At 40.6% G+C, this 576,716-nt stretch overlaps 16 protein-coding genes across 20 annotated transcripts; 13 read left to right on the forward strand and 3 right to left on the reverse strand.

Moving 5' to 3' along the window:
• Positions 1-268: 268 nt before the first annotated feature.
• On the reverse strand, positions 269-10,256 carry LOC137256216 (uncharacterized). Its single transcript, XM_067793937.1, has 3 exons — positions 9,997-10,256; positions 4,685-4,803; positions 269-4,146 (listed from the first exon to the last, which is right to left on the reverse strand). The coding sequence occupies exons 1-3, from the start codon at positions 10,034-10,036 to the stop codon at positions 3,877-3,879; spliced, it is 429 nt and encodes a 142-aa protein (XP_067650038.1). The 5' UTR covers positions 10,037-10,256; the 3' UTR covers positions 269-3,876.
• A 2,382-nt stretch (positions 10,257-12,638) lies between these two features.
• Positions 12,639-44,347, forward strand: LOC137256026 (pituitary tumor-transforming gene 1 protein-interacting protein-like). The gene is made up of 6 exons (XM_067793683.1): positions 12,639-12,891; positions 15,540-15,595; positions 17,758-17,860; positions 18,037-18,148; positions 33,601-33,713; positions 38,316-44,347. Exons 1-6 carry the CDS (start codon positions 12,687-12,689, stop codon positions 38,357-38,359), a joined length of 633 nt encoding a protein of 210 aa, XP_067649784.1. The 5' UTR covers positions 12,639-12,686; the 3' UTR covers positions 38,360-44,347.
• Positions 44,348-74,874: 30,527 nt separating this feature from the next.
• On the forward strand, positions 74,875-105,640 carry LOC137255702 (uncharacterized). Its single transcript, XM_067793191.1, has 4 exons — positions 74,875-75,000; positions 89,070-92,754; positions 92,881-99,219; positions 101,968-105,640. The coding sequence occupies exons 2-4, from the start codon at positions 89,070-89,072 to the stop codon at positions 102,672-102,674; spliced, it is 10,731 nt and encodes a 3,576-aa protein (XP_067649292.1). The 5' UTR covers positions 74,875-75,000; the 3' UTR covers positions 102,675-105,640.
• Positions 79,864-86,840, forward strand: LOC137255577 (jerky protein homolog-like). The gene is made up of 2 exons (XM_067793001.1): positions 79,864-80,655; positions 86,748-86,840. The coding sequence occupies exons 1-2, from the start codon at positions 79,864-79,866 to the stop codon at positions 86,838-86,840; spliced, it is 885 nt and encodes a 294-aa protein (XP_067649102.1).
• Positions 105,641-111,498: 5,858 nt separating the features above from the next.
• LOC137255578 (uncharacterized) lies at positions 111,499-112,050 on the forward strand. The gene has a single exon (XM_067793002.1). The coding sequence runs from the start codon at positions 111,499-111,501 to the stop codon at positions 112,048-112,050; it is 552 nt and encodes a 183-aa protein (XP_067649103.1).
• An 11,280-nt stretch (positions 112,051-123,330) lies between these two features.
• LOC137255832 (protein C-mannosyl-transferase DPY19L1-like) lies at positions 123,331-160,142 on the reverse strand. The gene is made up of 22 exons (XM_067793399.1): positions 159,977-160,142; positions 152,893-152,917; positions 144,355-144,442; positions 143,272-143,409; positions 142,624-142,744; positions 141,205-141,298; positions 140,835-140,892; positions 140,313-140,404; positions 139,345-139,417; positions 135,863-135,967; positions 135,025-135,111; positions 134,092-134,148; positions 131,729-131,809; positions 131,236-131,337; positions 130,901-130,972; positions 129,456-129,544; positions 128,202-128,223; positions 127,555-127,674; positions 125,866-126,040; positions 124,906-125,005; positions 124,443-124,568; positions 123,331-123,657 (listed from the first exon to the last, which is right to left on the reverse strand). Exons 1-22 carry the CDS (start codon positions 160,131-160,133, stop codon positions 123,507-123,509), a joined length of 2,133 nt encoding a protein of 710 aa, XP_067649500.1. The 5' UTR covers positions 160,134-160,142; the 3' UTR covers positions 123,331-123,506.
• A 2,957-nt stretch (positions 160,143-163,099) lies between these two features.
• LOC137256256 (protein SPMIP7-like) lies at positions 163,100-170,679 on the forward strand. Its single transcript, XM_067793988.1, has 9 exons — positions 163,100-163,663; positions 164,080-164,135; positions 164,359-164,450; positions 164,912-165,050; positions 166,210-166,277; positions 167,827-167,868; positions 168,561-168,668; positions 169,459-169,569; positions 170,291-170,679. The coding sequence occupies exons 1-9, from the start codon at positions 163,129-163,131 to the stop codon at positions 170,415-170,417; spliced, it is 1,278 nt and encodes a 425-aa protein (XP_067650089.1). The 5' UTR covers positions 163,100-163,128; the 3' UTR covers positions 170,418-170,679.
• Positions 170,680-186,473: 15,794 nt separating this feature from the next.
• On the forward strand, positions 186,474-218,577 carry LOC137255579 (protein white-like). Its single transcript, XM_067793003.1, has 19 exons — positions 186,474-186,762; positions 187,821-187,869; positions 189,167-189,353; positions 198,210-198,281; positions 198,996-199,094; positions 199,929-200,095; positions 200,639-200,710; positions 201,264-201,366; positions 201,866-201,970; positions 202,638-202,669; positions 202,825-202,930; positions 204,547-204,678; positions 210,001-210,093; positions 210,556-210,613; positions 211,448-211,525; positions 213,147-213,252; positions 215,609-215,709; positions 216,506-216,606; positions 218,473-218,577. The coding sequence occupies exons 1-19, from the start codon at positions 186,474-186,476 to the stop codon at positions 218,575-218,577; spliced, it is 2,055 nt and encodes a 684-aa protein (XP_067649104.1).
• Positions 218,578-236,909: 18,332 nt separating this feature from the next.
• On the forward strand, positions 236,910-308,627 carry LOC137256058 (protein white-like). 2 transcript variants are annotated; one of them, XM_067793739.1, is made up of 20 exons: positions 236,910-237,056; positions 255,573-255,923; positions 262,339-262,387; positions 273,035-273,221; positions 279,489-279,560; positions 280,401-280,499; positions 281,024-281,190; positions 283,274-283,345; positions 285,569-285,671; positions 286,416-286,517; positions 288,397-288,428; positions 292,679-292,784; positions 295,312-295,443; positions 297,143-297,235; positions 298,106-298,163; positions 299,722-299,799; positions 300,660-300,765; positions 301,603-301,703; positions 304,543-304,646; positions 305,918-308,627. In XM_067793739.1, the coding sequence occupies exons 2-20, from the start codon at positions 255,611-255,613 to the stop codon at positions 306,020-306,022; spliced, it is 2,079 nt and encodes a 692-aa protein (XP_067649840.1). In that variant the 5' UTR covers positions 236,910-237,056; positions 255,573-255,610; the 3' UTR covers positions 306,023-308,627. The 2 variants fall into 2 exon arrangements, with proteins under 2 accessions (XP_067649840.1, XP_067649841.1); XM_067793740.1 differs by having other exon boundaries at positions 236,954-237,211.
• A 3,251-nt stretch (positions 308,628-311,878) lies between these two features.
• Positions 311,879-316,447, forward strand: LOC137255581 (uncharacterized). The gene is made up of 2 exons (XM_067793004.1): positions 311,879-313,978; positions 316,274-316,447. The coding sequence occupies exons 1-2, from the start codon at positions 311,879-311,881 to the stop codon at positions 316,445-316,447; spliced, it is 2,274 nt and encodes a 757-aa protein (XP_067649105.1).
• Positions 316,448-318,661: 2,214 nt separating this feature from the next.
• LOC137256161 (uncharacterized) lies at positions 318,662-323,938 on the forward strand. The gene is made up of 4 exons (XM_067793865.1): positions 318,662-318,720; positions 320,252-320,676; positions 321,307-321,420; positions 321,917-323,938. The coding sequence occupies exons 1-4, from the start codon at positions 318,676-318,678 to the stop codon at positions 322,059-322,061; spliced, it is 729 nt and encodes a 242-aa protein (XP_067649966.1). The 5' UTR covers positions 318,662-318,675; the 3' UTR covers positions 322,062-323,938.
• Positions 323,939-328,380: 4,442 nt separating this feature from the next.
• LOC137256162 (calpain-9-like) lies at positions 328,381-372,512 on the forward strand. The gene is made up of 16 exons (XM_067793866.1): positions 328,381-328,686; positions 332,560-333,061; positions 333,635-333,766; positions 334,220-334,410; positions 334,843-335,020; positions 343,081-343,146; positions 346,246-346,334; positions 346,494-346,657; positions 346,795-346,896; positions 349,213-349,313; positions 360,445-360,653; positions 364,967-365,046; positions 366,126-366,242; positions 367,949-368,028; positions 369,452-369,672; positions 372,167-372,512. Exons 2-16 carry the CDS (start codon positions 332,612-332,614, stop codon positions 372,183-372,185), a joined length of 2,199 nt encoding a protein of 732 aa, XP_067649967.1. The 5' UTR covers positions 328,381-328,686; positions 332,560-332,611; the 3' UTR covers positions 372,186-372,512.
• Positions 372,513-374,952: 2,440 nt separating this feature from the next.
• LOC137255214 (aladin-like) lies at positions 374,953-428,527 on the reverse strand. 2 transcript variants are annotated; one of them, XM_067792631.1, is made up of 15 exons: positions 428,408-428,527; positions 426,513-426,638; positions 424,506-424,630; positions 424,185-424,240; positions 421,860-421,951; positions 409,805-409,851; positions 409,448-409,606; positions 404,182-404,265; positions 386,428-386,548; positions 385,492-385,616; positions 385,275-385,335; positions 383,630-383,885; positions 380,547-380,622; positions 378,761-378,845; positions 374,953-375,404 (listed from the first exon to the last, which is right to left on the reverse strand). In XM_067792631.1, exons 2-15 carry the CDS (start codon positions 426,630-426,632, stop codon positions 375,270-375,272), a joined length of 1,542 nt encoding a protein of 513 aa, XP_067648732.1. In that variant the 5' UTR covers positions 426,633-426,638; positions 428,408-428,527; the 3' UTR covers positions 374,953-375,269. The 2 variants fall into 2 exon arrangements, with proteins under 2 accessions (XP_067648732.1, XP_067648733.1); XM_067792632.1 differs by lacking the exons at positions 424,506-424,630; positions 426,513-426,638; positions 428,408-428,527 and having other exon boundaries at positions 424,150-424,195.
• Positions 428,528-428,722: 195 nt separating this feature from the next.
• LOC137255903 (cytochrome P450 20A1-like) lies at positions 428,723-462,172 on the forward strand. Its single transcript, XM_067793488.1, has 11 exons — positions 428,723-428,865; positions 429,628-429,680; positions 430,634-430,803; positions 435,421-435,566; positions 436,324-436,491; positions 447,391-447,469; positions 454,041-454,217; positions 454,727-454,850; positions 456,000-456,111; positions 460,053-460,117; positions 461,118-462,172. The coding sequence occupies exons 1-11, from the start codon at positions 428,794-428,796 to the stop codon at positions 461,368-461,370; spliced, it is 1,419 nt and encodes a 472-aa protein (XP_067649589.1). The 5' UTR covers positions 428,723-428,793; the 3' UTR covers positions 461,371-462,172.
• A 31,629-nt stretch (positions 462,173-493,801) lies between these two features.
• LOC137255628 (calpain-11-like) lies at positions 493,802-512,432 on the forward strand. Of its 3 annotated transcripts, none has more exons than XM_067793081.1 (12): positions 493,802-493,914; positions 499,987-500,289; positions 503,413-503,544; positions 504,095-504,291; positions 504,639-504,822; positions 506,292-506,357; positions 508,807-508,895; positions 509,270-509,433; positions 509,780-509,887; positions 510,068-510,162; positions 510,525-510,736; positions 511,066-512,432. In XM_067793081.1, the coding sequence occupies exons 2-12, from the start codon at positions 499,999-500,001 to the stop codon at positions 511,109-511,111; spliced, it is 1,584 nt and encodes a 527-aa protein (XP_067649182.1). In that variant the 5' UTR covers positions 493,802-493,914; positions 499,987-499,998; the 3' UTR covers positions 511,112-512,432. The 3 variants fall into 3 exon arrangements, with proteins under 3 accessions (XP_067649182.1, XP_067649184.1, XP_067649183.1); XM_067793083.1 differs by lacking the exon at positions 493,802-493,914 and adding an exon at positions 496,667-496,741; XM_067793082.1 differs by lacking the exon at positions 493,802-493,914 and adding an exon at positions 496,668-496,749.
• Positions 512,433-512,730: 298 nt separating this feature from the next.
• LOC137255582 (E3 ubiquitin-protein ligase DCST1-like) lies at positions 512,731-525,582 on the forward strand. Its single transcript, XM_067793005.1, has 7 exons — positions 512,731-512,777; positions 516,933-517,032; positions 517,491-517,586; positions 518,382-518,517; positions 519,212-519,328; positions 521,315-521,457; positions 525,478-525,582. The coding sequence occupies exons 1-7, from the start codon at positions 512,731-512,733 to the stop codon at positions 525,580-525,582; spliced, it is 744 nt and encodes a 247-aa protein (XP_067649106.1).
• The last annotated feature ends 51,134 nt before the right edge of the window (positions 525,583-576,716 follow it).

The following is a 576,716-nucleotide window of genomic DNA, read 5'->3' on the forward strand; positions in this document are numbered from 1 at the left end:
TGCATCGACGTTCCATGCTAAAGAACAGATGTTTGTTATAACAACGTGTTGTTGTGTCTTTATCAACAACAGGTCCAATATGATTTCCTCCACGCCCTAAGGATAAGCTTTGTACATGAGTGTTTTTCACCACACAAGATCAGCAGCTAGTTGGCTAGGTAATCAATCGGGGCTTCGTCACTGATCTTGCCTGTTCGACTCTCCATATCTAAGCAGATATCTACGCGCTAAGAACAGGTCTTTTCTTTTTAAGAATAAACAAGAACAGTTCTTACAAAATCTGTATTTATTCAAATAAACAAACAAACAAAACGTTTTGGGCATAAATTGAGCTTCTACTTAACAAAACATAATCTTAGTAACAGGTGTGTAAAAAACCATAAATGTTATCCACCTTCAACAACTTAAACACTTGGATAACCAGATAACACGATGAAAAGGCGTGTATAACGCTGTTAGCATCTAGTTTTGAAATAATTTTGATACTGCCTTTGATACGAGTTGATGTGATTATGGGCTTGTTGGGTTGGAGTAATGATCGCGTTTATGTATACACAGGTCACATGTATTGTCTTTGCAAGTGTCGGTGAACTGTTTTGTTACCTTAGAGCCTACCCTATACAGCGAACGCATGCACTATTTTACTTCCGTGTGTACACAGATTTACCTTAGTAACGATACACACATATTTATGCTCTATGGAAACGCATTTGCTCAGGTAAGTTTGTTTGGTTTTTAACGCTGCAGTCAGCAATATTCCAGTTACAGTCTGTGTGTCAGTTGAAGGGACCTTCGTATTTAAAATACTTCGAGTTATTCGAAGCATGACATCAACGAAAATTGGCGATAAAAAAGATCAAGCATTGACTTCGAGACAACCGTGGTTTCGACACAACGATGGCGATGGCCGCCAGTAAATAGTCGAGTCTGGGAAGACAATCCAGCGATTGACATCATGATCATCGCTGCAGATCAAGTCTAAAATGGATTTTGTGAGTGAGTAAGGTTTTACAACGCTCTTAGCAATATGCCCGCAATATCACGGAACTCCAGAAATGGGCTTCACATAGTGTACCCATGTGGCGAATGGAACATGTATCTTCGGCGTGAGAAGCGAACGTTTTAACCACTTGACTACCCATTGCCCCGGGGTAAGTGAGTAATATCACCCTATAACTCCCGGAGGAACTTGTATACCTATCTCGCCGGTGACACAGTACTGTAATTACACAAACGCAGATTTGCTCCAGACGAACGAAAGTCAAGTGAAGGGACCCCAACCCTGCTGACGTCAGCATCGCATACACAGCTATATAAACACTCATTTAGTACTTCCCGCAAACAGACGAACCAAACCTTCTCCTGGCTTCAGCGTACCACAAAACTAATGGAAAACATTTCTGTCAAATCGGGAAAATGTCAGGCTGGTCAGTGTGATCGAGCCCTCTCTCCAGGGTGTCCCAGATTGCCTATTTATTTTCCAGCTATTCTTGTCGTAGGAAGAACCATTTGTACAGATGTGTGGTGGGAGGATACTTTGTGAGGACACCAAGATGTCCATCTTCATGTCTTTAGATCCACCTCTAAACTAGATACCCACATTAAGTGCCATTACACCATTTCAATAACCATGCAGAGGCATGACAGTTTTATTCGGACTTAGTCAGGTTTTCCTCTTAACTTAGCGTGTCATGTCTTCAATACAATAATGGATATTAATACAATGGATATTCGACGTTTTTGTAACTAGACGTCCGATGTTTTCTTGACACTACACCAGGGTGACAAATATATGCATGTCCTCAAACTCGGTCCTGCTTCCCTACTGAGTCTGACACACCGTGAACGTTATGACGTGATGACGTCACAATACTGTGCAAAGATTAAATCTGAGTTGAAAGAGTCGTTTGTAATGGTCATCATCTTAAAGTACTGTTCCTAAAACAGCGGGCAAACAGCGGATCGAGCAGAGACAAGCGTGTTCGAGAAAGCCTTAACTCGAGATGCTACTTATAACGATAGATCGGTATATCGTCTCTAATACGATCAATTTTATTAATAGGACGATAGGCACCAACGCTGGGTTTCAGTTCTGGAAATATATATGCCAACAATTCGGTGATCCTGGAATTCTCCTTGACAACCAGTCTGCTGCTGGCTACTGGAAGTAATATTTGGCAACAATGCGAGTAATCAATTGCAATAAGCAGGAGGATATGGAATCTGTATCGTTGAATACCCAAAAGGCCGATTCCAAAGAGGCATGATCTAAGAACATGATAATTGCAGTGGCATTATATACGCCATTTAGTATCACTTACAGTCGGACAAAAAGCGCTGCGGATTCCTTAATCAAATTTGCTGGGACCACGAATCGACCGGGTCGAGATTTGGTTTAACAGTCCTTTAGCACAGCACTCAGAAACGACTGTCGAAGAGTTCGCTTTGTCTTCACGACCACCCATTACAGGGATTAAATTTCAACAAATCAATCGTGACGTCCCAGCGACACTGATATCGACCGCGAAGTCCCGGATGTAGCATCTCCGTGGTATAACGTCGATAGCAATCTGCAGAAAGTGGGCACGTGCATGGCCAAGTTTAACGGAAATCACGTCGACAGATGCATGTGTTGTGGGCAGAAATGGATGGTTAGTTTAGGATATTACCTTGGCAAGAGGCGAAATTAATCTAGGCAATAGACAGCAGTTTCACTAATTTACTCTGGGTATATGGTTGCACACTATTAGCCACATCGGTTATTCGGTGCACATCTTCATATAATTTATCATAATTGAACGAATGGCATTGTACATTACATTGGGTAATCGAGGGTGTACCAAATGAAAGGATGTGTGTGCAGGTTTAGCATAAGATAAGCAAATCTGTCGGACACCCTGTAGAGCGGTATTCTCCATAATCTGGACTACTCTCAGTCCCGGAAATGGTTCTAAAGCTGTAAGAAAATGCTTTATAACCCGGACTTTCTCAATCTCTCAATTGTAAGGGACAGAGAGAAGGGGGGGGGGGGGCTGTCGGGGCTATCTCACGCTAAGCGCCTAGCACCTACCCACCTGCTGCAATCACTTTGATAATCCAGATTATTTCTGCGTCAAGTTCTATGGCCTGATATCAACGCGGCTGCACTTGTCAGCGATATATTACGTTTGAGTGGGATCAGTAATACTTCCCATTGCGCCGTGTCTATGGTTTCTATCGACACTCAAAGCACAGAGCTTTGATTAAATGGTAGTCCTGAAAACAGGCACCAGATGGTGGTGAAGAGTCCGGATCCCTATTGTAATACAGGAAGGATCCATATTGTAATACATGAACTACAATAAATTAAGAGATCTGGGAAAGTAATATCGGTAAACAATGGTCATAGCAAGTGTATATGTACACGTATAACATAATCAGCGCTCAACGACGACATATATCCACACGCATATAGAACACTGGTTTTGCATGATCCTCCTTACTTCTCGGCAAATAGCTCTTGCACTGATCTTTTCCGTTCTCGAATGGTGTCTTTCGAATCCGTTTTGCAAAGTTTGTCTTCACTCGGATCCTAGTAACCTCATTCGGATGTGCTCGGCACATTCCGCCAACAACCGTGGCTATTAATGGCGTCGTGACGGTAAACCGTAATTGCCAGATTCCATCGAAATTAGTGCGTAGAACACGAAATCCGTTTAACAAGAAACGCTATTCCGCGGTACGCCGTAATTAGATGTACACTTCCCTTTGAGAACCAACAACCAAACGCAAACAATTTGAACTGCCATATGAGAATAACAGAAAACAATTCCAATATAGAATCGTCCTGTTCGACGTCAAGCGAGACAGGCCGGGTGGTCATAATGGGAGAGTCCGTTAATGATCCAATATACGTCCAACAACAATTCCAAAGATGAGAATAAGAAGCATCCCTATATTTATGACGTCACTGCGTCCGCCATTACACATGTCTCTGTCGTCACAACACTGGCGTTTAATACAGCCAAGCACGTGGTGGTTCTTCCGAGTGGTACAGTCGGAAAACTGGTTGTCCGTGACGGGGACGCATGCCCCAGCAGAACAGGTTCTAATCACAGACCTGTGGATATTGCCTGTGTGGTTCTGGTCCAACGAGTACTCCACTTTCTGCAACACAACAGGGAAGGCATGAATATCAGTGGGATAATACGTAAATGATATTTGATATTTTGATTTTTTAAATTTAGGTTGGGGGTGAAAACATATTCGTGTCAACAACATTTTTAAAGTGAACAGTACTTGTTAACAACATTCTCACCACGAAGGGCGTTGTTTATATTCTCATCATGAATTCGAAGGCGGCAGGTGAACAAAATTCTCACCATGAACGGCATTGGTTAACACTCTCACCATGAAGCCGGCAGGTCAACACCATTCCCACCATCTATAGAGGGCAGGTCAACAACATTCCCACCATTAATAGAGGGCAGGTCAACAACATTCCCACCATTTATAGAGGGCAGGTCAACAGCATTCTTACTGTGAGGCCGGTAGGTCAACAACATTCTCACCACCAAGCCGGCAGGTTCTCACCACAAAGGTGCCTATCAACCAATCTCACAAATGGACAAATCAACCAGTCTCACGGCGAATTTGGCAAATCAACCAATCTCTCCATTTAAAGGGTCAAGGCACCGAATCTCACCATGCAAGAGCTCCGATCCGAGGCGCAGGTCATCTTCGCAGCTTTGTAGTTTCCATCCGGGTCCTCGTCACAGTTGTCTGCTATGCACTTCCAGCACTGGAGGGAGGCTGCGCACTCAACTGGAACGGAACAGGACATGATGACGACTTCCGATTGCAAAAAAGAATTTACAGCTTCGCCATTGGTTGATCAAACATCCTAAACTGTGTATGACGACGAGCTAAACAGCAGCATTGCCAGCCTCGTGCGATAAAGGATTGCTTTCAGGAAGTAATATTGTTTCACTGACAAGCGTTAGTATATGTAATAGTGTCTAAATGTATCTTCGATGGCATGAGATAATGCCACATATGAGCAGTGTCAGATCAGCAGTGTTAATTTCCAGCCTGTCAGCCAGACAGGCAACTCATCAACTCCCTCGCCTTGAAACTAGTTGCCTCTTCTTAAAGAACCCAAATTGTAGCATGTGCTATTGTTTGTGCTTACACTTTCCCGGTGAAATACAGATACGAGTACTTGTGGTCGGTTTAGTCCCATACTGGATTCGAACCCATACTCTCAGAATGAAGCACCTATACTGAAACACACGGTCCGCGATCATATATCCACTCTACTCGTCACTACATGGTTGGAATAATGCCGTTGTGACATAAAGTCCAACTACACCCACTCAGTATACGACAAGAAATTGAGTTTAACTACTGGTAACTCATTGATGTAACTACACCCACTCAGTATACGACAAGAAATTGAGTTTAACTACTGGTAACTCATTGATGTAACTACACCCACTCAGTATACACAAGAAATTGAGTTTGACTACTGGTAACTCATTGATGTAACTACTCGTCTTAAAAGTAACAGTCGACCATTTGTGGTTCATTCCCATTATGACTACTCCCAGTTTGACTACCCGTCCAATATACAACTTGTTCCAGTCCAGTGGTTTTTAATTGCTAGCTCTCTCCCCTCCATCAAAGGTAGACTGTTCCATCGATATCTTCCCATTGTGACTACTCCAAGTTTCTCATCAACATAACACATACGTTCCAACAGCACCATAAACAGGCCCCCCTAAGTAATTGAAGGAATGACAGCTTGATAAACAACTGTAGCTGTACCGGGTTCATAAATATTTATTCAGCTAATTACATAGGTAATTATATTTAGATATATATGTAGCTATACATGATGTACACCTTATAGTAAGCGAATTAAGAATAATAACTGACATCTCAATGAAACTTCTGGCGTCAACATTTCTTCTTTTTCAGTTTACAATTTGTATTTACAAAAACTGTTTTGCAACATAACCTGCTGCCCGAACAAATTCAATGGGCGACTTCTGTTGTCTCTGGAGCTGATCCTGCAAGCGACGGATGCGAGCATCTAAATCTCTGTACATTCTTTTCCTTGGTGGTGCAGGTGCTCCATACTCCAGATGGGCAATCTTTCTATCCGGGGCCTCGATTCTCTTGATCGCCTCGATGAATTCAAAAATATGAGGGTGACTGTGTCTGATGCTCTGGTTGAGCGAGTGGTGAAAACCCTCGAGGTGATACGTGTCAAAATCAAAATCAAAATATGTGTAACTGGGTCTCATATACTTGTTGGTAAATATGGTAGTTAAAACGTTTTATTTTTTTTAATCAGAGTAGAGGGATTACCTTAGCTTGGATTGTACAGGAGTGATCTCCAAATATGTCCGGTTTTCAAAACAAATGAAAGAATGAGAGAAGCGTGAGTATCTATCTTTGATCAGAGTAGAAGGATTATCATAGCTTGGGTACTTTCAAAACAATCAATCTGGGCCCACTTGCACAAAACGATCTTAGAGCTACAATTATTGTAAATTCTTAAGATGGCGAGCTTACGCTTCGGCTACAATCGCCATCCACTTGCACAAAGCGACTGTAGGCTAAGATCATTGTACGTTACAATCAAAACTTACAACTGGTCGGAACCAATTGTAAGGAGCTAAGATCATTGTACTCAGTAGCAAAATGGCGTGCAAGTTGGTGTCAGTTTCACGGAAATGATTAGCTTTACGTTTGGGGATTGCTTTTATATTGCATAAAACTGTATGATTCGCCTCGACACTGCAACAACACGGAGAATGCAACATCGATGTAACGTCTGAAATACCGTTATTTGAGGTAGTGAACAACATCATTATCGCGTCGATATCATAGAGTACAATTCTCATCCGATTCAGTGCTGGAAAAAGTATGAACACCATACCTTTTTGAAAAACAAGGAAAGGATAGTAACGAAAGGTGTCTCCATGCGATTAGCAGTGGCCATGACCTTTTCAATAACTCAAGGGCAGCTAATCTTGATTTTCACGCAAGATGGGACTGGTTTCCCTTTGCGTATTATACCGTTGCCGTAAAATCTGCCATGCCCAAATACAATGTATGTTATATTGTGACAGCGCAGATCTCCACATATATTTCTTTTCGATCATAGATGTGTCAATAATGTACAGTTGGTTAACGTACAAATTTATGCTTCTTTCTGACGAGATAATAGAGTTTTAATCTATGCATTTTAAATATAATACAATTTGAAGTATTCTTCAAACAGGAAAATACACTTGCTGAGGCATGTGAAATTTGCGTAAAAACGTTTTTTAACAAAAAGAAAAAATAATTATCAACACAATAGCGTAACGCAGTTAACATACTGTAGATAAGTATTTAACAACATATACAAGACACATGGAACAATAACGTTTTCATATTTCCCTGTCATGCATTTTCCACAACACGCCCACTTTCATGTCACGCTTTCATATATTTACACATCTAATGCTTGTGGGATATATTTGGGATTTTACTCCAAAGAACACCAACCAGATGCCACTCACAGACTCATTGACAGCCATTGACAAATCATGATACATTTAGGTGTTGTATCATAAGGACATTTTGTTTTTAATTTATGTTATCTCTTAATTTTCATGAGTACTAGGTCAGTAACTCAAAACCCAAATTTGTTAATGTACTTGTTTGTATTTCAATATTTTATCATAAAACGTGATATTTCTGTGGTTGCAGTATGACATTCTTAGTTCATAAATAATATTAGAATGTAGAAAAATTAGAGAATAGCCCACGAGGTACGAGTTACCATATATCTTCCACGCTATCATTACAAAGATTTGTGGGGTGTTTTTGCAAGGTGCGGTTAAGGCAGGAATGTCAGTTGCGTGCAGTAACCAGTTCCACATTTTATTTTCGCTGCATTATTTACGCACTTGAAGACAACTGTAGACAGGAGTCGAGTTTAAGAAAGTTCTACCTCCAACGTTGAAGAGTTCGATCTTAGTTAAGATTGCGATCTTAAGCCCATGCTGTCTTAAGATCGTCTTTGTGCAAGTGGATTAGGGCAATTGTACGGTGATGGTAAAGTTGATTGTAGGGGCCTAAGATTGATTGTAACTAAGATTGCTCTGTGCAAGTGGGCCCTGTACTTTAAATTTTCAAAGTACCTCAGTTTGGGTTGTAGAGGAGTGATCTCCAAACTGGGAATAATCAGCTATACGGGTACAGTACATTATCAAGTGCAGGGGTGGTCCATTATATGTGTATTTTCATTAGTAGTCATAAAGGGAGTAGTCATAATGGGAGTAGTCATAATGGGAAGATACCCCATTTGTGAGAACATGCTGAGTGGTCAGTAAACATGAAGAAACAAAGTACAGTGACATCCACATTTTGGCAGAGAGTTCATCCACTGTAACCTGTATTTCCGTTAGACATATGTTTTGACAAATGTAAAATGTAGAGAAGCTCTAGTGCCTTAATAAATCAGAAATCTCCGCTAAATATGAAATTAAATACACGGTTCAGTCATACAGTGACGAATATATTTAACCCATCCTGGCTGAAATTTTACCAGTCACGGAATCGCTGAAATATGTGTAAAGGATGAAAGATATATATTCTCCTTTTGATACCGAAACGATAATTTTCCGAAGGAAACTGGCCTGAATAATAATAGATTTTTGTGGATCTCAAAGAGTTTGTTTATTTTTTCCTGTCACAGATAGCAAAGTCATGATGTCTTCATCGCGCTAGTTAAAACATGCCACACGCCACCTCATCAACTCTATCTAATATTAATAATGGTTTAATATTAATTGTAGAATTAACTCATTGTTTTTGTTGCAATTCAAAACATCACACGATACAGGTCTATAAAAAACCCGTTGAGGTTCGTGTATCTTGTCATTCTAGAGGCGTGAAGTATCACTCATATGCCAGTCTGTGCATTGTCTGTTATCCTGGTTGACGGTTACAGTAACCGAGTGCTGGTGGTGTTCTAGCAGAGGCTGTATCTCTTTCCGATATAAATGGCATTACCCACAGAAGACTTACTTCTACCAAAAGAATATAAAACGACTGGTCCCTGATCAATTTCAAGCAATGTGCGAAGCATCATGGTTGAGAGACTGTCCCACTGGTTTCTGTGATCAGCCATGATGTATTGGTATTGCACCGGGCCTTATAAGTAGGTTTATTGATGTTTATTCCCTATCTGTAAATGTACATGACTTGGTACTTAAACACCCATTATACTGACACCAAATGGGCGTGTACGGCGGTGAAAGCTCTCATTTAAAAGGCAGCACACGCGATGGAAAAATCTATATTCCTATTTTGACTCGAGTTTCGTTGTGTAATAACTATCAGTTTGATTTACTCAACATTCGCTGGTTGAAATAGACATGAGACACTGGCGCTGTAGACGATCCAGAATTTGAGTGGGGTTGGGATCACCCCACAGATCTCCCCCTCCCCTATCTCTCTGGATCAGCCAGCTGTGTTGGGGGGAGCGGGCACGTCATTCCCGTTGTTGAGAATCTGAATGACTCTATCGTTCGTCACACGTGTCAGGCTGTATTGTATCGATGTAGTTGGTCACGAACGCGGACATGCACGGCACTAACACCATTCATACTCGGCCGCTGCGTGGCGATAATTAAAACGAGGCTGATAGGAGTAATATTTACAAAATCACCAACAGGCCATACGGACAGGGATCCCAACGTAATCGATCTATTGACTGACATAACAAAACGACAACTTTAAAGTGAAGCAGTATTTGAGCTTCTACCAACCCGACGAACGTGCAGCTTGAAGCAAACCTACACCGAGAAGTGACCTACTCGTGTAAGGTACACCAGTCAGCTTGAAACTGACAACTTGCTGCGGAAGTTTGTTCCTTCTCTCATCCCAGCTCGGCAGGTCGCATATGCAACTTGGTGAAACAGATAAGCCCGGGCAGTATAGAGTATATTCACCTACCTGCTGACAACAGAAGTATCAACCGACAGGAAAAGAGCATGTTGACGTCTGTACCACCGTGTTCATTAGAAAATCTAGCAGGAGAACTTGAGACGAGTCCACACACAACGTCACAGCACTGTTTAATTCGCTGTATCTAGACCGTGAAATATCGGCTCAAAATAGCTTCCTCCGTTTGCGCTTGTGTGAAATGTAAAGCCCTATAGCCTCAACGGTGAGTGCTCCTCGCCTGTATGCTATGGACACCCGCTGCAGTGTATGATTGCCCCATGTCCGCTGCTCTTAACATTGCAATTAACATGATTATTTAGGATGGCTGCAAATTGCGTGCTGGCTGGTGAGATTGACATTCCTCGTTAAGATGAAACGGGACCCGTCGAAGTATTTCTGCATGGTAAAGTACGATGAAAAAGTTCCACCTCGTGGCTCAGTGTGGGCTATTAAGAATTTTACGAGCTTTGGTAGTTACCCTGGTTCCAGGTCTAAAAGCCCTGAGAATTAACATAGGGAATATCACATTATACCACTCTAGACTTACATTTAGTCTCTGATTTGAAAACATAATAATGCTGAATATGTTGATTTGATGTGGAAACAATACAGAATTGGAGGAGGTTTATGTACTAAAGACCCCGAAGCAAAATATCCGCAGCTATAAAGCAAGTCGTGAACCTTTCGCAAGTCTAGATTTCTTCTGATAGTTTTAAAAATTCTCAAGTCTCTTTTCTAAGATGTGTCAAAAGGAAATTTAAACAAAACAAATTCAATATCTGCATTGTGCAAGACGTGATGTTACTTTGACTTGACGCCAAACTTGAATAAATGTTGCAGATATCCATGGGAGGAAAGGTTTGGCTATTTTGTGTATATCCCGGGGGGCCGTATAACCAGGAGTTTAGCTCGTCACGTGTAGTCACGGTTAGTTTCTATCACCATAGCATGATATCTAGTTTGGGTGTTATATAAATGGGCAAATTCTTGCGGGATGATACTTTTCGGAAAGAGAGAAACAACGCAGTGGATTACGCACGTATGTGTTACAAGCTGTAAGTACAGCATTCGGTGGGGTAGCCTAGTGGTTAAAGCTTCCGCATATGTCCCTGCAAAAAACGACTGGAAAAAAGAACTTTCGGCCGTGGATCAACAGCTATTGCTTTGTTGGTTAACCTGGAATCCACGTGGGTAAAGGCCGGGGATCAACAGCTATTGCTTTGTTGGTTAACCTGGAATCCACGTGGGTAAAGGCCGGGGATCAACAGCTATTGCTTTGATGGTTAACCTGGAATCCACGTGGGTAAAGGCCGGGAACGTTTGTATACGGGTAAAGGGAGACTATAGAAAGTAACTGTATAGTTTGCTTCCAAGGAGAACTTACATTTTATCCGCTTTTCTCATGTGACTGATTAACTCTATCTGCATAAAATTCTTTATTGTCTTTCAAGTTGTAAAAATCAAAATATCGGTTGACGATTACCCCAATAATAACTATACAGTGTCTCCGTTGGACACAGGTCGTTTATAAACCGACTACCCAGAGGTACCTGATGGCCGTGCATATGGTACTCCTGCAAAGGGTGTAACTTTCGTTAGCCCAGGCATTTCTGTGCGGGATGGTGGGCTAGCCCAGTGGTTAAAGCGTTCGCTCCTTATGCCAAACACCTGGGTTCGAATTCTCATACGGGTACAATGTGTGAAGTCCATTTTGGTGTGCAGCGACGTGATATTGCTGGAATATTGCTAAAAGCGGTGTAAAACCAAACTCACTCTTTTACTTATGTCCGGACAATTTCACTTGGAAGTGTACCTTCCGGAAAAACGGAATTCCGCTGTATATACGAAGCCCAAAAGGTCAGGATAATATAAACATTTGAAAAAAGACACACGTGTCTTAAATGACTATCCATAAAACCATTAACCTCCTGCAGACGCTGAGAAAAAGCTTTGTTCCATGTAAATGAGCTATTAATCAGCACAAAGGTAATAAATATTAGTTGACCGTGTGTGTCTACTCGTGTTCATTTAACTTACCATAAACGTGACAGGAATTTTATGTTATATGTTTGTCCCGTTTCACAATGTCCCTGTATGCTATATAGCCTTGTAACACATATGATGGGGGTAGTGAGTTATCAAAGTGCTTTAAAAGAACCACACCGAAGACCAGGATTCGATTCCCACATGGCAACAATGCTTGAAATCCATTTTCGATGTCCCCTGCTGTGAAATTACTCGAATGCTAAAACAACCATACTCACTCACTCACCAGTGTGATACAGACCAGAGAGAATCTCCGATTTCGTTCAAAGATAGGTGATCTGGAGTGACGTTTAGTGGTACTTTGTCATAGTCAACATAATAGTATATAAAATGTTCAATTGAAAATACTTTATTGTTTATTTTAGAAAACTGGTTAGATCTATTTACTTTTCAATTTTTAAAAATTAAATTAGAACAAAAGCTAACCATTGACATATTATCACTTGATAGGAATATCTGACTTATAAGCATCTAGGGCAACTTCACCTATATTCACGTTTATATCTACTCCGTTATGAATACGATTAATATTGACCATCAATCACGCGACAGCTTACATCCATGACGTTGTTAGCAACCGGAAGTGACGTACTTCACAGGGATATTCTTCGGAGGCGTAGCAAAACAAAACTAGGAAGAAATTTCCAGTGAAAATGGTGACAAACATATCTTATTTGAAGACACTCGCTGTCATTGTTGCTTTGTTTGGTGTTGTATTGTCGGCCACCACTCCGCCAACCAGCGCTGTAACGACATCAACTGCGAAAACAACTTCTGAATCAACCGCCAGAGTTCCGACAACTGGTGGAGTCACCACAGGCCCAACACAACATACAACTACTCTGACTCCCGAGCAAGGTATTGTCCTTAGTGGCATGTTGACTGTTACATGTTACATGTTAAACTTACTTTAATAACAACTTTACACTGCTTCAAATGTGTCAAAATGAGACAGCCATCTTTATATATCGTTATCAGTAAGGTAATAGGAGCACTGTATATTAGTCATGACAGTCGACAGTTCATGCAGTTACTAATAATATACTGTCATCTGCAGATTACCGATCTTCGTATGTGACTATTCATTATCCGCTCAGTCATTGTTCGATTGTTTGACATAAGTTTTTGACCTTTGAAGTAATGCACTTTACCGTACGCACATTTTCCGACTATTTTCTGATAGATATGGATTGGATAGATTGGCTCACGGCAATATAACACAATAAAAACAAATCTCATACACAAGTCCAAATCAAATAAATGACACAGAGATTCTGTCAATACATGTTTATTATATTTGCATCAGGTAAGGCACACAATTTCAGGTGACAACATATGTAGTTGTTAAAGGTTACAGGCTTATGACATGGCGTTCAACAATACAAAACTTCCCTGCAAAGTTTATATACAGGAAGTAGCTCCAACAAGCACGTCACATGATGATGGGTACACAGCTACAACGGCCCTCGCTAGCAAAACATTTCTCAAACAAGCGGAAAACAGTGACACATCTCAGGTACTGACTCGCACCACGTGTCCAACAGATGACCAAAGCGGTCCCCACAAGTTAGTACATAGTAAACTGGTTTAACAAACAAACCATTACAAGTCAATTACGCTTATGCTTAGTGAGAACTGTCCCATGTACACAAACTTCTGTCACGTTAGACACGGTCTTATTCAAGTCTATGAGAAAATACTCTGCTCGTGTTCACAATGAGCCAGCTATGATTACACGATGCCATTTAGAAAGTGGTCAGATGCAACATTTGTCATATTTGGGATTTCACTTTCTCAGTAAAGTACAAATTCTAGTACTTGTTTGGTTGAGCTCTGATTACAGAGTCTGGACTACCAGTTGTCCGACTTTCATTTTTGTGGAAGTCGCAGTGGCTGAACAGGCTAGGCAGCTGACTTTGTGTGCTGGCGATTAGGTGCCTGACTCTGAGGGTGCAGGTTCGAATCCCAGATGGGACTCAACCAAACAAATACTAGAATTTGTACTTTACTAAGAAAGTGAAATCCCAAATATGACATATGTTGCAATAAGCCAGCTGTTACACCAGTGTGCGAAAACGCACTAATTAACAAGAAACCTGTACATAACGAAAACCTATCTATTTCACATATTCATAAAACATCCTAATCAAAATATAATGCAGTGACTGACCAAAAAAAGTATTTTTACCTGGAGCTGCGTGCGCCAAATGATGTTTCTCCTCCTACTGACAAGTATCTTAATCGTCAGGGCTTAAGTACGGGTGACAATTGAAATTCTTGAACTGCACGAGATTCACAAGATTTACCCATGGGACTCGGGGAGCCTTATACCCAGATGTGTTTGGGTGAAATGGCACAGATCTTCTGGGAACGTTTTCTACCAGAATGGCCGTGTTCAGGCAAATGTTCTTGCCGAAATTTTCAATTTCAAGGCAATATGGAATCTCTCTTTAATTTGGGCTTATTCTTGTTCTGTCACTCCGTTCAGCTGGAAGCTGGCACAGGTAATGGAGGGTAGAACAATCTGAATGCTACAAGTGGCACTTAAAATGTTGAATAAAACGTATTTCATATGATTAATTATTAAGCATGGGGTAAGAAATGTGAGAGCATAGCCAAGTGAGGAAATGGGAGTGAACCTTTGATGGTGGCGATATTTTATTTTGACATGAAAAATAGTTTTCGAACCAAAGCAAGGAAAGTACGTTGCCAACCTTTGCCAGCTTCGCTTGCATATTAGAAGACTTGTCATATTATTTATGCAATCACATTTGCACTTCAGTTTGCCTGTGTCTGTACTGACTGTTTGAAGTTGAGAATTTCAAGTCTCACCTTTCCTCTAAGATCTTACGATGGGATATGGCAGTAAACAACAGCCAAACTAACTAAACTTAATGTATATCAAAAGCAGATGCTGCCTACAAGATCATAACAACTGCTAGTTAAGTTGGTATATTTGCCTTATGTTGGACGACCTGATCTAGAACCTTTTACTGCAAACACTGGCTGCTGGGGACCAGTTTGAAACTGGAGTCGTCAGGGATCCCAAATTTCATAGGCTACAGCAACAGACCATGTCTCAGGATCCTCTTTTATTTAAACAATAATGTCAGTGAATAGATTTGTAACAACACTATGTGCCCACAATATGATATGTATCCTGATAATCCTGATAATATGAGATTTGTATCCTGATACAGTGCTTATCTTTCAGAAGTGCATATTTTGTCCCTTTCTGCAAACAAATCACAACCCTGAATCACTTCTTAATTTCAGATAGCAGAGAAACATATTGAGTTAGGAGCAATATGAAGATTTTGCTCTTTGTAGACGGCCAGTGAATATTGAAAATTGCTGCATGTATGACTCAGTTTTCAAACATAAGATGAGGGTGTGGAAAAAGGGAGTGTATTGCGATATAGCATTGTTCCGTTAGCGATGCAGTACTGTATTACCGTTAACTTACACTATTTAATTAATTTCAATGCTCATCTACTTTATTTCAGAGTGCCATGCCAGCAATGGCTCCTGTGACTCTTGTATTAATGCTGCCAAGAGTAGGGTATGTATTTAAACCCATTATATATTTTGCTCACGGTTCACCTAGGGCCACACATTAGAATGAAGTCTTCTTTGACTAATAATATATTATAGCATCAGTCATCAGGGCTTCATTTAAGAGATGTTAACCTACTTGCATCAGGTGCAACCTAAGATGAAAACAGGTTGCACAAGACGAAAAAAAAAATAAAGCATATTATCAGTGCAAAAATGTCAGATGCTTCTGTAGCATCTTTTCCACCTACAAGGTAGGTATGACAACACTGCAGCAGTGTTTAACATCTCAGTTTGATTTCATTTCCAAACTGTTTTTTTTTGTAATCCTTGATAAACAAACAACAGTACCTTTGTTTTAAAATGTAACAAACCCATATGATAAGTACTGGTCATCGCAGCCAATAATGAACTTTCAGTACTATGACATCACATTCATAGGCATATCTGACAGCGCCCTCTAACCTGGATTACCTCCCTTTTATCTGGTTTGTTCCAAAAGAGGAATCAATTTGTATCTTATTCAGTCAGTTCAATCGATATAAATTTTGTTTCCTGCTTTCTGAAGATACAGTTACTCCAGTTATGTTTTGTCCAATATTGTATAAAATACTGTTTTCCGAATTTTGACAGTACTAATTATTACTGGAATATGTGACACTGTGTGTACACAGGCTTGTTGTTATGACTTGTTCTGATTGCACAGCCCCAGTGTAACTTATACTTTATTTGGGATGACACTTTCTTAGTAAAGTACTGATTTTAGGTGAAAGTTGCTTTGGCTGAGCAAGTTTGGTGGCTGACTTTGTGTCCTGGCAAAGAATATGACTGAGGGTCTGGGTTCGAATCCCAGATGGGACTAAAAAAAAAATACTAGAATCTATACTTCACTAAGAAAGTGTAATCTCAAATATAACATACATGTGTTATATGAGTAGTTCTGTATTTAATTATACTGAAGTGTACAGAAAGACCACAGATTTGAAAACATCCATACTTTCTTTGGCTGGCGTTAGAATGTGGCATGATAATGGGAGATAGTTCAATGGAAAACTTCTTTGTAGCTATATATGTGATGTTTTAGTGTATTACTATAATCTGTATTTACCACTGTGGTTACCAATCTGCTGGTGTTTTGAATTCTAACATTGTCAATTTAGTTCTCATTGCTTATCAATGATTTTCTTTCCTCTCATGACCTGTCGTTCAGATAGTGCACTACAGGGAAGAAATGGTTGAAGGAAAATTTGTCAATATCCTGGTTTTATATAACTATGCTCCTGTCTGCCTGGTTGGTCTTGTGGATAGTGTGTTTGACTGAAAAGAGAAAGGTTCAGTTCCCTCCTGTATCATGTAAAAAGCCATTAAGAGACAGTACTTCTATCCTTCCCAGCATTATGCTTTAACAGGACCAAACAAGGACCAGTTTGCTAAGACTCTGTATGCTGTGTTGCAGTGGGTGCTTCATGCCAAAGTGCATCACAATTGGTTAGCATGATAAGACCAGTATTGTCTGGAAGAGTGCCAACAGTCTAACACCAAAGTTCCTTTATGAGTGCTGTGATCTTGTTAACCCTATTGAATCTCTGACAAAAAGGTTTTATTTTCCCCAGCTCCTTGTTTAGCTTTAAGCGAGGGATATAGTATCAGGTTCCATCTGTACATCTGTAGGAATTGGAATGTCTTAAAAAATGTTGACTAGGTTCTGTTCATAATTGGTACCTAGGTTCATCACAGTATGAGGAAGGTCCTAGATAGGTTTGATGACCTTCATTTCGTGTTCACAAGAGAGCATTAACATTTTACCCTTGTCATGGCAACACTTTTAAGATTTCAGCATGTTAACCTGCATGTTAAGCTTGACATCAAAATACTTCTTGTGTTTTCGTTATATTTGACACCAAGCTTTATCTGGTCAAGGTGCAGTACTCAGTCATTTTTGGTGGCCTCCACATGATTTTCAAGCTCATGGCAACACAAAGATTTTAGCATATTAAGATTGTCAGCCAGATATCTCAAAGGCAGTTCACTGTATTTTCTTCAGAGACTTATCTTGAAAAAAAAGGCAAAATATCAAGAGAGGTTGACTGGTAATGTTTTGTTGACATTTAACTTCATCTTAAGCTACAACCTTCACTTTCATTACTTTTCACTTTCTATTACTTCCAGTGTTTCTACTGCTATACTGACCACAGTTGTCAGCTGTATCCCGTGGGTGATATTGTCCCCCGGAACTGTGACCTGGCCAAGGCAAGATGGGGAGTGTGCTGGGGTGAGTAGTCCTGGGTGACTGGGGAGGAACATGTCATACCACCAGGTCAATAGGCTCGGTAGACATCAGTAGTAATTGTGGTGTCTGGTGTGAGAGGGTACGGAGAGAAATACTCCTGTGGGCAGCTTTTACTTTTTTTGGTAATATCCATATCTATGTTTTCTTTTCTTTTCCAGTGAACTTTGAGGCACTGATCATTACGATGTCTGTCATCGGATTTATCATCATCCTTACCATCACATGTTGCTGTATCAGATGTTTCTGCTGCAGAGGTGGAAACAAGGCCAAGTGAGTTATCTCAGGGGTGATATATTCAGGACAGGGGCAGTTGGTAATGGCTGGATTTCCCACATGGGCACAACGTGTAACCCCCATCAGAAAATTCTGAGAATATTGCTATAAGCGCGTAAAACTAAACTCACTCACTCACTGTTCAGGATGCGCACAGCAACCGAACACAAAGCACTTGTTCGTCTAGGATACTCTTAGTGCGTGAAGGTGATTTTGTGACTCTGCTTTTAGCCTTGTCATGGCAAGGGACACGAGAAATGGTGTATGTACCCATGTAGGGTATCACACCCACAGGCGCTCATGTCATTGTGAGGGTTGAAGATTTTGACCCTCAACTTAATGATCTTGGCACAAATGGCATATGATAGCAAGGACGTAAGGCTGCATAAAATGGGGTGTGGTCAAAGCAAGCCCTCTCATTGGTCGACGCTTGCTATTGAATTTGTGTCAAGATTGTTTAGGTTGAGGGTCAAAATAGGCTTTCAGTTGACTTGTAGAAATAACAATAAAGAACTGGTAGGTGTCATGGGTGGTGATCGATAGGCCAATTCATGATGATTATGTTCAGATGAAGTTTTTATCGATTGCATGCGATGGTAGCGTAGCAGTTGGCAAAGCAGGTGGGTGGGAAACACTAGATATATTGTACTGTGAAGCGTTTCATGTCGGGGTCATATAAAAATTTCCATGTTAACAAAAAAATCTTTAATCCTGGCAATGTCACGAGCGCCTGTAATCAAACCTGGGTCTTTGGCGTGATGAGCAAATGCTTTATCCCTTAAACTCCCCCACCACCCCCTGTGGTGCTTTGGAACTGTTCAAACAGTTATCACCTGTCAGGTTGGTTTCAGACTAATCACCCATGAAAATCTGGGTCATTACATCAAGTAATGAGATCAGGTGGTCAGGCTTGCTGTCCTTGTGGACATGTCATTGTATCCCAGTTGTGTTGATCGATGCTTATACAGACATATCCAGACATGATTTTCTGAATGCCGCAGCATAGCTGGAATATTACTGAGTATGGTGTAGAAATACACTCACTGAGGCATTCCAGACTAACCAGGTTCTGATTAAAGAGTTTGACATTCCAGACTAACCAGGTTCTGATTACAGAGTTTGACATTCCAGACTAACCAGGTTCTGAGTAGTATAGGTAATGAGAGTTCTGGACCACTTTTCAAAAACCCCCTCTAAAAAGCCTCATTTAGTAAATGAGGCTTTGGTGGGACCCTTAGCTCTTGATACTATTGCCCCTACTACAAAGCTACGCCATCACGTTTACCGTGACTTGGCAGGCGGTAACACTGTGCCGTACGGTACGATCAATAATTCTTCTCTTACAAACCCCCTACCCGGCCCACCCCTCAAGTAGTACAAGTTAGGTTCGTCGGCTTTCATATCCACTTTATCTATGTTGTAAGTTTTGACCGACCATATAGGATCGGTGGCTCGCTTACGGCTATCACCCTCGTGTTCCCCAGGCTGGTACAGATACCTCACTAGGGCCCTATCCGGTATCTGTTTCTCCTTCCCACGCAATGGAGCGGCCGACTCTGCAACTATTGATTTTAGTTTGATAGCGTCTGCCGGTTTCTTACCGGTGAGACGTGTGACTTCATGGTTGATTGCCGACACCACCTCGGGTAACCTCGTGACCCATTCGGTTGATCGTTTTCCAGGGGTGGTCATCTCCCTAGCATACTGATGGCCGAACAAGCGCTCAGACAAAGTCCTATTAAATCTCTCAACTATAGCTTGGCTGCGATGGGCTCCAGCCGTGCCACGCCTGACCTTTGTATCGTGTTTGGCTAGCAGTTGTGACACGGCACCCATGAACTCCCGTCCGGGGTCAACTTGCAGCTCTGTTGGCCACGTCAGCGGGCTGCGTTTGTATATGCGTTCGAATCCTCTGGCTACCTGGGCCGAATCTTTCGTGGTCAAGGGTTCGGCTTCCTTGTAACGACTGGCTATATCAACTACGGTTAAGGCATACTTGTACCTCTTGTCGTGGGGTAGGAACAGTAGGTCTGCCTGGTGAACGCTATTAGGTATGTTAATACCGAACCTCCTTCTAGGCACGTAGCGTGGTGCCGGCAAATAGATCTGCCACAGGGCTTGTTTTTCAAGCCACGCTTTGGCTTCCTCCGGGGGTACTCGCGCTAGTTTAGCTAGCTTATCTACTGCGCTAGCTCCTTTCCAGTACCCACGCGGGCTGTAGTAAATAGCCTCAAATTTTTTCATGTCCATACGCGTATGTGTTTATACCATCAATAGCTATCCAACGTTTCGTGTCCATAGGCGATAGGGACGTCTTGTTTATAGTCAGTCCGTATATCTTATGTCCATCACTTCTAAGTGTGTTCATTTTATGTCTAAAGGTACGGGTCTTGAACAGGGCTTCCTTGAATCTGGCGTGTTTGATGTGTTGTTTCACCACATACTTCTTAACCCCCTTAGCCTTCCGGATCTCGCTATTGTCGGCTTTCAGTATGGAGTACATCTTAGGTCTCAAACCTATGTACTCGGCTATGGGCGTGCCAGCACACTCGTCCTTCATCTTACCTAGGACCTTTTTATTTACCGTACTGTGCATGGCATGGGTCTTAGGGTAGTCGCTGGTGTCGTATAAATCGAGGTGTTTTTTCATGTCCTCGTACACGTCCTCGGTTTGAATCTCCATCAGCAGGGAATCCGTGTCAGTGTACAGCACTTCGCACCTGTCGCCGTACTGTTTCTTGAGCTCGTTGTAGTAAAAGTCGTACATCAAGTGTTTGGATAAATCGAGGATGCTCATCCCCACGTAAACAGGTCGGTTGAATTTTATGTGGCTTTTCTTCATGTGTAGGGCAGCCAGGTCGTCTGTGAATATCTTGCTACGGTTGAATGCCGGACTGGCTATCAATTTCCTGAGCTTGTCTTCCTCACTAGATCTAACCAGCTTCACGGTCACGCGTTTCCTCAGGTTCTCCATAGTCTTACCAAACACCGAGTTGTTCATGAGCTTGTAGAGATTTTTCTCGAAATCACTGGTGGCTTTTTTTCGTAGGTCTGTGTTCATTCTGATGTAGGGCTCCATCCATGGGCTCTGGTCAAACATGAGCACCCTGTGTATTTTGGCCAGCCTCATACCCAACGACAGGTACAGCTGTAGGTTGCGATAGTGAACGATGTACTTGGTCTTATTCATTAAGTTAGGCACGAGTTTTTCAACGTCTGTCACACGACCACCTGACAAGTTATGTTGGTACTCAGACATCCAGTCTGGGTTAACCCTCATACGTGCGGGTGCAAGGGGATAGCTGTTGTGCGATGCGTGTAATGCCTTGGGATACTCTAAGTCAACCTCGAGGATATAACCTTTGTTCGAATCTGGTGCAATGCTCATAACATCAACGTGGGGTACCCATTCGAATCCCCCTGTAGGTAGATACTGGCTCATGGCCCAGCCGTACAGGTTATTTGCGTCGAGGTAGAGAATGTGATTGGTTGGTTTGTTAGGATCGTAACCTTTCACGTATTGATTATTTGCTTTAGCGTATCGTTTGGATGCCATGGAAATCCCACCTCGCAAGCCTTTCTCAATGAATAGGTGCATGTCGTAATCTGTGAGCAATTCTAAATTAACTCCGGTCTTTTTAAGCAAGGCGTCCCACGACAGACCTGGGCTGGTGTAATACCATGCGGGGTCGAGTTTATACTGCTTTAAACAGGTTCGCCGAAACGTCTCGAACACGTCGGCTAACAGCAGTACATCTGTCCTCAAGTACAGGTCGTGATAATCGCCCAGGTTCTTACAACCCAGTTTATTCCATACGTTAATCGCGTGCGAGTAATCGTCTCGTGAGACGGACGCCTCATTCAGCTTGCTATAAAAGCAGTCGATAGGAGGTAGTCTGGTCTCGGTGAACTTGACCCAACTATCCATGTACTCATATGGGTACACACCCTTCCTCATAAGCAGGGGTCTAGTCTCGGCGTCTGTGTATCGATCGGTGATAGGGAAGGTATTGTTGGCCTTGACCAGACTGTCGAGTGACGACAGGAGGAACTGAAACGAGTCAATGAACCTAAGTCCGTTTAAGCTGAAGGAGATGTATCTCTCCATGTTGTTGGGGATGCACGATATATTACCATCGATTTTCGCGATGGCCTGCATGATCAAGTGTGAGTCGTACCCTCTCAAGTTGTGAAAGACAACGGGGATGTTTATTGTCTTAGGGTTGATTTTAAGCTTGAGGTTGCACGCGTTGTGAGCGGCGCCTCTATACTTACCAGTTATGTGACAGTGATCTCTCACCGAATCACTGTTAAGCGGTGAGTCACACACGTGACAGTTAGTGCTACTAGCGTGAGCTAGCCTGTCGGCTCGGGTCATACGCATGGGAGCGATTCTATACAATGTATTCCTAATAATTTTTTCTTCCTCCTGCAAGCACTTTAGAAACCTTTCAGCCGCGTCAGGACCCCTATACACTACAGGAGCTTTCGTTTCCCCGTCACAACGGACGACGATGTATCCAAAACCGCAGGCTATATGCTCTTGTGTCTTGTGGGTGAAGCTACCCCCACTAGGGGGTGTGGGGGAATCCCCACCCACAACTAAGGCTTCGAAGTCGGCGTATATAATATAAGGTACAGACATTTGGTTCTTGTGGTTACTGAATTTTAGGATATTTTCACCTTCCTTAGGCATGTCGACTCGTATGGCCGTCTGCCCCACACCTTGGCAATCATCCCGGTGGGATTCTAATAAATCAGCTCGACTGAAACCGTGTAGACATCGTACACAAAAATGTTTTTCCCCATTGTGTTTCGACTGGTCGTGCAACAACCGGCTGAGATGTTTTATCCATGTGTAGTGAAACTTGTCACCTCGCTGGATCATGAATATATTGATAACTTGGCAATCCTTCACCGTGCTGACCCTGTGTACTATTATTGTATTACCTTCGTGCCCAAAGACATTTATAGCCAGATTATTCTGTTTTTCTACTTTAGTGATCTGGGATATGGGGGTGGGTTCATCTATACCATCCCAATTAAGCCCATCATCTTGGGGATAGCTAGAAAGCCTATCTGAATGAGTGGCAGCTGGAAATAAGGCTGACCTGATAGATATCCTCAGGCAATCGTTTCCTCTATTCTTAACGTTTACTATGGCATGTTTGTTCCTATAGTAGGGGGGTAAGGCTAGGTATGACCCGCCTCTGAACGGCACGTATTTAGCTATGTCTAGATAGACGTTATCGATTTTATCTACAGCCCACCCGGACCCCATGTGCGTGTAGCGTTCTAGGTATTCTCGTATCTGCTGAAAACTATTATCGATTGATGCGTCAATGGTCTCTGTATGTGTGACGACCTCTTGTTTGCCTCGGAAGTAAGGTTGAAAATACTCAGTGACCCCTGTGGTGCCCTCCTTATCGAGCGACATTTTCACTGTGATCTGAAACTTGATACTTCCTAGGTTATTTAGTTCCTGGTTGACCTTATCAGCTATCAGAGGCTTGATATCTGTAATGTCTATGTTTCTATCAACGTCCATGCGCCAACTTACCAAATAGTTACCTACGGCGTGCTTAGTGCGCACGAACTGTAGGTCAATAGCTCTATTCTGTCGTAATAATTCTAAAAGCTGTGGTTTTCTCATACGGGAATACCCGCCTAAACCCAAATCGTGTGCCTCGGTTTTCAGTTGTTTTACAGTGGGACGTGCTACGGGGGCATGTGATAACAATGCGGTTAACCCGGCTCTCCCCAGGTTTGAATAACCCGTGTGCCCAAGCTGTTTTGCTTGAGCTTTTAATTGTTTTACCGTAGGAGGGACTTCTAAACCTAGTAATCTCAACAATGCTGGCTTCCGCATTCGAGAATACCCGATCACACCTCTCTGCTTTGCGACCCTCTTGAGCTCGCGCACAGTAGTAGACATGGTGTTTACATCTAAGAGAACTAATGTCTAATTGGTTCACAGTAAGGGGAGGTAACTCTTAAGCGGCTATCTTGAGCAGTCGCCTACGTTCTTTTATGTAGCCTTTTTTATTCTCGTATATGAGTTGATGTCTGACTACGTTCGCTCCGTGAGCTTTACATAAACAGTAGTGCCCTTTAACCCCGATACCACACACAGAACACGTGTAGTTAGGACTTCCCATATGGAAACAACAGAACCCCTGATTCCTGCATTTCCTACCACAGGCCTCGGTCTTCCCCATAAGTATATATTCGCATCGGTATGGAGCGGGTCTCATGTTTACTTATATAGGTATTTTAGTTTAATTGCTTAGCAACCAACGCAGTAGCTGCTATACCCAACACTATGAAGCCCAGTTCACGATTCATTTGTCCCTTGGATGGTGTGTAGTACTGAGCGAGTGTGGGTTCATTGAGCGGTTCTAATTGTTTACCAGTTAGTAGATAGTATTCTTTCATTGCTTCATCGACATCGTAGAATGTTTTAATGGCATGGTTTTCACGCTTGAGTTGTTCGTTAATAAAATCGATCCTCTGGAGGCGTTTTTTAACGTACTCGTCCTGTGCCCTTTGTAATTTCTCAGTAGCGAGATCGTGTCGCTTCCTTTCTTCCTGTATTTCAGCCGCGTGGTCATCTCGTAGTTTCGAGAAGAGGTAATTACTCCCGGAAAATGCCAGGGCATTCACTAACGCCCCACCGACCATCATAGCTATCGTGGCCATCCCTATATTTATTTCATTATATTATCAGGTATTATTCCTTGTTTTACTAGGATGTCTTTTGTGGCCATCGCCATACCAAGGTTCATTATGAGCATACCCATATCCTGCAGGTTGAAATCTAGCTTGATAGTTGGTTGTTTAAGCACCATTTTAGTCAATCGAGCGTACCCTACGGCTAGACTAGCGACCACTGTGGCGTGGTATGCGTCGTTGACGAACGTTTTCCCCTCAGACATTATGTATATGATATAAAATATTAAAATTATAACATGATATGCGGATCAACAGTGGGGCCTGCCGGCGGCTTGGGGGTTACCTCACCGGCAGGGGGTGTGGGGGATACCCCCACACGTGTGTATAACCACGAGATAGCCAAGGCAGCAGTTACGCCTACAGCCAACAACAGTCGGGTTGGATTGGTCACTTTATGTTGGTTACACCACCGTTTTTTACCGGCAGCTACTCTCTTAGGATTCTTCTGTCTGGTTACTGTAGGGGGTGTGGGGGGTACCACCACTGGGGTCTCCACCGTCACTGGTTCCTGTGAATCCACTGGGGTCTCCTCCTGTGCAGCATCCATCTATAATATTATTATTATTCTTTCTCTCAAATTGACAATGTTTTGCCGTGATAATCGCCGCCGTCACTGGAGCCAACAACATACCATATTTGTGGTACAGCCCGCAGCTGATAGAGCTCACGGCGTGTTCGATAAAAGGGTCTTTCTCGAGGTCCTTCCATAGGTAAAGTCGGCGCTCTGGTGGAATGGGAAGGAAGTGTGATACAATACCGGTGTATATCTGGGTCATAGCCGATCCTATTGTCTTTGTCATTTCTGCTCCGAGCCGGGACTCGTATCTAGCGTACAGCTTATCGATTTCTTCGGCTGACATTTTGTGAATTTTATCCGGGGTGTAGTCCCCAAAGTAATGTTTGGCTTTGCCGCCAACAGCCAACGCCACCAGTTTCTCTCGCTTATCATCAGTGGGGCCTGCAGGTGACAATTGTTCGAGCAATTCCTCACACTCCATCTTATAATATAACAAGTAAGATTTAGTTTTAACTATATAATACCCGATACAGGCAAAACACAGAGAAATGAAAGTTAAGTTGCACACGACAAATACTTCAAATATCATAGCTATATACTTAGCTTTGCTTAGCTTTGCTTAGCTTTGCTTAGCTTTGCTTAGCTTTGCTTAGCTTTGCTTAGCTTTGCTTAGCATACTATATATGCTACTGGTTGGTCGGTCTTTAGAACGAGCTTAGCGTGTTTAGTTTCAGCGAGCTGTTTCTTCACCCGTTCCCGTTCTAATTTACTCATCACATCGTTCTCTCTCAAACACTCCTCAAACGAATCCCTATCCTTGCAGTGAAATAAGGCCACCCATCGCGTCTGCTCCCTGAGGTCTTTCAACACCGAGTTGAACTTCTGCGTTAGCACCCAGACGCTGTGATTTGCATGTCGGCCGGAGAAGGCCAGGTACGATAGCATGTCTCTCTTTTTTGTTATCTCGCGATTAGCGCTGCAGTCGTCCAGTATAAACAGCGTCGGTTCCCCTTTAAATTTCTCGTGAAGAGCTTTCAACCAGTCCTGCAGGCGTGTTCCAGGGTCGATTTTGTGTACGTCCGGGTCCGTCATCACCCAAGGTCGCGCGTACGTTTTATTCATGCTCAGAGTAGGGCACATGATAACGATGTTATCGAACACATCCTTGTAGTAACCCTCCAACATATCCAAGACGAAAACGGTCTTCCCACAGCCAGTCTGCCCGCATATGATAGCGCAGTGTGGGTCAGTGGGTAGTGGGGGGTACCCCCCACTAGTAGATGGCTTGCACGAATCTCCCATTGTCTATATTAAGTTGCGCGTCCATAATAACGTACAGATATAATTTCAGCTTACCAGCGGTTTGAGCCTTCTTAGTAATCTGGATGGTTATCCCTTCGCTGCCGTTATCTATACGGCGCCCGCTACCGTGCAGTTTATCATCATCCGTGGATCGCATGTCCAACCATAAGGCGTACTTGGTGGTCAGGTATTCACCGATCTGCACGGAGCCGAGGTCCAGGTCCTTTGTTATATAATCCCCCACTGGTAGCTTTTTTATCTCATCCCACTGCTGGTGTGGTCTCATACCATGACTGAACAGCTGGTTGGGCACGCCCTCGATGGTCACTTCCACCTTTTCAATCTCGGGGTTGAAAAACTTCTCGCTGTCCCTCCGGAATGGATCATAATCCTCCACGGGGACGACCAGGATACCTTTCATCGATCGCGCCGGCACGTTCAGGTTGATATTCCACACAGTGTCGCTCTTATCTCGCACGACTGATCTATGCCTCAGTACGCGATCGTACAGTATAGCCATCTTCCCAGAGTACTGGCTTCGAACCTGCCTGGCCAGCTCCGGGCTAGTGACCATGTCGAACTCCAGAGAGATGTTGTCTATGGCATAACTGGCCTCATCACCGTTCGGCGTACGCACTACTTTACTATAGTCGTTAAACGTGAGCTCGTATTCGAGCCTATCACCCAGTGCGGCCTGGTAAAACGGCGCGTGTCCCGTGAGCAACTCGAAGTCGAGCGGCACGCAGAATCGATTCCCGTATGCTAGAGCGATAGCCTTTTCACCGTCCGATAGCTTGTCTTGCTGGTCTGTCGTGAAGACGTATCCTATGCGCGCCCGGGTTGATTTGCTGATACCCTGGTACACATCATTGACTCGTTCTCTCTCGCTTTTCCAGAGATCCTTGTAGCAGTGAAACACGTCGCTGTCGTCGATGCTCAGTACCTCGTTACCGCTTATCTTGACGGTCGTTTTCTTGATGATAGCTCGACCCACGTTCCGCACTAGCTCGCGTTTATCGTTGTCGGAGGTCAACGTGATATTGAACGCCAGTCGAACAGTGCCTGGTACAATGAGGTCATTCTCACCAAGGTTTGGAAATCTAACCAGCAGAGTTTGATTCTGGTCTATCTTGCTGGGATTGTTGGTGATAGTCACCGACTGTCGCACGGCTCTGGCACCTAATGGCTCTCTCAATTTTCTGAAAGGATCTAATTTTCTACCGTACATTGTTATATAAATGAAATATATTTTTAATACTAATGGATGAAGACATACCTATGGATGATATGCGGGGCGATAGTGCCCAGGCATTCGATGATGAGCAGGAGACCTCATTTACTAGTTTGCCATTGAGCCAACAACTTTTAGAAACAACGGTAAATGATTATTACAAAAGTTTAAGAAGAGATAAAAACTACGTTGAACCCCAGGGTCGATACCATAAGGATTTTTTTATTGATACAAAGGGTGTTCTACGTCTTAAGTCTGCCCCAAAGGTTGACCTCTTTAACAAGATCACTAAAAAACCACTGGCCTTGTCAACTCTAGCCAGCCGCAATGGTGGTGCTGAATTTATCCGTGAACATCTAAACATGCGTGATTACGGTGGTGCAATACCTAAGACCGTTAAAGAAGATCTGCAAGCTACCAGATCCCACCTCACCACTATAGATGAAATGACGCCAGAGCGTGCTACAGAAGCCTCGGACAGCATAGAAAAACTGTTGAGCACCTACTGGGACAAACCGTTACCGGGGTTTGACTTTCCGGTAAGGGAACTGTACGGCTTAGACGAAGCCGTGAAACGCGTGCGTGGAGAACTCGTGAACAACATGGGGAAACTGAACGAAATCGACGAGCACATCGCTAGGGAAAAAACCAAACTCACCGAAACTGACGACGATGATATGAAGAATCGTATCAATGAACGACTACGCGATTTAGAAGACGAGAGACGTACACGATTGGAAGCCGCTTCCTCGAATCGTGAACATCTTCGATCCCAGATCAGTCGCATTCGGGAAACAATCGATAGAATACTGAACGAAGATACAACTTTAGCCAACAGGATTCGGATATTATTCCGGGAGCAAGGGATCACCATCGCCAGCATTCTGACTGCATTGGGTTTCATCATATCAACCTTGGTGGTGTCACTGGTGGGGGGTGCCCCTGTTGGGTCTACAGGAGGTGGCGGAACTCCAAGTGGCGGTGGTGGTGTTAAAGACTGGATTAAAAAACTCGGGGAAGGTCTAGCTAAACTAGCTGGTAAAGCCGCCGAAGCCCTTCCCGGCATCCTGGGTAGCATCGTCTCGTGGTTGTTGAGCGCTCTGTCTAAAACTGCCATGTGGCTCAGTCAAAACCTGTGGGCAGCCATCGTCGCCGTGGCGGGTCTGGTATACGTAGCGGCTAAGAAATCTTTAACCAAATAAGTCCCAAAGTTACCCCACCAACCACTAAGGCTGTTTTATTATCAATATGCTGCTGATAGGAGACCTGCATATGAGGGGCCACCTCCTGTGGTGTTGGTTGAACTTTAGGCTCCGGAGGTGGCGCCACTATACCCTTTTCACGTGGTTGGGTGCGTGGGATATGTGGGGTGTTAATATCGGGGTTGATACCCAACTTTTGGTCCGCCGTGGCTATGACTATTTTGTTGTTATAACCCACCACTTTTTTTACTCTCAGTTGCATATCACTCGGAGACATATACAGCCCCACACCGAACACGTAGTTAACTTTCGATCTGGCGTATTCTAACACGTTTTGGTAGCGTTCGATGGCCCGCGGGAGATCAACTGGAGAATTAATAGCATCCTCAACGTTGGAAACGAATTGTTTCTGAGCGTCGTAAGCAGTTCCCTTACCGAGGATGTTAGAACGCGTCATCGACTGCGCACCCAACAGCGACCACACATACGTTCGAATCGAGTCGTTCAAGCGTATTGTACCAGCACGAGTGAATCCTTTCGATGTGTCCAGCATGAACATTTTCCACCCGTCTGCGGTTGACTGCTCCACTTTCTGGACTGTGAAAGCAACACCACCTTTAAAGTTCATACGATCATCCCTCCATTCATTACTCGACAAAGCAAAGTCCGGGCGTAGTTTACCTTGTTTCAGTACAAGATCACTGAGTTCTTTCACTGATCGCACGCCATCAGAAGGAATACCCAACCCGTGGTTCGGCCCCGGCAAACGCCAATCCGTCTTCGGGTTTATTTCGAATTCATTACAAATACGTTCGTAGGCCCGTCTATCGTATGGGTTGTTTGTTGCGTCCCACGCTTTGTCCTGTGGGAGGGGGGCACTGATCTCTTTAAGGATACGTCTGACCTGGTAGTACACGTGGAACTTGAACACAGACTGACTCAGCGGTCCACGCTGAGAGTCGGACAATGCCACACCACACCCCGTTGTAGCGCACCACACAGCAAAGTTGAATTGGTTCTGCCAGAACTGCATAGGGTTGTTGAACCACGCGTGGACTGCCTCAATGTTAGTCACCATAAGCTTATACTTATCGAACACATCTAAAAGCTGGGCATTGAAATACAACTCAGGAGCAACCACGATCTTCATGGGGGAGAAATCTACATCCAGTTTAGGGTAAAACACACCAGGGGAATACATTTTAAAACTATTATATAAATAAATATATATGTAATATGTACATAACACTTCCAGGAATAACGAGCGGTGAGGCCGTTCAGCTGACGCACGCGATCGATAACACGTCAGGTCAACTCGAAGTCGCACTCTGCGATATCACCTACCTACCACAATGGACTAACATTAATAACAGCAACAATAAGCTGTTCGTCAGTGGAACTCGCAGCCAGATAACTGACGGCTACTACAGCGTGTGCTCTCTAAACGACGAGGTCTTCAAACCCCTGGGAGCTGAACTCAAGATGAACGACTCAAACGGTACAGTGGTGTTAATCAACAATGGAATAAACCCTTTGAGGCTCGGCCGACCATTAGCAAGGATGCTCGGTATGTCTCCTGACGAGATAAAACCAACAACAACCGTCACAGGCACGAAGTTACCCGACCTAGTACCGTACCGAGAGTTATACATTCATCTCGGTCAGGTGAGCACAACGTATAACATTCAAGGAGGTCACCCTTCCACTATATTGAGAGCAGTGCCGGTGAAAACTGAGAAATTCAACGACGGTAGAACCGAGTCGTTTTCACCACGGCAGTATAAGAGATTAACCCAGGGCAACATACCTGAGCTGACAATATCGGTGTTAGATATAAATCATAATCCTGTAAATATAGGATACCTCAGCTTAACACTTCATGTAACATGACCAGCGCACAAGGACCCGGAGTGAAAAAATGCGTCAATATCGGGATCTCCGACCTCGGAGACACACGCGGTTTCGACGCTCCCGGAGTAGATGGTAAAACGTACGCCTTGCAACTGAAAAATAACATTTACAAACGCGTTGAAGTCTCATCCGGTGGAGCCCTAAGCGATGTAGTAGATACCACAGGGGCAACAGTCAACACTAAGTACGCCCTCGTCAACACCGGTGATGATAACTGGAGAATATACCCATCGTTCGGGGGTAAACTGTTCGACTTAGACGATGTTGAGAGAACTACCATCAAAAAGAACCGGCCATATAACCTCGCCTTCACTGAAGATAACAAGTGGGTGTTTTTACCCGATTACAAAAACTGGTTTCTCAATATTAAAATCTTCTCCCCCTACGTGTTCACTGATAACAAAGACCACTACCTAAACAAAATCGTGAACGATGGATTCCTGCTCGTGGCTTACGTCCCAACTCAGAGACGTAGCATAGTCGTCAGCCCAATCAACAATTCACCAGCCCACATGCTATCGAGTAAAACGGGTATACAAAACGTGTCATTACAGTTGGTGTCTGAATTCGAAGGTGTGGACAAAGTACTAGATGGTATACCGTCAAATACAACACTGGCCATCAAAGTCTACCTAGGGGAATCATCGGGGGATAACGTCGAGATCGTGAAGGGAGTCAAACTAGGGTGGGAGAAACGACACAAGGATCAAGTTTGCGACGTTTACGTGCGGGTGGGTGTCGGCTCCAACACCAGTCTGCAGGGTGTTAACGTGATCGTGGAAAACAAGATATCACTAACCAAGATCTTCCTACCTAACAACATACACTTTATTAGTATGAATTTAATCCCTGAATTATTAACAGAAAACCAGTTGGAAATTATATAATAATATTATAATAATGACCAGTCATCATCCCAACACTACACTTAACGACCTGGGAGATACAGAGGGATTCGATCAGCCTGGTGAGGAAGATGAATTATACATCCTGCACTTCAAAAACAACGTGTACAGACGGGTGTCGTTACCAGATTTTAAAAAACCTAAATGGCTGATCAACTTAACACCCACCTCACCTAATATGGTATTAAATAATGGGTATATCTCTAAGATTAGGAACAACGGTATCTGGCCTGGGGATTTCATTCCGGAGAATACATTAGTAAACACAGAATCTATTAGTTACGAAAAAAATGGGTTAAGGGCTCATCCAGACAATAAATTAAAATTTAGCAGTGATCTTGATAGAATATCTTCCCCTTACACCCTCATCATAGAAGTCTTCTTTACACCTTTTTATAGAACCATCCCAATATCACACCAAATTTTACCCGGGGTGTCAATGCACTGGGCTAAAGAACATATAAACCAATATTGTCGTATTGTTATACAACAGGATACCCACGGGGGTCCTATAAACTACTTAATAAACCTCAGTGGGGTTTATATTTCAACAAGAGATTTTATTTACCTCTCACCTATTTCCCTGACTAGTGGTATAGAACTTGTAGACTTCAAATTCATTGATAGACTTTTAATTGAAACCCAATTAAAAAATCTTTCAAAATATATATTATAGGATGGGTCTGTACCCAGTCGTAGAGGAAGTAGCGAAGGCGCTTGAAACCGTAGATGGGTTCCGTTTGAGGCAGTTATGTGATGTGAAACGCCAACTAGAACAAGACCGTGACACGCGGAAAGCACTATGTAAAAAATATAATAGAGCTTTCAATATCGTAGACGGGGCTGACACTATCCTTATTACAACCAGCATGGGACTAGGGGCGGCAGGCGTTGGGTTGTTAACCACCATCGTGGCTGCACCTATAGTGCTAGGTTTTGAAATAACAGCTGGGATAGCGGGGGTGTTAGGGTTGACGCTTAAGTTGGTATCACGCAGACTGCATCGTAAGGCATTGAAACACGACGAGATCAGGGTTCTGGCCGAAGCAAAGCTGAACACAGTTAGTGAGCGTATTTCCACGGCACTCTCTGACAGTAAAATCTCAGAAGAGGAGTTTCGTTCAATCCTATCTGAACTCAAAAAATATAACGGAATGAAACAAGATATTCGGTCCAAGTCTCGTAAGTCTGCTATCAGCGAGGATGAGAAAAAAAAGTACATAGAACAGGGGATACAAAAAGCCCAACAAGCCTTTATTACGAACACCAAAGAGATCATAGGCGGTTCACGTTAAACTGTTTCATCGAGGTAAACGTGACATAGGGGCGATAGTCGTAAGCGAGCCACCGATCCTATATGGTCAGTCAAAACTTACAACAAATTATTGATCGTACCGTACGGCACAGTGTTACCGCCTGCCAAGTCACGGTAAACGTGATGGCGTAGCTTTGTAGTAGGGGCAATAGTATCAAGAGCTAAGGGTCCCACCAAAGCCTCATTTACTAAATGAGGCTTTTTAGAGGGGGTTTTTGAAAAGTGGTCCAGAACTCTCATTACCTATACTACTTTCTGATTACAGAGTTTGACATTCCAGACATTATGCTCTTCATGTGTCTGTATTGGTTACTATGGAATCTATCTGTTGCAGGTACATGAAGGATGAAGCTAAATGGGAACGACAGAAGGCTGAGCGTAAGCAGAGAAGTGAAGAGAGGAAGGCAGACAGGAAGGAACGGATGGATGAAATCAGGAGGAAATATGGTACGTACCTCATACCACATGCTCACATTTGGCTGGAGCAGACAACGCACCCACATTTTTGTGATGTTTGAGCCACAAAATTCTATATCATTATCAAACTTTGATAAAATTCTTGAGGACATTTCAATGTTAGTGTTAGAAAAGTGTTTGATCAGAACACCCTGCACCTAATTGCTAGCAATCTAACCTGCTCAGCCAGTGGTACTGCCACAGAAGTAGGATGTCTGTCAACTGGCATGTACTTTGTTGATCTTCTGATAAGTGCCAGTTGTCATCTCATGACCCCATGCTGAGGAATGATGCCTTTTGGAAAGGCTCAGATATAAGCAATGCTGTATTTCGTCTAACACTTTCCTAGTAAAGTACAAATGTAGTACTTTTGGGGGCTGAGTATCATTTCACAGCGTCTGTTGTATTAGAAGCTTTCATCCTTCAGAGTATGTTTGCATCCATGTACTAACATGACAGTTTTGAATTATGAAGGACTGCAGAAAGATTAAACTGAATTAGGTTGGTATCTTCATTTGACTAAGATTGAAATAATAGGTTCTCAGGCATTGGTAATTTCTGTCCAAAATCAACATTGAAAAAACTGTGCCTGAAACCCTTTATTTTAGTCTCACCCAAGTTTGCAAATTCAGCACTTTTATACAAAATGTGTTGACCAGATCTCAAGGCTAAAAGAGTAGCTGAACTCATTGAATACTGTAATCAATAAACTTTAATTAGACTTAAGACTTTAAGTATGAAACTGATGTAGCTGTTTGAATTATTTCCCAGAAAACAGAGAATGACAAGAAGAATCTGGTCACATGATGTATTTTAGCTTTTTACCCTACACTACCCATCACTCTTCATTTTCACAATAAATTTCCATTGATTCCTAAAATTGATGCCTTGAAATAAAGTGAAAACAGGTTCAAGTAGGATTAATGAAATGACTTAGTATGGCCCAGTATGGAAACACCTGTCCTAGGGTCAGCTAAATAGCTGTCAGGACGATGGTTCCTGCAGCTGGACATCAGACTCTCACAGATGAGCAAACTTCATAGCCTTTTGATCAGCTGTTTTTCTGCAAATTGTTACTTTAAGCTAACCATATTCAGATTCTTTGTAATTAATATTATATTGGCCAGTGGTCAAGGCAGTAGCAGTAAGTGTTTAGCATATCAACTCAGTATATATTGTATTAGATTTCTTGTAAGCTGCACAGGAATATAACTGTATATGACCACAGCAACTGCCAATCAAGATGACAAGGACTGTTGGTGCTTTACACTCTGTGATGACATGAAATCATAGCTTTAAAGATTTTCACATTACGCAATATGTTGTCATTTGATACTCGTCTCAGACATGATAAAAGTTCAGTGTTTAACCTTACTGAGGTGGCCTAATGGTTTATGATGACACAATTTACCAAAATTATTTCCCCTGCTTTCTCAGGAATTGCTAAAGTACTGTCAGAAATAAACAAAAAATGTTTTTTCGCATTTATAATTTTATGTACAATTTATGTAGTTAATATGTAGAAGTGTGAAATATCTGTTGAACAAAGTTTGACCTAACTAAAGTTCTAGTGGCAGGGAGATAGGGAACATGGAAAGGGAACTTTACTGAGGGGAGATTAGTACAGAAATGAGCAATGCAGTTTTTCGCTAAGTCCAGAGGACTTATTTGGAACAGACCATGATTTAATGCAAATATGTGTGCGATGATATTGTGTTACAAATGATACTTTTCAAATGTTCAGTTTTGAATTAGACTTAGCTTCATTATTGACAATAGCTGTAAAAAATAATAATTCTTATGCTGAAATTATTAAGTATGTAGCTACCATGGAGTGTTACTATCACTATAAAAAGAAACAGGTAAGAGGAGTGGTGTCAAAAGCAAAATCAGGACAGGTGTTGCAGACGATGGTTGGGGTTGAGTTGGGGATAGAGATATCAGCTAAGATATGATAATCCCTTATGGGAATTAAACTGGGGAAGTACACAGTCCTGTCTCTCTGCAGGTGGTCATGCCACCTATATATTTTGAGACTTTTAATACAGTGCTTTTCTATGGGCATCAGGTGTCATATCTCAACATAAACTTCATGAAAGAAAGACAAGTAAACTGTTTATCAGTAGATGAGACATATTCAACACACATGTGAAAAATTGCAAAGTATCTTTGAGATGGTCCCTTGTGCCAGTAGGCAGCACATGCATTTCATGTTAGGTGAGTCGACTTTCTGTTGCCATACGTGACTGAGCTATCTATAGTCTTATCCATTGTTTTCAGTGGCTATTTATATTTTTTCTAAGTTTTGCCCTATTTTACGAGTGTTTCTGAGTATCCCATCATGCATGCCACCGAATGCCCAATTAGGCCCAAGTGAGTTTTTTCGACATGTGCTATTTGCAGTTGTGTAAATTCGAGGGATACAGAGTAACAGCTGGAAAACATTTTTTTTATTTCCGACAGTACTTTAGTGATGATTCACTCCAGTGTCAGCACCATTCCTGTACACATGTTCACAAACATATGAATCCTCCAACCAGTGGTAATAATCTTGTGGTTGGGGGTACATTTAATGTTTATGTTGTGATGAAAAGTTCTTGTTAAATCTTTTGTTTCTAACCTCCATGTCAGTGTCAGTATTTGTATCATCATACCTTTACATAAAAGTTTTATTGTATCGTGTTCTCTACCTTTATGCACCTCACAGGAATTGACTTCAAAGGTAAGTTTATGTTGGATGATAATGGAAACATCCTGTTTCACCTCTTTAATTGTGTGGTGAGTTGATACCCTTCATTCTCAGTTACTTTATGTGCATTTACTTTGTTGTCATGGAAACTTTATGTATGCTTTTTTATATATGTTTATTTGAGAATGACATGTTTCAATTTTTTTCAAATTCTTTTGATTTCTTTGGAATAAGTTCTTTCATGTTTTGACATTCATCTAGTCTTTTGGTGTATTTGTGTTACCTTTCTTACAGGATATTGAAGGCAACTGTCCTCTCTAAAGTTGTTTTTAAAACTTTGCAAGTTTATTTCTGTTGTGTTTTAGTGGCAAAACCTGGAGGCTGTTGTCTGTTTCTTGTTGTTATATTCATTAGATTCTTGTGAAGGGTGGGGATGGAATGGAGATAGACATAAGTGCCTTAACTTATAAGAATTCGCACTCTACATGTTCAATTAATTATCATGTACTCCTGAAGCAATCTGGATCTGTGCTATGATAATGCATAAGGATATTTTCAGTCTATTGCCTGTTACACTATTTAGCTAAAGCAGTGTATCTGTTTCCTTCATCTATAAAATATTATCAAGGCTCTGCTATTCTCGTGTCTTTGGGGGGATATCTTTGAGTTAGATCTCAGTTACCTCGGCCCTTTCCTACTAATGCAGAACATGTAAAGTGGTGGTCAGAACCTGTAGGTGCAGCAAACAAATGTATTTTTCTGTTGCTGTGATGTTAATCATTGATGTCCTGATGGAACCGAATAGGTCCTCATTATAATGGACAACCCTGCTTGTCTCTGGAAGGGCTCCTGGGGGCAGAATAGGCGCTCACTATAACGAGCAACCCTGCTTGTCTCTATAAGGGCTGCTGGGAGCGGACAATCCTGCTTGGGTGAATAAGGTCTCTTGGGACAGAATATGCCCTCAATATAATGAACAGTGTATACTGTGGAGATTATTGAGGGAGCTGCCTTGTGGGACAGGCTGAATCCAAGTAGCTGAAAGACAAAACACAACACAGAATGACTTCTTTGAGTGGCATTTGGAAGCTGGTATGATGAAGAGGATCACTTTTTATGGTGTGACCGCTTCTTTATTACACTGGATGTGATATTTCAGTGTAGATGCTGATGGAGTCCCTTGTATTACCATATATACACCGAATGTTCAGGTTATGCTCTCAAAATGTAAACCATAATTAATCATAACTAAGATTATGTGACAGCTGTTTGGTGTGTTGCTGGATAGTTTTTATGCATGGAACAATCTAACCTGTCGCTGTCACATGCTGTCCTTATTTCCACTGCAAAAGCCTGTTGTGTACACGTGATGATCCAGCCACACTAAATATGACTTTTGGTGAAACAAAATATATATGCATATCCATTTTCTGTCAGCTACACTTCATTTCAAGATGTTAGGTATTGCTGTGTGTAATGTGGACTGAAGTTATTAATATCGTAGGGATACACCATTTCATGGCAACAGTGATCATTATGATATCAGAAATAACAAACACAGGTTTACACATGGTTGGTCATTAAAATCTTTCTTATTATAGATGCTGTTTTCTGTAAACATACTTACGTTTCTGCCAGTTGTCTTGTGGTCTGGGTTGGCTGCAATTAGGTCCCCATGATGGCTTGTCGGATTGTGTATGAAACATACTATTTTGACTCTGATTTCAGGGGTCAAGTTAGGGAGTGGGCTTATCTATGAGATCAGCTTATCTACAGTAATGTACAGTAACAATGTCTGCCGTGAAATGAGTCGCAAAGATGTTCCGGAATCACTGTGTAGGTCATTTCAGACATATAAACTTCATGAAAATGCCTTCATTAATATATTTTCTTTGTGTTTACAGGTCTGATGAAAGATGATACCCCATATCAACGTTTTGATGCTTGAATCCTGTTAACTCTGGCAATAGTCATCTAGTATGTGAGCTGGTCTTCAAGAATCAATGCACCAAAGGGGTTTTCCTGCATTCTACAGTGCTGACTTTGTGCTTAATACCTTGTGATATTTTGATAGCAAATTAATCAGTTTTTTTCAATTTTCTGAAATATATGTTACAAGCCTTGTGCCCTTGGCACCAGTATAATTTTCTCAAAGATACATACCTACTGAGAATATATTACTTTTTACGAGCCTTTTGTGAACTTCTTGGATGTTACATGATGTTGAATTGATGTACATGGTAGACAGTTTGGTCTTCCTTTTTATGAATAACTTGGTTCAGATTGATTTTGGGTTATTGAAATGTTCTGTCTACACTCTGTGGCAATGATGATTAAAACTGCTTACCCAGTTTTACTCTAAGCATAATGTTTCATATTATCTTAGTATTAATAGAAGAGTTGCTTTAGTTAAGGTTACTAGACCCACCTGAATTTGACACAACTTGGGCTCAGATGATTGGCCAAAACTTGCAGACTGGAGCTCTAAAAAATCTGTTTATTTTCCAGCACTACCACATGTGTTGTGAAACAATATATGTGCCATGGTAGTGAAAGAATGGTAATTTTTTTTTATGTTTGGAATGTTCACATTACTCAAGAGTGTCTCAGATATATTATGACAGAATATAGGGCTCGTTACATGCACATGCTCTAACCAGATGTAATTATGTATATGACATGTGGCACAAGTGTATTATACACCAGAAAACTAGGAAGTAAATATGCATACACTCTGTGTATGAGACAGGTTGACCAAGGGGTCCCTTTGTAACTGTAATGTTCAAAATTCCAAATTTGAAGGGTGGTTAGATTCAAATCCCAAAGCATAATTTTCTAACTCTGCTGTAACATCGAGCATGCATGTTTTCCAAATGGTATAAACTTACCTGAACAAACTAGCACCTCTTTCAGTTTGCACCAACTTGAAATTGCTGGAATATTGCTAAAACTGGTGTAAAACCATATTCACTCACTTTTGGCTTAAGTGCTGAATTTATCAAATAGTTATGACATCTTTGGTACCTCTAGTATTATGTTTTTTGTTTAAGTGTATTTAGCATCCTGGTGCCTGTTCCGCTGTACATTTGGGGCAGTAGTTGGTTAAAGCATTCACTCATCACGGTGAAGACCTGGGTTTGATTCCCCACAGGGGCACAAAAGCGGCATAAAACTAAACTCTATATGTCTATGTCAAACACTACAGTCACCAGTTGTCACTGGATCAGGCCTCTGGTAGTGTTTGTGCATCTAGCCAGTTTACTGCCATTTAGTGCCTACGTTGTCACCAGTGTCTGCTTGTGATGGAGGTTCCATAAGGGTCATAGTACAAAAACCTTCTGACAATCACAATGCATGTCTAGAGAATATAAAAATCATAATGACATGATGGTTTCTATTTTCTTGTATCTTGTACTTTTATTGACATCTCTGCTGTATGTAGATGGTGACACAGGGAGTGACAGTTCTAAGTAGGGTGGGGAGGTAAAGGTGACTTTCATTCATTGAACCTAGGCCTTCATGGCCAGGTAGCTTGGTGTCAGTGTACTGCGTGGGTAGCATAATAGTTAAAGTGTTTGCTCTTCACACTGAAAACCTGGGTTCAGTTCCCCACATGCATACAACTTGTTTAAACATACATGTTGTATTAATTGTCTCTCACCATTGCTGAAAGCAGCATAAAGACACTCACTATTTCAAGTCACAGTATAATTCAAAGGCTGTCACAGTACAATTCTCTAAACTCCATCTACCTTAGTTACTTCCTACACTTTGGGGACAAGTGTTATCTAACTGAAATTCTGATTTATGTGGTGTAAACCTGCTTTGCGGAACATGGCCAAGAGTCACTTCCTGTTGTGACTTGACAGTCACTTCGACTGGTCTCGCATAAACTATATATTTCAAATGAATTGAAGCTTTTTAGAGTTTGTACAAATGAACCTAGTTTCCTTTTCTTGGATAGTGTGTGGGCTTTTTGTTCATGTTTGTGCAAATATTTCATGCTGTTTTCATTGCAGTTATTTAGCAGTATTTTTGTTGATCAAAGTAGGTTTGTTAGTTTATGAAATTAATTGTGAATGAACTTTGAAAAAATCTTTGAAAATGTCGATGATTTTGGAGTTGAACATGACATTTAAAATATGTGGACTCTTTGTTGTAACTGCTTGCTCAACTCATTTTCATTTCATGGTGTTGGAATTTGTCAAAATACTTTACATTCCTCTCAAGATGGTAAATGGATGGTATTGTGTAATCAAAAATATCCAAGATATATGTTCAGTTCTTTTCAGTTAACGTGAAAGATTATGACACTTATGAAAACTTAATCATTAGATGCAATGTTCAAAGCCTGGTTTTATTGCCTCCACAGGGGAGACAGGGCATCATACTGTTAAAGTTGGACAAAAAACAGTCACTCCCTCCGTTACTATTTAGTATACATTTCAAGATGTCTGGCTCAATACTGTGGTTGCTGTGGCTCATTATGTAGACTGAGTTTCCTTCATTATCAAAAGTTTCAGTCATATGTAAAATTCAGTAACCTTGGTAACCAGGTAATCTTGTCAAACTAACCCTCATGTACCTTGCGTTAGAGTTACAGGTAAACCATATGTGCCAATGATATCATTAAAAGTAAAATCCAGGCACCTAGCGATGGAAGTAGACGAATACAGAAGAAAGAAATACTTGTATATTTTATCATTTTGCTGACAGTATTTTGTTGACTTTAGGCAAAACTTGTATTGGGCACCCCGACCATGCTAAATGTCCAAGATCTGCATCACTTCTGTGTTTTTTGTTCCTGCACCATGAGATAACAGAAATACACTTCATAGCATCGTTAATCCCAATTGCCTCACATTTACTGCAACTTCCTTCATTTGATAAAAATACTTTGCAAAATGTGTATTGGTATTTTTTTAATGCAATACTCGGTTCAGTTTCCAATTCTAATCTTTTTTGAATGACAACTTTCTTACAAAAGAAAGGATTGTGTGGTGATGGGATGATTGATTGTATGAGACATGTTGTATATATAATGTTTATGTTCAGTATAAACATATTCAGTGTGTACTGTACCATGCCTTCCTTCCCAGACTGATATAGTTCAGCTTTGTGTCCATTCCGTACCAGACATAATGTATTGGAGATATATATATATGACAGCAATCAAAAATTCCCTGTCCTTTGGAAATGGTATTTGAACCCTTCAACAAAAGTACCAAAAGGTCTTCTTGTTACTCAGTGACATTGTTATGATAAATGCCACTCTTGTTGCTGAAGGTACTGGAGCTCAGTTTATGGTCAGTTTGAGACCACAGTGTGATGGTCCAAGGTTCAGACTTATCATTACCCATGGTTGCGCAGTAAACATCAGCAGCCTGATTTATCAGTCTTAGAACTGTGGTATACATGGCAGCATAGTGATTACAGTGTTCACATGTCATGCCAAAAGATCTTGTTTGATTCCTTGATACAGTAGAGGTACAGTGCAGGTATAGACAAAAAGCTGGAACAGTGCCATAAGTGACCAAAAACTGTATTCTTTCAGCCGTTGTGTCCGATACTGTATCTTGACCACAACATGATGAGGGGTTATAGTTATATATATGTGTTCATGTCAACTGGTTGTAAATATTTTACTGTCCTTGTGTCTGATGGTTTAATATAATATCTCTTTGTGAACACTCTATGTATACACAGTGGAATGTTGTATTGGTTTGTTTCAAGATAAATCAAGAAATCTGTTTGAAGCAGTGGTTTAATTATCTAATGTTGCCAAACATTTGATATGCACATGTTGTAAACAATCATATATATTATCAAATGCAAATGTACTTCAAAACTTACTTTGAATTTTTGCACTATGTTAAATCCCTGGTTATATTTCAATGTCTGTCAGCACTATACCCACACTTGTTGATTCCACCAGATTGTCTGAAGGCTGTATCCTTTCAGACTGTATTTCTCGTATCAAACCAACACACTGTGATATAGCTGGAATCGTGTTGAAAGCTGTGTTAAGCCTAACACACCCCTAGAGGTAGATTTAGAACATAAAACCTGTGGCAGATTTGTAATATTTATGAAATGGGTATGGTGTTTATCAGGGTCCTAGTCAAAATGGCCACACAACAAACCCCTAGTCAAAATGGCCACACAACAAAATGGCGACAAACCCCTAGTCAAAATGGCCACACAAAAAAGTCAAAATGGCCATACAATATTTTATTATATTGTAAACTCATAACATTTATTTTACTTGATACCAAGGTGTAAAAATGAGAAAAGAAGTCAAAAGATATCAAACAAAACCTGATGTTTATTACATATAAACAAATCATTTTATACAAATAACAAGTATATATGTATGTTCTTTATTCATGTCCAAGCACCTTTTTACTGTTTATTTTTACTGTTTATTAGTTACTTCTAGTCAAAATCCTGATCTTCTAATAGTCTAGTCAGTATAGTGAAACACTTGATCATTCCAACAGTCCTCCTGAAGATTGGCCATGACTGCTTCCTTCACCGGAAAAGTATAAGAACAAAAACAAAAGGCACAAGGATTAACAATCAATTGAACAATGGTGGGTAGTTAACAAGGCAGTTCTATATTCACATATTAATTACAGTTACACAATGTATGTAATATGTTGATTAGAAATTAACGAGCCAATTAGAGGATAAGTGGACTGATCTCTTCAAGACTAAAATGAAAATAAACTTAACAAATACGATATGATTGTGCTATATTTACGTCATTACACTACAAAGTATTTATACAGTAATAAAGAACTACAATGAATTAACATTATTTAATAGATAATATATATGATTATTCAATATATTTAAGAACAGGAGAAATACCTTTTCAACATAGGTTTATCCACTACACTCCATCAGTAGAGGTTTCCCCTTCTGTGAGCCAGTCTCGAGAAGGGTGAACTTATCTTCCACCTCAGTGACAATCACAAAGTGTCAGTTAGGAAAGTATTTCAATACTAAACACCAAGTTTTGTATGATATATCATCTTTTGTCATATTTACACGTTCATATCAAATAATACAAATGCCATAAGTGTTGAAAAGTAATAAAGTAATTTATGGCCATTTTGACTAGGGGTCGTGACCATTTTGACTAGGGGTTGTGGCCATTTTGTCATGAGGCCATTTTGACCTGTTCCCGTTTATCATTTCCTTTCTCAATCCTGGATTGACTTCTGCTTGATATTGGACACACACTCAGTTTTGATGTGTCAACCAACCATTATTATTTTAACTCCAAAAACTCTCTTATACACCTTACTTCAGGCAAGTGCGAGCTTTTGCATCAACCCAGTAACTGTTTCTAAGAACATAAATGTTCCTGGCCCCATTCCTCAAAGTGATTGTAGTGCTAAGATGACCGTAACTCCCATGCTTCAACATAGACCTACAACTGTTGTAGCGCTACGATCTCTTTAAGGAACGGGGTCAAGGTCAATATGACCATTCTCGCAAAATTTCAGTATTCAAGAGTAGTTAATTCTCTCTCTGACTTTGCGCAAGATCAGCTTGGCATGTGAAAGTCAGTTTGCATACTTTGTTAATTACATGTTAGAAGTGTTTATTTGCAACTGTTGTCATGATGAAGACAGTATTAATCTGAAACCAGTAGTAACATATGATATATCTATTTTTTTAGGGAAAGTATGCATACTCCAGATTCCCCTTGATGTTTTTTAAATCAGTATTTTAATATGAGACAGTGCCTTGCTTTGTGGAAGTAGTCAGTGGAGATCAATATTTTCTGATTTAACATACTGTATATTCTTAACCTGCCAAAATAAGTGCCCATATGTGGAGCTCAAATTTCAAAACGTTCTTTGATCGTTTTGATGGACAAGTAATTATTCTTTTATGTGAATAAAGATTTTTGAATATTTAGAAAGTGTCTTGTTATTTCTATACAATGTATGCTGTGTGTTGCCATCATTTCAAAATATACTCCTCAGCATTTCTATGAAGGCAGTTGTCTTCCTTAGTGATGTGTCCTTAGCAGATGTTGAGTTGTATGTATGTCAAGCTAATCTTTCACAGGATCTTCTTACGCAAATGGAGCTGTGGGGTAGCCTGATGCTTAAAGTGTTACACACGGGTATAAAGTATGAAGCCCATTCATGGTGTCCCTCCGTGATGTTGCTGGAATATTGCTAAAAACTCTGTAAAATCAAACATCCCTTGAGTGCTAGATCAGAAGATCTGCCCATGATGGGTGTGAACGATCTATGTCGGTATATCCTTTGACGGCTAGCTCACAAGATCTGGTCATGATTGGTGTGAAAGGTCTATGTCGGTATATCCTTTGAGGGCTAGCTCACAAGATCTGGTCATGATTGGTGTGAACGATCTATGTCAGTATATCCTTTGAGGGCTAGCTCACAAGATCTGGTCATGGTTGGTGTGAACGATCTATGTCGGTATATCCTTTGAGGGCTAGCTCACAAGATCTGGTCATGATTGGTGTGAACGATCTATGTCAGTATATCCTTTGAGGGCTAGCTCACAAGATCTGGTCATGGTTGGTGTGAACGATCTATGTCGGTATATCCTTTGAGGGCTAGCTCACAAGATCTGGTCATGATTGGTGTGAACGATCTATGTCAGTATATCCTTTGAGGGCTAGCTCACAAGATCTGGTCATGATTGGTGTGAAAGGTCTATGTCGGTGTATCCTTGTGTGTTTGATCACATAACCATGTAATGCAGATACAGATATTTCCACTACCAGTATGGTGGCAGTCTGTGAATGTGTCACTAATCAACTTTGAGGTGGTCAAACTAATTTGTGGGGTCTGTCTCCTTCCATTAAACATTTAAGCCCTGTGAAAATTGAGAGAGAATAGATCTCCAGGAACACGTGTGGGAAGAGGAAATTAATGGAATTTTGTGATGAACCTTCTGACTTGGTTGATGCACTTGCCTTGTGCAGATAGGTCTCGAAACATGCTGAAGTCTGAGCTTTGACTTAAAACTGACAAAAGTTTTACTCAAATGTGAGAAAACACTGGAAAATGGTACTATGTATTCAGCAGCGCCTGTATTTACGTCTGTGCATCTCGATTCTTGTTAACGCAATATCTCATGAACTGTTGTACCCAGTGTCTTCAAATCTGGTGACAGCCTACATTAGGAAAATACGCAGACACCAGTAGATTTGGGTGCCTTTGGCCTTTTCTTCAACGTCACCACGACTCTTTGACATTTTTCAGCCTCTTGTTAATCTGATATCTCATGCACAGTAATACCCAATGTCTTCAACGTTGGTGACAGCATGCATTGAGGGATTGCACGGACATCAGTTGACTTTGAGTGACCTTGGCCTTATTTTCAATGAGACCTCGACACTTTGTCTACTTTTCGAACTAATGTTAACGCGATAGCTCATAAAACATTACAACGAATGTCTTCAGTTTTGTTGACGGCCTGCATAAGGTGATTTTCCAGACACCAGACATTTCACGCATCTTGTGTGTGACCAAAAAGTAAAATGTAGTGAACATGTCATAAATATATCATTCCGCTTTTGCAGTGGGGGACTTCACCATATTAGTGGCAAACACTTGTTATCGTAAACATGCAGCGGAGTTAAAGATTCAGCTGTCAAACCCAATAAGCAAGTCCATTTGAATGTGAGAAAACATGAAATAATAAATCCCTGAAGTTTAAAGATAACCTATTCATTTCGATATATGTTATTTTGGGACTAGAAAACTGAAGCATTTTCAGGTTAAGTGGTGTATATTTTGAGTTACGACCCATGCTGTATCAGTGTCTGGCAATCCATGAAGGGTGTAATTGTAGAAATAGATCAGAAACAAATTTTGGTGGTTCAGTGGTTTTAACTCACAGAAAATCAACATATGCAGAACACTTGGAAAAGTAGTTTGCTTAATGTGAATACCTCACTCGAACATGGATAGAAAAAAATATATAAATCTTGATCATTCGAATTCCAAGGTTAAATAACCCACCAACAAATTGCATCAGATCATCATTCACGTAACAGTCTTGCACACAAAGGAAGGATACATAAAACAAAACTACAAGAAAAATGCTCTTAGATTGTGAATTCCACAACTTAATCGATTATTTCACGTACATTTCAAATCAAGTTGCTTGTTCTGTTGATTTGTTTTCCGCAAGTAAATACTCCGGTGGCACTGAGGGGGACGTGGAAGGCTTTAAACCAACACAGCGTGTCAATGCCAACTTTGAAACTATATAACAATGAGGACTAACAAGGATTCCTAACAACTATACGACGTTTCAGGTGATAAAGGACATTTTTTAAACTTCTCTGCAACCAGGTTTAGGTCTCCCTGGCTCAGTTTAAACATGCGCTGTGACTTGCCACATGTTGCAGCACTTTCTTCAGTTAAGGGCTCGCAAACTGGTCACGTACATGTCGGTCACGTACATTTCACACCGTCATTATCTCACAAGCTAAAATCGACTTCGAATGGAATCCATACGTAAACGTAATTGTATAGCACATTTTGGTCGGCCAACATTCTTCTTGTGACGTCAGTAGGGAGAAATTAATCTGTCATAGCCAAACAATAGCATTCCATGGTACAAACAATAGGTAACTATTGACATTCCACAACTATGAATGACATTCCAGAATCGATCGAAAGGAATTCCTTCAGACTCATCTGTGCTCAACCTTAAAAAATGTAGGTTCGTTATGAATGAATGGTTCAAGAATGTCATCATACATTCCTTCTATACAAAATTAAAGTCAAAAGACATTCCTACAGGTTCTCCCAGGTGCATACAGGTTCGCTAACTCATATTCCATAGGTGTGACATTTAGACAATACACATTCATTCTATACAATACTGAATTGAAAAGGTTCTATACAATACCAAATTCCTATCATAATATATTTCAAATATTATCAAAGAATTGTTTACAACACAATAAAGTGTCGAATACACCTTTAACTGAACAAATTGTTTTACACTTCACATGACCTAATTCTGCAACATTTTTTTAAATCATGTTCACTTCACAGTTTGAAGATATACGCGACACCTACGGAAACTGCATAGCTTATTCAATACACATAGCGGCCTCTCCTGAGTGCCCTCAGACGAAGCGTTATCACCTAATGTGGGTCAGCTCACCTGACCTCGCCTTGCGCTATATATGTACCGGGTACACACTTGACAAAAAGGCCTAGTCACGATTTTGAAATGAGTCTATAAAACATGACTGGTTAAACTTTTTCAAAGCAGGTAAAAAAAATAGCATATCACGATTTTATCACGAAAACCTGACGGACGAAAACTTTTTACATTTATTTAAAATGTGCTTCATTCCCGACTAGTGATGTTTTTTTTAAATCATATGATAGGCTGTGTACTTTGAGGCTAAACAGTGACTAATCAAAATGTTTTGAAATTGCAATAAAGCAGTTGGCACGACTTGAAGTTTCTATTGAATTTTCCATACATGGTTTGCTTCAAAACTGCGTTTTACAAATTTGTTCCATGATAAATAAGCGAAGTTTAGAGGTAAACTTCACTCTGCATCTACTACCCTCCATTATGGCTGAGTTTTATAAGGTTAAGTCAGACGGAGACAAATTTGACTATATGTTTTTGGATAACGGTTTAAAGGAGGCACTGATTTACGTTTGGGGAGTCCACAATTATTTTTATTTATCATTGAAACCAATTTCAAACAGAATAAGTGAGTCATTTCTCCAATTTATTCTTTGCCCTGACGACGAGTGTCCCGCTCTGTTTGAGGGAGACCTCAACCAGGGTATATTAAGAATAAGATTAAATGAAGAAGACTAAATATTTCATTTTACGCATTGTGAAGTCAAAGAAATTTGGACAAAAATTATTAGAGAAGATGCAGAGCGAGAGATCCAACGAATGAACCGATATTTTCCATGAAGGTAAGTTAATTATCGTTTTTTTTTCATACATGCAAAAATGTATCACTTGTCTAGCAGGTTATTAATACACTATACTCAGTTTTTGCTGTATTTACCTTTACCCTGGTTGGTTGAAGTTTTTTATTCAAAACCAGTTTGTTAAGGCGAAGTCGACAGTATAAAAATATCTAAATCATCTCTCAGAATTTGATCATGCTTGCTTCATTATTTTTTCATCCGTAAACGGGTTTAAACTTTCAGACGGAGTGAACGAATGTGACAGTTACGTTGTCGGCATGTGATGAGAGGTGAATAACCTGGCCTTATTAATAGCTAACTGATTAGATCTATTTCATTGTATAAGCATACGCGTATCATATTGTGTTCATTGTGTCAACTGGGTAGAGTCCTGTTTTATATCATGTGTTGAAAAATGAGTATCATATTCGGGTTTCTTGTCACTTATGACTGCAAGCTAGGTAAACTGTTTAACGATAGCATTTTACGTGTGCATCCTGAATACAAGAGCATTCTACAAGAGCGTCTCTTAACGCTCTTAAAACTATTTAACCACAGCATTCCACAAAGCGTTCATTAATGCTTCGCAAAGCATGCAAACTATTTAATGATAGCATTTCACAGGTGCATCCTGAATCAGTTGAAACCGTTCAAACGATACACGGTGAACAACCAAGTTATACATTAACCCTTGAACAGCTCGATCCGGTTAGTGTCGTAAGCGTTCTATTATACATGCGTTTCATAGCTCTCACTAGTGGCAAAAAACCCCAAAACATTCCAACAAGTTTGGAGGTTTGTTAGTTTAGAAGTGAATCCTTTGGTAACCTTCTGTCATTATTCAGATGTATGATAGGAGATAAATGGTTACCTTTATGACACGTGCTCATTCATGGAGTTTGGAATGTGTATGCAAATAAATGAATCGTTGCTTTGAAAACTTAAACAGCTCGCTGTAGTATATACATCAGCGATGTTCCCGTACGCTTTCGAAATTGAACGCCAAAACGCAGAAAGAGGAGAGGTAACGCATTAGGTTTGACTTCACAACGCCTTAGCAGTTGCGTTCGGGCGAATATTTCCGGTTCATGCCCCATGTCATGGAATAGTAATGCATTAATAACATCACACCATAGCAAAGTTCAACACCTTTAAGTGTGGTGGCAAACTCTGTCCTCGCACGTAAAAGATATTACTGAAAGTTGAGCAAATAAATGAATAAAACTTACCTAAAGTTGAACAAAACAGGCCCCCCGCTGTTGTCATATCAGGGATGATTTCTTGTTGTTTTAAATAATTTCAGTGTTAGTCTTTCCAGGTTCACTGAACATTCCGTCTTTAAACACAATTTTTACATCACTTTTCAGGATAGGTTTCACATTCACAGTACAATTTGAAATTGGTACAATCAACAGTTTTTTTCCCTTATAAATCACCAAAAGTCCGTTTTTCATGAGAAAGTGTCATTTACTTATGATTCCCACACTTTTTTCATCACGTGAAGTTTTCACATCAGTTATAATCTACATATACAGTGAGGTTTCTGGCGCCATGTATGAGTTATGCAAACATGCTGTTCAAATATCGTGATGCCCTCGGGGTCACAGGTAGCACGAACTTTTCATTCTAAGTGGGCGGAGTAGTTTTACGAACCCTTTCAGTGGAAATCACACTCAGGAGTAAACTAGTGAAAAAACATAATACATCTTACGCTTTATGCTGTAACGTTCATTGCACACCGACCTCTACCCCGCGCATTATACACCAAACGATAAACTATAGATGTATCGCCAGGTTTCGTCATATTGTCAGACACGTGTAAGCGTTAATACAACAAATATCACGACTTTGTTCAAAATGTCACGAACAGGATTTTGCAATACCATCAGGTTTCGTATATCGTAAGACGAAAAACATCGATGCATTATAAGAGTTATGTCTGTTCTGTTGATTTCACTTGCAACATTGCGCTTTGAGATTATTCATTAGTTGATTCTAAGCATTTAAATCGAATTAGAAATTATCAAAATAGCCTTTTCTTTTCCCTGTTCATACATCCATTATTTAGTGTCACAGTTGATTTAAGGACAGGATCTGTGAAATCACCGATTATATTAGAACAATTTATATGAACGGATGTAATCGCATGATTGTTTTTCAACGTCAGAGCGAAATCCAGCATATTCAGCCACATTATCAGAGGTAAATTAAACCTTTCCAGCAGTCGTGAAGAAATCGTATCAGTTCGAAACGAGTTCGCGTAACTAGGCTACATGTTATTCTCTTATGAATTGTCTAGATGTATCAGGTATCAACGTGATAAATATTATATGTGCTGTCAATAGGCTGTCTGTTATAACAGACACGTCCACTCGTTATGGGTATAAAGGCTATGCTGGGATCAAATAGCTTCTTGTACGGTTCACAACCTGTCGCACTGTATTGTGATGTAGACGTTGAAACCGCATCGTGGAGTCCTTAAAAGCTCAAGATTTGTTTACTTTCATTTGAAAATATACTTGTATAGTATGATTTGTTATAATGACTAATTTGTATTATACTGTGAATACAAATGGTTTAATCTGGTTATATTCATAGTAATGAAAGCTTTCTGTAACATTTCGGACCGGTTTTTTATAAGTTGTTAAAGTCCCCACATGTTTCAAGTGATTTGTGTACATGTGTTCTTCCTTAATGAAGTTTTGACTTCCTCGTTCATCAATATTTCCGGTATTTGATGGTTGCATGTGTTTCGCGTTACGATGTTTTGAGCACGTGCACTGGCTCTTATTGAGCGACATTGAATTTGTCAGTCACATCGGTTAGCTTCATAATTACTGAAGGAGTAAATAATTACGGCTCGCAGTTACAGTATTGTTTACTGCTTTGTTGGTTGTAAATAGTGAACTGGCATTTGCAAGTAAATATAGACAGAGATCGCATGCTCCCTGTCAAGGCACAGACATTATCACATCTTGGAGCAGTGTATCCGAGAGTCCTAATCATGATATTATTAACATGGTGGAAATGCACAATATTTTATAAAGATTCTATGACAGAATATTTTATTGAAATATCGAAATGCTACACGTTCCACATCTTCAATCTGCCAAGGGTCACACTGACAACGAAGGTCCAAGACCAATATCTTGTAAGTGTCAACAGATAGAGATAGGCTAATCCAATTTGTCGTGTACTTTACTCGTGGTCACACTGATAACGAATGTCCAAGACCAATATCTTGTATATGTCAGCACATGCATCACCTCTTTCGCTTGTCAACGCCGTTGTCGTCAAATACGTTATGAAAATCTTTATGTAAGTCTGACAGTTAGAGTAACTTAACTTCGCAGTAGGAACGCTATCGATAGCCGAGTTAGGCAATAGGATTTAGATACAACAACTTATAAGCTACATTATCAGTAAACCCTATTAGCTATGACAACTGGGAAAGGGTATAAAACAGGGACGACCACAGTCACAAATCATCCTGTGACTGTGGCGTAATAAACTCCTTGTTTATTCACTCAGGTAAGACCCTTTACTTTCTTCTACCTTGGCAAATCGTTACCATTACTATTCAATGTTTTCTGCAATACATCTTTGCTACCATGACCACATGTTAAGATCCTTGGCAAGGTCGTTATGTTTATGTGGAACGTGGGTTAATATATTTTAGATTTATATATTACTCTCTATTGCTCTGTTCAGGAGCGGGGAGGTACCCTAGTGGTTAGAGCGTTTGCTCATCACGCTGAAGGCCCGGGTTCGATTCCCCACGTGGACACAATGTGTTAAGACCATTTCTGGTGTCCCAAGCTATTGCTAAAATATTGTTAAAAGCGCTGTAAAACCCAACTCGCTCCCTGTATTGCTCTTCATGTTTTGTCTATTTGATAATAGTGCATGGTTGCGTGGCTGTCGTGGAGCGTGTCGTGTATTGTTTCAATTGTTGTATTATGAGTGAATACTTTCCCGTATTGAATGATACTGGTACAATGTATAGAGTGTGTTCGACGCTGTGTATTTCATTATGTATTGCGTAATGTTATTTTGGATATATTATAAGATGTATGAACGGAAATTGGGTTGATGTTATGTGTTAGAAAATGTATCTTGATTTATGTAGTATGTGTCGTGTACATTGACGTATGATGATTATGTACTTTGTATATCGGCATATAATGATAATGTATTTGGCAACTGATTACTGATTGTAAATATGTTCTAATAATTATTTGTACCCTATGTTATTGTGATTCATCATGTAAAGATCATCCTGTGACTGTGGCGTAATAAATTCCTTGTTTATTCACTCAGGTTCTCGTGTTGTGTGTAGGTTGGTATAGTTACACCTCCTAGCTGCCAAGCGAGCTGATTCCCCAAACTCGCGAGTTAACAATATTGCATAGTCCTTGGGATGACTAAAGGATAAACGTTCCGTACATTTACCAGGAGATTCGAACCTACACCCACCCTATTACAGTCTAGCATTTTACACAACTGAGTTAAATTCGTAATTGGTTAAGAAATGTTAATTTACTGAGTCTGGTTTGTAAGAATAGTGCTGTGCAAAACAGATATTTAATACATGTATCGCCAAATCCAGCTATATGGTGATGGTATAACCCAGTGATCAACAGCATGAGCACTGATCTGTGCAACTGGGAATCGATGACAATGTGTTAACCGAAGTCAGCGAGCCTGACCACCCGATCCCATTAGTCGTCTCTCACGACATGGATATTTTGTGTGAAGCATGGGTTGCTGAAGACCTATTCTAACCCGGATCTTCACGGGTATGTGAGTATGGGTAAGGGAAAATGGTACTTATGTCACATGCACTGACATTCACCACAAGCATCACTGTTCAAAGATAATTTCTTTATTTGATATCACACCATGAGAAAGGAAATGCGAACCAGGTGGTTACCAGTCCGTAGGTTGTCCGTTGCCTCACTTGTGTGCACCTGCTGCAGATGCTGACTCTGCAATACGGAGAAATGTAAATATAGCATCCACATGATGGGAATACACAATGTGAATTCGCCATCTATGTACTTCAGTCTATATATCTAATTATACACGCTGGAAATACGCTGCCTCACTCCCATTAAGATCTTTCCCAACAGATTTAAACGCCAGTTGAATTCATTCCTAATCCTAGAATCTGATAGAGTCCAACTCCCCATAATCTGTCGTGTGGGGATGCCTCTACTAACACCTTAGGGTTTGTGTTTAGCAACAGAGACTTAAGTTCTTCAGACTGAGTGAATTTGGCATAATTGGCTTTTTCCACCACTTGTGGACTTATCGTATGTCAGATGGTGGTATTAAAGTTCTTCACGCGTTTACCTAACTGTTTCTGTTCAGATGGCGATGATGAATTTAAAGTTCACTCAGCAATAAATGTATCTCCAAATGTCAACGCTCTGCAATACATATAGTACTGCTCGGAACAGTTAAAGGTTTTCCCATCCACTTCCATCTTTACAAGATAGTGTTGACTGAAATGACTGTTTCTCGAATAGAAGTACACACAGCGTTCATCTTCAACAGTTCCCATGTTGCTGAATAAAGACTCACCACGCGAATAGGGCGTTGGTCTGTTCACACGACTTGGTCCTGAATATGGCGCTGGTGGTGCCATAATGGTACCCGGTTGGTTCATGGGAGTGGATGACGTTGGCCGTCCATGTCCAGACAGGGGAATTGTGGCCTGCGGTGGGACACTGCTTGAGACGCGGGTGGGGGCCTGTCTTGGGGTTGTCTCATAATCGTCAAGTTTGGACTCCTTAGAGGAGCCGACGAATTCTTTGAACACCTCTGACGTCATTGAGAATGTTTTCTTCGTACCTCGAGAGTTCCAGTTACTGAGGTACATACACACCACCCCATTGAAAACGTTTATGCTAAGGTAGTGTTTGTCAGCAAACTGATAGATTACTGCCGACATTACTGGGGTGAGAGAGAGGAGCAGCGTAGCTTGTACAACAACCAGTGAGAAGTTTGTAAGCAGAACAGGGAATCTATTTATGCTCAAACGTTTTGATTATGTGATGATATCCAAATCTTTCTGGAATGTTGTTTTTTCACCTTCAAAATTGCAAACTCATGACTTTATATAACCACCTAAATGACGTAGAATGAGATGGCAAGATTTCTGCACTCCTTGCAAATTCCCACCCTTATTAAATTTCAATATCGTGATTTATATAACGTTGGAAAAAAACCCACACACCCTGTTTTATAACTAGACACGAGTTTGCAAAATTTTTTATGACTGATTCAGTTTCACGTGAGCTGCTTCTTTCAAACTTCAACATGGGTGTGGACTAGTCTCGTCACGACATCTATTCAGATCTTGTGAATGTGGAGCAAACTGAAGATATACAAATAACTCATCTATTGAATTCACCATCACACAGTTCTTCGTTGGTTACAATCAGTTTTACCTAGTCATCTTGAGCTTTAGAATTTTATTCAAGAAAAGTATTCAAATATATTTTAAGGTGTGTACATTTCTCAGAATACCTTCCCCTCACGAAACCAAATGAGTTTATATAAGTGAAGGTATAAAAGGTTCGAACTTTGTCATTTTTATCACACATCATCTCCCCACGCTTGAAGACAAACCGGCCTTGGTATTTGATCTGACGAACTGTACTGACAACAGAAAGGTAAGCCTCTTGCAAGTGTTCATTGAAAGACTGTATGTTACATTAATCGTTTAATCAAGTTACTGTTATCATTTCAACGCTAGAACCATAAATAGATGAGAAGAAATCTATTAAATGGGGTTTGTGTTTGCACATTAAAATGGAGAAACCAAGTGAAGATGAGAATTTAAATTATCATGAAGCCTATTGTAGAAATGAAATGCAAACAGCTACAGTAGGGAGCGATCTGACTGAACAGTATTTGGAAGCTATGAACAAAATGCTTCAAACTATAGACGATTATTAAAGGGTTTACTATGGTTTAAATGTCTCCGCCAGTGTGCTTTTGAAACTCACTGTGGTAAAGTTTGCTCCATTTAGAGGAGGCACTTACATCCCATTACCACCATCACTGACAAAACATACTTACAGCATTACCAATGTTAAAAATAAGGATAATGATTTATGTTTTCCCTTATCCATTCTTGCTAAATTGTTCTCAACATCTCATCACAAAGAAAGACAAGCCCATTATCTTCCCAATTTGAACAGGCTTAACTTAGACCTTTCCTATGACCTTGCAACAAATTCCTCGGTTTGAACAAATGGATCAGTTGTCTGTCAATGTATATGGTTTTGAAGATGATACCTTATACCCAAAGTTCCTCAGTAATAGGATAGATGTAGAAGAAAACAGACAAATAGATGTATTGCTACTGTCAGAAGAAAGTGAACCAGATGTTGTTGAAGGACTGTTAGGGATGGAGGGTCATGACCAAGCTATGGATGTTCACAAGAGTCCTAACATGCATTACTGTCTGATCACTAAACTGAATAGCTTAGCCAGAAACAGAAAAGGTCATAGAAACATGTGCTTTGTTTGTAGAAAATGTTTATGGCCATTTTCATCCAAGAAAACATTAGAAAATCACAAAACGTACTGTTACACAAAGGTACAAAGGGTTGATTTACCTACAAAAGTGAAGGCTATTTATCTGTTTGGTTTAAAATCACAAAGCAAAACTGAAAGAGCTAAGTTTCTGATTGTAGCCGACTTTGAAAGTTTATTAGTACCTGAACAGGGTAACACTTCTCGTCTGAATCGTCTTGCTCTTATGATTACAAGGTGGTGTGTACTGATGAACAATATTCTAAACCTATTCAAACTTATGTAGGTCAAAATGCTGCAGAACATTTCATTGAAAACATTTTGAAAGAATATGATGATATTATGAATCTGTTTGATTCTGTTGAACCTATGCAGCTCACTGAACAAGATCAACTTCTAACACAACTCATTGTGGTTGATGTGGAGAGCTGCTGGGATCTGATAGAGTGTTAGATCATGACCATTTGTCAGGGAAATTTCGTCAGGTTTTGCATATTAAATGCAATCTAAATTTTCAAGAAAGTAATTGTCATGTTTCACAATTTGGAACATTATGATGATCATCTTTTGTTAGAGGTGGCACAAAAGTTTTGTGATCGCGAAATCTCAGTCATACCACATACCGCAGAGCAATTTCTGTCCTTTACTATAGACAATAGACTAATTTTTCTAGATTCTTACAAATTTCTGCAAAGTTCATTAGATGTTTTAACTCAAAATCAATTGAAGAAAGGTGAGAATTCTTTTGTGTATATGAATGAACATTTCAAAACAAAAGCAAACTTACTTCGGCGAAAATTATTTTCCCATATGAACATTTAAATTCATGGGAGAGTCTAGAGGAGACATCTTTACCACCTAAAGAAGCATTTTACAGTTCGCTAAGTGAGCAAGGTATAAGTGATGAAGACTATGCATTCACCCAACAGTTATGGCATACCTTTCAATGCAAAACCATTAGTGATTTCACAAGACTCTATGTTACAACAGAGGTGTTATTGCTCACAGATATCATTGAAACCTTTAGAACAGGATGTTTAACCGATTATGGGCTAGACATTTGTAATTACTATTCCATGCCTGGTTTCTGTTTGGACGCAACTATGAAAATCACAGGAGCAAAACTTGATCTGTTTACAGATGTTGACACCTACAATTTTATTGAAAATTCCATTCGTGGCGGAGTGTCAGTCATTGGTGGAGTGTCAGTCATTGGTGGAGTGTCAGTCATTGGCAAGAAATATGCTGAAGCCAACAATGAACATATGTTCAATTTTGACGTGGATAGAGACACATCCACCCTTCTCTACTTTGATGCGAATTCATTGTATGCCACTATAATGTTACAACCCCTCCCCATAGGAAATTATCAATTCATTCCATCCACAGAGTTCAGTGAAATAGACTGGTACAATGTAGATACTCAGGGTGATACAGGTTATATCTTGGAGGTTGATTTGTTGTATCCTCACCACTTACACAAATCCAATGCAGCTTTCCCCATGGCCCCAACTCATGATGATGTCCCTTTTGACGAGTTTTCAGCGAAACATAAAGAACTTTTGGCTCATTTCCTCAAAAAAGACATTGATGAAATTCCTAAGAAATCATCTTGACTTAGCAGCTAGGGAGCGAATGCACTTCTTGTGTCTGGAGAGTCTTCTTTTATCCTCATTTGTTAGAAGTATGATTCCTTTCAAAATGTTGAATATGAGGGTGAGCAGACTTGTAATCTGTTCGTGTGAACAAAGCTTTTCTTTGCCTCACGGAACCTATCTCTAACATGTAAAGAAACGTTGAATGTTGATGATGGTTCACGTACAACAGTCTAAGATCAAATGGAGATGCTTACACATATATAACATGTCTTCTCAATTGTCAATTTGTTTTGTTATCTTGAGGTTCACCAACCATCTGAATGTAGTCACAATGAGGAGACAGCCTAAAATGTTCACTCATGGGATCATCTTCTGGTAGCCACTGCGATGCACGAAGTTTACACTTGAAGCGGTACACTTTATCAGATTGTCCTGTGTAAATAAATCCTGCTTCAGCCATGAATTTAGGTGACTGTTTCATCTGAATGGGCCAAGCCTTGAACAAAGCCAGTCTGTCAGTAAACGTTTGTCCAAGCTGTTTTGGTAAAGGGAGATATTTCAAGGCAGTCAGCCACCGCTTCATCAGTAAGAAAATGTCCACACACACCCATGATGCTAGATGTTTTCAAGTCCAGTTGTAAAATGATCCAAGGTATGGCCTCAACTTTGGTTTTATTGAGTCAAGTACACTATACATGACTCATCACTGAATACTGAAGTTCTCAAACGAGCATAATCTTCCATTGTAAATGGGCTAACATCAATAAGTAAATAGACATATCTTTTCCCACCAACAGCATCTTGGAATGATTCAGTGAAATATTTCATTTGACCAGGAAATATTTGAGACGCTAAAATTTTGTATTCATTGAAACAACGTTGGTTTGATAAAAGTATAGAGCAGTGAGTATTTAATGAAATTGTTCTGCTGCATTCACCTTTGGGATAGGCACTTTGTTGTAATGACTGAAATTCCAAGATGATGTGACAGAGTTGTGTAAAGATTTAAAATCAATTCGCTTTTGCAAATTTCGATAATTTTATCATCCAACACAAGCAAACATTGTTTATCTGATTGTTTTGAGTAGGATTTAAGGTCATCTTCTGTAGGCAGTGTTTCTCGAAATTGAATATTGTATACACTTCTCTCGAAGTCAGCATAGATGTCTTGATACACAGCATAACAATACACCATCAAGTTAGGGGGTGTATCATACATCCTGGCTAGATTCTTTAACAATCTTACCACAAAATAAGTCTTCCCTGAACTCGAACCGCCAAGGACTGTCAGTGCTGAAGGTGTGTGAAATTGTAAGAGACATTTTGTTTCTTCCATGATGGCAAGTGTTCACAACACAATATTTTTCTCAATAATGACTTGATTGACGCTAATACCAACTGAAGTACAGAAGAACATACAACAAACACATCATTTCAACTAAACTAATGTTTTATTACATTTTTATTTTTTATTTATTTTATATAAATGCTTATGTCTAATGTTTAACACACATACATTCATTATTACACATTATGTACAGTCCATACACGGAGGGTAACAGTACCTGAAATTATGACAAACATACTGAGATATGAACATATCATTCCATGTGAAAGTTTTCAAATCAAACTGAGCTGAAATAGAAGTTAAACATAAGAACTAGCATACAACTTCAGATAGTCAACAAGTTCTTTGCTGACAGGTTCAGCTAGACTGTCAAACAGTTCCGATTTATGGTCTTTCAGATACATTGCAACCCAATGTCGACCTTGCTTGCCTCTAACATCAGTATTAACAATAAGCCCAACACCTCTCATCAACATTGGAGATGTAAGCACAGGTAGAGTGTCTCTAGCATACACTCCTAGGACATGGTTTCCAAGAACAGGATCACATTGAATAACACATAACAATTTAGATGCTTTCATCTTCTTCATTTGACATATACATTCCTAGCTTGGTCAATTTCTATGAGCGAGGTTCTTTCAGTCATGACAATGCAACTCAGTGTTTTGGTTAAGGCTGCGTTGAACTGAATTTCTAGTCATACATTTCCCCGTTTTACTAGACTGAGATGTTCAGTGCCAGTTTCGTTCAGTTCGAACACAAAAAGGGCACTTCCAAGTAAAAATTCTTTTCTAGTGATAAAGTTGCCTTTACTTTTTCTCTTTACATTCAGCCCATCAAATAGATTCAGATAGGTATCTGCATCAGCTACACTGGACGCTCTTCCTGGAAGACTGACACCATTTACATTAACTGTAACCGTTTTGATCATACTTGACTGAAAGTTGTATGGGTTCTTCTCTAACGAACCTGACATACTACTGCTCTCAACAAACGCAACTGTGTATCGATGGGCAACAGGATTTGAGATATTCTCAATAGTATATACAGGAATAGTGGTTGATTTGACTTCTGTCTTCACATAGGGATCCAGTGCGTTGTTTGGTTTCCCGTTTGTCTTTTCTTCAAACAATGTGTTATGAGCCAGAATTTAAGCTGGGTTCACTTTCAAAAAACACACTTTAAGAGTTGCATCTAGTATGTTTGTTTTATATTTAGTATTAGCAACACCACTCATGAGGCAAAACTGAGGATCAGCTCTGTACAAGGTTACATTCAGTTTTACCCCATTGATCAAATGTCGATCCATATTGAACACATCTTCAAACAAATTGCCAACCATTGTGACCTCTTGACTTTTGGCAATATATGCTCCACGAAGTAACAATCCATCATTACCACCAGTTTCTGAATCAGTTGATTCAATGTCATCATTGTTTTCACCTGTATCTTTATAGAACAACTGCGATGTTCATTGAGAAATCTTGGCAAATTCTCCATAACAAAACAATGTCTTGAACATGCTTTTATATGGATAGTGATTATTTGCGCTAGATACTAATTGATTTCCCAGTGAAACTGAAACCTGTGAAAACAGTGATTGTAAGAACAAGTTAATTGGTGCCACATGTTCTTTGTGAGCCAGTGAAACTGAAACCCGTGAAAACAGTGATTGTAAGAACAAGTTAATTGGTGCCACATGTTCTTTGTTAGCCAGTGAAACTGAAACCTGTGAAAACAGTGATTGTAAGAACAAGTTAATTGGTGCCACATGTTCTTTGTCAGCCAGTGAAACTGAAACCTGTGAAAACAGTGATTGTAAGAACAAGTTAATTGGTGCCACATGTTCTTTGTTAGCCAGTGAAACTGAAACCTGTGAAAACAGTGATTGTAAGAACAAGTTAATTGGTGCCACATGTTCTTTGTTAGCCAGTGAAGATGATGTAGCATCATCGTGCACCACTTTCAGTTTCACGTGGAGTCTTGTTCTCTCAAATCAATGTACTCACTACCCTGATTAGGGATAGCAAATTCCAATGGTGACGAGTCATTGATTTGGCTTAATGGACGTACATCGTTGAAATAGAACACCTCTGTGGTTGTTGTGTAACTTGGAAGGGAAAAGAGAGAAAACGAATCCTCCGCATATTCCGAAAAGTTGCTGCTGGATTAGAGTGCCATAGTGTTAACTGAAAATATCACTTCCTGAAACAGGTGTACACTTCAAAGCTTTTGCTGTCTTAGAGGGGACAGTGTAGTGTGTGTAACGAATCCTCTTGGAAGTGATGACCTGTTCACCTGCAGCTCTTTTTAAAGACTTTCGACGTCTCTCTTTAGCATTTGCTTTCTCTACCGTGCTCTGAGTCTCTGATGACATGTACAATTCAATTCAAGGTCCCTCTTCTCTTCTAACAACCTGATGCGATGGTATAACTTTAGATGAAGATTTGCCATTGTCGAATTGTTGGTGACTTGTGCTCAGTTTCTTGAAGTAATGTTTCCAATTTCCATAGTGGGGTACATAGAGAGGATAGTCTGGCATCTTAACTTGCAAATGGATATCGCTGTGAGTTAAGTGTTGCACTGGTCTCCCGGCTCAAGAATGACAAGGCTACTTCATCACTGGGCTTTATAACAATGATTCTTTCAATACCACATGAATATTATATTCGTTTGCAAAGGTAAAGTTAGGACCTGACCTCAAGGTAATACGTTGCCAACAATGGCAACTGAATATCTCCAACCAGTGAACTATCACGCAAGTTGCACAATATGTTTACATATGGGTCTTTGATTTTGTCCACATTGGTCAGTTTCCTAAAATTCAACTCTGTTAATGAAACTACCCAATATCCTTCAAACAACAGTCTTTGATTCAGTTTCACACGGAAATGATAGGGACTGTTGTCCTTAAAATAGTTTTCTTTTGAATCTGAAGACTTGAGGAAAATATATTTTTTCCATCATAATTTTTTCGACTGGCTTTCTTCCATAAAAGAACCAAATGATCTTGGCCATCCTAACCATCGCACAAGAACATATGTTTTACCTCCTCTACGTTGACATTTCAAGATTTTTTCCACCTGTCATTCAATATCCTCACCTTTGTTTACTTTTTGAAGTTCTTGAGTATAAAATGTTCCTTTAATTGGTTTATTGTGAAAGTCTCTAATTCTGTACAAGGGTATTCTTGCCTTTTGTAGCGATGAGCTATTTTGAACAATTCAGCGTAAATCAAGCTCTTTACTGAATGGTTTCCTCAGGTATGGAATGGAATATTTACCTTTGATTTTAAGCTTTTTGAGTAATGGAATCACATACAAATGTTGCCATACTTTCAATTCATTACTTTTATTCACCTGAGCAGGTGATAAAATTGGCAGAGATCAATGAATGTAAAGTATGACTGTAATTCTGTACCAGGTTAGGCAATATAGAAAGGTATTCTTTGGTATTGTTATGAGTCATATAAGAAGTGATGAGCGACTTTAAAGTTCTGCTGAATCTTTCCACATAATTGCTTTTAATGTTTTCATTACTTGTGATGATGTGGGTTATGTTTTCCTTTTCAAAAATGATTCGAATTCTCCACGAAACTCAGATCCTGCATCAGTACGAACTTTCTTTGGTCGTCTTGATTTGAGTATTTGTTTGAAAGATTTCACCATTGTAAGTGGTCTCTTATTCTTCAAAGGCAAGATAAAAGCATAGAATGTCCACAACTACCAACATATATGTCTGACACTGTCATTCCATTTCATGTACCTTGACATATCTGCTAAATCTGCGTCGAACATTTCATTCATTGCATTAACCCTTTACTTTCATCCTTTTAAATTTGTGTCTAACTGGTTTGTGTAAACTGTAAGCATCTTGCTCATTCACAAACCGTTTCACCTTCCTCAACCTGATTTTGTGTTGCTTGTTTTTCTTCAATTCATCACGCAGTTTAGATGGACCATAGAAAGCGCCTGGTTTTTGTGGGTTAAAATAATACTTTTGTAATGCTTTGTTCTGCTTTAAGTCACTGTTTTCTTTCGAGGACGCGTGATGAATTGAAGCAGGAGATGTATTGAACAAGATTTCATACAACTAAAAAAGAAATGAACAGAATTTATTTATTTCAACTAAGAACATTCTATAGATAACATCAGTTATAACATATCAATCGTCATACACAACAAGATAAGAACCAATGATAGTCATCTCAATCATTTGTCTTCTGTTGGAATGCAACAACGTATACTGTGAGGATATGTCCATGAAAGTCTTGAGATATGTCCATGAAAGTCTTGAGATATGTCCATGAAAGTCTTGAGATGTGTCCATGAAAGTCTTGAGATATGTCCATGAAACTCTTGAGATATGTCCATGAAAGTCTTGAGATGTGTCCATGAAAGTCTTGAGATATGTCCATGAAAGTCTTGAGATATGTCCATGAAAGTCTTGAGATCCATCATCCCCTCTGGATCATGATAACACATACAGTTTACCAGATCCATACAACACACATGGCACCAAACCTGCCCACTATTACAACTCATATATTGCAACATATTATTATGACAGCATACACTACAATCCTTTTGAAGAGGAGTCAGTTTGTGTTCTTCATAAGGATCATCCTTTACTGCATTTGTCTCTTGTTGCTCAATATGTTCCATGAGCTGATTGTAATCCTGCCACCAGTCGTTTAGGGTAGATTCAACAGGTTGACAGTCAGCTACGAGTCCGCTAGCAAGTTGACTTCACTGGAGACATCTAAGTTAGCTTCAGTTGGAGGTGTAATAGTTTCTATATCAAGCGATGGTAGAGTTGAGTTGCACTTCGAAACATTGTTGTTCATTATCCTACCAGCAAAAAGAAAGGAAAAAGATATGAATATAAAAACAAAAATTGATGTTGCAAATTAAATAGGTAGAACACAGTCGAATGTAACACAAATATATACTTACTTTGCTGTCTTGATACTCTGCTTCTTTGAAGTCTTCTCCTTCTTTGGTTTCTTTGCAACTGGTTGATCAGTAGCATCCTTCGGTTTTCTGGTTCTCTTCTGTTTCTTGGGAACAGGTGTTTCCTGAACTGTTCTGTTCTCTGAAGTTCGGTCCTCAGCAGCAGCAGAGGAGAAAGATCCTGTGAGATCAGTGTAATCAGTCAACCTTTCCAGAAAGCAGGTGACATTGGTTGAAACTTCCCTTCTGGTTCTTTGATCTTCTTTAGCATGTCTGTGTAAATGGTTTTGTAGACCACACTCGATCTCATCATAACGTCATGTAGATAAACATGGCTATCAAGAATATCCTTTACTGTCAGAAATGTATTATCAAATGTCTCCTCTGACGAAAAAGCAACACGTTTAACATGCAAACTCTATTGTGCCATGGCGAATATACAAGTGTTGGACGATTTTCAACACCTTCCTGCTCTAAGCTACTGATGAAACTGATTTAAAATAGCTAAAACGTTTGAGGTGTAAGATAGGATTGTATAGAATCATTTGTCTGATTGGTTTATGTGTAATACACATTCAGTTTGATTGGCTGCGAAGGTTCATTAAATGGAATGATGAGAATTTTGCTTCAAGTGGTTGAAATAGATGCAAATTTAAAGTGCTATGGTATGTCATTGTTCCTTTGAGGAATGTAAACAATTGTTTTATGTGAGTGAATGTGGAATGTGTATTGTATGCAAACCTGTGAGGCTAGGAATGTGTATTTTATGAGTTACCGAGCCTGTGAAATTTTTCACATGACTTATCACATTCCACGGATTTGAAATTATTCACGTGACTTGTAGCCTTACATTCGAAAGCTACTGTTAAACCTATGGAATGTAGGTTACCGAGTCTGTATGCACCTGAGAGCACCTGTAGGAATGTCCTTTGAATGTGGTATTGTATAGAAGGAATGTGTATTGTCTAAATGTCACACCTATGGAATGTGAGTTAGCGAACCTGTATGCACCTGGGAGCACCTGTAGGAATGTCTTTTGACTTTAGTTTTGTATAGAAGGAATGTATGATGACATTCTTGAACCATTCATTCATAACGAACCTACATTATTTAAGGTTGAGCCTAGATGAGTCTGAAGGAATTCCTTTCGATCGATTCTGGAATGACATTCAGAATGCAATGAGCCTAAATTCTTTAAGGTTGAGCCTGTAGGAATTTCTTTTGTTCGATTCTGGAATGTCATTCATAGTTGTGGAATGTCAATAGTTACCTATTGTTTGTACCATGGAATGCTATTGTTTGGCTATGACAGATTAATTTCTCCCTACTGACGTCTTGTGTAGGGGTGTGACCTTGGTGTGGTATAATCACTTTTAGATTGTTGAACCCTTAACCCCCACCCCCTTGTGTCTGACCTGATGGAAGAACCCTCCTTCTCAGTTCATGACACTCACGCAGGCATCACATGACCTTTGTCATGTGACTTAATGTTGCCTATAAAACTCACCTTGTTTTTTTACACAATTTCATGCAGTTGATCTACGTCTGTCATGATGGACCTCTCCGACATGAACACCCTTCAACATAATCACTGTGATGTTGTGAAAGCTATAGAAAATGTGAAACCTGTGGTCAACTTACTGCAACAATAGGGTATCCTGAATCAGTAAAGTAGAGCTTACACAGCTCACCTATATAAATCCGTACCTAGATACGGATGTTCTGTGTATTTCCAGAGCCCATATATCGCTATATGGTATTGTCTGACAGCATATACTGCATTCTTTGTACGGAAATCAAGACACTAAAATAGACCGCGATTGAACCTGACTGTTGACCTGGCCGAGATGTGGAACCCCCAGCTTTTGAACAGTTTGTTCAATCGCTTCTATTCAATGGTGAACACGAAGCAGCCAGGCTCCTGGGACAGAGGGGTGATGACAAGACAGTTACAGGACCCCACGGTGATCTGTACCTAGGAGGTGATGTGTTTGTGACAGCAAAATCATGGAAAGATGCAGGGAACATTCACACCAGGAAGTATGTTGTGTATCCTAGTGGCAAGTCTCATCCTACCTAATGAGGCATTATGTTAACTCCAGAGCATAGGTTAGAACTTCCCAGTATGTTCAGTCAGTTGGAGGAGGCTAATCAGGTCACCCCGGTTCTTATGTACATGATGGATGGAACCTGCATGCTCCCTCAGGCAGTGGGATGGATGGAACCTGCATGCTCCCTCAGGCAGTGGGATGGATGGAACCTGCATGCTCCCTCAGGCAGTGGGATGGGAAATATCGTGCTTATTGCTAAAGGTATCTTGTTGTCCTTAGACCAGTGAGAGACTGTGAGACTGTGTCGAGGTAATGCCTGACTTTATGCCTGTAGTCAAAGGTATGGTTCCTTGGATGGCACAAGAGGAAATCAGATGGGAGCTTTAGTGTGTTCCTTCTGAAAACCCAATGGAGTGACTGGCTATTCCTGATTTGGACATTGTCCGAACGTGTTAGCACTGCCGTCTCCCTCAGTGATATCATGGATTTGTGTAGACATTACCAAGTCGATAAGACACTCAACTGCTGTGCAGTCAAGACTTAATAGACTGGAGTAATCCTGTTTATTTACATTTGTAACCAAGTGTGTGATGTAAAATGCTGTATATTTTTATTTGTGAATATTGGCACTAAATCAGTATTAAGAGTGTATTTGCACTGGTTGTCTATGTATACCCATTGGTATAAATAGACGTTTTATCGAGACCCAGTCTCACGGAGATCCCAGCCAAGACAGGAATAAAAGTTTGTTTTCTAGAATTGTGGCTAGGTACGAGGGGATGTAAATAAGTTTTGAGCCTTGCATAGAAAAACACACAATATTGGTATGAACCACATTTCTTTTTCAACATATTGTGGAAATCGCGGTGGCTGAGTGGGCTAGGCGGCTGACTTTGTGTGCTGGCGATTAGGTGCCTGACTCTGAGGGTGCGGGTTCGAATCCCGGATGGGACTCAACCGAAAAAGTACTAGAATTTGTACTTTACTAAGAAAGTGAAATCCCGAATATGACATATGTTGCATTTGACCACTTTCTAAATGGCATTATGTAATCATAGTCCCCTTGTGAGTCAAGACACTTGTTCCATCTTTTCTGCCAGGCGCTGATGCCATCTCTGTAGAAGGTGGCATTTTGGTCCTCAAACCAAGCCTCAGTAGCCTCATAAGCTTATTATCATCCTGAAATCTACGACCACGCGAGTGTTTCTTGAGATTTGGGAACAGATGGTAATCACTTGGTGCCAAGTCTTGACAGTAGGGGGGATGCGGCAAGATTTCGTAGCCGCATTCCTGGACAGCAGCGGTTGCAACGCGAGAGGTGTGTACTGGAGCATTGTCTTGATGTAGAAGAATACCACGTCTGATCTTGCCCCGGCGGTTCTCCTTGATTGACTGTCGCACTTGCCTCAACAAGTTAGCGTAATATCCCCCATTCATTGTTCTTCCTTTTGGTAAGTAATCTATGTGGATGACGCCATTGCTATCCCAGAAGACTGTCGCCATTACCTTCTGCACTGATCTGGAGGCTTTGAACTTTTTGGTCCTGGGAGAAGTGACATGTTTCCATTCCATGAATTCTTGCTTGCTCTAAGGATCATAGTGGTGGATCCAGGTTTCATCACAGGTTACTAGCCTAAAGTGAAAATCCTCTGGATTCTTGTTGTATCTGGTTAGCATGGAGTTGCTTATGGTGACCCCTGTTTGCTTCATTTCATCTGTAAGCATTCTTGGCACCCATCTTGCGCACACCTTAGACATAACGAGATGTTCATGAAGAATTGTCTCGATATTCCGTGTGAAATGCCTGTGGTCTCCTCTAACTCGTGGAGTGAGATTCGACGATTTTCCAGCACAAGTCTATGCACTATGTCAATGTTTCCCTGACTAGTGCTTGTTGTTGTCTCTTCAAGACTCTCTCTACCATGCTTAAATTCATTGACCCATCGTTTGTTGGTAGCAGATGAAGGGGAAGACTTCCCATAAACTGTTGAATGCCTTTCTTCAATGTTCTTCACCGAGTTTCCTTCAAGAACTAAAAACTTAATTACTGCTCTATGCTCAATTTTATTCATTTTCACTGCCGTGACTGGGGTCTCTTTCTGTCAATGTGAGCTGTTCAATAACTTCTGAGAGTAGGATACCAAAACTTATATATCACATCAGCTACACCCCAAGGTTCAATGTCGTACCATAGACTGTGACACCTGGGTATGAAAAATGCTCAAGGCTCAAAACTTATTGATATCCCCTCGTACGTGTTGAAACATTATGAGTTTTTAAGGTTCATATTGATGTTTCAAGACGTTGATTAGATTCCAAAAGACATCTTAGAAATGAACAAAGAACAAATTGTTGTCGTTAATGGTATTATCAATAGGTTATTGAAGGGAAGATTACCAGTGACTCAATATGAAAGACGTCGATTCCTGAGGATTACAGATAGAAATAACAATCTTGCGGCTTTACGAGGATTATTTAATCCCTATGGACTACAAATGGTTTTCGGAAGTCTTTTTGCAACATATATGCCCATCGTAGCATTTGTTTTGAAACCACAGCTTGACAATGCAGTTAGAGATGAGGCCATTCAAAATGCGCGGTTGTTAGATAGAGCATTCGATTAGTAAAGTTTGGTACAAATACACCTGTCTTGGTTTTGTCATTCATATATGACGATGGTCAAGCCATGAAAGTACGGTTTTATATGCTGAAGGGACAGGGGATCCTCATTATTCAGTTATACGTGGAAGACAAAAATCTGCCATGATGTCTGTCTATTGATATTTGGAACTGTATGACCAAGAGAGGAAGAAAGACAAACAAAAAACAGAAGCCCCAAGGCATTAATCTCGTTACCGCAACTCAACAAGCTGTTGAACAGGCTAAAGCAAGATGTAGAGAGAAAGGCAAATTTTCAGTCGACCAAGTGAAACCACAATGGTGGCAGTGTCAAGAAAGAAAATGAAGACATGTTTTCAGATAAAAGCAACTAGTAGACAGGCTCCTTGCCATTATTTAGAGTCGGACCACCATGCAGTCAACAACATGACCCGAGTGCAATCAGTCTTTCACCAATACAGACAATATGTTGAGACATAGAGGACAGAAATGTCAACAGCCCTCTATTCCTTCCCCTGCTGCTCCTCCGCCGCCGCCACCATCACCACCACCAACACAACCTCATGGGCCTCCTCTTTCATCAATGCCGACTCGGCAACATCGTCATCATCAGCAACAACCATATTCATCAGAAAGTAATACCCAACCATAGGAACTATTTAGGTTCCGCCATCCGTTCACCACTATCGTCTCAGGACCTGGAAAATATACTTAGTGAAACAGCTTCTTGAACGACTGAATGTTAAACTTTATCGTGAACGTATTATATGGCTCTACAAACGATGGCGACAAGTGCATCATGCATTCAAAGCAATGTCTATCCCCTTGTTGAATTTCAAGCCATTCTTTCTGATCTCGAAAAGGATGAGTTTCTGAACCTCAGTTTTGTGAACGTTGTTGTTCTTAACGAATTAATTTCAACAGCGAGCAAAGACCCACGCGTTACAGATCTGTTTACAGAGGGAAGTCATCATCGGAACCTCTCAGTGGTTGCCTTGAACCAAAACTTGTATTACAGTAGAGATCCCACACAACGGAGGAACTGTCATTATCTGGTTCTGTTCAACAACCCTATTGATACACAACCCATCATGACTTTGGCGAGGCAAATGTATCCGGGTATCACAGACCATTTCATCTGGCCGTTTCAAAGGGCTACCCAGAAACTCTATCGACACTTGTCGGCTGATCTAAAACCCCAAACCTCTCCCCATTTGCGACTTTATTCCAATGCATTCAGTTCCAAACGGGACCTCCAAGCTAGGACAGTTCAGTCCGAGTTAGACTTTCAGTTTGAGCAGACGTGTGAAAACAACATCCCAACAATGCCGTCTTGTGATGACTGTGGACGCATGTTTTAAGATCCTTCTGATTTGAACGAACCTTCAGTAACCCATTCATATTGGCGAATAATAGGATCAGGTGGTCAGGCTTGGCTGACTCATGCCATCGGTTTCCAGTTGGTCCAGACTCGATTATATTCAGTCAGACTGCATGAAACTGGAATGTTGCATAAACTGGAGCGTGGCATCACCCGCTTAACGTATTGCTGGGGGACTGACATGAGACAACTATGAGACAACTGTTCATTGTACAAATCCTTGTTTTAGAACTGATAAATAACCCTGCTTTAACCCTATTTGGCTGAATCCATAGAATACAGTACAATTGTTGACACCAGGGGTCTGCATACCCCACACAGTACATGGAGCTTACACCAGTATCTCATTATACTATCTGTGGCGTAAGAGCGGTGTATGTCAGTAACCCATGTGTCACACGACGTTATAAAAATATCGTATTCATGGAAATGCATGTATAACATCTTTTTTCACGTTTGAGAGCTTTCAACATTTTGAATGTTTTGCAGAACAAATATGAAGTCTTCTTCAGTAACACACACGCGCGCGCACGCACGCACGCACACACACACACACACACACACACACGTACACCACAAATGTGTAGAGAGTTCCTTCTGTTCACCCCGACGTCTTTTCAGATACACGTGACCATACTCTGATTGCTAATGTTGATAATGGATAATCCACTCGTCTCGTTATACTGCCCTTCCGGCACATCACAGATGACTTGTGAACAAGACGTTTGACCTAATATCACATAAAAATACAGAGACGATAACCCAGTCCACGTAGGTTGAAATAGATTTCTGAGATTGTTTCTATTCCAACCCGAAATTATTTATCACATTTAACAACAAAAAGAGTTAATAAATTCATTAATACGATTTACATTGGCCATATGAAACTTAATGATTATTGAAGGATAACGTATTTCCATCCACAGATATTACAGAAGTTTCTTATTGTGTAAATCGTCTGTTTCAAACGAAATGATTTTTTAAGATATTTTAACAATATATTCCTGGATGTTACCTCTGCGAGTCACTGTAGCATGTAAACAAATTCTGTTTTCTCGTGACCACTGTCACCTTAAAACTATCACTATAAATTCACAGTGCAACGTATAAGCGTGATACTCTGTTAAAATCATATGTATATTCAAGCTGATTGTATAATGTATGCAACGCCAGTGTATTTGGGTCGGAGACCTGTTATACTATAAACATCACTTGGCGTCTGACGGTGATGACATTGCTTACACAGATGTATCTGATCTGCATGCTGAGTGCGTATGTGAAGCGGTAAATTCTTGTTTTGTGGGGGGTTTTGGTTAATATACGGTGACAACCTTGACAATCTTGATTTTGTCTCTTCTCTGAACTAGGTTGTAAATTTCAACTTGATACATTTAAATTTAAATATTAAACGAGACTTACCTGTAAGGTGAAGTTTGATATTAATTCCACCGACCCATGAAGTACTGAGGGATTACGTGAGATGTGCGCATGCGCTGAAACATCAGTCTTTAGCGTAGAAATATGGTTCCTGGCTAGCAAGGGTGGGAGTGGAGGGCACGTAATCCCTCAGTACTTCATGGGTCGGTGGAATTAATATCAAACTTCACCTTACAGGTAAGTCTCGTTTAATATTTAAATTCCACCTCCCCATTCCGTACTATCGGAATCCCGTGAGATTTTAGAGTAGGAGGCATATTTCCAGAAAAGTGTTTTCCCCTCAACCACATGTTAAAGAACACACACAATACTCGTTCTCTTTCAATATGTATTCCAAAAGTACAATGAAACATTATTGCGAAAATTTTATGTCACTATGCCTAAAACCTCTACACATTAACTAGGTCGGCGAAACAGGATCAAGCTCTTCCAGAGCAAATGTATTGCTAAGAACTACTCAAATTTTCAGGTGATAGAATAGCATCACTGAAAACACTGTCATTTTCTACTGGTTTGTTGTAGAAACGTCCAAACACACAGTCCTTGCTCCAGCCTGCTGTATTCAGTATTGTTTTTAAAGGTACTTTAAGGTTACAGGCCTTGCTAGTGGAGGCTGCCCTTATGCTATGAGGCTTAAATATTTTCATATTGATGCCAGCATTCTTTAGCATAGTCTTCACCCATCTAGTAATGGTGTCCTTGGAGACCCTTCTGTGTGGTTTCTGTGTGGCTATGAATAAAGCTGTCTCTTCTCCTCTCAGATCAAGGCACCTGTGTATCAACATGTCCATTTCATCCTCGTCGGACGTTTCACCCTCCTCCATTTCCTGGGCGCCGCCATGTTTGTTTTTGTTTTGACCGCCACTCGCCGATTCTCGGTCTTGTTCGGCCTTCTCCGCGCTGTTGCTAATTTTAGCCAACGCTGTGCTGATCTGAGCCATGGTGTGTGACTGGGCCTGCTGGCTTGCAAGTAGCGAGCGCAAAATGGCATCAAGGGGGGACTGTTTCTCCCCCGCGGGGTCAAGTTCTCTATGAGATGCGGCTTTCCTCTTGACCCCCTCAGTTTCACTCCGGAAACCTTGCATAGAGTTTGACTTTCCTCCCGTGGACGTACTCTCCAAAGGAGTGGTGGTAACCTCCGTGAGGTTTTCCACAAATTCAAAGAAATTGTCAGAATCGGGTGCACGCTGGCCCTTGGCCCCTTGCCCCTCTGGCTGCGCCATTTTGGCAGACCACGACCCGTGGCCGTATCGGTCTCTGAGACAAAACCTGAGTGTTCTAGCCACACACTCACAAGACGGTCAGTCCAAAATTCCCAACTGTTCCTGACACAACCAGAAAGTGTCTGGCGATTTCTGATCGATGATTTATCCTGTCTATTAACTATGTAAATAAAAGTTCTTGGAACTTATATGGAGGCTGTCGACTGATGAAGCAACTCACACGAACTGATGTTTCAGCGCATGCGCACATCTCACGGGATTCCGATAGTACGGAATGGGGAGGTGGAATTTCACAGCAGCACCGTCCTCCATGCATGCAGTGTCTCAACTGACCTGACAGTATTCAGACATGTTTCTTTCATCATGTTCATCGCCTTCTGAAACACCATGATTAATTCATGCTCAGATGGTATTGTTACCAGTTTTCACAGTTCACCAATAATAAGTAAATTAGATCTATTTATTAATATGAAACATGTAAAGTTACCTATATTACAATGAAAAAAACCCCAGGAAATAAATATTCCATTTAACTCACATTTAGATTCTTTTATATATTCAAGTTTGACTAGTTAATCTATGTCTAATAAAACGGAGAGTTGTCAAATTATAAATGTAATAATAATAATTAATATATATCATATAGCAAATAGTCCAGAGCTCAGGGGTTATGTAGATTGATGTTAACAGTTATTTGCATAATTCAGTTTCAGCATTATTTACTTTCTAATTTTTTATATTTACTTTCCAAATTATAATTACTGTATATCATGTAGAATATAATGCAGAGTTCTGGGGTTATGTAGTTTGATTTTAATAGTTATTGGTATAATTCAATTTCAGCATTATATACTTTCTAAAATCAAACCATTTGTCTAGCAAAGATATGAGCACCCTTCTCGGCTGGCGATCTGAGCTGATTCAGACAGTGAAGGTTGTTACAACAGCAATAAGCCAGGAGGTGATAGAGTTCATTTTGTCTGTTTCCCATTGATGATATAACACAGGCAGCGCTGTAATGCTATAATAGACGGCGAGGTGCTAAGCCCTATTAATACTAATACTCTACGAAAAGGGCCAACCGTGATAGACACCCATTTTGAATATTGACTCATCTGGTCGCTTTGATCGTGTCACAGCAAGAAAGGGACCCAGTGAGAATCTGGGTTATATGTATATTCTCTTGTAGCTGTCGCCATATGCTGTCATGTCTATGTTTAGCATAACGTCGTGCCTGTTTAGAAACGACTGCGGAAAATAGCCACTGGCCCCGCTTGTCCATGACTAGAAATAGCCACTGGCCCCGCTAGTCCATGACTAGAAATAGCCACTGGCCCCGCTAGTCCATGACTAGAAATAGCCACTGGCCTCCTCGCCCGTGGCTGGTAAACATTCAGTCGGGCCATTAAATCACCACGGTAACTTAACCGATATGTCCTAATATCGGCTTTGAAAATTTGAAGATTTCTGCATGACGACACCGCTTGACTATTGCTGAGTATGTTCAACAATTAACAAACAAACTAAACTGTTGCAGGACAATGAAGTCTTGTTTCCAGCCTATATCAGGTCTGAAGCATCGTCAGTGTGAACATTACTGTTCGAACTCCCAAACTCTAAATAAATACAGCTTCTATTACGCTCGCATCAGCGTTTGAACCCTATTAGCCAAGCCTGCTGAGCAGTGTTTCTCTGACCCATAGCCCTTCCGAGTGTGGCTTTTACATGTTTATATTCCCAAACACGCGATGGAGTCTATATTTAGCACACTCTCTCTGTTACAGTTATACGTTCCACCAGGGAGCCTATATGTTATAGAGTATCCCTGGTTCCACGAATATAGGCGCTGACTGATAGGATTGGTCTACTTTAATTGCGTTGGCGACCTGCCAAACAAACAAAAGAGGCCTCTCACAACCTGAAAACATCCCTCAGCTGTAATTATTGTATATGTGCTAACATCGGCTTTACAAAATGTATTTCCGTCACTAGGTCACAGTACAAACAAAATCAACAATGCAGAACCTTTACACCGAATGCTGAATAAATGGTCCGTGCGTTGACCGTAGTCATCGTTGATCTAATCGAAAAGACACGGTTATGACCGTCACGTGATCACAACGACCTGGGGAAAGCCCCGACAGTAAGTCGACTATTCATGGGTGCTGATTTTACTGATGCATGCGTGTAACATGGTATTAATCATGCGTTGATTTATCATATTGACACAGAACATAGGTAAACAGTGTCATTTGCATGTTAAAACGACATTGTTAATATCGAAGGGACGTAACTGCTACAAAGGCGGTATTAGTTTTCGCGCCATGACATTCGTCAGCCGCGATCACGTGATTATTCAAGCCATTTATAAGAATCCACTCGCGAAACCAGCATGGAGTATGACACTGGTGGCACGTATTCGTGGAGCAAATGGGATAATTGAAAAGCGATGGTGTATGTGGAACGTCGTTAAATGTAAGTAGGTTCACTGTTCACCTTCGTATCATCGTTTAGACAACTTTTGTTCACTTTCAGTTGATTTTTGTAGCTTCTGTGCCGTTGTCCAAATATGGAGGATCAGTCACGTCCTTCTATCCGAATATGGGCATTTGACATTGTTTACCTTATATGGCAATGAAACTAACATGCCCAATATTAGCATTGAGGAGGTCACAGGTCGGAGGTCAACCGTTCATGAGATGTTCCAGGTTTATGGTCATATACTTATTGTGAAATTGTGTAATTTTCCTGATATATTTTTAGATATGACTGGAAGAAGTTTCCTCACTGATCTTTGTACTAATGAGCTCTAAGTGGAGACAACAATCGTATTTACTGGCATGGAATCCCTTTCAGTCATCTGGGTCCAGCTCAGAGTACCTGTTTGCTCAGATCTGACCACTTGACCCGTTGTTTGTGTCAATCAGAGTTCGGTTAGGGCTGTGTGAGATTTCCTTTCCCCATATTCTTTCTTCCCCAGTGAGTCCTCTAGTAAGTGTTTTGTTCATAATTCTAGTATACATCAATTTAGGAATAATATTGGGAATGGGGGGAAATGGGGGAACTCTTATTTGGCTGTGTTGTCAAATATTTGGGAATAAAGTGTGATTGTGTTACCCATATTAGGACTGTGATCATGCTGTCAGTCACTGGATTGTCTGGTCCCAACACGATTATTTACGATTGCAGCAAAATTGCTGGAATATTGCTGGGTAAGACATCTGGCTGTATCCTCCTTCAGTTTCATTCCAGCTGAATCATATCACATGAATATATGTTCATTATCTGATAACAGTGTGTTTTTGTGTTTCTTTATTGTATCTTAACATACTGAAACACATATCCAACTTATAAAAACGACACTCAAAGAACATTTTCCTCAGTGTTATAATTCAGGGGAGACACGGGTAGAAGTCTTTCCTGTTGCTGAGTGGACAAAAGCAACAAACCAGTTTTACCAACCAATACATATTGCAATATTTTGAGAGTTTCAGTGTTTCACAGTGGTGGCTTTGAATGTACATGCAGGGCCATTTTTCTACTTACCTAGGTATTGGTTTGGTAAAAGAAATCAAATTTCTTATCTTTTGTACTATTTATGATATTTTAAGTATGCAGTTTTGCCAGCTCATTAGAATAAGTAACACCAGTGTAACTGGAAGTCTATGTTTTGAACTTCAAATAGTTTTTACCCAAAATAGTGGGGTAATTCTGAGGGGAAAGCATTGCAATATGTATCGTTTGAAAAGTGTTTTGCAGTGTACTGGAAGGGCCATGCAATCCTAACGTTAACAGATTTCAGTGGGTAATGAGACTTAAGATTGGATGACATTGAAGGTCAAGGTCATTTTGAGTAAGCTTGGGTTTATGAAAAATCTTGTATATCTGGCATATATATAGTTTTTGTGTTATTAAAAAGTGATTAAAGCTTCCAACCTCCAGCTTATTACATGTAATGAATGCCCCAAATGTATTTAGTTGTAGTTACATATAAAGTAATAAGTAAGTAGTATAATACGCAGTATGATATTGCTGATGTAGTTCATCTCCTTGGTGTCTGTGTGAACAGTGAAATCTAAGGGTCAGTGGTTTAAATTCTATCATATGACCAGTATTATCACCATCTGAATTCTGTACAAATTGTTCGGAATATCATTTGTGTCTTGTTGTCTTTGGTGGTGACCTGTATTCAGTGTAAACACGGGTAGCTGTCAAAGTCTCCAGATGCCTCATGATATCCTTGTTCAAACCCTAAAGGCCAGAGCGCAAATGTTTGAAAATCATATTCCGAAGTAGTCTCCATGGGCTGTTTCTCAGCCATGAGGGACAGGACTGTAATTGCTATTGGTGCCTGGTTTGAACCTGCGATGTCAGAGGAGGGACTTGGAATTTCTAACTAGGAACAAAATAACCTTTACCTCACAGTAAATGTTCATCAACTCCCACATATTGCAAAGACAAAAGACTGGGTCATTTGATAAGCACAAGTGAAATTCAATTTTGTACTTATTCATGAATGTACATATTATCTGAAAACTAATGCAAATTCATTTGTTATCCCCCGTCGCACATTTTGGGAGAAGCAGGGATATAGGGTTAGGCTCCATCCATCTGTCTGTTCTTCTGTAAGAATTCAAATATCTCAAGATCCTTTGACTAGATGCTCTTCATATTTGGTACCTCGGTTTATCACAATATAAGAAAGGTCCTTGTCTGGGTTGTTGACCTTGACCGACATGTCAAGGTCATAAAAGGATTTTCACATTTTACCCATAAGCAAGAACTGTTCACTTGATTTTCTTCATATTCAAGACCAAGTTTTATCTTGGGAGGGCCCAGGGCCCAGTCAGTTTTGGTGACCTTCAGTTAAATTTCAAGATCATGGTGACACTTGGTGACACATGGTGAAAATGTAGGCATGTTATGCTGCATGTCAGGCTTGTCATGAAGATACCTCAAGAACCATCTGATGGATTTCCTTCATATTCAGCATCAAGCTTCATCTAGGCCCAGTTGATGTTGGTGACATTCACTTAATTTTAAAGGTTGTGCCCACACCTTGGAAGTTTTCAGCATGTCAAACTGCATGTTAAGCTTGTCAGCAAGACATCTCAAGAGCCGTTCACTTGATTTTCTTCATAAACGTTCAAGACTTCCTTTGAATGTAAGCAAGTTCTTTATTACTGTTTGTTGCAGATTTCGTACACTATGATATTCATGTCTACATCAAAATGAGTCTTGAAATTATTTGTGTGTGAAATTATACATTGCACTGAATTTCAACTTCTTCCTGGCCGTCGTTGACTGCACACTGATATTCAGAAGAAACAGGGCTCAAAATTCTTTTCATCCCAGCAAGTATCGGTGTTTTAAATGAATTATTTTTATGTTTGTTAGTCATCTTTTAATACAGTCATCCCTCACCATAACACAGGTCTTGGGGTCAACGGATGACCCCTGCGTTATTAGACATCCGCATTATATACTACCGACAAGAAATAAGGGAACTAATGAAATAATAGCGAATTTGAAACTGCTTTAAATATCCACTAAATCAATTTTAGGCGTCAAGTTCAATATCTGGTGTGTCCACCATGTTGGGCAACACATTCACGGCACCTTGATGGCATGCTGTTAATCAATTTCCGGATGGTTGCCCGTGGTATTGCCCGCCATTCCTCTTGGAGAGCTGCACCAAGCTGGGTCAGGTTGGCGGGTCCTGGGTCCCTGGCGTACACCCTTCGTCCAAGAATGTCCCAGAGGTGTTCAATTGGGGACAGGTCTGGATACCTTCTTGACGGAGATAAGTGGAGACAATTCGGGCCCGATGTGGTCTGGCATTATCTTCTTGGAATACAAAATTTCGGCCGATACCTCTAGCCAATGGAGCCACAACAGGACGCAATATTTGGTCAACGTATCGCAGACCAGTCATGGCTCCGTTAATGATGACCAAATCTGATCGTCTGTCATGTGTACTCTCACCATGACACTACCACCTCCATATCGATCATGGTCAAGAATTGCTGCTCTGGCATATCGCTCCTTGCTCCGACGCCAACAACGTTTTCTGCCATCTGTGAATCGTAGGCAAAACCTTGACTCATCAGAGAACATGGTGTAACGCCAGTGGCGCATAGCCCGTCCCTGATGCTGCCTAGCCCATGCCAATCTTTGGCGCTTATGAGCTGAAATGATGACACCCTTAAAAGGCCGTCTTGCTTTCAGACGAGCTTGATAGAGTCGGTTTTTAACGTTTGAGGTTGAAATCCGTCTTCCAGTGAGTGTGCGGAATTCTCTATTGATGGCAGGGGCCGATTTAAACCTATTGTGTAGAGCAATTAACGTAATGAGACGATCCTGTCCTGGTGTCGTTGATTTTGGTCTACCATGCCCAAGTCTTGTTGCAACCCCACCCGTTTGACGTGAAAGGCGTGAAATTACACTTTTTGATTTACCCATCTGCCGGGCAACTTCACATAATCCCTATCATCCCCACAAGTCTCCATTTTGTTGCTTCACCGAGATACTGCCTCGGAGGCATTTCTGTCAGTAAGTGTCAATCTCTATTGCATTAGTGATTGCGACTTCTCCAGTACATTTACAGGAGTAAACTTCTTTATGCACGTGTAGCACGTGCTGGGCATGCATTATGCGAAATTCCATTGTCATTGGATGTTGCGTTTGGGAGATACGCCACGATAACGGACCCTGTCACAGTCAAAGTCATCTACATTCAATTTCTTGGTTCCCTTATTTTCTGTCGGTAGTATAGTACATATTACATAATGTCGGACGAAGGCCAAGTAAAATCATTTTGTCCAAGGACATAACAGATCTGCTATTTCGTGAATTGTGCCTAATCAAAAATATATCGTATCGTTGAAGGTGAAAATAAACAAACTTTGAAAATGAAAACATATACAGTGAAGCCTCGTTAGTCTGGACGCCGACAATCCGGATGTCTCGCCTCCCGGATGATTTCAGCTTGTTACCAATCAATGCCTATATAATTTGCACCCATAATCTGGAAATTCAGTTTCCGTAACCGGACGCTAAAAAGGTGTAACCAATCAGTAAAACAAACAGTAAATCGCTTCATTGTTCGGACACTGTAAATGATGTTCACGAACCGTAACTGCGACTCCCGTCGATGTTTACATAACTTATTGCTCTGTCATTGGGAGCAATAAACACTGGGTGACATTGAGTTGACATGATAAACTCTTGTTAACTTTTGAGAAATGTCAATTAAGGGTTGTTGTTGTAATTAGACAAAAAGTACCCGACAGAAGATGCTGTACATTCACAGTTTGTTTGACACTTGTATCAGCAAAGATGGCGAGTCAACCTACCAAGCGAAAACGAAACGAGATAACTGCATTTGAAAAGAGGGAGATTGCAAGGTATAAAGAAGAACATCCGAAAGCAAGTTTAGATTTCCTTAGTAAACACTTTGGTGAAGTATTTGGACATTCAGTCCTGTTACTAGATAATGCTGCAAGTCATAAATGTGCTTCGATGAGCTTGCAAAATGTTACCATGCATTTCTTGCCACCGAATACAACCTCTCACATTCAGCCAAGGGACGCAGGGATAATTCGGACCTTCAAGGCTTACTACAAGAGATCGCTTGTCAGACATTACATCACCTGTGCTGAGGAGGGACGCGACCAGACACTCACGCTGAGGCAAGCGCTTCTCTTTGTAAAAACCAGTTGGACCGAAGTCAGTGCGCAAACAATCAAGAACTGTTACAGACACGTGGACATTATATCACAAGATGGCGATTCATTTGTGGATGAAGATGACATTGCCCTATTGGAACTTAGACTCATCCTGAACGAGTATCCTTCTGATGATGTCGTAAGCACAGAAGAATATGTCGCCGAAGAAGAAAGCGAAACAACATGCGAGCCACTCACTGACAGTGAGATCATCAACATGGTGCAGCCGACTGAAGATGGACAGGAAGAAGAGGAGGATTCCGAGGAAAGTGAACAAGCCCCAGTGCCACCAACTTCGACGGAGGCATCGAAATATCTGGACAGTCTGGTTACTTATTTTGAGACTATTGGTGATGAAGTGGCGCTTGGCAAAATCATCGATGTAAAGAACTCAATGAAAAAGGTAAACAGAACTCAAACAACAATGAAAGACTTTTTGTTATGAACCCTGTGACATTGGTCATTGTGACATTGGAAATTGGACATGATTGGTGAAAATGCGAACATTTATTGATGTGATGAGAAAACCATGAACATAAACAACCAAGAAAGACTGCAATGTGTTTATAATTTATTGTTATCCTTGCATTAAATATACATATATACATTAAATGCTTATTTGTTTTATTCAGTGTCGTGTCTTGTTTGATATAGTAAAGGGAAGCAACTCTTGCTGAAATTCAGTAGTCCGGATGATCCGCAATACGGACGAATTTGCTGAAAAACATAACTGTCCGGATTATCGAGGCTTCACTGTATATGTACGGGAAACTTGCAATAAAAAATCATTAGACACGATAACTTAATTGTTCCTGTTATTCTACCTGTTATCAGTGACTTATATTCACGTAAATATACGTCTCTGCTGTTATTCAACTGAGCCGGAAATAGCGATCAACTGTGCACAGATGTTTTGGTCCAATGTACTGGTGATTCAGGTAAAAACAATGTGGGAGGCGGGAGACATTGCCATGTTAGTGGCAAACACTTGTATGAATATACTTTTAGTGCTAATGTTCCTCAGCAAACATTATGTCTCCACTATATACTAGTAGCTCTGAATCTTCAGTATATCATTTTTTCATCATTTATGCCCCATATTTTGGGCGTTGTTGCTAGCTGTTTTTAGTGATATTTGACACATGTGTGAGTGTTTTGGTGGTTTTATGCATGTGTGTATTTTGATGTATTGTTTTCATTGTTAATTCATCCTGGATAATAAACAGTAGAGGACTAACGTGGATAATACAGCATCATCATGTCTTACCTTATCTGAAATCAAAGTTCAATCATCTTAGTTCCGTTGATTTGTTAGTTAGGGGTTGGAGAGGTATGGAGAAGTAACCAGCAGGGCAGTGTTAGCATTGGCCTCACTTGACCAAAATATAGAAAGACTACTATTATTTCAGAAATATTTTCTGACCCTGTGAAGGTCCCTGGATAGAGTAAGCCTTCAACAACCCATGCTTGCCACAAAAGGCGACTATGCTTGTCGGAAGAGGCGACTAACAGGATCTGGTGGTCAGACTCGCTGACTTGGTTGACACGTGATCGGTTCCCACTTTCCGCAGATCGATGCCCATGTTGTTGGTCACTGGAGTGTCTGGTCCAGACTCGATTATTTACAGACCGCCGCCATATAGTTGGAATATTGCTGAGTGCGCCGTAAAACTAAACTCACTCACTCACTGGTATATCGTTCCCTCGATTATTGGATGTCAGTCTCAACGTCACAACATATTATAAATCTCAACTTCCTTGGGAGTATACAACTCTTGCTGGCATTACTAGGTGCACCGAGTTTTGTTGTGGCACTCTCCTCCTCACAAGGTGCCCAATTCACAGCTAGGTGGACTGGGACACATAGTCACAGTACTTTGTCCAAGCTTGCTGTATGTTGCTGTACCTGCAACAAGGTGTATGCACTTATTCATATGGCCACTGTCATTTCGCTGGAGACGGTACATGTTATCTCAGCTGACAATGCAGATAATCCCATTGATGTTAAAGGAGTTCATTTTATAAAAGACCCGTGAAGGTCCCGGGGTAGAATAGGCCTTCAGCAACCCATGCTTGCCATAAAAGGCGACTCAGCTTGTCGTAAGAGGCGACTAACGGGATCGGGTGGTCAGGCTCGCTGACTTGGTTGACACGTCATCGGTTCCCAATTGCGCAGATCGATGCTCATGTTGTTGATCACTGGATTGTTTGGTCCAGACTCGATTATTTACAGACCGCCGCCATATAGCTGTAATATTGCTGAGTGTGGCGTAAAACTAAACTCACTCACTCACTCATTTTATAAAAGGAGAATGCACTGGACAAGGCATTATGTAGACGTTTTTAAGGTTGACCTACTTTCAGTTCGCTCTCAGGATGACCATTCCATTTTAATTGTCATGTCACACCGTAATATTCGTTTATAACGAACTCAAAGGGACTGTTGTTTTCAGTTCGTTCTAAGCGAAATTTCGTTCTAAGCGATTCGGGAATGTTTGGGAATGTTTGGCAATTCGGAAATTGCCAAGAAACTTCACCACGTCACTGGTTTCAGACAAGATCATGTTCACACAGAAAATAAAATAAGACAAAACCAACGAACATATAATTGTCATGGATCATTCCTCTATCATGTAATTTATTATGCATCTTTAACAAAATTGGTAATTTTAATTTGAACATGAGTAGACATTAATATTATCAAAGACAGACAACAGAACATTTGGTCTCTTACATATTTTAAACATGTTGCTGCTTCTGCTGTTGTCTTCACTTCCAGTTCTGTCACTGTCTCACTGTCATCTTCATCACTATCAACTGTTTCATTGTCTTTCTTCACTGCCGTAACTATATCTTCATTTGCAAGTCATTCTGTGGTCACAGTGTTGTCATCTGCATTCAAGAAATCTTCGAGTGTCACCTCTGCCAGTACATTAGCAATTTCGAAAGCAGTTGACAATGCATTGAGAGGTCACGTGACACCAGGCTCGGTGGATGTTTGTGATTGCAGACAGCAATGTCACTTCGTATTTCTCCTTCTTGTTGTAGGCACTAATCAGATCTGTCATCATCTGTTTTCTATAGTTACTTTTAAGTGATGCAATGATCCCTTGATCCATCGGTTGAATTCTTGATGTTGTATTCGGTGGTAAATAGGCCACTGTCACATTCTTTAAATTAGGGACATGTGGATGGACGGGACAGTAAAACATAATGCCTTGGCTTTTCTGACTTCCCTGTGACTAACAGTTTCAGTTATTCTGTACGACTCATGTTTGCTGCAGTTAGAACAGTGATGCGTTCTTTAGATTTCTTTCCTCCATGGCATTTGTCCCCTTTCAAGTGAAGTGTTCTCTGTGATGCAAGCTTATAACAAAGCCCCGTTTCATGAGCGTTGAATATGTTTTCTGGCGAGTAGTTGTTCAGCAGCATTGGAAGCTGTGACGTCAGCCAAACATCAACTGACTTGCTGTCAACAGACGAGCTTTTTCCGTGTGTCATGGCTGAACATATCTCTCGTCGCTTCATAAATCTCTCTAACCACGACTGATTGGCCTTGACATCTGTATGTGTCAAAGTTTGACACGAAACTTGTCAGCTTTTGCAAGAAGTATCGGTCCGCTTAGTGGAATATTTAAAAAAGTTAAACCATTCAAACAGAGCTTTCTCAACATCTTCAAAATTGGAAACTCGAATTCTCTTCCGACTGCTTCCATATTTGGCATATATGATCGCCTCCTTGTCTTTAAGTATGGTGCTTAATGTGGACTTGGGAATATTAAAGTCTGCTTCAATGTCAGTCTTAGATTTACCGCCTGCATCTATAGCTTGGATGATCTGGTAAAATTGTGTTGAGATCTAGAGCTTTACATTTCCATGACAAGCCTTCCATGCTGATTTGAAAGAATGACTTCCCAGATTGCTAATTATGCCTTGTCAATGTTAACAAGATTAACAAGATTAAATAAATGATAAAAGTTCACAGGTAAGTTTATTTTATTATCCCCTTGATCCCATGTGAGGAAGGCTGTTTGTTTTCACAAGCTAATTGGTGACATGTGAGATAACACGCGAGTGGATTCGGATCAGCTGTTTCTTGTAAACACGTCAATCAACGCGTGAAATAGCACAGAGAGACCTGTCAATTTGTTTGTTGTAACAGATAATTCGTACTATCAGTGTTCGGTGTATACAGTAGTTAATTCATAACTATATATAGGAAAGCAGTCGGGACTTCTGAATTTGTTTGTTGTAACTGGTAAGCGTGTATGTTATAAGTGAACTTTACTTGATTTAAGAAAGATGAATGAAAGCTATGAGCATATTCCATAATTATACATGGACAACTCTTCACCCACTGAAGATAGCAATAGGACACTAAAAGTGGCTGGCTTAGTAAGCTACGGTATGACTGGATATCTGTAGTCACATGGTTGAATAAGAACCAATGAAAGAGAGGGTTACTTAAAGGTGGGCAGGCAACTTTCAAGATGGGCAGGCAACATTTATGGGCCACCAGCCCGGCTGTCAAGTTGGGTTGAATAATTATTTCATTCACTGGCTAGTAGTGGTGTATCGATGTGGTGATGGTGGCCTTGCTGTAGCTGAAGGTTCTTGCTAGCCGACGCAGTGAAGCCGCCATACTGAACACACTGATCACATTGTCTTGTCGCACTTGCAGAGGTCTTAGCAGTGGTGACTGAATGCTTGCTCTCTCCAACATCGATATTTATGCCACTATTTATGAAACAAACTGACTTTTTTGAATTTTATTGGTCTGTGACCGAAAAGACTCCAAAACTGTTGCATACTTGTGAGCACAGACAACATTCTGTATCTTAAAGTGATTTAGCAAAAAAAAGGTCTGTATTGGGACATGTATCGCACCCATGTTATTGGGGTACGCAATGGATTGCAACCTCACTGGTTTGTTAGATTTCTTATTCTTTCCATTGCTTCTGTATTTGACTTTGGTCACCATGAGCATCTGCAGTTGTTGAGAAATAGTCTTGTTTGACATTCAGTGTGATGGCCATTGTTAGCATTTGTAAGTGTAGTGACTTCAGTTTTGATGACAGTGTTTTTGATAGCTGACAGCATAAATGTTACAGGGGCAAATTTTGTGAAAACTCAACATGATTTTGTGGAACCTACATGGTTGAACATATTACTCAGTAAACTTAACATCCTGGCTAGAGATTAAGAAACACTGCTGCTTTAGTTTGTGGTTAGGTAGCTTACTGGTTAATTGGTTTTAAGGGGATACAAAAGGCTTTGGATTGATTCATGTCGGGAGCAACACGACTCCCGTTTCTGGTGCTCTCTGCTCCGCTGGACATTGGTCAAGTTGGGTAAAGGGTTAAAACTTTTTTTGTTGAAAATTTTGGCAGTAAAACAAGGGGTTTTTTAAAAGAGAAAAAAAACAATTTGCTTTGGCATTAAGTCCTTAAGAATATACATATATCATATATCACAGAAATAGTTTTTGACTTGTCTCTCCAGAGAGATAAGAGCATATCGTGAAGCAGTGACCCCATAAGAGTATTATCTTTCCCTTGAAAATACAAGCTCCCTTCTGATATTTAATTATTGTGCCTTATTATGAAAACATGAACTTTTGGATGACCATTCTTTGGTCTGTTTAATGTTAAACAATATTAGGTTGCTGTTTTTTCTGGTTTCAAGTCACTGCTCATCATCAGTAACTTAGTAGCTAACATCGAGTTAACTACAAGATGTCTTGTCCAAGACATTAACAATGACACCGACTCCCATAGGGTTGTAAAACAGATTCACATAAGTATTAATCAAGCATCAACCACATTCCTTTTTAATGTAAAAAAACTCTACATGTTGTATATGCTTTGAAAACTAAATTCCAATTAATTGATGGTAACAAACATATTTTACTCTTTCAGAAACAGTAAAAATTGAAATTTTCAAATAGTTTACTTTCAGTCTGAGAGTAATAAACTCAGCAAAAATAAAAAAAAATTTCAAATAGTGTTTTGAAACTTTTCTTGAAAGAGTTTTTGTTGTGATTATGGTTAATTGCATTGTCAAGGGCATTATGTCACACATTCATTCTACTGGTTGGGCCTACTTAGCAAGGGGAAGAGCATTGGATGCTAAAATTATGTTTCCACGTGCAACAAGTCACATGACCTATTGATACATGTGCAGTTGATCTCACGGTAGCAGAGTAGATTGTCATCTCAGAAAAAACATGGTTTTATGGTTAATTATTCTTTAATTTGCAATGCCACGACTGTCTCCAGACACATGTCCTTCAATCTGGCACCACAGCTGACCACAGCCTGGTTGACCGTCCTGGTTGACCACATGTGATGTCACACGCAGAAGACTGACAGATTGTCTAATGTCATTTGCGTAATCCATTTGTCACTGCCACATCCACTGGGAATGTATTGTTTGGAGGTCGAGTGACTGTCCAAACCACTCGAAATTGCCTGCACTTTGCTCTTCTTCATGCAGGGCTACCATATAGTGGATCAGTTCAAACCTGTCTCCATTGACGCCAACGTGGGCACGACGGCACCTGAGATGGACCCAGCAAGATTGGAATAGGGTTGTGTTTAGTGATGAATCAAGGTTCACATAAACCTTTGCTGATGGAAGGGTTAGAGTTTGGAGAAGACAAGGAGAACGCAATGCCCAGTGTTGCATACAGGAAGTGGATCGATTTGGGGGCGGTAGGGTTATGGTTTGGGGTGCTATCAACGATCATGCTCGATCCTGACTCATTGTCATCCAGGGAAAACTTAATGTGGCAGCATACAGGGATCAGGTGCTTGTTCCAAAGCTTTTGCCATTCATGTCCCAGGTCTGACTTTCCATCAGGATAACGCCAGACCTCATACGGCCAATTTAACAACAAATTTTCTCAGGAATACTGGCATCAGTACTATAGAGTGGCCCTCAAGATCTCCCGACCTCAACCCCATAGCGCATGTGTGGGATGTGTTAGGCAGGTGGCTCCATCAAGTAAGAAACCTTCTACAGAACTTGCAGGAGCTCGGTGCCATGTTGGTACAAATATGGCGGCGCATTTCCCAAGCTGTGTTCAGACGCATCATCCAATCCATGAGGAGACGTATCGCAGTTGTGAACGTCCATGGAGAACACACCCGATACTGACATGATTTCATTAAGTTGTGACTCACAGTTTTTGATCATGGACATTGTAGTCGCATTTCTGGTGGAACCGATTCCATGACAAACATGATCTGTATGCTATAGCATCTTTAATGACAAGAGAATTGAATACAATCGTTATTTCAAACCCATTCTCCAAAATGTTCAAATTATTGACTTAACAGTCTTTGTTTTTGTTGGGTTTATACAACAGTGTAAGTATGAAGAATACAGGAAAGTGTGGTCCTTTGGCTCACCAGTATCATTGAACTTCTCCACACAAAATGTCAGCAAGTAACCTTGTTAATGTAAGCACCAGTGTTGTGACAGGACACCTTGAGGTCAAAATCTAGGTCTTCCCATGTCAAGAACACTCTAGTGCACATACTGCAGTTAGGAATTTATACCTCATACTGCTGTTGCATAGCAAGACTTTTGTTGTGCAGCTTCAGGCAATTATTGGTATATTTTTAGGGAAATTGTGTGAATGATGTGTGTCACAGGTTGGCTAGGACATGCTTACCATATTCACAAAAAAACACAAACAAAAAACTGAAGATACGTATTAGAAATAGTCTTCCGTGACCCATGCTTGTTTTAACCAGTGAAGGTCCGTATTAGAATCAGTCTTCAGTCTTCAGTGACCCATGCTTATCTCAACCAGTGAAGGTCCGTATTAGAATCAGTCTTCAGTGACCCATGCTTGTCTCAAACAGTGAAGGTCTGTATTAGAATCAGTCTTCAGTGACCCATGCTTGTCTCAACCAGTGAAGGTCTGTATTAGAATCAGTCTTCAGTGACCCATGCTTGTGTCAGCCAGTGAAGATCCGTATTAGAATTAGTCTTAAGTGACCCATACTTGTCTCAACCAGTGAAGGTCCGTATTAGAACTAGCCTTCAGTGACCCATGCTTATCTCAGCCAGTAAAGATCCGTATTAGAATTAGTTTTTAGTGACCAGTGCTTGTGTCAACCAGTGAAGATCCGTATTAGAATTAGTTTTCAGTGACCCATGCTTATCTCAGCCAGTGAAGATCCGTATTAGAATTAGTCTTAAGAGACCCATACTTGTCTCAACAAGTGAAGATCCGTATTAGAGCTAGCCTTCAGTGACCCATGCTTGTCTCAGCCAGTAAAGATCCGTATTAGAACTAGCCTTCAGTGACCCATGCTTGTCTCAGCCAGGAAAGATCCGTATTAGAATTAGTCTTCAGTGACCCATTCTTGTCTCAACCAGTGAAGGTCCGTATTAGAACTAGCCTTCAGTGATCCATGCTTGTCTCAGCCAGTAAAGATCCCTATTAGAATTAGTTTTTAGTGACCCGTGCTTGTGTCAACCAGTGAAGATCTGTATTAGAATTAGTTTTCAGTGACCCATGCTTGTTGTAAGAGATGAGTAATGGGATTGGGTGGTCAGGCTGGCTGACCTGGTTGACACATGTCATCACATTGTGGTTGTGTTGATTGATGCTTGTGCTGTTGATAAATGGATTGTCTAGTCCAGACTGGATTATTTACAGACTGCCACCACATAGCTGGAATATTGCTGAGTGTGGCATAATACTAAGGTCACTCACCATTTACAAACACTAGATGCCATCACTTATTTTCCATGGTCCATTTGATGTTATTTTGAGCTCAGATTCTGTATTTGTCTTCTCAGATGGATGCAGCTGATGCTCAGGAAGGTCATCCTACAGACGATGAAGTAGATTGTGGTACACATTCAGCAGACAAGAAATTGCTTTCAGAAGATGAGGTAGATGGTGGGGTCTTGCATTCAGTAGGAAAGAAAATACCTTCTGAAAAGGCCGTAGAAGGTCAGACCTTTGCAGGAACTGAAGCTACTGATATGGATGAAAAATGTGCACAGGATGTAGTATTTGTTCCCAATGAGGAGAATGGTGTGCCAGTTCCAAAAACAAACGATCAGCCTGATGTGTCACAATCGACAGCTGAAATCATCACTGTTATTGATGCAAAAAAGATTACTTATTCTGAAGGAGAGGCAGATAATGAAAGGAACAAGTGTGCTTCAGATGTTGAAGAAACAAGATGTGGTAGTTCCAATGATGAAAAATCCAAGAACAAATCAAGTGACAGATCTACAAATAGTCCAGCTACTGATGATGTTCATAAGACAAGCACAGATGACCCAAGTAGTGATCATCAGATAATTGTCAAATCAAAGAAAGCTGTTCTGGAGATAGCACCATGTGAAAAAACTGTAGGTGGTTCTTTGTCTTCCTCTGCAGAGCAGCCAAAGCATGATCAAAATCTGTTAAAGGAATCAAAACATTCTGTCTGTGGTCGTATTCTACAAGCAAGTACACACCATGAAGGATGTTATTCTTCGGGAGAATTAGTGATTGATAAGCTCGCAAATAAACAGCAGACAGATAATGTCCATGAGGGAAGTTTAGGTGAGACAAGTTTTGATCATGGGGCACTCACCAGACAAAGCCAAAATGTTCTTGAGAATGCAACTGATATTCACCAGACAAGCGTAGATGAGAGCAGCTCTGGTCACGGGGCACTTACCAAAGAAAAACAAATTGATCTAGATAAAGCAGCTTGTGAACCCAAAGGAGATAGTTCTTTATCTCTCCTTGCAGAGCAGCCAAGTTGTGATCAAAATCTGTTGGAGGAAACACCTGTTTCAACCTGTGGAGATCATACTGATCAAGTACTGGAGCATACTGGATTAAGTTTACAAGCATGTACACACCATGAAGAAGGTGATTCTTCAGGAGAGCTGATCGTTAATAAAGTTAGATGTGAAACAAAAGATGAAGGTGAATTATCAAATGTATCAGTTGACACGAATAATCCACCAAAAGATATGGTCTGTCAGTCAAGTACAGGTGAGGCATTTTCAGATCACATGGTACAGAATCAATCTGTTCAGTGGGGATCAAGTAAAGAAGGTTCTTCTGTGTCTCCTGCAGTAGAGCATCCAGCACATGGTCAAGATCTGGAGGAAACAGCTCTTTCTGGTGGTGAGGATCAGTCTTCTGCAAAGACAGCTACAGAATGTGGAGAGCTGGTCACTCATAAGGATGAATGTGAAACTGAACATGAGAATGGTGTGTTCGGTGCTTGTCAAAAATTGAATGAAAATGAGTCACAGTGTCAAGATTCTAGTGACAGCATGTCTCAATCTACTCAGATAGAGGGAAAGGAATTGGCCATCGGTTTGAATAAAAGTCTTCTCACCCGTGAACAGGGTGATGCAAATGGTCATGAAAATTCCAGTGAATTAGCTGAAGCTGTGACCAGTAACACCCAAGAAAGCTTGATTGATGAAACGATTCAGGAAACTCTGAAAGTAGCAAGACCTGAACAGTGTGGGGAAATTGGTTGTGATGTCACAGTGGTTCCGAACCATGGAGATGACATAAGTGATAGTGGGGCAAGAGATGCCACTGCTCAACAAGACTGTGAAGCCCCTGATGCTCCAGAAGGTAAAGCTGCTGATCCTCCAGAAGGCGATGTTGTTAATCCTCTACTGATCTGTCCTCAAGATGTTGAAGCCTCTGATCCTCCAGAAGGTGATGCTTCTGATCCTTCAGAAAGTGATGCTGTTGGCCCTAACAGTGGTGGTGCTGCTCTTCCAGGAGGTGATGTCTTTGATCCTCCAGAAGGTGATATCTCTGATCCCCCAGGTGATGCTTTTGATCCTTTGAAAAGTGAATCTGCTGATCCTAAACAAGGAGATGTTGCTGATACCCCTGAAGGTAATGCCACTGATCCTCCAGAAGGTGATACCTCTGATCCTCCAGAAGGCGATGCATATGATCCCATAGAAGATGATGCTGATCCTAAAGAAGGTTATGGAACAGATGGCGTTATCTGCAGTCCCAATCGAAAAGATTTGCAACACACTTGTGAATCTCAACCTTTTGATGTGGATCACATACAGTCTAGTACTGAAGATACCAGTCAAGAAAAGAAAGTTGAGGAACAGCATGAAGAACACACTTGTTCCTCACAAAATGAGGTACATGATTCGAAACAGACATGTGAATCGCAACCTTTTGATGTGGATCACATACAGTCCAGTGTCGAAGACCCAAGTCAAGACATCAGTACAGAACATTTGCTTAGAGGATGTCCAATTAGTGAAGGTGAGAAAATGACAGATAATGTCAGCAAAGACACAGTTATGGAGGGGAACCTGGATCAGGGTGCTGCTAAAGAAACATTTACTGAGAAAGATACAACAAATAGTTCTCATGGATTTGTGATGTTAAGCCCATTTACACTCTCTCGAGAAGAATTTGATGCTCAAGGCAATAGTATTGACTTGAATAAATCAAGTGAACAAGCTTCAGTTGTATCTGTCGAAAGAATCTGTGATGCTGTTCAGAATACTGTGGAAGGAAGAGTTGATACCAGTGTTGCAAAAGGAGAACATCCCAAATCTTCAAGCAGTGACATTGCAGAAAGACCTTGCAATAGTACTGCATATTTTGAAGCTGGAGACACTGAAAATGAGACAGCTGTTGGTGGAACTGAAGATGAAGAGGCAGGTGAAGAAGTTGACACTGGAGGAGATGAAAGAAAACCAGCAAAAGATTCTGAAGACAGACCTCCCCAGCAGGAATTGAAAATAAAAAGTCCTGAAAAGGGTCGAATTTCCATCGGATACTCTAAAAGAAAAGATAAATTCAAGTGCTTTCTTTGTGATGAAATAGGTTCTGGTAGTAGCTTTGAAGAGCACGTGATGCAACATCTTTTGTGGAAACCATACAAGTGCCTTTACTGTTCACAGTACTTTATTACTCGGTCAGATATTGGAAGCCATGTGTCAGAGTGTCATGATGGGAAGCAGCTTAGGTGTGGTTTGAGGGCAATCAAAAAAGCTAAAGATTGTATGTTGGAAGCGCAAAGGAAGGGAACATGTGTTTATTTTGCTGATAAATTGAATGGTATGTACTGGTCTTGTAAAAAGAAGAAAATGGAGGAAGAAGCAACGCTGGAGAATGAAAAGGCAGGAGACATGTCAACAACCAGTGACATGTCCCTGCAGAGGTCTGAGGAACCTGGTCAGGGTTCAAAGCAGGTGTCAGAGCCTAGTGATGATCTGCATCAGACAGTAGAAAGTAACCAGTCTGACATCAATCAGAGAATTAGTGAAAGTGCCCTGGAACAGAGAAATGTCATACAGCCTAGATCTGATGACTTTCATAAAATACACAACTCATCACACTCTGCAAATCAAGGAAAAGAAATAAGGAACAGTACACCTGAGGCTGTCCATGCACAGCAGTCAGTGGGACCAGGGGCTGATGGTACCATATCAGCTACAAGTCTAGGAACAGTATCAGCAACAGCTACATCTGCAAGTCTAGGAACAGTATCAGAAACAGCTACATCTGCAAGTCTAGGAACAGTATCAGCAACAGCTACATCTGCAAGTCTAGGAACAGTATCAGCAACAGCTACAGCTGCAAGTCTAGGAACAGTATCAGCAACAGCTACAGGTGCAAGCTCGATGCCAACAGTCTGTCCCGTAGCTACACCCACAATTACAGCCCAAGCCCAAGCTAAAACTGAAGGAGAAGTTCCAGTGCAAGTTCAACCAAAAAGTGGACCAGTTTCTAATGTCTTTCCAAGTGATATGCCAGGAACAATCTCTCCACGGCATAGGAATCTTCAGGTTGTACACACTACAGACATAACCATACCTCCTGTGCCAATGTTTCTGACTGCTGTTAGTGGGGCACCTGTTCTGCCAGACCCTTCAAATACACCATTATCCTCATTATTAACATCTCCACCAACAAACACTGTAGTTGGACAGCTAACACTGTCACCAACAAAGATGCCCCAGGCACATTGTATTTCATCAGAACCAAATCAGATTATTATTGGAAATCCAGCATCTGTGCCAGTGAATCAACAACCAAACATGCAGCCCATTCTCATACCAGTGTCTCTGAACACAAATGTAAACATGAATGTAAACCCAATAGGTGTGACGTCAGGTGCCGTTTGTCCCACAGTATCATCAAAAGGAGAAAACTCAAAAAGAGAAATCCATCCAGCTCAAAGTAAAGGAAGCCCAGATAAGAAACCCAAACCTAAGGATAAACAGCTGAAATTCCATGATACAACTAAAACTTTTATGAGTCCGAGTGCAAGTGCTAATATTGCAATATTACCAAGGCCTCCTGTACCTGTTCAAAATTCAGCTGTTCTCACGTCGTTTCTTGTGCCTTCACAGCAGACTTTATTGGGCACTCCTCAGGTTTTGAGTCCTACTGCAGCCCCTGGCTTTATTCAACAGAATGTATCATTTGTAAATCCCAACTGTCAACTGCTTGTCTTACAGAAAGCAGGATATGGAAATCTTAAAGAGCTACCGTCACTAAATCAAAAAGCTCCTCCTGAGACCGAAACTTTCCACAGTCCGGATGATCCTAAGCCACCAGAAGTACAACAAACAGTTACCACCAAGAATATCCGAGCAACTGAAGTTCAGAAACACACTCTTGCTACAGAAAGATTCCTGCAAAAGCCTCAGTCTTTGGAACCATCTAAGCGTGTATGTGTAATGTTTACAATAGGTTTGGTCAATGGAACGTATGCCTGTGCCATGTGTCGGGGCAGATTTAAACATGAAGACAGTTTCAGAGCACATCTGTGGAGTCACATCCATGATGTTGATGTACCCTGCCCAGACTGTAGAATGTGTATTATGCCTGGATTGAAGACGCTAACATGTGCAAAAACAGAAGGCTATATAGAGAAACTTAAGAATTCCTTGGTAGGCAAATCATCATATCTGGAAATCAAGGGGTATAGAACTGTATCAAATCCTGCTGATGTTCACCATCCAAATGAGCCAAATATGGCACAGAAGAACCAAGTGGATAAATCCAAAGTGAGTCCAGCTATAATCGACATTTCTTCAGAAGTTTTAAGGGACCCAGGACAAAAACCTATTATACTTAAAACAAGATTGAAACCATCAGCTCCCGCAGTCCATGGGAACAAAGTAATTGCTAAAACTGGTGTGGAGGAACACTCTGTTACTTTCACATCTGGGGATCCTTCGAATGCTGGTACAGCCAGTGGTACAGAGGTGCCTTCATTAAAGGTACTACACCCCAACAACAGTGATGATTTAGAAAAATCCAAAGCAACACCAGGTCAGACCAGTGTGAAGGCTACCTCTAGAACTGTGTCCTTGATGGATGCTCATATTACAGAAGAACACCTGCCTTCAAGAACACGTAATCAGGATATTGATCAAAGAAGTGAGGATGTTGCTAAACCAGTTTCTTCTGTTGAGGGAGGTCACACTTCTAGCGATGCCAAGGATTCACAAAGTTTGCCTAAGAGATCCGAGAGCGATCTGAACAGTAACACACCATCTCCTGTCAAAGCAGCAACAACATGGACATTTTATGTATGTGGAGCACAATGTGGATACTCTTCGTTATATCCCCAAGAATTTAAGAAACATGTTGGTGAGTGTAACCAGCCAGGTTCACTCTTGTGTTTCCATTGCCAGTATTCTAGTGATGGTCCTGAGAGCCTGCTACGTCATCTAGTGAAGCACTATGTTGGTCATGCTCCTGGCGTAGCTGTGCACACGTGTTTAGTCTCTGGCTGCAGATTCACAACCAATATATTACAGGGATATTACCAACATTTGGCAACCAGTCACATGGATGTCAAGGAATATGAGTGTAACTACTGCAAAGATGTATTTTCTGATCTTGTGTCTTTCATGAAACATCTGCAAGAAAACATACTTCACATAGTGAGTTGCAGATATTGCAATGCCAAAGATTGTGTCAAGACTGTGCTGGTGCGTCACATCGTGGAATCACATCCCGGAAAAAGCAGAATGACAAACATGTTGAAACACCTAGTGTGTAAGGACAGGAAAGATAATCGTTTACATGCCCTGTCAGTATCTTCAGCAAAATCTGCATCTGCACCACCAGCTGATGCTTCAACATCTGCCTCTGTTGATACTTCAGCAGTGTTGGAAGATGATCGTCCAGTGGATCAAAACATTGTCCTTGAGATTGACAGAGCCGGTTCACCTAAATCACTTGAAAATATCGATACGACCCACTCCTGTAATGATCCAGGTGATGAGAGCAGTTTGGGCTGTTCTCTAGATACTTCTCTAGATCCTGTTTTGGGATGTCAGTTATGCACATATGTTGGTCTAAATATACATGACTTGAACACTCACATTGCTAAGCATGATGACAAAACTGACAAGATGGCATCCTCCTTTCAGTGCTCAGAGTGCCCTGAGGGATTCAGCTCTCTGTCAAATTTTGAGATACATTTAAGAAAACACAGCAAGCTATTGACCTACAACCTCTATGTATGTTCTGTCTGCAAATTTTTAATGGGCAGCAATGATGGAATGTTAAATCATATGGCAGATGTTCACAAACTGACTGGTAAGGCACAACTGCAGTTCAGTCGTACTCTGAAAGTGTCCAAGACAGATATATTGACCTGCTCATCATGCCCTTTCCAATGTTTAGGCCAAGATATTTTTGATAAGCACAGACAGAGGTGCCATCTGTCAGGCGCTAACAACACCTCAAATCAGATGTCAAGTGCTTCTACTAATGAAGATCCCTCTCCAGCAAGTATCAAAAGTGCTGGCGATGATCAAAAGCATGTTTGCAATACCAGCACAGAAAAAGTTCAGACTAAGCTTAAGATGACGATTCCCAACAACAGTGTCTTCATCAGTCCAGTCAGATGCATTTCATGCAACTATACCACGGTGTACAAAACCAATATTCTACGGCATATCAATAAAGACCATCCTGAAATAGAGATTGAAGTTGAGGCTGGAAAAATAGGAAGTCCTGTGGAAAAAGTCATGACAGATGCAGGTCCAAAGGAGGAGGAGCAGAATGATACAAGACTCCAACTTGGGAGTCCGCTACTGGACACAGAACTTGAGTGGCTGTATGAGTGTCATGGATCATCCTATTGCTGTATGATGTGCTCAAAGACTTTATACAAGAAGAATTACCTCCATGGTCACATCTTGGACCATTTGGACATTTCTTTGTGGAAGTGTAAGGAGTGTGATTTCAAGAGCTCTCGGAGGAGCGCTGTGAAGGATCACATGAATGAAGTCCACGACAAAAAGTGTCACACTGAAGAAATCATTCCAGTTGTTGATGAAGTAAGGCCAAAGATTTTCAAGGTTCTTGGGAAGCTAATCCAGGATGACCAATTGGTCACTGACGTCAAGCCATCTCTGGGTACTAAGGAATTAGATGAGAAGCTCAAGAACAAGTATAAAGTTATAGGAAAGCAGAAGATCTGCAGATGCTGTGAAACAGAACACCAGTCACTTTACTCAATGCATAGCCACATCTTGAGGAGACATTTTGGCCTGCATTTATTCAAATGCTGTTACTGTGACTTTTCAGGACTTGAAAGATATTCTGTGGCCAAACACTGCAAAGAAAAGCATCCTGAAAAAGAATTAACAGTTAGATATCTTCACAACAATATAAAAGATCTCTTATCAAATAAAGGTAAAAAGAGATATGAAAGATCCCATCTGAGTGCTACAACATCATCAAGCTCTGATCATTCTCCATCCAACAATAGACCAACAGAGTTGAGAGTTGGGAGTGACATGCTGGATCAGAAATTACAGCCACTGTATGATGTCAGAATGGGAAAAACGAGGAAACTCATTTGCAAAAGCTGCCATGCTGATTACCCAAGTAAATACTCTCTTCATTGTCATCTCCTCAGGCATTTGAAGCTCAATCTTGTTGCCTGCCCACACTGTAATTTTGAACTTTTGGAACAGAGCAAAATGGGTGCTCACATCAAAGTAGTGCATCCAGGCAGTCAAGTCTATTTCAAGTTCCTTGATGTGGACATTGAGTCTGCCGTGAAGGAATATCTGGACAAAAAGGAAAATCGGCATAAAACTGAACGCAAGAAATCTTCAAAAGCTGTAAAGCCTAAGCTCTCTGACATCCTTGGAAGGCGGAAGGCTACCAGTCCGATCAAGCCTGTAAGAAGTCCAGGGAAAATTTCAAAGAATGTGATCGCTGTAACTGCAGGAGGCTTGAAAAGGTTTAAGTGTCGACTGTGTGATTATATGGCCTTGACAAAGAACAGTGTTGGCACTCATGTTTTCAAAGTTCATAATAGCTCTGGAACGAAAACAACCTCAGTCACAACAAATTTTTCAAACTCGTTAGTTCCTGATTATTTCATATGCAAATTTTGTAAATTCAAGACGCATCAGCTGGAGTTATTGAAATCTCATTATAAACATAAGCATCCGAAGGAGACCTTGGAATCAGCAGGAGCTCAAGAGAATAACATCGAAAGTGGAGATGAAGGTGGTGAGGATGATTATGATAATGATGATGATGATGATGATGATTTTACTCCTGATAGTTGCCAAAAATGGACTTTTCAACATCCTGAAAAGGAAAAGTGTCGAAGTGAGGATGGTAACCCAAATTCAGGAAGTGCTTGTTCTGAACCTGCAAAGGAGCATGACCAACATGAAAGAGAGTTGTCCCTAAGGATCTTTGAAGACGCAAGAGTTGTTCTTGAAAAAGTTGATTGTGGGGACAGAGTTGTTAGTGACATTTCAGAGAGAGTAAAGTTAAAAAAGCGGAAAGAATTATACCATGAGGAAAATTCGGAAGTACAGCCCGCCAAAAAACAGAAGACACTGGAATCAGAACCTAGACGTATGTCTTATAAGTGTCCCAAGTGTAGCTATGTGGATAGCAATAAGAACAGAGGAGTGCTTCATCTGAAAGTCAAACATAATCTGAGTAAACTAATGGAGTGCGCTCATTGTGGGGTTTCTTTCTTTACAGAAGACAAAATGAAAAGCCACTTCCGATTTTTCCACAAGGGAAAGGAAATTTTGTATCAGGATAAACCTCTTGAAACTCTACTTCAAGAAGTTACAGGTTCCCAACCTTCTGAGGTGACACCTACTGCAGATGACAGTCAATCATCAGAGAAGGCTTCTAATGCTGCTCAGAAAAAGTCTACACTTCCAGAAGGGTCATCAGAATCTGATCATGCTCCAAATCCAGCTAAGTCATTAAAACCTCAAAAGGACAAAGTCTCTTCCAAATTGAAAGATTCAAACAAAATTCAGCGTGATACTGAAGCATCAAATAATTCTTCAAAGGACTCTTCTAGAAATGTATCTAAAGACCCTAAAACTTCCACAAATGTCAGTCATTCTGAGGAGTCCATGTATGCTGCATTTGTGCCAAGCAGTCCTGATACTAGTGACAATGAAGAGAGGGTATATTACAAATATGTATGTGTTTACTGTGATGGCTATAGAAATAGGAAGTCTGAAATTAAGACACATCTTGCCAAACATTGTCTGGAGAGACTTCATGGGAATAAGATTCCAGAAGCTGAAGATGCCAGACTGAAAATCAAAAAGAAGGTACGGGATATCATTCCCATTTGTGTTGAGCGTGCCAGCAATAAGAAAATCAAGATTTCCTCAGAGATTGAAACAATCAAACCAGACGCTTCTAGTGCAGTATCAGAGACTGAAACAATCAAACCAGACGCTTCTAGTGCAGTATCAGAGACTGAAACACCAGCAGTACAACAGAAACATGTTACTTATGAGAACAAGGCTTCAAAGTCCAAAGGAAATGTTGAGTCCGAGTCCGATTCTGATTCCATAAATGTGGTGAAACCTGCTAAAAAGAAGAGACGAAGGATAAAGCCGGTGATTTCTTCATCAGATGAAGATGAACCAAGCACAGCATGCAAAGAAAAGAAGGTGAAGACTACCGGTAAGTACTGTTGACATTGTTTATCTACTTCAATATGTTCGGAGGGACTGAAGGTCAGAAACATGTATTAGTGGGGTTTTCAACATGTTCAAGCAGCAATAAGTATCATGAAAACATGTTATTTTTTTAATCACACTTGGAAACAAATACGGGAACACTTGTGCTTCCTCTTTTCTCCTCAGTGTATGTCCACATTCTAAATCAGGATCAGGATTTTCTTGATTATTTACAGACTGTTGCTGAAATGTTGCTGAATATTGCTCACTCAAAATGTTCAGCTTTGACAGATCATCAGCTTCTCAAAAGTTGGCTTAAAATGCCAAGTGACACTTAACTGCTGAAACTTCAGATGAAGTAGCCAAATCTGGTATTTGTTTAGTTAACTGTGGAACTCAAGCACTCATCACATTGCGTGCCATGCCGTCATATGATTCTGTGGTACTTGCGTTTCTGTGTTATATTCTAATGATATAATTCCTCATGAGCCACTCACCAAATTGTGCCACCTATTGATTGTTTATGTTCATCGGTTGATCATCAGTGCTGTGTGCGAAAAATGTTCCGACTTTCATCAATTTGCGTATGTACAGTCATCCACTAATAAAAACTATTGTAACATTATGTCTTGGTTGTAATGCCACTTTTTATGTGATCTTTACATTTTCTATAAACTTATTCAGCTTCAACGTTTTCCAAACATCACTCGTCTGCAAGCTGATATAATCAATCAAAACAATCACGTGACCTAAAGATGTATCCCTGCACTATTTTTGGGAAGCCTGATAGGGTCATCTCTTAAGGGTTTTTTTTCATGTTCCATTTCACATATTCCGTTGATTAACTCAACATATTTTGTGAAATGGAAATTTATCTTGAAGAAATGTGACTATTCTGTTATTCTAAAGTCATTGACTGTGTTACAATTTATCAACTTTGTTATTACTGTAAACCTACTTTGACACTTTCGGAATGGCATGTGTAAGATTGTAACGTGTACTGTGCACGTTAAGTTGATCTGACAGATCTGATACAGACAGCAATGAACTTCAGAATGACAAAAGTGTTTTATTGACATTGCATGATATAAAGGTATGTCGTCTAATGCTAGGTTATGTTTGTATGACTTAACAATATCAGCAATCGTATTCATAGTTGTAAATTTCTTAATACCACGGAAACCTGTGATGCGAGGGTACAATAGTTAAGATATTTCTTGTGTTATGTATTACCTTGACCTTGGGACTTTAGTGATTTGTTGTTTTTGTAAGTATCAGTTCTTGTCACAGAAAAAAGATCTTTTCATATTGATTAATAATTACATAATTCTAAACAAAGTAGTTATCAGGTCTTGCTGTTGTGATACAAATATTCTAATCAGTACAGGTGATGGTGAGTGTTGTTGCCTTGGCTATGTCACTGGTTGTCCAGTCTAAGTAAACTCTGTCTCAGTGTTATTCGTTACACTCCACCACTGAGTCTAACAAATTATAGTAGGAGGTCGCATCAGGAAACCTTTGAGCGACCAATGACCGTCCAATCAAACATGAGATGGTTAAATCTATGTCACAGATCTGTCCTCAAACAAAAATCTGAATATAAGACGGTTATTTGACCTGCAGTATGTATGCTTTGGGGTTTCTGTTGACATGGTTGCCATTAGCTAGTATTTCCGCAAGGTGACTTCCTTGAAAATTGCCCAAGATACTCTTTTCAACGACTGTTCACTCACCGTTGTCACGGTTGTAACATGCGCTGTGTGCATCACAAACAAATGATTGTACGCTTAATAGCATTTGGAATCGTTCAGGTACGAACCTTTTCGAGATAAAAAGTTCCGAAGTTATATGCGAATGACCACTTTCGTGATTTGGTAAGCTGTGTTCTGATTGGTCAATCTCAAAGGTTACCTGACGCAGCCGCCCATAAGGTTTTGTTAGACTCAGTAGTGGAGTGTAACGAAAAGTACTGAGATTAAGTTTACTTAGACTGCTGGTTATCATAACCCAGGCTATCATCAGGCCACAGTGATTAAGTGGGAATATTGCTGATGCAGCAGAACACACCCGCTTGAAAATCCAGAACATTTCACTGGACCATATTCTTCTTAACCTTTTAGTGTGAAGGCAATAAACAAGTCCTATCGGTACCACGTTCTGATAATCCTGTCAAGTCCTCAATAACCATACGTTGAAAAATTGACTATTCCGTATACACTGAGTACAAATTCTCCAGAAAAGTTAAGATGGAGTTCAAGATGAAGGCTTCTGTAAGAGATACTACTAGCTACTGCCAGTGATGATTGTTCTTTGTGGCTATTTTGCTAACTTGTGAAATTTGTCTTAACATACCTCTGATGTTGGAACGAGATAACTAGCAGTAACACATTCTGTTACATTTTATAACACAAGTATACTTGTGGTAGGCAGTCTCCATGTTAAGATGGCTTCTCTAAGCAGACTCAGAGCTAATTATCCATTTAAGTTCTGATAGCATTGAAGATGAAGACTTTTATAGGCAGATTAATAACTAAGTTCTTTACAGTGCAGCTCCTCATAGCACTATGATTGTCTTAAGTCATTTTTTATAGTATAGGAAGTATGAATACCACAAGAACACTTACTAGATCTTAGGCTTACAAGAACTTTGTGAAAAGTGTCCCAGATTGTCTGATCTGTAGTTCAAGATATTTGTGAAACGTGCCCCAGATTGTTTAATCTGTAGTTCATGTGTGAATGTTTTTGTTTCCAGCTCAGTCCAGCAGAATTTATTGCTGTCACCTCTGTCGGTACAAGGTGGCATCTCTCTACAAGTTCCGCAGTCATCTTGCAGCTCATGGCAACTTCAAGCACCTCAACCCAGACATGTCCATGGGGTTAATGTTGAAATGTGGTTTCTGCGGATATCAGGCCAAAGACAAGGAGAGCTTCAGCCAACACGTTGAGAAACATCTGGATGGACGAATATACAAGTGTGGCTACTGCAAGTATGACAGCTACCACAGCAAAAATGTGAGGTCCCACTTAAAGAACAAACATCGACACAAGCGAGAGAATATGATAGATCTTCGAATCTCCATGAATGAAAGGGCACTTCGGCCATCCGGAAAGCCTGAGTTAGTCAATCTTGATCCGACTGTGATGTTGGCGGACGTGTTTATGAGCAAGGATTTTGCACGGCTGCTGAAAGAGCAGGGAGTGAGGACTGTAGACATGGATGAAGCCATGAAGGATGTGATTTTAGGGGAACCAGGGCAGATGATTGAAGTGATGGACATGGAAATAGCAGACTTCAGTGATGAGGAGGATTCTGACAGTGATGATGAATACAAGGTTGATGATGATGCTATAGATGAAACAAGCTCCTCTGAAGGATCTCATGTCCCTCTCGGTGACTTGGAGTTTGATGATGTTAGTGATGATGATTTGTATAAAATGGCTCCTTCTCCCACAGATTGAGCGTAGGACCAACATGGAAGTGTGTGAGTAGACCTGGAGGATCATGTTGCTGAGAATCTGTATATAGTTGATCTGAATGATAAAGTGCATTTCCTTCTGGAGAACAAACTGTGTTATGGACAGATAGTTAGATATTGTCAGTGTTTGGCAGGGATATTTATCAAAATGTTTTCAGTTTGTTCTCAAAGACGTACACTTCATCAGTTTTCCACACACTCTCTGTGTCACATGTGTCACATGTGCTTGTCTGATAGGCAGTTGGCTAGTGTGGAAAATTGCTGATTTAAACAGTACTAATAACTGATTCGATCAGTTAAGCATTGATCATGAATGATGGTTGTAATTTTGGATTATGTACATAATATAAGTTGTTCACTGGTCACGAGGAGGACATGTGCTGATGTACCCTCTGTTTGTTTATGTTCCCTGAGCCCAAAGAGAACAGCGTGTTTATCTTAACAAACACCTCCAGCAGGTGACAGAGAAAATGTTACTTACTGGTCTCGGGGGTACATGGATTGGCTCGGCCAGGCAGAAAACATTTATGTGTGAAGTAAGGTGATGGTTGTGATTCTGATCATCAATGAATTTAATCTTTTGAAAAGACAACCAGTAAAATCTGTATTTGTGTGTATATGATGTAATTTGCTTGATTTTGCATATTAAAGCGAGTGAGTGAGTATCGTTTTATTCCACTTTTAGCAGAAGCAAAACCATACTCACTTCCTCCAAGGCTTTATAAGTCACAGTAATGAAGCATGCAAGCAGTATATCTCATTTCATCTTCTATAATAACTGAAATAGTGGCATCTTCTAGTTGTCAGGATTTCTTCTGAAGTTCTGAATAATTTTATTATTTTAGGATGTCAGACTTTAATCATTGCTGTCAAAAACCGGATACTGTTACAAGGGGCATTAAACACAGCTCACTCACCCATTGTTCATATTATAAGTCATACTTGACCCACCACTGTCACTACTAAACCTGCTGTGATTCTGTAAAGGCCACACTGTACAGTGGTTCAAAAATCCCATTGACCGACGCGTGGGACAAGTCAGTTTTCATCTAGGGCAATCAAATAATGGTGTCTTACATTGACTACTAGATAATTTCCACTTATGGTTTCATGCTACTTAGAATCTTTGATTTCATTTCATATCTGCTTCTATTGAAGCTATTAAAGTTTGCAATAATAATAAAGTTAAGCTAGTAGAGAGTGAAATCATCACTCTTCGATAAATAGTCCAGGAAAACATTAACATCATGCATTGTGTCATAAAATCAGGGCAAGTGGAAAATTAGTTAGGACAAATTACTGTCTTGAAGACATTTGCCCTGTTTTCAAAATATTTTTAAACCCTTTCTGTAGAATGTGCGTGTGAATTACACCAACTTTGTTATCTCTTGGAGATTAGGACTAGGAAAGGGCATTTTATATTTTGATTACACAAAGTATGATTTGTGCATTATTCATATGATGGTCAATGGTTAGGGAGAATGCCTAAAGACAGTCAAGTCTCGGTAATCTGACCTCCATTTATCCATTCAGCTTTATCTGACACTTTGGTTGGTAGCAAACTGAATAAACGTAGCTTTGTCTCATCTGTTTGGTCTGACATCCTCGTTACTGAATTGACAATTTGCTGTGCAATGGACAATTTCAGATTAACAAGACCTGACTGTATGTAATGCTTAAAACAGCATGTACTGAAATTGTCCATTGAGTTACCATACCTGGGGCAGTATCTCCAGATGTCTTCTAAAGATATCAATGAAATTATTACAGCAGTGTCAACATTCTGTGAAAGTAGTACAGAGAGAAAATCATTCTGTTTCCTCCTCATTCCTTGCTCAGTTGATGGACCTGAAACATACGTCTCTATTATTGTCTCCTGCCACGTCGCGGAGCTTTGGATTATGTATTCAGTGGTATCTGCACGTATGTATGTAGTACCTACATACGTCCTGATTCTCGTTATCTCATGAACTATTCTACCCAATATCTTCAAATTTGGTGACAGCCTACATTGGGTATTACACAGACACCAGTCGGTTTTAGTGACATTGACCTCATTTTTAAGGTCACAATTCATATTCTTGTTAAAAGAATATCTCATGAACTATTGTACTCAACATCTTCAAAATTGGTGACAGCTTACATTGGGAGGTTTATGCAGACACCAGTCTCACCTTTAGTTTATTTTCAAGGTCATTATGACACTTTGAACACTTTGAACACCCTTTGACAAATCTCATGAACTCTTTTATTTGATATCTTCAAATTTGGTGACAATGTAGTACATTAGGGGATTGTGCAAACAAAATATGACCACAACACTTTTTCCACTTTTCGAACTTATGTCAGTACAATATTCCATACAACATTGCAACCAATGTCCTCAAGTTTTTGACAGCCTACATTGGGTGATTTTTTCAGACACCAGTCATTTCACGCATCTTGTTTGTTAGCAAAAAAGTAAAGAGTAATGAATATGTTATAAATATTTCATTTTTCTTAAGCGGCGGGGGACATTGCCATGCTAGTGGCAAACACTCGTTCACAACTGGGGCAAAGAGTTCATAAAACATTGTAACGAACATGTGATATAACTAGCATAGGTCAGTTGAGGTAAATGTTTCATTTTATGGGAGTTAACTCTTCGAAGGGTATTAGAAGTGGAATACAAGCGAAATGCAAGATTTTTGGAAATCAACTTCATCACCTTCATCTTGCTCCTTCATAATTCTAGCAAGCATACACTCCAGCGTTTTGTAATGTATGCTTGCTGAACACACCAAGTCATGTCAGTAGTCATGATATTCACAATAAGGAAGTAGATATCCGTAAGTCTTGCTTTTCTCATCTCAGGGGTTGTTGTTGTCTTTAATGTGGAATTATTACTCAAGACGTTGATGATATATTTGTTTTAATGCTTATCCAGTATTAAACATATGTTATAAAAAACATTTGTTATTTTCCTTGATGGAGACAATCAGATACTAAACAACATGGAACTTAGCCAGAAGATGTCAAAGACATGTCATTCAATCAGGACACTGAACAAATCTGCTGTTCTGGCTACTATTCAAGAATGGTTTGGCACTTGTTGAACATCATACCTAGTCACCCGAGGAGGAACTGTCGCATTTCCTTTTTCTCTCAAGCTTGAAGTAAGAACTGTGTGGTTAATAACTGATATGTAGATGATCTTACCTACCGTATACCAGGAATTTTTCGAGGTATGTTTTCGAGGTATGCAATTTTCAAGTTTTCGAGGCTAGTTATGCAACCTTGAAAATATATCCACAAATTTTCCTAATTTCAAACATTTGGGTTACATTTCCTATCCATAGGCATTTCAACTGCAGGCAGCCAATGCCTTGTGATATGCGCATTAATTCTGTAATGCCTGTTCAAAACTGATCTAAACGTACAGTGACCCTTGACGGCCTGACAAAACAGAAATGCTTTAACTTCTCAGTGAGTATTGGCCCGGTAAGTGATATTACTGGCCACTTTCTTCTAACCTCAAAATTAAATTTGTCTAAAATATTTATATACTTTAGGTCCCCAAACCTCAAAATTTAAGTCAGCTTGAAAGCTATGGGGGTTTCAAACCTCTAAATTTTCGTACCTTGAAAATTTCATGGGATACGGTATTTGATGAGTTCATAATGTCATTGAAGTAATTGTGTTAATCTTATTCAAAATAATGTCCTCAGTGTAGCAACATGAAGTTATCGTTGTGAAAGTGAGGTAGTGGACGTCAACCCAAGCCTTTGAAATGGCTTTAGCAACATCTGGTTAAAATAGTTATCACCAACCCGCTCTTGTCAGAAGAGGCCACTAGCGATATCATCTGGTCATGCTCGCTGACTTGGTTGACAGATATCAGTGTCTCCCAGTTGCGTAGATCCAGACTTGATTGTTCACAGACCGCCACCACATACCGGCCGTTAAACAACCGACAACCTTGTCAGTGGCTTAGTATGATAACTTATTAAACGCAAATACAGGTTTATGTTGAGATTATTTCTGTGTGAGTATCTGTCTGCAATATGTTTAGTCCACAATAGAAGGTTGACACTGTATTATATCCACAGTGTGTGTGTGTGTGTCATTAGGCATATTAGCAATTAGTCTTTCTCTTTAGAAGGCTTGATTCAATTTGCATGTCGATAGTAAGGTTGCCATAAGGTTACTACAATGCTCCAGTGTCAACTGACATAACTCGAAAAGGATTATTCGAATTTTTGCACCTTGCAAATATATGTACTGGTTGCCTATCCATGGGTACATTGAACAAGGTCGCGTGATGGGAATAAAGAGTAATGTCAAGTGACTCCTTACAAGAAGTTTCGTAATAGCAGGAAGAAACTCGCATTCTTGAGGTGAATAATGGCGTAAGTTTATTGTCTTTGACCTCGGATGTCAAATTATCCAACACAGTCATGTTCTTTGGGACATCAAGAGAGTGTTAAATGGTGTGAATCTCTGAAAGTTCGAAAACCTAAGCTCTTTAAGCCCAGAGGAGTTAAACACACTGACAACTGTTTTTCAATGCATCCACATTACTACATGTAGTATATGCATGGATGGTTACTAAGACGTGATGTGTAGGGGAGTGTCACAACACTCAAAATGCAACCTCGACAGTACTTTAACACTAGTCCACAGATGGCAGTGCATAGGAATGTTGGAGTCAGGAGAAACCCAGAATTGAGTAGTCAGGGTTGTTTTTTGAAGCGGAAGAGCGTTTTCTCACATCTTGCCACTCTACACTGTCAAGACTGGTGACGTCAACATGAGGATGGGTAGTGTATGCTATCGGAAGACGACAGCATGATAAGACTGCCTCTTACGCATTATGACACGTCATAACCGACCTACTGCTGCGCCAGAACTGATGTGAGGGTTTCGTGATACACCTCCGATGCGACTTTCCTACAGGACTTCACAAACACACTGAGGCTAGACTAACACAAGGCGTCCTTATCAGGGCGTTAACATGTCACAGGCCAACATGTCTACAGTGGAGCACAGGCAAACTGTAGCGCAAATGGGGTTACGCAGTATAGAGAATATGACAAGTCTACTTATATGCAAGCGAAGCGAGCAAAGGTTGGCAACGCTTCGGATCAAACAATATTTTTCATGTCCAAATAAGATATCGACACCATCAAAAGTACACTCCCATTTCCTCATTTGGTTATGCTCTCAGATTTCCTGACCCTTGTTTAATAATTACTCACGTGAAATATGTTTTATTCAACATTGTAAGCGCCACTCGGGGTATTCAGATCGTTCTTCGCCTCCATTACCCATGCCAGCTTCCGGTTGAACGGAGTGACGGAACAAGAATAAGCAGAAATTAAAAAAGAAGTACCATATTGCTTAACTTTATCATTAACCTGTTGGAGTCTTATCTGTCGTCGCTATTGTTAGAATTTGCGTAACATTTAATCCACATAAAACACTTCTGGCATAATGGGCGAATGAAGCAGGGGAGGTAACTAAGTATTCCATATGGAATATTCTAAGATGCTTCGGCGAAAGATCAAAGGCGCCGTCAATACTTTATCAGACGATAATGTGCACATTTTGCATTACGTCACAATGTGTTGACGTCACTGCGCCATTCCAGTCTGCCCCCTCGTAATCGAACTTTTACGTCACAATGTAACCGATGTCACGATGGCTGTCAGCTGCTATCGCCTCGTACAGCCTCCCACAGTAAACTGCTTCGTCGCATCCCGTTTCTTGGTTTGCAGTTGCACCACACAGACAACATCACTGTGGAAACATTACGTTTATGTTTTCCGACGTATAAAATGTCTCATAGTTCGATTCAAAATCTGATAGAGGCACGGCATTGTTGGCAGTGTTTACATTCCCACAATGCAACCCTTACAACCTAACCCTTTGTCTTAGAGTAGGGGGCTGACACGTTAAAAGAAAAGCGCGTCAGTTAGCCCTGTGCGAGATTTCTTAATTTAGGTCACAGACACCGTCGTTTGTTTTCTGCCATAGATTAATCGAAATTAGGCTTAGAAGTTAATGAATACGGCATCTTAGAAAAGAAATACAGTTCGCTCTACCACCACGTATAGTGTAATAAAGCACACTTTCTCCCTGAACTATCATAACGTCCTCGTGCTTTAACTATAACAGTTCAGGGCGAAAGTGTGCTTTATTACACTATACGTGGTGGTAGAACGGACTGTACTTTTTTAAATAATACCCTCCTGTTCCTCCACTCCGTTGAACCGGAAGCTGGATCGGGGAATGGAGGCGAAAAACGGTCCGATATACCACGAGTTGAGCTTGAAACGTTGAATAAAACATATTTAACGTGAGTAATGTTTCAACATGGAGTCGGAAATGTGAGAACACAGTCCAGTGAAGAATTGGGTGTATACCTTTTAAGATGGCGATATTTTATTTTGACACGAAAAATATTTTTCGAACTGAAGCGAGGAAACTACGTTGCCAACCTTTGCTCGCTTCGCTCGCATATAAGTAGACTTGTCATTTTCTCTACGCTGCGCAACCCATTTGCGCTACAGTTTGCCTGTGAGAGGAGTCAACAATACCAGGGCTGTGTACATGTCGATGGCGTCACATCATGTTCTCTCCAGGTTCAGAGTCCATGTTCTGTTTACGATTCACTGATGGCCGCAAACGTACACGGTGTCGACGTTGGGAGAGCTCCACTATCATGGAGCATGATTTACTTCTAGGGAGGGAGCGTATAGCCTTGGGAGGTGTTTCCAACGATAGGTGGACAGTTCTTATTCCCGGTAACCTGACAGGACAGCGTTACGTCAATGAAATATTCGATCCGTTTCCGCGCCGATGGTCCTCAGGGCAGTACGTAGACAGCTAGTCTCTGAAATGAACATATTTTTACTGCAAAAACGTTCATAGTGAAAAAAATAATATAATGAAATGGAGCCCTGAGATTTTCTCCATTTTCAGAATCTGTGGAAATCTAGACTTGCCACATTTTCTAGACTTGCGTGGGCTTTCTTGGATATATATACTCCAGGGTCTGTACAACAGACTAGATAGTACGCAACTTCATGTTTCAAATTGACCACGCCAGACCCGTGTTGGGCTAGTATTGCGGCTGACTTGGTCAGACAACAAGGAATTAGGACACTTCCGGGACCAGCCTAATTTCTATACCTGTCGCCGATTAAACATCTGTCGGATGCGTTTGGATGGGAGAGTTCGTGCACGGCGCCAAGGACCTGCTAATCTCCAGGAACTTGTGTGTGCTGTGCAGATACATAGGGCAACAATACGCCGTATTATGTCCACCAGGTGTCGCGCACGTGTTGCGTCATGCTGTGATCACACTCGATATAGACGTATTTTGTGGGCTAGTAACTGATGCATAGCTAGTCCGACTGGTTAGGAAATTGTTGAAACTATTTCGCTCGCTGTGGAGAATGCAGGGTCCTGACCAACAAATCGTAACACTGCCACGACATTCATGTTCGTTTACGAGCTCATGATAAACAACAGAGATACGATAGATCGTACGCTTTGTGGATCAGACCACGAGGATGACACGAGGAGCAATGAACTGTCTGGCCATTATCACAGGCTATCTGTGAGTCACAGACGCTGACCATGCAGATCAAGGCGCTGCATCCATCCCACAACCAGTGTATAGATTGTTAGGAATCTAACAATGAATATGAAAACCCATTCTGGACTATGCAAACTCATGGTTGATATTGTGAGTATCAGAGTCTGGCGATGAGAAAATCATTCACTCCTGCCATCTGACCACAGTAAGGTCTCTTGCTATCAATGTATCTGATACCGCTAGAAGTAAGACCTAACGTACTCGCTCAAGAAGATAAAAAGTGATGAATTCAGAGCCAAGTGATCAACTCGAGAGGCTCTCTGACGCCATCACACTTCCGGTTTCAACGCTACATCGAGTCACGTGACCGGTGACACGATTTCTTAAAGTGCAAGTTAATAAGCATGACTCATGAACCATCAAATGTCTACATGACGTCACAGGTCAGAAAGGTCAAAGGGTATTCATTATCCCATTACGCAAATGCAATTCATTAACTGTGCCTAACGAAGCTGAATCGATGCATAGTAATGAATGCTCATATATGGAAGTCGTTTACAACGTTCGCGATTTGTGCGGGCTTTTCAATGAAAGCCTCCATGAGTCAGGCAGAATGGAATGTAAGCTGTTGATTTGTCAGATTCCATTGCGACAAACGAAAATATGGCAAAGTAAACTGTTTTCTATATAAGACATAATATGAACGTGGGACAAGCGCTGTGAAACTTTAAACACTTGTGTAAACGTGGGCTGTCTTAACCTCCAAGACGTAGTTCCCCTGAACGAAAACAGACCGACTCTCATGTAGCACATACGGATATTGTGACTTTGTGTTACAGTTTCGAGGTCAGTAAGATCGTGAGAAGACTTTCGTGGGAACTGTGTTTTGGTTGTATGTTTGATGTAAAGGATATAACACGATATTGGTTGGTCCAACCAAAACCTCGGGATCGTGTTATATCTGTCATATAAACCAAAGGAAAAGGCGATAAATATATCAAAATCGAGGTTTATTATGACGGTCAGAGATGGACAATAAGCGAGTAACCGTTTACACTAAAAACTATCGCCCAAACACACTCAGCCGCCAGCTGTAAACAGCACGATCTGCACGTGGTAACTGTCGCGACTACACGTGTACGCGCGCTGGCTCGTCGTCTGTCGCTACTGTCACTTTGAAGATGAAGGTGATGACATTTTCATAACGCAATCGCAATCGTGTGAAATGGATAGCGAAAGCAGTGACAGTGATCGCGAGTTTGAGTTTAGATTCGGCGAACCCCTTGATAACAACGCCATTGATAAAGAACTTGAAATTTGTGTTCCTAAGTCTACAAAATACAAGAATGATTGGGTTGTTGTTGTGTTTACTAGATGGCAGGAGGAAAGATGTCAGAGAGCCATGAAATACAATTTGGATTTGCCGAAGGTGTGTTTGTCAGAACGTTTATTCGAAGTGGGTGCTGAGAACCTTAATCTCGCCCTGAAGTTTTTCTTGTTCGAAGCCCGGAAACAAGACGGAGGGTTGTATCCATCTCATACATTGTATGGTATATACGCCTCGTTACAAAGCGCCATCAGAGCAAAGGGATGCAAAGTGAACATGTTTGAAGATAAGGAGTTTGAAGACAGTCGTCGATGTCTGGACGCAGTTATGCGCGAACGTTCTGCTGAGGGTCTAGGAGCCGGAAGCCAACAGAAACGATATCCCTCACAGAGGAAGAGCAGCTTTGGCAGTGTGGAGCGCTGGGAGACGACACCCCCAGAAAACTTCTAGATACAGTGCTGTATCTTACAGGTTAGTCTTACTAAATACTCTATTCATGTACATATTGATTAGTTATCGTAAGCTTTTCTATTCTTTGGCTGAAGAAAAAATGCTCAGATATAAACGATAATGTAGTTATTTTGGTCTTTTTGTAGGATTGCACTTCGCTCTTCGAGGGGGTAAGGAACATACGACCTTGAGGATGTTTGCCAAACCACAAATAACGGGACCTCATACGGATGGCAACGACCGAAAGTTCCTTCTGTACACCGAAGATGTGTCACAGTTGCTCACACAAATTCGGACGCATTCTAATAGAAATATTAATTCTGACACAATATGATTAATTGATAAACCAATTTTATCCCTCTCCATCTGCAACGAATAACATGCCCTACAAGCATCCCCCACAGACTTCTAATTGTCTTGTTTAATATATAATAATGACATTACAGATGAAGTTGGGGTTTTTGGTTTGTTTTAAGATGAGGTAGGGTTTTTAGGTTCTGGGATCAGTCATTATTGATTTACGTCATTCTTGACTGATTTCTATTATTCCATATGTTTACTTGTTATGGGGGGAAAGATTTACTTCATTGATGTTATCAGACACTATAAATTTATCATTTATAATGTAAATGTTAAATGTTCTAAGCATTTATAATGTGCAGATAAAATGTATTAAGCATTACCCGATGACAAATGTTTTTGCAGGATTAACTCATTAAACACAACGCGGTACTGACACAGAACCAAGTTATGAAGGACCTCATTTCGTTATAACTCGGAGGCGAGATTTACCCGAGACGTCCTATGGCGAGTAACTGGGGATTGCCGTGACACAGTCTTATGTTTACACAAGTGCTACCCATCAATCTTTAGCAGGTCAGGTTTGGTCTGCGCTCACACAAAATGCCCATACAACTATGAAGTTATCAGAAATGAAAGAGCGGCGGTAGCTGATGTTTATCAACGTTTTCCCAAACTAAAGATGTGATCACGATTCCACCCCCGACCCAGCCGCCACCACCACTCCCTCTCCTTCAACGATGACAATGCCCACGCTCTCACTCACCACGACCTCCTCCATTCAGCATCGTTGTCTGCTTTAACAACCAAGTCTCCTCTTTCAGCATGAAAAAAGACCTCCCAGAATAACAAAAATAGCAAGGTGGTGAATTAAGGTAAAAATATTCCTGTTTATAAATTCGGGAATTATGTTTCTTGAATACTTATCAAGTGAACTCTCCGTATGTGTACATGAGAGTCGGTCTGTTTTCGTTCAGGGGAACTACGTCTTGGAGGTTAAGACAGCCCACGTTTACACAAGTGTTTTAAGTTTCACAGTGCTTGTCCCACTTTCATATTATCAGGGAGACTATATAGAGAGACTGTAGATTATCACTGATACTATATCTTATATGGAAAACCGTTTACTTTGCCTTCACCTAATGAAACAGTATTAGTGCATTATTATCTTTCATCACACATGGAAACTTATTAATATGCTCCGATTCACAGTCTATGGAATGCCATATTTTCGTTTGTCCCAGTGGAATATGACAAATCAACAGCTTACATTCCATTCTGCCTGACCCACAGAGGGCCAGCTTTCATTGAAAAGCCAGCGGAAATCGCAAACACAGTAAGCAGCTATATATGAACACTCATTTCTATGCATCAATTTAGCTTTAAGGCTCAGTTAATGAACTACACTTCTTCCATGGGATGACCTTTCCAGCCTGTGACGTCATGCAGACATTTCATGGTTTACAAGTCATGCTTATTAACTTGCACTTTAAGAAATTGTCATCGGTCATGTGACTCGACGTAGCATTGAAACCGCAAGTCTGATGACGTCAGAAGAGTTTCTTGGATTGGTCACATGGGTTGATGACGTCATAGAGCTCCCAGAGGAGGCTCTGAATTCACCAGTTTTTGTCTACTCACTCACTCTTCAAACCTGGATTCTCCATGTATGACACCATGGCAACTATATCACAAAAAAACAAACACTGGAAATAGAGAGATTCTTTATTGAGGAAAAACCCTGTTTTCCAGATCCATTTAGGAACAGAGGAGGCAAACACAACTATTTAACTAAATTCCTATGATTAACATATGCACTATTCTATAGAGTAGGGAGATACATCCACTGCTTCTTGTAAATACATTTGACAGATTATTAAAAATATTAAGCCTTCTTTGAAGTCTATTGACATTTTGCAGTGATCGCCAGAAAACTTATGCTAGAAGTTCTGATTACTATTGTGCATTTCATTATCTCATGACTGTGATAACTGCTGTTGGTTAAAAGGTAGAACATCCTGACTTTAGGCTATAATATGGTTAAGTATACATTTTGATTCTAACCCCCCCAGTAAACTGTAAGTCAAACTGAAATATGAACAAATATGTTTTACGAAGCTGCTGCTGGAACACTACAGATAACATGCTACAAAGTAAATGTGTAAAATTAGAACTTGGCAAAAGCATGTATCCCTCTGTAATAATTGAGCAAAATCATATGAGGGTGAATCCAATTGGTTCCCATTTCAAGGAATGAACTATACACTTGTTAATTATGAAACATGGGTTTTCAACGTACTTAATGTCTTTCCATTTTAGTAGCTTCCCAATGTTAATCTACCAGTTTGAAGATTTTCACAAAGTGACTACCAGCATACTTTTTTCCCCTTTTATTCAACAATTTTGAAATGATTTAATTGTAAACCAAGTAATAGCAATAAGAGACTTAGTAGGTCTAATTTACAGGGACAACTGTAAAATATTACACCAAGCAATGTTTCCTCTTAGTTGAAATATCCAGGTACAAGATAACAAAACATGTTGTTTGTCGTTACCTAAATTAGAATGTCATTGGGGTATTAACTGAAACAGATTTAGAAACGGACAAATATATTTTCTCCAACCCTAATGTTGTGGTTCTGACAAACAACAGCCTGAATATTCAGATCTCAACAGTTAGGATGATGTTTGAACCATCCTTGGGGCTTGTGAAGCTTACAGCAGTGTACAGACGAAAGACTGGACATGAGTGCTATCATTCATCTGCAGTCTTGTTAGGGACTATTCCAATGGTGAGTGATGCTTAATACTGTTACCAATATTTCTGAGATTACTTGGGACCAAGCTAACCCCTAGACACCTGTAGAATCTGGACACCACTAAGTAAACACAATATAAAGCCCCTGATTTGATTCAATGGATATCAATGGTGTGGCCATACTCTGAGGTTTTAAGAGTTTTTAGATTGTTGAGAAACTACATGAATTCGATTTTTAGAGTGAGCTCAATTTTATCATTTCTGTGATTCAATATGGTCATTCTTTTAATAAATTAACTGAATAAAGTGGAAAATTCATGAAGGGCAAAAGACATAAACATCTGAATTATCAACCTCAATACTATTCAGCACCACCCATACTCCATGGCATGTGCTTCCCTCTTTGGGTATGGAAGGAAGACATCTATACATTTTAACACCCAGCGGCTCAAATTTGAAACAATTCAAGATGACATGAGTAAAAGGACTCGCATGTTTAATGCATTAAACACTCTTAGTGCTTGATATACTGTCTACAGCACTGACAAAACTGTCAACAATACCCATAAAACATCAACACCACTATACTCCCAAACAATGGAACAAAGTACACAGTCAACCACAAAATACATCCAAAACACATGGGGCATGTTTTGTGAGAAGATGGTAATGTAAGGCCAGACTTTGTTTCTAGATTCCCCAAACCTGAAAGGTGAAAACATATCACTTCAGAAAAAAACAGATATTAGGTAAAGTGTGAAAAACTACCTCACTTAATGCCTCTATACGTAAATCACATAAAATACTACAGATATAACTTGTTGAAGAGGTATCAAACAAATTACATACAAAATCCCAGAAAGTCAAAGGAATTAGGCTAGCTTTAATTAAAGCTTTGGAATATGGGAACAATTATGTTCCTATGGCTACTCAAAAACTAAATCATACAAATTATTAGGAACAAAAGTTCCTGACCATCAGAGATTCAAATTTTATCAGTCATGTAATAAAAAGGTACAAATAAAAATGATAAAGCGTAAATCTACCTTGTTTTTGTGTACATGATGACTATATGTCTGTCCGGCAAGAGCGACTATGGCAATAACAGTGGGTACAAATAAGGAGTAAAACTAAAAAGCAAAATAATATCACTACACTATCTAGCAAGATTTCATTAAAGGTTAACAAATTCATAAATTTGATCATATACTGCCATCAAAACAAACATGAATGATTCTAATCTAAGGGAACTGTGCCAACAGATATGTAACAGACGAGATATGCTTGGTCAATACAATACAGGGTCCTGTTGCACAAAACTAAGACTGTCGTAAGTCTATGATACAGTAGTAGTGCTACGGTAGCATTTTGAAACAAGGCATGGGCACTGTTCCTCGATGTACATTGTAATTGTAGTGCTAATATGATCGTAACTCCCAAGCTGTAACAGACTTACGACTGTTATAGCACAATGATTGCTTTGTGAATAAGGCCCTGGACCTCCTTTCACAAAACACTAAGGTGATCGTAAGTCACTTAGGTAACCTTAGTCCAGCGTTTAAGAATGGGAGTTAAGGTTAACCTTAGTAAAGGTTGCTTTGTGAAAGGAGCCCCTGGTTTGTATGCACTACGTCCTCCACCAGCCAGGGATACAAAGAACTGTGTATCAGTGTTGCTATTATCAACCAATGCCACAGGTTTGTGACAAATGGACTCTATAATTTCGCAAATGGTAACATTACTTTCTTGACATTCCTCTCAAGGAAATATTGCCGTGCTGTACCTTCTCTACTTGTAGCTACAATGTCGTGTAATGCTAAGTTCCTAAATATAGAGAGTTCCTTTCAGTCATTTATCACGACCCTATATGAAATACTTCCAGTTACAACCTATACATTCATGAAGTTTTACTTTCTGAAAGTGAAGCAAGTCTCAGGTTTGGTGGCTCTCTATCACCATACTCAGTAATATTCTAGCCTCATGGTCACAGTAAGTCTTTGAGATTCCTCTTGGTACATTTTATCCAAATTAATTTATAACCGTTTTTCTTGTAATGTTTTCACTTAATTGACTCAATGATAGTCTAGGCTTATTTGAGTTTTGCGGCAAGTGCACTGACACAGTTCATTAGCTGATTAAACACAGACACACATGACTGCTACATGCCCTTACTATATGTACTGACAGATGGTGGAAGACTAGTGCAAGTAATGGCGTATTGTTACATGGTGACTTCATGAGAGGAAGAGTATTTGAAGGGTCTGAAACAGGCAAAACATTCTAAATATGTCATAATTCAATATAAGCACCAAAAAATAAGATATGACTATTATGCATACGATTGGTGTATAATTGCATTTATCACACTGCCATGTGTTGTTTGGTACAGATCTCCATGCAGTTGTTGCAACAAATCCTTGATGACTGTGACAGTTACACAAGTAGTAAATGGAAACAAACTCCAAGGGGAGACAAGTATTATAGTCATACGTTATGATGGGAGACATTATCAGACAGAAAGCTACAGCATGAACAGAGTATGGTCTTGTCACTCTTTATAATGTTGCGTCCATAGGAAAATAGTTTGCACCTTTCGATGTGCATAAGAGCACTTATTTACCCACCTTGGCTCCATTCCACAAAGCAATCTTAGCATGATGACTGCTTAAGTCTAGGTCAAAACAGGTGATTTATGATAATGTTTGTGCTGTGACAGGTTTGTGGAAGGGCCTCTAGGCCATGGTTTTCATGAAGACAAAAATGTTTTTCATGGAATGACGACTGAATTTGTATCATTAACCATATGTGACATGTCTAGCAGTCATGATGAATGAAGCAAACAGTTATCACATGATTTAAGCAATATTTGTACATTAGGAATGTTAAAAGACAGAAATGGATCATCGAATGTTATCTTGGATACACTTACGAAGGCCAGTGAGGTCAGCCCCTACTCAGTGTGCAGCAGTAAAATCTAACATCTCCTTGACAAACTGATCAGTAGATATGGTAACTTATTAACCATACCCCATGAGGTGAGATAATGTTATCACTGTAAGACCTAGTGGACTAAAACGGCTAGTTTCTGTTGCTGCTCAATGTTAAGTCACCCTTAAATATTATTTAGGTTATGTACTATTGAAATGAAGTTACATCTGGTTTAACTGTTATTTTCCAAGTTGAAAAATAAAAAAATGTAAAACTAAATTTTGAAAACTAACTTCAACCATATTGTTAACCCTTTTCAAATGTGTGTGAACTTGACTTCACATCAGTAACAACACTCATGGCTGTACCATGAGCTAGAGTATTCAAATGAATTCAATGTCCATTTCATTGCGACTCTCACACAACAGTTCTATTCGCAGTCTCTCATACGCTACACATCTCACAGTACTCAATTCCTGTCTAATTACAACATAAACTGACGGTTCATGCCAACTATTTCACAAAGTTCATTACAACATAAACTGACGGCTCATGCCAACTGTCTCACACGGTTCATTACAACATAAACTGACGGTTCATGCCAACTGCTTCACAAGGTTCATAACAACATAAACTGACGGTTCATGCCAACTGTTTCAGACAGACTTGAAAAGAATGTGTGAATATCATGTCTGACCTGTGTCGTATCGTACATGTACTACTTGCCTATGGACAGGGTGTCCGTATTTCTCCAAGGTACAAAAACGGATTCTTACAAACTGATTCTTGTAATATGACAAGTGTATATTTAATATTATGATATATGTAACATTTCTTGTCAAAACCTAAAAAGTGTATTTGTATATTGTGTTGTCTCAATCTGTAAGACCTGTACATATTTAATCATAAAAGTTGTCAACATCAACACAGTAACAATTTCAACTCCGAATAATAATCAAACGTGAACTAGTATTTTTTAAAACTTATAACAGGCTATAGTGAAGCTGTTCACAACCAACAGTCTTTTTTGTGTCTTTTTGCTCAATATTTGTTATTTTCTGTCAGTCCCCCTCTGCCTTTGTAGGTAAGTATGGAAATGGCATGCACAAGCCAACAGTCATGTACAGAATCATCCACAATCACCCAGTGTAGTATGATGAACAGCACATGGGGTCAGGTATTGATCATGTCAGAATGGAAATATAATACTTGAGATCAAGAATCATTTAGGTTGTCGCGCAATGAAAGACAGATGGATACTGCCTACGTACAACTGACCATGATGGAAAAGTAATCTGCATTATTGTAAGATGTGTTTTACTTCGAGTATGTTAAGCACATATCTCAGCAATGCAAGATGTACAGAGTGTCATATCAATGGATGTCACGTTAACTGAAGCAGGATATAGTGATTAATCAGTTTGGGAAAAAAGCCAGGAGGATGGGTAAAATCCTGAAATACTATGGATCCTATTTGGGAAAAAAAACAGAATTTGCTAAGGGATGGTCAGGAATTATATCTGCAGAGCAAATAATGACCCTCAGATGTGTGTTTTTTCTCAAACTGATAAGCCAATTTAGAGATATCTTGTATATCTACACATGAATATTGTAGCTGATGGTGTATGAGACAACACTGATAATCTGTGAAAAATCATTTGAGCACATTTCCTACACACACCCACACAACAATATTTCAAAAAATATTTTTCTTTAGTTATGTACAATAATTACATATGAACATCATACATAAGTAAAACCAAGGAAATATACATCAGTTATCAACAAACCTGCTAAGTTAGTGTTTCTGTACCCAGGTGTGTGTGTGTGTGTGTGTGTGTGTGTGTGTGTGTGTGTGTGTGTGTGTGTGTGCATGTATACACACACACATGCATGCATACATGTGATTGAGTTATGCACATGTGCTTTTGAGTGTGTATGTGATATTGTTCAAAATACTACTGTGTGAGATGATGTGTGAATGTATGTGTGTACGGCCATTTGGAACAGTTAAACCATTCATGTCAGCTTCAAGTCAAGTGCTGACCATCACAAGGGGGATAAACTTTGAAACCATCACCAGCAGACCCGGTCTGGGTAAGGGGCACAAGAGGGATGAAGTACAAAGACCATTTATGTAAGTGTGAACTGAGTACATAATAAGTTCCAAGTATCACACAGAGCTTGTACAGAAACAAGCTGATTACCTGCTTCTTCAATGGCAGGCAAGCAAGCAACAATGATCACCCAATTAAAGGTACTGATTGGTCAGGAAAAAGATAATGTTCAACAGCCATAAATTGAGTTTAATACTATCTGAACAGTAAATTATAAAGGTATACTGAAGGATGGGACTTTTCAGAAAGTGTCAATAAATGTAGACTGTTCAATAAAGTAACATGTGATAAACTTCTATCATACACAATTCACAACAAATACAGGTGCGATTATGTTCCTATAGCAACAATGTTCAGGTATTCAATATACAGTCAGGTCGTGTTAGTCCAGACCTCGATAATCTGATTCCCGTGATATCCGATCAATAGCTAATCTTGTTTACTATGTAAACTCATTACCTGTTGATTCTTTAATCCAGTGCTTCACTCCCCGTATCCTGACGTTAATTAGCGGTAACAGATTAGCTAATTACACATTGTTGCTTCATTAATCCGGCGGTACATCAAAAAGGTTCGGATAATCCCCTCTCACCGTGAGCCCGATTCAGTGGTAATTGTGAAGTGACACTTCCGAGTTGAACATGTTGTTAGTTTGTGATTTTGATCAATTAGTAGGTCTCACTTTTGGTTAGTTTGAGTAATGCCTGTCATGCCTACTTGCTGTATAAAACACTGATCATGTCAAAATTATAAGATTATAGCATGGATGAGACGGGGTTGTTTTATAAACTCGGACCAAATCACATCCCGGAAAACAAGAAGATGGCTGGCACAAAGAAACCACCATGACAGAATGAATCACCATCGCCTTGTGTGTAAATGCAACTAGATCGGTCAAAATCAAGCCATTTGCCATTGCAAATTCTGGACGTCCCAGATGTTTGGGAAGAGACTTTAATCCAGAATGTATGTCCGATATCGGTCTAACAAGAAAGCATGGATGACATTGGATATGTTTTGTGATTGGCTATGATCATTTGACAGACTGATGCCATCACATGGTCCACACATGATCTTATTTTGTGACAATGCTGCCAGTCAGAAGTGTGCCAATGTCAAACTGACCAATGTGAAAGAAATGTCTCATCAAGCATTTCATCCAGTGTGCTGAAGACGACCGGCCACAAACGCTTAAGATTTTTTTCACAAGTGAGTTTTGTTACGTGTATGTATAATCTATCCAGACATGATTGTGTTCATTGATTGGTTGTTATATGAATTTTCAAGTTGTTATGTCTACAAACTGTAATAAAGTCTTTTGAAAATTGTATACATTCATACGTTTTTCTATTGCCATGTCAAAGGGAAGTAACTCTACTGTAGTGGTGTTCATAAAAGTTTGTTTCAGTAGCCTGTACGTTTCACTATCCAAACGTATTTGATGAAAAACAGAAGTGTGCGGATTAACGCGGCCTGACCGTAAGTGTACATTCCCAGAGCTGGGTACAATGTATTGATATACATGATTATGATATGTCATCTGTATTTAACAGTGAAACCTCATTAAGACAGGGGGTGGTGGGGTAGCCTCGTGGTTAAAGCATTTGCTCATCATGCTGAGGACCCAAGTTCGATTCCCCACATTGGAACATTGTGCTAAACTCATTTCTGGTGTGCCAAGCCAGGATATGGTTGGATTATTGCTAAAAGCAGAGTAAAAACTAAACTCACTCACTCACTCACTCATTAACACAGACAGTGCTGTCCCTTTTAAATGGTTTGGATGAACTAATTTCCTGCTCAACAAATCACAGGTATGCTGTAACTTATCTATGACTTTGGCTAGTGCAAAACGTAAGTCCAATAACTTTGGTTTGATACCATTAAGAAAGACATCAACATATTTTGGTTTAGTTACTATTTACTGAAAATTATGCTAAGAAATATTATTGGGCTAGTAAGCATTATTGAAGTGTTTATAGTAACAATTATAGTGACATGTTTAATGGTGCACTGCTGCTCCATTGCCTCTGTCAGGGAGTGGATTCAGTGACTGATACAGGAAGGAGGGGTGCTAGTTTGATTTCCTGCCATATCCAAACCACATCAGAAGAAGACAATGAGTGAATGAGTAAGGTTTCGTGAGGATTTCCATCAACCACCATGGCAGTGGACACCAGACATGAGCTTCACACATTGTACCCATGTGGGGCATCAAACCCAGGTCTTTGTCATGACAGCCAACACTTTAACCACTAGGCCACTACACTGCCCCACACAATCCAGAAGTAATTACCTGTGAGGTTGATTACCTGGATTAACAGTGTCTGTGTTGATCAGGTTCACTATTAAGAAGGTCCTCGCAAGTACTATAATGAGGAGTTATGACTCTGCCTGATGTTCAAATGGACAAGAGCACCTTCTGATTTTTAAGTAGGACTGAAATCAATCATACTAACTACTTTCACCCTGACAGCATGATGTCAATATTTCATGGGTTTCTTCAGACCACATTTCTTCATCTTCTGAGAAGTAATATTGACACCTTGCCTGTAATCACTAACCAAACAAACGATGACCTGGTCAAGCTAGAAGGAAGTAGCATATACAATAGAGGTACGAGATCACTTTTGACAAAAGCCTCAGTAAAGCTTTATTAAATAAAGCTTTACAGAGGCTTTTGTCAAAAGTGATCCTGTACCGATTGTACACATTACTAGGGAACTTGATAGGGGTGAAATGGTATGGTCTTACAGTATGGTATGTATTGCAGTACAAAGCCTTCGGTTCAGTTCATTTCAAGTTTGGCATAGGTGTGATCATAATACAGAGAACTGACAACAACAGCTTAACCTTATGTTGTCTTATAACACAGAGAAAATGTTTTCATAATCTTCATTTTGAATGAATACAACTGTCGTTATGCGAAAAGATGAAAGAGAGGCACAATGACTGAAAATACAAAATTTTAGGATTCCATTATGGCCTACCGAACCGAAGGCAAAATACTGTGGTTCTATTATCAAAACATAGCATTTCACCTAGAACTAGTGGTCAAACCACTGAGCTCTGTTACCACAGCAATAAGGCAATGTTTCTGTCAACATGGTGAAAACTTCCTTCTCTTCCACTTGCTTGAATATCAGCAGTGGTAGGGTTTTTAACACAGTTGACACATGGTGTGGGACTAACTTTACTTTGATGAGTTACGTATGCTCCCCATGTCACTACCTGTGTACAGGATACTGACGTATCTGTTCACAGCTGCTGGAGGAACATTTACAACCCATAAGGAAGTGACTATAAATGATACAAGGTCATGTTTGATCTGTATGGCAGGAAGTGTTCAAGGCTCACACAAGCTTCAGCACCTGGTACACATTGTTCATAAAGACGCGCTTAAAGTAGGGCTCAGGGTGGTCTCGGACGATCTCACAGTATGGTGTCTTTCCTCGATTCTCAATATCCTCCGTATCCCAGATCTCTGGCATGGAGCATCCCTCCCTGAAGGAAACAGAACAGTGACTCTGGTAAGTGAATCTGGGCAAAGTCTTGTACATACTAGCATCAGTTGCTATGTGTAGAATTGTGAAAAACAAAACAAACCCTGGCTAAATCTGACTGAGCAACTGTGGACATATAACTACTACCTCAGGAATAACAAGGACTCTCTCAATATTTTTACTATTCTTGAGTGAATGAGTCTCATCTTATGCAAATTTTAGCAATATTCCAGTAATATCCCAGTAGGGGTCACCAGAGATTCACACTTCACACAGTGTATACATGAGGGGAATCAAACCCAGGCCATTGATGTGGTGAGCAAACACTTAGCCACTGTCCCTCACTGTTTTGTCCCAAAACTAATGGGCTTTGGACAAAAAAGCTGGCTGAAGTGGTTATTTGTCATATTTGTATTACTTCTTTATGGCCAAAGTATGCACATGTGTGCATGTAACAGCTGTTGATGGCATATCTAACCTAAAATGTTATCAGTATGGAAATATTTTTTTTGGTATAAGCTGTAGAATTAACAACAAGTGGTTACTGCCAACAAGAACTAGGACAAGGAACCATCTGTTATTAAAAAAAGCAATTAGATGAATGTTTGTAATAAAATATAGGCAGAATTGGATTTCATAGTATTTAAACCAGGCAGTGAGTGAGTGAGTACCAGAAATGGGCTTCACACATTGTACCCATGTGGGGAATCGAACCCGGGGCTTTGGCGAGCAATGCTTTAACCACTCAGCTACGCCACCATGACAGGATAATGTGGATATACTCACTTGGTTCTTCGGACACACCAGGAGTTTTCATAGATGACATAGTCCACTTCCAGTTCCTTGAGTCCCTTCACTACCACATCTCCAGGCTTCCTGCTGAAAATACTGTACACCACCTTTGTCCTTTCCCTGTAATTCACATGTACAGTTTCACATCAAAACACTTCACATATACAGTTTTAGGTCAACACACTTCGTGTGTACAGTTTCTGGTCAATACACATCAAAAGTACAGTTTCAGGTCAACACACTTCACAAGTACAGTTTCTGGTCAATGCACTTCACGTAAAGAGTTTCAGGTCAAAACACCTCTGATGTAGGTTTCACATTTATGTATATCAAGTGCAATCAAGTGAGCCATCACAAGTAGAAATGGCCTTCATACAGGGATAAATATCTTGGTAAACAAATCCCCTTCGGGAACTGAATCTTTTGACATAACACCCCATGATATTGGAACACCTACCTCAGACCTGCATCTTCATAATGTGGATGGTTAACTATAGGTCGCTGGGTGCACAGCTTAATTGTGGCCATTGTTGGCATTGGACCAGCAAATACAGCATCTGAAAGAACACATGTATAATGAGGCCTGCAACCGTCCAGCAATATCATGGCTGAGGCCACTGGGAATGGGCTTCACACTTTGTACCCATGCAGGAAATCAAACCTAGGTCTTTGCCGTGACCACTAGGCTACCCCACCACCCCTTGTATCAAATAATATAAAATCAAAATATGAGATGCATACCTTTAGAGTCCGTATAAAGCACATGTGTAACCTAAATGATTCCATACAGTAGAAGTAGATAACGTACATTCCCCCCTTACACCGTATCATCATAGAGAAATTCAGCAAAAAGTTCAAATGTCTCTAAACTAAAAACACCCCAATAAAATACATAAAACAATACACAAAACATGAGATGCCCACCATTAGAGTCCCCAGAAAGCCCATGTATAAGTTCGCTGAATTCCACTGAGCATTTTTTATGGAGAAGTGGATGGAGTAAATTCCCTTTTTCGTACAGACGAACGTATGGTATGGATAGACGGACATGGAGGGTAACCCTCTATGGCCCCAGCCATATATGGCGGGGTCATAAAAATGGAACTACTTGTTTGGGCTGGTAAACTTGAAGGTTCTTGGTTATTTTTGACAGCTGTAATAGTAGGGGTGACTAATGAGTCAGAAACAACTATTATGACACAGATAGTTTGTTGCGACCAACCATTGCAATAGTTTTTTTCCCTTGAATTGTCTCATATGAAGTCATCTCCCTAATGAATATATAATTTATATGAAATAAAAACATGTTGAAGTTGTTCAGTCCCTTTTAATAACTGACAAGAAACTTGACACCCAATCTGCAATCCAATGACAGTTCAATGCATCGTTACAGCATTACGTAGCATAATAGGCCTACTTTTAGGTGTATTCTCGTTGATCCAGTCGACCAGGTCCTCCATGGGGTAGTTGCTGAATTCACCCATGATGCCCCACTGCTGCTGAAGGTTCTGTATCCCTGTGTATGCCATCCCTGCCAACACCACTGCCAGCACTGCGAAGTGGGCCTCATTACGGCCGCACCAGCCAAAGTACTGCAACATGAGTACATTGTTCATGTCAGGTGGGTGTGTTAGATGTGTTGTTGTTGAAAAATAATATACTCTCAATATTCCTAGTAAATTACTTGTATTTACCGGTAATGTATTTTATCAAGACTGGAGTTGGCAGTCTAAACATTGACCAATGTTCCATGCTGTGTGTGTGTGTGTGTGTGTGTGTGTGTGTGTGTGTGTGTGTGTGTGTGTGTGTGTGTGTGTGTGTGTGTGTGTGTGTGTGTGTGTGAGAGAGTGTGAGTGAGTGAGTGAGAGAGAGAGAGAGAGAGAGAGAGAGAGAGAGAGAGAATGGTTTTACACTGCTTTTAGCAATATTTGTGCAATATCAATGCAGGGTGTACCGGAACTTCATAGACACCATGGACTTTGCACACTGTACCCACATAGGGAATAATACCATGGTCTCATCTATAAAGAATGACTGTTTCAGCCATCCGGTTACCCCAATCCCTCCTTGCTTAGGGTGAGAGAGTACTGTGTGGGCTGACTACTGAAGAAGAAACAACTAGTATCACTCTTCAGATAATTTTCCACCATCATGTACTCCTTGTTTTTTGAACACAGGTACACTGGACAAACTGAAGAGTACTGGATGTAATATATGGTTGTGTCAGTAATTTTGTGTTTCCTTCAGATATGCACCACAACATTGCTACTATGATCCTTAAAATGTACACCACTGCTGTGGTGCATATCTGCTATGTTTTCTAAATTATTTCCTACCGTATCATGAACATTTTCTATCCGTACATCAGCTGATACGTCCCTTATCTGGAGGACTGAGTATGACAGCAATAGTGTACTGCAACATGCTACTGTCACCAACTATTTCAATACTACAGCAATAGTGCACTGCACCATACTATTGCCATCAACCATTTCAATACTACAGCAATAGTGTACTGCACCATACTATTGCCATCAACCATTTCAATACTACAGCAATAGTGTACTGCACCATACTATTGCCACCAACTATTTCAAAACTACTGCAATAGTGTACTGCAACATACTACAGCTACCAACTATTTCAATACTATAGCAATAGTGTACTGCAACATGCTACTGCCACCAACTGCTTCAATACTGCTGCAATAGTGTACTGCAACACACTACTGCCACCAACTATTTCTGAAGAGTCATTTCCCAAAAGACTGTTTGGTTTATATGAAATACAAGCAAGCTGAAATAATTTCAGTCTGTTTTAATAACAGATAACAAACTTGAAATCTAGATCTAGTTTAAGAGCTAACAGGGGCAGGTAACTCTAAATAAATGTAAATGAATTTGGTACTTCTTCCTGTATTTTGCACTGCACATTTATCCGTGGAAGTCAATTGCTAAACTACTGATAGTCACACACACAACTGATGCATTGACAGGTCTTCAGTTCTACCATCAATTAATTGCTATTGGAGACTCAACGATTGCAACCCATCCATAGTTACATCATTAAAGCCTAGTGGCAGGTATTAACATACAAAGCTTCTCACCTTCCTGGAGGCTAGCAGTGATGTGAGGAGACACAGGTGGGGTGTCCAGAACAGCTTCAGCCTCATGATCATGATGGCCATCGTTGCAAAGGCAACTTGTTGGAACAAGTGATACACCAGCTGGAGAATGGAGGCAAACAGCACAAATCATCAACTATCAGTATGTGTATATTTTTGTTTAACGTCACTCAGCTATATTCCACCTATACGATGCAGTCTGTAAATAATCAAGTCTGGACCAGACAATCCAGTGACAAACATCACCAGCACTGATCTATGTAAATGAGAAACAATGATGTGGATCAACCAAGATAGTGAATCTAACCCCCGAATGTTAACACGGCAGCAACATGGGAGCAACACTGGCTGCTAAAATGACAGTAACTCCCATAATCTGGCTTAGTAGTGCTGAGATCGCCTTGTGCAAGTGGAGGTCGCTTTGTGCAAGTGGAGATCTCTTTGTGCAAGCAGAGTCATATAGTCACCCCTTAAGGACAACATTGGCTACTGAGGACATATTCCAACTTATACCCCCAACAATGCTATCATGAGCTGAGAGCCTGTGTCAGGAGAAAGGGGACACAGATGTTGTATTTTTACAACATCCTTCAATGAAAGGTGTGAGATCTATTACTCTTGAAGCTTACCTCAGCATCGGGTCTGTTCCTTCTGAAATAACAAATATAAACACAACTTTACTTTCTACAAAGTGGTCTGAATGAGTTCAGCTCCCCACCTGTCACTAGTGTCATAAATCATGTTGTAATATGTGGTGACACCGATCTTATCATAGTAGCAATCAGTTAGTGATCTCTCCTGACGATACCTACCAGTATGTGAAACAGTCTCAAAATACGACCAGAAAAGTGGGGTAGTTTGCCTATTTAGTTTTACATGTAGCTGACTTAAATAAGGCACAGCATATTTTCCCCTGAATTTGATTCCACAAAGGTGTCAAGTATGGTGGAATCTGTCAAATCCAGAGTCTCTGTTAACTGGTTTTCTCAATAACTCTCTGAGTCCTGGCAAATTGTTCTTAATCTATCATTGAAGCTTTCTTTATCATCCCGTCTCTCTCAATTACAGACTAAAATAACAGTACATCAACTTGCTATGACAAAATCTGGCTTATCTACAGTAATATACAGGAACTCATCATGGCAGTGTCAACAGTAACAGACAAAAGTTGACTGCTTTATACTACGGACAAATGAGTCAGTCCAAAGTCAGATTCCACTGTAGTACAATAAAGCAAATCCAAATAGCACATGTTATGGAGAGGGGTAACTTTGAACTGATGGGAAACTAAATGTACAAATGACATTTCAGAAACTCAACTTCTCCTTGTCATGGTCAAAGGAGCAAGGTTACATTTGACTGCTTTCTTACTGGCATTGTGTATTCAGAGGCAGTCCTACTCAGGCCTTCCATACAAACGGTGAACGAATCACCAAAACTGAACTCATATCCACCAAAACTGTACTCATATCCACCAAAACTGAACTCATATTCACCAAAGCAGAACAAAAATCACCATAAAGAGGTTGATCATCCATAAAACTTGTTCCTTCACCATTATTGACTACAACCTGTTCGTCTCCCCTCGCCACCATTTTTGATGATATTTATGCCGTTTCAGGATGCTATGGTTGCCGTTTTAGCATGCTGTGACTACCATTTTGTGTCCTCGGCGACCTTCTTGAGGCGTTGTTGTAGCTGATTTGTGAGTTTTGTTTCCCTTTCAAATGATTAGTTTTCCATTAAAGGGGGTTTGTTTCAATTTTAGAGGATATTGTAGCAGTTTCTGGTGATTTTTGTTCTGTTTTGGTGGATATGAGTTCAGTTTTGATGATTTGTTCACCGTTTGTATGGTAGGAATGATTCTGGACACTGATACCTACCCGTGACTCTCTGCTGTGTTGGAAGCATGTACTGCAGAGCCATTAGCTACCACAGGACTCTTCCACTGAGAGTATTCAGATCTTAATATCTGCAACAAATCCAACAGAAGCTGTGATCGTGGAGAAATGGGAAGCAGAGACAAAAGACTAAGGTGAGTCACTAAGGTAACCTTACTACATTGTTAAAGAATGGGAGTTAAGTTAACCTTAGAAAAGAAGTGAAAGGAGGCCCAGACTAGTCACCAACATATTGGAAGCTTAGTTAAACACAGCACATATTCATAGAGCATAACCTTGCCTTAAAGAGGTTGGAGGCAAAATATCAAAATGTTAAGAAATTGCTAAATTTTGTATTATTCTATAGAAAACTGTGTCCTGAATAGAGTTATGTAATAAAAAAAGTAAGACTCCACAGCATTGGCACCTCTTGTAACATGTCTGTAAAAAGTAACAAGTCAATGAAAGTTCTCTTAAAAAGTAAATTGTTTACTTTTATTATTCACTGTGTGTTTTTGTATAAAGATATTTCAGCATTTATATGCTAAATATAAAGTATTTTCAATTCCACATGTAGGATCCAACAAATAAATTAACTTCTGAAAACACAGGAATGTAAAAAAATATTACTTCATGAATGAAAGAAAGATTTTTATAAGAACAAGATATGTTTATGAAATGAATAATTTTTATATAGTAAATTCACACTAGATTCATATTCAAAATTAAACAAAAATATCTTACCACAGGGTATCAACATTATCTCCAAGTAAAACAGCACACCCAAATTAAATTTGATCAGGGGAGATAACTTTTGCCCAGGCCAGGTCTACCTCAACATAAATGCTTGTGTTCTGTCACATATGGTATGTGCACAAACCACAGTATACAACTTCTTTAACACCACAAAGAAGCTCACTGATTAAACAGGAAAGTAAATTAGTGAGAAAGGGTCTCTGTGAAGTTAAATCTGTTTCTGAAGAATTACATCTGCAGTTGTCAGCATTACAGCTCCCTTGTGTGAGACTGTCAATAATACTAGCCAGGTAAACACATAATGTACTAACATTGATCAATGGCATAGCAAACATTTTTCCTTTCTAGCTTAATCCACCTATGAGTGGTTGGAGTCTGTAAACAATCGAGTCTGGACAAGACAATCCAGCTATCAAAAGCATGAGCAACGATATACCCAACTGGGATATGATGACATTTGTCAACCAAGTCAGCAGCCTTACCACCCAATCCTGTCAGTTATTCCTTGTTGAAAACCATTTCTAACACAAATCTTCTTGGATTGACATTGTAAATAACTTGTATCTGGACCTGGCAGTGCAGTTATTGATATTGTGAACATCAGTTGTAAACACTTGTATAGGTTGCTGTGGATCATAGTATCTATACAAGTATGGCAAACACTATGCCAAATGTGACAGTAGTTGACTTACAAAGAAGACGACTGTTAGAAATACGATCAAGGAGCAAGGCAGCAGCAGGGTCCATGTGAGCTTCCATATTGTCTGAAACAAAACCGGATGAGTGATTAAACAGGTTATTGTACTTATATAATGATAAAATGTAAGAACATTAAATTTATTGACAGCAAAACATGATAACAGTGTAATGTGATGATTTATACAAGAAAGTGCTCCTTGAATTAATCTTTTGGAATGGGGAGTTTCCATATTAACAAGGGTTCGATGTAATAATATAAGCATATAATATGGATAAAATTTGATGTCTTAGTTGATATCAGATGAAAAAACTCAATCAGTATACTCACGATTTCTTCAATGAAATCAAACTCCTTGGCACAAGTATACAACATGGTGTGGAAGTTTTTAAAGTCAGAAAACTTGCTTCTGAAGATTTCCCCTATGTGTGCCTGGAAATAACAGACTAACAGTTAGGAAAAATAGCACTTCCCCTGAATTTCAAGGACAAGTCAAATACAAATGGACACTGACAGTTAGTGGCAAGCCATTATTTCTCTATTTTACTCTGAATGTTGAATCCAAGCAGATGGTTCAGAAGGAAGGTAAGCTCTATTTGCACTGAATGCTATGCTATGTTTGAATTCATTAATGCAAATGGAGATCTAAATTATTGCAAACCTCGATAAAATGTTATCTCAATTTTGTAGGAGACACTGAAATTAACTTGATAAAATGCATGTTCAGCATGGCAAGCAAATACCTGGCTCAGAACGTATGGTATGATATCATAAATGTTTAAATCACAAATGGAGCACATCACAAGGTGATAGAATTACGTACATCATCAGCAATGTTCAGCAGCTTCCCGACCACCATTTTACTGCAGACTGTTCCAATTGCCAAGAGTATACTCTGCACAGCCTGCAACACAATGTGGAAACCTCAAAGACATGACATAAACTAGGTGTGACTATTCAGTGATTGCGGTAGGTTTTGCACGTGTGCGTGCAGAAATAAAATTATAAATATGTAGTCCAAATCTTTTGTACGTGAAATTTTCAGTACAATCTCTTAAAATTCATAGTTTGTCTACAATTATGTATATGTTTGTCTTTAAGGTACTTTTTGAAATTATGTAGATCAGAATGCATCCAAAACATGCGTGCAAAATATTTTTTGCATGGTTCTATTATTTTTTTCGCATGAAAAACGCATGTTTCTGCGTTAATACGTACACTGCTATTGAGGGGAAGGCCTGTGAAGATCTGGGACAGTGATAGTCTATTGCAACGCAGTATTGTGATAGTAACAGTGTATTGTGACCAACTATTGCAATAGTGATAGTCTGTTGCAACACAATAATTTTTATATAGTAAATTCACATTAGATTCATATTCAAAATTAAACAAAATATCTTACCACAGGGTATCAACATTATCTCCAAGTAAAACAGCACACCCAAATTAAATTTGATCAGGGGAGATAACTTTTGCCCAGGCCGGATCTACCTCAACATAAATGCTTGTGTACTGTCATATAGCAACACTATTGCGACGAACTATTGAGATAGTTATAGTCTATTGCAACGCAGTATTGTGATAGCAACACTGTATTGTGACCAATTATTGTGATAGTGATAGTCTATTGCAACGCAGTATTGTGATAGCAACACTGTATTGCGACGAACTATTGAGATAGTGATAGTCTATTGCAACGCAGTATTGTGATAGCAACAATGTATTGCGACGAAAATTGAGATAGTAATAGTCTATTGCAACGCAGTATTGTGATAGCAACACTGTATTGTGATCAACTATTGCGATTGTGTTTTTATCCTCGAAATGTCTCACTTGAGGTCATTTCAAAAATGGAAGTATAGCTGATATGAAATACAAATAAGTTGATGTAGTTTCAGTCTCTCTCAATAACTGACAAGAAACTTGAAATCCAGATCAAGTAAACAGTCAGAGGTAACAGAGGCAGATAACTCTAATTCAAAGTGAACAAATCTGGTACTTCCTGTATTTTGCACTGTGCATTTATCAATGAATTTCAATTACTAAACCTAGTCTGTCGTACAGACCCTAAAGTATATATACCCAAGAAAGCCCACGCAAGTCTAGAAAATGTTGCAAGTCTAGAAAATGTTGCAAGTCTAGAAAATGTTGCAAGTCTAGAAAATGTTGCAAGTCTAGATTTCCATAGCTTCAGGAATTGCTTCTGAAATGAAGAAAGTCTCAGGGCTCCATTTCATTATATTATTTGTTTTCACTATGAATGTTTTTTCAGTAAAATATGTTCATTTCAGAGTCTAGCTTTTAGTCTATTGCTAAACCATGCAGTCTCATATACTACTGATATAGATACAATAGCTTTTCATTTCTACCATCGATAAATTGCTATCAGAAACTCAACAACTGCAATCCATCAATAGTTTGATGCAACATCACAGCCCTTGCACTGACCATGGTGAGTCTTGATGTAGGGCTGAAGGAATTAGGAATTACTACCATGTACAGATCAGTAATGGTTATGTATCACAGGGAAACACTGCTTCAGCTGTCTTTCTTGTACTAGTGAAATGCTCAACATAATCCCTAACAAAGGCAAAGCTAAAGGTAAGTGCTGTACTTTCAGAAACAGAATCCAGACTTTATCATTTGTCATGAACATGCCTGTGGTTATGGACATCAAGCACGGCCAACAGGTATTAAACTGCTTAGGTGGGTTGGTGGAAAACTTGCTTAACTTAATAGATTCAAGGGACATCCATTCAAATAGATGTTTGAAATAATTGTATCATTCAACATTTTAAGTGTAAAACAGTGGCTGGTAAATCATCAAGTCTAAATCAGACAAAAATGGCCACGTATTATGAGAAACGATAGCACTGACTCCATCCTGCATGGCAATATTTATCATAAACCAGTAATGTGTGTAATATACAGAGACACAGCACACTGTGCATTAATAGGTCGCTAGGGAACAGTTCACACTTGTACTCCTCATGGTTTCTCAATGTGGTCACTTCTCATGATTAGCAAGGGGTGCTGGGACACACTCTACATGGTCTCCACTTGTACCATCTCTCTGCTAACCTTTACAAAGTGTTTATCAGCAATGCTATGAGACACAAGTCTGCAGACAAACCATGTAATGAGGAAGCAAATTGTTACAAAAGAACATGTGTTAACATTACTTACCATAATTATGATCTTAAAATGTAGTTTATCTAGGATTGGACGAAGAAATAGAATGATCTGAAAGAAAACAAACACATTTAAGCCTGATTCTCAGAATTACTTCATCATATCTTCCCAGAATATCCCAGCTTTCCAAAGTTAAATAATTATAATGTACCAGTACACGATAAGATGATTGTATTTATTATGAGGACAATACACACTTGTGTTTTGCACATTGCACATTTTACATCAAGCAGAAACAGTGATTTATTAATCTTGATTTAAACATCATACTGGACAAGAGTCATCGGAAGGTGACCCCAGACCCATAAATTTGAAAGAACAAATAATTTGACAGTTACTTGAAGTTCAACTTGATTGGTGGGGTGGGGTGGGGTGGGGTGGGGGCAAACTGCCTCCAAGGAAATAATGATAAATATAAAAGTCAAAAGTCTGCAAATGGCAAAAGGCACTACTGCAAGATCTGTTTGATATATCTGTCAAGTCTAGAAGGAAAATACTGAATGGTTTTTGAATTGTCCTCCCTTCCCTTTTGGCATGGATTTCAAATTGATTCCATGAATACCAAGAAAGACAATAATCTCTGAAAAGCAAAAGACATCTGTTTTTGTTCTGTTAGATATATCTACCAACATTTGTTGAAAAATATTTCGTCTGAGTTATGATCTGGAAAAAATGATTACGGTCAAATGAAGTATTTACTATATATCCTCGCATTACATGCCAAGGTCATAACTATGTAGTCTAAATTTCTGCTCATCTTGGCTTGTCTCATCAATTTGACTGAAAGCGAAGTATATACTCACCAGGGAGATGAGAATAAAATCATTATAATTCCCATCCAGCAGTACCTTCGGTGCAAACAGCTGAAATACTGCTGATGCTGCACAAAGCAATAATTCCTCACTCCATCACTACAGTAGTACGTACCCACATGGAGATTAGACACGATGCATAGAAGGATGTCAGCAGCATCTCGTTGCCGAACAGTAGCAAGTAACTGATGGCCAGGCCCATCTACAACAACAACAACATGGTTCACTGAGTGAGTGAGCGGGTTTGGTTTTACACTGCTTTAAGCAATATTCCAGCTATATCAGAGTGAGGGACATCAAAATGAGTTTCTCTCTTTGTATTCGTGTATGGAATCAAATCCGTGTCTTCAGCATGACGAGCAAACTCTTTAACCACTAGGCTACCCCACTGCCCACATGGTAGGGATGTATGGATGTATGGATGTATGGATGGAAAGGAGTTTTATGTCTTATGCTGCAATACTCTTGCCACTTCTCAGAGGGGGACACCTGAACTTTGCATGACCAGCCAACGCTGATGCTGTATGACTGAATTAAAAAATTAAGTAGTTTTCCATTCCATATATGTGAGGGGTGTGAATGAGAATGGCACTACAAATAACTGAACACAATTTTATGACACATAACATCGGGTGATAAATATGTCTGAGTATAAGGCTTTGATTCACTAGTACGCTCAGCTCTTATAGTGGTAGTCCATCCTCTGACACTAAAATCTGATAAAACCAGAAGTCCGTCAAATGACACTTAAATCTGATAACACCAGAAGTCCATCATATGACACTCATATCTGAGAGAGATTTGGCCAGACACTAAAATCCTTTGATCCTCAATTCACTATTACCTTCAGCAGATAACACCAGAAGTTAAATCTGAAAAATGAGCTTCTGAGCAAATTTTGTGCAAGGAAACTAAAACCATTTTGGAACATACTTCTTGTATTTCTGACTTACCGACTGGCCAGTGAGAATGACTTTGAGCTTCTTGTCGTCGATGTACTGCAGGACGTATGTTCCCATCACTGACATGGCCTGGGTCAGCAGGGCAAACTGGGCAAACTGGAGGAAACAGAAGCAACAACATGACACACTTTATAACATAACAACATCATGATACCAACAATGTGCGCATTCATCATGCAAAATATGAAAACAAAATCTTCTATATCTATAAGTGTAATTGAAACAAATTCCACCTGATGGCAGAGACCTGCAAATATTCAAGTCCAGACCTGACAAACCAGCAGCTGATACCACAAGCGTGCCCTCATGCTCTCAGGACACAGTTTAACAACTGTTAGACTTTCTAAAGGTAATTGTTTCACTGCCTCTCTCTGCAAGCTGTCGGCATTCTGCTGTTTATTTTGTTGACAGTTACATAGATAGATTCTCTCATACAAATGCATAAAATCAGTGATTTATAATGTGATTAGGTTGTCTGACAAAACATCCAGCTGCAAAGTTTGAGATCGATTGGGTCACTGGATGAAAAGTTACTCACAAAAAAACCCCACATGCATATCATGCCAAACTATGCTTCCTGCACTTATTGCTTACACCTCCAAATGTGGCTGTGCCAGGCAATTGATGTTGAAAAGCATAGACTATGACCACTTCCTGGTCTCATGTAAACATCCATGTGTGCATGCAATACCAGCAAGTGACATCAGCCACCTTAGATTATTGCTGTAAATTCCACAGATAAAGATGAAGAAGGGAGTTAGGTGAAAGCGCAGGGTGGGCCCTTATCATAAGCAGTGCAGGATAAATATACAAATATAAAAAAAACATTTATACTTTGATACATTTTTAACTAATCCTGCACTACTTACTTCCTGCATATTTATCAGACAAGCAGGATGGAGGGCGTGGTCATCTGCGGAGATTGCCTCACAAGGTATACAAAGACAGCTCGGTCAATGTCATCAAGTGCGCCGCGGTGGTAGAAAACCATCTTTGCACTCAAAAGTGACAGCGAGGGAGGATCAGGCAGTGGTAAAACACAAATCAGACACAGAGTCTTACATGGAATATACCACATGATTATCAAAGCGATATCAGCTTCAAGGAAATGCAGTAAAAAGCAGTGACTCAAGTTAACCCAAGTGTTACACCTTAAATTACAGATCCAGTTAGTCTCCCAGAACAACTATTTTCCCTCACGTCGGTGTGCTTCATAGGAAGAAAAGTCATGGTGGAAGGTATCTTCATTACACCTGGAAGCATAGTCAACAGACAATGACTACCTCTCAGTGGTAGTTCACATAGAAGACAGGTAGGCTTCAATGGACATGAGAGACCACAGATTGTTGAAGCAAGATTAGATTTAGGGGAATGCAGTAAAAAATACTGACATGAGTTTTTCCAGGAGTTACGCCTTAACTGACACACCCAGTTGTTTCCCTTGCACAACTCTTTTCCCATATGGTGTCACTGCACTTTGTGGGAAGAAATATCATCATTGAAGGCACCTTCATGGAGTCTGGAAGAATGGTCAACAAAGAGTGATTATATCTCAGTGGCAGTTTGCATATTAGCCATGTATGCTTAAATGAATTAAGGCCAAACAATTTTTAAAGCCTTATTAGCTTTAGGGAATGCAGTAAAGCATGACTTGAGTCTGTTCAAGTGTTACTATTTTACTGACATATCCAGTTGTTTTTCTCAAAACAGCTCATTCCCCACACGACATCACCATGCTTTGTGGCGAACAGCAATGCAGGAGGTGATATCTGTCAGCGATTGGCGAAGTGCTGGTCTGGCACCAATGGTCCGAAGCGCTGCACACATGTGGTGTGGATACTAATTGGCAAAGATTAAGTCAGACATCTAGAAACACTCATGCAGTAGGGAGGAATAGGAAGACATTCAGCAGGTTCTGCTCCATGGCAACACCACTGCTCGACTGACGGCCCTTTGCTACCCATGTGCCTGATGGAGTTCCAATGTTCATTAGGAATGCAATAACAATGGGTAACAATGTTCTTGCCAAAAAGCAACTGGCGCATAATGCTGCCTGCATATGCAGCATGTTAACTGAGCCGTTCTGGTGTATAATGAGGATGCACTATGACGTTTCCACATCTGGCTAGTTTCTTGACACCAGTCAGCTTAAATCAGAAACCAACCTCTGGGTGGTCATCTGGAACCAACTAAACTTAGTCAAAGTCCAGTTGATAATTCTTGATTGTGACTAAAACATTTGGAAGCGAGACTGGAGGAAACGTATTTTGCGTGTAGCACCCCCCAGTAAGGCTTTTGCCATCCACTACCCAAGCTGACCATCTGAAGGTGGAAACACATAAACTGGTATGACTTTGTGTAGCATTCATGCTGTCAAAGCAACTCTGACAGATCTTGATAAAATGTCCGCTATATTGTACCTGCTCTCAGGACTATGCTGTGTTCTTGGATGGATATGGGGATTGGCTATTACTAGAAACAGACAGAACATATGGCCTGTTCAAACTCTTCTTAAATCACACAACAGTTCTGTTATCCAGGAGCAACTCCACCCTCTAATGGATGGCGAGGGACACTGCCCTGAGCTCCAACTGCCTGTTGATCTCACGGCTGAAATCCTAAGGCGCTGACTAAAATGTAGGTACATGTGGTTCGTAAGTCACTTAGTCAAGGTGACTCCACCTATGACGTTTATGGGCAAGTCCACATAAACAGAACTGAATAGAGTTAAGTGAGGAGGGAGAAATAAAATTCACATTCAGATCTAATCATATCTAGGGATCATGATAGATATGTGTACCAAGTTTGATGAAGCTAACGTGTAGTTTAGGAGCTCTGTTCTGGATAAGATGACATAAAAAACACAAAAAATCAAATTCGTATCCTGACCCCCAACAAGGCATCTAGTTACCATGCTTGACATATGTATCAAGTTTGGTTAAGCTATCACGAATAGTTTAGGAGATATGCTTCGGACAAAGTATTGCAGAGGCACAGACGGACATACGGAACTTGTTTCTATGTCAAAGACAACTTTGTTGTTGTGAAGAATAACCTGAGGTGGCTGATATCACCTTTTGGTGATCCGTGCACAGACGGATGTTTACCCTGAGACCAGGAAGTGATCACAATCTATACTTTTCAACATCAATCGTCTGGCACAGCCATGTTTCCAGTCATGAGCAATAAGTGCAGGAAGTAAGTAGTGCAGGATTAGTTAAGAATTAAGGCCATGTACATGTGACATATGCATTTAGTAAAAACAGATCTGTGACAAACTATGGGTAGACTAGCTGGAAAGCTAACACTGTTATTGCCAGTATGCATAATGTTGTGATACTATTGGCTATTTTATTTTTATGAATGTCTTTATGCAAGGAGATAAACATTCACTTGGTCACTGTGATTAATTTTCAAGCAGATCTGGAGTTTTCTAATTAGCTATACATTCCATGAATTAGACAAAGATCTACCTGCCAAGGCAGCATGAAGCACACAGAGGCCAGAGCTATAGCCACACTGTGGGTGCTGTTGGGGGACTTGCTCCTGGAAACAACAACATTGTTACTACAACTGCAAAACATACACATTCCATATCTCTGAGTATTTCACTGACAGAGTTTGGTTTTACGCTACAATATTCCAGCAATATCATGGCGGGAAACACCAGAAATTGGCTTCACACATTGCATCCATGTGTGAGATTTGAACCGAGGTCTATGGTGTGACCATCCAATGCTTGAACTACTAGGCTACTCTACTGCCCCTATCTAAATCTTGATCTGTCTTAAATCATCTGAAGAAGGGTAAGAAAAGGCCCACAAGTGTTGTGCTATACAATAAGACAGTTGTCATCCATATACTCGTCTTATATATTCACCAACCTCTAAATGCCTCTCAAGAACTCTCAGGAAAAAATGATAGTAGTTATGAAGTTTACAGCAGCTAAACCATTTTTGCTCATTATATGCTATAAACAAACCCACCTCATCCCTGCCTCGTCCATGACCTAAGACACTGAATTTCTACCTTTGGAAATAATTACTGATCAGCACACTACTGTTTCTGATCTGGAATAGACTAGATATGCCAGTATTAATCTGGGACACATTTACATCAGGAATCAAAGGCTTCAGGTTAGAATTTGTCTGGGGAATGAGTTGAATCTAGTAGATCATCCTTCAACCATTCTGATTCTGATGACATGATTGTTCTCCACACAGTATTGATATATGGATACAGTGGTCTGTGGACTATTATGGTCAATTATGGTCAGTAAGCAACTAATGATAATCAATATCCCACAAAGTAGTGCCAGTATATAGTTTCCTGGCATATCAAAGGGAAGCAACTCCACCAGCTTACTGCAGTGTCTTGGATGACTGGGCTAAAGCAGAAGAGCCCAACAAACATGAGATAAACAGGTATACCTATTACATACCTCAGTGTGAATGTAACCAGTAGCATCTGAAACACAAGGAAGGGGTAGGCGAAGCTCTCTCGGAGAGGGGGTGTCCACTGTACTCGGGTGGCCTGAAAGTGACAGCTGGTATTAGAGAGTGAACAGTCAGTTTACTGGTAAGTACTAATGTAGTACTGATGATAGAGTGGTAATCAAGTGTAGTATACTTGCGTATACCATAGATGACAAATGAGTATTCACATGTGTAGTGAGAAAGTGATATATATATATATCAGTAAGTTTTATACTGATTTAGTGAATATTCCAGCAACATCACAGCAGCGGGGCAAAAGAAATGGGCTTCACACATTGTAAACATGAGGGGAATCAAATCCAGATCTTTGGTATGACTATCAATGCTAAGCACCACTACTCCACCATTCCCATGCACGTGTGTAACATAGATTGTAGAACAGTATACACATGTAATATACAACTGCATAGCATAGATAAGTGCGGTATATTTGCGTGTATCATAGCTGACAGAGTATTAAATCATACCTCCCCATGGTTAAAGAAATAGCAGGCCACTGTGAGGACACCACCAAACATGCTGTCACTGAAACACACAGACACCTATGTCATTACCCAGCATGCTTCAAAATATGATCCACATTTGATGTCCAGATATATTCAAACCTTACTTAATGGCAAGTTTTATACGATATTTCGTATGGTACCCTATAATACAACTCCAACTGAGAAACATCTGAGCTAAATCCATTTCAACACCTTACCTGCTACTTTGTTTCATCTGAATAACGGCATATGTGGCAAGGACTCAGGTTTTCTATTTCCACTTTTACAATTGTGAAGAGTACTTGGAGCTGTTTCTCCCCGATTCCACAGGGTACGAAGAACACAGTCTCACCTGAGGTAAGTCCCGAAGAGGAAGAAGATCCCCATCATCATGCCATTGAGAGCGAAAGCTGATTCCACATAGAAGTAAGATGGTTCACCCAAACCTACAGCAAGAGGTGGTACAGATATTTAGCAATCACAACACACATTTTTGTACAAGTGAGCATAGAAATTTACTGTTTTTACAAGGGCAGCGGCCCGTTCTAAATTCAGAAAATGGCTAACAATCCTATAAATGGCCCATTGCCGAAGCTTTTTTCCCAATCCCTGCAATGCCTCCAGTTGTGGTTGTCCTTTAACTTGTCTTCAGCTGAATATATCAGGGTGTAAATATTCATATAGGAAATGGACATTAACATGGTCACTTACATGCAACGTATGTCGTATTTGGGATTTCACTTTCTTAGTAAAGTACAAATTCTAGTACTTTCAGGTTGAGTCCCATCCAGGATTCGAACATGGACCCTCAGAGTCAGGCACCTAATCACCAGCACACAAAGTCAGCCGCCTAGCCCACTCAGCCACTGTGACTTCCACAAAATGAAAGTCGGAGAACTGGTAGTCTAGACAGTGTACTTTGTGTACCCCTCTGATGAGTGTAAATTGGCACGGCTCCCACGGCCGAAAGCTATGATTACACAATGCCATTTAGAAACTGGTCAAATGCAACATATGCCATATTTGACAGTGCGGGTTTGAATCCCGGATGGGACTCAACCTAAAAAGTACTAGAATTTATAATTTACTAAGAAAGTGAAATCCCAAATATGACATATGTTGCATTTGACCACTTTCTAAATGGCATCGTTTACCGATTACTTACATATTTCTCTCAACATCTAACATGTGACAATTGTGACAACTGATTTATTAAGAACTCTGGATTGCTACATTCATTCAATGTGAGAACAAAAATCAGTATCCTGTCAGAAAGGACAAGGTACGGTAAAGGTCCTTATTGGCCCACGAAGTGAAATCAATTCACAAAGTGTTATGTCACTCCCTGGCAATAGATTTTAGTCTGCGATCATATGCATCACATTCTATTGATCATGTTGGTAACTATATAACTATTACTTCATGACATTTCGAGTTGCACAGCAAACAGAAACAACCAGCAGACATCATGAAGGTTTCATTCAAGGGGTGAGAAATGCTTGGTTATTATTTTTATCTCACAGCAGGTAATGAATTAATGTTATCAGGCAAGTACTGGAAAACCTAACCTGCTTGTCTACTATTTTATACCACAGGTTTTCATGCCAGTTTTAGCAATGTTACAGCAATATCACGACAGGTGACACTAGAAATGGGCATCACAATCTGTGCCCATGTCAAGAATCAAATTTGGATCTTCGGCATGATGAGCAAACACTTTAACCACTAGACTAAACCTATCTGCCAAACTACAGGTTTTAGACAGACTCACCTTCACAGCTCTGGACAGGGGTCTTGCCCTCTCCTCGGTTCACCTGCCAACACATCTTCGTGGGACGATTAAGACGTGCATTCACATCTTCAAATATACGATAGCCGATACTAAGCACAACCTGTAGAAACACAAAGTAAGTTCATGTGATATTGGCATCAGTTATTTAGAGTTGAATTCTTGAATTACCTGCCTTCAATTCAATGATTATAGATTGATGCATTTTGTGCCAATGTTCCACCATTACTCAACAACAAGACAGAGAGCACTGGGCATCACACACTTTACACATGTAAAGGATCAAACCTCTGTCTTCAGGCTGATAAGCGAATGCTTCAACCAGTGAGTCAGCCCACCTCTCCAGACCTTCTACAGTTGAATATAATCCACAGAACTAGTGGAGGGAGTTTTCATTTGGAAGGAATAAGTGAGTGAATTAGGAGATAAACATCATGTGATCATATTTGACGCAGATACAGAGATATCTCATAGTGTGCAAAATAGTAATGTACTAAACAGTGGATATGTGTCTATTTAACAGCACATTTTTCAGTTCTGAAAAGAAAGTGCTTTGGCCTGACAACATACTTCATCCAGACCCCATCTGAATTCTCACGGTTTGTATCAAAAGCTGAGCTGTGTACTTACCTCTGGGTACAAGTTAAATCTTTTGAGGACGTTGATGGTCTGGGGATACTCCGTGACATTGTCATACATGATTTCATTGAGGCCGTCCATAAATGTTGGTGCATGGATCAACGTCTTGAAGTATGAGTAGTATAAACCCTGAAGAGCAACACCATACCATGTCAAAGTCCTGTACTTTAAACCAGTTTAATTTAACACAGTCATATCTTACACACCTTGTAAGTTGACGGTGAAGTGTTGACAACTGCAGCTCTAAGATCATTCATTCATAAACTATGCAGGCAGAACACTAGAACATGGTAGAAGCCTTTTCTGTTTCTGTCATGCATTCCATTTGGCAAAATATTATAGAAGTAAGCTGTGGTAAGAGGATAAAATAGTGACTTGATGCAGTCACCACTCTGAAAACAAACCATTGGGACAAAAACAGAAACACAAGTACACTTTCCTGTTTCAGTCAAGAGACACATTTGGCAAAAGGGCCAAGCATACAACTGTGGTAAGAGGATAGGAATAGTATCTAAGTTATGATTGCTTTCCAAACACAGCACGCTACCATAAAAAGAAATCTTTCATGCTTTGGTCATTTATGATGACTACAGTCAAATGTAAGTGAGTATGGTTTATGCTGCTTTCAGCAATACTCCAGCAATATGACAGAAGGGGAATCAGAAATGGGCATCATGTATTGTACCCATGAGGGCAATCGAACCTCTGTCTTTGACGTGATAAGCAATGCTTTAACCACTGGGCTACCCCTATGCCCCATAGTCAATGTAGAGTGGTGACTGGTAATGATCATGTGATGAAACACAAAATATCAAGCAGATAAAAAACTGAAATTTATATTTCCAACTACAACACTTTGAGTATCGAATGCATTAAATTGAGTAAAGTGTACTCGGCTCATTCCCTTGGAATAATGTTTCTTGTTTAACATGTGTTTAACACCACACTTTACACTATACTGATGACTCTGCATCAACAAGATTCTTTCTGAAACGTTGGCAACTTCATATACCACAGCACTGATAAATAAATTAAACATTTTTCTGTTAACCAGGAATTGTCTTTGATCATTACCATCTCGGTCCTGAAGGCCAGTTCCCGCTCCAGTGTGGACAGATGGGAGAAGTGGCGGTCCTTCTCAAACATTGTGGCAATGTGATTCCTACAATGCAAGATCACAATTATAAAAAATATTGTTATAAGCAAGTCTGTTTTTACAATTTATGCTCCATGCTGAGTGATAAGCAAAGCCAACAAGTCATCTTGTTTGCATTATTAATTATTTTATATCAGTAATTTTTACGTAAATCTGAATTTCGATCATCAGATTTAAAGGTATTTTCCCTTTGTGCTGAGAAAAACCCCAGACATAAATAAATTAAAGGTTGGGGTTAGAGAGAGAAGGCTCCTTGAGAAGCACTAATCCCTGTCCCGATGCTCCACTGAGAATGCATGCTTGTAATGTATCCCATAGTTACTATCCCGTGTACAGGATTAAGCATGAGAATTAGTGGGAAGCCACTGTGTCTGTGTGGTGGCCTTGAATGTGTGGGTTCAAATCCTGTATGCAACTTAACTCAATAAAAGTACTAAAATCTGTACTTTACTGAGAAAGTGTAAGCCTAAATATAACATATGTTACATCACTTTGGGAGTTTAACAATTTCAGGTTTTTAAGAGTCTGTCTGCAAGAAAATGTGAGTCCTTGAATATTACACTCTTCTTGCCTTAGTAGAATTTAAGGGTTTTTATTAGTTGTATCATGGGACCCTGTAATATAATGAAAAACAAGAATACATGTGAACTGACACTAATTGAAATCAACACTTAACAGACAGGTTCCATCATCAACAGAAGTCTTAGCACAAACAAATCTTTAACAAAATTAACATCTGTATACATGCTTAAACCTGATAGATATACGGTCTCGGTTCACAGTTCCATGTGAGGTGCAAGTGTAGCATTAAGGGATCAGTAAAAGATCCACCTGTCATTTATGATTTGACTATTTACTCCATCATGACAATATTCCAGAAATGGACTTCTAATCAGCTGGACTTGCGCTGAATTTTCTTTGTTTTGTTTTCCAAAGACCATATACCGTCAAGTCTCGTTAATTTGACATCCTCCGTTGCACAGCAAATTGTCAGATTAACAAGGATGTTGGACTACATAAATGAGACTAAAAAACATTTATTCAATTTGTTACCAACAAAAGCGGCGGATATGCTGGTTGTTGGATAAATGGAGGTCAGAAAATGAGACTTGACTATATACGTGTACTTTGTTTTGGTGTTTTAATATTCTAGGTAAATATCTGTGTCTATTGAAATACACTCCGATTTCAACAACAAACACAATGAAAGATATCCATGTTACACACCTGGAGCAGCATCCATAAAATGCTACTCAACATCTCCTCAGAATACCACAATAACTCAAAATCATGATTATGTTACATTATCTATAGAATATCTACTTTTGTTGTTAATTTAAAAGAGGGTAAACATGATGTCTATGGCAAGAAATAAAATTTATTAAATTCCAAAATATCATTTTCCCCCCACAAGCAATATTCCAGCAACAAGATGGGGATCTGTGAACATGGAGATGAGGGCTGGACAGTCTAGTGACTGACATTAGCAGCAATCTACATGACCAGTATACCATGATAACAGCCAAGTTAGCAAGCATGACCACTCAATCTTGTTTGTTGCCTCTTATAAGATGCATCACTTGCTGGAGCCAATTCAGCTATTATCTTCATTTAATGAGTCACAAATTTCAAAAGAATTGAGAATATCCTCTTAACGACTGAGTAGTATGAAATGACAGCAAGCAGTGAGAAACGTCAATAGTCGTAAAGATGAATTCATCACACCTGGACCACACAGGACAGTTTGAACATTCATCATGGCCACATCTGGGGAGCTTGTCCACATCTCGCAAAGATAATCAATGTAGCAATAAATCACCTGTCTTTTATGAAAAAAATCAACTATTACACTGTGAATGAGTCTTAGCAGAGACTGTCAAGACAAAGGAATACAAAAACTACAATCAGGCAAAAGATTAAGTGAAATACAGTTACAGGAGGTATAAGTACAGCCAAGCAATTATTGTTTCTTTGTTCACAGCACTGTCCAAATATTGGAAGAGAACATAAAGCTAAGTCACATTTCCAACACTTCTGAAAACTTTCCTAAGTACACAACAGCTCAGTTTTTTCAAAGCTGTTTTTCGATAATCAAAGTGAAAAGTAGAAGAAGCATTTATCTGTTAAAGATCACACATACTCGAAGGGGGTACAAATACATAAATCAGTTTTTGACATCACTATAAATTAAACCCTGTCATTAAAACTACTCACTTTGACATTGATACCTTAAATCAACCTTTTTGATAACACTGCACAATTCTCTCCTGAAATTTCAACCTATCTGAGGGGTGCATGACGTAATGTCACTTATACCTGTGTGGAGGCTCTGTAGTATTCTTCTACATTTCAGGGGCTAAATTATCTGGTTTACAGGCTTGTCTAAACCTGAAAACATGACAACTGTTTGTGAAAAACACAATCTACTGTAATTAATTCTTGTCACCTGCTTTGCCTAGCTTCTGAATTACAACTTGTTCATAGACGATTCTGTCAAAATCGCATGTTGTTATAAATCCATATGTTACAAGCTGTGTCATGCAAAATCCTGGTCATGATGCAAATACATATCTACCTATGAGCAGCAGGTAGTGTTGATTTTCTAACTTGATGAAAACAAACCATAATCTAAATTCATTCCACACCCTGTCATGTAACATCCTTCTATGTGAGAATAAATGCTACATACGTAGGTTTTCACAGAGTTACAAGATCAAAACTACTTTCAACTGGTAGCTAAATATGTGTTTGATAGATGGACAGTAGGATTTTTCCAGAGATAGCTTATATAACATAACAATTTCACTCTTGGAAGTGAGGTGGGTGCTAATATAATACCAATTACAATATTATTGTCACTTTGATCACAACCTTGCTTCTGCAGAAGAAATCGTTATCTTACAAGTTGTGTCATGCAGAATCCTTCTGCTCATCAATCATTTTCTATGACTAGTAAGTAGTTTTGACTTTTAACTCAAAGAAAACAAACTTAATAGCATTTTGTATCTGGGAAGCGAAATAGGGGTCGAGCCATATTTATTATATACTTGAGGCTTCCACAACACTCACTATGCATGGTGACACCATCACCCAACCCCTGGGAGCAATTAACGACAACACGAAGATTCAGCATGTCTTTGTTTATGTTGAGAAATCAACAAATGGATGAGTTTGTTACACACTTTATATCCAACTAACTGATAATGCTTCTACACATTATATCACTTCCTGGTTGCTGCAGTGATCTGGCGACAGAGTTACGTAATCTTTCTGTGGTTTCTTTCATGAGAAACTTTTTAGCAAAGTTTAATCGCTCGATATTAATTAACCACACCTATTTCTTTAAGGCTAATCTTCTGCCCCACTATCTTAACTCACTACTCACACTATGCCATACATTTCTGTCAGGTATTCAACATATTGTTAATGCACTGGGTTGTATCTATTGAATATAAACAAGCCAATAATTACCAGTCATGAAATAAGTTTGTTACCAGTTACTATCTGCAGCAAATTTCTTATCAGTTAATGTCTGCATGTGTTTGGTCGGCAAATAACTATTTGCAAAGAAACATGAGAGGACAAACTGAAAAGGTATTTGAGTAAACACAGTGTTGTAATACCTTTGCAGCTTTGAAATTTGTCATGAACATTTGTAGGTAAGCAATTTTGTGTATTTTATGGAGCTGTCCTGACAAAAAACTATTGTTTTGTTCTCTTCAATGGACATTTACTTCTTTACTTCAAAACAACTGTGCATCAATTTTTCTGTTTGCCTTTGTTTCCAGTATACAACATGCTATTTTACATAAAAATTATACATGTTTGATACTGACAAACTGAAAGGTATATATCAAATCCATCTCACCATATGGCGATGTCAAAGATTAAATGGCTGATGAAATGCCAGCTGTTGAAATACATTGTTTTTGACTTTCTAGAATCTAAGGCCTGTGATTCTTTCTATAGGTGCAGAACACCTCCGAATCTGAGTCACCTGAGCAGACAGACATTTACAAGAGCTGGACTAATACTAGACGAACAGCTCCATTCCTTATCACTATGTGCTCAAAGAGGACTTTTTGTTGTGATCCAGTGTAAATTAACTTTACAAGAATTAAATTTAACTTTGCAAGTGGCAATTTCATTGAGGCACTTGAATACTATTGATTTAGCTAGAAAATTTCATACAGTGTTAGAAATTAACTTTTTAGCTTGTAGCCAGTACTTGGTACCTGCTTCAAAAATAGGTTGCAAAATCCCTTATCTGGTAGCAGCATTCTTTCATATTGCTGTTCTTCCCTCCCAGTCCCATTACTGCCTTTGGCCACATGGAACTGTGGAAGTCTAATGACTGTCTATCCACTCCCCCACCACCTGTTCACCAGTGGTCTACTGGATCAAATTCTCTAAACTTCTGTGGGTCTGCAAGTTTGATTTTCATCAAATCTTCAAGTGTATCTGTTTGCAGTACATGCCAGGGGGATAAAAATCTGCAAACCACACTTGGTGATGGCATTCATAATTCATGTCAAGGCTGACAGTTACATGCCTCCAGTACAACCTTCGTATATTTAATATTCAGGCATCACATTCTAGTCAAAAGAAATTCAAAAAAGCAAAATAATGTTGGCATCCTTAAATTTCTCTAGTATACAACATAAAACAGTAAACCTTGATAACATGGAATGTCACTCAGTAGAAACAAAAGTTTCACATTTAAAAACATCATTCATCTGCAGATTCATACACCAGGGTGAAATCAGCAACACATTAATTTCAGATTATCTTTTAATTATACTTTTTTCTCATTCAAATGATGACAAAAGTTATTGAAAGGAAAAGTCATATATGTGAACTGTCACTAAACTTGTCAACTGCCACTATAGTAGTCAATCTTGTCACATATCATACTGCTCTCTTAATGACACACAGCCAAGCACATAGCACAAAGTTTCTGCTTAATCATTGTTGTCACTGTTTTCCTGTAGTACACAGCTTGAGGCTTGTCAGTCTCCCGTGTCAAGTATCCTGTCTGACAAGTTGAAGCTATCACTGCACTGTCATGATGGCAGTGTTCACATAGGTAGATGCTCTCATTGACGGCTTAGCACGTTTGCCTCTTAACATATTCATTTCTTGTCTGGTTATCTAATACTCTAGTAATACATTCTTTAGCCAAAAACATGAATATTTGCTTTCCTGGGGTCAGAGTGTTGTCAAGTGAAATACCTGAACATAGGTATGATTTCATAGTGATAAAATATTGGCATCATTTCTTTCCTGCATGATATTTTGCAGAATGTAAGTAACAAGATAATTAGACACTTACGAAAAACATTAAGCTGTGGTCAAGCTACAAGATGTCAGGAGAGTCTGGACCAAACAATTCAGTGACTGACATCATAAGCATCTATCTTGTGACCAGGTCAGACTCCACGTCAGCAAGTCTGACTACCAGAGCCTATTCAACAACTGGTGCACGGCTTCTGACAACCAATTGTTAACTGCACCTTCCCAGAGGTATTTCCATGACAGCAACATCTGGCAGAATAATGGATTTCACAACGACAATGTCAACCAGTACCAGATTGTTGACCCCTACAGAATTCAAATCAATATTCAGCTAAGAATATTGTGTACAAATAAATTAAAATAAAACTCCAGTCTGTTTGATCTTCATTACTTAGATGAATATTTGAAGCCACCGGTCAAAATAACCATAACATGGCGTACACGCTTCCATGCAAACCAACTTCAGCAATGAAACAAGAAACAAAAATAGAAAACAAAAATTCCATTTCGTAAATTTATGACTGTAACTGCTTGGCCTGAAAATCGTCTTGGACTAGGTCTAGATAAATCACTGATCAAAGCTTCATATACTGCACTATTACAATGTCTTTACAAACAAGAGTCATCAGAAGATGACATATCCCCCCGGCCCCCACATATTTGAAATGGCAATATCTGACAGTTACTTATTGTGTTTTTAGAACAAGTCTGAATTGTTTCCATGGAATTCATGAAAAACATATATGCCATATATCTGTAATCAGAAAAAGTCACCATTTCAAGATCTGTCTCGCATATCTGCCAAGATCTTTTGAAAGATATGAAATGGTTTATAAGTTGTGCTCTGGAAACGAAGACCATCTCTCCATTTTGAGACTGAGTCAGAATTGTTTCCATGGAAACCAGGAAAATTAAAAATGCGAAAACATTTTAAGTAGCAAAAGGCACCACTTTGTGCTCTGCTTCAAATATCTGCCAAGTTTTGCTGCAAAATATTGAGTAGTTTTCGAGTTGTGCTCCGGAAACGAAGCCCATCCCTCCATTTTGAGATTAAGTCAAAATCGTTTCCATGGAAACTGGTAAAATGATAAATCACAAAAACCTGTAAATAGCAAGTGGCACCACATTGGGGTCTGCCTCATATATCTACCAAGTTTTGCTGACAGATATTAGGAACTTTTTGAGATGTGCTCCAGAAACGAAACACATCCCTCACTTTTGAGACTAAGTCAGAATCGTTTCCATGGAAACCGAGAAAGTAAGAAATCACAAAAACCTGTAAATAGCAAAAGGCACCATTTTAGCTTCTGATTTGTATATCTACCAAATTTTGCAGAAACATAGAGGACGGATTTTGAGTTCTGATCCAGAAACGAAGCCCATCCCTCCATTTTGAGTCCAAACCGATTTCATTGAAACCAAGAAAATAATACATCACAAATACCTGTGAGTACCAGAATACACCACTTTAGGTTCTGACTGATGTATGTGACAAGTTTTGCAGAAAAATATTGAACGTTTTTTGAGTTCTGCTGCTGAAACAAAGCCCATCCCTCCATTTTGAGACTGAAGTCCTAAGTCCGAAAAAGTTTCCATGGAAACCAAGAATATAATGTATCACAAAAACCTGAAAAGAGCAAAAGGCACCACTTTGGGATCTACCACACATATCTACCCAATTTTGCTGACAGATAATGCAAAGTTTTTGAGTTCTGATTCGGAAACGAAACACACCTCTCACATCTGAGACTATGTCCGAAACGTTTCCATGGAAACCAAGGAAATCAGAAATCACAAAAACCTGTACGTAGCAATAGGCACCACTTTAGGTCTGATTGATATATCTACCAAGTTTGGCAGAAAAATATTGAACGGGTTTTTACTTCTGCTCCGGAAACAAAGCCCACCCCATCAATAGACTAACACCAAAATGTTCCATGGAAAAACAAAAAAATAAAAATGCCAAAACTCTGTTAATAGCAAAAGGCACAACAATAGGTTGAGATAATTATATCTATCAAGTTTGATCTAAAGATATTGAATGGTGTCTGAGTTATGCTCCAGAAACAAAATGATTACACACGGACAGATTACATGCCGAGGGGATAAAAAACAGAAACGAAAAAAACAGCTCACTAAAACTAACTAAGAGTGTACTAGGACAGATAGGAAATGACAGCTACCTCAACATTATAAGTTGTTCACTAATCACAAAGGGACCATGGGTTGAGGTACCCTCGATGTTTGTTTATGTTCTCTGAGCCCGAAGGGTGAGCAGAACAAGACCAAACATCGAGGGTACCTCAACTCATGGTCCCCGGGGGACCAGTGAACTACGTATTTATCTTTCTGAACACCTCAGTGTTAATTTTGAACTGTTTGAAGCATGGGTATCAGATCGTACACTTCAGCCAACCTGTGTAAATCAAACTATTTGAATTGTGCATCTTGCTGTTTTTTCCTGTGGTTATTGTTTGAACAAAGTTGCCATGATGTAATTCCCCTTCTTAATATTCACAAGGACTAAATTTGAACATTTTGTCAAAGTGAATTTATTGGAAAGAGAGTCAAATGTTTTCATAGACATCACTAGATTTTGCAGAAAGCACAAGAAGAACAGATTCAGAGTTATTTCCGTGCCATTGATTTCCATTCACAAAACATCAGTAATTTCCATGCATCAAGCATCGTTTAATGTTCTTCGAGATAAAAAAGTAACTACCATAAAGCATGGAATGAGTTTTTGCTATTGGCAGCGGGGCATACTGAAATGCACTATGCTTGTAAGCGGGGTGCATAAAAGATAACAAAAGAGCGCTCAGCCAATCAGAATGACAGTTATGAGTGAGATAAGATATTCTTTAATATTTCCTTCATCAATGTTCAAAATACACATAAAACTATTTGTCCCACTAAATATTCAATTTTGTTTCTACTACTGACCAACAGGCTTAAAAATATTAAATTAAATCAGTGATTTAGCAAAAGTGAGTGAGTGAGTTAAGATTTAACGTCACATCTGCAATATTTCAGCCATATCGTGACGACAGCATTTAACAATGAAATGTTCTATATGTATATTGTAAAACCTGTCAACGAGATTTAGCAAAAACAATAACTCACCACAGTATACATCGAGCAAGAAGGAAGACTTTACTTACCTGTGGGAAACAGCAATTCCAATGGCTGAAACAGGACAAAATATATATGTAGGTAATACATTGAAGTAGATGAGTGAGTGAGTGTAGAAACAGGCTTTGCACATGATACTGAAAAATGAATCCATGAATTAGACAGAGTGCACTGTAGAGCATTTATGGTTGCTTATGTTAAATGTAACATTACCAAGGCACTGCTTGTACTTGCAGACACATGTTTGCCTGGGATTCTGACCTTCACATTGCAATAAATGGAAGATCTAAGACATTACTGACTTTTCATTTTGTTCTGTTATCAGTGAGATACAGACTATTTCTAATGTAGTTCCTTCTTATATATCTGAAGAAATTCAGAAATTTTAAATTCCATTTCGAAAATTTATGATTGTAACTGCTTGGCCTGAAAATCGTCTTGGACTAGGTCTAGATAAATCACTGATCAAAGCTTCATATACTGCACTATTACAATGTCTTTACAAACAAGAGTCATCAGAAGATGACATATACCCCCGGCCCCCACATATTTGAAATGGCAATATCTGACAGTTACTTATTGTGTTTTTAGAACAAGTCTGAATTGTTTCCATGGAATTCATGAAAAACATATATGCCATATATCTGTAATCAGAAAAAGTCACCATTTCAAGATCTGTCTCGCATATCTGCCAAGATCTTTTGAAAGATATGAAATGGTTTATAAGTTGTGCTCTGGAAACGAAGACCATCTCTCCATTTTGAGACAGAGTCAGAATTGTTTCCATGGAAACCAGGAAAATTAAAAATGCGAAAACATTTTAAGTAGCAAAAGGCACCACTTTGTGCTCTGCTTCAAATATCTGCCAAGTTTTGCTGTAAAATATTGAACAGTTTTCGAGTTATGCTCCAGAAACGAAGTCAACAACATGTTCATGGAAAAGAGAAAATAACACATCATAAAAACCTGTAAATAGCAAAAGGCTCCACTTTGGGGTCTGCCACATATATCTACCAAGTAACACTAACAGATATTAAGAAGTTTTTGAGCTCTGCTCCAGAAACGAAACCACATCTCTCACTTTTGAGACTAAGTATGAAACGTTTCCATGGAAACCGAGAAAATAATACATCACAATATCCTGTACATAGCAAAAGGCACCACTTCAGGTTCTGACTGATATATATACATAGAGAGAGAGAGAGAGACACTTCAGGGAGGGCTAGGCAGTTTGGAAAATACTTTCCTTCAGGGACTGTGAGACAGACTATAACTGACAGAGTGTTTAGGCCTTACAGTGGAGAGGGTAGGCTAATACTAGTCTGAATGACACTCGTAATACCATAGCAGTATAAGTACAAGGGAAGGAGTGTTTGGCATGAACAAACTATAGATTTGTTTATTTCAAGTGTGTAAGATTTTATGTATGAATGAATGAGTTCAGTTTTACGCTGCTTATAGCAATATTCCAACAATATCACGGTTGGGGACACCAGAAATGAGCTTGACACATTGTCCCCTTGTGAGGAATCAAACCAAGGTCTTCAGTGTGGTGAGCAAACGCTTTAGTCCCTAGGCTATACAACCACCTCTTATGTGTGAATAATACTAGTTAGTAGTCGGGAATTAAACAGAATAAAATGGCATATAGATTTATTTTGTAAATGGTACTGTGTTCACAGCTAGTTCATTTTACTTCATTGAACAACTTCTAATATAAGCCTTTGCCTTACAGAAACAAGATGACACAACTTTCTACTTCCTTTCAAATATTTATTTTCTGCATTTAAACTTAAATACAATCAGTTCATAACTTTACTACCAGTGCTGAAAAACAAAACAAGAAAGTATTTCCTACAGAACATTAACATAAAAAATAAATGGGATAGGGATGTGTCTTTTCTGCATAATTTATCCGCTTGAGAAGATGCCATCACCTGGGATGGAAAGTAGTGGCCCTCGAGGAAATGTCAACGTCAAAATGTTAATAACGCATCATTTGTAACTGTAATGAATCTTCATTCAATGCCAGGAAACTTCACTTTTGAAAAGACTGCATGAAAAGACACCATGACAAAGTTAGAAGAAATTAGAAAACATATAAAAATATTTTTTGTTTGGTGTATAATGATGAAATCGGCAATATTCCAGCAGTCTGACTGTAATCTCCAAATAATCAAGTCCAAGTATACATAATGAATACAGTTAGCATATCCATACTGCTTGACAAGTATTAGATGAGCCATGACCTGACCCCATTTCCATATACGGGAATGCCCTCCAGAACATTCCATTTCAAACAAGAGGGAAACAGGTTGTCGTCTAAATATTGAAAAGTTCAGTTTCCTCATGCGAATCATGTTTAGACTGCTACTGCTTGACAAGTATTAGAACATGTTTGTGACAAGCAGGCTTGCCAAGTAAACTGGGCCCCGTCCCTCAAAGCGATTGTAGCACTACAACTGTCGTAAGTCTATGTTACAGTATCGGAGTTACGATCATCGTAGCGCTACGACTGTCGTAAGTCTATGTTACAGTATCGGAGTTACGATCATCGTAGTGCTACGACTGTCGTACAGTATCGGAGTTACGATCATCGTAGCGCTACGACTGTCGTAAGTCTATGTTGCAGAATTGGAGTTACGATCATCGTAGCGCTACGACTGTCGTAAGTCTATGTTGCAGAATCGGAGTTACGATCATCGTAGCGCTACAACTGTCGTAAGTCTTTGTTCCAGAATCGGAGTTACGATCATTGTAGCGCTATGACTGTCGTAAGTCTATGTTACAGTATTGGAGTTACCATCATCGTAGCGCTAATGGCTTACAGAAAAATAAAATGATACATAGCTTTAATGTAAAATGATCCGATTAATTAAAGTACTGTATTGCATACAGAGTTTTGCGAACATAATGATAAAGGTAATACTGATAAACCAGTATTAGATGAGCCACGAACTGACAAACGACCCCAGTTTGCATATATGGAAGGCCCTCCAAAACATTCCTTTTGAAAAATTAAGTGAAACACCTTGTTGCCTACAACTTGACAAATTCAATTTCCTCGTGCAAATCATGTCTGCAGGACACATGTTAAACAGAAGCAGCACTGAGTTCATGCCACAGTCAGCCTGTATTGCACGGATTAATCCCAGATCTACCTCATGTACTTGTAGCAACCAAGTGTATTCGTCTACATTCCCTGCCCCACTTACTTTTCACAAACGCGTTTACTGCACAGGCTCATCTAATATGTGTCAAGCAGTAAGTCCAAGCAAAACTTCAGTCATCAAATCTAGGTACTTTTCAAAACTATCAATAAGATCAATATTTTGTTTCAAACTTATTCATGAGGACATGACTTTTCGTTTTCAGAAACAGTTCATTTGTTATTCTAAATACACTTTAAAAACATTTATGCTCACACAACTTGTGGATCAGTATTATCTATTGAATTACTAACTAATCATTAGAAAGTTGATTGTACTATATATATATGTTTTTCTGCACCAGGTACATCTGTGTGGAAGTGATGGTGTGCATCCAGATGGAACAGGACTTTCATTCATTACTGAATTGAAATATATGCTCTATATTTTTCTGTCTGTATTAAGTTTATATTCTTCCCAACAATAAAGAACATATGTCAGATATGAATCAATACTGTTTTCTTATCAGCACAAACATTATCACTAAATTGTTGGGTTTTTTTGTTTCAGACACAAGTATAGTGGCTTTATGAAGCAAAGTCAACCATCATTAATCTATACATGAAATACATAATAACAGGGTATTCAGACTGTTCTTTAATAGTGTTCTTATCATAGGCTAATAAAACCTTCGAGTCAGCCCGAAGTAGGCTATACAGTCCTGAAACAAATATACCCAATGCAACCCATGCAAGTCTACATTACCGCAGTTTGTGAAAATGAAGACATTCTCTGAGCTCCTTTTCATTGCATTTGTAATCTGGATTTAATATGTGTAAAATATGTTCATTTCAGAGACTAGCTGTTAGTCTTAGTCACCTTGTTGTCAGTGATGTGACTTCTTAATAGTTACAGATCAAGGATGCACACTAACCTGTCTGGGAGGGGTAATGGAGGCGAATAACAATCTGAATACCACGAGTCGTGCTTAAAATGTTGAATAAAACATATTTCACGGGAGTAATTATTAAATATGGGGTTGGAAATCAGAGAGCACAACCTAGTGAGGAAATGGGAGTGTACCTTTGATGGTGGTGATATTTTATTTTGACACGAAAAATACTTTATGAACTGAAGCGAGGGAAGTGCGTTGCCAACCTTTGCTCGCTTTGCTTGCATATATGAAGACTGGTCATTTTCTCTACGCTGCGCAACCACATTTGCTCTACAGTTTGCCTGTGATCAAACATAGGCACAGAAGTTGACATTTATTATTTTCTCTCCCTTAAGCATTTCACTATTAAATGTCATTTGAGATGTACTTGTGATTGCAGTTCAAGTACAATTATGCCTGTTTCTGGTGTCCCCTCCATGATATTGCTGGAATATTGCTAAAAGTGACACAGAACAAAACTCACTAACCATGCTAACTGATGAATTTCCTATATCAAAATGGCAATACTGAAGTTATAATCAGTTTGTATGTTTGTGAGACTATTCCAACATGCAGGGATGCAGGAAAAGAGAACTTTCAAAATTTTCCACTTGACCACCAGACCAGTGAGTGGACAATAGTGGTCCTGTCTGTACTTCAATAGTCATTGGGACCACTGCAAGCTTATCATTTAGAGATCCTGGCACACTGCATGCTGGCATGGATTTATAGGGAACAACTTTCAAGAGGGGCTTGTTATGTTTGAGTCAGCAGTACTAATGTATAGTGAATTTAATATAATGAGCCTAAATGTAGCATTTAATCAGAATCCCCTGAAACTGCACTGCAATATAATATAGGTTGTATACTAGACATTTATATAGTGATATGCACTGCAATACATTAGGGGTGTTTGACAGTGATTAACACCTTGATCAAATTTTCCATACATGTAGTAAATATTACTCTGCCTGGTCTATCACCACCTACTGTAAATATGAATACAAAAGATATCATGAGAACAAAATTATTCCACTTATTTAGGCTATGTCAAGCAGTATTGCAATTTGGAAAACACATGTAGTATGCATTGTTTGAAAAGCAAAAGGTATACCCAAAATTGCAACCTGAAGTTACTTTAGCCACCTGTATACCTTTAAGATAGACTCTCTCTTTCAGGTTAGCAGGCTATTATTGGCTAATGTCGAGCTGAATCTATGAAGATGGTTATAAAGATTGAAACTACAGAGAAATCAAAATACAGTTGTGCTTCTGAATGAATGTCACTTACACCTGAAAACATACACATAACGTTTTATCTAAATTCATTGTGTGTGATATACAATCTTTATGTGCAGATCTTTCTGTTACTGATACCTAGCTTTGGTGATGTAATACATGTTATTTCAAGATTACGCGTTCTCATTAAATTACTAATTGGAAGCCTTGGAGTCTGCATGAGTGAGATTGCTCATTTGGAAATTAGATGCCTCACTCAAAGCAGTTTTGAATCTCTACAAGACAACAACATGAAGCATTATAATTAATATCTTACTGAAAAAGTCTAGTCCTAAATAAAACACTTATTACACTTTTCCATTTTATGTCCAGAGCAGAAAAATCAATAGGCGTGTGACTGCCTAATTGCCTATTTGCCAATTGCTGTTAATTGTAATCACAATGTGATATAACAAGTATAACACTATAATGCATACATATAGCAGAGATGACAGTGCTTTCTTTGTTATGCTGAAAATACATTTAGTTAATGTAAAACTGGAAGACTGGGAACCATTTGACATAAACTGAAGGCAAACAGGGAAGTTCTTATCTTTTATGCTTTTGTGTACAGATCTCCTGAGTAATAGATAATAGCTATCGAAGAGGCCAATATTCATCTCTAAATCTACAGCATTTGTCAATACGAATTCCCAATTTGGAAAAAGGACTGTTTCATATAATAATGGCTGTTTCACTGATATATAAAAGAACTGACTTTTTCACATTTCAGGTTATATAAACATGGGCACACTTTGCATAAATCTGCTAAGCTAATTTACACTGGTTTTCAAATTCATTACACTATAAAAAGACACATTGGTGGGACTGACTGACTGACTGACTGACTGACTGACTGACTGACTGACTGACTGACTGACTGACTGACTGACTGACTGACTGACTGACTGCAGTAGAGTAGCCACAGACCCATCAGAAAACTTAACGTGATTAATTTCATCAACTCCATACTAAATAACTAAAACAAACAAAACATTAGGCACTGCAATGAACTTGATGGAGTGGTTCACAGCAATAAAGCAGCCTTCAACTCATTCTCATTTTGTCTTAGTATGGGAAAACTGATTTTTCAATTCATGGAAATAAATGCAAAATAACACTCTAAATTAGTAAAACAATTATCATGGTATCATTTGCAATATATTTTCAACAGCACAAATAAAGATGCCTTAATGTTGACCCTAACAATATTGTATTCTGTAAAAGTCATCTAATTTATGACATTAAAAGCCTACACTAAATCCTTATTTTCAAGAGGAAATAACTTAGCAACCCCCATACCCTTAAGTTACAAAATGAGCGTCATGTGCACATTTGGGAATCACAGATGAATCCCTAATGTTGATAGCAAATCAATATAAATTCCGGGGCAAAGACTCAACAGCCATGTACCAAAGTGAAGCCTGTGTACTGGTTTCAATAATTAAGCAGTACCGTGGCGATTCTAATCACGATAACACCTAACAATACAAGTCAACATGGATTTCGCTTCTTTACAATATGAAGTTCAGTTTACATTCATCATAATAGGACATTTATTCATGCTCCTTTTCCAAGCCACGCACTGAAATGATTTCATAAACTGAGAGCATCAGTTGCTAATAAGTTTCTCCATTTCGCACAGCAGATACCGGCATGGACAGCTAGCAGACGATATGCCTGTATCTTCATCATGCAACAGGATTCATCTCAATTGGTGGTGTCCCTGTCCAAGAAAAGCAGAGCACTTACCGACAGCCACGAGGAAGAGTTTGTAGGCAATGCCCCATGAGTTTCCATTTTCCTTTTCTCTCTCTCTTGACTCAGAAGACCTGCTGTACTTGCTTTTACCATGCTTAAACGAACTACGATGATCGCCGGTAGATCCTTGCCGTCGATTCCCCGCCATCTTGAAACGTCAAATAATGTAAATACTGTTTTCCTTGAGCGATATTTTAGTATCTTGTCCAAGGAAAAAGAAAACTACAACCAGACTTCACGGATGCAATACCAGTGCACTGAAAATCTACGATTTTTCTCAGTATCAACAACAAATTCTGCAAACTTTATCTTGCACGAATATCTAAGAGAGATAAAGTGTCAGCACATCATACCTCATTGCCAGTCTCGAACAGACATTGATGGGTTACTTCCCATGGAACCGGTTTATTTGTTGACACAATCGTTATGCTGTAACGCTATCACCCTGTCATTGTTGAATGACTGTGTTGTAAAACCAGTCTGTCAGACACTCTCCCAGTCGCTTGATGAAACCTAGCTAAGCAGTATGTGTGCCGACTTTGGTGTACAAAATTTGTTATCCACAAAATTCTATTTTTCATTTTTCATCAACTTCCATGACGCCGATTAAAACAATTGGTCGCAACATTGTCATCGTATTATATTTAAATTAATCACGAGTCGAAATTGCACTGAATTCATCATCAACGCAATTGTTCTGCCATAGGTCACATCTATCTTTTCATTAAGTGCCCTTTTTTTCGTTTGCCTAGTTCAACTGGCAATTTGACATGGTGTCCGAAATCGAATACGTGAATACCACTTGCTGTTCTGGATATGGTTCAAAAGAAAACTTAGCTATAAGGATTATCACACAGGAAAAATGGTAAAAATGACACATATCTTTCTCATATTTTCATGTTTACACACTGGCGAATAGTATGTTTAATGCTTGAAAACCAGAGCGTTCTCTGGGAGTGAGGCTTTTATATATTTCCAGTGGTATGACACGGAGGATGACCATAAGCAGGAATCAAACTTCAACTTACCAAGGGTGCCAATCAAATCAATTACAAAATGCCACGGCAAATTTGGTGCGTCAGGGTGCCCCAAGGGGTAGTCAAAATGTCCCAAATTTATTTAGAATGCTTACACAGATTAGATATATGCCATACATGCAGAATATTTCGTCAACTTTGATATCATATTTTTTCATGTAATGATAAGAGCAAAAGTAATAATCATGTATAGAAAATATGCATCTTATTAATGCTTCTGTAAAGAATAACAAGAATAAAATGAGATGTTTGTTTAGCATGTTTAAATTCACAGTTTTTGTCAACAGGTATGATATAATACTTATCAAAACAATCTAGAGCTTTTGCCACTTTTTTTTGTCAAAAAGTGCCCAACGAGCAATTTGACCAATACTCTGGCCATTTTGACCAAATTTGCTGAACATTTTGTAGCTGGGCGACTTGACTGCCACCACCTACCACACATCCATGGGTAACAGACCAATTCATAGGTTTGATATTTTCATGCAATCATTTCGTAACCCGTTTTATGTTATATTAATCTCCGAGTGTATAATTCTTAACCATTTAGACTCGAGTTCTTAGAAAGGCATTTAGATGTGGTGAACGCTAGTCAAAGTGTTTTTTCTGTATGGATAACAATATTTTCTATTTGTTTTAACACGAAGTTGATTTTATGTGGGACTCCTGTATCATTTACTGCTGACTTATCCAAGTTTTACGTAACATTTCTTGGCAACAAGAGATCGGGGTAAACGATCCCCATCCGGCTTTTTAAACGTACTTTAATGCAATCCCTTAATATATAGTTTTAGAATCATTGCAAAATGTTTATATACGCTTTACGATGTACATGTAGCTATTAAATGCAAGAGAAAACTGAATACAAAGCATATTTACCTGTTTCTGTGCTTCAACAATTGTGATAGAAATTGCAAGGGTTTGTGATAGGTGGTGGTTGACATTATGTAATGCTGACGCCTGATTCTGAAATAATGGGTAAGCTAGTCAGAAATATGTACTGATGAAGTGGTAATGATATCGATTTACTGAATGTGAAGGGTGATGTGGTAACCTTGTGGTTAAATCGTCCGCTCGTCATGCTGAAGATTCCCCACATAGATACAATCTGTGAAGCCCATTTCTCAGGCTACCATACAAGCTGTGAACATATCATCCAAACTTAAATCATGTGCACCAAAACAGAACAAAGATCACCAACAAAAATAGGATAATAAACTTCCAAAACTGCAACAATATCCTCTAATGATGATTTGTTCACGGTCTGTATGGTAGGCCTGTTTCTGGTGTCCCCCACTGTCGATATCAATTTAAATATTTCGAAACGCACCGTATAACCCACCTCATTCACTATCGAATGTATATCACAATGTGGATATTGTTTACCTTCCAGCATGTGTAGCAGGATATTATTTGATATTTTTGAAGCCAACATTGTTGGAATATCTCTAGAAGCCACAAACTATAACAGACACCAGACATCGGTATATGGATGTTCACAAGGATTCTGGACTATATAATGACTTACTCACCAACTCGATTTGCTTTCGTATCTTATTGGATAAACCACACGCCAAAACGTGTTAAATAACGTGTACATTCAGAGAAGTGAACAATCTCACGATACTACTATTTCACTCTTCACTCTTCTGTGAATGTGTATGTTTGTCATCAATACCGACTGAAACATCTACACATAATTTCCAATACAATATTCCGTGTGGAAAACACTATATCGATCGACGCGAAAATATGAAAAGTAACGAAAGCATGGATTTCCTTTAAAGATCAAGACATTATCTCGTGTGACTTTTTGTGTGAAAGAGCTTTAGTAAATTGTCGAACCTGTTTACAAAATCAGAGTTTGATTACAAACTACTGTGGGCCGAGTGTTACCATATTTGGAAGTTTCCGGACGGTATCATAGCGACGGTGTAGTTTACAGTCGTTCGGAAACATGGCGGCCTCCACATGAAAACAAGCACCAGCTCTCCGTGGTCGCTTAGTTTAGTTGGCGTTATTGTTAATCAAAAACACAACAACAGATTGTGGTATCTTGTTTTCTTTTCTCAGAATCGGAAGGTTGGGAGCGAGTAAGAAGACACAATGACAGAGGTTTTGGAGGCAGGGCTTGTTTTGTCTGACTCGAATTTTAGGGCACGACCTAACTTTAGAACATATTTGTCTTCTGATGCCAGTTTAGGGGGTAATGCTGTCAGGCAAATTGAAGAAAAAAGACGAGCCCGACAAATGAAATTTCCAAGTCTCAGGGGTAAGCGTGATTACGATTCCTTTCAGGAGAGCACAAAAGAAAATGGAGCATTTAAAAAATGGAATGATGACGGTGACTTTCGAGCACCTGCTCCGTACAGAAGCTGTGATAACATCTTGGACCCTGTGTCTGGCTTTGTGAGTGTAGGAGGTGATGTTGATAGGAATACTGGACATACTCAGATACGATCTCTTGTTCAGCTCAACGACACACCAAATTCAGGTACACCGAAAGGAAAGAATTCAGACAGAGTCAGTGACCCAGCTGCCCCTCCTGAGCTTCGGAGATCTCATACCTATGCACCCGGTGCCCCGACTCCATGGAACAGCAGGAAGATATCTGATGCTTGGATACGAGCTCAACTCGGAGGTAAACCAATGATTTTGTTTGTAGCAGATATAACTGCAACCTTAACATATAAAACAGATCTGATTATGTCATGTATATAATTCTTATCATAAGACCAAATACATATTTATGGTTGATACCTTGATGTCCATGAAATGATCCTTTTTACCACTATGATTAGCTACGAAGAGTCGTTTTCATATTACGGAAGAAGTCAACTTCATAACAAGAGAGAATGATTTCTGCCATTTAGGTAGTTGACGAGTTACTTCTAGTACACTAAATGGTTTTATGTAAACCTAATCTTCAGCTGTATTTAAGTGTCTCTGCATTTCTGATGAAGAAATACATTAGCTAATTTGTAAAAGATTTTCATGAAATTAAGAAAATAACTTTAATACTGTTGATGTAAAATGAACATGACTGCTGCTCTGTAGGATGGACAAGTGATTACGACCCCAGGAAAACACCCCCAGAAGAACTTCGCTCAAAGGTATTTATGACAAGAATAGTAGACATGACAGTTTAAGACATAATCGAAATAAACTACAGTTTAAAATAATTGATTAAACTGTTGTGTTGTTTAGGAATATGAAAAAGGTGTCAGCTGCAAATAAGGATATGGTAATACCTAAAGTTATATTTGTGAATATTAAGATATATGGAATAAGTTAGAACGTTTCTGTTAGAGTTTTTTGCTGTTGGTTGGTTTTCAGTCGATGTTTGTAGCCAAGCCTCCATCAGAACTCAGTAAAGGAGGTAGAGACCACCTGGCTCTTAGGTACATGTATGGATCTTCCACTCAGAGGTCAGTCAAGCACTTGTTTTATATTTAGTTAAGTCATGTATTTAATATTTTTATGTTTACTGATCTCTGAAATTAAAGTTCCTCTTCGTAATTTATAAAATACATTATTCCGTTTTAGCTATGTTTTCCTGTCAACTTTGGATCTGTGAGAGTAGAGTTTATGCTATTGAACACCATCAGATATTTGATGTGGCCATGAGTCTGTAAACCTAAAAATACATTGATAGGAAATCAAATTGCTTGCATGTTCTTTTCAACATGATGATAATTGTTTTTATCATTCCTTCATATATACGCAACAGTCTTCTAAACTTTTCAGTCTCTTGGAAAATGTATGAGTCCTTATTTACTTAAATGTCACCATACTGAGTAGTGACTGTAATTAATTGAACTTGCCTGATGAAAAGAATTTATGCTCGGTCTTATGACTAGTGGCTAAATTGATGGCCTTGTATTTTCAGAGGCTATGAGGAGCTGCCATGGGACTCCATGCTGGCCCCCAAGATGTGGCAACCTGTCTCCACCATGGAGCACAAACCGGACATGATCTCACAGCGATGGAGCTTGAAGAAATATGACCCTGCTGCTCAAGAGTGGCAGGTGGGAGATCTGTAGATAATGTACTGTAGTGGTTGTATTAGAGGGTGTATAAGTGGTTGTGTTTGTGCAAGGCTTTGCGTTTTCACAATATTAATGAGTCTGATGCTTATTTTAATGCTACATATGATTCTTATCTGAAACAAGTCCCCAACCCTAACCCTAACCCTAACCCCAACCCCAACCCAAACCCCAACCCCAACCCTAGCCCTGTCCCAACAGTGAGTTTACTGATTTTTTCCCTAAATTTCATAAGTGTATGAGAAACAAAAATAGAAATCACTTTTACAGTTACAAACTCAAATAGTGTATTGTCACTTAATCATGCTCACCATATATTGCTAAGAATAGGGAGTGGTGGGGTAGCCCAGTGGTTAAAGTGTTTGCTCATCATGCTGAAGACCTGGCTTGATTTTCCACATGGCACAATAAGTGAAACCCATTTCTGTTGTCCCCCACCATGTCCCCCACCATGATATTGCTGGTATATTGCAAAAAGCAGCGTAAAATCCAACTCTCTCATTCCTGAGAATAAAATATTTCTGTGAACACATTACTCATTGGTAATAGGGAACAAGCAGATCTGTGAAACAAGAAGTTACATTAGTGTTGCCTTGATTCAAACTTTGATACTTTAAAAGTGTCAATATGGGTATACATGACAATGTGCGATTCAACCAAACTTAGACCTGATTAAAATAATCACTCTGTAAAAAATTTGCTACATCCTTCATAGTTTCAGCATGAAAGATATTATTTTTTACGTCAGCTATGGTTTATAATGAAGATAAGTCTAATTTCAGAAAGGACATTTAAAAACTGCCCTTTGTAATATAATATCATGCACATTAACTTGCATAAAGTTATGGTCTGTTCCAAAAAGATGCTTTGTAGTTTGAAAAAATCCACATTGCTCATTTCTGCACCAACCTCTCCCCAGTAAAGTCTCTTTTCCATGTTTCCTATCTCCCTAAAACTGGAACTGAAGTTAGGCCAAACTTTGTTTAACAGGTGTTTCACACTTTCACATATCAGCTACATAAACTGTTGAGATATACATGAAAAATCTTTTCATTTTCCTGAGTTTCGAAAGTCCTAGAGTACATGTGATTGCTTTTAAATCATAAGTGTGTGATTATATTCTCGCATATTGTGTTGCTAGGCAACTGGTCGAGGCTGGGACATGTTTCAGACAAGGAAAGGATATTACAAAGAGGAACCATATGTCTTGTAAGTGTTCAACTTCATAAAAGGAATCATATGTCATCCTTGAATGGAAGGGTGTGATTTGGTATGAGCCTGTCATAAAACAAACTAAAAGGGATATTTTATTTGTGTGGTGTTGAATCCATGTTCTGTCACTTTGTGTTGGTGGATCCGTGTTCTGTAACTGTGTAGTAGTGGATCTGTGTTCTGTCACTGAGTACTGATGGATCCATGTTCTGTCACTGTGCAGTTGTCAATCCGTGTTCTGTCACGGTGTAGTGATGCATCCATGTTCTGTAACTGTGTAGCTGTGGATCCGTGTTCTGTCACTGTGTAGTGATGGATCCATGTTCTGTCACTGTGTAGTTGTGGATCCGTATTCTCACACTATGTAGTGATGGATCCGTGTTCTCACACTGTGTAGTGATGGATCCGTGTTCTGTCAATGTGTAGTTGTGGGTCCGTGTTCTGTCACTGAGTAGTGGTGGGTCCATGTTCTGTCACTGTGTAGTTATGGATCTGTGTTCTGTCACTGTGTAGTTGTGGATCCGTATTCTCACACTGTGTAGTTGTGGATCCATGTTCTTACACTATTTAGTGATGGATCCGTGTTCTCACTGTGTAGTAATGGATCCATGTTCTGTCACTGTGTAGTTGTGGATCCGTATTCTCACACTGTGTAGTGATGGATCCATGTTCTCACACTGTATAGTGATGGATCCATGTTCTGTCACTGTGTAGTTGTGGGTCCGTGTTCTGTCACTGAATAGTGATGGATCCGTGTTCTGTCACTGTGTAGTTGTGGATCCGTATTCTCACACTGTGTAGTTGTGGATCCATGTTCTCACACTATGTAGTGATGGATCCGTGTTCTCACACTGTGTAGTGATGGATCCATATTCTGTCAATGTGTAGTTGTGGAAACATGTTCTCACTATGTAGTGATGGATCCATATTCTGTCACTGTGTAGTTGTGGATCCATGTTCTCACTGTGTAGTGATGGATCCATATTCTGTCACTGTAGTTGTGGATCCGTGTTCTGTCACTGAGTAGTGGTGGGTCCATGTTCTGTCACTGTGAAACGGTGGATCCAAGCCCTGTAAAAGTGTAGTGGGGGATCTAGACAGGGTTACCTCCAGTGTGTTAATGAATTGTTTGATTCCATTTTAAGTGTGACTCAGGTGCCATGTGGTTTGGGTCATAGTACATGTTAAGTCAATGGTTTGCTTGTCCAGTTTTCTTTATGTATTGTTCATAATGCACAGTAATACAACCCAAATAGTGTTAAGTGAGATGTGACTGAACATTTGCTCATAGTCATTTTATTCACACATTCATGGTGTTAGTGTAAAGGCACTTCGAGCAGTATCTCCGGAATATCACAGATTGTTAGCAAGATAAGAGGAGGAAAGAAGTGGTGCAGCTCAAACATTTATAGTCTATGTAAAACTGAAGAGCTCTAGTGGAGTGCTTACAAACCAAGATCATAATCAAGACGAAACCTTTTTGAAAGTCTAAATAGATAATGATTATAATGTTGACTGAGATAATGAACTTTGTTTGTTTGTGTAGCTGCAGTGCAAATCCTCGAGCTGACCAGATTCCATCTTATGGGTAAGTCATGCAGTCTCAGACAACAGAATACCCCAAGTCCAAACCTTTCATGTTTTATGGTTTACAGGCTTACATATCTTTCCACTAGGCCAGACAAATGTTTTTATTTTCTTTTTATCAGATATGCTGGTCATATTTTTTCAAGAGTAAGAAAACAAGACATTTTCCAAAAACATGCTTATGTTTGTATTGGCCAAAAATATAAACTTGCAAGAAAATTTCTCTCAGACTGTTTTTGCCCAATGTACACTTCATAAATTGCCAAAAGTAACATACTTTTACAAAAAAATAGAAGGAATATTCCTTTGACTGGTGATGTGTTTTTTTTGCCTCCTGCCTTTAGGCTTTTTGAAAATTAAAATCCATAAAAACGTGAAATAAAATTGGTGTTTCATGTTATGTCAAACTACTATCTAATGGGGTGTTTTTAATGGGTACTTGGTGGTGATATGGGTATAACGAGCCTCTTGCAACCTATGCTTGTAGAACACTGAGACAATATAGAAATGCATGTGTTAACTTCTTATATTACCGTATATACCCATGTATAATGCGACCCCCTCTACACCCCTTCAGAATCGAGGATAAATCATGTACCTTGTGTATAAGGCGACCATGGATGAAGCACGTCACTGGCACCAATAAAAAAGTGTTTTCTCATGTAACATTTTTCTGTTGCATTGTCTCCACAGAGGCTGTGTTGGTGCCAAGAACCTTGAGGAGATAGACAATGCAAGAGAACCATTCCAGCCCTTCACTGTCAAGAGAGTTACCATTCCTCGGCCTGTAGAAACTGGACAGTGAGTGATAGCATGGTTTTACTTTTGTGTCAGTATTCCATGGGTTAGAATAAAGATTTTATGGAAGTCAACTTCTTTATTATTGGAACACAATGTTTCGGAGTTAATGCTTACTCCTTCATCATCATCCACCCGATCTTCATCATCATCCACCCGATCTTCATCATCATCCACCCGATCTTCATCATCATCCACCCGATCTTCATCATCATCCACCCGATCTTCATCATCATCCACCTGATGAAGGAGTAAGCATTAACTCCGAAACATTGTGTTCCCGTAATAAAGATGTTGATATCCATAAAATCTTCATTCTTATGTATTTCACTTCTAAATGCCTTTTAAAGATCCCATGGGTTGTTCAAGTTGTCAAATATACAACTGAAGACAGAAGACACTATGTCTTTTTATGGAATAACAAGTCATTTTTGAGAAGTTCATTCCTTTCATCATACAAAGCAAACCATGTTACATAACACCCATCATTACATAGTTTGGCCCAGAAAAGTTGCACGAAATGATGTTCTACCCAGCAATTTCTGTTGGTCAGTAATTTCCCAAATTTACCATGGTTAGATTATCAAGTTCATGCTCTGGCTGAATCTGTCATTTAACTAATAGCTTCATTAGTATAGATGTTGCTTGTGACATGTACCAAAATTATTTGTTATCAGAGAGAAGCACTTCTCTATCTACCTATTTTTTTACCTAATATACACTCCCCATTTCCCTATCCAGACCTGGCAATGCAAGATACAGCTGATCTCAATCATTTACTTTTTACTTGTAGTCGACCAAACATACCCGGCTACACAGGCTGCACACTGTACCAGGGAACATACAGCCCTGCCCACTCCAGACAAGTTGCCAGTGCCTTGCCCACCACTACCGACATACACAAGTAAGTCAGCATATAGTTGTCTCCCTTTGCCTTCACAAGTAAGTCTGTGCAACATACAGTTATCTCCCTTTGTATCCATTATTATGGAAGAACATGAGTAAGCCTGTGTGGCATAGAGTACTGTGTTTATTTTCCTTGTGATATATCAGGTGTTGTTTAAGTGTTTGCTTGTAATGCTGAAAACTCCGGTTCGATTTTGCACATGGTTGCAATGTGCACCCATTTCTGGTGTCTCTTTCAGTGTCATATTGCTGGCATATTGTTAACAGTGGTGTAGAACCAGACTCAATCAGTCTCTTTATTATGATGATGGTAAATAACTGTGTCTGTGTCATACAGTTGTCTCGTTTGCCTTCTTTATGATATGGTCAAAGTTTGACAAATATTATTCTTAATAGCTGATAATGACAATGATACAAACGTATACTCAGGTTGGAATTGGCCTTAAATTTTGACTGTCTATGAAATTGTGCAAAAATGTTTGCAAAATCCTTGATTTTCGTTAACTCAGTTATTTCTTTTTTGTAAAACATATTTCTTGTAATTACCACTGAACTCAACAGCTGTAAGTCATGAAATGAATACTATTCATGTACTAAGATTTAGACCTGAATAGTGTATTTCGCTGTTGAAAGGGAGCCATTTTCACACTGAAATACAATGAACATGTTTTAATTCATCTGTTAGAAATCTTAGGTCATGATTTACAACTTTGTTTCAGGTCTAAGCCAGTGTCCCCGAATAAATCTGAGTTCAAGCGAAACTCTCACATGTCGAAGATGGTGACAACAGTGCCACCATGCAACCCTTTCAACAGTGTAGAGAAGGAGATGGTGACTGTCAGTTAAAGGGTTAACCATGCAACCAACGTCTGGCACATTCATGACCTAACTTTATGTAACCAGTTCACTTATATCTTAGGTATCATCACAAACCTCTCAGCTTGTTGTTATGACGACCGACTGTACGTCCAGTATTCTGAAATCCCATTCCCATTCAAATCAACTCTTCAACAAGGTGAGACTACACTCAGTGGCAGTTTAAGTTATTTTAGAAAGTTTTACTGACACTTACTGTTGAAGAAATACAACTGAAAATTCCACATTTTGTTAATTGACTCAATAGGGCTCAGTACGAGAAATAGCCACTGGCCAGCTAGCTGGTGGCTAGTATGAATCCAGACAGGCCAGTAAATCTTGAGTGACTGGCCCGAATGGTAAGTGGTAATTTTCATGTGGTCATTTTTTAAATATATCACTCTCTCTGACTTGTTAAGTTATAATACACTTTAAATCATGCAAGGTTATGACCTGATAAAAATATTCATCATATTGGCAGCTTAATAAAGAAACCTGTGTCTACATTCAAATTTTGGGAAGGGAATGATTTATGGGCAAGTAACCTTAAGGCATAGTTAGCCTGACGCATAGCAAATTTGGGAAACTTATTTCGCCTGCTGATTGGGTTACACACATTAGGAGTGAGTGAGTGAGTTTAGTTTTACACCGCCACACATCAGGAGACAGGGTTGCTGAGGACTGAGACAAGCAGATGCCCAGCAGTTTGACAGTTTTAATCCATGTGGGACTAACCGACAATGTACGTCTATTCCTGACATTGAGACTATTTTGTAAGTTCAGTTACCGATTTGGTCAGATTATATATATATGATCCTTTGCTCCACATTGAGTGTTTTCTTATTGATTGCCAGGTGAAAGTATATGATCAGCTGGCTTAACTCATACACAGTATAGGGTCAGTAAGGTAGCCCTGTGGTTAAAGTGTTTGCTTGTCATGCTGGAGACCTGGGTTCGAGTGACCAGATGGGTACAGTGTGTGAAGTCCATTTCTGCTGTCATGATGTTCGGATAGTAAAAGTAGCATAGCACCAAACTCACTCACTCACTCACTCACTGCAGATTAGCTGGCAAGCCCTAACGTAACATGCTAGTTTCCATAGCAACTGATCATGATACAACTCAAACACTGTTTTTGTTGCATGCTCACTCAGTCATGGCTTTGAGATGAATGAAAGATGTGACAGATGAAATAATACAAACCTATTTTGTGATGGCTATTCAAATATCAGCAGGAGATATTTCAACTAGAAGTGTACAAATACTTTTGATTAATATTTTTCTTTAACATTTGTATCTGTGCATACATCAAGTACAGCTTCAACATTTGTAATATTGTTTGACAAGTATATTTATGTGAATAATGAAAATGTTCATGATATATTTGCCTGGAATGTTTGGTTGTATATGTCCCTTGTATGGAAGGTTTGTGATACATACAGTATAGATGTTGCTATGCCGTGTTTAACAGTACATGCTCTGTTTGTGTTTATATTAAAAATGTGCATTTACTTGGAAATATGTTCTAATTTTACATTTAGATACGTTTTTAAATTGTGGACATGGTCTTGTTTCAACACAAAATGGAGTACTTCCAAACAAAGGACAAAACTTATGAGGGCTCAAACCTCTATCCCTTGATACGTCAGTTGTTGAATGAATGGTGATTGATGTATGCTTATATCAAAATTAATCTCAAATTTCGCTTTTGTATGAGATGAATTTTGACTGGCCTAGAATCTTACTTAGAGACTGAGGAACGGTGTGTATGAATAATACCCTGGGAGTTTGATTTTGTTTCAACAGGATGCAGAAACTAATTAAAAAACCCAACAATATGATATCAATGTATATATTAGATGGGACAGTGGAGTAGGGGACTGGTTAAAGCATGTGCCTCTCATGCCAAAGATCCTGGTTAGATTCCCATATGGGTAGAATGTGTGAAGCCCATTTCTGGAGTGTTTCCACCTCTCTCTCCCTCTCCCCCCTCTCTCTCTCTCTTTCTCTCTCACTCTCTCTCTCTCCCTCCCTCTCTCTCTTTTTCTCTCTCCCTCTCTCCCTCTCTCTCTCTCCCTCCCTCCCTGCTGTCTGCTTCCCTAGGCTCTGCTCCGGCTCTAACAGACACACACAGCCTCCCCACTCCTCATGCTGCTGTACTGACTCATGTCAAGGGAGTTATAGCCATGTAAGGACATGATACAAGAAGCAGCTTTCAGAGGCTTGACTGCAAAGTAACTAATATATAACATACATCGATGAGATTTTACTTGTATATACAGGGTTGTATTCTTGTGTATATTTTCTTTTATATAAAATACTGACAGGGTTATACAGTTTCTAGGTTTGTAAGGATGTCAATGAAAATCTATGTTTTAACAGAAGTCATTACTTTAGTGTAGACTCATGTGCTTTTATTCATTTTTACATATGTTTCTATTCATATTCACCAAACACTGTGATATTCACTGTACAGTTTATTTTCTGTAAATAGTTTATTAGCTTCATTATTTATTTGTGCAATTTGTGGATGTTTGTGAACATTTTGTTGGAACTGTCACATTCCTATGTCAGGGAATATCTAATATGCTGCCTGTGTCAGTATCACACCTAGGCTCCTTGGTAATAAGGCTTTATATTATCTAGCCAATCAAATGCTTTATATTATCTAGCCAATCAAATGCTTTATATTGTCTAGCCAATCAAATGCTTTATGCAGAAATGTACTCAAGTTAGAGATCATTTTCTGTAGACAGGCTTGTTCAGGGTTGCAGTGTCTGAAATATTTGAGAGGCTAATATCTGGATATAGTTGTAGAAATTCATAATCAGTATTACACTGGATTGTATGCACTGAAGCAGAAATGTGTGGTTAATGTTTCATCTGTAATTAACAGAAAAGTAGAATTAACTTGTCATTGAAGTCAAACTGTTATATTTTACCCGTTTCAGCTAATAATTTTGACAATTTTGCCGGGAAGTTTTGAAACTGTAAACCATTCTCGATAATGCATGGTCATTTATCTCCTTTGTGTTATGATAAGACCCCTGGATAATTTAAAACTATAGCTTCCTGTATATACCCTTATCTTAACAGAATAGGAAGGTGAAACACTGAGGATGTCTGTGTTAAAGGAAGAATTTATGACTTGGTATTTATAATATCATCACTCTTTGAAACCCAGATGTTTTTGCTTGATATGCTGTTTCGTGATAAGACAGTAGTGTTATGATTCACTTTTCAAACATGAATTTGTTCCAAGTTTGAAAAATATATATACATGTACAGAAAATAATAATTTTATCAATGATATAGAATTATTTAAGTTTCACATCTAACCAAACACATCATATTGAGGTTTTTGTGCACCAAGTGCTTTAACTAACAGTGTTTATATTAAACTCTTACACATATATATATTGTATGTTTGATGTAGCAACAAAATTTTGTAACATCTCGAGATTTGATTTTGCATGCGAACTATTACTGAATTATATTAATAATAATAATAATTTGATTGTTCCCCAGCGCTTTCCATCTCCACTTTAGGACCTGTGTCTGTTTTTGGCTTGTCTGTCATGCGTTTATCAGGAATGTTTTGGTACATTACAACTGGAGACAGATGAGATAAAACTCAGCAATAGTCAAGCTATGTCTTTAAAAGCATAACACTGGACCACAATATCAGGTGATTGGCATCACAAGCATTCATCCACCAAAGTGAGATATGATTACATGCCGTCAACCAAATCACTGCTCACGACAAGCTGATCTATGAGATTGCCCTGATAATCACCATAGCTGCAAGGGTATTTTTACCCAGAGGGATACAGCGGATTCCCAGAAGAGTGGTTCCCCTTTTGAACAGACACTAATGTCAACCTATCATGTGTCTGATGATTTGGGGACTTAGCATGGTCTGCAAACCCCCTCAAAGGCTCTGTTTTTGTAAATCCTGGAAGCGCCTCTTGTACTGTGTGATATTGTTGTGTTGCCACCTTGTTATCAGTATTATTTGGATGAGACCTATATACTCCATGCTCATGTTTTGATTGGCATTTATTTCTAGATATCCAGTGATTGTTGGATCTCCCAATCAGTATTAGTAGCTCAGAGGGAGGCTTTTTACTACAACACCTGCTTGTTGTATTATTGACTGATTGTGGTTGAATTTGAATAATAAACTTTTTACATAAGTAAGCATGTCTGTTGTTTGCTGGGGGCTCCCTCAGTTCAGTAGTGTTCCAGGTATTGTTTGCTGGGGGGCTCCCTCAGTTCAGTAGTGTTCCAGGTATTGTTTGCTGGAGGCGCTCCCTCAGTTCAGTAGTGTTACAGGTATTGTTTGCTGGGGGTGCTCCCTCAGTTCAGTAGTGTTACAAGTATTGTTTGCTGGGGGCGCTCCCTCAGTTCAGTAGTGTTCCAGGTATTGTTTGCTGGGGGGCTCCCTCAGTTCAGTAGTGTTCCAGGTATTGTTTGCAGGGGCGCTTCCTCAGATCAGTAGTGTTCCAGGTATTGTTTGCTGGGGGCGCTCCCTCAGTTCAGTAGTGTTCCAGGTATTGTTTGCTGGGGGCGCTCCTCAGTTCAGTAGTGTTCCAGGTATTGTTTGCTGGGGGCGCTCCCTCAGATCAGTAGTGCTCCAGGTATTGTTTGCTGGGGGCGCTCCCTCAGATCAGTAGTGTTCCAGGTATTGTTTGCTGGGGGCGCTCCTCAGTTCAGTAGTGTTCCAGGTATTGTTTGCTGGGGGCGCTCCCTCAGATCAGTAGTGCTCCAGGTATTGTTTGCTGGGGGCGCTCCCTCAGTTCAGTAGTGTTCCAGGTATTGTTTGCTGGGGGCGCTCCCTCAGTTCAGTAGTGTTCCAGGTATTGTTTGCTGGGGGCGCTCCCTCAGATCAGTAGTGCTCCAGGTATTGTTTGCTGGGGGCGCTCCCTCAGATCAGTAGTGTTCCAGGTATTATTTATTATTTTTTTATCACAGGCTATTTATAAAGCACACATATCCACGCACTAGTGCTTGCTCAAGGCAAGCAGCACATGCAGTACCCTGGATGTCAAAGCAGTTAATGGCATTAAAGATAACACAATTCATTCTGCTGGAACACACACGATTTATGGTTTTGAAGTTAACTTATTGAATACTGGTAATGTTGCAGAGATGGCAAGATGGTGCAGCCTAGTGTATGGAATCTTTGAACATTGTCACTTTGATAGGTAAGCTCTACACACAAATTATAATTAGTGAAACCCTACTTGTAACTTTACATGCAGGGTCATGTTGGGACGACATTTTTGGTCCGGAAAGGCGGAAAATCTGTTAACGCGTGGGCGTAGATACATGATTGTGTATCTGATTTCGAATGTACGGACTTGGAATTACATATTCATAAGAATAAAAACAGTGAGAGTGTCTCGTTTATCAGGGGCATGATTACTTCCTAAAACAATTTAAGGCACTGTACCATACTTTGAATTACAAATATAGAGCTAAACAAACATTTGTTTGCAGTTATCTTTAACCCCGAGAGCTGGTTAGTAAGAAGTGGACACAGGCCAGCAAACGATGTCATGCTGGCTCAATGTTCCGCTTTCGTTGTTACCGCATCTATTTCGTCAACTCCTATTTACCTTGTCAGGACGTTGTTGTCTGACTTTATGATACCCCAATGTTAGTTCGCCACAAGGTTGAAGTTATCTGATGCTAACCTGGTTTACTTGTGACTGTCTTGACGTTTCATTTAGCGTTAGAAGCTGAATAGTTTTTACGAGTAGTGAACAGTACATTCGTCAATTCGCATGTTGTTTTGGCCGTGTGTGTTTCTGATGCTGTGACTGAGCAGTGAAGAAAGAATCTCAAAGCGAAGGTTTACAGAGCTCTATCGTAACACCAAGTTATAAAAAACGTTCTTATAGCAAAACGTTTCCTCGACGTAAATGTGCAACGTTATTATTACGTTGCGTCAAAGTTATAAAATCACATAATACTAAAACCGTGACAACGTCATGGCTTTGAACCAATCTAAAACCTTCCCACGGCGTTGTGAAAAATCATGTATTAGCTGGGACGAAGTCGTTGACGAAGTCGTCAACACACCAAGCAGGTTGTCACACCAGTTGCTCAGAAGACACGTGAAAACCTGAGTTGCTGCATGCCTTTCTTCAGTTGTTGCTTGATTGTTTTTGTTTGTTGCTTAACGCCGCACTAGCAATCAAAATCGAATCTGGACCAGATCTAGGGATCAACAGCATGAGCACCAATCTACGCATTTGGGATACGATCGCGTGTCAACCAAGTCAGCGAGCTTGACCACCTGGTTCCTTTAGTCGCCTCTTACGACGATCATACTGAAGACCAATTCTAACCCGGATGTTCACTGGTAGACTGTACAGAGTTGCCTTCCTGCAAAGTAACAGACTTCCATAAACATGGTTCCGATCCACGATGACGACAACGATGATGATTAAAATCATTTTATTATGATTTACTGACTTAAATAAACGAATGCAGCAAAGATTGTTCAAGTGATACAGGTACTGGAGGTACCAAACCATGGACACCCATGACAATAGGAAGCCAGTTGACAGTTTACATCAATGACATATTTATTATATGTTTGATAGGCATTTAGGAGTTTACAGGGTAATACAAGACAATATGGATGCGCAACTTCCTTGTTATTCACACATGGCGTTTCTGGGCTGATACTTGCCCCTTCATCAGGTAAAGTATTAGGCAAGTACTAGCCCAGAAATGTCTTGTGTAAGTGATAATTAAGTCGCATAGCAAACGTTTTGTATATCTATCATACTTTTTCTGAATGTTGCCAATCACACTGCTGTCAAAAGGGACAGAAAACCCAATAAATATAACGTGAATCCTTTCGTTGGCTTCACACAAAAAGATGTGTTGTGATAATATTTCTGGGCCTATTCCAAAGATGTTAAAGCACCCATTTCCTTGACGCACTGGATACACCTTCAGTGCCGTGCCATGGGTGACCTCGGGGTGAAAGCCACAGGTATGGCATATAGACGGCAATAGTAGTTATGCCATAGCTTCCTTTTACCACTGATTTCTTGCTAGGAAGTACACCTTATACTCACTTATAGTGTGATCTAGCCCCAACACTTGTAAAGTAAAATCAGGGTTGGAATTGCTCTAGCTGACTGCTACATACAAGATATTCTATATTTCATGTATGTGGCTAACCACACTGTCATTCCAGCTGGGAGCCTGTGACCATTACGCAAGTCAATCTGGTCAAGCTCGCATAAACGGTCACGCTCCCTGAAAAACACCAATACGTACGTGTGTTAACCTTACATCACAGAGTCGACACACATGGTCAGTCGGACTGTGCAATAAGGGTCAGTTAGGCAATACAGCAACATACTTTAAGGTAACTTAAATAATATCTCAGCTATCCAGGGTCACCACCCATATAACCCTGACAACCTGGAATATTGTGGAATAATAATAGGAAATCAAAAGCTTCAGCTATGTAATTAAGGTTACCTCACTCTGCCTTCGCCGAATAAACGACGCCACAACTCAGCAGCGTTTGATGTTCTTCAAGGTGCCAGCCAGTCTTGACCGTTCTACTGTTACTAATTCCCCTCAAACCTAGCACCTCATCCAAAGATCCAATCCGGCAATGGATGCCCTACGTCAGCTGGTGAGAGGATTCATCATACTACTTCAAACGCCTCGAACTTGTCAGTACCAGCCTCAGTCAATACCCCAGCAACATCAGCCATGTCCCATCTACAATTACCACGCTATACTGGAACACAAGACGCCACTACATGGTAGGCAGACTATGAATCATTGACAAAGCTGAAACAAGCCTCCGACCAAAAGGCTTGCCTAATGCTTCCTTCCTTGAAGGCCCAGCAAAACATTGGCACCAGTCACAGTCGGACGAACACAAGTCCGACCTGAGGGAAGTGAAGCTAGCCCTTCTGGAACGGTTCGGCAGGTCAGGTCATTTTGATCTCATGACTTTGTCATGAGTCAGACAACAATGGAGACTGTATAAAATTACCTCAGCAGGATGCAAGAGGCCACACTAGAAGTAGACATCCCCTGCAAACTGTTGGTAGCCATTGAAGTCAACAGACTTCTACCATCACTCAAGCGGTGGGTGTTTAACTAGGATCCCAAATCCATGGAAGAAGTCCGCCACCATGACCAGTTCGGCAAGAAGGCAAAAGAAAGTACCCTGTCCTCTCAAGTGAACTTGGTCAATCATGTTGACAGACTGGCCTTGTGAAGACCCTCTTGAAAGTCGGACAGGAACAGACAGTAGCTGCAACAACTCCTGATCCCATGCCAGCACAAAGGAAGAGATCACACCAGTTCCTAAACTATCAGCAAAACCAGCATCGACCTTACCATCAAAATAGGCATTTTCATTATAACCAACCCCACCATGTACAGTCAGCGCCGCCTAACCAGTCAAATTACCCAGTCATCCACCCCATTCATATCAACCAAATTTCCAAACTCGCTGAACAAATCCCAATACCAGGTGCAGGTTCATGTCAGGATCGCACCCGTTGCCCCAATTTTAGAACACATTGCGAATTCTGTGTCAGATATGGACACCCTCGTTCCCTATGTATGTCTAAGGTAAATCAGCATAGTTTCTCGAAGTTCCAGCACCACACAAAAAAATAAACCCTAAACCGTTAAAGTCCAGAACATCAGTCAGTGCGAATAAACCTATCCCTAATTCTAATACAGGGTAACCAGTAGATACTTGTAGTCACATCCAGAACAAATATCTTTAGTTACCTCCCTTACCAAAAATACCATCCAGATCAAGGTCAAACAGGTTAAAACTACAGTCTTGGTAGGTACAGGTGCTACAGTTAGTTGTATTCACATGGAATTCCTTCACAAAATAGGAATTTCAGTGTCTGATTTACAACAGTCTGACTTAACTGAGAGATTAGGTGTAGGTGGCGAATGACATCGTGTCCTTGGGTCAGCTACCCTTGATATCATGTTAAGTATTCTCAAACATTTCATGTCTTTTCCTCATTACATCATACTGTCATCCTTCACATGGAAGTTTTGCAGACTAACAAAGTTACCATAGATCTGTCAACACGAACAATCAGTCTTCATGATGGCTGATAAATGGTGAATGACTTAACCTGGTTTACACCCATCGCTGTACTGTCCAGCAGCACGTCGCCATCAACAAAGTCAACCTCAATACCCAAGTGGGCACCAAGTACCTCAGACACCATAAACTTGTTTTAAAGTTGGGTGTCATATGTTGGGAACAAATTTACAAAATGCCAAATGCAGGCGTTATAGTATATAGAGGATACTAAACGACCTTCCGTGTAATTTCACAGAAGCGAGTTTAGTATTCTCTTTATTACTTCCAACACGAACTGATCTTAGAAACTGCGACTACAGTGTGAGGACTCCCACTTTTCCACGAGTCAAACAAGGCCCACTGCGATAGTGGCATCAGCATTACGGCGCCTTTGCAATATTCCAGCAATATCATAGCAGGGGACACCAGAAATGGTCTTTACACATTGTACCTGCGTGGGGAATCGAACCTGGATCTTCAGCGTCATGAACGGGCGCTTTAGCCTCAAGGGTATCCCCACCGTCCCCATGACGCTGGGGATAGTCAAGGATCATAATCTGACCAATTCTGGAATTACTAGGCTACCTCAACGCCCAAGTAACAATATATAAATACTTTTAAAAAAGAAGTGGGAGAACTACTTAAGCATATTAGGGCCACGGTGAAAATGTTTTTGGTGTCACTGTCTCCTACGTAGGACTTAGTATCTGCCACGTAGTACTTAATATATCCTTTTAAAGGTTCGGATTATGAAGTGTGGTTATTAAATTCAGAAATGTTTGGTTATGCAGGACGTTAGGTAGCAGAAATGCACGTGTGTTACGTTTGGGTGACGTGGACCTTGATCTAATTGCAGTTATGAGTGTCCTCTTTCTCTCTCTCTCTCACACACACACAGATACACACACGCACGCATATACACCGACAGAGGAGGGGGAAAAAGTTTCTGATATAAAATTCTCGTCCTACGAAAGTTTTGCTTGTCTTCATATGAAGCTAGGTTGGATCAGATATAACGCTCGTTTGCGGTTTAATTTTTCGTAATGGTTTGCAAGTTGACTTGACTCTGGTGGAAAAGTGTTGAATGCGGCATAAAGCAAAACGGAATTGCAAAAGACTATCATTATAGTTGTTTGTATAAGTATAAGGATATAAGAACGCATAGATTGCCACCGACAGACACGTCTGTGCACGTAGATTATGACTAATGTGCAACGACCCCTGGAATACCCAGGGCACAGAAAAATGTAACGGACTGCAACATGTAACAGTAGTAAGTTGCAGCGCGTAACAATAGGGCAAACTGAACGGGAGACAGTAAAGTACAACAGTCGGTCCAGCACATGAAAGTAATATGCAACAATTATACTACCCATCAAAGGTCTCACTTAAAACACCCACTATATGTTATATATGTATACATGGTTACAACGAAGCTGAAGTTCTCAACCAACTTGGGGGAAACAACTGCAAACATTATGCAGATTACCTGCACGAGGATGATTCATCACATTGCTGAAAAGCACGTGCAAATATCGTGCATGTGAACTGCTGCGTTTTGGTGTAAAGTGTTGATAAGAATTTGCCATTTTCACCGAGTTTAATCATTTGTTGAACGCATGACAATAATCTTGTCAAACTTACGAATTTGTTTTGTTATACATCAGTTCATGTGTAAACAGTACCTTTAAACAATATGGAATACTTTGCAAAATTTAGTTTAGAACAGTTGACTGAAGTATGCAGTTACATTTACACTAGTGAGTCTCAACGTTTGATGGGTAGTACCGTTGAACACACGAGTCTAATGGTGAAGGAAACAGTAGACTCTAAGAGTAAATGAAACACATGATAGTGGACTCTTAGAGTAAATGAAACACATGATAGTAGACTCTTAGAGTAAATGAAACACATGATAGTAGACTCTAATGGTAAATATAACACATAACTGTAGACTCTAAACTTAAGGAAAACACATGGCTGTAATCTCTAAAACAGTGACTGAAACAGTCCAAAAGGAAATGGTTTCCATGTCTGGGGGGAACTAACTTCACCATTCCAGATTAACGTATAATACCATATATCGAGCATCTCCTACAGGTGATAATAAGTCCTACGTAGTTGATAATAAGTCCTACGTAGGCGATAGTAGGTCCTACGTAGTTGATAATAAGTCCTACGTAGGAGATAGTAGGTCCTACGTAGGTGATAATAAGTCCTACGTAGGAGATAATAAGTCCTACGTAGGCGATAGTAGGTCCTACGTAGTTGATAATAAGTCCTACGTAGGAGATAGTAGGTCCTACGTAGGTGATAATAAGTCCTACGTAGGTGATAATAAGTCCTACGTAGGAGATAGTAGGTCCTACGTAGGTGATGATAAGTCCTACGTAGGTGATAATAAGTCCTACGTAGGCGATAGTAGGTCCTACGTAGGTGATGATAAGTCCTACGTAGGTGATAATAAGTCCTACGTAGGAGATAGTAGGTCCTACGTAGGTGATAATAAGTCCTACGTAGGTGATAATAAGTCCTACGTAGGAGATAGTAGGTCCTACGTAGGTGATAATAAGTCCTACGTAGGTGATAATAAGTCCTACGTAGGAGATAGTAGGTCCTACGTAGGTGATAATAAGTCCTACGTAGGCGATAATAAGTCCTACGTAGGAGATAGTAGGTCCTACGTAGGTGATGATAAGTCCTACGTAGGTGATAATAAGTCCTACGTAGGAGATAGTAGGTCCTACGTAGGTGATGATAAGTCCTACGTAGGTGATAATAAGTCCTACGTAGGAGATAGTAGGTCCTACGTAGGTGATAATAAGTCCTACGTAGGTGATAATAAGTCCTACGTAGGAGATAGTAGGTCCTACGTAGGTGATAATAAGTCCTACGTAGGCGATAATAAGTCCTACGTAGGTGATGATAAGTCCTACGTAGGTGATGATAAGTCCTACGTAGGCGATAATAAGTCCTACGTAGGAGATAGTAGGTCCTACGTAGGTGATGATAAGTCCTACGTAGGTGATAATAAGTCCTACGTAGGAGATAGTAGGTCCTACGTAGGTGATGATAAGTCCTACGTAGGTGATAATAAGTCCTACGTAGGAGATAGTAGGTCCTACGTAGGTGATGATAAGTCCTACGTAGGTGATAATAAGTCCTACGTAGGCGATAATAAGTCCTACGTAGGCGATAATAAGTCCTACGTAGGTGATGATAAGTCCTACGTAGGCGATAATAAGTCCTACGTAGGTGATAATAAGTCCTACGTAGGAGATAGTAGGTCCTACGTAGGTGATGATAAGTCCTACGTAGGTGATAATAAGTCCTACGTAGGAGATAGTAGGTCCTACGTAGGTGATGATAAGTCCTACGTAGGTGATAATAAGTCCTACGTAGGAGATAGTAGGTCCTACGTAGGTGATGATAAGTCCTACGTAGGTGATAATAAGTCCTACGTAGGCGATAATAAGTCCTACGTAGGTGATAATAAGTCCTACGTAGGAGATAGTAGGTCCTACGTAGGTGATGATAAGTCCTACGTAGGTGATGATAAGTCCTACGTAGGAGATAGTAGGTCCTACGTAGGTGATAATAAGTCCTACGTAGGTGATAATAAGTCCTACGTAGGTGATAATAAGTCCTACGTAGGAGATAGTAGGTCCTACGTAGGTGATAATAAGTCCTACGTAGGTGATGATAAGTCCTACGTAGGTGATGATAAGTCCTACGTAGGAGATAGTAGGTCCTACGTAGGTGATAATAAGTCCTACGTAGGTGATGATAAGTCCTACGTAGGTGATAATAAGTCCTACGTAGGAGATAGTAGGTCCTACGTAGGTGATGATAAGTCCTACGTAGGTGATGATAAGTCCTACGTAGGTGATGATAAGTCCTACGTAGGTGATGATAAGTCCTACGTAGGAGATAGTAGGTCCTACGTAGGCGATAATAAGTCCTACGTAGGTGATGATAAGTCCTACGTAGGTGATAATAAGTCCTACGTAGGTGATGATAAGTCCTACGTAGGCGATAATAAGTCCTACGTAGGAGATAGTAGGTCCTACGTAGGTGATGATAAGTCCTACGTAGGTGATAATAAGTCCTACGTAGGAGATAGTAGGTCCTACGTAGGTGATGATAAGTCCTACGTAGGTGATAATAAGTCCTACGTAGGAGATAGTAGGTCCTACGTAGGTGATGATAAGTCCTACGTAGGTGATAATAAGTCCTACGTAGGCGATAATAAGTCCTACGTAGGTGATGATAAGTCCTACGTAGGTGATAATAAGTCCTACGTAGGTGATGATAAGTCCTACGTAGGTGATGATAAGTCCTACGTAGGTGATGATAAGTCCTACGTAGGTGATAATAGGTCCTACGTAGGTGATGATAAGTCCTACGTAGGTGATGATAAGTCCTACGTAGGTGATAATAAGTCCTACGTAGGAGATAGTAGGTCCTACGTAGGTGATGATAAGTCCTACGTAGGTGATAATAAGTCCTACGTAGGCGATAATAAGTCCTACGTAGGTGATGATAAGTCCTACGTAGGTGATGATAAGTCCTACGTAGGAGATAGTAGGTCCTACGTAGGTGATAATAAGTCCTACGTAGGTGATAATAAGTCCTACGTAGGCGATAATAAGTCCTACGTAGGTGATGATAAGTCCTACGTAGGTGATGATAAGTCCTACGTAGGTGATGATAAGTCCTACGTAGGAGATAGTAGGTCCTACGTAGGTGATGATAAGTCCTACGTAGGTGATGATAAGTCCTACGTAGGCGATAGTAGGTCCTACGTAGGTGATGATAAGTCCTACGTAGGAGATAGTAGGTCCTACGTAGGTGATGATAAGTCCTACGTAGGTGATGATAAGTCCTACGTAGGTGATAATAAGTCCTACGTAGGAGATAGTAAGTCCTACGTAGGTGATAATAAGTCCTACGTAGGTGATGATAAGTCCTACGTAGGTGATGATAAGTCCTACGTAGGAGATAGTAGGTCCTACGTAGGTGATGATAAGTCCTACGTAGGTGATAATAAGTCCTACGTAGGTGATAGTAGGTCCTACGTAGGTGATGATAATTCCTACGTAGGTGATGATAAGTCCTACGTAGGAGATAATAAGTCCTACGTAGGAGATAGTAGGTCCTACGTAGGTGATGATAAGTCCTACGTAGGTGATGATAAGTCCTACGTAGGAGATAATAAGTCCTACGTAGGTGATAATAAGTCCTACGTAGGAGATAATAAGTCCTACGTAGGTGATAATAAGTCCTACGTAGGAGATAATAAGTCCTACGTAGGAGATAATAAGTCCTACGTAGGTGATAATAAGTCCTACGTAGGAGATAATAAGTCCTACGTAGGTGATGATAAGTCCTACGTAGGTGATAATAAGTCCTACGTAGGAGATAATAAGTCCTACGTAGGTGATAATAAGTCCTACGTAGGTGATAATAAGTCCTACGTAGGAGATAGTAGGTCCTACGTAGGTGATAATAAGTCCTACGTAGGAGATAATAAGTCCTACGTAGGTGATAATAAGTCCTACGTAGGTGATAATAAGTCCTACGTAGGTGATGATAAGTCCTACGTAGGTGATGATAAGTCCTACGTAGGAGATAGTAGGTCCTACGTAGGTGATAATAAGTCCTACGTAGGAGATAGTAGGTCCTACGTAGGTGATAATAAGTCCTACGTAGGAGATAATAAGTCCTACGTAGGTGATAATAAGTCCTACGTAGGCGATAATAAGTCCTACGTAGGTGATAATAAGTCCTACGTAGGAGATAGTAGGTCCTACGTAGGTGATGATAAGTCCTACGTAGGCGATAGTAGGACAGTAACTGTAAGTAAATAACTTAGAAATTTAATTTTGGGTCGGTGTTGATTCCGTGCGGTAGAGCGTCTGCCTACGGATGAGAGATTTGCGGTTTCAAACCCGCTTCGGAAAACCTTTGTATTGTGACTTTAATCTTGAACGATATTTTTCAATTGATTTCAAACACTCTAGGAAGCGGTCTTACTAACGAAAAGTAAAATCTGGGAAGCGGTCTTACTAAAGAAAAGTAGAAAAGTAAAACCTGTCCCGCCAAAATAAAAACCTCAAATGCGGTTATTCTGGTAAAACAAGAGATGACCTAATATAAAGTGAGGTGTGGTGTAGGATGGTAACCTCATCTGTAAAACCTCAACGACGTTAAAGAAAACAAGAAGCTAAAGGTTAACGACCGTGACTAATGCTATCATTACAGAAATGTCCACTTCATCAACATCGTATATGTTTGTTGTTATACACTCCAGTCACCAATAAAACAGAGAGGGAGAGAGAAAGAGAGACAGAGAGAGAGAGAGAGAGAAAGAGAGAGAACTGTAATTTATTGGATTAACACTACTCGCCTGTTCACAACAGCTATTCAGGCAATATATCCCAGTTCTGTATTACAATATATACAATATCAACTGTGTTTATTGTGTTGTTGTGTCGATGTTATTAGCTGTGCAGACGGGCAGTTTTTGTCCTTACATCTGTGCGTTGTCCTCAGCTGTAAGCATTGTCCTTAATTTAATGTACACAACACCTGCTTATTGGTTTATGCGAACCGAATCACGGATGACCGCAATCAGTATTTGTATCAAAACAGGCTAGAGATAAAAGCTTTTGTAGATCTCTTCTCTCACACAGGTAGCATATATGTACCTCCCGTCATTTTCCCTGCTACACCATTGTGCCATTTAATCAGTTAACACCTTTCAGTGCCGGAAGGTCTCATTCCGGACGAGGGAGGATCTGAATAACCTCAGCAGGAAGGGGATCTGGGATCTGGAATCTGGGGTGATGGGAACAGAAGCTCTGGGTCGTCAGTGAGTGGATGATTACCTATTTGTCGTACGTCATATCTGTGTGAATACAAAATTCTTGAGCCACGTCATGCACGACACAGAAACGGTCAAGTTATTAAATGGACAGGCGTGTTACGACCGAGACCTGGACTCTGACCTTCCTTCAAGTGAGTACAGCGGATCAGTCTCCAGGAGAGGGGAGGGGTTCGGTGGTTCGTACGGCACATTTGGGGGTGCATCAGATCCTCACAGCCGCCAAGGAATGGAGCGCATCTCTCTAACGTGGGAGAATATCAGCGTCAGCGTCAGCATGGACAAACGGAGGTTCTTTCGTCAAGAAAAACAAACTTGGAATCAAAAACAGATTTTAAGAAATGGTAAATAGAGTCATCCGTTGTGATAAAAAGATAATTTTACCCTAGCGTCTCGTCATCAAGTTGATATGCTAAAACAGCGACGACGTTGAGACTGTGTTCATCAGAGACCATATATCTGTACATGTATATCAACCTTAAATATTCTTCCTTTGTTTTCAGTTTGTAAGCAGTCATAAATATTCTAAGATACGTCGGTGAAAGATCAAAGGCACCAACAGTATTTTATCAGACGATGAAGAATGCGTTTTGCATTACGTTACAACGTATAGGCGTTAGAGGCCATTCTAGTCTGCCCCCTTGGTAACCGACGCCATGATGCATGTCAGTTGTCATCGCCTCGTACAGTCTTCTACAGCACCGCGTCTCTAGTTTTTTCAGTTGCTTCACACAGCTAACATCACTGCCGGAAACATTACGTTTATGTTTTTCGACGGAATAAATGTCTCAGATCGAGTCACAATTTAACAGCGACAGGGCAGCGCTCTTAATGTTTACATCCCCACAATGCAACCGTGCAATGTAACGTGACTAGCGTCGTCTGGATATACTCATCTAAACTTACGTCGGTAGTAGAAATGCGACATTTGTATTTCTCCGTATGATTTACTTTAATCATAGATGCAATTAAGCTAATTTGAAGAATTGTGAAGATACTTAACCCGAACGTATACCGTTATAAAACTGTTTATCATTTTTGACATTTGTTTTTCTTGTAATGTGCGCCTTAACGTAGGGAGTTAACAGAACAGCGATTCAGTTACCCCTGAACGAGGATTATTGATTTAGGCCACCGACTTCATCGCTTTTGCTTGTTTTGAGCCTCACATTTATCGTAATAAAATAACGCCATCTTAGAAAAGAAATACAGTTCGTCCTAGCACCATGTATAGTGTAATAAAGCACGCTTTCGTCCGGATTTTAAGCTATTGCAGCGTTATAACACTCGGATGCATGCGTCCTTGTGAGTTAACTATATATCGACTCAAAATAATAGATATGTTATAAAAGTTAACATCGATATTATGAACCGAGCAGTTAAGCATTCTCTGATGTTTCAGTGACAGGTGCTGCGAGACCAGGAACATTGCTAGCTATCATGGGGTCCAGGTGAGAACGAGTTTGGTTCCACGCTTAGAACAGTTGTCAGAGACCGTTCATAATCTGTGACTAGTGGTGGTGATTATGTCACGGATGGGTGGGGTCGGTGTTGTTTCACCCACTTTGTTTTTTGGGAGGTTTAAATCTCAGAGTTGTATTCAACTTAGGACACAAATCTCTGTTATTGGTGTGTGTGTGTGTGTGTGTGTGTGTGTGTGTGTGCGTGCGTGCGTGCGCGCGTGTATGTGTGTTAAGCACTCTACATGCTTTTCTATAAAAATCAGTGTCACCCCCACCTATAAGACACAGCGAATTTCAGCACCTTCCCTGACTTGGACAATAGAACAACAGTTCCACTCTGTAACAAGCAGATGCACCATGGTAATTTTGTCAACTCCGAGTGTAATTCCGAAGTGAATTGTGTATGTTTTTTTTAAGTGGAGAGGTGACCTGATAAAACACCTCATCGAGCTGAGTCTACTGCCTAGATTCCCTGACAGAAAGAAGGTGTATATCTCACCGACTGCTGGGTCGTGTTATGGAGTCCACCTTACAGACTCCTCTCTTTAAGTAGAGTCTATATGAGGTGTCTGCACAGTGCAGATAATTGCCTTCACATGCATTATCAACCTTCACCACTTCAGTAGGAATATAACCGGCGTTGTTAGTGACAATACCCAAACTGTAGGTGTGTACTTTCTTTTGTATGTTAACTTAGCACAGTGGAGTGTTCGAATCCCTTAGAGCTCTTTCCAAAAAGTGAAATTCGGCCACCGTTGAGCGAAGTTCTGTCGAATGTGCCGTATTTCCTCAATAAGCGCCCGGGCGCTCATGCTTTTCAACGGAACTCCAGATCCAGCGCTAAATAGAAGCCCTGAGCTTACTGCGCATAGTCGCTATAAATAACTTTATCTTAAACCGCTGCTTTAGCCCCGGCGCTTATTAGAGATCCGGCGCTTATTAGAGACCCTGCACTTGATAGAGGAAATACGGTATTTGTGTTAGTCTGCTCCAGTTGTTTCTGTTTCGCTTTTTCCACCCGTCCCAAATTTCGAATCGGCCGTGTTTTTTTCAAATTCTACTCATCCTCACCCTCCCAGCTTCTGTTGAAATATACGGTAGGGTGTGATATAGAAATATTCTTTCTTTCATTCTTTCCGCCCGTCCGTTCTTCTGTCTGGTCCGGATTATTCACAGCCGCGATATAGCCACATAGCTTGAACGTTGCCCAGAGCGGCGTTAAACAACAAAGTAAATAAAGCGTGCAAACAATGATGGAATGTGTGTTTGTTTGTTCAATTCACAGCGGCGCTGGCAAATCGACTCTGATGAACGTCCTTACGTGTAGGAACACCGCGCAGTACATCACAGAGGGTGTCGTGAAGGTCAACGGTGTAGACGTTGGCCACGGCATCAAGAACATCTCCGCCTACGTCCAGCAGGATGAGCTTTTCATCGGCACTCTCACAGTTAGGGAGCATCTTACATTCAGGGTTGGTTGCATGTTGACGTCATATGACTTAACCCCCTGGATGCCGAGTTTTTTTTCAGGCGCACATTTTCATAAGGTTTGAAAAGTGAACGTTGTGCGAGATTTGCGCTCGCGTGGTCCTGGATCTGCGTACGGCTATGAAATTGCACAGACATGTAGAATATTTAATTTCCTATCCGTTGGTATAAATATAATTGCGACTACCTCAGGGGTTTGAGAAATAGACACTGCTAAAAGTTGTCCAAAACTTTTGTGTGTGTTCAAAAACAGTAAATTTCTCAGTTTTTTATCGTGCACCAATAAAAGCACTCTGCTACGATTTTTTTAATTTGGCATCTTTACGGAAAGTGTGAGCGAAGAAAATACAGCTTGATATCTGAACGACATAAGTGTATATGAAATGGATGAATGTGCTAATGCATAACGTCCTACTCACAAAATCAAAAATGACCCGCAATAACTGTCAAAAATCGATTTTCTACTATGACGTCAAACGTCGACAGAGAGGTCATGCACGTATAAAGGTAAGGGGGCATAACTCAGCTATGGTTTACATTAGGTCAATGTAACTCCGATCACATGGAGAGAATTTGCTGTGGATATGGACAGTATATTTTCGTGATGTTTTGTTCACAGTGAACCAAACTATTCCAATACAAATGTCCCCAATGTGAGAGGATACCTTCTGGTAGTTTCACAATTTGTAAGAAAAGATGCAAGTGTACTACATCAAAAAGAAGGCAATAGCGATTTGGATGTCCCTATCCGATACATATTTTAGTTCTTAGATTCCCATATTCTCCTGTTTGTGTATATGTATTTTTATTAATTTTCCATCATTATTAACGGAGTAACAGCCACATATTCAAACGTAATGAAATAACTGAAGATAATGCGACATTTTAGTTGACGTCACGGCATGTTTTGTGCATTTTGTGACGTCAGAAAAATTCTACTCTGGTTGCTGATTAGGATATATCTAACCTAATTTCTACTCAATGTGTAAAAGATCTCGGCTTCTGTGTCAGAATTCAACACTTTTTAGCCAAAATATGAAATGAATGGTTTTATCAATGAAATAGTGTCCTGATTATATCCACATTTACACGGTTTTACTACATATCTTATTGTGAGCAACACGCGCACCTGTCTAGCATCAATTTAGCGTAAATGAAAATTTCACAACACCTGAATATTCATTGAGTATTCATTTAGGAAAAAGACTTTTCTTCTCATGATTATGAAATCAATTCCCTTCATAAGTATGCAATGAAAAGTACAAAGAGATCGCTTTTTCAGTAAAGAAGTATTAGAAAATGGACGTAAGGCTTGTCCAAATTAAGACTTGACCTGATTTATATATTTTTAACAATTTCCGTATAAATATTGTTTGAGTTAGACATTCTGCCATCAGATATATTTTAATCGCATTTGAATTGACTTTATTATCGAAAAACAATGATAATGAATCATGAAACGTTTTGACAAACTCGCACCTGGTCAATTAATATTCATAACAGTTTTGTCTATAAAAACGACACAAACCAATACAATGAACAAGACAATTCCTTTAAATAGTAGTATGTGTGCCCCTACATTTGATAAAATGTACAAATCATTTTCATTAATATTATCCGTTTTACTTATAAGTTGGAAGTAAATCGCTGTTTATTAACCTGTTCATATGAAACTGCAATATTTGTCCCATCGTATTGAATATTGCACATGACGGGAACTAAAGCATATGTTGCAGTAATGGCTACGTGTGATCTTCCAACACTTGTGTAGAGGCTTAAAATGTGGTGTAATACACTTACTGAGTCAATTTCCCATGTAAATATTATTCAAACAATCAAAAGCTTTCAAAGAATAAAAACGGATACCTTATATCCACACATGATATGGTGTTGAACATGGATATATGTAGATACTGAAATCAATTTCATGAAAAAATATCTGAACGATGCGCAAAATATACATCACAATACTAAAAGTGCAATCGGAATGGTATGGGAATTGTGTTTACTCTTGTTCAACCGACCTTCACCTCAAAGAAATTGCCTAATATGTGCAACAATGTTGACGTGTGACATCACTACCGATGACCGATTTCTTTCAAAATGGCGGCTTCGTTGAGAAGGGTACACAGGATTTTGCGACGACTTTTTGCTTGATTCAGGGATCTTTTGTATATAAATGTGAGATGTAAGTAATTAGAATTATTCTGACTATCTGTGTATTGTTATATGTTCTTATCGTTTACATTGTAAATGACGGAAGAAGCCAGAAATGCCGATAAGTACCGTTGTCTGCGTGATTTTGCGTCAGTCATGGCGTCACGCTGCACTAAAAGTTTGACAGTTTCTTATGAATTACCAAATTATTTCATTGTATCTATTTTCAATTTGCTATTTTTTGCCACGATACTCTTCCCCTGAATATACTAAGCGTATTGAGCCATTGTAAGCAATGATTAGAGAGCTGGATGTTGGAAAATTTCCGAAAATGCTAGGCAGTGTAAAATTGGAATTTTTCTTTGTTTACATTTCAGTCAAGCGCTTTCTTTCGAGCACAGCGTTCGTTTTCATACAAAGTATATTTCGTTTCGTTTTGTCTAGACAGTTGGTATTAGTGACAAAGACCATTTCTAATTTGATTCTAAGATGCTTGGGGAATTCAATAATGCACTTGTCGTAGCTAACTATGAAGTATACATGATGTAATAGGCTTCTCAATACCGGCCTTCTCGAAACGTGATTTTGTAAACACTAACCAATATGGCGGAAAGCGCACTTCGGCGTTCGTGTAAGTGTATTTTCGAAAACATCCCAACCGATTCTGGGTACATCGGTGACGTTTCAGAATTATCATTCCTGGTTACATGAAAACTTGATATCAGTGATCATTAATATGCTATTTTTGAAATTCATTACTCCCAGTAATTATCCGATTTTCACATTTCAAAACATACTGCAAATAACGCTGTGAATCTCGATTTTGTACAGTTTGAAAAATGGCGACATTTACGATGAAGCCTATTTTGAAAGGCGATTTTAAGCACTTTAGCTTAGTCTGAGGTAATAGCGGATGGTACCAAGAAACTGGGAATTTTCCGCAGAATTCAAAACTGTGAGATGTTTATATATGCGTGGTATATTTAGAATTTTATTGGACTTCCAAGTGAGGTATGTAGAGGAAGGACATATATGTCCCTGTGGCATCCAGGGGGTTAACCCCCTGGATGCCGAGTTTATTTTCAGGTGCACATTTTCGTAAGGTTTGAAAAGTGAATGTTGAAGATTTGCTCTAGCGTGGTCCTGGATCTGCGTACGGCTATAAAATTGCACAGAAATGTAGAATATTTAATTTCCTATCCCTTGGTATAAATATAACTGCGGCTACCTCAGGGGTTTGAGAAATAGACAATGCTAAAAGTTGTCCAAAACTTTTGTGTGTGTTCAAAAACAGTAAATTTCTCAGTTTTTATCGAGCACCAATAAAAGCACTCTGTTACGATTTTTTTAATTTGGCATCTTTACGGAAAGTGTGAGCGAAAAAAATACAGCTTGATATCTGAACGACATAAGTGTATATGAAATGGATGTATGTGCTAATGCATAACGTCATACGCACAAAATAAAAAAATGACCCGCAATAAATGTCAAAAATCGATTTTCTTCTATGACGTCAAACGTCGACAGAGAGATCATGCACGTATAAAGATAAGGGGGCATAACTCCGCTATGGTTTAGATTAGGTAAATACAACTCAGATCACATGGAGAGAATTTGCCGTGGATACGGACAGTATATTTTCGTGATTTTTTGTTCACATTGAACCAAACGATTCCAATACAAAGTTCCGCAATGTGAGAGGATACCTTTTGGTAATTTCAAAATTTGTAATAAAAGACGCCAATGTACTATGTCAAAAAGCAGGTAATAGCGATTTGGATGTCCCTATCCGACACAGAATTTAGTTCTTAGATTCCCATATTCTCCTCTTTGTGTGGATGTATTTTTATTAATTTTGCATCATTATTAACGGAGTAGCAGCCACATTTTCAAATGTAATGAAATAACCGAAAATAATGCGACATTTTAGTTGACGTCACGGCATGTTTTGTGCACTTTGTGACGTCGGAAAAAAGACGACTTTGGTTGCTGATTAGTATATATATCCAACCTAATTTCCACTCAATGTGTAAAAGATCTCGGCTTCTGTGTCAGAATTCAACACTTTTAGCGAAAAAAATATAAAATGAGTGGTTTTACCACTGAAATAGTGTCCTGAATATATCAACAATTACACGGTTTTACTACATATCTTATTGTGAGCAACACGCGCACCTGTCTAGCATCAATTTAGCGTAAATGAAAATTTCACAACACCTGAATATTCACTGAATGTTCATATGGAAAATATACTTTTCTTCTTATGATTATGAAATTATTTCACTTCATAAGTATGCAAAGAAAGGTACGAAGAGATCGCTTTTTCAGTACAGAAGTATTAGAATATGGACGTAAGGCTTGTCCAAATTAAGACACGACCTGGTTTATACATTTTAAACAATTTGCGTATAAATATTGTTTGAGTTAGATATTCTGCCATCAGATATATTTTAATCGAATTAGAATTGACGTTATTATCGAAAAAAATCATAATGAATCATAGAACGTTTTTGACAAACTCTCACCTGGTCAATCAATATTCATATTTGTTTTGTCTATAAAAACGACACAAACCAATACAATGAACAAGACAATTCCTTTAAATATGTGTGCCTCTATATTTCATGAAATGTACAAATCATGGTCATTAATATTATTAGTTTTGCATATAAGTTGGAATTAAATCGCTGTTTATTAACCTGTTCATATGAAACTGCAATATTTGTCCCAACGATTGAATATTGTATATCACCGGAACTAAAGTACATGTTGCAGTAATGGCTACGTGTGATCTTCCAACACTTGTGTAGAGGCTTGAAATGTGGTATAGTACACTTACTGAGTCAATTTCCCATGTAAATATTATTCAAACAATCAGAAACTTTCAAAGAATAAGAACACATACCTTATATCCACACATGATATGGTGTTGAACATGGATATATGTAGATACTGAAATCAGTTTCATGAAAAAATATCTGAACGATACGCAAAATGTACATCACAATACTGAAAGTGAAATCGGAATGGTATGGGCATCGTGTTTACTCTTGTTCAACCGACCTTCACCCCAAAGAAATTGCCTAATATGTGCAACAATGTTGACGTGTGACATCACTACCGATGACCGATTTCTTTCAAAATGGCGGCTTCGCTGACAAGGGTACACAGGATTTTGCGAAGACTTTTTCCTTCATTCAAGGATGTTTTGTACATAAATGTGAGATGTAAGTAATCAGAATTATTCTGACTATCTGTGTATTGTTATATGTTTTTATCGTTTACATTGTAAATGACGGAAGAAGCCAGAAATGAGGATAAGTACCGTTGTCGTTCTGCGTGATTTTGCGTCAGTCATGGCGTCACGCTGCACTAAAAGTTTGACATTTTCTTATGAATTATCAAATGATTGCATTGTATCTCTATTTAATTTGCTATTTCTTGCTACGATGCTGTTCCCTTGAGTATTCTAAGCGTATTGAGCCATTGTAAGCAATCATTACACGGCTGGATGTTGGAAATTTTCCTAAAATGCTACACAGTGTAAAATCGCATTTTTTCTTTGTTTACATTTCAAACAAGCGCTGTGTTTCGAGCACAGCGTTCGTTTTCATACCATGTATCTTTCGTTTCGTTTTATCAAGACAGTTGGTATTGGTGACAAAGACCATTTGTAATTTGATTCTAAGATGTGTGGAGAACGCAATGATGCATTTGTCACAGCCGAATATGAAACATATGTGATGTAATTGGCGTTTCAATACCGGCCTTCTCGAAACGTGATTTTGTAAACACTATTCACTATGGCGGAAAGCGCACTTCGGCGTTCGTGTAAGTGTATTTTCGTAAACATCCCAACCGATTCTGGGTTCATCGGCGACGTTTCAGAATTATCATTACTGGTTACATGAAAACTTGATATCAGTGATCATTACTATAGTATTTTTGAAATTCAATACTCCCAGCAATTGTCCGATTTTCACATTTCAAAACATACAGCAAATAACGCTTTGAATCGCGATTTTGTATAGTGTATATTGTATAGATGGTATCACGAAAAAGGGAATTTTCTGCAGAATTCAAAACTGTGAAGTATTTATACATGCGTGGTATATTTAGAATTTTATTGGACTTCAAAGTGAGGTATGTAGAGGAGGGACATATATGTCCCTGTGGCATCCAGGGGGTTAAGGCAAATACTCACACGCAAAAGTAACGCAAGTCAAGCGTAAAGAATGTAATTATGTATATAATGTTCAATATATTATATACAAGAAATACAAACAGGGTCAGATCGCCAAACAAATGAATGAAGACATTTCATTTGCTACCAAGACTGATGACAATATTAAGTTTCCGAAAGGTAATGAGGTTGACAAAAACGTTTCTCGCTGGTGCTGACCTGAAATGTTCCGATCATGTCGAAGAGTGGTGACGGTAAATCGTGGTTATGTTTATGTCGAAACATTTCTGACAGGCACTCGGGTTCCGAGTTTGTTTCCTGCATGTTTGAAAAAAAAACACCCAAAACGTGCGTTACCTATGTGTGTGAGTATACAGAATCACTGTTTTTCCGATTTAGTTTGAGTTAAATGAATGAGTGAATACTGTTTCACGCCGCAGCACTAATTTTGCAGCTCTTCGCTGCGATCATGATCAGTAATAATGCAGTTGTTCGATACATGTTCAAGTCATATGCATAATTAAGTAGAGATCATTACACGAGCAAGTGTGTCATACGGCCAATACGAACGAGTGTGTAATGTTGTATTGCCAGAGCGAGGTCAATACATAATTTTGTCGTAAGACACACTTGTTCGAGTGTCATACTTTCTGTATTATCCTTTTTATTCGTGTATATTTGTGCAGTGAAACACCGTAAGTAAGACCATCTTCATTGACGTCACATTCAACTGTTTAATGACGTCACAGACGACGAAATAAGGGTTGCTAGGCAAAAGTGATATATATTACTCGCCATTGTAAACCAAAAGTCACTGTGTTCTGTAATCTGATTGGTTGAAAAACATGATCAAATGGTATTAGATTCCCGGAAACTGGAAGACTATTCACTGCGTATTTACACTTAAACAATTGTTTTGTTGTGTCATCAACAGTGGTGACGTCATTCAAATCATATTGTGACGTAAAGTTAGAATGACGTCACAAATGAGCAACTCCAGACGTTACCATGGGAACCAGCTGAAACGGCCAGCTGATGACACTTTACTGCTGTACTCATACTCGATGTAAACGAGTGCAGACAGTAAAACCCCTGCTGCAGTGTAATATACTAGTATTACATTAATATAATATCTCTAGACATATGACGTTATAAGGTTCACATTTACAACGTCACAATGCTAATGTCACTATTGTAATGGTATTAGACCTTGCTTGACTCGTTGAAACCTGAAAGTCATCACACTACCAGCTGAGAGTCGCAGTTTTATCATTTTATGCTGGAGAGTAATAAACAGAATACTCATTCAACAGAGCACTTGTGAAAGATTTAGTATCCTACTCGCTTTCGCTAGTCTGATACCAAATCATTAACTCGTTTAATAACAATGGTACTACACCGACAGTCATTTAGTATCCTGTGTATGTGACACCGGTTGTACTTCACCATATGGGTAATAAGAAAAGTCATATTTCGTGAACATGTGACGTCATGTAATTCCTAACGTTGTACCGACGAGAGTGGTGATGGTCATTGCAGAGTAAAACAATGAACGTGTTTATGCACCTCCCAATTTCAGAATGGCTGATAAAGACTTCACGAGACGGTTAGAGCCACTATGTACTGATTTCAGTAAAACAGTTGTTACATAAATTGCAGAAAGAAACTTTGAACATAAGTTTATTTCAGGGACAAGTGTTTTTATTTAGATTTTCTTAAGGACTCCTCGACGTTATCCAATGTTTCATCAATTTTTGGACAGTCGAGCTAAACGGCCAAATGTCTCAATTTGAAGGACATGATTTGATATTTCTATTTTTCGCAAGAATTCTTATTGGTCATGTATTTCTTCTACTGACCTAGCAGTAATAGTTTCATAGAATAAAAAGGTCAGCCTGACTATGTTACTTCTGCATGGATCTTCTCATAAAAGTTCTATGTTTAGTTAACGATGTATTATCTGAAAGAAGACCAGATTGTCATATTTATTTAAGGAAACCCCTCGTAAATATTCTCAAACCGACTTGAGTGTGATCTACAAAATATTCCCTTTTCAAAACGTTTAGGCTGAATGAAAAAAAATGTAATCCCGAATTACCTGGCATCTACATTCATTTGAACACCATTTAGTCTGAGATTGGCAGTGTGCGAATTTAAGCTGGTCCCGTGGTCCGTTGCTAGTGAAAATCATCAGCACAGCTAAATGATACGTTTGCAGTGGCCCTGATGGCTAGTGAATTTTGTATAAATCTACGATGTTATTTTGGACCAGTGAAGTTCAGAGAGGACCACTAATTATTGTCCACTGCTGTTTCTGTGATGGGAAATTTTGAAAGGGTTGTATCCCTAAACTGGTAGATATAATTTTGTCCATGCCAGAAAACAGCAAATTATACTTTAAAAAATACATCACTAAATACACGATAAAATCAATAACCAGTGTCATAGAACATTATTTCTGTATGAGTCCACCACACCTTGTTGTATGATTCCCTCACAGGCCATGCTGAGAATGGACCAAACACTGTCAAAGTCCGCTCGTCTTCAGAGAGTCGAAGAAGTCCTATTAGAGGTAGGTATGCAGATCTCGGTTCTTGATGAATTAAGTATAGCAACTATATTCAACGTGAAGTCAGCGTTTCACTGGTAGGCCCACAGTTTCTGCAGCTAACCTGTTGCTCCCGTCCTTTCATTCACCTCAATTACCACAGACCTGAGTTACGTCCTTTAACTGTGGCAGGATGTTGTGTAGTTGGATTCCAATACTCAGCAACAGTCCATTAGTCGTGAGTTTCACCCAAATTGTTGATGTATAAAACTAGGTCCATAAGTTTTCTCCTAAATGGAGTAACATAATACAAGTTAACCAATTATTTTTGTGTTGGTAACCACAAAAGACCAAATCTCTTTTGGGTTGTTTAGGAGAACACATGATCAAAACACTTGTCTCTGGAACATTTGCAACGATGGCATTATAGAAAAAAACCAAGATGAACAGATCTGATTCTACGAAGGATGCTTTAATGCAAAGCATGACCATATACTCTAGGTCGTGGGGCCTTGGGCAGTCTGGAGATTAAGTCAGTCATAAAATACCCGGTTCGATTCCTTACATGAGCTCATTTCGATTGTCCTCTGTCCTTATAATGTTGGACTATTGCTGAAGTATGGTACAATGATAGACAACAACTCCCTCTAGTGGTGAGTACATTGCAGATATAATAAACGTTTGATTTTAGATGTAAAAATGTCATTTGTTGCGATACACCGCCTTTGTTGCTGACAGCTGGGACTCAGCAGTTGTGCCGAGACACAGATCGGGACACCAGGACGGACCAAAGGCATCTCAGGTGGTGAGATGAAGAGGTTGGCCTTCGCTTCTGAGGTTAGAAGTGTAGTCAATAGACCGATCTGTTGTCGGAATACCCGTGACACAAATTATGCAGCAAGCTGATACAATAGAGTATGACACACTAACTTCAGGTCTATTTGTAAAACAGTCGGTTCCGATGACTGATGACATTGTAGGTGCCTATCTATGATGACTCAGTCGGTTCCGATGACTGATGACATTGTAGGTGCCTATCTGTGATGACACAGTCGCTTCCGATAACTGATGACATTGTAGGTGCCTATCTGTGATGACACAGTCGCTTCCGATAACTGATGACATTGTAGGTGCCTATCTGTGATGACACAGTCGCTTCCGATGACTGATGACATTGTAGGTGCCTATCTGTGATGACACAGTCGCTTCCGATAACTGATGACATTGTAGGTGCCTATCTGTGATGACAGTCGCTTCCGATAACTGATGACATTGTAGGTGCCTATCTGTGATGACACAGTCGCTTCCGATAACTGATGACATTGTAGGTGCCTATCTGTGATGACACAGTCGCTTCCGATGACTGATGGCATTGTAGGTGCCTATCTGTGATGACACAGTCGCTTCCGATGACTAATGACATTGTAGGTGCCTATCTGTGATGACACAGTCGCTTCCGATAACTGATGACACAGAAGGTTCAAACATCATGTGACTCGTTACGTTCAGATAAATGAGTCGTTAGATTTAGATATCATACGACAAAGGAGGTTCAGATATCATATGGCAAAGGAGATTCAGAAGCCTTGCGAGTTCCAGGAGTGGATACATTAGACATATTGACCCAACAGAAGAAACTGAATGCACATGAGTTGAGGTTTGATTCCACAGGTTCTGACCAATCCTCCTCTGATGTTCTGTGACGAGCCGACGTCAAGCCTAGATTCCTTCATGGCCCAGAACATTGTCCACATCCTCCAGAACATGACATCCAAGGGCAGAACAATCTTATGTACCATTCACCAGCCGTCGTCAGAAGTCTTCTCTACGTTTGACCAGTAAGTTGGAGACATGAAGTACACGTACAGTTGATTAGAGCGTATATACTTAGCATCATGAGGGACACCTTTACGGTCATTGCGTCAGTCATTGACATACACCAACAAGCGCCCAGAAGTGTAAACCACATTTTTCACGGAATATGTGATCTTTCACAAATGTGGAAGAATACGACTGTTGAAAAAACATTATGTAAGATTATCATGTTTGGGTTCATGAAGGGCAGCGTTTTCGAGATGCCTTCCCGGTATTTGTTAAGCGACGATCTCATTGGTGGGATGAAGCGACGCCCTCATTGGTGGGATGAAGCGACGCTCTCATTGATCGGATGAAGCGACGCTCTCATTGGTGGGATTAATGGTCTTTCATTGAGACGATTCAGGTTCCATTCCTCGCATGGATGCAATGTAGGAAGCTCACAATTAGCCTCCAGTTCGTGATATTAGTGGATTGCTCGCTGACACAAGAAGTTGGCGTGAACATTGACTACACAGTACACAGTAAATGATAGATTTTAATCAATGAAACACTTTTCGTTGAAGGTTACTACTTTTATCGGAAGGACGGGTGGCATTTATGGGTTCATCGTCGGACGCGTTGAGGTTTTTTGAAAGGTAAAACCAAACCATTCCAAATCTGGAACTATTTGGTTACAGCGGTGCTGACAAGCACTGCCTCTTGTATTTTGGTTGTATGTATATCTTTGCAATTTACTAAAAGAATCCCCGTCAAAACTGAAACAAAATCACGTTTTGTCTCGCTTATATATTGGATAGCTGCCAGTTTGTCTAAACGTTTAAAAAATTTGATTGTAAATTGATGTATACAGCAGGTCTGTATGACTCATCTGAGACATGTTGCTCCGCTTGAAGGCCAAAAGACATTATGAGTATTCTTTAGAAACCTGATTGTTTTAGGTAATGTTCTGTGTGAGAAATATTGATAAACTATGCCAGTAGTAAGTAGGGGATGTTGGATTTACAAGACTGATAAAGTGCAAATGATGAAGATGAGAAATTAATGGGAAATGTGACAATTTATTCCATTCCTTTGGAAATGTGTTATATATTACATGTTCCCATATGATTTGGTATTGGGTTGTGGGACGCTCGCAAAATGGAATATTCCGTATTTTTCTTAATGGTATATTTACTTTCACCTCATCAGCCAGGGCTATTCCTGTCCCCGGAACTTCAACCCGGCAGATTTCTACATCCACGTACTGGCCGGACACAGTGGGGAGGAGGGATCATGTCGAGACAAAGTGGAGGTAACTCTAGAGCACTCTACACGCTGATGTACAAATAGTCAGGAAAGGAGACAACCCACAACACACGTTATATCAGAGATAAATTAGGAGATCTAATACACTCACGTGTCAGCATGTGTCACTTTACAAACAGATGATTATACGGACGCCTCATTCATTAAATGCAGTTTCTAGCATCACACAGAGCTAGTTGTTTCATGCGAGAAATCGAAATGGCGCTAAGAAACTCGTTCATACTACGCATTTTACCTGACATAGCTAAAGCATTACACAATGGTGGAAAGGCTGAATTCACGGGAAGAACCTAAACGAACCGAATTGGTGTTGACAAATTACGACTCATAAGCTAAATTATATATCCAAGTTCACAGGATCCTTCGACTCACAAGGGACGCTAATCTGTACAAGCGACTGCTGCAGCTGCAAGGTTACTTTAGTTGTTTTTATACATATTGGTGAAATTTAGTAGACCATTATATCATTCTATTCGTATTTCCAGAAGTTGTGCGATGCATTCCGTGGAAGTGACATTTGTCACCAGATGACAGACAATATTAACGACATATGTCGAGATGTATCAGAGAACACGGCGCTGTCAGTCATTGTGAGTAGAATAACCATTAATATTTTTTCTTTGTGAGAGTCTGGGTGAGTGAGTGAGTGAGTGAGTCGGTATTTAATATTCCAGCATTATCATAGCGTGGAAACCAGAAATTGACTTCTCACATTGCACCCAGGTGGGGAATCGAACCTGGACCTTGTCACTTATACAGTTTATATACGCTGACACAGAGGAGGCCTGCACAAAGCCGACGTATGACGTATACGGCATATTGGTTCAGATGAAAACGTCTGGCACTATTTCACTGTTTAACTTGTCGTAGATCGGGTTCATCTGGTGTTCGGGAGGTCGTGGTGACAGGGAAGAGGGTAAGTTGTAATACTTCAGCATTGACTTTATCTTAACGGATACACAGATCGTACTTGAGTCATACCCGTATTAAGATCTAGATGTCTAGAGTGGGAGATATGCTGAGATCAGAGGATAACCAGAGGGATGTATGATCAGGGTAAGTTAAAACTGGAGGGGATATAAGATAGGAGGTAAGTGAGATGATAAGGAAGGTATCGATAGAGTGAAAGACTGAAGGTGAATTAATGTCGCTGGGTAAGGTCTGATCTAGGTTCGACAGAGGTGTAAGCTTGATGACCCGGATCCGACAACATCCCCCTACCCTCACACCCCTCTTTCTCCTTTTCTTTGTTTACAGATTGAAGATACAAACGGAAACGGACGGGATAGGTTTGTAAACATGTTCCCCCATCTCGTTTATCCATCATCTGATATCCATAACTTTTATCCATATCTCATGACCGTAAATGTGATTGCAACTCTCTGTGTTGACGGATCACGCTTTGTGACGCGTTCTGCAGCTTTACGTTTTTCTTCAACTGCAGGTACCATACCTCTTGGATCAGACAGCTCACCACTCTGCTGTGGAGAAGTGTGATCTGTGTGTACAGGGATGCATCATTATTCAGCGCCCGGCTCATACAGACAGTGGTGAGTACCTGTGTCATAAAGACAGTGGTGGGTCCCCGATTCATCCAGAGAGTAGTGAGTACATGTGTCAAACAGACAGTTGTGAGTACCTACGTCATACATAGATTGGTGAGTATCTGTGTCATACAGAAAGTGGTCAGTGTTATATGAACAGTGTCGGTGATGTTGTTGCTGATGCACTACATGTCGGTGGTGATGTTTTTGCTGTTGCGCTACATGTCGGTGGTGATGTTTTTGCTGTTGCGCTACATGTCGGTGGAGATGTTTTTGCTGTTGCGCTACATGTCGGTGGTGATGTTTTTGCTGTTGCGCTACATGTCGGTGGTGATGTTTTTGCTGTTGCGCTACATGTCGGTGGAGATGTTTTTGCTGTTGCACTACATGTCGGTGGTGATGTTTTTGCTGTTGCACTACATGTCGTTGGTGATGCTTTGCTGTTGCACTACATGTCGGTGGTGATGCTTTTGCTGATGCACTAAATGTTGGTGGAGATGTTTTGCTGTTTCTCTACATGTCGGTGGAGATGTTTTTGCTGTTGCACTACATGTCGGTGGAGATGTTTTTGCTGTTGCACTACATGTCGGTGGAGATGTTTTTGCTGTTGCACTACATGTCGGTGGTGATGCTTTTGCTGTTGCACTACATGTCGGTGGTGATGCTTTTGCTGTTGCACTACATGTCGGTGGTGATGTTTTTGCTGATGCACTACATGTCGGTGGTGATGTTTTTGCTGTTGCACTACATGTCGGTGGAGATGTTTTTGCTGTTGCACTACATGTCGGTGGTGATGCTTTGCTGTTGCACTACATGTCGGTGGAAATGTTTTTGCTGTTGCACTACATGTCGGTGGTGATGCTTTTGCTGATGCACTACATGTTGGTGGTGATGTTTTGCTGTTTCACTACATGTGGGTGGAGATGTTTTTGCTGTTGCACTACATGTCGGTGGAGATGTTTTTGCTGTTGCACTACATGTGGGTGGAGATGTTTTTGCTGTTGCACTACATGTCAGTGGTGATGTTTTTGCTGTTGCACTACATGTCGGTGGTGATGCTTTTGCTGTTGCACTACATGTCGGTGGTGATGCTTTTGCTGATGCACTACATGTTGGTGGTGATGTTTTTGCTGATGCACTACATGTTGGTGGTGATGTTTTTGCTGTTGCACTACATGTCGGTGGAGATGTTTTTGCTGTTGCACTACATGTCGGTGGAGATGTTTTTGCTGTTGCACTACATGTCGGTGGTGATGCTTTGCTGTTGCACTACATGTCGGTGGTGATGCTTTTGCTGATGCACTACATGTTGGTGGTGATGTTTTGCTGTTTCACTACATGTGGGTGGAGATGTTTTTGCTGTTGCACTACATGTCGGTGGAGATGTTTTTGCTGTTGCACTACATGTCGGTGGAGATGTTTTTGCTGTTGCACTACATGTCAGTGGTGATGTTTTTGCTGTTGCACTACATGTCGATGGAGATGTTTTTGCTGTTGCACTACATGTTGGTGGTGATGCTTTTGCTGATGCACTACATGTCGGTGGTGATGTTTTGCTGTTTCACTACATGTCAGTGGTGATGTGTTTGCTATTGAACTACATGTCGGTGGTGATGTTGCAGGTGGTGTCGTTGCTGCTGGGATTGGTCTATCTTGATCAGAAATATGACCAGAAAGGTGTGATGAACATCAACGGTGCCCTGTTTATCTCCATCATGATGAACTCTGTCACATGCATGTTTGCTGTTGTCACTGTAAGTCGTCCTCAGGGGTCATATTAGGCTAAATGAAAAAGTGCGCTTGACAATTTTTTACTGTCATTTAATAAAATTAATATTGACTTCGCCGTGTCCCAATCACCCATTTGCCCACTATAAGAATGAGTGTCTGTAAGAACAAGTGTGACTGAATCTACAACTCATTAACACGTGCTAAACTGTATTTGTACAGCTCATTAACACGTGCTTAACTGTATTTCTGAGAAGAAAAATGTGTTTCTCCTGAGTCCCTTTTTTCCGTCAAAAATCAAAAAGGAAAATCCTACCGCCCTCGTCACTTTTGAACAAAATGTGCCCGAGAAACATGTTTGTTTTGTTTTTGGGTTATTTATGCAGCCTTACAGTTTTACATTTATAATGCTTCCCTGAAATATATTATTATTCATACCGTCGAGCTATTGCTGTGATCAGGCGTCTGAAGAAGCAAGTCTAGAATCCATCACTTCATTTGTGAGGTCTCCGGTACTTCATAACCTGAAGTAGATTAACAATACTCCATGTGCGATAATCATTACCGTATTATTGTAAACTGAAGTGCCAAGTGTTGGCGCGTTTGATGGGAAGGTAGACTAATAATAGCATGTGTTTTAGATCATATGTGTTAATACACAAATTCTAGGCTAAAAAGAGATAATTCATCAGATTGAAGACTCCGGTTCCATTCTGGGCATGGTGGAATTTCTGCTTTGACCTTGATATAGAACTCAACCGTTCCTTCACAGTTGCTAAACAAACGTCATAATTAGTTGTTTCAGTGTACAACAGTATAGTCATGGTTGGGTATTACCCGACATTATTGTAGATGTTAAAAGTCAGCTTCTAAATTGCATTATCTCTTTTCCTTAACTGACACTGAAATGGAAACAGGTTGTGTGTAATGAAAACAGGTTGTGTGTAATGGAAACAGGTTGTGTGTAATGGAAACAGGTTGTTATTTATGAAACAACGTAAGTCTCGCAGGTGTAGACATAGTACCCAAACAAAACGTTGACACTTGGCATGGGTCAAAATGTTCATCGTTTTGAGCAAACCATATAATATTGATAATATTCAGTGGATCCTGCCACAGTTAAGAGACATAAACATCTGGGCCATGGTTCTGTCAGCGTAAACACATATTAATATCAGGTATAAAGGGACGTTGTGGGCGATCTGGCTAAAGAGCCGGACTAGTGATCCACCGAGGTGTCATGGTTAACGTCTACATAATGCCTTGTCCAGTGCATTCTCCTTTTATAAACTCAACTGCTTTAACATCAATGGGAGTATCTGCATTGTCAGCTGAGATAACATGTACCATCTCCACCGAAACAACAGTGGCCACATGAATAAGTGCATACACCTCGTTGCAGGTACAGCAACATGCAGCAAACTTGGACAAAGTACTGTGACTATGTGTCCCAGTCCACCTAGCTGTGAGTTGGGTACCTCGTTAGGATGAGAGTGCCTAGTGGCAGCAAGAGTTGTATATTCCCTAGGGAGTTGAGATTGATAATATGATGTGACACGGAGACGGACATCCAATGGTCGAGGGAAACAAATACCAGCAATATTTGCATGGATATGTGCGCTTCCTCCGGTAGTGACACCAACCACACTGGAGATGGGACTTACCCCAGGGGAAGGCACAGAACCCGACCAAGAATATCTTGGTCACAACATCTAAAATCCACGCTACTTGAGTGTTCGATGGCGACTGGATGGCGTGATAATCCACTCATAAATGGCAAATCGCTTAAGCTGCATTGGGACAATGTCATGCCCATGTATGCTTACCTGACAGAGCAAAATCTCCGAGATCAACTCCGGCAGCTAAAACATCTCATGCCCCGTGAGCCAGTTCAACCCACAACTGGTGCCCGTCAGGAACCTTTGCAAGAGCAAAATGCTCAAGTGGCAGCAGACCCAAAACTTCTTATGGACGTCCGTGTCAACCTCTTTCCTCTTCCTGGTGGAAACTCTTCCGAGAAAGAGCCAACTTGCCCCGAAATTTTGGACCCTCACTCTTCCTCTTCATCAGTTGCAGACCTTACCGAAAATCCTGTTTATATTTTGTTTACATCTGTTTATGAGGAAATCTATGATTTACCTTTAGAGAAACGGAGGCCAATTAAACAACTAAACGTGTCTTTTCCCAAAAATGAAATTGATTTACTTAATGAAATTATCTCTTTAAAACTTCTTGCGGACTGTTCATTACATGAAGTAAATTGTTGTGTCTATGCTGCCGCTCGAACCTTGGAGGAACTTCACACAGTTTCCAAAGAACAATCTCCCAATACTAAGAACAATAAACCAAAGAAAAACCGGTTTCAAGTAAAAGTAACAGAAACAAGAAAACATATTTCCTGGATAGAGCTGTGCCTGAAATTAAGATCATTAGGGAATCCCATGTTTAGACGACAAAAGGCAGTTTGGAGAAAATTAAAATTACAGTACAAGACAACAAAAGAAAAGGTACTTCTCCAAATTGTCGATTCCCTTAAGGCAAAAATAAAAGTTTGGATTGAAAGAAAGAAAAAATGGAAAAGGAAAAACAAATTTATCAATCAAAATAAACTTTTTAAAAATAATGAAAAGCAATTCTATAGGCAACTTACAACAAGTGGTGATGGTGAGCATGATAAACGGCCTCCCATGGCTGCCAATGAAAGGTTCTGGAAACAGTTGTGGCAACTGTAACCTGGAGGCACCATGGGTCAGTGATTATGACCATGCAATGCATGAGAAATTAACCAGGTCGTTTGTCTGTTATATCTCAGATTGCCTGAAGACTGTTATAAAGAAGTCCAAATCCAATATAGCTCCAGGACCTGATGGCATTCGAAACCGGTATTGGAAACTGTTTCCCTGTGTCCAAACACCATTACTTCACTGTTTTAATTCTCTTGTGGACACAGGTGATGTTCCTCCATGGTTCTGCAAAGGTCGCACAATACTCCTTCCCAAAAAAGAAGACTTGACTGATCCCAAAAACTTCCGCCCTATCACATGTCTAAATACTCAATACAAATTATTCACAGGGTGTTTGTCAAACCTCGTGTCATGTTACTGCTCTTGCAATGAGATAATTTACAGAGAGCAGAAAGGGGCGAGATAGGGATGTTGGGGGTGCAAGGATCAACTTCTTGTACAGAAATTTTGGAAGAGGCTAAAACATACCACCGCAACCTCTCCATGTGCTGGATAGACTACAAAAAGGCATACGACTCTGTCCCTCACGAATGGATTCTGAAGTCTCTTCAGTGTATTGACCTCCCTGAGCGATTACTTGATTTACTCAAGTCTTTAATGAGTTGCTGGTCGACTCAACTTGAGATGTACTCGCAAGGAGAGGTGCAGACTTCGGAATCTATTCCAATCAGAAGGGGAATTTTCCAGGGGGACTCCTTCAGTCCATTGGTTTTTTGTCTGTCTCTAAATCCTTTGAGTTTTCTGCTCAAAAGGGAGGAAGGGTACCATCCCGGACCTCCTCAGCACAGATCCCCAACACCTCTTACTCATCTCCTCTACATGGATGACATCGAGCTCCCTGCCAAAGGAGAGACCAATTTGAAAGAACAGGTCCTCCTTGTCGAGTCCTTCTCTAATGATATTGGCATGACATTTGGACTCGACAAATGTAATACTCTTCATTTGAAATGAGGCAAGGTAAATACTGATGGATCGGTCAAGTTACAAGGGGGAGGAATTATTGAGCATCTTGTGGAAGATCAGGCCTACACCTATCTTGGAAAGTTCGAGACAAGCTCCAGAATGCCCAAATTCAGTATAAACTTCGGGCCGAGTATAAATCTCGTTTAAAGAAGATCTGGAGCTCCGAGCTAAATGCTTGAAACAAAGTCAAAGCCACCAATACTTTTGCTGTGCCAGTCCTCTCCTATTCCTTTGGAGTAGTTGATTGGACAAAACAAGACATCCAGGGTCTTGACCGCCTGACCAGAAGGATCATGTCAGATAACAGAGCACACCACCCTCGTTCTTCTCTTAATCTTTTAAACATGCCAATCAATTCATGAGGACCGGGTTTGATTAATGTGGAAGCTCTTCATGATAGAATTCTATTGTGTACTTTTGCACGTATCTATTTATCGGATGATCCACTGGTGATGCACGTCAAGACTCACGATGAAAGCAAGGAATTCCACAGCTATTTTAAGCGTGCCAAGGTTGTTGGACACAATCTGAAATTTGAAGTTGATTTTGGTCATGGTGATGTACTGCTGGACGGTACAGCGATGGGAGTAAACCAGGTGAAGTCCTTCACCAAGTCTGCCCAGAGTCGGTCCTTTGTGATAAAGCTGTCTGAGAAGCCATTGCATCGTGTGTACATGCAGTGAGTGGAACAGAACAGCAATCCAACCGACTCCTTCGCCTGGATGAAGTCGGCTGATCTCAAATGTGAAACTGAGGGCTTCCTTTTTGCTGTCCAGGAACAGTCACTTCCCACTCGCAATCGCCAGAATGTTATTCTTAAGGAAAATATCAATATGAAATGTCGTCTTTGCAATGAATTTACAGACACTGTCCAACACCTTGTCAGTGGATGCCCTTCCTTGGCACAAACAGCATATCTTAAAAGACATGATGGCATGGGTTGCTGCTTTTACTATCGTCTCCGCCATGGCTGTGGCTTTGACTCCGAGGTCCTTCCATGGTACGACCCTTAACAGGGCGTCCTGGAAAATGATGCTTTAAAACTTCTCTGGAATAGGCCAATATACAGCCTGAGACGAATTCCAGCCAACAAACCTGATCTTGTCATTTTTGATAAAACCAATGAAATTATTTATATCATTGAATATTCTGTCCCTTTTGACAGCAATGTGATTGGCAAGATTCAGGAAAAGCATGATAAATATGCGGACCGCACCTTTGAAATGTCTCGGTTGCATCCCAAGTACACTGTCGTCAGGCTCCCCATTGTTCTCGGTGCCCTTGGTTTGGTACCTCCTGATCTCTTGGCGCAGATGAGGAGAGTGCCCGGGTTCTCAGCCGGGAGCACAGCCCTTCTGACAATCTGGGTAATGCAGATGGCTGCAGTGTTGGGGAGCCTCTATATTCTCCGGAAAGTTCTTGGCGGGTTCGACTAGGCAGTGTTTCCTGGGAGACGTCCCATTCGCTGTCTGGGCTGCGTGTAGAGGGGGCGAGGACCCTGAGCTGATGATGAGCTTTACCAGCCTGACTGTGCCAGGATCACCCAAACCGTCTCTGTTGCATTTCAATTCTAATCTTTAAAACATAATGATAATAATAATAATATATAACGATGTCTGAAAGACGTGTGACGTATTTCAGACATTCACGGATGAGGTGTCGGTGTTCATGAGAGAATATGGGAGCGGGATGTACCGCACCGATGTGTACTTCCTTTCTAAAACACTCGCCGAGGTGAGTCCCTACTTCTACCTTTCTCAAACACTCGACGAGGTGAGACCTTATTTCTATATTTCTAAAACACTCGCCGAGGTGACCTTATTTCTACCTTTCTAAAACACACGTCGAGGTGAGACCTTACTTTTACCTTTCTAAAACCCTTTCTTCTACCTTTCTAAAACCGTTGCTGAGGTGGGACAATGTTTCTGTCTATCTAAAACCCTTGCTGAGGTGAGACCTTACTTCTACCTTTCTAAAACCTTGCCGTGTTTAGACCTTACTGCCGCCGTTCTAAATACCTTCTTCTGTTTAGACCTTCTTGATAGCTTTCTGAACCTCATTTCTGTATCTCATGCCACAGTAGCAAACGGCATTGAAATGCCAGTGAGGCCTATTTCGCATACATGTAATTTGTTTTGCGAGAAGCAATGAGAACGCCTCAAACAATAAGTGACAGCCGATTAATTTTGTTTTCAGCTTCCAACCTTTTGCGCCGTGCCGTTGATATTTGTAGCAATCATTTATTGGATGATCGGTGAGATATTGCATTTACCATTATTCAACTTTTAAACTGATGACGCGTTGCCCTGTGTACAGTGCAGCAGTGCACATGTAATGTGATGTTTGTTCAGCAATGTTGTTTGTTTTTTATCCATTAGTGTATGGGAACCCGGTAGGATGAGAAGGCAATGTAACTGTATCTCACAATCTGCTTCCGGTTCTCTATGATGCAAGATTTTTGCGGTTTCAGTGTGTATATTATAGATACACACAGTGCATGTCATATGCGGTTTCATACACACAGTGCATGTCACATGAGGTGTCAGTGTGTGTATTATAGATACACACAGCGCATGTCACATGAGGTACCAGTGTGTGTGTTATAGATACACACAGTGCATGTCACATGAGGTGTCAGTGTGTGTATTATAGATACACACAGCGCACGAACACGGCACGAACAGCAATTACACATATATCACTGTGACCAAACAAACCGGTGATTAATAATGGAAGCAACGTTCCACGGTAACTGGTCATTAATCAACTCACCTAACTTGACATCCTGATCCAAAGTGACACCACATGCTACACGTGAAGATCACAAGACACGTGAAGGCCCAGTTTAAAATTGGCTCTCAGCAACTCATACTAGTCACATGAGCCTCGAACGGGATCGGGCGGTCAAGCACGCTGACTTTGTTGACACGTCATGCAAATATTGCGTAAATCGATGCTCATGCTTTGATCATTGTATTGTCTGGTCCAGACTTGATTATTCACAGACTGCCGCCATATAACTGGAATATTGCTGAGCGTTAAACAATAAACATGGATTTCTCTCACCTGAAAGCACTTACTTCTCCAGGGTTATATAAGGACGGAATGACGTTTCTGATGTGTGCCGGGACGTTCATACTCCTGTGCAATGTTGCACTATCCTTTGGTAAGTGAATCTAGCACAGTGGCACGTGACACAATGGAGGTGTCGTACACTTTGGTAAAGGGGCTCTAAGCCCAGAACAGTTAGCAGATCAAGGAAGTTATATTCTCGCTTTGTCGAAGTACTAAATATTTCGAGTTATCCGATGTTCGACCCAACCGCAAATGCTCATAACTGAAGGATTACGGACTAAGCAAACCTTTACGTCGAGTTAGGTTTTACGACCATTAGATCTATTCTAGCAATATCAACACCACAAATGGCTGCACACAAATGGGCTTCTTTCCCTCCCTTTCCCACACACAATAGAACTACCGGGGAGAGGGGTGAAATAGGGGTCAGTGTGCGGTGTGCGATGTTAGTACTATCGTAAGGCTCATGTCTGTCATAGATTTAGTACATCATATAGATTTGATGGGCACAGTGAGTGAAGCCCATGTCTGTCATACAGATTTGATGGGCACAGTGAGTGAAGCCCATGTCTGTCATATAGATTTGATGGGCACAGTGAGTGAAGCCCATGTCTGTCATATAGATTTGATGGGCACAGTGAGTGAAGCCCATGTCTGTCATATAGATTTGATGGGCACAGTGAGTGAAGCCCCTGTCTGTCATACAGATTTGATGGGCACAGTGAGTGAAGCCCATGTCTGTCATATAGATTTGATGGGCACAGTGAGTGAAGCCCATGTCTGTCATATAGATTTGATGGGCACAGTGAGTGAAGCCCATGTCTGTCATATAGATTTGATGGGCACAGTGAGTGAAGCCCATGTCTGTCATATAAATTTGATGGGCACAGTGAGTGAAGCCCATGTCTCTCATATAGATTTGATGGGCACAGTGAGTGAAGCCCATGTCTGTCATATAGATTTGATGGCCACAGTGAGAGACGCCCATGTCTGGTGTCGTGATATTTTGGAATATTGCTAAAGGTTGTGTAAAACCAAAGAAACGGCAACGGAAACGTCACCTTCGATCAAACTCCTCAAATAAACGTCAGTCTGAGATTTTATCAAACAGATATTCTTGTTTGATCAGTATGTGTTGACGTTATTCAAGACATATATTAAGGTAGAAGGGATTTATCATTTCTGGTTATTTAACTTGGAATTCTTTTAACAGTGTTTAAATCGGCAGTGTTACAAACAGCTGATCAGCTGAGAGGTGCGAAGAATCGGTAATAGCTATGCGAATTCCTTGCTAATCTTAACGCCCTACGAATAGCACAGTGTTTGATTTAAGTAGGAATAAAATGCAAAAATAAGATCATTAATAACAAAATTGAAATGTGTAATGTAAACTGCCTGGTAAAAGAATGTATACTCTTGTAAAAACGTTATCGAAACGCTGCTAAAAACAGGCACCAAAACACTTCATCCAAAACACTTCATCAAAAACACTATGTAATACATTATCAGCCCATACCATGTTTTGTTTCAAAACACAATGCGTTTTTATTCACGATTCCATTTCTTGTTTTATGTAGTCATCTCAAGTCTTCGTCAGTTTATCAGTGAGTGTCTTTCCCACGTGTGTCACGAGGTGCTGATCGTCGCTTTTCCAATTATCCTTGAATACTGACAACCTGGCTCAGTACTCAGGTCGACCTTGTCTGTTGCAGGGTACATGATGTCCACAGCGTCCCCCTCGGCTGATATAGCACTGGCAGTTACCCCTCCCTCCCTCCTGTCCATGGTGTTGTTTGGTGGGATGTTTCTAAACATCGCGTAAGATTTGAATACGCATGAAAAAATGACAGTTTATTTTTTTATTTTGTCCTGTTTATTTTCACATTGTTTACTAAATATTTTGTTCCACTACATTTTTGGTTGGGGAATGCTCAAACCAAGAAGAAAAACAAAAAGACAAACTATGAAATAGTATTTTTAATATCAGTTTAAACATCAGAATATGTAGGGAACTGGACCACGCTAACTTCCTTGGGTGGCATTTAGAAGTTGGTGCTTTGAACAACAAGGCAGTTCTATAGATACATGTATACAACTTCTGGCCCTGATTTCTCCAGTTTTGATCTAAGTTATCACTCAATTTAAGAAAACTCTTTTTTTTTGCCAGAATGAACTGAAATCGATATTTCAGTAGACAACACAGTAGACAATTTGAGTTTGTTGACTTGAATACTTAAGTTGTTTGGGCTTTATTTTTGAAATGCACCTGAGTTAAAAATTACGCTGTTACAAATTGTCAAACTCGGTTTGAAATGTGTATAAAAACTTAAGTTTCTTTCAAGAAATTCGGGGTCTGTATTAGTAATATGAGCGACTTTTCGGTGTAGCCGTTATCAAGCAAGTTTTCATTCACGTTGCTTGATAATGGTGTAAGTAGCAACACCGAATGTCACTCACTATGATAATACAAAAGGTGTACAAGCCTATCCACTGAACTCTTCGTGGAAGCGCACGTATTTCAACAAGTGTATTTGTTGATTATCTCCCTTGGTACAGAATGCGACATGAAACTCGCTATAGTATAAATACAGTCACTTACTTCAGGCACCTGTTCTTAACTAAAGTTTGCAAGTTATTGCATACTGATGAAATGTAAAACACATCCGTACAGTTGAAAATTGTCCAAACCTTATACCAAAAATCATATGTTCACATGCATATTTGCACATGCTTTTCAGCAATCTGGTGCATGAGCATGTGCAGTTCACCTGTATAAGGTTTAAACTTTGTAGTTGGTTCCCCCTAGTTAGTAGAGAAATGAATGCTCCATGTTACCACATATATAGACATGACATATGGCGAGTGAGTGTTTTCAGTCTACACTATTGATGGAAAGAACAGTTCCAGACACGGACATAGTTTTGAAAAACCGCCATCATATGCTGCTCTTGAATATTATGCAAGCGAGGCAGATCGTCTCCGTATTTGATAGACATGTTATCGAAATGGGTTCTAGGGCAGGGTGCTTCAAAAACGCCGGCCTCAAATTTGTGCCTATTTATAACATATGTCATATTTGGGATTACACTTTATTAGTAAAGGACAAATTCTAGTACTGTTTGGTTGAGTCCCATATGTGCTTATTATCAAACCAATAGCGTATAAGCGACTCTATCTGATCCAAATTAGTCTTAGTGTACGTAGCTGAAGTGTATGTTATAGCATCATTTCACAATATTTTCGCAACATATTCAACCGATTTTGCAAATAGATCTTTTGAATCAATTCGATCATATGGTTTTATATAGTAAAATACATGTAACTCAAAAGCATTAATTCAAAAGCGAGATGGAAAGGTAGAGTTGATATTAAAAGCGGAAGATACACATCAGTGATGTCAGATTATGATAAATGAGGACAGTAGGGTATTAAAGCGACAGACTCGTGGATATGTTAAAAGTCACGCAGGGGAAAGTACTTGTGACATCGAGTGAGTGTGTGTGTTTAGTTTTACGCCACTTTTAGCAATATTCCGGCAGGTGTACCAGAAACGGGCTTCACACATTGTACCCATGTGGAGAATCGAACCCGTGTCTCCAGCATGACGTGCAAACGCTTTAACCACTAGGCTACCCCACTGCCCCTGAAACAGAGAAATGTTTTTCGGAAAATCTAAAACTGCGAAGATTGAAAAGTACTGTGATGGGGAGGGTTACATTTCTAATAGAGTAACAGGTAACTTATTTCACATTGACTTTAAGATCCGCCGATAACAGAGGGTACATGCGCATTCAATCGATCGGAAAGTCTGGATGGTCAGACCATCTCAAAATGTCACGTTTTGAGGGGGTAGCATGCTATATTACCTGGGAAGAAAACTGTTATGCAAACGACCCTACAATCAGAATACACAATCCCAACTTTTGCATTATTACGGCAGTTTCAAAAGGTAGATATCCAGCACGTATTCAAAGCGCTCCGTATTGGCAAGACAGACGTTGAAGTACAATACTATCATCAATGGGTAATCTATCCATACTTTCAGTCTTGGTGTTAGTTTTTAAACTGGTATAGCAATTCCATTGTGTCATATGAAGTCACGTGTTTCTTTAGTTTCGCCAGCCTTTCGTTATCGATCGATGTCTTCCTTTAAGATAAACAGCGGCTATTTCAGATCGACTCCAGTGTATCTCCTGTGGCTGAAGTACCTCTCCTGGTACCAATATGCCTTTGAAATCATGACGGTTGTGCAATGGCGGAATGTGGAATACCTGGGTAGGTGCTTGCCGGATGTCTGTACAGTACTAGTATGATAGCAATACAACAATAAGTTTTCACAATCCTATGAAATTTGTGCCCAAAGCATAGTCTATTAAAGCCACTGTGCGAAATAGTTTCCATTTTTTCAGTCTGGCAAGCAATAGTCATCCCAGCTATGGCTGAAAGTTGTGAGACTGAAAAATAATTCACTAGCCCGAAATTTGAAAGCAGACAAGAGTTTCTTCAGTAAACTTCTAACATGATGAACTTTCTATCAGGCCATAATCTTGCATGATTTAAAAGTGTCTTATAACTTATCAAGTCGGAGAGAGTGATATATTTATGAAATGACCCCATAAAATTCACTAACCAGTCGTTCCAGTGACTGTGGAGATTTAAAAGCTCGACTGGACTTTCACTAGCCGCGGGCCAGTGGCCATTTCGAACACTGATTAAAGGTCAAAGCATGTTTTTTTCATGTTTTTATGAATCACAGACAAATGATGATACAACTTGCGCTCGGAACAGTGAGTGTACCGGTGACGCCATTTTCACACAGTCGGGGCTTGACCCCCATTCCCCCTTTTCATCGGGCTCTCTAGCCAACCATGATTTACTTTGGAGATGGGATGGGATGGAATGGGGTAAGGTGGGGTGGGGTATTCTATTTTTCACGAAAGTTAAGGTAAACCAAGTGGGATTATAGCCGCCGTTGTATTAGACAGCCGTTACTAAGGTTGAGCTAAGGTTGCTAAGGTTAACCAAACATTATCTATTGTAGAGCTAACCATTGATCTGTTCTCTGTTACAGAGTGTCAGGCTGGTAACAGAACGGCGGGGAACACGACGGAGACACGGACACGTTGTTTCAGAGATGGGAAGGATGTTCTAGATTACCTCAGCTTCAGTGAGGTCAGTCATGTGGATACTGACCCTGTATGTTCAAAAGTGCATACGCTGGGTTTCCGGCACCTTTATACAATACATGGTGACACTTACCTTTATACAATACATGGTGACACATATATACAATACATGGTGACACTTATATACAATACATGGTGACACTTATATATAGAATACATGGTGACACTTACCTTTATACAATACATGGTGACACTTACCTTTATACAATACATGGTGACACTTATATATACAATACATGGTGACACTTATATATACAATACATGGTGACACTTACCTTTATACAATACATGGTGACACTTACCTTTATACAATACATGGTGACACTTATATATACAATACATGGTGACACTTATATATACAATACATGGTGACACTTATATATACAATACATGGTGACACTTATACATACAATATATGGTGACACTTATATATACAATACATGGTGACACTTACCTTTATACAATACATGGTGACACTTATACACACAACATATGGTGACACTTATATATACAATACATGGTGACACTTATACATACAATATATGGTGACACTTATATATACAATACATGGTGACACTTATATATACAATACATGATGACACTTTTATATACAATACATGATGACACTTATATATAGAATACATGGTGACACTTATACATACAATACATGGTGACACTTATATATAGAATACATGGTGACACCTATACATACAATATATGGTGACGCTTATACATACAATATATGGTGACACATATATACAATACATGGTGACACTTATACATACAATACATGGTGACACTTATATATACAATACATGGTGACACTTATACATACAATATATGGTGACACTTATACATACAATACATGGTGACACTTATACATACAATACATGGTGACACTTATACATACAATACATGGTGACACTTATACATACAATACATGGTGACACTTATACATACAATACATGGTGACACTTATACATACAATACATGGTGACACTTATATATACAATACATGGTGACACTTATATATACAATACATGGTGACACTTATATATACAATATATGGTGACACTTATATATACAATACATGATGACACTTTTATATACAATACATGGTGACACTTATATATACAATACATGGTGACACTTATATATACAATACATGGTGACACTTATATATACAATATATGGTGACACTTATACATACAATACATGATGACACTTTTATATACATTGCACGATGATACTTATATATACAATACATGGTGACACTTATATATACAATACATGGTGACACACACACATATATATATATATACAATACATGGTGACACTTATATATACAATACATGGTGACACACACACATATATATATATATACAATTCATGCTGACACTTATATATACAATGCATGGTGAGACATATATAGAACACATAATGGGCACTTGTATTTGTTGTTACATGACACAATACCTATTAAATGACACCTGTTTTGTTGTTGCATGACAATACCTATTTCATGACACCTGTTTTGTTGTTACACATACACCATGCATATTACACGACACCCATTTGTTGTTACATGACACCTACACACGACACCTATTTGTTGTTACATGACACCTATTCATGAAATCTGTTTTGCTGTTACATGATACAACCAGCTATTACATGACACCTGGTTCGTTGTTATATTACCGTCGAGAGAAGCATGCAATTCTTTGTTAAAGTCATTATTTCATAACTTGCATGTTTAAATCAATATTTCATAACTTGTTTCTTTAAAAGATACCTGGTTTGCTGTTACATGATACAATACCGGCACATGACACCTGGTTTGTTGTTTTAGGATAACCTCATGCTTGACGTGATTCTCCTTGTCACACTCCTCGTCTTCTACCGACTGGTAGCCTTCCTCATCCTCCTGCTTAAGGCCAGGAGGTCTAGATCGTAGCACAACACAAACCAAAATCCAGACACTCGGCGCCAAATTGAAGGAGTGGTGGTAGGGCTCCGAAGCCCGCTCTGAAAGATGTGTATCTCAAACTATGGCGCATACACCTGACATAGGTTGATTAATGTGTCACATTTATTTAGAGACATATCAAATGGACTTTTATCTGGTTAATTTCAATCAATCAGTCTTTACATTCGTACTTAAAAGGCCGCAGGCCTGTAGTACATTTAGAGTTTACATGAGTAGACAGAAGTCATTAATAAGTTCTTCTCTGTAACAATACTTTTTCTTAGTCTCGTAGCAAAGTAGATGTACATAGCCAGATTCTGTCATAGTGATGTGGTAGTATCTGTTCATAGTGGAGGGAATGTTCTTACACTTGGGTGCTTATAAAAGTATAGTTTTAGGTATAAGCAGGACAGATTAGAAGTTAATGGAGTTCATCTTCAACAGCGTCCATATTACATAACTGACATACTCTTTTTTTCCCTTTGTATATCTGTATATCTGTATATCTGTATACCTGTATATCTGTATACTTGTATATCTGTATATCTGTATACCTGTATACCTGTATATCTGTATATCTGTATACCTGTATATCTGTATACCTGTATATCTGTATATCTGTATATCTGACAGTTTCAATAAATAATTCATGGGAAGAGCAACGGAAACGAGAGAGGGCTTTACGAAACCTTTTTACTTCGATTCTTGCTAAATAGTCTTCAAAACGTATGTCCGATTTCCATTGACTATAGTATAAGCATTTTGCAGATAAAAGGAGCGATTCCGACAAAGATTGGAAATACATATCTTTCATTCTTTGTGTAAATGATTTGATAAAGTTTGTATATAACTGAACACTCTGATCACACCACACAGAACCATAACCAGTTTTGTACAGCATCTCTCCAATATCAGTTACCCAATTTCTTTTCCCATTTTCGTCATACAATTTCATCATATGATAACATTTTTCGGAAACCTATGGCATAACATATGCAATAATCTAACCCAATACTTTATTTCTTTGATGGGAGAGTATATAAACATAGGGAATCTACCTAATTCCCCATAGACCATCATATTACACGTGTTCGGTTTTACCCCAAGACATGTTTTGCATGCATATAAATGGGTTCTTTCAATAGTGTCATACTTTTGTGGTTAATTTAATGTGCTTAGACATGTAGTGGGAACGTTGAACCATACTATCCATGAATAGTTTAGACTCACTAGTGTAAATATAGCCACTTACTTCAATCAACTGTTCTAGACTTCGTAACATATTCCATACTGTGTAAAGGTACTGTTTACACATGAAGTGATGTATTGTAAAACACATTCGCAACGTTGAAAAGATTTTTGTCATGAGTTCAATAAATGATGAAACTCGGTTAAAATTGACGAATTCTTCACAAAATTTTACACCCTTTCAACAATCTACTGCATCTTCCTCGTGCAATTCATCTGCAAAAGGATTTCAGTTGGTTCCCCCAAGTTAGTGGAGAAATTCACCTTGGATGTAGCCATATACATATCAATGTATAGTGAGTGTTTAAAGTGAATCTAAACTTTTAATGAGTTGTGTAAATAGGTTGTTCTGGTCATATTTCTAGAACACGCTGGCTTAAAGCCTGTAAAAGGCCTGGTCCATTTCTCTGTAGTTCTGTTAGATGACCAAGATGGTTATCAAGTGTCGAGATTTAGAAACATGATTAACACAACCTTTTTTATCGTATGTAAAGCAATTTTGTTATATGAACGAAATGCTTATCAATCTTAACATACTGGATACATTTGACGTTTAGGCCTCGGGTGAAGTGGTCACATATTTAGCACTACTTGCTTTAAGGTGTTTAGGATTATAGTTACTAACAATATTTCTGCTACATATGGATTATAGTTATTAACAGTATTTCTGTTACATATGGATTATAGTTATTAACAGTATTTCTGCTACATATGGATTATAGTTATTAACAGTATTTCTGTTACATATGGATTATAGTTACTAACAGTATTTCTGTTACATATGGATTATAGTTACTAACAGTATTTCTGTTACATATGGATTATAGTTATTAACAGTATTTCTGTTACATATGGATTATAGTTACTAACAGTATTTCTGTTACATATGGATTATAGTTATTAACAGTATTTCTGTTACATATGGATTATAGTTATTAACAGTATTTCTGCTACATATGGATTATAGTTATTAACAGTATTTCTGCTACATATGGATTATAGTTATTAACAGTATTTCTGCTACATATGGATTATAGTTATTAACAGTATTTCTGCTACATATGGATTATAGTTACTAACGGTATTTCTTTTACATATGGATTATAGTTATTAACAGTATTTCTGTTACATATGCTATCGATGGTTTGTCAGCCTGGTGAATTTACTGCAACCAGAAGCATGCTCCATGAGGGACCCTACAACACTAGTGATTATTTTTGTGATATGATAATATTGTAAACTCTTTCACAATCTTAATAAGGTGGTTACATTTAGAAACACTAGTCAGATCAATATTGGTATGTTCAGTATAACTTAACTTATAACAATCATTTCATGATTTGACTGCATAAATCCGCATATCATGATTTGTTTGTTTAAGTCAGTATATCAGGACTTGTTTGTTGAAGTGACTATATCATTATTTATCTTACCCGCATGTAAAATACTTTAATTTCATGGGTCAATGGCGTTTATATAATTGCCCATGTCCCCCCTCCGGCTCGGGTGACAATGCTGCAAAGAGGCGTACATCAGATCGTCTTACCCTTTGCATACAACTTATATTGTTGCATACAACTTATATTGTTTCTTTAAATCAATATACCATGACTTGTTTGTTTAAATCAATATTTCATGACTTGTTTGTTTAAAGTAGTGCATCATTTGTTTGTTTAAGTCAGTAGTTCATCATTAGCTTGTGGAAATCAGTGTATGGTGATTTGGGTTTTTTTTTAATCGGTATGTCATTATTTGTTTGTTTAATTTATTATATAAGGATTCGTTTGTTAAAACAGAAGAATAAAAAACAGAAAAGAAAGAACAAGAACAATAAAACAAACAAAACCAAACAACAAGAAAATATACAGAAACATTAATGATTTTCAGGCATCAGATCTGTTCTTTACTTCCATTACAATTTCCGTAAGAATGTGGATGATATTGAAGAGACTATGATGAATGGTGAAATCTGCCTTCAGGCTAGTACGACCATTAGTCCATCACCCACTGACTGACGACTGATGGAAACAGCCCACAGTCAAGTGTTTAATCCCGAGTCCCGAGTCGACTATGTCGCCATATAAATGGGATATTGCTGAGTGCGACGTAAAATTGAACTCACTCACTCACTCACTCACTGAAATACCAGAATACAACTGCATGGGCAATCAGCCATACAAGGACACATCGCCGCCCACAGCCCTGTACTCAAACAACTTCACTGTCGCAACTGACATTCAGTTGAAGATTCTTGCATCCAAATATACACCTGTAAAAATGTTGCTACCCCTACATATACTGACCAATAATAGGACCAATCCAAGTTCAGCTTGAATGAATGATGTGTATGTACATGGTGATACGAATGTTGCAGTTCATGAACGTGTCACGTGTCGGTGTTTAATCTGCAGGTGAACTAAGAAGATTGTCAGATGGCTAGAGATGACAAATAATTATATTCGTTTGCACAACTCTATATGTCCTATAAAGCAGACAGTCAGGAAATGAAAGTCCACTAAACAGTCGGCAGTCGACTGGTCAGAAAATTGCAACCAATCAGCGGGAGTGTCGCTAACGTTCCGTATGACCGTGGTTGACGTCGGGTCGCGACAATCGTTACAATTTGCCACAATCACTGTTCTCAAGCACCACGAATTACCATTTTGCTGGGTCTCTACGAGAACAGTCTACGAGAATGGGGAGAGATTCCACTGAGGTTCAATGTTAAAGGTCATCAAATGACCTACTGTGTGTTATCATCACCAACAAGCATATTTGGTTTGGTATTTACAGTTTCCAAGTTTGATTTTGAGGACCAGGCTTGACTAGGCTTGAATCTGAACACTGTGCAGATATACAACCTTCAAACGTCCTTCACATCCCGAGAGTTATTCCCCTTTTTCCGACGGCATGCCCATCATACATGGCGTTCAAATGTAGTTATCTCCCTTTCCATAGTTCATAATATATTGATCTGATTAAAGCCGATTCTTCCTTCATGTTAATGGTAAAAGCTTGCGAGTATGGAGCCAACGAAATACGACATTTGCAGCGAATCAGCGGTTTAGTTTAGTTTGGTGGTAGTTCAGTCATGGTGTGGGAACGTGTCGCCTATTAATGTGAACTTGGTGACAATACGTGGAATTTGAGAGCACGTGTAATGTACTTTAGACAATGCCCGATCCTCTCTCTAGCTCCATACCATCATCACACACACGTCATGCTGCCCTATCCCCTCTAGAGCTCCATACTATCATCACACACAACGTCATGTTGCCAGATCCCCTCTCTAGCTCCATACAATCGTCACACACGTCATGTTGCCAGATCCCCTCTCTAGCTCCATACCATCGTCACACACACGTCATATTAACAGATCCTCTCTCTAGCTCCATACCATCGTCACACACACGTCATATTAACAGATCCACTCTCTAGCTCCATACCATCGTCACGCACGTCATGTTGCCCGATCCACTCTCTAGCTCCATACCATCGTCACACACGTCATGCTGCCCGATCCACTCTCCACCTCTATACTCGTAAAAAGCATTATTTTGATCGAAAACACATGATCTTTGTATTGTCCCATATCCAACATTGAAGGAATTTATCTTTTTGTCTTTCCTTGTATTCAATATGTGATATTGCAGATAAATCGATATATGGTGCCCTATCTGTTTAAAATTAGTCCTTACTTGTTGAAATCAATACATTTTCATTATATATTGAGTCTATTAAAGTCCCAAACACCGCACCGGTTACAGTTCAATAACTGTGTCGGCCATTGCGTAAGATTTTTGTGCCGTTGTATAAGCCATGTCTGTGATTGTATATGCCTGTTTTCCTGTTAGGTGAAGGCACACTCACATCGCAGGATCTATACAATACCTAGGCTTATGTGACACCGGTTTAGTATATAGCGCACAGGGACTTGTAATATTTACGTTTAAAACCATCAAGTTTTTTTTCCTTATTTGGGTCCTTGTTATTTTCATAAAAATATCTGGGACGCGGTAGCCGTCTGTTCATTTTCTTCCTCATTTTCGTACAGAACCCAGGAGGTAAGTATCAAAGAGGACAGAAATGGATATTCGTTGGCGATGTATTTCATACGCGTATGATAGTCGTAATGCAGATGTAAACTTTACAATGTTTCGGCGTCTAATATCAGCCTAGTAACTTTGGTATATTTGGGACTACACTTTCACAGTAAAGCATAGATTCTTTATCTTTGTTAGGTTGAGTCAAAACCGGAAACCAGATTTGAAACCATACTATCCGTGTTAGGCACAAGGTCAGCACCCAAAGACAGCCATCTAACCGGGTCGCATCCGTGGTGGCTGAGTGGGTTAGATGGCTAACACTAGTACTAAAATCTATACTTAGCTGAGGAAGTACATAATTCCAATTTTGACATTTATAAGATGTGTTGCAATTGAGCACTTTCCGAATGGCATTGTGTATTCATGGTCCTTTCTGTCAAATCCACTTTTCCATGTGTATGTTTTCATCTGTCTGGTAAATTGTTTTCCATCATTCTGACTGAAATCAGACACTATACTCCGACACGATATCACTATACGAGCATGGAAGTGTGATATGCCCACCATCTAGAGCCTCATTAGATGACCGCTGCCCACCATCTAGAGCCTCATTAGATGACCGCTAAGTGAACTTTCACCTGACTCTCCTACATACACATAGGCTGGCATTGTCAACATCACGGAAAGGACAGGTTTACTGTTGGTCACCATATGGACCCTCATGGATATCACATCAGTGCTGTCATATTGGTAGAGCTGCAGCAACATGGACGGACGAGGTCAGCCAGCCACGTAGTATCTGATTACTAGACTTAAGCAAGTCTATAAAGTCATAATTTATGGTTTTAATCAACATAACTAACTGAATACACACACACGTACGCACACACACACGGGCGCGCTTATCTTTTAAGGATATAAACTAGTGCTCAAAAAACGTCCCACCTAAAAATATTACATGAAAATCCAAAAAAGTAAAAATTAAGTGATAAAACCATATTGATCCATCCCACACATGGATAAGCGAATACTTTTCTTAAACAAAATGTGAAATAAGGGAACGAACCGCACAAACGCCGCGAGAAGTGCAAAAACGCAATTTCTGATGTGGCACGAAATGCACGTGCATGATGACGGCATAAAACAGTGTGCGGGACACGTTAGCAACGCAGTCGACAGAAAAACAGAAGAACTATGCCACGTTTGAGCCAGATAGAAAGAGAGAGAGCTGTGGGAATGGCGCAACAGGGAGCCAACAATGCCGTCATTGCAAGAACCTTCGGCTGTTCCCGAAAAACTGTGACGAGACTTATGCAGCGTTTGAGGCAGACAGGCAGTACATCAGACAGGCCTAGGAGTGGTCGACCACGTGTCACAACGCCAGCTGAGGACCGCCACATCAGGACAATTCATCTGAGGAATCGTTTTATGACGGCGACGTCAACGGCAACGACGGCACTAGGACACCGCATCAGTCAACACACAGTGTACCGACGACTAAGGGAACGTGATATTCGAGCACGTCGCCCCTACCGTGGTGTGCACCGCACTCTTCAACACCGACGTCGTCGACTGAGATGGGCTAGGCGAGTTTTACGATGGCAGATGCGTGATTGGCAGCGTGTGATGTTCACGGACGAGAGTAGGTTTTCTCTGTATACTAATGACGGCCGGTCGGCCGGGCTTGTGTTTACAGACGTGTCGGTGAACGTTTAGCACCAAACTGTGTTCAGGAAGCCAGACCGTTTCGAGCCGGTAGTGTGATGGTGTGGGGAGGGATCTGCGGTGATCTCAAAACGCCACTTGTGACGATTCATGGCAACCTGAATGCACAAAGATACAGAGACGAGGTTTTGAGACCAGTTGTGATTCCATTTATCCGGCAACAGCCACGTGGTATTGTCTTCCAGCACGACAACGCAAGACCCCATACAGCAAGACTCACAAACGACTTCCTTCAGAACGCCAACGTCGTTGTGTTGCCATGGCCAGCGATGTCCCCGGACATGAATCCGATCGAGCACCTATGGGACTACCTGGATCGGCATGTCAGAAGACGCCCAGCGCCACCTACCACCGTTCAAGAACTGGAACAATGTCTTGGCGACAAATGGCAACGTATCACGCCTAACGTCATTCGACGTCTTACGTCATTAATGCGTTGACGTGTTGTGGCCTGCATTGATGCCAATGGTGGTCACACTCGATATTGATTTCCTTTATTTGATGACTTTTTGCAAGAAATCTTGCCTTGTGAATATGTGCAAAAGTGCAGATTATGACCTCTCGTGTTTTCAAGGTCAGTTCAGTGGTACCTGCGAATTTCGATGGCATGAAATTGTGGACATTTGAAGTAGAATTGAATATTCTATTGCAATTGAATAGATGTTCATTTATCTTTGCTTTTGTTTTCTTTTCCCATTTGGTCAAACCAGGTGGGACGTTTCTTTTGAGCACTAGTTTCATTACTATACATCCGAGGGCTTAACATTCAGTACAGCCTTTGAGCAAGGTGAGGTGAGGTGATTTTGCCCTTGTATGTGTGGGTGCCCAGACTTCGGCTGGTTTTATAGTGCCAGCTCTTTGAAATACCATGCCGCAGTTAAGCATGAATGCCCCACTCAGAAACAATATACCCAGTATACCCGCTCCGAGCAGACCAGACCAGTCCTTGTTGTAACCATTTATTGCAGAGAGCAAGGTAGGGAGCAACAAGTACCATGTTTTAACGGGTTTTGGTATGACACAGCCGGGGATCGACCCGAGACCTTCCCCTGTCAGGGCTATCGCTCTAACCACTAACTTAGGGAGGCGGTCGTCTTGGGCCAAGGCTGTTTGATGACACATATGAAGCCATGTTTACATATTACTGAATTTCAGGTTGTGTGAGCTACTTGCAGTTTCACGTTTAATTTAGTAGGTCCATGAAGGGTTTGGAGAGAAAAAACTTCGTACTGCACTCTTCCAGTTGAAGGGGTAACTGCTTGCCCCAAGGTTGTAGTACTGACACAAACTTGGATATTCAAAGGGTTCAATGAGTGCATGAGTTCAAAGGCGTAAAGTATCTCCAGTCCCCCTCGTGTATGTCTACGGTTAAAGTACAGCAAAGTCCAAGGCTACAAATGTAAGCCAATTTTTAGAAGACAGGCGTTAAAAGTGTCCTAAAGTCATACAAATCTAGACCTACTTCAGAGGAGAGGCGTTAAAAGTTTCCTAAAGTCATACAGATATAAGCCAACTTGAGAAGAGACGCGTTAGAACAGTCTGAAAGTCATACAAGTGTAAGACTAGTTTAGAGGAGAGGGCTTAAAACTGTCCTAAAGTCATAGAGATGTAAACCTACTTTAGAGGAGTTAAAACTGACCTGTCTAAGGCGCCAGGCTACTAATCCAGCGAGCTTGGAGGTGCCGGGGTCGAGCCCACCTGTGACCGGGTGTGAAAACCTTGGAGTCAACTTTAGTTGCAGACTCATTCGGTGTTGTCACAACCCCTAGTGTGCAATACACAACCCTGTGCACTTAAAAGAACCCACGAATCAGTTGGTAGATGGCCAGATGGTGGCCACACGAAAAAGTACAAATACCTAGTTGCGGGTACAGCAACGTGCAGTAAACATGGACAAAGTACTGTGACTATGTGTCCCAGCCCACCCAGCTGTGAATGGGTACATCGTAAGGATGGGAAAGCCACATTAACTCGGTGCGCCTGTTAAGGCTGCAAGAGTTGTATGGTCCCCAGGGAGTTGAGATTGAAAATCCAATGATCGAGGGGAAAAAAGCTCCCTTGAGCAGTTGAACTAACTGGATATCGGCGCTATACAAATATCTAGTTGTAAATTGTTGTAAAGTCATACAAATGTAAGTCTACTTTAGAGGAGAGGGGGTTAAAGTTGTCCTAAAGTCATGCAAAGGTAGGTCTGTTTTATGGGGAGAGGAGGTAAAGTTGTCCTAAAGTTATACAAATGTAAGTCTACTTAGAGGAGAACGAGTTAAAACTGTCCTAAAGTCATACAAATGTAAGTCTACTTTAGAGGAGAGGGGGTTAAACTTGTCCTAAAGTCGTACAAAGGCAGGCCTGTTTTAGGGAAGAGGAGTTAAAGCTGTCCTAAAACCATACAAAGGCATGCCTGTTTAATGGGAGAGGAGTTAAAATTGTCCTAAAGTCGTACAAAGATAGGCCTCTTTTAGGGGAGAGGAATTAAAACTATGCTAAAGTCGTACAAGTGTCAGGCTAGTAAAGTAACGAAATTGTAATAATCATAACACCGCGGTGATCAGTGAGTGAGTGAATTTAGTTTTACACCGCTTTTTAGCAATATTCAAGCAATATCATGACAGGAAACACTACAAATGGCTTTCACACCTTGTCCCCATGTGGGGAATCGAAGTGACGAGCGAACGTTGAGACCCCAGCCCCCTGTGTTAACGTATGACATACCGTCACAGTATAGCAGTGCTAATATCCATATCGTCTCACTAATTAGCAGACTATCTAAAAAAGTATAGCAGTGAGGGAACCTCATACAGTCGTGTAAGTCTATATATAAACTCATGAGTTAGTGATTAGGCTATATCAACGACTGGCAGTTCAAGGCTACTGCTGTGGTGAGTGGAATCGCTCAGAGCCTAATCCATAAACCTTAAACAAAAATATTTGCATTAGTGAACTCCTTACTCTAAGCAGGTATGGAAACGTTGCCAGTTCAAACCCCATCATTTAATGCATGGACTAAAGGGTGCACAAGGTCACTTAATTTGCACTGAACGATGCATGCAACAAAATGCATGACAGTCACATATGGCGACAGATGAAAAAAAAATTGTTATTTATCATAACAAGTCCTGTACATTGGACCCATCTTGTAATGAGCTGTCTACCCGTCGGAGGGGCCCTGTTGGGGTTGATGAGACAACGAACCGTCATTGTAATAACTGTTATCAGCTTGTCTCAGTCGCATTAAAATATAATCTGTTACGGCAGTTCTAAACCTCAGCCTCCAACAGAACATCCCTCTCTGTTCTGTAGGATCAGGGATAATCTACAACTGCATGTATGTAGTCTCCCTGGTTGGATGTACGTTGCAAAGTTTACACATCAGTATATGAGGAATGCTTGGACAACATGTCTGTTTCCAGCCTAAACCAAGAAATCGATATATAATCCCTGATTATCCCTGACATTGTGCATATTTCGTAGAAAATAATTTTTAGTAGAGAATAAGCTCCGGATTAGGACGGTTCACGGACATTGTCAGAAAGAACAAGGCCATTATGTACGAAGTGACGTCATAAACCATGGCTGACGTCATACTGTCGAGGGTGAGACGGACTGGTCGTGAACTGTAGGTACGGTGAGGCCGGGTCCCATGGTGTGACACCGTACACGGACGGCGTCCTTTGTGACTACTAACTATGTTTCTGTCCCCCAGAACGCTGACCCCGAAACCCACTCTAAAGTAAACACATACCATGTATCACTTACCTCACCTGCTCACAGGTATAAATAAGCTGCATTAAACTACATGCATCGTGCTCCTTGAATGTTATCCAGTAAATACTGACAAATGTATGACTTATCAATTTCAACCTATTCACCATGCACACAGATCTGCATACACTGCATAAATTCCAGTCATCTTCTTATGCAATGCGATATTATCTAACTGAATGTTACATAAGCTGACCTACTGGATGTATGATTGAAGTGTGCATGCAGGTCACAATGCGTATGTATATGTTGCGTTTGAGAGAATGAGAACTTCATAAATGACAATTTTTAAGCTATTTGTGTATTAATCATTACTGTAGCTGTCTGCGAACTTGTCACTCATGAATTAAATGTCAAAGCTCACTGATTACTGTACGCTGTCCCATTTATTGAACCTGTAGCGTACAGAGGCAACTGGGGTCTTGTTGAGGTTGTAATAATCAAGACAATGGAGTCGACAGATGTTGTATTTGAGAGAATGTGAACAGAAGATTTGAAGCACTTTATTAAATAATAATCACTGTATCTGTCGGCCAACTTGTCATTTATGAGTTAATGATGTCAAAGGTAACTGATTACGGTATGTTGTGTTGTCCCATTTATTGAACCCTTTGCGTACAGAGGCAGCTGAAGACTGTTGACGTAAACATGCAGACAATGGTGTCCACTGAAAATGTATGCCAAGTGCGTTTTTAATTTGGCCGAAATGTGTGTGTGATTATGTACACAATGTCTGTATAAATGACTTTGTTATCAATGGAAATCTAAGTTATATAAGGCTGAGGGGCAATATGGTATAAACAAATAAAGTGTTTTCAACAAGATCATAGAACACACGACTGTGTTTGAAGGAGTCTGCCAAGATGTTACAGCCGGCTCTTGCCAAGCGCAGATGTGATGTGCCTTCGATATGAAGGCATTCCTGTACAAAACTGAAGTTGTTTTTTTTATTGTAAAGATTGTTTAGAAGATGAAGTTCACTGCGGGGTATTGTAGGAGGATATTGGGGACCTCTTTTAATCAATGCATCGTTAGATTTATTTACTGCGAACTGTGTGAAGCACTTCATGTCAAAATATCTACCGTATCTCTCTGTGAATTTGTCACTGATGAATTAAATGTCAACGTTGATGGGTTACGATATGTCGTCTCAATTTTGGGGTAAGACTTGATCTCCAGCTGCCCATGCTTGTCGTGAGAGGTGACTAACGGGATTGGTGGACACATGTCGTTGTATCCCATTTGAGTAGATAGATGCTCATTCTGTTGATCACTGGGTCGTCTAGTCCAGTCTTGATTACATACAGACCACCGCCACATAGCTGGTGTATTTCTGAGTGTATTATGCATATTACCACAGTAAATCAGGAATTTCATACAGCGACTGAATATTTCATGGATTAAGAATATTCTTTGGAACATATTTAGAGAATAACCAATGACAGATTAACTATTCCGAGCGAATGAGTGAGTGAGTATGGCTTAACTCTATATCACGGCAGGGCACACCAGAAAATGCATTTCACACATTTTACCTATGAGGGTGTTCGGCGTGCGTGGCTTATACTATCCTAGCGTCCCACTGTCCCGAACGCTTTTACCACTACATGTATACACTATCCTAGCGTCCCGCTGTCCCGAACAGCGCTTTTACCGCTATATACTTACTATATATCGAAGCGTTGTCCCGAAAGCTTTGACCACAAAATATACTATATATCCTAGCGAGCCGTTGTCCCGAACGCTTTGACTACTATATACTATCCAAGCGTCCCTCTGTCCAGAACGCTTTGACCACTATATACTATTTATCCTAGCGTCCCGTTGTCCCACGTGGAGGAAAGACGTTTAAACCAAGTCTTGGTGGGGGAGTTACAGCAATGATTCATGAGAGACTGAAAATCCGTATCAAACCCCGTAACATTTCGAGAATATAATTAATTCACATTAAAGAAGGGCAGCGAACCTTGTCTGTACTGAAAAAAACGTCACTGAAAGTACACTCTTGAAAAAACAGAGAGCAATAAAACAAGAAACGCAAAATGAAATTTTGTACTCATGTGTAAGCTCAAACATTTTTTTAGGTTTGCACAGTGTTTCTGGAATGTTCTAGAAGATCATGTTGACCAAAACAACCAAAACAGATTTTGAACGATTTTATCAATCAGGATTGTCATGATGTGCGTGGATGTCACGCAGCACGAATATCGGGCACAATGATTGTTTCACACATACACATGAGTACAGCATGTGACTGTAAAAGACCCAAATGAATCTCACAATTCCATCCACGATCTTTGCAAGTACTGTACACGAAAATGGGACGTCTCAACGTTGCCGATGGAAATCAGGCAATTGGGCGATTGCAAGCTGGCGAATCAAAGAGTGAGGTGGCAAGGATCTTCAACGTTCATCCCAGCACAGTAACTCGATTGTGGGGTCGATTTCGTCAAACAAATTCGACAAACGACCGTCCCAGATCAGGAAGACCTAGAGTCACGCCCAAGATCGGTACATTCGGGTAGCCCACCTACGTGACCACCATCGTACCGCCCAAGAACAGCACAAGAACAGTTTGGAGCTGTGTCCGAAGAGTGTCCGATCAGACAATCAAGAACCGTCCTCGGAAAGTAGGAATAGTTGTCAAACGTCCCTTACACAACTACATCGACGTCGACGAGTGAGATGGTATAACATGGTGCTGCCATGGGACCTGGCAAACTAGAGGCGCATATGCTTTAGCGATGAATCCCATTATCTCCTTAGGCGACCTGATGGTAAAGACCGTGTCTACAGACGTCGTCATGAACGTTTTGCTCCTAACTGCTTCAGACAGGTGGACATTTTCCACGGAGGGGAGTGGTATGGTGTGGGAGAGATCTCATACACCCGCAGATCGAAACTTGTGCTTGTCCAAGGCAATCTGACAGCCAATCAATACGTCGACCAGATTCTCCGTCCGCACGTCCTTCACCTTGTTGACCGTCAACGGCAGCTCTTCCAACAGGACAACGCCAGGCCCCACACAGCATGTGCCACCGAGGACTACCTGGCCAATACCAACATCAGTACCCTGCCCTGGCCCTCCAGATCCCCGGATGTAAACCCAATCGAACACGTCTGGGATCAGATCGACGTCGACGTCGTAATCCATTACAGAATTGTCAACAGTTGTTCCACATGCTGCAGGGGGAATGGAGAAGGATTCCACAACACAACATCCAACGACTGATTCGATCTGTACCCAGGAGGTGTCGGTGTGATAGCAGCTGGAGGTGGTCATACGAGGGGATGTCAATAAGTTTTGAGCCTTGCATAGAAAATCACAAAATATTGGTATGAACCACATTTATTTTTCAACATAGTCCCCTTGTGATTCAAGACACTTGTTCCATCCTTTCTGCCAGGCGCTGATGCCATCTCTGTAGAAGGCGCCATTTTGGTCCTCAAACCAAGCCTCTGTAGCAGCAATAAGCTCATTATCATCCTGAAATCTACGACCATGCAAGTGTTTCTTGAGATGTGGGAACAGGTGGTAATCACTTAGTGCCAGGTCTGGACAGTGGGGGGATGCGGCAGGATTTCTTACCCGCATTCCTGGACAGCAGCGGCTGCAACGTGAGAGGTGTGTACTGGAGCATTGTCTTGATGTAGAAGAATACCACGTCTGATCTTGCCCCTGCGCTTCTCCTTGACTGACTGCCGCACTTGCCTCAACAAGTTACCGTAATATTCCCCATTCATTGTTCTTCCTTTCGCTAAGTACTCTATGTGGATGACGCCTTTGCTATCCCAGAAGACTGTCACCATTACCTTCTGCACTGATCTGGAGGCTTTGAACTTTTTGGTCCTGGGAGAAGTGACATGTTTCCATTCCATGGATTCTTGTTTGCTCCCAGGATCATAGTGGTGGATCCAGGTTTCATCACAGGTCACTAGCCGAAAGTGAAAATCTTCTGGATTCTTGTTGCATCTGGTTAGCATGGAGTTGCTTATGGTGACCCCTGTTTGCTTCATTCCATCTGTAAGCATTCTTGGCACCCATCTTGCGCACACCTTAGACATGACGAGATGTTCATGAAGAATTGTCTCGATGGATCCGTGTGAAATGCCTGTGGTCTCCTCTAATTAACTCGTGGAGTGTGAATCGACGATTTTCCAGCACAAGTCTATGCACTCTGTCAATGTTTTCCTGACTAGTGCTTGTTGTTGGGCGACCTGGACGGGGGTCATCTTCAAGACTTTCTCTACCATACTTAAATTCATTGACCCATCGTTTGATAGTAGCAGGTGAAGGTGGAGACTTCCCATAGCCTGCTGAAAGCCTTTCTTCAATGTTCTTCGCCGAGTTTCCTTCAAGAACTAAAAACTTAATTGCTGCTCTATACTCAATTATATTCATTTTCACTGCCGTGAGAGGGGTCTCTTTCTGTCAATGTGAGCTGTTGAATAACTTTTGAGAGTAGGATACCAAAACTTATATATCACATCAGCTACACCCCAAGGTTCAATGTCGTACCATAGGCTGTGACACCTGGGTATGAAAAATGCTCAAGGCTCAAAACTTATTGACATCCCCTCGTACGAGGTACTTACTTCAACACCACCTGATGGACGACAGCAATGACTGTGATGACTGTTATTCTTATGAAATATGGACAAGATAGCAATGCACTGCTCCACAAAATTTCATTTCAAGTTTAGATACAATTCCGCACTTTAATGTACACAAGCCACAAGTGTTTAGTTATTTTATAATGTTTATCCTTCTTATGGTTCTTCATAGTTGAGGTCGTGCCACCTTTGAATGACAGTTTTATGGCACATAACAAGCATTCTGTTTTCGTCCTGCCTTCAGTTAGCTTGAAATAAATCAAACGTTGGAGCGTGATTGTTCTGCCATGTTAGGACCGATACATCTACACGTCGTGGGGTGAGAGGGGAGATAACTCTCCTTGGACGAGTACTCCAGTAGAATGTTAGTACTCGAATAACGCTCCTACCCTCCTCGTACTCGAGTACCCGGGAACCCGTTTCAGCCCTAATTACATGGCAGTTATCCTTTCGCCAGTCATGTCAGTCGAGTGCTGATATGATAGTAGCGTGCTGATAGTCGAGTGTTGATATGATAGTCGAAGACTGACTGGACTGGCAAAAGGGAAACTGTCTTATAATAACCTTTTTTGACCATATGTGCACATGCATACATACGCACGTACATACGTATAGCGCCGATATCAAGTGCAACTGGGGGGGATATCTATCTCACACATATGTGTGATTGCAGTTTTGTCACATGGGTGTCTCGCCCTCACTGATGTGTAAAAATCACTGTTTAAAATGTACAACGTTTTTACACATTTTGTAACAACGTCGCTTTGTTTAAAGTTATGACGTCAATATGCTAACACCTCTGTCACAAATATAGGTAATAGATTGGTGTATAGTTCTGCTACGGTGAATACGATCTTAATCATTCGTTTCTAGTCATGTTGGTAATAAACATACACATCTATGTTGTAGTGTCAGCGCATGGATTTTCTACACGTCTCTTTTGTAACTGTGAACAATGGTGCCGTGAGGCTGTTCCTCTTGACTAGAGTTGACAAGAATACCCCAACCCTCTCCTAATATAACTAATAACAGGTGAGCATAGTTTTGCATTGCTTTCAGTACGCCGTAGACTCGAGTTCCATTCCCCACATGGGTACAATATGTGAAGTTTATTTCTGTCGTCACCCGGCGTGATATTGGTGGAATCTTGCTAAAACGTCTTCATTTGTGCCACCATTCAAATCTGAAACCTCCAATTTTGAGCAGACATCTTGAAAATGGTGGAAGCGAAGAAAGTACCGATTATTTGTAAGTATTAATATGCAGTGAAAAGACTTATTATTGTGAATCGATGACGTTTTTCATTCAGTCAGATTCAAGAACACGGTGACTTCTGTTTACAATGATCACTCACTAAAACTTGCGGGATTCAGTCACGACTTGCTACACTTTAATTCTCTCGAAAAGATATACCACGTATGAATTTCCCAGGGGAAGAAACCCGTCCTTCTACCTTGTAGTGCCTGGGCCTCATACGAGCTGAAAGGGAGACACGTCTGTACCCCTTGGGTAGTCCATTCCATGGATGTTCTGTTGATGGTGGTAAGTCCCATCGATCCTGCATGGTCAGCACAGACATAGAGAAGGTTGTGCACAAGTAACTCTCTGTCTATAAAATTAAGCAGACGCTGAGAAAATCTCCCCTGAGATCAATAATGTAGTGCACCTGCACATTTCAAGCCTGTTTCTAAAAGACATTTGGCCCGATGTTTCATTATGCGTTTAAATATTTCTGCACTTTTTAACTTCTCCCGGTCAAAGTGCTGAGCAACTAAATTGTCCTCCGCAGCAGCGCGGAACGGGGAACTATGTATTCTGCAGCATCTGTACATCCCGTTTCTTGTTATGGCAGTATTTCATTGTTGTACCCAATGCATTCAGATTTGGTGACAGTCTACCTTGGGAGATTATGCTGACAACAGTCGCGTTGGGTGACCTTGACCTTATTTTCAACGTCACCACGATTCCATGACGCTTTTCACAGTCTTGTTAACATGATATATGATGAACTGTTGTACCCAATGTCTTCAAATTTGGTGACAGCCTACACTTGGAGATTATCCAGGCACCACTCGATTTGGGTGACGCTGACCTTATTTTCAATATGACCATGACACTTTGCAGCCAAGGGTGATTATCCAGACTCCAGTCATTTCAAGTATCTTGTGTGCGAGTCAAAAGTAGTGAATATGTTATAAATATGTCATTCTTCTATAGCGGCTGAGAACATTGCCATCTTAGTTTCAAACACTTGTGGTGTATGGGATAGGCGTCGACCTGAGTACAGTGAGACAGCGAGATTAGTTTCACGCCACCTTTAGCAATATTTCCCAGGAACATCAATGTGTGGGACACAAGAATCGGGCTTTATACATTGAACCCATGTGGGGATCTAACCCGAGTCTTTGACGTGACGTATGAACGCTTCAACTACTTGACTATCCCACCGCTGCCCCACATGAATACAAGGCAAAGGAATTAATATACTTTTGTATAGCGTTACACCTTTAACATAAACCATGACTGGCGAATGTTTCCTTTTTTCATTGCACACTGATAAAGAAAAGAGGGCATCAACTCACTTGGTGACAACTTGACTAAGGACAATGTATCTTGGAGAAGTTTGGTTCTCAGAGAAACCATCGCAATGAAGTGGGCTTGGCTGTTGTTTACAAACATTTTTTTCAGAACGGTCCACATGCTTGTCCTCCAGGATAGTCGTTCTTGAACCAGTCTTTCTTCACATCCTGATTCTCTGCATTTACACCTCTATTTTATGACCCCCTGTTTGTTTGGAAGAAATTATAAATGTCATATGATAACATACACAACCTAATGTGTACCCCGCCGACTCTCTACACACGCTATCCGATCATGTGGTTTGCAGCGGGGCCTGGTTCCATAAATGGAAGTCACGTGACTAATGACAATGCGATAGAATGGCAACTATACAACACGTGCAGGCGAATGTGACCAGTGCGATTGATTTAGGTCATAAGTCCCCACCGTGTTGTGGATCAGACAGTCACATACTCGAGGCGGTGTCGCCGTGGCCGTGTTCAAGGTTTGCAGGTAGAAATTGACATTTGAAATTGATGGCATTTATCAGGGACTAAGTCCATGAGTGACGCGTGTTGACCGCTTGACAGCTGTCAAAACAAAGTCATTGTACAAATGTTGATCAGTGATCGGGTGTTGCGTTACTGAGAGCAGAACTAGCCACAAAGGTAATCTGTTTCACTTGACTACAAGTTTTCTACATGGCTTTGTGTATTCAAATGTTGTGCAGGGATGTCGGACATAATTCAGCCCTCAGTGATTTTTTTCACACCCGAAAAGCTTTTCTGCTCCATTGAATTGAGGCTCAGTGAGGGCGAGTTGACATGTTTATTTCAGTGAAGGTGTACACCGGATGGCTATTTATCAGTTTTGCATATTAGTAACAAGCTATATCAAGTTTCCTTCACACAGTATTCAGTGATCTCAGTCACAGGGTAATACCATGCGATAGGTATATTTTGACGATTGACTTCACCAGTTTGTATATGAAATTATTGGTAACATTAATTTTTTAATAATGTATTTATTGAAATCCTTGATTGGCACGTGGAGGTTGATGCATGAAGGTTTAATGGATGGAAATTTCATGATTTCACAGCTAGTCTAGCCTCTTCATTTGGCAAAAAGGCTATCTCATATACTACCAATAATAAGCTCAGTCTTGCTTAGTGAGAACATGTTAGTAGAGTACATGTCTGTCAGATTCTATGTCAGTGTATTGGCAAATAATATGTAGTGCAATATATTGTGATTCAGGTATCTGTATTGCGATACAGCTATTGTGATTCAGGTACCTGTATTGCGATACAGCTATTGTGATTCAGGTACCTGTATTGCGATACAGCTATTGTGATCCAGGTACCTGTATTGCAACACACCTATTGTGATTCAGGTATCTGTATTGCGATACGACTATTGTGATTCAGGTACCTGTATTGCGATACAGCTATTGTGATTCAGGTACCTGTATTGCAACACAGCTATTGTGATTCAGGTATCGGTATTGCGATACAACTATTGTGATTCAGGTATCGGTATTGTGATACAGCTATTGTGATTCAGGTACCTGTATTGCAACACAGCTATTGTGATTCAGGTACCTGTACTGCGACACACCTATTGTGATTCAGGTATCGGTATTGCGATACAGCTATTGTGATTCAGGTATCTGTATTGCGATACAGCTATTGTGATTAAGGTATCTGTATTGCGATACAACTATTGTGATTCAGGTATCTGTATTGTGATACAACTATTGTGATTCAGGTATCGGTATTGTGATACAACTATTGTGATTCAGGTATCGGTATTGTGATACAACTATTGTGATTCAGGTATCGGTATTGCGATACAACTATTGTGATTCAGGTATCTGTATTGTGATACAGCTATTGTGACTCAGGTATCTGTATTGTGATACAGCTATTGTGATTAAGGTATCTGTATTGCGATACAGCTATTGTGATTCAGGTATCTGTATTGCGATACAGCTATTGTGATTAAGGTATCTGTATTGCGATACAACTATTGTGATTCAGGTATCGGTATTGCGATACAACTATTGTGATTCAGGTATCGGTATTGTGATACAACTATTGTGATTCAGGTATCGGTATTGTGATACAACTATTGTGATTCAGGTATCGGTATTGTGATACAACTATTGTGATTCAGGTATTGGTATTGTGATACAACTATTGTGATTCAGGTATCGGTATTGTGATACAACTATTGTGATTCAGGTATCGGTATTGCGATACAGCTATTGTGATTCAGGTATCTGTATTGCGATACAGCTATTGTGATTAAGGTATCTGTATTGCGATACAACTATTGTGATTCAGGTATCGGTATTGTGATTCAGGTATCAGTATTGTGATACAACTATTGTGATTCAGGTATCTGTATTGCGATACAGCTATTGTGATTCAGGTATCTGTATTGTGATAGAGCTATTGTGATTCAGGTATCGGTATTGCGTTACAACTATTGTGATTCAGGTATCGGTATTGCGATACAGCTATTGTGATTCAGGTATCTGTATTGCGATACAGCTATTGTGATTCAGGTATCGGTATTGCGATACAGCTATTGTGATTCAGGTACCTGTATTGCAACACAGCTGTTGTGATTCAGGTACCTGTACTGCAACACAGCTATTGTGATTCAGGTATCGCTATTGTGATACAACTATTGTGATTCAGGTATCTGTATTGCGATACAGCTATTGTGATTCAGGTATCGGTATTGTGGTACAACTATTGTGATTCAGGTATCGGTATTGTGATACAACTGTTGTGATTCAGGTATCTGTATTGCGATACAACTATTGTGATTCAGGTATCGGTATTGCGATACAGCTATTGTGATTCAGGTACCTGTATTGCAACACAGCTATTGTGATTCAGGTATCTGTACTGCAACACACCTATTGTGATTCAGGTATCGGTATTGTGATACAACTATTGTGATTCAGGTATCTGTATTGCGATACAACTATTGTGATATATTTGGAACTCAGGTGTTTTACAGTGGGTACCAAACTGTACCTGTCGATCCTATTTTCGACAATATATGTCTCTAATTTCTAAACATTCATGTTATGTTTTTGATAACAGTGATCTCAGAATTAGGTTGCATCGTCATGGATACTATTATATATTCTATGTAATGTATATCATTACAGCATACAGTTTTGTCACTGAATGACGAAGGAAACGGTTTGTTATGAATGACAGTTTGTTGATTTTAATTTAAACCATAAAGAAAATGACAGAAAACTTCATACGTGTACTTTACCCTATATACCAGTTGTCAAAAAAAATACTGCAATATGTGGTGTACTGATAACAGTGTGCAATCCTATCAGATACACGTCGGCAGATGAAGTGGACCTGAGAAACACAGCTGTCAGTTACATGTATTGAGTAGGTTTCATTCCAAGCAGACTTGATAATCACAGCAGTGTTGTGAAAGTGTTAAAAGTGGTATTTGAATGTCTGACTACTTCTCACCCCTAGTGACCCTCATAATTCATTTAACTACCTGAAAATGACCCTGCCCACTCAGATCATTCTCTCGAAAAGATATACCACGTATGAATTTCCCAAGGGAAGAAACCCGTCCCTCTACCTTGTAGTGCCTGGGCCTCATACGAGCTGAAAGGGAGACACATCTGTACCCCTTGGGTAGTCCATTCCATGGATGTTCTGTTGATGGTGGTAAATCCCATCTATCCTGCATGGTCAGCACAGACATAGAGAAGGTTGTGCACAAGTTACTCTCTGTCTATAAAATTAAGCAGAGGCTGAGAAAATCTCCCCTGAGATCAATAATGTAGTGCACCTGCACATTTCAAGCCTGTCTCTAAAAGACATTTGAACCGATATTTCATTATGCGTTTAAATATTTCTGCACTTTTTAACCTATCCCAGTCAAAGTGCTGGGCAACTAAATTGTCTTCCGCCGCAGCGCGGAACGGGGAACTATGTATTCTGCAGCATCTGTACGTCCCGTTTCTTGTTATAGCGGTATTTCATTGTTGTACACAATGCATTCAGATTTGGTGACAGTCTACCTTGGGAGATTATGCTGACAACAGTCGCGTTGGGTGACCTTGACCTTATTTTCAACGTCACCACGATTCCATGACGCTTTTCACAGCAAGTTGAGGTTAAAAGACCAGCTTATGAAAGCAGACCAGAAGCGGAACTTTGATAGGCGACAGAAAGCAAGAGACCTAGGTCAGCTATTCAGAGAGTCTATTCGAGGACTCGTGGTCATGGCGTGATTGCTCATCAGTCACACTACCCTAGGTCGTATGTCATCGACACCCCAGCAGGTCGCTATAGAAGAAATCGACAGCAGTTGGCACTCATGCTAGCACTTGCTGATCCAGAGCCGCCTGCATCACAACAATGCTTCAACAATGCCGATGCTTCAGTGAAAGCACAGCAGCTTTCAACATCGCCCTCTTCACCACTGAATACCAGATCCGGCAGATGTGTAGTGCCACCCAAAAAGCTCAACTTGTGACTTTTAAATTTGCATGTTCTTTCATGTTGAGCTTGACAATGACATTTAAATTTTAAGCACCTTAGAACGAGTGCATATTAAAGTTGTGACTTTAAAGTTAGAATTTGTATTGCATCAAAGGTTAGTTTCAAGACTTGTGTGTGCCAAAGAGACTTTTAAAGTAGTATATACAATGGGGGTTTTAAAACACTTTCAAGAAAAGTCTCTACAAAGCCTTATTTACTAAATAAGGCTTTGGTTGGGCCCTTAGCTCTTGCTACTATTACCCCTACTACTTAACGTGTGTTGGAGGTAACACTGTGCCGTACGGTACGATCAATAATTCTTCTCTTACAAACCCCCTACCCGGCCCATCCCTCAAGTAGTACAAGTTAGGTTCGTCGGCTTTCATATCCACTTTATCTATGTTGTAAGTTTTGACTGACCATATAGGATCGGTGGCCCGCTTACGGCTATCGCCCTCGTGTTCCCCCGGCTGGTATAGATACCTCACTAGGGCCCTATCTGGTATCTGCTTCTCCTTCCCACGCAATGGAGCGGCCGACTCTGCAACTATTGATTTTAGTTTGATAGCGTCTGCCGGTTTCTTACCGGTGAGACGGGTGACTTCATGGTTGATTGCCGACACCACTTTGGGTAACCTCGTGACCCATTCAGTCGATCGTTTTCCAGGGGTGACCATCTCCCTAGCATACTGATGGCCGAACAAGCGCTCAGCCAAAGTCCTATTAAATCTCTCAACTATGGCTTGGCTGCGATGGGCTCCGGCAGTGCCACGCCTGACCTTTGTATCGTGTTTGGCTAGCAGTTGTGACACGGCACCCATGAACTCCCGTCCGGGGTCAACTTGCAGCTCTGTTGGCCACGTCAGCGGACTGCGTTTGTATATGCGTTCGAATCCTCTGGCTACCTGGGCCGAATCTTTCGTGGTCAAGGGTTCGGCTTCCTTGTAACGACTGGCTACGTCCACTACGGTTAAGGCATACTTGTACCTCTTGTCGTGGGGTAGGAACAGTAGGTCTGCCTGGTGAACGCTATTAGGTATGTTAATACCGAACCTCCTTCTAGGTACGTAGCGTGGTGCCGGCAAATAGATCTGCCACAGGGCTTGTTTTTCAAGCCACGCTTTGGCTTCCTCCGGGGGTACTCGCGCTATTTTAGCTAGCTTATCTACTGCGCTAGCTCCTTTCCAGTACCCACGCGGGCTGTAGTAAATAGCCTCAAATTTTTTCATGTCCATACGCGTATGTGTTTATCCCATCAATAGCTATCCAACGTTTCGTGTCCATAGGCGACAGGGACGTCTTGTTTATAGTCAGTCCGTATATCTTATGTCCATCACTTCTAAGTGTGTTCATTTTATGCCTAAAGGTACGGGTCTTGAACAGGGCTTCCTTGAATCTGGCGTGTTTGATGTGTTGTTTCACCACATACTTCTTAACCCCCTTAGCCTTCAGGATCTCACTATTGTCGGCTTTCAGTATGGAGTACATCTTAGGTCTCAAACCTATGTACTCGGCTATGGGCGTGCCAGCACACTCGTCCTTCATCTTACCTAGGACCTTTTTATTTACCGTACTGTGTATGGCATGGGTCTTAGGGTAGTCGCTGGTGTCGTATAAATCGAGGTGTTTTTTCATGTCCTCGTACACGTCCTCGGTTCGAATCTCCATCAGCAGGGAATCCGTGTCAGTGTACAGCACTTCACACCTGTCACCGTACTGTTTCTTGAGCTCGTTGTAGTAAAAGTCGTACATCAGGTGTTTGGATAAATCGAGGATGCTCATCCCCACGTAAACAGGCCGGTTGAATTTTATGTGGCTTTTCTTCATGTGTAGGGCAACCAGGTTGTCTGTGAATATCTTACTACGGTTGAATGCCGGACTGGCTATCAATCTCCTGAGCTTGTCTTCCTCACTCGACCGAACCAGCTTCACGGTCACGCGTTTCCTCAGGTTCTCCATAGTCTTACCAAACACCGAGTTGTTCATGAGCTTGTAGAGATTTTTCTCAAAATCACTGGTGGCTTTTTTTCGTAGGTCTGTGTTCATTCTGATGTAGGGCTCCATCCATGGGCTCTGGTCGAACATGAGCACCCTGTGTATTTTGGTCAGCCTCATACCCAACGACAGGTACAGCTGTAGGTTGCGATAGTGAACGATGTACTTGGTCTTATTCATTAAGTTAGGCACGAGTTTTTCAACGTCTGTCACACGCCCACCTAACAAGTTATGTTGGTACTCAGACATCCAGTCTGGGTTAACCCTCATACGTTCGGGGGCCAGGGGGTAGCTGTTGTGTGATGTGTGTAATTCCTTGGTATACTCTAAGTCAACCTCGAGGATATACCCTTTGTTCGAATCTGGTGCAACCCCCATAACATCAACGTGGGGTACCCATTCGAATCCCCCTGTAGGTAGATACTGGCTCATGGCCCAGCCGTACAGGTTGTTTGCATCGAGGTAGAGAATGTGATTGGTTGGCTTGTTAGGATCGTAACCTTTCACGTATTGATTATTTGCTTTCGCGTATGCCATGGAAATCCCACCTCGCAAGCCTTTCTCAATGAATAGGTGCATGTCGTAATCTGTGAGCAATTCCAAATTAACTCCGGTCTTTTTAAGCAAGGCGTCCCACGACAGACCTGGGCTGGTGTAATACCATGCGGGGTCGAGTTTATACTGCTTGAAACACGTCCGCCTAAACGTCTCAAACACGTCGGCTAACAGCAGTACATCTGTCCTCAAGTACAGGTCGTGATAATCACCCAGGTTCTTACAACCCAGTTTATTCCATACGTTAGTCGCGTGCGAGTAATCATCTCGTGAGACGGACGCCTCATTCAGCTTGCTATAAAAGCAGTCAATAGGGGGTAGTCTGGTCTCGGTGAACTTGACCCAACTATCCATGTACTCATAGGGGTACACACCCTTCCTCATAAGCAGGGGTCTAGTCTCGGCGTCTGTGTATCGATCGGTGATAGGGAAGGTATTGTTGGCCTTGACCAGACTGTCGAGTGACGACAGGAGGAACTGAAACGAGTCAATGAACCTAAGTCCGTTTAAGCTGAAGGAGATGTATCTCTCCATGTTGTTGGGGATGCACGTTATATTACCATCGATTTTCGCGATGGCCTGCATGATCAAGTGTGAGTCGTACCCTCTCAAGTTGTGAAAGACAACGGGGATGTTTATTGTCTTAGGGTTGATTTTAAGCTTGAGGTTGCACGCGCTGTGAGCGGCGCCTCTATACTTACCAGTTATGTGGCAGTGATCTCTCACCGAATCACCGTTAAGTGGTGAGTCACACACGTGACAGTTAGTGCTACTAGCGTGAGCTAGCCTGTCGACTCGGGTCATACGCATGGGAGCGATTCTATACAATGCATTCCTAATAATTTTTTCTTCCTCCTGCAAACACTTTAGAAACCTTTCAGCCGCGTCAGGGATCCTATACACTACAGGAGCTTTCGTTTCCCCGTCACAACGGACGACAATGTATCCAAACCCACAGGCTTTATGCTCGTGTGTTTTGTGGGTAAAGCTATCCACTGGGGGCCTCGCCGGCGGCACCACTGGGGGAATCCCCAACCACCAAGGCTTCGAAGTCGGCGTATATGATATAAGGCACAGACATTTGGTTCTTGTGGTTACTGAATTTTAGGATATTATCACCTTCCTTAGGCATGTCGACTCGTATGGCCGTCTGCCCCACACCTTGACAATCCTCCCGGTGGGATTCTAATAAATCAGCTCGTGTGAAGCCATGTAGGCATCGTTCACAGAAGTGGGTCTTTTCTCTGTGTGCCGATTGGTCATACAACAGCCTGCAAAAGTGTTTTATCCATGTGTAGCGATACTTTTCACCTCGCTGGATCATGAATATATTGATAACTTGGCGATCCTTCACTTCGCTGACCCTGTGTACTATTGTTGTGTTACCTTCGTGCCCAAAGACATTTATAGCTAGATTATTCTGTTTTTCTACTTTAGTGATCTGGGATATGGGGGTGGGCTCACCTATACCATCCCAGTTGAGCCCATCATCCTGAGGATAATTAGAAGGCCTGTTCGGATTAGTGTCAGCTGGAAATAAGGCTGACCTGATAGCTAACCTCAGGCAATCGTTTCCTCTATTCTTAACGTTTACTATGGCATGTTTGTTCCTATAGTAGGGGGGCAAGGCTAGGTATGACCCGCCTCTGAACGGCACGTAGTTAGCTATGTCTAGATAGACATTATCGATTTTATCTACAGCCCACCCAGACCCCAAGTGTGTGTAGCGTTCTAGGTATTCTCGTATCTGCTGAAAACTGGTATCGATTGATGCGTCAATGGTCTCTGTATGTGTGACGACCTCTTGTTTACCTCGGAAGTAAGGCTGAACATATTCAGTGGCCCCTGTGGGGCCCCCAACCTGCTTATCGAGCGACATTTTCACTGTGATCTGAAACTTGATACTTCCTAGGTTATTTAGTTCCTGGTTGACCTTATCAGCTATCAGAGGCTTGATATCTGTAATGTCTATGTTTCTATCAACGTGCATGCGCCAACCTCTCAAATAGTTGCCTACAGCGCGCTCAGTGCGCACGAACTGTAGGTCAATAGCTCTATTCTGTCGTAATAATTCTAAAAGTTGTGGTTTTCTCATACGGGAATACCCGCCTAAACCCAAATCGTGTGCCTCGGCTTTCAGTTGTTTTACAGTGGGACGTGCTACGGGGGTATGTGATAACAATTCGACTAACCCGGCTCTCCCCAGGTTTGAATAACCCGTGTATCCAAGCTGTTTTGCTTGAGCTTTTAATTGTTTTACCGTAGGAGGGGCTTCTAAACCTAGTAATCTCAACAATGCTGACTTCCGCATTCGAGAATACCCGATCACACCTCTCTGTTTTGCGACCCGCTTAAGCTCGCGCACAGTAGTCATAGTGTTTACACCTAACATAACCAATGTCTAATTGGGTCACAGTAAAGGGAGAACATTTATTTGGAGTCTATCTTGAGCAGTCGCCTACGTTCTTTTATGTAGTCCTTTTTATTCTCGTAGATGAGTTGATGTCTGACTACGTTCGCTCCGTGAGCTTTACATAGACAGTAGTGTCCTTTAACCCCGATACCACACACAGAACACGTGTAGTTAGGACTTCCCATATGGAAACAACAGAACCCCTGATTCCTGCATTTCCTACCACAGGCCTCGGTCTTCCCCATAAGTATGTATTCGCATCGGTATGGAGCGGGTCTCATGTTTACTTATATGGGTATTTTAATTTAATTGCTTCGCAACCAACGCAGTAGCTGCTATACCCAACACTATGAAGCCCAGTTCACGATTCATTTGTCCCTTGGATGGTGTGTAGTACTGAGCGAGTGTGGGTTTATTGAGCGGTTCCAATCGTTTACCAGTTAGTAGGTAGTATTCTTTCATTGCTTCATCGACATCGTTGAATGTTTGAACGGCATGGTTTTCACGCTGGAGTTGTTCGTTAATAAAATCGATCCTCTGGAGGCGTTTTTTAGCGTACTCGGCCTGTGCCTTTTGTAAGTTCTCAGTAGCGAGATCGTGCCGCTTCCTTTCTTCCTGTATTTCAGCCGCGTGATCATCTCGTAGTTTCGAGAAGAGGAAATTACTCCCGGAAAATGCCAGGGCATTCACTAACGCCCCACCGACCATCATAGCTATCGTGGCCATCCCTATATTTATTTCATTATATTATCAGGTATTATTCCTTGTTTTACTAGGATGTCTTTTGTGGCCATCGCCATACCAAGGTTCATTATGAGCATACCCATATCCTGCAGGTTGAAATCTAGCTTGATAGTTGGTTGTTTAAGCACCATTTTAGTCAACCGAGCGTACCCTACTGCTAGACTGGCGACCACTGTGGCGTGGTATGCGTCGTTGACGAACGTTTTCCCCTCAGACATTATGTATATATAAAAATATTTTAAATTATAACATGATATGCGGGTCGACAGTTGGGGTTACCACCTCAGGTACCACCTCACGGTGAGGGTTTCCCTCACGTGTATATAACCACGAGATAGCCAAGGCAGCAGTTACGCCTACAACCAACAACAGTCGGGTTGGGTTGGTCACTGTAATAATTTTATGTTGGTTACACCACCGTTTTTTACCGGCAGCTACTCTCTTAGGATTCTTCTGTCTGGTTACTGTTGGGGTCACTTCCCCCACTGGTTCCCTGGTCTCCTGTGAAGGGGTCACTTCCCTCACTGTTGGTGGTGTGGGGGGTACCCCCACTGGGGTTTCCCTCACTGTGGGGGGTATCACCTCGGGAGCAGCATCCATCTATACTATTATAATTATTTTTTCTCTCAAATTGACAATGCTTTGCCGTGATAATCGCCGCCGTCACTGGAGCCAACAACATACCATATTTGTGGTACAGCCCGCAGCTGATAGAGCTCACGGCGTGTTCGATAAAAGGGTCTTTCTCGAGGTCCTCCCACAGGTAAAGTCGGCGCTCTGGTGGAATGGGAAGGAAGTATGACACAATACCGGTGTATATCTGGGTCATAGCCGATCCTATTGTCTTTGTCATTTCTGCTCCGAGCCGGGACTCATATCTAGCGTACAGCTTATCGATTTCTTCGGCTGACATTTTGTGAATTTTATCCGGAGTGTAGTCTCCAAAGTAATGTTTGGCTTTGCCGCCAACAGCCAACGCCACCAGTTTCTCTCGCTTGGGGGAATCCCCCACACCCCCAGACAATTGTTCGAGCAATTCCTCACACTCCATCTTATAATATAACAAGTAAGATTTAGTTTTAACTATATAATACCCGATACAGACAAAACACAGAGAAATGAAGGTTAAGTTGCACACGACAAACACTTCAAATATCATAGCTATAGCTTAGCTTTAGCTTAGCTTTGCTTAGCTTTGCTTAGCTTTGCTTAGCTTTAGCACACCCTATATGCTACTGGTTGGTCGGTCTTGAGCACGAGCTTAGCGTGTTTAGTTTCAGCGAGCTGTTTCTTCACCCGTTCCCGTTCTAATTTGCTCATCACATCGTTCTCTCTCAAACACTCCTCGAACGAATCCCTGTCCTTGCAGTGAAATAAGGCCACCCATCGCGTCTGCTCCCTGAGGTCTTTCAACACCGAGTTGAACTTCTGCGTTAGCACCCAGACGCTGTGATTTGCATGCCGGCCGGAGAAGGCCAGGTACGATAGCATGTCTCTCTATTTTGTTATCTCGCGATTAGCGCTGCAGTCGTCCAGTATAAACAACGTCGGTCCCCCTTTAAATTTCTCGTGAAGAGCTTTCAACCAGTCCTGCAGGCGTGTTCCAGGGTCGATTTTGTGTACGTCCGGGTCTGTCATCACCCAAGGTCGCGCGTACGTTTTATTCATGCTCAGAGTAGGGCACATGATAACGATGTTATCGAACACATCCTTGTAGTAACCCTCCAACATATCCAAGACGAAAACGGTCTTCCCACAGCCAGTCTGCCCGCACACTATGGCGCAGTGTGGGTCAGTGGGGAGTGGGGGGTACCCCCCATCAGTAGATGGCTTGCACGAATCTCCCATTGTCTATATTAAGTTGCGCGTCCATAATAACGTACAGATATAATTTCAACTTACCAGCGGGTTGAGCCTTCTTAGTAATCTGGATGGTTATCCCTTCGCTGCCGTTATCTATACGGCGCCCGCTACCGTGCAGTTTATCATCATCCGTGGATCGCATGTCCAACCATAGGGCGTACTTGGTGGTCAGGTATTCACCGATCTGCACGGAGCCGAGGTCCAGGTCCTTTGTTATGTAATCCCCCACTGGTAGCTTTTTTATCTCATCCCACTGCTGGTGTGGTCTCATACCATGACTGAACAGCTGGTTGGGCACGCCCTCGATGGTCACTTCCACCTTTTCAATCTCGGGGTTGAAAAACTTCTCGCTGTCCCTCCGGAATGGCTCGTAATCCTCCACGGGGACGACCAGGATACCTTTCATCGATCGCGCCGGCACGTTCAGGTTGATATTCCACACAGTGTCGCTCTTATCTCGCACGACTGATCTATGCCTCAGTACGCGATCGTACAGGATAGCCATCTTCCCAGAGTACTGGCTTCGAACCTGCCTGGCCAGCTCCGGGCTAGTGACCATGTCGAACTCCAGAGAGATGTTGTCTATGGTATAACTGGCCTCATAACCGTTCGGCGTACGCACTACTTTGCTATAGTCGTTAAACGTGAGCTCGTATTCGAGCCTATCACCCAGCGCGGCCTGGTAAAACGGCGCGTGTCCCGTGAGCAACTCGAAGTCGAGCGGCACGCAGAATCGATTCCCGTATGCTCGAGCGATGGCCTTTTCACCGTCCGATAGCTTGTCTAGCTGGTCTGGCGTGAAGGCATACCCTATGCGCGACCGGGTTGATTTGCTGATGCCCTGGTACACATCATTGACTCGTTCTCCCTCGCTTTTCCAGAGATCCCCGTAGCAGTGAAACACGTCGCTGTCGTCGATACTCAACACCTCGTTACCGCTGATCTTGACGGTCGTTTTCTTGATGATAGCTCGACCCACGTTCCGCACTAGCTCGCGTTTGTCGTTGTCGGAGGTCAACGTGATATTGAACGCCAGTCGAACAGTGCCTGGTACAATGAGGTCATTCTCACCAAGGTTTGGAAATCTAACCAGCAGAGTTTGATTCTGGTCTATCTTGCTGGGATTGTTGGTGATGGTCACCGACTGGCGCACGGCTCTGGCGCCTAGTGGCTCTCTCAATCTTCTGAAAGGATCTAATTTTCTGCCGTACATTGTTATATAAAGGAAATATATTTTTAATACTAATGGATGAAGACATACCTATGGATGATATGTGGGACGATAGTGCCCAGGCATTCAATGATGACCAGGAGACCTCATTCAGTACTGGCCTACAGCCGGCTGTCGAACTCCTTAAGGGCGCCGTCGACGGATTTTATGATGGTTTAAAAAAGGATAAACATTACGTAGAGCCGTTGTGGCGAGACTATAACAAGTTTACCCTCAGCAATGGCACGCTGCGTTTGAAGGCTCACCCGGATGCCGATCTCGTGAATAAAAGCACGGGAAAACCGCTTGCCTTAAAAACATTGGAAGGTAAATATAAAATTAAGTTTGTCCGCGATGAACTAGGCTTCAAAGATTACAGTGGCACGCTACCTAAGCTTCCTCCGAAGTTAGTTCAAGGTCTGGAAGGCATCAGGGACGCCCCATCGGATCAAAACATGACTTATGATATTAAAAAAGTGTTGACCGACTACGAGAACAAGCCCTTCCCGGGTCTCGAAATTACCTTTCGGGAACTGAGGGGGTTGGACCTGTTGATGCAAACCATTCGTGGTCAGCTCTGGAAAAGCACGGCCAAAATGAGTGAGATAGACGACCACATCGCCTATGAAAAGAAAAAACTTGGTGAAACTGAGGACGAGTCTATGAAAGCCACCATCGAGGAACGAATACGTAATTTGGAAGATGAAAGGCAGACCTGGTTGGAGACAGCGTCCGGCTACAAAGAAAAGCTTAGATCCCAGGTCAGCCGTATACGGGAAACCATCAATCAAGTCCTCCACCGAGACACCACGTTAGCAGACAGGATTCGGATATTGTTCCGGGAGCAAGGGATCACCATCGCCAGTGTTCTGACTGCATTGGGTTTCATCATATCAACCTTGGTGGTGTCACTGACAGGGGGTACTGTGGGGCCTGCCGGCGGCGGAGTTCCCCCCACACCTGCCGGTGGTGTTAAAGACTGGATAAAAAAACTCGGGGAAGGCCTAGCTAAACTGGCTGGTAAAGCTGCCGAAGCCCTTCCCGGTATCCTGGGTAGCATCGTCTCGTGGTTGTTGGGCGCTCTGGCTAAAACTGCCATGTGGCTCAGTCAAAACCTGTGGGCAGCCATCGTCGCCGTGGCGGGTCTGGTGTACGTAGCGGCTAAGAAATCTTTAACCAAATAAGTCCCAAAGCTACCCCACCAACCACCAGGGCCGTTTTACTATCAATATGATTGGAGGCCTGAATATTGGGGTGTGTGGGGGGTATCCCCACATGAACTTTAGACTCCGGGGGTGGCGCCACTATACCCGTTTCACGTGGTGGGATGTGTGGGAAATAGGGGGTGTTAATATCGGGGTTGATACCCAACTTTTGATCCGCCGTGGCTATGACTATTTTGTTGTTATAACCCACCACTTTTTTACTCTCAGTTGCATATCACTCGGAGCCATGTACAGCCCCACGCCGAACACGTAGTTGACTTTCGATCTGGCGTATTCTAACACGTTTTGGTAACGGTCGATGGCCCGCGGGAGATCAACTGGAGAATTGATAGCATCCTCAACGTTGGCAACGAACTGTTTCTGAGCGTCGTAAGCAGTTCCCTTACCGAGGATGTTGGAACGCGTCATCGACTGCGCACCCAACAGCGCCCACACGTACGTTCGAATCGAGTCGTTCAAGCGTATTGTGCCAGCACGAGTGAATTCTTTCGATGTTTTTGAGATCATTTTAGTCCAGGCTGTGGCTGCATCAGGATTGGTTTGCTTTATACAGCTGACATGGATCTGTTCATTCGTTGTGGGACCTGTAAATGTATGACGGTTTGGGTTGTATGAACCATCTTTAGAACCGGCCTGATATGTTCCGGACCTGTAGAAGTACACGAGAACTATACCGAGACCATGGTTCACACCAGGAAGGCGAAAGTCTTTATTCGTTGGAATCTCAAACTCCCCACAAACACGTTCATAAGCGCGTTTATCATAGGGGTTATTCGTCATACTCCACGCTTTATCTTGGGGAAGAGGAGCACTTATTTCCTTCAATATTCGTCTCGTTTGATAATAAATATGAAACAAAATGACTGCCTTACTCAGTTCGTCTATACCGTAGTCTAGTGTCACACCCGACCCTGTCGTCTCACACCACACAGCAAAGTTGAGTTGGTTCTGCCAAAACTGCATTGGGTTTTGATTCCAGTTTACCACCGCCTGCGCGTTATTAACGGACACGATATAGTTTTCAAAGATATTAATAAAGGTTGCTTTAAACCCCGTACTACCTACCACCACGATTTTCAAGTGTGCTAAGTCCATATTATAATATATAAATTATATATTATAATATGTACATAACACTTCCAGGAATAACGAGCGGTGAGGCCATTCAGCTGACGCACGCGATCGATAACACGTCAGGTCAACTCGAAGTCGCACTCTGCGATATCACCTACCTACCGCAATGGACTAACATCAACGCCAGCAACAATAAGCTGTTCGTCAGTGGGGCTCGCAGTCAGATAACTGACGGCTACTACAGCGTGTGCTCTCTAAACGACGAGGTCTTCAAACCCCTGGGAGCCGAACTCAAGATGAACGACTCAAACGGCACAGTGGTGTTAATCAACAACGGAAGAACCTCCTTGAGGCTCGGCCGACCATTAGCGAGGATACTCGGTATGTCTCCTGACGAGATAAAACCAACAACAACCGTCACAGGCACGAAGTTACCCGACCTAGTACCGTACCGAGAGCTGTACATTCATCTCGGTCAGGTGAGCACAATGTACAACATTCAAGGAGGTCACCCTTCCACTATACTGAGAGCAGTGCCGGTGAAAACTGAGAAATACAACGACGGTAGAACCGAGTCGTTTTCACCACGGCAGTATAAGAGATTAACCCAGGGCAACATATCTGAGCTGATAATATCGGTGTTAGATATAAATCATAATCCTGTAAATATAGGATACCTCAGCTTAACGCTTCATGTAAAATGACCAGCGCACAAGGGCCCGGAGTGAAAAAATGCGTCAATATCGGGATCTCCGACCTTGGAGACACGCGCGGTTTCGACGCTCCCGGAGTAGATGGTAAATCGTACGCCTTGCAACTGAAAAACAACATTTACAAACGCGTTGAAGTCTCCGGTGGAACCCTAAGTGATATAGTAGATACCACAAGAGCAACAGTCAACACTAAGTACGCCCTTGTCAACACCGGTGATAACTGGATAATATACCCATCGTTCGGGGGTAAACTGTTCGACTTAGACGATGTTGAGAGCACTACCGTCGCCCGAAACAAACCATATATGCTCGTCTTCACCGAAGATGACAAGTGGGTGTTGTTACCCGATAACGACTGGTTTCTCAATATTAGGCTCGGCTCCCCTTACGTGTTTACTGATAACAAAGACAACCACCTAAACAAAGTCGTGAACAATGGAACCCTGCTCGTGGCTTACGTCCCAACTCAGAGACGTAGCGTAGTCGTCAGCCCACTCAACACTATGGCAGCCCACATGCTATCGAGTAAACTGACCATACAAAACGTGACATTGCAGTTGGTGTCTGAATTCGAAGGCGTGGTCAAGATACTAGAGAGTCTACCGGCAAACTCAACACTGATCATCAAAGTCTACCTAGGGGAACCATCGGGGAATGATGTCGAGATCGTGAAGGGGATCAAACTCGGGTGGGTGAAACGACACCAGTATCAAGTTTGCAACGTTTACGTGCGGGTGAGTGTCGGCTCCAACACCAGTCTGGAGGGGGTCAACGTGATCGTGGAAAACAAGATATCACTAACCAAGATCTTCCTGCCTGACAACATACACTTCATGGGTATGAAGTTCACCCCTGAATTATTATCAAAAAACCAGTTGGAAATTATATCGTAATAGTATAATAATGACCAGTCATCCCAACACTACGCTTAACGACCTAGGAGATACGGAGGGATTCGATCAGCCTGGTGAGGAAGATGAATTATACATCCTGCACTTCAAAGACAACGTGTACAGACTGGTGTCGTTATCAGATTTAAAAGAGCCCAAATGGCTGATCAACTTAACACTCGCCTCACCTTATATCACAATAGATGCAGATACGTGGTATACCACTAAGATTAGGAACAACGGTATCTGGCCCGGGGATTTCATTCCGGAGAGGGAATTACGCATGATAATTATTTGGGACAGGAAAAAAAATGGGTTAAGTGCTAGGTCAAACAATAAATTAACATTTAGTAATCCTGAAAGAATATTAGTCCCTTTCACACTCATCATAGAAGTCTTCTTTGGTTTAGACAATGAAAACACCTCAAGAGTACACCAAATTTTACCCGGGGTGTCAATACACTGGTCTAACGAACACATGCACCAATATTGTCGTATTATTATACAACAGGATACCACCTGGGGTTCTATAAACCGCTTAATAAACCTCAGTGGGGTTTTTATTACAACAGGAAAGTCTATTAGCCTCTCACCTATTATCATTGGTAATGATCTATCCCTTGTAGACTTCAAATACATTGATAGACTTTTAACTGAAACCCAATTAAAATATCTTTCAAAATATATATTATAGGATGGGTCTGTACCCAGTCGTAGAGGAAGTAGCGAAGACGCTGGAAACCGTAGATGGGTTCCGCTTGAGGCAGTTATGTGATGTGAAACGTCAACTAGAACAAGACCGTGACACGCGGAAAGCACTATGTAAAAAGTACAATAGAGCTTTCAATATCGTGGACGGGGCTGACACTACCCTTATGGCAACCAGCATGGGACTAGGGGCGGCAGGTGTTGGATTGTTAGCTACCATCGTGGCCGCACCTATAGTGCTAGGTATTGAAATAACAGCTGGGGTGGCAGGGTTGGCAGGGTTGGCGCTTAAGTTAGTATCACGCAGACTGCATCGTAAGGCATTGAAACACGACGAGATCAGGGTTCTGGCCGAAGCAAAGCTCAACACAGTGAGTGAGCGTATTTCCACGGCACTCTCTGATAGTAAGATCTCAGAAGAGGAGTTTCGTTCAATCCTCTCTGAACTCACAAAATATAACGGAATGAAACAAGATATTCGGTCCAAATCTCGTAAGTCTGCTATCAGTGAGGACGAGAAAAAAAAGTACATAGAACAGGGGATACAAAAAGCCCAACAAGCCTTTATTATGAACACCAAAGAGATCATAGGCGGTTCACGTTAAACTGTTTCATTGATATAAACATGACATAGGCACAGTGTTACCTCCAACACACGTTAAGTAGTAGGGGTAATAGTAGCAAGAGCTAAGGACCCAACCAAAGCCTTATTTAGTAAATAAGGCTTTGTAGAGACTTTTCTTGAAAGTGTTTTAAAACCCCCATTGTATATACTACTTTTAAATATGGCAAATAACTTTTCCCTTTGTCAAAGTTATATAAGGAAAAGGGGATGTAATGTTAAGCACATCAGGGTTCCAGACGACTCTTCTCAGGAGTAACCTCCCCTGATGTAGGCGAATGTGAATGACGTCACGCGTTGTTGTGTACCCGCCATACGTCAGTATGTAACTTGTGAGCTCCTGGATACTCATTAAACATCCCGTCGAAGCAACTAACTCTCGGTTGTCACTAACAAAACAGTGTATAAACAGAAATAATAATATATACTTATTATATAATTGTCACTTTGAAAATGTTTATGATTTCTTTTGCAGAACTTAAGAAAGAATTAAAACTGCTGACTTAATCCAGAATGTCAGAGAGTGAGAGAGTACCTCTCCTGAAGGAGGACTCGGCAAGGGATGATCCAGTGTATGTCAATGTGCCACCAAAGCATAACACAGAGACGAGCATTGATGGGGCACTGGAAGTCAGAGAAAACACAATTTACCAGCCATACGTTGCAAAAAGACAAGAACATTCTCGTCACAGGAAAAGCTACAGTGAAGGTGTGGACCCTATATACCTGTCGTGGGAAAATGTAAATGTTTATGTGAAATCTGAGAGAAGGAAGTGTTGTGGCGGAGGCTCAAAGGCTGTGAAACAGAAACAGATCTTACGAAACGGTAAGTAAATTTTGGCAATACTGAAATGATCATGTTTAGTTTAATGCTACACTCAGTAATATTCCGACTGGACAATCCAGTGATCAGCAACAAGCTACTTAATAGAGATACGTTGACATGTGTCAATCAAATCAGTGAGCCTTTCCACCCTGCAACAAGCATGGGTTGCTAAAGATAATTTTAACCCAGATACTCTGGAGTTCATGAATATGATAGGAATGTTGTGCTTCATACATGTTACACACTGAAACATACAATTTAAGTGGAGATGAAGTACTGTGCCAGTGTGTGATATTTAGGGGAAATGTTCATAGATGTTAACTTTGGGAATTTGTTGGGAGGCAATTATATGTTGTGCAACAATATGTCAACTGTTGTACATTGTGCCTGAAAATTCAGTACGTTGCATGCTGCAATGAAATCTTACTAGAATTAGACTAAACTATGTATAAACGACCACAAGGAATGTATTCCATAATCACCTGTCTTAGAAAGGTATATAAGATTAGTTAAGGAGAGTCTTGTCTCACATTACATCTCCAGTTACCAGATGCCCAGCATTGTGGGAGATGGTCATGTTACAGACCTGTACAAACTCAGATCTCCAGAACCTCATGTCCCTGTTATTACTGACATTAAGATGGCCCAGTAGCTGGAGGTCAATGCTCAGAGTTGTGTCCCTTGCTTACCTTGACCTGTTGCTATATCCCACTTCTCAAATTTACCATCCCCAACGTGTGGGTATCATGCTCTAACATGTCTGTGCATCACACAAAAATTGGGAGGAATTGTTCTTCAGGAACCCATGCTTGTCTTCCTCTGTACACATCCGGGGTAGAATTGTTCTTCAGGAACCCATTCTTGCCTCCCTCAAACAATACTTGTCTCCCTCTGTGCTGATGCAATGTCGAATTGTTCTTAAGCACACAGTTCGTTTCCTCTGAAGATCCAGGGTAGAACTGGTCGTCATCAACCAATGCTTGCCAGGGAGGTTGTGACTGATGCATCACAGATCCTATTCCTGTTGCATAGGCTGACAACTATATGTGTACCACTGGTCTGTCTTTAGTCATACAGCTCAAAACAAGCATAAAACAAGCAAACAAATCAAACTGTTGATTTAGTAGTGAAACTACTTGTTAGGGGGATGGGGGTATGATGCACTCGCCTTCAAGTTTTTCTTCGTAGAAACAGTCAATTAAAGTGTACACAAAACATTGAAATCCACTAAACAAAAATACTTGTTTTCCTCTGAGAAGCAACTTGTATCAGTTGTTGAAATGACATATATGTCCTCTTGCTAAGGCCATACCAATTTCATTTCTAGTTTAACTGATGTGCTGGTCATATCTTTTCAAGAAAAATGAAAAAAAAATTACAAGTTAATATTCCTGATGTTTTTGTTGGCCAAAAATGTGATCTTACAAGAATGTTTTTTTAGACTGTATGTTGCCACATGTATATTCTATAAAATGCCAAAAGTAAAATGCTTTTAGTATTTGGAAGGAATTTTGCTTCGACTGGTTGTTTTATATTTTCCCTTCTACCTTTTCTGAAGACAAAAATCTGTGAAAATCAATAAAATTTGTCTCGCCTAAACAAAAGAAACCACAGTCATCTGGTACAGAGCTGGTCCATTAACGTGTGCAATACCTACAGGGGAAGGTAGATGCAGACAAGTGTACTGTACACTCCCTGGCATATCTAATCTACACTGACCCACCTGTGATGGACACTTGGCTGACCTGATACCCCTGATCACCCCAGCTCATCAAGATGGAGATGGAGAAACTAAAAATCCTTCTATATCGTCTTACTGGTTCTCAACGTGTGCAAATCTGATTTGTTTGTGGTGAGAAAGTGAGTGAGTGCGTGAGTGAGGTTGCTTTTACACCGCTTTTACCAATATTGCAACAATATCATGGTGAGGGACACCAGAAATGAGCTTGACATATTGTACCCATGTGTGGAATTGAACCCAGGTCTTCTGAGTGATGAGCGAACACTTAACTCATTAAGGCCGAGAGCCGCATATATGCGGCAAATTAATTAGCTTCTTACAGCGAGAGCCGCATATTGGGGGTAATAAAAAGCACCTCTTATTCAGCGAGAACCGCATATTGGGGGTTATGAAAAGCACCTCTCATTCAGCGAGAGCCGCGTATTTGGGGTTTTACATTTTAAATTCGTACATTACCTATAATTTCAATCAATTTAGCAATAATGATCAAAGATTAGCCTTTCTTACGAGAGAGATTACTTTCTGTGTTAATCAGAAGAACTATTAATGTGTTTTGATAACAATTGCTTGCAATGTCGGGGGCTTATACAGGCAAATGAACACATGTCTGCGAGAAAAGGGATTATGAGATGTTGTTACAGGAGGTACGTGTTTGTTACTCGTCATTGGGAGTGAATACTAAGATACTATGTTTGCACATTGATTGAATTAACGGTGACAAGGTTACGAAACCTTCTTCTAAATTAAATCATTCATTCATTGTAATAGTTCATATAATGAATCGTAGACATAAATAGCAATACTGTATTACACTCATGTTCGTGTAGATTTGAAATAAACCAAGTTACTAATTTAGACCTAATTCATTTGCGACTATTGATTTTTAAAGTTGACAATAATACATAATCGAATATGAAGTGATAACTCTTGCATCTACTCATAATATACATATATAGTACACATAAACCATACAAAGGTAACTGAGGTATTTTGTTCAAGCTGTTTCATGCTTATTTGAAATGTGATTTTTCAATGCAATTTACATAAGCATTTTGTAAGAAACGTTTGTGTTTGGTCTCTGTAATTATCTTATCCTGTGTAACGATCACGTGTATCAGATCCATCGTCAATAAAAGGAGGATAATATATCAGTTACGGAATTGATGCGTGTAATCATTCAATCAGACAACACTAAATATATGAACACCTCTTTCAACCTCAAAATAACAGACTCTGGTCGAATGCATGTCCATGTTCATGTCCCGTGACAAGTGTAAAACAAACTTATGCGCTGTTACATCATTGGACAACCTGTTTTGTGGAGTCACGTCCATTGCCAATCTTCTGAACCTCGTTTGCCTTCAAAACAAATATAAGTATGCCCATCTTCATAAATATTTGGGGAGATTCAACTACAAGTGTATAAATCACAATAAATCAGTATCGTGTTACTTTTTTTAATTCTATAATACATGTACTTGAATTATGATATTTATTCGTAATAATGTACAGATTATATTGAAATGTTCAGCAAGCCATTATGTTTGATGCACAAGTAGTGTGCGCAAAAAGTATATGCAAATAAATACTATCTCTACTCAATGATTGGATTGGGTTATCCGGGGTAAAACTAATCGGATTGTAGCGCTTTGAGCGCTTAGAAAAAAAATAAAATAAAATAAGCACGTCAAAGTGCTTGTTAATCCTACGTGTACATTTCAGGCATCCTTACGATTATGTATGTTCACGATACATAAAGTTTTTCATGATAGCTACAGTTGATAAAGCCGAAATCTAGCATATCGATTGGCCAACGATCTAACCAATAGTCAATCTGTATCCAAGCAGTCTAGTGACCGAACATACTCTTCAGAAATTTAACCCACGCCCCATCACCTGTCATTTCCAATGTGACAGGTATCTCATGATACGATTGGTCATAAATAACAAATCAGCCACAATATTGAACAGTTAAGATACAAAACGTCCTACTCGGGAACTTTGATGACGCCCATCCCATGACCCTTTGTTTTATGTATGTGCAAGGAAAAGCATTACACAATATGTATGCATGTATGTTCGTATATATTTCTGCGTTAAATCTAGATGAACCAAAGCGACAAACTGAATCTGTTATATGTAAGTCACAGACTAGCTTATTAATACTTTCCTGAAAATATTCCGTATACACTAGCAATGTATCAGCGAAAACGCTTCTTTCATAGATTATTACGCATGTGCGTAAATTCGTCTTTACTGCCATTGACATAGATGTTTTGAACAATTTAACCTCACACAATGATATGAGAGGGACATCATTTGGTTTAAGTATGTCTTACATACAAGGAAACGGACTGGCAAACATCAAATGCAGATGTTGAAGCTGTGATGTGTTTTTGTGCGTTGTCTTTATGAGGCCTACCATAAAGACTTGTTCCAAGGACGATAACACTTTATGCACTAGTTGTGTTGTACAAATGGTACCGTATACCATTCTTGTCAGTTGTTGGGCACAATGTGTGAAGCCCGCGCGATATTGCTAGAATATAGCTAAAATCGCCGTAAAACTAAATTCACTCATTCTCTTCAAATTGTTGCATTTCAGTCGTTATTCTTTTACATTTCCAAAATACTAAGACATGTGTGTTCACCATCTGAGAACGAATACACTCATCATAGTGTCAGTCTACTCGCATATGTCTTATGTGTTTCTTTCATACATCATTACAGTAACTGATGTTATGTTTACAATACACAAATTGTTGCATGAGAGTTGACACAGCCGAAACACAACATAGCCATTGGTCAACGATAAAGCCAATAATCAATCTCTACCCTATCACTTTGAGTGTCCACACGTGCTCTTCAGAAATTTAGGCCACGCCCCATCACCTTGCCCTTCCTATGTGACAGGTTCTCACGATACGATTGGTTAAAGTATCAGCCAATATAATGAGTAACTGAGATATAATGCGTTACATTCGGGATATTTTATCCCATGACATGACGGGAAGCTTTGTTTAGCATCGAGTAATGATAAATGTATCATGCAGTATGTATGTGTATGAGTGGTGATGTATGTTTGCAGCGTTAAGTTAAGATGAACAAAGTGTGACAAACTATAAATCTCTATATGTTCCATGTTACTTACACACCTATTGATACTTTCCTTGAAATAGTCAGTAAGCACGAGCAATGTATTGGCAAAAAATATAGACGATTATAATGCAAGCCCCCCTCTTTTTAAACTCTATTATAAATAATATGTTATAATTCAGTCCATACGATGAGAGAGACAGGAGGAATTTGTATATTTGTTCATCTCGTACGTACAAAGACCGAGTAGGTGTTGATAAAAATACAGCACACACTGGCAAAGGGGTATGAGAGAGACAGGTAATAAATTACATGAAATGCTGTAATATATGTATTCACATTGGCCTCTTTCCTATTTACATCTTTACGACACAATTAAATAATCAGTACTTGTTTGTGAGACTAGACAGTTTCCTGTCATATCGGAGACCTGCCAGGGAAATCAGGCATGATTAGCGCTAATTAGCCTCGTGCAGCAATCAGGCAGTCAGCAAGGGGTGCCAGGTGTTGGGCAGTGGAGCGGCTCCAGGGCTTAATGAGTTAAACCGCTGGACTTCCCTACCACCCGTGTTTAGAATGAGATAAAAAATGACAACAGTGAAGAAATCAGACTTTTTATAAACATATCACTAATATTTAAATATATATTAGAATGTATTTGCATACACTTTTAAAATATATTCATCTTTAAAGAATAAATCTGAGTAGCTTGAAAGTACTTAGAAACACAGTAACACAATAACACTGATGTCAGGGTTCATGCATGTCAGTGCCCATGCTTGTAGTGGAGGGGACTAGGGGGATAGGACCTGATGTAGGGGTTCATGCATGTCAGTGCCCATGCTTGTAGTGGAGGGGACTAGGGGGATAGGACCTGATGTCAGGGTTCATGCATGTCAGTGCCCATGCTTGTAGTCGAGTGGACTAGGGGGATAGGACCTGATGTCAGGGTTCATGCATGTTAGTGCCCATACTTGCAGTCGAGTGGACTAGGGGATAGGGCCAGATTATTTTATTTACAGACTGCTGTTGTAGAGCTTTACTGCTTAGTGTGGTATTAAACAACAAACAACAGCAGTTACACAGAAACAGATTAGAAGACCCCCAACATTTAAAGCACAATATGTTAAGAAATATTTTTCTTCTGGGTTTATGATATCCAGTAGACTGAGCCCAAGGGAGTAAAAGTAGTTTGAGAACCCTAAGAACACCATAAGTACCAATACATAATACCGATGCATTATTAACATATTCAAGAATTTACGTGGAGCAGTGCTTGAAAATGGCTCTTGGCATTCATGGGCTCAACAAGGACTGGTTGGCTTGCAGTCAGTGTAATGTGTCTGAGTGGGGCATGGTATCTCAGTGAGCTGAGCACTATAAGTTGGAGCAAAATATTCCTAAGTATAATGTTAAACACCATTACACCCCACCTCACCGCAGATTTACCTTAAGAAATGTTTTCAGTTTGTGGTATTATGTCTCATGAAAATTAGATGTTTGCTAGGCACACTGTGAGCTACTGTACCTGTCATATGATGTTGACAGCCATGTACACCTGTGCTTTGTGTGTTTCAGTGACAGGACTTGTGAAGCCAGGGACACTGCTGGCCATTATAGGAGCTAGGTGAGTGTCATTAATACACCCACCATCTCTCAGCTCACCATATCTCATGTCATCACCACTCATATCATAACCTCTCATGTCATCATCTCTTATGTCATCACCTCTCATGTCATCATCTCCCATGTCATCACCACTCCTGTCATCACCACTCATGTCATCACCTCTTATGTCATCAACCACTCCTGTCATCACCTCTCATCTCATCAGCTAAAACATCATCTCATGCATCATCACCTCTCATGTCACATCTCTCATGTCATCATCACTCCTGTCATCACCTCATGTCAGCATCTCTCATGTCACATCTCTAATGTCATCATCACTCCTGTCATCACCTCGTGTCAGCACCTCTCACGTCACATCTCTAATGTCATCATCACTCCTGTCATCACCTCATGTCAGCACCTCTCACGTCACATCTCTCATGTCATCATCACTCCTGTCATCACCTCATGTCAGCACCTCTCATGTCACATCTCTCATGTCATCATCTCTCATGTCACCACCACTCCTGATAATTTGCTAAACAACTTTTTCATTTTTAGGACATTCAGCTAAAACGTTGCAGTCTTTTCTGATTTTTTAATTATGGTGTATACTGTTTTTCAAGATTGCAGTTCATCTGTCCGTGTTTTTAGTGAAATGGACTGTAAATAGTAATTTTGAAAAAATTAATAAAAGGACCCCCAGAGACTTTCTCCATTTTCGGACTGGTTGTCTAGACTTCCACATATTCAAATGGCCTATCTTGGATATGTATGTTTTAGGGTCTGTGTTGGCATATGGTATATCAAATAGCATATTGTGTCGTGAGGTGTAGATTCATGATAAATTGTTGAATTGTGGTTCCCCATTAATCTGTATTTATGAACATTTGTGATAATATGATGTTATGTTCTATATTCATTAGCTGGTGTATATATACATGATGATGCAGATGGTATTATGCATGGTATTTATTGATTTCAAGACAAAGGTGGTTCCAGAATTGTGATAAGTGGTAGGGCTGAGGTTTTGATGTGCTGTTAACACGACAGGCGTCCAACAGACTAAAATCTAGTCTCTGAAATGAACATACTTTACTAAAAAATAAGTTCATAGTGAAAAAATGTATAATGAAAAGAAACCCTGAAACTTTATGTGGAGACACAGAAGCTCTGGAAATCTAGACTTGCTACATTTTCTACACTTGCATGGGCTTTCTTGAAATATTTGCTTCAGGGTCTGTATGACCGACTAGGTGTCCACTTGAACAATGAATAATTAATATGACCATTTCATGTTGAGTATGACATGAGCAGGGTCAGACATGGCCATAACGCAGTAAAACATCATACAGTGATATCAGGATAGCATATCTATTGCAAGTATGGATTATGAATACACAATGTCATTTAGAAAGTGGTCATATGTATGGTATATGATGTATGGCATTACTATAGAAACTGCAGTGGCTGGGTGGCTTCCATCCCTGACTCTTTGTGCTTGCCACACTCTAGAAGTATGGACTCAAATCCCAGAACAGAACCTAACAGAAGTACTACAAACTGTAGGTTCCTGTGAATGTGTATAAATATAACACATGGAATGTCGATTAGTTGGACTGGATTGGTATGGTTCCATAAGGAATCAGTTTCGGTGTGACTTCCGCAAGGTATGTGACAGTTGTGTGGGAGAATGGCTCTGTCCTGAGTCCTTCATGCAGAGAAATGTGTCGACTTAATGATACTGACTAATGCTTAGTTTCTGAATATGTAATATATAATATATTTAGATTGTAACAAATATGATCTGTGGAGGTCCGCGGTAGAATAGGTCTTCAGCAACCCATGCTTGCCATGAAATGCCCCTATGCTTGTTGTAAGAGGCAACTAACAGGATTGGGTGGTCAGACTTGGTTGGCACATGTAATCGATTCGCAATTGCGCAGATGCTTATGCTGTTGATCACTTGATTGTCTGGTCCACACTCGATTATTTACAGACCACTGCCATATAGCTGGAATTGCTGAGTGCAGTGTAAAAAAAACGTCACTCACTCACTTGTAACAAATAAACAGTTCCAGGGAAACCTGAGATCTAGACTTGCTTCATTTAGGACTTAAGCATTACAAAGAAGGCTAGGCTGCAGGGAAAATAATTTGATATTGAGCGTCATGGAACAGTGCCACCTTTCAGAATCTCTCTTTAAACATACCAGTTTCAGGAGCAGGACATCTAACCACACTGGTTACATGAGCAGGATATTTAACCACACCAGTTACATGAGCAGGACATTTATCCACACCGGTTACATGAACAGGACATTTAAACACACTGGTTACATGAGCAGGACATTTAACCACACCAGTTACATGAGCAGGACATTTAACCACACTGGTTACATGAGCAGGACATTTATCCACACTGGTTACATGAACACGACATTTAAACACACTGGTTACATGAGCAGGACATTTATCCACACTGGTTACATGAACAGGACATTTATCCACACCGGTTACATGAACAGGACATTTATCCACACTGGTTACATGAACAGGACATTTAACCACACTGGTTACATGAACAGGACATTTATCCACACTGGTTACATGAACAGGACATTTATCCACACTGATTACATGAACAGGACATTTATCCACACCGGTTACATGAGCAGGACATTTATCCACACTGGTTACATGAGCAGGACATTTATCCACACTGGTTACATGAGCAGGACATTTATGCACACCGGTTACATGAACAGGACATTTATGCACACTGGTTACATGAACAGGACATTTATCCACACTGGTTACATGAACAGGACATTTATCCACACTGGTTACATGAACAGGACATTTATCCACACTGGTTACATGAGCAGGACATTTATCCACACTGGTTACATGAGCAGGACATTTATCCACACCGGTTACTTGAGCAGGACATTTATCCACACCGGTTACATGAACAGGACATTTATCCACACTGGTTACATGAACAGGACATTTAACCACACTGGTTGCATGAGCTGGACATTTATCCACACTGGTTACATGAGCAGGACATTTATCCACACTGGTTACATGAGCAGGAAATTTAAACACACTGGTTACATGAGCAGGAAATTTAAACACACTGGTTACATGAGCAGGACATTTAACTACACCGGTTACATGAGCAGGACATTTATCCACACCGGTTACATGAGCAGGAAATTTAAACACACTGGTTACATGAACAGGACATTTAACCACACTGGTTAAATGAACAGGACATTTATCCACACTGGTTACATGAGCAGGACATTTAACCACGCTGGTTACATGAACAGGACATTTAACCACACTGGTTACGTGAGCAGGACATTTATCCACACTGGTTACATGAACAGGACATTTAAACACGCTGATTACATGAGCAGGAAATTTAACCCGGGATGTTTAATCAGACAATGTTTCATCAGTATCTTAGGGCTTATTGAATTTAGTTTTTTATTAACTAGTTGCCTACAAAAGCTGTCCTCAATCACATCTAACTATAGTATAGTTTCAATACATAGATTCGCACAGCTGCTTGCAGGATAAATACTAATTTTTGCCGTGTACACAGAAAAAATATATTAGATTTAGCTGTAACATATGCTTGTTAATAATATCATGCTCACTAACATATGAAGTATCTAGATACTGGATATTAAATATAGCCATATGTTATTTTGGCTGGCTCTATCATGTTCAAACTTAGAGTCTTTATTTAAATCAACCATTTCACGTCATTATTTGTCTGCCTGTGCATCTTCCACCCATCAAACTCTTTTTTATTTCATTTTCAATATTTTCATTTACATGCGTAGATGATTAGGCGTCCATTACCATTGATTATACTGTAAATCACGAACAATTTGCATCATGAAATATTTGCAAATGACGACCAGCGGACCAGATTTTACACATTTTTGAAGTTACTTTTATGATCCATTTCCATGATAGACAAGATGATGAAAGATTTTATGTTAAGTTGTGATGTTTGATGACACTGGCTATGTTCCACAGAATTATTTTAGCAATAAGGTGACCTTATCGACTTTACCATAGACTCATGATCACTCTAGTGCTTGGGTGACCATATCTACTTTACCATAGGCTTATGATCACTCTAGTGCTTGGGTGACCTTATCTACTTTACCATAGGCTCGTGATCACTCTAGTGCTTGGGTGACCTTATCTACTTTACCATAGGCTTATGATCAGCATAGTGCTTGGGTGACCTCATCTACTTTACCATAGGCTTATGATCACTCTAGTGCTTGTGTGACCTCATCTACTTTACCATAGACTTATGATCACTCTAGTGCTTGGGTGACCTCATCAACTTTACCATAGACTTGTGATCATCATAGTGCTTGGGTGACCTCATCTACTTTACCATAGACTCATGATCACTCTAGTGCTTGGCTGACCTTATCTACTTTACCATAGGCTTATGATCATCATAGTGCTTGGGTGACCTCATCTAATTTACCATAGGCTTATGATCATCATAGTGCTTAGGTGACCTTATCTACTTTACCATAGGCTTATGATCGTCATAGTGCTTGGGTGACCTTATCTACTTTCCCATAGGCTTATGATCATCATAGTGCTTGTGTGACCTTATCTACTTTACCATAGGCTTATGATCATCATAGTGCTTGGGTGACCTTATCTACTTTACCATAGACTAGTGATCATCATATTGCTTGGGTGACCTCATCTAAGTTACCATAGGCTTATGATCATCATAGTGCTTGGGTGACCTTATCTACTTTACCATAGACTCATGATCATCATAGTGCTTGGGTGACCTTGCCTACTTTACCATAGACTCATGATCATCATAGTGCTTGTGTGACCTAATCTACTTTACCATAGACTTATGATCACTCTAGTGCTTGGCTGACCTTATCTACCTTACCATAGACTCATGATCATCATGGTGCTTGGGTGACCTCATCTACTTTACCATAGACTTATGATCACTCTAGTGCTTGGGTGACCTCATCTACTTTACCATAGACTTATGATCATCATAGTGCTTGGGTGACCTCATCTAATTTACCATAGGCTTATGATCATCATAGTGCTTGGGTGACCTCATCTAATTTACCATAGACTTATGATCACTCTAGTGCTTGGGTGACCTTATCTACTTTACCATAGACTTATGATCACTCTAGTGCTTTGCTGACCTCATCTACTTTACCATAGGCTTGTGATCACTCTAGTGCTTTGCTGACCTCATCTACTTTACCATAGGCTTGTGATCGTCATAGTGCTTGGCTGACCTCATCTACTTTACCATAGACTCATGATCATCCAAGTGCTTGGGTGACCTCATCAACTTTACCATAGACTTATGATCACTCTAGTGCTTGGGTGACCTCATCTACTTTACCATATGCTTATGATCACTCTAGTGCTTGGGTGACCTCATCAACTTTACCATAGACTTATGATCATCATAGTGCTTGGGTGACCTTATCTACTTTACCATAGGCTTATGATCATCATAGTGCTTGGGTGACCTTATCTACTTTACCATAGACTAGTGATCATCATATTGCTTGGGTGACCTCATCTAAGTTACCATAGGCTTATGATCATCATAGTGCTTGGGTGACCTTATCTACTTTACCATAGACTCATGATCATCATAGTGCTTGGGTGACCTTGCCTACTTTACCATAGACTCATGATCATCATAGTGCTTGTGTGACCTAATCTACTTTACCATAGACTTATGATCACTCTAGTGCTTGGCTGACCTTATCTACCTTACCATAGACTCATGATCATCATGGTGCTTGGGTGACCTCATCTACTTTACCATAGACTTATGATCACTCTAGTGCTTGGGTGACCTCATCTACTTTACCATAGACTTATGATCATCATAGTGCTTGGGTGACCTCATCTAATTTACCATAGGCTTATGATCATCATAGTGCTTGGGTGACCTCATCTAATTTACCATAGACTTATGATCACTCTAGTGCTTGGGTGACCTTATCTACTTTACCATAGACTTATGATCACTCTAGTGCTTTGCTGACCTCATCTACTTTACCATAGGCTTGTGATCACTCTAGTGCTTTGCTGACCTCATCTACTTTACCATAGGCTTGTGATCGTCATAGTGCTTGGCTGACCTCATCTACTTTACCATAGACTCATGATCATCCAAGTGCTTGGGTGACCTCATCAACTTTACCATAGACTTATGATCACTCTAGTGCTTGGGTGACCTCATCTACTTTACCATATGCTTATGATCACTCTAGTGCTTGGGTGACCTCATCAACTTTACCATAGACTTATGATCATCATAGTGCTTGGGTGACCTCATCTACTTTACCATAGACTCATGATCACTCTAGTGCTTGGCTGACCTTATCTACTTTACCATAGGCTTATGATCATCATAGTGCTTGGCTGACCTCATCTAATTTACCATAGGCTTATGATCATTATAGTGCTTGGGTGACCTTATCTACTTTACAATAGACTTATGATCACTCTAGTGCTTGGGTGACCTCATCTACTTTACCATAGGCTCATGATCATCATAGTGCTTGGGTGACCTTATCTACTTTACCATAGACTCATGATCATCATAGTGTTTTCGTGACCTTATCTACTTTACCATAGACTATTGATCACTCTAGTGCTTGGGTGACCTTATCTACTTTACCATAGACTTATGATCATCCTAGTGCTTGGGTGACCTCATCTACTTTACCATAGACTTATGATCATCCTAGTGCTTGGGTGACCTCATCTACTTTACCATAGACTTATGATCGTCATTGTGCTTGTGTTACCTCATCTACTTTACCATAGACTTATGATCATCATATTGCTTGGGTGACCTCATCTAATTTACCATAGACTCATGATCACTCTAGTGCTTGGGTGACCTTATCTACTTTACCATACACTCATGATCATCCTAGTGCTTGGGTGACCATATCTACTTTACCAAAGGCTTATGATCACTCTAGTGCTTGGGTGACCTTATCTACTTTACAATAGACTATTGATCATCATATTTCTTGGGTGACCTCATCTACTTTACCATAGACTCATGATCACTCTAGTGCTTGGGTGACCTTATCTACTTTACCATAGACTTATCATCACTCTAGTGCTTGGGTGACCTTATCTACTTTACCATAGACTTATGATCGTCATAGTGCTTGGGTGACCTCATCTAATTTACCGTAGGCTTGTGATCATCATAGTGCTTGTGTGACCTTATCTACTTTACCATAGACTTATGATCATCATATTGCTTGGGTGACCTCATCTAATTTACCATAGACTCATGATCATCCTAGTGCTTGGGTGACCTTATCTACTTTACCAAAGGCTTATGATCATCCTAGTGCTTGGGTGACCTTATCTACTTTACCATAGACTTATGATCACTCTTGTGCTTGGGTGACCTTATCTACTTTACCATAGACTTATGATCGTCATAGTGCTTGGGTGACCTTATCTACTTTACCATAGACTTATGATCATCCTAGTGCTTGGGTGACCTTATCTACTTTACCATAGACTTATGATCACTCTAGTGCTTGGGTGACCTTATCTACTTTACCATAGACTTATGATCGTCATAGTGCTTGGGTGACCTTATCTACTTTACCTTAGACTTATGATCATCATAGTGCTTGGGTGACCTCATCTACTTTACCATAGACTTATGATCATCCTAGTGCTTGGGTGACCTTATCTACTTTACCATAGACTTATGATCGTCATAGTGCTTGGGTGACCTTATCTACTTTACCATAGGCTTATGATCATCATAGTGCTTGGGTGACCTTATCTACTTTACCATAGGCTTATGATCATCATAGTGCTTGGGTGACCTTATCTACTTTACCATAGGCTTATGATCATCCTAGTGCTTGGGTGACCTTATCTACTTTACCATAGACTTATGATCGTCATAGTGCTTGGGTGACCTTATCTACTTTACCATAGGCTTATGATCATCCTAGTGCTTGGGTGACCTTATCTACTTTACCATAGACTTATGATCGTCATAGTGCTTGGGTGACCTTATCTACTTTACCATAGACTTATGATCATCATAGTGTTTTCGTGACCTTATCTACTTTACCATAGACTTATGATCATCATAGTGCTTGGGTGACCTCATCTTCTTTACCATAGGCTTATGATCATCATAGTGCTTGGGTGACCTCATCTTCTTTACCATAGGCTTATGATCATCATAGTGCTTGGGTGACCTCATCTTCTTTACCATAGGCTTATGATCATCATAGTGTTTTCGTGACCATATCTACTTTACCATAGACTTATGATCATCATAGTGTTTTCGTGACCTTGTCTTCTTTACCATAGGCTTATGATCATCATAGTGCTTGGGTGACCTTATCTACTTTACCATAGACTTATGATCATCATAGTGCTTGAGTGACCTCATCTTCTTTACCATAGACTTATGATCATCATAGTGCTTGGGTGACCTCATCTTCTTTACCATAGGCTTATGATCATCATAGTGTTTTCGTGACCATATCTACTTTACCATAGACTTATGATCATCATAGTGTTTTCGTGACCTTGTCTTCTTTACCATAGGCTTATGATCATCATAGTGCTTGGGTGACCTTATCTACTTTACCATAGGCTTATGATCATCATAGTGCTTGGGTGACCTTATCTACTTTACCATGGACTTATGATCATCATAGTGCTTGTGTTACCTCATCTACTTTACCATAGACTTATGATCATCATAGTGCTTGGGTGACCTCATCTAATTTACCATAGACTCATGATCACTCTAGTGCTTGGGTGACCTTATCTACTTTACCATACACTCATGATCATCCTAGTGCTTGGGTGACCATATCTACTTTACCATAGACTTATGATCATCATAGTGTTTTCGTGACCTTGTCTTCTTTACCATAGACTTATGATCATCATAGTGCTTGTGTTACCTCATCTACTTTACCATAGGCTTATGATCATCATAGTGCTTGGGTGACCTTATCTACTTTACCATATTCTTATGATCATCATAGTGCTTGTGTTACCTCATCTACTTTACCATAGGCTTATGATCATCATAGTGCTTGTGTTACCTCATCTACTTTACCATAGACTTATGATCATCATAGTGTTTTCGTGACCTTATCTACTTTACCATAGACTCATGATCACTCTAGTGCTTGGGTGACCTTATCTACTTTACCATGGACTTATGATCATCATAGTGCTTGTGTTACCTCATCTACTTTACCATAGACTTATGATCATCATAGTGTTTTCGTGACCTTATCTACTTTACCATAGACTCATGATCATCATAGTGCTTGGGTGACCTTATCTACTTTACCATGGACTTATGATCATCATAGTGCTTGTGTTACCTCATCTACTTTACCATAGACTTATGATCATCATAGTGCTTGGGTGACCTTATCTACTTTACCATAGGCTTATGATCATCATAGTGCTTGGGTGACCTCATCTACTTTACCATAGACTTATGATCATCATAGTGCTTGTGTTACCTCATCTACTTTACCATAGACTTATGATCATCATAGTGTTTTCGTGACCTCATCTACTTTACCATAGGCTTATGATCATCATAGTGCTTGGGTGACCTTATCTACTTTACCATATTCTTATGATCATCATAGTGCTTGTGTTACCTCATCTACTTTACCATAGACTTATGATCATCATAGTGTTTTCGTGACCTTATCTACTTTACCATAGACTCATGATCATCATAGTGCTTGGGTGACCTTATCTACTTTACCATAGGCTTATGATCATCATAGTGCTTGGGTGACCTCATCTACTTTACCATAGACTTATGATCATCATAGTGCTTGTGTTACCTCATCTACTTTACCATAGACTTATGATCATCATAGTGTTTTCGTGACCTCATCTACTTTACCATAGGCTTATGATCATCATAGTGCTTGGGTGACCTTATCTACTTTACCATATTCTTATGATCATCATAGTGCTTGTGTTACCTCATCTACTTTACCATAGACTTATGATCATCATAGTGTTTTCGTGACCTTATCTACTTTACCATGGACTTATGATCATCATAGTGCTTGTGTTACCTCATCTACTTTACCATAGACTTATGATCATCATAGTGTTTTCGTGACCTTATCTACTTTACCATAGACTCATGATCACTCTAGTGCTTGGGTGACCTTATCTACTTTACCATGGACTTATGATCATCATAGTGCTTGTGTTACCTCATCTACTTTACCATAGACTTATGATCATCATAGTGTTTTCGTGACCTCATCTACTTTACCATAGACTTATGATCATCATAGTGCTTGGGTGACCTCATCTACTTTACCATAGACTTGTGATCATCATAGTGCTTGTGTTACCTCATCTACTTTACCATAGACTTATGATCATCATAGTGTTTTCGTGACCTTATCTACTTTACCATAGACTCATGATCACTCTAGTGCTTGGGTGACCTTATCTACTTTACCATAGGCTTACGATCACTGTAGCCTTTAGGTTATCCGACTCTACCATACCTTCAGATCAGTGACTAATAGACTATTATTTCATTGTAGTGGCGCTGGCAAGTCAACACTGATGAACGTCCTGACTGGCCGAAACATTGTGCAGTATATCGTAGAAGGAGGGATAAAAGTGAATGGAGTAGATGTTGGGAGTGGCATAAAGAACATCTCCGCCTACGTACAGCAGGATGAACTGTTCCTGGGAACACTGACTGTCAGAGAACAACTCGTCTTCAGGGTACGTATTGTCATATCACCCAGCATGATAGATTATCAAGACGACAGTATGAAAGACACTGTGGAAACAATATCAAGATGTACCCAGAGTAATCTGTTCTTATTTATCAGAAGATCATGAAAATCCAGGTTATCTGTTCTTATCTGTCAGAAGATCATGAAAATCTGGGTTAGGATTGGTCGAAGTAACCCAATTCTTGTCTTGTAAGAAGTGACTAACAGGACTTGGCGGTCAGACTTGCTGACTTGGTTAACACATGTCATTGTATCCATTTTTTGTGTAAATTAATGCTCATGCTGTTCATCACTGGATTGTCTGGTCCTTACTCAATTATTTACAGACCACTAACATATAGCTTGAATAATGATGAGTGTGGTGTAAAAGAGAAAAGCAAAATCTTAACCACTATATAGTTATATACATTCAACTCAAAGATTGTTAAAGATCAAGCTTTAATGCTGTCGAAATATCATCCCACAAATGTAGATTGCCAGCAAAAATGTCTCAGTACATCCTGACAGATGAACCCTCTAGGGCCTCAGTTGGCAATAAACAGACACAGCCAGTCATGGGCTGATGTGCCTGACAATGTGATGTTTTGCATGCATCTTTGCAAAATCATTACACATCAATATCCAAGATTGAAAACCTGGCCTGCTTTCCCTTGTTTTTAATCATTATTCAACAATCATAGTTGATGTGTTGATGAAAGTTCTATACTGGAGTTGACTCCCCAAAACATGTCCATGACTCCCACTCTTGTCAACACCAGGGAGTCACGATGATTCCTAAATTTTCATGTCTAGGGTAAACACTGCTAGAGTCTAAATACCCAGAAGGCGATGAATCATGGACCAATCTGGTAGGGTCCATCTTTAAGATATTTTCCCGCTTGAGCATACCCTACAAGTGTCCTGGGTGCCATCTGCTGGAGATCCGCAGACATGAGGCATCATCCTTGTTGACACTTAATGGAGGGTGAATCATATATACTGGACAAAATAAGTTTGGGATATTGACATTTTTAGGATTGATATTTTATTAGTATGTAAATGAACAAAAAGATCATTATTCAGAATTTCAAAATTTACATATATTCCTAACTATTTTTGTCCAGCATATATTTTGTTCAACCGTGGTACTCCCACATAAAAAACATATCCATGAGTCTGAGGATTCATTCTCGTTGGAGGATGAGGCTCCTGTAGCTGTCATCAACACCGAAACTTTGGCCATGTTTCATTGTCATGTCAGCACCTGATGCTAGTCCTCTAAGGTTAAATCCATTTGCAGTTGCAAGAGGTATTGAAGGTCTAGCTAGCAAGGTAAAGGAAGTTAAAAAGCTGGTTCTGTGTTAATTAACTGCAGGAAACAGATCCAACTGCAGATCCTACTTTCAACCAAATCTTTAGCAAGTGTTCGTGTTGAGGATTCTCCTCACAGATCACTTAATCCTAGTAAAGGCATTGTCCATGACATTGGACGTTGTCTTTCTGAAGATGACGTCATGAAAGAATTATGCTCACAAGGAGATGCTAGTGTTAAATGTTCCTCTGTGAAAAAGGATGATGAAGTCACAAAAAAACAACACTTGTCTTTTTACTTCCTGCCTTTCCATGCATCCAAAATCTTTGAAAGCTGTGTGTGGCAACTTGAGGGTGGACACTCCCTTGAGATGTTATACTTGCCAAAAATAACTGTGCCATAATTAAGCAGCTTGTCATCGGTGTGCGGGATCATGCATAAATTGAACCCTGTGACATACCCTCATTATGTGTTAATGGTCCTGGTTGTCATCCCTCTAAAGAATGTCCTACTTGGAAACCCATGTAAGATATCATGTGTGAAGCACAAAAGCAACATTTTATTTGTAGAAGCAAAGAAGATTGTTCTTGCTCAAGAACCATCGGGCCTGACTTACTTTGCTGCTCACTTACTTCTGTGTATCTCCAGTCACCAAACCTCAACATGTTTCATGCAGTACAAGAGGATGTCAGACTAACTACATGTGACGTGAATGATGACTCCCAGTCTTACATTGCTATCAGTTGAAATCCTGGCAAGGTCACCCAAATGACCTCTATTTTACAAACCTTATTCCATACATTTTAAGATATTGTCTTAGAAGGATGCATCGACATCTCAGAAATCATCATCTCAACCAGAAACAAATGTAAAGCAACTAACAAGGAACAAATCCAAAATAAACAATGAAAGTGCAAAAAGAATCAAAGTAACAGAACCCCAAAAGGTACAAATGATCAGCTCCAGCTTTTTTCATAAGTTTGCATCTCATTATCACTTGGATGTGTCTGACCATGGTCATGATAGGACACATAGCTTGTCTCCCTCAATGAAGGTGAGGGGTCGTTATCTTGTTCATCCTCTGAAGAAATGATACTTTCTTCTTTAATCCAGTGTAACTGTAGAGGACTGCATGAGGGCTTTATAACCTTTACACAGTTATTAGTCCAAGATTCTAACTCATCAGAGTTGAGTATACGTGAAACCTGTCTAAAGCAGACAGATAATTTTGACCTACATCAGTTCATTGCATATCATTGTTTTTCTCCTCGTGGTGATCGATCTTCTGTTGGAGCATCAATCTTGATGGGGAACAACATTATCCATAGCTCTATTCCACTTCAGACAAATCTGAAGTCATTGCAGCTTGACTTACATTACAGGTTGTGTTCTTTGCACATCTCGCCTTCATCAACTGTTCACCTTATGGATCTGCAAGTTCTGTATGATCAACCACATAAATCCTGTCTAATCATGGGTGACTTGAATGGCCACAACCCACTGTTGGGAGGTATTGATACAAGCGCTAATGTTAAATTAATGGAGGATTCCATCTCAAATGATAAATTATGCATTTATAATGATGGTGCGCATACTTAAATTTACTTATTTACAAGGCACAGAAGAAAGCTGAACATTACTTCTGTCACCATCCTATGGTCCACAATTTAGACGAAGTATGAATTATTAACACTAAAGCATGCAGTACTTTGAAGCAAAGTAAACAGCAATCTTGGTGACACAATGTATCAAGGATTATTTCGCACATGCCGATATCAAAGGTGTGGAATATGATTAAAAAAATCAAGGGCAAATCCTCTAAATCCATTAACCATCTGAAAGATGGGAACAAATTACTGACTAATGAATCAGGTGTTCCAAATAAACTTGGTAAACCGTTGGCCAAACATTCTTCCCCATCTAAGTATATACCAGAAAATCAAAAATATCAAAAACAGCAAAAAAAAAGAAATCTATTAATTTCAGTTCATTTGATGTGAAAGACTACAATGAAACCTTTTAGATACATGAGCTTCATACTGTTCTTGATCAGGCTCACAATATTGCATCTGGACCTCATGATATACATTATCAGTTCGTGAAACGCTTGTCAGACTCATGTTTGGAGACACTCTTACATATTTTTGATGACATTTTGACAACTCCATGTCACTAACTAGCTTCATTTGCAAAACCATGGAACGCATGATTAATAATAGACTTGTTTTCAACTTGGAAGCCAATAACCTAATAACAGATATACAATGTGTTTTCTGTAAAAACAGAAGTATGATCAATCATTAAAGGCATTCAGAATCTTTAGCTAAGAATTCCATAGTTAGTAAACAACATGCATTGTCGATCATTTTTGATGTGGAATAAATGTACAACTTGTCATGAAAACATTGAATTTTGAAAGATTTACATGACTTTTGATTATGAGGATGTTTGCCTCAAGTAATATTCAACCATTTAAACGACAGGCAATTTCAAGTCTGAGTGGGTTCTACCCGGTCTGATCATTGCATTTTATCTGTCATTAGTATCACAATCAACAGTTTATCAAAGGATTTAAATGATTCAATTGATGGATCACCATTTGTGGCTGATTTTAATATTTCTTGTTGTGGTAAAAATATACGTACTATTGTATGTCAACAGCTGTTGTGTTTAAACCAAATAAATAAATGGTGTGCAAAACTAATTGTATGCATTTCTGCTGTAAATGCAAACTGCATAAAGACCCTGAACTGTCTTTAAATGGCGCACGCATCAAAGTTGTAAGGGAGGCCAAGTTCTTGGGTGTTATTTTCGACTCAAATTTAAGCTCTCTGCCACATATTACGTCCCTTAAAGCTAAATGCCTGAGGGCAGTTGATCTGGTAAAAGTTGTTTCCTACTCAAAGTGGGGACGGGACCAAACTACCTTCTTCACTTATACAGATCACTTATATGTTCTACACTAGATTATGGCTCAATTGTACATTGTGGAGCCTGCAAAAGCAATTTGAAACTATTAGATTCTGCGTCTAAGGTGTAAGACTTTGTCCTGGATCTAACTTCTCCTGGTAACAGTCTCTGTATCGAGGCTGATGAACCATCTCCTCATGTATCAAATTGTCTTTTCAATATCACTACACTCTATTAAAGTAAGTCCAACCCTGCATTATAACTGTGTCTTCAATTCGTTCGTCTTGCCAAAGACCAAGGTTTGATTCTCCACATAGGTGCAGTATGTGAAGACCATTTCTGGTGTCCCCTACTGTGGTATAGCTGGAATACTGGTGTCCCCCACTGTGGTATAACTGGAATACTGGTGTCCCCCGTGGTGGTATAGCTGGAATACTGGTGTCCCCACTGTGGTATAACTGGAATACTGGTGTCCCCCGTGGTGGTATAGCTGGAATACTGGTGTCCCCACTGTGGTATAACTGGAATACTGGTGTCCCCCACTGTGTTATAACTGGAATACTGGTGTCCCCCACTGTGGTATAACTGGAATACTGGTGTCCCCCGTGGTGGTATTGCTGGAATACTGGTGTCCCCACTGTGGTATAACTGGAATACTGGTGTCCCCCACTGTGGTATAATTGGAATACTGGTGTCCCCTACTGTGGTATAACTGGAATACTGGTGTCCCCCGTGGTGGTATAGCTGGAATACTGGTGTCCCCACTGTGGTATGGCTGGAATACTGGTGTCCCCCGTGGTGGTGGTACAGCTGGAATACTGGTGTCCCCACTGTGGTATAACAGGAATACTGGTGTCCCCCAAGCTTGTATAAATGGAATACTGGTGTCCCCCACTGTGGTATAACTGGAATACTGGTGTCCCCCACGCTTGTATAACTGGAATACTGGTGTCCCCCACTGTGGTATAACTGGAATACTGGTGTCCCCACTGTGGTATAACTGGAATACTGGTGTCCCCTACTGTGGTATAGCTGGAATACTGGTGTCCCCCACTGTGGTGTAACTGGAATACTGGTGTCCCCCACGCTTGTATAACTGGAATACTGGTGTCCCCCACTGTGGTATGGCTGGAATACTGGTGTCCCCCGTGGTGGTGGTATAGCTGGAATACTGGTGTCCCCACTGTGGTATAACTGGAATACTGGTGTCCCCCACTGTGGTATAACTGGAATACTGGTGTCCCCCACTGTGGTATAACTGGAATACTGGTGTCCCCCACTGTGGTATAACTGGAATACTGGTGTCCCCTACTGTGGTATAACTGGAATACTGGTGTCCCCCACGCTTGTATAACTGGAATACTGGTGTCCCCCACTGTGGTATAACTGGAATACTGGTGTCCCCACTGTGGTATAACTGGAATACTGGTGTCCCCTACTGTGGTATAGCTGGAATACTGGTGTCCCCCACTGTGGTATAGCTGGAATACTGGTGTCCCCCGCAGTGGTATAGCTGGAATACTGGTGCCCCCCCAATGTGGTATAGCTGGAATACTGGTGTCCCTCACTGTGGCATAGCTGGAATACTGGTGTCCCGTACTGTGATATTGCTGGAAGATTGTGAAAGCGGCATAAACCCGCACTGACTCATTCACTGATTAGCTCACAGACTCACCAGTTTAGTCATCTACTCACTAACTCACTCACACATAGGATTAAGACTGTATGCTCTTACCACTGTACAGTACATATTGCGGTCGGTACAAGGCCTTTGGTTTGGTCTGTTTAAGTTCGGTGTATGTGAAAATAGCGGCCACCTAGCAAAGAAATGCATAGATTTTCACAAAATGTTTCGATTTTAGTAAAGGTTTAAAAAGGTTACTAAAATGGTGGTAAGAAAAAAAAATGCCTAATTCTTGGATTGCATTACTGTATACAGAGCCATCTACAAATGCTGTGGTATTTCACTAGTACTCACTCACTCACTCACTCACTCACTCACTCACTCACTCACTCACTCACTCACTCACTCACTCACTCACTCACTTCCAGGCCCTACTGAGGATGGACAAGAGCCTGAAGAAGAAAGCACGGTTACAGCGGGTGGAGGAGGTGATTACAGAGGTGAGCACCAGTAGATTAAGCATTGAAAAATTAGTGTACACGTCCACCAACATGCTGAGTTATAATGTGCAATAAAATGTTATTTTTCAGAAGCCTGTTTAGGTGTTTCAGGGGTTAATCATTTCCAGTCGTAAACAATATTCCAAGGCAGGCCAGGAATATAACTAAATGATATAACCAAGATAAAACTAAATGTTTTTTACCAAACTCAGTGTGGGTGTTAGAGCTGGTATGAAACAGCCCTGGGCTCACTTGCACAAAGCGATCTTAGCGCTACAATGATTGTAACTCCCATTCTCCTACATAGGTTTACGATAGTCGTAGCGCTAAGATCGTTTTGTGCAAGTGAGCCCTGATGTTTTAGGTTTGACAAACAAGATCAAGCTCTCAGACTATCTGGTTTAGTTGATAGTCATTCAAAAATCCACTTAGGTAAATATGTATATACAATTATTAACTTTAGCAAACAGAAATTGTGTGTGCATATTATATATCTGTTCATATCCTCAAAACTCAAAAGAGCCACAAGCCTTGAAGGCTTTCAGGCACTGAAGTTATGTGATCTGTTGAGGAACTATCAAGAGTTATAAAATCCTAAAACGTGACTAATATATTCTAATATTGAAATGTTAAAAGACATGCTGCATGAGTCACATTTCTTTTTCAGCTTTGGATTTATGGGATATTGTTCCTTTGTGTGAATATTGATGGATTCAGATATCCATGGAAAATCAAAACAATAGCAGACGCAGTAACCTGGGGAATTGGTCAAGATTAGTGCACCTTTCAATAAATGTATGCCAGTTCTTCACCAGGAACTTTGCAATTAATTGCCTTCAGATGGGACTGAGCAAGTGTGCAGACACACAAGTAGGGACACCGGGACGCACCAAGGGCATCTCTGGTGGTGAGAAGAAGAGGTTGTCCTTTGCTTCTGAGGTGAGAATTGTCTTCAGACATTGATCAGTTCTGTAGTTCCAAGTTCTTTAGCTTCAGAGTATTGCAATTTGTTCCATCATCTGTTATTTCTTCTGATCATACTTCTCTCTGTTATTAGGGCCAATCATACTTGTCTCCCCACCTGTTATTATCTGTTCCTACAATGTGTCATGACGCTATGTGATCTGTGGCTACAATATGTGACCTGTGGCTACAGTATGTGACCTGTGGCACGTGTGACTGTAGGCTACAGTATGTGATCTGTAACTACAATATGTGACCTGTGGCTACAACATGCCACCTTTGACTACAAAATGTGACATGTGGCTACAGTATGTGACCTGTGGCTACAATGTGTGACCTTTGATTAATAGTGTGTACCTTTTACTGCCACCTGTTATTCTGTGGATCATAATATCTGCTTCAGACTTAAGAAAACCTTCCACACCAGTTTTATGTTATGTTGAAGAATATTTGTGTGACAAAAATTCAACATGCCAACTTTGATTGAAATATCTGTTTAGGTGCTCACCAACCCCCCACTTATGTTCTGTGATGAGCCGACATCTGGACTGGACTCCTTCATGGCTCAGAGTATTGTCCAGACTCTTCAGACGATGGCGTCCAAGGGCCGAACAATCTTATGTACCATTCACCAGCCGTCATCAGAAGTCTTTGCCATGTTTGACGAGTATGTGTTATTTCTCTCATGGGAATTAGAAGTGAGTGTATGAGATGTATGTTCACCCTTTGGAACTGGATGCCTTTTCCTGTTGCCTTTGGCTGAGGATCACCATAGTAAATATATATATATATATACAGTATGGTTCAAAATTATTGAGAATAGCTAAAGCATTTCATATTATTAAACGAGAACAAATCAGATAAAATTGAATGTATTGTGAAAGTGAACTGACCTTTTCATGTTGTGTAGGTAACAATTTAATATTTTATCAAGTCTCCTTGAGCTTCACGGCACAATCTAAGACGGGTAAGCATACTTCCTATCAGAGAGGTTAGTGTCTCGTGAGTTATGCTGTCCCAGTATCGGACCACTTCTCTTTTCATGTCTTCAATTTTTGTCAACCCCTTTTGATTCTCACATCCCTTCATCATCCCCCAAATGTTCTCAATGGGATTTAAGTCAGGACTATATGCAGGAAATGGTAATGCAGTCACATTTTTGTCCTGAAACCACTGCTTGGCATGTTTTGCGGTGTGTTTAGGATCATTATCTTGCTGCAAAATCCAGTCATTTCCATAAAACACATGTGCACATGGAAGGAGAAAATTATCTAATATGTTAGTTTAGCGTTGACTTGTCAGATTTCCCTCAAACACCCTCAGCGGGGTCGTTCCTAATAAGGATATCCCTCCCCATACATGAAACTTTGGGCTGTATTTAGGTCGTCGACACAACGGTGCTGACGCAGACTTTGTCCATATTTTCCCATTATTGGGATATACCCATATTGAGCTTTCATCAGTAAAAATCACATTTTCCCAGTCAAAGTTTTCATGTGCCAAACACCACTCAACACGCCTGTCTTTATGTTCTTGTTTCATGAGAGGAGAAGGAATTCCAGTCTTTTTCTCCCATCCAAGATCAATCAAATTTCTTCTAACTGTAGATTTTGATACAACTGTTGATCCCCTTTCTATCATTTCATACCTGATGTTGGAGATGCTTGCCCTTTGGTTTTTAGACGCTAAAATTCCCAGCCGGACGCGATCTGAGAAGTCCAATTTTCTGCGTCTCCCTGCTCCTTTCTGGTGCCCAAAATCCTTTCCCTCTTTAAAATTCTTCCTAATCCTATACACAGTAGAAAGAAGAGTTCCTGTTCTCTCTGCCAATGTATTTACATCATCAATTCCTTGATTACACAACTCAAAAATCAACCTTCTTTTATCTTCAGCAGACATTGTTGACAGTGCTGAGGAAAATGACGTCTGCTACAAATTCAGGGGAGGTAACTCTAATTGTACTATACTCAGTGGGCCAAGATGAGTTCCCTCCCTTATACCATTACTTAGTTTTAAGTATCAGTGAATCAGTTGAGGTGTTAGGATAGCTCAAAGTAAGAGGAAAAATTCTCAATAATTATGAACCAGACTATATATGGGTATTTATATATATGGCGATGTAGCCCATCCCAGTCAAATACATGCTCAAAGAGTTTTCTTTTTTACCTGATCACTGGATGACATGCAGATTGTAGAGCGTACAACTCATGAAGCCACTACGCACACCAAGTTAATGTGGCTTTTCCATCCTTACAAGGTACCCATTCACAGCTGGGACGGGACTGGGACATACACTTTGTCCAACTTTACCAATGGATTTGTAGGGTGTTCGGAGTTGTGTACTGTACCTTAGAGATTGTGCCAACACTGAGAAAATCGCCGCACAAAGTTGACTTCAAGGTTTTTTCACCCAGGCACAGGTTGGTTCGATCCTGGCATCCCGCTGGACCACCATGCCCTGGCATGGTGCCAGAGACAATATCGCGTGAAAACAATGTCATGTCTTTTGAACAACTGCATGTTGTCATGTGCCATGCAATGCTACAATCAAGAACATGGCAAATAATCACTCTGATTATCCATCAATATGACAGAATATATCCAAAACTGAAACATACAATAATCTGTAGAGTCAGGTTTTGAGGACTCAACATCTGGAATCAACATGTAGTGAAAATTTTACTTTTGAAATATAACCCACCGTTTTCTGTCAGAACATTATAATGTCAGTTTCATCATTATTGTTTCAGGGTTTTGCTGCTGGCAGAAGGGAGAACAGCATTCATAGGGCCATCAAAAGAGGCATTTGAGTTCTTCTCAAGGTCAGTGGGTGCTGCACAGTGAGTGAGTGAGTGAGTGAGTAAGTTTAGTTTTATGCTGCTTTTAGCAATATTCCAGCAATATCATGGCGGGGACACCAGAAATGGGCATCACCCCATAGTATATAACAAGTGGCCACACACCTGTCCTATTAGAAGAACGTCTAGCCTCTGAAATGAATGAGATGGTGGCATAGCTTAGTGGTTAAAGTATTCTGTTGCCAAAGGTTTGATTCCACACATGGGTACAATGTGTGAAGAGTATTCGTGATATTGCTGGAATATAGCTAAAAGCAGTGTCCAACCCAACTCACTCACTCACTCTGAAATGAGCAGTTCCTAAATTATAATCATGCAACTAAATGAAATAGAACTGAATCTTTTTATCCCCCCGGCATCTAATGCAGGTGTAATGTAATGTTTCCGGTGCATAACTCAGAAACCGTTCAATATTTTTAGACCAAACTTGATAGATATGATGATCTCAACCTACAGTGGTGCCTTTTGCTATTTACAGAGTTTTGGCATTTTTATTTTTTTGTTTTTCCATAGAACATTTTGATGTTAGTCTAATGGTGGTGCGGGCTTCGTTTCTGGAGCAGAACTCAAAAACCATTCAATATTTTTCTGCAAAACTTAGTAGATATGTGTCTCAGACCTCAAAGTGGTGCCCTTTGCTATTTACAGGTTTTTGTGATGCATTATTTTCTCAGTTTCCATGGAAATGCTTCGGACTTAGTCTCAAAATGGAGGTATGGGCTTCGTTTCCGGAGCAGAACTCAAAAACCGTTCAATATTTTTCTGCAAAACTTGGTAGATATACCAATCAGAAGCTGCAATGGTGATATTTGCTAGTTATAGGTTTTTGTGATTTCTTAGTTTCTAGGTTTCCATGGAAACGATTCAGACTTAATCTCAAAAGTAAGAGGTATGTTCGTTTCCGGAGCAGAACTCAAAAACTTCTTAATATCTGTCAGTGTTACTTGGTAGATATATGTAGCAGACCCCAAAGTGGTGCCTTTTGCTATTTACAGGTTTTTCTGATTTATTATTTTCTCTGTTTCTATGGAAACGTTTCAGACTTAGTCTCAAAATGGAGGTATGGGCTTCGTTTCCGGAGCAGAATTAAAAAACCGTTCAATATTTTTCTGCAAAACTTGGTTGATATATCAATCAGAACCTAAAGTGGTGCCTTTTGCTACTTACAGGTTTTTGTGATTTATTATTTTCTTGGTCTCCATGTAAACGTTTCAGACTTACTCTCAAGAGTGAGAGGTGTGTTTCGTTTCCAGAGCAGAACTCTAAAACTTCAAAATTTCTGTCAGTAAAATTTGGTAGATATGTGTGGCAGACCCCAGAGTGGTGCCTTTTGCTATTTACAGGTTTTTGTGATTTATCATTTTCTGGGATTTCATGGAAACATTTCAGACTTAGTCTCAAAATGGAGGTATGGGCTTCGTTTCTGCAGCAGAACTAAAACACCAATCAATATTTTTCAGCAAAACTAGGTAGATATATCAATCAGAACCTAAAGTGGTGCCTTTTGCTATTTACAGGTTTTAGTGATTTATCATTTTCTCAGTTTCCATGAAAAAGTTTTTGACTTACTCTCAAAAGTGAGAGGTGTGTTTCGTTTCCGGAGCAGAGCTCAAAAACTTCTTAATATCTGTCAGTGTTAATTGGTAGATATGTGTGGCAGACCCCAAAGTGGTGCCTTTTGCTATTTACAGGTTTTTATGATGTATTATTTTCTCGGTTCCATGAACACATTGCTGACTTCGTTTCTGGAGCACAACTTGAAAACCATTTTATATCTTTCAAAAGATCTTGGCAGATATACGAGACAGATATTGAAATGATGACTTTTTCTGATTAATGATATATGGCATTTATATTTTTCATGAATTCCATGGAAACAATTCAGACTTGGTCTAAAAGCACAATAAGTAACTGTCGGATGATTTGTCCTTTCAATTATGTGGGGGCCGGGGGGATATGTCATCTTCTGATGACTCTTGTTTAATTTTCAGAAACTGTGGCAATCTGGAATTACCACATTATCTAGGCTTGCAAGGGTTTTCTTTGATAAATTTGTTTCAGGGTCTGTGTGACAGACTACTCTCCTGAAACAGGTGACAGTTCCTGAATACTGTTAAAAATTATAAATATCTAAATATTTCATGTTATAAATTTATTGAGCTGTCATGTGGTCTTCGGTTCCTGCAGCAAAGGCTTCCTGTGCCCACAAAACTTCAATCCTGCAGATTTTTATGTGCTTACGCTGGCCATTGTACCAGGGAGGGAAGCAGAGTGTCGGGGCAAAGTGGAGGTAACTTATGATCCTTATGTCTTGCATACCACTATCAGAGTAATGGTACGTGGCAACTATTGCTTGCAGTTATTCATGTCTTGTTAGCTGAGGATTAACCATGGATTAAATGTTGCAGCTTTCATTACCATCCAGCTGCATATACATACAGGTCTGTAAGGGACCATTCATGTAAGGGACCATTCATAATTTATGGCTAGGAGGAATAGTGATGATTTTTATGGAGAAGCATGTACAAAGTGAATGACTCCTCCTAATATTTGTGTACAAAGGTAACTCCCCACTCCTCTCCCCAAAGCCCCACCCCCCTGCATGTCATGTACAGAAATGACCCCCACCATTCCCATTTTTTTTAAGCATAATTTTTAACTATTTTTATGTGCAGAATTGCAGACCCTTCCTACCTCCCCAGTGACCCCCTCTTAAAATCATCATCCCGTGTCATTAATTATGAACAGTCTCTAAGACTCAGTATCTAGGTGATTAGAATGTGGCACAGCAAAAATTAAGAAGTCGGGGAGAGGGGTAGGGCATGTGGTGTCAAAATTCCTCAAAGCTGTACAAGCATTTACAGGAAAATGTGACAGTCCTTTTTTTTCATAAATTTAGAATTTATGAATTTGAACATTATTTTGAGCCTTGTCATTTATTTTTGTGAAGTAGTGTTGTTTTGGGTATATTGCTGTATGTGCTGTAAGATATCAGTTTGGTCATACATGTGACAGTGTGGGATAATGGTTCCAGACAATCTGCGATGCCTTCAGTGAGAGTGAGACCTATGGCAAGATGAAGACAAACATCAATGATGTCAGCAGCAAGATCCAGGATCTGTCATCATCGGTTGTGGTAGGTGTTGAGATTTATTCTGGCTGAGATTGTGTTTTTATAAGTATATGCCATTCAGCAGTCTACAATTCAATGCCAACATGGACTACGTTTACCACAATTCTCATACTCATCCCAGGGTTTAACAAAAGTGGGTTTAACCGAAGACTTACATCACTTAGACGTTACATTTACACATAAAGCTGTCAGTACAATGGGCCAGCCAGGTGAAACAACAGTACCTCATGTAAGCCAGTATGTGAACATGAGTGCCGTCAGGAGCTCATGTAAGCCAGTACATGAACATGAGTGTCGTCAGGAGCCATGTCTGAATTCAGCAACATTTCTGTCCCTGTGCTCAGCTGATAATACCACCAGATGTAGTGGCCCCTAGATCTTGTCATTCAAAACCAAACTCCATCTCTCTGAAGAACTCAATAGAATATACCAACAAGTTATGACAAAACTGACTGATCAGGGTTAGGGTTAGGGTTAGGTTGTGGTAGGTGTTGTGAGTTATCCAACCAACCAAATCAATGCTTTAGGACATTTCCTTGTGGACTCTTACTTTTGTGTAACACTGTCCCAAATAGTTTTTTCAGACTATAGGAAATAACAGAAATCCTACCCTAATCATTGGTTATTGACGAGGGGTCAGTATGTACGAGGGGCCCTATTTAGACAGTACATATTCTTCTGCTAACATGTAAATCAACCATGCCTTGATTGCAATTGGCCAGCCAGGTGAAACAACAGTGCCTCATGTAAGCCAGTACAATTGGTCAGCCAGGTGAAACAACAGTGCCTCATGTAAGTCAGTACAATTGGTCAGCCAGGTGAAACAACAGTGCCTCATGTAAGCCAGTGCAATTGGTCAGCCAGGTGAAACAACAGTGCCTCATGTAAGTCAGTACAATTGGTCAGCCAGGTGAAACAACAGTGCCTCATGTAAGCCAGTACAATTGGTCAGCCAGGTGAAACAACAGTGCCTCATGTAAGCCAGTGCAATTGGTCAGCCAGGTGAAACAACAGTGCCTCATGTAAGTCAGTACAATTGGTCAGCCAGGTGAAACAACAGTGCCTCATGTAAGTCAGTACAGTTGGGCAGCCAGGTGAAACAACAGTGCCTCATGTAAGCCAGTACAATTGGTCAGCCAGGTGAAACAACAGTGCCTCATGTAAGTCAGTACTATTGGTCAGCCAGGTGAAACAACATGTGCAGTGCCTCATGTAAGTCAGTACAATTAGCCAACCAGGTGAAACAACAGTGCCTCATGTAAGTCAGTACAATTGTCAGCCAGGTGAAACAACAGTGCCTCATGTAAGTCAGTACAATTGGTCAGCCAGGTGAAACAACATGTGCAGTGCCTCATATAAGTCAGTAAAATTGGCCAACCAGGTGAAACAACAGTGCCTCATGTAAGTCAGTACAATTGTCAGCCAGGTGAAACAACAGTGCCTCATGTAAGCCAGTACAATTGGGCAGCCAGGTGAAACAACAGTGCCTCATGTAAGTCAGTACAATTGGTCAGCCAGGTGAAACAACAGTGCCTCATGTAAGTCAGTACAGTTGGGCAGCCAGGTGAAACAACAGTGCCTCATGTAAGCCAGTACAATTGTCAGCCAGGTGAAACAACGGTACCTCATGTAAGCCAGTACGTGAACATGAGTGTCGTCAGGAGCCATGTCTGAAATCATGGCAACAGTTCTGTCCCTGTGCTCAACTGATAAAACCACCAAATGTAGTGGCCCCTAGATCTTGTCATTCAAAACCAAACTCTATCTCTCTGAAGAACTCAATAGAATATACCAACAAGTTATGACAAAACTGACTGATCAAATGTAGCATTTTTAATAAATGTTCTATTTTATGTTTTATTTATCTATTTCTACTTTTTAGCTTGAAGATGCTTTTGCCAACGGGAATGACAGGTGCGTGCGTTACCTTCACTATTTATAATCGTGTGTGTTTCCTTGAAATGTGGGAAGTTATGGTAGCTAAGATAAATGACTTGTAATAAATTAAACATTCAAAACTCATTCATGTTGTTTTGTCTCAACATTTGTGGGGGTCATTTCTTGCCAATGGGCCAAATCAGTGAAGGTCAGGGGTGGAATAGGCCTTCAGCAACACATACTTTCCACATGCTTGTGGTAAAAGGAGACTAATGGGATCAGGTGGTCAGACTCGCAGACTTGGTTTACACATGTCATTGGTTCCCATTTGCACAGATCGAAGCTCATGCTGTTGATCACTGGATTGTTGGGTCTGGACTTGACCATTTACAGGGTGCTGCCATATAGCTGGAATATTGCCGAGTGCTGCATAAAACTAAACTCACTCACTCACTCACTCACTCACTCACTCACTCACTCACTCACTGGCATCATAATTGTGTAAGTCAACTGTTGTTCCTCACACTGAAGGACAGGTTTAATTCCTGTCTGTCATGTGTGAAAGCCAATGTCTGGTGTCCACTGTCATAATATTGCTGAAATATTGCTGAAAGTATCATAAAATGCTCACTCACTCAGAATGTAATTCATTTTGGTACACGTGGAACTAGTAATGGAGGGTTCGTCATTGATGCTCAGTTGTTGCAATATCTGTGAGGTAGCTGTTGTAACGTTCTAGGAGAAGTGAAATTAGGTTTAAGCCTTCCAAAAAGCAGCATGTGTTTGGACTTGTCATGACTTTTGTTTTTGTTCCCATGGTTACAATGTCAACCATATCAAAGACAAACAGTAACAACAAATAGAGGAACGGAGAAGATACATTGCTGTAAGGATGTAATCACCATCAGCTTCTGAATATTGGGACCTGTGAATTCTGTTTAATGCATTCATTTCTTAGTTTCATTGTTTCACCTTGAAATACTTTTTTCCCCACAGGAATTAATGAATGTTTCAATTGACTTTTTAATATTACATAAACTGATCTGTTTTTTGGCAGAGGTAATGATTTGATTTAGTATAATGTCATTATGTAATGTACCAAATCAAATAAAATATTTTGTAATGTTTATTTTTTGTGGTAAATAGATATCAATGCAGAGCTCTGGATGACGCCAGAATTTTATGGTTTCACAACATTCCCAATATACTCGACAAATACTGTCTGACACATCATTGCATAAACTTTACAAATCATTGGGGTCAATCAGGTTCATTTCCAATAATTCTATTGCAATATCTCCTTGTAAAATTCTGTATTGAAACCAAGATGTTGAACATCTTTCAGTCCATGTCTGTAGAAGTTAAAATTTTCTGCCAGTTGAATGCACAATCAGTCCCCATTTGGTATAAGTGTCAAGGTTATCATTTTCATAAATCAATTGTTCATAAAATAATCTTGAACCTTTTGGGAGTTTTGATATATTTTCTGTATTATTCATTGATGTATTAAATGTAGGAATGATCCTTGTCCTTTTGATATCAATTTTCCAAATATCAGGCAAGATGTGAAGTAGATTGTAATAGTCTAATAGTGTCCCTCATATTTTGTATTTTAACTTTAACTTACCAAAAGGCATAAATCCTTGTTCGTCAAATAAGTCTTTTACTGGCAATAAACAATTATCGTCTCACTGTCCATGGCTAGGTGTTTAATAGTGATGACTGACTATGATATATTTGCTCCATACTGGAAGATATCATTATAAGATATATTGCCGGGATTATTGTCACATGGTTCTTCACAGTAAAGTCTGAGTGGATAATTTAAAGGTGTAATAAATGTTTTTATATTTCTATATTTGTTTTCAGACCTGATATCTCAGAAAATCAATAGCTGCATTAAGAAATAATTCCTTGGAACATTGGCCTAACTTATGTTCTCTGTCATCAATAACAGTGCCTATAATGTGATCATTATTTTCTGTCATGCATCCCAAGATTTCAGCTACAAAGAGAAATCGATATGATGACAAGGTGTTGCACTGTCTACAACCACATTCGTTTTCAAAGAAAAGTGACCATTTTGTGTCATGCAAGAAGTAGTGTGATATCATCGTAGATTAAAAACCCAGCATATTATTTGTGGACCTAAACCAAATTTGTTAAGGACTGAATTGATAAAATCTTTTTAAACTTTTTGATCTTTTCAAAATGAATTAGAAGCAGTAAACTTGGTTTATTTCTCTTTTTGTAAACTTAGTGTCATATAATAATTTTGTACTGTCACTAACAGTTCTACCTTGAATATATCCTGTTGAATATATCCTGTTATATCCTGTTGAATATATCCTGTTCGGCTTCCATGGATAAGTAAGTTGAATGTCTTTTTTTGAACAGTTTGTTATACATGCACCAATTATTTCATAAAGAGCATTCAAAAGACTGGTTGGTCTCCGATTTTTCAGCTGAAGTTTATCTATAATTGCTTTGGGTATGCATGTTCTAGTCCCTCTCTTCATGGTCACAGATAACCTATTCTAAATAGAAACATTTTTAACAATTGGAAAATCCATGTTTTAAGATCATTCCTGAAAATTGAAAGAAATCAATGGGGGATCCATCAATTCCAGAACTATTATTGTATTTGGTGATTTGGTGATTTCCTCCATATCAGTTTTCAAGTTCTTAATGCATCATTTAGTGAAGCTGTTCCAACATTTTGTAAATCAACATTCACTTCCCATCTGCTAACTGATGAATAGAACACCTTATAAAATGTTCTTGGCTGCTTGAAGATATAAATACTATCTGTAATATCCTCATTTTTGTCAGTATCAATTTTATAGATCTGCTGACAACAAGGTTTTTTTTCTACATTACAAAAGTATCTGGTTGAGGTTTCTTCATTTTTATGCCATACAATTCTAATTCTAATCTGAGTGCCTTTTAATTCCTGTTAAGTTCTGATAGCATGGTCTCCTCTATGTTTTGGAATTTTTCCTTATATTGTCTTCACAGACTTTTTATATTTCCAATTCAGTTGTCTTAGGATGCAAAATAGTTTTGCCTTTAACTTTTCATTAGAAAGATTTCCATGAATGAACTATCACTTTTTTTAAGTCAAACCTTATCACTATTCAGATCAATATTGCTGCTCTCAGATGTATCATTTTCCGAGTATTCTTTGATTGTTTCTTCTAAAATTGTCTTAGCCAAGTTGTTGGTTTTAGGAAGGTATTGAAGTATCAAATTTCCAGTAGCCATTGCCTCTATTCAGATTACTAGTTGAGTGAGAGGGTTAATGATATAGAAGTATGGTCAGTTTTGTAGCCTCGTAAGAAATCAAAATCCAAAGTTTTATCAAACATATCATGAGAAATAGGAAACAATCTATGCTTGTTCGTTTCTTTTGATTCCTTTACCATCATTTAAATTTGCTACATTTTTTGTTCAATTCCCTCCATTTATCAAAAAGGTCATATTTTTGTAAGTTTTCCATGACAACATTCCTTGATTTAGGATAAGTTAAACGTTACTAATTTTCTAAATCAAGTGAGGGACCCAAAACAAGATTCCAGTCTCCAGCACTTACTGTTACATGTGTAACAAAAGAGAGCCCGAAGCATGCTCTTTGTCTCAATAGGCTAGATATAAATAAAGTCATTCCAAATGTGGACAATGTATCAGATGTTTACTGGCAATGCTATCACCTGCAGTGTAGATACTGTGTGGCACAGTAGGAGTTACGCAGTAGAAGACTCAGTGAAGCATAAAGTCTTTGCTAAGCAAATATCCATGTGCAAATAGAACAATATTGCTCTCAGTACGTACCAGTTGATATATTTCATCAAAATCATCCTTTGTAAAGCAGCCTAGTGGTTAAAACATTTGCTGGTCAAGTTGAAGACCTGCATTTGATTCCCTAAATGTGCACTGTGTGTCAAGCCCATTTCTGGTGATGTCAAACCATACTCACTCACTCACTTACTTGTGAAGCAAATCAATATAAATCAACAGTGCACATCACTGATGTTGCCTGTCCATCAACAACCTCAAAACATCTGGTTTACTGTATAGGAGTGAATGTGTTCTAATATAGCAAAGCATGTGTCAGTGTTATGTAGACAAAGTCTGCTGTGAATATCTCATGAGTACCACAATACCATGTCCATCCTTTTGTAGCTAGTGGAAACAAGAGTGTCAGAAACCAAAAGAAACTGAGTTATGTTAGCTTTATTAGATGATGATGATGATGATGATGATGATGATGATGATGATGATGATAGGTATCAGATATCCTGGATACGACAGTTCAGTACAGTCCTGTGGAGAAGTGGGATCAGTGTGTTCCGAGATGTGGTCTTGTTCCGGATCAGGGTCTTGCAGACATTGGTGAGTAATAGTACTAACTGGCTGTATCAAAGGGGGAATTTTACATGTGAATATATCGTAATTCTTAAAGCTGCTTGTTTGTTTGATGAGTTTGGTGAGTTTGTTTGGCGGAGGTGACAGAACAGTGTTTGCATTGCGTGTAATATTGCGTGAATTAATACTTGCTGTCTCGTTACCAGACATACCTGCTTCTGTTTTGTGGTATCTCACCTGTCTCTGGATGCCCCAGTCCTACAAGCTTTAGGACCAACATGAACTGGCGGGTCAGCACCATGTTCTTTCTAGAAGACACGTGAAGATCCTTGTTAGAACTGATCTTCAGTAACCCATACTTGTCATAAGAGGTGACACATATCCCAATTGTGTAGATCAATGCTCATTTGTTGCAAAATAGATTTTTCAACATGGGATGGTTGAAAGCATTTTTTAACATTTGTACAGGAATAGGACGGACAGGAGACACACACATACTGTGTGTTCTATGCAGGATAATTTGGTTCATTGTAGGTTTGATAATGCAGAATATTTCAGTAGAGCAATGCTAGCTCTCAAAAATATTATGTATATTTTTGATTTGACTAATCCAGGACATGTTGTTTGTTTTATAGAATGGGAGATTGGTATTAGGACTACCTCATGTTGCTCACTGACACTACTTTGTATCCCTCTCTTAAAAACATGTTGAATTGAATTGAAGGTCTAAACTTCACTGCTTTTCACCATTCAAGGTTTGTTTTTTGGTTGTTGTGCCTGAATTATTATTGCAGCTGATTGGATGATCTAGTGTGTTTTTATCATTGCAGCTCATTGGTTGTTTTGTGTTATAACTTATATAATGGATGTCTGTTGTTGTACCTGATTGGTTAGTTTGTGCCTACAATCGTATGCATTTGTTGTTTGCAGGTTATAATTTGTTTTGTGTTTTACAGCTTATCTATTGGCTGTTTTGCTATTACAGCTGATCTGTTGGTTGGTTATTGCTTAAGCTGATTGATGGGTTGATATATCATGTGATTGGTTGTTTTGTGCTGACATCTTATCTATTGGTTGTTATCCCCCTGGCATGTAATGCGGGGGGATGTAGTTGATGCCTCGTCTGTCCGTCCGTAATCATTTTGTTTCCGGAGCATAACTCAGAAACTGTTCAACATTTTTAAACCAGACTTGATAGATGTAATAATCTCAACCTAGAGTTGTGTGTTTTGCTATTTACAGAGTTTGGGTATTTTTATTTATTTTTTTGTTTTTCCATGGAACATTTTGGTGTTTCTCTGATGGTGGGGTGGGCTTCGTTTCCGGAGCACAACTCAAAAACCGTTCTATATTTTCGTACAAAACTTGGTAGATATATCAATCAGAACCTGGTGGTGCCTTTTGCTATTTGCAGGTTTTTGCAATTTATTATTTTTTCGGTTTCCATGGAAACATTTCAGACCTAATGGCAAAAGTGAGAGGTGTGTTTCTGTTTCATATCCGGAGCAGAACTCAAAAACCATTCTATATTTTTCTGCAAAACTTGGTAGATATGTCAGTCAGAACCTGAAGTGGTGCCTTTTGCTATTTGCAGGTGCTTGTAATTTCTTACTTTTCTCAGTTTCCATGGAAACGTTTCGGACATAATCTCAAAAGAGAGGTGTGTGTGTGTGAGCACATCTCAAAAACTTTGTAATATCTGTCAGCAAAAGTTGTTAGATATATGTGGCAGATCCCAAAGTGGTGCCTTTTGCTCTTTACAGGTTTTTGTGATTTATAATTTTCTGGGTTTCCATTGACGTTTCGGACTTAGTCTCAAAACGGAGGGATGGGCTTCGTTTCTGGAGCACAACTCAAAAACTTCTAAATATCTTTCTGCAAAACTTGGCAGATATGTTGGGGAGACCCTAATGTGGTGCCATTCGCTATATACAAATTTTTGTGATATATCATTTTCCCAGTTTCCATGGAAACAATTCTGACTTTGTCTCAAAATGGAGGGATAGGCTTCGTTTCTGGAGCACAACTCTAAAACTATTCAATATCTTACAGCAAAACTCGGAAGATATTTGAAGCAGACCACAAAGTGGTGTCTTTTGCTATTTACAATTTTTGGCATTTTTATTTTCCTGGTTTTCATTGAAACAATTCTGACTTAGTCTCAAAATGGAGGGATAGGCTTCATTTCCAGGGCACAACTCAAAAAACATTTCATTTCTTTCAACAGATTTTGGCAGATATATGAGACAGATCGTGAAGTGGTTCCTTTTGCTGTTTACAGATATATATGGCATTTATATTTTTCATGACTTCCATTGAAACGATTCAAACTTACTCGAAGAAAACATCAAGAAAGATGATTTGTCCTTTCAAATATGTAGGGGCCGGGGGGATATGTCATCTTTTGATGACTCTTGTTTATCATTGCAGCTCATTGGTTGTGTTTACAGCTGATCTGTTGGTTGGTTATTGCTTGAGCTGATTGGTGGGTTGATATATAATGTCGTTGGTTGTTTTGTGTTTACAACTTATCTATTGGTTGTTGTTGTTGCAGTTGATAGCTGTGGTGTTTGGGCTGATCTACCTCAACCAGGAATACAACCAGGAAGGTGTCATGAACCTCAATGGTGCCCTCTTCCTCCTCATCACCAATGCCTCTTTTAGCAGCATGTTCTCTGTCATCAATGTGAGTATATCATGGCAGTGGCAGTATATCATGTATGTCAAGACACTGAATGACATTTTGAATATATATGTATATGTCCAAAACTGTGATCCTCAGGAGGCATCACCTGTGTAAGATGAGATGTTGTTAGTCTCCCGTGGAAGATACTGCAGTGTTATATTGTTTCAGCAATACCACTAGATGTATGACGTCATCATGATTCACAGTTGTGACGTCACAATGCTAATGCCGTTGTCGGAATGGTACCACACCTTGAGTGACTCATGGAAAGCTGACAGTCCTCACACTGTAGGCAGTGAAGACCAGTTCCTAGTAATTTGTGTTGGAGAGAAATAAACAGAATACGAAACTTGCTTCCGTCAAATACCATTTTTATTAAACATGTGAAAGATTTAGTATCAAATTCGCATTCGCTCTTTTGATGCCAAATCATTGACTCATTTAATAAAAGTGGTATAACACGAATTGTAAACCACTGATTTCTGTAATCTGATTGGTTGAAAAACATGATCAAATGGTATTAGATTCCCGGAAACTGCAAGACTGTTCACTGCATATTGACACTTAGAAACATCGCAAACAACTGTTTTATTGTGTCATCAACAGTGGTGAGGTCATTCAAATCATATTTTGATGTAAAGTTTGAATGATGTCACAAATGAGCAACTCGATATGCTACCATGGGAACCAGGTGCAATGGCCAGCTGATGACACTTCTCTGCTGTACCCGGTACTAGTAGTAAATGAGTGCAGAGAGTAAAACCCTTCGGTTTACTTTTCTGTTTACAGTGTCAATAAACATCTTGTGTTGGCCAATTTCCTGGTGTTATTGAGTATTTTCCCCAGAATTTGGCCAATGCATGATGTTTATCTCCTAAAGGTCACTTAGTATCCTCTATATATCTCCTAGGAGATATCGTTTTGACAGTAGATTTTGTACAATGCCCTGACAATGCTATGATGTCACGACGCTGATGACGTCACAATTCTATGACATCACTGCAATGGAAATTGAATGTCAGTTCTGTGTTCAGAGGTGTACATTTTTCATTGAGAACTGATGAAGGATGATTTTGGATGATAAACAGAAACTCACCCGCATGTCTACTGATATCAGTTATATTAACACTCCTTGATAAAGGTAAAATGTCCCCGACAAGTCTCAGATATTTGATACTTTATGAACTCGTGTTGATATATTTGATATCAGTAGACACTTGGGTGAGATTCTGTATATACCATGACAGTGGACTGTATAGTGCGAGTTCATCACGTGTAATGGTATATCACAACATTTTGGGTACATGATGAGTGTATATCATCACTATGATATCACTGGCATTGAAGATATCCTGACTTTTTGATATATTGTGACGTCAGTCATGACATTTCTTTGACATTTTGTAAGTCTTTGGTGTATGTAACATCATGATGACACACCATGATTGGGTACAGTGAGAGGGGATGGGGAACTCTGAGAGGGGATGGGGGACAGTGAGAGGGGATTGGTGACTTTGAGAGGGGATAGGGGACAGCGAGAGGGGATGGGGGACTTTGAGAGGGGATGGGGGACAGTGAGAGGGGATGGGGCACTTTGGTGAGTGTATGTAACATCCTGATGACACACCACGATTGGGGACAGTGCCGTAAATATGTTTGTTGAGTCTGATTTGTTGATTGACATTTGTTTCATTTCCAGTCTTTCCCCATTGAGCTAGAAATCTTTATGAGGGAGTATGGGAGTGGCTTATATCGAGTTGATGTCTACTTCTTATCAAAAACATTTGCAGAGGTGAGCACAATTTGTGTATTATTCAACATTTCAGAGAGAAATCATTTCCATAGTTTTTTCTTGATATATGCATCATGCATATTCCGATGATGTGCAGGCTCAGCTAACCAAGTTTTTCCTGCAGCCAGGAACAGTCACATAGCATACTATCAGACATGAGTCATTGCTGTGATGGTGTTAAGTGAAGGATCAAAGCTGATTTTGTTTGAAAAAGTAAGCGCTCAGCAGATGGAAATGGAGGAGGATTGGACGGGTTACCTTTTTCAAATAAGACAGATTCCAAGGTTTTGTCCAACTTGTGAACCAACCTAAGATATACTTGAGATGTCATTGTAATGTTTGTAATTTACTGTTGAGGTCAACCCATGACCTGCACGTTCGTCGTCCGTACTACAGGTGGAAAACATGGTTCACACCGGCAAACAAACACATCCGACTGACAGAATTAGTGTGGGAACACAGTCAGGAAGTGGTGTTTCCTTAATTTCTTCCTGCAGTATATGTCCACAGCCTACTCTTCATCTCCTTAGATGGTCGCAGTGGCTAGCCTTGTGGTTCGTCACACTCAAGCTCCGGCTTCCATTCCCTATATTTCTGTCATCCCTCACTATGAAGTTTTTGGAATATTGCTACAGTTGGTGTTAAACCCTGATTACTCTTGGTCATTACTGGTGACTAACTGGAGTGGATGGTCAGACTCAATGACTTGCTTGATTGGGACTCATTCACCTGCTCATATGGACTGGTTCATACTGGCCACTGTAATATAGCTAAACTACTGCTGGTGATGGCATTAAACAACAAACAGCACGAACATTGACTGTCTTACTGACTGGCTTGTGAAAAGTACTGATATACATATTCTTGCAGCTTCCAACCTTTGTATTCCTGCCCTGGCTGATGGTCCTGGTACTGTACTGGATGATAGGTAAACCCTCGTGCTGTTACCAGATGTATGTCATGTAGGGCCGGATGACAGGTAAACCCTCGTGCTGTTACCAGATGTATGTCATGTAGGGCTGGATGACAGGTAAACCCTCGTGCTGTTACCAGATATATGTCATGTAGGGCTGGATGACAGGTAAACCCTCGTGCTGTTACCAGATGTAGGTCATGTGGGGCTGGATGACAGGTAAACCCTAGTGCTGTTACCAGATGTATGTCATGTAGGGTTGGATGACAGGTAAACCCTAGTGCTGTTACCAGATGTATGTCATACGGGGCTGGATGACAGGTAAACCCTCGTGCTGTTACCAGATGTAGGTCATGTGGGGCTGGATGACAGGTAAACCCTAGTGCTGTTACCAGATGTATGTCATGTAGGGTTGGATGACAGGTAAACCCTAGTGCTGTTACCAGATGTATGTCATACGGGGCTGGATGACAGGTAAACCCTAGTGCTGTTACCAGATGTATGTCATACGGGGCTGGATGACAGGTAAACCCTAGTGCTGTTACCAGATGTATGTCATACGGGGCTGGATGACAGGTAAACCCTAGTGCTGTTACCAGATGTATGTCATACGGGGCTGGATGACAGGTAGACCCTAGTGCTGTTACCAGATGTATGTCATACGGGGCTGGATGACAGGGCCTTGAAATACGACAGGCGTCCGTGATCGCTGCATCGGGTTGAGACATCTTTGTTCAAACACCACGCATGCAGCATCCACAACAATCCACATTCCTGAACAGCACTGAATCTCAGACCAGATCATGTACAAATGGCTATGGGAAGCCAGACTGTTGCTAGAGGACCAGTTCAGCATCACGCCATTCCCTTCATCAACATCAGTGGTTGATGTTTGGGTTAAGGGGATGCTTGACCTAACATTACATATATTTGACTGAACCCTAGCGAAACAATGCTCAAGTGTTGACTGGTGCTTGTGCCAGCGTAATCAGCCACTTCAGACACTACAAGAACTTTACTCAGCACATCAGCAAGAATATCAAAACATTCCCCAAGACAGCATTCGTCATCTCATGTTTTCTCTGAGGGTCACCGCTGCCAGGTTGTTATAGATGCTCATCATAGCCATATCAGTTGCTGTGACTGAGTGGTTTTAATAGCTCTCTGTGGTTTTATCCAGTACTTTCTGGATAATCATGTTTTGGAAATTTGTAAAGTGATGATTTTATTGTAACTGAGCAATAATGTCATGCTTGAATCAGTTATATGTATTCAGTTAGTAAACTCCAAAACAACATGTCAAGTCTTTTTTTCTGAAGAGTATGTAGCCTCAGTAACCGACATTGACATCATTATCATCGCAATCAACAAGTTAGTTTTGCCTTATAAGGACTTATGTGACAGTCAGTAGATATAGTATTTTGATCTAAGAGTTTAAATTTCCAACTATTTAAACTAACTTTGTATCAACTGTGTCCTCTCATTTCTTGCAAACTTGTTATAACATGTTCTGTGATTGGTCTGTTTTTGGGGAACATTCCTGGCAAGAAAGTCTGTGATTGGTTTGTTTCAGGGTTTTACAATGATGCTGTCACCTTCTTGATATGTTGTGGAGTTGTGATTCTTGTAGCCAACGTGGCGGTATCCTTTGGTGAGTGGTCGTAGACCTATCATTAAAATCTTAGTTTTTACCCAAATTTAATGTGTCCCGGTTAAGATTCGCCAAATAAAACTGATTATGTTAAATTAACCGAAATTAACCTCTGCCAAGTTGGAGTGAGTGAGTGTGTTTAGTTTTACACCATTTTTAGTTATATTCCAGCAGTATCATGACGGGTGATGCCAGAATTGGGTTTGAACACATTGTGTGACAAATGGGTGTTCGTGTGACAAATGGGTGTTCGTGTGACAAATGGGTGTTCGTGTGACAAATGGGTGTTCGTGTGACAAATGGGTTTTCGTGTGACAAATGGGTGTTCATATTCAGATTCTATTGTGAAAGACATGATTGGATAACATTTACTGGTAATTGAATGGTTCACAAGGTTTCTTGGTTGTGCATCATTTAATGTGCAGATTTTCACATAATAATTTGGTTGTTGTTATGGTTCATTTACAACTACCTGATGTGTGAGGGAGTTAGTGAGTGAGTATGGTTTTATGCCACTTTTAGCTATATTCCCACTTTAACCACTAGACTACCCATTGCCCCACTATCTGTTGATGATTTGGAAATTCAGGGCCTTGTTCTACAAAGCTATAACCGCCACAAGCCCACGCGAAGAAATGGCTGGGTGAGTGAGATTAGGTGTGTGAGTAAATTGGGCTTTTTTGCTTCAGTCATTGTAAGGTGAATCAACCTTGGGTCTTTGGCACAATGAGTAAATGCGTAACCTCTGGGCTACCTCACTGCTCACTTGGCACATAGTAATTGCCGCTTAGTCTAATCTGTTTGAGGAGATTGGACAATTGTTTTTGATTTACTATGCTAAGAAAGTTGATGTGTTTCAGGCTACCTAATCTCAACAGTAGCAGGCTCTGTGAACATAGCTTTAGCCATTGCACCCCCCTTGCTCATCCCATTCATGCTGTTTGGAGGTCTCTTTCTCAATAATGGGTAAGATCTTAGGTCTCTCTCTCAACAATGGGCAAGATCCAAGGTCTATTTCTCAATAATGGTAAGATCAAAAGTCTCTTTCTCAATACTGGGTAAGTTCGGGGGTCTTTTTCTCAATACTGGGTAAGATCGGGAGTCTTTTTCTCAATATTGGGTAAAATCAAAGGTCTCTTTGTCAATAATGGTAAGATCAAAGGTCTCCTTGTCAATAATGGGTAATGTCGGAGGTCTTTTTCTTAACACCGAGTAAGATCAGAGGACTTTTTCTCAATAATGGGTAAGATCGGAGGACTTTTTCTCAATAATGGGTAAGATGAATGGACTTTCTCAATAATAGGTAAGATCAGAGAACTCGTTATCAATAACTTTAACCACGAGGCTATCCTACCAGCCAAAGGAAAGGCTATTATTATACACATTTGCTATACAGTGTGTTGGATCCATCATTTTGTCATCATTTCATGTTTACTATAAACATATAATATGTTTAGTGTCTATCGTATTACTGGTGGATCATACGCTAATTATGTTATTTCATCATAATGTTTATTATAGTGTCAGAGTGTTAGAAAATGCACACCTTTAGGGATAGTCATTAAAGAGAGAGCATTTTCAATTAAATAGAAAGTTTATTTGCATTTTGTGTTCTCATAGGGTTGGGAAAATTGGAAAAATTCTACATTGGGTTGTAGAAGTATATTTTGAAAGTATTCCAAAAATGTGACATGCATTAGGGAAGAGTAATTATTTGTATACATAATAAAGAACGTCTTACCCACTAGCACCTTTGACAACTAACAAGTGCCTGTCTTATATCTTTGCTGCTTCTGTCTCCAGCTCAGTCCCAGTGTACTTCATCTGGCTCAAGTACCTCTCATGGTTCCAGTATGCAAATGAGGTCTTGTCTGTCAACCAGTGGCATAATGTTCACAGTCTAGGTGAGGTTGAAAGTTTAGATATTATTCATACTGTTTATATAGCACCACTCCACCCCAGGCGTGCCCATACTGCTGACAATGAATCAAAGAGCTAATCCAACCCAACCTGCATCTTAGGCACTAGAAGGTTATAGTCACATGACCTGTGCCCACTGGGTACCCATTTTCTGCTGAGTGAACAGAGGCAATCTTGAACCAATCACTTGCCTCAGGTGAGACCACATGTATCAGTGTGCTTCGTTTTGGGGTAGGACGGAAGTCCTTGATACTCACAAGAGTCAAGCTGCCAAACACCCAACCCTAATGATACATTAAATCCTTAATGCACTGTTAGTGAATGGCATCATTAAAAACGGTCATAGTAAACACTTATGAGTATATCATTATCTGATGATGTCCTAATATAACATCCTAATCTTTTCATTAAATTTGGGAATTCCCCTGAACCTCGGAACAAAAACAAACATTTTGACAGCTGTAAAGAAACACATATCACAAATTCTCAAACTTTGCTTATAAACTTAGAATTGGTTGGGATGTTTTGGAAAGTACATGAACATGAATTCCGAAGTGAGCTTCCAACCATATTTGATAGTACATGTATTTACAAAATCAAGTTTTTCTGAGGCATGTCATAGGATGCCATTTACTTCATGTGTATTTCGTATTCAGTTGTGAGAAATACATTGCTGAATTCCGCATACATTTAGAATCAAATTCCAAATAGTCTTTGTGCCAAATGCCAAGTGTCTAGGAAAAAGCCTGAAACATATTGGATGTGAAATCAGAATGTTCTGCTCGTAGCACAGGCATTTGCTAGAAATGTAAACAAAGCCAAAAACCAAATGTTTTACTTTGCAGCATTTTCTCAGTCTGTCCTTTCGTAGCATACATCGCTATCATTCTAGAAAATGCATGGAAAGAGTATGCTATTAAGAACTAGAAAACTGAAAACAGATACTATTATGGTAATTTCATATATTCGTATGTAAGGTTTGTGCAGTGTGACGCCAGACACACAATTCTGGAGAACAACAAGAAATTCTCAGCATTTCTCGCTTTTTTAAATGAAAACAATAACAACAAATAACCATACGCTGATAGAATGTTTCTGATTACTGACATCATCCATCTAAGGACAAAATTTATCTGGCACAGTCCTGGGCCCCCATATCCATGAAGCTGGTATTTGATGAGAAATCAGTCATCAGTAGGGAAGTCATACATCAACATTGTCGTACAATGTTGAAAGTTGATTGAATAAGAGTAAACACAGTCACACTGTACGTCAGATTCAGTATAATGTGTAAGATGTGTACAGTTCAGATATGCTTTCATTTAACCAATTACATTATCAACGTTTAGTACTTTAAACCTAAGTAAAACTGTCAAAATGAATAAAAACAGTTTGTTTCATGAAATGTATATGCACACAATTCATAGGAATTCTCTTTTTCATTGAAGTTATCTGTGTTCTTTTATAGACAAAACAATGGCATATAATCTTTTGCCAGGTGTGCATTTGTCACAAATGTTTTGACTATCGTTGTATTTGATAATTCTGAAAATATCATGAAAATATACAGTCATTATTCACAGCAAATTCACTCCAAGTGATCTGAGTTACAGTGACTTAGTGTTAAGCATGTCATAGTGATGCCCCTGATCTTTAAAAGCCTATGACCTTTATATAGTCATATGTCGTCATAGAGGAAATTCAATTTTCGACACATATTGCGAGTCATTTTTAAGATTGAGTGTATAACTTTACACAAAAGTACACAAACCAATTAAATGTTTATGATGTTCAGATGTCAGACAGTATTTTCTTTGCTAACACTTTCTGTAAATATGCCAAATTAAATAATACAGCAACACAGTACTGTTATCAGTGCATGATAAACAGCAGAGAAATTTATTGTTTTCAACACATAAAATTCAGGATAACTTGTAGCAGTGTCTAGTTTGGAAACGCCAATGTATTTGCACTTACACTGTGGTATGAGCAATTTCATATTTTACATTTCTGTGTATCTTTAGAGCTTTAGGTAGGTAGATCCATTGCTGCACCAACGAAATTCTGGCACCACATTAACTTTTCCAAGAAGTTAATGACGCTATAATGATACCCCAGAACCTTCATTAAGTTAATGGCTCGCTAATGAAAACTCTATGTCATTAAAACCTTACACCGTCATTGAACGTTAGTACAACAGAATTTAATGACACATTACTTAATGAATGTTTAATGGCACAGTAATGATTCCTTAAAGTTTGATACAGTCTTGAGCTATATGTACAGGACCACACACCACCACACTTTTTATGCGCAAATAAAACTTGTCTTAGGATTTTAAGGAGAGGCTGTTGGTAAGGACAGTCCACGCACAGTTTCACCTTCCTTCACATGTCAGTGGAAGAGACAGAGACATGAGCTCAGGCAGGTTACCTGGAGATTTTCTCTTGTTACTATGGCTACCAGTTGTCTTTTTCGTTTCTTTTCCCAGTGAGATGTTTTTGTACATATTCTTGCCCAGACACTACCTGCCAGACATACAGGTTACCTTTTTATGGTGACATTTTATTCAGTTTAAATCAGTGTCATAAAATATTCCTCATAAAAAATATTATGAAAAATCAAATTTATCTGAGATTTTAGGTCAGTGGTAAATATTCCACCAACTGTAATTTCACTGAATGCTAAAGTCTCTCAGTCAGTCATGTTTTACAGTTATAAAGTTATTTTTTGTATAATTGATCTGAGCTATGTAATCTTTTTGTTCTGTTTTTGTATCTTCTGACTATCAGTATTTAACTGTGATTGTTTGTTTTCTTGAAGAATGTGGATCCGGCAATGGTACTTTCCCTGGCAACAGCACTGGAAGTCCTCAACGGTGCTACAGTGACGGCCAAGATGTCTTGAACTACCTCAGCTTCAGTGAGGTAAGCAGGGTTAAGGTGTTCTAGTCCTAGGTTTAAATCTGTATGGCAGCTTCTATTTCTGGGACCAATCACCCCAATATGCACCCAGCTATAGTAATCATTTTCAAAATGGTTTGTTTGATGTTGTAGCCTCATATTGTATAACTGCTTCTGTGGTGTGGTAGGTGGACTGTCTGCCATGAGAGTTAAGCGTTGATGGTTGACACCCAGCTGGCACATACTAAGACATTCGGAAAGATGGCTCTTCTTGTTGACATGCATCACTCTCTGTATTGGGAGATCAAACAGAGAATGGTTGGTTAGGAGTGAGTATACTGCATGTCTGTGTGGGGAGTGCAAACTGGCATGGGCTGGTTTTATTAGCACTGGAACAAAGAGCAATGCAGACGCAAACACCATGTACTTTGATCATGTGATAATTCATCATTATATTCTAATTAGCTTGATATTGTGTACATGTACTTTAAATTATTTGTTGTCATTTGCTCTGTATTATATTTGCTTTTTGACAAATTTCCCTAGCAGGACAATAAAGAATACTTATCTTATACTATCTTATGAACACAAAGATGCAGATACAGACACACATGCAGATACAGACACACATGCAAATACACACACATGCAGATACAGACACACATGCACATACAGACACACATGCACATACAGACACACATGCACATACAGACACACATGCAGATACAGACACACATGCACATACAGACACACATGCAGATACAGACACACATGCACATACAGACACACATGCAGATACAGACACACATGCAGATACAAACAAATACTGCAATGCAGACACAGACACACACATATTGCTACGTAAGTGCAAGAATTCTTAACATATGAACAAGTTCTCTCCTCCTTGCCTTGTAGGGGATATTGATGACTTTGTCTTCTTGTTATTTTTGTTGATCTTACATTTCCCTTGATTTTAACCAAACTCATGCAGTGTTGACCTTTGGATTTGTATCCTGATGCTTCTGCTTGTTGTTTAAGGTCAGCAGGTGCCTAGAACATAAACATGGCTGATTGTACATCATCCTATGCCAGCAGTATTTATCTGTAGCTCATAACGTCAATCACAGGTTTGCCACACACAGACGAGATTACTGACAGACTGCTGCCAAACAGTTTGAATGTAGCATTCTGGGATGTTCAGTGATCAAATAAATATATGAATGTGTGAGTGAAGAGACAAACTGAATAAACACATGAATATGGCATGTCATACAGAAGTCTGAGTTATGTTTCAGGACAACGTGATCCTGGATGTCAGTCTGATGTGTGCACTGCTGGTGGGGTATCGCTTTCTCTCATTCCTTGTCCTCCTTGTCAAGGCACGGAGGTCCAAGTCCTAAACAGATGGAGATTACTCATGGCTTTAAATGAATGCTTCCCTGGTTACGCACAAGTTCCAGCCAAACAAGTCGTTTGTGGTGCAATTGAGATTTCATAGCGGACCAGAAATGACATACTTCTCCTTCTGCAGGAAAAACTTTAAAAATTTGAAAAATTACTTATGCGACTGTGAAAATTGCCAAAGGATTTTGGTTACCATTTTCATGTTTTCTTCCAAAATCTGTCTCAATAAAATCACATCTGCTATTCCAGTAGTTGCCATGGTTACAGCTTCATGATTTGGCCTCCTTGGTATGAGTGTAGTATTGAGACCATCATGTCTGATTTCTGTTTTTCAAAACTGAATTAAACCAACAAGTACCAAATTTCAATAAAGAGGGTTTTGGGGTTTTTTTGCTGGTTTTTTTCAGTGTCATGGCATTGAGCCCCAAACAGAAAATAGTTGTGTTCTGATAAGGGGTTCAACAGTCTGGCTGCTGAATCTGTGACTGAGCCAATTACATTTCTGCCTTCGTTTCACCCACCCTTTCTACAACCTTGTAATGAAATTTATTCAGCAGACATAGTTAGGAAGTGTGACATGTCTCAACAATGACTTTCCTCATGAGGTTCTGTAAAGGGAGTTTGGCTCAGTAGTATATGGTATATGGTCTCTGGACTCAATAACTGTTGCATACTTCATTCATATTGAGGAGCCAAAGTTTATTCAGGGTTACATGACACAATCTTCTGTGCAAGTGTCCTCACAACTTAACACAGGGAGGTGTCTTAGCGGAGTAAAATATCAGGTTTTACTGAGGTGGCTTTAGAGGTTGAGACAGTATCTGCTAATACTGCTACATGGGAAAACTGGGAAGATGATTTGTCTGAAGACTTTGTACAGGATCATTGCAGAACTTCTTCACATTGAAATCCATACCTTTCCCTATGTACGGCCAGGCCTAACAAACACTGACATTGAATTATTAAATATATTTTCTTTTCATATCTTCTGGCCTAAGACCATCATAGAATTATTATAAGTATTTTCATCTTCTGGCCTTACAAAGATGTACAGGCAATTTCTTGTGTTTGACTTTTGGCCAGCCTAAGATGTACAGACAATTTCTTGTGTTTGACTTTTGGCCAGCCTAAGATGTACAGACAATTTCTTGTGTTTGACTTTTGGCCAGCCTAAGATGTACAGACAATTTCTTGTGTTTGACTTTTGGCCAGCCTAAGATGTACAGACAATTGTTACATGGATTTACATCTTTTGGTACCTGACTCTTTTTGAGTAGTATAGAATAAAGTTTTGTTGTGACATTCAGCAAATCAGCGGTGATATATGTTTTTTCATGTTTACATGTTTCTTTTTGCAACGGATGCAGAGCCAAATGAAGCAGCTGTATGCTCCAGGCTTGTAATTTTTTTGTAACCGTCTATGACTCTCATTAAGCGGTTTAATGTTCCGGTACATTTATACAGAGCGTTTCATGATATTTTACAAACTATCTACCTGACAACTATTTGTCAAACATGTTTTATTCTTTGCCAAAAGATATTTTTGAAAACTGAAAATATATATGTTAAAAAATGTAATTTGGTAATAACAGTCACCCTTGTAATGAGATAGTAATTTTTAAAACATATTCTGTAATTATCCAAGCTGTAATCAAAGCACTTGTCAACTTGTGTTTTATTGCAGGAGCTGATCCATTCAAGCTTACATATCCTGAATCTTGATTTCTTTCTACTAATGATTGTGATGTTTATATTGCTGGATATGTGACGTTCTTTGTCCTCCTTATCATGAACATGCCACAGGTGTAAGCAATATCATATGTTTAGTGCTCAGAGTTCTGGGTTAGAACTGGTCTTCAGGAATCCATGCTTGTCTTAAGAGGTGACTAACTTCATCTGGTGGTCAGGGTCACTGATTTGGTTGACGCATCTTATCCCAATTGCATAGATTGATGCTCATGCTGTTGATCACTGGATTGTCTGTTCCAGACTTTATTATTTACAGACCATTGTCATATAGCTGGAATATTGCTGAGTGAGGCATAAAACTAGACTCACTCACTCACTGAGATGACTTTGCACACTGAATGATTTTCTTGTTGGATGTTGTATTTTGTTTTTTTGTTTACAGGTGACTGGAGACAAATATTATGTGTTTTGAATTTTTAAAGAGTATTTCAAAAATATTTTTAGTCATGTATTTTTTATCATGGTTACTATTTCACAGGTTTTCATGTAAACTAGACTCCTCCAGTTACTGGAATAACCATGGCTTCATAGCTTATCAATAATAACTTTAGTCTTACTTTGGTCAGCTAATGGATAGTAAAGGAATATACTGAAACTGAGAAAGATCATTGATGATGTAGGTGCAATGTAACTGGAATACTGTTCATTTTAAGCCAAGTCACTCACTGTGTTTCTTTGATAATTGAGCTAAGAACAAAGTTATATATCCTTCTCTTTGTACTGTTGACATTGTGTAGCTTCTGTAATTGAATCTGCTCTCTTTTAGCATTATAAACATTGTAAATGTTGGTATTGCTCAACTGATAACTGACATGGTGTTCATGAAAATGGCAATAAAAAGATTAAGTTCTACATTGTGCTCAGTGATGTTTGTTTTTGATGAAGACATGAGTGCTGTTGTATTCGAAGAATAATGTTGAAAACACATTTCTTTGAGATGAATTCCACGTGTAATCAGTGTCAGGACATCTCCCAAGCACACAATGCTGGCCAGAAGAGGCAACTCAGTTACTTGTGGGCGGTTAGGTGACTTGATTGACTTCAAGTTTCTGCATTGTCTGGTCCAGACTTGATCATTTTCTGACTACTGTCCTGATGTTGAAATATTGATGTTTTAGGCATTTAGCAAACACACAGAAAGGAACGCAAACACTTGACATCGTTTTAGATATGTCAGAAAAACGGACATGCCTATTCTCAGCTGAGAATATAAGTAAACCCTTGTTGAGTGGAGTAAAATTCTTATATATTTATATACATGTGATTCTGGGAAATATTATTTTGAGATTGCTTATGGATTTCCTGTAGAAAAACAGTAGAATGGACTCTGGAGATTTGAGTGGCAAGAGCGTTTACACATCACAAATATGTTAATATGCTTACAGTTGGCAGTTTTATGAGTAAAGCATATTTGTAAGGAATAACATTTTGCATGAAAATAAAGAGTGACAAAAGCCACAGTTTTCATTTTATAGGTTTAAAATAGGTTTGTGATATTTATGGCCGGAGATGACATTTAATGGAATTTCTAGGCTGAAATGCAGACCCTATGTTGAATAGAGATTGATGATGTTGGGCATAGCCAAAAAGGCTTGTAACAGATCATAGGGATCAGAGATTAATGATGGTGGCCTATGGTCAAAACAGGTATTTAACAGATCAGAGGGAACATAGATTTATGATGTTGGTTGTGGTCAAAAAAGGCATTTAACAGATCAGAGGGAACAGAGATTGATGATGGTGGGTGTGGCGAAAAGAGGCATTTAACAGATCGAGGGGAATAGAAATTAAATTTGGTGGGTGTGGCCAAAGGCCTGTAACAAATCGGGGTGGAATAGAGACCGATGTTGGTAGGTGTGCCCAAAAGGCCTGAAACAGATCAGGATGGAATACAGACTGATGTTGGTGTGGATGTGCCCACAGAGGGCTGTAACAGTTCAGGGTGGTATACAGACTTATGTAGGTGGGAGTGGCCTAGGGCTGTAACAGATCAGGGTGGAATAGAGACAGATGTTGGTGGGTGTGGCCAAGGGCTGCAACAGATCAGGGTGGTGTACAGACTGATGTTGGTGAGAGTGGCCCAGGGCTCTCATTTCCCAACAATATCTGTGTTAAGTTTTGGTCAGTTAGATATTCACACACAGGAACATAAACAGTCCCTCCAGACCAAATGTTTTTTACCAACCAATATTATCCACTCCATGCTGATCTGTGTTCAGGATAAAATAACTAAACCTATGGTTATGCCTTTTGTTATTTATTTGATTGACTGATTGATTGATTGATTTTGGTTTTCCATGAAACGTTTGGGTCTTAGTGTAATGTGAGGGATGGGCTTCATTTCTGGAGTATAACTCAAGAACCATGCAATTTTCTTTTTCTGCAAAACTTGGTAGACATATCAATCAGAACCTAAAGTGGTGCCTTTTGCTATCTTCAGCTTTGTATGGTGTAATTTTTTCTCCGTTTCCATGGAAACATTTCAGACTTTCCTTTGAAAAGGGAGGAATGGGCTTCGTTTCCCCAGCAAAATTTGACAGATATGTGAGGCAGACCCCAAAGTGCACATGTGGTGCCTCTTTTTGTTTACAGATTTTTGTCATTTTTTTCCGGTTTCCATGGAAATGATTCGGACTGGGGATGGGCTTCGTTTCCGGAGCACAACTCGAAAACTTCATCTTATCTTTCAGTAGAGCTTGGTAGCTATGTGAGACAGGTCTTGAAGTGGTGCCGTTTGCTGTTTAAAGATTTTTGTCAGTTTTACTTTTCTCGGTTTCCCTGAAAACGATTCTGACTTAGTCTCAATAGGGAGGGATGGACTTCGTTTCTGGAGCACAGCGCTTAACTGTGGCATGGTATGTCAGCGAGTCAGCACTATAACACCAGCTTAAATCTTGGCTAGAGCACGCAGCCACACATACACACGATTTGTATGCTGTATACCAACATTTTGGGGTTTCACTAACGTGTTACTTATCCACTGTTAGGGCGTTTACCTAACTCCCCAACTTATCATTCAGCAAGTAGACCTTCCCAAGCTTTAACCAAATGCTGTCGAAATCCTCTCAATCAAACGGAGCCAATCGAGGAGTAAGCAGGTCGGCCTAAGAGTGACTGAAATAATCAGTTAACACGCCAGGCATTGACGGATGAAAACCGGATACGCCACCCACATCACTGTTTCCAGATACTGTATATGTAGCCTACTCCCTCAACCACGTCGTTTCATGACTTACATTCAGATGCAAACACCCCATTTTCAAAATCCCGGATCAGCACTTTAAAAAATGTCTCCTGATATGGTTAAGGTGATAAAACGAGTATCGCTTCACAATGAACAATGTTCTAGTTACATCACGCCGGGATACACCAGCAATGAGCTTCAAACACTGTACCCATGTGGGGAATAGAACCCGAGACTGCGGCGAACGCTTTAACCAGTATGCTACCCCGCCACCCACAAGATGAAAAGAATGTAAAACTGTTTAAAATGAAGTCATTTTGGAACACAGAGGACACGAAAGCGAAGATCCATTGCCTCGCTTACCTGTGATAGAGAACAACAACAAACCAAATCGTGTTCACTGTTATGGGGCCATGTGGTCAAGGCAAAGAATTTAGGGGTCATTAATATTTTGGGGAATATTTTTATGAAATTGTGTGCTCAGTCATTACTACTAAATATATTCCCCAAAACATTCATGATCCCTAGCATCTTGTGAAACATATGTCCAAATATCAATTAACAGTCCAGCTTTGACGGGGGCGGTGCGGTAGCCCAGTGGTTAAAGCGTTTGCTCGTCACGCCGAAAACCCGGGTTCGATTGCCCACATAGGTACAATGTGTGAAGCGCATTTCTGGTGTCTCCTGCCCTGATATTATTGGAATATTGCTAATGGCTGCTTCAAACTCAATGAATCTCTTGAAGTGGCCTTGAAAAAAATGGTTTTGCTTTGAGATTCTGTTAATGGTTTTGTAGCTTGGGACAACTTGGTATCGGGAAGGCTTATCTTATCTACAAACGACACTGATCACTATACAGAGGTAGATCTACCTTACTGTAGGGCCACATATAGTCATGTGATCATTGTGTACGTAACCCATGCTGAATGACAAGCTGGGTTCCCACCTGGGTCCCACTCCGCGGTATCACCATATCCACCCCACCCACCCCATCTTCCACTCGGCCGTATCACCCCTTGCACACTTTCCAACCCCTCCCCTTCCCATCTTCCACCCTCCCTATCTCCATATCCACCCTTGCACACTTTCCAACCCCTCCCCTTCCCATCTTCCACCCTCCCTATCTCTCACCCTTCCGTCTTCTACCTCTCCCCATCTTCCACCCTCCCTATCTCTCACCCTTCCATCTTCTACCCCTCCCCATCTTCCACCCTCCCTATCTCCCACCCTTCCATCTTCTACCTCTCCCCATCTTCCGCCCCTCACCATCTCTCACCCTTCCATCTTCTACCCCTCCCCATCTTCTACCCTCCCTACCTCTCACCCTTCCATCTTCTACCCCTCCCCATCTTCCACCCTCCCTATCTCTCACCCTTCCGTCTTCTACCTCTCCCCATCTTCCACCCTCCCTATCTCTCACCCTTCCGTCTTCTACCTCTCCCCATCTTCCACCCTCCCTATCTCTCACCCTTCCATCTTCTACCCCTCCCCATCTTCCACCCTCCCTATCTCTCACCCTTCCATCTTCTACCCCTCCCCATCTTCCACCCTCGCTATCTCTCACCCTTCCGTCTTCTACCCCTCCCCATCTTCCACCCTCCCTATCTCTCACCCTTCCGTCTTCTACCTCTCCCCATCTTCCACCCTCCCTATCTCTCACCCTTCCATCTTCTACCCCTCCCCATCTTCCACCCTCCCTATCTCTCACCCTTCCATCTTCTACCCCTCCCCATCTTCTACCCTCCCTACCTCTCACCCTTCCGTCTTCTACCCCTCCCCATCTTCCACCCTCCCTATCTCTCACCCTTCCGTCTTCTACCTCTCCCCATCTTCCACCCTCCCTATCTCTCACCCTTCCGTCTTCTACCTCTCCCCATCTTCCACCCTCCCTATCTCTCACCCTTCCATCTTCTACCCCTCCCCATCTTCCACCCTCCCTATCTCCCACCCTTCCATCTTCTACCTCTCCCCATCTTCCACCCTCCCTATCTCCCACCCTTCCATCTTCTACCCCTCCCCATCTTCCACCCTCCCTATCTCCCACCCTTCCATCTTCTACCCCTCCCCATCTTCTACCCTCCCTACCTTTCACCCTTCCATCTTCTACCCCTCCCCATCTTCCACCCTCCCTATCTCCCACCCTTCCATCTTCTACCTCTCCCCATCTTCCACCCTCCCTATCTCTCACCCTTCCATCTTCTACCCCTCCCCATCTTCCACCCTCCCTATCTCCCACCCTTCCATCTTCTACCCCTCCCCATCTTCTACCCTCCCTACCTTTCACCCTTCCATCTTCTACCTCTCCCCATCTTCCACCCTCCCTATCTCTCACCCTTCCATCTTCTACCCCTCCCCATCTTCCACCCTCCCTATCTTCCACCCTTCCATCTTCTACCTCTCCCCATCTTCCACCCTCCCTATCTCTCACCCTTCCATCTTCTACCTCTCCCCCATCTTCCACCCTCCCTATCTCTCACCCTTCCATCTTCTACCCCTCCCCATCTTCCACCCTCCCTATCTCCCACCCTTCCATCTTCTACCCCTCCCCATCTTCTACCCTCCCTACCTTTCACCCTTCCATCTTCTACCTCTCCCCATCTTCCACCCCTCACCATCTCTCACCCTTCCATCTTCTACCTCTCCCCCATCTTCCACCCCTCACCATCTCCCACCCTTCCATCTTCTACCTCTCCCCCATCTTCCACCCCTCACCATCTCCCACCCTTCCATCTTCTACCTCTCCTCCATCTTCCACCCCTCACCATCTCTCACCCTTCCATCTTCTACCTCTCCCCATCTTCCACCCCTCACCATCTCTCACCCTTCCATCTTCTACCTCTCCCCCATCTTCCACCCCTCACCATCTCCCACCCTTCCATCTTCTACCTCTCCCCATCTTCCACCCCTCACCAACTCTCACCCTTCCATCTTCTACCTCTCCCCCATCTTCCACCCCTCACCATCTCCCACCCTTCCATCTTCTACCTCTCCCCATCTTCCGCCCCTCACCCCTCCCCACGTTTCACATGGCACCTTACTTGCACTCGTCGCACCCGAATTCTGCCCACTCAATTGTCCATCCATCCAAACAACGACACATCAAAGGACCGCACACCCCTGCAAACACCCTAATGGTTGCGTGGGTAGACTGGCAACCCCAATAAATCAAGATGTCAGTAGAAGTGACGATTCACCCTATTTTAAGATATTCTACCCGGGATGACGCAGCAGTTCACAGCGTAACAAACCCTATTAAGTCTTCCGATGATTGTGTTAGTCAGCAGGACATTTTCTTGTCATATACGACTTTAGGTGCAATGACTTCTTCCCTTCAATACTGACAAAGCACCCGGATACGATCAGATTACAGATAACATTTTTTGTATTAAACGGACACAGTCAAGAATGCATCTCTAGTTGATGTCGGCCACTGTTGGAACCTGAAATGCGGTGTCGTCAGTACATTTCAGTTCTTACCCTACACATATTTAATAAATCACATACTTGTATAATTTCAAAGATGACATAGCAATCATTTTTAATCGACTAACAGGATATATTTTTGTAACAGTCCAAAGCTAGAGAAACTTTACCTCGTTGGCGGGTGAAGTAATTATATAGTTTATTTGAATGATATCCTTAATGCATGTTATAGAGGAGGAATACTACATGAGTTGGTTTATATAGCAAAACCCTGTTTAACCAGTTATTACTTTCCCCGGCAATGGTGCAGGTCACGAATGTACGGATTAACAAGTCTCTCTATCGATTAGCGATGAAACACCTTGTCCCATAGGCCAGTGAGGTTGATCCCTTGGGTTAATAATGAGTTCAATTAAATATATTTATTTCTATGAGAAACAAACTTTTGCTGGCATTCAAGAGGCTGGTTAGTAAATGGGACAGCTTACAACGTAATGAAAACAGCTGCAAACTGCGATGTTTCGATGCAAATTCTTACACTGTTGCCCAGCTGAACAACGGCGTTTGAAAAGTCTACCGAAAATAAAGTTGAGCCTGTCTTCGCATTGCAAATATTTCAGTCTGTCTTTGCGCTGTAAACATTTCATCTTTATGTGTATATTTTCAAGACTGATTAATTTGACCTCAGACTGATTTGTTTCCCGTGGGATGATCGCTCCTAAAAAATGTTGTTTCGAACGCGTCATATCACCCTCCCCCTCTCTCTTCCCTCTCCCTCACTCTTTCTCTCTCCTCTCTCTTCCCCTGTCTCTCTCCTTATCTTCCTCCCTCTCCTTCCCACTGTCAATCCCTCATCCTATCTCTCCCGCCCTGTCTCTCCCTCTCCCCGCCCCCTTTATCTTTCTCCCTCTTTCCCTCCCTCCTCTTTCTTCCTATATTTCTCTCCTTCCCTTCTTCCCTCCCCTCTCTCCGCGTACTCTTAATCCCTCACTCTGTATCTCTCTCCCCCAGCCTCTCCTTCTCACTCTTAATCGGTCACTCTATCTCTCCCTCCCTCTCTCTCTCCCTCCCTCCTCCCTCTCTCAATCTTTCACTCTCTCCTTCCCAGTCTCTCTCACTCTCTATCTCGCCCTCCGTCTCTCCCCTCTCTCTCACTCTCGTGCTCCCCCTTTCTTCTTCCCACTCAGTCCCTTCCTCTGTCTCTCCCTCTTTAGCTCGTGACAAACCAAAATTATTTTACGAGGGACATAAACTTGATATGAAAGGGGAACGAGTTTTGTATCCTATTTATTACCCACGTTCTAAAAAGTGAAAAAAATCGTTAAAATAAAGCAATGTTTTGCATAGAAACATGTAACACGGATTAATACATCATATTGGTGATTGGAATGTCAACCGCTTCACTCCAGGAAAACGTACGCAGCGTAGAGGCAATGTATTTCCTGTACGGCGTCTAATCACATGAAAATAAACAGATTAAGACAGAATCAAGTAGTAATCAAAATTTAATTTTTTTCAGTTGAGGATTTGTATTCAAAAGCAATAATATAATTCATCAAAACACTTGCGAAGTGTAAATATTTTGAACTTGACTACGTGACCTAAATCGTGCCTGAACGTCAGTCGGCCATCACTGTCGGGCTAGTCGTCATGTTGAGAAGTGTTCACAAAGAAGGTTATAGGGACCATTCAATTACGAGCGACAAACTCAACAGCAAAGATGAATGTGAATAACAGGGAACTGTATGTCTCAAATAGTTGGGCTTAATGTTCTTTATCAGAGGACGAGTTACTGTAAATAATTCCGTGACGCTTTGCGCAGGATGCCAGTGACGCCTTCTCACCTCGGCTTGGAGTTCCCACTTGTCGACATTCGATGTTTATGTTGAAGACTCCACCGAAAATTGAGTCTGAAAACACAGCCTACAACCTCGAACGAAGACGATTTCAAGCCTATTGTGTTCAGATTCTGGGAAGTGCTTTTGACCCCTACATAACAAACCACGGGAGGAATGGCAATGGTGACAATATGTTTGTTCGGGAGGGCGCGAATGGATGCGGCTGACAGTGGCAGTGATAGAGACACAAGAGCGCCGCTCGTCTCTTGATGTTGTGTGTTACTGTGCAGTACTGACAACATACACGCAGAAGGTATTCAATCTCTTGATAACATTCACAACTCTTCCAACCAATTGTCCCTCAATTTTGACGAAATCAATAACTTTTACGGGCGACGTCATATTTATTTACACTCATGAGAGACCTACTAGACTTATTTGTTTACGTATTTTTATAGATTGTTTTATTTTCGTTTTTATTACAGAATCTTGAGTTATCATAGAATTGAAAGTAATGCTAGTAACCACACTAAATGAAATAAATTTTATCTAATTCCATAGAAGTGTTTTCGTTTTACATGGTCTCAGGTGTGAAAACTTGAATGAAACTTATGAATGGAATGAGTGATGAAAGTAGTACCAGTAATGTCAAAGTTCACGTATTAGCCAATCAAATCACTCGAAGGTGTTATGACACATATGTGTCATAACACTTTGTTATGAAACACCTTTACGAAGTACCACGTGGGTAATAAATGTAAATATCTCCCATGTGTTGACTGGGAGCAACTATCGCGTATACAGGTGCCCTTAGGACAAGGGAATGAGCTTTTTTTACAAGAACACTGAGTATCTAAGTGACCGTTCTATATTTATGGTGTGATGATGATTTTATGGAAGCACGTAGAATGTGAGAGCCTTTCTCTCCCCAACCCCTACACCAACAAAATCAGTTGTCCCCGCCCCTCCCCCTCATATTTTAAAGCATAATTTACAAAACAAAAAAATAAAAAACAACAAAAAGACAGAGTCATCAATATCCCCCGGATTACCTCCAACGCATTTGAATACCCCCGCGAAACGCTATGCGGGGGGTAATGAAAATTGCTCTGCCTTGTAGTACAGACAGGCAGACAGACAAACTGACAGACAGACATCTCACCAACGACCACATAACAATACACTGTGTAAGTACAATAAAACTGTGAGAACCACATGAGAACCACATCCACATACAAGTTATTACTAAATAACTAGGAAACTCCCCAGTAAGGTATCATAAAACACGCGCGCACGCGCGCGCACACACACACACACACACACTACACACACACCACACACACACACACACACACCACACACACACACACCCCCCCACACACACACCACACACACACTACACACACACCACACACACACACACTGTAAAACTGTTACCTATTACCATGTAAAACTTGTTTCCGCTTCTGAAGTAAAAGTTTGCAGATTTTGGCAGTCAAGAAACAATGTTCGGAATGGCTGTGATGAAACAAGTTTGTTTATCATGAAAAGTACACTTGTCTATACGTCTACAATCAGTCTTCTCTCCACAGTTATGTTGATTGTTTGGTTATTTCGTTTGTCTGGCACTGAGCAATATTCCAGCTATCTGACGACGAATCTGTAAATAATCGAGTTTGGACCAGACAGTACAGTGATCAACAGCATGACCTTCGAGCTGTACAGTTGGGATACCACGAGATATGTCAACCAAGTCAGCGAGCCTGACCACCCGATCCGTAGTCTCCGCTTACAAGCTTGTGTTACTGAAGACCAGTTCTAACCCGGATCTTCACGGTTTCCACATTTAAGCCATATGCACACATATAATAATTCCAAGTCATAAAAAGTTACTTAGGACAAGGCTTTGCGAGCATACACGATGTAAAGTACCGAGACACTGTAAACTACTGTTGCCACGAACTGGAACGGTTGTTCGTTATAACCGTAGTTTATTGTACATCTTTCGACTATCAAATGGAGACAATGACCTAAGAGAAGAAGAGGAAGAAGGAGACGAAGAAGAACAACAACAGCAGCAAAAACAAACAAACAAAACAAGCCCAGCCTAGTTTGTCTCCACTATATCTAAACTTTCTCCGTTTTCATTAAACATATAACTATAACAGGCATATGTTCCACGTTCATATTCCAATCTTTACCTGACCTGGCTACTTCATAAAGTAGACATATGTCACATTTGAAACATTTGATGAAAAATAATTTTTGTACAAATTTTATTGCGAAGTAAGATACTCTGTCGTGACTGGGATCCAGTGGAGGAACTAATAGTGGTAACGATTACCTCCCTTTGTCATTTGGAACACATTGGACTGACGTCACCAGAGGTTACTGAGGCTGAATCCGGGTTTCCGTTGATAAAAGGGCGGTTGACACACGGATCAGAGCAGAGTCGATGTCTGATCCAAGACAAGGTAGAATGTCGCTGCACTGTGTCCAGGTAAGCTACGCTTCTTGTTTGTGCGCATGTTCCTCCTAACAGACCATTTGCTAAAGAGATACATTTTGTAAATACTTCCGAAAATACTGCGCTTACCCAATATGGTTTCATATGTTTTCAAATGTTCAAACATGTGCTTAATATACAATCATGGTAAGCATATCGTAAGTGTAAAATCACAACAAACGGTCGAGCGGTACATCTTTTTTGCAGTTTGCTTTGGCATAATGTTTACTAATGTTTTCGTAGCAGTTTATGAAAGATTCTCATCGAACTGTTCCTTACTGGTTTACTGTACAACGTACAAAGTATTGAAGGACACGAAAGAAACAATGGCGAAAACATATATACCCAAGTTTGATGATGTCAGTAGTGAAACATACAAGAAGTATTTCGTTCGTTAGGAATGGGCATCAGAGCTGGGGTTTGCTCCACGAGAGTGCTTAGTAACGTTTTGATGACATAAGTGTATTCTTAGGTTTGTGAGTGTACATGTATATTTCCTGTTTACTAACAACTGGTCACGTGCCATGTCAGCTGACAGCTTTTACTTGTTCGTACCATTTTCTTTTCGAATTAAGGCATGTGCGTTTCGAAGCAGTGTCTGAAAGCTTCCACAGTCCATAGCATAATATGTAAGCCAAACATCTCCAACACACTGCTGATTTTATAGACAAGGGTACAGAGTTCCACAGTAGAGGGTCAGAAAACAAAGGATTTCCTTCCAAATCTTTCAAGTTTATAGCGAGGTACAGAGTGCAAGTTAAATATATGTCAATATCAACTGAATCTTTGGACATATAAGGATACTTGTCACATCCTCTTTGTACAAGTACATATTACATCATTTGAGGAGGGTGAGCTTTCGTACCGGCAGTTGGTATCAAGTGTTATTCCCCTCCATTCTATTGTGATAATTCAAATACGGTGGACCCATATTTCACTTTAGCTTGTATTCTTTCTTTATATAAATATGTACCAAACATTTGCATTTGAGATTCATGAAATATTTCACTCTGAATCTGAAGCCATTAAGTTGCACTTAAAATTCATCTCGATCTATTTGGCCCTGAAACGGATTAGCACTTGAATGAAATTTATCGATATGTCCTCGTGAAATCATTTTACGATCCACCACTGACAATGATAGACAATGTGCTGATTGCTTTATCCTGCGGCGATACGGACCATGACTTTCTTATTTGCAAGTCTACTGGTATTGTACTCAATATTAAGTCATGAAAGAGGGATTTGTTTGGCATTTAGTTAGGAGATATTTTGACTCGTTTTGCAACGCTCAAGAACAAAACACTGAATAGCTCGTTCACCACTGTGTAATCGGGTCACATATATACTACAGGTATTTGAAATACATATTGAAAATATATGTTTCCTCGTAGCCTGATAGCTCGATCCCGTCATTCAACTTTAACCAAAATTATATGTTCCAGATAACGACTAGTTCATGTTATTATCTTTTTTTCATCCCATGCAAGAATAACTTGCTTTGGTGCTGAATAATTTGCTTCAGATGCTCAGCTTGCTATTTGTTCTCACGTGGATGTCCGTGCCAGCACGTGCCAGCTATGGTCCCTTTCAGCGTTACTATACAAGGTCTTACGGACATTCCGAATACCCTTCCTACAGAAATTACTACAACCCTTTATCCAACTGTTTGAAGATGGTGTACGGCAAAGACATTTTCTATGACCGTCCTTTTCCCTCCATCTCTCCGATGAAAACCTTGGACGACTCGAATGCCCAGGACAACATTAAAAGAAGCTACGGCAACATGTTTATGACCCTCGATGAACTGAAAACGTCTTTGGGAATCCCCGCTTCTACTCACGTCAATTGGGACGGCGGAGTTCACTCCCCGGAAAACAAGCCAGCAACTAGCGCCAGCACCATTGGTTCAGGCACGCTGCAGTTTGACTCTGATGTGTGCTGTTCCACGTAAGTAGTGTATGGGGACTGACTGACGTTTTATCAATATCACAGCCATATAGCTACAAGTACATTCGTGATCGGTTTCCGTTTGTTGTCATTACACCTTTCCCAAAGCTAGCACAGTTGGTTCACACTGTTCCAGATCCGCTCTCAAGTATGTTGTTCTGACGTATGTTGTGCGTTGAATGTTGTGCATTGTGACCACTGCCACTACTATTATTGATACTGTTGTACTTTGTATTGCTTGTATTTATGTTGTTCCTTCTGTTGCTACAAGTTCTGATACTGCTACTACACCACTACCTCCTCCTCCTCCTCCAACTATTACTATTGCTGCTGCAGCTGCTGCTATGCTAAACAAGACATGTGCAAAGCTTGCTACTTTCCTGCTACATACAAAAACATCATACTCCAAAAGTTTTATTCTTATCGTGGTTACAGTGCTTGAAACAAGTTCCTGATGTCCCTTTAGTGAAAAGGTGTTTTCCTGGTGTTCCTGGAAAACTTGCTAAATGATGTATACTTCTTACTCCCCAAGAAAGCGACATTTGCTGAGCCTTCTGGTGTAGTATATTCGGCTTTAATGCATTAAGACGTGTTTCAAATGAAACAAACATTTTCTCATGGTGCTTCTAGGGACGAGTTGTTCTTCGTCAACGAAACTTTGGTAGATGTGGAAAACATCCCAAGGAAGATAGCTCAGCTGACCAAGATTGGGGCATACCAGTTTATACGCCATGGATTTTGCGCGTGAGTGTCCCCCGTTATTTTAAAGCGGTCATCGAGTGAGAGAGCATTAACATAATGAAATCTCGACAGGCTGTCTTCTTCTTTTATAAACACACAAAACGTTTGTATAGACACTTGTTCTCAAACAGTAATTGTCAGGAAGATGGGGTTCCCAGTTAACATGATCCACTCTTTGAAGGTTTCGCCTCGAGATTATCTGTAATGTTTTGACGTTATTCCCCGGTGGCGTCTTTGAGTGGCATTTTGTGGCAAGTGCAGTATAGAACGTTATGGATAACACGTCTTTTATTTCGTTAGTGCTGTGTTTTGTTGCAGTTCCTTGGACCATTTCTGCGTATCAACAGGACGAGGGTCTGCATGGAAACGTCGTACTCACGAAATAAATTAATGAAGTTGTCATCCATAGAGTTAGTTCAGTATTAGCCTTTATTGTTCATACATTTCCTTGAGGAACTTGTGTACATATAGTCCAAGTGTGCGATGTTTTCTCTTTCAGTGTTAAAGGGGCATGCCCGGGGGAATGTTTACAGCACTACATTAATCTACCGCTGGCTGTAGATGAACCTGCGGCCGGTTTGCCAATCACATTTCGGTTTTTCAAGGTACCCGGATATTGTTCCTGTCGTGTAATTGGAATTTGAAACCGACCTTTACCTCTTGCTATGAGTTTCAAAGTTCGCGCTACGAGTGTTATACGTTTTAACCAGTTTTAGCTCTGCGTTGAAATACTAATACCAACGACAAATACCTGTATGTACAAATCTTGTGTTCCTTAACTTCATTTGAACAGAATATCACCAGTCGCTATTCATATTTGGGGTTCTCTTGCCCTCTACGCCAATAATGCCTTTCTGCACATCCCTCTCTTCCACAACCAACTTTTGAATGACGGAAAGGGTACTAGATACGTGTATCTCTCTCTCTTCTACAACCAACTTACCAAAGATCATTGTACAGGAAGAGTGAGAGATACAGATGAACTAGAATTAGTAGCCTAAAATGGTTACAGATGAAAATACTGTATGTCATACCTACAAATAGGTTTTTACATGGAACTGATATTTAAACAACTGCTTTCTGCACCTTTTGTTCAAAGAACCAGAAACAATGTTTTACCTTTTTAGTGAACCAAAATATGTAAAATAAATATGGATTGATTTAACCAGATGACATAAAACAGTGGCGGGAGGCAACATTGAATTCAACTCAGAAAATTGCTTTGATTTAAGAAAAGAAATGGTAATTCGCTAAACGCCATATGTCTTGTTGTTAAACAAGTTATATACTCCCCAAAGGTAAAAGAAGCAATTCCAAATTTCAAGTATGTCCAAAGGGAGATAAGCAGATACTATGAAGCAACAAAATATCGTGCCTTAACATGTACGAGCTTTACTCGTTCTGGACATCAGTCCATAAACTGTGGAGAGAACCTAATATTTTGTAACTTGTACTGGTCCACCTCAATATCCTTTGTTTTCCATGTCGTACAATAGTATAATACTTTCTGAATCTATCACGTCAAGAGAATGAATATGTAAATCATGTCATACAGGACAAGATTAGTGTTCACTGATACAAATAATACAATTCGTTATAAAACTTTCTGGTATTTATTAAATAATGCTACACATAAGTCATGGCGTCTATGTCAACACAGACATACCTTCCATTCTTACAAGTTATACAATCTGGGTAGAATTTATTAAGTTGAGGATGTGTATAGATGTGTATCATTGATGTAATTAATACAATTATAATACCTCTATTTATGGCATGTATATCAGTATCAATATTCATGGATATTTATCCTCTCGACAACATATGTTAAAAGTTGTATAAAGAACATGTTTAACGTGAAGTGGAAATTGACGCTTATATTTTGGACGATGTAAGATAACATTTAACATATAACATTGCTGTTTTGTCATGATGTGGAAATTGTATGTGCATTTGACAATGTATAGGAACATTGTAGAGATAAAATTTTTTTACATGCTTTTTGTCTTTAGACAAAACATGACAATGGATTTACCATTGAAAAAGTGTCCTGAATATATCAACAATTAGACGGTTTTACAACCTATCGTATTGTGTTCAACACACGCACCTGTCTGGCATCAACTTAGCATAAATGGAAACTGAGACTCATAAGCATAGACTGGTAAAGAGTAATAAGTGTAATCTTTTAGATTTAGTATTTTCATTTATGCCATAAGACTTGATGACTTTGAACAACAACACATCCAATGTGATAAAATGAAAGGAATTGTTCAACTATAAACGAATTATTGTTTCAAAAGAGTGTGTATATTGTGTAATACCATTATGAAAACTGTCTCGCCTTGCGTGCAAAACATCCCGCTATCGCATGTATTCTCAACTGCATATCTGTACCTGTTCTTCCGAGTATTCAGGCCTGAGCGCATTAAAGTTCAGTTCCGTTCTGAATAAAAAAAACACAACAAACAAATATTTTCCGTCCGCTTCTTTTAGTACAAGACACTATTATGGATGACAACTTCTTTAATTCTCCACCTGACGAAGGGGCAAGAATTAGCCTTGAAACGTCGTGTTAAAAGAATTAAAGAAGTTGTCATCCATAATAGTGTCTTGTATTACCTCACCAACTTCTAAATGCCTTTGAAGAATTTAGCTTCTTTTAGTGTTGACAAGGCGCGGGAGGTAAATCTATTTTGTGACCCTTTAATGTGCCAGGACCCGGTATCGTTTGTACACATTTTCAACGAAAAAAGGGACACATCGTCGTGGTATACTTTTTCTAAACCGCCGATTCATGTGTCAGATGTGTTGAGGAGGTTCGGCAAACATCCGATACCTACATGTATTCTAACTTCTTAGATTTATATTTGATGGGTGTTTGTCACAATTGTTATGATGGAAACTTGTCCCTATTTGTTATGTTATTTATACTATACTAGGTATTGTATAAAGAGTATTGTATATTGTATATATAATCCGGGCAGTCGCAGTTGTCAAGTTGCCTGACGCATTACACATATGTATAAACCGTGTCAGTTTGTATAAACTGCACGTGTCATGGAAGAATAACACATACCGTTTTGCACAAGCATATATATTCTATCTGTGATAATAAATCGTTTTAAACTTGCTTTTTTGACGGATTGTGTGTTTTCTTTGGTATATTTGCTCATTGAAGGCCGTGATAGATGTGGCATATTGAGCTCTCTGTAATCTGAGGAGGTTCGCCCAGAGAAGGCAATTCGCACAGCGGAGTTCGTCCGTTGAACCAGGGAGTTTATTTAGAGGTTGTAGAGTATCCCTGATTGACAAGCTGCATATCCTACTGCCATATTTTTCGGTGAATCGTGTGTGCGTGAGTGCGCGCATGCGAGTTAAAGTGTGTGTGATATCGTGATTTCAAGTGAACGGTAAACATCTGAGACCTTCATGGTTTCTGAATTTCATCACGAGATGAGATACGGGCCCTTGTGTGCACGCGGCACCTGTGTAATGTCACTGACCTTGACTTTACTCCGCATTCAGCAATATTCCATCGATACATGGTGGGAGACTCCAGGAGACTTCAGCCTCAAGTTTAAAGACTCGTGCCAACTGTCTTCTGACACCTGGCGTAATTTCCATAGACACACGTCATTTCAGAGTAGCATAAATATGGATCGTTGTCCATTTTGACAGGCAACCATGATATCATCTGTGCTCTGTGCACATAATTCCAGTTCAATTTTCGGACAACTGTTTAACTAAGGCTGCATAAAAAATTAAATGCTTCTCGGGAATGTTCTTTTTTCAAAAGTGACGAGGGCGGTAGGACTTTGTTTACAAGGCTTTTCGGAAGTTTTAGCATGTGTTAATGAGTTGTAGATTCAGTCACTCTCGTTCTTACAGACACTCATTCGTATAGTGGACAAATGGATAATCGGGACCTGGCCAAGTCAAAATTATTTTTTTCTAAATGACAATAAAAAATTGTTACGCGCACAAATAAGAGTGACGCACCGACGCACGAGAAACGTTTCACTTTTTTATTTAGCGTAATGACATTACATTTGTCGGCCTCTTGCCGCGTTATTGTTCCACAGTGCACAATCCCATAGCTAGGCTGCCATGTTTACAATCCCATAGCTAGGCTGCCATGTTCACAATCCCATAGCTAGGCTGCCATGTTCACAATCCCATAGCTAGGCCACCATGTTTACAATCCCATAGCTAGGCTGCCATGTTCACAATCCCATAGCTAGGCTGCCATGTTCACAATCCCATAGCTAGGCTGCCATGTTCACAATCCCATAGCTAGGCTGCCATGTTCACAATCCCATAGCTAGGCCGCCATGTTCACAATCCCATAGCTAGGCCACCATGTTTACAATCCCATAGCTAGGCTGCCATGTTTACAATCCCATAGCTAGGCTGCCATGTTTACAATCCCATAGCTAGGCTGCCATGTTTACAATCCCATAGCTAGGCTGCCATGTTCACAATCCCATAGCTAGGCTGCCATGTTCACAATCCCATAGCTAGGCCGCCATGTTCACAATCCCATAGCTAGGCCACCATGTTCACAATCCCATAGCTAGGCTGCCATGTTTACAATCCCATAGCTAGGCTGCCATGTTTACAATCCCATAGCTAGGCTGCCATGTTTACAATCCCATAGCTAGGCTGCCATGTTTACAATCCCATAGCTAGGCTGCCATGTTTACAATCCCATAGCTAGGCTGCCATGTTTACAATCCCATAGCTAGGCTGCCATGTTCACAATCCCATAGCTAGGCTGCCATGTTTACAATCCCATAGCTAGGCTGCCATGTTTACAATCCCATAGCTAGGCCACCATGTTCACAATCCCATAGCTAGGCTGCCATGTTTACAATCCCATAGCTAGGCTGCCATGTTTACAATCCCATAGCTAGGCCGCCATGTTTACAATCCCATAGCTAGGCCGCCATGTTTACAATCCCATAGCTAGGCCACCATGTTCACAATCCCATAGCTAGGCTGCCATGTTTACAATCCCATAGCTAGGCCGCCATGTTTACAATCCCATAGCTAGGCCACCATGTTCACAATCCCATAGCTAGGCTGCCATGTTTACAATCCCATAGCTAGGCTGCCATGTTTACAATCCCATAGCTAGGCCGCCATGTTTACAATCCCATAGCTAGGCCGCCATGTTTACAATTCCATAGCTAGGCCACCATGTTTACAATTCCATAGCTAGGCCACCATGTTTACAATCCCATAGCTAGGCCGCCATGTTTACAATCCCATAACTAGGCCACCATGTTCACAATCCCATAGCTAGGCCGCCATGTTTACAATCCCATAGCTAGGCCGTCATGTTTACAATCCCATAGCTAGGCCGTCATGTTTACAATCCCATAGCTAGGCTGCCATGTTTACAATCCCATAGCTAGGCTGTCATGTTTACAATCCCATAGCTAGGCCGCCATGTTTACAATCCCATAGCTAGGCCACCATGTTTACAATCCCATAGCTAGGCCACCATGTTTACAATCCCATAGCTAGGCCACCATGTTTACAATCCCATAGCTAGGCTGCCATGTTTACAATCCCATAGCTAGGCTGCCATGTTTACAATCCCATAGCTAGGCTGCCATGTTCACAATCCCATAGCTAGGCTGCCATGTTTACAATCCCATAGCTAGGCTGCCATGTTTACAATCCCATAGCTAGGCTGCCATGTTTACAATCCCATAGCTAGGCTGCCATGTTCACAATCCCATAGCTAGGCTGCCATGTTCACAATCCCATAGCTAGGCTGCCATGTTCACAATCCCATAGCTAGACTGCCATGTTTACAATCCCATAGCTAGGCCACCATGTTCACAATCCCATAACTAGGCCACCATGTTCACAATCCCATGGCTAGGCCGCCATGTTCACAATCCCATAGCTAGGCTGCCATGTTTACAATCCCATGGCTAGGCCGCCATGTTTACAATCCCATGGCTAGGCCGCCATGTTCACAATCCCATAGCTAGGCTGCCATGTTTACAATCCCATAGCTAGGCTGCCATGTTTACAATCCCATAGCTAGGCCACCATGTTCACAATCCCATAACTAGGCCGCCATGTTCACAATCCCATGGCTAGGCCACCATGTTCACAATCCCATGGCTAGGCCGCCATGTTCACAATCCCATGGCTAGGCCGCCGTGTTCACAATCCCATATATATAGTTAGGCAGCCCTGTTTACAATCCCAGTCCGCCATGTTAAAAGAGTTCGCGGCACTGTACATATATGTTGATTAAATGGTTGTCATTTGATAAATATGCAACAGAATATTAAACAGAAATTGTTACTAAGGTAAGATGATTCCTCACAAATGTGTAAACTTTGAATTGCGAAATTTAGATTCGTGAACACTTTTTATCCGGCAATGAATTAACATGCAAGTTTATGGAAATTACGTCAACTGTCTGAATATTACTGGTCCTAGATTTTCGAAGCTCTCTTAGCGCTAATTAAGGTAGTCGTAAGTTTATGTTAATGTATGGCACTTACGACAATCTTAGGGCCAAGAGAGCTTCGAAATTCTAGGCCCTGGTACAGGTATGTAACTCCTCTCACACCTGTGTCAACTGAGCCAAACACATGGAATTTGAGTCAAATAAGCGGGTTTATTGTTGCGGCGCAAAACAACATGTCCTTGCAGCAACGCACAGAACAAGTTACATGTCTTAATTAGACACAAGCTCTCAACACCGAAAAGGTCATGAATAGCGAACCACAGTTTGATACTGGCACAAATAGATTCCGAGTACAGAGGCTCATATTCAGTAATGCCGTTCAACTTATAAGGTATACTTTTAAAATCATTGAGCTCGCATTGCCCCTTTTATTACTCGTCTGTTTATATTGTGATCAAATGATCAAAGAAAGAATCTCGTAGTTGTCTCCCTTTCATAATGGCACGCGCTGTATTTGTTGTGATGTTGCCATGCTGTGGATCACGACTCGGGTCAGTGAAGAGGGATCTCTCTATGGAAGGTCGCTCGCGGGTTGGTAGCACACCTGATGCTTATATTAACCCTCTGTATGTTACTTGACATGACAGCAAATGTGATTGATGATCCAGTTACGTACCGCCACAGACCTACTGATGCGGTGATATGTCTCTAACCCTGCTGATCAAACACTGATCTTTGCGTGGACCAAATATATTATCACACGGCAAGAGGTGTGATACTGGACACAGTACACTGGTTGCCCGGCACGGCATCAAGGACGTCAATCACTGGTACGTTTTTCTTGTTGACTTGAAACTTATCTGTTGACAGGTATGGCGATCTTATATTTAGTTATTTGAAACCTTACCTGTCAATATGCAAATTTAGGCTTAAAAACTGCATATGCTATAAACAGTGTTATCTATTTATAAAGCCGTATGCTAATAATATTTGCACTTGTTGCTGAGAAAACATGCCACTGACTTTTTAAATGGGTATCAAATTGTCTATAATGTCTGTAAATGAACGTGTTGCTGAGAAAAAGGCCTTTAAGTTGCCGTTCTATGGAACAGTTAACAAAGAGCATGTGTAAGAGTTCTGTACTGTCATATAAAGGAACATTACTTTTGAAGTGAATTGTCTTCCATATGTTTAATCTTATTGATGTAACAATTAACTTTTTACATCAGAGTGTATTTATTTCAGTTATTGCAATGGAGACACTTTTTTTATTTTGGTTTTGTGTGTGTGTGTGACAAGTTTGACTTCGACTGACATTGGTGTTGGTGCTCTTTTATCCCCTTCGCATGTAATGCAGGGGATATAGTGGACGCCACGTCTGTCCCTCCATCCGTCCGTCCGTCTGTAATCAATTGTTTCCGGCGCATAACTCAGAAACTGTTCAATATATTTAGACCAAACTTGACAGATATAATGATCTCATCCTATAGTTTTGCCTTTTGCTATTTACAGAGTTTTGGCATTTTTATTTTTTTTCCATGGAACATTTTGGTGTTAGTCTAATGGTGGGGTGGGCTTCGTTTCCGGAGCACAACTCAAAAACCGTTCAATATTTTTCTGCAAAACTTGGTAGATATATCAAGAAGAACCTGAAGTGGTACCTTTTGGTATTTACAGGTTTTTGTGATTTATTATTTTCACGGTTTCCATGGAAACATTTTGGACATAGTCTGAAAAGTGGGAGGTGTGTTTTGTTTCTGGAGCACATCTCAAAAACTTTGTAATATCTGTCAGCAAAAATGTTTTGGACTTAGTTTCAAAATGGAGGGAAGGGCTTTGTTTCTGGAGCAGAACTCAAAATCCATTCTTTATTTTTCTGCAAAACTTAACAGATATACCAATCAGAAGCTACAATGGTGCCTTTTGCTAGTTACAGTTTTTATGATTTTTTAGTTTCTTGGTTTCCATGGAAATGTTTCGGACTGAGTCTCACAATGGAGGTATGGATTTCGTTTCCGGAGCACAACTCAAAAACCATTCAATATCTTTCTACAAAACTTGGCAGATATATAGGGGAGACCCTGAGGTGGTGCCTTTTGCTATTAACAGATTTTTGTGATTTATCATTTTACCAGTTTCCATGGAAATGATTCTGACTTTGTCTCAAAATGGAGGAATAGGCTTCGTTTCCGGAGCACAACTAGAAAACTATTCAATATCTTACAGCAAAACTTGGCAGATATTTGAGGCAGACCATAAAGTGGTGCCTTTTTCTGTTTACAATGTTTCGGCATGTTTATTTTTCCCGGTTTCCATTGAAACAATTCTGACTCAGTCTCAAAATGGAGGGATAGGCTTCATTTCCAGGGCACAGCTCGAAAACCATTTCATATCTTTTGACAGATGTTGGCAGATACATGAGACAGATCTTGAAGTGGTGCCTTTTGCTGTTTACAGATATATGGCATTTATATTTTTTTTGACTTCCATGGAAACTATTCAAACTTAATCTAAGAAAACATCAAGTAACTGTCAGATGATTTATCCTTTCAAATATGTGGGGGCCGGGGGGATATTTCATCTTCTGATGACTCTTGTTTCTGGAGTAGAACTTTCAAACCGTTCATCAACAACTCTTTGCCAAACTTGTCACATAGATTGGTGTAACTTGGCACAGAAATAGATCTTATGGTGAACTGGTATGTGTTTTGGTAGTTTTGTAGTTCTTAATAATTTTCCTTTGCATTTCAGTGGCAAACTGACATTGAATGAATTAGGTGGTAACGCTCTATTCTGATGCAGAATTTTAAGACCATTCAGTATTTCTTTACCAAATTTGGTACATAGATAACTCTGGCATTGAACTCTTTTCTGATAGTTTCTGAAATTAAAGAATGTTTGCATTGCCATGGAAACAGATTTTCCTGAAATTAGTAAAAGTGATGCTTTCCACAGCCGAACATTAAAATCATTCATTGCTCTCTTTCTACTTTGTGAGTGTCCGAGAACCTAAAGACTTAAATCAACAGTACCACTCTATTTCTAGTATCAGTACTACTGAGGTTCATCAAACTGTACATGTGACATAGTCATAACTAGTTAACATATTCATGAAGAGTATTTTACCGTCGTAGGGGATATTGATGACTTTGTCTTCTTCTTGTAACTGTGGATCAGGATGAAAATACAGCCTGTAATGTATTACTGACATAAACTCTTATATCTGAAAAATATGTAATTTTGATTATAGATCTTTTTAGTCTTAGATAAACTCTTTGTATCTGAAAATATGTAATTTTGATAAGTCTTTTTAAATTGAAGATGATACCCAGAGAGATGGGGATTTTGTTTGAACATTCTTGTTACAGATTGTGTGGAAGGAATATGATCTGGTTCAGGTACTGGGAGGCAGATTACATATTCCGTCCTCAAGTTTGCCTTTAATAAACAGAATTCATAGCTGTTATTGATCATGACTCCATGTTGACAGAATTAAATTAACATTACTATGGAGCTAACTTTAATTGGTGTTCATTCTAAATAAACATCTGATGAGTTCAAATAGGCGTGCATAATCATATGACCAGGTATAAAAGATTTGTGATTATTAGAGAAAGGGTTTTGAAATGATAAAAATAGACTGCTACTAGAGTAAACAGTTTGGCAATTATCTCAATATTGAAGTGAAATAGGTGTCATTGCATGAAAGGGTGTGAATCTGTTGAACTGAAGTAGACAACACAGGGACAGAAGAATATCGGCGAGGATCGATATTGGCAATGCAATGTGCTTGTATCATTGTGTGGTTGAAGCCATTAAGAACAGGATCTATGACGAAATGGTGTCATCTACAGACTGAGCCAATATGAAAACATCTTTCACAGCTTAGTGAAATCACTTATGAATTATATCGAGGTTCATTGAGGACATTTTGTGTTTTTGTCACACTTAAATGAATTCTCCTTGTGCCGTGCTTGACTGAGCATCTGGACATTTAGTTTGTGTGCTGAGAACCAGCTGAGTTAAATATTGGTTTCTACTGACTTTGAATGTGTTTATATTTTTGTGTGTGAGGAGAAACCCAGTGGTTTCTGGTGTAGTTTAGAAGACTTCACATGGATTAGTGTAAGGACCATTCATTATTTATGGGTAGGGAAGCATGTACAATGTGAACGACCCCTTCCCCCCACCCCTCTCTTACACAGACACAAACACAGACACAGATGCAAACACAAACACAGACACAGATGCAAACACAGACACAATCACAGGCACAGACAGACACAGGCACAGACACAGACATATGCAGATGCAAAGACAAACACAGATGCAAACAGACTCAATCACAGGTACAGACACAGAAACAGTCACAGACACACACAGACACAGACACAGTGCATTTAGGGTCTCACAGTATATGATCTGTTTATCTGGAGTCAGTCACAAGGGTGAAAACAGTGTACTTTGTGACAAAACTCACAAGAAATTGTGAAATCAAGCAACAGATTCAGACAATAGTTACACTAGGTTTTGTGTCATTAGGGAAAGTCCAGTTTGTTTACACAAATTGATCAAACAGTTTTGACAATCACCAGCACCTTTGTTTATTGGTAACCATGTCAAATAATATTATAACAAGCGAAACACTGATCATCCATGTAGAACAAATGTCCAGTACATTGTTGTTGCTTGTGTTCACGCAGTTTCTGGTAGATGCTCATCACCGGGTGACATTCTCTACAGCTTTGTATCAACATGGGTTGTGGCTCATCTTCGTCAACATCACCTGAATACCCAAATGATGATTATCACGATTACAACGGGTGGCATCACCATGACGACAGATGGGATCACCATGACAACAGACAGGATCACCGTGACATAAATCCACCAAACACAGAAGACAATGAAACTGTTGACCCAGAACCGGAACCAAACCCAGAACCGGAACCAAACCCAGAACCAGATAAAGAACCAGATCCGGAACCAGATGTTGATCACGATCGTCGCCATAGTGATGTCATAGACAATGATGGTTCTGGGCTCAAGTATACAACCATAGATTGCCGCACATCTAAAAGTCCGAGCTATCACAACAGTGAACCGAGTGTTTACAACGGTGAAAGGTGGACAGATGAAGAGTTCCCTCTCCATGTTGCTATACAGGAACACAGACAGAAAAGGCTGGACTGGAAACGGGCATCTGTGAGTTGTCAGCCTGATTTGTTTACTGTGACAGATCTGTAATTTGCTTTGGGCAACCAGGGAACCTAATGGGGGAAACCAGAAATGGGCTATATGTAACAGTTTTAACTTTGTGTATTGCATGATAAGGTTTGTATTCCTTGGCTGTTAGTTCCACAGTTAAAATGAGTGACCACTGGGTGTGTAGGGGTGGTTGGGTTGATGGGCGAGTGAGACAGTGGGTTTGAGAGGCAAGGGGTTTGTGAGACACTGGGCTGTGAGACGTGTGTGTGTAGGTGAGACAGTGGGTTTGTGAGATAATGGGTTGTGAGATGGCCGATGGGGGGTTGTGATACAAGGGGTTGTGAGACGGGTTGTGAGACAGGAGGGTTGTGAGCGTGGCTTGGACCTGCTGGGTGCTTTGCTTTGTGGGAGTGTGAGTGCATTATGAAGGAAGTGAGTGAGTGAGTGAGTGAAAGAGTGAGATCATACTCTCTGGGAACAAAACACATCAGATGTTGAACATACTTGTTACTGAATATGTGTGATGTAACTCACTCCAAAACATAAGCTGAGGGTTGTTTGTACTTTCAGGAGCTTGCTGACAACCCTGTCTTGTTCACGGAAGGAACAACAAGATTTGATATAGGTCAAGGGTCAGCGGGCACATGTTGGTTCCTGTCTATGGTGGCCAACCTGTCTGAACATCCACAACTGCTGAGAAAGGTATTAATTAAATGATAAAATTTTTTTGTGTGAAATTGAAGAAAGGTTTTTTGAGATGTTTGTTTTCAAACCAACAACCCTTGCAAGAGCTGTGCATGAGATTACACAACATGTGATGAAACCAAAACCTGCTAAACACAAGAGTTGAGCTATCTTTGAATTACATAAAATATGTTTGGGACCATTCATAATTTATGGCTAGTGTGTTCGTGTGTTAGTGTGTTAGTGTTAGTGTGTGTTAGTGTTAGTGTGTGTGTGCGTGTGGTGTGTGTGTGTGCGTGCGTGTGCGTGCCTGCATACATGTGCAGTGATGACTTTTCGGGAGAAGTATGTAGAATGTGAATGAAGAAATAATTTGAAGAAAATGATCCCCTGTTTTTTCTCTTCCTCATAATTTACAGAAGTTGACCTCCATAAAATTTCCCTTTAATACGTGACCTGTCATGGCTGTAGGTTGTTCAAGAAGGGGACTACTCACACCAGAGAGGGGTGTTTCACTGTCGCTTCTGGAAGTTTGGTGTATGGGAAGACGTGTACATTGATGATCACCTCCCTGTCGTCTATGGCACGCAGATCTGGGGAGCCAGATCATCGAGTGATGACAATGAGATGTGGGTCTCGCTGCTGGAGAAAAGCTTTGCCAAGTGAGTCCAGTCTGTAAAGCTGCTATACAAATTAAATATATACTTATTGGAATGCAAAACCAGTACAGAGGTCAGAAGATTGGTGGTTTTGTTCCAGGCTTCACTAAGCGAGGGGCATGAAAATATAGTACTTGTTTTTTCCAGCACTGTTGCTCAGCATTAAGGGGCTAGACCAATTTTGTCCAGATTTTCAATTTATCTGAACTGACAAACTAGTGACTACATTTTTCCTGATTTCCTGATGTGAGCAATGCTGCACAGCCATTGCTTACCAAACCAGCGTTTCAGTTGGAACTAGACAACACACTGCACCTATGTGCTCATTCAGGATTTCTGTACTTATAATTAGCTTATGCTATCTTCCTGTATTAATTTTTGTGCCTAAGTTACAGTGTTCAAAATTATTGTGATTGACAATTTTGTCCTGATTAGATTACATGGGTCATACAATGCTGTGTATGGTGGACAGTCCAGTGATGCCTACTTGGCACTAACCGGAGGAATATCAGAAAGACTGGACTTCGAGGATGACACTATTGATCCTGATAGCCTGTTCCGTCGAGTCAGGAACTCTCTCTATACAGGAGCATTTGTCACATGTACCGTGCCGGTGAGATGTCCGACTGTTATACTAACAAACTAACCTCCAAATAATATGCATCTTTGTATAATATAGTATGTCTATAATTACTCATATCTTACTTTTTTGTAATATACTTAAAATTTGTTGGTCATTGATGCTTTAACAAGTTTCCGTATCAACCCTCCCAGGAGGTTGACAACTGGATTACCTGCTGCCATGGTAACCACCAAACTCTCCACCGAGAAGCTGCATTGTTAACAATTGTTAACACACCATAATATGACGCATGCAGTGTCCAGTGTTTGAAAAACATTTGATAAGCTGTATTTTAGTTCGCTATATAGACATTTATTCACCGACTGTCACTGCTGTATTTAAACTATTACTTTACACATTCAATAGTTTCCACACTCAACTCAAACATAATTAACCATTTTTATAGTTTTAAGGTTGTCAGAATATGTTTCACTGATTTTGAAAATCCAGTTGAGAGGTAGATACCATTTTGTTTACATGTCATATAGTCAGTAGCAATCTTCAAAATAAAATCAAATGATATATTTTTAACTTACCTTACCATAGGTCTTATGTATATAACATCAAGCTTCGCTAAACGAGATAAAACAGTTGTTGATTCGCTATTCCCATGAATGGCTACCTCATGTATCTACGAATGTATAGGCATGGAGGTGACGTGATATCCATACCCGCGCAAGCCCGGGCCATCCAAAATACACTTTTACTTTTGTGAGTTAAAGTTAGTCACTTTTTCAAAGGTAGGTATGGTTCTTATTCCCTATTTTCAAGTGTAAAGATAAAGTTTCTTCACTTACCTGGCTACCTTGTGTTCTTTTGATGTGGGTGGTCCCCATGTCGTTCTTTCTTGATTATACAGGTATTTGGGAAGTTTGCTAGTCTCTTGGCCTTCTTCTCATGGGTATTCCATATTTCAGGCATGTTTTCTTCAGTATGGCTAGTATATTTTGTTGTTTTTTGGCACGTGTCACTCGCAGTGTGGTGGCAGCCATCTTTGTCTCGCTCAGCTGTTTTGCATAATGGGGCGTGCCTATTGTACGTGCAGTTGTGTGTTTTTGCTACACTTTTGTGTAGGGTTTTTTTGTTAACATAATTTCTAAAATTGTGTGTTTTCCCCTTTTTTGCATGTTACAGTGTTTGTGCATGACTCGCTAGTTTTGCACCATTTGTAAAGTCCTGAAATCGGCCAAGGACCCGCACCTCTGGTGTCCCGATTGTGCGTAGCTGGATTGCACCTTGGATCATTGTTGTCTTCTCTGGGCGCCGTTGTCTACCACCGAGTTCAAGACTTTCTTGGCTGTTAAGAGGAAATGCTCCATGCAGCGTCGGTACAAAATGTCTTCTCCAGCTTCATCTTTGGGATCACGGTCCTTGTTGATGGATACTCCAGACCAATGCCCTCCTTCTGTGCAGTTGCTCTCCTAATCCCACAATTAAGGCTCCTAAATCAAGGAAGGCAGACTACAAAGTGCACAGCCTAGATTTTGCCCGATACTGGTGCTTTGCTGGATGATTCCTTGACACGCTTATCGGGTTCACCTTAGTCATTCTATCGGGTGCAAGATTTCAAGTTGGTGGCTATTGATACGGAGCTAAAGCAGATGTTAAAACCTATATCAGTCCTTGCTTCAGGCACGTTATCGGCGGCGTGGGATTTAACAGAAGACAGTGCTTCGAGGACTGAACATTTTTCTGCACTCTTTCAGAGGCAGGGGAAAATGCTTCATGATTTACTTGCTCATTTACATGCAGTGTTGGCTATGACTTTGACTTTGCTTCGTTCTGGCTTCTTAGAGCCATGTTCCTGGCAGGAAGAATTTAAATGCCAACTACTACAAGCTCCATTTGCATCCAGATTCCTGTTTGACGACAAAATCCTGGACCTGTAAAGGCAGCACACAGAGCTCACCAATACTGAAGTGTCTCTCTACACATTTGATGTCTAGGGGTCCGCCTTTCATAGGAAGCCACTGTCTAGAGGTAGGGGCAAACCCTGTTATGTCCCGAGAAGAGAGGCTATTCAGACTTCCTATGCCAGAGGCCGTGCATGAGGAAGAAGTGATGCTGATGGTCAGAGGAGACAGCAGGAGACCCTCCTGTGACATCCGGTAGAGGAAGGGGCAAGCGCCCTTACTCTGGCCACTGAAGTTTTGGACTCCTATGGCTGGGACCTCCTGCCCCCAGTTGTGCCAGTTCGTCCTACACCTGTAGACGGGAGACTGGGGGTCATCTGGCCCAATTGGGAAATCCTGGAAGACCCCTTTGTTACCAACATCCTGAGGACCGGATACAAGCTGCATCCGGATACACTGTGTCCCCTTCGCTGACGTCTACGCCCCAGTCAAGCATGTATTCTCATGTACAACATGCTCTGTTAGTAGAAGACATTCAATTACTGTTAACCAAACAGGCAATAGAGACAGTGCGAGATCCCCATCAGTCCTCGGGGTTTTACTCACCCATTTTTCTAGTATCCAAGAAAGACTCAGACAAGATGCGCATGATCCACAACATGGCAGCATTAAACAGACTTTATCTTCTGGAACTGCCTCATTTCCGAATGATATCACTGGAACAGGTCCGGGCCAAACTAGTACCAGGAGCGTGGCTAGCCAGTCTGGACCCCCGGGATGCTTACCTTCATGTGCCAATTTTCCATCGGCACAGGAAGTTCCTGAGATTTGTGTTCGGTGTTCCTCATTACCAATGGAGGGTCCTCCCATTTGGAATTTCCATGGCCCCATGGCTTTTTACTCGGATTACGTCCCTGATTTCCCTGTTTCTACATATGAAGGGTATAGATTTCGACCCCTACATAGACGATTCCCTCCTGAACAACCTCAACCATCAGTTGCTATGCAGACAACTGGACTTAGCTGTTCGTCTTCTACAGCAAAAGGGGTGGTTGATCAATGTTGAGAAGTCACATCTGGTACCATCACAGGTGTGATGTTTACAGGGGGATTTTTTCTGACACACTCCAATCTCGTCAGAATCCCTCAAGGTCAGTGGTCGAAGATTCTCAAGTTTGCAAGTTGAGGCCTTGCTCATCCCTTGACCCTTCGGGAGTGGCAGTCCCTGCTAGGTCTTCTCACTTCAGCCCAAGACTTACTACGCAGGGTACGTTTGATGCTCTGGCAGGTGCAATGGCTTCTACTGCCTCACATTCAAGTGGACAACTTGCAGGTCAGAATCCTTCTGCCTCTGCATCTCCATCCTTATCTCCACTGGTGGACGGTTGAGTCGAATGTTTGTGTAGGAGTCTCTTTGAGTGACTGTCCGCATGACCATGAGTTATTCGTCAATGCATCTCTTCAAGGCTGGGGTGCCCATCTCAGTGGTCAGACCACCTCAGGGCTGTGGTCAGGCATCGAACGAGACTGGCATATAAACAACCTAGAATTCCATGCAGTGATTCTAGCGGTTGAACATTAGACTTCCCTTCTGAGGAATTCCACACTGTTGATTTCATCCGACAGTTCCATGGTGGTATGGATGATTCTCAATCATCTCCCTCACCCTTCAGCTTATAATCTACATGAGATTAGAGTGTTAGCTTCCACCATGGCTTTACACAGGAATTGTACTGTCCCCGCAATAATGGAAAGCGGCTTTTGGAAGTCGACCACAGTCTTTGCCAGTCATTACCTGAGGGATTTGGCTGTAGAAGATGTGGAGGGTCTGCAGTCCTTTGGTCCGTTGGTCGTTGCCCAGCAACTTACTCGGCCAGCCACCCATTAGGTAATTATTGCTTCCTAGTGTTGGTCTTGTGGATAACTTTCACCTCTGAGGTGTCTTCATTGTCCTTGGGGTTCCTTGAGTTACTTGCTGTCTCATATTTCAGGATGATCCTGAGACTGCTTGTAACTTATTATGGATCAGCATGTGGACGAAGTTTTCTGGGGATGGTCCTTTTTTGGAGCCCGACACCACCATCCATCTGTCAAATCCATATGCATAAGACCTTTGGTAAGGTAAGTTAAAATTATTTTTATTTTTATATATTTTATATATTTTAGATATTTAGATACTTACCTTACCAGAGGGCAGTAACTCCCTCCCAAAGCTGGATGCTCCTTCCCACTCTGGGCTCCTAGGACCAAGTTTTCAGTAAAAGTGAATTTTGGATGGCCCACGCTTGCGCGGGTATGGAGATCAAGTCTCTTCCATGCCTATGCAGTGCTACAAAGATGCGTACATCAGACTGTATTACCTGAGGGAGAAGCATACAAGTTATGACATAATGTCCTCCATATAGACATGTATCATATCATATATCATATAAATGCATAGTAACTTGGTCTTAAAGGAATTATGAAGTTAGAATGTTTAGATGAAGCCTTGAGTTTACTTTGCTGAAAGCAGTGGGTGAACATACCCAATAACTTGATGAGTTTGTGATGGAAGAACACCAACTGGTCTAAACATTAACTCATTAAGCCCGAGAGCCACTTCACTGCTCAACACCTGGAGCCCCATGCTGATTGCCAGGCTGGCTGTGGCGAGGCTAATTAGGGCTATTCACGCCTGATATCCCTGACAGGTTTCGGAGATTACAGGAAACTGTCTCATCAAACGAGCAAGTCCTGATTGTTTAATTGCGTTGTAAAGGTATATGTTGAAAGGAAGCAGGAGTGATAACATGTCATATATGTAACGTTTTATGTAATTTTATTGCACTTTCTCTTGTAGACTTTTGGTGGCGTGTGCATGTGTGTTTTCTTAACACATGTTTGTATTCTTTGTATGTAAGACATACTTAAACAAATTGTCCCTCTCATATCATTGTGTGAGGTTAAATTGTTCAAAACATCTATGTCAATGGCAGTAAAGAAGAATTTACGTACATGCCTAATAATCTTCTATGAAAGAAGCGTTTTCGCTGATATGTTGCTAGTGTATACTGAATATTGTAAGGTAAGTACTAAGAAGCTAGTGTGTGACGTACATGGAACAGATTCACAGTTTGTCACTTTGGTTCATCTAGATTTAACGCAGAAAATATACGTTATCACATGAACATACGTGTATACATATTGTATAATGCTATTCCTTGCACATACATAAGACAAAGGGTCATGTGATGGGCATCATCAGAGTTCCCGAATAGGACGTTTTGTATCTCAACTGTTCAATATACTCCCTGATTTGTTATCTATGACCAATCGTATCATGAGATACCTGTCACATAGGAAATGACAGGTGATGGGGTGTGGGCTAAATTTCTGAAGAGCACATTCGGTCACTAGACAGCTTGGATACAGATTGACTATTGGTTAGATTGTTGACCAACTGATATGCTAGATTTCGACTTTATCAACTGTAGCTATCATGAAAATGTTTGTATATTATGAACATACATAATCGTAAGGATGCCTGAAATGTACATGTAGGACTAACAAGCACTTTGACGAGTTTATTTTTCTTTGAAGCGCTCAAAGCGCTACAATCCGATTATTTTTACTCCGTATAACCCAAACCAACCATTGAGTAGAGATAGTATTTATTTGCATATACATTTTGCGCACACTACTTGTACATAAAAAATAATGGCTTGCTGAACATTTCAATATAATCTGCACATTGTTACGAATAAATATCCTAATTCATGTACTTGAAGTATAGAATTAAAAAAAGTTACACGATACTGATTTATTGTGATGTATACACTTGTAGTTGAATCTCCCCAAATATTTATGAAGGTGGGCATGCTTATATTTGTTTTGAAAGCAAACGAGGTTCAGAAGATTGACTATGGGCATGACTCCACAAAACAGGTTGTCCAGTGATGTAACAGCACATTAGTTTGTTTTACACTTGTCACGGGACAAAACTTTACCTGGACATGCATTTGGCCAGAGGCTGTTATTTTGAGGTTGAAAGAGGTGTTCATATATCTCATTTAGTGTTGTCTGATTGAATGATTAAACGCATCAATTTCGTAACTGATATATTATCCTCCTTTTATTGACGATGGATCTGATACAAGTGATCATTACACTGGGTAAGATAATTACAGAGATCAAATACAAATGTTTCTTACACAATGCTTATGTAAATTGCATTGAAAAATCACGTTTCAAATCAGCATGAAACAGCTTGAACAAAATGCCCCAGTTACCTTTGTATGGTTTATGTGTACTATATATGTATATTATGAGTAGATGCAAGAGTTATCACTTCATATTCGTTTATGTATTATTGTCAACTTTAAAAATCAATAGTCGCAAATGAGTTTTGTAACTTGGTTTATTTCAACTATCTACATGAACATGGGTGTAATACAGTATTGCCATTTATGTCTACGATTCATTATATGAACTATTAAAACGAATGAATGAATGATTTAATTTAGAAGAAGGTTTTGTAACCTTGTCACCGTTAATTCAATCAATGTGCAAACATAGTATCTTAGTATTCACTCCCAATGACGAGTAACAAACACTTACCTCCTGTAACAACATCTCATGTGTTCATTTGCCTGTATAAGCCCCCGACATTGCAAGCAATTGTTATCAAAACACATTAATAGTTCTTCTGATTAACACAGAAAGTAACCTTTTCGTAAGAAAAGCTATTCTTTGATCAATACTGCTGAAGTGATTGAAATAATAGGTACAGTACGAATTTAAAATGTAAAACGCATATACGAGTTTCTCGCTGAATGAAAGGTGCTTTTTATTACCCCCAATATGTGGCTCTCACTGAATAAGAGGTGCTTTTTATTACCCCCAATACGCGGCTCTCGCTGTGAGAAGCTCATTAATTTGCTGCACATACGCGGCTCTCGGCCTTAATGAGTTAAATTAGGTTTTTATGTATCCAGGGAGATAGAATAATTCAAAACAGAAAATATGACATAATCACACTTGTCAAATTTGGACAAAATACATTTTTTTTGAAAAAACGAACATGGTAGGTTTGACTTATATTATATGTTTTAGTTATAACAGATATAATAATTCAAATGTTATTATCCCCCTGGCATGTAATACTAAAGGATGTAGTCATCCGTCTGTGTCCGTAAGTCCATTTTGTTTTCGGAGCAAAACTCAAAAACCATTAAATATCTTTCAACCAAACTTGATGCATATATCAAACAAAGTGGTGCCTTTTGGAGTTTACTGATTTTTGTCATTTTTGTTTTGGTCAATATATCAAACATGAAGTGGTGCCTTTTGCTATTTGCAGATTTTTGTCATTTTTATTTTCTTCGTTTCCATGGACTCTCAAAAAGAGGCCATGGGTTTCATTTCCGGAGTATAACAAAAAACATTCAATATCTTTCAACCAAAATTGGTACTGGTATATATGTCAAACAGGACCTAAAGTGGTACCTTTTGCTGTTTATTGATTTTGTCATTTCTATTTTCTTGGTTTCCATTGAAACAATTGAACTTAGTTTCAAAGGCAGGCATGACCTTTGTCTCCGAAGCGCAACTCGAAAACTGTTCAATATCTTTCAACGAAACCTGGTTGATATATGAAACAGAACCCAAAGTGGTGCCCTTTGCTATTTACAGATATTTGTCATTTTTATTTTTCTCTGTTTCCATGGAAATGATTTGGACTTAGTCTCTAAAGGGAAAGGTGGGTTTCATTTCCAGACCAAAACTTGAAAACTTGTTAATATGTTTATGCAAAACTTGGCAGAAATATACGGCAGATCCCAAAATGGTTATTTGCAGATTTTTGTCATTATTGTTTTTCCCAGTTTCTATGGAAAAGATTTGGACTTAGTCTCAAATGGGGAGGGGTGGGCTTCATTTCCTGAGCACAGCTTGAAAACCATTCATTATCTTTCAACAGAACTTGGTAGATTTATCAGGCAGATCTTCAAGTGGTGCCTTTTACAGCTTTTTGGTGTTTATATTTTTCATGATTTCCTTGGAAATGATTTGGAATTTGTCTAAAAAAAAAAGCATCAACCTAAACTTTAAATAACTCAGAAGATTTGTTCTTTCAAATATGTGGGGGCCTTGGGAATATGCCATCTTCTGACAACTCTTGTTATCCTTGGAAATGTTTAATTGATAATTCTAAATTTTCAGGAAAAGCATGATGGAGTTTACGGACTAGTTGGAGCACATGCTTATTCCTTGACAGGAGCACAACAGGTAATGACACAGTGATACTTGGACAGTAGGACTTAAATAGTACATAATGACAACAGTGATACTAGGACGGTAGGACAATAATACATAATCAGAACAGTGATACTAGGACAGTAGGAAAATAGTACGTAATGACAACAGTGATACTAGGACAGCAGGAAAATAGTACATTATGACAACAGTAATACTAGGACAGTAGGAAAATAGTACATAATGACAACAGTGATACTAGGACAGTAGGAAAATAGTACATAATGACAACAGTGATACTAGGACGGTAGGAAAATAGTACATAATGACAACAGTGATACTAGGACACTCACTGTAGGAAAACAGTACATGACAACAGTGATACTAGGACAGTAGGACAATAGTACATAATGACAACAGCAATATTAGCACAGTAGGAAAATAGTACATAATGACAACAGTGATACTAGGACAGTAGGAAAATAGTACATAATGACAACAGTGATACTAGGACAGTAGGAAAGTAGTCCATAATGACAACAGTAATATTAGCACAGTAGGAAAATAGTACATAATAACAACAGTGATACTAGGACAGTAGGAAAATAGTCCATAATGACAACAGTTTTATTAGCACAGTAGGAAAATAGTACATAATGACAACAGTAATATTAGCACAGTAGGAAAATAGTACATAATGACAACAGTGATACTAGGACGGTAGGACAATAGTACGTAATGACAACAGTGATACTAGGACAGTAGGAAAATAGTACATAATGACAACAGTGATACTAGGACAGTAGGAAAATAGTCCATAATGACAACAGTAATATTAGCACAGTAGGAAAATAGTACATAATAACAACAGTGATACTAGGACAGTAGGAAAATAGTACATAATGACAACAGCAATATTAGGACAGTAGGAAAATAGTCCATAATGACAACAGTAATATTAGCACAGTAGGAAAATAGTACATAATGACAACAGTGATACTAGGACAGTAGGAAAATAGTATGTAATGACAACAGTGATACTAGGACAGTAGGAAGGTAGTACATAATGACAACAGTGATACTAGGACAGTAGGAAGACAGTACGTAATAACAACAGTGATTCTAGGACAGTAGGAAAATAGTACATAATGACAACAGTGATACTAGGACAGTAGGAAAATAGTACATAATGACAACAGTGATACTAGGACAGTAGGAAAATAGTACATAATGACAACAGTGATACTAGGACAGTAGGAAAATAGTATGTAATGACAACAGTGATACTAGGACAGTAGGAAGGTAGTACATAATGACAACAGTGATACTAGGACAGTAGGAAGACAGTACGTAATAACAACAGTGATTCTAGGACAGTAGGAAAATAGTACATAATGACAACAGTGATACTAGGACAGTAGGAAAACAGTACATAATGACAACAGTGATACTAGGACAGTAGGAAAATAGTACATAATGACAACAGTGATACTAGGACAGTAGGAAAATAGTACATAATGACAACAGTGATACTAGGACAGTAGGAAAATAGTACATAATGACAACAGTGATACTAGGACGGTAGGAAAATAGTACATAATGACAACAGTGATACTAGGACGGTAGGAAAATAGTAAATAATGACAACAGTGATACTAGGACGGTAGGACAACAGTACATAATGACAACAGTGATACTAGGACGGTAGGACAATAGTACATAATGACAACAGTGATACTAGGACGGTAGGACAACAGTACATAATGACAACAGTGATACTAGGACGGTAGGACAACAGTACATAATGACAACAGTGATACTAGGATGGTAGGACAATAGTACATAATGACAACAGTGATGCTAGGACGGTAGGACAACAGTACATAATGACAACAGTGATACTAGGACGGTAGGACAATAGTACATAATGACAACAGTGATACTAGGACAGTAGGAAAATAGTACATAATGACAACAGTGATACTAGGACGGTAGGACAACAGTACATAATGACAACAGTGATACTAGGACGGTAGGAAGACAGTACATGACAACAGTGATACTAGGATGGTAGGACAATAGTACATAATGACAACAGTGATACTAGGACAGTAGGACAACAGTACATAATGACGACAGTGATACTAGGACAGTAGGAAAACAGTACATAATGACGACAGTGATACTAGGACAGTAGGAAAACAGTACATAATGACGACAGTGATACTAGGACAGTAGGAAAACAGTACATAATGACGACAGTGAGTGAGAATAACTAATGGTAATAACAAATAACATAATGACGACAGTGAGTGAGAATAACTAATGGTAATGACAAATAACATAATGACGACAGTGAGAATAACTAATGGTAATGACAAATAACATAATGACGACAGTGAGTGAGAATAACTAATGGTAATGACAAATAACATAATGACGACAGTGAGTGAGAATAACTAATGGTAATGACAAATAACATAATGACGACAGTGAGTGAGAATAACTAATGGTAATGACAAATAACATAATGACGACAGTGAGTGAGAATAACTAATGGTAATGACAAATAACATAATGACGACAGTGACAAATAACATAAAGACGACAGTGAGTGAGAATAACTAATGGTAATGACAAATAACATAATGACGACAGTGAGTGAGAATAACTAATGGTAATGACAAATAACATAATGACGACAGTGAGTGAGAATAACTAATGGTAATGACAAATAACATAATGACGACAGTGAGTGAGAATAACAAATGGTAATGACAAATAACATAATGACGACAGTGAGTGAGAATAACTAATGGTAATGACAAATAACATAATGACGACAGTGAGTGAGAATAACTAATGGTAATGACAAATAACATAATGACGACAGTGAGTGAGAATAACTAATGGTAATGACAAATAACATAATGACGACAGTGAGTGAGAATAACTAATGGTAATGACAAATAACATAATGACGACAGTGAGTGAGAATAACTAATGGTAATGACAAATAACATAATGACGACAGTGAGTGAGAATAACTAATGGTAATGACAAATAACATAAAGACGACAGTGAGTGAGAATAACTAATGGTAATGACAAATAACATAATGCTATCTTCTAGGTGCACCTCAACAGTGGTGAGAACCTCTGCCTGCTTCGTGTACGCAACCCATGGGGCAACACTGAGTGGAAGGGGCCATGGTCGGATGAGTAAGGAACTACTTTTGTTGCATCTGTTCATATCAGCCATGATGTTGTCAAAATGATGATAAAGGCAAAAATCATGTATGGGATGACGACGATGATGATGACGATGATTATTATGATTGTTATGATAGTAAAGATAGTTAAGTTGTGATGGCTGTGTAGGAGCGACGAGTGGCGTACCATCCCTGCCGGTGCTGTGGAGCGAGTTAATATAGATGATGGAGAGTTCTGGATATCTCTGTCTGACTTCCTCACATACTTCTCCCAGACTACAATCTGCTCTCTTACACCAGACTTTGACAGTGATGGCTGCTCGGATTCACTCAGTGAGTACACATGCATTCTTGAAGGTTCAGAAGAAATGAATTCCTAGAAAAAATTTGTTCTTACAGGATTTAATATTATGATTTTAATTATTGCTTCAGATTGCTTTGTGATTGACACACCCTGATTGTCTTTGTAGATCATGTCCTGAGGATATATGGTCAGTGGCTAGGTGATACGGCAGCTGGTTACTCTGACAGGCTGCAGAATCCACGTTTTGTCTTCACTGTCCCTGATGAAGGTCTGTAGCACTATGGATAATCAGTCTCACAGTCCCTGAACCACATCATTTCCCCTACCACCCAACCCTCCCTGCAAAGTAGTGTGTCTCACAGTCCCTGAACCACATCATTTCCACTACCGCCCAGCCCTCCCTGCAATGTAGTCTGTCTCACAGTCCCTGAACCACATCATTTCCCCTACCACCCAACCCTCCCTGCAATGTAGTCTGTCTCACAGTCCCTGAACCACATCATTTCCCCTACCTCCCAACCCTCCCTGCAATGTAGTCTGTCTCACAGTCCCTGAACCACATAATTTCCCCTACCACCCAGCCCTCCCTGCAATGTAGTCTGTCTCACAGTCCCTGAACCACATCATTTCCCCTACCACCCAGCCCTCCCTGCAATGTATTGTGTCTCACAGTCCCTGAACCACATCATTTCCCCTACCACCCAGCCCTCCCTGCAATGTAGTCTGTCTCACAGTCCCTGAACCACATTATTTCCCCTACCACCCAGCCCTCCCTTCAATGTAGTGTGTCTCACAGTCCCTGAACCACATCATTTCCCCTACCGCCCAACCCTCCCTGCAATGTAGTCTGTCTCACAGTCCCTGAACCACATCATTTCCCCTACCACCCAACCCTCCCTGCAATGTAGTCTGTCTCACAGTCCCTGAACCACATCATTTCCCCTACCTCCCAACCCTCCCTGCAATGTAGTCTGTCTCACAGTCCCTGAACCACATCATTTCCCCTACCACCCAGCCCTCCCTGCAATGTAGTCTGTCTCACAGTCCCTGAACCACATTATTTCCCCTACCACCCAGCCCTCCCTTCAATGTAGTGTGTCTCACAGTCCCTGAACCACATCATTTCCCCTACCGCCCAACCCTCCCTGCAATGTAGTCTGTCTCACAGTCCCTGAACCACATAATTTCCCCTACCACCCAACCCTCCCTGCAATGTAGTCTGTCTCACAGTCCCTGAACCACATCATTTCCCCTACCTCCCAACCCTCCCTGCAATGTAGTCTGTCTCACAGTCCCTGAACCACATCATTTCCCCTACCTCCCAACCCTCCCTGCAATGTAGTCTGTCTCACAGTCCCTGAACCACATCATTTCCCCTACCTCCCAACCCTCCCTGCAATGTAGTCTGTCTCACAGTCCCTGAACCACATCATTTCCCCTACCTCCCAACCCTCCCTGCAATGTAGTCTGTCTCACAGTCCCTGAACCAACCCTCCCTGCAATGTAGTCTGTCTCACAGTCCCTGAACCACATCATTTCTCCCTGCAATGTTACTGAGTCTGTCTCACAGTCCCTGAACCACATCATTTCCCCTACCACCCAGCCCTCCCTGCAATGTAGTCTGTCTCACAGTCCCTGAACCACATCATTTCCCCTACCTCCCAACCCTCCCTGCAATGTAGTCTGTCTCACAGTCCCTGAACCACATCATTTCCCCTACCACCCAGCCCTCCCTGCAATGTAGTCTGTCTCACAGTCCCTGAACCACATCATTTCCCCTACCTCCCAACCCTCCCTGCAATGTAGTCTGTCTCACAGTCCCTGAACCACATTATTTTTCCTTACAGCCCAGTCCTCCCTGCAATGTAGTCTGTCTCACAGTCCCTGAACCACATTATTTTTCCTTACAGCCCAGTCCTCCCTGCAATGTAGTCTGTCTCACAGTCCCTGAACCACATTATTTTTCCTTACAGCCCAGTCCTCCCTGCAATGTAGTCTGTCTCACAGTCCCTGAACCACATTATTTCCCCTACCGCCCAGCCCTCCCTGCAATGCCAAATTCTAAATGAAGCAAATCTAGATTTCTAGGCATGTTTCATAGAGACAACAGAAATGGGCTTCACACATTTTACCCATGTGGGGAATCAAACTGTGGTGTTTGGTGTGAAGAATGAACACTTTAACCAATAGGCTACCCGACTGCTCATTGCTGCTGGGCGCCATTCAGTCTTACATATAGACTAACATCTCACTGTGTGTGGGTAATCAATCATGGGTTTACACCAGTTACAGCAATGTTCCACCAATATTGTGGGGGACACCAAACATGAACGTGACTCATTGTAGCCATTGTTGGGAGTATAACCCAGGTGTTCACCGTAGTAAGGCCAACTTGAACCACTATGACGTTACCCCTCTACCTCACATATTGAAATATATTGTGTTGCCATAAAGACCAAAAGCCGCATACAGGTAACAGTATTCAAGTTTCAGATTAAGTGATCTGCACATCCTCAACCCAGAACGATTCTCAATGTTTTTTGTGTTATTCTAATACTCAAGTTGTACTTTTATCTCCCTTCAGGCATGACAGAAGAGGGTTATGTCCCCTTGATACTGCAACTCATTCAGAAGACCGAGCACAGAAAGTTTGACATAGTGTCCACGAGATGTGACCTGTACAAGGTGAGTAGCTCATCGTGGTGTCCACGAGATGTGACCTGCACAAGGTGAGTAGCTCACCATGGTGTCCACAAGAATGCTCACGAATCACTGACTGTGTATATGTAAGGCTGGTTGTTGTGTTGACACACACACACACTTACACTCAGAGTAAGATGGGAGTTGCGTCATCATTCGGCCTACCTACATCTGTCTGCCTCTTCATCAAGCCTTACCTACATCCAAGATCCCTTGTTGTGAAAGATTTAGTAGAACTGTTTCTCACTGAAAGCCAAGACTTTGGTGAGTTGATATTATGTTTGTGACCCATTACTTTAGATTTGACTCACCTGCATTGTACTGAAAACCTCTATTGTGAATCATTGCATCTTGCTCTTTGGTCAATACGTATTATTCAATATTTTAGACTTGTCAGTGTTATAAGGTTCTTGAGCCAAACGATTTTAGATTATGGCTTGGGACAGCAAGTAACAGTTGTTGTGATGAGTTCTTTCTGGAGAGTAATGTGTCATGAGGTCTTGAAGGCAGGAAGGTCCTGAGTTATAGAAAGACTGATAGGTGAGGCAGAGAATCTTGAAATCAATCCTTTTATGAATACGGAGCCAGTGTAGAGAGTTCAGAATGGGAGAGATGTGACAGCGAGGACTGGTGAGAGAGATATTGTGTGCAGCTTTGTTCTGGATTTTCTGGAGACGATGGATTTGAGACGAGGAGATGCCACACAGTAAGCTGTTGCACTAACCCAGGTGGGATAAAATCAATGTCCGCACTAGGGTGGGTGGCAGTGGCATCTTTTGTCAGAACGGATGCTGCCGATGTTCTTCAGATGGTAGTGGCATGTCTTTACTAGATGATTTATCTGCTTGTCCCTACTGAGGTTTGAGTCCAAAAGATTTTTTCAAAAGAGGAGAAAAAGGAATCGAAGATTGCCCAATTGAAATATCTGTGATGACAAATTTCTTTTGTCTTGAGACTGTGGAGATGACCATTTTTTCTGTTTATCATTGTTAAGTTCAAGCTTGTTAGAAGACATCCAAGATCTTGTGCTGGCGACGCATGCTTCGAGGTTAGACTTGCACTCTAGCTGACTTTGTTCTGAAGACTTAAAGCTGTCAAACAGTTGGCTGTAATCCGCATAGAAATGATGAAGCATATGGTAAACAGACATAAGTTTTCCAAGTGGTTGAGTAAACAGGCAGAAAGAACTGATCCCTGGGGAACCCCACAGGTTAGGGTGCTACTGGATGATGACGATGTTTTGTGAATGGACTGGATTCTGTCTGAAAGGTAGGATTTTAGCCACTCAAGAACTATACTGGTCAAACCAAATTCTTTCAGCAAAAATTAAACTTGGATGACAATTTTATTAAAATGGAAATATTTTAGATATTTAAATACTTACCTTACCATAGGGCTTATGCATATTACCTCAAGCATCACTTAAAAGAGATCAGACAGTCGTTGATACGCCATTCTACAGAATGGCCATCTCATGTATCAACGAGTGTATAGGAACGGAAGTCCGAAGATCTCACTATCTGCACATGCGCGAACGATCCAAAAACTTCATTTTACTGAAAAGAGATAACTCTGAAGAAGTCCAGAGTGGGGAGGAAAACATCCAGCATAGGGTGGTCGTAACCTCCCCATGGTAAGGTAAGTATTTAAATATCTAAAATATTTAGATTTTAATAAATTTTAACTTACCTTACCATAGGGCTTATGCATAAGAATTCAGACAGGATGGTGGTGTTGGGCTTCGGAGGACCAACCGAGGAGACAAGCTGAAGCTTGGAGAAATGGGTAACTGGAACAAGAGACAGATAATAATCCTGTGTAAAGTCAAACTCTGAAAGAAATCAGCAAATGAACCAAGTTCACCAGAATCATACACTTCCTTTAAAAGCCCAAGGTAAGAAAACATAATTACCTACTGTGTAGAAGGTCGGGTGAGTTGTTGGGCCACCACCAACGGGACTGGAAAACCTCCACATCTACAACTGCTACATCCCAATCTAGTTGCTTGCACCGTGGAGGACCGCCAAAAACATCCCTCCATAATTGACGGTACAGAGCAGTTTCTGTGCAGAGCCATGGTGGATGCTAAGGCCCAAATCTCATGCAGGTTGCTGGCTGACAGGTGCGTTAAGTGTTTCGCATCGTAGGCTGCCAAAATAGTCGCACGTAACCATAACACCACGGTTTTTCTGGACACTTCTCCTTTCATCGATGAAGAAAACGGGATGAAAAGTCTTTTACGAGTCCATCCTCTCAGAGGTGTACAATTTCAATGCCTGCACTGGACAAGGAAGCAGCTCGTCAGAGTCCTGGGGGCCTAGAATGGATGACAACGGATAGAGAATAATCTGTCTGGTTGTCCAGGGAGCTGGTTCTTGGCGACGAAATCCCATAGTAGACCTAAACAAACCTGTCCATGATGAGCTTGTTCAAACTTCACACGGGTTACATCCAGAGCGTGGATCTCACTGACCCTTTCCGCAGTGGCTAACGCCAACAGGAAAACTGTCTTCCTCGAAAGATTCTCAAATGAAGTCTTCTCCAAAGGTTCATAAGGAGGGCCATGGAGATGATCTAAAACAAAATTCAGATCCCAAGCAGGAGGACAAACTTTTGATCCCCCAGCTTAAATGCCTTCAACATGGCAAGGCGATCCGGCACCTTGGTCACCTGCCGGTCACACTTGACTGCTAAGACGGAATTAAGAGCTGATATGTATGTTGCAGTGGTACTGCCTCGAAGATGTTTGGACCTTCTCAAGTAGAGGAAAAATTCCGCAAAAAACTGAGGAGATACTGTTGAAGGATTCTGGTTTCTGAGTGCACAAAACTTCTCAAAAGATGTCCACTTGTTATCATAAAGAGATCTACTAGATACCTGGTGCGCCAGAGCAACAAGTTTTGCCACCTGAGTAGAGTAGCCCTTAGCTCTCAAGGCTTTCTGCAGATGGTCCAAACGCGTAGAAGAAACCTCGCCGGATTGGGATGCGGAAGATGCCTGTGCTGATGATGTAGGAGCTGTAGCCAATCTGGTAGTGGTAGTGGGTTGGTGAACCACATTCTGGCCAGCCACCAGGGCGCGACCAAAAGCAGATGAATCTGGCAGGTCTGCTTGATCTTGACCACCACCGCTGGTAGAAAAACCGGTGGAGGGAATGCAAAGGCATCCAGCCCCTCCCACGACATGGACATGGCGTAGATCGCTCAGGCCTGTGGATCCAGTACGGGAGACACGTACAAGGGAAGCTGACTGTTGAGAGGCCGGCCATGTTGTTGACACAGAAAACGGAAAACCTCTGGATACAGCATCCACTCTGTTTGCGATGGTCTGCCTGGTCTGGAGAGGGCATCTGCCAGTACATTCCTGGCGAACTTGAATTCGAATGTAGCTGTCGTTGAGAATGTTGGACAGCTGAAACATCTGTCCAACAGCTGCTTGGATCTTGTGGTGCCTTGATTCCGAATCACCCAGATGAGATGAGCGCCCCAACCTTGAAGGGAGGCCTCGACAAAAAGTTTGTGGTCGTGTTTCAAGTCTGTCAAGGAGATGTCAACATAAACGTTCAACTCTCGAGTCCACCATTGAAGATACTGGTGAAGATGGTCCGGTATAGGGAACCTGACACGTAGATTGTCAGCCTGTATGTGAGGGAGGAGAAAGCGCTGCAATGGTCGAAGCATCAGATGACCTCTTAGCGCCATGTCCTGAGCGGATGTGAGAAGGCCTAGCAGGGACTGCCACTCTGTTTGCACTCTGTGTTTGCGTAGTCACTGAAGATCAAGATGATTGAGGAGACAGTCATCTATGTATGGGTCGAAATCCGGAGATGGAGAAACCAGGTGATGGGCGTTGTGATATGGGTGAATAGCCATGGGGCGGTTGAAAATGTCAAACGTGGGTACCTTCCTTTGGTAGTGACGGTTGTTGAATACAAAGCGCAGGAACTTCCTGTGCGGCCGGTAAATTAGAACATGTAGATAGGTGTCCTGCAGGTCTAAACTGGCTAGCCAAGACCTGGGGCCGAGCTTGGCATGAAGTTGTCCCAAGGAGACCATGTTGAATGTTATGTTGTTGTGAATAACTCTCATTTTCCCAGAATCCTTCTTGGGCACGAGGAAGATGGGTGAGTAGCACCCCGGGGACTGCTGGAGTCTCGCACTGTCTCTAGAGCATTGTTGTCTAGTAGGGTCTGAATGCTGTCGGCTAAGAGCACGCTTTGGGCTGGAGAGTATACACATGACTGGGGCGTCATTGTCAGAGGCGGTGACACGGTAATGGGGAGCTTGTAACCAGTCCGAAGTATGTTTGTACAAATGGATCCCCTAGAAAAATCCAGTTTCTCCAGAAGATCCCTAGTCTCCCGTCTACAGGAGTGGGTCGAACTGGGAGGGAGGGAGGTCCCAGTCGCACAAGACCAAATCTTCGAGCTGAGTAGGGGCGCTTGCCTCTACCCCTGCTCGGTGTGGTAGGAGGCTCCCGTGTGCGCTCAGGTGCACGGCACTGTCCATCATTGTCGGCCCTACCACGGCCGTGTCCTCTGCCGAACGCTGAACATAGTGATTCTCGTCTTGGGATGTAACAATGCTTCCCTCTTCCTCTTAACGGCCATGAAAAGCAGATCCTAGAGCTTCGAAAGTTGAAAGCGACACTTCTGTGTTAGTCAACTCCGCGTGCTGTCTATATACCTCAGGAATCATGTCGTTGAAGAGATAACGTGATGAAAAAGGCGCCCTAAATAGTTTGCGTTTAAATTCTTCCTGCCAATTACAGGGGTTGAGAATGCCGAACTGCCGTAGTCATAGCTAATGCTGCTCTCAGGTGTGCCAACAAGTTGTTTAATACTTTTCCCTGCTACTGGAACAGCATCGAGAGTTGATCTGCCCTAGAGGCATTGTCTTCAGTGAGGTCCCAGGCGGCTACCGACGTAGCCGAAGCTAAAGTTGAGATGGGTTTAAGCATACGCTTTAACTCCGAGTCAATGACCAACATCTTGGAGTCATGGACTCTGTATCAATTCTGTGGAGAACTAGCCAGGCGTTGAAGGGAATCGTCATGAGCTGTCCCGTTATTGGCGAAATCCAAGCTGTGAATCTTATAGTCGCCTTTCTTGGACTTCGGTGCCTTGATTATGGAAGAGAGAGAGAGCATCAAGAGAATCAGTCGCATCTGCCACCAACAGATGCAGAGGAATCTGGTGATTCTGGTGAAAAGCGAATAGCTGTCTGATCATCCGTGCCAGGAGACAGAGAGGGGCATTCTGGGAGCCTATCGGCAATCCAGTCATGCACCGCAGACAGAGGTAGGTAGGTGCCCCCGTCATCTGAGTCCTCAGGTGCATCCTCGTTGTAATAAGATGAGAAAAACCTTTCCTCCATGTTGTCCCATGATACTGTATGGCTCTGATGTCAATGGCCAGCTGCAGAAGTCGACATCCGAGGCTCCACACCAGAACCAAGACGAGCGTCAGGGGAATGCAACTTGAGACACTGTGGCGAATGGCAAGATGGTGGTGTCCGGGAGCATGAACAGCCTAAGCGTTTGGAGTAAGCCGGCGATCTGGAACGCCTATCCTTGTCCGACGATTGACGAGGAGAAACCGATCTGGATTTTGAATGACTACGACAGCGACGAGGGCTTCTGAAGTGTCAGCGGGACTTGCGCTTGGGAATTCTGTAAGACCCCATAGGTGCCGGTATAGGTGTAGGCACTGACAATGGAGCGGTGGATGGACATGACGATGGCGTTGGTGTCAGAACAGGCATTGCTGCTGTAGAAAAAATAGTGTCCAAAGGTGCAGTCACAGGTGTCGGCGTTGGCGTTGGAAGACTAGATGACAGAGTAGAGAGCAACGCCGGTGATGGCGCTGGATCAGCGCTCAGTTGCAAAAGAGTTCTCAAAAGCTTCCGCACCTCAGGGTGAGAGAGAGCGTCCGGGTGGGAGAGATCGACTGAAGAATTCGAGGAGCGCTGTGGTAAAGGTGTCGACTCTGTAGTAGGTAGAGGAAGCGTGGACGGAGGCGCTTGTCTGGAGTCCAGGCGAGCGATGACCATGATCCCAGAGATGAAACAGGGGAAGATGTTTTCCTTTTTCTCTGAGTGAATCGTTTCCTTTTTGCAGACAGATAGGCTTGAATTCCTGAATATGGAGAGACGAACAATGATGGCATCGATCATCAAAAGTACAATTAACAGTAGCACAGTCTGGACACCAGGGGTGGGGATCCTTTGGAGACTTCTGCACCTTGCAGAGTGTGCAAATTTTAACTGCCAGGTCATAACAAAGCTGCAACGCGCAGCAAAACCAACAAACAAATAACTTAAATGAAAGAATGCCCTAAGGGAATTTGGATTAAATGAAAAAAAACCCTACAGCAGAAAATGGAGTACCACCGTGACAAGACAGCAGAGAGTACACAACCACAATGACTGCCCCCACTGAATTACGCAGAGTGTAAAAAACTAGCAACAAATGGATATTTAACCAAACTTATGTGCACAACAACACACACTGGTAAAGAAGACGGACTGGGGTGCAACATTACCAAGCTGTGCAATGGAAAATGGACAAACAACAAGGAAAACTAGGAGATATCTGTCGAAAGGTACGAGGTAGCCAGGTAAGTGAAGATAAATTACTGTAAGTTTCACCACCAATAAGGGAAAAACCATATCTACCAGAGCAAGAAACAACTTAAATACAATGCAAGTAGTAAAATAGCGTAATCAAACAAAAATCACGTCTGACAGGTAGGATGCTCGAAGTAAAAGTGAAGTTTTGGGATTGTTTGTGCATGCGCGGATAGGGAGATCACGTCACTTCTGTTCCTATAAACTCGTCGATACATGAGGTAGCCATTCAGTAGAATGGCGTAGCAACAACTGTTTGATCTCTTTTAAGCGATGCTTGAGGTAATTTGCATAAGCCCTATGGTAAGGTAAGTTAAAAATTAAAATTTTATTTAGTGGCTCATTTTGGATCTCATCAGTGTCTTGCTGAGAAGTTTTTAACTTTGACCTACTTGTGTCGACAAAAAGGTGGGATTCTATTTTTCATCCAAAGTCATTCATTTTACTTTGTCTTAGTACATGTACTAAGATTACTTTGCTGAGTGGACCTGGTTCCATGTCCTCTTAGCACTAATACTGTCGTTAAATATCCTGAAGATAAATTTGTCAAATTCTGATTAGTCAATAGCTAAAGCATATAAAACCATGTATGTGGATTTGCCAGGGTGTATGAACTATGCACCTCATCAAATCTGTCACGTTAGACACTACACAGGTTGTGCAAATAACCTTGACCTTAGGTTAGATGTGGCTGCTGACTGCATAGAGTTGGTGTAGACAATTATTAGCATAAACAGAACAATAAATTGTTGCCATAGTTTCTTTATATATGTGTGTCAATAAATATTTCCCAAAAATAAAATGTTTCTGTATATTCAGTCATTATTGTCATATATAACTAAGGCATGGAACTGGAGTTCTATGGCTAAGGCATCATGAGTCATCTCCCTTTATGACCGTTCCGGAAATACCATGGTGAAACATTTTGCATCTCTTTATGCCGAAGGTTAGATGTTGTTTTTATGATAAACTAAATTTAAAAATCTTAAGGATAACAGAGGTGCAGTCGAAGGAAATACAGAATTTACAAGGGTCTTACAGTCTCATACACCCTTTATAAATACTGTGTAACTAATAGCATTTGTCTTAAAACTGGAGAGTTACGATCATCTTCATGGCTTTTCTGAGTGGACTGGGTTCCCCAAGAGAGGTATGAAAGTGTTGAGCCTGGGGTGCATGACCATGTTCCCCAATCCACCTTAGCACTAGTACTACTGTATGGCTGTGTTAAACTATGAGAGGTATGAAAGTGCTGAGTGTGGGGTGCATGACCATGTTCCCCAAGCCATCTTAGCACTAGTACTACTGTATGTCTGTGTTAAACTATGAGAGGTATCTACGTGCTGAGAGTGGGGTGCGTGACCATGTTCCCCAAGCCATCTTAGCACTAGTACTACTGTATGTCTGTGTTAAACTATGAGAGGTATCTAAGTGCTGAGCGTGGGGTGCATGACCATGTTCCCCAAGCCATCTTAGCACTAGTACTGCTGTATGGCTGTGTTAAACTATGAGAGGTATGAAAGTGCTGAGCGTGGGGTGCATGACCATGTTCCCCAATCCACCTTAGCACTAGTACTGCTGTATGTCTGTGTTAAACTATGAGAGGTATCTACGTGCTGAGCGTGGGGTGCATGACCATGTTCCCCAAGCCACCTTAGCACTAGTACTACTGTATGTCTGTGTTAAACTATGAGAGGTATCTACGTGCTGAGTGTGGGGTGCATGACCATGTTCCCCAATCCACCTTAGCACTAGTACTACTGTATGTCTGTGTTAAACTATGAGAGGTATGAAAGTGCTAAACGTGGAGTGCATGACCATGTTCCCCAATCCACCTTAGCACTAGTACTACTGTATCTCTGTGTTAAACTATGAGAGGTATGAAAGTGTTGAGCGTGGGGTGCATGACCATGTTCCCCAAGCCACCTTAGCACTAGTACTACTGTATGTCTGTGTTAAACTATGAGAGGTATGAAAGTGCTAAACGTGGAGTGCATGACCATGTTCCCCAATCCACCTTAGCACTAGTACTACTGTATGTCTGTGTTAAACTATGAGAGGTATGAAAGTGTTGAGCGTGGGGTGCATGACCATGTTCCCCAAGCCATCTTAGCACTAGTACTACTGTATGTCTGTGTTAAACTATGAGAGGTATGAAAGTGTTGAGCGTGGGGTGCATGACCATGTTCCCCAATCCACCTTAGCACTAGTACTACTGTATGTCTGTGTTAAACTATGAGAGGTATCTACGTGCTGAGTGTGGGGTGCATGACCATGTTCCCCAATCTACCTTAGCACTAGTACTACTGTATGTCTGTGTTAAACTATGAGAGGTATGAAAGTGCTAAACGTGGAGTGCATGACCATGTTCCCCAAGCCACCTTAGCACTAGTACTACTGTATGTCTGTGTTAAACTATGAGAGGTATGAAAGTTTTGAGCGTGGGATGCATGACCATGTTCCCCAAGCCATCTTAGCACTAGTACTACTGTATGTCTGTGTTAAACTATGAGAGGTATGAAAGTGCTAAACGTGGAGTGCATGACCATGTTCCCCAATCCACCTTAGCACTAGTACTACTGTATGTCTGTGTTAAACTATGAGAGGTATGAAAGTGTTGAGCGTGGGGTGCATGACCATGTTCCCCAATCCACCTTAGCACTAGTACTACTGTATGTCTGTGTTAAACTATGAGAGGTATCTACGTGCTGAGAGTGGGGTGCGTGACCATGTTCCCCAAGCCATCTTAGCACTAGTACTACTGTATGTCTGTGTTAAACTATGAGAGGTATCTACGTGCTGAGCGTGGGGTGCATGACCATGTTCCCCAAGCCATCTTAGCACTAGTACTGCTGTATGGCTGTGTTAAACTATGAGAGGTATGAAAGTGCTGAGCGTGGGGTGCATGACCATGTTCCCCAATCCACCTTAGCACTAGTACTGCTGTATGTCTGTGTTAAACTATGAGAGGTATCTACGTGCTGAGCGTGGGGTGCATGACCATGTTCCCCAAGCCACCTTAGCACTAGTACTACTGTATGTCTGTGTTAAACTATGAGAGGTCTCTACGTGCTGAGCGTGGGGTGCATAACCATGTTCCCCAAGCCACCTTAGCACTAGTACTACTGTATGTCTGTGTTAAACTATGAGAGGTATCTAAGTGCTGAGTGTGGGGTGCATGACCATGTTCCCCAAGCCACCTTAGCACTAGTACTACTGTATGTCTGTGTTAAACTATGAGAGGTATCTACGTGCTGAGCGTGGGGTGCATGACCATGTTCCCCAATCCACCTTAGCACTAGTACTACTGTATGTCTGTGTTAAACTATGAGAGGTATGAAAGTGTTGAGCCTGGGGTGCATGACCATGTTCCCCAAGCCACCTTAGCACTAGTACTACTGTATGTCTGTGTTAAACTATGACAGGTATGAAAGTGCTGAGCCTGGGGTGCATGACCATGTTCCCCAAGCCATCTTAGCACTAGTACTGCTGTATGTCTGTGTTAAACTATGAGAGGTATGAAAGTGCTGAGCGTGGGGTGCATGACCATGTTCCCCAATCCACCTTAGCACTAGTAGTACTGTATGTCTGTGTTAAACTATGAGAGGTATCTACGTGCTGAGCGTGGGGTGCGTGACCATGTTCCCCAAGCCACCTTAGCACTAGTACTACTGTATGTCTGTGTTAAACTATGAGAGGTATCTACGTGCTGAGTGTGGGGTGCATGACCATGTTCCCCAAGCCACCTTATCACTAGTACTACTGTATGTCTGTGTTAAACTATGAGAGGTATCTACGTGCTGAGCGTGGGGTGCGTGACCATGTTCCCCAAGCCATCTTAGCACTAGTACTGCTGTATGTCTGTGTTAAACTATGAGAGGTATGAAAGTGCTGAGCGTGGGGTGCATGACCATGTTCCCCAATCCACCTTAGCACTAGTACTACTGTATGTCTGTGTTAAACTATGAGAGGTCTCTACGTGCTGAGCGTGGGGTGCATGACCATGTTCCCCAAGCCACCTTAGCACTAGTACTACTGTATGTCTGTGTTAAACTATGAGAGGTATCTACGTGCTGAGTGTGGGGTGCATGACCATGTTCCCCAAACCACCTTAGCACTAGTACTACTGTATGTCTGTGTTAAACTATGAGAGGTATGAAAGTGTTGAGCCTGGGGTGCATGACCATGTTCCCCAAGCCATCTTAGCACTAGTAGTACTGTATGTCTGTGTTAAACTATGAGAGGTATGAAAGTGCTGAGCGTGGGGTGCATGACCATGTTCCCCAATCCACCTTAGCACTAGTACTACTGTATGTCTGTGTTAAACTATGAGAGGTCTCTACGTGCTGAGCGTGGGGTGCATGACCATGTTCCCCAAGCCACCTTAGCACTAGTACTACTGTATGTCTGTGTTAAAATATGAGAGGAGATGTATTGTTGCCGGTCAGTGTTTGTCATGATCCAATACAACATAACAGTTCAACCAACAGGTGCTTGGGAGTCATGTGAGCAGCTGTCCTGCCTATGTGCTGGAAATGTTGGGAACAGAAACAAACGTTTACAGCTCTGCTGTACAGGTCAGCTTCCGCCATCGAGTTGAGCCCGGCCAGTACATGGTGGTTCCTTCAACCATAGACCCAGGTGTTGAGAAGGAATTCCTTATAAGGATATTTGCTCCTTGCCCCTTACATAACTGCAGGTGAGTTCATGTCTTGAAATATATTGTTGTAAACTACGTTTATGTTCAACCACTAATTTTAGTCTTTTTATAAATGTATACTAGGCACATAAAGAAACTGTGCATACAAAAATTTAAAATCTAAATTTATCAAACTTGTGTAGACACATAAGGTTTTAAACTCAGAGATTAGTCACATGTATCCAACATGTATGCACGTGCCATGTTCTGTTATGGCAGTGGTTCCGTCCTTGAGACGTGCAATACGTTGTTGCATGTGCATTCTAGGAAAGAGAAACAGAGCGAATGAACGGCACATAATACTGTCATTTTTGAAAGCTCAACCCCTGCCCTTGTAATCGTTAAAAAAAATTATCCAGCTATTGAAATGCATAGCATGCCAAGGCTAACATCTGCACAATGTCATGAGGCCACTGGGATGGTCCATGGGGGAATGTCTTAACGACAAGTGGCTGCACTTTTCTACTGCCACCAGAACACCATTTCTGCACTGGTGAGATGCTACCAGAACACAAATGACGTCATTGATCTGGACGACCACATGTAACAACACTAAGACATGACAGATCGATAAGGGCGACCGATCTTTGCCACAGGTTTAAGACTGCTGTGATAACTGCCCGGACCATCCCGGGACTTCGCTATGTTCACCCCAACACACTTTGAAAACGTTTACGTCATCACGGGATCTGACAACGACGCCCTTTCCTGACACAACGTCATTGACAAGCTCACCGAATGTGGTGCCAAAATAATTTCTGCAGACCCTTGTTTTGGTAGAGAAATGTTGTTTTTACAGATGAGTCCAGGTTTAACATTTCCCATAGTGATAGATGTCAACGTGCGTATAGACGTGTGGGAGAATGTTTGCACAGACCTGTGTCTTGGAGAAGAATTGCTTTGATGGTGGTTCCATGATGATTTGGGGTAGAATAACAACATGCCAAAGAAATCCTTTGCTGATTGTTCAGGGCAACTTAACTGGTGTGGGCTACAGGGATCAGATTCTTCGACCAGTGGCAATTCCTTTTCTGCAATGTCATGGCCCTGGGTTAACAGTCCAAGAGGACAGTGCCCACCCTCACATGGCAAGGGTTGCTATGGATTTCTTGCAACACCACAACGTTGACTTACTACCTTGGTCTGCAAATTCACAGGATCTCTCCCCAGTAGAGCCTGTTTGCGATGAGATGAACTGATGTCTACACCATTTTCCGCATCTGGCATGACATCCCACAAGTCTTCCTTGCTTATTTGATAGACTCCATGCATTGTCGATGCATTGCTGTTCTCAGTGCGATGGTGGACATACCCGTTATTGGGTTTGTGGCATGGTCGTTTGACCCCTGTCCCTCTTGTGGACTCGTGACGTCATTGTGATTGACTTTTCAATTGAAATTCTCCTGACTTGGTCTCATGATCCCTCCTTTAAAGTTTATATATACCTTTGACATTGTTATTGTGCTTATCAACGGGGGTAATATTTTGACAATGCACGGTTTCCTTATGTGGCTAGTATAGTTTGTAACACACACGTTGGCTGAGCTACATAGCAAGTTACCATGACCCAAAACCAGAGCTACATACAGCTGTAGGTGTGTTCGTTATAAACAGTTTACTGTGATGAGAAAAGGTTTTAGTTATGAAATAATAATGTTCTGGTGAACCCCTTGTGGAAATGGTTTTATGAATCATGAGATCAGTAGTATATAGTTGTCAGTGCAGCTCCTGTAGTGCAGTAACCTCCCAGTGACAAGAAGGCAATTCATGGTGACATTCAGTATAGTATGTGGTCGCTCTGTACAAGGCAAGAATTCACGTTGACATTCAGTATAGCATGTGGTCCTCTGTACAAGGCTAGAATTCACGTTGACATTCAGTATAGGATGTAGTCCTCTGTACAAGGCAAGAATTCACGTTGACATTCAGTATAGCATGTGGTCCTCTGTACAAGGCTAGAATTCATGTTGACATTCAGTATAGCATGTGGTCCTCTGTACAAGGCAAGAATTCATGTTGACATTCAGTATAGCATGTGGTCCTCTGTACAAGGCAAGAATTCACGTTGACATTCAGTATAGCATGTGGTCCTCTGTACAAGGCAAGAATTCACGTTGACATTCAGTATAGCATGTGGTCCTCTGTACAAGGCAAGAATTCACGTTGACATTCAGTATAGCATGTGGTCCTCTGTACAAGGCAAGAATTCACGATGACATTCAGTATAGCATGTGGTCCTCTGTACAATGCAAGAATTCACGTTGACATTCAGTATAGCATGTGGTCCTCTGTACAAGGCAAGAATTCACGTTGACATTCAGTATAGCATGTGGTCCTCTGTACAAGGCTAGAATTCATGTTGACATTCAGTATAGCATGTGGTCCTCAGTACAAGGCTAGAATTCATGTTGACATTCAGTATAGTATATGGTCCTCTGTACAAGGCTAGAATTCACGTTGACATTCAGTATAGCATGTGGTCCTCTGTACAAGGCAAGAATTCACGTTGACATTCAGTATAGCATGTGGTCCTCTGTACAAGACAAGAATTCATGTTGACATTCAGTATAGCATGTGGTCCTCTGTACAAGACAAGAATTCATGTTGACATTCAGTATAGTATGTGGTCCTCAGTACAAGGCAAGAATTCACGTTGACATTCAGTATAGCATGTGGTCCTCTGTACAAGGCTAGAATTCATGTTGACATTCAGTATAGTATGTGGTTCTCTGTACAATGCAAGAATTCATGTTGACATTCAGTATAGCATGTGGTCCTCTGTACAAGGCAAGAATTCATGTTGACATTCAGTATAGCATGTGGTCCTCTGTACAAGGCAAGAATTCATGTTGACATTCAGTATAGTATGTGGTCCTCTGTACAAGGCTAGAATTCATGTTGACATTCAGTATAGGATGTAGTCCTCTGTACAAGGCAAGAATTCATGTTGACATTCAGTATAGCATGTGGTCCTCTGTACAAGGCTAGAATTCACGTTGACATTCAGTATAGCATGTGGTCCTCTGTACAAGGCAAGAATTCACGTTGACATTCAGTATAGCATGTGGTCCTCTGTACAAGGCAAGAATTCATGTTGACATTCAGTATAGTGTGTGGTCCTCTGTACAAGGCAAGAATTCACATTGACATTCAGTATAGCATGTGGTCCTCTGTACAAGGCTAGAATTCATGTTGACATTCAGTATAGTATGTTGTCCTCTGTACAATGCAAGAATTCATGTTGACATTCAGTATAGCATGTGGTCCTCTGTACAAGGCAAGAATTCATGTTGACATTCAGTATAGCATGTGGTCCTCTGTACAAGGCAAGAATTCATGTTGACATTCAGTATAGTATGTGGTCCTCTGTACAAGGCTAGAATTCATGTTGACATTCAGTATAGGATGTAGTCCTCTGTACAAGGCAAGAATTCATGTTGACATTCAGTATAGTATGTGGTCCTCAGTACAAGGCAAGAATTCACGTTGACATTCAGTATAGTATGTGGTCCTCTGTACAAGGCTAGAATTCACGTTGACATTCAGTATAGCATGTAGTCCTCTGAGGTCATTTAAGGAGAGGACTTGGATAGGTGGACATTCTTTTGCACCTAGACTCCTGAAAGTTTACCTGTTCCTCCTCAATTCCAGGTATTCTGCATGAATCATTTTTTAGTGGAAATGTATTTTCCTTGTCAACGCAGGCAAGTTTCTTGTTCAAGACACACATCTGTTCACCTAGAAATGTCTGGCACATTTGCCTTTTTAACTTAAGTTATAGTATGTAGTACAGTCATCCCTTGCCCTAACACTGGGCTTGGGGTCCATCATATAACCCCCTGCATTCTGCAAACATTGATAGAGTGAGTGAGTTTAACTGTATGCCACACTCAGCAATAATCCAGCTATGTGGCTGCAGTCTATAAATATTGAAGTCTTGACCAGACAATCCAGTGATCAACAGCATAAGCATCGATCTACTCATTTGGGAACCAATGACATGTCTGACCACCAAATCGTGTTAGCCGCCTCTTATGACAAGCGTTGGTTGGATACAGGTCTGGTAATATGATATTTATGTATATCAGGACTATTTTGTGTGTTGTGACCAAACAAACAACAGATTTGTTAAATGCTGTTTCCCTTGAACTGATGTAAGTTTTTTGAGCCACTGATTACCCTGCATGTTAACTGAGACCTCAGTATCGCAGACTGCATGTTAAGGAGGAATGGAAGCATTTCACAGTGCAATACCCGGATTTGTACTAGGAAAACACGTCACATTAATGACATCACTTGTATATGTCCACCAGTGAAGTTCCCCGGGACACCATGCTGATGTCGTGTGAATCTGAGGATTTACGTGAAGTTGATGGCAGTACAGTCAGACTCAGTAAGTATGTGGTCCTCGGTATTCTATGATGTGGTAGTGCAAGTGAGTGAGTGAGTTTAGTTTTATTCTGCTTTCAGCAATATTCCAGCAATAACATGGCAGGGGACACCAGAAATGGATTTCACACATTGTGCTCATGTGGTGAATTGAACCTGGGTCTTTGTCATGACGAGAAAACACCTTAACCACTGGGCTTCCACCCTGCCCTTGCTGTGGTAGAACTGTGTGTGATAAGTCATTTAGATGTTTGCAATGTTAATTATATTAAAAATAAGGTAATTTTCAAGCCTTGTATTATTGTTAATCTCAGATAAAAAGAGATCTGGTTTTGTGACAGGAATGAATTAAGTTTTGCTTATTTTTCCATGGTAGTACGTATCGACCAACTGTTACTGATATCAAGGATGTGGCATGTGGAAGAATGTACAACGTTTCCCTGTCAACTATCCATCAATAGTAATTCTGGCTGAAAATAAGGCCAGTGGTAATTTGGAATTGTGCAGTTGGTGCTGAACTGTTTTGTATATATCAAGGTATGCAAGACTTTGGCATGTAGAGAATCTCACCCAGGTGTCTACTGATATCAGTAATATCAACAAGAGTTGATAAAGTTACAAAGATCCAAAGCTTGCTGAGTGTTGATGTAAATTATATCAGTAGACATGAGATTCTATGTATCATCCAAAATCATTCTGCATTAGTTTTCAATGAAACATCTTTCTTTACCATTAGACTTGTAGTGCAGTGATGTCATACCATTATGACGTCATCAAGTTCATGACGTCATAGCATTGTTAGAGCATTGTACAAAATCTATTGCCAAACCGATATCTCCTAGGAGATACCATTTGATCTCAAACAAGCAATATCTCCTGTGGAGCACAGGTAGGGAGGATAAGTAGTTGGGCTGTTGGAACTTAGGAAATTGTCTCTGTCATCTTGAGCGCAATTCTGCAGTCTTGTCAGTCATGGACACTGTTTGAATTCTGTGTCACTTATGCAGTCTGATGCTAATGCAATATGTGTTTATAAAAATATTGCAATTTTGAATTATGACCGCCTGTTTGATGTATTTTCAGCTACTTGTGAGGCGAAATTTGGGTCATGGAGGTCGGGGGTGAATGCAGGAGGTCAGATCTCAAAGAGAGACACTCATCAACTCAATCCCCAATATGTCTTCACCATCCCAGACAGAGGTAGAGAAGTGACTGTATCTTTGAGGTTGTGAGAGAGGAATTTCTTGAAATACAGGGGGAAAAATTGTTTATATCAGGTTTGGAAAAATGTGTTTTTGAAAGAAAGTATATAATGTTCCCGTGAAGATCTGTGTTAGAACTGGTCAACAGCTATCCATGCATGGTAAGGCAGCTGATGGGATCAGGTGGTCAGGCCTGCTGACTTGGTTGACATGTCATCATAACCCAGATGTGTAGATCGATGCTCATTATTTCAAACACAGGATTGTCTGGTCCAGACATGATTATTTACAGACCGCCGCTATATGGTGTAATTCTGTGTGGCATTCAATTCCTAAAATCATTTGTAAGTTATACTCTCCCACTATGCCAGTACCTTCAAACATGGTTGCAATGAATTTAGTGTAATCGTTTCTGCTAAAAGCAATCTTCGTAGTGCGAATGAGTGATTATGATTTTATGCTGCTTATTGCAATATGCTATCAATATCATGATACCAGAAATGGACTTCATGCAATGTACCCAGGTAGGGAATCAAACCTTAGACTTCAGTGTGATGATTGAACACTATATCCACTAGACTACCCCACCGCTCCAACATTTCACGACAGACTATATAATAATGATGTGGGTCATGGTGGGTGAGGTGGCTGAAGTCCCAGGCTATTGATCCAGCAGGTGTGAGGTGATGGGATTGAGCCCACCTGTGACTGGGTGTGAAAACTTTGCAGACTCTTTCAGTGTTGTCACAACCCCTAGTGTACGGTACACATCCCTGTGCACTTCAAAGAACCCATGAATCTGTTGGTATATGACCAGATGGTGGCCACATGAATATGTGCATGCACCTAGTTGCGGGTACAACAACGTGCAGCAACTTTGACAAAGTGCTGCAACTATCTGTCCCAGTCCACCCACCTGGGAATGGGTACCTCACAAGGATGGGAAAACCACATAAACTCGGTGACTCTAGTAGCTGACTATTGCAACACACTGTATGCCAACATGCCATCCAAATCAATTCCGAAACTTCAAAGAATTCAGAATTCAGCAGCCTGAGGTATCTTCCACTGTTCCTGCTATGACCACATCTCTCCTGTGTTTCACTCACTTTACTGGCTTCCCGTCTCTGCAAGAATCAACTTCAGACTCATTGCCCTCTCTCACGACTGTCTCTACAGTAACTAATTTCATCTGAAAGAAATTATCTCCCCTTACTCATCTCAGCAGAATCTCAGATCCTCCAGTGACTCTCTCTTGACGCAACCAAAATCACTAAATGGACTTTACATTAAACATGCCTTCTCTTTGGTCAACCCACAACTCTGGAATTTACTTCCCCCAAGCCTCAGAAATCCACCCACTACACACGCCTTGAAATCACACCTTATGACTCACTTATTTCTATTTGTGTACCAGTAGATAAGATTCAATCTCTGTTTTACATGTTCCAGTTTTATCACTGTATTATGTGAGTCTGTAAGGTGGACATTAGGTGCTTTACAAATGTATTATTATTATGTTGTTATTATAAATAAATAAATAAATAAATAAATAAATAAATAAATAAATAAATAAATATCTACCGTTGAGATGCTCACGCTGTATTGGGAAAGAAATTAGTTCATGTTGCAGCAGTGAACATATTTCAAAGTTTCTTTCGATGACATGTTCCTGATTTCCTATGGAAACGTGTGTTGTTCCAGGAATGCTGGTTCCAGTCTTCTTCAACCTCATGCAACCGCAGAAAGAACCAAAGTTCCCCATTGGTCTCCGTGTGTATCCAGTAAGTAGAAGGGATCCATTACCATGGCAACAAGATTCTCTTATTTTGATCCTCCTTGTTCAGTAAATTAGTTTTAAATGGGGTGTTTAGAGAGAGTGTTTGAAAGAGAGTGCTACTTTCTCAGATGTTCTTGTGACTATAGTGAGTGAGTGAGTGAATGAGTGAGTTTGTTTCTATGTAGCCTTTAGCAACATTCCAGCAAGAATCATCATGCGGGAAAACCTGACGCTAGTGACTAACTTAAACATATCCAATAATAAAAGGGAAAAGAAGTATGTATATTTTGTTTGAATTCTGTTGTAACATATTTGTATTTAGATGACTGATCAAAGGTAAAGTGGATAAAATGGACTTGACATAAATTTCAACTTCATATTCATTGAGGCCAACATTTCCATATAGATGGTAGATATTGTCAAGCATCACTTCCTTGATCAAGGTATTAGCACGTGCTTATCTTCACTTTAAGAGAACAAGTAAATTGCGATTGTGAACAGGGTCAGTGGTGTCGAATGTCGAAGGCCTGTGTTCGATACTGCACATGGGCACAATATGAAGTGCATTTCTCTGGTGTTGTTGGAATATTGCTAAAAGCAGCATAAAACTGAACTTACTCATTCATGATTCATGAGATTCTAATGGCTACAGATGGGCAGAGATAATATAAGTTACCATGTGTTCGTGAGTTTGATATGGAGATATATCATGTGTCCGGGTTAAATATCAAATGAGAACAAATTTCGAGTTTGATATTTAACTCAGACACATGATAAATCTCCATATCAAACTCATGGACACACTGTAACGAATTTAGCATCTTCACTAAATGCTTTAAATCTTTAAATATGGTGCACTTCTGGCGCTGACCCCTCTTATGTGGAGGTCAACCCGTCTGTCCAACGCTTCACCAAAGTGACACCTTGACAATACTGTGGCCAAATCCATATCGATTATTGATAATAACAAAAACATAAAGTGGATTTCATGCATAGAGTGAACATTGTACACTGTGGATAGATTGCAACTCTTGCTTAGTGATGACATGGGTTTCTGGAGAGTATTGCTAAATACTCACCAGACACAAACTCACTCGCTCACTCAGTAGTCACAATACCAAATGGCATCATCATATAAAGTTTGTTTACAAACAATGCAAACGAGCGAGATAATTGTTGATGGTATGTTGTTACTAGGACCGTGCATGGTCCAATTTCGCTTACGAAAATACACCTATTGCATGTGACCGGTTTTGACCAATGGGCAGCCGACATTGCTGTGCAAGTCGAGATAAGAGTTGTTGCACAAATATAAATTTTACGTTGCTGATATAATATTTTTGAGTGAGTCTGTTGAATTGAGTTGAAACCATAAATTGAAAAATGCATAAAATTGTTATGTTTCCATTTCAACTTCTTGTCTTCAGCTGCAGAGGGAGCCCCCAGTAGATATTGACTACCTCTATGATCAATATGACAACTGTCCAGATCCAGCCGGGGAGAATGGGACCTTCATGATCACTTGGGACTTGAATGTGAAGTATGTGCTGCCCCCTGGTGACTACCTGGTCCTACTGCACATGGATGATCCATACACGGAGAAGGACTACGCCCTGCTTGTCAGATCTTCTGCACACCTCAACATTAGGTGAGTACTAGAATCATGGAGAGAGATAAAACTTGTTTCTTTCTTCTTTAGTGCCAAGCTCATTCCTCATGTTGCATTAAGTGTACATCTATTCAGTCAGTCAGTGCTGTACCAGCTTTAGTATGGTTGGTAGTGTTGGGAGTCTGCAACCAATCAGTGCTGTGCAAGCTTTAGTGTGATCAGTATTGTTAGGAGTCTGCCACCAATCAGTGTTGTGCAGGTTTAGTGCGATCAGTATTGTTAGGAGTCTGCCACCAATCAGTGTTGTGCAGGTTTAGTGTGATCAGTATTGTTAGGAGTCTGCCGCCAATCAGTGTTGTGCAGGTTTAGTGTGATCAGTATTGTTAGGAGTCTGCCACCAATCAGTGTTGTGCAGGTTTCGTGTGAGGTTTCTGACTCCCAACAATACTGATCACACTAAACCTGGCACAACACTGATTGGTTTCTGACTCCCAACAATACTGATCACACTAAACCTGGCACAACACTGATTGGTTTCTGACTCCCAACAATACTGATCACACTAAACCTGGCATAACACTGATTGGTTCCTGACTCCCAACAATACTGATCACACTAAACCTGGCATAACACTGATTGGTTCCTGACTCCCAACAATACTGATCACAGCAAAAATCTGGCACAACATTAATTGGTGGCTGACTCCCAACTATGCTGATCACACTAAACCTGGCACAACACTGATTGGTTTCTGACTCCCAACAATACTGATCACAGCAAAAATCTGGCACAACATTAATTGGTGGCTGACTCCCAACAATACTGATCACACTAAACCAGATTTTTGCTATGATCACTATTGTTGGGAATCAGAAACCAATCAGTGTTGTGCCAGGTTTACTATGATCAGTATTGTTGGGAGTCAGCCATCAATCGGTGCTGTCCTATTTTTAATATGATTGGTAGTTTGGGGAATCAGAAACCAATCAGTGTTGCGCCAGGTTTACTATGATCAGTATTGTTAGGAGTCAGCCATCAATCGGTGCTGTCCTATTTTTAATATGATTGGTAGTTTGGGGAATCAGAAACCAATCAATGGTGTGCCAGGTTAAGTGTAATCAGTATTGTTGGGAGTCAGTCACCAATCAGTGTTGTGCCAGGTTTACTATGATCAGTATTGTTGGGAGTCGGAAACCAATCAGTGTTGTGGCAGTTTTCCTATGACTGGTATTATGTGGAGTCGGAAACCATGCAGTGTTGTGCCAGCTTTAGTATGACTGGTATTGTTGGGAGTCACATCGGAAACTAAATCCACTATTGACTGTGAGAGGATTTGTGGTGAATGATTATCAGTTATAATAAAAAATATATACATTTTGAATGTATATATTTTTTTAAGGTTTTCCCCCAGGTTTTTACTAATTAGTAAAATACACCAGTTTTTTCTAATCAATGTGTTTACTAAGAAAGTGAAATTCCAAATATAACATCATAGCTTTTGGCCATGGGAGTCATGCCAATTTACACTTATCAGAGGGGTACGCAGTCTAGACTACCAGTTGTCCGACTTTCATTTTTGTGGAAGTCGCGGTGGCCGAGCGGGTGCCTTTGTGTGCTGGCGATTAGGTGCCTGACTCGGATGGTGTGGGTTCGATTCCCACATGGGACTCAACCAAAAAGGTACTAGAATTTGTAGTTTACTAAGAAAGTGAAATCCCAAATATGACATATGTTGCATTTGACCAATTTATAAATGACATCGTGTAATCAACAAAATTCTTATTAATCAAAAAAATATTATTATAGATAGTTATTTTTAATCTTTATTTCGATCAGTGACTCCCTCAGACGAAGGATGTGAGTAACCTCTCTTGCCTATTTCCTTGCAACTGATTGGTCTGCAATATGTCATGAAAATCAAGGGGAGGTAACTGGAGACCAAAGGAACCATGGGCTCAGGGATGAATGTAGGGCAACAGAAATGTGAGCCCTGGCAAGATATAGGGTCCATTCATACAACATTTAGTGAATTACTTTATCATAAAAATTTGTATGTTTGGGGGGTTGTTTTTTTACATCACACACAGGGATATTCAAGCTATGTGGCATTGGTCTGTAAATAATTGAATTTGAACGATACAGTCTAGTGATCAAGAGCATGAGCATTATCTTCCAAGTAAAACTTTCCAGCATATCACAATTATAATAGGACAAGTGACCTGGGACTTGCTGTCAGTTTAGTCAAGCTATGGACATAGATGCTTCTCCATGGCAGCAGCCTGTCAAGGGACTCTACTCCTCCTACTCCACGTTTAGGACTGTGCTCAAGACTTGTCTCTAGCATCATTCCTCCCACTGGACATTTCTCTTTCGGCTGCACTTGCAGCATGGAAAAACACTATACAGTTTGCACATCATCATTACTAATTGTCTTAGCCCTAACCCTCATCCTTGGCTGCACATGAAGCATGGAAAGATGCAATACAATTTGAACATCATCGTTACTAATTGTCATAATTACCTTGTCTTACAGAGGCTACCAGACTGGATAGAGAGTCTACCTCACCTTTGGAAGAGTAAATCAGTCAGACTTTAGTTTCAATAATGTCTTTGACAATCTGACTTGAAGGAGCAACAGATGGACTACTGTCTATGGCCCACTGCTTCGCCACAGACTGTGCTCTCTTAATAGGGATACAACTGGCTCCAAGGTTGAAGGCAACCTACAAGTGTTCTTGCTGACCTCCAGCTGGTATGAGGTTTGAATCCTGTATCTGGACCTAACATCACCTTCAAGCTGCCTAATCTAGCATAGTTTCAGAGGTGTATATAATTGCCAATAAACTGACATCGAAAATGTGTTACTTTGCATAGACGTTTGTGCTATGTCTGTTTTCACTACCTCTGGATCTGCAATATCAAAATGAATGAGGATGTTTTGGAGTATATTCTTACTCTTTCATCACATTTTCAAAGTTAAACCTTTGTAATATTGATAATCAAACTATTATAACCAATGATGTTTTTGTTGACCAGTATTGAATTACCTACCATGTCTATGCGACCATGCCAAATATTTTAATACTAACTCGATTTCTATGTCAAAATGTTTTAGACTGTTGTAAAATTCATACCCATTCTTATGTTGGCAAATGGACTGTGTTTTCCCGTGTTTAGTGAAGACAATTAAACAGTGTTATAGTTGTTTCAGAACCACAATTCAAATACAGAAATTCCTTGAGAGAGAAATATTATGGCAGTATCTGTCCTTTCATGATAGTTCTCAAAGAATATATGGGTACTGACTTCTTACAGCTTGTCCAGCTTGACCTGATCAAGTGAATACTAATACATTGCATGACAACTGGTTGTGTCTATCATTGTGAAAAGGTGCATCTCTGTCACTTGATTGTTAACATGTCTGAACAGCATATGTTGGGGAAATTATCAGCAATGTCTAAACTTTCTTTATGAATGACACTACAGATGGTTTGATGTTTCTGATGTAGGCATGCAAGCAACATTTATAACATTCTTGGCTCCCCTGTTTAATGAGGTTAACTTGACCTGCTGTTTGTGCCATTTGACCTCCTGGGTCATGCATATGTAGAGTAGCTCAGATCAAGCTGAACAAATTGCATTTCACAGTGAGCTTTGCCACTGATAAATCAATCTCTCTAGCTATTGATCTTGTTCATATATCTTTGGGACCGTTCATAGCTTATGACTAGGGGTGATGATTTCTATGGATCAGCATATACAATATAAAGGATTCCCCATAAATTATGAACGGTCCCCATCTGTCTGTCTCTTCCTACCCATCAGTCTTTCAAAATCTGTCTAATCTTCCATCCATATTTTTCTGTTAGAAAGTGCCACTCTCCCCCTCCCTGAAATATTGTTCAACAACCATTGAAACTTGGGTGTAAATGAAGTCTGCAGCCCTCCTTTCTGATAAAGCTGTATCTGCCCCCGATATGCCAAAACGTAGGGGTTACAGTGCCCCATGAAACTCCAAAACTGTGAGTCTCCTGTATATACGCTCAATGTTTAATCTCTGTGAATTACAACAGCTCATCTGTTTTTAATATTGCAATATTTTCATAGCTGCAACATCCTTAGATTTTTCTTTGTTGTTTTTCAGCATGTTTGAGTTGTATTTAACACGGTTACAGGTGATATGTAGCCAGACTTGACATTGTCATGTTTTACACCTTTCATCTGTGATACTGATAAAACATTTCTCATAAACTCAACAATTGTTTATGTTCTTGAATTAGTGTTAACAAGATGTACGAGAGTTTGGAAACATGCAGGGTAACTCTGTCCCACAGTTCTGCTTCATTAATATGGGTGGCGATTCCCATCTAGTGTCCTGAAGGGTGGCGGGGTGGATGGTTAAAGTGTTCACTAGCCTTAAGGAGGATCTGGGTTTACTTCCCAAAATGGGTACAGCTTGTGAGGCCCATTTCTGATGTTCCCTACTATGATATTGCTTGAAAATTGCTAAACATGAAGCAAAGGACCGTTTATACTTCATTGAAAGGGTCAGGGGTGTCACCCATTTTGCTCTTTGAGAATCAACACTGATGTGGGGTGGGCATCAGCAACTGTTTACATTAATATATTAAAAAAGTATGGTTAATAATTATATGAAAGGTGGGGTGGGTGGTAGGTTACTGATTTTGTACTTTTTGTACATGACAGGACAGACACATACTTTGTACTTGAGTTTTCAAAGGGGCAGCTGCTATACACATTTTGTATATGCTTCTACATCATCACCCTCCTAGCCATAAATTATGAGCAGTCATTAAGACTTAACTGACTCACTCACTCACTCTAGTTTCCTGACATCATTTCCAGTTTTGTTTTTAGGTCACTGAGTATGTCAGCTTATTTAGGGAGGAAAGCGCAAAATGATTCAGAATACAGACATTTACTACCTGGTGAAACAGAAGAGAACGGCATGATGCTCACTTACCCGGAAACACATTCAGGGGAAGTAACCCATGTTGGCAAGAGCCACTATGATAACATCATGGTGTAACACTCGTCATGACCCATCATACACATACACTCAGTTGGGTTTAGTGATTCTTTGAGCATTATTTCTTGTTGACCTTGTCAGTTTGATTTATAAGGAGGCCTAAAGTGATGCATGTGTGAGATGTTTATCACTTACGTGAAGCCCATGGGCTGAAAAAGCTTGAAAAGAAAGTGAACACAGATTTGAACCAGGATACAACCCAATCCAAGATACACTTACCTATGTCACAATTCATCTGTAGTTCTTGCTTGTTGAAAAATAACACGGAATTAAATCAGGGTTTATATTTATTGGTATGAACAGTCTTAGACTCATACCAACATGTAGGTTGTTATAGACCAATGACAATCTGAGAACACCAGTGATTGAAGTCAATAATTCCCATATCCCAGAAATTCAGACATATCTCAACTGAGTCAACTGTGTTTTCTTGTGTAAAATGTAGTTAGATTTACAGTCATAATAAATAGAATGATACCTTACAAGAAAGACACTTCTGAAGTTAGCCATTAACAGGGAACTGCCCTCATAAAACACATGGCCTTCTTGTCGTTTGACTGAGGTGAATTCCAAGGACTGTGTTTCTTCATCGGAAACTGGTGTGTAGAGACTTTCCAGCCTGCCCATTAAGAGGCACAAGAGGTTCTGCTTGGTAAGGAACAGCGCCCTCTGTCCGAGTGTACAACAAAGGGACATAACCAACTCTGCCACTTGACCAAACCTGTCAACATCAATTTCATATCTGATGTAAAACTATCCACACAAAATGGAATTACACAGAATGATACTAGTGATAGACTAAGTTAAGTTGTGAGAAACATGTAATTTTCTGAATAAAATTGATATTGTATACTTATCTTGACTCATACTTATTTGCTTGTCTCCCTCTTCCTGACTCTTGCTTATTTGCTTGTAATATCTGACGGAACAAGTTTTGGGTCATGACACTTCATGGATAATTCATGCAAAACATCCTGAACATCCCCCAGGGAACTATGATGGCACTGTAATTCTCTTGTGTCTATTTCCCAATTCTGACTAGTTCGTTTGCTAAGCTACAACCCATATTATCTAACTATGTACAAGGTTTATGCCACCTTCCACCCTCCCTATCTCTTTCCGTTCTAGTTCTGATTTTTGTAGGTCGACTAACCATCCTAACTGAGTTAGTATTTTGATTGAGAAGTCCAGCTGTAGTCTGAGTTGACTGACTTCTTCTTGCACCTGAATCCCACTGTCCAGCTATAATGTATTGCACAGCATAGTGAATTTACTATAGGCCTTGTTATCTGCTTAAACCATTAAGGGGACGGTTCAACTTTATTTCCTTGATTGCGTTCTTGTCTTATAGAGACATCTAGTAATGGCTTTTTCCAATACCTGGGTTTGATTTGCCACATAACGGAACATCTGTGGTGTACTGGTAAATTGCGAGGTAACCTTTAGTTGTACCTTGTATCCTCAAAGTGTCTGGGATACGAAGTCATCTTGTAATATTCCCAAATGTTTCCAGTACCTCTGTAGTCTTCCACCCATGGTAGACAGTTGTACGGGAATGAAGGCGGCAACGTGACTATCTGCCACGCCTTGGGGCATGGCCTCCACTGGAGGTGGTTCACTTAATACTCTTGTACTATGCAAAGAGCCACGACCTCCTCTATTGTTGGAATATTTCTTGTCTCGAGCCTTCTGGATACCTGAGAACTTTGATTTGCTGCGAAGTCTGACTAATAACAGTAGCTAAAGTATCGACAGACATGATCATCATCACCTCCCTGGATTCCTGTGAGACTGATCTAGCAACTTCCTCAATTCCTCCACCGAGGATGGTAGGCACAAACCAAGGGGCTCTAAGTAAGGGTTTGGTGAATCTATCATTCCAGTTGCAAGATGATAATTGTCCTTTTCTTCTTAACAGAGTTAATCCTGTTGAAGTGGATGCAAGGTGCTCTGATACAAATCGTTGACCTCTTTCCTGTGTTCTCTTCTGAACTGTCCTCTTCTGAACTTGAATTCTTGGATCTGGATATCAATGCTTCATTATTAGCTCTTGATAAAGCTAAACCATAAAAAGTACGAGGAGCAGTGGTGTCTAGCTGAGCTAGCTTCTTGTCACCCACTTTGTACTATTTATCCTGTGCATCGTTAATGAGTTTAGTCTTTATCAATGTCCGGAGCCTTCATGAAGGGTTCCATATGATATAGAGGAAATCTGTTTGCATTGAAGAATGGTATATGTTAACTTTAATGTCTTGTGGCGTTATTGAAAGCTGTGCTGAGACTGTCCGTAACCTTTGAAATAGGATCTATGGGAGACACTGTAAGTTGATCATTCTATAGGTGAACACATCATTATATGCCTTCGACGGAGAATCTAAAGTCAATCCATCAGCTAATCACCAAGTTACTTCCACATCAGAAAATATAATGTGCGTTACTTCATCCGAAAATCTATCTTAGGAGTCATGATGATGAGTTTGCTTGCCTGACTCCCTGCACGGGGGTGCATAATCATAACTAACGTCCCTTCGTGCAAGTTCCATATGTGATTCCTTTCATGAACCCTCCATTAGTAGTTCCTTACGTTCGTCTTCTATATACTTTTCCCTTCGTGCACTATTCTTCTATCCTTCCTGGACGAATCTTCAAATCGATAATCCTTGTGCATATACGGCAAAGGCTTCCTATATCTGTGTGAAGACTGGCCCCTTGTTTAGAAATCCTCCTGCAGCGAAGGGTACCTGCACACAGGTGTACATGAATCCAGATCAGAAGGTGACAATGACACACACTGTTGTCGTTGATGACAAGGGGATTTTCTGTGCGGAGAATCCTTTCTATGATGTTAAAAGTTGTTAGAATCTCCTCCTGGTACAATTACTGTTGAGCCAACATTTGTGAATGTATCTGACTCAGTGATGCTGAGGTTATCGATGGGGATGATCCATGAGAAGGTAAATGTTCATGCATGTCTCCTTCAACATTCAAGAGGGTTTGAGAATAAGATGTGTTTTCTTGCACGCAAGCATTAGTCACAGGTGCCTTCGTGGCAGGTCTCTCTTCCACGAAGTGTCCCTCCATGGAGAACATCATGTGTAGCGTGAACTGTTCCATGAAGAGCCAGCAATCAAAGTCCTGTGCTCCGCGTGTAGGTCTTTGTGAAGGGGAGTATTCATTAGAGAATAATGATGCCTCTTCTGACCTACCATGTACGTCTGCTGTACTGGCAGACCTGCCAGCCTTCATCGAAATGGCTGCACCAAAGGTAAGTCATGTAGCACTGAAAGTAAATCATCTGCTGAGATATTTTGCGTAGCAGTTGCAGTAGCAGTCCTTGCCTTCGCAGGTACGGGTGACAGGTACTTCTGGTAGAAGTATAGGGGGTCATCAAAAACTTACGCTTCACCCAGAGGCACAATATCCTGCATGGAGGAACGACCCTTCGTAGTAGTTGATGAAAACGTCTTCTGCAGTTTAGATCGCTTACACTGTGATACAGAAGATTCCCTCAACACAGATCTCTTCTTAGCCGGTACAGCGTCTTTCACCAAAAGTCACACTCCTGAGATACGACTGACATTTCCCTAGTACTTTAGTTGCAGCAATCAGTAAACAGTTCTTAGGGCAATCATTTGCCGTACCCGACATAACTAATGGATACTGTCTCACTATGTCCCTACACGTCTTAGAATATTAAATAGATATTGATTAAATTCTTCAGACGATGTTTGACCACAAAGTTTGACCACAAAATTTGGATTAAAGACTAAAATAGACAAGAGAAATGTGCGGTATAGGGACCCCAAGTCGCCCACATAACCTTCCTCATGGGTGAAGAAGGAGGCAGTGGCAAATATGGCTGGTCATGTCACCAGTATTGGTGCCAAATATGGAGGAAAGGGAGGGTACTCATGGGTGAGTATGATTTTACATCCTCTTTTGAAGAAGGGAACTTAAAGGGATTTAAAATTTCCACTAAAACTTCGGATAGTAGAGGGAGACAAGCAAATAAGCATGAGGCAGGATAAGGAAAACTAAAGATCATTGTTTGATAGAGTGAGACTTGTATTGACTTACAATAGTTAGTAGGGCCCCCTGGTCGAAATTGGGCTTGAAGCTGAGGCAGTGAGCAAGTTCACCATCTTGTCCTCTCACCAGTCCACTGCAAAAACCATAGACAACAAAGTCAATAGTGATTGTGCCCTTACCGAATGTGAGGGTAGTGTGAAGACAAAGACAGTGTCTTTATGTACCATGGTAGAATCTCCAAAACCAGGTACATGTGTTGTGATACCTGCACTGACAGAATGTGAAAGTAGTGTGTGAGTTGTGATACCTGCACTGACAGAATGTGAAAGTAGTGTGTGATTTCCCTGACAGACTTTATGTACCATGGTAGAATCTCCATAACCAGGTACATGTGTTGTGATACCTGCACTGACAGAATGTAAAAGTAGTGTGTGAGTTGTGATACCTGCACTGACAGAATGTGAAAGTAGTGTGTGATTTCCCTGACAGACTTCATGTACCATGGTAGGATCTCCATAACAGGGTGTGTGAGTTGTGATACCTGCACTGACAGAATGTGAAAGTAGTGTGTGATTTCCCTGACAGACTTTATGTACCATGGTAGGATCTCCATAACGGGGTGTGTGAGTTGTGATACCTGCACTGACAGAATGTGAAAGTAGTGTGTGATTTCCCTGACAGACTTTATGTACCATGGTAGAATCTCCATAACCAGGTACATGTGTTGTGATACCTGCACTGACAGAATGTGAAAGTAGTGTGTGAGTTGTGATACCTGCACTGACAGAATGTGAAAGTAGTGTGTGATTTCCCTGACAGACTTCATGTACCATGGTAGGATCTCCATAACAGGGTGTGTGAGTTGTGATACCTGCACTGACAGAATGTGAAAGTAGTGTGTGATTTCCCTGACAGACTTCATGTACCATGGTAGGATCTCCATAACAGGGTGTGTGAGTTGTGATACCTGCACTGACAGAATGTGAAAGTAGTGTGTGATTTCCCTGACAGACTTTATGTACCATGGTAGAATCTCCATAACCAGGTACATGTGTTGTGATACCTGCACTGACAGAATGTGAAAGTAGTGTGTGAGTTGTGATACCTGCACTGACAGAATGTGAAAGTAGTGTGTGATTTCCCTGACAGACTTCATGTACCATGGTAGGATCTCCATAACAGGGTGTGTGAGTTGTGATACCTGCACTGACAGAATGTGAAAGTAGTGTGTGATTTCCCTGACAGACTTCATGTACCATGGTAGGATCTCCATAACAGGGTGTGTGAGTTGTGATACCTGCACTGACAGAATGTGAAAGTAGTGTGTGATTTCCCTGACAGACTTCATGTACCATGGTAGGATCTCCATAACAGGGTGTGTGAGTTGTGATACCTGCACTGACAGAATGTGAAAGTAGTGTGTGATTTCCCTGACAGACTTCATGTACCATGGTAGGATCTCCATAACAGGGTGTGTGAGTTGTGATACCTGCACTGACAGAATGTGAAAGTAGTGTGTGATTTCCCTGACAGACTTCATGTACCATGGTAGGATCTCCATAACGGGGTGTGTGAGTTGTGATACCTGCACTGACAGAATGTGAAAGTAGTGTGTGATTTCCCTGACAGACTTTATGTACCATGGTAGAATCTGCAAAACCGGGTGTGTGAGTTGTGATACCTGCACTGACAGAATGTGAAAGTAGTGTGTGATTTCCCTGACAGACTTTATGTACCATGGTAGGATCTCCATAACCAGGTGCACGTTTTGTGATACCTGCACTGACAAAATGTGAAAGTAGTGTGTGATTACCCTGACAAAGATATTACGTACCATGGTAGGATCTCCATAACCGGGTGTGTAATGGTTTTGAATACAGCAACATAAGAACACGCTTTGTTGTCATGCCCTGTTGATAGAAAATATTGAGAACAAAAATGATCCTTCTGGCAATAAACACGTACAAGACAAAATATCATTCATGTCATCTTCTTGGTATTGCATACAGAACATTACTGGACTGCTTGCCCGGTGTCAGGTGAAGGAGAACCTCAATATACGTGGTTAAGTTATATTTTTGTTACCACTCACAAAAGACAGCAATTTATTTAATAGATGTTCTTATGATCCAATCATCATGTACAGGGTAACTTCACTACTAAAATACTAAATTCTGAGATGAACTGAGTGAATGAGTGAGTTTAGTTTATGCCACACTCAGCAATATTCGAACAAACCTGTAGAGGTTGCAGATTGTTTGAATAGAGTTCTCCTTGGGGTACTTATATGCATTAAAACGTTCTTTTAATTCTGACCACAGTGGTAACCATATTTTGAATAAAAAATATGTACAAAACAAAAAACAAGATTGGGTGCCAATTTGCAACCCCCCCTCCCCTTGCCTTTTATTGTACAAAACGGGAGCCAGGACAGGCAACTGACACAATTCAGAGAACACTCTGGCACTGGCCAAGGTGCTAGGGAAGTCTCAAAACAGTCTAGACCAAAAAAAACCTGCCACCATAATAGAACCCACCACCGGGATAAAAGCTGGAAAGTATATGGTAAAAACCACCACCAGTCTGATTGCTTCAGCTATCTCGTCAATGATCTCTTACCAGTTGCGAGGTCAGGCTCAATCACCAAGAGAGTTCGAACCTTGCCCACTGGTGAGAACTGACTGGCCATACCGAGCATAGTCTGTTCAACTGGTAATGACGGATGAATGTGCTCGTCTGGCTCCATATAGCCACGGAGCAGATCTCTTCAATGGGCAGGGCTGCCGCTTATGCCTTAGACGTCGCCACTGCCCTAACCGAATGAACCTTAAAACCTTCAGGGGGTGTACGACCTTTCGAGGTGTATCCCATACAAATGACTGAGACAAGCCACCTAGAGATGGTCTGCTTGTTCGCTGGAAGGCCAGTCTTACCACCACCATAGCAGCAGAACAACTGATCATTCTTCCGAATGTCCTTTGTTCGTTTGATATAAGCATTAAGGGTCTTACAAACATCTAAGACGTGAGCACGTCAAAGAGAGCTGTAAAAGCAGCGTGAAAGCAGCTGGATAGCTGGACGGATCCTGTCCACACCTGCTAGAAAACGCTGAACTAGAGGGTGCTGCCCCAACAATGCACAGTCAACAGGTATATGGAAGGCAGAAATTGCTGTGGAGTATCCCCCGCAAAAAGACTTACTGTAGCACATGGTAAACAATTTGGCGGGAAAAAATTCCCATCCTCTATCTTGACAGGCCACATGGCAGGCAGGTGGGGACAAGAAATAGTTACATGTCTAGACAAATAGCACTGTAAAAACAATTTCTAGAGCACCCATGCGTCTAATATAGAAACGATACATATAGTTTGAGTCTCAGCGCTACTCGTCTTGAACAAGAATGAACTTCAGTGAAGCTTGGAAGAACACAATCTGAACAGGTCCGTACTGACGAGCGACAGATAAGGAAGTGTTTGGTTTGAGGTTATTGCTTTGGAGTTACCTGCTCTTGTCTGTCACGGGTCTGGGGGTGGTCTCACAAGACAAAAATGTTTTTTGTTTTGTGCATATTTTTTATTCAAAATATGGTTACAGCTGTGTCAAGAATTAAAAGAACATTTTAATGCTTATAAGTACGCCAAGGATGATCTCTATGAAAAAGAATCCAGCTATATGGCAGCGGTTCGTAATTAATCAAATCTGGACCAGACAATCTAGTGATCAACAGCATGACCATTGAGCTGTGAAATTGGGAACCGATGTCATGTCAACCAAGTCAGTAAGCCTGACCACCCAATCCCGTTAGTCATAGTCGCCTTTTATGGCAAGCATGGGTTTCTAAAGACTATTCTACCCAGGATCCTCAGGGTAGGATTTTTTAAATGATGCATTTCCGCAATATGGGGTAGTTTTAGCCGTTATATGAATTTTATGTCATGTGGACTGTAACCATGGTAACCTGTTGTTTAAGCACTCAGGTGAACAACAGAGACACGGAACTATGGCGAGTCTGATTTGCTTTAAGTGTTACAGACACTACAACATTGCAGCTAGACATTTTCTCAGGAATGCAAAATGCTATTTTGTTTTTTGCCACAGACAAACTGAAAGGGCATCAAATTTCTTCCACTTGTACCTAGTGGTGTGACGATGCATTAATATGCATTGATGCATCAATCCATGGGCCGCCAATACAGTGAATCAAGACAAAGTCTTTTATATCCTGATATGATAACTAACATATGCAATGATACACCAATGCAGGGGTTTAAATATTTGCCATGGGGCAAATGACTTTAAGAAAGTGACTTGTCCTGACGAATTTTTCACTTGCCCTGATTTTTATGACATAATCATGATGCTGAAATAATGAAAGAAGAAATCCACATGGTATTTGATGTTAATGTTTACTGGACTATTTATCAAAAAGTAATAAATAGCAAGAAAGATAACCCTACCTTAATAACATTGTGAAATTTAACAGCTACATTTTGAACAGATATGAAATGAAATCTTAGTTTATTTGCAGATTGAATCACTAAGCACAAATTATCCAGTAGCCCATGGACATGTAAGATACCATTATATGACTGCACATATATGTCCTGATAAAATTGCCACTATACTGGCTGATTTTCTTAATAAGCATCATAATTAACATTGGACAGTCAGCTGGTACAGCATGACATACAAATTTGCTTGCCTGACAGAAAAAGACATTATGCCCTGTCAGTGCAAAATACTTTGGCAATAATTCATTGTGACTAAAATTTTAGCATTGTGATGTATTGTATCGCAGGTTGTATGCCAATACCAGCACTACTTGTAACACTAGAAGTCTTGAGTGTAGAACATTCACACTGATAGAAAATATGTACAGGCAGATGCTTAAAACATCTATAAAATTCACCACCATACCTCTAAACAATATGGCGAGACGTTCACCAGTTGAATCCCACTCCATTGCATGAACCGAACCTCCGATCTTAACCACATCTCCAGTGACTGTCTGCATGTCTACCTCGGACACGTCTGTCACAGCGAGGGCCTTGTTTGACACGCTGATGTGGCTTCCATCATGTGACTGTCCCGCACTGAATTTGATTGAGTAGATGATTGGATCGTTTTCCATGGCGAAGAGAAGAATACTTCCGTCTGAACTCCAGCATGATGCCTGTGGGAAAATCATTGATTACACTGAAACCTTACTGTGAAATTCTTCTCAAAGAACAAATCTGTACATGAATATGAATACATCTACCAATTACAGTATCACCTTTTGCCTTCTGCGTGTAGGCCTGGATGATACACAAAGCCATTATGAGACACATTAAGGCAGTGAGTATAGGTTTATGTTGCTTTTAACATTAACCCAGTAAAATCACCATGGAGAGAGAGAGAAGACAGAAGAAAAAGGCTTTACGCAATGAACCCATACAGGGAATTGGGCCCTGGTGTTACTAGGCTACCATGCTCCGCCACATGTAATCAAGGTTACTACTGGTTAATTGCTGGCTGCTTGTGGTATAATTTCAGCAGCAATGGTGGACTTGGCCATTAACCACCCGGTGCAACCCATGGACATGGGTGTGGCGCAGTCAAGCCAGGCACATAATCCAGGTCAATAACCGCTGCCGTCATGACATGTAATAAACACTCACAAGCATTGGACTATCCAATCAACTGGTCATACAAGGCCAACAGTTTGCTGGTGACAATTACTAAGCCTTGATAATTGTCTGGAGTGCAGAAACATTGACATGAACTTTTTGGTGTCATGAAATCTCAAACTGACTGTTTCTAGACAGTACAAAGTGAGGGGAGACTGATGACATGAAACTATATCTAGGGTTATTTTTTTAGTCAAACCAAAGACCAAGTGGTGAACATTCTTTGTTGTTAGTGTTTAATTTTGCACTTGGCAATATTCCATCTGTACTTGTGGCCTCAAGACAAACGACCCGGGAGCAGCATGTTCATCTACTCATTCTTTGGCAAGGATTTCAGCTGTTGTGTAATGACAAGCACTCAACCATAGTGCTTTGGGCAGTAAAACCTGCCTAAACCAGCACTCCCTACCACTGAAATGAAATGCCAGTTTGGACAGAGTGATGGATTAGACAGTGACTACCATTTTCCAACATGGCTTTGAGCTTCTAGTCAATAAAACCACTGCCTGTTGATTTACTCTCTGACAGTGACATATCACTCACTTAACAGTTAATCCAATAGTGTATTAAGTGACCTTGATTGTACTGCTCATACCTATGCTGGCTTAGAGTGTTTGATTCACAGCACAATCACTGCTTCCTGATTATCTAGGGTGCCGAGAGGATTAATAAAATGTATTGCATTTTTCGTCCTTGATTGGACTGTTCATGCCCACGCCAGTTTAGACAGTGTTATATGGAATAGACACATGCTTTATTAGACAATGTTTTGATGATCATAATATCCTTGTAAAATGGCATGACTATAATTTTATGCCGATTTTGAAAAGGTGCCAGATTAGACAAGTGATGGCAGGTTTCATTGTACATGAATAGATAGAGACTAAAATTACCACACAACGAGATGACAAGCGAGACCAGGTTTCACAGCTCCAATTCTTTGTTTCCCACACTCTGAAAATACCACAAAGTCAGATCAGCCCTCGTTATCCACAGTATCAATCTTGCTGTAGGTTAATCTGCTTGATATGATTCCTTAATGCATGAAGATTTGATGACATGTACATTCTCAAAAATCAGCACATATGAAGCCATGCACTATCAACCTACCTGAACAGTGGTGAGGGGGTCACAGCTAACACCTTGGTTCCATCGGGGGACCACCTCAAAGCTGACACGCCTCCCCCACCCCCGCGACGCAGTGTCACACAAACCTCCATAGGAACATTCCATGCCTGTGGGTAGACACGACATTGTGGGATTTACCTTGTATTCCGACCTTGGAGAACAAACTGGATGGAGATGTTGTTATGCTTCTTGCAAAGCTCTTTAGTTTATGTTCACAAATATTTCAGCTTGCTGCTGAATATTCAAGTAAGTATTAAATTTTGTTTGTCTGTTTGTTGTTTAACACCACACTCAGCTATATTCAAGACTTTTTCCATAGACTGGATCAGGTTTTAATACATCCCTGAACACTCTCCAAAGTTTCCATAACATAATAAAGCAAGTGATTGGCCAAACTTGGAGCCTGTCACTTGGGGGGAATTTGAGGGGGAAACATCATTTGCGACAGTGATAGTCTTTTGCAACAGACTACTGCAATAGTGAGCTCCTTCTTGAACTGTCTCACCTCAGGTCATTTCCCAAATGAATGTACAGTCTATGTGAAATAAAAACAACCTGAAGCAGTTTTAGTTTCTTTTAATAACAGAGAAGAAACTTGCAACCCTGATCAAACAAACAGTTAAGGACTCAATGAAGCTGCAAGTCTGCACCCAAAAAAATATAAAACAAAATACTGAACATAAATGTTTGTCAACGGAAGTCAGTTACTAAATTATCAATAGTCACACATACTATTGATGCATCGGTAAGTTTTTGTTTCTCCCGTCCATCAATTGCTTTGGGACGCTCAACACTTGCAATCTATTGACAGTCTGTTGCATCGTTACAGCGCTACCCATTACTCGTGTAACATTCAATGTCTTGTCCTAACCTGAGGAAGATGTACCAAAAACCTGATGATGTGTGCATGAGTCTCACCATGATGCCAGTGTCTGTTGGGGCAGCAGACAACAGGATGCTGCCATCAGGGTGCCAGGCTAGGCTGGTCACTGGGGTGTGGCCTGAATGCTGTAGCACTTGAACTGAGCTAGCTGATGGTCTGCAAGTAGGAGCATAAGCAAAGGAATTAGTGTCCAGATTTTACACAGATGTAAGTCAACAAACCTGACAAGGGCTTTAACACACTAACTGACCTACCTGACAACAAAGGCTTTAACACACTGACTGACCTACCTGACAACAAGGGCTTTAACACACTGACTGACCTACCTGACAACAAGGGCATTAACACACTGACTGACCTACCTGACAACAAGGGCTTTTAACACACTGACTGACCTACCTGACAACAAGGGCTTTTAACACACTGACTGACCTACCTGACAACAAGGGCTTTTAACACACTGACTGAAGTACCTGACAACCAGGGCTTTTAACACACTGACTGACCTACCTGACAACAAGGGCTTTAACACACTGACTGACCTACTTGACAACAAGGGCTTTAACACACTGACTGACCTACCTGACAACAAGGGCTTTTAACACACTGACTGAAGTACCTGACAACCAGGGCTTTTATGACACTTGACTGACGTACCTTCTAAAAAGGATGTTATCAAGCTGACACACCTGCTAACAAGGATGTTAAGAAGCTGACTAACACACCTGCTAACAAGGATGTTAAGAAGCTGACTGCCATTCCTGCTTACAAGGTTGTTCACTTGGTGACACACTTGCTAACAAGGATGTTAAGAAGCTGACTGACACACTTACTAACAAGGATGTTAAGAAGCAGATTGACATACCTGCTTTGAAGGATGTTAAGAGGCTGACTGACACACTTGCTAACAAGGATGTTAAAAAAACAGAATGACCCAGCTGCTAACAAGGATGTTAAAAAGCAGATTGATTAATATTGATTAATGTTAATAAGGATGTTAACACGCAAACTGACTACATGTGAACAAGTTAACTGGAATACATGCTAACATGGACGTTAACCTGCACACTGGCGTACAAGCTAATATGGATGTTAACCAGCTGACTGACGTACATGGTAATAAGGATGTTAACTAGCTGACTGACATACCTGATATCGAAGGATGTTAACCAGCTGACTGACGTACATGCTAATAAGGATGTTAACTAGCTGACTGACATACCTGATATCTAAGGATGTTAACCAGCTGACTGACGTACATGCTAATAAGGATGTTAACTAGCTGACTGACATACCTGATATCTAAGGATGTTAACCAGCTGACTGACGTACATGCTAATAAGGATGTTGACTAGCTGACTGACGTACATGCTAATAAGGATGTTAACCAGCTGACTGACGTACATGCTAATAAGGATGTTAACCAGCTGACTGACGTACATGCTAATAAGGATGTTAACTAGCTGACTGACATACCTGATATCTAAGGATGTTAACCAGCTGACTGACGTACATGCTAATAAGGATGTTAACTAGCTGACTGACATACCTGATATCTAAGGATGTTAACTAGCTGACTGACGTACCTGCTAATAAGGACGTTAACCAGCTGACTGACATACCTGATATCTAAGGATGTTAACCAGCTGACTGACGTACATGCTAATAAGGATGTTAACTAGCTGACTGACGTACATGCTAATAAGGACGTTAACTAGCTGACTGACATACCTGATATCAAAGGATGTTAACTAGCTGACTGACGTACCTGCTAATAAGGACGTCAACCAGCTGACTGACATACCTGATATCTAAGGCTGTTAACCAGCTGACTGACGTACATGCTAATAAGGATGTTAACTAGCTGACTGACATACCTGATATCTAAGGATGTTAACCAGCTGACTGACGTACATGCTAATAAGGATGTTGACTAGCTGACTGACGTACATGCTAATAAGGATGTTAACTAGCTGACTGACATACCTGATATCTAAGGACGTTAACCAGCTGACTGACATACCTGATATCTAAGGATGTTAACTAGCTGACTGACGTACATGCTAATAAGGATGTTAACTAGCTGACTGACATAGCTGATATCTAAGGATGTTAACCAGCTGACTGACGTACATGCTAATAAGGATGTTGACTAGCTGACTGACGTACATGCTAATAAGGATGTTAACTAGCTGACTGACATACCTGATATCTAAGGCTGTTAACCAGCTGACTGACGTACATGCTAATAAGGATGTTGACTAGCTGACTGACATACCTGATATCTAAGGATGTTAACTAGCTGACTGACGTACCTGCTAATAAGGACGTTAACCAGCTGACTGACATACCTGATATCTAAGGCTGTTAACCAGCTGACTGACGTACATGCTAATAAGGATGTTAACTAGCTGACTGACATACCTGATATCTAAGGATGTTAACTAGCTGACTGACGTACCTGCTAATAAGGACGTTAACCAGCTGACTGACATACCTGATATCTAAGGACGTTAACCAGCTGACTGACGTACATGAAACTAGGGCGTTAACCGGCTGACTGACATACCTGGTAGCTAAGCATGTTAACCAGCTGACTGACATACCTGGTAGCTAAGCATGTTAACCAGCTGACTGACGTACATGCTAATAAGGACGTTAACCAGCTCACTGACGTACATGCTAATAAAGATGTTAACCAGCTGACTGACGTACATGCTAATAAGGACGTTAACCAGCTGACTGACATACCTGGTAGCTAAGCATGTTAACCAGCTGACTGACGTACATGCTAACAAGGACGTTAACCAGCTGACTGACGTACATGCTAATAAGGACGTTAACCAGCTGACTGACATACCTGATATCTAAGGACGTTAACCAGCTGACTGACATACCTGATATCTAAGGACGTTAACCAGCTGACTGACGTACCTGATATCTAAGGATGTTAACCAGCTGACTGACGTACATGCTAATAAGGATGTTAACTAGCTGACTGACGTACATGCTAATAAGGACGTTAACCAGCTGACTGACATACCTGGTATCTAAGGACGTTAACCAGCTGACTGATGTACATGCTAATAAGGATGTTAACCAGCTGACTGACATACATGCTAATAAGGACGTTAACCAGCTGAGTGACATACCTGGTAGCTAAGCATGTTAACCAGCTGACTGACATACATGCTAATAAGGACGTTAACCAGCTGACTGACGTACATGCTAATAAGGATGTTAACCAGCTGACTGACATACATGCTAATAAGGACGTTAACCAGCTGACTGACGTACATGCTAATAAGGACGTTAACCAGCTGACTGACGTACATGCTAATAAGGACGTTAACCAGCTGACTGACGTACATGCTAATAAGGATGTTAACTAGCTGACTGACGTACATGCTAATAAGGACGTTAACCAGCTGACTGACATACCTGGTATCAAAGGACGTTAACCAGCTGACTGACATACCTGGTAGCTAAGCATGTTAACCAGCTGACTGACGTACATGCTAATAAGGACGTTAACCAGCTGACTGACATACCTGGTAGCTAAGCATGTTAACCAGCTGACTGACGTACATGCTAATAAGGATGTTAACTAGCTGACTGATGTACATGCTAATAAGAACGTTAACCAGCTGACTGACATACCTGGTAGCTAAGCATGTTAACCAGCTGACTGATGTACATGCTAATAAGGATGTTAACCAGCTGACTGACGTACATGCTAATAAGGACGTTAACCAGCTGACTGACATACCTGGTAGCTAAGGATGTTAACCAGCTGACTGACATACATGCTAATAAGGACGTTAACCAGCTGACTGACGTACATGCTAATAAGCATGTTAACCAGCTGACTGATGTACATGCTAATAAGGACGTTAACCAGCTGACTGACGTACATGCTAATAAGGATGTTAACTAGCTAACTGATGTACATGCTAATAAGGACGTTAACCAGCTGACTGACATACATGCTAATAAGGATGTTAACCAGCTGACTGACGTACCTGGTAGCTAAGCATGTTAACCAGCTGACTGACGTACATGCTAATAAGGACGTTAACCAGCTGACTGACGTACATGCTAATAAGGACGTTAACCAGCTGACTGACATACCTGGTAGCTAAGCATGTTAACCAGCTGACTGACGTACATGCTAATAAGGATGTTAACCAGCTGACTGACGTACATGCTAATAAGGATGTTAACTAGCTGACTGACGTACATGCTAATAAGGACATTAACCAGCTGACTGACGTACATGCTAATAAGGATGTTAACTAGCTGACTGACGTACATACTAATAAGGACGTTAACCAGCTGACTGACATACCTGGTAGCTAAGCATGTTAACCAGCTGACTGACGTACATGCTAATAAGGACGTTAACCAGCTGACTGACGTACATGCTAATAAGGACGTTAACCAGCTGACTGACATACCTGGTATCTAAGGACGTTAACCAGCTGACTGACGTACCTGGTAGCTAAGCATGTTAACCAGCTGACTGACGTACATGCTAATAAGGACGTTAACCAGCTGACTGACGTACATGCTAATAAGGATGTTAACCAGCTGACTGACGTACATGCTAATAAGGACGTTAACCAGCTGACTGACATACATGCTAATAAGGATGTTAACCAGCTGACTGACGTACCTGGTAGCTAAGCATGTTAACCAGCTGACTGACGTACATGCTAATAAGGACGTTAACCAGCTGACTGACGTACATGCTAATAAGGACGTTAACCAGCTGACTGACATACCTGGTAGCTAAGCATGTTAACCAGCTGACTGACGTACATGCTAATAAGGATGTTAACCAGCTGACTGACGTACATGCTAATAGGACGTTAACCAGCTGACTGACGTACATGCTAATAAGGATGTTAACTAGCTGACTGACGTACATGCTAATAAGGACGTTAACCAGCTGACTGACGTACATGCTAATAAGGATGTTAACTAGCTGACTGACGTACATGCTAATAAGGACGTTAACTAGCTGACTGACATACCTGGTAGCTAAGCATGTTAACCAGCTGACTGACATACCTGGTAGCTAAGCATGTTAACCAGCTGACTGACGTACATGCTAATAAGGATGTTAACTAGCTGACTGACGTACATGCTAATAAGGACATTAACCAGCTGACTGACGTACATGCTAATAAGGATGTTAACTAGCTGACTGACGTACATGCTAATAAGGACGTTAACCAGCTGACTGACATACCTGGTAGCTAAGCATGTTAACCAGCTGACTGACGTACATGCTAATAAGGATGTTAACCAGCTGACTGACGTACATGCTAATAAGGACGTTAACCAGCTGACTGACATACCTGGTATCTAAGGACGTTAACCAGCTGACTGACGTACCTGGTAGCTAAGCATGTTAACCAGCTGACTGACGTACATGCTAATAAGGACGTTAACCAGCTGACAGACGTACATGCTAATAAGGATGTTAACCAGCTGATTGACGTACATGCTAATAGGACGTTAACCAGCTGACTGACGTACATGCTAATAAGGATGTTAACTAGCTGACTGACGTACATGCTAATAAGGACGTTAACCAGCTGACTGACATACCCGGTAGCTAAGCATGTTAACCAGCTGACTGACGTACATGCTAATAAGGACGTTAACCAGCTGACTGACGTACATGCTAATAAGGACGTTAACCAGCTGACTGACATACCTGGTATCTAAGGACGTTAACCAGCTGACTGACGTACCTGGTAGCTAAGCATGTTAACCAGCTGACTGACGTACATGCTAATAAGGACGTTAACCAGCAGACTGACGTACATGCTAATAAGGATGTTAACCAGCTGACTGACGTACATGCTAATAAGGACGTTAACCAGCTGACTGACATACATGCTAATAAGGATGTTAACCAGCTGACTGACATACATGCTAATAAGGATGTTAACCAGCTGATTGACGTACATGCTAATAGGACGTTAACCAGCTGACTGACGTACATGCTAATAAGGATGTTAACTAGCTGACTGACGTACATGCTAATAAGGACGTTAACCAGCTGACTGACATACCTGGTATCTAAGGACGTTAACCAGCTGACTGATGTACATGCTAATAAGGATGTTAACCAGCTGACTGACATACATGCTAATAAGGACGTTAACCAGCTGACTGACATACCTGGTAGCTAAGCATGTTAACCAGCTGACTGACGTACATGCTAATAAGGACGTTAACCAGCTGACTGACGTACATGCTAATAAGGATGTTAACCAGCTGACTGACGTACATGCTAATAAGGACGTTAACCAGCTGACTGACGTACATGCTAATAAGGATGTTAACTAGCTGACTGACGTACATGCTAATAAGGATGTTAACCAGCTGACTGACATACCTGGTATCTAAGGACGTTAACCAGCTGACTGACATACCTGGTAGCTAAGCATGTTAACCAGCTGACTGACGTACATGCTAATAAGGACGTTAAACAGCTGACTGACGTACATGCTAATAAGGATGTTAACCAGCTGACTGACATACATGTTAATAAGGACGTTAACCAGCTGACTGACATACCTGGTAGCTAAGCATGTTAAGCAGCTGACTGACATACCTGGTAGCTAAGCATGTTAACCAGCTGACTGACGTACATGCTAATAAGGATGTTAACTAGCTGACTGACGTACCTGCTAATAAGGATGTTAACCAGCTGACTGACGTACATCCTAATAAGGACGTTAACCAGCTGACTGACATACCTGATATCTAAGGACGTTAACCAGCTGACTGACATACCTGATATCTAAGGACGTTAACCAGCTGACTGACGTACATGCTAATAAGGATGTTAACTAGCTGACTGACGTACCTGCTAATAAGGATGTTAACCAGCTGACTGACGTACATGCTAATAAGGACGTTAACCAGCTGACTGACATACCTGATATCTAAGGACGTTAACCAGCTGACTGACATACCTGATATCTAAGGACGTTAACCAGCTGACTGACGTACCTGATATCTAAGGATGTTAACCAGCTGACTGACGTACATGATATCTAAGGATGTTAACCAGCTGACTCACGTACATGCTAATAAGGACGTTAACCAGCTGACTGACATACCTGATGTCTAAGGACGTTAACAGGCTGACTGACATACCTGATATCTAAGGATGTTAACCAGCTGACTGACGTACATGGTAGCTAAGCATGTTAACCAGCTGACTGACATACCTGATATCAAAGGATGTTAACCAGCTGACTGATGTACATGCTAATAAGGACGTTAACCAGCTGACTGACGTACATGCTAATAAGGATGTTAACTAGCTGACTGACGTACATGCTAATAAGGATGTTAACTAGCTGACTGACATACCTGGTAGCTAAGCATGTTAACCAGCTGACTGACATACCTGGTAGCTAAGCATGTTAACCAGCTGACTGACGTACATGCTAATAAGGACGTTAACCAGCTGACTGACGTACATGCTAATAAGGATGTTAACCAGCTGACTGACATACATGCTAATAAGGACGTTAACCAGCTGACTGACATACCTGGTAGCTAAGCATGTTAACCAGCTGACTGACATACCTGGTAGCTAAGCATGTTAACCAGCTGACTGACGTACATGCTAATAAGGATGTTAACCAGCTGACTGACGTACATGCTAATAAGGATGTTAACCAGCTGACTGACATACCTGGTTGCTAAGGATGTTAACCAGCTGACTGACATACCTGGTAGCTAAGCATGTTAACCAGCTGACTGACGTACATGCTAATAAGGATGTTAACCAGCTGACTGACGTACATGCTAATAAGGATGTTAACCAGCTGACTGATGTACATGCTAATAAGGATGTTAACCAGCTGACTGACATACATGTTAATAAGGACGTTAACCAGCTGACTGACGTACATGCTAATAAGGATGTTAACCAGCTGACTGACGTACATGCTAATAAGGACGTTAACCAGCTGACTGACGTACATGCTAATAAGGATGTTAACTAGCTGACTGACGTACATGCTAATAAGGATGTTAACCAGCTGACTGACATACCTGGTTGCTAAGGATGTTAACCAGCTGACTGACGTACATGCTAATAAGGACGTTAACCAGCTGACTGACGTACATGCTAATAAGGATGTTAACCAGCTGACTGACATACCTGATATCTAAGCATGTTAACCAGCTGACTGACATACCTGGTAGCTAAGCATGTTAACCAGCTGACTGACATACATGCTAATAAGGATGTTAACCAGCTGACTGACGTACATGCTAATAAGGACGTTAACCAGCTGACTGACGTACATGCTAATAAGGACGTTAACCAGCTGACTGACATACCTGGTATCTAAGGACGTTAACCAGCTGACTGACGTACCTGGTAGCTAAGCATGTTAACCAGCTGACTGACGTACATGCTAATAAGGACGTTAACCAGCAGACTGACGTACATGCTAATAAGGATGTTAACCAGCTGACTGACGTACATGCTAATAAGGACGTTAACCAGCTGACTGACATACATGCTAATAAGGATGTTAACCAGCTGACTGACATACATGCTAATAAGGATGTTAACCAGCTGATTGACGTACATGCTAATAGGACGTTAACCAGCTGACTGACGTACATGCTAATAAGCATGTTAACTAGCTGACTGACGTACATGCTAATAAGGACGTTAACCAGCTGACTGACATACCTGGTATCTAAGGACGTTAACCAGCTGACTGATGTACATGCTAATAAGGATGTTAACCAGCTGACTGACATACATGCTAATAAGGACGTTAACCAGCTGACTGACATACCTGGTAGCTAAGCATGTTAACCAGCTGACTGACGTACATGCTAATAAGGACGTTAACCAGCTGACTGATGTACATGCTAATAAGGATGTTAACCAGCTGACTGACGTACATGCTAATAAGGACGTTAACCAGCTGACTGACGTACATGCTAATAAGGATGTTAACTAGCTGACTGACGTACATGCTAATAAGGATGTTAACCAGCTGACTGACATACCTGGTATCTAAGGACGTTAACCAGCTGACTGACATACCTGGTAGCTAAGCATGTTAACCAGCTGACTGACGTACATGCTAATAAGGACGTTAAACAGCTGACTGACGTACATGCTAATAAGGATGTTAACCAGCTGACTGACATACATGTTAATAAGGACGTTAACCAGCTGACTGACATACCTGGTAGCTAAGCATGTTAAGCAGCTGACTGACATACCTGGTAGCTAAGCATGTTAACCAGCTGACTGACGTACATGCTAATAAGGATGTTAACTAGCTGACTGACGTACCTGCTAATAAGGATGTTAACCAGCTGACTGACGTACATCCTAATAAGGACGTTAACCAGCTGACTGACATACCTGATATCTAAGGACGTTAACCAGCTGACTGACATACCTGATATCTAAGGACGTTAACCAGCTGACTGACGTACATGCTAATAAGGATGTTAACTAGCTGACTGACGTACCTGCTAATAAGGATGTTAACCAGCTGACTGACGTACATGCTAATAAGGACGTTAACCAGCTGACTGACATACCTGATATCTAAGGACGTTAACCAGCTGACTGACATACCTGATATCTAAGGACGTTAACCAGCTGACTGACGTACCTGATATCTAAGGATGTTAACCAGCTGACTGACGTACATGATATCTAAGGATGTTAACCAGCTGACTCACGTACATGCTAATAAGGACGTTAACCAGCTGACTGACATACCTGATGTCTAAGGACGTTAACAGGCTGACTGACATACCTGATATCTAAGGATGTTAACCAGCTGACTGACGTACATGGTAGCTAAGCATGTTAACCAGCTGACTGACATACCTGATATCAAAGGATGTTAACCAGCTGACTGATGTACATGCTAATAAGGACGTTAACCAGCTGACTGACGTACATGCTAATAAGGATGTTAACTAGCTGACTGACGTACATGCTAATAAGGATGTTAACTAGCTGACTGACATACCTGGTAGCTAAGCATGTTAACCAGCTGACTGACATACCTGGTAGCTAAGCATGTTAACCAGCTGACTGACGTACATGCTAATAAGGACGTTAACCAGCTGACTGACGTACATGCTAATAAGGATGTTAACCAGCTGACTGACATACATGCTAATAAGGACGTTAACCAGCTGACTGACATACCTGGTAGCTAAGCATGTTAACCAGCTGACTGACATACCTGGTAGCTAAGCATGTTAACCAGCTGACTGACGTACATGCTAATAAGGATGTTAACCAGCTGACTGACGTACATGCTAATAAGGATGTTAACCAGCTGACTGACATACCTGGTTGCTAAGGATGTTAACCAGCTGACTGACATACCTGGTAGCTAAGCATGTTAACCAGCTGACTGACGTACATGCTAATAAGGATGTTAACCAGCTGACTGACGTACATGCTAATAAGGATGTTAACCAGCTGACTGATGTACATGCTAATAAGGATGTTAACCAGCTGACTGACATACATGTTAATAAGGACGTTAACCAGCTGACTGACGTACATGCTAATAAGGATGTTAACCAGCTGACTGACGTACATGCTAATAAGGACGTTAACCAGCTGACTGACGTACATGCTAATAAGGATGTTAACTAGCTGACTGACGTACATGCTAATAAGGATGTTAACCAGCTGACTGACATACCTGGTTGCTAAGGATGTTAACCAGCTGACTGACGTACATGCTAATAAGGACGTTAACCAGCTGACTGACGTACATGCTAATAAGGATGTTAACCAGCTGACTGACATACCTGATATCTAAGCATGTTAACCAGCTGACTGACATACCTGGTAGCTAAGCATGTTAACCAGCTGACTGACATACATGCTAATAAGGATGTTAACCAGCTGACTGACGTACATGCTAATAAGGACGTTAACCAGCTGACTGACGTACCTGATATCTAAGGACGTTAACAGGCTGACATATATCTGATATCTAAGGATGTTAACTAGCTGACTGACGTACCTGCTAATAAGGACGTTAACCAGCTGACTGAAATATCTGATGTCTAAGGACGTTAACAGGCTGACTGACATACCTGATATCTAAGGATGTTAACTAGCTGACTGACGTACATGCTAATAAGGATGTTAACCAGCTGACTGACGTACATGCTAATAAGGATGTTAACCAGCTGATTGACGTACATGCTAATAGGACGTTAACCAGCTGACTGACGTACATGCTAATAAGGATGTTAACTAGCTGACTGACGTACATGCTAATAAGGACGTTAACCAGCTGACTGACATACCTGGTATCTAAGGACGTTAACCAGCTGACTGATGTACATGCTAATAAGGATGTTAACCAGCTGACTGACATACATGCTAATAAGGACGTTAACCAGCTGACTGACATACCTGGTAGCTAAGCATGTTAACCAGCTGACTGACGTACATGCTAATAAGGACGTTAACCAGCTGACTGACGTACATGCTAATAAGGATGTTAACCAGCTGACTGACGTACATGCTAATAAGGACGTTAACCAGCTGACTGACGTACATGCTAATAAGGATGTTAACTAGCTGACTGACGTACATGCTAATAAGGACGTTAACCAGCTGACTGACATACCTGGTATCTAAGGACGTTAACCAGCTGACTGACATACCTGGTAGCTAAGCATGTTAACCAGCTGACTGACGTACATGCTAATAAGGACGTTAAACAGCTGACTGACGTACATGCTAATAAGGATGTTAACCAGCTGACTGACATACATGTTAATAAGGACGTTAACCAGCTGACTGACATACCTGGTAGCTAAGCATGTTAAGCAGCTGACTGACATACCTGGTAGCTAAGCATGTTAACCAGCTGACTGACGTACATGCTAATAAGGATGTTAACTAGCTGACTGACGTACCTGCTAATAAGGATGTTAACCAGCTGACTGACGTACATGCTAATAAGGACGTTAACCAGCTGACTGACATACCTGATATCTAAGGACGTTAACCAGCTGACTGACATACCTGATATCTAAGGACGTGAACCAGCTGACTGACGTACATGCTAATAAGGATGTTAACTAGCTGACTGACGTACCTGCTAATAAGGATGTTAACCAGCTGACTGACGTACATGCTAATAAGGACGTTAACCAGCTGACTGACATACCTGATATCTAAGGACGTTAACCAGCTGACTGACATACCTGATATCTAAGGACGTTAACCAGCTGACTGACGTACCTGATATCTAAGGATGTTAACCAGCTGACTGACGTACATGATATCTAAGGATGTTAACCAGCTGACTGACGTACATGCTAATAAGGACGTTAACCAGCTGACTGACATACCTGATGTCTAAGGACGTTAACAGGCTGACTGACATACCTGATATCTAAGGATGTTAACCAGCTGACTGACGTACATGGTAGCTAAGCATGTTAACCAGCTGACTGACATACCTGATATCAAAGGATGTTAACCAGCTGACTGACGTACATGCTAATAAGGACGTTAACCAGCTGACTGACGTACATGCTAATAAGGATGTTAACTAGCTGACTGACGTACATGCTAATAAGGATGTTAACTAGCTGACTGACATACCTGGTAGCTAAGCATGTTAACCAGCTGACTGACATACCTGGTAGCTAAGCATGTTAACCAGCTGACTGACGTACATGCTAATAAGGATGTTAACCAGCTGACTGACGTACATGCTAATAAGGATGTTAACCAGCTGACTGACATACCTGGTTGCTAAGGATGTTAACCAGCTGACTGACATACCTGGTAGCTAAGCATGTTAACCAGCTGACTGACGTACATGCTAATAAGGATGTTAACCAGCTGACTGACGTACATGCTAATAAGGATGTTAACCAGCTGACTGATCTACATGCTAATAAGGATGTTAACCAGCTGACTGACATACATGTTAATAAGGACGTTAACCAGCTGACTGACGTACATGCTAATAAGGATGTTAACCAGCTGACTGACGTACATGCTAATAAGGACGTTAACCAGCTGACTGACGTACATGCTAATAAGGATGTTAACTAGCTGACTGACGTACATGCTAATAAGGATGTTAACCAGCTGACTGACATACCTGGTTGCTAAGGATGTTAACCAGCTGACTGACGTACATGCTAATAAGGACGTTAACCAGCTGACTGACGTACATGCTAATAAGGATGTTAACCAGCTGACTGACATACCTGATATCTAAGCATGTTAACCAGCTGACTGACATACCTGGTAGCAAAGCATGTTAACCAGCTGACTGACATACATGCTAATAAGAATGTTAACCAGCTGACTGACGTACATGCTAATAAGGACGTTAACCAGCTGACTGACGTACCTGATATCTAAGGACGTTAACAGGCTGACATATATCTGATATCTAAGGATGTTAACTAGCTGACTGACGTACCTGCTAATAAGGACGTTAACCAGCTGACTGAAATATCTGATGTCTAAGGACGTTAACAGGCTGACTGACATACCTGATATCTAAGGATGTTAACTAGCTGACTGACGTACATGCTAATAAGGATGTTAACCAGCTGACTGACGTACATGCTAATAAGGATGTTAACCAGCTGATTGACGTACATGCTAATAGGACGTTAACCAGCTGACTGACGTACATGCTAATAAGGATGTTAACTAGCTGACTGACGTACATGCTAATAAGGACGTTAACCAGCTGACTGACATACCTGGTATCTAAGGACGTTAACCAGCTGACTGATGTACATGCTAATAAGGATGTTAACCAGCTGACTGACATACATGCTAATAAGGACGTTAACCAGCTGACTGACATACCTGGTAGCTAAGCATGTTAACCAGCTGACTGACGTACATGCTAATAAGGACGTTAACCAGCTGACTGACGTACATGCTAATAAGGATGTTAACCAGCTGACTGATGTACATGCTAATAAGGATGTTAACCAGCTGACTGACATACATGTTAATAAGGACGTTAACCAGCTGACTGACGTACATGCTAATAAGGATGTTAACCAGCTGACTGACGTACATGCTAATAAGGATGTTAACCAGCTGATTGACGTACATGCTAATAGGACGTTAACCAGCTGACTGACGTACATGCTAATAAGGATGTTAACTAGCTGACTGACGTACATGCTAATAAGGACGTTAACCAGCTGACTGACATACCTGGTATCTAAGGATGTTAACCAGCTGACTGATGTACATGCTAATAAGGATGTTAACCAGCTGACTGACATACATGCTAATAAGGACGTTAACCAGCTGACTGACATACCTGGTAGCTAAGCATGTTAACCAGCTGACTGACGTACATGCTAATAAGGACGTTAACCAGCTGACTGACGTACATGCTAATAAGGATGTTAACCAGCTGACTGATGTACATGCTAATAAGGATGTTAACCAGCTGACTGACATACATGTTAATAAGGACGTTAACCAGCTGACTGACGTACATGCTAATAAGGATGTTAACCAGCTGACTGACGTACATGCTAATAAGGACGTTAACCAGCTGACTGACGTACATGCTAATAAGGATGTTAACTAGCTGACTGACGTACATGCTAATAAGGATGTTAACCAGCTGACTGACATACCTGGTTGCTAAGGATGTTAACCAGCTGACTGACGTACATGCTAATAAGGACGTTAACCAGCTGACTGACGTACATGCTAATAAGGATGTTAACCAGCTGACTGACATACCTGATATCTAAGCATGTTAACCAGCTGACTGACATACCTGGTAGCTAAGCATGTTAACCAGCTGACTGACATACATGCTAATAAGGATGTTAACCAGCTGACTGACGTACATGCTAATAAGGACGTTAACCAGCTGACTGACGTACCTGATATCTAAGGACGTTAACAGGCTGACATATATCTGATATCTAAGGATGTTAACTAGCTGACTGACGTACCTGCTAATAAGGACGTTAACCAGCTGACTGAAATATCTGATGTCTAAGGACGTTAACAGGCTGACTGACATACCTGATATCTAAGGATGTTAACTAGCTGACTGACGTACATGCTAATAAGGATGTTAACCAGCTGACTGACGTACATGCTAATAAGGATGTTAACCAGCTGATTGACGTACATGCTAATAGGACGTTAACCAGCTGACTGACGTACATGCTAATAAGGATGTTAACTAGCTGACTGACGTACATGCTAATAAGGACGTTAACCAGCTGACTGACATACCTGGTATCTAAGGACGTTAACCAGCTGACTGATGTACATGCTAATAAGGATGTTAACCAGCTGACTGACATACATGCTAATAAGGACGTTAACCAGCTGACTGACATACCTGGTAGCTAAGCATGTTAACCAGCTGACTGACGTACATGCTAATAAGGACGTTAACCAGCTGACTGACGTACATGCTAATAAGGATGTTAACCAGCTGACTGACGTACATGCTAATAAGGACGTTAACCAGCTGACTGACGTACATGCTAATAAGGATGTTAACTAGCTGACTGACGTACATGCTAATAAGGACGTTAACCAGCTGACTGACATACATGCTAATAAGGACGTTAACCAGCTGACTGACATACCTGGTAGCTAAGCATGTTAACCAGCTGACTGACGTACATGCTAATAAGGACGTTAAACAGCTGACTGACGTACATGCTAATAAGGATGTTAACCAGCTGACTGACATACATGTTAATAAGGACGTTAACCAGCTGACTGACATACCTGGTAGCTAAGCATGTTAAGCAGCTGACTGACATACCTGGTAGCTAAGCATGTTAACCAGCTGACTGACGTACATGCTAATAAGGATGTTAACTAGCTGACTGACGTACCTGCTAATAAGGATGTTAACCAGCTGACTGACGTACATGCTAATAAGGACGTTAACCAGCTGACTGACATACCTGATATCTAAGGACGTTAACCAGCTGACTGACATACCTGATATCTAAGGACGTGAACCAGCTGACTGACGTACATGCTAATAAGGATGTTAACTAGCTGACTGACGTACCTGCTAATAAGGATGTTAACCAGCTGACTGACGTACATGCTAATAAGGACGTTAACCAGCTGACTGATATACCTGACATCTAAGGACGTTAACCAGCTGACTGACATACCTGATATCTAAGGACGTTAACCAGCTGACTGACGTACCTGATATCTAAGGATGTTAACCAGCTGACTGACGTACATGATATCTAAGGATGTTAACCAGCTGACTCACGTACATGCTAATAAGGACGTTAACCAGCTGACTGACATACCTGATGTCTAAGGACGTTAACAGGCTGACTGACATACCTGATATCTAAGGATGTTAACCAGCTGACTGACGTACATGGTAGCTAAGCATGTTAACCAGCTGACTGACATACCTGATATCAAAGGATGTTAACCAGCTGACTGACGTACATGCTAATAAGGACGTTAACCAGCTGACTGACGTACATGCTAATAAGGATGTTAACTAGCTGACTGACGTACATGCTAATAAGGATGTTAACTAGCTGACTGACATACCTGGTAGCTAAGCATGTTAACCAGCTGACTGACATACCTGGTAGCTAAGCATGTTAACCAGCTGACTGACGTACATGCTAATAAGGACGTTAACCAGCTGACTGACGTACATGCTAATAAGGATGTTAACCAGCTGACTGACATACATGCTAATAAGGACGTTAACCAGCTGACTGACATACCTGGTAGCTAAGCATGTTAACCAGCTGACTGACATACCTGGTAGCTAAGCATGTTAACCAGCTGACTGACGTACATGCTAATAAGGATGTTAACCAGCTGACTGACGTACATGCTAATAAGCATGTTAACCAGCTGACTGACATACCTGGTTGCTAAGGATGTTAACCAGCTGACTGACATACCTGGTAGCTAAGCATGTTAACCAGCTGACTGACGTACATGCTAATAAGGATGTTAACCAGCTGACTGACGTACATGCTAATAAGGATGTTAACCAGCTGACTGACATACCTGGTTGCTAAGGATGTTAACCAGCTGACTGACGTACATGCTAATAAGGACGTTAACCAGCTGACTGACGTACATGCTAATAAGGATGTTAACCAGCTGACTGACGTACATGCTAATAAGGATGTTAACCAGCTGACTGACATACCTGGTTGCTAAGGATGTTAACCAGCTGACTGACGTACATGCTAATAAGGACGTTAACCAGCTGACTGACGTACATGCTAATAAGGATGTTAACCAGCTGACTGACATACCTGATATCTAAGCATGTTAACCAGCTGACTGACATACCTGGTAGCTAAGCATGTTAACCAGCTGACTGACATACATGCTAATAAGGATGTTAACCAGCTGACTGACGTACATGCTAATAAGGACGTTAACCAGCTGACTGACGTACCTGATATCTAAGGACGTTAACAGGCTGACATATATCTGATATCTAAGGATGTTAACTAGCTGACTGACGTACATGCTAATAAGGACGTTAACCAGCTGACTGACATATCTGATGTCTAAGGACGTTAACAGGCTGACTGACATACCTGATATCTAAGGATGTTAACTAGCTGACTGACGTACATGCTAATAAGGATGTTGACTAGCTGACTGACATACATGCTAATAAGGACGTTAACCAGCTGACTGACATACCTGGTTGCTAAGGATGTTAACCAGCTGACTTACATACCTGGTTGCTAAGGATGTTGGCTCCACATGCCAGATGAGGATACAAGACTGACAGGCCACGGCCAATACCGACGCTGAATTAGGCCTAGAGTAGACACAAACATATACATGAAGAAAGCCATCCACAACACACTAACACTATGTATCTTGTATGACAAAATGGAGAACATACTTGAGAAGCATCCTTGATAATTTCAAGGGCATATATAAACTATAAATCTCCATTATGCCCTGGATGCAGCTATGGCTTGCCTCGATTTTCTTACCTGCCTTGGCTGGCTTTTTCTCCAATCAGGTGTCTACGCTAGGAAGTTGAGCATACCAATCACAACTCACTTTCACTTCGTAAATTAACTAACCTATTAAACTTGGCAACACAAATGATGCAGAGGTACTCTGAAAGATGTAGAAGGAGTTCTTGCAAATATTTTGTAAACATCCAGACCTGTCAATTTGTTTCTATGATTTCCCCCAAATCTGAGCCGCACTGCAAACAGACCACCGTGGCTGCGATCACTGTCTTTGTTGACATCGGTTGTAATTGGCTACTGTGAAAATGTGGAGCCAGTAAAGGAGGTAATAACATTATCAGGCTGTGTCATAGATGCATCTAGGGTATAGTGGAGATTTATCGTAACGTATACCCTGTAGACTATCAGGGATGCTTAACAAGTGAAGTAAACAGTCATTAGTTACATAAGATTAATCAACTGGATGGAAGATTCTGATTAAACTGAAACAAAACTATAATGTAATTTTCTGAATAAAATTGATATTTCTCCTGACTCACTCTCATTATAATTTTCTCCTTGAACACTTGAAATCCGTTTGAGTGTTCCCTTCTTGAAGAGGTAGTACAATTACACTTACTTTGGAATCCTTTTGCCCTTGAGCCCCTTATTGGTCACATGACCTGCCATGTTTGTCACTCTCTCCGACTTCAAGTCCGACACATGATATAAACGTGCAATAAGTAGGGCAGTTGGGAGGCTTAGCAGCATGAGTCAAAATAAGTACAAAATATCAATTCTACTCTGAAAATTACACATTTATTCTTATCCTGACTCATGCTTATCATGTTTTCACAATCTGTCGGAACCTGTGATGGGTCAAGCTGACTTTGAAGTATTGATCCCGTTCTTCCAAAATTCATCCCTTACTCAAGAGTCCACATCATGTCAGACGTGTCTTCGTTTGAAGTGACTGCTGACGTGTCTGTGTGGATATACAGATTGACTGCATCCTGCTAGTGTCTAATGCAGCTTTCCTTCAAGATTTCCATAATCAAGATAAGTTGTGACCATTCTCATGTGCAAGTATCTCCTTTTCAAGTACAGGGACATAATCACTCATGCTAGCCTGTTCGAGATGTACGTATGGCCTCTCAATCATTTTACTCTGTGTAGTGTCTTGGTCTCTACAAGTCATGAAAGGGTGAGTGTAAGTCAGTGCCCTTGTGGCACCATCAGTCGTTGTGCTACAAGAAGTGACCCAAACTGGTGAATGTCAGTCCTCTGTGGCCATATCTCTGAGGTAGTGATTGGCAAATACCGTAATTGATTCCCAAAAACAGCCCTCCATTACTGTTGCATGCAAGCAATTTCCATGTAGATGCCAGGGCTCTCACTTCGTGAGGATTTGAGGTTCACAAAGGTTCAAGTCCCACTGCTTTATAGGCCCTGAGTTTAATGACTCTCACTCTCACTGAGATCATATTCTGTGATATTTCCGTAGGTGTCTCAGTAGATAAGGGGATGAATAGGGAGCTTGACTGATGTGAAGGATGCATGCCTTGCTTGTTCAGCTCCCAGCTGCAACCTCGTTGTCAAGGTGATCTCCCCCATCCTTGTGGTGATGCATCTACATAGAGATGAGTCTTGTAGTCCGGCTGTGTCAAATAAGTTTCTGTGTAAATGTTCAATCTGTGAGTTCACCATAGCAGATATGGTTTCAGTGTGTCCAGTAGGGCTATCAGGTGAGAATTCAGGAACCATTGTAATGGGTGTAACTCAGGGTCATATCCGGAGCTGAGGTGAGAAAAATCCTGAATCTTGGTCAGAAGATTCTCCAGGACTACAAAGTGATTCAGTGGAGTGGGTTAACCTAACCCTAACCCAGTGGAGTGGGTTAACCTAACCCTAACCCAGTGGAGTGGGTTGACCTAACCCTAACCCAGTGGAGTGGGTTAACCTAACCCTAACCCAGTGGAGTGAGGAATCGAATCCCTAGGAATTGTAGATCCTGTTCAGGATCAGGCTCCAGCTCTGATTTTAGTAGATTTCCAGGTCATCTGAGCTGTTTGAGCAGTCTGATGGTGAAGTCCAGCTGCAGTCTCAGTTGGCTTACCATATGATGTACTTGAATGCTTTCGTCCACATAAAAAGCACTTCGTAGCCCTTGACAATATAGGTAGGTCATGATGGGTTTGGTTACCTGAACAAACAACCAAGGGGCTGATGATATTCCAAATGGTAGGACAATGACCTGGAAGTGATGACCGTTGAATAAGAAGCGCAGATACTTCCTGGATTCAGGATGTATCCGGATGTACAGGTAGATCAATGTTTGCGAGGTAATCCGCCAGGTGAATGAGATGTTGGAACTGTGGTAGGTGGATGATCTTGAACCTTTCTGGTTGGAGTAGATCATCCTTGTTGAATTCCTTCATACTGTAGATGAGCCTGAACCTTTCCTTGGAATTTTTCTTGGTACAAGAAAAATTGGGGAGAAGAATCCGGCCATGAGATTCTGCAGATCTAATTCCTTGACTGCTCCTTTTTCGTGTAAGAACAATATGATGTCGGCTAATTTATCCACTCAATCCTGTGCATACACGAAGAGGGCTGTGTCTCTTGTAAGAGGCTGTGTAGTTGGATCCTGTACCATGTCTTTAGTATCTTAGAGACGTATTCGTCGTGGAGGATGCTCAATTTTTGCAGAAGCACTGCAGACATCCACCCATTTGTGACAGTTGTACAGGAATGTGAACCTTTCCAAACCCGATCTTCAGCATTTCCTCGCTTTTGCACTCCTGGAAGGGCATCCTTTCCCAAGGGAGCTCTTGTTCCAGAATACTTCTTGTCCCTGACTTTCTGAACTCTGGAATGTTTTGATTTGTTGGAGTAGTGCTGAGACGTCTTTTGTATGACGATGACCAAAGTATCAATGGACTGGATCATCATGACTTCCCGAGAGTTGTGAGTAACTGTCTTGGCGATGTCCTCACTCCCTCCACCAAAGACTGTCGATGATGACCAAGGGACCTGTAGTAGCGGCTTGATAAACACACCATTCTAAGACGATGCCGGACTTCATTGAACGTGAGCGTTCATCCAGTGCTTCCTCTTCCTCTGAGAGTGCAATTACTAATGAAGGTCCTGCACACAAGGCTACTGTTATCACTGATGACTGTAGTTTCCCCTCCTCTGATATGTGGCGCTCCATGGTGTTCATCATAGGCTCCGTGAACTGCTGCATGAAAAGCCCTGTGTCGCAAGTCACATCCATTGAGTGAAGCACAGGTCCGGTGACAGTTACTGAAGGTCTAGAAGCTTAGACCACTGAGAATGAGATGCCTTACTGATGACTGGTACTTCAGGAAGCGGTAAGAGGAGGCTCATCACATGTCGATCTCATCCAGTGGGCGATCTCCTCACCGAAGGGCCTCAATGTAGAGCTGGCACATGCCTTCAAAAAAGTTCTAGAGACTGAAGACTTCATCGTGGATGGCTTCAGCTTCTTAAAATTGTGATGACCCTAAGTCCGCGGATGGCCTCTTGGCTGCTACCTGTATAGTGTCATGACTCTGCCCCTGTGGTATGCCAGACTAGAAACTTATAGATCAGCAGCAGTTAGCACATGGTAACTAGATGCATTATCAACTGTTTTACCTGAAATGATGTGAGAGTACCTTCTTATTTTGTCCTTTGTACATCTATCAACAGAAAACAAGTATAGACTAAATTTAGTATCAGACAAATTCTTAAACAGCAAACACTGGAAGAACTTACAACTGTGCAAGATGGACATGACTAATGAGGATCAGCCACAGACAGCAGGTACCTACACTGGGAGCACGATTTCACTGAATGAAAATAAAGTTTCACATGATGAAACACATGTCCAAAAACATGTAAAATACATAAATATAGCACTAATTCCATAACATATTGATAAGAAATACCCACAAAATGCTATTTACAGTGAAATTTTAATTAGGGATTAAAATATAAAAGGATATAAATGCTGTATAGGGACACCAAGACGCCTCCAACTGTCTTGCAGGGCAATGGAGGAGTGAGTGCAAGTATGGCAGGTCATGTGACTGATAAGGGCGCCAAGGGCAAATGGGAGGCTACTTGTGTACATCTTCAAGAAGGGAACTGCAAAGGGATTTCAGGTGTTCCACTGTCCTTGCATAGAGGGAAGAGATCAGCATAAAACGCATGAGTCAGGATAAGGAAAACTAAACACTATTACATAACCAGTTGACCTTCAACAGTTGCACACAGGTCAAGTATAACTATCACAGCAACATGGAACGACTTCCACTTGGGTTTGTTAGACTACGTTGGTTAACAATTAATACTGAGCCTATGTGTTTTTAGATGGCAAGAAACAGAAATTGACCCAAATGGAACAAGGACATGGACACAACAGAACAAGGAGATGGACACAATGGAACACTAAACAAGGAGATGGACACAATGGAAAAAGGAGAAGGACACAATGGAACACTAAACAAGGAGATGGACACAATGGAACAAGGAGAAGGACACAATGGGACAAGAAACATGGAGATGGACATGACAGAACAAGCAACAAGGAGATGGGCACAATGGAACAATAGAGACAAGGACACAATGGAACAAGAAAGATGGAGACTGACACCACAGAACAAGCAACAAGGAGATGGACACAATGGAAATCTAAACAAGGAGATGGACACAATGGAACAAGGAGAAGGACAAAATGGAACAAGAAACAAAGAGATGAACACAATTAAACAAGACACAAGGAGATGGACACAATGGACCAAGGAGGACATAATGAAACAAGAAACATGGAGATGGACACGACAAAACAAGCGACAAGGAGATGGACACGACAAAACAAGCGACAAGGAGATGGACACAAAGGAACAAAAGAGACAAGGACACAATGGAACAAGAAAGATGGAGATTGACACCACAGAACAAGCAACAAGGAGATGGACACAATGGAAAACTAAACATGGAGATGGACAAAACAGAACATGATACACTCACTGCCATGCTAAGTCTGCTACATTCTTCTGTAGTTTGTGCTTGAGGATGGGCATGAGGTTGTTGCTGCCAGTATGCACTCTGATGGAGTCGTCCTGCAAGGAGTATGCCACTTTGATGCTGTGGGGGTGCCAGGCAAATGCCCGCACTGGACTGCACTGCCTACAGCAAACACTAACTGTGTGAGCTTCCCAGGAAAAACACACACACAAAAGTTGTTTTCAAAATATTGATTGCTCTTCTAGTATGTATCCAAAATATAATTGCAATACTTTCAATCCAGGCATTATAAACATTATTCTTATTATTGGTAATTAGGTACACATATCTACCACACAAACTTGCAAACATGTCACTTACCAATCAGCGACTGACGTATAGCTGGATACAAGGTCCTCATTGGATAACTGCCGACAGAAATGTCCATTACTTTTATACTTAACAACATTCCACTTGCAACATATGTCATATTTGGAATTTCACTTTCTCAGTAAAGTACAAATTCTAGCACCTTTTTTGGTTGAGTCCCATCCGGGAATCGAACCCGCACCCACAGAGTCAGGCACCTTATCGCCAGCACACAAAGTCAGACACCTAGCCCGCTCAGCCACCGCGACTTCCACAAAATGAAAGTCGGACAACTAGTAGTCTAGACTGCATACTTTGTGTACCCCTCTGATAAGTGTGAATTGGCACGGCTCCCACGGCTGAAAGCTATGATTACACGAAGCCATTTAGAAAGTGGTCAAATGCAACACTTGTTTAATGCCAAGCATACAAATATTCTCGCTATAATGACAAAAGGGGGGTGTAATACAAAACAGTGACATCAAAGTATGTATTGGCACTGATGGGGTCTGTCGACAATTTATAAAGAAAGAGATGTAACATAGTCAACTCATACTTTCAATCCACAACATAATATCAGTCAAGGCCACAGATTTACCTACAAAATAGCAACAGACATAGATGATAAAAATCAAAGCTGTTACCAGTAACATATCTGCAATGATAACTTCATGTTACATCAGAAGTAGTGCCTAATCTCCCTTTAATATTTCGTAAGTATGCACAAAGTGAATGTATGAACAAGTGTGGCATCCTTGTCTAATGTCTACAAATCTACAAATACAAATCTGTAAAGGTTTTGAATTCTTTGAAGAATGTTCTTGGGGTACATATAAACATGTCCATTTCAAAATACCATGACAGTTACTTCAATTTTACAAAACGAAAAACTTGTTTTTGGGTTGTGAGACTACCGCTACAGAACCCTGCCAGAACCCCCTACAGCCAAGAATGGTAACTCCAGCTGCCTACTTTGAACCTCACTTTTCACGCTGAATGTATCAGACAGAATGTGGGGAGATAGGTGATCTTACGCAAAAGGCGAACATTCTTCAAAGAACTCATAAACTCTACAGGCTTGTATAACTCTTCTTCAGAAGAAGACCACCTTGGGTACATACACGCAGACCCGTGAAGGTCCTGGGATAGAACAGGCCTTCAGCAACCCATGCTTGCCATAAAAGGCGACTATGCTTGTCGTAACAGGTGACTAAAGTGATCAGATGGTCAGAATAGCTGACTTGGTTGACACATGTCATCGGTTCCCAATTGCGCAGATCGATGCTCATATTGTTGATCACTGGATTGTCTGGTCCAGACTAGATTATTTTGCAGACCGCCGCCATATAGCTGGAATATTGCTAAGTGCGATGTAAAACTGAACTCACTGACATGCAAGCATAAGACAGACTCCCTATGATTTGAGAATCGGGAGAGACATTCTGTCTGACTAACGTACACTTCTCCAATCAAAGCCGAGAGACAGAAACACTCTTACCTAGTCACCTGACACCTGATGCCAATCAGGCAAGGGCATGGCAATGAGGGGTGAAAGGAGCCATGCTCATATATCACTGGCAAATTAACAATGACTAACGTAAGTCCCATCCCCAATCATCCAATGGAAAGAATGTATGCATTCAGTGTGAAATATTTCACTCGTAATCCCAAACCAGTGAAGCGTGGATCAGGGAGGAAAACAGTGGCTATAGAGTAGATTGATGGTATAGCCAATAAGCAGGGAAAAAAACACCACCAATATTAATACCAGTACCCGATAACCACTGCGGAATGTCACCATAACACACCAACAGGAAGTAAAAATCAATCGTGACCTCGAAAGCTCATTCCGATAGAGTCATGAGTCTCAAGAGTATTGTCTGGCCAAATTGAGCATGTTCACATTAGTGTTTGTGCAGCTGATGGTGGCGGAAGACCAAACTCAGTTGGCTCCTAACAGCCGCTGAGCAGATCTCCTCAATGGGCAGTGCCACGGCATATGCCTTTGATGAAGCTACTGCCCTAACCAAATGAGCCTTTAACCTCTAAGGAATGGTTAACCCTTCGTCAGTGTAACTCATACAAATGGCAGAGACAAGCAGTCTAGCTATAGTCTGCTTGTTCACTGGAAGACCAGCCTTACCTCTGCCATAACAGCAGAACAGCTGCTTATCCTACTTGATAGCAGCAGTGCATTTGATATAAGTTTTAACAGCATTTATGGACATCTAAGACGTGAGCACTTCAAAGATAGGTACCGGACGATGGAGGCTGAAGGAAAGCTGGCAGTTCAATAGGCACCATTATGTGAAAGAAATCCACAATCTTATGGTTGGTAAAAGTCTGGCAACTGAGTGTCTCTGACTCTGACTACTGACTCTGTCCCTGGAGTAGCCCCTGATAGCAGACATGGCTAAAAGTGGCTTCCAACCACGACTGTAAGAACTCCAGCACTTCAACTACAGTTGAAGAATAGGGATTGACAATTCCTCTGCTGATACACCAGTGTGTATAACAAGCCCATATATCTTCATATTCAATGCATTTCGAATCCATTCATGTAGCCAGAATTGTGTTTGGAGCAGCAGCAGAAATCCCTCTTGCTTGGAGGACGCTGGAGCCTCGCTGGTTCGTCACCCCAGAGGCAAATTGATCTACCTGGAACAACCAGAAACAACTGGGATATAATCCTGAATATCCCCCAATCTAGCATCTACTAGGAAGGGGCTAGAATACGCCGCTTTGACAGAGCAACAACAGAGTTGTCTACCCCTGGAAGATAAACAAGCAACACCCAAAGTGGAACTGGCTGCAAGACAGAAGAAACTGCCATGCTTCCTGCAGGAGTGACGGAGATTCTGTGCTGCCTTGCTTGATGATTTACATCATAGCCATCTGGTTGTCCACTTCTAGATGCACCACACAACCACGAGCAAACTCCATAATGCTTTCGGACACCTGGCAGACTGCTCTCCATCCTAATACATTGATGTGCAGGCTGACTTCCCGCTCTGACCAAAGGCCTGAGAACAATGTTTACCTTAGGCCTAAAACTTAGACAAACCTGTAGAGGTTTCCAATTCTTTGAAGAGAATCGTCCTTGGGGTACATATATGCATTTTCTGCTGCCGGAAAATGTCACGTGACAGTTGTAACAATGTTTTAATAAAATATTGTACAATAAACAAAAGTCTATACTGCCCCTCACCATGTGGAGTCACCCCTCTGCCGTGCATGCGCAGGCAACCAGGTAAGCATCCCAAACCGTATCATCATTCCTTCTGCTGATATATAAATCAGGGAACAGAATTGCGGGTAGGTGGGTGGCCCTACCCCAAGGACGATTGTCTTCAAAGAATTGGAAACCCCTACAGGTTTGTCTAATTCTTTTTCATAGAGATCATCCTTGGGGTACATATATGCATAAGCTCAGACTCCCAAAGACTGGAGGCTAGGGAGGAGGGAATTCTGGTACAGTACTCAGTTAGAGCGAGAGAAGTCATGAAAATAACTTACACAAAAAATGCTCACCTGTCAACTCCAGAGTAGCATCCGCGAGAGGCATGTGGAAGGGGAACAACAAGGAGCAACCGCACCAAGACCAACCTCAAAGCTAAGCATGCTAAACATAGCACTGTCAATAGTGCACAGAAAACCCCGCCCACATCCTGATGTCATAGAGAGCACTGTAAGGGGGAAAACCCAGCAAAAACTGACAATAAATCAATCTAGATCGCAGTCGTGGGATATGATCGCAGTGGAGATATGAACTTATACTCAGTATGTCATCAGCGTCACCTGTCAATGAACCAAGCCTCACTCGGTCAGGGTGGCAGAACACTGTCCACTGGAGAGAACAGTATGGCCAAACCTTGCACACTCACGGGAATGTGTATCAAGCTGATAATGTTTCATAAATGTGCTAGGCCTCCTCCAAATAGCAGCGGAGCAAATCTCTTCAATGGGCAGTGCCGATGCGAATGCTTTCGAAGCAGCTACTGCCCTGACCGAGTGAGCCTTCAACCCCTCAGGGGGAGGCTTGCCCTTAGCCTGATACGCCGCACATATCACAGAAACTAGCCAGCGAGATAGCGTCTGTTTGCTAGCCGGCAACCCAGCCTTCCCGCCACCATAACAGCAGAACAGATGGGTACCCATACGTATCCCTAGTGTTCGTTTGATATAGACCTGGAGGGTTTTACGGATATCCAGCGGATGAGTGCTCGTTGCAGAGGTCCCTGATGTAGAAGGCTGGGTGAGAGTAGGAAGTTCGATAGGAGCTGTCACATGGAAACCGTGATCGATCTTCGGATGGTAAGTATCCGGGAGTCGAATCCTACCTCAAAGCCAGAATTGTGTCTGCAACTGCCACAGGAATTCCGCATGCCTCATGGTTAGACATGACAGAGACCAAGCATTTCACTGAATCCGTGGATTGGGGTGTGGTGCGCCGTTCTGGGTGAGAATGTCCGGTCGCAAAGGTAATAGAACAGGAGGCTGAGCCAGAAACCTGAGAATTACCGGAAACCAGCTCTGTGACGGCCAAAGTGGTGCCAGTAACACAAGCAGCCGAGCTGGTTGGGTGGACAGCTGGGAGAAGACACGGGGAATCAGGGGAAGTGGCGGAAACGCCCACAGAACCCATCCCGTCCAATCCAGCAATCCATATAATGAACAAAAAAGACTTTTGTTTATTGTACAATATTTTATTAAAACATTGTTACAACTGTCACGTGACATTTTCTGGCAGCAGAAAATGCCTATATGTACCTAAAGGTACCTCTATGAAAAAGAATTTATCATTCTGACTCCATGGTTTCATGACTGGGAGTCATTGGCATGTATTGGGGAGTCTGCTTTAATTTCCCCATGTTTCCCCATGGCATATAACGTTAGCAGTCATCATGACTCACTGGCGCCATGAGAGGGAGTCATGGACATGATTTGGGGAGACTAAAATGCAGGTTTTCTGCGTCCTGGGAAACACTACCTGAGACTGAGTGGTTGCCTAGGACCCATCCACAACTTGTGAGAGAGGCATCCATTTCAGTTGAGAGAAATGGTGTCCCCCTGGATAAATGCCTGAAACCAAGAAGCTCAACAGGTTCGGTGACATGAAAGGGACTATACTAACCCTTTCTTTGTGAAAGTTAGTGGTGGGTCAGCTGTGATTGCATGAACGTCACCTACCCACCTGCCAGAGGTTACCGCCACAAGAAAGGCAGCCTTCCATGTCAACAGCCAATCTGACTGGAGACTGGACAGCCAATCAAGCACTACTGACAAGTGCCACGGCAGACTAATCCACCAGACAGACTGACGGATTCTGTCCACACCTGTTAAGAAGCACTGAAAAAGAAGGTGCTGCCCCAAGAGTGCACTGACAACAGGAATGTGGAATGCAGAAATAACCATAGAATATCCTCGAACAGCTGATGTAGGATAACAGTACAGTACAGAAGGCTCACCCAGAAACCTGAGTAGTACCAGAAACCAGCTTTGAGCTGACAAAAGAGTACAAGTAGTGAAGCTAGTTGGGTGGCAAGCTGCAAGAGGACTTTGGGAATCAGGGATAGTGACGCGAACTCCCAAAGAACTATGTCTGTCCAATCGAACTGGAAAGTGTCTGAGGCTATGGTCCTCAGATTCGGAATCCGAGTGCAAAACACCATAATCTGCTTCGTCCCTTTAAGCGGTAAACAGATCCAACTGGAATGACCACCTGGAATGACCCTAACTGGGAGACAATCCCAAATAGCTCCTGATTGAACATCCACTTGTGTGGGGCTAAAATGTGTCTGCTCGAATGCTGCCTACCGCATGGAGATAAACCAGCATCACCTGTATGTTGAACTGGTCGTACCAAAGCAGAAACTGCCATGTTTCCAACAAGGGCTCATGAGGAATTATGATAAGCGGATGCAAGTACCGTGGGCGGTGCACAAGGTGAGTGAGGCTGTTCCAGTAAGGGTGTAGAGTCCTTAAAGATTGATATAACCACCATGGATTCCCGGATACTGTGGCTGCACTGTGGAACAGGGTGGTCGCATCTTGTAGTGGCAACACCAGTAGTGCCAGTTGCGTGGCGGGAGAGTAGTGTGTAACAGAAAGCCAAAGATGCAGAGTCCCTTGATTGCCAACATCATTTGGCACGCCAGCAACCTGATAGTGTCGCGTGCCAGATGTCACTGGACTGGACTCAACTGCTTTGCCAAGGCAGAGGAAGACACATCTTCCCCTACCCTGAACACATCCATCAGCTGCCTCTGTAGTTTTACACCACACAATATTCCAGCTATATGGCGGTCGTCTGTAAACAATCGAGTCTGGACCAGACAATCCAGTGATCAACAGCATAGGCATCGATCTGCACAAGTGGGAACTGATGACGTGTCAACCACATCAGCAAGCCTGACCACCCGATCCTGTTAGTGGCCTCTTGTGATAAGCATAGTTGCCTTTTTATGGCAAACATGGGTTACTGAAGACCTCTTCTACCGCAGACGTTCACAGGTCGCAAAACAGAAATATAAGCTGAGCGAATGGTTACCTTAAGGTACTGCACCACATTGATCCTCAAAGAAACGGTAAGCTGACTTTAGTGCCAAGGCATTGGCAGTAAATGGCTACAGAGGGAGCTACTTACTGATGCATGGACACCGATGCATGGACCACGTCTGCTATCCTCCTCCATAGCAACAACCGACCCGAGACTCGAGTTTAGGTGGTGAGACGATGGGGAAGAGTCTGGCACGGCATTCACCAAAGGCAGACAGGATGGGACATACACCTAATAGCCTGGTGGAGCCGGTGCAAGCTGTAAAACCATCTGCAAAGTAGCCATGATATCAGCACTGCCCATCAACCCAAACCCAGAGCTGAGGCTCAGACCCGCAGTGGACATAGCAGCAGAGGGATGGTTGGCAACTGAGAGTGCACAATCCAGACAGATATCCCAACACCAGATACAGAATCTGACGGAAACGGTGGTGGGTCAGACCATGCCGGATTCTGCTGTCTGTTCCAAATTACGTCCAATAATTTCCCCTCTAACGGGAACTTGTAACGGCAATAACTTAGTCCTATTCTTCTCATATCTATTGTAGATTTTGGGGAGAATCACATCCAGTCGAACTTGTCTTCCATAAAAGGCTTTGTTTACTGGCACATGATGACACCAAAAATAGCTAGCGTCCTGCTAGTTTCTGATGCAACTAAATGTCAAGATACAGCAATCGAGACTAGTTGCGACCTTTTTTCATGTTCAAATATCTTCATAATGAATACAAGGTCCTAATCACTCATGCTAGTCTGTTCAAGACGTGCGCATAGACTTTCCACCAATATACTCCGCAGAGCGTCTGGCTTCCACAAATCACGTGATAAATCGGGTGAGTTGAGTCAGCGTTGTCGGGGAACTGTTAGTTGCTGAGCAACGACAAGTGGCCCAAACTGATGAATGCCAATGACGTCCTCCGTGGCTATGTCTCGCAGATAATGGTTGGCAAACACCGTGATTTGACTTCCCAAAACTGCCTTGCATAACAGTAGATAGCGAGCAGTTTCCATGTAGCGCTAGTGTAGAGGCTAGGGCTCTGACTTCATGCGGGTTAGAAGCTCGTGGCGGGTCTAATCCTGCTGCTTTATATGCTCTAAGTATAACAGCTCTAATCCACACTGAGATAGTGTTGCGGGATACTTCCGTGGGTGTCTCAGTAGATACAGGGATAAATAGGTGCTTGAACCATTGTCTTCTAGACTTGGTACGTGCAATGTATGTTTTCAATGCTCTGACTGGACATAATGATAAATCTTGTGTATCATCAGGTCCTAAGATTGAAGACAAGGCCGGTATACAGAACTGTCTATCCAGCTGATCTGCTATTCTTTTGACTCAGTTGATTCTTTGCTACGAAATCCCATCTTAGACCCAAATAAGCTGTTTCTTGGTGACTTGTATCAATCTTCATTGGATTTAAGACTAGAGCATGAATTTCTGACATTCTTGCAAAGTAGCCTAGGCAAGTAAAAATAGCGTCTTTTGAGTCAACATTTCAACTGAAGTCCGATCAAGTGGTTCATACGCATCACTTGTAAGATGTTGGAGTACAATACAGTAGAATACTTTTATAACGAACACGGATATAACGAACTGACGGCTATAGCGAACTGTTTTAAAAGTCCCGAATAAACCACTATATGTTAACATATAAAAAAGTCGTGAACTTACCAGCTATAGCGAACTGATATGCAATGCCCATGCTTCCCAGGTAAGACTAATTAACCGTGTGAATAACGAACTGAGCGAACTCAATCAGTGTCATTGCCAGTTAATGATGCTCACTTTGAAATCCTCGATAGTTCCAGTTAACACTAATTAATGGTGTGAATAGTCAATTGAGCAAACTCAATCAGTGTCAATTAGCGGCGCTCACTTTGAAATCTGACCAATAAGTTAGACGTTAATGGCTAACACTTTCGTGTACAAAACACACTCCAGTTTTTACACCCATGTGAAGTTGTAGTTGGCATTATTAACCAATCAGATTGCTGGAGGCCGTAAAGTCCGTTGCTGATGACCTAGTTTTGTATACTTCCGGCACGGCAACTCAGTCTTTGGTGATTTAATGGAAAACGACAAGTGCATCCCCTCAAATGGCCCGTGTGTATGCCTCCCCTTCACATCAGAAATGTGGACAGAAGCTTTTGATACTCGTGAGACTTTTAAAATATGATATATTCAATGACGAGTGCGTAGTATCGAGTGACCTGTATAAGATTACTGACTTTGTAATGGAAAGAACGTAATATGAATGAATGTACGAATAAACTGAGTAGGAATGTGTTGTACTGTATAGTGTGTTGTACTGTATAGTGTGTTGTACTGTATAGTGTGTTTACTGTTCTTTCAATGGATTTTCGTGAATAGCGAACTACGGATATAACGAACTAATTTCAGTGGTCCCCTGTAGTTTGTTATAAAAGTATTTTACTGTATTTAGGTCCCACGCTGGAGCTCTAAATCTGTGTTGTTGATCTTCTAACTTGAACGAACATGGTAAGACAAGAAGCTCTGGTGCTTTAGTCAGCTTGGTCCCTGTTCCCATGGTGATGACTAAGCTGAGAGCTGGTAAGTATGTAGATAACGTAGAACCTTTCAGACCCTTAGATTGAGCTAGCCTAGCGTATGCCTCACTTGTCGTCATAAGGTGTGCGAGTGGATTTCCCACTTGAGACAGTTGTACGGGAATGGCTGGGGTGGAATCTGATCTTCAGATCTTCCCCTCCACTGCCCCTAGATGATCTTCCTGACGTCTGAGAGCATTTATTTCCTCCATAGGGGTGACGAAATGAAGAAGACGATTTCTCCCCTCGAGCGTTGAATTTCTTCTCCCTCACACTTTGAACCCTGGAGAACTTGGACTTGCTAGTGTAATGCTGATTTGTCTGTTTAAGGACTGAAGTCAAAGTGTCGATGGATTTGATCATCATGACTTCCCTTGAATCTTGAGTAACCGATCTTGCTACCTCTTCAATCCTTCTGTCAAACACAGTAGGTGCAGACCATGGGACTTGATACAAAAGCATTGTGAAGTTCTCACTCCATGACGCAGCAGACAGGAGGCCCTGTGTCTGAAGTAGATTAATACCTGCAACAGTAGTGGCTAGATGTTCTGACATAAACTGTTGATCCTTCCTTTGTGTAAAAAGCGCAGACAGGATCATCCTCTCTTCCTCATTGACAGGATTACTGAATTTTGTGATGACAGTCTCATTGATGGCTCTAGATTGAGCTAGTCCAAAGAAAGTTCGCCTCATAGTAATGTCAAGTTGCGCCAATCTCTTGTCTTCTACTTTGAAAAATCTGCTGCGAGCTGAGTTGATAACTTTATAACCTTCGTCTACATCAGGTGCTCTGATGAATGGCTCCGTGTGATGAAGAGGGAAACGACATGGGTTAAATGGTGGCACATGTTGCTGTTGAAACTTGGTTGCTGACCTAAATGCTGTAGACAAAGTCTCAGGGATCGTAGATACAGGAGCTATCAGTGGGAACGTTAACGTATCAATGTCATCATTCTTCATTTAATATGTGCAGAATTCATTGGTGTCCTTAGATGGTGAAACAAGGCTTAAGTCATCTGTGATCCATGATGTGACTTCTGAATCCGAAAATAGGGCTTCCTCTGGTGACAAATCACGATGGTGTCTAACATTGTTCTTCCTAGAGTAAGACGAATTCATAGATCGCCGCCGATCCCGACTGTGTGAGTCTAAGTCCAAAGGGGAGGATGACTGCATATGGTGTCTTCTATGAATAGGGGAGACTGAAGGAGACCTTCTCCGTTGACGAGTCCATCCACGAGTGCACTCACGTGAGCGTGTGACATCACTCACCCGAGTATAACTACTCATGTGAGTGCACTCACTCAGGGTGGGTGTATCCTCCTCTGTACTGTGGCACGATGACCGGCACCTGGATCTTCTGGAATGTGTGCGTGCATGCACCTTTTCTTCATCACCTGAGTGCAGGTCTAGATGAATGCTCTCGCTGATTTGCAGTCGACATCGTTGACGAGTGCAGTCGTCTTTCCTCTTCCAACCGTTGCTCCATAACAGTCATCATCTCTGTTGTGAATTGTTGCATGAAGGTGCCTGCGTCGAATGCATGCGGTGCGTACGTTGACGACTGAGTTGAAGAGTTGTCTACGATGCCCAAGGTTGCATCTGCGATGTCTGTTGTAGATGAAAAGGGTTCTGAGGAGTTCATGACGCTGTCGGTGTTGATCTAGTTGCAGATGTCCATTGACTGATGTCTTCACTCTGTATCATCAATGGAGACTCGTCAAAAAATTGATGTTCTTCTAAGGAGACGATCTCTTCCCCGAACGATTTCTTCATCAAAGAGGGCTGATTCTGTGATGACCTTACAGACGAAGACTTTGACGTCGATGACTTAGATTTCTTGGGCTGTGACGGCCCTGCCTCAACAGACGGTCTCTTCTGAGTCTTGGGAGCGGACTCGCCCGACCCTGGACTAAACCTCGGAGATACCACTGGAATGAATCTCAGCATTAATAATTAAACGGTTACCCGATTTTATTCCACAAGTGAATAGACCGTAAATATAATAAGAATTGTGCTTCAGACAAATTAATACAAAATTTACGAGTATGAGCAGAACATAAAGGTCTAAGTAAATGTGGGTCAACCGACGACAGCCGTGACCTCCACTGAAAACACGATTTCATCAAATGAGAATAAGTCTCAGTTGATGGAATATGTGTTACAAAAAGGCACAATAATCACAAACTTGTATAATAATAATATAGATACAAGTCAAAAACCGCATACAACACAAATTTAGTTACAAAAACCAAAAGGATGAAAGACTTATCGCTGTATACGGGACCCCGGGTGACTCCAGCCGCCCTCGTAGGGCGATAGGGAGAGTGAAGTATCATTGCCAATCAGCTGACCATGTGCATAAGGGATTTCAGGTGTTCCACTAACTTCGCCAGGAAGAGGAGATAAGCAATTAAGCATGAGTCAGGATAAGGAAAAATTCCAAAAATGGACTTTTAATGCTTATAAGTACCCCAATTTAATTTTATAGCATTGACTTAAAAAAATAAATCATAGCTGTACTGAGAGAGCTCTAAATATTATGACTTTGAGATTCCGAGTGGGAATCCCTCCTGAATACAACAAACTTACCACATTTCTTCTTATTTAACATTCATGTAAATGCCATGAACCAAATGATAACGATCTGATGTCATCATACATACAAGGATGCAGTACTTATAGGTACTAAATCCAATAAGGCAACTAAACATCTGTTTTGATGTATCGCCATTTGATATAAATTGTGGTAAATCATAAATCAAACATTAATTCAGTGTAGGCCTATTATCATCATGGAAATACGATTCACAGAGTATCCCAGTGGGAATAGGGATTAATGTACACTCTTTACCTATGCTTATCAAGACATATTTCCAGACAGGATAAGCCTTCAGCTAAAACAGTACCCCAGTATTCTCAGTCTGTGCAGGTGACTTACTGACAAATGAGGAAAAAGAGAACCATTCAGAGAGTTTGCCCATCGCAGAAAGGCTAAGGTTGTCATGGCGACAGATGCAATCCATGGTGGCACTGAAAGTATACAAAAATTCTTTGAAGTTCTGAGTCTTGATCCAGGCTGACACTGAAGCACATGAAATAGTTGGTAGGGGGGACTATTGAGGTTTGACACTGAAACACATGTAGTAGTTGGTAGGGGGGACTATTGAGGTTTGATCTAGCCTGACACTGAAACACATGTAGTAGTTGGTAGGGGGGACTATTGAGGTTTGATCCAGCCTGACACTGAAGCACATGAAGTAGTTGGTAGGGGGGGACTATTGAGGTTTGATCTAGCCTGACACTGAAACACATGGAGTAGCTGGTAGGGGGGACTAGTGAGGTTTGATCCAGCCTGACACTGAAACACATGTAGTAGTTGGTAGGGGGGACTATTGAGGTTTGATCCAGCCTGACACTGAAGCACATGAAGTAGTTGGTAGGGGGGGACTATTGAGGTTTGATCTAGCCTGACACTGAAACACATGGAGTAGCTGGTAGGGGGGACTATTGAGGTTTGATCCAGCCTGACACTGAAACACATGTAGTAGTTGGTAGGGGGGACTATTGAGGTTTGATCCAGCCTGACACTGAAGCACATGAAGTAGTTGGTAGGGGGGGACTATTGAGGTTTGATCTAGCCTGACACTGAAACACATGAAGTAGTTGGTAGGGGGGACTATTGAGGTTTGATCCAGCCTGACACTGAAACACATGGAGTAGCTGGTAGGGGGGGACTATTGAGGTTTGATCCAGCCTGACACTGAAACACATGTAGTAGTTGGTAGGGGGGACTATTGAGGTTTGATCCAGCCTGACACTGAAACACATGAAGTAGTTGGTAGGGGGACTATTGAGGTTTGATCCAGCCTGATACTGAAACACATGAAGTAGCTGGTAGGGGGGGACTATTGAGGTTTGATCCAGCCTGACACTCAAACACATGTAGTAGTTGGTAGGGGGACTATTGAGGTTTGATCTAGCCTGACACTGAAACACATGAAGTAGTTGGTAGGGGGGCTATTGAGGTTTGATCCAGCCTGACACTGAAACACATGGAGTAGTTGGTAGGGGGGACTATTGAGGTTTGATCCAGCCTGATACTGAAACACATGGAGTAGTTGGTAGGGGGGACTATTGAGGTTTGATCTAGCCTGACACTGAAACACATGAAGTAGTTGGTAGGGGGGACTATTGAGGTTTGATCCAGCCTGACACTGAAACACATGAAGTAGTTGGTAGGGGGACTATTGAGGTTTGATCCAGCCTGATACTGAAACACATGGAGTAGCTGGTAGGGGGGACTATTGAGGTTTGATCCAGCCTGACACTGAAACACATGTAGTAGTTGGTAGGGGGACTATTGAGGTTTGATCTAGCCTGACACTGAAACACATGAAGTAGTTGGTAGGGGGACTATTGAGGTTTGATCCAGCCTGACACTGAAACACATGGAGTAGCTGGTAGGGGGGGACTATTGAGGTTTGATCTAGCCTGACACTGAAACACATGAAGTAGTTGGTAGGGGGACTATTGAGGTTTGATCCAGCCTGATACTGAAACACATGAAGTAGCTGGTAGGGGGGACTATTGAGGGGGAAACATCTACTGCAATAGCAATAGTCTATTCCAACATGTTGTTGTCATAATAATAGTGTTTTCCACTTGAATTGTCTCATGTGAAGTCATTTCCCAAATGAATGTATAGTTTATATAAAGTAAAAACAAGCAGAAGTAGTTCTGGGTTTTTTAATAAATGACAAGAAAATTGAACCCAGATAAAGTAAACAGCCAAAACATGAAAGTGAGAAAATCTGGTACTTTCAGTATTTTATGCTGCACAACGGAAGTCAATCAGTGAACTATCAAAAGTCACACATGCTTTTGATGAGTTGACAGTTGTTTGTACCTTCCATTAACTGCTATAGGAGACTCAACAATTTGATGCATCGTTAGTTGTAGTAGTTGGCAAGTGTGTTTGTTCATGACGTGTATCCAGATGTGACTAAACACACATCCACTGACCTCTGTAATAACAACACAGACCCATGAGCATTCATTTGCTACATGGGATCTGTACATCATATATGCACTTCTCATCATGACCAAGGTGCGGACTAACCAACCCTTTCGAAAAATAATACAGTCACATTCAACATGTCAAAAAAGAAAAATCGCCAAAAGATTCAAGTCTTAGATGTTCATCCATAATCCTGCGAATGAAAAATTACTTTACTGACTGACGTGTAGTCATCTTTATCATCACCTTCATCTTTGCTGTTGACTACTTCCTCGAATGTTCCTGTCATACCATGTTCATACCTGTGAAAGGAAACAAAGGTAATGCATGAAACTGTCTTTTTTAATTGTTGCAAAACATTAGTTTTTCAGCACATTTACTAAATCCAAAAGACTCCTGTTACTCAGAGCATTTGCTATGTTGGCAGGTAGAGCCTTTAACAGCATATTATCTTAGGCTTTATGCTAAGATGGTAAGCCCTTTAACATTTTAACAAACACCTGTAATCTTCAGAAATGTAACAAACACTTTTAGCATCATTATGTTCAGTAACAATGGCAACCTCACCAGGAATGCAATGCTCTTTTCCATACAGTCTCATCATGAGGCAAAAATGCTGACTTGGCACTTTCTCTTTGTGTAAGGTTCCTCGACAGTTCTTTGGCAACTGTTATTACTGGGTAGGCTGGAAGCTGTGACAAAGCATGCACAAGCTTTATAGAATTGGGATTTATCTAGTATTCTAAACCAAGTGCTTTTGGTGGGCATATTGTGAAAATATTGTGATATCATGCAAAATATACTATTAATGTTGAATTTTTTAAAAATTTGAAATAATGGATGACCTAAATATTTTGTCCTTCATTCACCATATTCAGCAAAACCAAAAAATCCTCTGGGCAACACTCAGTTCACAAAATACTGTGAATACTGTGAATATATTTCAGCTGCATGACGGCAGTCTGTAAACATTAGAGTTTGGACTGAACAATACAGAGACTGACAAACAGACATGGGCATGGAAACTCAGATCATGTTTTATATGCTAGCTTTTGCCTTTTGCAGGCATACTGGCTATCGACCAGCTAGCACCATTTATATGTGGTTTTAACGATTTGCCCTACTGTTTCTTAACATAATAAAACAAATTGTATCTTGATGATTGATGTAATAGCCATTCACCGACGTTTCCTCTTGTTTACCGTTGCTGAGTGTGTTTCCCTGAATCGCAGTCAGCAGGAAGCGACGTAGTGTATGATGTGCTTTCTCAACAAAAATCAGATTCTGATTCCAGCGTCCCGTGAGCAACTGTCAGTTGGATACTAAGCACTATATAATTATTATTATTATTGTGATAACAAACAAGACCAGTTATCGCCATTTCTGAATTTTTTTATGCTAACCAAATGTGACATAAATTTGGCAATAAAATTATTGTTTAAAACCTTGACATACTGAATAAATTTCATAATTGGATTTTGTTTCAAAAAGAAAAGAAATTTAAAAGAACAAAACTGGCTCTCATTGTGAATGTTGACGAATGCTGATATGAGCTGATGGAAATATGGATATGTTGCCACATGATTGAACTTATCAAAGTTGACTTTCTGAGTAGATATTTGCAATTTTGGTAATGTTTGATTTCTCATGGGAAAAAAGTAGAGAATAAGGTGAAAATGTCCCCTCTGGTTATATTTTGTCTGTATCATATGTATTCTGTCTGTCAAGTACATGAAACAGAGATGAAAATTCAGGTCAATTCAAAGTTTATTGATTGAATTTTGGCATTATGGGTATGTTTAGACAAATTAAAATCTACAATTTTTATGGAGTGAACTGTAATATGTCATAGATACACAACACAACCAGGATGATATTCACTCAATCCTCATCATTTATGAAATTTCATGTCAACACACTAATGGTCACAAGACATCCCCCTGACGTGTTTGGGTCTAGTCTTCCCAGGGGATTCATATTCGTAATGTCGACAATGTAAAATCAGGGTCCGAAATTAATGCTTTGAGGTAGCAAATTTGCTATTTAAAATCTGTTTTGCTACCTTAAAGGAAAACACAGTAGCAACAACTTGCTACCTTTTGCAACACATGTCATATATGGCATTACACTTTCTCAGTACCTGCTACCTTTTATTGTTTCGTCAAACCACTAGTGAACAGGTGGTGGGGGAATGGAGACAGAATGAGGAGACCTATACAGTTCCATATGGTCAAAGACAGATTAACAGCAATAGGAAAGAATGCCGTTACGAGGTAAGGGATTTTGTTACCTTTTTTAAAACCAGGTCGCAAGTACTTGCTACAAACTAAAAAGGTTCATTTCGAACTCTGAAAATATTTACTGTGATTTTAAGTCGTGTAGCCTTTCGCCTTTTTGTTGTGTAAATACTACTGAAGTACTAGTCAAGCTGTCTGCGCAAGGGCTACAGACAGGTGTAAATGATAATGGGTACAAAGTGATAACTGGTCCCTAGCAAGTAGTATTTGTGCTTGCTGTTCTTGGGTTCAAATAAGACACCAAAACATGCCACAAAAACTTGCAAATCAACATTACCATTCCAGTACTCCCAGTGGAATCAGTCACTGGCACCGACACAAACTCTCCATGTTTCTCAGCAACAGTCATGTGACCTCTGCCAGGAGGAAGAGGGAAATGCTCAAAGATACTGCTCATTCTACCCTGTTATGGAGAAGAGGAAAAGGACAGTTCATGAAACCAATGAAGGAAGGACCCAATATTAGGCCTCTAGGCACAAAACAACACTGGGAAGAAATGAAGACTCAAAAAATGGACCTTCTGATTCAAACTTAGACGTCTTTTTCACAAGATCAATGATTTTAATCAAGTCAGCATGGTCACTAAGCTGTCAAAGAAAGGATGTCATCTGTTAGCAAAGAATCTACGACCTGCAGCACACTAAGTCATCAACACAGTGCATATAGTGTACTGAGACTCGATCCAAACTGTGAATCTTGAGATACTAAACCATGGAACTTCTGAATCGAAGTCAGTCTAAGTAAACTTAGTCTCAGTGTATTTCGTTACTCTCCACCACTGAGTCTAACAAAACCTAGTAGAAGGTCGTTTCACGTAACCTTTGAGCGACCAATGACCGTCTAATCAAACGCGAGACAGTTAAATAGATTTAACCAATCAGACAACAGCTTCTATTCAGGGATCGGGGGGACTTTCAAAATATTCAGTTCACTGACACAGATCTCTCTACAAACAAAAATCTGCATGTAACACAGTTATTTGACTTGCAGTATATATGCTTTGGGCTTTCTGTTGACATGGTTACCATTAACAAACATTTCCGAAAGATAACATCCTTGTATATTGCACAAAACACTATTTTCAGCGACTGTTTACTCACCGTTGTCATGGTTGTATGTACGCCCTGTGCATCACCCGGAAGCGAATGTACGCTAGATAGAATCGTTCGGGTATGAACCTTTTCGAGATAAAAAGTTCAAAAGGTATGTGCAAATGTGCACTTCCACAATTTGGTAAGCTGTGTTCTGATTGGTCAATCTCAAAGGTTACCTGATGCGACCTCCCATAAGGCTTTGTTAGACTCAGTAGTGGAGTGTAACAAAATGTACTGAGGATAAGTTTACTAAGACTAGAATCGAAGTCAGATGCCTTGACCACTGAAAAGATTTCCCCCCTGTAACTCCCATTTATTTATAATCATTCTATGTCTAGTAATAGATGGTTGTATAAAAAGCATACACAAAACCTAACCCTAATCCTAACCCTAAAGCTTAACAATGTTAAATCTAAACCCTAACCTTTGGAAAAAATAACCATAGTTAGAATGCAGTTTGCAAGGCGCAGCATCTTCACGATACTTAGGGTTAGGATTAAGGGTTAGGATTAAGGGTTAATTTCGGGTTAGGGTTGGGACCCTTTACGATCCTTATGGTTAGGGTCCCTTTATGATCCTTAGGGATCTGGGTTAGGCACCCTTTACGATCTCTAGGGTTTGGGGTTAGGGTTAGGGGCGGAGCAGTAATTAATCTGAAAAAGTGCGCTCCTTAAAATACAGTACTCCCATAACCATAATACAGAGAGGGTTAGGATAATGTTAACCATGACTAACCCAGACATAGATGTCTTTTGCACGAGATCAACCATACAATCATTTCAAGTGAGGGTTACGGGTGGAACCTTCGCCGACTGGATGATCTATACATGTCCACATCTTGACAAAGTGACATGGGCCCTACAGTCAACAAATGATGGATTACAAATTTGACATTTCATCTGGTCGAGACTGATAAGGCGTTCAGATTATGGTTTACACAGAAAATGTAAACAAGTAATTGCACATCAAATGTCGACCTAGTTCAGCTAGCTAACCGTCGGTGTGTGCCTTGGCAGGAACACGACGTTTAGCTAGCTGAACTAATGTGGACCAGACACAGTACTCATAGATGGCTTACCGGCTTTGACAGACAGGCTCATCAGCTGTTGATAAATCACTTTCGTCGTGTACCATAACCTTCGTGCAGGTGCTTGAAATCTCGCGCTTCCGTCATCGATAATATTATTGCGCTTGTTTTCGTCAACTAATCATTTACTTGGCGGTGTCATGCTAGTATTCTGTTTCAGCTGCGTACCCCTACTTATAATATAACTACTTATATACATTTCGCATGGATTCTCATTGTCAAGTCAGGTCTTACATGTCACACACATAAGAACTATATTTTTCACTGGGTTGAAGCTGACCGAGGAATAACAATAATACTATTTCCGGTGCGTTATTCGTTTCGTTTCTGTTCCAGCTCATCACACCCGTCAGATTGTAGAGGAACCGTCTGCTAACATGTTAGCGTTTCTGATATTTGCAGCAACATTTGTGGTTGGACTGATAATTGCCGTTATTTATATATCTCCGGTAAGTGATATGCACAGTTGCGATTTAGTTGCCAAAACATGAAACGTGTTTTTTTCACCCTGGAATGCTCAGGTGACGTTTATCAAGTTACTCCTCTCATTTATCTCATGTGTGCACGCACAACTTAGCTATTAGGTATGGTCTTACTGATTTACTGTGCTTAATCATGTTATTTACTAGGCTGGTTGTCCGAGTCAACAATAAAAATAGTTTGCTTGTGAATTGTTGTGGGTTTAAAGTTGTTTAACAGTAGATCAGAGAGATTACAGAGAACATAAGCCTTTAGATCAGCTTTTCAAGCCTTTAGTATTTTGAAGTATTAAAATTGATTGTTCATAATAGCATTTATAATTTCACAATCTTACTTCTTTCAAAATAAACGAATGGCACGATCAACATCTGAGAGGAATTATTAAGGCTAATGAACAACATTTCCGTTTATGGTGTCCTGACCACCACACTCTTTGATGATACTCCTATAAGTATTATGATTCTTCATACGCTGACAGGTTCCATGTCCTACTATACAGTTATATGGATAAAAGGATGGTGCACAGATGAACTATACTGACTCCACATCATCTCTATGCCCTATCACCACATGAACATAATGTTTTCTTTATCAGTTTACCAAAATATGTCAAGTCAAATTAGACATGTTTGAGCTTATGGCTAATTGTATCCTATCTAGCAGAAGATGATTTAAATGATTATTTACCAAATCTTTGTAGGTCTGTATAGTTGTTTTATACTTTGTTTCAGAAAAGTTCAGCCAAAGGCACGACAGTGCCTGGTCTGTCTCCAACCACAACAGAGTATGTATATAGAGGATACTAAACGATAACACTATGCCCCTAGCATTTTCAATCGATACTAACCTTCCGTGTAATACCATTTTCATTAAATGAGGTAATGATTTGGTATCAAGCTAGCAAAAGCTAAGTTGATACTAAATCTTTCACAAGTTAAATAGAAATGGTATTTTACAGAAGCGAGTTTAGTATTCTGTTTATTTCTCTCCATTGCAAATTGATAGAAACTGCAACTACACTGCCTACCGTGTGAGCACTTTTAGCTTTCCGCGAGTCAAGCAGGGCCTAGTATCATTGCGACAGCAGCATTCGTTGTGTGATGTCAGGATTGTGAATGATGATGACGTCCTACATCTAGCGATATTACACTTGTGTATTATTGTCATAAAAATACTACACTGCAGTATCTTCCACAGGAGAGTAATAAATTCTATTCTTTACCAATCTATGTGACATGAATAGTCACACAATGAAATAAAGTTGTATTCCACTTTTTGTATGAACAGACATGTAATACTAGAAGAAAGCAAGTTCAGTCAGAGATTGATTTGTTCTCTGAGATCCTAAGTTCACTCCTAAGCCTGTCACCTCAGTTAGAAAACATCTTGTTTGGTTTGTGTGTGTGCTTGCGAGTGTGTAGAAAACAAACATATGAACTTGTTATGATATGCTGTTAGCAGCCCTGGCAGGTTACATTATGGCTAGAGAAGGTTTGTCATATCTAATTTTGATATCATTTCTTTACTTCTAATTTACAGCTAATATTGACTAAAAACCCTTTGAACAAAAATACAATATAGAAAATGAAGCTTAAATTTTGCGTCACCTTTTGTTTCCACCAATTAATTTCTTGAAAATTCATATAATGAAGAATGTGCTTGATTCAAAATAGATAAAAACAGCATATCCTCGGACATGTTATGATGTTCCCTTGATGAGCTGTGTATTGTTGACAGAGATGGCAACATCGCTGACATTAATAGGGCCGGCAGCTTGCATGAGTTCTTGATGGATCTTCACAAGCAGTTTGGTCCCATCGCTTCCTTCTGGATGGGACCACAACTTGTCGTTAGCATCGGATCTGCTGAACTGTTCAAGCAACACCAGAATGTGTTTGACCGACCTCGTGAGTAGCCTGAATGATATTTTAGCTCTGGTGACTGACATTTAAAGAGTGTGAACATTCTTATGTGTTGTCTGTCTGTGGATAACTTTTACATTTCTGACATGATTCAGCCACATTTGTGGCATGTGGAACTGATACTTCTTTCAACACATACTCAGTATTGTGAAAAGGTAATTATGTTTGCTCTTTCACATTTTGGAATCATGCAGTTACTGTAAATCATGAAATTAATGCGTCATGAATTTAATGCGATTGCAAAGGTCTTGTCTAAAATGCGCCATGAAATTAATGCGAGCTCAGGAAGCTGTTTTGATCAGAAAATGCGACACCCTGATTCTTTGATGTTCATTTTCTTTTCATTTCTTATTACCACACACTAGTGACCTGAATTGAGCTTGTTATGCATTGAATGGAATGGAGCTGATGATGTTTTGATTACGCTGCCATGTTTAATCACATGATTGCTTGCTACTACTTGCCTTATGACAACAATTATAAATGTAATCCAACTTGAAAGACTTCTGTTGAAAGGATTTACTCAAATTAATTTGAGGTGACACATGTTAACATATAAAAAACCTCGGTAATTGTGCAATGTCACAATGGCAAAATCATGCTGAAGTTCGTTACCATGACCAAGCGCCAGCCTGTTGGACTTCCAGACCCCGCGACAGCCAGGACACCTGAAAAAGCCTCGCGAATGGAGTCGGACAACAAAGAAATCATGCAGATATCAGAGTACAATCCCGATGCCGTTACATCTCGCAGAGGTGTGAAGAGGAAAAGAATCAACAACCACTATTCACCGGAGACAGAGCCAAGATTGCCACGTATGCAGTGGACCATGGCAACACACGTGCAGTGAAGCACTTTAGTAAGGTGTTAGACGCTAGTTTAGGGGAAAGTACCGTTCGTGTTATGAAGAAAGCTTACATTGTTGCAAAGAGTAAAGCTGATGAAGACATCACCAAACTCAGCCATAAGTCACGTGGCCGTCCATTACTGCTAGGGGAGTTGGACCGACTTGTATATGAACACGTGAAGGAGATCAGAGCGGCGGGTGGAATTTTCAATCGAAACATCATTTTGGCTACGTTTAGGGGCATAGTGTTACATGAGAGCCGTACTTTGCTTGAAGAAAATGGGGGTCCCATTAAGCTAGACCGATCGTGGTTGAATTAATTCCTAAATCGCTACAAGTTTGTGAAAAGGAAGGCCACTAAAGCAGCCAGGAAACTCCCAAATGATTTTGACGAAAGGAAGGAAGAGTTCATCAAAGCGGTGGGGGAGACAGTCAAGTCAAAGTCAATTCCAGCCGACCTTGTCATAAACTTTGACCAGACCGGTGTCAAAATTGTGCCAGTGTCAGGCTGGGCGTTAACACAACAGGGTGCAAAACAAGTGGACATAGTCGGAGTGGAAGACAAACGGGAAATCACCCTGGTACTCGGCAGTTCCGCTTCAGGGATCTATTATTTATTGTTACTATTTATTTACCAGGGTACCACAAACAAGTGTCAGGCCAGTCACAACTTTCCAGAGGAGTGGCACGTGACTCATTCAGCCAATCATTGGAGCACAGAGGAAACTATGCTTACCTACATAGACAATGTGTTAATAACATACGCAAAGAAAGTTAAAAAATATCTTGGACTTGGAGTGAGACAAAAGTCGTTACTGATATGATGTCTTCACAGCCCACAGGTGTGAAAATGTCCTGGATCGATTGAAGAAAAAACATTTTGAAGTACAGTTTGTGTCTGCAGGATGCACGGGAGTGTTACAGCCCGTGGATTTGTCGGTGAATGGTGAATTCAAGGTGGCCCTGAAGAACCACTTTATTAATTGGTACGCCAACAAAGTGTCAGACAATTTGACAGGTTCCAAAAAGGACACACATGTGGATTTATGAATAAGTGTGATGAAGCCTCTACATGCCAAATGGATGGAGGCCGCGATTACAAAGGTGAGCAAAGATCGCTAAACGATCCTGCGTAGCTGGAGAATGTCCGGTCTGGCTGATGTGCTTCAATGACTTTGAGTAATTGACAGTGATTATTGTAACCAGTGATAACTGACTTGTGATACCTGTAATGAGGAAGTGACCTGTATTGACTGGTGTAGTGTGTAGTGTCAACACTTCTGCTTAGTGACAAAATTTGCCGATGAATAATTTCAATCGGTATTAAGTAGTGTCAATGAAACGAGCGCTTGATTGTCAATTAATGTTATACAAGATGTCTAAATTGTTGTTTCATTCTGTATTGATTGTATTGAAGACAATAAAACCTGATAAAGACAAGAAGAGATATCCGTTTTCTGATGTTTATTCAAAAGTACACCCCCAGGCTGAAATGCGTCATTTTGATAATACGACACATGTACAGACCCATTTTCCGCATTAGGAATCTGCTCGCATTAATTTCATGATTTACATTAACAAAGCAGAATATGTTTCTTCTTCAAGATATACCTTTCAAGTTGCTGACATTTCTCCTTTGACATACATATAAAAAGATTGTGAGAAATGTCATAGCTATTGATGTTACTTGTTCTGCAAGTGAGATTTCAGGAGTGATCATCCAGTGATATGTTAAAGGTCACATGCAACCTACAACACAACTTTGCAGATTCTGATACCTTTAGGTATGCACTTACCAAAACAAATCATGAAAAGTGCCAATTCAGTCTATAAAGTTGAAAAAAAACACAATGAAAAAAAGCCTGCGAAATCAGAGTTCAAACGATTCACTAAATTCCCCCCAGCGCTGGGGGAATAGACAGCTTCAATCATTGACCACATGCAATTTGAACTTAACACCTATCAGGCTATACACCATACACAAAATAAATTGATTTATGACTTGTGCACCTGAGTCCAGTTTCTGCCACATTATGTAATTAGACAGGTGTGATACTTGTACACATGACATGTTTTTATGTCTGTGGGTTGCAAACAAACTACATCCATTTTTTCGGATGACTGGATTTGACGGAAACTGGTGCAAACTCTTTCAAGTCCTGCTTTGTACTTGGACGAATGACACTTTACAGTCACAGTAGTTCACCATCTCTGCTGAGATGATTTTTAATTTGATCGAACTCAGATTCAGAGAATGTGTATTTACAAAACCCAACATGTCTATATACATTCTCTAGGAATAACAACTTCTTCTAGTGTAAATGATTTTGTTTGACAACGGTATATGAATCCATACTGAAATGATGCATTAGGTACAATAAGAGAAGTTGTTATCCATACAGAATCTTACTTTCTTGTGACTAGCCATACTTACAAAAGGCCAATCAAACAGAAAATCTTTCTGTACACACAATGAGCCCCCAGCGTATCAGCAAATGAACCAGCCAATCAGAAATTGTTGTTACCCTTGAGTGCACAGCCACCCGCTATGACTGGGTTCAGTCTCCCGAGGACTTTGTTTCGAGGGAAGTAAGCCCCAGTACAAAATATTGCACTTTTGAATCGCAATTGTACGCTTATAATTTTGTTTATTTGTTTTTTAACAGGCAGCAATGTATATTAGATGTCATGAATAAGTGATAATTGTGTTTTAATTATGTTTGATTTTTTGTTGCATGTGACCTTTAAAAGGAATGTGTGTCAGCATCTTCATTCAGTATAGACAAGGAGCAATGGAGGTAGCTTAGTGGTTATGATGTTTGCTCATCACAGGTCAGTGCGCCACCTGGGTACAATGTGTGAGGCCCATTTCTGGTGAGTCCTATCATGACATTGATAGGCATCATAACACTAAACTGATGCTCATTATAGACATATTCTTTTCTACTGACAACTGGAGAGTGAGTAACTTTAGTTTTACGCTTCACTCAGCAATATGCCAGCTTTATGGCGGCAGTCTGTAAATAATCAAATCTGGACCAGACAGTCCAGTGCTCAACAGCCTGAGCATTGATCTGCATGATTGGGAACCAACGACATGTCAACCAAATCAGTGTCTGACCTCATGATGTCACCTGTTACGACAATCATGGGTTATTGATAAAAATACATTCACAGGTCGGAGCGTGTGCGAGTGAATGAATTCAGTTTTAAACCACACTCAGCAATATTATAGTTGTGTGGCAGGAGTCTAAATAATTCAGCATGTACCAGACAGTTCAGTGATTAACATTACAAGTATGAGTCTAGACAAATAGTAAATGATGATGTGTGAACCAAGTCAGTGAACCGAACCACATGTTAGTCACCTCTTTTGACAAGCCATGGTTGCTGAAGCTGACAAAAGTTTTAAAACATATAAAAATGTGTTTTGATAACAGATTACTTCGGTGAAATGGCATGTAAATTATTGAATCATTTTGGAGTGTCAATTTCTGAGCATACTCAATAATAGTGTTACTTTTTTCTTCACCCTAACCCTCGTTCAGTGTCTGTCATAAATAGCGGTGATGTAGCCATGTGGTTATAATGTTTGCTTATTATGCCAAAGGTATGATTTCTAACATGGGTACATATTTGGTGTCCCCTGCCGTGATATTCCTGCAATATTGCTAAAAACTAAACTCACTCATTCACTGACAATCAAACAATTTATCAAATGACAATTCATGTTAACTTAGTTATTGTATTTCTAGCGGAGCTGTTCCAGCTGCTTGAGCCTCTCATCGGAGCCAAGTGCATACAGTATGCCAATGGTAGTGATGGACGAGGTAGACGGGCAGTTTTTGATAAAAGTTTTTCCCATGAAGAACTGAAGATCTACTACCCTTGTCTGCAAAAGGTGAGATGTGAGATTAAACTGCAGTGCAACTATCAAGTAGCTCCCTTCGAAGAGGTTGTTAGATTAGAGGCACAGTTTTAGAGTAAATATGAAGTCTTTGGCACATGGTCATTACTTTACAGTCTCTTCATCTCCCATCACTGCTGTGGTGTGGTAGCTGAGCCTCTTGCCCTGGTGTGCGGAACGTTGATGAATTGATTGTGAAGAATGTAGTGATAGTTGTTGCCCTGCCTGTGCATGGTATCCACGGTAGCCTGCATCCTGGTATCTGAGTCCGCTGCCTGCATGGTGTAGTGCTTACTTAGAGCTTGTACTCAGAGAGTGGAGTAAGTTTAGTTTTATGCCGCACTCTGCAATATTCCGACTATAGGGCAGCGGTCTGTAAATAATCAAGTCTGGACGAAACAGTCAGCAACATGAGCGTCAATCTGCACAGTTAGGAACTGATGATGTGTGAACCAAGTCAGCAAGCCTGATCCCCCGATCCCGTTAGTCGCCTCTTACGACAAGCATAGTCGCCTTTTATGGCAAGCATGGGTTGCTAAAGGCCTATTCTACCCCGGGACCTTCACGGGTCCTCAGAGAGTGGAAGGCCTTGGGTCTGATCTCCGTCCGCATCACACCTAAAAATCAATAAAATATAGTTCTTGTTGGTCCCTATATGGCAGTCGACATTTATGTGTCCAACAAGGACTCGGGGCTTGGAGTCCACATAATGTGTATCATCTCACTCACTCACTCACTCACACTGTTTCAGGTGACTGACGATCTGGTCACCAAGTGGTCCTCTATGGTCAAGGAGGAGCACATTCCACTGGGCCAGTACATGTTTGCCTTTGCTATCAAGGCAGCACTGGTTACACTTCTCGGGGATTTCTTTGAAAATGACAAAGAAATCTTGACTATAAAGACCCACTATGACTTGGTAAGTTATCAAACTAATGTGTTAAGGAAAACATAAACATTTTGAAATGTTGTGAAAGTTCAAACATTTGAAGTACAACTTTTTTGAGAGGCATTTAGAAGGTGGAGTAGTAAGGAAGGATGACAAGATGTGGATGAACAACTTCTTTATCGCTATGAGAGCGACGTTTTGGTGCAGGTTCTAACACCGTTATCAAGCAAGTAATGAACAGTATGAGGTAGGGGAGCAAGCATATATGCAGGATAGAGGATATGTTTGAACAGTTTGATAGGAAGCCAGACACAATAACAACACATGTGCTTGATAGGAACGTGACAGACGCAGCCTGTGGTGAAGCCTGTGGTATACATAAGCTGGGGATGTCAATAATGAGGACCTTTAATGAGTTGATAGGATGCAGGAGGTACGTAATAACCTTAGTCATGGTTGATTGATGGCTGAAGTCTTTTGATATGGATGTCTTCTTTGAGTTTCCTGAGCTTGAAGTCTTTGAGATTGGTTGCTAGGGTTTGGGTTCTGTCTCACTGGATGCTGTGGTGGGGACAGCCACTGAATTGTTACAGCCCTATGTCTTGCCTGATTAACAGATTCTTCCATATGGCTGATTTATTGTGCAAAGTAGTGTTTTGTCCAACCCCTTCTCGAGTTGTTCATGTGTGCCCAGTAAACATATTCACGTATTCAATTTACATATTTTTCCCTATCTTGTTTTTTTTACATATTTTTCCCTATCCTGACTCATGCTTATTAGGCTTACCTCCTCCCTCTTTGTGAATGATAGTGGAACACTTGAAATCCCTTAAAGTTCCCCATTCCTATTAAAAAGGACGTAAAATCACAGCAGCTGACATCCATTTTTGTTTTTATTATAATGATAATATGGACTCATATGTTCGGCTTAGCTCCACCCCAAAAGTATGCTCAAAGCTGTAGCAGTGTGCATACATGTAATCACTTAGGTCTGTGTGCGTACATGTATCTGTTAATCACTTAGGTCTGTGTGCGTACACATATCAGTTAATCACTTAGGTCTGTGTGCGTGCATGTATCTGTTAATCACTTAGGTCTGTGTGCGTGCATGTATCTGTTAATCACTTAGGTCTGTGTGCGTACACGTATCTGTTAATCACTCAGGTCTGTGTGCGTACATGTATCTGTTAATCACTCAGGTCTGTGTGCGTGCATGTATCTGTTAATCACTTAGGTCTGTGTGCGTGCATGTATCTGTTAATCACTTAGGTCTGTGTGCGTACATGTATCTGTTAATCACTTAGGTCTCTGTGCGTACATGTATCTGTTAATCACTTAGGTCTGTGTGCGTACACATATCAGTTAATCACTTAGGTCTGTGTGCGTACATGTTTCTGTTAATCACTTAGGTCTGTGTGCGTGCATGTATCTGTTAATCACTCAGGTCTGTGTGAGTACATGTATCTGTTAATCACTTAGGTCTGTGTGCGTACACGTATCTGTTAATCACTCAGGTCTGTGTGCGTACACGTATCTGTTAATCACTCAGGTCTGTGTGAGTACATGTATCTGTTAATCACTTAGGTCTGTGTGCGTACATGTATCTGTTAATCACTTAGGTCTGTGTGCGTGCATGTATCTGTTAATCACTTAGGTCTGTGTGCGTACATGTTTCTGTTAATCACTTAGGTCTGTGTGCGTACATGTATCTGTTAATCACTTAGGTCTGTGTGCGTACACGTATCTGTTAATCACTCAGGTCTGTGTGCGTGCATGTATCTGTTAATCACTTAGGTCTGTGTGCGTGCATGTATCTGTTAATCACTTAGGTCTGTGTGCGTGCATGTATCTGTTAATCACTCAGGTCTGTGTGCGTACATGTATCTGTTAATCACTCAGGTCTGTGTGCGTACATGTATCTGTTAATCACTCAGGTCTGTGTGAGTCCATGTATCTCTTAATCACTTAGGTCTGTGTGGGTACATGTATCTGTTAATCACTCAGGTCTGTGTGAGTCCATGTATCTCTTAATCACTTAGGTCTGTGTGCGTACATGTATCTGTTAATCACTTAGGTCTGTGTGCGTACACGTATCTGTTAATCACTCAGGTCTGTGTGCGTACATGTATCTGTTAATCACTCAGGTCTGTGTGCGTGCATGTATCTGTTAATCACTTAGGTCTGTGTGCGTGCATGTATCTGTTAATCACTTAGGTCTGTGTGCGTGCATGTATCTGTTAATCACTTAGGTCTGTGTGCATACATGTATCTGTTAATCACTCAGGTCTGTGTGCGTGCATGTATCTGTTAATCACTCAGGTCTGTGTGAGTACATGTATCTGTTAATCACTTAGGTCTGTGTGCGTGCATGTATCTGTTAATCACTTAGGTCTGTGTGCATACATGTACATGTTGTGTTGAGATAGGGTCAACACTATCAAATGTTGCTGATTGATCTCACAGGAGCAAAAACGCAACATTTCCGTCATCCACACTGGTCCTCAAGTTGTTTAATACTTTATTGAGAGCTGTGTCTGTACTGAATCCACTTCTGTAAGCTGACTGATACGTATCAAACAGGTCCTGAGAAAGAGGGTGATCCAGGAATCTTGTTTTAATTGCTTTCTCTAACTAGTCTAAGATCTTGGATAAAAATGTCAGATTTCATCTCTCCTGGTAACTTTGCAATTTGTTGCGATCATGATTGGATTTCTTAAAAAGCAGTTTAATAACATCAGTCCCACATGCACTACTATTTGTTCTTCCAGCATTCACTGTAAAATATGTGAGAATTTATCTGAAACAGAATTTATTCTTTGATTATTTTCTGTCCATAGACATGCGAAGGACAGAGTTTGAAGGACCACAAGTCATGTCTGGTAAAACTGGTGATGGCCCAGTAAATGTGTGTTAGTAACTGCTTCTGATGTTAATATTTCCAGAGAATCGCTGAACGTATCACCAAGCGGTGGAAACATTCAAGTTTAAGAAGGAGGGTTGTTGTAGTTAACTTCATTGCAGACGAAGAAACAGAGATGTACTTCGTCACAGAGGAAGACATCAGCACCCAGAATCCCACTGAAGTCGTATTCAAGCCCTTCTTCGAGATTCTTCAATGAGGAGATTATACCTCCGACTGAATCAGACGTCTTTATTGAGCCTCCGGTACTACTACTTGAGGTTATAGTTGTCAGCAAGACATGGCAGCAGACTACAACATCAGGATCTGCAGCTGTGACAACAGGATCCAAGCATCACTCTACAGAGGACCTCCAATCAATGTAGACATCTGGTACCAGAGATGGTAGCAAGAACAACGCTTCGCAGACACTATTAAAATCTGAAGAGGCCTCACCATTCTCAGGCACACCAGCAGACTTTGCAGAACTTCACCCTGGGGCTGTTTTTGAAGCAATTCACAGAGCAGATGATTACTTTGATGGAGCACTGCTTCACAGAAGAGCGAGCTGCTCAGAAGACTCCTTCGAAGGCAGTTGTTCTGTGTGAAGGAATGGCAGTCACGCACTCTCAAATGAAGAGGATGTCATGCACAAACGCTCACATTCACCAAGGTTTTCACTCCAACTAAGAAACCTGGAGGATTCTGTGTCTGTCCGCTCAGCTGTAGCAGTCCACGAAGGAGCATCCACGCATGTACAGCACTCCAGAGTCATTCTGAGGACACTACAGATCAAGGTACAGATCATCACTGTCAGACACAGATCTACATTGGAGCCAGCATATATCTTCAGGGGCATGTGTGCATGTATCGCAAACACATTTGCACAAGGAGGTTTGCTCTGTTTGGAGCATTCACGAAGGGACGACACCCGTCCACGGAAGGATTTGCACATGGATACAGACAGATATGGCTCTTCAGATCGGGGGATAACGAACAGTTTTTTGGATGAAGAAGGTGGTGTTGTCTTCTCAGACACAGAAGTAACTTCCTGGATCTGGATTTGATCTGGAAGGTATCTAAGGTATCGGATGAGGCTCCCACCTAGAGGTTGGTTGATGGAGACTCACCTTCCCACCCATCGAAACAATCTCTAAGGTCCCAAACAGTCTCAGTGCAGTCTTTAATAAAGCTATGAAGTAGTCAACATATCCGTCAGTTCAACGCCAGAAGATTCCCTCTTCACCATATGGAGCCCTTCATGAAAGAGGACCATTAGTTCCTTGGTGAGTTCTGAAACAGATCTTATAAAGTGGAGGATGAGGAGAGGGTGCAGCTGCTGCTAGATGTACCTTTAGGTTGGCTTGTTATAAACAAAGCACTTGTCTCACGATTCAAGAACCCCACTACGGAGGAGGATGGGATGATCCCTTCTGCTTTACTTACTCAGAAGGAGGATCAAGACTTCATCTCCAAGCATCTGGCATCTACATCAGAGGGACTCATTCTCTTAAGGAGACAAGGATTATTGTCGCCGTGCACATGGAGCGAGATTCATTTAGCTATTTACTTAGAGCCCCATGGTCGGTCTTCGGTGGACGAATTGAAGAAGTCGCCAGGAGTGTATCACATGAGTCAAGAGAGGTCATGATGAATAAGTTGACAGATACTTTGGCGAAGCATTATTTGACAGATGTGTCAGGGCTACTTAAATAAATCCAAGTCCTCAGGAGTCAAAAAAGCCAGGGACAAGAAATACTCCAGCTCCAAAAGCAAATAGGTTCTTCGTGTCACTCTTCTGGGAAGAGGAGGCCTTCTAAAGAGGCCATCCCTCCAGAGGTGCCAGTGTGGGAAGGGCTGAAGATCAGGTTTGAATTAACTGGAATCTTCCACCCCCAGCCATTCCCATATAACCGTCAACAGTGGGTGGATGTCTATAGCAGTACTAAAAAAATTGGAGAATTACACAGGATGTCTACATCTCACATATACTCTAGACAGGCTACAATTTACAGTTGAAAGCTACACCACTGCTGACAAGCGATACCGTCATCTTCAGCTACACAGATGATCAAGCAGAGAGTTAGTTGACACCATATAGCCACTACTGGAGAAAGGCGCCGTCAAGGAGATACATCAGAACCATCTCATGCTTGGCTTCTACTCCACAGTCTTGGTAGTACCGAAGACGATTTCCAAGGAGAAATTCAGGTTTGTCTACAAAATGAGAAATTTCAGCATGGTTTATCTCCTCAAACCTGAAAGATTCAAGATGATCCTAACGACATTTAAAAAATCAGAAACGAATGAATTACAGTATAAACAAGAATATAATCAATTGAAACATAAATATAGCAATTATAAATCCTTATTTACAGATGGGTCCAAGGACGGTGGCGCAGTTGCTTGTGCTACTGTCATTGGATCCAGAACAATATCTTCTAGATTACCAGACAATAGTTCTATTTTTACAGCAGAAGCTAACGCCATATTAACAGCTCTTAAATATATTCAAAGACACTCGAAACGTACACAGTATATAATATATTCCGACTCTCTTTCTTGCCTTCAGGCTATTAAAAGCATTTCTTGTAAACATCCACTTTTAATAGAAATTATTGAATTGTACAATAATCTTGCTACTGGCCAGTGCGACATCGTCCTTTGTTGGTTACCTAGTCACGTAGGCATTTCTGGTAACACAATGGCCGATCTTGCTGCTAAGGCGGCACTCAACAAATCTGTGACACCACTTCTTATTCCATACTCTGATTATAAAGCTACAATAAGATCTTATATCCGTGATCTGATGCAGAAGAAGTGGGACACCCAGGTAGGTATAAATAAATTACATGAAATAAAACCTTATATCGGTTATACTTACTTGGTTTGTCAGTGCAGATTTGAAGAGGTCATTATGCGACGATGTCGCATTGGCCATACGAGGTATACTCACGACTATCTATTAAAAGGTGAAGATCCTCCGTTTTGTATCCCTTGTGATGAAAGAATCACAGTCAAGCATGTCCTGCTTGACTGTGTGGAATATTCCATCACAAGGGATAAATATTTTAATTCAAAAACTTTGAAGAATCTCTTTAATACTTTTACTTCTCATTTAATTATTGCATTTTTAAAAGAACTAGATTTGCTAAATGAATTGTAAATATATAAATATTTTATGCTTGGAATTTCGAATTGGGAACTTAGAGTGTTAGTGGCTGTATCCTCGAGGGGGGTTCAAGCACTGTAAAATTATTGTCCTCCTGAGAGGGTACGTAAGTCCCAAAACATTTGAAGTCAAATTTGATCTTCCTGTTTTTTAGTCGTAGTATTTCTGTCATTTTAATTTGTGGCTAATCTTGCATACAGTCACCAGCAGCTCAGAGGATGGTGTAAATCCAGCTAGGGACCATGCAAGTAGCAGAAGTACTGTAAGTCCCCATGGCCCCTAGTATGGTGATCTACTTTCAGTTGTTGGTGATCTGTATAGCCTGTTTGTATATTGTGTTGTCTGAATAGGGATATTAGTTTTAACTTTTCACACTAGTTCTTTTTCTTATTGTGATATTCTAGTTGTTTTACTGTCCTTTGTCGACAGGTTTTTATCATATGCATAGATTCCATTTTTAAGAATGCTCTCGTCACAATATGGCTGCAATACTGCCGATGTGACGTTAAATATTAACTCACTCACACTCAAGATGATCCACCTTCCACAACTCTGACATCTTATCTGTCAGGCAGATTATCAAGCCAGCATAGACCTTCAGGATGCTCACCTACACATCCTGATACATCTAGAATCCAGGAAATATCTACACTTCCTATTCAACAGTTGTCACTTCCAGTGGAACATCCTACTGTTTGGAATAACGTCAGCCTGATGGTTGTTTACTGGAGTTACGGAGCCCATCGCTACTTATCCACATCGTCAGGGTCTGTGCAGTACATGTTACTTAGATGACCAGATGCAAGTTCTTCAAGAAGCCAGTCAACTCAGACTGGACTTCACCATCAGACTGCCCACACAGGATGGCTAGTAATCCTACTAAAATTTGAGTTGGAACCAAAACGGGGTTTATAATTTCTGGGAATAAGTTATCACAGTTATCACAGTGAAAATAGGCATTGTGCTGACAAAAGTGCCAAACCAACTAGCTCTACTACACTTGTTCAAGTTAGAAGACCAACAAATGAAATTAAAGCAGTTTGGGATCTTAAAGTCTTTTCGTAACATCTCACCAGTGATACCTAGGAGCCTTTGGAGCGGACATCCTCTGCATTATTAACACAGAAAATGCTGTTTCTGCTCACCATAGCAACAACATTAGCTCTGATGTTGGAAATACACACATTGGATTTTGAATGAACACAATTTGACAAAGGACATTGTGGTGTCATACATCTGGGACTGAGATGGGATTTTATGGCAAGGAATCAACTGCCTGGTTAGCTGTATAGACAATTCCACATCTACAATCCTTGGTCCACAGGATACGCAGGATTTATCTTTGTGTCAAGTCAGACACATTGTTTGCCAACCACTATCTCAGAGATGGCGCCACCAAAGACATCTCAGGCATTCACCAATTTGTGCCACTTGTTGTAGCACAACTAATGCTGAGTAAATCTCACCCTTTATTATGTGACTTTTAAAGACCAACGCTCTAAGGAATACATGGTTGATAGTCGATGCATGTATCTAGGACAGGCTAGCATGAGTGATTATGACCCAGTCCTTGTAAACAGAAGATATTTGTACATGAAAAAGGGTCACAGCTCAGAGATTTTCACTAGATAACTAGCGGGGTGCTACTATGTCAGTATATATCCACATAAAGATGTCAGCAGTCACTTGACGAAGTTTGTTGTCCCCCAAGTTAGCAGATAAAAGTTGGAAGAAATGGATCAACATAGCGCTGTCAAAGTTCCTTTTGGGGGGGAATACAGGACATGTTAGAGGCACCCAGAGAATCCAAGAAGTGACCTTCCCACCACCGATTATGCTGGATTCTGTTAGCATAATAAGAATGAGTCAGGATAAGAGGAATCAAACAATAAAATTGATATTTTATGCTTATCCTGACTCAAGATGTCAAGCCCTCTCGACGGCCTCTCTTATGGCACGCTGGATTTCCTTGAAGGTTCACTTGTTTGGCTATATTCGGAGAGAGTGACAAGCATGGCCAGTTTGGTGCCTCATAAGGGATCTATAAAGGGAGGCTAATCGTGGGTGAGTGTGATTGTACGTCCTCTTCAAAACAGTGAACTTGAAGGGATTCCAGGTGTGCTACTATACTTCCCATAGAGGGAGGAGATAAGCGTAATAAGCATGAGTCAGGATAAGTATAGAATATCAGTTTTATTCAGAAAATTACATGTTTGTCAGGGTTATATTTTGGGAAAACCATTTCTTACAGGCATCAAACTTCACATGGGTACAATGTGTGAAGCCCATCCTCGATAATCTCTAAGGTATATTTTCTAACAAATTTCCATTATACCCTTGAAGCATCTGTGCTCGACCTGATACATTTATTACCTCCCTTAGCTGGCTTTTTACCCATTCAGGTGTCTATGCTAGGAAGTGATTGTGCCAAGTGTAGGCTTCACTTTTAACTCACTTTCACTTCTTTTATTTAACTGATTAAACTTGCCGCCACAATCGTTGCAGAAGTTCTCTGAAAGAAGTAGAAGGAGGTCTTGCATATAGTTTTAAAGTTTTTAGCCCTGTCATTTTGTGAGTATGAATTCCCCTAAATCTCAGTCACACCATGAGCAAACCTTTGAGACCAATATCTTTGTTGACACTGGCATGCTTGGTTGTAAAGGCCTGTCTGATTGGCTAATTTGAGAATGTGGAGCAGAGCAGAGGTGCTAAAATTGTCATAGATGCAGATGCAGATGCTGTAGATGCATCCAGGGGATGCTGGAGACATACTGGAATGTTTACCAATGAATTATTGAGAATGTGTAAGACTCGTACAGAGCTTCCTTTGGACAGGTCTTCCAACATAACCTCAGTTCTAATACAGCCATATTTCCCAGTTAATTTATTTCATAAAATCCCCTAGCAGTTAAAAATGGCAACACAAATCATCCCCTTCTTTCTCTACAACCCAATCACAAATTACATTGACTTAGATCCAATATGATGGCCATAATGAAGTTAGTTGATCAATGTGCGAAGGATAGATTCGGTATTTCATGTTTAACTGAAAACCAGAAACTAGCACAATCAAGTGTGCAGGAATCTTTCCACAATATATACTGAACATCATTGAAAACGCACCACCCCTAAAATTGTGGATTTCTAAGAGCAGAAGTGAGCAATCTATGTAAATTTTACATATTTGTGTAGACCAATGTTTGATAAAGAAAAGAAGCAAAAAACAATCAAGCAAAACAGTGAAGATTTAATGCAGCTGACAATGAAATAAAGATGGGGTCAAAATGGAAAGTCAGTAGCGTGTATGACCCCCGTTAGCAGCAACACAAGCTGTACAACGTCTCCTCATTGAACGGATAAGTCTCTGAATAAAGTCCTGAGGCACTGCATTCCACTCTTGCTGCAAGGCATTGTCGAGTTCCCCAAGGTTGTTGATCTGCGGACGACGTGCGAGGCGTTGGCCGATGTAATCCCACAAGTGTTCGATGGGTGACAAATCTGGTGACAATGCAGGCCAATGAAGTAGAGGAATGTTGTTGTTAGCCAGATACTGTATCGAAACACGTGCAGTGTGGGCTCGTGCATTGTCATGTTGAAATGTGTGCAGATCTTGATGCTGGTGAAAGAAGGGAACGACGTTGTTCTGAAGAATGTTGTCACGGTACGACAAACAATCAGAGCGGTTCTGTGGTGATAACTTATCCCTCCCCACACCATAATGCTGCCTCCACCCCACCGATCGGTTTGCACAACACAATCCTGATGATAACGTTCACCCCGTCGACGCCATACCCGTAGACGCCCGTCAGCATTTCGCAAGTGAAAACACGACTCGTCGGAGAACACCACACCATGCCAACGTCGTAACAACCACACACGATGCTGTTCAGCCCATTGTCGGCGTTCACGGCGATGCCTGTCAGTCAGGATGGGTCCAACGTAAGGGCGTCGACAACGTAACCCTGCCGCACGGAGACGGCGTCGGACGGTGGAAGCGCTGATCAAACCACGTCGACCCTGGACAGCGTTGGCGGTTCTGGCAGTGGGCAAGGTTCGATCCCGAATATGGCGCCGTACAATGTCTCGATCTTGACGAGGGGTGGTAACACGTGCCTGACCTGGGCGTTGCCGGTCCCTGCTGGTTCCTGTTTGTTGGTATCTGTTAGCAAGCCTCAGAATGGTCGAATGATGACACCCAAATCGTCGTGCAATGTTTCTGCTTGAAGCGCCGACCTGCAACATACCCAAGGCCTGTTCTCGTTCCTCTGGTGACAATCTTGGCATGGCGAAAAAACTTTACTTACGAAAGTACTGCGAAAATGAGAACGGTTTTGTGCCGAAGGTCATTTATATCCCTGAACAGCATGCTTTCTGCATGCAATTTGTGCCCTTCGTGTGTGATGTGCATGAATTTTGTTGTTTTCATGTGATGTGTTCGATGATGTGTTCGAACGATCCGTTTTTTACTGTAGAGCGTTATTTACGATCTAGTGTGTTATTATCAAAATTCCCACCATTAATTTTCCATTTCCAATAGATTCTATTGCCTTATTTCAAAATTTACAGGTGGTGCGTTTTCAATGATGTTCAGTATATTTTTGTTGATGTGACACTTAAAACATTTAATGGCTAGCATGTCTGTTGGCAATGAGGGCAGGTGGAGACACCATTACATGACTGGGTTCTGTCTGTAGGAAATGTTTGTGCATCGTGCAGGGGAAGGGGTTCGAGTTTTCCCCAAGTAAATGGAAATAACCAAGACTTTATGAATGATCAATTAGAAGGGTCACTGCTTGCACAACTAAATCTTATTGCAACCAATGGTGTTTTATTGTTGTTTTGTTGTAATCTTTTGTAGGTGTGGTCCGAACTGGAACATAGATTGGCTGAACCTACCATTCCAGATGACTCTCCCAGGGCAAAAACATTCACTGATTGTAAGATTGTACACATCATTATTTATTGTAAGATTGTACTCAGTGTTGATTGTTTGAAAATTATGGGTAGTATTGTATCTAAGAGTGTAGGCAGTATTGTATCTAAGAATGTAGGCAGTATTGATTGTAAGATTGTATATTGATTGTAAGATTGTATATTGATTGTAAGATTGTAAATTGATTGTAAGATTGTTTATTTAATGTAGGATTTTATGTAGTATTGATTGTAAGATTGCAGGAAGTATTGTTTGTAAGATTGTAGTCCGGGTTGATTGTAAAATTATGGGCAGTATTATATCTAAGAATGTAGGCAGTATTGATTGTAAGATTGTATATTGATTCTAAGGTTGTGTGTTGATTTGTAGGATTGTATGTAGTATTGATTGTAAGATTGCAGGAAGTATTGTTTGTAAGATTGTAGACAGTATTGATTATAAGATTGTAGTCAGGGTTGATTTTAAGATTGTAGGCAGTATTGACTGTAAGGTTGTAGACAGTATTGATTATAAGATTGTAGTCAGGGTTGATTGTAAAATTATGGGCAGTATTATATCTAAGAATGTAGGCAGTATTGATTGTAAGATTGTATATTGATTCTAAGATTGTATGTTGATTTGTAGGATTGTATGTAGTATTGATTGTAAGATTGCAGGAAGTATTGTTTGTAAGATTGTAGGCAGTATTAATTGTAAGATTGTAGTCCGGGTTGATTGTAAAATTATGGGCAGTATTATATCTAAGAATGTAGGCAGTATTGATTGTAAGATTGTATATTGATTCTAAGATTGTATGTTGATTTGTAGGATTGTATGTAGTATTGATTGTAAGATTGCAGGAAGTATTGTTTGTAAGATTGTAGGCAGTATTAATTGTAAGATTGCAGGCAGTGTTGATTTTAAGATTGTAGGCAGTATTGACTGTAAGGTTGTAGACAGTATTGATTATAAGATTGTAGCCAGGGTTGATTGTAAAATTATAGGCAGTATTATATCTAAGAACGTAGGCAGTATTGGTTGGAAGATTGTATATTGATTGTAAGATTGTAGGTAGTATTGATTGTAAGATTGTAGGCAAAAAGTATTGATTGAAAGGTTGTAGGTAGTATTGATTGTAGGATTGTAGGCAGTATTTATTTTAAGATTGTAGGTAGTATTGATCATAAGCAGTATTGATTGTAAGCAGTATTGATTGGAAGATTGAAGGCAGTATTCATTATAAGGTTGTAAGAAGTATTGATTGTAAGATTGTAAGCAGTATTGATTGGAAGATTGAAGGCAGTATTCATTATAAGGTTGTAAGAAGTATTGATTGTAAGATTGTAAGCAGTATTGATTGGAAGATTGAAGGCAGTATTCATTATAAGGTTGTAAGAAGAATTGATTGTAAGATTGTAAGCAGTATTGATTGGAAGATTGAAGGCAGTGTTCATTATAAGGTTGTAAGAAGTATTGATTGTAAGATTGTAAGCAGTATTGATTGGAAGATTGAAGGCAGTATTCATTATAAGGTTGTAAGAAGTATTGATTGGAAGATTGTAATCTGTATTGATTGGAAGATTGTAGGCAGTATTCATTATAAGGTTGTAAGAAGTATTGATTGTAAGATTGTAAGCAGTATTGATTGGAAGATTGTAGGCAGTATTCATTATAAGGTTGTAAGAAATATTGATTGGAAGATTGTTTGAGGCATTGATCATAAGTGTCCAGATAGTATTGATCGTAAGATTGTAGACAGTACTGACTGTAAGATTGTGGGACGTATTTATAGTAGGATTTTCTGAAATTAGTAATTGCACATTTGTTCTTATCCTGACACATGCTTATTTGCTTCTTAGAGGATAAGTCAGTGCATGCGTGGTACAAGACTTCAGTGAACTCCAAACCTTAACATATTGGTTAGGTAAAAGTTCGTACCTAGATATATGGGTTGTTCCGGATATCTAGACAATAAGACGTGTAATTTATCTGAATCCACGCTGTGTGTAAGATTACTTCAAATACTTTGTATAAGAAGGTGGTCCCCCAGGTCATACTTTATATAAGAAGGTGGTCCCCCAGGTCATACTATGTATAAGAAGGTGGTCCCCTATGTCATACTATATACAAGAAGGTGGTCCCCCAGGTGATGCTATGTATAAGAATGTGGCCCCCCAGGTGATACTATGTATAAGAAGGTGGTCCCCCATGTCATACTATGTATAAGGTGGTCCCCCATGTCATACTATGTATAAGAAGGTGGTCCCCATGTCATACTATGTATAAGGTGGTCCCCCATGTCATACTATGTATAAGGTGGTCCCCCATGTCGTACTATGTATAAGAAGGTGGTCGCCAGGTGATACTATGTATAAGAAGGTGGTCCCCCATGTCGCACTATGTATATGAAGGTGGTCCCCCATGTCATACTATGTATAAGGTGGTCCCCCATGTCGTACTATGTATAAGGTGGTCCCCCATGTCGTACTATGTATAAGGTGGTCTCCCATGTCATACTATGTATAAGGTGGTCCCCCATGTGGTACTATGTATAAGGTGGTCCCCCATGTCGTACTATGTATAAGGTGGTCCCCCATGTCGTACTATGTATAAGGTGGTCTCCCATGTCATACTATGTATAAGGTGGTCCCCCATGTCGTACTATGTATAAGAAGGTGGTCCCCCATGTCATACTATGTATAAGAAGGTGGTCCCCCATGTCGTACTATGTATAAGGTGGTCTCCCATGTCATACTATGTATAAGGTGGTCCCCCATGTCGTACTATGTATAAGAAGGTGGTCCCCCATGTCGTACTATGTATAAGGTGGTCCCCCATGTCGTACTATGTATAAGGTGGTCTCCCATGTCATACTATGTATAAGGTGGTCCCCCATGTCGTACTATGTATAAGAAGGTGGTCCCCCATGTCATACTATGTATAAGAAGGTGGTCCCCCATGTCGTACTATGTATAAGGTGGTCCCCCATGTCATACTATGTATAAGGTGGTCCCCCATGTCACACTATGTATATGAAGGTGGTCCCCCATGTCATACTATGTATAAGGTGGTCCCCCATGTCGTACTATGTATAAGGTGGTCTCCCATGTCGTACTATGTATAAGGTGGTCCCCCATGTCGTACTATGTATAAGGTGGTCTCCCATGTCGTACTATGTATAAGGTGGTCCCCCATGTCATACTATGTATAAGGTGGTCCCCCATGTCGTACTATGTATAAGGTGGTCCCCCATGTCGTACTATGTATAAGGTGGTCCCCCATGTCATACTATGTATAAGAATGTGGCCCCCAGGTCATACTATGTACAAGAAGGTGGTCCCCCATGTCATACTATGTATAAGGTAGTTCCCCATGTCATACTATGTATAAGGTGGTCCCCCATGTCATACTATGTATAAGGTGGTCCCCCATGTCATACTATGTATAAGGTGGTCTCCCATGTCGTACTATGTATAAGGTGGTCTCCCATGTCGTACTATGTATAAGGTTGTCCCCCATGTCATACTATGTATAAGGTGGTCTCCCATGTCATACTATGTATAAGGTGGTCCCCCATGTCATACTATGTATAAGGTGGTCCCCCATGTCATACTATGTATAAGGTGGTCTCCCATGTCATACTATGTATAAGGTGGTCCCCCATGTCACACTATGTATATGAAGGTGGTCCCCCATGTCATACTATGTATAAGGTGGTCCCCCATGTCGTACTATGTATAAGGTGGTCTCCCATGTCGTACTATGTATAAGGTGGTCCCCCATGTCGTACTATGTATAAGGTGGTCTCCCATGTCGTACTATGTATAAGGTGGTCCCCCATGTCATACTATGTATAAGGTGGTCCCCCATGTCGTACTATGTATAAGGTGGTCCCCCATGTCGTACTATGTATAAGGTGGTCTCCCATGTCATACTATGTATAAGAATGTGGCCCCCAGGTCATACTATGTACAAGAAGGTGGTCCCCCATGTCATACTATGTATAAGGTAGTTCCCCATGTCATACTATGTATAAGGTGGTCCCCCATGTCATACTATGTATAAGGTGGTCCCCCATGTCATACTATGTATAAGGTGGTCTCCCATGTCATACTATGTATAAGGTGGTCCCCCATGTCATACTATGTATAAGGTGGTCCCCCATGTCGTACTATGTATAAGGTGGTCTCCCATGTCGTACTATGTATAAGAAGGTGGTCCCCCATGTCACACTATGTATAAGAAGGTGGTCCCCCATGTCATACTATGTATAAGGTGGTCCCCCATGTCACACTATGTATATGAAGGTGGTCCCCCATGTCATACTATGTATAAGGTGGTCCCCCATGTCGTACTATGTATAAGGTGGTCTCCCATGTCGTACTATGTATAAGGTGGTCCCCCATGTCGTACTATGTATAAGGTGGTCTCCCATGTCGTACTATGTATAAGGTGGTCCCCCATGTCATACTATGTATAAGGTGGTCCCCCATGTCGTACTATGTATAAGGTGGTCCCCCATGTCGTACTATGTATAAGGTGGTCTCCCATGTCATACTATGTATAAGAATGTGGCCCCCAGGTCATACTATGTACAAGAAGGTGGTCCCCCATGTCATACTATGTATAAGGTAGTTCCCCATGTCATACTATGTATAAGGTGGTCCCCCATGTCATACTATGTATAAGGTGGTCCCCCATGTCATACTATGTATAAGGTGGTCTCCCATGTCATACTATGTATAAGGTGGTCCCCCATGTCATACTATGTATAAGGTGGTCCCCCATGTCGTACTATGTATAAGGTGGTCTCCCATGTCGTACTATGCATAAGAAGGTGGTCCCCCATGTCACACTATGTATAAGAAGGTGGTCCCCCATGTCATACTATGTATAAGGTGGTCCCCCATGTCATACTATGTATAAGGTGGTCCCCCATGTCGTACTATGTATAAGAAGGTGGTCGCCAGGTGATACTATGTATAAGACGGTGGTCCCCTATGTCATACTATATACAAGAAGGTGGTCCCCCAGGTGATGCTATGTATAAGAATGTGGCCCCCCAGGTGATACTATGTATAAGAAGGTGGTCCCCCATGTCATACTATGTATAAGGTGGTCCCCCATGTCATACTATGTATGAGGTGTTCCCCATGTCATACTATGTATAAGAAGGTGGTCCCCCATGTCATACTATGTATATGAAGGTGGTCCCCCAGGTGATACTATGTATAAGAAGGTGGTCCCCCATGTCATACTATGTATATGAAGGTGGTCCCCCAGGTGATACTATGTATAAGAAGGTTGTCCCCCATGTCATACTTTGTATAAGAAGGTTGTCCCCCATGTCATACTTTGTATATGAAGGTGGTCCCCCAGGTCATACTATGTATAAGAAGGTTGTCCCCCATGTCATACTTTGTATAAGAAGGTTGTCCCCCATGTCATACTTTGTATAAGAAGGTGGTCCCCCATGTCATACTATGTATATGAAGGTGGTCCCCCAGGTCATACTATGTATAAGAAGGTTGTCCCCCATGTCATACTTTGTATAAGAAGGTTGTCCCCCATGTCATACTTTGTGTAAGAAGGTGGTCCCCCATGTCATACTATGTATATGAAGGTGGTCCCCCAGGGCATACTATGTATAAGAAGGTTGTCCCCCATGTCATACTTTGTATAAGAAGGTGGTCCCCCATGTCATACTATGTATAAGAAGGTGGTCCCCCATGTCATACTTTGTATAAGAAGGTGGTCCCCCATGTCATACTATGTATATGAAGGTGGTCCCCCAGGTCATACTATGTATAAGGTGGTCCCCCAGGTCATACTATGTGTAAGGAGGCGGTCCCCCACTGTACATCAGGCAAAATTACCGTATGCAGCCACCAGGAGAATTCTCAAGGGTGTATAAGTGAACATGAATGTGAGTACAATCAGACAGAGAATGCCATAGGTGGTTCAGTTTCTGGCTCTTCTGGTAAGCAAATAAGCAGTCAGGATGAGGAAAAATATGTAATTTTATGATAAAATCGATATTTTAAACGTATCCTGACTCATGAGATGAAGCCCTCCCAACCTTCCCCTCTCAACACGCAGATTTCCCTGTAGGCTTGTGTCAAGAGTGTAATTGGAGAGAATGAGGTTTCAGGCATGCACAGGTCACGTGGATGCATTTAGTGGGAAAAGGAGGTAGCTCAATGTGAGTAACTGTACTGCTTCTATGGAAGTTTGAAGGGATTCAAGTTTCCACTAGTAGAAAAAGAGAAAGCAAATAAGCAAGAGTCAGGATGAGTATAATATCAAATGTTATCATAAAAGTTACAGGTTTACTGACAGCAGAATTTGAATGTGTACACGATTTACATGGTGTCGAAGAATCACTACTGTTGTGATGTACCTTTACTTGGCGATGGCTGTATAGATCATGTTTGATAGTAGACTTTGTGCTGAATTTTGTTTCAAAGGAAATGTTTGTGTAGCAGGGCAGAAACAATACAGTTTAGTAACCGTTTTACAAATTGTTGGGTGAAACTTGAAATTTAATCCATTTCATTTTATTAAACAACTGTCACTTTTTCCCTGTTTCTTGGCAGCTAAAGAGGCGATCATAAATACCGTCAAGGAGTGTGTGGAATATCGGAAGAAGCATGGCAGCAAGGCTGAAGATTACCTTCTGATAGATCGAATCCTAGACCATCATTCAGATAAGGACACTGCCAACATGGACTGTTTGGTGTACCTTATCGGAGGATTCCACACAACTGCCAACTGTAAGTTTGTCTGACAGGTGGTCCTAACAAGTTACTTTATATACCTTGTTGGGAGCTCAAACCAGTGTCTTTACGTACATGGCCCATATACTTGGTTTGAGGTTCTCTGCCAAGTTCTTTGACGTATTTGGTTTGGGGTCCAGACAAGTTGCCAAACTTCAAAGGCCTGCGTCACAGATGTATTTTCACACGAGTCAAAGAGTTTTTTTATGCCACACTCAGCAATATTCCAGCTATATGGCGGCGGTCTGTCAATTGTTGAGTCTGGACCAGACAGTCCAGTGATCAACAGCATGAGTGTCGTCAATCTGTGCAACTGGGAACCGATGACATGTGTCAACCAAGTCAGTAAGAAGACTATCTGATCCTGTTACAGTAAGCATGGGTTTCATAGGTCTTTTCCCACATGAAACACATATGCAGTTAACTTTACTTCAGTTTATGTGGCACAAAAACCAACTCAATTGTTCTTGATTATATAATTAACAATGGTGCGTATGCTGTTTCAGTGTTAACATGGGCCTTCTACTTTTTGGCAACGCACCAAGACATCCAGGAGAAAGTGTACAAAGAAGTCATAAAGGTTTTGGGTCAAGATGACCTGGTAGAGCATCACAATCTCAACGAGCTTGAGTAAGTGTTGTCCCATGATCTCAATGACCTGAAGTATGAGTGGTCCCAGGGTCTCAATTACATGAAGGAAGTGTTTTAGGACCTCATTGACCTGAAGTAAGTGTGGCCCCGGGGTCTCAACTACCTGAAGGAAGTGTGGTCCCAGGATCTCAGTGACCTGAAGTATGTGTAGTCCCAGGGTCTCAATTACATGAAGGAAGTGTTTTAGGACCTCAGTGACCTGAAGTAAAGTGTGGCCTTGGGGGTCTCAATGACCTGAAGTAAGTCCGGTCCCAGGACCTCATTGACCTGAAGTAGCATGATCTTAGGATCTCAGTGACATGAAGTAAGTGTGGTCCCATGATCTCAATGACCTGAAGTATGTGTAGTCCCAGGGTCTCAATTACATGAAGAAAGTGTTTTAGGATCTCAATGACCTGAAGTAAATGTGGCCCCGGGGTCTCAACTACCTGAAGTAAGTCCGGTCCCAGGGCCTCATTGACCTGAAGTAAGTGTGGTCCCATGATCTCAATGACCTGAAGTATGAGTGGTCCCATTCTCTCAGTTACCTGAAGGAAGTGTTTTAGGATCTCAGTGACCTGAAGTAAGAGTGGCCCTGGGGTCACAATTACCTGAAGGATGTGTGGTCCCAGGGTCTCAATGACCTGAGGTGTTTTCCCAGGATTTCAGTGACCTTAAGTGTGGTCCCATGATCTCAATGACCTGAAGTGAGTATTGTCTTAGGATCTCAGTGACCTGAAGTGTGGTCCCAGGATCTCAGTGATCTGAAGTGTGGTCCCAGGATCTCAGTGACCTGAAGTATGGTCCCAGGATCTCAGTGACCTGAAGTATGGTCCCAGGATCTCAGTGACCTGAAGTATGGTCCCAGGATCTCAGTGATCTGAAATTACTGTGGTACTATGATCTCAATGACTACTTTAGTTTGCATTTTAAACAACAAACAAATATGTGAACCACAGTCTGTGCTTGAGCCAGTGAGAATATTATCCTGAATCATTCAGCTTCATTTCTGTGCCACATTGATAAAGAAATTTCACTTTACATGCATAAGAATCTACACAGAAAACAACAGTTCCTTGAAACTTCTCGAGAAAAAGGAGTTAGGTATGCCACTGACCCATGTTAGCCAATGTTGTTTCCCTCGACCAGGTATGTGCGTCAAGTGATTGACGAGACACTGCGATGTGCTGTCGTTGCTCCATGGGCGGCCAGGTTTCAAGATTTTGATACAGAACTAGGAGGACACAAGATTCCTAAAAATGTAAGATAGTAATAACTTCTCAGATGCATCATTGCCTTTCAAGGTCAGTGGTTACAAGTGGTTCTTGGCAGCCAGTATTTGTTGTCAGACTGACTGACTTGGTTGATGCATGTCATGTTGTTACACCCCGCAACAACGTATTTGGGGAGGGGATGGGGGATATAGAAACAAGTTCATCCGGGTGTCCTCATGCTTTGTCTGAAGCATATCCCCTATACCATTAGTGATTGCTTAACCAAACTTGGTTCAAATATTAAACATAATCCCTAGATGTGCCTTTTGGGATATGAATGTTATTTTTGGTGGTTTCCATGGAAACATGACTTGTCTGTGACTATGAGGATGTCATCTTGCCCAGAGGAGATCTCCTAAACTGTACATGCTATCTTCATAAAATTTGGTAGACATATCAAGCATGATCCCTAGATGTGCCCTTTGGGGATTAGACCCAGATATTAATTATATTTTTCCGGTTTCCATAGAAACATGACTAGGCTTTAAGGATGTTATCTTGTTCAGAGCAGATCTCCCAAACTTCAGCTATATTATACTTCGTACACATGTTCTCCACATTCTCTTCTGTTTCCATGGCAATGAGTTGACTGACTTAGACTGATTTTGGTGGTAGTTTTCTTTTCTCTTGAGAATTGTAAAACCTTACAATACTCTTCTTCCAGTCTCTATATTAAATATTCTTCATATTTCCATGGCAACAAGTTTGACTTCAACTGAAATTGGTGGTGGTGCTATTTTCTGGAGCTCAACTCTAAAGCCATTCAATATTTCTTCACCAAACCAGCACATAGATAGATCTGGTGATGTACGGAGGGTGCCTTTTGGTAGTTTTGGATTTGTGAATTAAATATTTTTTATGTTTCCCTGGCCACAAGTTTGACTTCAACTGAAATTAGTGGTACTGATTGCAGAAGTCTAAAACAGTTCCCTATTTCTTCACCAAACTTGGCATATAGCTTGGTCTAGTGGTGTACTGGTGCCTTTTGGTGGTTTTGGATTTCTGAATAAAATAGTTTGGCATTTCCTTGGCAACAAGTTTGACTGAGACTGAAACTTCTGGTTATGCCCCTTTCAGGAGCATAACTTTTAAAAACCCTTCATTACTCTCCTTCCACTCCTTCCAAAGTCGACGCCTCGTCTGTCTGTCTGTCCGTAATCATTTTCTTTCCGGAGCATAACTCAGAAACCGTTCAATATTTTTAGACCAAACTTGATAGATGTAATAATCTCAACCTATGGTTGTGCCTTTTGATATTTACAGAGTGTTGGCATTTTTATTTTTTTTGTTTTTCCGTGGAACATTTTGGTGTTAGTCTAATGGTGGGGTGGGCTTCGTTTCCGAACCTGAACTCAAAACCGTTCAATATTTTTCTGCAAAACTCTGTAGATATATCAATCAGAACCTAAAGTGATGCCATTTGCTTTGTACAAGTTTTTGTGATTTACTATCTTCGGTTTCCATGGAAACGTTTTGAACATAGTCTCAAACGTGAGAGGTGTGTTTCGTTTCCGAAGCAGAACTCAAAAACCGTTCAATATTTTTCTGCAAAACTTGGTAGATATATCAATCAGAACCTGGAGTGGTGACTGTTCCTATTTACAGGTTTTTGTGATGTATTATTTTCTCAGTTTCCATGGAAACATTTTGGACTTAGTTTCAAAATGGAAGGATGGGCTTTGTTTCTGGAGCACAAATCAAAAACTTCTGAATATCTTTCTGCAAAACTTGGCAGATATGTAGGGGAGACCCTGAAGTGGTACCTTTTGCTATTCACAGATTTTTGTGATTTCTCATTTTCCCAGTTTCCACCGAAACGATTCGGAATTAGTCTCAAAATGGAGGGATGGGCTTTGTTTCTGGAGCACAAGTATTCCCTATCTTACAGCAAAACTTGGCAGATATATTTGGCAGTCCCCAAAGTGGTGTCTTTTGCTATTTACAATGTATTGACATTTTTATTTTTCCTGGTTTCCATGGAAATGATTCTGACTTAGTCTCAAAATAGAGGGATAGGCTTCGCTTGGAGAGCACAACTCGAAAACCATTTAATATCTTTCAACAGATCTTGGCAGATGTATGAGACAGATCTTGAATTGGTGCCTTTTGCTGTTTACAGAGAGATGGCATTTATATTTTTCATGGAAACGATTCAAACTTAATCTAAGAAAACATCAAGTAACTGTCAGATGATTTATCCTTTCAAATATGTGGGGGCCGGGGGGATATGTCATCTTCTGATGACTCTTATCTATATATTCACCAAAACATTTGGCATAATCATAACTTGTAGACATATTCATGAAGGACATTTTGCTATTGCGGGGAATATTGATGACTTTGTTTTTCCATGGAACATTTTGGTTGTAGTCTTATGGCGTGGTGGGCTTTGTTTCCGGAGCATATCTCAAAGACCATCAATATGTTTCTACAAAACTTGTAAGATATATCAATCAGAACATAAAGTGGGGCCTTTTGCTATGTACATGTTTTTGAGATTTTCCCAGTTTCCATGGAAAGACTTAGTCTCGAAAGTGAGAGGTGTGTTTCGTTTCCTGAACACAACTCGAGAACTTCTTAATATCTTTCAGCAAAATTTGGTAGATATGTATGGCAGACCCCAAAGTGGTGCCTTCTGATATTTACAGGTATTTGTGATTTATCATTTTCTGGGTTTCTATGGAAACTAATCGGACTTTGTCTCAAACGGGAGAGATGGGCTTTGTTTCCAGAGCACAACTCAAAAACTTCTAAATGTCTTTAAGCAAAACTTGGCAGATATGTGAGGTAGACTTCAAGGTGATGCCTTTTGTGATTTGCAAATATTTGTCATTGATATTTTTGCCACTTTCCATGGAAACAATCCTGACTTACTCTCCAAATGAAGCTATGGGTTTAGTTTCTGGAGCAGAACTCAAAAACTTCTTAATATCTTTCAGCAATATTTGGCAGATATGTTAGGCAGACCCTAAAGTAGTGCCTTTTACTATTTACAGATTTTGGTGATTTATCATTTTCTGGGTTTCCATGGAAACGATTCTGACTTAGTCTCTGAAGGGAGGGATGGGCTTCATTTCCAGAGCAAAACTTGAAAATATCTTAATATCTTTCTGCAAAACTTGGCAGATATATTTGGCAGTCCCCAAAGTGGTGTCTTTTGCTATTTACAAATTTTTGGCATTTCTATTTTTCTTGTTTTTCACTTAGTCTCAAAAGGGAGGGATGGGCTTAGTTTACAGAGCTAAACTTGAAAACCATTTGATATCTTTCAACAGATCTTGGCAGATGTATGAGACAGATCTTGAAGTGGTACTTTTTGCTGTTTACAGATCTATGGCATTTATATTTTTCATGATTTCCATGGAAACGATTCAAACTTAATCTAAAAAACTGTCAGATGATTCGTCCTTTCAAATATGTAGGGGCAGGGGGGGATATGTCATCTTATGATGACTCTTGTTCATGATTTCCACAGAAAAAAAAATATCAAGTAATTGTCAGATGATTTTTCCTTGCAAATATGTTGGGGCCAGGGGAATATGTCATCTTCTGAGGACTCTTGTTTCATATTTATATCAATTCATATTTGTCACAATGTATAAAACCATCCATAAATATGTCCCAGTCCGCCCAGCTTGGAATGGGCACCTCGTAAGGATGGGGAAGCAGCAATAACTTGGTGTGTGTGGTAGGGAGTTGACATTGATAATACAGTGTGTTGTTGAGATGGTCGAGGAAAAAGATAACAGCGCCTTGAGCATGTACTGGTTGTATGCATATGTGTGCCATGTAAATATCCTCTTAAAATGGAATAATAATAAATAAAATACAACAAAATGAATTATAATGAGAAATGTCAAGTTCAACAACCAGAGAACTGCACAGTATTGCTGGTACATAGGGTAACAAGTTATTCTATCTATCACAGACCCCGGTGATCCATGCCCTAGGGGTGGTGCTACAGGATGAGACTGTGTGGCCCCTGCCCAACAAGTAAGTAGCAGTAATTGGTGGATGTGGTGGGAGTAGCTGAGTGGATGTTCATCACAGCTAAAGACCTGGGTTTGATTCCTCATTTGGGTGCTATGTATGAAGCCTATTCTGGTGTCCCCTGTATCACTGAAACATTGTTAAGCAACATAAAAATTCACTCACTGTAGTAACTTAATGGGGATGCTATGTCCAACACCAATAACACTGTGTATGACTGAATGAGTGAGTTTAGTTTTACGCTGCACTCAGCAATATTCCTGCCGTATGGCATTGGTCAGTAAATAATCGAGTCTGGACCAGACAATCCAGTGAACAACAGCATGAGCATCGATCTGCACAGTTGGAAACTGATGAATGTGAAACTCATTAACAGTGTTATAAAGCAGTAATAGACAACCATCAATTCTGTCTGGACCAGACAATCCAGTGAACAACAGCATGAGCATCGATCTGTGAAACTCATTAACAGTTTTATAAAGCAGTAGTAGACAACCATCTTCTTCACCTGACATTTCTGAAGATATCACGCATGGGAGGTAGCAAGTCTGTTACTCTGAATCTGAAGGATTGTTTGCTCAAATCCATCACCTTGACAACATGGCCTGGGTAAAATTTATGCAAATTATAATTGAACCAAAAAAACTGGTCTAACAGGGTGAAAGGGCAAACTCTCCCCTTGGTCCAGCCTTTCCCAGGAGACTCTGATCATCATCTAACTCCTTTTGACATAAACACAAGGGTATGGGAGAAGTGGCCTAGCTGGGCCTTCATAGGGAACAGATGACAATATCCTAGTCTGAACAGGGGGAAACTATAGCCGAAACCAACTGTCCATGTTGTAAGAATATCCACAGGGATAGTTTAGACCAGGCAAGACATGGCCAACTACAGTAGTACACCATAAACATGTATCACGATACGTAATTGTTAATTGTTGTTGATTGTTTCCATAAGTCTATTGGATGTTTCTTTATGCTGCTCTAATTTAATTTATTTACAGATTTGATCCTGATAGATTATCAAAAGAACAAAGTAAAGATCGACCTGCCTTGGCATTTTCACCATTTGGCTTTGCTGGGAAAAGGGTCTGTCCAGGATATAGATTTGCTTATGTCGAGAGCACAATGTGCATAGCATCACTCATTCGCAAGTTCAAGGTCAACTTAGTTGAAGGTCAAGTTGTGAAACCGGAATATGGCCTTGTCACGCATCCTATTGATGAAATCTGGATCACTGTCAGTAAAAGGAATTAGCTGTGCTATTGCATGCCTTGTTTTGAAGGAAAGAATGGAGGACTGAGTAACTTCCCCTGTTGTTCTGTACACAAGACAAAGGGGGAATTTATTGAAACCATAAACAATTTAATTTTTTATCAGAGATTTATTAGAAGGGAATAAACTTAGTTCAAACATCGATAGAGTTAAACTTTACAATAGTGGTTACTAGGCAATTTTTTATCCCTGTCTACGCTGATATTATCTGTAAACAAATTGGTGCTGTGTACACTTGTTTCAGACCCTTCCTATACCAGTAAGTCTCCTTTCCTCGATTGAGCATAACAGAAGTTTTACAGTTACCAAGGGTGCTGGCATTTATTATACACAGCTCTCCTCATCTAATCAGTGTTTCTGTTATATTTTTGTGGTGATTGTCATCCTTGCTGTATCAAGATAATCACTTTTCATCTTTCTTCCTGCTTTCTGACAAAAGCGTCATAGCTGCTGCTTCAGGCACCATCAAACTCAATTCACTCACAAACTCTAAGTGAATTCTTAACTTTGATCGTAGCCTGTGTGTTCAGAATGGCCTTATGAAGTTTGTAGGGCTACAAACATTCAGAGAATAGCTAGCCACGAACCTACTTAATTATTGGTGAGGCCTTACCTAATTGTATTAATATTGTTTGCTATTGGCATGTATATGCTGAATATACCATATAAACATGATAAGGCTGGTATCTATGATGCTGATATCCAGTCTCAGGGAATTATCTAGACCTAATCTGAGGCTGATATTTGACCCCTGGTCTGAAACATTAAAATGCCCAGTTTCTCTGAATTATGACTTGGTGGTGTATGAATTATGAGATGGTGGTGAATGAATTATTAAATGGTGGTGTATGGATCATGAGCAAAGTGGTTAAAGCGTTCGCTCATCACACCAAAGATGGGTTCATTTCCTGTTATGGGTACGTTGTGTGAAGCCCAGTTCTCAGTGCAAAACAAAACTCACCCACTGTCTTTGAATTATGACAAAAATTATTGGTTGATGATAACTGTTCACAAAGATTGATAACAAAGTAGAATGTGACTTTTTCCAGATTTACCCCCAAATACACTTGGTTTTTAATCCCAAGTGCATGACCAAACCAATAATCAGAATAGTATCCCAGAATTATTGTGAATGGAAATAACCAGATTTTTCAATATTCAGCAAAAGCAATTTATTATGATTTTGTTATCATCAGATGTTAAAAACAAAAGATTATGTATGGCTGAGTCACATGGGCTTAAGTCATTGCCATAATCTCCTGTATTGAAGGAACCTAACCAGAAATTAACTTGTGATCTTGTTTGAGTTACTGTTGTACAAGGTGGTGCTGAATACTGAACCCAGTCCAGTCGGGATACCGAACCCAAACCAGTCAGGATACCGATCCTGGTCAGACCAGGTGGACGTGCCCTCAAGTGTAACAAACACTTGCAATGGCTGCTTCATTCAGTTGTGCGTATCTACAGATGCGTTTTGTAAATACAGGCTCATTTCTTCTCCATTTGCATTTTACCCAATCAACAAATACTGAGATGTGAACTAGTGCTTGGCTGGAAATTGTTGCAAGTCCAAGTACAAAGCAGGACTTGAAACTGACAATGTGACTAGGCATCGGTTGCTGTGCGATTCAATCATCCAAGGAAAAATGATGCAGTTTGATATAATCAACAGACACCATAACATGTCATGGGGACAAGTATCACACCTGCCTCTCTGTGTAGTTACATAATCTGACAGACAGAACTTAGGTGCATGAGCCATTTATGGCGTATGGCCTGCAAGGTGTTCGAATGGAACCCGTGTATTTTCTACTGCAGACCCAAGATACATGTAATCACGAGAAACATCTTTTGTTCTTATTCTTTTGAATAATCCATCCAGGCATCTCAGTTGAAGCTGTGCAAATGTAATCACTGGACATGTGCGCAGTGCAGCATAGCTGTTGAAAATTGTTTTCACCAAAGCTGGGGTGAAATTAGTAAATTTTTTATAATTTGTTACAGCAAGTCCATACTGACAGGTGTCAGATTCTGCAAAGTTGTGTTTTGTGTTGCGTGTGACCTTTTGTAGGATGGTACTTAGGATCTCTTAAGCACTAAGATTGCTTTGTGAAAGGGATTCTTGAATTGTTATCTGTTTACCATTCAACAAATCAGGGATTTTTGTGGGAGATTGATATTTCAGTTTTTTCGTGAAAGAAAACTAACTTCATGATGATGTGATTCGCTGTTCACTCAAGCCAGTGCCAATTTTGGAAACTGTTCATAACTTAATGATTATGTGTAAAATATTTTAAATATTTACATTGGATCATCATGTTGTGTTTGGAGGGAAGTAGTCTGCAAGTGCCTTGTTCAAACGTGATATTGTATGCTAGAAAAATGGTTCACAGCACATTGCTATCTTATCCCTGAACTTTGGCAATGTATACACCATTGGTTATAGAAAAGTGGTTCACAACACATTGCTATCTTATCCCTGAACTTTGTCAGTGTATACACCATTGGTTATAGAAAGTTGGTTCACAACACATTGCTATCTTATCCCTGAACTTTGTCAGTGTATACACCATTGGTTATAGAAAGTTGGTTCACAACACATTGCTATCTTATCCCTGAACTTTGTCAGTGTATACACCATTGGTTATAGGGAAGTGATTCACAACACATTGCTATCTTATCCCTGAACTTTGTCAGTGTATACACCATTGGTTATAGAAAGTTGGTTCACAACACATTGCTATCTTATCCCTGAACTTTGTCAGTGTATACACCATTGGTTATAGAAAGTTGGTTCACAACACATTGCTATCTTATCCCTGAACTTTGTCAGTGTATACACCATTGGTTATAGAAAGTTGGTTCACAACACATTGCTATCTTATCCCTGAACTTTGTCAGTGTATACACCATTGGTTATAGAAAACTGGTTCACAGCACATTGCTATCTTATCCCTGAACTTTGCCAATGTATACACCATTGGTTATAGAAAAGTGGTTCACAACACATTGCTATCTTATCCCTGAACTTTGTCAGTGTATACACCATTGGTTATAGAGAAGTGGTTCACAGCACATTGCTATCTTATCCCTGAACTTTGTCAGTGTATACACCATTGGTTATAGAAAAGTGGTTCACAACACATTGCTATCTTATCCCTGAACTTTGTCAGTGTATACACCATTGGTTATAGAAAGTTGGTTCACAACACATTGCTATCTTATCCCTGAACTTTGTCAGTGTATACACCATTGGTTATAGAAAGTTGGTTCACAACACATTGCTATCTTATCCCTGAACATTGTCAGTGTATACACCATTGGTTATAGAAAACGGGTTCACAGCACATTGCTATCTTATCCCTGAACTTTGCCAATGTATACACCATTGATTATAGAAAACTGGTTCACAACACATTGCTATCTTATCCCTGAACTTCATCAGTGTATACACCATTGGTTATAGAGAAGTGGTTCACAGCACATTGCTATCTTATCCCTGAACTTTGTCAGTGTATACGCCATTGGTTATAGAAAAGTGGTTCACAGCACATTGCTATCTTATCCCTGAACTTTGTCAGTGTATACACCATTGGTTATAGAAAGTTGGTTCACAACACATTGCTATCTTATCCCTGAACTTTGTCAGTGTATACACCATTGGTTATAGAAAGTTGGTTCACAGCACATTGCTATCTTATCCCTGAACTTTGTCAGTGTATACACCATTGGTTATAGAAAACTGGTTCACAGCACATTGCTTGCAAAGTTCATTTGAAAATCAACTTGACATTTAGATCTACTCAAATCTTGGACTAACAGACCATCTAAGCGCTTTTCTACTTCTATGTGGCATATAATAGGACTTATGAAAGTCAGGCGAAACTTGAGTGTTTTGTATGTTTGTGCAATTGTACCATGTTTCACAAAATTAAATCAGTGTGACTTGGCCATGTTATTCATGAAAGTGCACAGGGAGTTTCCAGGTGTATACATCCTGGTGTTTGCTTGGTGCGGGATCTTATCATCCCTGGTGTTTGCTTGGTGTGGGGTCTTGTCATCTTGTATGACTGGTTGTTTGTGTTTACTGCTTGTGTCCATGTGCTTAATGACCATTTGGGAAAATGATACTTTCCTGAAAACTGTTATTTGATGTAATTAGCTTTTCCTTGGAAGCAACATTGTGCTCTGTATTAAGTTTGTTCACTCTGTTTTGACTTGTTTGTATTTGTTTAATCAATTCTGAATCTTTAACACAATTATTGTTTTATTATTATTTTTATTGAACCATTTGTTATCATTGCTAGCCGTGTCTCAGTTACTGTTGTGGAAAGAATGTTCTTTCGTATGGGAAAACTGTGAACTCTTTCACTCAGTTAATCTGTCAACTTATGTTGTTCAGTGAGGACCTTTGCTGAAAAGTGTGTTAACATACAATATTGAGAACTATGTTGTGATATAAAATGGCTGTATCTAGACATGAAATCTTCACGTGTGTGATAGTTCCATCTTCAAAACTCTTTGGTAAACTGTTGGTTAAAGGAAGACCAGTTGTATTGCTTGTTTTACAATTTTTTTCATCAGAAAACCTAAAGTCAGGAGGGAAAAAAATCAGTTAGTCAAAGCAATATTCCATCCAAATACTAAAAGTATTTTCCTTTTGTCACTTCATGAAGTGTATATGGGGCAAAAACAAGCGGGAAACTTTGCTTGTTAGTTTACATTTATGGCCAATACAAACATTAGAATTGTATTGTTGGAGTTGTGAACGACTGGCAGATCTGTAAAACAAGAAATATATTTGGTTTGGCCTAAACTAAAAATGTGTCTTTTAGCACAAACCTTCAAATTCACAGGCCATTTGTACAAAATATTTCATGCCTCATGTCATATTGTTCAATATCAGGTCATGACCTGAATAGTATTATTGGATGAAACTGTGATTTTTCAGAAATGATTGTTGTATTCCAGAGAAAAAGGATTATTGCTCTTCTGTGAAATTTACTTCAAAACAAAAATAACAGTATATTCTGTTTTGATACAGTGAATAAAACAGTTCTATTTGCCTGTATATTTCTGGTCTCTGTAGAGAATAAAATGGTGGATTGCTGAGGCAACACAGAATATTCATTGATCCATTGATATGGTTGTGAATATAGTCAAATATATGACTTGATGGACAGCAACTTCTTGTTATTTCACAGAGTGATGTTTTGATATAGGCAATTTTACTGTTATTGTTACCTTGGTAACAGTGTAAGAATCAATATTGTTTCTGAATTGATAAGAATTTCTTTCTTATTACTTAGAATTGTATGATTGATTGTACTATTGTATACCTGTACAGTGGAAGCCCTCTTAATCAGCAGCCTCCAGTTCGGCATGCTAGAATTTGGTCCCATCAGAAGCTAGTTAATTTACGATCATTTAAACGCCCTGTAATCTGGTTCAGTCTCGTCCCAATCTCTGCACATCAAAGACTGCCCACTTGACTGTATAGATATTAACACTCTCTAAACTGGTATCTCAGCTCTCCTGTTGATTGGCTGATAAGCTGAATGCCGTCAGCATTAGTAGTTAGCTCCTCATTAAATAAAACATGTTATATTTGGGATTACTGCTGGCTGACTTTGAGTGCTGGCGATTAGGTGCCTGACTCTCTGGGTGTGGGTTTGAATCCCGGATGGGACTCAACTAAACAAAAGTAGTAGAATTTGTACTTTACTGAAACGGTGTAATCCCACATGTAAGACGTCGGGGTTAGGGTTACATTTGACCACTTTCTAAATGGCGGATATTGTGACAGGAGCCCCATTAACTAACTACTGCATTAAGCCTGTGGATGTTACCTGATAAACAGAGTGTCAATAAGGAATGAGGAATTTGGTGAGTGACTCCTGTCACTTGAATTATAAACTAATTGTTGTGTTACAGTTGTCAGTAAGAAGATCATTCTCGGGTTGAGAAGGGAAAACTTCATCACCGTGGCATTTTTTGCAGGTCCCAATGAATGCCAGTGTAGAGGGCTTCCACTCTACCCACCAACTTGTAGAATGCAGGGCTGACTTGCACGAGGCGGTCGTAGCACTACTATGATTGTAATTCGATTTGATTTTCGATATTTGACCCCATGATTCGATTCGATTCTTTACACATGGAAAACATCAGATTTATTTCACTCACAGAGTCAGCAAATTTAGCGTGAAAGCCATCGTCAACTTGGCAGTATCTACTAACTGCAATTCTCATTGGATAATCAGCCTGGCGTCAATCAGTCACGTGTCTCTTTATTTCAGCACTCGAAACTGCTCGAGTTGCAGTCAAACTTTCATTCAGACTGGGGCATTCAAGTATCGAATTGAAATGGTGATAAAGGCAATCAAAATTTGAAACTACGGTGCGAGAATTGGTCTGGTCATGAAGCATGTTCTGACCGCCAGTTATCAGGTTTTACAAAAGAGACATATACGATTGACTTCGACTTTTCTGCTATCAAGTTGGGATTTAGCTGTTTGTATGATCAGTTTGAACTCATTTATTGTCAAATACTCGCAATTTAATTTGTAGAAACTACAGTATACATAGCTGCCCTCATACTTGCTTGATGCAGTTTGATTATTATTTTTATGATGAAGTGGATGTTTTGAAAGTAGGTCAGAATGGTGATGGATCATGATGCTTCCAAGAATGTGCTGTTCTTATCCTTGCCTGATGAAAATATAATAAAATATAATAATTATATTAATTTGATTGTTATGTTTTGTAGATTGGAGGATGTGGCATTGTTTCAGTTACTTCATATTACGCATGCTAAATGGGCGAAGTTTTCAATTTCAGACAAGACATATATTCTGCACCTGCAACCTGTTTTCTTTGTACAAGGGTGGGGTATAAGTGATTTATTTGCCTGCTCAGAAATGTATTTCTTCTCATGTTCATCGTCACAATAGCAATATTTTAGCCATATGGTGAAGAAAACTTTGAATTATTAGAACTGATATTAACACGTCTTTCAATGTTTTGAATTGAAATACTTATCTCTTGTGATGGAAAAATCAACAGAGACAAGCAGGACATGTTTGACTGTGATTGTTTCAACACAAAGGATACTGAGGGGAGGATCCTCGCCTTGACAGGTATTTGTGAGTATATCTAGTCTGACCAGTGCTACAATGTCGCATTAGGGTCTCTTCAGTCTTGGACTGACGACCTTAGTAGGTGTAACCAATTTCAGGAGCGTCACGCCTTTCTTTGTTGTAGATCCCGGGTATATGAAGGAAACTCGTCATTTTGCTGATTTCTCATCGTCAACAAAGATATGCCGAATTGTTGTGTCGCCGTCAATTGCTCCTTGGGGTCGGGTGATGGTGTCACTATGCACAAATTTTCACCGGACCCCGTAGTTAGTGCTTAAATTGGTTGTTAGTGTGCGAAGCGAGCGTTGTGGAAGCCTGTGGTGTATACTACCACGCTTCCAGGATAGAAAATGGAGTTCAAGTTTCATCGAGTTCATAAAATCAAGTCTGCTTACTACAAATTGCTGACCAAAAGGATTTTGCATGAATTTCTTCCTCGCTTTCTTCCCCGCTTTGTTCCTCGAAAACGAGGTTGTGGTCGAAGTGACAATATTATAGTAAGTGTTATTATATTGGCCCCTTATATTGACCGCTTCCAAGGGTGAAATTGTTATGTTACAAGCAAATGTCATGTAAAATCCTAATGTCCATCAATAGAATACATATTTTACTACCAGTTAAAACTAATTTTGATTTTGTAAGTCGGGGAAAACAAACTTAAATAGCATTCATCCTCAACAGGGCGCCGCCATTTTTGAAAATCGTGAAGTCACGGGCTAAGTCCCTTAGAATTATTGAGATTATGATTTGTTCACATCAAGTTAGAAAATCAAAAATGCTTTTTACTAGTAGATAAATATGCACTTGAATCATGGCCAAAAGGATTTTGCATGACACAACTTTTAACATAAGGACTTCTTCCAAGGAAGCAAGGTGGGGTCGAAGTGACATTTATATTGCAATATATATATTTTTTTTATTGACCTCCACCTCCATTCCAAGAATGAAATTGTTATGTTAGAAGCAATGTCATGCAAAATCCTATTGTCCATTAATAAAATACATATTTTACTACCAGTAGAAAGTAATTTTGCTTTTGTAAGTCGGTGAAAAGAAACTTAAATAACATTCATCCTAAGACAGGGCGCCACCATTTTTGAAAATCGTGAAGTCAAATCCATTTGAATTAATGAGATTTGGTTTGTTTTCATCAAGTTAGAAAATCAAAACTACTTTCTACTAGTAGTTAAATATGTATTTGAATCATTACCAAAAGGAGTTTGCATGACACAACCTGTAACATAACTAAGCGAGGTCGGTGTCGAAGTGAAAATACTGCGCGATAAATTTCCTCACTTGCTAAATTTAATTGGTTTGTAACGTTCACTCACCAGTGTGTAGACACTTGTCAATATGCGTCTTTATACTTGGACTCATAATCCAAATTACTTCATAATCATACTTGTATGCATTTTGAAACTTAATAAAAAGAAGCGATCTGCGAATGTATAACAGGAATGTAATATGTAGACATTTCATAGTTTGCCTATATGAATCATAATTCGCACGAACGCCCTAGTGTATGTTGTCTGCATCATTACACTTTACGACGAAAACAATGATTTTGTTGAAAGCTACGACAACTTAATAAAAACAAAACTGCAAATATTAAAATTAATGTTACAGGAGCAATGTCAGGCTATTACCTTGTTCGAGGAATGTATCCATCAAAATCCACAAGAACGAGTGATATATTATTCATCTGCAGATTTCCCAAGTGATGTGTCATTTAACAGTCTAATATACGAAAACGTGATGTATCGTTTCAGGTTTTTCACATTGCCGTATAGTTTCATTGGTTACCCAAGATAGCACACCTGGCAACTAATTGCGTAATGTGTGTCATTCTTTTAAAACAGTTATTTAGTTAGCCAATAATGAGCAATCTTTCGATGTATTGGCGGTTAATCCTTTGAAAGAAAAGTGTTGTTTTTACATAAACACAGACACGACAGAGTGTATTCAGTATAGTAAATGTACACACATAAACTACCTTTTGACAAATCCCAATTTAAATCCGCATAAAACTAATTAATCAATCAGCGTGTTATCGTTTAATCCTTTGATCGATCCAGACACAAGAAATGCCAAATGGGGGCCTTTGCCGGGTAATCTAAGTGGCGTCACCTCTAATTATACCTGTTGTAAATTCATTAACTGAGCATCAAGTGAATGATGACAAATAACATGTAGGTTTATACCACCTAACACGGATTACAACCTAGCGACACCAAGTGATTTTGACAGAATCGTCTATGAAAACAAGGGTTGTAACTCGAAAACTAGGCAAAGCAGGAGACAAAACTAAGTGATAGTAGATTGTGAGAACGTATATAGCTTTCATTTTTCACAACAGCTTCGCGATTTCAGGTTTGTACAAATCTCTAAACGAAATAGTTTAACCCCTGAAATGTAGATGAATACTGCACAGACCCTCATTTCCATACTTACAATTACGTCACGGAGACGCACCGCTCTGATTGGTTGAAATTTCGTTTGCGGCTGATAATTGTGCACTGTTGACAAAAAGGTCGATTTAAGTTAATTAAAGGTCGAAATGAGTAATTTTAATGGCGGGATTTCATTTATAGCGATGTCAGCAAGTGATTTGGTATTTGTACCCTACTCGAGTATATGTAATCATTAAATTTATTTCAAACACCAGGTGGTAAAAACACTGTTTGTGTTCATTATTTTTTAACATATTGCGAATGGTTTTCCATGGAAAGAATTCCCCAAATCTCTTGATGCTGATCAAAGCGCCATCCAACCTCTGCCAGAAGGGATCCGTTGGCAGCATTAGTCGGATCATCATTACTTCAGGTGCGGATGGTCTCTGTCGGGAGGTCACATGTCACTGAGACCAGCAATAAGGTCTGTGACAATTCCTCCTACGTGATTACTGCCATCAACAAATATCCAAACCGCGGTATCTATATTTCAGTACTAATGAGTCAGCTTATTGAACACCTGCAAGTTATGAAACATAAGTCATATTGGGTAGATGTAGATCTGTCACTAGATACCATGTTTTACTGCATGATAAGTCTGTTACAAGATAGAGCTACCCTCACTCTTCAGAGGCACTCAGAAAACATATAAACTTACACTTTTAAAGGCATCATTGTAAACTCACATGATGCGGGATACTGTCTAATGTTTGTCATCCCATATTAGCTCTACCTGTGACATTCAAGAAATAAATATTAGCGACCTTCTGTGCTGTGGTATATACTGAACATGGAAAAGATCTGTCTTGTATAAATTCTGTTTGACAAGGTTATATGTTCAAGGTACAACGTACTGAAATGCACGAATTCCTGCTTGCAATATGAGCAGCCCTGCTTGGAGCTGGAAAAAAAGAACTTCCTTTGTACCAGGCCCCCAACGACGTAAAACGATCACAAAACTGCTAGGAGCACAAAACTGCTAGGAGCACAAGCTAGCCCTTATGTCCCACTGCCAAGAAGAGGAAAGACTAAGACCACTGAAAGCACTGATAACACCAACTTGAAAGAGCATCATACCAAGGGCCTGTATCCGCCTGAAACTCATGCACTATCCTCAGCGAGACTAATGTCATACAAACGGTGAACAAATCTTCAAATCTGAAATCAGATACATCATGACAGAGGAAAAACACAAAATAGAAAAATAGACTTCAGCGGTGTCTCACCAAGACAATTGGTGTTCAGTAACCCATCCTTGTATGAGGCGACTAACGGGATCGTTTGGCCCAGTCGAGTATACACACTCTCTTGTATATGGGCCGGAGGCTTTTTGTACAATAAACCATTTGACCTGACTTGAGTGGGATACATGCCATCGTATCCCAGTTGCGTATATTGGTGCTTATGCTGTTGATCACCGGACAGTCTGGTTAAGTCTCGATTGTTAACGGACCGCCGCCTTATCCCCCTGGATACCGATTGTTTTTCAGGCTCACATTCTCAAAAGGTTTGAAAGGTGAACGTTGTGTGAGATTGGCGCTCGCGTGGTCCTGGATCTGCATACGGCTAAAAGTATACACAGAAATGTAGAACATTTAATTTTCTATCCGTCGGTTTAAAAATAACTGCGATTACCACAGTTTGACATATAGACACTGCATGCTAAATAATGTCCAAAACCTTAGTATGCGTTAAAAAACAGCAAATTTATCCATTTTTTTTCTATCGGGCACCAATAAAAGCATTCTGCTACGATTTCTTTAATTTGTCATCTTTGCGAAAAGTGCGAGCGAAGGAAATACAGTCTGATGTCTGAACGACATATGTGTATATGAAATGGATTTAGGAGAATGTCAAAAATGGATTTTCTTCTATGACGTCAACCCTGAACGATGCGCAAAATATACATAATAATACTAAAAGTGCAATCGGAATGATAGTGCCATTGCGTTTACTCTTGTTCAACCGATCTTCACCTCAAAGAAACTGCCTAATAGATCTATGTTCAATAATGATGCCGTGTGACATAACTACCGATGACGTCTTTCAAATTGCTGGCTTCGCCGACAAGGGTACACTGAATTTTGCGAGGACTCTTCCCTTGATTCAGGGATCATTGTACATAAATATGAGATGTAATTAATCAGAATGATTCTGACTATCTGGGCATTGTTATATGTTTTTACCGTTTACATTGTAGATAACAGAAGAAGCCAGAAATTGTGATAAGTACCGTTGTTCTGCGTGACTATGTGTCAGTCATGGCGTAACGCTGCGCGGAAACTTTGACAGTTTCTTATGAATTATCAAATCACTAGTATTGCGTTGTATTTATTTATAATTTGCTATTTCTTGCTTCGATACTCTTCCTCTGAATATTCTACACGTATTGAGCCAAAGTAAGCAATGATTAGACGACTGGATGTCGGAAATTTTCCGAAAATGCTACTCAGTTTAAAATCGGAATTTGTCATTGTTTACATTTCAAACAAGCGCTGTCTTTCGAGGACAGTGTTTGTTTTCATATCCAGTAACTTACGTTTCGTTTTATCTAGACAGTTGGTATTGGTGACAATGAGAAAGATATAAGGGGAATTCAATGATGCATTTGTCGACTATTACGCGCATGTAGTAGGGCCTCTCAATAACGTCCTTCTCGAAACTTGACTTTGTAAACACTTTCCAAGATGGTGACGTTTTAGAATTATCATTATTGGTTACATGAAAACTTGGTGTAATTGTTCATGAATATACTTTTTTGAAATTCAGTACTCCCACTATTTATCCTATTTTCACATTTCAAAACATACAGCAAATAACGCTGTGAATCGCGATTTTGTATAGTCTGAAAAATGGCGACATTTTCGATGAAGCCTGTTTTGAAAGGTAATTTGAAGCACTCAAGCTTTGTCTGAGATAATAGTGGAGGGTATAAAAAAACCGGGAATTTTCCGTAGAGTTCAAAACTGTGAATTATGTGTATGTGCATGACATCAAAATTTGCCAGTCAAATTACCCAAGATTATTTAAAATGATTAAATGTATCCTATGGAACTAAATGCATTGTTATCTGTCAACTTTGATAGAGATCTTGTCAACTTTGACATTTTAATGTTCATATAGAACTTATATTTTATATTTTTCATATATTATAATTGTTATTAGGAAGTAATATGGCTGATACTTTAAAATGCTTTCATAAAGAAGAGCAAGAATTAAATATGTTTGTATAATCACACAAATACACCAGTATGATAACTAGTAATATAATCTAGAGCTTATGTGTGTCTTCTCAAAGGGCTGCTGTGAGGATAGGAACGGTTATATAGAAACTGTTTACTAATTGACAATAGTGGGAGGTAATGCCACAAGTCTTTACATTCAATACTGCGAGTAAGGTATGCTGAGGAAAACTGAGAGGCGTCCTTGCTCCCAGTCAAGATACTCGATCATGCTGAACGGGACATGATGGTCAGAATCCGGCACCGATCTACAGCAGCCCAGAAGATCTTTTGCATTACTAGTAGGAGGACATTTCTGCTCAATAGCGCCGCATCCATGGTCCATCTCACCGCACAGAGGAGAATTAAAAATGAAAAAAAAAACTCATGTGACTTGATATATTTCATTTAAACAGATACATGGATAATCTATCCGGCACCTACTGCAACAGATGTGAGACACTCAAAAGAGCATAAATTAAAAGTAATGAAATTGAACCTTCTGTTAGTTAAATCTACTTGGGTTGTCAGATTTGGAGACGTTATTATGTGCCGATGTCATATTCTTCATTCTAGACAAACTCGGCTGTACATGTTGGTGAGGATCGTCCATTCTGTATCCCTTGTGATGTCACGGTCAAGCATGTCCTGAGATCAATATTTCGGTGTACAAACAATGAAAGATCTCTTAAGTTAGTCATCATTTAATAATACTTTTTTCATTTTTCAAAAGAAATTGAATTATTTGAAATTTTTGAAAATATATTTTGTAAATATATAAATAGCACAATTGCCAACGGCTGAGGTGGAGGCACACATCCATCGAGTGTCCATGCATGGCCCTCAGTATGGTGATCTACCTCTAGCTGCTGACGATTTGTAGTTTGTTTCATATGTTGTATTGTGTACGATTTCATGTTTACATTCCGGTTTTACATCTGGATCTGTGATTTTCATGTTTTTTTACACCACAAACCTATGTGACGTTCAATAACTATGAAAAATATGGGCCAAATGTCCTTCACGCTACTAAAATGACCATATTTGTGAAATCCTTCAGTTGAATATCACGCACCTTTTGAAATTGTATATTTATAGATATATTATCAGGACATTCTCTATCACTGCATGATTCCTTTCTAACAGTTATGAATTCCACCTGTAACACGGACTTGCTTATTGTTGTTATCTGTTACCTGAGACAAACCATAGAGGTACCTGTGTCCCAGTCATTGCCAGGTGCACCGCCACGACAGGTGCCAGTTGACAGAGCTCCAGCGACTTAAGGGAACCTCAGTCAGCCCCTGACCTCATCATGTTCCAGGTTCTTAAGGTCGTGTGAAGTCTAATACCCGACGTTTGATGTCAGGTGTCCTATGTTGTACTACGTAAGTAGATTTTAATAGGTCACTTGGTAGTTATCCTCCCGGCGGCCAGAGACGAAACGCTCCAAGGATGCTCTGACATTGTATATATGATACATGAATGAGTCTCATGTTTACCAAGGTGTCGTTTTTTTGTTGATATTGTTGGTGGTGCTTGTATCAAATTGCAATCAACATACTCGCTTTTGATAGGATTGATATCTATTTTATTTTGAAAGGAATGCACGATACATTAAGGATTAAACAATAATAAAGCGAAAGTCACTCTGTTGTACACAAAGTTTATATCATAGAGTGTTTTTGGCAAGAGAAGACATGAAGCAGCTTCCTGGAAGTTCTGGTCTTGTCTGGTACATTTCGTTCGTAAGTGTGGCTAGTGAACTGGTGATACCGGGGCATCTTGGCATGCGCCTCTGTATGGAGCTATGTCTCAGATACAACCGCTGTTTCGGTGTCAAGTTTCATGAAGCTACGATGACGTGTACGCTGCTCAACAACAGACATACCGATGGCAACGTCATGGACGCCTCAAGGAGCAGCATATTACAGGTGCGTACAGGTATTGATGGGTGTACTGAAAGCAGCATATTGCAGGTGCGTACAGGTATTGATGGGTGTACTGGCAGCAGCATATTGCAGGTGCGTACATGTACTGGTGGGTGTACTGGCAGCAGCATATTCCTGGTGATTATTTTCAATTTTCCGGCAATGTCGACTATAATACTTGGATATTCTTGATATATGTGAGGTTTGATTTACCAGTTTCTCAATGAACGTCAGAGAATCAGAGTGAGTGAGTGAGTTGAATTAGTGTTACACTGTTTTTAGCAATATTCCAATATAACGGTGGGGACACCAGACATGGGTTTCTGACATTGTACCCATGTGGTCAATCGAAGAAGGCTCGTGAGTCCACACATGGATACAATGTGTGAAGCTCATTTTTGTGTTCCCGTCCGTGCTGGAATATTATTAAATCAGCGCGCCCCTAACACACTCACCAATACAGACAAAAGTACTCAATCCCAAAGTAATCCCGGGTTACTATGATAAGGAACAGAAGGAAACTTTTATTCCACTACTTCACTTTTCTATGGAAAACGCATACAGCACACAACACACACTTAAATCATAAACTGAACCCCGTTTGCTGCATTTATGTATTTTAATCTGTAATAACTTTCATAATAATATGAACGCATAAAATTCAACAAAGAGGGTTGTGATCCTGCTTAGTGTGGCTAGTACGTATTTTCTCACCTTTGGCAAATGAGTGTGTTTTAAATTGCCCCTGTTCACCCAGCAGAAAAGGGTACCCTGACGGATAATCAATATCAATATGAACTTCCCAGCGCTCTATAGATAGCTTGGATTATCTTGAGTAAAACAGGTCGCCTTTGAGGCGTTGATGCCAGGACCATTATTTACTGATATCCCCTTGTGTCCTTGATATGTCTGCCACAAAGGGTTGCCCACGTACTACTGCTACTGCTGCTGCTGCTGCTACTACTACTACTACTACTACTACTACTGCTGCTGCTGCTGCTACTACTGCTGCTGCTGCTGCTACTACTACTGCTGCTGCTGCTGCTGCTGCTTCTACTACTACTACTACTACTGATGTTATCTTTCAGACAATGCGTACTGGACGTCCATGTATCGCATCTAAACACTACAAGCGTCTCTTCTGCATTTTCAACTCAAAAGGGCAGAGCGTTGACGTTGGAGGTGAGATTGAAGGCAGTTTGGAGAGACATGTTTACATCGTTCCTTTGCTTCCTACATGGAACTTCTAACCTGTGGTATTAATTACATCCTCTTCAGAACACGACCTAAAGATTTTATTCTTTCACACTTTGAGATAGAGTAGCAAATGAGTTGCGTTAACTCCACTTGGACCATTATTCAAGCTGTGCAATGATGTCGGAGGAACGTCGGGAGTGATTCAGGTCATTGATAGTGATTCAGGTCACTGTTGGCGGTTCAGGTCACTGTTGGTGGTTCAGGTGATTGTTGGTGGTTCAGGTGACTGTTGGTGGTTCAGGTCACTGCCAGGTTAATGACAGGTGCAGTTCAGTATTTTCGACCAGGGGACGATCGGGGTAAGATTTGGGCTTCAATAACTTACGAGAGGTTACTGACGGGACCGGATGGAAACATGTACCCGAGAAGATACGGGTGAGAATTGATTTTCAGTAACCCATGCTTGACGTAAGTGGCGACTACCAGAATCGGGTGGTCATCCTCGGTTCCCATATACGCAGATCGATGCTCATGCTGTTTATCACTGGATTATCCGGTTCAGACTCTACTATTCACAGACCGCTGCCATATAGCTGGAATATTGCCGAATGCGGCCCAAAACTAAACTCACTCATTATTTCATTTTCGGGTTTGGTGCTCAAAAAGCTAAAAATATAATTTGGGCGAATCGAGATTCGAACAAACAAGTGACAGAACTGTTTACAGCAGTCTATTTATGATCGGAAGATTGAAACATCGTGCACGCTTACCGTAACATGCAGTCGTCACAAATCAATCCACCAAACCAATTATCCTAGTTGGATAGATATAACTCTCTAATTTGTGCGTCATCTTTCAAACCATCAAATAGCTTCGTCATCTGTCACAACACTAGTTCCTAGTAATAATTCGAGTTTGAGCTGGTCCTCAGCAATCCATGCTTGTCGTAAGAGGCGACCAACGGGATCAGGTCAGGCTCGCTTTCAATCCGGTGATCAATATTATGAGCATCGATCTACTCTTTTGGGATAACAACCAACAAAGGTCTCGATCCACGAAGCTTTCGTAACGTTTCTAACTGTCGTAACTCTTCACGCTATCACAGACTTACGAATGCCATAGCGTTACGAACGCTTGCTATTCAAGATGGGTAGATCGGTGCTCATGCTTTTGATCACCGGACTGCCTGGTCCAGACCCATTATCTGCACACAGCCGCCACATTGTTGAAATAGTGCCTGCGTTAAGAACTAAATAAAGCAAAGACATCATCCACACACAGGCAGGCGCGCATGTTCGTCGCCATACTGATGATTTCCCCACGACACGTTACCTCACCTCATTGTTTGCACGTACACTAATAATTTGTATGTTTAGTGCTAATTCTGACTCACTGACATTTCAGATCACACGGCTCCCCCGGAAGACAAGATTATCCGTGAGTAATGTCTGAAGTCACAAGGACAAAGAAGTGTGCTTTGCAGTCCTTTTATTAATGTAGTTGTTTCTTGTTTGCCAATGTACATCATCTGCAGTATCAAATACATCTATATTTGTTAGGTTGAACACAGTATTCAAGCAATGTGCATGCTGTCTGTAAGTAATGCAATCTTTACCAGACAATCCAGTGAGTGATGTGATCAGAACAGTGTCAAGAGGCAGATGGCCCACATCACACGCAGCCATCAGACCAGATAGCATGTACCACTAAAACAAATGAAGAACTGCCCCATTCTCGTCACCCGGGGTTCGAGTCCCCTACTACTACTACTACTACTACTACTACTACTACTACTACTACTACTACTACTACTACTACTACTACTACTACTACTACTACTACTACTACTACTACTACTACTACTACTACTACTACCACTACCACCACTACCACCACCACCACTACCACCACCACCACCACTACCACTACCACTACCACTACCACTACCACTACCACTACTACTACTACTACTACTACTACTACTACCCCATTAGTGAGACATCCCATTAATGAGACACCCAATTGAGCATTATCTATCCTCTTGTCTATGCCTTGCTTCCTGATCGCCGGACTACAACGTACCAACGCCTGTTTGTTCGACTGAAGGTCCAGATTCAACTACTGCTGAACCGCCCATTCAATCCAGAGACATTCCAGGTATACTTTGAAATTGCTGCTATCAGAGCTCTCTGTACAGAGTTCCCAGGTTCAGACATCAACGGGTTGTCTTTTTCCACTACACGCAGGCAGTTTGGCGGAAAACACAGGAGCTAGGACTTGCAGCAAGATACAGAGATGACTTATAAAGATGGGCTAAAGTCTGTTGCTGTGTGATAAATGGACTGAATTAGGAACTGTAACCGAATATGTGTCAAATCATTATCAATTATTATTATAAAGGCTTGGTCAAATATATTTGAGTCCTTGTTCTATTTCCTTTCTTCTGGATGGGTTCATAGTAAAACAAGTCCATTTTCAGGGGAGGGGTTAATTACTTTAATGAGTGCACTCAGACGTGACATTGTTTTAAAGTGTCTTGCTAACGGGATGTCTAGCTAATGGGAGGACACCAAGCACAGCCCTTCTGACATTAGGGGTAATGGAGAAGGCTGCAGTCTCATAAGCTCCGGAAGGTTCTTGGTGGGTTCGACTAATCAGCGTTTCCTAGGAGAAGTCTATTTCAGTGTATGAGTTGAGTGTAGAGGGGGCAAAGGCTCTGAGCTGATGATCTTTACCAGCCTGATTGTGCCAGATCACCCGAATCCTCTCTATGTTATTTTTATTTTAATCAGAAAAACCCAACAATTATATAAAACAGATGGGAGTGACATAACTCGCCTTGTAAATCATAACCGGAAACCGGCTGTCTACATAGGTACATAGACGGCCATCCTTTAGGACTCCCGCTGTTAGAGTCAAGGATTATTGTTAGAGGCGGGTTAACCCGAAAGCAGACACTAACCCTTCATTTCGTTCCTGGTCAAACAATGTATTTCATGTATTTTCAGGTGATCGCTTAACATTCAAGAAGGCATCATTACAAAACTGCAGGAGCGCAGTGGGCTCTCTTGAAATAATTCCTAAACTTGTTAAACGCCTCCACAATAATGAGCCACTTGTGGGGGTGGTAGATAGAGACATTCTCCCCCGGACAAGACATTTAATAAATATGTTTCCTTTGTTTGAACATTCGTCCTCTCGTCTGGCACAACCCATTAAGTGGAAGCTTTTCACTGTAGCAGTAGTGGATACGCCAACTGTAAACTTCAACCGTATGGGCTGGAACATCACCTACTTCTATGATTTCACTTCCGGGAAGTATCAGGCAGAGTATAATAGTTGTAATCGGTCAGAATTGAGAACGAATATTACCAAGCTTGGCCTTGCCATGTTGTTGGACAGATCGTCAGGTGGGGACGTTCTTCTTGACATAGACTCTGAAACTGGGACTGTACTAGGAAGTGCACTGGGGTCGAATCTGAACCAGACAATGTGGGTAGTGATGCGACTCTACCTTCCCGCACACGTGAGGCTGTATACGGCATTTCAGGGTCCCCGTAATCTGGAAAAGATATTGTATGGATGGTACCAACAGCAAGTCATTTAGAAGACTTTCCCCCTCATACCTTAAAGGCACAATGTCACTCATTTTCGCCAATATTGTGACCTATATTATATGTATTGGACCACATGGACTCAACGTTGCATTGATTAATTTGAACGTTTTAACACTGTAACCTAAATAGGGAATTCTTTTTTGAGTTGATTATATGATGGCTTCCCTAAGGGTTGATAGTATCATTCAGAGAAATGCATTGTTTATATTTTAGAAACGTGTGGTGTGACATAATGCCAATATAAAACGTATGTTGCATGGCTGTCCATCGTACGCGTACTTTCAGACTGTATCGATATTGCTTCAGAACATATTTCAAACATATTTTCACACAATGTCTTACAGAGAAAGGGATTTCCACATCCTAAGTAATATTTGCTAAAAGCAGAGTCGATTGTAGAACTGTGACGTCATCATAAGTATAAATTTGTTTCAGAAGCATTACAGCAGCACTGGACTGAAGAACGGTTCGTGGAATGCGTATTCGGACATGTTTAGTTAGTGGATGTTTTGTTCTTGGACATTGTGTTGTGCTCGCAAACGCACTACGCTTCGCGGAAAGGACTTCTGCACGAGATTTCCATGCATGTATCTGATATAAGAACAGTTCGTGATTCTGCAAAACAGTATTAGGGTTAGGTTAGGAGAGTTATGACATTGATTATATGACGTCTGTGTGTTGGATGTTGAACGGTTTACATGTTAGAATTTAGATGAGATGATCATAATCGGACCTCAGTGGGACATGGCCAGTGTGCGGTGTCTTACACTAGTTAGTTTACTGTAGACAGACAATTGTGGGGAAATAAAATTTGGGGTTGGATAAATGGAATTTTGTTTTGTTTTGTTTTGTAAATTCCACTGCAAAACAAGCACCATGTTGTTTGTAAACAATTGGAGTCTGGACCAGACAACCCAGTGATTGTCACCATGCTGCACCATGTTGTTTCTAAACAATTGGGGTCTGGACCAGACAACCCAGTGATTGTCACCATGCTGCACCATGTTGTTTCTAAACAATTGGGGTCTGGACCAGACAACCCAGTGATTGTCACCATGCTGCACCATGTTGTTTCTAAACAATTGGGGTCTGGACCAGACAACCCAGTGATTGTCACCATGCTGCACCATGTTGTTTCTAAACAATTGGGGTCTGGACCAGACAACCCAGTGATTGTCACCATGCTGTACGATGACATGTGTCAATGTTTACATGTTTAACCATACGATGTTATTACGTTCATAAGAACTCAGTCTTTATGAAAAGATGTAGCTATGTAGCAAAATAGTCAGTTATGGTTTTATCTATGATATATAGGATCCTTTCAGTACTGATCCTTTTGTGCACATGTTGGAGAGGCGGTGGGGGAAGAGGCCCGGGTTCCATGGGAACAACATGTGCAGCCCATTTCTGGTGTCCCCCGGAACGATATTGGAATATTGCTAAAACGGAGTAAAACCAAATTGTCACATACCAAAGTAACCACAACAGAAGAATAGTTTGTTTTGCAAAACTTTATTCCTCCCCTTAAGATATAAGTAACCCCAATACCTATACTAAACTAATTCTACAGGTGCAAATACAACTAACTAATCTAATTACCTAACCTAGCTACATATACAGTTCTGTCTACCACTTATATTGCTAAAGTTCTAATAATACTACTACTACTACTAACTACACTAAAATCCTAATACCCTCACTAATATAGATAATGATTACATATAATCCCAATCAGAAACTAAACAATTGAACTAAATAACAATAAAGGAATTTGCCACTCAGAGAGAACACTTTCACTTTACAATGTAATCAGAATGTCAGTGCACTTTGGTTCCACTTGGTGACGTCATGGTATTTGTGTGGTATCCCTCACACCCAGGCGATGGTTTCCCTCACGGAGTTTAAGGGGCCTGTGTAATGGTTGATGGCTGTGCCATCCACATCTCACATTACTAGGAGATACATGCTCCTTGTACAACAGGGAAGACTCTTGTCTGTCTCCTTACAGGCGGAGATAATACCCCTCTCCTTACTTTAAGGATAACCGGCCAGTTCCGGGACACTACAATACAATATAAGTAACTACAGTTACTCAGTAAGACATGTGTCAATGTCTTATACTTTATGCATGTACTTTACTCCGATTTACATATTTGAAAGTGGAACAGGTTTTGTGGAACGATAACATTCAAATTTTGAATGGCTTTGTGGCTATATAGTGTTACAATATGCACATATATCTAGAAATACTACATCAGTAAAACAATTTCTTGCTACATCTACTCAATCAATAAATACAAAAGTAATAATGATAATAAAAACTTACGCCAGCCAGCGTGAGATGCAATCCCATACAAAAGTTGAACCCATACAGGTGAACACAGTGGTGATTCTGGCTGACTGTCCAGATTACTACCCTTCCTCACTATTTATATTGACCTCCCATACCCAAGCTACTCAACACCTCTCTATTGTTTACAAATTAACACCCCAGCTCTCTGGCCATACCTGGTCACGCTTCCCTGAACATAACCCTGTTCCCATAGTATTACCGAACATAATCTAACAACAACTCCCAACAATATATAACACACTCTAACAATACCATACTACATCTATTTACAGTACCATAAACTAATTATATAAACGAAATCATCTGTGATCTTGACATCACTCCCCTCTTCAAGTAATTGTACACAAGTACAATTATATATTACACTCAAGATCACATTTAAGTTTGTTTTAATGCATAAATATCATAAAACACAATTGTCTAAATGTACAATAGCACAGTAATACATAAGAAATAACTGCTGACAAATAATCTGGATATGCAGAGAGTACATTATTTACACACTGCCATACACATAGTATGACTAGGGTGAACACCGGCTCAAGAGATCAGCCCCAACATTCTCACTTCCTTTGATTGCACGAATTAGAAATCTGTAGGGTTGCAAAGTCAGGGCCCACCTCATCACTCGTCCATTGGTCATTTTTGCCTTGGTCATCCATATTAAGGGCTGATGGTCAGTTTCCAAAATAAATTCTCTCCCATACAGATATCTTTCTAACTTCTGTATTGCCCACACAATAGCCAAACACTCTTTTTCTATTGTAGAATACGCTCTCTCACGATCTACTAACTTCCGACTCACAAACAATATTGGAAATCGCTCACCTTCCTGTTCTTGTAGCAGTACAGCTCCGATTCCAACGTCAGAAGCGTCTGTTCTTACCAAGAATGGTTTCTTCAAGTCGGGTAGTTTCAAGATAGGAAAACTTGACATATGGGTTCTTAACGTAGTGAAAGCTAATTCCTGGCTTTCTGTCCATATTACCTTGTTTGGCTTTCCTTTCTTTGTGAGATCAGTTAGCGGAACTGCTATGGCTGCATAGTTTGGGATAAATTTCCGGTAGTACCCGGTCAGTCCCAACAACGCTCTCACTTGTTTCTTGGTTTGAGGTCGCTCCACATTTAGGATCTTTTCTACATTCTTACCTTCTGGTTGAATAAGACCACTACCCACCTTGTGCCCTAAAAAGTCCAGATGTTTATATCCCACTTTTACCTTAGAAACTAAAGAAGGTGAAGCTATGTCTAACATACTCACCTCTTCAGCCTTGACATCCTCCAGACCAGCACTGACATGCACAAGTTGAGCTATGCTGACGTCACATACAGCTGTGTCCTTGACCTCCTCTCTCTCAATGTACCTTTTTAGTAGATTGGCATGATAGGTTTTAATCTTGTTACCAACCTGTATTCTGTAATTGCCAATGCCAAAGGTATCCAGTATTTCATATGGCCCTTTCCACTGCAGCAACAGTTTGTTTGAATCAGTGGGCAACAGAATTAATACTTTATCACCAACCTTCATTTTTCTTGGCTTGGACTTCACATCAAAGAACTTTTTGTATTTACATGCTTTCTTTTGAAGTTCTTGCTGTGCTACGTGAATAGTCTCCTCAAGACGGTTTTGAAGATCTAGCACATACTCATATGTGGTTCTTACTTCTGGATTTGGTATATCTCTTGTCCAGATTTCCCTCAGAATCTGTACTGGTCCTCTCACAGTGCGTCCATATAAGAGTTCAAATGGGGCAAAACCCAAACTCTCTTGAGGTACCTCTCGGTAAGCAAATAACAAAGCAGGTACATACCTGTCCCAGTCATTTGGTCGTTCTGCACACATCCGTTTCAGCATCGTCTTCAGGGTTCCATTGAACTTCTCTACTAGGCCATTGCACATTGGATGATAAGGGGAAGTAGTAAGCTGATGTATGGACAATAGTCTACTTACCTCCTTCATCACGCCTGACGTGAACTGGGCTCCCATGTCTGTTAATATCTCCTTGGGGATACCAACCCTACTGAATATCTCGAACAGAGCTTCGGCAACATATTCCGTCTCTACTCTGGGTAAAGCTACTGCTTCTGGGTATCGTGTTGCATAATCAACCACCGTCAGTATATACCTATTACCCTTGTCTGTGACAGGATACAATGGACCAATCAAATCAACAGCTACCCTCTCAAATGGCACTTCAATTAATGGCATTTGTCCCAGTGGTATTTTCCTTACCTTTCCCTTCGGCATGGTACGTTGACAAATATCACAAGACTGAACATGTCTTCTGACATCACCAATTACTCCTGGCCAATAAAACTGTGAGATTACCCTATCTAGAGTCTTCTTGATTCCAAGATGTCCACCCATCAGTGCTTCATGACATACCTTCATTACCTGTGTGCGCAATCCAACCGGTACTACTGCCTGTACAACTTGTTTACCATTGTCCATTTTATTGGAAGTATGCTTCCTATACAGCATATCATTCTCCACAAAGTAAGAGGAAGTACTATGTCGGGTCTCCCTAATCTTACCTTCTTCCACTAATTTTCTTATTTTGTTCAGACTTGAATCCTGATGTTGTAGGGATACGAACTCACCTCGACTCAGTGTCAACCCAACAGGTTCCAATGTCTTCAAGGGTTCCATGCCTACTTGGCGTACTCTTCTCTGGCTCCTTGTCTCTACAGCACCTACTGTTTTAATGTCCTGCTTATCCCACATCAAGTCTGGATCTCCTGGCTCTCTAACTCCGGGAATATTGCCTAATATTAAGTCACAGATTGGTGTGTCCATACATGCTGCTCTCACCATACCCGTGTAAAAGGGCGTATTTACAGTAATCCATGCTACCGGAAGTGTCAAGATCCTGCTATCTGCTAATTTACAAGATTGTGTTTCTGAAGTCAAACATGCATCTTTTACCATTGACCTCCTCACTATTACACCGTTACATCCCGTGTCTCTAAGCACATCTACTGGAGTGTCGTTTACCTTTCCCTGATAAAATGGCATGCGGTGATCTTTGGTAAGCACACTCCCTGAGGCTACATCTGCTTTAGTAACCTCCTCTGAAGTTGCTGCATCACCATCTAGAACTTCATGTATGCAGGGCTCTACTTTTGTGTTATCTGGATGTATTAGAGACATGTTTGTGTTGTCTTCACTCACCTGGATACTTGCCACTTTCAACTTGGGTTTCTTGCACTGTGCTGCCAAATGCCCAGTTTGATTGCAGTTGTAGCATGTCCTTTCCTTAATAGGAACAAATTTTTTGGAACAAGTACCATGTTTACCTGATGCGCTACCTTCGACTATTTTCCCTTTGGAAACCTGCTTGTCAGTTTGACCTGGAATAACTGGTCTATTGTATCTTCCATGACTCGTACCTCTAGCTTCTATAAATTGCTCTGCTAGTCTAGCCATTTCCATCGCGTCTTTTGGCTTTCTCTCTCTCAAGAATATACCCAGATCCCTTCCAGTCACATTCAAAATCTGTTCACGCAGCAGCAAATCTCTCACACCTTCGAACGTCTTTTGTGTACCACTTAGTTCAATCCATCTGTTGAAATAGTTCTCAATTCTAACTACAAATTGTGTGAAAATCTCACCTGTTTCAGTTTTAGCAGTCCTAAATTTCTGATGGAATCCATCCTCAGTCATTTCATAGCGTTTAAGTAATGCAGTTTTAACTGCATTGTAATTTTCAGCCTCAAAGGCATTTAACCGGGAGTATACTTCTAAAGCCTTACCTTTCAGCAGAGTACACAGGTAAGCTGCCCAATGGGACGGGTCCCAGCCTTGCGCTGTAGCTACACGTTCAAACCTTTGCAGATATGCATCAATATTGTCATTGTGGTCGTCAAATGGAGGCATTTTAGGCATCTTGGGAATGGCTGCCGATCTATTCTCTCCTACCTGCCCTTCTTGATTTCCTGCCGCACTCTTTTCTAACTTGGCTAGTTCTATTCTTTCATTTGACTGTATTTTACACTTTTCTTTCTCCAATTCTAATCGTTCTCTCTCTCGTTCCCATTCTAACCTTTCTTTCTCCTTTCTTTCCTCCAGTTCTAACTTTTTAATCTCCCGCTCCCTAGCTCTTTCCTCCCGTTCGAGCCTGTCCTTTTCTTTCTCATTCTCCAACTCCATTTGCTCTTTCACAAACACTCTCAAATCATCTTTCTCATACCCTAAACTCTGACCCAGTTTGATAAGTTTGCCAATGTCCATAATTGTCTGTATGAGGGCAAAGCAGGGTACACAAAAAGTCAAACTGTCTGGAATAGATAGGGATCCTACCAAGAATAAAACCGGAGGTGATTTCCCATATATCCCAATGTTCAAAATGTTCACGACGAACCAATGGCCTTAACTGACCAATAACCACAATACACCCTCCACCCTTGAATTCCAAATCATACACTCAAGGACGCAGAAGTGGTGCCGTATGTTCTAACCCTTCTTTATGGACACAAAGATTCTGCAGCGATATACAATCAACAACGCTACATCAAATGCGCTACAGAACACAACTAGGGTTCCCTTTGATAGTGACAAATAATCTAATTATCCCACCGCTGCCACCAAAATGTCACATACCAAAGTAACCACAACAGAAGAATAGTTTGTTTTGCAAAACTTTATTCCTCCCCTTAAGATATAAGTAACCCCAATACCTATACTAAACTAATTCTACAGGTGCAAATACAACTAACTAATCTAATTACCTAACCTAGCTACATATACAGTTCTGTCTACCACTTATATTGCTAAAGTTCTAATAATACTACTACTACTACTAACTACACTAAAATCCTAATACCCTCACTAATATAGATAATGATTACATATAATCCCAATCAGAAACTAAACAATTGAACTAAATAACAATAAAGGAATTTGCCACTCAGAGAGAACACTTTCTCTTTACAATGTAATCAGAATGTCAGTGCACTTTGGTTCCACTTGGTGACGTCATGGTATTTGTGTGGTATCCCTCACACCCAGGCGATGGTTTCCCTCACGGAGTTTAAGGGGCCTGTGTAATGGTTGATGGCTGTGCCATCCACATCTCACATTACTAGGAGATACATGCTCCTTGTACAACAGGGAAGACTCTTGTCTGTCTCCTTACAGGCGGAGATAATACCCCTCTCCTTACTTTAAGGATAACCGGCCAGTTCCGGGACACTACAATACAATATAAGTAACTACAGTTACTCAGTAAGACATGTGTCAATGTCTTATACTTTATGCATGTACTTTACTCCGATTTACATATTTGAAAGTGGAACAGGTTTTGTGGAACGATAACATTCAAATTTTGAATGGCTTTGTGGCTATATAGTGTTACAATATGCACATATATCTAGAAATACTACATCAGTAAAACAATTTCTTGCTACATCTACTCAATCAATAAATACAAAAGTAATAATGATAATAAAAACTTACGCCAGCCAGCGTGAGATGCAATCCCATACAAAAGTTGAACCCATACAGGTGAACACAGTGGTGATTCTGGCTGACTGTCCAGATTACTACCCTTCCTCACTATTTATATTGACCTCCCATACCCAAGCTACTCAACACCTCTCTATTGTTTACAAATTAACACCCCAGCTCTCTGGCCATACCTGGTCACGCTTCCCTGAACATAACCCTGTTCACATAGTATTACCGAACATAATCTAACAACAACTCCCAACAATATATAACACACTCTAACAATACCATACTACATCTATTTACAGTACCATAAACTAATTATATAAACGAAATCATCTGTGATCTTGACACAAATTCACTCACTCACTCACTCACAGGATGGAATTCACGATCCTGGTTTTCGCGGCGAATTAGCGGGATATTGCTGCCGCGGTGTAAAGCAACATTCAATCAATACTTCATCCTGCTGGCGATGGTTAACTGACTCCCATGTTACAGTTACCAAATACCAGATGCCATGGTGCCGACGGGACTAAACTCCAAAATGGCTTTAAAAGGGTGATACTTGGCTTCTGCTTTTGTAGTGGCAGTCCAAACCTTCCTGCCTGTTGTCTCTGGGAGATGAAGTACAAAAGTTTCAAAAGCCTTATCAGCCTGCTTTTCCTGCCTGCTGTCTCCGCGGGAGGAAGTAAAAAAGTTTCCAATGCCTTACCAGCCTGCTTTTCCTGTCTCCTGCGGGAGGAAGTACGCACCGATGTTTTGCCCGTCTGCTTGTACACGGCGGGGGGTTGCTAACAGCTAAAATATATATCTGGTCCCATCGGCGCCATCCACACCGCGCTCATTGCCATCCACACATTCGTGTTGTGTAGTCTTTCATTGGTATTACATACGGTGCCTAGGCCATGTTCATCAGCGTCATATTATCTGAACAGTGAACAATCATTATACTGGGGAACACGACCTAAAGATCCGGGTTAGAATACTATTGATCATCAGTAACCGAGGCTTGTTCCCCGTGAAGATCCGGGTTAGAATTGATCAGTAGTAACCGAGGCTTGATCCCCGTGAAGATCCGGGTTAGAACTGATCATCAGTAACCGAGGCTTGTGCTACGTGAAGGTCCGGCTTAGAAATTGATCATCAGTAACCGAGGTTTGTCCCCCGTGAAGATCCGGTTTAGAAATTGACCATCATAAACGAGGCTTGTTCACCGTGAAGATCCGGGTTAGAATAATATTGATCATCAGTAACCGATGGTTATCCTCCATGAAGATCCGGGTTAAAATTGATCATCAGTAACCGAGGCTTGTTTCCCGTGAAGATCCGGGTTAGAACTGATCATCAGTAACTGAGGCTTGTTCCCCGTGAAGATCCGGGTTAGAACTGATCATCAGTAACCGAGGCTTGTTTCCCGTGAAGATCCGGGTTATAAATTGATCATCAGTAACCGAGGCTTGTTTCCCGTGAAGATCCAGGTTAGAATTGATCATCAGTAACCGAGGCTTGTTCCCCGTGAAGATCCGGGTTATAAATTGATCATCAGTAACCGAGGCTTGTTTCCCGTGAAGATCCGGGTTATAAATTGATCATCAGTAACCGAGGCTTGTTTCCCGTGAAGATCCGGGTTATAAATTGATCATCAGTAACCGAGGCTTGTTTCCCGTGAAGATCCAGGTTAGAATTGATCATCAGTAACCGAGGCTTGTTTCCCGTGAAGATCCGGGTTATAAATTGATCATCAGTAACCGAGGCTTGTTTCCCGTGAAGATCCGGGTTATAAATTGATCATCAGTAACCGAGGCTTGTTTCCCGTGAAGATCCGGGTTATAAATTGATCATCAGTAACCGAGGCTTGTTTCCCGTGAAGATGCGGGTTAGAACTGATCATCAGTAACCGAGGCTTGTTCCCCTTGAAGATCCGGGTTAGAAACTGATAATCAGTAACCGAGGATTGTCAAAAGGGATGACTAACGGGGTCAATGGTCAGGGTCGCTGCTTTGGTTGATACATGTCATCTTATCCCAGTTGCGTATGTCGATGCTCTGGTCCACACTTAATCACTTGCAAACTGCAGCCTTATAGTTGGATTATTGCTAAGTGCGATAATCCACACACTCACTCACACGTTTTCCTGTAACTTTTGTCCTACCTTCTTTTTCGTTATTGAAGGTCTAAAGCACCTGTAAATCGTCACGGGTTTTTGTCCTGCCTAAATCTGTTACATATTTAATGCATCTTTGTCATGTTAGACTTCGCGGACGTTGCTCCATGTGAGTGATATATTAAGATATTTCATTTGTATGTATATTTATCTTTGATGTAATATAATACAATTATACAGCGTATATTATGCGAATAGAACCAAGGGAACTAAAACTTTACTTGGAAACTAAATATATTCGTCGGTTGTGTTTATTGTTCTTGCGGTTTTGTGACAGCCCCTGCAATAATATCTATATTTACATCCGTAATGACTTCTTTTAGGGAGCCCCAAAGGAGAATCTCGGGTATATAACTAACATGTGGCAAAGCATCCGTAATGACCTCTTTTAGGGAGTCCTGGAGGAAAATCTCGGGTGTATAACTCACAAGTGGAAAAGAACCTTGATCACTTATCACATGTGTACCTATATCCCTTACCACTGACATGTGGCAACGCATCCGTAATGACTTCTTTCAGAGAGTCCAAAAGGAAAATCTCGGTTATATTACTGACAAGTGGCAAAGCATCTGTAATGACTGTGGGGTGTCCCATGGGAGAACTCAGGTATATAGCTGGCATATGGCAACGCATCCTTTATGATTGTCGGGATTACAGGGAAAAATAAGTAAATAAAGGCTAGAAGAGACAATCCACCACTAGAAGCCACTGTAACACCTGTTAAGATCTTGATTTCAAAAGGTCTTCATCAACCTATATTTGTCGCAAGAGACAACAAACATGATTGGATGGTCCTGTCATAGTATCTCAATTGCGCAGATCCACCATGCTGTTGATCACTGGATTGTCTGAACTCATCTCGATTAGTATCAAGCTGCCTCCATCTAGTTGTAAAATTGCTGAATGGGGCATTAAACAAGAAACAAAACATCACACCCTGATCTCTCTTCATAGGTTTACCCTGATCCCTCATCACAGATGTACCTTGATCCCTTATCACAGGTGTACCTTAATTATCCATCGCGAAAACACCTTGATCCCTCATCACAGGTGTACCCTGATCACTCATCAGAGGTCAGTCTTGATCAGTCATCACAGCTGTATCTTTATCCTTCACCATAGGTGTACCTTAATCCTTCATCACAGATGCATATTGATCCCTCATCACAGGTGTACATTGATCCCTTATCACAGATGCACCTTGATCCCTTATTAGAGATGTACCTATTTTTTCATCATAGGTGTACCTTGATCCTTTATCACTTGTGTCCCCTGATCCCTCTTCATAGGCGTAGTATGATCCTTCACCACAGGTGTACCTTAATCCTTCGTCATAGATGTATATTGATGCCTAATTACATGTGTACCTTGATCCCTCATCACAGGTGGACCCTGATCCCTCATCAAAGATGTACCTCGATCTCTTATTGCAGGTGTTCCTTGATCCGTCATCAAAGATGTATCTTGATCCCTTAACACAGATGTACCTTCATCAAAGATATACCTTGATCCCTTATCGCATGTGTAACTTGATCCCTCATTACAGGTGTATCTTGATCCCTCTCACTCTGATCATTACGGCGTGTAGGGTTGATGCAGACGGACAAGAGAGTTATCCTTCTCTCTGAACACATGGTGCGCTTACTTGTGTTAGTGTTTACGACTTCATGGTAACCACTGGAGCGCGTTTACGCTGACGACAAACCTCGGATACCACCACATTCATAGGATCAATTTACAACCTGGCGCAAACTTCCACATAGCGTCACACAGGCACTGTAACTATAAAACGAAGCCGCAGGCCTAACTTTTCTAAGATTTCTTAGCGCTAAGATAGTCGTAAGTGCTCTACATTAACATTAACTTACGACTACATTTCCACTAGTGACTAAGAGCTTCGTAAATCTAGGCCCTGGACTGTGGATACCTTAAGTAAAGTCCCCGCCTACAGTCACTGCCCGCCCACTCACTACCATTGAAAATAAATAAGAAATAAATTCTTAAACACTTGAAAAGTAATCCTGGTCATAACGCCCCAAAAGATTGTGGGACACAAATTTACACACGCGTGGGGTGACTGGAAGCAAATGACATGGGCCTTTAAATCATAAACAGTTTAATGTTTGCTTAACATGCGATATTGATTTTGATTCCCCGAAACAAATGGTATTGTCAACGCACGATAAGGGCCCAAGTTTTACAATCACCATTGCGAACTCTGGAAATATAACTTGTTTTGTCATAGATGTGTTTTCCATGCGTTGTTATAGATGTCTTTTAAAGGCACATGCCGAGTTTAGAAAAACATCTTTCTGTGGAAAACTTGGTCTGTTAGGTTTCTTGTTTGACGCAATATTACAGTTAGATGGCGGCAGTCTGCAAATAACCAATTTGGGCCAGACACCATACAATCCAGTGCTCAACAGCATGAACATCGATCCACGAAATTGGGATACCATGACGTGTCAACAAGCCAGCGAGTCTGACCACTCGATGACATTAGAATATGTCGGTCCCTGTGAGTTAAAGACTTGTTGGCTGCTATAGTTTCCTTCTAGGAGTTTACGACTAATGTTTTATAAAGGTACCTGCTACGAGTATAACACTTAATATCATATGTGGGGCGATAGAGTAGCCTTGTGGTTAAAGAGTTTTCTCGTCATGCCGAAGACCCGGGTTCGATTCCCCACATGTGTAAAATGTATGAAGCCCATTACTGTTGTCCCTAGTCGTGATACTGCTGGAATATTTCCAGCGTACAAGCAAACTCTCTCACTCACTCACTCTAGAATGTTGACGATACCACAGACCTTTAAAACACCTGTAAGTCGATAGGGGCTCGACAGTCAAAAGGCCAAGTAGCCTTGACATGCATTGGTTGTGGTATTATTTACACAGAGCGATAAGACGATGACATAAAGTCGCTGTAAACATAATGCACATTACACGGGTATTGAGATCGTATTTTCCGCTAGTTCCTACGTTGACGGTTCAATCGTTGGGAGGTAGGTGACGTTATTAACTATATTCTGTAACTACACCAGTAGCGTTTGTCCTGTGGGAACTTAAAAACCGTTTAATATAGTTCATAGACTGGGTATATTTGACGTGTTGTTTAACAGCATGCTCAGCTAGCTATATGGCGCTGGTTGCGAGTACCTTTCACTTACCTGTCTTTTGTACGCTGTATTCTCGTGCAGGTGTTAAAGCTTCGGGGGAGAATTACGTGGGCAACACTGTGTAGCAGACATATCCAGGACACAAGGGGATATCAGTAAATACTGATATCATGATATGTCATGCCACAAACATGTTTGACCTGTAAATGACTGTATCTATATCTTGATAAGAGGTAGTGGCATGAACAGAGAGTGGTATGTTTACAGAAATAAGCGTGTGTGATTTTTAGTTCTAATCTGGATCTTCACGGGTTTCTTATGTAGTATTTTGATGTGAGACCAGGGTGTACTTATGACAAGGAATCAGGGTTTACCTGTGATATGGGATCAAGACTCACCTGTGGTGAAGGATGAATGTACACCCGTGATGTAGGTATATATGCAGTCATGTGAAATGACTGAAAAAATAACTCAATTTGTGTAACAACAATCAATATACTTCAGACATTTCATCAAATTTCTCTCAGGAACTTAATCTACCAAAAATGGATCACAATTTCAACATCACTTATTGCCAATAACAGTAAAACTATCGCACTTTAGGTCGGTTTTGAAGCATTTACCTGTGTCTGTTTGACACTTACTGTGTCCAGAACAGCCACACCCCACAAACCCCTGTCCACCACATATAGCTGAAATGAAGTTTCACGAAACGACTAAAGTATATTGATCGTTGTTGCACAAAATGACGTGAAATGGCTGACCCTCTTAGTTATTCAAGAAACGACTGATTTCACAATCTGCCTGTTACACACGCGTTGTAGGTTCGTGTAAATCAACACCAAATCTTGCCTAAACTGCCAAGAGCTGAAAGGATGCGTAAATCCATCTAGGATCCATGCAGTTTGAAAAAGTACTATAAGTCCCCATGGTCCCTGGTGTGTTGATCTACCTTGTTGGTAACTTGTTGCAGATAGAATTAGTGTGTTATGGATACATGCCAAGTTGAAGTGTAAATATGCGACAGACTGGTTATCTGACTGGTCTTTCCGTATCAACTACGTTTGTATTCATTCAGTAACAGATTTACAAAGTTACAACTTTCATAGTCACCACATGGCTGGAATACTGCTGACTCACTCACTTCCATGTGCGATCAAGGTACACCTGTCATCATGGATTCACACCTGTGGGAAGATATCCTCATATGATGTTGGTCAGAATACACCTGTGGGATCTGGGTGCATTTGTGATGTAAGATCAGAGTACATCTGTGATCTTTGGTTTGGGCACGCCTGTGATAATATATCAGGGTACACCCGTGATGAGGGATCAAGGTACACTTATGATGAGGGATCAGTGTACACCTGTGACGAGGGGTCAGGGTACAACTTTGATGTGGGATAAGGGTACATCTGTGATGTGAGTTCAGGGTACACGTGTGATGAGGGATCATGGCACAACTTGTTAAGGTGATTGCTACGACGACCTGTTGATATTCCGGATTTACTGGATTTAGAATTGGGTGTGTTGCACGGATGGCGCATGTATACGCGGGGACGTGGGACTGTTCAGTTTGTGTCGTTATTTGTGGGGTATATAGCTTGGTTATTTAGTGGAAAACGTCACCATAAATTCCAAATGGTGTATCTACAGACGTTGAACGGGCGGGCAGCGTCATGGTACGACGTATCGGACAGTGGCACTCTCCACCTGTCATTTTCCCGTGGCGAGCTTGTTCCAGAACGATGACTTCCGCACTGTTTAAGACTGCAAGTGGGAATGATGAGCGCCTGGTTTTCTGGCCTTTTTAAAAGAACATTGTTGGTCATTTTTCTTGACAGTGCTATGTGTCATGTGTCACGTTTAAACCCCAAACGTCATCAGAAGGGTACCGAAGATATTTTCCATGTCAACACCTATTATCTTAGTATATCTATGGGCTAAATAGTTTACCCAATAGTCTACTTAGTATATCTATGGGCTAAATAGTTTACCCAATAGTCTACTTAGTATATCTATGGGCTAAATAGTTTACCCAGTAATCTACTTACAGCGCACAGAACAAATTCACAAACCATATACACCTTACAAGACTGATCGATGGTGTTTGTCGCAAACGTTGTAGATACTACTCCAAGGCAACCAGTTTTCTCGGGGAAAGATATCATTTCATCTGCCTCACGATGTAAGGACTCTTCTGCCTCACGATGTAAGGACTCTATAGAAATAACCGTATCGTCACATCGGCAGTAGAGCCTTATTCACATGTCCACAATGTGCGCCCATTGATAAGTCTGGTTGTTGAAAGAAGTAGCAGTTGTTGACACGACTGTAGCGACATGCATGGATTCTTCCCAACACAGCGTCTTACATTTGAACATATACTTGATAATATATTGACAATATATAAGCTGTAAAGTATTTCTCCCTTCTGTCTTTCTCGTCAATCACTGAAGCTTGACATCACGCAGAAATGGATAAGGAAATTACTTACCCTCGGGCTATTTGTGCACACATAACAATGTATCCGGAGCACTTGGAAAAGTGCAAGGTCATATCTGTAGGTTTAACTATCCCGACCTGTGAGGATTGAACATTGTATCATGGATGCATAAAACGTATTGGAAACACGGGGTGTGAACAGTGACTACACGGTCAGTTTTGTGATGCTTCATTCCTTTTATGGAGACTTTGTAACACACGGGGCGACGTAAGTATGTAAGTATTGAAAATAACACGTTGCATATGTATGACATTGTGGCTACTAATGAGTAACGTTCAGGTAGAATGTCGATATCGTTACGTCTGTCAGTAATAACCAACACGTTGCATGTCAATATCGGTACGTCTGTCAGTAATAACCAACACTTCGCATGTCGATATCGCTACGTCTGTCAGTAATAACCAACACGTTGCATGTCGATATCGTTACGTCTGTCAGTAATAACCAACACGTTGCATGTCCATATCGGTACGTCTGTCAGTAATAACCAACACTTCGCATGTCGATATCGCTACGTCTGTCAGTAATAACCAACACGTTGCATGTCGATATCGGTACGTCTGTCAGTAATAACCAACACGTTGCATGTCGATATCGCTACGTCTGTCAGTAATAACCAACACGCTGCATGTCGATATCGCTACGTCTGTCAGTAATAACCAACACGTTGCATGTCGATATCGCTATCTGGTGAACGTTTCATGATGGTTTCAACGTGAAACATCATATAGTTTTGTTACTGGCTAGATTCACAGTAGGTGAGAATGAGAAATTGAAAGATTAAATTCTGCTCTAATGTTCATAGCACCTAACGCCGTATAAATCTTACTAAAATGTGTAACTGAACAAACCTACCTACTGGCAAGGTGACAACACAAGCCTAGTGCACCAGCACCTAAAGCCTAGTTAAGAGTAACTGCTCCCAGTCCAACAGACCCCTATAATAAAGACGTCAAAAAGACCGGGATATCAGGTGGTTGATCACAGCCCCATACACACTACAGTGAGCAGTTCATGCGACAAGAACAGATTCACAGAACGTCAATACTGTATTGTTTGTGGAGGCGGATCCACACATGGATCCGGTTTTGAGACCCGTATATTCAAAACGTATGGTCCAATGAGTCAGCGCTGGTGATAAAGGGACATTATAAGACCTGTGTGATCAGGCTCAGTGACTTGGAGAATATTCTTACCTAAAACATGTGGATCGTTGTATTTACAAGCCGCGATCATTCAGTTGAGGCGTTAAGTTCCTGAAATCATATCATAGTGTCCATTTTGAAATATGACAAAAGTTGGATTTACTCCACATATGAAGTGAAGAAATCAGAAAGTTTTAACTGACGGACATTTGATGCTGGCTTGAATGCAACACTGGTCAACCTCTCTTGATACATAACAAGTCCTTGTGTCATTCGTCAGCCATCTCTGGACGGTCAGGGCGACGGTTGCTTGTGTAAGTGGGGGCGGGGATTGGGCTGGTTTCTCAGTTGGCAGTTTAGTAACAACTCAAAAATCAGTCGAGTCCTTAATTAGCTTATCACTATATTTTGATTCGATACCATAGTACGTTATCATGAGTGTTGAGTGTTGAAAGTTGAAATTGGGAGTACATCCTAATTAGATAAACAAACAAAAGACACCTACAACTCAGTTAGCCTTAATCAGCTTATTCTACCGCTACCTTTGATTCATGCCGCATCGTGTGTGTAAACATGTGGAGATAGTCACAGTTCAGATGGATACTTGTCCGAGAAAGGTAGGTTTGAATGTCAAGTTAACAGGGTGACTTAGCTTGTCGAGACCATGAAGTCATATCGAGATATCCGGAATATCGGAACATCCATATCGAGTTTATAGGGTTCAAATAATGATAAATAATGAAAGATTCTGTAGGGACTGAGAAATTATATCGAGACAACCGAGATATCGACTTATCGCGGTGTTTGACCGTAAATGTCATTGCTATATGTGAATACAGCCAATACACTAATTCACTGCACACCAACGCAACATTTGGGGAACTGTCGCCAAAATACAGCACCTTGAATTAAAACTTGCAGAAATCGCATGGAGAAAATGCCGTAAGCATATTGGACGTTCAAATACGGGCACTAAAGCTTCATGCCGATGGGTATGAAAATGTGACAGTCCCTTTGCAAATCAATCTAAGCGGCCCAGTATCAGCGACCCTCAAGATGCCAAGACTGAATGAAAAGTGTAGAAATAGAGCCATTGCACGTCTGGAAGCTGGAGAAAGTCATCCACCAGTAACCAGGCACTTCAACGTACGGCAAAGTACCCCGTCTGTGGCCGCAATACAGACTCTACAACTCTACCCGAGATCGACAGGGAACTGGTAGGCTAAGGGTCACAACTCCGGCGAAGGACCGCTTCATCCGCACCCTCGATATCTCCAGGGTATACGTTCCGATAAGTCTCCACTATACCCTGGATGCATCTACGGTCCGAAAATTTTGTTACCTCCCTTTAGCCAAGGGTTAGCCGTAGATGCATCCAGGGTATAGTGGAGACTTATCGGAACGTATACCCTGGAGAGATCCAGGATGGTTCATTCGCTGCAGCCGGACCAGTCAGTGCAACATACACAGCCAAACATGTTCCTGAACTTCGCAGAGTATCAGCGCAAACCATCAGAATTTGCCCACGACAGCCTGGGATACGGCCACTGCGACCATATACAGCCCCTGTTCTGCGGTATCATCATCGTCGTGCAATGGTGCAGAAACGTTCGGCAATGGACATGGCCACTTGAATGTGCTGCCATGGCCACCCAAACCGCTGGATCTCAACCTCAATGAACATTGTGGGATCTGCTAGACAGACATGTGCGACGCCGACAGCCTCAACCACAGACGCTACAACAACTGAGGATGAGCGGAGAAGGATTCCACAAACGCCAGATTCAATCCTCACACAGACGGTGCAGAGCAGTGGTCGATGCTCGTGGTGGTCACACCAGGAACTGACTTTGTCACAATGCCGCCACAGACACAGATATCCCCAAGAGCGGTAGACTTTGTCACAATGCCGTCACAGACACAGATGTCCCCAAGAGTGGTAGACTTTGTCACAATGCCGTCACAGACACAGATGTCCCCAAGAGCGGTAGACTTTGTCACAATGCCGTCACAGACACAGATGTCCCCAAGAGTGGTAGACTTTGTCACAATGCCGTCACAGACACAGATGTCCCCAAGAGCGGTAATTGACTGTATGTAAACATGTGCCTAACCCTGTGTAAAATTTGGTTGTTGTACATTCTTAATTTATTGTGTAATCCGATCATTTAATAAACGTCAAGGTAAACTGATATTTGGTTATGCGTTGTGTTTTTTTTTCACAAATGTATGTTGATACAGTTTGATGTCGTTCTATGAGTTAAGAAAGGTTTCAATACTAAGCATATTCATTCCTTATATTTGAAGTTACACCATACAATGGGCTGTACCTCCTCAACGTACGAGGACGACTACTTCCACGACCTCAACAATGACGAAGTTTGGGAAGACGACTTTGAGCAGGACGCAAAAGAGCAGTACACGGACGACCCTCAGAGCTTGAACCTGAAGTACTACACCGTGGACTTCAGAACGACATCGGAAATAAATGACGCCAAGCCACGCCGCCCAGAAGTTCCCCCTGGTCAGATGTGGACAGACATGGACTTCACTCTCCCAATTGCAATAAAAGAATACGAAAAGCTAAAACTGGATTGGAAGAGACCGCAGGTATTAAGAACACATTATACTGATTAGGTTATCTTCTATAGACTGTCAACCAACTTTCTGGAACACCCCTTTTGTGAAATATCTTCCAAATAACACCAACTAACCACAGGCCATTAACGTATATCACTTAAGTAACTATCATTAAAATTTCTGTTGGTGTTGGTGTCATGACACGGGGTGTTGCCTTTTGTTTTCGGCTGATTTGACTTTGCATGTTTTTGTGTCACCGACGAGGCAGGATACGCTAGCGAACACCTGGTGTCATTTCTATTTGGTAGTGGTTTAGAAACACGCACTTATGATGGAATGAGAGTCGTGCAATCGACTTTCCTGTTAAATATGGAGAAATGATGTTTTATTCAGGCATTGTTGTAATTGTTAAAGATATTCAGTTTCACCATCACTGTTACCGCCTTATCTCTTTCATGTGTGGTTAAGGTTCAGACTGGCCACAAACTATGAGGTGACTTTCCACACTTCATTTTACAATACAGCAGCTGCTGCAGCACTGGATATTTAGTTGAGACTTTGTTATCCTTCTTGTAAGGTCCGAGTATAAACAATGGGACGTGATTGATATTACCTGGCAGGTCACAATGGCGGGCAGGTCTCACCTGTAAATTCAGGATTCTGTAGACAACACGGTGAACGTGGACAATGTCTTACATCGGTGCTCTGAAGAAAGTAAATTTCTTTGGGATGATACTTTATGGGGCACTTATAGGTAATTGAATGGGATATGCATGCTGCATCACCTTCTCCAGAGTGTCTTTCTGTTCTGTGCCTTAAGGTGGGATGTGTTGTATGAACAAATAGTGAGCACATTTATTGAGATGCACAGAATTCATGCATGAACCATTCTGCCTTAATAATACGACATTTGAACCTTACAACCACATATTGCTAATAGAGCCACTGAATATGGTTTTATGCCGCTTTTAGCAATACCCCACCAACATTCCAGCTTTCAGTAGTATCTCGGCGAGGTACCCCGGAAATGGGGAATCGAACCCGGATCTTCGGAAGGGTCGGGGTAGGGTAATATTGTTACAGATTACTCTCGGGGAATCAATCTATTGATATAACACTCTTTTGAGTGTTATATACTCTCACCGTAGCGCTGAAATCCACACCTCAACTAATGTCGCTAAGATTTGGGGCTGCTTATGTAACCGATGATCGGTATCAGAACACCTGGTACACGTAATTGCATAGGATTACGACAACCATTAACGTATAAAATAGGTAATCCAGGGCAGTTACATAGACTAGCCGGAACCCTATAAACTGAAGGCATTTTGTGCAGTACCTGATGATAATTAACGAACACACGATTTTATCAGATAACGTTTTGCATTCAATCCACATGACTCTAAAAGTCATGATACACAAAATAAGCAATAACATACAAAACAATGAATGCATGATTCACAAACATTGATTGGTAAAGTAAAAGGTCAACAGTGTTATGAAAACTATCGACTTTTCAAACTATGAACCGATGTCATTATGAATGACTCTCACATCCACGTGAACACGGATCGATGCTCATCACTGGATTGCCTGGCCCACACTCGAATATTTACAGACCGGCGCCATACAGCTGGAATATTGCTGAGTGTGGCGTAAAACTAAACCCACTCACTTATCCACGTGATCACGCAGATCACGTTTTGAATCTTGTTCTGTGATCATGATGAAGATCTGTTCCACCCATCAGGAATTCGTTTGATAAATGACTTAGTAGCTGGATGGTAGGTCTGAGGAATGCCAATACCTTCAAACTCAACTGAAAGTGTAGAATGTAGTCAAACTCCAATAATCCCTTGAAACTGTACATCGTAACTAAAGCACACTGTGTGACTTGACTAGTTGCAGTGAGTAAAGTGACTGAGTAATATTGAACAAACCTGAAGATATCAATGTATGATGTTTATGTGACCTACAATTACTGGACTGTCTGTCAACTGAATTCAACAACACATCTGCTGTATATTAATACTTAACCGAGCAAACGTTGTTCTGTCATATGACACGTATAAACATACTTATGAAGCTGAGTACAGCATATCATGCACAGAGGCTACAGTTTTGCACAAAGAAGCTTTTTCTAAAAAAAAACCAAACAAACATTTCAAAATGATAAAAAGTAGCAGGAAAAGAGAAAAAAATGTATTAATTTATACAAAACTGTATATTACATAAATGGGGTCATTTAAGCTTCAGAATTGCGTTTGAGAGCATCTAAGTTTTATTATTCCCAGGGGGGTCATACCCCCGGATCCCCTAGATCCTCGAAGGAGGATATTGCCCACCCAGCCCTGCAAGGACATAGTTTTGAAAATGTGACACGACAGCGGTATCCCGTACTTCTTGTGTATAACACTGACCACTGAGCGTCCCAGGTACTGCAATGAGACCCAATTTGCAGTCATATGAAACGCATTCTCACACCATCACCTCGAACGCGGATAGTGCCTCCCTGCTATGAGAAGTTAACAACGGCCCCGTGTACGCTTCAGAGACTTTAAGGGACTAGCGGGTACTGTACTTACATGACGTGTGGTTCAGCCATGCGTTTCTATTCCTACTGTAATACCCGTGTGAACGCATCATCCCCTGTCCTTTATCTTTTAATATGGGCATATATTTTCAAACGGTCCAAGGTAGCCCTTTAGGGCTGGACATTTTCCATACGTGTGCCTTTTGTGTATAATATACACACCCTACTGACCACTACTGGTCATCATATATATGATGACATCGATATGGCCACGGTCTGTAAATAATCATGCACGACCCGTGAACATCTTCAACAACCCATGCTTGTCGTGAAAGGCGGTTAACGGGATGTAGTAGTCAGACTTGGTGACTTGGTTGAGGCATGTCAACCCCATTGCCTAACCCTATGCTGGTAATTTGAATGATATAGTCGCCAGATGTTTTGGTCCAGACTGGTCCAACTATATACATACATCCATGATATATCTGCAATTGCAGGTATGATTGCAACAACCTCGCAAACCCACCCATTGAACTACGCCATAGTGTTAACTGATGCTGGATAGAGCACTATGCCCTGCATCACGATTTTAATATCTAATTCTGTTTTGATATTTACAGGAAATCGTTCGCAATCCCGTCCTCTTCGCTGATGGGACTTCGAGATTCGACATCAAGCAGCGGAGCTTTGGAACATGCTGGTTCCTGTCCATGATGGCAAACCTTGGTGACAAGCCGGCTCTCTGTAGGAAGGTAACACAGTATCACCACGAGTAATTTAATATTGTAGCCATACAGCACGTTACAATACTAATCTACTGCTACGCTTAAATGTGGTCCAAATATTTGTCGTCAGTGGTTTTCGAGTGGTCTGGCTGGACTGAGTGGTCAATCTGAACCTGATATATTTACTGTTAGTTCTTATCCGACATTGTGGTCAGTGAGTGAGTGGGGACAGCAGACATATACTTTACAGATGGTATCAATACGGGGAATCGAACCCGGGTGTTTTGCTAACGCTTCAACCACTGGGCTTCCCCTCCTTCCTCTCAGAGGTTAGAGGGTTACAGTGAATGAACATTATTGGGCAATGAGTATGTCATACACTTCAGATCATGAACCTGCTTCATCCAGTCGGTACGTGAGTTTAGTTTTAAGCCGCGTTTTGCAATATTCTAGCAATATCAATGAGGGGAAACCATAAATGGCTTCACACATTGTATCCATGTGAGGGATTGAACCCGGACTGTGGCATAACGAGACTTTCACCACTGCCTTACTTTAATTATATTATTGCCGTCAGGTTATCAATGAAGATTCGTACACTCCAAGAACTGACGGGATCTGTCACTGTCGACTGTGGAGGTTCGGGGAGTGGGAGGACGTCTACATGGACGACTATCTCCCCGTGTTTGCCGGCAGCAGGTGCCTGTACGGAGCATTGTCTGGGACGGACACCAACGAGATGTGGGTCTCACTACTGGAGAAGGCGCTGGCCAGGTAACCCAGTCACTGATCCACACGTTGTGTGACGTAATTTCCCATAACGCTTTAGGATTATTATGATTAGGATTAATTAGGATTAGAAGACGTTACATGTCCTTCACAAAGACGATTTAGCTTTATACATGATTTTGAAATGTGTTGTCATGGGTCTATTTAAATATTTATTGTCGCCTCTTACGACAAGCATGGGCTAGATCTATTGATGATCAATTCTAAACCCAAATCTTCACGGGTAGAACAATTCAAACGAAACAGTCATTACGATGTGCGGGCGGGATTTAAGATGAAATTGTCCAACAAACAATCTACATCTGTGCTTCTGAACTGTTTCTGTTTCATAGACTGCATGGATCGTACAACGTGGTGAGCGACGAGGGTGGTTACCCTAGCGACGCGTACATCACCTTGACAGGGGGCGTGGCAGAGAAAGTCAGCTTTAACTACGATGATCCTGACCCTACCGAGCTATTTCGTCGTCTCAGGAACGCCCTTCGTACAGGCGCTTTGGTCACTTGTGCAGTTCCCGTGAGTCTCATTATGCCATTTTACTTGTCCGACACAAGTCTGCTTTATCCACAAACGTCCAGGGCGCCACATGCACCATGAAACATCCAGTCACGGAAACTCGAATTCGATCATACACAAAAGTTTGATGACATTTATCTCAAATGTCATCAAACTAACATTAAACCATGACTGTTTTGTTTCAGTTCGTAGTCTAACCAACCCAGATAGTAGTTAGACTACGACCGGGACTACTTTTTAAATGTCTGCTTTCATGTTGGAACCTGACAGCTTTACGTCACATCGACGTTTGCCACTTATAGTCATCCAACCAAAAGTAGGCGCAGATTGTTGCAATTGAAAATGTCTTATGAAACAATAGGAAAAAACAGCAGTGCACAATTGTTCCATAAGACCCTTTTTCAACAATCTGCGCCTACTTTTGGCTGGATGGTTGTAACTGGCAAACGCCGATGTAAAGTACAGATGTCAGATTCCAACATGAGAGCAAACATTTACAACGTAGTACCAGTAGTAGTCTAATACATGTGCTGAAACAAGACAGTCATGGGTTAATGGAACCATAAAAAGTAAAAGCAATGCATACTGCAGAATGTATTTTATTCACCGAACATACACAAACTTTCATTTTGTGACCGTAAGGTTGACAGAAATGTTGATGCCCTCGGTACTGTTCATTTGCAAAGCTCGGGATTTCTCGCAGGAACTTGATGACATGGTTGCCGTTTCACATTTCGCTTTCTTGGTTTCCCTTGCACTATCCTGCTCAGCGTCGCCTCTTGTTCAGTACACATACGCTTGTAGTTGCGAATGGCGTTACTCCTGTGACCGGTTGTTTTTGCAATCAACTGCTCATCTACACCTGAGCGAAACAGCCGCGTCGCACACGTCGCTCTCAACGAGTGATTTGTGTAGGAACCTGAAAAGACAAATGTTAACCCAATCAAAACAAGTCAGGAGGTGAATTGATGCAATATTTACATATGTCAAGAAATGCTTTGTCATTCACATCTCACTAAATTACTGGCAAAGAAACATATGGTTCAAGGTAGAAATGTATAATGTTTCCATTGTGGTTTTTTTTGACACTGTTAAGTTGATAATGGTAATATGTTGTGAGTAATGCAGTTTTTAGATAAAAGAATGTGAAACTCTTACCACTGAATCCGGCAGCAGCGCACAATCTGGATACAGTTTTACTACAGTTTTCCCCTAGTTCCAATTATCTATCGCACCCCAATCACTTTCGGTCCTAGTCCGGAGTAGACAATTTAATCTGACAATTGTGTCCAGTATTTCGAATGATTGACTATTTGACGAAATTCACACGAAGTTACCCAGCAGGGATTCCCGATAACCGCAGTTGGATGTGACGCTTCGCCACCACTCTCACTGTGTCATGTCATTCTACGACATACATATGCATGTCTCACTCACTACATGCAAGACTGAAATATTGTATACTTCAGTCCAAGTTCGATGGCAAGGAGGGCCTGGTTGGAGGGCATGCCTATTCCTTGACAGGGGCCTATGTGGTAAAGTATAACGTATTTATTGATAATAACTGGAAGCAGTTTGAGAATAAGCATATTTATTTCATTTCAAAGTTGAGGCTCATTTTACTCAATGTCATGTTGAAAGACTTAAGGGTAGCATTGTCATAAAGCCAAGTCTGTGGGTTTAACTCTTTCATTGGTAGTCATCTGACTACTGAGGGAGAAGAGAATCAAGATTTCTGAATGTCAACTTCTTCATTGTGGATAACACAACGTTTCGGAGCGTATGCTTGCTCCTTCATCAGGTGAATAGTGGGATACACTACAACAACATGAGGAGGCCAGTGATACACTACAATAACATGAGGAGGCCAGTGATACACTACAACAACATCAGGAGGCCAGTGATGCACTACAACAACACAAGGAGGCCAGTGATGCACTACAACAATACGAGGAGGCCAGTGATGCACTACAACAACATGAGGAGGCCAGTGATGCACTACAACAACATCAGGAGGCCAGTGATGCACTACAAAAACATGAGGAGGCCAGTGATGCATTACAACAACATGAGGAGGCCAGTGATGCACTACAACAACATGAGGAGGCCAGTGATGCACTACAAGAACATGAGGAGGCCAGTGATGCACTACAAGAACATGAGGAGGCCACTGATGCACTATAACAACATGAGGAGGCCAGTGATGCACTACAACAACATGAGGAGGCCAGTGATGCACTACAACAACATGAAGAGGCCAGTGATACACTACAACAACATGAGGAGGCCAGTGATGCACTACAACAACACGAGGAGGCCACTGATGCACTACAACAACATCAGGAGGCCAGTGATGCACTACAAAAACATGAGGAGGCCAGCGATGCATTACAACAACATGAGGAGGCCAGTGATGCACTACAACAACACAAGGAGGCCAGTGATGCACTACAACAACACGAGGAGGCCAGTGATGCACTACAACAACATGAGGAGGCCACTGATGCACTATAACAACATGAGGAGGCCAGTGATGCACTACAACAACATGAGGAGGCCAGTGATGCATTACAACAACACGAGGAGGCCAAGGATGCACTACAACAACATGAGGAGGCCAGTGATGCACTACAACAACACGAGGAGGCCACTGATGCACTACAACAACATGAGGAGGCCAGTGATGCACTACAACAACATGAGGAGGCCAATGATACACTACAACAACATGAGGAGGCCACTGATGCACTACAACAACATGAGGAGGCCAGTGATGCACTACAAAAACATGAGGAGGCCAGTGATGCATTACAACAACATGAGGAGGCCAGTGATGCACTACAACAACATGAGGAGGCCAGTGATACACTACAACAACATGAGGAGGCCACGGATATACTACAACAACATGAGGAGGCCAGTGATGCACTACAACAACATGAGGAGGCTAGTGATGCACTATAACAGCATGAGGAGGCCACGGATGCACTACAACAACATGAGGAGGCCACTGATACACTACAACAACATGAGGAGGCCACTGATGCACTATAACAACATGAGGAGGCTAGTGATGCACTACAAAAACATGAGGAGGCTAGTGATGCACTACAAAAACATGAGGAGGCCAATGATGCACTACAACAACATGAGGAGGCCAGTGATACACTACAACAACACGAGGAGGCCAGTGATGCACTACAACAACATGAGGAGGTCAGTGATACACTACAACAACATGAGGAGGCCACTGATACACTACAAAAACATGAGGAGGCCAGTGATGCACTACAACAACATGAGGAGGCCAATGATGCACTACAACAACATGAGGAGGCCACGGATACACTACAACAACATGAGGAGGCCACTGATACACTACAGCAACATGAGGAGGCCACTGATACACTACAACAACATGAGGAGGCCACTGATGCACTACAACAACATGAGGAGGCCAGTGATGCATTACAACAACATGAGGAGGCCGGTGATGCACTACAACAACATGAGGGGGCCAGTGATGCACTACAAGAACATGAGGAGGCCAGTGATGCACTACAACAACATGAGGAGGCCTTTGATGCACTAAAGTAACATGGTAATGATGGGGTAAAGAACATAATGATACTGTTATTTGTATATTTTCACGCCAATTACCATGTTGTTTTAGTACATTACTGGCCTCATGTCTGTATTATACCTTTTAGTCTTCAACATTGTTAACACGTTTTCTTTGTAGCGCCTCTGTATATATGCCCCTCTTGGTACTCCCACTATTCACCTGATGAAGGAGCAATCATACGCTCTGAAACGTTGTGTTTTCCACAATAAAGAAGTTGACATTCAGAAATCTTGCTTTTCCTTTGCATTCCACTCCTAAATGCCCTTCAAAGATTTAACACTGGATGATATGACCGTTCACAACATTTGTGTTGTGTATATGGATTTTCACCGATGGCAATTACCCAAGTTATGTTCAAGGTGACTAGGCGTGACGGCGAGAAGGTTCCCCTAGTGAGGATACGCAATCCTTATGGTTCCCACGAATGGCAGGGAAAATGGAGCGACAGGTTAGTGGGTCTGCTACTCTCTAGAAATCTACCACCTTTCTGTAGGATACATGTAGTCAGTACATCACATCGGGAATATTTCAGTCCCATCCTGACGACAAAAAGTCACATATTGAGAATAAATATGCTAACACTTTTGTTCAAGAAATTTAATAAAAGAACGCTTTCACCACTATGCTACCCCACCATCCCTCACCTACATGGAGACATCAGTGATCCGGCTACATTATTTCCACAAATATTGTTGTGGATGCCCATTGGACAGTGTTCATGACTGAGACCGAAAGTCTCTGACGGTGACGATCAGTGTTCTGTCAGAAGTCGTCTTTCTGTCGGTAGATCTTCAAGTTTGGTTTTACAAATTGTTGTTTTAGGAGCAGAGAGTGGGGCGAATTGTCCGAGGGAATCCAAATACTAAGGAAAAAAAACGATGGAGAGTTCTGGATAAACTTAGAAGACTTTCTCCATTATTTTAATCAGACTACAATTTGCTCGCTGACTCCAGATTTTGACATTGATGGACGATCAGATGGCCTCAGTGAGTAATCAAACTGATTTGTGATAAGTGCATTGGTACAAATAATTATTTGAATGGTAGGTTACTCTGAAAAAGAAACCTTTGGTAAAACTAAAATATATAGTTCTATAATAAATTACGCCAAGATAACACCTTTGTTATTCTCATGTGTGTGTTATCAGTGCTTAAAGGTGCACAACTATTATACAGTTACACTTGTAATTGGATCTTCCAAACAATCAAAATCGTTATCAAAGAGTGTGGCTGAAATATTTGCCAGACTGCAAACTACCCGTATGTAACTTTCTTTTGTCCGGTAGTGTACACAGTTATAGTTGTACTTCTTGTCTGCATTATTCTGTAACAGATCATGTACTGAGGATATTCGGCGAGTGGCGGGGAGGAGTAGGACAAGGAGGCACCTTGAGGGCTCGAGTCAGGAACCCGCGGTTTGCGTTTACAGTTCCAGAAGAAGGTTTGTGTCACTGTCAGGTTTGGAAAGAACGATGTCATTACTCATTAGAATCATTGGCACCTCGAAAAACCTAAATGTATACTAGTTTCAGACCAAATAAGAATGGTATTCATGGTATCATTCACTCGGGTATGACAGCTCGTTGATGATAATTCCTGAAATCTGGACTCTTGTTATCAGGTTTATCAGAGGATGGATATGTTCCCACCGTTGTGCAGATAATACAGAAGGCTCACCACCTCGACTATGAATCCATACGGTGTGACGTGTACAAGGTGAGCGAGGAAGCGTCATCGTCTCAAAACTTGCGTTTCGTAAGTTCATGGACGAAACGTTCTAGTTCATAAATGTTTCAAAAACTTTTGAAAAGGCGACCTATTTCTTTGAGAAACCCATGAGAAGAATTACTGAATACACATACAGTTATACATTTCTCGATTTCGAATTGTTCCACGTATTTTCAGGTGACTTGCTTTTTGCATGTGTATGTGAGGGGTGTCACCTCCCTGTCACTTTGTCGATTATATAGAGACATATGCTGATGCTACAGTCGGATTCATAAAAAGGGCCCTGCTTCAAGCATGGATTTGTTACAATTATGGAAATAGTTTGTATAGTTCGCTTATATTTACGCCAGGTTGTAAGAGGCAGTGAAAAGTCCCGGATGCTCTACGTGGCCAAGATGAGAGACACAGAAGCCAAGGATTACTATTACCCCCGCCTGCAGTGCACGTTCCGATACAGACTGAAGCCGGGTCGGTACCTGGTTATCCCCTCCACCTACCAACGCGGCATCACCAGGGAGTTCCTACTCAGGCTCTTCTGCCCCTGTCCCGTGTACTACTGCAGGTAAAGGCTCTAGTGAGTGAATGTTGTTTAAGGCCGTGGCCACCCGGTCACAGTCTAAACATGTACCCTACTTGTGGTAAGGGTCGCATTAATGGGTGGCCCAACTGGGATGCAGGTAGAATGATTTCCTAACACCTCATTGTTGGCCTCCTTCAGGGGCTTTGATTTTGTCTGCCTTTGAATATCCGCTTCGAAATGATAGTCATGAACGAATGGTTAGATGTGCATAAAGGTGAGTGAGAAGGTGCGAAGTTTTTGTCATTATGTGTCAAGTCTGTTACGTATATTGATGACTGTGTATTAAGCATATTTCTCTCTTCTGTCAACAGGAACGTACCAAGAGGGAAACAAATCATGGTTGTTTCTAGGTATTGAACCTGCTTTGGTGACATACGATCACCAGTGTATCGGATTTATTACAACTGATATAGACCAGGAGGAGGACTAATTTCACACGGAAATGCTCCGGGTAGAGCCGAGATAAATAAGACATGTCAGGTTGAACACCTGGATGTTCTGTCTATCCAGCAGATGCCAGGGTCGTGTTTACGAGGGATACAGAATATGAGAAAGACATGAAATGATACCACTAAGTGCGACTGCTGACAGCATGCTGATGACACTGTAGTTAAACAGGTATCAAGACCATGTTTACAAGGGATTCAGAGAATGAAATCAAATGGCAACAAAAAGTGAGATGACACTGCATGTTGGGGGATGTTGATGTCACTTCATTTAACTGAAGAACTTGAGCAAAACTGTTTGAATACAATTACCCATTTTGCCACAGTACGCCCGTAGTTTAAGGACAGCACTACTTCAGTGTAGATAACCTCTCATTGTTTGACATATCAGAACCGTGCAAGTATTATATTCATCACACTGCCAGGAGCAAAGTCATGGAGACACTACTCACTATTACCTGATACAATCGTATGTATTTCTTTAAAGGACATATGTCTCCACCAGCAAAGTATGTATGGGATAAAGATGAAAGACAATATTCATATGAAACAGCAATTATCCATTTTGTCAATACTTTCAGTTGGACACAGCAGTCAGTCTGCTGATACTCATTTTTGGGCAGTGGATCGTATGCACTCAAAATATATTACAGCGTCCCTGATATACGTATGACGAACTACGGTTATACCGAACTAAAAGATATCGCCCTTTAAATTGGGTTGTAGTTTACCGTATAATCAAATACAATATATTATTTAAAATGAATGTTGACACGTGTGAATGTAGGGATTAAGCTATTTTTTCAGGGCATTATTCTTTGCAGAAGCCCGGGGACTTACAGTAACTGCCCGACGAAGGTGGGCAGTTGGAAAGCCCGAGGGCTCCTGCAAATGACAATAGCATGAAAAAATAGCTCTACCGTTATTACAGATAAAAAGGATAGAATTTTATAAAAAATAAGAATCAAAACAACATCGGTTTTGAAGTATTTACTTAACAACAAACAGCGGAGGTCACTGACACCTTCTACAGATATGGACACGTCATAGAACAACACAGATAACGTCACTATTGAGAGTGACGACATTCCACCTTGAACTTTGCCCATACTGCCAGTCGTAATTGTTTTCAATCCTCAACCACGTTCGACTTTCAATCTATGTTTTTGTTGTTGCTTTGTGTTGTAAATTAAGGTGAATTAAATAATAAAGTGCATAAGTGCACAGATACACGTGACGACTGTGAATCAGAATAATGAACCCAAGTTCAAACGAACCGTAGGTGACTGTACATCAACAACAGAGCTTTCAACAGATGAGCAAATTCTATTTTAGCGACCTGAGGCTTCTACAAATGACAATGCCCTGAAAAGCAGCGTTAAGCCAACAGTGTTGGGATACATTAAAATGTTTTGGTTTTCAAACTGCGACCGTATAGATCTATGCTGATTATACAGTCGGAAATCCTTAGCATTGACCAATCAAAACTCATGTTGCATACGAAGTTGAATTAGAGTGACCAGTATTACCATGCCATCAGTAGCCACCAAGAAGTCCACCTCCAAGCTTCCAGCTGGGTGAACAAGGATACATTTGAACTCTCACACCTAGCTTGAAACCCAGCTGGGTGAACAGGGATACATTTGAACTCTCACACCTAGCTTGATAACAGGAGTTGTCACACACCGAATGAGTTAGTACGATGTTACGTCACTTTTTCGGCAATGTCTGAAATGGATTTCACACATTAATGGCACCAATCTGTGTCCAGCGAATGCTTTAACCACTAGGAACAGCGCTGGCCATATCCTCGCTAGTAGGAGCTGTGCTGATTTGAACCTGAAATGCGTGTAGGTGCTGTTCTACAAGTCCTTTGTCACACCTCGGTGTGAAGAGTGAAAATAGAACAATGTTACATGATAGTTTCTTGAACAACTGTTTCTCTGATCAATCACAAACCGTAAGATTTCAGATCCTGTTGGGACATTTATGTTTGTGCATTTACCCCTAATTCGAGTATTTTAATCATTCATAGTTTTGTTTTGAACCCAAGCGGACTGTACCTTGTTTTATGTCGTTGTAACCTGCATCAGAATATCAAACAATTATTTGTTTGACTCAAGTCAGCCCATCGAAAGATAGCTGAAATTATTGCAGAGCACAGCGACTTCTTCAGTCCAAGTCCAGCTTTCTTATTTGCAAATCATGGAAATACTTTATCTGACCCAGATTACATTGGCTGAGATAGTTGTTTTGATTTATCCCAGTAACCAGAAGCTTCTGAAATGATTGTCATATTCTGGAGTATTGAAGTGATGCATGTCACGTTATGCCTGTACAATCTCTCTCATGTATCATATTAATGTGTATTCATTTCCCCATTGATCAAAAGAACAATAACAAACTTGAATAATAAAGCTGAACCAACAGCTTCCGTCTCAACAGTCAAGTTTTTAAAGACATAAAGTACACCTTCAGTCTTTGAACTTGAGCTTGTAACAAGCTCTCAGAGTGGATACGTCAGTTGTTGAACATGTCTCTGTGATATCCGAGTCTGGTTATTTATAAGATTATATTCATGCTTCATAAAATGGATTCTCAGGTCTTTGTTATGGTGATATAATTAAATTTTTATTGTGTTCATTAAAATTCTGGCAATCTGATTGGTTAACTGGGAACATTTCTTTTGATTTCATTTCCCAATGAATCTGATAAAAAATAAACCAACCGTCTACTATCACTTGTTTACTCCATGCCCCGTTAACATCAACTGTCTACTTCATGCCCAATTAACATCACTTGTCTACTTCATTTTCCGTTAACATCACATCACTCGTTTACTTCATGTTCCGTTAACATCAGTTAACATCTGAGTTCCTTTCACGTCAGTGTCTTCTGAGTTCCTTTAACGTCAGTGTCTTCTGAGTTCCTTTATAGTCAGTGTCTTCTATGTTCCTTCATAGTCAGTGTCTTCTGAGTTCCTTTATTGTCCGTGTCGTATGTGTTCCTTTATTGTCAGTGTCTTCCGAGTTCCTTTATAGTCCGTGTCGTATGTGTTCCTTTATTGTCAGTGTCTTCCGAGTTCCTTTATTGTCCGTGTCGTATGTGTTCCTTTATTGTCAGTGTCTTCCGAGTTCCTTTATAGTCAGTGTCTTCTATGTTGCTTTATAGTCAGTGTCTTCTGAGTTCCTTCATAGTCAGTGTCTTCTGAGTTCCTTTATAGTCCGTGTCGTATGTGTTCCTTTATAGTCAGTGTCTTCCGAGTTCCTTTATAGTCCGTGTCGTATGTGTTCCTTTATAGTCAGTGTCTTCTGAGTTCCTTTGTTGTCCGTGTCGTATGTGTTCCTTTATTGTCAGTGTCTTCCGAGTTCCTTTATAGTCAGTGTCTTCTGAGTTCCTTTATACCCAGTGTGTTGTGTGTCCTTCTCCAAGGGCTAATGCATAAAGCAATTTTTATTCCTAATATGATATTCATGACACGGAAACACACGAGGTCAATAATCTTTGTTTCTTCAATGACATTGTCTTCTGCTTGTACCGTTATGTCGGTGTTGCAATAGCGTTAGTGTTGTTTGTTTCATGAACGTCAGTGTCTCTTGTGTGTTGCTATAGTGTCATTATCTTTCGTATGTTGCTATAATGTCAGTGTCTTTGGTATGTATCATCAACATTTATGCTTTCCAAGTGGTACTTGTAAGATGAGTTTCTTCCACCCCATACACAAAATAGGATGACGCAAAGTCCAGGGAGCCCTTCTACATGAACTAAAAATGTATGCACCTCAGACTACAAATGATGTATATTTTTTGTCTGCATGTACCTCGGACTACAAACGATGTATATTCTTTGTGCGGACTACGAACGATGTATATTTTCGTCTGCATGTACCTCGGACTATAAACGATGTATATTTTTTGTCTGGTCTACAAACGATGTATGTTTTTCGTCTGCATGCACCTCGGACTACAAATGATGTATGTTTTTCGTCTGTTGTCTCCACTCCACATACAGTTGGGCTATTTTTTCCATTGCGTTGGGTTGCCGAAACTCATAGTACCCTACAGATTTTAAGGCTCTTGTAACTATCTACTGACTATTGTTATTAATGGAAAGGCCTACAAAATGAGTGTCCTACCTGATGTCATTGCTAATAGTATATACCCGAATATAAATACATGGGTAGTTTTCTGCTTACTCTCAATAAGAGAACACTACGACGTCTTTGATCCCATAATCGATATAGTTACTCTTAACAAAGCACATGTTTACTGATATGACTATACAGACACACACCCTTTATGTGTAACCCTAACCCTAACCCTAACCAATGCCGTGACCCAGTTATCGAGCGATTCCCCATTTAGACATGTGTGCAATTAAGGGAATACAAGCCCACAGTGGTTGTCGCCCTTCCACTGTGAGCTTGCGTCAATGGGAGAGAGGTTGTGTCATTTGGGGTTTGGTGTTTTTGAAAGGGGGTCTAGATCTATGCACAGGTAAACTGAAGCGCAAGTGGGGTTGCGCAGCGTAGAGAATATGACCAGTCTTCATATATGCGAGCGAAGCGAGCAAAGGTTGGCAACACACTTCCCTCGCTTCGGTTAAATAAGTATTTTTCGTGTCAAAATAAAATATCGCCACCGTCAAAGGTACACTCCAAATTCCCGATTAGGTTGTGATCTCAGCCCATATTTAACAATTACTCACGTGAAATATGTTTTATTCAACATTTTAAGTGCCACTCGTGGTACATCAGACCGTTCTTCGCCTCCATTACCCCTGCCAGCTTCCGGTTCAAAGCAGTGAAGGAACAAGAATAAGCAGAAATTATAAAGATATACCATACTGATAGTATTTGTCAAACCACCAGATTGCACTACGGTTTTCAGTCAACTGGAGCCCACTTCTTGGGTTTTTCTGACATTAAACTCCAACCAGGTGAAAGGCCAGAGGATCTGTTGCAGAGACTAAATGGGAGTGGCGACTCCGCAGTACTAGAGAGACTCCCTTGCTAAAGGGATCTTGTGAAAAGCCAACATCAGATCAGTGTGGTAATTATGTACTTCCATGAAACAATCAACCTCAAAGCTGAGTCAACATCAGGCATGAGAGATGGCTGTGGTTTACTGTAGTGACCAAAGTCAGCAAATGCAGTGACAAGGCGGAAACCGCCGTTGGATTTCTTGAAGGGGAAGGAAGGTTTGACGTATTCTACTGTGATCATTGCAATTCTTCTGGCTTCACAAAGACTCCCAGGCTCTCTAGGCTGTCAAATTTCTCTTTATGTTCTACTAGCTTGTCTCTGGAATACTGAGGACACTGACCCTTGCGCCACAGGGGTTGGACGTTGGTGCTCCCTGCATGCTTGCACAAAGGACAAATTTTTGGTGGAGGGGATGCTCTGTGCTTGAAACGAGATGATTGTTGGTAAGCTGACCTTGAGTCGAACCAGGAGGCAGACCTCATGACTTTGACTTCATCTGATGAGTGAATCGCATCTAACAGGGTTGTTAAAGCCAGTGAAATTTCCAGTTTCAAGGAGTCTAGGGTTCTGCACCGAAGATCCATACTGTTCCCCTGTTTGACCAGACGCGCCACTTCCTTGTGGATGAGTTAAAGCCAGGTAAGTACAATGCAGTTTTCCAGGGATGGAGACATTTCCTCATCTTCTTCAAAGACGTCATTGTGGCGGGTAATTCCTCCATTACAAGCAAGTAAATTGTCCTCCACAGAGCCTACTTGTACGAGAAGAACTATCTGACAGACTTCAAGTACGACAACATATACACTACGAAGTACTTCCGCCATATCGACTTTCGTCGCAAGCAGAAGGTACGTGATGATTGATTGGGTTATTTTCACATAGTTATAACTGCTACATTCACACATACTGGAACTTGTCACTGTGCACGGATCGCAGACATGTTACTATCGTAATCGGGTTAGCAACAGGTATGCGAATATGTGGCACAATTAGCAGTGTAGACAGGAGTGACCTCGTCTTGTGTCCATGTCACCTCTAGCAACATATTAGTGAACATGGAGCACACTTAGCACTGTTGTATTGTGTTGACTTGACCTGAGTGTCTTTTATCCCCCTCGCTCTATTTACGCCACACTTACAGCCATGTAAATTTATTTACATGATCATAACATGATCATAACATGATCATAACATGATCATAACATGATCATGTCCCTTTTATGAGCACAACAAAAAAGAATCAAATATAAGTTACAATATGACATATGAAAACCAGTTAAAATGATTTTTCACAAACATCTTAAAGGGAAAGACAGTGCTGTTGCCCCTGAAGAAGATCGAGGAAAAGAAAGTCATATACCCAACGTACAGGAAACTGATGGCCTCAGAAAAATCCAAACTGGTTTGACAGTAGAATCATGTAACCTATCTCGAGATATGTGTCAGCCCTTCACCACATCGGGTTGTGTGTAGATCTGAAACGCCACCATGTTGTGTAGATATTCGTACCACTATCAGGGTGTGTGTTGATTTGTACCACCGTCAGGGTGAGTAGAGATCTGTACCGCCATAATGTTCTGTGTAGAGATCTGTACCGCCATCAGGTTACGTGTTCATCTGTACCACCATCAGGTTGTGTGTTTTGATCTGTACCACCATCAGGTTGAGTGTTTAGATCTGTACAAACATCAGCTTGTGTGTTTCGATCTGTACCACCATCAAGTTGAGTGTTTAGATCTGTACCAACATCAGCTTGAGTGTTTCGATCTGTACCGCCATCAGGTTGTGTTCATCTGTACCACCAGCAGGTTGTGTGTATAGATCTGTACCACCATCAGGTTGTGTGTTGATCTGTACCACCATGAGGTTTTGTGTACAGATCTGTACCACCATCAGGCTGTGTGTTGATCTGTACCATCATCAGGTTGTGTGTTTAGATCTGTAGCACCATCAGGTTGTGTGTTGATCTGTACCATCATCAAGTTGAGTGTTTAGATCTGTACCGCCATCAGGTTGTGTTCATCTGTACCACCAGCAGGTTGTGTGTATAGATCTGTACCACCATCAGGTTGTGTGTTGATCTGTACCACCATGAGGTTTTGTGTACAGATCTGTACCACCATCAGGTTGTGTGTTGATCTGTACCATCATCAGGTTGTATGTTTCGATCTGTACCAACATGAGGTTCTGTGTACAGACCTGTACCATCATCAGGTTGTGTGTAGAGATCTGTACCGCCATCAGGTTGTGTGTACAGATCTGTACCATCATCAGGTTGTATGCTCATCTGTACAACCATCATGTTGTGTGTAGATCTGTATCCCCATCATGTCGTAGGTACCATCAGAATGTAGATCTGTATCCCCATCATGTTGTATGTACCATCAGAATGTAGATCAGTCCTCCATCGGCGTTTGTGTACATCTCGGCTACCATCAAAATGTAAATATATCTCCACCATATCTGTTTTCTGATACATATGGTTTGATGATAAACAGGCTGTGTGATAGATAGTTTGGCAGATGCTGTATTACACGCTTAGACCCAAGTTGGTCCTGAGAAACAAGATATTATACATACAGATCATGTTTATGAGGGATTGTTTGTACAGGTGAAAGGAAGAGTGCAGTTGATGTTCCGGGCTCTCATTACCGGTATCATTATAATGATGGATTATCTCCTGTTCTGGGTCCTTGAAGTCATCCGCAGCAACAGCGGGGTCGACCACACACACAGAAGGGTGAGCTGGTCACACATAGGGTCGACTACACACAGAAGGGTGAGCTAGTCACACATCATACAGTTGTATGATGTACAGAGTCAGTGACACTACATATTCATAACATGAACATGTAGTGTCACTGCCTCTGTACATCATACAACCGTGTTCATGTCATCAGTATGTAGTGTCACTGCCTCTGTACACCATACAGCCATGTTCATGTCATCAATTTGTAATCTTCATGCTGCCATGTTTAAGGCATCAGTATGTAGTCGTGTCATACTTTTTTTGTTGTTTTTTTTCAGGGAAACATCGAGTGAATATTAATGTTCAAGGACGAGGGTTTATCAGCGAAATAGTCCGACTGTTTCTTTTTAACTTGAACTCCAAGCACGAAATTCATCATCTCAGCACGAATGCAGGTATGTAACAATGTTCTAAACGCAAGGCTTAGGTCTGTATGTATTCTGACCACTGAGTTGGTTAGCGGGTTAATAATTATTTGTCGTTGTACACCTTTGTGTCAGGATAATCTGACAGTTTTGGGCCTTATCTTGACGTACTATTCCGTCACTAATCCAAGCCCTAACCCTCATCATGTCGGACTATTCCATAGGAACTCTGATTGTGGTCAAATAGAAAACGTGAACTGCACGTAAACTGATGGTATCTGTTGTCACGCCGAGTGACGTCTAGTTTCGATAATTTAGTAAGGTAAGGAGTGGTTCTATTCAATGAAGAACAACACCTGCTAGGGTGTGAGCTGTGACTTGCTCCACAATTTATTCAGCTCAGATATATATTTCACCCTATAACATAATAATAAATATAAAAACAGTCGTTTCACATCTGTACTAACATGGTAGTTTACACATAACATTGCTCTTGGAAACACCTATAGGGACATTCCTGTGACAAATGTCATTGCGGCGATGTCAGTCTTGACATTTCCTTGTGTGCTTTTTGTCAAATGATTGTTCAGTCTTGAAGACAAAGAGGGTTTATTGCCTCAGTACGAAACGTGCTCATGCACAGGACAATCACAATTTTGAGAAAATTGGAGCCAATCACGTACAGGTGTTTTTGGTTTCATTTTGGCAGTTGGAATATTCTGGTTGCGTTCTATACAGTGTTCTTCAATAATTTTATTGGTTTGAACGCAAATTTGGGATTGCAGCAACAATTACACTTGTGTACTTTCTTTTGCTTGTCAGTATGTATCAGCATCACGATATCATAATACGAATCATGATAGGGAACACAAATCTGTGGCAATGATATATACGTGACCTATAAACGCATTAACAGGTTACATACCTAGCATACGTGGTATTCAGGTCGACATATTACATAATCTACCATGCTCAGATCAATAAGTAATACATGTAACTCGCCTTTAAGCATATAAGGCCGGACGGGACAACTTAGATTTTTTTTTATTTCACTACCAGAATTATCTTAATTTAACACAATTAGAGAGTATAAGTAATAATACTGCTGCGTGAGTGGTAGTTTCATGTTTAGTCCTAGTAATAAGCACTTAGCGTGATCAACTGATCTGATATTTTTGTTTCGCTAACAGAATTATCTTAGTTGAATAAGATTAAACACCATCGTTATATAATTTAATGTAGACTTTCTTTAAATGATGTCGTTTTTCCCTGTTTAAAGCCTATTAGTACCAGACAACCGAGTATTTTACAGTGTGAATTTGACCGTATTTCATTACAGCTTTCAAAAGGCTTAAGCATTATTTCCATCCTTTTCATTATAACACAGTTGTGAAAACTTCTCAGTGGATTCACGTCGTGAAAGATTAATTTAACAGTATTGGGGTCCATTTTCTAATCCCATAAAGCCTACATTGTTTTTGTATGCGACATGGGTTGAAGGCGAATAGAGACGAAACCGGACATATACTACATACATACAACAATAACAATGTAAGACATGTGAGCCATAATTTGAATTCATCAACATGCCCGAAAAGACCAGCGTACCAGTACAGTACCCGTTTTGGAGGGTTAACTAGTACCCAGTTTTGGAGGATTAACTAGTACCCAGTTTTGGAGGGTTAACTAGTATGTTAAGCTGAGGAATGGGATAGCAGTCAGTGGAATAGCATCATGTGGCATGACCTCAGGTAGACAGTTGACGTGTCTGCATGTGCTTGCTCGTGTCCGTGTGTATCTACTTGTGTCCGTGTGATTTTGCTTGTGTCTGTGTTCCTGCTTGTGTCCATGTGTGCCTGCTTGTGTCTATATATGCTCGCTTGTGTCCGTGTGTACCTGCTTGTGTCTGTGTGTTCCTGCTTGTGTCCGTGTGTGCCAGCTCGTCTCCATGTCTTCTATCAGTCGACATGAATGTGGTGTTATCTCTGATTCCTATAATGTATGGTGTGCCTCCAGACTGCTTGCGTACTCCGACAAAGGTCGACACACGCATTATCGTCACCATCTACTGCATCTACGTGTGCGTGTGGGTTTTCATGTACTTCGAGGCATACGGCCTGCGACTGCGAAGGCAAATATGCTGCTTCTTCTACAGGAAGGTAGGTAACCCTGTTTCAGCTTGAGACGTCTCTACATTGATGGAATGATTTAGCCAGAGTGACACTGAAGGAGAACTATCTACAATGCTAATATGGCTCGAATACTGCAAGCCAAATACATCTTGGTGTTGTTTAAATATATCCATTACTTATACAAGTGCACATTAGCCATCTCAAGGTATTCATGTTACCACTGTATGTGCATGTATATCCACACTATCTTAACATATACCATCGCTATTTGTACGACTACCAACGGTAACTGTACGTATACTGCATCTATCTGTTCGGCTACTACCAGTAAATGTACGCATACTATATCTGTACGGCTACAACCTGTACCTGTTCGTATACTACATCTATACATCTATACTATCTGTATGGCTACGAACTTTACCTGTACAAATTTAATAATACTTAGAGGATACCAAACGACCTTCCGTGTTATACCATTTTTATTAAACGAGTTAATGATTTGGTATCAAAAGAGCGAAAGCATTGTGACGTCATACCTTAGTAGCGTAATGACGTCATGCGTCTAGCGATATTATACTAGTGTAATATTGCCATGCAAATATTACACTGCAGTGTCATCCAAGGGTCGAGTAATAAGCCAAAACATTACACACGTTGTATGTGTTGATAGTTAATTATTTAACATGAAGACAAGCGGTTTTTATGGATGACAACTTCTTTATTCATTTCTTCTCTCGAAGAAGAAAGAACATACCTCGAAACTTCGTGACTCTTCACAATAAAGAAGTTGTCATCCATGAAAAAGCGCGTGCCTTTATGTGTATCACTTCTAAACGCCCTTCAAAGACTCTAATTATTTAACATGGATGTACGTGTGCGTGCCGGTGCCTGGTGATCGCCTTTCACTGAAACACTCCAGAACATGCTGACAGCATACGGAGAGGGGCGTGCGTTGCCATGGTGACAGACTAAAGCTTAGTCTCACTTAAGATTTTGCTGAGACCGTTTCAGGATCCAGTCTTAGCCCGAGTTTTACTTAAGCAAAAACAACCGAACCTGAGACAAATTTCATGCTAAATAACTTTCATACTGAAGACACTTTCATGATCCCGGGCCAAAGTAATATGGTGTATGTTGGCCTTAATGTGATTGACTGTGGAGGATTTAGAATCGTTGTTTCTCACTGAGGTCTGATGTTCTTTAATCCTAGTGGTGACTGGTCTTGAGGTTTCACCAGCGCAAGATTTGCCACAGTTGCATTCTATGTGGTAGACAACACCTGTGGGATATGGTTTTATTTGTGAGCCCAGAGAGGTTCATTTGAGGGCCTCTTTGTATTCACATAAGAAATTGAATACTAAGTCTAAGTTCCTACCCAGTTTGCCATGATTTTGAATATAGTATTGTCTCTAGATTACAGTATTGTCTCAGGAATAAAAGTTTATTTTGAAAGTTTGGTTTTGGAGACTAAGCCATAGAATGTATACATGGTTTTGGGGTATGTATGTGTGATGTTAAACAGTTCCTCCCTGAAATGTCATGCGGCCAACTTATCATGTGACTCGATTGATGGAATTTAACAGCTCAACCAGTCAGGAGTGATAAGGAGGTAACATGTCCACCCTAATATCCAACACAAAATATCCATGTTATCTCTTTATCACTGCTGATAGATAGAATTACAGTCACACTTCACCTTATCAAGTTGTAACTCTCCTCTTTTTATCAAACCGTGAATCAACTCATACAGACCATGGTGGACTGTCTCCGTCATGTTCTGTTTTCTCTCGTTGTGTGAGAATAGATCTTGTTCAACTGTCACCATAGTACAACTACCTTGTGCAAATGTTGCAGTGTTTGACATCTTATCTTGTACATATATTTCAGCGTGTAACATTCAGTGTTGTGCATTTGTCAAAATAATTTACACCGCAACATGTCCGATTTTCACAAAAGTTGTTCATGAACTTTGTAATGTTAGAATACAGATGTTACTTACAATACGTCTCTTTATTGCTTGCTGGATTCACACCTCGTTCTGTTGTGGACTGGTTTCATCTTGGGACTAAACATGCAACAGAAATTGGAGGCTCATTCAAGATTGAAATTCAATATATAAACAAAATCCTTAGTTGAATTTTGAGTGCAACCAATAATTCGTATGGTGTTTAGCGAGGAGAAGCGTTCTTGCCATCCTCGGGAACATGTCGAACTTGCCAAATATTACAGACATCAAATGCGTGCCTAAGGCCGATGTCAGGAACATTTAGATCATGTTTCTTGATCAGGCGGAAATGTTGGATGATATTACTTGGGCCTTCATTTAGGAGACTACTGACTCTAAAAAAGAAAAAAAGTGTCAATAGAACAAAAGCATTCTGATGAAGTGTTGAAATATAAATTAAGAAGGAAAAGAAAACATTTGATTGCAAGCAGGAAAAGGGGGAAAAACAAATGGATGGAAAGTAATCGGCTCGAAGTACAAGATTTTCGCGCTGATAGCATCTCAACACATGATTACAATGAAGTGTTTACGTATAATGTATTCCTACAGGTGTGCTCACTGTATTAAATGCTTGTATATGACCTGTTTCCATGTTCACATCATTACAGCGTCCCACAGGTGTGTTCAGTGCCCTCTTGCAAGAGTTTCCGTGATGCTGCAAGTTCCTGGAGAGATTCAATAAGATCAAAATCAAGTGTCTCATATGTGAGGATCCGAAAGACAACGACTTCCACAAATGTGAAACAGAAGGCTGCAATTTCACATACTGTAAAGACTGTTGGCTTGATGTCAAAGTGGGTAACAGGCATGGCTTGTATGGTTGGGTAAATCCAGGGAATTACATACCCAGTGTATTGAACATCTGTCTCTCTGAAACACGTTGCTTTTGAAAATCATCAACTTTAATGTCTTCGTATTCACTGTCTTTATGATCTTTGCATTCTCTGTCTGAAACATTATTGTGTTGTCTGTCTGAAACGTCATTGCATTCTCTGTCTGAGACGTCATTGTGTTGTCTGTCTGAAACGTCATTGTGTTGTCTGTCTGGAAAGTCATTGCATTCTCTGTCTGAAACGTCCTTGTGTTGTCTGTCTGAAACGTCATTGCATTCTCTGTCTGAAACGTCATTGTGTTGTCTATCTGAAACGTCATTGCATTCTCTGTCTGAGACGTCATTGTGTTGTCTGTCTGAAACGTCATTGTGTTGTCTGTCTGAAACGTCATTGCATTCTCTGTTTAAAACGTCCTTGTGTTGTCTGTCCAAAATGTCAGTGTCTTCTCTGCCTTAACTTCATTATCCTCTCTGTCTGAAAAACATCATTGTCCTTTTAGTCGAAAACATCATTGTCTGCTCTGTCTTAATCATCATTGTCCTCTCTGTCTGAAATGTATTGTCGTCACTATCTTAAACGTCGTCGTCCTCTGTCTGAAACATTGCTTTCTGTGTGAGGCGTCAATGTCCTCTATCTCTTTAACGTCATTGCCTTCTCTGTTGTAAAAGTTGGTGTCATCTGTGTCTTAAATGTCATTGTCATCTCTGTCTTAAACATCATTTCCGTCTCTGTCATTAACGTCGGTGTTTTCTCTTTCTTTATAACATTTTAGTCTTCTGTGATTTAAATGTCATTGTCTTCTCTGTCTGAAACATTAGCATTTTCTCTAGCTTTGACATTAACTTCAGTGTCTTAAATTTCATTGCATTTTGTCTTCATAGTGACTGCCTTCACAGTAGTAAACGTCAAGTTCTTCTTGTCTTTAGCATCAATCTACTCTTTCCTTAACTTTATTGTCAGTTCTGTCTGAAACGTCAGTGCCTTCTCTTTCCAAACCGTCACTGCCATATCTGTCTGAAACGTGAGTCTCACATGGCAGCGTCTGCACTATAATAAAAAATCATTGCTTTCTCTGTCCTCAACGTTGCTGGTTATTGTGTCTTAATATCACTGTCTTCTGTTTCTACCGTCGCTCCCACCTCTGTCTGGAATGTCAGCATTTTCACTGTCATTAACATGATTGTCTTCTCTGTCCTTGTGTTGCAGAAAAAATGCTATGCATGTCAACAGCCTCAAGCTGGAAGTTACACAGACAGCGTATCTGCTACTGACGATGACAGCGACATCACCGATGATGATATCTTCGATTAGTTTAATTTTGTTGTGTTTAGTATCGTCATTTCGATAAATGTGTATCGAGCAAAACTGCGTGTTCCATGTACAGACGATCGCATCCATGATTTCATTGGCAGTATTGATGTACGGAAGGTGAAACGTCAGCAGTCTGTTTGAGGTATGAGTAACCTGCCTTCAGCAAGGACATTTTGTTCAGAGCCTAGCACTGCTGAGAGACAAGTTTCGTTTAGACAAGTTTGCATTTACCACTGCAAAAGTAGGGAAAGTTAGTAAATAAATTTCATTCATTTTAGCTTACATTTCGTACGTTTGCGTTATTTTCATACGGATGTATTGGCAAACTTACAAATTATGTTTGTGTAATTTCAACTGCTTGGTTTATTTAATATGTACTCGTTCATTTTAGTGCTATTTCATATTTGACGTAAATAATTTCAGTGCAGCTTTGCCTATTTTAAGAATTACCGTAAATGTCCTGAATACTTGCATCAATTTATTTTCTAAGAAATAACGCTAATTTCGGGTTTTTGTTTGTCTATATGTTTAAGAAATCTGTTCAAGCAGCTTTGGCCGTTGATATTTTATGTACAATATTTCACGGCGTAAAGCAATGTCATTGTTATTTTCATTGCATCTTCTAGTTTCCTACTTGTATAATGCATTATCATTCAGTTTCCTTCTTGTATAATGCATTATCATTCATTATTAAGTAATTGTCATTGTGTCAACGTGATGAACATGACTTTAATTTGAATAACTGTGCATTAAAACTTGAAAATACTCACAATGACATTCCGGCATCCATGGTGTATATAACCAATAACATTGTAATTGTGTTTGCTTCTCACACTTGGATAATTGCAGTTGGTGTATACTGATAATTACAATGAGTTACTGGCCATGTGGACGATGATGATATAAACACACTCAGATGTCTGCAGCTGATAACGTTCTTGAGAGGCATTCGGTATTCTAATATACGACAAAATGTTATGGATGTCAACTTCTTCTTGTTTGCACAACATTTCTGGGCTATTCCTTGCCCCTTCAGAATTAGTTACTGGCCATGTGAACGATGATGATATAAAGATACTCAGGTTGTTATTCACTGAAGGATAACCATGTTAGTACGCATGGTCTCAGTTACAAATGACTTTCAATGTTTCCAACATTCCTGTTCTTATTTCACACTGGTTTTGAAAAGTGAAAGTGAAATCCCAAATATGACATATGTTGCATTTGACCACTTTCTAAATGGCATCGTGTAATCATGGTTTTGAAAAGTCCATCTACTACTAAAAATGGTCACTAATTAAATACACGCTTTAACAAGACATGTTTTTCCATCTCTTCATATAAGCTCAGTTCCACAGCAAGTATAAAATTATGAAGGGGTGAATATTGCTAACTGCCAAAAAAAATAAGTCTGGTTACGTGAAGATGTGGGTTAGAATTGGTCTTGAACAACTTATGTTTGTTGTAAGAGAGAACTAATGACTAATGGGTCATGTGATCATATATGAATTTGGAAATTTTAACTATAAATTGTATATTTATAAACTTATCCCATTTCACGATTTGCATTTCTCCATCTTCCTTCGACGCTTAGTGCAATGAATTAGAACTCTCCCTGTATGCCTCACTTGTCCATACGCCCGTGTCCCACAGACTGCTCTCCTCATAGGACAGTACCACGCTAAGCACGCGGCACGCTGCCCTATCTACCCACGTGACTACCTTAGAGTGATCATTCTCTTCTTGGAGCCACCACCGTTATCTAAGTAGTGGGGAGGCTGGGTGGGCATACTTTGCCTGAGATAGGATAAGCATGTAAATATACAATTTATAGCCAAAATTTCCAAATTTTTAAACTTATCCTATCTCACGATTTGCACTTATCCCACGGTTGGACGGCGGGTCGCAGATTACCCTTTGTCGCAAAGCAATGGTAGTATACACTGTACTGGCTTACGACAACCGCAGATACAAACAAACAAGAGAGGCCGGATGCTACTATCATAGTTGGATTCCCTTGAACCCCTTGATTTAGTACATTGAATCAGAAAGCTCAAAGATTTAACGTTCAGTATCTAAACAACACCATATGGCTTTCACTACATACCACAGTAAGACCACAACGGTGTGCTAGGGCACTTAAGAGCTAGAACGCTACGAAATCCGCAAAGGAATTCAGGAAGGACTCGCTACACCGACGTGATTGCTCCATGGAGTAGAGGTCAGCAAGCGAGATTGTCGAACTCTTCTATATCGCAAATGCAGGAACTGACCGCTGTAGATCCGTATAGACACTTACTACAATCAACCAATAACAGTGTGCGAAGAGTTCTAACCCCAGAAGAATCGAGAACAAAACTCAGAAGTAGATTTCAGAATTTTATTCAGTATGCACACGAGTGCAAACGTATAATGCACACTATAATTATCTGCGTTGACAGGCCGAAGACAATTGCTGGTTCCAAACTGGGGGAGATCTTGGACGTCAGTGACCGATGAGTCCCTCAGACAAGTGGAAGAATGTTTTAACATTGTATCTGAGCGCCAAAAGCAACCCTCCATGATGTACTCTGACAGGGCAAAGAGATAAATCTTCCTCACCATCAGGCCCAAGAATAGTTGACAACGGACGAATAGTAAACATTCTATCCGGTTTGTCCTGTTCCAACACAAACCCAGAAAAACTCTGCCATGACGTTTCCGTTCAAAACGTACATGATTCACATGAAGAGCGTGTAACTCCGAAATACGAGCCGCAGTAGCTGATGCTACTAAGAAGTTGTGAATGTTATTTGTTCAAACTCCTTATCATATTCACTAAACACCAAGTGACGGAGGATGACTGACAAATCCCATGCAAGAGGACTAAACTTCTTAGACTGGTCAGCAAACCTGAACGATCGAAGCAGATACTGGAGCTCGGGAGTAGTAGACATCTTGGTTCCAGTAGTTCTGGCAAGAACTGAATTATTGGCAGCCAGATAGGTTGGCAATGTATATTAGTACCTTAGGTTTGTTTGTGGTCCGTAAATGCTGTTGGAATTACGCAACAACCTGCGGTGACGTAGTGGTGGGAGAATGAATTCTCCTAATACAACAGTGATGTTCAAATTTCTTCCATTTATCCTCATACAATGGAACGAGTCGAAGCCTGTGCGCAGGGGTTACATTGTAGCTACTCTGTGAGAGTAACCCTTGGCTATCAGGGACTTTTGTAAATGCGCCATACGTGCAGACTGAGGGTTTGTGATGGCCCGTGGTACATGTCTACAGGTGGATGACGGAGTACGTCGTTGTGAATGGGTAACGGTACTGGATTCAGTTCTCCTAGCTGTTTTAGGCTGACAAACCAACTTCATGCTAGCCAAAGGGTGCCACCAAAAGCAGACGAATCTTGCTGGTTGCAAGTTCTGCCGCCCAGTGTTGAATGGCTAGAATGACGGCCTTGAATTCCAATTCGTTGATGTGAAGGGTCTTTTCTGCGAACAACCACTGCCCGGCCACTGGATGATGAAGAAACACCCCCAACCCCCGAGGGATGCGTCTACGAACAGGTGAAGACTCGATGTGAAGGGCAGCAAAGAGACTCCGGCGCAGACATTCTGTTCCTCGAGCCACCAACAAAACCTGGACGTAATTGCACTGGAAGACGAATAACCTCATCCTCCTCCTTTCCCCCCCCCCCCCCGAGGTTGTTGTTTCGGATGTATGGGCACAGAAACATCTGAAGGGGACGATCGCGAAGTTGTAGTTGGCCCCTGTAAGTCAGTGCTTGTGCCGACTTCAACAACCCGAGTAACTCTTGCCGCAAGGTTCTGGGTGAATCCAATGCCAGAGGTAGAATGTGGCGAAATGTGTCCCATCTGCCCTGAGGTACAAACAACATGCCCTGTTGTATGTCGAATACCGCCCCTATGAATTGTAATCTCCGGCTCGGTCTTAACTCTGACTTAAAGTTCAGGAGTCATCCTAATTGCCCTAGCAACTTGGTGGGTGAACTGCCTGTGGGAATGAAGGACAACTGGATGCTGCTGAGCGATGTAGCTCTCAAAAGTGATTCCCCGACAATGCAGGTAGTTTGTTATCGGCATGGTTATCCGAGTAAAAAGCCACTGGGCCAAAGACATTCCAAACGGTAGTACCATCCACTGGTTATGACGCCCTTGGAACGTGAACCGAAGATATTTCCGGTCGTCTAGATGTATTGGTATGTGAAGATAGGCTTCTTGCAGATCGAGAGAAATGAGATAGCCCCCTCTCTTCAATATGGTGCATAGAAGATTGATTGGCGCCATCGAAATTGGAGCGATGGTGACATAAACCGGGCATTGAACTGTTTCGTGTTGAATCTCAAACTAAGTTTGTTTGAATTCTTTTTCGGCACCGGAAAGATGGGAGAGTAGAACCCCGGAGTATCATGGACAGGATCGACCTGTGGCACAGCATGATTGTCCAGAGGTGTCTCTATATAGTGGCCTGAAGAACCAAGTTTTGATTCAGAGGGTAAGTACGTTATAGAGAAGTGACTGTGAGAGGGGGTTCCCGATAACAGGCATCTGATATCCGTGAGTGAGAATGTCCGAAACGTACGGATCTCCGAGAATGTCCAAGTTGGGTGCATACTTTCCTAACCTCCCGCCCACCGGTCAGTCGAAGGTCGGGACGGTCAGACCAAGTCAGGCAACGATCTCTGTTGCTTGTAAGAGCCACTTCCGGCCTCAGGACCGGACTTAGGGGGCTGATAGGTGGCGCCACCACGAGATTTCCAACTCATGTTCCGCGACTGGGTGAAATGTTTGTCACGAAAACAATCCTTCAAATCTGGGTTGGTTGGAGAAAACCGTGGCATTCTGCGTTGAAGGGCCACAAGAGAAAATACAGGGCTCTATTCTCTTCACCATTTGTACCATATCATTTGGGTACACCGCAAGGACGATCCTGTTTCTTAGATTAAAATCTATGGGGAATGTTTCTGCTGAAGACTCATCCCGAGCTATCACAAACTGTGTAAATGGCATCAGCCTTTCGATGCAGGACACTTTTCTACAGTTTAAGTGACTTAAGATCACAGAGGCTGTGTTTCAGCCATATTTGTGCTGTTATTGAGTGTAGACGTTATGTAGCTAGTAAAGCTCCAGTATCATTTCTTCAGGGTGGCGAGGTTAGTGATCAGATTAATGAGGTGATTGCTAAATTTAACTCACACGTTAATGCCCAACGTGATGTTAATTCTGTTTATTCAGAGTTTTTAGATTCAATGTACACAGAATTAGATAAAGTCGCTGTCTTTAATCCTATGAGCAACAATCCAGTTAGATGTAAATCAAGGTATAAGCCATATTGGTCTCCTGAGCTTCAGTGTCAGTGGGACAAGGTCAGGGTCGCAGAAAGGGCGCGGCTGGATTGTAAAACTATCAAGAGGAAAGGTCTTAAACATATGTTTGTGTCTGAAAGGAAGATGTTTGATAGGCCACTGAGAAAGGCTAAACGTATGTATCAGACGGATGAACAGCAGCGTGTATTAGAGAAATATGCAGATCGGGATTCCCGTATTTTTTGGAAGACAATCGGTGGAATAGGTATTTCTAGTGATAGACACAACAGTATGCCATGGGAAGTAACGGCTGATGGTGAGACTTCCACGGAGAGAGCAACTGTTCTCGGTAAATGGCAGGCTGACTATTCTTAGATGTCGATTCTCCTTCCTTTGACAACACCCACCTTCAGCATGTCAACAATGTAACTAAGGGTGACGTGATTCACATGACCCATCCACGCATTGACACCAGTGACCTCGATTCACCCATTCTTCTAAGCGAGGTTGAACATGCAGTCGCACGTGTTACACGTGGAGAGACTGCTGGCCCCGACTGTTTACCGGCTCTTAAAAACAAATCCTGTATTGCAATTCTACACAGAGTTTTTTAATTTTTGTTTTAAGTTCAGCATTGTACCCGATATTTGGCGTCATAGTTTTATTAGTCCAATTAACAAGCAGGACTCGGACCCACGTGACCCACTTAGTTATCGAGGTATATCCATGTTGTTAGTCCCTTGTAAGATCTACTCGGATATACTCAATCTCCGACTTTGTAGTTGGCTGGAAAGCAATCATCTTTTAGTTGAAGAACAAACTGGTTTCCGTACGAGTCGAGGTACGCAAGAGCACATCTATAGTTTATATTCCATCCTTATGAATCGAAATACAAAAAAACAGTCTACCTTTGTTTGTTTTATTGATGCAATGAAAGCTTTCGACAAGGTGAACAGACAATGCTTATGGTATAAGTTGCCTCAACTGGGAATTAATGGTAAATTTATCCATGCAGTTCAGTCAATGCATGAAAATACCTCTGGAAGGGTTCGTGTTAATGATGTACTTACAAACGTTTTTGGTATGAATCTGGAGTTCGCCAGGGTTGCACGATATCTCCGACGTTATTTTCAGTATACATCAACAACCTTACCAAGTAAATTAATAAGCTTGGGTGTGGTGTGACGTTGAGTCTTCTCCTTTATGCAGATGGCATGGCCCTGATTGCACCGGATGAATTGTCGCTGCAGAGGATGCTGAACTTCGTATCTGATAGGGCTTATAATGTCTATAATACCTTAGTTCAGTCTATCGTCTTCTATGGCGCTGCAATCTTGGGTACAAAGGAATTTTGTTGTATAGATGCAGTTCAAAAGTAGACTTGTAGATTTTTTTCTCGGAGGCGGTTGTAAAATCCAAATTTGGCAGTCAGGGGAGAGATGGGTTGGATAAGTCCTTTTTGTAAACAAAATATAGAAATATTGAGATTTTGGAATAAATTGAACCTTATGCCAGATTTCAGATTATCAAGTGTTGGTCTCGGAAGTTTAATAGATCCTGGATAAATGTTACCAATAAGTTACTTTCGAGTTTACAGCTCAGGACCTGTATAACATGACTGGACTTGATGTTAAAATGTCCTGTGAGTGGGTCCAATCTCTTGATGAACAACAGTGGTTGAGAAATTTGTGGTACGATCGTGGTCAGTCAAATGGAAATAAACATAGAACATATAGGCTTTTAAGAGTTCCTTGGTGACCGAGTTTTACGTTGCAGAATTCATCCCTCGATCTCATCGCAGTACTTTGGCTAAGTTGCCACAACTGAATGTTAGCGTCAACGTCAAATTCATCAATGTAAACAATTTTGTCGCTATGTCTAAATTGTTACTGAAAAAGACCAGTGATTGGAGGTTCATTTTTCTTGTGTTTATTGACAATTTGTGATCTGGTGACGGCTTGTTTCATTGAAAAATAAGTAAATTAGAGTCATCCGCCTGTCAAGATAAAAAAAAAAGTATGGAAACATTTTAGGGACAAAATGGCAGTGAAATCTCATGTCATATACACGATTGTAAAAGTTTTATTTTCAACCGTGAGCAGCATATAATTACATATGAAATTGAATTTATTATGATTTCAGATGTCTGATCATGGATGTTTGTGTTAATTGCAAAGAACAACTTGACAATGGACAACCAACTGTTGTGCTAAGAGAGAAGGGCAGCAATGGGGTCAACAAAGCTAGCATCATCCTTTACTAGTAAAGTGGGCCAATCTGTGCACCAGAATTGTAGATGTCGCTTTTGCAATAAGAACATAATTAACAAAGATACAAAATGTAGCACGGAAAATGAAACGTCTCGAACATTACGCTCTGAGGAACCAGAATTTAAAGTTTGTGAACACTGCCTCTTCTATGGCTGCCCGGCCAAATTCTTTGGGAAGAAGAGGGGATGTGACGTGTTTCCAGTCAGAACATGTGATTTCCAGACAACAGTTCGTCAGATCTGCATGGACCGTAAGGACACTTGGTCACAGAAGGTCCTCCTCAGAATTGAGTTTGCTCAGGATTTGCATGCCGCTGATGCTGTTTAACTAAAAGTATGTAATATCAATTTCAGAACGGGCAAACAGATTCCCTTGCATTTCCAAAGTACCGCAAAAGTAAAATCAACAGAACGACCAAGGATATCAACAGGGAGGAAACATTTCAGAGAGTCACAAAGTATTTGATAGAAAATGACAATGAACAGTTAACCATCAGTGATCTTGTTCAGACAATGAAGGAATTTTGGTGCCAAGACCCCTACAATATCAAGTATATCAAGAAAAGAATTGAAGGTTACTTTGGTGATGACGTTCCTGTGACAGCTGTAAATGGCAAAGCCTGTGTTGTGACATTTAGGAAAACAGCATCGACACTTCTTCGTGAATTTTATGAGGCTCCTAAGTTGATTCACTTTGAAGCTGAAAAGTTAAGAATGTAATAGTCAACCTCAAAAACTTATATCCAATGCATTGATACATGAAAATCAGTCTACCCAAAGCCAGAAGATATGTCATCTGTTGACAAGAATGTTTCATTTCTTTCTGATTCTTTGTATCTCCTCTTGAGAACAATGTTTGCAGAGAAAAATGCTGATGTAAAAATTGCATCTGTAGGACAGGCTGTCATACAGAACACTCGACCACGAGTCATCATAGCACCACTTCAGACAGGATTAGCTGTTCAGATGCATCACCATTTTGCCTCTAAATTTCTAATTGATTCCCTTTCACAACCATGGCTTCTGTTCTTACTCCGAGGTGAAACGTTTTGAATCTTGTGCAGCCAAATCACAAGGTGTTGACCTACCAAATGTTCAAGGTCATTTCATTCAGTACATAGCTGACAATGTGGACCACAGCATCAACACTTTGGATGAATGCAATACTTTTCACGGCATGGGCCTTATTGCTGCTATTAGTCCTGGCGTCAAACACAGAATTGCAGTCCCAAGGGAATTTGTAACTAATGATGAAATAACGCAAATGGCAAAAACTGACATCCGTTTCTTCAAGTCTTCACTTGCAAATATTCCCTTGAAGTATGACGAGCTTGGAGATGTCAGCTGTGACGACCCAACTTGGAAACTGGACCCCCTGTGGAAAGTAGTGTGGCCTCTTCGTTCTCCAAGACCTGGATGGTCTGGAATGATGTAGACAGTAGCCCAAGGGCCTCATTCTGGGAAATCATCGACCTCATTTATGCCAGTGATTGATATGAGTGCTACTGACATGACATGTATTTTCTCCACACTCCATGTTGTTTGCCAGCAAGCAAGGCGTCAAAATGTACATCCTATTCTGACATTTGATCAACCACTATGGTGGAGAGCACAGCTGATTGTGAAGACCGAACCGTCTGACATCCCACTGAAATCTATTGTTCTACGCCTTGGAGGATTCCACACGGAAATGAGTTAGAGATGGTGTATGCTGCAAACACGGTAGTTCACATGCTCAGTGGAAAGGCATTAGCGAGAGCAGTTAGGGGTCATTTTCTTCTGGACCTAGCATTAAATGCTATACTTGTACAGAAGACCTTCAATCTTCCATCGTGTCAAACAGGAATGTGTTCATCCACTGAAGCTGCAGATGCCAGGAATGACCACAGCATACAAACAGACACCAGAAGAACATTAGACGACATCTGCAAGTCATCATCCACAAACCAAACCATCCACACTGAAGAACTTCCTAGAGTGGACAGTGATTTGGCAGAAACACTCATTCTCTTTGATCAGCTGCTGCATGCAGAAATTTCTTCCAATCTTGTCTGTGAACATGGGGTTCTTAAAGGAGTGCAATTTATAATTGTTTTTATTGTCAGAATGTACCGATATATAGCATGTGACAATTTAATAAACTATTTCTTCTTCTTCTTCTTCTTCTTCTTCTTCTTCTTTTTCTTCTTCTTCTTCTTCTAGTGTGTTAGTGGATTTAGGTTTACGACACGCTCAGCAATATTCCAGCTATATGGTGACAGCCTGTAGATAATCTCGCACAGACAATCCCGTGATCAACAGCATCACCATCGATCTGTGCAACTGGGAACCGATGAATATGTCTGACCAACCGATCCCGTTAGCCACCTCCGACGACAGACATGGGTTACTGAAAGCCAATATTCTTACCTAGACCTTCACAGGTCATGTCGTGACTGTAACAAGTTATACATTAATGATAATAATAATAATAATAATTCAAGTTACAAGGTGGAGGAGTTATTGAGCATCGTGTGCAAGATCAGGCCTACACCTATCTTGGAATGCAAGTTCGAGACAAGCTCCAGAATGCCCAGATTCAAGATAAAATTCGGGCCGAGTATGAGCTAAATGCTCGAAACAAGGTCAAAGCCACCAATACTTTTGCTGTGCCAGTCCTCTCCTATTCCTTTGGAGTAGTTGATTGGACAAAACAAGACATCCAGGGTCTTGACCGCCTGACCAGAAGGATCGTGTCTGATAACAGAGCACACCACCCTCGTTCCTCTCTTAATCGTTTATATATGCCAATCAATTCGGGAGGACGGGGTTTGATTAATGTGGAAGCTGTTGTTCATGATAGAATTTTATTGTGTACTTTTGCACACATTTATTTATCGGATGATCCTCTGGTGAAGCACGTCAAGACTCATGATAAAAGCAAGGAATTCAACAGCTATTTCAAGCGTGCCAAGGTTGTTGGACACAATCTGAAATTTGAAGTTGATTTTGTTGATGGTGATGTACTGCTGGAGGGTACAGTGATGGGAGTAAACCAGGTGAAGTCTTTCACCAAATCTGCTCAGAGTCGGTCCTTTGTAGAGAAGCTGTCTGAGAAGCCATTGCATCGTGTGTATATGCAGTGTGTGGAACAGAACAGCAATCCAACCGACTCCTTCGCCTGGATGCAGTCGGCTGGTCTCAAATGTGAAACTGAGGGCTTCCTTTTTGCTGCTCAGGACCAGTCACTTCCCACTCGCAATCGCCAGAATGTTATTCTTAAAGAAAATATCAACATGAAATATCGTCTTTGCAATGAATTTACAGAGACTGTCCAACACCTTGTCAGTGGATGCCCTTCCATATCTTGAAAGACATGATGGCATGACTCGCTGCTTTTACTATCGTCTCCGCCATGCCTGTGGCTTTGACTCCGAGGTCCATCCATGGTACGACCCTGAACATGCCCCGAGCGTCCTGGAAAATTATGCTTTTAAACTTCTCTGGAACAATCCAATATACAGCCTGAGACGAATTCCAGCCAACAAACCTGATCTTGTCATTTTTGATAAAGCCAATAAAATTATTTATATTATTGAATTTTCTGTTCCTTTTGACAGCAATGTGATTGGCAAGATTCATGAAAAGCATGATAAATATACGGACCTCGCCTTTGAAATGTCTCGTTTGCATCCCAAGTACACTGTCGTCAGGCTCCCCATTGTTCTCGGTGCCCTTGGTTTGGTACCTCCTGATCTCTTGGCGCAGATGAGGAGAGTGCCCGGGTTCTCCACCGGGAGCACAGCCCTTCTGACAATCTGGGTAATGCAGAAGGCTGCAGTGTTGGGGAGCCTTCATATTCTCCGGAAAGTTCTTGGTGGGTTCGACTAGGCAGTGTTTCCTGGGAGAAGTCCCATTCGCTGTCTGGGCTGCGTGTAGAGGGGGCGAGGGCCCTGAGCTGATGATGAGCTTGACCAGCCTGACTGTGCCAGGATCACCCAAACCCTCTCTGCTGCATTTCATTTCTAATCTGTAAAACATAATAATAATAGTAGTAGGTAAAGGATAAAAAAACTGTCAACAAAAGGCAGTAGAACAAGTAGACTATGACAAATATATATTTTAAAACTAGTCATGGAATTTAAAACCTTTTAACCGTACATGACAAGAAAATATTACAAAAGCAGGCAGGCTATAGGTCACCAACAACTGAAATCAGATCACCATGCTGGGGACCATGGAGATTCACAGCGCCTTTTCTACGTTCATGGTCCCTAGTTGGAGTTGGAACAGGTTAGCTGATAAAGATAGATTGAAAGTTTTGGGATATACAAAACTCCTCAGGATGACAATCATTTTACGACTGTTTAAGCCCCGTTGAGGATACAGCCACAAAGATTTGCTAGTTTAAACCACCTCTTGTAAAATTCCATTTGTGTATTTACAAAACAAATTATTCAAACTGTATTTATTTCCTCGAAAACAATTAACATCATAAAAATCTGTTACTGTTTTGGCATTAAAATATTTATCCCTTGTGATGGAAAGCAGGACATGCTGGGCCGTGATTCTTTCATCACAAGGGATGCAAAACGGAAGATCTTCACCTTTTAACAAGTATTCATGAGTATACATAGTAGGACCAATACGGCTTCGTCGCATAATGACCTCCAGAAATCTGGACTCACAGCCCAAGTAGGTGTAATCGTTATAGGGTTTAATTTCGTGTAGGCTAAAATGTCTTCTTTGCGAGACATTTGCAAGTTGGAGTAGTAGGGACGGATGACAATATATCGATGAACAACTTCTTTATCGCTATGAGGGCGACGTTTCGGTGTAGGTTCTAACACCGTTATCAAGCAAGTGATTGAGGTAGGGGAGCATACATACAAGTTAAAGGATATGTTTGTACAGCTTGATTGGGATAGGAAGCCAGACACAATGACAACACATAGGTTTAACAAGAGCGAAGCCTGCACAAAGGGGTAGTGAAGCCTGTGGTATGCATAAGGGATTGTCAATAATCGCTTGGGACATGGTAAACTGTTCCGAGCGATTGCTGTTGCTGGCTGGTAGGTGGTTTGCCACTCGCCTCGATGATGTTCATGATGGTGTTGTTGTTTCTTTTGAAGACGACATCTATGTGTTCTAAGCTAGTCCTGAAGAGCCAATAGCGTTACATAGCGAGGAGGTGACTTTTTAAATGTGCCAACTGAGCAGTGAGACAAACAAGTCAAACAAACTTTAGGTAAGGGATAAACACAGGTTATAATGCCCCACACGCAAGAGAGATTCTCAAATGTTCACAAAGACGCGTGACCATAGTGTTTGAAAACTGTTCTTTTGTGAAGACGTTGGGAGATATATTAAGATATATTAAGATATATTATTTGGATATGTGAATCCATATTTACACACTTTAAATGTAAATGCTAAAATGTTTCATAACTTTAGAAACATTAGAAAATTAGATGTCCATAACAACGGCACATAGTATTTTCAGTCTCAACTCCCTGGGGTTCATACAATTCTTGCAGCCTACTAGGCGCACCGAGTTAATGTAGCTTTCCCATCCTTACGAGGTACCCATTCACATCTGGGTGGTCTGGGACACATAGTCACAGTTCTTAGTCCAAGTTTACTGCACGTTGCTGTACACGCAACTAGGTGTTTGTAAGTATTCGTGTGGCCACCATCTGGTCATATACCAACGGATTCGTCTGTTCTTTTAAGGGCACGGGGTTGTGTACTGCACACGAGGGGTTGTTACAACACTGAAAGAGTCTGCACACAAAGTTGACCCCAAGGTTTTTCACACCCGGTCACAGGCGGGCTCGATCCCGGCAGCTCCAAGCTCGCTGGATTAGTAGTCTGGCGCCTTAGCCAGCTCGCCCACCGGAGTATATGCGCATCGCCCTTTTACATACATTCTGCCACCAGGATGAGCACATATCGAACGCTACAACTGGTGCCAAAACACTCCATATATGTTTTATAAACAGAAATACAAATTGATAATAGCATAATGAGAATGTTGATGAACATCTTTATTCATGACCTCAAACATTGAATTTCACATTAAACATTGATTTTTAGTATCAGCAAACTACATAACGTTTTAACATTTTACACAATTGCCTCAATGCCTTGTCAGTAACGATTTCGGCGTTAAAGTTCTCATAGCAAATGTTTCAGATCTATCATTATTAGCATCATGCGATGGCTTGATGGTCTGAAACCATATCCTGCAAAGCAACCACCTAATTATAGCAGCCACATAAGTATGAGGATATTGACGTTATTAACAGAAGTGTTCACGTGTCTCTGTCATTTTATCTTGAAGTGATGAGAGCCACAGAAGATGTTTCTCCTACCTTTGGCGTCTCTGTCCATAGTATGTGTTTCCCACACGCATGCAAGTAACTATAAAATCAGTGTCAAGTTGTGCAAGAACAAGTGTATGGAAAGAAGTTCCTATAAGAGTGTTGCATATGACATCGGAACTCTGACATGTAATACAGACCGACAGTCGCTAGCGTCATCTTCCTATATTTAACGTAAGACGAACAACATTTGAACAATTATATTCATTTATAACGAAGAAAAACATAACCTCAGAGAAAGTTTCGTGAAAAGTGTATGAATACATCACTGAAAGGTGCATGAATACATCACTGAAAGGTGCATGAATACATCACTGAAACCCAATACATAATGCAAAAATCAAAAGTAAATTGTATCGCAATGTCTAAAACATCAGACACTACCTCTTGCTTATGACATTTTGGCCAAACTTCGTTTTACAGCCTTCCACAGGTGCTTGCTCAATGAAGACCTGCTTTTCCAACACTCGATGTCTCAAAACACATGAAGCTCATGCAGTCTGTGTCCAAGGTATTATTGTTGATATATTACTAATAAATTTAAGGGGTTTAATTTCATTTAGTTCACAAGTGATCAGTCTAAACAATAAACATCTACTAATCACTGTGAACTTGTCAGTTACCGTTTTGCAGGGAAATCATTTGTTCTGAGATACGAGCTGATGTTTTCACTTTTCATCTTGTCCGTATGTCCCATCTCATTAGTTGTGCCCAACGATCAGCTTTGACGGAAAATATTTATTGGGACACGAAGTTCCGAAATTGCTAACCATAAATATTACCAATCATAAAAATAGAACCATAATTCCACTTATCATGGAATGAGACAACTGCAAGTTTTCACATTCCGCTGGCATCTGCAGGGTTAGTGAGGTAGTCTGAATATATTTAGCAATGAAATGAACGATGTACTCTGTATTGACTGTCCGGGGCGAAGTGGCTCCTCTCGTTCATGAACATGATATCTGTTAAAGTAAGTTCGGCTTAATTACAGTTCCACTGGTAGTAAGATAGAAAACGTTAAAAAACGACTTTACTGGTAAGAGATTAGTGCAGAAATACGCAATGCAGATTTTCTCAAAGTCGAAATCGACTTATTTGGGACAGACCATGGCTTTATGCAAATTAGTGTGCGATAAAATTGTATTACAAATGACACTCTTTGAAGTGAACGTAGCTGAATTATAAACCATAGCTTACGTAAAAAAATATTACTTTTAAGGCGATAACTATTTAGGATGCAGCGACCATGGAATGTCACTATCACTTTCAAAAGAAACGGACAGGAGGGGTCGTATCAAAAGCAAACCAAGGACGGGTGTAGTAAACGATTATTAGTTGGAGCACCTTTAGAATCCCTCGAGATGTTTTGTATGAAAGTCCCTTTCAACCCAATGTAACATCACATGTCAATCACGGACACTTTCACTTAAGAAACTTTTGCAAATATTTCTTCCTTAACAGGGTTTCGAACTGGCGTAGCTCAGTTTTACAGTTCTACAAATATGTTTGATTTCATGTGCACTACATTGGTGAGGGGTGGCAACCCGTTTTTACTGTTATTAAGATATTAAAGGTATCTTGGATTGTTTTAAAGATATCTTGAATTGAATTGGAGATATCTTCATGTCAAAACATGATCCCGCATCGCGGCCGAGAACAGCTCCTGTATACATCCGACTCAGATTCGTTGCTATATGGCTGAAATGATACCAATGGGACGTAAAAATCACCACAACCCTCTTCAGATTCTCGTGGCCGATTACCCTTCGTATTTTCTCCAGACGATCTAGAAATATGTCCCGTAGGGTTTTGAATGAAAAGTTGATATCGAAGTACTCCCAGATCATTTCTCTGTATATACTTTTATGACCATGAATTTATATAATAAAAGGCCAGTAAATAGTTCAATTCTTGAATCAAGGGTAGCTAGCTGGCATGTTGGCATGTAGCGAGCTGGCATGTTGACATGTAGCGAGCTGGCATGTTGACATGTAGCGAACTGGCATGTTGACATGTGGCGCGCATGAGCCAAGTTTCTATAGTCCGTTTCTGAGGGTTTTCTGCATTGGCAGCACGCAATGCTAACAAACATTTGCCAAATTTAGATTTCAAAATCCAGGCAAACTTAAATTCATGACAAGCAATTCCTTAGTAACTGTTGTTACAGTCATAAAGTACATTTCTCTGGACAAAATTGTTCATATTATTATGGGCTATTACATTTGAATACGTTTATATTTGTTGTCAGCATTTTATGAATATACAGTATTGGATCATGTACACTACAGGTACAAGTATGAATGATCAAACACGCTCTAAGTGTTCACATTAAAGTATCAATGACCCCCGTGTGTGTGTGTGCGTGCGTGCGTGCGTGTGTGCGTGCATGCGTGCCTGCATGCGTGCGTGCGTGCGTGTGTTGTTACGGTTAAATATTTGTCGTGACAAAAGGTGTAAGAAATCCTTACCGAACCAGCAAAATATAAAACTGAGAAGTTTGAAATTTTCAATATATTTGTATTCAGCAAAAACAAAGGTAGGGTAGAAAGCAAAATACAGAGATTCACATGAGGTTTCATGTACAATACAACCGATTCAATTCTAAAGTAATGTGTCACAAATATAACGTCAACTCACCGAGGTCTTGATGTGAGAGTGAGAAAGGGTTAATATGCAGAATGTAACACAGCGAGCGGAGATTGGCAGATATCTAGAACTGAATATCTAGAAAAGATATCATGAATTAATTTCTAATTATTATACAGTTGTGTACACTATAATCGTAATTGTTTTGCAGATATCTTTAAAACATTTAGAGACATCACGAAATATGTTCTTGATATCTCTGTAACAAATTGAGATATCGGTAATTCTATTTTCGATATGTGAAATTAATTAGCGATATCTTCAATTGTTTACAGATATATACAACGGCTTGTCGGTTAATCAAGAGATAAGACATATTAATAAACATGAAAAAACATAAGTATCTTTGAGATGGCCCCTTGCGCTATTTGGCAGCATATGCATTTCATGCCACGTGAGGTGACGGTCCGTCATTGTACCTGACTGAGGGACCTAATTGTCATCTATGGTCTGATCTATTGTTTTCAGCAACTAGTATATTTTCCTGGTTTTGCCCGATCTTACGAGTAAACATTCGTTTCTGGATATCCTCTAACGCATCCCACTGAATGCCCAGTGATGCCGCAGTGAGTTATTTCGACATATGTTATTTGCAATTGTGTAAATTTTAGGGATACAGAGTAACAACCTAAACATTTTTTTTGTGTTTCCGACAGTACTTTTTACCTTATGCTGTCAGTTACTAGTTTGACTGGTCAAAGCAAGATTAAAAACAAATCGTCCAGATAATTACAGGATTTAGGTAATTAGGCGTTAATCAACATTGCATTGTCATAGTTCTATCCTTCTTGGTATGAAAACATATGAGAAAATCCAATCTTGATTGAACACAGCTAAACCTACAAACATTCTGAACAAAATATGCAAGAGAAACCAGGACTGTTCATCGAGTAACCTTCAGTGCTCCGGGGGAACCTGCAAGTGCCCCATAGGATTAAGTTTCAACCCTGCTGACACCTGTGTCAGACGTAAGTCAGCGGTGATATACAATAACATCTCTTTATCTCACGGTTAACATATCTCTAGGTTAAAAGGTAATGTTTTTGTCAATACTGCGCAGTTTTACAAGGGGAAAGGACCTTGTATGACAACACCACTTCCTTATTTACGCATGGAACATGATATATATATATGTATGCATTCGTGAAAATGAAAGTTCACAGGAATATATTTAAAACTTGCAAGTAACCATAATCCAATAGTTCTATGCGCTACAACATCTGCTCAACTCAATGCATTCTCGCGATATGAACAGACCAAGTTACCATTAGACCTTATAACTACCTGCATGGAGACACCCATGAAGAGCATCTTCCTGGAGGTGGGTACTGGGTAACGCTAACAGCGCAAAGAAATTTAAGAGCTACGGCCTGGCTGTCTTTTCTTTAAATGCAGGAAACATATTGAGTTAGAAATAGCCTTCGCTAACATATGATCCTGTACAGGTTTCTCCTCAGGGGATACTGCAACAGGAGACATGCAATTCGTTGTCTCTCGGACATGACTTAAACGGAAATCGTGACGAATTTAAACCACAAGCTGTCACCGACGTCAAAAGCTTCACATTGAAGAAGGACAAGGCAGCAGAAGGACATTGAAGAAGGACAAAAACAAATTTATGTTCAGTCTTTTCCAGCTCGTCTAGAAATACGTAAAGGTGGCTGCTGGTGCCTTTAGGTCCAGAAACAAACCTGGACACACGTCCAAGTCATGCCATATTTCAGGTAATTCCATGTAGTGGAACTTCCGAGGATGGTTACTCATGTAACAAGCCTCCTTTGTGCGTAGACACTAGGGCTGGATATTGCCCTGAATGTCATATTGCGATATATTGCACTAATTTGACTGGAAGTGTGTACTTCATAAATTCACAGTAGCTGTTAGTGTGCGACATAATTTTCTTAGTTGCTATTGCTCCATACTATCAGGTTTCCCGTCCTCTTAGTGTATGAAATTATGCTAATGGTGTACAACGTGGAGTGTTTAACTGAAGTATTGCATCCAAATGTTGTACACATTATGATACAGGCAGTAGTGTAACAGCATTCAGAGAGTCAGTATTGTTGTTTCACCAGAATGCGCGTCAGTGAAGTATGTCATTATCAGTGATTTATTCAGATTCCAAGATAAACGTGTTAACGTGAAATATTGCGTAATGAATCAAAAACATGATGACCATTTGAGCTTAAAATCTCAAGTGACTTCCAACAACTAAGATCCCTGACTAAAGTACCCACAGAAATAGAAAAAAATAGTATGGCGTTTATTTGTTTGCTTCTTTTTTAAACCAGGTAGTTTTACAAATAATATAATGACTATGTTTTTTCCCAACTTGGCCTTTCATTTTGGTTCTCCAGTCATCATCCAAAATACTTTTTACTTACTTATATCGGACACACTTTAAATGTATGTTTCATCATGATATTCGCCAGCACAGCAAAATCTCATGCATTTGTCCGGCATGCAGCAATCAACTGCACTACAAGCTGAAATAACTTATGCCACTGCGTCAGCCTGCCTGACTTACAGAGTCAGAATGACTCACTTCAGACATGTTCGTTGCCAGACCGACTACACGTGGACCTTGCTATTTATATTTAGGAGGATGAAGACATTTATGGATATACAACTTCTTTCTTGCAATGAATGCGGCGTGTCGGTAGGAATTTCTTACGACGTCATCAAGCAAAAGATTCAACGCATCATCACCAGTTTAGTGTTTATCGTCGACTTTTTAGCGTAGCCACCTACCCATCTACCCACCTACCCACCTACCCATAATGGGGGAGGGGGGTTGGTTGATAGGAGTGTGGGGGGGGGGGGGGGGGGGGGGGCAGTGGGTTGGGCGCATAGGCTGTTTGTTAAGTTGTGTGGTATACGGGGCTAAAAGGTTTAATGTTGTGGGGCCGGTGGTTGATATAGGTCTATAGTTGCAGTGGGGGTGGTGGAATGTAACAGGGGTAGGGGTGGTGTACTAGTAGCGGGGGATAGAGTTGCTGTGTTGTGTAATTGGAATGTGGGGTTGCGAGAGTTAACTGGGCTGGCTGTTATTTGTTTTACGGATGGCTTGACAGTATTACGGGACGAGCGCGCGGACGTCGGAGAAGACGACCACGCTAGAGAGTATGGATGAGTCTAGGTCTAACGGTTGTAGGGCAGATGTGATGGTTGTTTCAACGGAGTTAATTTGTTTGAGATTAATCTAAATCTTATGTATTAGGTTTGTGTTTGTGAGGAAGTTTACTTTTAAATATTACTAGTAAATATGTGTTGTACTATTTCTGGTGTTTTACAGTGGTTGCATAGTCCACCTGGGTGTCTGTTTTGAGTGTATAGAGTGTGGTTAGATTTGTGATGCCTGTGATGAGTCTGGTGACGTGTGTGTGTCTTGGATGGTGGGAGTCTGAGAATGTTGACTGTTTTGTATATGGGTTTTGCTGTGATGGATTTGACCCAGATGAATCTGTTTGGGCTGATGTTGTGTTGGAAGTTTCGATTGAGGGTATGTGTTTTTACGAAGTGTTTAATTTCTGCTTTGGATTTTTAAAAAAAAAATTTTTAGGGGGGGTACGGGGGTGGAGTTATTCTTCAAGGGCATTTAGAAGTTGGCGTAGCAATACAGGACAAATTTTATGGATTGCAACTTCTTGAATTTATTTTACGACGTTTCGGGGCTTATCCTACCTAGCCCCCTCATCAGCTCATCAAGAACTTGCAATCCATAAAATTTGTCCTGTATTATTTTTGAGTTGTTTCATGGAGCTGAGTGAATCGGTTATTCGGTTATTAGATAGTTAGTGGTAGGGAGGGAGAGAGATTAGGTGGAGTGCAGTGAGGATAGCTGTTTAGTTCTGCTGTTGAGTAATGGAAGTTTGAGGTTATAGGGGGTATATGTTGTAGATGAGTGTCAGTGCCTGTGATTTTGTTTGTACAATTGGATGCATCTGTGTAGATGTGGGTGTGCTGGGGGTAATGTGCTAAGGTGTGATTTTATTGGGTTTTTTTGGGAAATAGTGTCAGTGTTTGTAGGGAGTGATTGGAGTGTGGATGCTAGGGTGGTGTCTGTGTGTTAGACCAATAACACTGTTAAGCTGTTTTGGAAAACTTTTCATATCTGTTTCAAACAGCCGATTAAATAAATTCATCGAATCTAACGAAATTCTTTCCGAAGCCCAGACTGGTTTCAGAAAAGGATATTCACCATCAGATCATATTTTCTGTTTATTTCAAATGTCGGAACTATTAAAATGTCGCAAGAAGAAATCCTATTGCGCATTTATCTATTTTCAAAAGGCATTTGATACCCTCTTGAGATCAGGGCTCTGGAAAAAAACGTCTGCAAAATAAGATATCTAGGAAAAGCTTCAAGGTCATTTTTAACATGTATCAAAATATTAAATCATGTGTCTGTAACGGCGGAAATTATTTTTAATTTCTTCTTGTGTAAACAGGGTGTCAGCCAAGGAGAGAACTTGTCCCCAGTTTTGTTTTCGTTATTCCTTAATGATCTTGAAGATGCTTTAGCCTCAGACTCATGCTGTGGTTTACAACTTAAACCCGGTGATTTCAACAACCGTTTAGGTACGGTTAGGGTTAGGGTTAGGGTTAGGGTTAGGGTTAGGGTTAGGTACGCTCATTACACTTTTTCACGGCTGTATGCTGATGATACCGTCTTTATATCCTCAGACCCCTGTGATTTGCAAAATATGTTAGATTTTTTTCATAATTACTGTAAAAAATGGAAACTTAAAATTCACTCATCCAAATCAAAAATCCTTATTTTCGGTGGATCCTCTAAAGAATATAAAAGACGTTTCAATATTGGAGATAATATCCTGGAAAATGTAGAGTGTTATCCCTACCTTGGCATTACACTACAAAAGAATGGTAAACGTATACTGGTGGAAAAGGCAACAAAGGCAATGTTTTTTTATATTAAACCAAGGCAGAAAACTTAAACTTTCCATTGCTTGTCATTTCAAACTGTTTGATTGTATGATCACCCCTATTCTTTTATATGGATGTGAGGTCTGGGTTTTGAAAATACCTCTTGCTTTGAAAGTGTTCATCTACGCTTTCTCAAATCACTCAGGAAAAGTACACCTAACTTCATGTTATATGGCGAGTTTGGCAGATTCCCTCTTGTAAATGTTATTAAAAGCAGAATGGTATGATTTGGGGCTAAACCTTTAATCGGAAAAATTAAGTGTGCTTCTTCATACATACATTAATATTCAACGATTGTATATTTGGCAAATGTGAACGTAAATGGATAATGTATCTCAAAAGCATTTTCGACGATCCTGGACCAAGTTTCATCTGGAAATCCCAAAAGTTTGAAAGTTTACCTTGGCTTAAAACTGTTATGAGAAGTAAATTAAAAGATAAATCAGCAAACATGGATCTGAATAATCGAAACCTCCACCAAAAGAAACATTCACAGCGTTCTCAAAACTCCATCTCTCAAATCTGAACCATACCTCAATTTTCTGCATCATAATAGCTTGCTAGAATTCCGAACTTGCAATCATTTCCTTCCAGTCGAGACAGGTAGATGGCAACGAATCCCAGCAAATGATAGGAAGTGTACTTTGTGTAACCTAAATGATATTGGTGATGAATTTCATTATTTATATAAATGTTCCAAATTCGAAATAGAAAGAGAAAAATATATTCAAAAGTATTATTGTATTAGACCAAATGTATATAGAATGAATGTCCTTTTTAACACCAATAAGCTGGGAACTTGAGAAAACTGTCAATCTTCTGTAAAATAATCTTGGCTCTATTTAAGAAATAACTTCATTAACGTGTATGTAACGTCTCTCAATGTACATTATATCTATCATACAGCTTGTATATAATGTGTATTCTATTCATGTACCTCTTATGCTGCAGTTTTGCAGCCTGAGTGAAAATAAAAGTTCAGTTCAGTTCAGTTCAGTTCAGTTCAGCTGAGTGTGGGTATGTTGTGAATGCAGGTTGTCACGGGAGGTGTGTGTTGGATGTTGTCTAGTTGTTGTGAGCGTAGCAGACTGTCTAAGTGAGTGAGTAGAGGGGACCTCGTTAGAGTTATTTTTGAACTTTTTAATAGTTGATGTTTTTGTGTTGTATTCCGTTGTGATTAGTTTAAATATTGGGTTGTGTTGGGCCCCAGCACAGTAGTTGAGTGTTGTTTGGTTTATTCTTGTTCTGAATGAAGGGATGCCTATGGGAAGGAGGACTGTTTTAGGGGAGCCGCCAGTCCTAACGCCTAGGGCTAATTTAAGAGGTTTATACTGGACAGAGTTTAAATTTAGGATGTTACCGGAAGAGAGGGAGTGCAAGAGCGGGGCGGCATAGTTCAATCTCGACTGGATAAGGCTTATATATATGTTGATAAGTGTTTGTTTGCTGGCGCCCAAAGTGGTACTACTGATAGCTCTCACGAGGTTTAAATCTTTTTGACATAATGTGACCAAGCTATTAATTTTGGGTGTCCATGTTAAGTGTTGGTCAAATATTACCCCTAAGAATTTTGTTCCTTCTCCGAATTGAATTTCTAGGTTGTCAAGGTGTACTTTGGGTGTATAATTTTGCATCCACTATTTTTGTTAACAGTATGCCCAAGGGTTTTTCTTAAATTTACGTGGAACCCCCGTTTTGGTGCCCAAATGTGGATGTAATTTAGCATTCGTTGTGTTTTATTGTGGCTTGGTTTACGGAGGTCGAGTCCAAACTGAAATATCTGAATTTAGCTGTTGAATTTTCTTGTCCGGAAAGACACCATTTATCATGAAGTTAAATAATGTTGAGGATATTATGCTCCCCTGGGTGGGTCCATTTTCTAGAGGATATGGGCTCGAAAGTGTGTTGTGAGATTTGATCATTATTTGTCTGTCCTTTAAGAAATCATGAATGAAATTTAGAATTCTTCCGTGTATGGCATTTTCCTGTATTTTTTATAAGGCCGTTATGCCAAACCATATCGAAAGCTGTACTCAAATCAATAAAGATGGCCAGTGTGTATTGTTTTTGTGCTTGGGCTACCTTGATATCTTGTTCCAAATGTAAATTACGGTCCAACGTTTGTCCATTTGGAGTGAAGCCGCTCTGGTCCTGCTTGATTAGGTTGTGGGTGAGGATGTGGTGTTTTAGCCTATTGTTAATTAAAGTTTCCATTGTTTTACAAGTGGGAAGTGAGACAAGTGGGAAGTGAGTGAGATACAGGATGCTGAGCGTTTGACGTCTCCGAGTATAAATGTATTGGGCTTTGCAAATGTTGATATAGTGTTCAAATCTTGTGATAGTAGTTTGATTGAGGGGCGTCTATAACAATTAATAGAGGTTAGTTCTTTACCATTAATGGGTGTTTTACACATAAAACCTTACATAAGAAACCCCTTTTGGCGAGATGTCATCTCTGCATGGGGATTATATTTACAAAAGCAATACAAGACTCTAAATACAAGGGATATATTAAGTCAAAGTATTTGGTTTAATTACATGTTAAAAGTAGGCAACATGTCACTTTTTATAAATACACTTTATCTATGATCTAATGAACCCCACTACAGGAGAATTTTACACTCATGAATAGCTACAAAAAATATATCGAGCCAGAATAAATATCTTAAGATATTATAGTATCAAATCTTCCATAACAGCCTGCTTAAAGAAAAGACATATTTCCCTTCCCATAACAATACCATTTTCTCCAATACTACCTGTCAATATATCCAAACTAAATTTGAAGGTTAAAGGCATCAAAACGTTCTATATCTCATTACTAGATTCAAACTGTACTAAATCATATGCACATAAATAGTGGGAAAGGGTCCTTGAAACACAATATAATAACACAATGTTACGAAACATATAAATGATCACAAATCGATATAGCAAATGTAGTACTTTGAAATGGCGACAGATTAGGATAAATAGAGGATACTAAACGACCTTCCGTGTAATACCATTTTTATTAAACGAGTTAATGATTTAACTTTCGCTCGTCTGATACCAAATCTTTAACGAGTTTACTGAAAATGGTATTTCACGGAAGCGACTTTAGTATTCTGTTTATTACTCGCCAACATAAATTGACAGAAACCGCGGCGAAATTGCCTACAGTGTGAGGACTCTCAGCTTTCAAGTCAAGCAAGGTCTAGTAAAATCGCGACATCAACATTAGCATTGTGACGTCACAACTTTGAACCATTTTGACGTCATACGTCAAGTGGTAGTACACTAGTGTAATATTGAAGTGAAAATATTACACTGCTGTATCTTCAACGGGCGAGTAATAATATATGATATTATACCTACAAACATTTTCTTCAATAGAATTAGACTAAAGGACAGACCTATGTGTACATTTTATTCGAAAGAACCAGAAACAATTATCCATCTGTTTTACGACTGATGTCATGTTGAACAGATTTGGGAGAACCTGGCCAGCTGGCTTAAGACTGAAACTGACGGCAACATTGATTTTACACCAGAAAATATTCTACTCGGGTTTAAAGGCAGAAACAATAACTCTTTAAATGCAATATGTCTTGTATTGACACAGGTAATATATACACACAAAACAAAACAACAAGTTGAATGTTTTAACCATGTAGCAAGTGAGATAGCAAAGTACTATGAAATCACAAAATACAATGCATATTCTACATGTAGCAACCCCCCCCCCCCCCCCCCCCCCCACTGCAAATCAAGGAACCTCAGACATCTGTCAAGAGAAAAGACTCCAAATCAGCCATTTCCGACCACACCTAAGCCCGCCCAAACCATGTCATACTTTGGAACAACATCAGCATCCTAGAAACCAAGCAGTCAGATTACAAGACAAGGAAACTCTTAGAGGCAATCAACAACAAAGCCCCATGTCAACACACTATATATCAACCTCCTCTAATGTATACCTCGCATCCCCGCCATGTATATATTTCTCCTTGTGTATATGATATACATCTTTTGCCTGACAGCGGTGTTAGAACCTACACCGAAACGTCGCATCCAGTGCAAGAAAGAAGTTGTATATCCATAAAGGTCTTCTCCCTCATCATACCAACTTCTAAAGTGCCACTTAAAAGAAAGAAATAGAAATATGTATATTTAAGTGAACCAGAAGTCAGACACATGTCCGGTTCCCCTACTCTTTCCACCCAGACGAGTATGTCTTTCAGTGCATGTTTCCAATGAGCATTTGCATCCTGGCACTAGAACGTATTCTGCTCTTGATTTGTCAGTTACATACTCCAATCTATTAAGTGATAAATGAGTGAGTGTGTGAGTTAAAATTTTATGTCACATCGGCAATATTTCAGCCATATCATGACGACAAAAGGTTATATGCTAAGAACAGATACATTTATACATTTTATCAAGCTGCCAAACATTAAAACTACTAAAATTCTACGCTTAAACTTCTGAAATGATGTGGTCTTAAGAGAGTCAGATGTCAGAGAGTTTCACATGTCAGAGAGAGTCACATGTCAGGGAATGCCAGATGTCAGGGACTGTCAGATGTTAGAGAGAGTCAGATGTCAGGGAGTGTCAGATGTCAGGGAGGGTCAGATATCAGAGAGCGTCAGATGTCAGAGAGTATCAAATGTCAGAGAGTGTCAGATGTCAGGGAGCGTCAGATGTCAGAAAGTGTCAGATGTCAGAGATTGTGAGATGTCAGGGAGGGTCAAATGTCAGAGAGATTCAGATGTCAGGGAGTGTCGGATGTCAGGAAGCGTCAGATGTCAGAGAGTGCCAGATGTCAGAGAGTATCAAATGTCAGAGAGTGTCAGATGTCAGGGAGTGTCAGATGTCAGAGACTGTGAGATGTCAGGGAGAGTCAGATGTCAGAGAGATTCAGATGTCAGGGAGTGTCGGATGTCAGGAAGCGTCAGATGTCAGAGAGCGCCAGATGTCAGAGAGCGTCAGATGTCAGAGAGTGTCAGATGTCAGGGAGTGTCAGATATCAGAGAGTGCAGTCACAAACAATGTGTTCATGCGACCAAATTTTAAAATAACATATACATTCCAGTATATGATCAAAATATATTAAGAAAATCAATTTCCTTTAAAAACCAAGAATTAAATTAAGGAAATCCTTTAAGGGTGAAACTGAAATATCGATCTCTTGTGACGGAAACATTTATGTAATCAAGCAGCACATGCTTGACCTTGATTAATTAATCACAACGGATGCAAAATGGAGAATGTTCACCCTCTCACAAGTAGTCTTGAGTGTATGAGTGCTGTGGCCAATACGACATCGTCACAAGATGACCTTGTCACATCGGGACCGACAACCAAAGAAAGTGTAACCAATCGTTACAATCGATAAGTGGTCTAATTCTTAGCCCAAGAGGTAGAACAAGACATAACTTGTTCTTGTACAAATCCTCATTAAGAGGTAGGAAGACATGTGTAAGTTTACCCAGGGTTAGACTGGTTAGAATATAGGTTTGTAAGATATTCAAATTTAAAGAATATTTCTATACGGCGTTGGGTAAGAAAAGGCTCATCTCTCTCAACAGACGTTCTGAAACATCCAGCTTCATTTTGTGATTGGGAATTATCTGTGAAAATGATTGGACTTTACGTGACATAAATTTCGAAATTATATATTTTCTGTGACATTAGGCCAATTCATGGAAATTGATATGTTTTCGCTGATAAAACAGCACCTGCTTTATGATGAAAGGATATAAACCTAGTGAGAAGACTTGGTATCATTTTACTCCTTTAAGGGGGCTATTTATCACAATATACCGATTGTTTATCAAAACATATTAATTTCGTGACCATGGTTTTACATGATTATAAGTAGCTTTCTGTAATATTGATTTTATTGCGGTATAAGACATTCACTGTACTTTACCCTTCCTTTGATGATGCCCAAACCTCAAAGACTGTGACGTATAGCAGACTCCACTCTCACTGTATATATACAGTGTATATACACTTAGGGGCAAAAGAAACGATACCACATTATTGAAGCCAATTAATCAAAGATGACAAAATATAAACAGAACATCAATGTTGTAATTTGAAGACATATAGGTGAGGAGTGTGGAACATCAAATTCATTAAACGAGGTCAATAATTGTGAGAGATAATGCCATAAAACCACATGATATTTATATGTCCTGTATTCGATCACCCCAGTTTTATGAGATAACACAATACCAGTGACACAGAGACACGTATGTGAGTCAATATCGAGTGTGGTCACCACCGGCATCAGTACAGGCTATAACACGACGTCGAACAGATGAGGTCAGACGTCTGAGCATGTGAGGAGGTATCCTGTTCCATTCCTCCCTCAAAGCTTGGATGAGGGTTTGCCTGTTCACTGGGGCGACTTGTCTGGCATGAATCTGTCTCCCAAGATGGTCCCACAAATGCTCAGTGGGTGAAAGATCCGGAGAGCGTGATGGCTATGGCAGGACAACAACGTTGTCAGACGTCTGAGCATGTGAGGAGGTATCCTGTTCCATTCCTCCCTCAAAGCTTGGATGAGGGTTTGCCTGTTCACTGGGGCGACTTGTCTGGCATGAATCTGTCTCCCAAGATGGTCCCACAAATGCTCAATGGGTGAAAGATCCGGAGAGCGTGATGGCCATGGCAGGACAACAACGTTGTTAGCGTTTAGAAAGTCTTGAACACGTTGAGCTGTGTGACATGGGGCGTTGTCCTGTTGAAAGATGGTTCCTCTGCGTCAATGCACTCGTTGCCTGCCATCAGGTCTGTTCAGGAGGCATCTGCTCTCGTCTGTAAATAAGACTCTATCCCATTGTCTGCGCTGCCAAACTTGAACGACACGTGCCCATCTCACACGTTGATGTCGATGTTGACACCTCAGTGCTACACCACGGTAGGGTCTGTAGGCTCCTACCATGCAGAAGAAGTCTCCTGGACACAGTCCGCCGGCTGATACGATGACCCAGGGCAGTCCCTGATGATGACGTCACAATGAGAAATCGGTTGCGCAAATGCAGTGTGCTCAGGTACCGATCTTCAGCTGGGTTCGTGACCCGAGGTCTGCCACTCCTCGGCCTGTCCTGTGTCCTGCCTGTCTGTCTGTAACGGGCCATTAGCCTGGTTATTGTAAGTCTGCTACAACAGAAGACCTTTGCGACGTGAGTGTGGGTGGCGCCAAGCTGGATCGTGCCAACTGCCCTTTCTCTCTCTACTGTCCATAATCTCGGCATGGCCGCAAATGTAATCGCAAAATGTAGATGTCGACAAACATTTTCATGTGCTTTTATACCGAATATAGGCACGTGTATCATGCGTGCACGTGCACTAAACTATTGCGAATAAGGTCATTTTTCTGGCTTCTTGTTTTGCACGTGCATCCTTGTTTCATTGCTCCAGCCTTGTTGCGTTCGGGTGAATGTTCTTAGCCATAATTTCTCATAATATTGACGTCCAAACACCACTTACGACTTTTATAAGTTTTATCATTTCTTTTGCCCTTGAGTGTAAGTGGAGGAGGGTAGTTTGATCCTCAATTTGAATTAGAAACTACCTTCAATAAATTGAGTGCCTTCAGGTATTTATTTTTAAGATATTTGAATATGCGGAAAGAAGTGTCCAAAAATTAAACCATCGAAGGGAGTGCCATTTAAAGATAGTTCTGACTCTTTATGCAGTTTAGATTTTCCACAAAAGTATAGACAAATAGTTTTTGACATGGAAAACTTAAATCCATTTTCAAGACACCATTTATTTATTTATTTATTTATTTATTTATTTATTTATTTATTTATTTATTTATTTATTTATTTATTTATTTATTTTAAACACAACTACAGTTGCTGTTATATAATATGCATATTTTTATCGCGTGAAGAATTATTAAAATCGTCCACAAAAAGTGGACGCAGTGACTATAAACGTAGACCAAGTTTCTTGTTGCTGTGAAACTAAAACACCTTTGTGACATTAAAGACGACCATTAAAGGTCAAATGCAACCCAAAAATCAAACATAATTAACACACAATTATCACTTATTCATGACATCTAATATACATTGCTGCCTGTTAAAAAACATATAAACAAAATTATAAGCGCACAATCGCGATTCAAAAGTGAAATATTTTGTACTTGGGCTTACTTCCCTCGAAACGAAGCCCTCGGGAGACCGAACCCAGTCATAGCGGGTGGCTGAGCACTCAAGGGTAAAGACGACTTCCGATTGGCTGGTTCATTTGCTGATACGCTGAGGGCTCATTGTGTGTACAGAAAGATGATCTGTTTGATGGGCCTTTTGTAAGTATGGCGAGTCACAAGAAAGTAAGATTCTTTATGGATAACAACTTCTTTTATTGTACTTGATGCATCGTTTCAGTATGGATTCATACACCGTTGTCAAACAAAATCATTTACACTAGAAGAAGTTGTTATCCATAGAGAATGTATATAGGGATGTTGGGTTTTGTAAATACACGTTATCTGAATTTGAGTTCGATCAAATCAAAAATCATCTCGGCAGAGATGGTGAACTACAGCGTGACTGAAAAGTGTCATTCGTCCAAGTACAAAGCAGGACTTGAAAGAGTTTGCACCAGTTTCCGTCAAATCCAGTCATCCGAAAAAAATGGATGCAGTTTGTTTGAAACCCACAGACATAAAAACTTGTCATGTGTGCAAGTATCACACCTGTCTAAAGTGAAAATCTTGGGGGTCGGGGGAAGGGGGTCATCTTCAAGACTCTCTCTACCATGATTAAATTCAATGGCCCATCGTTTGATGGTAGCAGATGAAGGGGAGGACTTCCCATAAACTGCTGAAATCCTTTCTTCAATGTTCTTCGCCGAGTTTCCTTCAAGAACTAAAAACTTAATTACTGCTCTATACTCAATTTTATTAATTTTCACTGCCGTGAGGGGGGTCTCTTTCTGTCAATGTGAGCTGTTCAATAAGTTCTGAGAGTAGCATACCAAAACTTATATATCACATCAGCTACACCCCAAGGTTCAATGTCGTGCCAGAGGCTGTGACACCTGGGTATGAAAAATGCTCAAGGCTCAAAACTTATTGGCATCCCCTCGAATATTGTCTTTAGCAGACAGGCAGGCAGACATACAGGTGTCAATAAACCAGCCATTGAGCTTTCTCTGTGACACAGGCTGCTTACTACAATCAACAACCTTGTTTATGTAACGAGTAGACTATTTACTTGTTTATGTACACAACCAAGATTAGACTACTGCTCACGACCTCATACTCCGAGCATGCATACTGTTTCAAGCTCCGCGAACCTATTCACTGTGCATGCGTTATGGGCGCAGCGCAGCACAGCTGTTGAAACCAGTTGTCCCCCCCAGCGCTGGGGGGAATTTAGTGAATCGTTTGAACTCCGATTTCGCGGGCTTTTTTTCAGCGTGTTTTTTTTTAACTTTATAGACTGAATTGGCACTTTTTTATTTGTTTCGGTAAGTGCATACCTAAAGGTATCAGAATCTGCAAAGTTGTGTTGTACGTTGCATGTGACCTTTAAAGAAACCCCCAGACGTCTCTTTCTGTCATTTCTATTTGAACCAGAATTCGTTATAAACATGATGTATGTAGTAACATTCAGCACCCCCGTCCCTCATCAGCCAGCGGGTGTCAGCTAGGTATTCATAAATTACATGCTATAAAACCCTGTATCGGCTACACTTACTTGGGTTGTCAGTCCAGATCTGAAGATGTCATCATGTGATGATGTCACATTGGCCACACAAGATATACATATGAATATTTGCTTAAAGGTGAACATTCTCCGTTTTGTTTCCCATGGGATGAAAGGATCACTGTCAAGCATGTCTTGCTTGACTGTCTTCAATATATCACAGGAGGTACATTTTTCCAATCCCGAAGTATGAAGGATCTTTTTAGCAATATAAGTTCTCATTTAATTAGTGCATTTGTAAAAGAATTAGATTTTTAAACGATATGTAAATAGATAAATATTATATTATTGGTAGTTTAGATTAGTAACTGAGATTGCAGTACCCTCAGAGGGGGTTGAAGTATTGTAAAATTATTGTCCTCCTGGGAAGGTATGTAAGTCCCAAAACTTTCAAGTCAACTTAAAATTACCAGGCTTTTTAAACGTAGTATTCTTGTTGTTTTAATGTTTTCTAACATTTCCTACAATCGACAGCAGCTGAAGGGATGATGTAAATCCAGCTGGGGTCCGTGTAGGTAACAAAAGTACTGTAAGTCCCCATGGTCAGAACTATGGCGATCTACCTTCTGTTGTTGGCGATCTATAGCCTGTTCTAGCCTGTTACTTTTAACTTCCCATGCTTGTTTTAATTCCAATTGTGATATTCTAGTTGTTTTACTGTCCTTCGTTGAAAGATTTTTAAAACCAACTATTGTGCGACGAAGTGGCATTGGTCATACTGACTATACACATGAGTATATGTTAAGGGGGGAGGGGAGTTCCTTCGTTGTGCATCCTTTTTGATGTAAATTCACCGTTTGGGGTGTTCTGATTGACTGTATTGATGTTTCTATCAAAAGAGATAATTTTTCTTCTTTTTAATGTTACTTACTACGTAAGAATTGTTTTTAACGAAATACAATTATTAGATAAGTTTTGAACAACTGAATAACTATCTTTTGCAAATAGATAAATGTTATTTTAAACATGGTAGGATAAAATGGCAACTACGACTGGTAGGTGTTATATCACCAAGGGTTGTTAACGAATCATAAAAACATCGTCTTCCTGAGACGGAAAGGAAGTTCAAATGCAAAGTAAATTTAACCCCCCGTTATGTTTAGTTGTAGAATATGTGTCCAATCACTAGCGCCTGAAGGGCTGATGTAAATCCAGCGAGGGTCCATGCAGGTAGCAAAAGTCCCCATGGTTTGATGATCTACCTTCAACTTTACATTATCTTGTTATTTCTATTTAACATGTTTTAGATTTAATCACTTGTTCTGCGATAAACTTGTAGTTTATCAACAGGCTTTTATTTATTGATTTTTTATTTTATTGATCTGCAAAATAAGTATTAATTCTCGTCACGAAATAGCTGGAATATTGCCGACAGGGTCTATTCTATCACCCGCCTCGTTACGTAAGGGCGGAAGTAATGTGTTCATCAAAGAAACACACCGTTCTGTCTTCTGGGCCCTGTATCGAGACGGGAGCGCCAAAGTCAGTCTCGTCCTACGATTAGCATTGGGGTGCTGAAGACCTTGAGTGGAAAGCCATGGAAACCAACATTTCCAGTTGGCATCCATGTAGTTTCCTATAGTTTGACTGTTGGTTTCCATGAAAACTGAACCTGAATTTTGCCCCATTTCTGGGTGGTTTACAGTGATTGATTATCAATCCACAAAGCAGAATCCAGCTGGTTTCCGTGTTTTAGTTTATTGTAGGTTTCTTTGTTTGCGTTTACTGTAGGTTTCAACTTTGTTATAGCCTTGTTATAGCCTTGTTATAGCCTTGTTATAGCCTAGTTTATAAGCTCGCTGACTTGGTTGACACATGTCATTGGCTCCCAATAGCGCAGATCCATGATCATGATGTTCATCACTGGATTGTCTGGCCCAGACGCCATTATTTACAGACCACCACCACCACATAGCTGGAATATTGCTGAGTGCGGCGTGAAATTAAACACACATTCACGCATTCACACATTCACCACAAACTCACATTCACCACACATTCACCACAAACTCACACTCACCACAAACTCACATTCACCACAAACTCACATTCACCACACATTCACCACAAACTCACATTCACCACAAACTCACATTCACCACACATTCACCACAAACTCACATTCACCACAAACTCACATTCACCACACATTCACCACAAACTCACATTCACCAACATCATGTGTTCCTTCTTGCTATAATCACCAGTCCTTCAAGTTATATTTGCTGATGACTCTTTTAATACATTTTTCTTTGATATCTTTTTAAAGGGTGTGAAAGGTATGGAAGATCATTGTCTATCATGTCTCCCTTCCTTGACACTATGACATAGGGCATTCATTGTCTATCATGTCTCCCTTCCTTGACACTATGACATAGGGCATTCATTGTCTATCATGTCTCCCTTCCTTGACACTATGACATAGGGCATTCATTGTCTATCATGTCTCCCTTCCTTGACACTATGACATAGGGCATTCATTGTCTATCATGTCTCCCTTCCTTGACACTATGACATAAGGCATTCATTGTCTATCATGTCTCCCTTCCTTGACACTGACATAGGGCATTCATTGTCTATCATGTCTCCCTTCCTTGAATTTGAAGGCGTGACTTTCAAAAAAGGGTGCTTAACTCTATGACATAGGGCATTCATTGTCCATGACAATTTAGCTCTTTGATGGCAACGCCGGTGCAAGTTGGTTTTTGTACTCATTCCATAAAATATTGTCCAATCATATTGGTGTGGTAATCTCTTTTGTCTGTTAGCCTTAAAAACAAGATATCACCCAACGATTTACAGCTTGCTCCTCTGCTTAAAGACAGTCTTCTGAAATATAGCTCTTTAGTGCTAGCAACCCACTGTGTCTCTGCAATGTGGCTTGCATTCAGCAAAGTCTCAGCAAGATAAGCAGGTTCAAACCCCTCACTTCTCATTCGCACATTATCTAATCTTTCAAAATGAACACGTCTCACGTCCATACTATCTTAAGTGTACCAAAATCCGAATTTATGAAAGACTCTTCAAAGACTGTGTTCATATATTGAGAGGGAATGTTGAGTTTCAGTCTCCTTCTGCAATCTGCACAAGGATATGGATGATGCTGGCGCAGTCAGCTGGTAACGCTCATTACATATCCGCTCACATATCCGAGAATCTGCGCCAAGAGATCAGAACGTACATCTAGAGAACAATGGGTGAGCGAGTCAGGTAAAATGTATAGTCACGTCGGCTATATTTCACCCATATTGTGGTTTAAAAAGTTATAAATAACCACAATCAAAATATAAACAAAAGGACAGAAAAATAACAAGATTATCACAGTTAGAGAACTCAACTAGCAGGTAAATTTTATGATTAGACAAATAGTGCAGACAGTACAATATGAAAAACAGGGTTGGACTTCACCCGTAACGGAAGATAGATAGATTACCATGCTGGGGACAATGGGGACTTACAGTACCTTTTCCACCTGCATGGGCCCTAGCTGGATTTACATCATACCTTCAGACGTTAGTGATTGTAGGTATATTTAGCCACAACTTCACAAAATCCCAAATATGCAACGTTTTGAAATATTCAGTAAGCGAAATTGACCTTGAATGTTTTACACATCCTCATATGAGGACAAGAATTTCACAACACTTCAACCCTAAAAGGATACAGCTACTAACGATCTCAGCTGCTCAATTAAACTATCAATGCTAAATATGCATTTATTTACTACCATTAAACCATTTATCAAAATTATTTAATAATTTTGTTTCTTTAAAAGAGTCAATAATTAAATGATAGTTCACATGCTTCACCGTGATTCTTTCACAATGCCATTTAGAAAGTGGTCAAATGCAATATATGTCATATTTGGCATTTCACTTTCTTAGTAAAGTACAAATTCTAGTACTTTTTTGATTGAGTCCTATTCGGGATTCGAACCCGCACAGAATATAATTGTTTTAAGTTAAGTGATGTCGATCATACCTATTCAATGCCGATAAACATCATGTGCTGGCGAATATCTGGGATTTATTGAGTATTGGAAACCCGGGAATTTATTCGGAACCAATGGCGTCAGCGGAAGCCTTCAAATGTATTATTCCCGTGCTTCAAATACTCAATAACACTCGGAGATTGACCAACACATGATGTTAGGCCCACGTGGGTTTACTTCATGTCAGCACTCATTTACGTCGAGTACAGCAGTGAAGTGGCATCGGCTTGCCGTTTCAGCTGGTTCCTACAGTAACAGACGTAGTCATTCACACTTTACGTCAAAATATGATCGGAATGACGTCATCGCTGCCAACGACGCAACAATGCATTTGTGTGTGATATTTCTACGTGACATCTTGAGTAGGTAACAACATTAAAACAAATGCATTGCCTTACGACATCTTGAGTAGGTAACAACATTAAAACAAATGCAGTGCCTTACGACATCTTGAGTAGGTAACAACGTTAAAACAAATGCAGTGCCTTACGGCATCTTGAGTAGGTAACAACATTAAAACAAATGCAGTGCCTTACGACATCTTGAGTAGGTAACAACATTAAAGCAAATGCAGTGCCTTACGACATCTTGAGTAGGTAACAACATTAAAACAAATGCAGTGCCTTAGGACATCTTGAGTAAGTAACAACATTAAAACAAATGCAGTGCCTTACGACATCTTGAGTAAGTAACAACATTAAAACAAATGCAGTGCCTTACGGCATCTTGAGTAGGTAACAACATTAAAACAAATGCAGTGCCTTAGGACATCTTGAGTAGGTAACAACATTAAAACAAATGCAGTGCCTTACGACATCTTAAGTAGGTAACAACATTAAAACAAATGCAGTGCCTTACGACATCTTGAGTAGGTAACAACATTAAAACAAATGCAGTGCCTTAGGACATCTTGAGTAAGTAACAACATTAAAACAAATGCAGTGCCTTACGACATCTTGAGTAAGTAACAACATTAAAACAAATGCAGTGCCTTACGACATCTGCTTTGGGGTGTATAATATGCAGAACCTAGCCTCCTTGACGACTTTGATGAGCATTTAGAAAATAGTTCTGGGTCTTTATGCAGCTGATTATTTTTTGTAAAGTCATTTCCAAGGCACAATTTGCCTTTTATTCTTTGTATCATGTTCAACATCTTTGCAACAGGTTTGCGTGAATTTATTTTAGAAATATAGCATCGCCAAGACTACTCTGTTTAAAAGTGCATCGCGCCTTGGTATTTCAATTTTCAACTTTTAACTTTATATAAATATGGACAGCAGGGTGACGGCGAGAATATTTGTCTGTTTTCTTCCTACACACGTAGGGACGTGAGATGGGACGTAGATTGTGTGACTGGGATAGTTGGTCTGACATAAGTAGAGGACATGTCTGCACAGAGGGCGCCTGCGGTGGAATATGTGACACAGGCAAAGTCTGATTCGTTAATATTTTTTTTTGCATCGAAATATGTTTTTTTTTTCAGATTTTATTTTCATGATTTGAGATTCCGTTTGATAGACAGGGGAGGACATGGATGACGCGTATTATATGTTCACCGTCAGTTAGCATATGCTGGGTTAGCACGGTCAAAGGTAAAGGACTCGACGCCCCTGCTCCCCACCCACCATGGAGTGTCAACAACCACAGTGTCACATAGCATCGGATATATAAGATGCTGACACCACGGATACACGGATACACGGATGTTATACTCAGGGGAATAGGACGAAATTAGCTGCAGTTTTCTATCAATTTAATGCCAGACAGTTTCGACCGATGACACAAAATTGGTAATAAACAACATTTGGAGATCAGCATCATCAACTTGGCCAATGAGACACCCCATTCTGGAGTCTAGGCAATATAATATCATGAATAATTGTAATTTAGAAAAGGATGTCAGATGTGTGCAATGATATTCACTACAATACAATGAAGAGACTCCGAATGCAAGAAGTTGATCCCTGCACTCCAAACATCCCTAATCTGCCCTTTTCTAGTCTCTATGAATTATGTCACTGGAACAGCAGAACGATGGCACGAGATTTGTCAAACACACTGTGAAGATATTGGATTGTGTATTCAAACTTTTGATAGGGCGGCCATGTTTGTTTACCTTTTAGGGGAAGGAGTAATGTGCGATTTTTGCAGAATCTTGGAGGAATATCATATGTTTCCACGAGAACACTGAAACAGTAAACTGATGGTATTTAGACACAGAAAAACCCTTTCCAATACCCGTTTCGAATGCCATCAGGCCCTGGAACTGTATTAGATTTGGACATTTTCATAACAAGTTTGAGGGAGTCTGGCGAAATGTAACAGGCAGATAGCCCAGTTAATTTTTTTTTCTCTTGCATTGCGGATCCATGGTGCCTCCAGGTTACAGTCGCCGGGCATGGACTACAACTTTCATTGGCATCCATGGGAAGCCGTTTATCATGCTCACCTTCACCCTTTGTTTTCAGTTGCCTGCATAAGTGTTTTCGTTATTTTCAAAGAGCTTAATCTGTTTAAAAATTAATTTTATTTTTCCATTGTTTCTTTCCTCCAGTCCCAATTCTTATTTCTGCCTAAAATAAACAATTTGGAGAAATATCTCTTTTGGGCAGTTTTGTATTTTAGTTTTAATTTCTTCCAGATCGAATTTACTTTTTGGAGATTTGACATTGGGTTTTGTATGAACAAGTGTGTGTTCAAAACTTAATATCTGGCCACTTCAGAAATGTACACGATCCCGTGGAAGTGTTTTCAACACAACTGAGTGTCCTGTTCTTTAGTCCATTACAACTGCTTATATTCGTAAACCATGATTTACTGAGGAACACAGACAACCAGTACAATGAGAAACCATAAAAATACATTCGCAGACGTCCTGTTACTACTCGCCTAACGTTAAAATCACTAGAGCCACACAGCGTATTAGTTAGAGCATTTCAAACCGAGATCTGTGCTCGTATACACCACAGTTTCGCCGGAGTAGATTCAGACCTTCCTCCACACCTGTCAATCAACTCCGGCAAAACTGATCGCACAGATCGAGGATTGGATGAGCTGACTGATTTGAACGACGCCTGTTATGTATATCAAGCGGAAATTTTTTAAAGTTTCATTCTCAGTCCAGTTGCCAAAATGAGTGGGACGAGGACATAGACGACTTGACGCTGTCACAAATCGCATCAGTTATGGAAAAAGAACTTCATGCATTTGAGGGACTTTCCCAGCGCACTCTTTCACAAACAGTGAAATCTGATATATCTGATGATATGTGTTCATTTCCAGCCAAAAGCGAAGACGCATCTTCAAGATTTGGCAGGTCAGTGGAATACTGTAAACTGCACAAGTTACATTTCCTTGGCTGACATAAATTGTGCACAATGTTGAACAATGTTGAGTTCAGTCCTCTTTCCGTGGGTCGTGGCTTTTAGGAGCCAACGGCAGACGAAATCTGCCTTCCATTCATACAGTTGACGATACCAATAAACATGTAACATTCATCATTCAAGATACCATCACCGTAATTGTTGTGCCATAGTAATACGCATCACTCTTTCACATTCGTTGTGTCCCTTTGATCAACGCCTCTCATACAGTCCTAGGATGATAATAACCTAGTTCATATAAACAGCAATACTAAATACTCATAGCATATTGTAGTAGAACATCATTATTAAACACCACAACAAGGGATAAATATTTCAGTGCCAAAACAATTACATGTTAAGGATCATTTCATTATTGAATTTCTAAAGGAAATAGAAGTATTAAATAGATTTTGATAAAGGTTTATAAACAGCTAAATATTTTATTATTGATAGATAAAATTAATACTAAGATTGTTAGTGGCGGTATCCTCATTGAAGTTTGAAATATTGTAAACTTACTGTTCTCAATCGTCAGGTTTTAGGTTCTACTTTTATTGTTTTATAATACAAAAATAATCAATTGTTCTCATCACCATAAGTTGAACTATTGTGATGTGACGATAAATACCATCTCATTCATTCATTATTAAACGTCTAAAATATTAAGATATGAATATTATCCATTTTCAAGAACATTTTCTATACTAACAACCACTTGTCAAACCAGAATTCGATGACAGTCTGTAACAATCTTTAATAAAACTAACACGCATGCCAATAACATTGCAGCCAGGCCTTCCAGTATAAATCAAGACCAAATCCTTGCAGACGACATCCAACCATGTGGAGTATTGGCCGTAGTAAAGGATTTAAAGATCAAAAATGCCCCCGGACAAATGCACACCCAAACCCTGGTGGTGGTGTGGGCCAGTATCCATGACAACATTGACATGTTACATTACAAAATACTATAGGATGTAATGATGACAGTCGGAGTCAGGACGGCAGCACACACCTTGAATAAGGTCATCACCCACTACACTGAAAGAAACTGTTGGCGCCGCTTTCTTAGATAACGAGAAAGCGTTTTATAATAATGAGACCAAAATATATATTTGCCAAAATAAGCTTTCTGAAAAAGAAAACAAATATCATATTTTGATGTAGAACCTTTCAGTTTAAAATTTAAACCATTGATATATTTTAATTTAAACAGGATGTATGCGCTCTTGGAAAACAAGCATTTTGTTTTCCTCAAACAAGTTACCTTATTTTAAAATGTGAAAATCAGAAATGACTTATATGGTCATATGATTGTCATATTTGCCAAGTGAAGTTTAATAGTGTAGTACAAGCGGGATAGAAATAGTTATGTTGCTTTAAAAGGCAGGATCGTCATATATTTAACAGTATTTGCATTAACTGTAAATACAAATGCTTATGATATCCCTAAATCAGCCTTCTCTAAATATGGCTTGGTCTTCCCAATTATTTTAGCCTAACATTTCCACACCATCACATTTGGTTTTGAAATTATAAAAATATTTTTTTCTATTTTCGGCATATGTGACACAACGGACTTCTGACGACAAGAAACGATACTGGAGTTTATGACCGTGCGTGGCACCTAATAAGACACTCGTACAGCTGCATGTGTTATATTCAGTGGATGCACAAGTCACGGGTTTCCTTTTCTTCAAGGTGTTGGACAGGGTCGGGTACTTTCATTATGGATGTTCCTGCTGTACATAAACGAGTCAATTCTCAAATTAAGTGACATAAAATATGGATTCATCATCCCGTGTGAGATGTCAAAGCTGTTTTACTTGAGATGTCGTAAGTACTGCACCCACTGTTTTGGATGTTCACAACTATGCTTGCCACTGGATACTTGGATGTGATGCTATGCTTGCCACAGATTACTTGGATGTGATGCTATGCTTGCCACTGGAGACTTGGATATGATGCTATGCTTGCCACAGGAGACTTGGATATGATGCTGTGCTTGCTACTGGAGACTTGGATATGATGCTATGCTTGCTACTGGAGACTTGGATATGATGCTATGCTTGCTACTGGAGACTTGGATATGATGCTATGCTTGCTACTGGAGACTTGGATATGATGCTATGCTTGCCACTGGAGACTTGGATATGATGCTATGCTTGCCACTGGAGACTTGGATATGATGCTATGCTTGCCACTGGAGACTTGGATATGATGCTATGCTTGCCACTGGAGACTTGGATATGATGCTATGATCCAGGTGATCCATCAGTTTGTTGCTACTACCAGACCCATCACGGTTTATCGTATCGTTGGAAATACAACGGATGTCGCTTTCTGTCGTTATCCCAGAGCCCGATTGTCGGGTCATAAGCCGGACATCCTGGGACTCCAGGTAGCGCCGCCTCCCTGGCAAGGACACTCATTAATATATGTCTTTACTACACGTGTACTAAGTTCTAAATTCTGTGTTGCCTGTTTTGTCACACTGTCCAGTACCGATTACACGATGCCATTTAGAAAGTGGTCAAATGCAACATGTGTCATATTTGGGATTTCACTTTCTTAGTTAAGTATATGTCATGTTTTGGGATTTCACTTTCTTAGTAAAGAAAGTTACTAAGAAAGTGAAATCCCAAATATGACATATGTTGCTGTCCCGTACCTATGTTACAACAGTTATAATGAGAACACTTATATGCATGTGTAACTATCAACTGATGATTCTACAATGTTATCATCACAGTGATATTTGCCCCTTGGGAACAAGACTTCTCACGTCCTCGTGACCACGAATATTCGTAATACCGTCTGTGGACACACGAGCGATTGTTTGCGCGCACAGTAGTTCAGGCACAACCTACAATGGGGCATCAAAATTATACACTAAAAATGTAAACATGCTCACATTTCCTTTAACTAGCACGCGAAGACACATGTTGAGCTAATTGAGTTTGTTTGATTATCACCTTGTATCTGCCACCAGGAATGTGGACGAATCTATTGTGTCGTAAGGGTGACCATTGTTGTTCTAAACAATTCTGTCTATTTCGTGTAACTTGAGGATGTATGAGAATTATGCGTATGACTAATGGGACACAACCAATACAAGCACACTGCAGTTGTCCGTTCCCTTTATGTGCTCTTCCCAGAACTAAACAGGAATGTTACAGAGATTTCCACATATCCTGAAGTACGATCGTGATAATACATCTGTTGTCATTATAAACATATCCTGAAGTACGATCGTGATAATACATCTGTTGTCATTATAAACATATCCTGAAGTACGATCGTGATAATACATCTGTTGTCATTATAAACATATCCTGAAGTACGATCGTGATAATACATCTGTTGTCATTATAAACATATCCTGAAGTACGATCGTGATAATACATCTGTTGTCATTATAAACATATCCTGAAGTACGATCGTGATAATACATCTGTTGTCATTATAAACATATCCTGAAGTACGATCGTGATAATACATCTGTTGTCATTATAAACATATCCTGAAGTACGATCGTGATAATACATCTGTTGTCATTATAAACATATCCTGAAGTACGATCGTGATAATACATCTGTTGTCATTATAAACATATCCTGAAGTACGATCGTGATAATACATCTGGTGTCATTATAAACATATTCTGAAGTACGATCGTGATAATACATCTGTTGTCATTATAAACTTTAGAAACTTACTTGTCATAATATCCGGACCTTGATTCATGATTATATTGTACGGCGCGATCATGACGCAACAGAAGATAAGCACAGCATTTTGAGCCATAAACAAAAACTTCAACACCAGGATCAGAATCAATCAGACTTATCATATCAGAAACGCCACTCTTTGCATCGCACATTTCACACAGCTTCAGTGTTGGTGACTTTGATTTAGCAAGGACATGCTGCTGGGATTATCCAAACGATGTGACAACAATTATTTCTTGTGGCAAGTTCTAATTCCAATATTGTACCAGATCGTGAAATTCTTTTTTGGGACTAGGGTGTGAACTTGTCTGGGTTCACGGTATAAGTTTTCTGTTTGAGCGGGGAGTTCAGAGTTGACGTACAAGCACATGTACACATGGCTGGGTAGGATGCAGCTAAGACATGTATGACAGACTGCTGTCAGACCAGTCATTTAGTTATCATATATTAGGGCTCCAATGCATGGCTAAATGTAATATTTTCAGAGGAAAACTTTCCAAAACAATGGCAGTTTCCTCTTAAACTGTAAACAGAACGTTACACGGCTGTAATTTACAACAAATGAATCATGATCTTTAAATAAGTAAAATGATGTTACAGAATTGTATTTCCGTTTGTTTTATTCCTTTAAACTATTATACGAGTATTGGTGAGTTTGATTACACAGACAATGAAGAAGAAACAGGACAATACATATCGAAGAAATGTGTAGAATAGACACAAACTATCAGTTAATGAACAGCCATCAATTCATACATACTCCTCACAAAAAATACTGAACACGTATTTTCAGTGTAATATCTTTATCAGTCTCCATAGCAATTTTCGCCGGTATGTTACGGAAAGGTGAATAGTCAAAGAATACATGACTTTCAGTGAGCATCAAATAAATTGATTTATCTGATAACATTGATAACATCACCAGAACACAACCACCAACAGAAACAACATGCACAATGTGTGGCATGAATGTGTTCCATATTCCACACATGCAGTCAAGCCTACCTACAATCAATCCTGTGATACAACAAGCGGATCATAACGTCATATTCCACACATGCAGTCAAGCCTACCTACAATCAATCCTGTGATGCAACAAGCGGATCATAACGTCATATTCCACACATGCAGTCAAGCCTACCTACAATCAATCCTGTGATGCAACAAGCGGATCATAACGTCATATTCCACACATGCAGTCAAGCCTACCTACAATCAACCCTGTGATGCAACAAGCGGATCATAACGTCATATTCCACACATGCAGTCAAGCCTACCTACAATCAATCCTGTGATGCAACAAGCGGATCATAACGTCATATTCCACACATGCAGTCAAGCCTACCTACAATCAATCCTGTGATGCAACAAGCGGATCATAACGTCATATTCCACACATGCAGTCAAGCCTACCTACAATCAATCCTGTGATGCAACAAGCGGATCATAACGTCATATTCCACACATGCAGTCAAGCCTACCTACAATCAATCCTGTGATGCAACAAGCGGATCATAACGTCATATTCCACACATGCAGTCAAGCCTACCTACAATCAATCCTGTGATGCAACAAGCGGATCATAACGTCATTTTCCACACATGCAGTCAAGCCTACCTACAATCAATCCTGTGATGCAACAAGCGGATCATAACGTCATTTTCCACACATGCAGTCAAGCCTACCTACAATCAATCCTGTGATGCAACAAGCGGATCATAACGTCATATTCCACACATGCAGTCAAGCCTACCTACAATCAATCCTGTGATACAACAAGCGGATCACAACGTCATTTTTATGGACGATAATGCCTGCGAAAAAGTTGTTAATGCTGGTGTTCAGATCAACATCACACATATGGTCTGGTCTACAAGGTCACCTGATCTTAATCGCGCTGAACATGCTTGGGGTTTATTGTAAGACGTGCTTAACGTTGGATGAACTTGAACAGGGTGAATGGCAGAACATTCCTCAACAGCAACTTTAAAGGCTCACATGGTCAATGCAAAGACGTGTACATGAAGAAGCTGTGTTCGTGCTCATGATGGACATACGTGTTACTAAACACTGCATCAACACCTGTCCAAAACTGACGTGTTACTAAACACTGCTTCAACACCTGTCCAAAACTGACGTGTTACTAAACACTGCTTCAACACCTGTCCAAAACTGACGTGTTACTAAACACTGCATCAACACCTGTCCAAAACTGACGTGTTACTAAACACTGCATCAGCACCTGTCCAAAACTGACGTGTTACTAAACACTGCTTCAGCACCTGTCCAAAACTGACGTGTTACTAAACACTGCTTCAGCACCTGTCCAAAACTGACGTGTTACTAAACACTGCATCAACACCTGTCCAAAACTGACGTGTTACTAAACACTGCTTCAGCACCTGTCCAAAACTGACGTGTTACTCAACACTGCTTCAGCACCTGTCCAAAACTGACGTGTTACTAAACACTGCTTCAGCACCTGTCCAAAACTGACGTGTTACTAAACACTGCATCAACACCTGTCCAAAACTGACGTGTTACTAAACACTGCATCAACACCTGTCCAAAACTGACGTGTTACTAAACACTGCTTCAACACCTGTCCAAAACTGACGTGTTACTAAACACTGCATCAACACCTGTCCAAAACTGACGTGTTACTAAACACTGCATCAACACCTGTCCAAAACTGACGTGTTACTAAACACTGCATCAACACCTGTCCAAAACTGACGTGTTACTAACCACTGCTTCAACACCTGTCCAAAACTGACGTGTTACTAAACACTGCTTCAACACCTGTCCAAAACTGACGTGTTACTAAACACTGCATCAACACCTGTCCAAAACTGACGTGTTACTAAACACTGCATCAACACCTGTCCAAAACTGACGTGTTACTAAACACTGCATCAACACCTGTCCAAAACTGACGTGTTACTAAACACTGCTTCAACACCTGTCCAAAACTGACGTGTTACTAAACACTGCTTCAACACCTGTCCAAAACTGACGTGTTACTAAACACTGCATCAACACCTGTCCAAAACTGACGTGTTACTAACCACTGCTTCAACACCTGTCCAAAACTGACGTGTTACTAAACACTGCTTCAACACCTGTCCAAAACTGACGTGTTACTAAACACTGCATCAACACCTGTCCAAAACTGACGTGTTACTAAACACTGCATCAACACCTGTCCAAAACTGACGTGTTACTAAACACTGCATCAACACCTGTCCAAAACTGACGTGTTACTAAACACTGCTTCAACACCTGTCCAAAACTGACGTGTTACTAAACACTGCTTCAACACCTGTCCAAAACTGACGTGTTACTAAACACTGCATCAACACCTGTCCAAAACTGACGTGTTACTAACCACTGCTTCAACACCTGTCCAAAACTGACGTGTTACTAAACACTGCTTCAACACCTGTCCAAAACTGACGTGTTACTAAACACTGCATCAACACCTGTCCAAAACTGACGTGTTACTAAACACTGCTTCAACACCTGTCCAAAACTGACGTGTTACTAAACACTGCATCAACACCTGTCCACAACTGACGTGTTACTAAACACTGCTTCAGCACCTGTCCAAAACTGACGTGTTACTAAACACTGCATCAACACCTGTCCAAAACTGACGTGTTACTAAACACTGCATCAACACCTGTCCAAAACTGACGTGTTACTAAACACTGCATCAACACCTGTCCAAAACTGACGTGTTACTAAACACTGCTTCAGCACCTGTCCAAAACTGACGTGTTACTAAACACTGCATCAACACCTGTCCAAAACTGACGTGTTACTAAACACTGCATCAACACCTGTCCAAAACTGACGTGTTACTAAACACTGCATCAACACCTGTCCAAAACTGACGTGTTACTAAACACTGCATCAACACCTGTCGAAAACTGACGTGTTACTAAACACTGCATCAACACCTGTCGAAAACTGACGTGTTACTAAACACTGCATCAACACCTGTCCAAAACTGACGTGTTACTAAACACTGCTTCAACACCTGTCCAAAACTGACGTGTTACTAAACACTGCATCAACACCTGTCCAAAACTGACGTGTTACTAAACACTGCATCAACACCTGTCCAAAACTGACGTGTTACTAAACACTGCATCAACACCTGTCCAAAACTGACGTGTTACTAAACACTGCTTCAACACCTGTCCAAAACTGACGTGTTACTAAACACTGCATCAACACCTGTCCAAAACTGACGTGTTACTAAACACTGCTTCAACACCTGTCCAAAACTGACGTGTTACTAAACACTGCATCAACACCTGTCCAAAACTGACGTGTTACTAAACACTGCTTCAACACCTGTCCAAAACTGACGTGTTACTAAACACTGCATCAACACCTGTCCAAAACTGACGTGTTACTAAACACTGCTTCAACACCTGTCCAAAACTGACGTGTTACTAAACACTGCATCAACACCTGTCCAAAACTGACGTGTTACTAAACACTGCTTCAACACCTGTCCAAAACTGACGTGTTACTAAACACTGCATCAACACCTGTCCAAAACTGACGTGTTACTAAACACTGCTTCAACACCTGTCCAAAACTGACGTGTTACTAAACACTGCATCAACACCTGTCCAAAACTGACGTGTTACTAAACACTGCTTCAGCACCTGTCCAAAACTGACGTGTTACTAAACACTGCATCAACACCTGTCCAAAACTGACGTGTTACTAAACACTGCATCAACACCTGTCCAAAACTGACGTGTTACTAAACACTGCATCAACACCTGTCCAAAACTGACGTGTTACTAAACACTGCTTCAGCACCTGTCCAAAACTGACGTGTTACTAAACACTGCTTCAGCACCTGTCCAAAACTGACGTGTTACTAAACACTGCTTCAGCACCTGTCCAAAACTGACGTGTTACTAAACACTGCTTCAGCACCTGTCCAAAACTGACGTGTTACTAAACACTGCTTCAGCACCTGTCCAAAACTGACGTGTTACTAAACACTGCTTCAGCACCTGTCCAAAACTGACGTGTTACTAAACACTGCTTCAGCACCTGTCCAAAACTGACGTGTTACTAAACACTGCATCAACACCTGTCCAAAACTGACGTGTTACTAAACACTGCATCAACACCTGTCCAAAACTGACGTGTTACTAAACACTGCATCAACACCTGTCCAAAACTGACGTGTTACTAAACACTGCATCAACACCTGTCCAAAACTGACGTGTTACTAAACACTGCATCAGCACCTGTCCAAAACTGACGTGTTACTAAACACTGCTTCAGCACCTGTCCAAAACTGACGTGTTACTAAACACTGCTTCAGCACCTGTCCAAAACTGACGTGTTACTAAACACTGCTTCAGCACCTGTCCAAAACTGACGTGTTACTAAACACTGCTTCAGCACCTGTCCAAAACTGACTTGTTACTAAACACTGCTTCAGCACCTGTCCAAAACTGACGTGTTACTAAACACTGCTTCAACACCTGTCCAAAACTGACGTGTTACTAAACACTGCTTCAACACCTGTCCAAAACTGACGTGTTACTAAACACTGCTTCAACACCTGTCCAAAACTGACGTGTTACTAAACACTGCTTCAACACCTGTCCAAAACCGACGTGTTACTAAACACTGCTTCAACACCTGTCCAAAACCGACGTGTTACTAAACACTGCATCAACACCTGTCCAAAACCGACGTGTTACTAAACACTGCATCAACACCTGTCCAAAACCGACGTGTTACTAAACACTGCATCAACACCTGTCCAAAACCGACGTGTTACTAAACACTGCATCAACACCTGTCCAAAACCGACGTGTTACTAAACACTGCATCAGCACCTGTCCAAAACCGACGTGTTACTAAACACTGCATCAGCACCTGTCCAAAACCGACGTGTTACTAAACACTGCATCAGCACCTGTCCAAAACTGACTTGTTACTAAACACTGCATCAACACCTGTCCAAAACTGACTTGTTACTAAACACTGCATCAACACCTGTCCAAAACCGACTTGAAATTTAATGCTAACATGTTACTCCATCAATGCAGAACACTCAGCGCTTCTGTTTCATGGGTACATGCTTTAGATGATTTTTAATTCTATTGTTGCTTAATGCCATTTCATTTTGATAATTTTATGTACACATTTCACCTTTCTATTGCATCATTCCATGATTTGCAATTTCAATAAAGGAGAATGTAATGAGACTAGAATTGTGTTCCTTACCTCTTGGTGAGGATCATAGCCATGATATTATCTATAACATCACTACCACAATTTAAATGCTGTTCATGGACAACTGTTACAACATAGACAAAGGAACGTGTGTAATTCGTTTAATATAAGAAAACCTGGGCATTTTACCAATAACACCGGGTTTGTGTCTGCTCTGTGGCGATGAAAATAAAGACACTGTGTGTCATCAGCTGATCGACTGTCATACGTGACAGTGTGAGGGTAATACACGAGTGAGAAACTCATGGTAGAACGCATGGACCTTACAACGTGGACGACCTTTATTAACACCGTATCCAGACTCACCAGTTCCTGAAACCCACCGTCCATACCGTACCAGTAGTATGTACATTCACTGTGTAAATAATATCCTCAGGAAGCTCTCATCCAGCAAATCTTCTTTCAATAACTTCTGAATTGATCGTAAAAAAATATGTTCCCTGCAACCAGTGGCTAAAAGTTGCAATGGAGAAAATAGAGACCATTCATTCATTTATACAAGGCCTGTGCGCAGAGCTTTCTGATTCTCCAAATGAAGCCATATAGGTGTTAGAGCGCCCGATGAAGAGTTACTTCCCTTTGACCATTCTGATTACAACAGCTAACACTATACTCGGTGTCTGATTATACCTTCCCATGTATGCAATTGAATACAGTAACTTAATTTAGCGTTTTTATCATTGATACCTATTCATTGATACAACATGTGTGGGTCAAAACTGGATGTTTCAGCTGGGGTGGGTGACAAGTGGATGTTTCAGATGAGATAGGTGACAAGTGGATGTTTGAGGTGAGGTGGGTGACATGGATGCTTCAGCTGGGGTGGGTGACAAGTGGATGTTTGAGGTGAGGTGGGTGACATATGGATGCTTCAGCTGGGGTGGGTGACAAGTGGATGTTTGAGGTGGGGTGGGTGACATATGGATGCTTCAGCTGGGGTGGGTGACAAGTGGATGTTTGAGGTGGGGCAACAGGCTTCAAAGTTTTGTTTCTTGTACAATCTCTTCTTTATCGGTAGACATGCTTCGTAATCAACCTGGTTATATCTGCTGTCTTGTATTCATCCATAGTATCTTTTATAGTCTGTTTCAACCGCCACTGTGGTGTAATGGTTGAATTTCTGCCCTGACAGCGGAAAGTCGCAGGGTCGATGCCTCATGTTGATCTCATCAACAGATATACTTTATGTCTAAAATTACAAGTTGAGCAGAGTCCATACTAATATACGGTCTCTGAGTTCAGGTATAAGCACCAGATTTTTAAAACTAGTTCCTAGTACTTATAACAATGTTCAGTCTTTTGTCACCCCTAACCCCAGACCCCAAACATTGAATGACACCAAAGTAAGTTTCCCCTCTGCATGTCCTAAACAAGGTCAATGAAAACACCCCGAGTACAAAATGGATTACTACTACTACTACTACTACTACTACTACTACTACTACTACTACTACTACTACTACTACTACTACTACTACTACCACCATTAACCTTTACCTTAATTATATAGTTATTTACAATTTGTCAGTTATGTATCCTTCTATCAAAGAGTTTGACATGGGGAGTGTTATGTATCACTCACATTCCAAACAACTGATCAATACATTAAGTCATAATTACAGTTTATTGTAATCAATCAATGATTCTGTTTCAACTACTGAGAATGGGTGAATGCATACCTTTAGAAAACGTCATTGTGCTAGAATTCTACTTTTCAGCATGGGTGGGTTAGCCAAGTAGTTTAAGTGTTCGTTAGTCATGCCGGAGACCAAGGTTTGATTCCCCACGTTACAATGTTTGATGCCCATTTCTGGTGTTCTCCACCGTGATGTTGCTGGAATATTGCTAGAAGTGAAGTAAAACCATGCTGTCTTTCAGCAGAGTGGCAGCTGTCTGCAGGTCTTACTGCAGGAACTGTATTTGGTGCTTGGTGATCATGCTTGGGTTATGTGTCATGTTCTCCAACAATAACCTTGAAATATAGGTGTGCTTATACATTAAGCATGGGCAGCAATGTATTCAGGACACCTTTAGCATAGTCTACAAAAGATACCACAGGCAAATGCGATTCTTAAGACCAGAAATTTAAATGTTTGAGACATCTTTGGAAAATATAAATGTGTAGCATGTCCAGTTGGTTGCCTCATATACCAGTCACATCACAAGCAAGGACATCCATCAACTGTACATATTTGCATAGGGGTAGGGAGTCAAACCAATATCTGTGGGATCATATAAAGTTCATGCAGCTGAACATCGACAAGCATGTTCAAGGTGAACATGTCACAGTGGACATTTCCTGTTCAAATCATGGTATTAGTTGTTTGTGCATTCATGTTGTGCATATGTTGCAGGCCAGGTCACCTGACCAGGTAAAAGCCATTGTCACACTTCTCTGTCAAATGACAAAAAGAAATCAATTTTGCCAAAAGTGTTTTATTACCAATATATAGTACAGCTTGTGTTCTCAAGACGCAGGCTAGAAGAATACGATGCTAAACATAA

This window comes from Haliotis asinina, chromosome 11 (genome assembly GCF_037392515.1).
Source record: "Haliotis asinina isolate JCU_RB_2024 chromosome 11, JCU_Hal_asi_v2, whole genome shotgun sequence".
NCBI classification, from domain to species: domain Eukaryota; kingdom Metazoa; phylum Mollusca; class Gastropoda; order Lepetellida; family Haliotidae; genus Haliotis; species Haliotis asinina.

What these genes read in the sequence shown, in the direction of transcription:
- LOC137255581 (XM_067793004.1), top strand. Translation starts at nt 311,879, where the DNA reads ATGCTGAATGACAAGCTGGGTTCCCACCTGGGTCCCACTCCGCGGTAT. An exon ending in CGCCCCTCACCCCTCCCCAC is followed by an intron (nt 313,979 to 316,273) that starts GTTTCACATGGC and finishes TTTATGTTGAAG; the next exon opens with ACTCCACCGAAAATTGAGTC.
- LOC137255582 (XM_067793005.1), top strand. Translation starts at nt 512,731, where the DNA reads ATGCCATCAGTAGCCACCAAGAAGTCCACCTCCAAGCTTCCAGCTGG. An exon ending in ACCTCCAAGCTTCCAGCTGG is followed by an intron (nt 512,778 to 516,932) that starts GTGAACAAGGAT and finishes TGTCCTCCACAG; the next exon opens with AGCCTACTTGTACGAGAAGA. An exon ending in ATCTGTATCCCCATCATGTC is followed by an intron (nt 518,518 to 519,211) that starts GTAGGTACCATC and finishes GTTTTTTTTCAG; the next exon opens with GGAAACATCGAGTGAATATT.
- LOC137255702 (XM_067793191.1), top strand. Translation starts at nt 89,070, where the DNA reads ATGGATGCAGCTGATGCTCAGGAAGGTCATCCTACAGACGATGAAGTA. An exon ending in AGCAACAGCTACATCTGCAA is followed by an intron (nt 92,755 to 92,880) that starts GTCTAGGAACAG and finishes GAACAGTATCAG; the next exon opens with CAACAGCTACAGGTGCAAGC. An exon ending in AAAGAAGGTGAAGACTACCG is followed by an intron (nt 99,220 to 101,967) that starts GTAAGTACTGTT and finishes TTTTGTTTCCAG; the next exon opens with CTCAGTCCAGCAGAATTTAT.
- LOC137256162 (XM_067793866.1), top strand. Translation starts at nt 332,612, where the DNA reads ATGGGTTGTGGCTCATCTTCGTCAACATCACCTGAATACCCAAATGAT. An exon ending in TTGTCACATGTACCGTGCCG is followed by an intron (nt 335,021 to 343,080) that starts GTGAGATGTCCG and finishes CTAAATTTTCAG; the next exon opens with GAAAAGCATGATGGAGTTTA. An exon ending in TTGGTCTCCGTGTGTATCCA is followed by an intron (nt 368,029 to 369,451) that starts GTAAGTAGAAGG and finishes TCTTGTCTTCAG; the next exon opens with CTGCAGAGGGAGCCCCCAGT.
- LOC137255577 (XM_067793001.1), top strand. Translation starts at nt 79,864, where the DNA reads ATGGCGAGTCAACCTACCAAGCGAAAACGAAACGAGATAACTGCATTT. An exon ending in TAAAGAACTCAATGAAAAAG is followed by an intron (nt 80,656 to 86,747) that starts GTAAACAGAACT and finishes TTCTTCATGCAG; the next exon opens with GGCTACCATATAGTGGATCA.
- LOC137255578 (XM_067793002.1), top strand. Translation starts at nt 111,499, where the DNA reads ATGGATAGCGAAAGCAGTGACAGTGATCGCGAGTTTGAGTTTAGATTC.
- LOC137255628 (XM_067793081.1), top strand. Translation starts at nt 499,999, where the DNA reads ATGGGCTGTACCTCCTCAACGTACGAGGACGACTACTTCCACGACCTC. An exon ending in CCTTGACAGGGGCCTATGTG is followed by an intron (nt 506,358 to 508,806) that starts GTAAAGTATAAC and finishes GTTATGTTCAAG; the next exon opens with GTGACTAGGCGTGACGGCGA. An exon ending in CAGGGAAAATGGAGCGACAG is followed by an intron (nt 508,896 to 509,269) that starts GTTAGTGGGTCT and finishes TTGTTGTTTTAG; the next exon opens with GAGCAGAGAGTGGGGCGAAT.
- LOC137256216 (XM_067793937.1), bottom strand. Translation starts at nt 10,036, where the DNA reads ATGCTCTTTTCCTGTCGGTTGATACTTCTGTTGTCAGCAG. An exon ending in GATACTTCTGTTGTCAGCAG is followed by an intron (nt 4,804 to 9,996) that starts GTAGGTGAATAT and finishes GTTCCGTTCCAG; the next exon opens with TTGAGTGCGCAGCCTCCCTC. An exon ending in CGGATCGGAGCTCTTGCATG is followed by an intron (nt 4,147 to 4,684) that starts GTGAGATTCGGT and finishes GTTGTGTTGCAG; the next exon opens with AAAGTGGAGTACTCGTTGGA.
- LOC137256058 (XM_067793739.1), top strand. Translation starts at nt 255,611, where the DNA reads ATGTCAGAGAGTGAGAGAGTACCTCTCCTGAAGGAGGACTCGGCAAGG. An exon ending in CTGGCCATTATAGGAGCTAG is followed by an intron (nt 262,388 to 273,034) that starts GTGAGTGTCATT and finishes ATTTCATTGTAG; the next exon opens with TGGCGCTGGCAAGTCAACAC. An exon ending in GCATAATGTTCACAGTCTAG is followed by an intron (nt 301,704 to 304,542) that starts GTGAGGTTGAAA and finishes GTTTTCTTGAAG; the next exon opens with AATGTGGATCCGGCAATGGT.
- LOC137256026 (XM_067793683.1), top strand. Translation starts at nt 12,687, where the DNA reads ATGGTGACAAACATATCTTATTTGAAGACACTCGCTGTCATTGTTGCT. An exon ending in AGAGGTGGAAACAAGGCCAA is followed by an intron (nt 18,149 to 33,600) that starts GTGAGTTATCTC and finishes TATCTGTTGCAG; the next exon opens with GTACATGAAGGATGAAGCTA. An exon ending in TGAAATCAGGAGGAAATATG is followed by an intron (nt 33,714 to 38,315) that starts GTACGTACCTCA and finishes TTGTGTTTACAG; the next exon opens with GTCTGATGAAAGATGATACC.
- LOC137255832 (XM_067793399.1), bottom strand. Translation starts at nt 160,133, where the DNA reads ATGGCGGGGAATCGACGGCAAGGATCTACCGGCGATCATCGTAGTTCG. An exon ending in ACTCTTCCTCGTGGCTGTCG is followed by an intron (nt 152,918 to 159,976) that starts GTAAGTGCTCTG and finishes GTCCTGTTTCAG; the next exon opens with CCATTGGAATTGCTGTTTCC. An exon ending in TTGATTTCATTGAAGAAATC is followed by an intron (nt 130,973 to 131,235) that starts GTGAGTATACTG and finishes GTTTTGTTTCAG; the next exon opens with ACAATATGGAAGCTCACATG.
- LOC137256256 (XM_067793988.1), top strand. Translation starts at nt 163,129, where the DNA reads ATGACAGAGGTTTTGGAGGCAGGGCTTGTTTTGTCTGACTCGAATTTT. An exon ending in GATACGAGCTCAACTCGGAG is followed by an intron (nt 163,664 to 164,079) that starts GTAAACCAATGA and finishes GCTGCTCTGTAG; the next exon opens with GATGGACAAGTGATTACGAC. An exon ending in GACCAGATTCCATCTTATGG is followed by an intron (nt 167,869 to 168,560) that starts GTAAGTCATGCA and finishes TTGTCTCCACAG; the next exon opens with AGGCTGTGTTGGTGCCAAGA.
- LOC137256161 (XM_067793865.1), top strand. Translation starts at nt 318,676, where the DNA reads ATGTCTGATCCAAGACAAGGTAGAATGTCGCTGCACTGTGTCCAG. An exon ending in TGTCGCTGCACTGTGTCCAG is followed by an intron (nt 318,721 to 320,251) that starts GTAAGCTACGCT and finishes AATTTGCTTCAG; the next exon opens with ATGCTCAGCTTGCTATTTGT. An exon ending in ATACGCCATGGATTTTGCGC is followed by an intron (nt 321,421 to 321,916) that starts GTGAGTGTCCCC and finishes TTTCTCTTTCAG; the next exon opens with TGTTAAAGGGGCATGCCCGG.
- LOC137255903 (XM_067793488.1), top strand. Translation starts at nt 428,794, where the DNA reads ATGTTAGCGTTTCTGATATTTGCAGCAACATTTGTGGTTGGACTGATA. An exon ending in GGCAAAAACATTCACTGATT is followed by an intron (nt 447,470 to 454,040) that starts GTAAGATTGTAC and finishes GTTTCTTGGCAG; the next exon opens with CTAAAGAGGCGATCATAAAT. An exon ending in GACACAAGATTCCTAAAAAT is followed by an intron (nt 456,112 to 460,052) that starts GTAAGATAGTAA and finishes TATCTATCACAG; the next exon opens with ACCCCGGTGATCCATGCCCT.
- LOC137255579 (XM_067793003.1), top strand. Translation starts at nt 186,474, where the DNA reads ATGCACGACACAGAAACGGTCAAGTTATTAAATGGACAGGCGTGTTAC. An exon ending in GCGTTGAGGTTTTTTGAAAG is followed by an intron (nt 200,711 to 201,263) that starts GTAAAACCAAAC and finishes TCACCTCATCAG; the next exon opens with CCAGGGCTATTCCTGTCCCC. An exon ending in TTTCTAAAACACTCGCCGAG is followed by an intron (nt 210,094 to 210,555) that starts GTGAGTCCCTAC and finishes TTTTGTTTTCAG; the next exon opens with CTTCCAACCTTTTGCGCCGT.
- LOC137255214 (XM_067792631.1), bottom strand. Translation starts at nt 426,632, where the DNA reads ATGAGCAGTATCTTTGAGCATTTCCCTCTTCCTCCTGGCAGAGGTCAC. An exon ending in GCTTGTCATCTCGTTGTGTG is followed by an intron (nt 383,886 to 385,274) that starts GTAATTTTAGTC and finishes ATTTTCCCACAG; the next exon opens with GCATCATGCTGGAGTTCAGA. An exon ending in GTTATGGAGATCCTACCATG is followed by an intron (nt 378,846 to 380,546) that starts GTACGTAATATC and finishes TGGTTTTTGCAG; the next exon opens with TGGACTGGTGAGAGGACAAG.